The sequence below is a fragment of the Delphinapterus leucas genome, chromosome 2, assembly GCF_059928025.1.
Source record: "Delphinapterus leucas isolate spDelLeu-1000000601 "Yukka" chromosome 2, BTC_Dleu_Yukka2, whole genome shotgun sequence".
Taxonomy (NCBI): domain Eukaryota; kingdom Metazoa; phylum Chordata; class Mammalia; order Artiodactyla; family Monodontidae; genus Delphinapterus; species Delphinapterus leucas.
Window position 1 is genome coordinate 96,325,233 of NC_143130.1, and position 537,087 is coordinate 96,862,319.

A 537,087-nucleotide genomic window follows, 5' to 3' on the forward strand; every position below is an offset into this window, starting at 1 on the left:
CCTCTTCCCCTCCCAGTCCTCCAGAGGGCTCCGTCATCAATAATTCATTAAGAACCTCCTCTCCATTGGTTGGCCCCTCCACCCGAGCTGGTAGCAGCCCAATGAGGAAGGACTTGAGAGAGCCCTTCTGAATAGTGAACGAGCTCCCGTGACGTAGATACTGGGGATTGGCTGAGACGGCGCGAGGCGGGGCCAGCTCGGGCGGTGGCTAGGGCGGCCTGGGTAGCTCAGTGCGAGCTGGGGAGGGTCGAGTCCGGAGTGGAGACAGTTCGCTGGACCTGCACTGAGAGGGCGAGCGCGGGGTGCGGACGGGTGGACCGGCGGCAGGATGTTTAGCTGGTTGGGGCGGCAGGCGGGCGGGCGCGAACGAGCGGGCGGCGCGGACGCGGTGCAGACGGTGACGGGCGGCCTGCGCTCGCTCTACCTGCGCAAGGTGCTACCGCTGGAGGAGGCGTACCGCTTCCACGAGTTCCACTCGCCCGCGCTGGAGGACGCCGACTTTGAGAACAAGCCCATGATCCTGCTGGTGGGCCAGTACAGCACGGGCAAGACCACGTTCATCAGGTAACCCTCCCTGCCCGCTCCTCACCCCTGCCTGCGAACCTGTCCCCACCACCTAGGTGGAGGCGGTCCTCCCCACGTGTGTGCTCGTTGTCACCAGTCTCCCGCCTCCCTCGGGCTTCCTGCAGCGCACACTTCCCCTTGGAGGAACCCCGTCTCCGCTGCTTCCTCCTCCAGTATCAGCGTGACCTCAGGTTCCCCGTCCGAGCGCGGTGCCCGGGTGTCCGAAGCCCCACCCGGGGCGCGGCCGACAAAGTAGGGGCTGGCTCTCCCTACGCAGCCAGGAGGGTCCTCGAAACCGCCCCCCCGCCCCTGTCTGCGTACTCCGAGCCCTCCTTCTTTGCTTTTGGAAAGGCACTCCTCTGGCTGGCATTATCTTGTCACCCTAGCCTGGGAACCCGGGGAAGGGAGGGAAAGCGAGGTTATAATAAGCACCTTCTTGATGAGCTAGTGAGGGCTACGGCTGGAAATGGGGACGGAGGTGTGGGGTAACAGAATGTGTTATTGAGTCAAAGTTGGAAAGGTAAGCCCCTAGCACAGTGCCCCGCGAATAACTATTTGTTGGATGAATGAAAGAAAGAAAGAAAGAATGAATGAATGGCAACAGTAGAGGGTATTGCCCACTCCCCCTTCCCTTGCGGTCCTTGCTCGCCGCCTCCACCACAGTGTTCGGGGGACAGGGTAGAGAGGCTGCCTTCATTCAGCTCTTGCACAGCCTCCCTTTACTGTGCCTTAGGAAGTTAGCTGTGTGTAGCCGCCGCACCAGCGGATGCCCAGTGGAACTAAGGGGGAGTGTCATATTACTATTCGTTAGTTTCCATTTCTTAGGTGGGTCAGTCCCTCCTCCCTCACCCTTGACAGCTGAAAATATTGTCATGCTCGCTGTGTCTCCAAAAGCAAACAGTTACTGTGCATGCCTTGACATTCAAATCATATAGCTCCTTCCTAGTGATTTTTGATGGGAAATCATTTACATTGTAACAGATAGCTTTTTGAAGAGGCTATTTTACTTTTAAAGCAGCTGGCATATTAAGACTCACTTTCTTTGGTTAGGAGACTTGTTTTCCTGGGTTAAACTGTGTCAGTTGAAACAAAGTAATCATTTAAGGTTTTGATCCAGGGTTTTGGAAATTGTAACAGTCTCTTCATCATTGATGTTCAACAGGTGTTCAGAAAACTGCATTGGTATTTGGATACATGCCATTTCTATTAAGTAGTGACCTCTTTTTCTCCCTTCCAGTGACCTAAATAGTTCCCACAAATAGAGTAGTTGTCACTACAGAAAATATAGGCCTGCAGATACACTATGAATGAATTCAATAAAACAAATATACTATATTGAAATATAGTTCTAGGCAGTAAATTGAATGTGAAGGAAGATGGAAGAAAATAATTTTAAATTGTTCTATTTGGTGCTTATTAGTAAGCTGAAAACAGTATTAAATATGTCACCTAAGACACTCAAAATGAACCATAGAAATATTACAGTAACTGATACCTTGAAAGATGAGGCACAATACATTTAAGGTCTCAGTAATACTAACCAGTTTTTAAGTATGTGGGACAATGAAGTATTATGACCAAGTGGTACAAGAGTGGTAGGTGGACTTTTTTTTTTTGAAATATACAAATAAAGGATAAGAAGGTAAGCATTGTTATAATAGTCTCAGACATTAGCGGTGGCATGTTCACAGCACCCTGGGTAGTTCCTCCCATCTGTCCTTGCCATGAGAGCTTTATTGTGCGATTAGGGAGCCATGGTTGATACTGTGTCAACCCGGATGTGATGAGGCACTCTCTCTGCTCCCACAGCCTGGATAGTAAGCAAGCCAAAGGCAGGAGAACAAACCCACAGGAACATGAATCGATCTTTTTTTCAGTTTACTGTTTTTCTGTTTCATCATTTGGGGGGAGCTTTGTGGAATAGCTAAGCATAGTTTAAAGATGGATTTTGAGGTCTGGCAACTCCATCCAAATGAACTACTTCTCAGGAGGCACTGGAGCCCCATGTGCAACACCAGGGTGAGGGAGGAGTCACCTTATCAGGAAGTCACTTGCTCTTGAGACCTTCCCTAACGACAAAGTGACTTTATTGTTAGGCAGCAGGCACAAAAGTGGACCTGTGAGGTAGACAGGGTAGAAGAAAATCAGGGTAGACAGGAAGGTTGGTGAGCACCGGAGACGGGAGTTTGGTTTCAGAGTGGAGCTAGGAGGAAAAGAGGTAGCTTCTGGGAGGAAAGCCCCAAACAAAAGGGCAGCTGCCCTCTAGAGTCCTGCATGGGAACTGGGGGCCAGAGGTGTTGGCCCAGGGTGCTGACAGTCCTGGAACATGCCTGCATCCGTGGCTGTCTTTTCTCAGTGCCTGGGTGGTTTGCTTCTAGCCAGTGAGCACTGGAAGCTCATACTTGACTATGGGGTGCACCTATCTGCATAGTCAGAGATTCTTATCTACCTGGCTTCCTGCATATCCCAAGAGGTCACTGGTAACACAGAACCTTCACTGATATGGAGGGAAACTTCTCTCCTTGTAAAGCCACTCAGCAAGACCTTTGATGTACATTCCACACCCTTGATGAAACCTTACTCTTGCTTCCTTTTGTCCCATAACTGGGATGAACTAAGAGCCCCACTGAAACATGGTGAGCCAGGACATTCACCAAGAGTGAAGAAATTAAGTGTGTGCCATGTTCTAATGAAGAGGTCTCCTAAATGGGGTGGATGGAGAACCTGAGTGTCAAGAAGTTGTGCTCATTCCTGCATGGAAGATCACCATGAAGGACTCAAGTGTGAGGAGGAGGATGGATAGAAGGAGAGTCTTGGTGGACTCTCCTCACATGGGTCACAAAGCTGGCCCAGAACTTCAGGAGATGTTTGTCAAAGTCTTTTGGAGGTAGAAACAAACAGCCTATTGTTTCGTTGACAGTTTTATTTCTCAGAAGACAGAGGATGCAATGGGAGGAACTGTTGGTGCTCTGCCTCTGACCAGCAGGAAAGAACTGACCAGAGAAGGAGAAGAGATGGGCACGGGGGAGGTGGCCATGTCATGGTAGACTCTTTAACAGCCAAGGAAGGCTGGATATTGGGTTCAGCCAGGCTTATGTCCAAAACCTGAGGAAAACAGATTTCAGAGATTTCCCCAGAAAGTCCCTGGGCCCAGGTGCTATGACGGAAGACATTTCCACTGAGAGGATGTGAGGTTCACCAAAAATCCATTCAAACCACACAACTGCAACTTCTGATTTTTTTTTTTTTTTTGCGGTATGCAGGCCTCTCACTGTGTGGCCTCTCCCGTTGTGGAGCACAGGCTCCGGACACGCAGGCTCAGCGGCCATGGCTCACAGGCACAGCTGCTCCGCGGTATGTGGGATCCTCCCGGACCGGGGCACGAACCTGTGTCCCCTGCATCTGCAGGCGGACTCTCAACCACTGTGCCACCAGGGAAGCCCACAACTTCTGATTTTTAAGAGCTCCACTTTCTCTCTTCCTCCTACACCCTGTCCTGTTCTCTCAAAAAATTTATCCTAATAAGGAAAAAAAAAAGGAAGTCACTCAGGAAGCTATATAGGCTTTTAAAGGGTAGAGACCAAGGAAATTAGGCAAGAAAAAGAAACAGGAGGCATGTAGATTGGAAAGGAAGAAGTAAAACCATCTCTATTCACAGAGAACATGATCCTGTATATAGAAAAATCCTAAAGATTTAGGAAAAGCCTTAAAAAACTCTTAAAACTAACAAGTTCAGCAAGATGTCAGGATATAAGATTAATATACAGAATCAATTATATTTCTATACACTAGCAATGAACAATCTGAAAATGAAATTAAGAAAATTCCATTTATAATAGCACCTTAAAAAATAAAATACTTAGGAATAAATTTAACAAAAGTAATGTAAAACTTAATGCACTGAAAACTATAAAACTTTGTTGAAAGAAATTAAAGAAAGCCTTAAAAAAAAAAAAGACATTCCATGTTCATGGATTGGAAAACTGAATATTTTTAGAATGGCAGTAGTACTCAAAGTGACCTGCAGATTCACGGCAATCCCTAGCAAAATCCCAGTTGCCTTCTTTACAGAAATTGACAAGCTGATCCTAAAATTCACATGGAAGTGTAAGGGATCCAGAATAGCCAAAACAATCTTGAAAAAAAAATTGCATTTCTCATACTTCTGATTTCAAAACTTACCACAAAGCTACAGTAAACAAGACAGTGTGATACAAGCTAAAGATAAACATATAGATCAACTGAATAGAGAGTCCAGAAATAAACCCATACATCTATGATAAATTTGTTTTTACAAGGGTTCCAAGACAATTCAATGGGGGAAAATATTCTTTTTAACAAATGATGGTGGGACAGCTGGATATCCACACTGCAAAAAAGAATAGGAAGTGACTTCTAATGGGTACAGCGTTTCTTTTGGGGTGATAAAAATGTTCTGAAATTAGATAGTGGTGTTAGTTTCACAACTCTGTGAGTATACTAAAAACCACAGAATTGTGCCTTTTAAAAGTGTGAAGTTTATGGTATATGAATTATATCTCGATAAAAAATATAAAACAATTCAGTCTTTCAGTATTAAGCATCCTGTGATTTATTTACTTTCTATAAATCCTGCAGTTAGTGCTAGTCAAGTAATTTCTGCATTTGTGTACAATAATTTAAAATAAAAATGGATGCCAGAAAGAAAACAAATGAAAAAAAAAAGTGGGAGTAAGCTGAAAGAACACAAGGACAGAAGGAACTAAGGAGTAGACCCGAGAAGAAAGGAGTACAAATAGCCATCACACCATCCCTACGCTTGTTCCCTTGCATGGTCTTGTCAGTGTATAAATGTACATTCTTCATAACACTCAAGTTAGTAAAATCAAGGTATGATGTTTTCCTATAAAATGCTTGAAAAAGTAATTATGTTTTAAAACTTTAAATATTAAATATAGCATTAATAGGGGAAAAGGGAGCAGGGGTTCTACACACAAGGGTGAAAACAAGGTTTATGGACAGTACAAAGCACTAAGAAGCTGGAGTGAGTGGGCTGAGAGGGCAAAAATGCCTCAGACAATAAAAAAGCCTTTTTAGGTATGATTAGAACAAGAAAAAGAATCAGGAAGTGATAGGCTCACTGCTTGGAACTCTTGCTATAACATTAACAGAAAGCAGAACTACTCAGCTATTAGTTTGCTTCCTCCTTTTCTCTCAAAGAAAATGCTCCAGGGATGGTAAAGGGAGCCCAGCCATGTTTGATAGGGACTCAAACCCAGACTGCAAGGAGCTCTCCAGGGCCTGGCACAGGCAAGACCGAGTAAATACCCGGATGGATAGATAGATGGGAGGCCCTTACAGGACGAACTTGCAGTTGTGCTCTAAGAACTGTGTTTGGTGATTTGTAAGAAATTATGAAGAATGTGCAAAGTATCAGAAAATTGGAAGCAGACAAATGTCCCAGTTTTCAAAAATGGGGGGAAATAGATTTTGATTAAGGACAAAGCTCTGCTCCATTCCTTTGATAGGCTCTAGACTCAGTTATTAAAGAGAAGTGAAGGCACTCACTAGGAGGCAGTCTGGTTGGTGGTCCAGTGGTTAAGACTTCACCTTCCAATGCAGGGGGTACGGGTTCAATCCCTGGTCAGGGAGCTAAGATCCCACATGCCTTGGGGCCAAAAAAACAAAACATAAAACAGAAGCAATATTGTAACAAATTCAGTAAAGACTTCAAAACTAAATGGTCCACATCAAAAATAATCTTAAGTTCCTTTAGGGAAACACTGTGGGTCCAATTGAGTGGTTCTCACCCCCATTCAAGTGCTGGACCCCTGAAAATCATAGTAGTGTGTGTCAAGTACCATACCTTTTACAGATCTCGCCGAAATACCGAAATATTTAATTTTCACCAAACAATAGACTTTATTTACAATATACAATATAAGATCATACCTACACAGCCTAGTGTTTCTTTACTCAAATACTATTGATTTCAGGGATGGGTCCAGCTATCACAGACTATGGAGAAGAATCAAACTGTGAGGGCTCTGGGTGACAAGAGCTGTGACACTAAAGCACAGTTTGGGATGGGAGCATAGGAGGGACCCTTCCTGCAGGTTTGGATGTTGGAAAAGGCCTCCCTGAGGATACAACCTAAAGGCTGAACCCTATGGAATGAGCCAGAATTCGCTGCCCCAAGGAGACGGGGAAGGGAAAGTGAGAAAGTGTCAATGATGAGGCCCAGGTCTGGGTAACCGGGTAGGTGGTTGAGCTATCCGCTGAGATGGGGACACAAGAGGAGGAAGAGTAGGGGCATACTTAGGAGTTTAGATTTAAGCCTGTGCGTAAGTGGACACCCAGGTGTAGAGTCCGTGAGGGGTCAGACATATGGGTCTGGAATGAGAGGAAGAGAAGCTTGTGGAGACGCTGGGGGAAATGTCACCAGGTAGGTGGAGTAATGCCAGGGGAGGATGACGGTTCAGAGCCATCTTAGGGCTGTTTTGCTTGCAAGTGACAGCAATTCAACTAAAAAAATCTTAAGTAAAAAGGTATACCTTAGCCCATAGAATGTACATCACCAAGAGTGAACCCTAATGTAAACTGGACTCTTGGTGATAATGCTGTGTCAGGGTGGGTTCATCAGTTGTAATAAGCGCACCACTCTATTGGGGGATGTTGATGATGGGGGAGGCGATGCATATGTCAAGGCAGGGGGTGTGTGGGAAACCTCTGTATTTTCCACTCAATTTTGCTGTGAACGTAAAACCGCTCTAAAAAATAAAATCTATTAAAAAAAAAAAAAGGGTATACCTTTTCTCACAAAACTGTTTGAACCAGGCTGTGCTGGCTTCAGGCCTGGCCTAGGACCCCACGTGGTGCCATCAGGACTCGCTGTCTCAGCTCTGCTGCCTTCCTCACGCTGGCTTCCTTCTCAGGCAGTTCCTCGTGGGGCGGGCAGACCCTCTCTAATTCCAGACTCACATTCTGCCGGCTCAGCAACCCCAGTAGGAAAAAAGAGAACCCCTTTCCCCATAGTCTCACGGAAAGTCTCAGGTTTGAGTTTTATTGGCTCAACTTTGGCCGTCTGTCCATCCTTGCACCAATCTCTCGAGCCAGGGGAATGAAGTACCCGTGCCTGGAGTGGGGTGGTCAGCCCCCAAACCTCACGGACTAAGGGTGGGGAGAGGCAGCTTCTCAGGGCACGGCTATCAAGTAGGGGAAATGGACGCTAGACAGGTGAAACAGAAGACGACCCCTACAAAAGCCAGGGAAAGAGGGCGGGGTGGTCAGCAGCATCAGCTGCCCTGGGGAAACGGAACCAGTGGATTAGCCACCGGGAGCCAGGGTGACCTTGGTAAGAGTCAGTAGGTGGTGGTGATGGAAGCCAGGTGGCAGAGGGTTGAGGAATGAGTGGGAGGTGAAGCGCCAAATATAGAAAACTCTCAGCAGCTGGGCACTGAAGGCGAGGAATCGTGCCCTGGTCACAGGCATTCCGGAGGTTTGGTTGATGAGCATGGCCTCAGCAGAGTTAGAAGTTGATGGAAGGGGCCCGTGGAGGGGGAGCGGCTGGCATTTCAGAAGCCCAAGAGGAGGCAGGACTTGGAGCAAGGATTCTGAGGGGGGGTGGGGGCGGGCGGTACCGGCCAGGTTGAGTGTGGCATTGGCAGTATCAGTCAGCTCGGCGAGACGCCGTAGGTTGGCCTCTCATCCACTCATTACATCGTCTACCTGACAAAGGGCAGCGGTACCCGAGGATTAGGAGAAGTGACATCTAGAAGCTTACTTCTAAAAGGCATTCAATGTACTTTTCAAAACCTTGGAAAATTGTGAACTAGGGAGCTGTGGTTCCTGGCCCTGTCTGCGGGTCAGGATCACCAGGACACCTTCGGAAACAGATTCCAGGGCTTCATCCCAGACCTTATGAATTGGAATCTCTGTGGATGAGACTGAGAAATCTGTTTTTTGTTTTTATAAACTATATCTCAAGGTGATTCTTAGGCAGCCTCCCCCAGGAAACATGTGAGAGCCGTTGCTACATGAATATTCAGTTGATGGAATCATGACACTAGAACCATCAAGCCTGAAGAGAGAGGCTCACTGTGGTGGACCTTCCATGGCGTATGGTCCAAGCTCCATCTGTTCACATTTTTAGCAGCTGACGTAGAAGAAGACATAGAAGTCATGATTACAAAACCGGGGATTATGCAATAAATGCAGTTTAATAAACAGCCTTTTTCACTTAATACGATATGATGAATTTTTTCTCGTGTCATTAAGTAATCTTCAAAAATAATGTTTGCATCATATTCTATCATAAAGCTTGGAACATTGTTTTTAATATTTTTCCCATTTTTTTAATTGAAATATAGTTGATTTACAGTGTGTTAATTTCTTTTTTTTTTGATTTTGATATGTTTTTATTGCAATCCCAATATTCAAGTTGGAAAATCCAGTGAGTTTTTTTCTTTTAATATTTATTTATTTATGGCTGTGTTGGGTCTTTTTTTTTAAAAATTCAAAGTCACAAAAATTATAATCATCTTCATCAGTTCACTCAGTCCCATGTAATAATTTATTTTTAATCTTGATCTTTTGTTAGCACTTTTATGAATTCATCAGTTTTCCATTAGAGTTCTGAAAATGCTCATTCATTCAGTTCAGCAGTATAGTCAGTTACCAGAAACCTGTACTTGTCAGAGTCTCTTCCATGAATTCCCTGAAGATGAAACCCTTTTATAGGAACATTTTTGCAAAAGCATCAGAGTCCATCCAGAACTGTCTGTAAATGACAAACGACTTAGAAATGACCACGGTTAAAGATTCGATGAAAGTTCATAATAATGCCATTGACAAGGAAATTTAGTTATTTCTGAGATATACATTTTAAAGTAATAACTAGAATTATGACTTATAACATTATACCAGAACATATAAGATTTTTAGAAATTTCACGTAATGTCTGAAACAGTTATATTAACATATTTCCATAATAACCCAAAGAAAGTTTAGTATTAGTTGTTTTTTTGGTTTGTTTTTTTATACTGCAGGTTCTTATTAGTCATCAATTTTATACACATTAGTGTATACGTGTCAATCCCAATCGCCCAATTCAGCACACCACCCACCGCTGTTTTCCCCCCTTGGTGTCCATACGTTTGTTCTCTACATCTGTGTCTCAACTTCTGCCCTGCAAACCGGTTCATCTGTACCATTTTTCTAGGTTCCACATACATGTGTTAATATACGATATTTGTTTTTCTGACTTACTTCACTCTCTCTGACAGTCTCTAGATCCATCCATGTCTCAACAAATGACTCAATTTCGTTCCTTTTTATGGCTGAGTAATATTCCATTGTATATATGTACCACATCTTCTTTATCCATTCGTTTGTCGATGGGCATTTAGGTTGCTTCCGTGATCTGGCTATTGTAAATAGTGCTGCAGTGAACATTGGGGTGCATGTGTCTTTTTGAATTATGGTTTTCTCTGGGTATATGCCCAGTAGTGGGATTGCTGGGTCATATGGTAATTCTATTTTTAGTTTTTTAAGGAACTTCCATACTGTTCTCCATAGTGGCCATATCAATTTATATTCCCACCAATAGTGCAAGAGGGTTCCCTTTTCTCCACACCCTCTCCAGCATTTGTTGTTTGTAGATTTTCTGATGATGCCCATTCTAACTGGTGTGAGGTGATACCTCATTGTAGTTTTGATTTGCATTTCTCTAGTTATTAGTGATGTTGTTGAGCAGCTTTTCATGTGCTTCTTGGTCATCTGTATGTCTTCTTTGGAGAAATGTCTATTTAGGTCTTCTGCCCATTTTTGGATTGGGTTGTTTGTTTCTTTAATATTGAGCTGCATGAGCTGTTTATATATTTTGGAGATTAATCCTTTGTCTGTTGATTTGTCTGCAAATATTTTCTCCCATTCTGAGGGTTGTCTTTTTGTCTTATTTATGGTTTCCTTAGCTGTGCAAAAGCTTTGAAGTTTCATTAGGTCCCATTTGTTTATTTTTGTTTTTACTTCCATTACTCTAGGAGGTGGATCAAAAAAGATCTTGCTGTGATTTATGTCAAAGAGTGTTCTTCCTATGTTTGCCTCTAAGAGTTTTATAGTGTCCAGTCTTACATTTAGGTCTCGAATCCATTTTGACTTTATTTTTGTGTATGGTGTTAGGGAGTGTTCTAACTTCATTCTTTTACATGTAGCTGTCCAGTTTTCCCAGCACCACTTATTGAAGAGACTGTCTTTTCTCCATTGTATATCTTTGTCTCCTTTGTCATAGATTAGTTGACAGTAGGTGCGTGGGTTTACCTCTGGGCTTTCTATCTTGTTCCATTGATTTATGTTTCTGTTTTTGTGCCAGTACCATATTGTCTTGATTACTGTAGCTTTGTGGTATAGTCTGAAGTCAGGGAGTCTGATTCTTACAGCTCCGTTTTTTTACTTCAAGACTGCTTTGGCTGTTCGGGGTCTTTTGTGTCTCCATACAAATTTTAAGATTATTTGTTCCAGTTCTGTAAAAAATGCCATTGGTAATTTGATAGGGATTGCATTGAATCTGTAGATTGCTTTGGGTAGTATAGTCATTTTCACAATATTGATTCTTCCAATCCAAGAACATGGTATATCTCTCCATCTGTTGGTATCATCTTTAATTTCTTTCATCAGTGTCTTATAGTTTTCTGCATACAGGTCTTTTGTCTCCCTAGGTAGGTTTATTCCTAGGTATTTTATTCTTTCTGTTGCAATGGTAAATGAGAGTGTTTCCATAATTTCTCTTTCAGATTTTTCATCATTAGTGTATAGGAATGCAAGAGATTTCTGTGCATTAATTTTGTATCCTGCAACTTAACTAAATTCATTGATTAACTCTAGTAGTTTTCTCATGGCCTTTTTAGGATTCTCTATGTATAGTATCATGTCATCTGCAAGGAGAGACAGTTTTACTTTTTGATTTCCAATTTGTATTCCTTTTCTTTCTTTTTCTTCTCTGATTGCCGTGGCTAGGACTTCCAAAACTATGTTGAATAATAGTGGTGAGAGTGGATATCCTTGTCTTGTTCCGGATCTTAGAGGAAATGCTTTCAGTTTTTCACCATTGAGAATGATGTTTGCTGTGGGTTTGTCGTATATGGCCTTTATTATGTTGAGGTAGGTTCCCTCTGTGCCCACTTTCTGGAGAGTTTTTATCATAAATGGGTGTTGAATTTTGTCATAAGCTTTTTCTGCATCTATTGAGATCATATGGTTTTTATTCTTCAATTTGTTAATATGGTGTTTCACATCGATTGATTTCCGTATATTGAAGAATCCTTGCATCCCTGGGATAAATCCCACTTGATCATGGTGTATGATCCTATTAATGTGTTGTTGGATTCTGTTTGCTGGTATTTTGTTGAGGATTTTTGCATCTATATTCATTAGTGATATTGGTCTGTAATTTTCTTTTTTTATAGTATCTTTGTTTTGGTATCAGGGTGATGGTGGCCTCATAGAATGAGTTTGGGAGTGTTCCTTCCTCTGCAATTTTTTGGAAGAGTTTGAGAAGAGTGGGTGTTAGCTCTCCTCTAAATGTTTGATAGAATTCATCTGTGAAGCCATCTGGTCCTGGACTTTTGTTTGTTGGAAGATTTTTAATCACAGTTTCAATTTCATTACTTGTGAATGGTCTGTTCATATTTTCTGTTTCTTCTGGGTTCAGTATTGGAAAGTTATACCTTTCTAAGAATTTGTCCATTTCTTCTAGGTTGTCCATTTTATTGGCATAGAGTTGCTTGTAGTAGTCTCTTAGGATGCTTTGTATTTCTGTGGTGTCTGTTGTAACTTCTCCTTTTTCATTTCTAATTTTATTGATTTGAGTCCTCTCCCTCTTTTTCTTGATGAGTCTGGCTAATGGTTTATCAATTCTGTTTATCTTCTCAAAGAACCAGCTTTTAGTTTTATTGATCTTTGCTTTTGTTTTCTTTGTTTCTATTTCATTTATTTCTCCTCTGGTCTTTATGATTTCTTTCCTTCTTCTAACTTTGGGTTTTGTTCTTCTTTCTCTGGTTCCTTTAGGTGTAATGTTAGATTGTTTACTTGAGATTTTTCTTGTTTCTTGAAGTAGGCTTGTATAGCTATTAAATTCCCTCTTAGAACTGCTTTTGCTGTATCCCATAGGTTTTGGATCATCGTGTTTTCATTGTCATTTGTCTCTAGGTATTTTTTGTTTTCCTCTTTGATTTCTTCAGTGATGTCTTGGTTATTTAGTAACGTATTTTTAGCCTCCATGTGTTTGTGTTTTTTTCCCTGTAATTCATGTCTAATCTCATAGCATTGTGGTCAGAACATATGCTTGATATGATTTCAATTTTCTCAAATTTACTGAGGCTTGAGTTGTGACCCAAGATGTGATCTATCCTGGAGAATGTTCTGTGAGCCCTTGAGAAGAAAGTGTAATCTGCTGTTTTTGGATGGAACGTCCTATAAATATCAAATCTATCTGGTCTGTTGTGTCATTTAAAGCTTCTGTTTCCTTATTTATTTTCATTTTGGATGATCTGTCCATTGGTGTAAGTGGTGATCTGTCCATAGGTGTTAAAGTCCCCCACTATTATTGCGTTACTGTCAATTTCCTCTTTTATAGCTGTTAGCAGTTGTCTTATGTATTGAGGTGCTCCTATGTTGGGTGCATATATATTTATAATTGTTATATCTTCTTCTTGGATTGATCCCTTGATCATTATGGAGTGTCCTTTCTTGTCTCTTGTAACATTCTTTATTTTAAAGTCTTTTTTATCTGATATGAGTATAGCTGCTCAAGCTTTCTTTTGATTTCCATTTGCATGGAATATCTTTTTCCATCCCTCACTTTCAGTCTGTATGTGTCCCTAGGTCTGAAGTGAGTCTCTTGTAGACAGCATATATATGGGTGTTGTTTTTGTATCCATTCAGCAAGCCTGTGTCTTTTGCTTGGAGCATTTAATCCATTCACGTTTAAGGTAATTATCAATATGTATGTTCCTATGACCATTTTCTTAATTGTTTTGGGTTTGTTTTTGTAGGTCCTTTTCTTCTCTTGTGTTTCCCACTTAGAGAAGTTCTTTTAGCATTTGTTGTAGAGCTGGTTTGGTGGTGCTGAATTCTCTTAGCTTTTGCTCGTCTGTAACGCTTTTGATTTCTCCATCGAATCTGAATGAGATTCTGCCGGGTAGAGTAGTCTTGGTTGTAGCTTCTTCCCTTTCATCACTTTAAGTATATCATGCCACTCCCTTCTGGCCTGTAGAGTTTCTGCTGAGAAATCAGCTGTTAACCTTATGGGAGTTCCCTTGTATGTTATTTGTCGTTTTTCCCTTGCTGCTTTCAGTGATTTTTCTTTGTCTTTAATTTTTGCCAATTTGATTACTGTGTGTCTCGGTGTGTTTCTCCTTGGGTTTATCCTGTATGGGACTCGCTGTGCTTCCTGGACTTGAGTGGCTATTTCCTTTCCCATGTTATGGAAGTTTTTGACTATAATCTCTTCAAATATTTTCTCAGGTTCTTTCTCTCTGTCTTCTCCTTCTGGGACCCCTATTCGAATGTTGTTGCGTTTAATGTTGTCCCAGAGGTCTCTTAGGCTGTCTTCATTTCTTTTCATTCTTTGTTCTTTATTCTGTTCCGCAGCAGTGAGTTCCACCATTGTGTCTTCCAGGTCACTTATCTGTTCTTCTGCCTCAGTTATTCTGCTATTGATTCCTTCTAGTGTAGTTTTCATTTCAGTTACAGTGTGTTAATTTCTGCTGTGCAGCAAAGTGATTCAGTTATACATATATATACATTCTTTTTTATATTCTTTTCCATTATAGTTTATTGTAGGATACTGAATATAGTTCTCTGTGCTGTACAGTAGGACTTTGTTGTTTATCCATTCCACATATAATACCTTACATCTGCTAACCCCAACCTCCCACTCCATCCCTTCCCCAACCCCCTCCCCCTTGGCAGCCACAAGTCTGTTCTCTATGTCTGTGAGTCTCTTTCTGTTTCGAAGATAGGTTCATTTGTGTCATATTTTAGATTCCACATATAAGTGATATCATACGGTATCTGCCTTTCTCTGACTTCACTTAGTATGATAATCTCTAGCTGCATCCATGTTGCTGCAAATAGCATTATTTCATTTTGGCTGAGTAGTATTCCATTGTATATATGTACCACATCTTCTTTATCCGTTCATCTGTCGATGGACATTTAGGTTGTTTCGTGTCTTGGCTATTGTGAATAGTGGTGCTGTGAACATGGGGGTGCGTGTATCTTTTTGGATTAAAGTTTTGTCTGGGAATATGCCCAGGAGAGGGATTGCTGGATCATATGGTAATTCTATTTTTAGTTTTCTGAGGAACCAGCATACTGTTTTACACAGTGGCTGTACCAACTTACATTCCCATGAACAGTGTAGAAGTGTTCCCTTTTCTCAGCATCCTGTCCATCATTTGTTATTTGTAGAGTTTTTAATGATGGCCGTTCTGACCGGTGTGAGGTGGTACCTCATGTAGTTTTGACTTGCATTTCTCTAATAATTAGTGATGTTGAGAATCTTTTCATGTGCCTACTGGCCATTTGTATTTCTTCTTTGGAGAAATGTCTATTTAGGTGTTCTGCCCATTTTTCAATTGGGTTGTTTGTTTTTTGTTGTTGAGTTGTATGAGCTGTTTGTATATTTTGGAAATTAAGCCTTTGTCGGTTGCATCACTTGGAAATATTTTCTCCCATTCCGTAGGTTGTCTTTTTGTTTTTTTATGGTTACCTTTGTTGTGCAAAAGCTTATAAATTTGATTAGGTCCCATTTGTTTTTATTTCTATGGCCTTGGGAGACTGACACAAGAAAACACTGGTACAATTTATGTCAGAGAATTGTTGCCTATGCTCTCTTCTAGGAGTTTTATGGTGTCACGTCTTATGTTTAAGTCTTTAAGTCATTTTGAGTTTATTTTTGTATTTGGTGAGAGGGTGTGTTCTAACTTCATCAGATTTACATGCGGCTGTCCAACTTTACCAACAGCACTTGCTGAAGAGACTGTCTTTTTCCCGTTTTATATTCTTGCCTCCCTTGTCAAAGATTAATTGACTGTAGGTGTTTGGGTTTATTTCTGGGCTCTCTATTCTGTTCCATTGACCCCCTAAGTCTGTTTTTGTTCTAATACCATGCTGTTTTGATTACTGTAGCTTTGTAGTATTGTCTGAAGTCTAGGAGGGTTATGACTGCTGCTTTGTTCTTTTTCTTCAAGATTGCTTTTGGCAATTCAAGATTGCTTTGATTTTATGGTTCCATATAAATTTTAGGATTTGTTCTAGTTCTGTGAAAAATGTCATGGGTAATTTCATAGGGATCACATTAAATCTGCATGGGTAGTATGTCCATTTTAACAATATTTGTTCTTCCAATCCAAGAGCATTGTATATCTTTCCATTTCTTTGAATCATCTTCAGTTTCCTTTATTAATGTTTTATAGTTCTCAGCAGATGTCTTTCACCTCCTTGGTCCAGTTTATTCCTAAGTATTTTATTTTGGGGGGGCACGATTTTGAAAGGTTTTTTTTTTTTTTACATTCCCTTTCTGATATTTCATTACTATTGTAAAGAAATACAACTGATTTCTATAGGAACATTGTTTTTAATTTTATGCTGTTATGCCTAATATTGCAATGAATACTCTTGGCTATAAATCTTAGTATATCTAGCTTTTTTCTTAGAATAGCTGTCTGAGCATGAATTACTGCATCAGAAGTTATGAATATTTTTCAAGTTTATATATACTCATTTTTATATTAATTAATTTATTTATTTTTGGCTGCATTGGGTCTTGGTTGCAGCACACAGGCTTTCTCTAGTTGCAGCGAGCAGGGCCTCCTTTTCGTTGCAGTGCAAGGGCTTCTCATTGTGGTGGCTTCTGTTGTGGAGCATGGGCTCTAGGCACGCAGGCTTCAGTAGTTGTGCACAAGCTCAGTAGTTGTGGTTTGCGGGCTCTAGAGTGCAGGCTCAGTTGTTGTGGCACACGGGCTTAGGTGCTCTGCAGCATGTGGGATCTTCCCAGACCAGGGCTTGAATCCGTGACCCCTGCATTGGCAGGCGGTTTCTTAACCACTGCACCACGAGGGAAGTCCCTATATATACTCTTGACAAATGTACTTTGTGTGTGTGTGTGTGTGTGTGTATGTGTGTGTGTGTGTGCGCTGTATATATTAAATATATATATACACACACACACACAAAGGAGTGTATGTGTGTGTATATATATTCCTATTCAGAAAAGTTATTTCAAATTAGACTCCCATTGGGGAGTCTAATATAAGGATTATTATTTCATTAAACCATTGATAAAACTAAGTATTACTATTAAAAACAAATAAATATGATAGGAAAAAGTTTCTTTTTTTTTTTATCTAGTGAAGCTGAACTCATAAAATATATAGCCAACATCTATATTTTTTTGTGAATTGTATATGAACTTGGACCAATTTTCATTTGGAGTATTAGTCTTTATCTTGCAGATATTTAAATATTTTACTCAATAATGGTTTTCAGTCCTTTGTCATAGTTATTATAAGTTTTTTTCCAGTTTGAGGTTTGCCTTTTTAATTTTTATGATAGTTTTTGACATGCAGAAATATGTAACATTTGTGGTCAAATCTAGCATTTTTTTCCTCCATAGAAGATGCCTTTTATCTCTCTTATGCCTAGAAAATCCTTGTTTATCCTAAGATTTAGAAAATATTCACCTGTATTTTCTTTTTTAAAATAGATTTTTAAAAATATTTAACTCTTTAATCCACTTGGAAGTAAAATCTGTTTTGAAAGTATTCTTTTTTTGGTTTTTTATTTTTTAACCTTGTTTATAGAATAATCCTATATATTCCTTTCCATTTTGGTTTATCCCAGGAGATTGGTTATAGTTCCCTGTGCTATACAGTAGGACCTTGGTGTTTATCCATTCTAAATGTAATAGTTTGCATCTACCAATCCCAAACTCCCAGTCCATCTCTCTCCCCCCACCCGACCGCCCCCTTGGCAACCGCAAGTCTGATCTCTGTCTGTAGGTCTATTTCCGTTTTGTAGATAAGTTCATTTGTGCCATATTTTAGATTCCACATATAAGTGATATCATATGGTATTTGTCTTTCTCTTTCTGACATACTTCACTCAGTATAATAATGTCTAGTTGCATCCATGTTGCTGCAAATGGCATTATTTCATTCTTTTTATGGCTTAGTAGTATTCCATTATATATATATGTACCATATCTTCTTTATCCATTCATCTGTCAATGGACATTTAGGTTGTTTCCATGTTTTGGCTATTGTGAATAGTGGTGCTGTTAACATAGGGGTGCATGTATCTTTTTGAATTATGATTTTGTCCAGGAATATGCCCAGGAGTAGGATTGCTAGTCACATGGTAGTTCTACTTTTAGTTTTTTGAGTAACTGCCATACTGTTTTCCATAGTGGCTGTACCAACTTACGTTCCCACCAACAGTATAGGAGGGTTCCCTTTTCTCCATACCCTTTCCAGTGTTTGTTATTTGTAGACTTTTTCATGATGGCCATTCTGACTGGTGTGAGGTGATACCTCATCATAGTTTTAATTTGCATTTCTCTAATAATTAGTGATGTTGAGCATCTTTTCATGTGCCTATTGGCCATCTGTATGTTTTCTTTGGAGAAATGTCTGTTAAGGTCTTCTGCCTATCTTTCAGTTGGGTTGGGTGTTTTTTTGTTGTTGAGTTGTATGAGCTGTTTGTGTATTTTGGAGATTAAGCCCTTGTCAGTCACATCATTTGCAAATGTTTTCTCCCATTCCTAGGTTGTCTTTTTGTTTTCATTTTTGTTTTAATGATTTCCTTTGTTGTGCAAAAGCTTGTAAGTTTGATTAGGTCCCATTTGTTTATTTTTGTTTTTATTTCTATTGCCTTGGGAGACTGATCTAAGAAAACATTGGTACAATTTATGTCAGAGAATGTTTTGCCTATGCTCTCTTCTAGGAGTTTTATGGTGTCATGTCTTATGTTTAAGTCTATAAGCCATTTTGAGTTTGTTTTTGTGCATGCTGTGAGGTTGTGTTCTAACTTCGTCAAATTTACAAGCAGCTGTCCAACTTTCCCAGCAACACTTGCTGAAGAGACTTTTTCCCGTTTTATATTCTTGCCTCCTTTTTTGAAGATTAATTGACTATAGGTGTGTGGGTTTATTTCTGGGCTCTCTATTCTGTTCCATTGATCCATATGTCTATTTTTGTACCAATACCGCACTGTTTTATTGTAGCTTTGTAGTATTGTCTAAAGTCTGGGAGAGTTATGCCTCCTGCTTTGTTTTCTCCCCCCCCCCAATCAGGATTGCTTTGGCAATATGGTTTATATGGTTCCATATAAATTTTTTGATTATTCTAGTTTTGTGAAAAATGTCATGGATAATTTGATAAGGATTGCATTAAATCTGTAGATTCCTTTGGGTAGCATAGCCATTTTAACAATATTAATTCTTCCAATCCAAGAGCATGGTATATCTTTCCATTTCTTTGAATCCTCTGTAATTTCGTTTATTAATGTTTTATAGTTCTCAGTGTATAAGTCTTTCACCTCCTTGGTCAGGTTTATTCCTAGGTATTTTGTGTGTGTGTGTGTGTGTGTGTGTGTGTGTGATTTTAAAAGGTATTGTTTTTTTACATGCCCTTTCTGATATTTCATTGTTAGTGTAAAGAAATGCAATCAATTTCTGAATGTTAATCTTGTATATCCTGCTACTTGGCTAAATTCATTTATTAGATCTAGTAGTTTTTGGGTGGAGTCCTTAGGGTTTTCTATATACAGTATCATGTCATCTGCATATAGTGACAATTTCACCTGTTCCCTTCCAATTCGGATACCTTTTATTTCTTTTTCTTGTCTAACTGTTGTGGCTAGGACTCCCAATACTATGTCAAATAGAAGTGGTGAGGGTGGGCATCCTTGTCTTGTTTCAGATTTTAGTGGGAAGACTTTTGGCTTTTCACCATTGAGTATTATATTGGCTGTGGGTTTGTCATAAATGGCATTTATTATGTGAGATGTGTTCCCTCTTTACCCACTTTGGTGAGAGTTTTTATCATGAATCGATGTTGAGTTTTTTCAAATGCTTTTTCTGCATCTATTGAGATGATCATGTGGTTTTTGACTTTTATTTATGTGGTGTATCACACTGATTGATTTGTGCATGTTGAGCCATCCTTGTGAACTTGGGATGAATCCCACCTTGGTTGTGGTGTATGACCTTTTTTATGTGTTCTTGGATTTGTTTTGCTAATATTTTGTTGAGAATTTTTGCATCTATATTCATCAAAGATATTGGCATGTAATTTTCTTTTTTGGTGTTATCTTTGTCTGGTTTTGGTATCACGGTGATGGTGGCTTCATAGAATGTCTTTGAGAGTGTTCCCTCATCTTCAGTCTTTTGGAAGAGTTTGAAAATAATCAATATAAGTTCTTTGTGTGTTTGGTAGAATTCGCTCATGAAGCCATCTGGTCTTGGACTTTTTTTTTTTAATATAAATTTATTTATTTATTTTTGGCTGTGTTGGGTCTTCGTTGCTACACACAGGCTTTCTCTAGTTGTGGTGAGTGGGGGCTACTCTTCATTGCAGTGCGTGGGCTTCTTATTGTGGTGGCTTCTCTTGTTGTGGAGCATAGGCTCTAGGCACATGGACTTCAGTAGTTGTGGCACGTGGGCTCTAGAGCACAGGCCCAGTAGTTGTGGCGCACAGGCTTAGTTGCTCTGTGGCATGCGGGATCTTCCTGGACCAGGGCTTGAACCCATGTCCCATGTATTGGCAGGCGGATCATTAACCTCTGCACCACCAGGGAAGTCCCTGGTCTTGGACTTTTGTTTGTAGGGAGTTTTTTTTTTTAATTACAGATTCGATTTTACTTTTAGTGATCAGTCTATTCAAATCATCTATTTCTTCTTGATTCCCTTTTGATGGGCTGTATATTTCTAGAAAGTTGTCCATTTCTTCTAAGCTGTCAAATTTGTTGGCGTATAATTGTGCATGGTATTCTCTTATGGTGTTTTGTATTTCTCCGGTATCAGTTAAGATTTCTCCTTTTTCATTTCTTATTTTATTTGGGCTCGCTCTCTTTTCTTGGTGAGCCTGGCCAGAGGTTTAGCAATTTTGTTTACCCTTTCAAAGAACCAGCTCTTGGTTTATTGGCTTTTCTTGTTGCTTTTTAAATCTCAATTTTATTTATTTCTTCCGTGATTTTTATTATTTCCTTCCTTCTGCTGACTTTAGGTTTTGTTTGTTCTTCTTTTTCTAATTCTTTTAGGTGGTAGTTTAGGTTGTTTATTTGAGATTTTTCTCTTTTTGTGAGGCAGGCCTGTGTCACTATGAACTTCCCTCTAAGAACTGCTTTTGCAGTATCCCATAGATTTTGTACGGCTGTGTTTTCATTGTCATTTGTCTCAAGGTATTTTTTTAATTTCCTTTTTGATTTCTTCGTTGACCCATTGTTTTTTTTTTAGTAACATGTTGTTCAGTCTCCATGTAGTCATTTTTTTTCTCATTTCTTTTCCCATGGTTGATTCCTAGTTTCAGGTCATTGTGGTCAGAGAAGATGCTTGAAATAATTTCTGTACTCTTAAATTCATTGAGGTTAGTTTTGTGCCTTAGTATGTGGTCAGTCCTAGAGAATGTTCCATGTGCACTTGAAAAGAATGTGTATTCTGTTTTTTTGGGAGGTAATGTGCTGTAAATATCAATTAAGTCTAACTGTTGTATCATTTAGGATCTCTGTTGCCTTATTGATTTTCTTCTAGACGATCTGTCCATTGATGTGAGTGAGGTGTTAAAGTTTCCTACTATTACTGTATTCCCATCAATTTATGTCTGTTAGTATTTGTTTTATGTATTTGGGTGCTTCTATATTACGTGCATATATGTTGATGAGTATAAAATCCTCTTGTATTGATCTTTTTATCATTACATAGTGCCCTTCTTTATCTTTCTTTATAGCCTTTGTTTTAAAGTCTTTGTTTTCTGATATGAGTATTGCAACTCCTGTTTTCTTGTCATTTCTGTTTGCATGAAATATCTTTTTCCATCCCCTCACTTTCAATCTATGTGTGCCCTTTGCCCTAGGGTGGGTCTCTTACAGGCAGTATATTGTAGGCTCTTGTTTTTTTAATCCAGTCTGCCGTTTTATGTCTTTTGATTGGAGCATTCAGTCCATTGAATCCCCTCACTTTCAATCTATGTGTGCCCTTTGCCCTAGGGTGGGTCTCTTACAGGCAGTATATTGTAGGCTCTTGTATTTTTAATCCAGTCTGCCATTTTATGTCTTTTGATTGGAGCATTCAGTCCATTGACATTTAAGGTTATTATTGATGCACACATACTTATTGCCGTTTGAAACCTTGTTTTCCAGTTGATTGTTTCTTCTTTGTTCCTCTCTTTTTGTTTTTCTTTTTGTGGTTTATTTCCTTTTATTTTATGGTTGTGTTCTCTTCTTTTTGGTTTTTGTGAATCTATTGTGTGTTTTTAATTTGTAGTTGCCCTGTTTTTCAAGTATGTTAACCCCTTCCTATATCTGCTTGCTTTAGACTAATAGTCATATGGGCTCAAACACATGCTTAAAAAAAAAAAAATCTGCATTTTCTTACTCTCCTTCCCCACATTTTATGATTTTGATGTCCTTTTTTACATCTTCATGTTTATCCTTTTGATGTTCTTTGTGTTTATCATCGCTTTCACAAATAGGTTTTTTTTTTCTTTCTTTTTGATCTGTATACTGGCTAATTTAAGTGATTTACTTTCCAGTTGTGATTTCCGCCTTCCTATATCTTCCTGCTCCTTTTCTATTTAGAGAAGACCTTTCAATATTTCTTTTAGGATAGGTTTAGTATTGCTGTATTCTTTTAGTTTTTGCTTGTCTGAGAAATTCTTTATTTCTCCTCCTATTTTAAATGATAATCTTGCTGGGTAGAGTATTCTAGGTCACATGTTTTTCCCTTTCAAGACTTTGAATATATTTTGCCACTCCCTTCTGGCCTGCAGTGTTTCTGTAGAGAAATTAACTGACAGCCATATGAGTGTTCCCTTGTAATTAACTCTTTGTTTTTCTCTTGCTGCCATTAGAATCCTCTCTTTATCTTTAATTTTTGCCATTTTTATTATAATATGTCTTAGTGTAGGTCTGTTTGGGTTCATCTTGTTTGGGACCCTCTGTGCTTCCTATATCTGGATATCTGTTTCCTTCTTTAGATTTGGGAAGTTTTCAGCCATAATTTCTTCAAATACATTTTCAATCCCCTTTTCTCTTTCTTCTCCTTCTGGAATCCCTATTATGCCTAGACTGACCCACTTTACATTAGCCCATAGGTCTCTTGTATTGCTTTCATTTTTTTTTTTATTTTTTTTTTAATTCTGCTTTTTGTCTGCTGTTTTGATTGGATAGTTTCCATTATTCTATCTTCCAGATCACTTGTCCTTTCTTCTGCATTATTCATTCTGCTATTCAATGCCTTTAGCTCAGCTTTCATCTCAGCAAATTAATTTTCTAATTTTTCTTGGCTCCTCCTTTTAGTTTCTAATTCCTTTTTACAGTAATCTGCATTTTTGTCGATAGCCTTTCTTAATTCCTTCAGTATTTTCATTGCTTCCTTTTTGAACTCGGTGTCTATTAGACTGAAAAGGTCCGTTTCATTGTTTGTTCCTTCAGGGGAATTCTCTTGGTCTTTTAACTGGGCGTGGTTCCTCTGCTTCTTCATTTTGCTTTCATTTCTCTTACTCTGTGAGTTTAGGAGAAACAATTGTTTACCGTAGTCTTGGAGGGCTATTTATATGAGGGAGCATCGCTGAATAGCTTGTGGGGGGTTAATATATTTTTGCGCGAGGGCTGTTTTTGGTTTGGATGCTTGCTGTCTCTTTCCTCAGCATGTGCTGGCCATTTCCCCTTGATAGAAGGTGTGCAGGTGCGGGGCCTGCCCACGGAAGTATGCTGCTTTTGATTCCTGTAAACTTCCTCTCCCTTTGTTCTCTCCTTCCTTTCCCTTTCTTCCACCCTCCTTCCAGAGCAGCAGGGAAGGTGGAGAGGAGCAGCTCCAGATGATGACATAGGTTAGACAGCACTGTGCCTTCAGCGTATCCCAGCCTGAAGTAGTTTAAATTCCACTCATAGCTGGAAAAATAGAGGTATGAAAGGCTTTACCCAGCAAGTTCCAAATACTTGGTCCAACAGGCCATTCCAGTTTTTCTTGGTCCACTCCCTTAGTACGTAGAGCAGTTACAAGGATGATGTCATCTGAACAAACAGTCCTGGTGATAATATGTCAATGATTTAACTAAGGGAAAACAAAAATGAAAAGAGAAGTTAGGTTTCACACTTAAGGAAGACATAGAGTTTTAAAATGGAAGTGAAGCTTGGCCTGACTTAGTTTTTCAATAACTCAAAGAAGATTAAATATTTAAAGTAATCTTGTAATAACTTTTAATGGAATATAATATGTAAAAATACTAGATCACTCTGCTGCACACCTGAAACTAATATAATGTTGTAAATCAACTATAATTCAATAAAAATAAATAAATGAGCTAAAAACTTTTTAAAGTAGATGCTTCCTCAGAGATATTTATCTCAGCATTATTTATTTATTTATTTGAAGTATAGTTGATGTAGAATGTTGTGTTAGTTTCTAGTGTACAGCAAAGTGATTCAGAGATATATATATATATATATATATATATATATATATAAATTCTTTTCCAGATTCTTTTCCATTATGGGTTAGTACAAGATATCGACTGTAGTTCCCTGTGCTGTACTGTAGGTCCGTATCTATTTTATATATAGTAGTGTGTATCTGTTAATCCCAGGCTCCCAATTTACCCTCCCCCCTGTCCTTTCCCCTTTGGTAACCATAAGTTTGTTTTCTATCAGCATTATTTTTAATAGCAAGAAACGGGAAGCTATTTCAATGCCCAACAGAAAGGAAATGGCAGGCTAAACTGATGCATACTCACCTCAGAACAGTATGCAGCCATTAAAACTTGTGTTTTCAAATAATTTCTAACAGTGTGAGGAAAAACTAATGGTGAAAAGTCTAGATGCAGAATTGTTTAAATGCTTTGATCCCAATTTTATAAAGAAAAACTTATACCTGCAGAAAATGACTGGATGGAAGCATATCAAAATGTTCAAATTAGTCATTGTCCTGTATTAATGTGGTCCTGTGCAAGCTGCTTAACTTGTCATAAGCGCAGTTTTCTCTTCTATAAACTAGGGATAAAAATACCTGCTCCAGCAACAGGGAGGGTGAAAGGATAAAGCCTATGTGTGAAATGCCTTATAAACTGTTGTTTGTAAGATTATTATCATTATTAGTAGTATTTCATCATAATGTGTTGTTTGGTGGTGTCTACAAGCGGTGGTGGTAGTGGCGGTGGTGGTACTCATTGCTAGGAAATAATTATATATTCTGGACCATTTTTATAAGACTTGTGATAATAAATGTTTGATTCTTCTGGCATTTCCATTTCTTGGTATTAAACATGAGGATAAACAAAAGAAACTGCTTTAAAAACATTATTTCCAGATTTAGGACAAATCAGAGTTGAAAGACTAACACTTTCTTTTCAGTCCCTTTCCTAGTGAAATGGTGGGTCAGGTATTATCAATCAAAAATACATTATGTAAAACCTTCCAACACATTATAAATTGAAATGTATTTAAATTCATAGCCCTGGATTTAAAAATCAGGAAATAAAACTGTTTCTTTGCTGAACTCAAGAGTTGTATACTTCAGATATTTTTTTCACAACTCTGTGGTTTAAAACCTTAGTAATGCTCAAAGGAACAAAATGACCGTTGGAGTTAAATGCTTTTAAAAAAAGTCCCAAACCACAGCAATGAATTAAACTTCTAAACTCTCTGCACAGATGCCATTGTATGCACAAATATTTTAAAATCTCATTTAGCATTACACAAGCCATTTCTCTTTCTCATTTCTGGCTTGAGAATTTAAAAAATAATGCTCATAAAACACCCCAGATAGATGTGCCATATTGCTTTTTAGAGTGCTTACTTAATGATTGAATACCAACTAAAAAGTCTTAGATTTGTATATTTGTTGTGATTCACAAAACCTGTTCCTGTAAACACGCCTGTTGGAGGTTGATAGCCTCTTAAGCTCTGATTTAGGGCAGGTAGTGCTCTCACAGGACTAATAGAAATCCTAGGTTCTAATAAACGATTTAATCTATTCAAACCTTTGTTTTCTCATCTGTAAAATGGGGGGTAAAAATAGTACCTACCCCATAAGGAACTTAGGATTAAATAAGTTTATTCATATAAAGACTTTAATACATAACAAGTTCTCAAATGTTAGGTATATTACGAAAATAATTAATGCCTTTTCCATTATTTCAAGCACAAGTGTGACAGACAAAACCCAGACAGAATGCATGGGTGAATACCCAGGGGAGACGAGGTTTGCAGCTGGAATTTTGGATGTCTATCATTGAGTAATGTGCCTCTTCTAGTTTGTTTGTTTGCTTGTTTTTTAGTTATGCTTAAGCTCGTCTTTGAGAGGATGGTGTTTGGGTATGTTGAGGGACTTTTCGTGGTCTTGAAGATATTTGTTCTTCCCCTGTCACAAATGACAATTTTCTTTTTAGCATCTTTATTGGAGTATAATTGCTTTACAATGGTGTGTTAGTTTCTGCTGTATAACAAAGGGAATCAGCTATACATATACATATATCCCCATATCTCTTCCCTTTTGCGTCTCCCTCCCTCCAACCCTCCCTATCCCACCCCTCTAGGTGGTCACAGAGCACCGAGCTGATCTCCCCGTGCTATGTGGCTGCTTCCCACTAGCTATCTATTTTACATTTGGTAGTGTATATATGTCCATGCCATTCTCTCACTTCGTCCCAGCTTACCCTTCCCCCTCCCCATGTCCTCAAGTCCATTCTCTACATCTACATCTTTATGCCTGTCCTGCCCCTAGGTTCTTGAGAACCTTTTTTTTTTTTTTTAAGATTCCATATATGTGTGTTAGCATATGGCATTTGTTTTTCTCTGTCTGGCTTACTTCACTCTGTATGACAGACTCTAGGTCCAACCACCTCACTACAAATAACTCAATTTCATTTCTTTTTATGGCTGGGTAGTATTCCATTGTATGTATATGCCACATCTTTTTTATCCATTCATCTGTCGATGGACACTCAGGCTGCTTCCATGTCCTGGCTATTGTAAATAGAGCTGCAATGAATACTCTGGTATATGTCTCTTTCTGAATTATGGTTTTCTCAGGGTATATGCCCAGTAGTGGGATTGCTGTGTCATATGGTAGTTCTATTTTTAGTTTTTTAAGGAGCCTCCATACTGTTCTCCATAGTGGCTGTATCAATTTACATTCCCACCAACAGTGCAAGAGGGCTCCCTTTTCTCCACACCCTCTCCAGCATTTAGTGTTTGTAGATTTTTTGATGATGGCCATTCTGACTGGTGTGAGGTGATACCTCATTGTGGTTTTGATTTGCATTTCTCTAATGATTAGTGATGTTGAGCATCCTTTCATGTGTTTATGGGCAATCTGTGTATCTTCTTTGGAGAAGTGTCTAGGTCTTCTGCCTATTTTTGGACTGGGTTGTTTGTTTTTTTGATATTGAGCTGCATGAGCTGCTTGTATATTTTGGAGATTAATCCTTTGTCAGTTGCTTCGTTTGCAAATATTTTCTCCCATTTTGAGGATTGTCTTTTCGTCTTGTTTATGGTTTCCTTAGCTGTGCAAAAGCTTTTAAGTTTCATTAGGTCCCATCACAAATGACAATTTTTTTCTATGAAGTCAAAAAGAAATTTTCTAACCTAAGCAGTGGAAGAAGAAAGACGCTGTCTACATATAGCCTTGCATGAAAGCAGCTCCTTGACCTGGGCTGAGCACAGGAGACACTTGGATGCAACCGAACTGTGGCCCTCAGCAGACAGGGACAAAGCAGTGTCAGGTCCCACCACCCACTCTGTCCAGCTGCTTAGAGTCCAAATGTCTGCCCCTTTTTTCATTGATGACTTGGCTGGAGACTCTTGGGAGCAGTCGCCACTGGAGTTAGCAGCCCTCTCTGAGAACACAGGAAAAGGAGAGTGAGGTGGACCCGGGGACAAAACCCAGCCCAACGCACAGGATGCTCGTGCAGTGGGCTCGCCGACTCTGAACTGTAGGGGAGTCTTTTCTTGTTCCTTTGAATTCCTGTTACTGCAGATAACACCACAAAGTCTCTGGAACTTGTAGCTTTGGGAAAGCCTCTGAGGTGTCCAAAACAAAAAAGTAGTATCACAGTTGATCAGTGTCGTGCATGTGGCTGGGTGGGTAACCCGTTTCGGTGCATCCCACCTCAGGATCCACTCAGACTCTTCCTTTCAAGGTTGCTGGGTTTGAACCTCATCTCTTCATTCTCACTTTGTTCACATCAGATACTCTGTGTCCTGGCTGTTCTTGGTTCCCTCACCGCATGTGACACATGCCTGCCTGCCCAGGGGTGTGACTGAAGTATATCTGAGTTTCACAATCCCCCAGCGTAGCAATGCATTTGTTTTCCGTTTGGGGAGGGTGTCTTTTTGGCTACTCCATGCAGCTTGTGGGATCTTAGTTCCCCGAACAGTGGCTGAACCTGGGCCCTGGCAATGAAAGCGCTAAGTCCTAACCACTGGTCCGCCAGGCAAGTCCCTCAATCCCCCAATGTAAAGACTCTTCTGGGCAATCAGCTGAGAGTGTCATGTATTAACTCATGAATCTGACAGGTCCTACTCGAGGTCCCAGAAGCTGGGCGCTATGTGGGACCCCAAGGCTATGGGGCTGAGCCTGGTATAAAAGCAAAAGCCTCCGGCCAGGAGGAAGGAGCTCCAGGCTCCCAGTCCTGCATGGCCACTCATGAGTTTGACCAGCAACAAGCCCCGTTTTTGGCTCTCTTGGCAAGCCAGCCATTGCTGTTAACGTTGACTCTATGGGAAAGCGCCTGTCAGGTTTCAAACCAACACTTGGACCTAACCTTTTTGTGAGTCGTGCGCTGCAGGAAGCCTGGTGACGTTGGCTGCTGACATCGGCACATCTCCCCAGTTGTCCCCCTTCCTCGGTGTCTCCCACAGGCCTCCTGGCACTGCCTCATCCAGGCGATGGGGTGTGGAAATCTAACTGCACATGGGATGGGAGTGATCTGGACTTGACTTCTAGCTTTGCTGTTGAATGGTTTCAGACTTAAGATCTCAGAGTGGCTGTAAAACTTAAATTTCTAAATTCATATGTGTATGTGAAATCCACACATTCTGCATACGCTCTGTAAGTGCTGGAGTTTCACAAAATGTGCGATGCTCTCACTGTAGCTTTTATCAGTATTTCTAAGATTTGTGTGGAATTTCATAAGAGATTATAAACATGAACCTTTCTGCTCCTAAGAATATTTACTAGTCTACTAGGTGCCTGAAAAAGTTTTGAGATTTTTAAAAAATTAAGTTTCAATATGTTTTGAAAAATAGCATCTTCTCTCCCCAGCTTTTCTCCAGGGAGAATGGGGAGAGCTGGCCCCTGGTTGTTAGGGCAGCCCAGGGACCATGCAGGAGGACGGTTTGGAGAGCTCTTTTCCCTCACTTTGGAAGAAATAATTGGGCCATAGTGCCTTATGGAGGCACCCTGAAACTCCCCTTGTGCGCCTCATCTCTGAACAAACTACCAACTGAAGCCCAGGTTTAAACATATCTGGAGACAGCACAAGACCTAGAGTCTGCCTGCCTGCATTCCGTCTCCACTGAAACACTTACTGTGTGACCTTGGGCACGTTGCTTAGCCTCTCTGGTGCCTCAGTTTTCCCACCTGTAAAATGGGGGTAATGTTGGTATACACCAGGTAGATAGTGTATACTACACCAGAGTATTGTACTACACCAGGTAAATAATGAGAACAGTTGACTTTTGAACAACACAGGTTAGGAGTGCCAACCCTCTGAGGAGTCAAAAATCCACATATAGCATATGGTTAGCCCTCCATACCCACGTTTCCTCTGTATCCTCAGTACTTCCGCATCCACAGATTCAACCACCTGTGGACCATGTAGTACTGTAGTATTTACTACCCAAAAAAATCCACATGTAAGTGGACCTGTGCAGTTCAAACCCATGTTGTTTAAGGGTCGACTGTACTTGGTGAATGCTGGGTGCTGTTATCTGATTTTTTTCACATTTACTCTAAATTTAAGGGACATATTTAAATGGTGTGTCTATTCTGGTGCTCTACAGGTTCATAGAAATGTAGAAACTTTAGATTTAAAAAATAAAAAGATCAAACGTTTAGAGTACAGCCTGCTAAGAGTGCTAAACAATTTCAGTTTTATTTACAGAGAAAAAATGAGTCTAAAGGGTGGCTTAACTTCTTATTCTTAGAAAAATGGCAAAATGGTGTTGGATGGTTAGTAGTTCATTCTTTCCCTCTAATCCTGGAAATAAAATCATAGGTTCTGGGCTTCAATTTGATCAGTCAAGACATTTTAGAAACAAAAGAAATGGTTCAGGACCAAACAGACTGTAAGCTGCAGGAATGGGGAGTTGGAGAAGGTTGTGCATGTTTCTGCCCTGAGCCTCCTCCCAGGGTGAAGGATCATCTCCCAGGCAGGGCAGGGACAAGGCTCTGTCACCTCAAACAGGCATTTTCTTCCACCGCCCCCTCCTCCAGTTGCCGTTCACTGTCCCTGCCAAGTGTTCTCTGAAGGTGTGGCGTTTCCACCTGTTGCTTGGTGATTAGTGAAAAGTATTCCAAAATACTCCCTCCTTATGTTCCCCTTGGTTGCAAAGGAAGGAGGGAGTTGTCTTTGCATCCCCCATCCCATTCCATCCATATAGGCATACATATACCTAAGTGTGTCCCTACATCCTGGAAAGGAAATCTTGGTGGGGAGGAAGGGAGGGGCTCTGACTGGCTTCAGCTAAATGATGTGCTGGTGGAGGTAGGGGGGAGCTATGTTAGGACACAGCCATTTCCCACAGAGAGCAGACTTTCCCCATAGCTCTACCTCTGGCTCCCTTGCCCCACGCCAGCCATGCCACTGAGCCAGTCCTATGCCCTGTAGCGCATCAGTTGGTCTCCTCAGCCCCCTGGATGAACATGCTCAGTGACATCTGCTAGGGCCACTGTATGCAGGTGAAACAAACTGCATGAGGGCACCTGGTCAACGGGGCATATGGGGGTAAAATCCAGCGAGAGTCCTGCTCACTAAGCTGTGAGCCCTGGCACAGGGCTGGGTCTGCCTAGAGGAAGGGGTATCTTTTTCCAGTTTGCACAGAAAGCTAGGGATGACCCTGGTAATATCTAATCCGAGCCCTCCCCTTAGCAGTGTGCACTGCTGCTCAATTCTTTGGCAATCATCTTCCATGGTCATGACTTCCAGGATCCCAAGGGAGCTGTAAAATGCCCAAGGGAGGCTTTTGGGGCCACACTGACTGCCAGTGATCAGGAAGGAGATGGTTCATCATTTCATTCACTACACTGGGTGCCCTTTGTGGGCAGGCATAGTGCTGGGTCCTGGGAATATACATCTGGCCATAGATATGGGCCTGCCTTCAAGGCCCACAAACAGAGAAGTGCAGCACCCACAGTGAGCACCACGATGGCCACAGGCTCAGGGTGCCTGGGGCCCACAGAGCAGGTGTCCCCAACATGCTAGAGGGACGGGGACGCTTCCCTAAAGGAGGTGGGCCTGAGCAGGGTCTTCCAGGATGCATAGGAGCTGGCTGAGTACTCCTCTCTGGGGTAGTATCTATTGTGCCAATGGAACCGTGACCGGGGATGGCTGTGCTGAGCTAAGGGCCACTTTGAGAAGGCCCAGCAGGTCTGCAAGATGTCTGCCTCTTTCACTAGGCTCCTTACACTGGGGGAAAAGATAGGTCTGTAGATTCTAAGCTTTGAAAATTCATTATTAGCAAAAGAGTACAATGCCAATCATTCTCTTTTTCTTGGGGGTTATATTCTAGGTTTTCAAATGATTATGTTACAAATTGGTAGCCCCAGGAAGCTTTCTGGCCTCTTGCTTTGTGACCACATGCTAAGTTTCTTTTCTTTTCCCCCTCTCCCAGATACTTACTGGAGCAAGATTTCCCAGGCATGAGGATTGGTCCAGAGCCCACCACCGACTCCTTCATCGCCGTGATGTATGGGGAGACTGAGGGCAGCACCCCAGGGAATGCTTTAGTCGTGGACCCCAAAAAGCCATTTCGAAAGCTTAGTCGCTTTGGAAATGCTTTCCTCAATCGGTAAGGACCAGCAAACTGCCATCTTTGGTCAGGTTGTTTAAACCTGTTCTTGGAATTCTTGCCCATTACACGTAAAGGTCCAAAACCAGAAGAACAGAGCATGTGTGTTCTGAAAGAGAGAAGTTATGAGAAAATTCACTATCATATTCAAATACTAGAAAAATTCTCTTAGGAAGTGATCATTTATACTTACTCTGGGTGACTTCAGAGGGCAAAGCTAAGGCCCAGGTTTGGACATTATGAGGCCACACAGTATAAGGAACAAATTTCTAATAATTTGAGCCTCACAGAAATAGATCAAGTTGCCTTGTGAGGTAGTGAGCTCCCTGTGGCTGGCAATGTTACACAGTAGCTGGATGACCGCATCTCAGGCATCGTGTGCTGGGGCCTCCTGCACAGAGAGCTGAGCCCAGAGGACCACTGAAGTTCTCCTGACACCCAGACTTAGTCTTGGTTTTTCCAGGGCTGGTCACCCCACCTCCTTGGCTGTCCCTTTTGCTTCTCAGTCCCATGCTTTGAGCTGCTTCCTCATTCATTAGAGCAAAGAAATAAGCTGCCACCTTTTTTGAATTCCCATGTTATAAAGTCTGTATTCACAAGGGGAACACTAGGGAGAGCGGCTAGTGGCTTCTTTTATTTTGGCAGATGATCTGCTTCCCTAACAAATTTATTTTTTCTTAAATCCCAAGCATACAGCAGATGAGAGTGGAAAAGAAGCATTCAGGAAATAAGACTTTTTTTTTTTTTGTATTTTGGGTTTTTTTTTTTTGATGTGGACCATTTTTTAAGTCTTTATTGAATTTGTTACAATACTGCTTCTGTATTATGTTTTAGTTTTTTGGTCACGAGGCTTGTAGGATCTTAACTCCCAGACCAGGGATTGAACCCGCGCCCCCTGCATTGGAAGGCAAAGTCTTAACCACTGGACTGCCAGGGAAGTCCCTCAGGAAAGATTTTGAATGGCAAGGTTCTTTATCTCAGAATTTAAAACCTACTGAAAATAACCCATGCTTTATATAATCGTGTTAATTGAATTCAGAATACATAGAAAAGTAATAGCAAATATTTATATGGCATTTACCATGTGTCTAAACTTTACTTGTAAATTAGCTCTAAATTCTCACAAAAACCCTGTGACATACGTGCTACTATTATCCCCAACGTAGAGAGGAGGAATTGATGCAGAGAGAGGTTCATTTAAGTTCCACAGGGCCACTCGGCTGATAACTGGCAGTGCTGGGATTGGAACCCAGGCCATCTGGCTAGGGTCCTGCTAGTGACTGCTGTACCGAGCTGCCCAATGGGAGGACATTTGGACTGAGAATCACTGCCTACTGCCCTCTATCTAACATTTAAGGCTGTCCTCAATCTAGCCCGCCAACAATGATGAGGAAGATGATAATGATTATGTCCTAAATTATAGATTAATAATTTCACATACACCCTCTTTTCAGGGCTAATAAGACAGATGACACTAGGGCCATTTTACAGATGAGAAAACAGAGAGCAAAGAAGTAAAATGACTTGCCCAAGAAGATGCAGAGACAGGGCTAGAATTCAGGCTCCCTCTTCCCTTTTACCTATTACCCTGCACCTCATGAAGCACCAGCAAAGAAGAGTTCCTATCCTTCTAGCCACCTGGTGGCCATGTATGCCTGAAGCTCACATGTCAGGAATGTACCACCTGGAAACTGATAGCATACTTAAGAGTAAACAGCCTGCTTAAGTTGTATCTACACGGCAGTGCTGCCGTTTCACCCGGCACTAGCACAAGGAAGAGGGTCAGTTAGCGTGGGGTGCTCAAATTTGTGTATGTAATTATAGCATCCTTGTGGGAACAGCAGCAGGCTTAGCTCTAAAGGCAGGCAAACTTCTTTCTACATAGCATACTTTCTGGCAATTAGGTCAAAATACAATACTTAGTAGGGAGGAGAACTGGTTGTCTGCTGTGGAGAACTTCCACCCCCCACCATACTGAGCAACCACCTGTCCCCCCTACCCGTTCGGGATAGGTCTCATTATTCTGGCCCTCCTGTTACAGGCTGTGGGCTTGGGCATCTACCCCGCACTGGGGAGTCTTTAAAAGAGTTTAGTACTTCGCAAGACGGTACCAGCCTCGAAGCATTAAACAAACCAGTGGAGCTTAAGCCTCGATCTCTAAGGCTGGTTTCTAAGAAGGTAACGGGAGGTTTACAGTGCACTTCTGAGGAACGAAGACAAATTCCCAAAAAGACAGCTTTGAATGATAGAAATTCCATACCTGAACAATAGAAAAAGAAAAGGAGTTGAGTCTGGAACAAAGAGTTCTATGGAAAATAATGCGACATTCTGAGACTCCACCGTGCTGCTCTACTTTCTAGAGGAATTCCACAGGCAAGCCTGTCTCGGAGTTTCTCTGTGGGAATGTGGTTATTGAGGTTCCGAAGTCTGTTGTCAGAAGGCAGTTCCACCTCACAGAGGGGAGGGACGACCCAGCAGCACACTGAGGGCACAAGCCCTGGGGGACAGCAGCGTGTTTTGGTCAGTTCAAGAAATGTCAGGAGTTGGCCTCTGACACTTCCCCCTGCAGCCTGCATTTGGATCACATGTTAAATTTTTCCCTCAATCTACTTTTCTGAAAATGGTAATCTTTTTTTTTATTTAATCCAGATAGCTACAGACATCATTTTCAGTTTAGGATCTACAATTTAGGATTAAATTGTAGACTTCCATGGAAGAAATTATTAATCTCATTTACTTCTCTGTTTCTCTTTGAAAAATAACTTTAATTGCTGGCCCTAGGGCTTGAAATTTTGAAACTTCCTTTTGAGCTGAAGGAATCTAAACAGTACTTCCAATGCTCCTGTCATTTTAGCCAGGCCTGATGGTGGTGATGGTGTGATAAAAAACAAACCAATAAAAAAACCAACACAAAAAAACTCCACTGTCTTAAATGTGCATAATGATTTAGCAATAATAGAATATATATATGTATTTTTGGACTTATCGTTACCTCTATGTAACTGAATGAGGCTTCATTCAATAGACTTTTTTTGGACTGTGAATATTACATAGTCACTTAGTACCATTGGGATTTTTTAAAGAACTGATTTAATACAAGTAAACAGCATCGGTCCACACACATGCTGGCTCCATATAATTTAGCCGCAGAAATTAAAGAAAATAGGCTCTTGCCAAGAATCACTCTTGATTCACTAGCAAAACTAATTTTTTTTTTTAAACATGAGAGATTAACTGGTTAGGGGTGGAGGGTGTTTTGTTTTGGGTTTTGTGGTGTGCTTATCCGTAATAAACTCCCTGAAGCCCCTCCCGTTAATCTTTAACCTCAGGATTTGTGGTGGCTCCTGGATCATCAAGCCATTGTTCTTTGTTGGCAGCTGCCTGCACAGCCCTGGTCCTGTCATCCCAGAAAACCAGCTTTTTCCCCTGTGGTGGTTGGGAGAGGGAGGTTTGATTGAGAAAAGTCTGTGTTTAGGTCGAACTGCATGGAATTGCCAATATTCAACCATCTTTTTGCTTGTAAAAGTGGTAGTTCCATAAGACTCAGTCTAAGGGGTAACCATGGGCTTTTCATAGTCTGGATGTGAAATTAAATTCCTCATAGGCAGTAGAAGTTTAGATCAGGTCTTTGTGGTAGGACCATGTAATAATAATTGGTTATTACAGGTTAGTTGTCAAAGTCTTTTTGCATATTGGGTGCTATTCACTCTGCCAGTTTAGGAAGTTGTGTAATCTCTCTGATCTTACTCTTATCAGTAAAGTGAACTGGGGCAAAAACAGCTCCATACTCTCTTCCATTGTAAGCTTAGGTTTATTTGAACCTAAAGACAACCTGGGAGTCCTCAGGCTGGTAGAATTGCTCAGAGACTTGACCAAGGCTAAGAGGTGAGTGAGAAAGAAGACGGCCAAGAACCAGATCTTCTGCTTCCCGGTCACTGCTCCACCCTCCACCAATGGATTGAGAGCAGGTCACACAAAGGGGCCTCTTTGGTGGGGAATTCCAGGGCTATGGCATGTCACTCCTTTATTTTAGGATGTTGCCTTCTGTTGATAAAGATAAACAGCGGTGATTCAAATGCATGAAATGGCAGTAGCAGCCTAACAGTTAAGAGCCGGACTGGGGTCAGAACTGCCAGGTTCGCATCCCAGCTCCCTCCCCTACCAGCTATTTGACTTGGCAAGTTATGGCATGTGACCCTTCTGTGCCCTTGTTGGGGAGGAAGAGATTTTCCTCCACCCTTCTGGGTTCTTCTGGCTGGTCCAAGAGTTAAGTTGACATGAGACAGATTACCAGAAGAAAATCAAACAAAAATTTAATTACGTGTATACATGGGAGAGATCCAGGAAAACCGAGTAACTAACTCCCCCAGATGGCTGAAGCCCTCACCTTAAATACCATCTTCAGTTAAAGACAAAAGAGGATGTGGGGGGTAGTGGTTTGGAACCTGTAAGGGGAAGAAGGCAATTGACATGGAGCTGGAAAATAATGTTTGGTAAACAAATGTTTGCTGGGCCATGCAGAGACAATGGGACACAGAGAGGAGTTTTAACAAATGGACTTTGCGAGGTTCCCCCCATATACTCAGCTAGTTCATACTGTGTTTATCTCTGGTGACAGCTCCCTTCCTGGAACAGGTCCTCTGTCTACATTCCTTAGGCAGTGAGAGGGGAGGTCAAAGATTCTTCCTGAGTCTTTCTGGGCCTTAAAAATAATCAGCCTAAATTAATCCTCATGCCAATGAGACACATTTTCGGGGTGGCCAGATTTGCTCCCCTCCACCCCAGTCTCATCCTTTGTAGAAGGGAGGCACACAGCCCCACTGCTGAAGGTTGTGGCCATGATTGAGTGCGTTAATGGAAAGCGCTTAGGACAGTGCCTGGCACACAGTAAGTGGTCAGTGGATGCCTGTGTCATTTGATCATTGCTGCAACTACTGGGTATCACTGCACTGGAAATCACATCACTATTAAGCTACTGCCTGGCTCTTTTAAAATGTTGACCATTGAGTTGGAATGTTAGTGTTTGAAGGTGATTTTAGGAACTGAAATCCCCTTACCTCCTTGTCTTACTGTGCCGCAGGACTTCTAGCCACCGGCCTGAGACCTTATAGCCCAGACCATTCGTTTTCTCACCCCCTCTCTGCTACCCCAAGCCTTCCTTGGTTGTGGGGTGACGGGGAATTCGGGTCCAATGTAGGGTTCGATCCCCTCCTCCTCTCCTTTTATCAAAAATAAAATATATCAAGCCAGCCCTGGGTGAGGGACATATTTCATAAAGCTTACATGAGGCTCCTGGGCTTAACTGGCACTTGTGCGTATTTCACATGAAATGTAGAAGGCAAGGCACGGGTACACTTTGTGCTTGTTAGTCCCTCTGAAAGAAGTAGGAAATCCATCTTGGGACAGCAAATCTGTGCTTGGAAACATTGCAGCAGACATATCACTGGGAAAGGCCTGCCCCAAGGCTGTGTTATATCCGATAAATAACCCACTTTTCACCTTCCTTTCATGGAACATCAAAGGAAGATAAGATTGCTATAACAGCATTGCATTAGGGTTTTTTCTGATTATAGTACAACCATTTAAGAAAACGTATGTGTGGTTCTAACCCCTAGAGTGTGGGCCATGCCCCCACACAGGGGTCTGAAAGCTGACTGTGCCCTGTGCTCCTTTGCCCACCTCCCCACCTCCCCCACACACATGCTGGGCAGGCTGTGCAAAGTCCAGCTCTGCACACAAAACCCCTGTCACCCTCTCTCGGGGTGCCCCTGGAGAGCCCCCTCCTCCTCCCCCTCCCCCTCCCCTCCTCCTCCCCTCCCCCTCCCCTCCCCCTCCCCCTCCCCTCCCCCTCTCCTCCCCTCCCCCTCCCCTCCCCTCCTCCTCCCCCTCCCCCTCCTTCTCCTCCTCCCCTCCCCCCTCCTCCTCCCCCTCCCCACCCCTCCCCTCCCCCTTCCCTTCCCTCCCCTCCCCTCCCCCTCCCCCCTCCCCCTCCCCCTCCCCCTCCCCTCCCCCTCCCCTCCCCCTCCCCCTTCCCTCCCCGTCCCCTCCCCCTCCCCCTCCCCCTCCTCCTCCCCTTCCCCTCCTCCTCCCCTCCCCCTCCCCTCCTCCTCACCCTCCCCCTCCCCTCCTCCTCCCCTCCCCTCTCCCACTCCTGCTCCCCTCCTCCTTCCCCTCCCTCTTCTTTTCTCTCCCCTCCCCCTTCCCCTCCCCTCCCCTCCTCCTCCCCTCCCCTCCCCTCCTCCTCCCCTCCCCTCCCCCCCTCCCCTCCCTCCTCCCCTCCTCCTCCCCTCCTCCTCACCTTCCCCCTCTCCTCCCCCCTCCCCTCTCCCACTCCTCCCCCCTCCCCCATCCTCCTTCCCCTCCCTCTTCTTTTCTCCCCCCTCCCCCTTCCCCTCCCCTTCCCCTCCCCTCTTTTGTCTGCAGTCATCCCTCTTGGCCCTGGGCCTGCTCCCTGTATGTTGCGTGGTGATGTCACCACATCAGACCATCTTGTTTTGTGGCTTACACATTTTGTCTCTGCTGTCACGTCAGGAGGCATGGGAGTTGTTGAAACCTTGTCTCTTTGTATGGAGGGAGTGGATGGTTTCTAAATTTTGAATCCCTCTGTTAACTTCACATTAGAATCCAAGGGTTTTGTGTTTTGGAAAAATTGGTATCAAGTGTGAGCTTGTGGTTCCGGAAAAAGGTCTGCCTCTCACGGGAATACTTTGTGAAAAAGTTTCACATATGTGCAGTTTTCTCAGCATTGCTAGATGTCTTGAGCCTTCTGATAAAAAGGATGGGACTATGATAAGAGACCTAATTACCACAAGAAATGCAGTCCACCACAGATGTGCTCAGAACTCTGTTCCTACCCCAATCTAGAGACTTGAATATGGCGTTTTTTGCTCTGTGAACTTACAGAGAATGTGTAGTGATCCCGGTGCACTTCATTCTCACAGATCTGCTGTCTGAGTGTTGGGCAGTGGGGTTTATAAAGGTGGAGGGGCAGGAGAAAATCAGAAATGAGGGGCTTCTCATAAATTAACTTGACCCCTTATTTTTAATGTTATGAGGTTTTTAACTTTACGGGTTGAGTTCTACTCACCTGACATCAGGAATACCAGGCTGCAGTCTCCAGCCAGCCACGCATTAGCAGCATGGCCTCACATGTCGTAACTGCTCTGTGCTTCCACTTTTCCAGCTGCAAAACGATCATAGTTATCATTCCTACGCCTTCCTGGGATGACTTGAAAATGTGGGAAACAATATCTGAGAAACTTGCCCCGAGCACCTTCAGTGAAAGTTCATTTGCAATGTCAGTAATTGCATGTCTCTCTCAGGGCTGCCCACGCCTGCCCGGGGGCTGTGCTGTCCACATGTGCTGTGAGGGCCAGGCAGGCCTCCCTCTCCTGCATTCCCAGCATATTTACTTTCTGAGTAATCCCACCTTTTCCACTGAATGGAAGAACTGAGCTTTCCCCAAGGATTTTCAAGCCTTTTGCCCACACAGATACCAAAGTTAGCCATTTACAATATAGGAGAAGGAGAGACACTCTAGTTTCTGCCTTAAAACATACACAGTGCCTAACAGAGATCCCCCCAGGTTGCCTGGGGTGGAAGTAGCAAAGCATTTCCCTCTGGTCCTCTAGAGTTACACCGTGTTAAAGCTAAAAGAACCTCGCCAACCCGTGGTCCAAGTGTCTCCATTGACACATGAGAAAACTGAGGCCCAGAATGGGGAAGCCCTTGCCCAGGGTCCCAGGCAAGTTACTGGCAAAGGATGAGCTGAACCTGAACCCAGGTCTGCTGACGCACAGGCCACAATTTTCCTGCCACTTCACTCTGCTTCCAAGGCCAACGCCAGGGCAGCCGACAGGAACCACAGCAGAGGGGTGGGGATGAGAAGGAGGAGGTGGTATCGGGAAGGTGATGGACAAGGAAGGAGGCTGGGAGATGCTTGGCCAGGGCCCTGCCTACCCCTGCCCCTTTGTCCACTCTTAGGGCACCGAAGCACCTGGAGGATTTGGGGTGTTGTCCACAGGTGCTTGCCCCACCCTGAGCCTGGAGCCATAGCATGTCCCTGGGGCATCGGACAGTGAAAACAGGCCCTAGTACCTCCGCTGTCACGTTAGGGAGTGACAGGGGCTGGACAGAGCTTGGGATACCCCAGCCCAGTGGGGCAGTGACCCTGAAGGAAGCATGGGATTCCCGGGGAGGAAAAGTCTGGGACGTTTGTCTAAGGAGCAGGATAGAGGAGGGGCGGGTGGGGCTGGTGGCCTTTGGAGTCACACCGACCTGGGTTTAAAGCTTAGCTCTGAGTGACCCTGAGCAAGTTACATAACCTCCCGGAGGTAAACAGTGTTGCCTTCCTCATGAGATTAATATGAGGAACAAATGAGATGATGTTTGTAAAATACCTGTGTTCAATAAACGTTAGCTAAAATAAAATTAACAGTAAGGGATCTGGTGGTAGGGAGCATCCGGTGCCCGGCCACCCTCCAATAGCTGCCCTGTGAACCAGCATCTAGTCTCCAGTGGAGGTGCCATCAGTCTCCTCTAAGCCCCCGCTTTTCAGAAGATGTCAGTAGCCAGGAGAGGCCAAGGAGCTCCGAGGTTAGAGCACTCTGCAACGTGCAGGTTCTGATCCCACCTTTGATCCCTTTCTTCCAGATTCATGTGCTCCCAGCTGCCCAATCAGGTCCTGAAAAGCATCAGCATCATCGACAGCCCCGGCATCCTGTCTGGGGAGAAGCAGCGCATCAGCCGAGGTCAGTGCCCACCCTGCCCTTCCGGGCCCCCCACCCCTCACCCGGGGCTGGCTGAGTCTTTCTCTGATGTTGGCAGAGGATTTCTGCCCCTGTTGTATTCTATCCATCCTCCAGGGCACCCCCAGCATCCCTGGGTAGCCCCGGGGTCCAGAGCTAAAGAGGTCCCAGGAAATAACCAGGAAGTCATATGGTCAGAAGTTCTGCTCTTTCAACTGAGAAACTTTCTGGAGCCTTAGCCATAACCTCTTAATTCCTTTAAATACTGTCATGTAATACTAGTGCCCACCTCACATAAATCTTCAGACTTTAAGAGGGGACCACTTGCTGACCACTCACTTGGACACATGACAAAAAATAAAGAAGGCCAGCTAGTGACCGCAAAGGAGAGAGCCCTCCCAGCTGCTCTTCCTCCCTCCCCCAGTGCCGTGTATTCCACCCCAGTCTCCTCTGCAGCAGCCTTCTATTGAGTGAGCCTTTATTGCTATCTGCTTGGTGCCAGACGCTGTACCGCGCACTGGGGATGCAGAAAGAACAGGTGCAGTTTCTGCCCTGGAGGAGCTTGTGTTCTAACGAGGAAAACAGACATTAGTTTCGTTATCACGGAAATACATAGAGAACAAGAGCTGGGATACTCACTGTGCGATGGGGACTGTCTATCAGAGTGTAAGGAGGATATCTGGCCTTGGCGTGTTGGGAAAGGCTCTCCAGAGGAAGAGACGTCGGAGCCGGAATCTGGAGGATGAATAGGAATTACCTAAGGGAAGCTCTGGGATGGGAAAGGAGAGACAATAAGGCATTCAGAGGAGATTTGTGGAGAATAGAAAACGCTTGTGAAGAACAGTGACGTCTGGGCTTCTTCAGCCTTCACAACACAAGGCTGAGGCAGTACTGTTTCCAGACCCGTGCACTGTGGTTAAATAGATGGGCCTGCGGTCTCCCCCACCTTCTCGGTAAAGGGGCTGTTGGGAGCAGACCAGAGGACTGTTTACTTACAGAGAGGAAATTCCTGACAGGGAGGGCACTAGGATGGATTCCTGTGGTCCCAGTGGCAGGTCAAGTTCCCTCGCCCTGGCCCTTGAAACAGAGGACAGTTCCTGGAGGCTTTGCTGGGAGGGAGAGGCTGGAGTGGATGCGTTGCTGCTGTCACTTCTCACTGGTAACTCTTTACAGCCCCTGAACAGGAGCAGTGGGGTTATGGCCAGCCAGTGAACTGCCCCACTCCTGAAGCCAAAGAACGTTACACAGGCCCTAGGACACACCTGGGAGCTAGAAAGCAGAGGTCCCGTGACAGGGTTAAAGAAAGGGCTCCCCATGTCTGTAAGCTCTCTCTTCTCATGCCATCTGAGAAATGCTGATTTTGCAGCCTCCAACTACCGTGCTGAGCCTTCACCCATTCGTTCAGGGACTTAGTGGGCCATTAGGCCTCCCTGAGGCCTCCAAGAACATTGCACTTGTAGAAAAAGCCACAAATAACAGTTGTAAATGGTTTTCTCCAGCTCCTTAGTGACTTTTGTTTTTGTTTTTGTTTTTGCGGTACGCGGGCCTCTCACCGCTGTGGCCTCTCCCCGTCGCGGAGAGCAGGCTCCGGACGCAAAGGCTCAGCGGCCATGGCTCACGGGCCCAGCCGCTCTGCGGCATGTGGGATCTTCCCGGACCGGGGCACGAACCCATGTCCCCTGCATCGGCAGGCAGACTCTCAACCACTGCGCCACCAGGGAAGCCCCTTAGTGACTTTTTCTTCTGCATATACAAACATACCTTTTTTGACAAAAATGAGATTGCCATGCACATTTGCTGCAGCTTGATTTTTTGCCATAACAGCTATCACGGGTCATTCTATGCCAGTATATTTAAATTACTTTATTCCTTTTGACAGCTGCTTAGGTTCTATCAAAGGGGCATAACGTCATTTATTTAACTGATTTGTGGATGTCGTGTGGTTAATAATTTTTCCCTCTTGCAGACAGCACTCCAGAGAGACATCTTTTGTGTATCTTTACACCTCGGTGCCAATAGATTTTTTTAAAAACCAATTTAGGACCATTAATTTGGCCCCATTAAACATTGCTCTGAAAATACAGTGTTTTATTTTAAAAGGAAAATAAAGCAAACCCACGTCCCACAGCTTTTTCAAGCTGCCTATGTTTCCACTGCTTCTGCATGTCTGATGGAAGTATGCCGGAGATATATGTGGTCCTGGAAATTTTCTTTTTGCCTCTAAATTTTAGGACCTCTGGATTTTAGCTTCAGCCTTATCCATTCCTTTTCATTGGCAGGCCTTTGACCAATGTTAATCATCCATGTTCTTCAGGGTTTCTCCTGGGCTTAGTGATTCTAAGTGTCTTTCAACCTATAGCTCCTTCAGAGTAGTTAGCGTGGTGTAATGCTCTCAGGATGCTTTGAAGACAGTTCTTTTTAACACTTTATAATAACTGACTCATATCCTGACTTACTGTGGCATGTCCTTCTTCACATGCTATGCCCAGAAATAGCGCATATGGTTCCAACCAGTCAGCTGGTCCCTGCCGCCCTGACAGACAGCAGCCGATGGGGAAGGACCCAGAGCGGCAAACAATGGCAGCACCGGGCACTGTGGCCAGGGTCCCCAGGCTTAGGTGCTGTACCGCGTTCGGGCACCGTGGCTGGTTGGAGTCACTTAGCTGACAGTTTCAACCCCAAAGAATATTAACCCCAAAGAATGTGTACTGTTTTAAAGCTGCTTCAGCTTAAACTGTTGCAAACAGCGCTGCATTCTCACACACGCTCCTGTCTGCTTCCATCCCTCCAGCTCCTAAATCACAACACCACCTTCGCCAGTCATCTGTGTCAACACTGGATGAGGCACGGGGACAAACTGTGACCCCACAGAACATTTGAAACATCCGCCACTGACCTTATTGGTGGGGCTTTGCCTCCCTGACGGGTGTTTCGTCTGTGAAAGAGGAAGGGGGCAGCTGCTGCCCCTCCTCTTGTGCCTTAGTGCAGTTGATGGGTTAACCCTCAGCAGGCAGAGTCTCATCAAGCAGGTCCCCCTTACACATGTAGCGTCTCCTTGAAGTGTGTATTCACAATAGCAGTATGAGAACAGCCCCCAGGTATTGAGCCCTTGCTGTGTGTCTACAGCGTGCTCTTCATTTAGGACTTGCTAAGTTAAACCTGCACACAGTCCTGCACAGACAGGAGCCCAGCCCTGACTAGGGAACCCCTCGCCCTCGCTCCTCTGGGAAAGCGGAGCCTAACAGCGATGGTAAGAATTCTTTCCCCAGCTGCTGGGCAGATGGGCAACCAGGCTTGACGTCCGGGGATTGGACAGAGTAAAAGCTGTTAACGAGGTGCTGCTTTTGGAGAACAAGCTGAGGGGATGTGTCCTTCAGGCAGTGGCTGCAGGCTGACGCTGCTGTGTGGACCTAGTCCACCCTCTAGCCTGCAGGGTTGTGCAGCCCTGGCTGAGCACACGCTGGGCAGACAGTGCAGCTACAGGAGGAGGTGATGAGCATGGGGTGACTGCAGAGCACCCCCAAGAAGACCTGCTGACTGCATCACACTCAGAGTTCTCCCCATCTGCATGGGATGAGGCAGATGGCAGGTGGGGCAGTGGAGCGTCGTGCTACTTTGCTGGTGGTCGAACAGGGAAGGAGGGACCTAAGCTGGGGAGCTGGCCTCGTCATCACTGGCAGCCCTTGGGCACCCCCAGGGAACTGCCCAGGTACCCCGAGCTCTGGGAACCAGATGGCCTAGTGAGGGTATATCTCCAGGAAGGAATCCTGAACCCGGGTTCAGTCACGTGCCTCCCCTTACCTGTGGCTCCCTTCTTCCTTGTTCATTCTTCTCTCTCGTGACGTCATAAGCCTGCTTCCTTTTTACTCTGTGCTGAGTAGAGGGGGCAAGTGTGATTACACGGAGGACATTGCTCTTCTCTTGGCCAAAGTCATAGGTGACCAGAAGAAACAGTTGACATTTCTACATGATGATTCGTATTTTGGGGTGTTCAGTTTGAGGCAAAACATGGCAAACCCACTCTTATGTTAGAAGTGACCTTTACCAATTAGAATGTGTCTCAGTACAGCCTTCTCATCAGCAGGTCCTTAACATGGACCCTGGAAGTCAGGTCCCTGCTCTATGCTCCAGAGTGAAACAAGAATGCATAGTCAGCATTGGAGGGGAGTAAATGTTGTCTAAATCTCCTCTTTGGGAGTTCTATAAATAAAACCCCCTAGAGTAATTGATTTTGAAGCAATTTTTAGTATACTACTCCATATAGAAACCCATTACCCTTCTGACGTTCCTTGGTTTAATTATAGTTAACAGAAAATCTTTAGGAACAGAAGGGTGAGCTTAGATACTAACTTGTAGTTTTCTTGCCTGACATAGAGAATTCCCATCAAGCAGGAATTAAACTATTCTGATATATTTTTAATAGTAACTTTATTCTACTGAAGTAAGAGCTACCTAAAATTCCTACAAGCTTTTCTTGATTCTTTTCTTGTAGCCAATAAAGAAATGTTTGAGTTCTTAAGATTTTCTAAGTTATTTTCTTGAACTGGGTGGGTGAAATCTGACCAGGTTCAGTCTTGAGAACGTCCTTTGCCCTGATGATGGCGTCCAGATTTTTGACTCTACGTGATAAGAAAAGAGCACATTTATCCACACATCCTTATTTTCATTCCCAATCTCTTATTATTCCGGCTCCTGAACTGTTTGCTTCCTAAAATACTGTTAATGTCGTGCTGAACCTAAACATCATCTAGGATTTATTTCTGGACTTGGCATGAACACAAGTGTGTTCCCAACTGCACGGTACAAACCTCTGGGTTCTGGCTGCAATTATAACGTCCCTGTCTGACAAGGAGAAGACTGTGAAAAATTCTAATGTGGCAGCTGGTGTACTTGTCCATCTACTTAGCACATAAGCATTTGGAAGGTGCTATTTTAGCAGCAAGTAATTATTCCTGTGGTTTCCTGAGAGCATGAGGTTTTGTGTAGCCTTCAACAGACTTGACTTTGATAACAAAAATAGTACAATTTTTCCCTTTTAAAAATTTAAATAACTCTAGAAGAAAAAAACTCTTGATCTGAATTTTCCAACAGATCTACCAGCAGGTCGGACCTAGGACCTAGGACCAGCAGCTTGTCAAATGAAAGTCTAAGGGCATCTTCTTCTGATGTTTAAGCCCTTCTCTCTATAAGCCTTTCTCATTATAAATCAGTGAATAGAACTGAGAAGACAGTGAAAAATAGAAGGGCAGAAAATGTCCTGCTAGTAAAAGCCATCAATGATGATAATGAATGAAACAGAAGAGATCTAACTGTGCTTCAAATAACGTAACAGGCCATAACATTAGCTTCAAAATCATTGATTAATGTCTTAACATTTACATATAGACATCCTTATGTCCTCCTGATTTTGGTAGCATTAAGGAAAGCACTCAAGAATAAAAAAGGCATCTGAATACGGACAGGTACATGTGAGCAGGTCATTTCAAGGATATGCCAACACAGTGGAGGTGCCCAAACATAACATCACAAAAGAATTGACAGAAGAGGAAACAGGGAATGGAAATCCAACTGGTAATCATTAAAGATGCTAAAAAAATAGTGATGACGAAAACTGTAATCAGGAAAGTCCAAACACACCTACCTGACACGTTTCTTGAGCTTGAAAGACAAAAGACCGGATTTTGAAGGCTGTGCAAGACAGGAGAGAGATCATTTAGAAAGGTCCAGATAAGAGTGTCTTCCCCTCTTGTGCTTTGGGAACAGGGAGGACTAGAGCGGAAAACACACATACACGGAGGAATGAGTCTTTTTCCCTAGAAGAGTGAGAAGGCTTGGAGCGAGATATTAGCCAGGTCCAACAGCAGCAGAGGCTCTTCTGAGAAGCACCTGGAGAGCTGAGAGCTGGAGGCTGAAGAGGCCAGTGGCTCCCAGGGCCAGGTGGTTACGGCAGGTGCTTCCTGTACTTCAGGTGGACCACACAGCCCAAGGCTGGACTTCACAGAGTTTCTGACGGGGGCCTGCCATGCCTGCCGAGTACCCCAGGAGAAGTTCAGGCCTTCCTTGGGTAGTATTATAAATAAGAGTAGAAATAATCATTAAATAAAGGGGGAGTCGAGGCAGCACTATCCCCTCCTTCATTCTGTTCACCACCACCCAATACAGACACGGCTCAGGACCATCCCAGCATCTCAGACTGCGGTCACCTGAGCTCACTGGACATGTGACCCTCATTATAGGTGCTACTCCTGTCCCTGCCTTCCCATCCTGTGGTTGGTACAGGGTGGTTTTTTGTTTTTTGGGTTTTTTTCAGTTTTATTGAGATAGAATTGACATATGGCACTGTATAAGCTTAAGGGGTACCACATAAGGATTTGACTTACATACATCATGAAATGGTTACACAATAGGTTTAATGAACATCCATCATCTTACACAGATACAACATTAAAGAAATAGAAAAAATTCTTTTCCTTGTGATGAGAACTCAACTTTCATTTATAACATACAGCAGTGTTAATTATCTCTATCATGTTGTACATTATATCACTAGTAGTTATTTATCTTATAACTGGAATTTTTTACCTTTTGACTATCTTCATCTAATTCTCCCTCCTCCCACCCTGGGTACAGGGTTTCTTAATTTTTTGTTTTGTTTCTGGGGTTTTGGGTTTACGACTGTTCAGGCTCTCTTAGCTCCTCTCCCTGTCCACTGCAGCTCCTCCCAACTTTAAGGCATCCCCAGGCTTCATCAGCATGCCCTTCTACCATCGCCCTTGGATCCAGAAGTTGAGCAGACAGGACCCAAGGTGGAGCCTTGAGGTACTCCAATAGAGACTGCCCGCCACGTTGACAGCAGTTCATTAATGAACAAGTTCAGTCGAGATGCAATGAGCTCCTGTGTGCCAGGTACTAAGCTAGGAATTGGGAGCATAAAGATGAACAAGGTACCGCCCCTGCCTTGGAGTTGCTACAGCCTAGTGTGGTCATCCAGCCAGTCACTGATGCACCAAATTGTTCTGAAAGAAAGCTGTCACCTACACAGAGAATTATTATCCATTCAACAAACACTAGGCAAAAAAGATGGACATGGTCACTGCCCTTATGGAATTTACATTCTGATGGGAGAGTCAGACAAGAAAAGCAGGTAAACAAATGAATAAAATCATTGTAAATAGTGATGAGTGCCAGGAAGGAAATAGATAAGGCATTGAGCTCAATGAGAAGGGGTGAGGTGGGAGGACCACAGTCTCGGAAGGTGGCGGAGGCCTGTGGCTGAAAGTTCAGAAGGCGGCGGCCTTGCAGAGGTAGGCAGGTCAAGGTTTTGCAGGTTTTGACTGACCATGTTGTCTATTCAGATATTTTCCACCTGATACATAAAGGATATATAAAAGAATAGACTTTCAAGTATCAGATATTCACGCATGGATTTCAATTCCTGCATATTCATGTTTTTTTCTGAGGCCTTTTTTTAGAACCTACACTATTCAGTCTGTAAACCCAGAGTCAAACATGTTGCTTTCCTAGGTCCAGTCAAGGGACTGAAGTCCCTGTGGGCTGTCCTATGTCATATAGCGAGAAACACGCGGGCAGGAGAATTGGACTTCCTGGGTTCCAGTTTAGCTCAGCCATCTACCAGCCATGCAGCCTTGGGAAAGTTGTGAATCTCTGTGGGAAATGAGGGTAATAATAGTACCTACCACATAATGCTGTTGTAACTGAGTTAATACCTAGAAAGCAGAAAATAATACCCAACCTAGCACATAGTAAGTGCTCAGTAAATGTTAGCTGTTATTATTACTCTCACCATCTCAATGTGGTGGTGGTGGTACAGGCCAGAGTTTTCAAAGGCTGAATTTAATATTGGTTGGTACTGGTTTCTTGCCTCTTAAAGTCTTCTGTCTCAAAGTAGGGGAAATTTTTGTCAAGTTATTTGAAATGTGGAATTTGTTGGTCAGGGACTGAATATGCTGTGTTTGGCTAAGTGTTTTTACCTTTTTTCCCCGTACCTCGGTCGTTTTATTGATAATTAGCTTTTAACTTTTGAAATCACATGTCTCTCTCGAAGTGGAAAAGGGACAACACTAGTTGATCATCTGGTTTAAAAAATATTTGGTGGAAAAAGAATTTTAAAATAATGGACAGATATTGTGTGTGTGATCTTTCTGGCACTCCTTTATTTTAGAAGTGATGGTAGAAAAAGCAGTGGGTAATAGTAGGGGCGTGCTAGAGACTATTCATTCAACACACATTTATATTGATTGCCTGCTGGGTGCCAAGCACTGTCCTGGATTCAAAAGGAATGAGGCACAGCCCCTGGCCCTGGTGCACACCCTTGGCTGGGGTGGATGGACCTGCAAACAAGCCACTCTGACCCTGTGCCTTACAGGAGTTCTGAACAAGAAGTGGAGTATGGGAAGTAGGCTGTCAGCAAAGCTGCTAAGGGAAGGGACTCTTCTTCCCCTTTTTTAAAAAATCTGCATTTTCTCTCTCTCTCTCTCTGAACAATTCAGTGGGTTTGTTTGTTTGTTTGTTTGTTTTTGTATATTTACAGAGTTGTGCAACCATCACCACAATGAATTTTAGAAAATTTTCATCACCCCAAAAAGAAACATTGTCCTCATTAGCAATCGCTACCCATTCTCCTCCCCCCAGACCCTGGCAACCACTAATCTACCTTCTGTCTCTGGATTTACCTACTCTGGACATTTCATATAAATGGAATCATACAGCATGTGGCCCTTGTGTCTGGCTCCTTTCACTTAGCTTAATGTTTTCAAGGTTCATCTGAGTCAAACAGTGCTTCATTCCTTTTTATGGTTGAATAAAAATTCCATTGTACAGCTGTACCACTTTTTATTCATTCATAAGTTGGTGAACATTTGGGTTGTTTGCACTTTTTTGGCTATTTTGAATAATGCTGCTACGATCATTCATGTATGAGTTTTTGTGAAAATGTGCATTCTTGGGGCTTCCCTGGCAGCCCAGTGGTTAAGGCTCTGCATTTCTACTGCAGGGGCCGTGGGTGGGTTTGATCCCTGGTCGGGGAGCTAAGATCCCACATGGCGCAGGGCGCAGGCAAAAACAAAAGAGAGTGAGAAAACGTATGTTCTTGATTCTCTTGGGTATAAACCTAGGAGCAGAATTGCTGAATCATATGGTAACTCAGTATTTAATGTTTTGAGAAACTGCCAGACTGTTTTCCAAAGTGACAGCATCATTTTATATTTTCATACACCAATAGTGTACGAGGCTTCCAGTTTCTCCACATTCTCATCAACACTGTCATTTTGCTTAGAGCCATCTTCATAGGTATGAAGGGGTATTTCACTGTGGTTTCAATTTGCATTTCTCTAATGGTTAATGATGTTGAGCATCTTTTCATGTGCGTTGTGGCCACTTCTGTATTTTCTTTGAAGAAATGTATATATAGAGGCTTTGCCCGTTTTTAATTGGATTATTTGTCTTTTAATTGTTGAGTTTTAACATTCTTTATTTTTTTAATTAATTAATTTATTTTCATTTTTGGCTACGTTGGGTCTTCGTTGCTGTGTGCGGGCTTTCTCGAGTTGTGGCGAGCAGGGGCTACTCTTCGTTGCGGTGTGCGGGCTTCTCATTGCGGTGGCTTCTCTTGTTGCGGAGCACGGGCTCTAGGCATGTGAGCTTCAGTAGTTGTGGCATGCAGGCTCAATAGTCGTGGCTCGCGGGCTCTAGAGCACAGGCTCAGTTATAGCACACGGGCTTAGTTGCTCCGTGGCATGTGGGATCTTCCCGGACCAGGGCTCGAACCCGTGTCCCCTGCATTGGCAGGCGGATTCTTAACCGCTGCGCCACCCGGGAAGCCCGAGTTTTAACATTCTTTATATGTCGTATGTACTAGTCAAATATATGACTTGCAAATATTTTGTCTCATTTTCTGGGTTGTCTTTTCACTTTCTTTATGGTCTAACCTGAAGCATTAAAAGTTCTTAATTTTAATGAAGTCTGATTTATCTGTTTAAATTTTTGCCACTTGTGCTTTTGTCCTAACCCAAGCTCATGAAAATTCACTCCTATATTTTTCTAAGAGGTTTATAGTTTTAGCACTTACATTTAGGTCGTTAATCCATTTTAAGTTAATTTTTGTATATGGTGTGACTTTAGGGCCCAACTTCATTCTTTTGCATGTGTGTATCTAGTTGTCCCAGCACCATTTGTTGAAAAGACAGTACTTTCCCCACTGAATTGTCTTGGCACCCTTATTGAAAATCAGTTGGCTATAAATGTGGAGGTTTATTTCTGGACTCTCAATTCTATTTCATTGATCTGTATGTCAGACCTTATGATGCAGCTCTTCTTGATCAGAGACTGCAGGTAAATGCGTGAGTTCATCAACCCGCAAGGTTAGGGCCGTACAGGATGAGGTGAGGATAAAGTGAGTTGATGTGACATCTTGTCACGGTACCTGTCTGGTGCACAGTCAAGGGAAAGATAACCTGGCTCCCCTAACTATTGTTATTCTCCTCGAGACAATGGAAGGAGGTTGCAAGAACGGGAAGATGTGTGAGCTCAGAACCCTTTGGAGGAATGTGAGTCATGCCTGTGGCTGGAGTGTGTGTATGTGGCGGGTGGATGCACACGTCAGGAGACTGGGTTTATCCTGGAGGCTGCGTGGAATACTGAGGAGTATGAGGTAGAGGATGACATGGTAGAGAATTCTGTAGGAATTCTGAGGAGTAGAACTTGCTTATGTCCACAGGCTCGGATCATGAAGCCATTTTTATATTTAGAGCTTGAGCTCAATGACTTGTCTCTGAGCTTTGTTTGAATTTGGCAGCAACAGAAAAGGGTGCATCCCCAGTGCCTGGGGCTGAGTGCTGATGAATGTGTTGGCAGACCCTGTTTTCTGGCCAGAGCTAAGGCCAGTCTGAGGTTGGGTCGTGAGGTCCTGGACATCACTCGCTTCTTGGGCCTCCAACAGGAAATCCTGCTTTCTTTTTGTTTCGGGGAAGTTTGCTGACAAACACATTCAGACTCCTTTTCCGCCAGTGCCACAGGAAATTCCACACCATGAGTGTGGCTCCTGCTGCCCCTGCTGTGAGTGCGTCATGACCGTGACTCAGAATGGCATTTGCCAAGCCCTGGAAGATATCTTTAGTTTTTGTTAATACCTTAAATGCATACTCGATCGTGAGAAATGACTGCTTCTACCCAGACTTTAAACCAACCTAGACTTTTAAATAAAAAACGATTTTTTTTTTAATTGGAGAAAGGGTACTTCTCTTACTTCCCATAGAGAGCAACTCATGATCATAAAACATTTCATAGACATTGGGATGCAGAGATTAATTAGAGAAAAGGTTTGCTCCTTACTCTTTTGAGTGCTAATAATATAGCTGACACTTGCACGGTGCCTTGTTAAGTGTTTTCCATATATTATTAACTCATATGCTCCTTACAAAAGCTGTATGAGGTAGGAACTGCTCTCCCATTCTATAGGAGAGAAGACTGAGACACAAAGAAATTAAGTCCACAATCCTATAGCTAGCATGGTAGCCAGTCTCCAAAGATGCCTCTTGCTCCCACCTCTGCCAACCATGAACCATGCCTTCCAGTATTCATGCCCTTGAATCTGGGATGGCCTCTGGCTCACTTTTTGATCAGTAGAATTCAGCAGAAGTGATGCTGTATGACTTCCCGCGTCTAAGTCATCAGAAGCCCTGAAGGTTCCACCTGGAGCTCTTGGCATGTTTATTCTCGGGAAGCCAACCACTATTTTAAAAGTCCAGCTGCCCTGAGACCACCATACTGTGAGGGAAGCCCAAGCTAGTCACATGGGGCAGCCGAGAGGCTCAGGCAGCCTCTGACTGGCCCAGCTGAAATAGGAGCAAAGCCGTGGAGGACCAGCTCAGTTGAGCCTAAGATGATTCCAGCCCCAACTGCCACCTGACTTTCAACTCATGGCAGACCCCAATCGAGACCCACCCAGCTGAGCCCAGTCAACCCTCAGACGGGATGTTAACCACAAGAGGCAATGATATAAACACCCCTGCCCGTCTGTCTGTCTGTCTGTCTGTCTGTCTGTCTGTCTCTCTCTCTCTCTCTCTCTCTCTCTCACACACACACACACACACACACACACACACACACACACGCACACACACTGAGAAGACAGCACTGGGGAAAGGTACCACATGGGGCACATTTCCACATAACTGACACTTCTCCCCTATACACACCAAACCTCCTGGTTTTTTTTCCTTTAGTGGTTTTTGGTAGTAGTCTTTGGGAAAGATAGTACATGCTGCCCTGCATTCTCATTTCAAGGGTAGTGGGGGACTTCCCTGGTGGCGCAGTGGTTAAGAATCCGCCTGCCAATGCAGGGGACACGGATTCAAGCCCTGGTCCGGGAAGATCCCACATGCCGCAGAGCAACTAAGCCCGTGCAGCACAACTACTGAGCCTGCGCTCTAGAGCCCGTGAGCCACAACTACTGAGCCCGTGTGCTACTAAAGCCCGTACACCTAGAGCTTTTACTCTGCAACAAGAGAAGCCACCACAATGAGAAGCACACGCACCACAATGAAAGAGTAACCCCTGCTCGCCGCAACTAGAGAAAGCCCGTGTGCAGCAGTGAAGACCCAACACAGCCAAATAAATAAATAAAATCCTTAAAAAAAAAGGGTAGTGGGAAGAGGAAGAAGCTTCCTTACGTTGAATGTCCACCCTGCAGCATGCTCTGCTAGGTCCTCTTGGTCCATTGCTCATGCACATACCATGTGTCAGGTACCAGGTGCTTTAGTGTTAACAGCACCAAGATAGACCCTGTTGCTGCTTCCTGAAACATACGGGGGTGGAGGGGGGTGGTTGAGGTAGATGGATGAGCTAAAATGCAGAACAAATGAAGTTGACACAAAAACTTGAAGGAAACAATTGCAGAGTCCCACAGCAAGCATAGTCCTTCTTTTTTTTTTTTGATCCTAGTTCCCCGACCAGGGATCGACCCCATGCACCCTCTGCAGTGGAAGCACTGTGTAGTCTTAACCACTGGACCGCCAGGGAAGTCCTGAGTGGTCCTACTTTAGATGGGTAGTGAGAGGGGGTCTCTCCGAGGAGGTGGCATTTAAGCTCAGACCTACAGAATGGAGGGGCTGGCCTGGCAGAGAGTTGGGGGAAGGGCATTGCAGGCAAAGGCCAGAGGGAGCGGGCAGGTCAGGGAAGGCTGGAGGCTGGAGAGTGGCCGGGAGGTGGTGAGCAGTGAGGTCAGGAGGGGCTGCTGGTGGGAGCTGTTGGACTTAGGGAAGCACGTAGATTTTATTCTGAGAGGAACAGAAGGATTATCTTTTTTAACCTTCTCTTGATTGCCCAGAATTATCTCTGTGAACAGCCAGGTTTTCTCATACTGGGCAGTCACAGATCCAGCCCGGCTCTGCCACTCAGTTTCTGTGTGTTCATTTGGTTGGTGGATGGTTGGCTTTCTCTTCCCTTGATGCCAGGTTGTCGCTGTCATTTCTTCTTCTGTCATACCTGTTCTCAGGTACCGTCTCCCCTCTGCTCCCCTTCTACCCTGTGAATGATGCACTGAAGCCCTAGAGCAGTGATTCTCAGGCTCCAGGGAACTTGCTAATGTGCTATTTCCTGGCCTCAAGCACAATTTGGGGGATCTGGAGTGAGACGCAGAAAACTGCGTGTCCAGGGGTCCTGGTGCAGGAGGTCCCCACTTTTAGGAATCTGGGGTAGTGCTGAGCCTGCCCACTCCTATGCTCTCTGCCACCTCCAAACCAGGTGAAAGAAGAGATGATCACAAACTTGGAAAAGCTACCAAAATGGACTTGAGCTGTGTCCCACGTCCCTTTCACCAGTGTGAAAGGATAGGGCGGAGGATGTAAGTGGTCGGGGGTGGTCTTTTGGGTGGGGTGAGAGGCAGCGCAGCGCTGGGCCGGGATCTGTGACTAACCAACATCCTCCCAGGTGAGGGCTTTGACAGGGAGCAGAGGTAACTTTACCCCACAGTGGTCACCAGGTAATCAGGTGACTCTAGCCTCATGAGCATCTGACAGGGGCTCCTGGCCTGACACTGCTGTCCTCCGCCTGTGCCTTCACTCCACACAGGAGCACCCCCAAACCATTCTAGACTTCTTTGGAAGTTAGGGTTTTTAGAACCTCTAGAGAAAAATAAAGAGTTTTTTTTAAAGATTCTCATTTATATTTTCAAATGTTTAATAACTTCACTGCTATAATGGAGACATTCTTGTTATATAACCTCCATCCCTAATGTTATGTATGGCAAAAGCTCTCTGCCCTACCATCACTGTGCACCCATGGGGGCCGCCCCCAGACTGGAGGGTAGGAGTGGTCGATTGTAAATGCAGGGTTCTAGGTGGCAGAAGAGCAGTATCATATGAGAAACACTGGCCTGGGACATTTTTCCATTTCCCTGGCTCTTCCACTGACCAGCTGGGTGACCTAGGCAAGTTATTCCACCTTTGTGAGCCTTAGTTTCCTCCTCTGTAAAATCATGTCAATACCTAAGTGGTCCATAGGCATTAGCTCTGAAACATGCTCAGAGTGAGAGGACCCAGAGTGGACAGAGGGCAGGTTCAGGTGCCCGTGCTGGTGGGGAGGCATCTCCAGCTAGTGGACGTAGAAACATGCTGAAAACAGCGGCGCTTTCAGGGCATCTTTGTTTTCCATCATTGTGGGCCCTGGAGGAGGCTGACCTGAGCTCAAATCTCAGCACCCCTACCTTACTGTGGGACCCTCTGAGCCTCAGTTTACACTTTTATAAAGTGAGGAAACCCCCCACCCCAGTTCTTGGAAGATAAGGCGACATAACGTGTACAGGCCATTTGGCATACAGTCATATTGAAGAACTGTTGGTGATGGTAGTCTTGTTCACTTCCTGGAACTGGGGTGGTCCCCAAAAGACCCACCAGGATCGCAGGGTCAGCTCGGCCAAGTGCCCCAGAATTACCCCAGAGAGTAGATCTCACCCCCCACCACTTACCTCCTCCGCCCTATCCTTTCACACTGGTGAAAGGGACGTGGGACACAGCTCAAGTCCATTTTGGTAGGTTTTCCAGGTTTGACGGCAGAGAGCACAATAGACTTGACAGTAGGTCTGTAGAAAGGGTGCTGAGAGAATGCAGCCACGGAATGCCGTTGCGGGGAACCTGCTTCAGAGAATGACCCAGAGGAGGTGTCCTCTCGTGGCAAGGGCCCCGACTCTTGTCACGTTTCCAGTTCTTTTTGCCATAATCCTCTTTCTGGTGTCTGGGGGTATTTCTCACATGTGCCGTGACACTTTCCTCTAGAAACCTCCAGTTCATCAGGATTCTTTTCGTCTCTTTCTCAAAACCATGCCCTGTTCGAATCCAAATCACGATGCAAAGCACGAGTCAGACCACTTATTCAGCGTTTCGCCTGTCTCAGGTACTCTTCGGAAGTACCACCGTTTTGTGTGGATGTGTGCACATGTTGAGATGAAAAATTCAAGTGACAGAAAGTTAAATGGTGAAGAACATTTGTCCCATCCACATTCCCAGTTCCTCTCCTAGAGCAAAACCCAGCAGCAGCCTCTTGGGCTTCCTCTGAGTAAGAAGGTCCTCTGCTCACTGCTCTGCACCAAGATTTTTCCACTTAGTAAATCTTGGAGCGCAGCCAGGTCGGGACTTTAGAGCTGCCTCCTTCATATTCCATCATATAGCTGTGCCAGAATTCATAGCTGGTGTCCTTTGGATGGATGATATTCAGGCGGTTTCTAATCTTTTTTTTTGCGGTATGTGGGCCTCTCACTGTTGTGGCCTCTCCCGTTGCGGAGCACAGGCTCCAGATGCGCAGGCTCCGGACGCACAGGCTCAGCGGCCATGGCTCACGGGCCCAGCCGCTCCGCGGCATGTGGGATCTTCCCGGACCGGGGCACGAACCCGTGTCCCCTGCATCGGCAGGCGGACTCTCAACCACTGCGCCACCAGGGAAGCCCGGTTTCTAACCTTTTACTGTTACAGACAGTGCCACAGAATACAGACAGTTTTGCACATACAGTGCAAGTATATACAGTTTGCACAGTCGTGTAACTGTAAGATACACTCCTAGCAGTGGCATTGCTGGATCAAAAGGAACTGTGGTCTTTTTACTGTGTTAACTGGTGCCAGAATGCCCTCTCTAGAAGATGTGCCCGTTTACATTCCCACCAACAATACAGAAGTGCCTGTTTCCACACATCCTCCCCAATTTAGGGCATTACCGATTTTGTTTTCATCTTCGCTTTATCTTTGCATTGTCTGATAGGTGAATGGCATCTCATTATAATTCTAATTTCACTTCTCACTGTTCTTGTGGTTGAGCATCTTTTCATATTTACAGATCTTCTCAAAGCAGTTCCTTTCCGGAGATATTTGACCATTTTGAAATACTGTTGGTAACTACATGGACTTACATTTAATTAAATAAGTGAGTCTTTTTTTTAAATGAAGACCCCAATGTGGGCTTACCTGGTCCCCCCTGACTTGATCTGTCTTCCTATCTGTGACATAAACTCAGAAGTAACTATCTCTGAGTAATGGTTTGGCTTTCGGAGTGGGTTAGCTGATAACTTAGTTGCTGGAGCTGGTGTTCATTGACTGGCTGTCGTCCAAATGCTCACAGAACACTCACTCCACGCTGGGAATGTTTAAAAGGAGAAACAGGGCAGGGCAGGGGGTCGGGGTCAGAGGTCACTTGCAAGTCATTTGTTGATCCAAAGTTGTCACCCTCTGGGTTTAACATTTCTCTGTGGAAAATTATGACTTGAAGAAACATGGTCTGTTTGCCCTTCTGAACCACAAAATGACAAGACGCATTGTCCAAGTTGAAGCCTTGTTTGTAAATATTTGGCCTCATCACACTTGGGTGGAGTCTATATACCATTGGCATTTTGCCTCAAGAAAATCCAGTACAAGTACAGACTGCCTTTGTCTGATTTATAGACGTATTGTACGAGACCTTCTTCACTGAGGTGCACAAAGCCCACTTGAAAATGAGGAAGGGGCAATTTCCACGTGCATGACACTTGATTCCTGGATTCTATTAATTATAGTATTAGAAGGTTGAATCTGATGACTTCCTCAGCATCCTTGAAAGTCTCAAATTCTGTGACTTTTCCTCTGGTAATTTCTTTCAGCATAGAGGAGTTTGGAATTCAATGGCAAGGACATTAATCTTTCAGGGCAACTAACTGCTGCTATGGAAACATGCAAGGACCTTCGGATCAGCCCAAGATGCCATAGCACACGAGTCCAGTGGAATGAATATAATAAAATGAAATGTGTTCCTTGCTAATCTTATCCCCTAGAGTTAGTCACTGAACATTCCTGTAACCATCCAGATGGTTTTACATTCTTATGCTGGTAATGGAACTTGATGGTATCTACTAACAGGCACTAAATGGATTTTCCTGAGAATTTGATATTTTGTTTCAGAAAAGCTTGATATTCAGAACCACCATATATATCTTTAAGATTTGAAGGAATCCATATTGATCATCTGACCCATCTGATAGATGTAGAAACTGAGGCCATGTAAAGTGAAGTGGCTGAACCAGGCTCCAGGACATGTAGGTTTTTCCTAGTAGATTTTCACCAACTTCTCTCTCCAGCAAAGAGCCTCAAATGCCGTGTACTATTGCTGTCTTTTTCTAGGGCTCAGACCTGCTTCTTAACCTAATTTTTAACCTGAAATGGAAAATGAAATATGAAACCCAATTTTCCCTTTCGCTTGGTCACATGACCAGAAGCAGCCACGTTCACCGTGCTAAATGTTCAGGTAGAGCCTTTCTCAGTTCCCCATCTGTCCATGGTATGCTGTGATTTCGTGACCTGCAGGCTCTTCGGGGTCACGTGGCACCATCTGCCCCATCGTTATCTTCACAACATCCCCCAGAGGAAGGAGAGACAGGCTGTGGGGCTAGCTTGTTTATTTTAGGAGGAAACAGGCAAAGAAAAGTTAATTCACAAGGTCTTGGACTAAATTCCAAAGGGAGAGGAGTGGGAAGAGAAGCTAGAGGATAAACAACACCAAGCCCACCCCAGGACAGGCTCGGTCCTTGGTTTAATTTAAAATGTGATGTGTTCAGTGGCCAGACCACCCTCAGGCCAGGCACAGGGAGGCAGGGAACTCTGTAACTGTGGGGATATTCTTGTAGCCAGTTACATTCTCCAAGCGGTGACCATCACCGTCTGAAAACTTTGAGGGGAGCACACATTGAACCTCCACAAAAAGAGGTGACTGCTGTGCAGATGTGGAGGCTGCGGTGTCCGTCCTCTCTGAGAGTCTTGTTGGATCCGGGAAGGGGCTTAGTATCAGCTCACCCCCACGCCACCCACCCCAACTGTGTGTCTGGTCAGCTGCGAGGAGGAGAAAGCCGGCTGGAGATGAGAGGGGAGGTGGGGAGGGAGGCAGGAGTACTCATTGCACACCTGCGTGTTCCCGCTGCTCTTCGGGCACAGCTGAAGGGGGGCTGCCTCTGTCCACAGCGGGGTGTGTAGCAAAGACACCACCCGCAGGGTTTCTTGAGATGGCAGTAAGCTGGAAAGCACTAGAAGTCCAGACCCTAGTTGTAAACACCAGTACAGAAGCAAGGGAATGCCACCTCAATAATATTGCTAGCCCAGTCCTATATGGGCCAATGATTTTTTCCATGTTTATTTTTTTAATTACAAAAATAATATATGTTCATCGTAAAACACTTAAAAACTACTTTTTAAAAGACCGAAAAGAAAAAAATAAAAATCACCTCTAATCCCACCATCGTGGTGTACACACAGTGCAACGCCGTGGATAAAATTGCAGGCTCTGGGATCAGATTCCCTGGGTTTGAATCCTGGCTCCCCTGGGAAGTAGCTGTGAGGCCTTGGGTTAAGTTAATTTTTTTTCTGAGGAATATTTATTGAGCACCTACTATGTTCAGTGGTAGATCCTGGGTGTAAGGTGGTAAACGGAATGAGTGGTGTTGTTTGCCCTCAGAATTTGGTCGTATAATCACCAAATAAATATATCATTATAGAGAATAAGTGTTATGAAAGAAACATCACTGATGCTTGAAGAATATGTCACAGGGAAGCTGACTTAGTGTACAGTGTTCTGCGTTAGGCTTTTGGGTTCTAGACATGATGACAGTCTCATCTAGAGGACAGGCTGTGGCAGAGAACAGACCCTCTCAGGAGGTGGGGAGGTCCAGCTCCGCTAGGGTTGGGGAAGGCCTCCTGCGGGGAAGTGCCCCAGAGGGATGGGTAACTGGTGATGGGAAAGAGGGAAGGCATCCCAGGCAGAAGGGAAAGTCAGAGGCAGGGAACTGCAGGATGCTTTGGAGGAGCAGCAAAGAGCCCAGTGTGGTTTTTGGGATGGGGAGGATAGTTTAGTATGAGAACTGTGAGAAAAGGCTGGGGAGGTAAGCTGGGGCTAGTCGCCAAGACTCTGTAGACATTTATTCTAGAAGTAATCAGGGACTCACAGTTGGGGAGATTATCTGAGTTCTGAGAAGGGGCGAGGATCATTTGAGGGCTGGATGGCAAAGGACAGAGCCCGGGCACAGGAAGGGCAGTTAAGGGCACTGCCAGCACTCTCAATGCTGTCTGGACAGTCTGTGCTGGACAACTGACTAGGTGCTGGAGGGACACAAAGATGGACATGACACCTCGGGGAACTCTGGGAGAGGGGCCGGTGTGACACAAACCAACACCGTAGGTGCTGGGGAAGGGGTATGAATGCCCTGCTTGCAACGGAGCTGCTAGCTCTGGGAGGAGCAGGCCAGGGCCCTGCCAAAGAGGAGGAGAGGTCTGAGCAGAGTCCTGGGCTGTGGCCTTGCCCACCCCAAGAAGGGCACTAAGGGCAAGGGCAGAGAGAACCTGGCCTCGGTCTGAATGTCCTCCATTATCTTGCATCCTTTTATTGACACACACTTTGTTTAAAACTCATGTAATAGGAAACTTGGCTTTGGGAAGAAACTGAAGCATTTTTTTCTGTTGTTCTATTAAAAATAGCCTACCAAATTTGCTTCCTCAGGGTCCCCGCCCTGTGTTTACCTGAGCCAGGCGGCCACTGCTGAAACCTCAGATGCCATTTCCTGGTGGGTCTTTTCAGCAGGGATGGTGACCACGGTCTCCACAGGGCTGTGACGGAAGCCCCTGATTGGGTGGAAAGGGCCCCTTCCTTCCTGCCTCCCCCCGTTGTTCCCAGAACGTGGAGCCAGGAATGCCAAGCTGGGATCATCCACAGGACAAAGTCTCTTTCCCAGCTCGCAAAGCTATATAGCTTTGGGGTCCTTTTGCAACGATAGAAAGTGTATTTTTAAACAACTGGACTGATTACATGTCTGTTTTGTTCCAGACTGTTAAAAGTTCCATTGGAAAGTCTTATAGAATTAAAATGTCTATAACTGAATGATGAATTTTTAACATGTATCGAGCATCATGGGGACAGTTCTATTATTGTGTCGACTCCTGTGCCCTCCACGGACACTCTTACCTGCACCCATACATACACTACACCCACATGCAAGCTCACCTGCATGCGTGCACACACACACACACACGCCCAGATCTGTGTGCACCCTGGGCCTTGTTGCATTCTGCCCAGCTGGAACTGATTCTCATGAACTCAGAACATTCTCTTCCCTGATCTGTCAGCATGAAAGGCTCTTTAATCACCTTGGCCACGAGGCAAGGCACTGTGAAATTACACGACTCTCAAAGTTTCAGTGGACAAGCCAAATTTTACATTAACCTCTGTGGTTAAGACTATTTCGACTTGCTAAATCCAGCTCCATACATGCCCAGATTTGTGACGTAGTTCCCTGATGAACAGATTTCAACTTCCTGATCTACTCAGCAGTTTGTGGAGACGTATATGTTCAAACAAGTTTGGCAGCCTTGGATTTTTTTCCTTTCTTTCCTTCTCCCTTTTTCTCCTTTTCTTTCTTCTTTCCAGCCTTCCGTCCATCCTTTCTTCCTTTCTTCTCTTTTCCTTTCTTTCTTAGTTATTTATTTTTACTTTTTAAGTCAGTTTTATTGAAGTATAGTACATTATAATGCACTCACTTTAATTGTACAGCTTGTTGATTTTTGACAAATTTGCGAATTTACTCATGCACTCGTGTTTCTCGTGTAACCACCACCATCTTCAAGAAATAGAAAGTTTCTGTCACCCTGAGAAGTTCCTTCTTCATTTGCGCCACCTTGCAGTCAGTCCCAGCCCCATCCTCAGCCACAGGCAACTCCTCATCTGCTCTCTGTCACTGTAGCTTAGCTTTGCCTGTCCTAGAATTTAATATAAATGGAATCGTACAGTATGTGCTCTTTAGTGCCTGGCTTCTCCCACTCGGCATGTTTCTGAGATTCACCCGTGTAGATGCATGTGTCAGTAGCTCATTCCGTTTATCACTGAGTAGTAATCCACTGCATAGAGGCACCGCAGTTTATCCCTTCACCTGCCAAAGGACATTTAGATTATTTCCAGTTTGGGGCTATTCAGGGTAAAGCTAGCAGCCTCATTTTTATGGTAGTATGTCCCTCAGCAACAGTTCCAAGCACATCCTAGGCACTTGATAATTATTAATTAATCCATTTAAAAAAATTTGTATTTGAGATGTCTTGTTAAATTCCAAGATGTTTAGTGTATTTTCGATTTCCAGAGCGACGTGTTCAAAAAGATTGTTTCAAGCAGGGAAGTTTAGGGGAATTCCCTGGTTGTCCAGTGGTTAGGACTCTGCTTTCACTTCCGAGGGCCTGGGTTCGATCCCTGGTCGGGGAACTAAGATCCTGTAAGCCGCGAGGTGCGGCCCAAAAAAAAAAGGGCATTTTGAACATTTTCCCACAGAAAACACTGAGTCAGTGTAGGAAGCAGGGTAGAAAGGGCCCCCCGCTCAGGCATTCCCGGCCCAGTTGAGAGACACCTGTGAACTAATGGAGTACAGTTCTCTGGGTGTCTAGGGGCACGCTGCGGGAGCCCAGGAGGGCTGGAGGGCACAGTTGGGTTTCTAAGGCTGAGTCAGCTGTAGTGTTTCCACTCAGAAGTAGGCACCAGGTGGACAGTGCTGTCCAGACCAAAGACAGTCAGCTCAAAATGTAAGGACACTATGTAGGCCAAAAAGACAGCAGCCAAGGGTACGTTCAATCTGAGGGAGGGCCACTGGTTTTCCATGTTGTTTTAAGTGGTAGCTTCGTCACAGACCTACTTAGCATAGTGTGGCTGACTGTAGCGGTGACAGGGCTCTGACCGCCCTCTGTAACAGAACCTCTGGGGCACTTCATTGCTCTCTGCCCGTTGAGTACGAGAATGTTTGCCCCGAGCTGTCCCAGCCAGCGCAGGTGTGCACAGGCCTTTCCTAAGCCAGAGGGGAATCCTGTGGTTGAAACCATCGCTCTGTTTCAGGAATAACCCAGGGTCTTTAAGACCAGCTGGTAGAACTCCCTCTGTCTCACAAGCAAGGAAAGAAAGGCCACTAGCTCTATTCGTAAAATATGAATGGTTTGTGCTCGGTAGGTATATTCTATTAGCTATTTTTTGAGCACTGATTCTCTCACTTGGCTCAAGCATCATTGCATTGTCACCTTTACCCTAATTAATTTTGTTTTCTCTATGACTGCAGACTATACCTCACCCCAGCCAGGCATCCTTCAACAAATATTTATTGTGCCCCCGCCATGCATTGGGGACTAGATACGAGGATTTTTTAAATAACCAGTAGATAACATCTTGGAGAGCTTTCTAGGTACCAAGATGATTCTAAATGCTTCACATACATTAACTCCACAGCCCCATGAAGTATATGGATACTATTATTAGCCCCATTTTACAGATGAGGAAATGAGGCACAGAGAGGTTAAGTAACATGCCCAAGGTCACAGAATTAGTAAGTGATGGAGATAGATTAGATCCCAGGCAGCCTGAGTCCAAAGCCCACAATGATAATCACTGTCTTGTGCCGCCATGAGGAAGATGTGGTCCCTGCGGTTAAAGAATTTATGATCTAATGAGAGAGCCCTGTATATCCATTGGATTATAATCCACTGTGTAAAGTTGTTTAGTAGGAGAATAAGCAAAGGACTCTGGGAGCTCAGAAGAGGGAGTAACTGAGTCCACCTTTGTGAGGGAGGGGGGCAGAATTAATAATGAAAGTTTATATTTATTGAAAATTTACTAAGTCTCAGCATTGTGCTGAGCATGTTAAAAGCATTTTCTTTTTTTTTTGCGGTACACAGGCCCCTCACTGTTGTGGCCTCTCCCGTTGCGGAGCACAGGCTCCGGACGCGCAGGCTCAGCGGCCATGACTCACGGGCCCAGCCGCTCCGCGGCATGTGGGATCTTCCCGGACCCGGGCACGAACCCCTGTCCCCTGCATCGGCAGGCGGACTCTCAACCACTGCGCCACCAGGGAAGCCCTAAAGGCATTTTCTTATGCAGTCATTCAACAACCTGGTTTTACAGATGAGAAAATTGGAGGTTACGGAAGTTAAGTAACATGTCACTCAAGTTTCCCCCAGGTGTTTTGAAGAATGACGAGGATTTGGGCTAGATTTCTAGGTCCTAAGCCAGAGGAGGAGGGCTTGCCAGGGCCTAGGCCCAGCGTGAGCAAAGATGGCAGAGCTTTCATGAATTTTAAAATCCGTCTTCAAATAAGCAGATTTAAATTCTGTGTTTCCTCAGTTCTGTGCTGTACCATCTAACCACGTATTGGTAACTTTTTAGAATAAAAAGAAACTATTTTAAATGTGTTTTGTGTTACCGACCAGCAATAACACAGACACATCTTTGCCATCCCATATGCCTTGGTCTTCATTCTAAGGCAGTGATCCTCAAACTTTACTGGGCATTACAATTGTCTGAAGAGCTTATAAAATGCCGGTCACCCTTCTCTACTTTGAAATAAAAGTGCCAGAGGACAAGAAAGCAAACTCTTAAGTTTACTGAAGAACTGCATGCATAAATATTTCTAATATTATATTTTGAAGTTACTACATAGTTCATTTCCCTTGTGCCTAAAATATAATCTTTTCTATTCAGAATGATGACCAGTCCTCAGTGGAAACCATAAATCATTGCAGGCTTCAGTTTCATTCACCATCCTATGCTTACTAAAGCCAGAATAATGTATAAATGTGTTGTAGAGGCTTTGTAAACAGCTCTCATTTAGCCAAAAATAAAATTAAATCTGTATACTCTAAAAAGTAATAATAAAGTAAAATAAAATGCAAGTCACCAAGCCCAGCCCCAGGGATTCTGATTCCATGGTTCTAGGGAGAGGCTAGGAGTCTAAATTTTAACAAATCCCATACTTGATTCTGATGCAAGACCAGGCTTTGAGAATCAGTGGTCTCTAGGTCCTTTTGAATAATTTTCCTTCAGCAGGCAAACTAAATAACATATCATTAAACTAGATCCTTTCTTTAAAATCAGCTGGAACAGGCTTCCCTGGGGCCACAGTGGATAAGAATCTGCCTGCCAATGCAGGGGACACAGGTTCATTCCCTGGTCCGGGAAGATCCCACATGCCGCGGAGCAGCTAAGCACATGTGCCACAGCTACTGAGCCTGCGCTCTAGAGCCCGCGAGCCACAACTACTGAAGCCCGCGCACCTAGAGCCCATGCTCCGCAACAACAGAAGCCACCGCAGTGAGAAGCCCGCGCATTGCAACGAAGAGTAGCCCCCGCTCACCGCAACTAGAGAAAGCCCGCGCACAGCAACGAAGACCCAACACAGCCATAAATAAATAAATAAATAATTTAAAAAAAAATCAGCTGGAAGTTTTTGGTAGATATTTGGTGCCTTTCTTATATCATGAAGGTATAAGAATTGACAAGACCTATTCAGCCTTAAAATGGAAGGAAATTCTGATACATGCTATAACATGGATGAACCTTGAGGACATTATGTTAAGTGAAATCAATCAGTCACAAAAAGACAAGTACTGTATGATTCCACTTATATGATGTATTTAGGGCAGTCAAATTCATAAAGGCATAAAATAGAATAGTGGTTGCCAGGGGCTGGGGGAGGAGGGGGTGGACACATTGTTTGGCGGGTACAGTTTCAGTTTGGGAAGACGAAAAGCGTTCTGGAGATGGATGATGGTGATAGTTCCACAACAATATGAATGCACTTAATGCCACTAAACTGTACACTTAAAAATGATAAAATAATAACAATAACAACAACTGTATGTGGGGAAAAAATTGAGCAGACCAACCTCTCCTGGCTTTGATAATTCTTTGCTTTCTTCTGAGACACTTGGTGATTTTTTTCACCTTTGATTGTGTTGCCTAATGTGTAACAAGCAATCCTTTTACACCTGCTTGATGACAAACAAAACAGTTCTACTTCCCTATACTACTTAATCTTATTAAGCTTTCAACATTACTTTAAAACAGAAGAATACGGACATGCAGCCATTCCTCCCGAGATGAGTACTGGCTTCACTTATATTAAACTTACATCTGGCCGTTCCGTTTCCAGTAACTTTTTATTTCACTGAAGCCTTAGAATGAAGTCTTTTTAAAAATAACTATTAGGAACCCAAATTTAAGTTAAAGTTTAAACACATGAGGTACTATTGAGGCCAACTGCTGAACCCAGGTGGCCCTTGGAGGAGGAGAGACGTGTCTGCATGGCTAGATTTGCACGGTGCACGCACATGGGGGAGGTGACAGCTATTGGAGTGGCAAGTTTCTTTTGGCACTGATTGTAAGAGCATCTAGAGTTTGGAAATATTCAAATGTGGGGATAGATTATTTACCAGTCATGGTCCTTGGTAGCAAACCAAAGAAGCTGATTCTGACTAACTTAAGCAGAAAAGGAATTTTTCAGAAAATCAGGCTGTTCGCAGAATTGATGGGAAAGTTGGAGAGCTGGGCTCAAAAACTAGGTTAGGAAGCTACCATCACTGTCTAAACTCAGCCACCTCTGCCAGAAATAAATTCTCATGTTCCCTGTGTCTTTGCATCATTCCCTCAAGATTCAACACCACCCTCTGGTAGGAGATGATTGTCTGATTCTAGATCACCTACCTGTACCCCAACCTGCTAACGAGTGGGGCAAAAGTCTGTCTGCCACGCCTTCAGCGTCTGTGGCCCCCGAGGGACCCTCCCGCAACCCCCACCGGACAGGAAGGGCGTTCAGCGAAATACAACTCGTGTCCTCTCCAGTGTGCACTCTGGACACAGCCTTTTCTTTCATCTGTTTGTGAACCTTCAGTTACCAAGTGAGAGAGGATTTGGGTCAGAGAGATAAGTCGATCATCCCTATTGGAAAAGTAAATCCACAAGCAGGGCCCTCAGTGGGTGGTTCCGAAATGCCCTCCCGGTGCCCAGGGAACAGCACCATCTTTCATCTGCTGAGGATCTGCTACCTGGGATCCGGGCTCTCTGGCACACAAGTCAGCTTCGAATGACAGAACCTGTGTTACCTTAGGAGGAGGTTTGTTCTAGCCTCAGAGGGACAGAACTCAAGTGGAATCTTGACTCTGTATATCCACATACTACTCTGTGACCCGTTCAATAGGTCTTTGATTTTCCTCTGATCTAAACTGGCTACTGACAGCAATGAAAATAAACTCTGGCCCACGTTCCGGGAACTACCTTTGTCCTCCTTGTCCCCAGTGGAGTCAGGGAGTGATGCAGAGAGAAAGAGAAGTGAAAAGCCTGAGCTGGCAGCATATGCACATGTGTGATGACATAAAGCCCCGCGTTTGGGGGCTCTGGAGAAGAGGTTGAGGCTAGGGCTTAGGGAGGGATGCACAGAGGGCTTCAGCACTTCTGAATGTTTTCTTTATTTAAATGTGTCTGAATCCAGTTTGCTTGTCCACCTACTCCCCTTACACCTGTTCTTCAATTCATGGAAACTTTAGTCCACGGACCCCCTTTATTTCTGCCTAATAGCTCATCCTCCTTTAGACACTTTGTCATCTACCTTAGATGCCTCACTCCCTCCATCCCCAGAGTCAACCAGAATCCCAAAACTGGTGTAACTTATTTTTTTCTGTGCTGTAGTATATATCCATAGGCTGTTGAGTGGTGCTTTGTTTTTTACATTGTAAGTGAATGTTCTCAAACTGTACATGTCCTTTTGAAGCTGATTTTTTACTCACCAATTTGTGAGAGATTTACCTGTGCTGACAAGTGAAGATCTAGTTCATTCGCACTGCTATGTGGTATTTTGTTGTATACATAAACTAGACTTCCATTTTCTTAAGTATGTGAAGCAAACAAGACCAAGTGTCAACATTTCTTAAAGGTACAAGGTGGGTATATCAGCCTTCATCACATTATTCTCTAGACTGTCATATGTGTTTGGAAGTTTTCAGAATCTAAAAAAGAGCCAAGAGCACTAAAGTAGGGTCAGGAAGAATCCCATCTGGGTTCTGATTAGGCTGCACTGAGGCTCTGATTCCAGAGCTAATCAGACAGAATAAAAATAAACCTGTGGAACTGGCCCCTCTTGTTTGCTTCTTGTGGGACTTGCCTCCCTGGAGAAATGCCTGAAAATCTTGACCACAAGCGCAGAGGAGTGTTGATTTAGCTGCATGATTTGGAGTGTATTGGTACATGGCCAAAGTGAACCAAACAGAATTGTCATGGGCCTGCTCGTTTTTAGAAAGAAATTGGCAAGAGACCATTTCTCGGAATGGCTGTGAGACACAATTTTTAAAATATTTACAACATACTTAGGATATAAATAGTCCAAATGATAAATATAGGTCACAGTTTTGGCCAGGCCAACCTTTGATCTCCTTAACACTCTTAAAAACTTAAAGAGAAGGCGATTTCTCTTTTGTGGTACTTCCTGGACACGCCATGGGACTCCAAGTGGCCTCTAGGTTTTCTTCCTTCTCCAGTTCTGGAACTTTCAGAAAGGTGAGACTTTGACAGAAATTAAGAGCTTTTGACCCATGGCCTGCATTTTTTACAGAGCCATTGATCAGTTTTGCCATTGAGCCAAAAGACTGTACTAGGTGAAACAAGAGACTCCTGGGGGACTAAATGGAATTACACGTATGGAAGTAAGCATTGCCCAATCAAAGTGACCACGAGCCCCTCTATATCCCCTATTTCGTCCCATGGAAGGGCTCCCAGGGTCCCCAGCATTAACTCGATGCATCCAGCCCAGAGTGCCCCATTTGAAATGATTTTCAGGTCATGAGGCCTCCCCTGCCTCCAGCTTGGAGACGGGGCGCTCTCCTCGGCAGCTGCCGGAGACCCAGGTGGTTCCAAGCCCTCCCGGCAGGCGTGTCCCCCGCAGCAACCGCCTGCACTGATGTGCCCTTCCCTCCCCACAGGGTATGACTTCTGCCAGGTCCTGCAGTGGTTTGCTGAGCGGGTGGACAGGATCATCCTGCTCTTCGATGCGCACAAACTGGACATCTCAGACGAGTTCTCGGAGGCCATCAAGGCCTTCCGGGGCCAGGACGACAAGATCCGCGTGGTGCTGAACAAGGCTGACCAGGTGGACACGCAGCAGTTGATGCGCGTCTACGGGGCCCTCATGTGGTCCCTGGGCAAGGTCATCAACACTCCCGAGGTGCTGCGCGTCTACATCGGCTCCTTCTGGGCGCAGCCCCTGCAGAACACTGACAACCGCCGCCTCTTCGAGGCTGAGGCCCAGGACCTGTTCAGAGACATCCAGAGCCTTCCTCAGAAGGCGGCGGTGCGCAAGCTCAATGACCTCATCAAGCGAGCGAGGCTGGCCAAGGTAAGCCGGAGACCCCCCGCGGCAGCCTCCGCAAGGGACCCTCCCCACACTCTCCTCACTTTGCCTCACTCAGTCAGCAGCTGCTCAGCATCCCTGGGCCAGGGCTGGGCAGCCTGGTCTGGGGGAGGAGGGGGTGCAGAACCCCCCGTTACGGAATGGGGAGCTGGGTGTGACTGGGGTGTGGACACTGTGCTCTGAGGAGGGGGCCTCGCCGGGGCGGGATGGGGAGCGGGGAGGGCTCCACGGAGGATGACTTCCAGGCGGGTGACCAGCCGTCCAACCCCTCCTCGTGGCTCGTCATCGCCGCCCTTATGCCAGCATGCTCACAGGGCAGCATCCCTCCTATGTCAAAAGAGACGCCTCCCTGGCGGCCCAGCCCCACCCATAGTCCCTGGTTCTGCTCTTTTCCTCTCTGCTCAGCTGCCCACCCAGTGCGTGCTCATGCCCTCCTCCCATGCGGCCCAGCTAATCTGCAGTCACCTGTGCTCTGTGAGTCACTGCTATTTGAACTTTTCTTCTCAGTACCATCTGCTTCCTTCCCAAACTACAGCAGCCACTTTTGTTCCAGTTCTGCAAGGCTTGTAAATCCACTGATTTATAGCTCTCCTGACATGATTTCCCTCCCCTGCTCGTCCCGGGTGGCAGGAAGTCCGTTTTTGCCCATTTAGTGACCGCCCACCCCCCAGCGTGTGGTCTTTCTCTCCTCCAGCTGATTCAGCTGAACTTTACCTTCAGTGTACGTAGCACCCAACGTGATTTTATAACCAAGGCTGGTAAATGACGTCATAGCCTTTGCAGATTTCAAGATCTTTTAAACTATTTTTAAATGCCCATGGCCGTTTTTAATTTACCAGTCGTTGCTGAGGGCCTAGTGACTGAAGATGCAGCTGTCATTAGTCATATAAATAAATAAAGAGCAGAGAGCTCACTGGGGGTGCCAAGCACATGGGACTTCGCTGCCATCCTTGAGTGTTGGGCCCTGTGAAGGGGCCAGCATGGCCTGGGTTTAAAGAGGCACAGAATGCTGCTGTGTACTGACGCCGGGAATAATGAAAGCCCTTGTGTAGAGACGGGGGGCAGGGGCAGGGGGCGGTCAACTTGCTGAGCTTACTTCTAGGAAAAAAGCTTGTCTTTTTTTCCCTAAGAATAGTATCTGGCTTGTTCCTTTTCATAAAGGAAAATGTTTGAAGTACGGATGTTTCCAGCCTGAGCTTCTCAGTGTCAGTGTGTTCCTGGGGCAGCACCACACTGCAAAGGGGGGCAGGAAACAGTCTTGGGCAGAGAAGAAGCCGAACTCAGCACAGTGGCCTTGGCCACTAACCAATGCCATCCACTTTATACACCATCTGCAGTTTTATGTTCCATTTGTGAACTTGTTGCTGAAATGAACAAGGAGTCACCTGAGTTTTTCTCTTTGCAGTGTTTCTATTTCATAAAAATGCTCTTTGGTTTTGATATATTCACCTTCATCTCGCTTGATCCAGTTTTCCTTTGGTAAAGCCAACCCTTCCTGAGGGTCTGATCCTGTCAGTAAGTGCACAAAGTTGGGCATTCTCTTCATTTCTCACAAAAGGGAACTGAAGCTCCAAAAGGTGGCATAACTTGCCCAAGGCTCCCCAGCCTGAAGTTACAAAATATAGATTCAAACTCCAGTGGGCCTGACTCCCTGGTCCGGAAGGCATTCACCTGAAATCCAGAGTAGACAACATCTGGTTGCTCCTTATTATTATGCCCTTGCATTCTGCATTAATCTGTCATTCTGTTTATTCTGTAAAATTATCCATCCACGTAAACCCTACAAAGTTTAGAGGTTTGTCGAGCTGTCATTTTGCAAGCATGCAAAGGATAAGTTTTCAGATGTCACCTGAGAGGTGACAGATCTGAGTTGGGGTATGGAGTGTGTCTATTTATAGACCACCATAATTAGGTAGAATTTGTGGCTCATCCAGAAATAAAGCCAGAAATGCGTTGTTAATGTCCTGCCGGGTTCTACAGTAGTCAAACTTGAGGTATCATAAAGATGACATTTATTTATTTATTTATTTATTTATTTATTTATTTATTTATTTATGTATGTATGTATTTATGGCTGCGTCGGGTCTTCGTTGTTGTGCACGGGCTTTCTCTAGTTGCTGCAAGTGGGGGCTACTCATGGTTGCGGTGCACAGGCTTTTTATTGCAGTGGCTTCTCTTGTTGCAGAGCACGGGCTCTAGGCACGCAGGCTTCGGTAGTTGTGGCACGAGGGCTCTAGAGCTCAGGCTCAGTAGTTGTGGCGCACAGGCTTAATTGCTCCACGGCATGTGGGATCTTTCCAGACCAGGGCTTGAACCCGTGTCCCCTGCATTGGCAGGCGGATTCTTAACCACTGCACCACCAAGGAAGCCCAAGATGACATTTTAATAATATGAAAAATGGCACTCTTACTAAAGATCTCTTGAAACTTAATGATTTCCCTGCTTTTTCTATTTATATTTTTTTTCCCAACTCTCTATTTCAAGGAACAGGAAACCTTTAGAGTGGGTTTTTTGGTTAGCCCCAAAGATTGTATCTTATGATATCAGTAGACATCCTTCTTTGAAGGATGTCACAATCTAAGATGCTAGTCAAGTTTCATTTCATGATTTTGTAGAGTAACCTATTTAGGGAAAGCCCAAAATAAGTTTAGAAAATAAGAATTTAGTTTTATTCAGCTATAATTAAAACAGCCAAGTTAAAGAAATAAGGTTCAAACTCCAAATCATAGTAGTTTATGGGATAAATGCACAAAGGTAAATAGCAAGGCAAGTTTACTGTAGGACCCCACCCTTTATAAGCACGCTGCCCAAGGATAGGAAAGGTTCCCACCCACTTGGAAACCTTCATTCAGTAAAAAATGAGTCAACATTTGAGGAAGGAACAACTAAAACTGAGAAAGAAAAGGAGAGGTCATTGATTTGGGGGGTTTACTATAGTTCTGTGCAATTTAGTTTCGTCTTCAAAGCGTGTTCTCCTCTTAGTCACGTGTAGCGTGCAGGGGCAGCTTTCTGGTCTGTCTGCACCGCCTATTCCTTCTGGGGAGAAGTTAGACATTTTGAAATTCACCACATGGACCCAGGCTAAGTTATGTAAAAATCATTCTACAGTGGCTGATGACTATCCCTTTGATGCTTAGTCCTCCAGGGGGCATTTAAAAATAGCTCAGTTGGCAGCCCCAAGCTACTGGGGGTGTGTCAGTACTTGTGTCCACCCAGGAGAGCCTGTCTCTTTGAAGACCACCATCAGATGACTGGGTAGGCCCCCTCACATGCCCTTTAAGGCTCTTCAGAATCATATGTGCTGTTGGTGCCAGCTCTGATTTCAACAGAATAACAAACCTCCAAGTGGGAGCCAATCAGCTGTATCTTGAAGCCTCACACTCTTACCACCCCATGGGTTCATCTTCTGGGTCTTTAGTTTAGGAACTGAAATTTTTGTATCATAGTAAACCCAATTTTAAAACGTGCTGACCCCCAGGGACTTCCCTGGTTGCGCAGTGGTTAAGAATCTGCCTGCCAATGCAGGGGACACAGGTTCAATCCCTGGTCCAGGAAGATGCCACATGCCACGGAACAACTAAGCCCGTGCGCCACAACTGCTGAAGCCCACGCACCTAGAGCCCGTGCTCTGCAACAAGAGAAGCCCCCACTCACCACAACTAGAGAAAGCCTGCACACAGCAACGAAGACCCAACACAACCATAAATAAATAAATAAATAAATAAAAGTAAATTTATGTATATATAAAATGTGCTGATCCCCAGAGGTTAAATGTTCTCTGCACGTTTCCAGCTGGGCCTGCAAAGATGCAGATCTCCATCAGGTCATATTAAACCTGGGCAACTCTAAGGTTGCCCAGTGCAGAACAATGTATCCCAGCCTGACTTCCCCCACACGTCTCCCCAGTATCCAAATTCCATGGGCATTTCCATTCCTATTGTCCATGAGCACCTCAAGCTTCCAGCACTTGCTGCTGGGGGTTGCCCTCCAAGCCCACAGTGGAAATTCCCAGTATTACTCTGTGTACATGCTTCTCAGCCTTGGAGATACAAACACTTGTCATGGACACAGTTAATGAGATTGTGTCAGAGTGTAAATGTGAACTATAAATCCCTGTTCGTTTAAAGGGGAGTACATCTTTTTCTGCTCATTGAGTTATTAGCCCAGAAAAAAATTGACATTTTGAGCCATTTGACTTACCCTTGGTCATCACCATTTGATGAGTTGGGGCTTTTCTAGTTTTATATAAGGGAAAGAGTGAATTGAACAAGACAACAATGTTCAAACGTTCCTCAGGGTTCAGTGTCATTCACTTGTGAATGAAGAACTTGGAACTCAAATTCATCATGTTCTATTTAAATATATAGAGTTTATTCATTATTCAGTAAGGACTAAATAGCCACAAGCCTCCTCTGGCGTTACTACCCCTCCAGCTATAGGTCTTTGGCCATTAGTCAATAACAACATTTCTAGTCCCCTTTCTAGAGGACAAAGTACATTCAAATCTGTGCTCTCTCTCGATTCTCATAACCACAGCCCTGTGAGGTAAGGGCTGTAATCCCCAGGTTGTGGGTGAGCAAGCCGAGGCTGGGGAGGAGACAGCTTGCCCAGGGTTGCTCAGCGAGCGCGTGGGCAGCGGTGGCAGTGCCTGACCCGGCCTTCAAACACGCAGTCCCATCCTGCCCACCTCCTCTTTCTCCCCATCTTCTCCTTCCTATTCCTCTTCCTCTCAATTAATTTTCTCTTATTATAAAGAACAAAAGATCAGACTGTTTCTACCTCCTTCCCTGGACCATCGCCGGATCTGGCCCCGGGTCCTGCGTTTGTTTGGAGACACATCTTTGACACATAAAGGCAGACACGAGCTTTTCAAGTTGACTGGGGATTTCAGCCACCCAGGCTGTCCCTTGTTTACCAAGAGTCCTTAGAAAATCACAAGACACTGTCCCGCTAGAAGATTGCAGTCTTTCCCACATTGTGCCTGGTGTTCGCAGTGTGTGTGCCATAACGTATCCATTTTTTATGTATGGGGAGGGAAGAGTACGTGACCTTTCCAAAGCTTCCCTGTGAGTTAGGAACAATCAGAAGCCAAACCTCAAAGTTGTTCCATAGGACATAGTTCACTTTGAATTCCAGACTTCAGCAGCTTCAGTACGATTTTTAATTCATACCCACAAAAAGCAGTTAATTCTATAAGATAGGGAATGAGGCAGTAAGATAGTTAAATGCTACTGCCAGCTTGGCATCTCCTAACTAGTTGCGTGACCTTGAGTAAGTCCTATGAACTTCCTGGAACCAGGAATTCAATCAGATATAGGGAGCCCCTTCCAGATTTAATACTCTGTGATTCTAAGGATTATAATTTACCTTGTAACTTGATAAGCTTCTTAAAGGTAGGGCCCATGCATAGAATCTGACCCTGGGTTATTGTCTTAGGATGCCCAGGGAAGGGCAGGAGGGGGAGGCCATGCAGAGGCAGTACAACAGGGGACTTCCACGAAACAGGCCAGTAGTTGAGGCTGAGAGCAGCCTGCAGCATGAGCAGGTCACCTGAGGGTCATGACTCAGGTAGAGCCAGGCAGGTGGGAGGAGGAGGGAGTTGAGACCTGGCACAGGAACTGCCCCAGTTACGTCAGGGCCCTGGAGGCCTGGCGTCAAAGGTTGGCCCATTATCCAGCAGCCTCAGTCATCAGCGGTGAGCACCATGAGGGCAGGGATGAGGGAGCGGGTGCCAGGCGATGGGTGGAGGGCTGTGGCGGGGGCACATCACCTGCAGCCCAGCCCAGGGAAAGCAGGCCCCTGGGGACCAGGCGGTGTTCAAGAGCAGGGTGCCATTCCCAGGGGAGCTAGGGGCTGGGTGGGGAGTCAGCCTTACCTGCACAGGGGCCTGGCAGTTCCCAGGTACCACACTGATAGGTGGGGAGGGGGCTTGGGGAGCTCTGCAGGGACCTGGCAGCTGCCCCAGGCCTGGGCTCTGGGAAGGGGTCTTGGAAAGACGCCCTCGTGGATGGGAAGCTGAGCAGGTAGTGGAACTTCCTGCTTCAGCTGGGATGGGCTCCAGAGCAGGGCAGGCCAGAGCACGGAAGAGAGAGGGGTCCACAGGCCCAGTCCAGAGGATCCAGGAGAGCCGAGGCCAAGGAAATGATGCAAGGACAGCTGGTGACAGCTGGTTCTCCCCGATGGAATATGGCGGCCCCGCCAAGGCCTTTGGACCTACACAGGGCCGTCCCCAGCCTCATCCAAACCAAGCCAGGCATTCACTAACCAAGGCAAGGAAATTACCAGTCTTACTAGTTTTACCACTTATTCATCATATCCTCAGGAATGCAGTTAAAAGCCCATCGTTCTAAATAAAAGGATTCCCAAACCTTGGATTTCTCTGGTTATCTTAAAGAATCATGTAAATATTTTAAGCTGTTTTAATTTGAAAAGTAAATAAGTTTACTATTCACTTTGTTATAAAGCAGAAACTAACACACCATTGTAAAGCAATTATACTCCAATAAAGATGTTTAAAAATAAATAAATAAGTTTACTAGTGGCAGGAAGGTTTAGAAGCATCTCTCCCAGTCTATACTTGTAGCAGTAGTCAGGCAGCTCAGTGTGTGCTTATGTTAAAATGACCTTTATGTAGATGGAGAAGTTAGCGTTGTCTGGTCCGAGCCTGTCAGCATTTGCATTATGCACTTAGTTTAGAGTTCAAATCTTAGCAAAATGTTTTCGGCTGTGCCCAGTGTATGTCCATACACAGAGGCCCTCAGTTGAGCCATGGGATGTTTCTGCTTACCCCCTTTATTCAATTTCCATTCTTCCACAAGATTATAGTAGACCTCTGCTTTCTTTAATAGGATTTTCCATAGCTACACAGTCATTTTCTTTTTGTAATCACTGCCCTGTTTTTCATCTTTTCTTATTTTAGTTATTTTCTTGACTTCTAAATTACTCTGTAGAACTCTAGGTATACAAAGAGAACTTTTTTTTTAAACATCTTTATTGGAGTATAATTGCTTTACAATGTTTTGTTAGTTTCTGCTGTACAAAGAGAACTTTTGTAATGAGTGTTTCTTAACATCCTAAAGTTGGAAATCAGTAGAAGGGTGGAAATGTTAGGGAAGGAAGTGACGAAAGCCAGCTAGAGCCCTCCCAGCAGGATTCACCACCCTTCGGGTAACAGCGCCAGGCCTGCTACCCCTGGGTGACCAAGGTTTCTGGGGCTCCCCCCTCATGTACCAAGGGTCCCTCTCTCAGACGGAGCTTCTGCTGTCTGGCCTGGCCCTAGGCAGCTGGTCTTGTGCAGAAATGACTTCAGTGATCTTGGGGCCTAAACTGTTTATGGGGAGGTTATGGGTGTTCTCATCTCACTGTTCACCGGGCACAGATTTCCATGCAGATCAGCCATTTCCATCAGCCTCCAGCTTCATTTGCTGGTGCTTGCATGCACTGGCCCTGGTGAAACTTTCTCTTAGGTCTTCTGAGGTTAATCACCAGAACCAAGGTCTTTCCCACTCGGGTGCCCCCATACCTTCCCCCCTGGTCCTTGCCCTCCTCCTGTCCTGAGCACCATGACTTTGCGGGGATGCCTGTTATGTGCTGTGATGCATGTAAGATGCCCTCTTGTTTGTCCTTCTCTGGTGCACTTCTAAATGGCCCGTCCTCACTGACATATACCCCTTCAGGTACATGCCTACATCATCAGCCACCTGAAGAAGGAGATGCCAAGTGTATTTGGAAAAGAAAACAAGAAGAGAGAGCTTATCAGCAGGTTGCCAGAAATCTACAGTCAGCTGCAGCGAGAATACCAGATTTCTGCAGGGGACTTCCCCGAGGTCAAGGCAATGCAGGTACAGAGGCCCATCACAATGTCACCAGTGGGGATGGAGGGGGCACTGCCAGCTTGTCCAGCTGGTTGCTGGGTACACATTTGGGTTTCATGGTTTAGAATGGAGGAGAACACGGTAAATTCGTCTTCCTAGTAATACATGATAATAGGCTCCTGTGAATAAAGCAGAAATTGCTTGCTTCCTGAAACATTTAAACAAAAAGGGAGACATTTCGAGAAGTAAATTAAGCTCACCTGAAAAAAATCCTATGAACAGCTCCCTTAGGCTGTGTTCAGGGTTGTTTTGGCACAGAAGTGACACCTGTTTTTTAGAATCCCAGAACTTTAAGGGAATTAGAGCTGAGAGTGACCTTGGAGGTCACTTCCAGGGGCCTCCTGAAGCCGGCCCTCCCCCGCGCTGCCCTGCACTGTGGGATTACGCGCTTGGGCAGCATCGCTGCTGCGGGCTCAGTCAGAGGCCGTGGCGGGCTGTGGCCACGGCGGGAGTTCACCAGACACAGCAGGCTGTGCTCACTGAAGAGTTTGCTTAAAGGTCAGCTTCGGGCAGCCTTTGGCCTAATTTCAGAATCTCCCTGACATGTGTCTGGGCAGCCCCAGGTGACCCCGAGTGGGTGCTGCCACCCTGGCCTGACCCGTGTGTTCACCTCCCCGCCATGGTGTTAGGTGACCTTGATTTTGACACTGACCATGCCCTCCCGAGCGAGGCCGCCTCACCTGGCTCCTCAGAGAGCCTGACTGACCATCTCCTTGTCCGGTGCAAGGACCCATCTGCCCTGGAGGCCACAGCCCTCTCTGGAAAGCAGGCAACACAACTCAGATGCCTGCAGCCACCAGCCAAAAGTAACTCAAACAAGTGAGGCAGGCGGGCCACGCCAAAGGAAACTGCGGTGCCCCCTCGACCACCTCTTGTTTTCTCACATTTGGTAGAGATGTGGGTCCTGAGAAACACGTCCCTACTGGGAGGAAAACAATTCTGCAAGTGCAGCGAGTGAGGACTTGCAGGGCACACGGTGGGAGCAGATTGGGGAGCGTGTGCCCTTCCCCGCTCAGTGGGGAGCCCCCATCCTGCCCAGTGGTTGCTGCCCCGTGGGAGTGCAGGCCTGGATATTTCACGAGAAGCTGGAGATCTGGATTTGTATGTAAAGTACCCTGGTTTTCAAATTTTGGCTCAGAATTTCAAAGAATCTACATGGGCCAAAGAGAGCATACAGCATACTGGCTGCACCCTGGAGACTCTGGGCCTGTGAGCTGCCAGCCTGCCTGGGGTAGGGATGGGGATCGGTTTGCGGGGGAGGGTCAGGGAGGAGGAAGCACAGGTGCAGAGGCGAGATCAGGCTGCAGGAGGGGAAGCATCGATCCTAAGGGGTTTGTTAATGTAAACTCTCTGTATATAACGTACACACTGAAATAGGAGTGGGTTACACTTACTGCTGTGATGCCTGGGATCAGGGTGAATGCATCTGGTATATACAATCTAGTCAAATATGATTTAGTCGGCTTAAAAAAATACATAGGGGCTTCCCTGGTGGCGCAGTGGTTGAGAGTCCGCCTGCCGATGCAGGGGACGTGGGTTCGTGCCCCGGTCCGGGAAGATCCCACATGCCACGGAGTGGCTGGGCCCGTGAGCCATGGCCACTAAGTCTGCGCGTCTGGAGCCTGTGCTCCGCAACGGGAGAGACCACAACAGTGAGAGGCCCGCGTATGGCAAAAAAAAAAAAAAAAAAAAAAAACATAGAAACACTTTGTTTTTAGAAGTAAAGTTGATATTCCTGTACTCAGAGGATAAATTGGATTTTTTTCTGGTCGTAAGATGGCTAATTTGAGGGCTCCTGGGGCCTCTTCCTGAGCAGGTTCTGCTTTCGCACCCTTGGGTTATGCCCTGTACCCCATGACCAAACTGAAGGACAACTGTTTCCTGGCATCCTTCGGATACTTTGGAAGGGAACTTGGTTTCCTGACTGAAGTGAAAGCTGTGAGTAAATACACAGTGCTCACGATGGCCTGATGGGACGTCTGTGGCTCATTGGCCTCCTGAGCCTCCCTTGATGCCCGACCCACAAGGTGCGGCTCCCGAGACCTGAAGTCTCCCTGACAGGCCTCCCCTGCCCGTCTCCAGGGAGCTCCTGAACGGAGGGAGCAAACTCTGTGACCAGAGCTACTCCTGACCATGCTAGCCTGGGCCTGGCCGGTCAGAGGGCATCCAGGCCTCTCAGAGCTGGTCACAGGGGCAGTCCCTCACCCCAGGTCTCGGGAGCAGCCTTGGCCCATGTAGCCGGGCAATACAGGGAGGGCCTGAACCTTCACTGAGAACCCTGTGGTTAGGCGCCGCACCAGGCACCTTGGCCCCTTTATTGGACTCCTGGGTGCCCTGGGACTGGGAGCAGGGGTCCTACCTGCCGGGTGCCTACCATCCACACAGTCCTACCATCATCTGTGTTCATTTGTGCGTTCACCTAAGAATAGTAATTAAGTCTACTATGGCCAGGTGCTGTTCTAGGCCCCTGGAATAAATCATTGAACAAACAGCAAAAATAAAAATCCTTGCCCCTACAGAGGTCCATTCTGGGTTACAGTTTTGCTGCCATGACTGTAACTGGCAGTGACGTTTTGGCAGCAAAGCCCCTTGTTGGGACTTGTGCTCCTTGTTACAACATAAGTGTCTCTGTGCTTTGGTATAATTCATTTACTCAGTGTCTCATTTAGTGTCTCCCATAGAAGGCTGTAATTCCATGAAGCCAGTGACCCATGTCCTGTTCTCGGCCATATCCCCAGCCCCTGGGGTGTAGCAGGTACTCAGTGAATACGTGCTGAGTAGGTTAATTAATAAGTTAGTGTATGTTTATATCGTAGCAGGCTCTAGGGTAATGGGTTTCTCAGACCCTGACCTAGGCCTGACTCCCACAGGGCTTATAGACCAGTGGTTTTTGGAGCAAACCCCTGGAAGCTGGCTGAGGATTCTTCCTTGGGAAGCCAGCCAGGCCCTGATCATACCACCCCAGTCCTTTCAGGGAATCCGCAGGGAGCAAGGCAGGCCTGGAGCCCAGAGGGTGTGCTCGCTACTTCAAGCTAGTTTGCTGTCACCCAGGGAGCTCTGGGGGTTCCTGGTGTGGGTCAAGGCCTCCACATCCCTGAGTCTGTTGAGCATCTGACATCTTCCCCAACACAGGCATTCAGCCTTACTGTGTCTGGGACAGCGGCAGGGGCAGAAGCTTGGAGATGACTTGATTATGATCTTTGCACATCCCAGGATCTCACGGAGAGCTCACCAGGGCCGGCTTTAAGTCTCTGTTCTCCAAGCTGGTCAAGGTGACTCTTGACCGTAGCAAAGAGCCAATTGTATTTTGCAGGCTTTTGCCCGGGGCCTGTGTCAGCCCTACACCCACTGGGGAGGGAATCTGCTTTGCTGCGCTGATGTGTCCGTGCTGCAGAATGAGGGAACACTAGCAAGGCCACCTTGATTGCTGATGCAGTTGTCCTCCTTGGAGAACTGGGACACAGACCTACTAGGGAATGGACTTGAGGATATGGGGAGGGGGAAGGGTAAGGTGTGACAAAGTGAGAGAGTGGCATGGACATGTATACACTACCAAACGTAAGGTAGATAGCTAGTGGGAAGCAGCCGCATAGCACAGGGAGATCAGCTCGGTGCTTTGTGACCACCTAGAGGGGTGGGATAGGGAGGGTGGGAGGGAGGGAGATGCAAGAGGGAAGAGATATGGGAACATATGTATATATGTATAACTGATTCACTTTGCTATAAAGCAGAAACTAGCACACCATTGTAAAGCAATTATACTCCAATAAAGATGTTAAAAAATAATAAAATCTTAAAATAAAATTAAAAAAAATTTCACCAGCAGAGGGCGGCAGAGCCATCCCCATCTGCTCAGACCCTCCAAGTGGATTCAAAAACAGCTTCTGGTACCGGCTGGGAGTGAGCAGGCAAGGGAGAGCCCAGAAGAGGCTAGGCTGGGATTGACCTTTGTCTCTTGGGGGGCAATTCCAGGATCCCGCGCTTGGCGGCTTTCATACATACAGTTGTTGATGGGTAGCTCTTTAAATTCTCCAGTGTGTGTTCATCCCAATAAAAAGCTTTGGAGCCACCCTGGTGGAGGACAGGGATGGTGTGGTTTAACTTGGACCCCACACCCCTGGCCAGGGCTGGGCAGGCGGGTACCACAGGGATGAGAGTGTAGGGCTTACTTCATGCGTGCCCTCCGGGGTGGGAACGGCTGCTGCCGCTGCTTCCTGTCCACCCCTGCAAATATGTGGCCATTTCCCCTGGCTAGTTTTCCAGAGGTTTGCCGTCTGAATCCATGTCCCCTGCAGGCGGGTGGAAAGTTTGGGTGGGCACCGCCCTCATTTGTCCACTTGGCCGGACACAGAGGCTCTGTGTGTGCCCAGAGCTCAGGCTCATTCATGAGGAAATAGGGTAGGTGTTCATGCACCCAGGGGAATCCAGACTTGTTTACCCCAGCAGCACTGGGATTTTTGTGTAGGCTGCCTGCTCTCCTCCTCCTAGGCTTTCTCTTCTCAGTTCCCTTGGCTGACTGAGGTGCCGGCAGCAGGACCCCAAAGTGTTAGCAGCATTGTTTGGTGCCGATGTTGGGATCACGTGCAGGTGACTGTGGTCTGTCAGTGAGGATGGAGGACATGAAAACTGGAATGTACCTTAGAAACCAGGCCTGTGCTACCCCACCACTCCGAACTGAGCTCAGGCTGAGTGCGAGGTGGCAGCCCAGGCCAGCCTGCTTTGACAGTCACAGAGCTGGCTACTGAGAAGAGTGCTGGTGGCACCTTTCCAAGATATGTCAGTCTGTTTTGCTTTCCGCTCTGTCCTCTCCACCGTCTAAAGCTCAGGGCTCCACTTCAGAATAACAGCCTAGAATGTCTGCCCTGCCAGCACACCCTAGAGACCACAATTTTGATTCTCCATTGGAAACGACCTAAACTTCCAATTACATGGACAGGGTAAATGAGGAAAGGCCCAGCTATACAGTTCAATATCATGTAGCTATTGAAAATAAGTTTATTTATCTATTTTATATATATTAATGTGTATCTGTTAATCCCATTCTCCTAATTTATCCCTCTCCCTTCTTCTCCTTTGGTAATCATAAGTTTGTTTTCTGTATCTTGAGTCTGTTTCTGTTTTGCAAATAAGTTCATTTGTATTATTTTTTAGGTTCCACATATAAGTGATATCATATGGTATTTGTCTTTCTCTGTCTGACTTACTTCATTTAGTATAATAATCTCGAGGTCAATCCATGTTGCTGCAAATAGCAATATTTCATTCCTTTCTATGGCTGGGTAACAGGTTTTTACTGTATAGCACAGGGAACTATATCATATCTTGTAATAACCTAAAATGGAAAAGAAACTGAAAAAGTATATGTATATATACACCATTGTAAAGCAATTATACTCCAATAAAGGTGTTTAAAAAAAAAGTATATGTATATATAAAACCAAATCACTTTATATAAAACTGAATCAGTGTGCTGTATACCTGAAACTAACACAATATTGTAAATCAACCATACTTCAATTTAAAAATTAAATCAAATTTACAAAAATTTTTAAAGGTTGTATAAAAATTGATACCATGGAAAGCTGTGATATATTATTTCTTTAAAATGCAGGTTATTAAATAGTGTGGTCTTATTTCAGTTAAAGAGTGTGTGTGTGTTTGTAAAAATGGCTATAAACGTATGCCCAAAAATGTTAGCAAAAGTCATTGCTGGGTGATGGTATTATAAGTGATTTAAGATTCTTATTTTTGTTTACTAGTTTTTTCCCCAATTTTTTACAATGGAAGTGTAATATTTATGGTAGCACAAAGTTTTGTTTTTTCTTAACTCCCTGTCCCATTACTTCTGTCCAGAACGGTCAGGTCTGAGGGGAATGTGAAAGCTCTTTCTCTTGAGAGCCTCCCTGTCTCATCTCCAGAAAACTGCACACCTGGCTGGCCCCTCTCTGGCCCTCTAGGATTGTCCAAACAGAAATATTTCATGTAGAGTCCATATAAAAACTGCCATACCTGGAATTCTCTGCGTTTGTTGGCAAAACTGCTATTAAGACATTTTCACTAGATCTTTGAGGCCCCTTATACAATTGCCTAAGTGACTTCCACAGTTCAGGGCCAGAGAAGGTTTGTCTTTCTTGTGATGAACAGGTGGTTTCTCCCCGCCAACAGCGAGGTGTGACACCCCCACCCCCGCCGGCTCCCCAGCCAGGGCAGCTGAGGAGTGTAGCTTTTCTCAGCCTTCATTATCTGATGTGATGATTCCCCTCCTCTTCCTTTCAATTACTTGGCTTTTCCCTTTGTTCATGACTTTCTTCTATTTCATGTTATCATTGTTTCACTGTAAACTAAGTCAAGCCGTTTTTGAAATATAAGCTCCCTGAAGGCAGAGACTGTGGCTTTTCATATTTATATCCCAGAACAGGGCCTGGCACATAACAAATGGTCAGTAAATGTTGGATGGATGGATGGATGGATGGATGGATGGATGGATGGATGGATGGAAGGAAGGAAGGAAGGAAGGAAGGAAGGAAGGGTAACCAAGGCAGGAAGGACTATTTCTACAGAGCCACCCACAGAGCCTCTGTGGCATCTACAGCTGGCTCCCATCCTGGCCAGGCAATTGCCGCGTCCCCTAGGGCCATCTGCAAACTCTGTGCTCTGTCTGCTCCTCCCAGCTGTCCTGGGAGATGCAGCTGAGACCTGCCCTGACCATGCTAGTACTACTCAGCTCTACTGGCTGCATTTATACTTGCCCTTCCCATCCCTACTCCTCTCTCTCTTTCCAATTTCAACTTGTACCTATTTGTACCCTAAACTACATTTTTTTAACTGATCAACATCGTCTTTAAATAATCATTTAACCTAAATTAGTCCTACTGACAGCTCTGTCGCAGCTTCATGTTACAGCACAAAGAGGCTAGTCGAGCGGCAGGAGGCATGGGCTATTGTCTTGACTCCGCCAGGACACCCCTTGTGCTCTCTGTGAAATGGGGTTATTAATACCTGCTTTTCCTGACTCCCAGCATTGTTGTGAAAATCAACTGAAGTATGTAAGGTAGGTAAAATACTTTAAAAGATAAAATAGTAGATCTCTAGAGTGCTTTTTTAAAAAAAGACAGGGTGAAAGGAATTTTGGCTCAAAGCCCTAGGGGATCACCGTCCCTCATGCCACTGCCAGCCCAGATTAGCTACCGTAGGAAAATGTTGCATCCCAAGCATCTTGTCTCTTGTTCCAAAAGCCACTCCTATGTCTGGTGGGTTCGGATGTGGGGACCCCACCAAAGAGAGAGAGAGCTCTGGACAGCCCAGAGCCTGGGCTGCCTGCTTTAAAGGAGCATTTGTCCCCTCCAGCCATCCCTCTCCTCATTTGCTTCCTGCAGGGAGGATGTTAACCAAATCTGTGGTTTCTCCTTTTCCAGGAACAGCTTGAGAGCTATGACTTCACCAAATTCCACTCGCTGAAGCCCAAGCTGATCGAGGCCGTGGACAACATGCTGAGCAACAAGATCTCGTCCCTGATGAGCCTCATAAGCCAGGAGGAGACGAGCATGCCCACGCAGCTGGTGCAGGGCGGTGCCTTCGACGGCACCGCCGAGGGCCCCTTCAACCAGGGCTACGGGGAGGGCGCCAAGGAGGGCGCCGATGAGGAGGAGTGGGTTGTGGCCAAAGACAAGCCTGTCTACGATGAGCTCTTCTACACCCTGTCGCCCGTCAATGGCAAGATATCGGGCGTCAACGCCAAGAAGGAGATGGTGACCTCCAAGCTGCCCAACAGCGTCCTGGGCAAGATCTGGAAGCTGGCCGACTGTGACTGTGACGGCATGCTGGACGAGGAGGAATTCGCACTGGCCAAGCACCTCATCAAGATCAAGCTCGATGGCTACGAGCTGCCCAACAGCCTGCCCCCGCACCTCGTGCCACCCTCCCACAGGAAATCCTTGCCGAACGCCGACTGAGGGGCAAGCCTCACACAGCGAGGGCGGTGTGGGGCTAGAATTGGGGGGCCTGGGCCAGAGGCCCACACTGCCACTGACTCACTGAGCGACGCTGGGCGAGACACTGCCCTCTCTGTGCCTCGGTTTCCCCATCTGTAGACCAGGGAGGGCAGACACTGGACACTAGATGAGATCCTTTCACCTTAAAATTCCCAGAGTTTCTACTAAAATGTTGGGGGGACGGGGTGGATACAGGGATGGAAGCGTTGAGAAGAAAGGAAAATCGTCCAAGGAGTCCTCCAAAGCCTAGAGAAGCCCAGATGTGGAATCCCAGGAGCCAGGGGGTGTCAGCTGGGGGCTCTGCTGGGCTTCACTGGACTGTCCATCATTTTGAACCTGCCTGTCCCTCGGAGAGCACCAGGAAGCAGCAAAGACCAACTTATTTATTTTGTCTCTATTTGGAGTGGAAAAAAAAAACAGCTGAGAAGGTTTCTGTTCTCTCCAAACTGTCTACCAAAGAGTAGACTGCTGCCCCAGCTTTGAGAGGAGGACGCACCATTTCTGTGTGTCCCCGTCCCTTCTGTAGGCCTGCAGAGCCCGTGGCCAGGCCGCAGGGAGCATCCATCCCAGCGCCTGCTGGCCGGCCCTCCCAGGGCTCCCCCAACCTTGGGGCCTTCCCAGCAAAGTTGTATTTGGTTAGAAATTTGGAACTCACAACCTTTATTAACCCCTGGCAAGAGTTCTAGTATTCATTTCAAGTCATGTTGAAATCTGAAGATTAGCTTTACTTGTCTGGCAACAGGTTGTAGCCAAGTTTATCATATTTAAACTAGAGTAAGAAAAGCGGTGGTTCCCCCCAGTCTTCAGTTAGCGTGGTTACACGTCCCCAAGGTGCCTTGGTCAATGGCAGGATTTAAATCCAGAAAAAACATGAATTGGTGCATGCAGTGTCCTGGCCCTGTGGCCACAGAGGGGATGGGGGGCCAGCCCAAGGTCAGTCTACTAGCGTTAGACACTATTTTTATAAAAAATAGGCATTTTTATTATGACTAGTTTTTTAAATATAGTTTCTATATAAAGGATAAAGGCCTTTATACAGAAACAAGATGCAATCTTTCATATAAAGCCTTTTCTTCAGAAGACTGTGTGGTTCATACCATGAATGCCTCACGAGGTAGGACCTGGGCCCTTACCTGCACATCAGTTCCTGATGTTCCCTCCCTGGGTGCCCTGGGTGAACCTCTCTGGACCACTTGCCCAAATGCCTGTGTCCAGTGGAGGTCACCCTCCCAACTGTGTGGGCTTCAGCTGGGGGATGCGGGTGCCTTTCACCATCATTTATGCAATAAGAGAGACATGATATTTCATCACTATTGTGATGGCTGCATAGCCTGGGACCCTGCCGGCACCAAAAATGAATGAAATCCAAACAGTCACACCTAAGTCTCCCAAAACACTCGTTTTTTTTGTTTGTTTGTTTGTTTCTGGTGTCACTTGTGACATCAGGGGCAGAACAGCAGACTTAAGAAAATGTTTACTTTAGAGAAGCATTTATCCAGATGCCAGCCCTCACACTCCCTAGCTTACTTTCTACATAATTTAGTTTTAAGAGAAGTAAATACATAACATGGTTTTAGTCTTAGTGAGTACTTTTAAATTAATTAGACACATAGAAAAGAGACATTTGTAATTCCAGTAGATGGTTCTGTGAATGCACGAGGACCACACAGGTGTGTAAGCACAGTGGATCCAGCAGAGGGCAAGATTGAGAGAGGAGGAGAGAGTTCATTTGTCGAAAGGTATAGAGATGCCAAGGTTAGATTATTTCCATTCACAATCATCTTGCTTCTTTAACTCAGCTCAGTTGTCATATATAAAGATAAATATATACACGTATGTCACAAGAGTATGTATTTTGGCCACTTGTTAATGTGTATATATGTACATATGGGCAAGTTTTGTCTATATATGGATGTAGAGGAATACTGTTTCAGAGGAGCCACAGAGGAGGTTTCTGGTTCTACGTGGATGGAAGCACCTCATGGGTGATCCCCACCCCACCCCCGTGACCTCTGGTGAGAGGACATCTGGCAGCTGAATGCTGAGAAAAAAGGAAGAAAAAGGAAGTCACATGTCCATTTTTCTCAATATCTTCTCTTAAAACCTGAAGTCACCCATCATAAATAGTTGATTGGAAAGAAAAACACTGAAAGACATTAGGGATGGCGGCCAAGCAAGGACCCATATCGTCCCGGGACCCACACAGAGTTCCTCGAGTCTGTGTCCAAAACACCTGTTATCCCCTGACCCCATGCAGCAGGGCCGGGAACATGGAGCCCTTGGGATCTGGGCACCTGGACCGAACTTATTGTCCTCCCTGCACCACCCCACTGTCCAAGTACCCCCTCTGCAGAGTGCTCACGGATGGGGCAGGGGGCATGGAAGTAGGTAAACTCCAGAACTCTGAAACTATCTTCATGCTCTCCATGATTTCACAGAAGAAAACCTAAGAATCTTGAGTCTGTTTTCTGTACAGCACACGGTATCGCACAACACAAACTTCTGCAGTCTTGAGTTTAGGTGGAAAAAAATGAAAACTTCTGCCTACTCCTCCCGAAGTCGACTTCCAAACTGTGAGCCTGCTGGTGAGGCCTTCCTGAGCCCGTCTGTACAGAAGCATTGCACTGAGACCTGCCGAGATCCCCCAGCTCTGTGGCCACACGCTGATGTCCAACCCGCTTGGCATCCTACATGGATTCTTTCCTCATCACACACACTTGGATGACCCAGGTTGGGGCTGCTCTTCTGTGGGAAGGGCCAGGCATTCAGTTGGCTTTCACTTCTCCAGGGCTGGAGTGGCTTCTCCGGAACACTTGTCATCATGCAGCAATAAAGCCTGGATTGGGGGCTGTGACTCCTCCCACAGAACCGTGGGCCTTAAGGAGTTGGATTCTTATTCCATCTCATGGGACTGGTGTCCAGGTGGGTCAGAGAGCATGTGACGAGAAGCCAAATGCCTCGTGCTCTCCCCCAACCGCTGCCCGCCTTACAAACCCACAGGAGAGGCTTCAGCAGAGCCCTGGCCCCACTGTCCCGACCACGGTCCTTTGCTATGTCTGCTGGGTCTTGGGGGGCCGCCCCTGCACCACACTGGGAATGTCTTGTACTGGAGCCTGCCGCCTAGGATGGGGTTTAACCACCAGAGTCATGGCCTGACAGCCACCACCAGAACCTTCCCGCTTTATGGCTACGCTCCTTGATGCCCAGAACAATACCCTGGACAGATTGCCTTGGAGATAAGGAAAGCATTTAAGGAGGCACTGTTTATTTCCTCCATGGAATGTGGCAAATAACTTTCTTAGGACAGATAACCACTGAGTTTTTCCAGGTAAACATGGGCAGAATCTAAGAGTATAACCAGGTGACGTGTCAATTAGCCAATGCATTTAATACACAATGCTTTTGTTTTTTTGTAATCTTGTTTAGAAATGTCAAAAAAAGACACAGTCTACTGATCAATAAACTTCTGAAAAAAATCACTACTTTTTTCCCATTGTCTCTGGTTTTTCAGTTGACTGTGTGCCAGCTGTCTCAGGAATAAAGCAGGGATCCCTTGGAACCATTCTGAAACAAGGCAGAGGAGTTAAGGGGAGGGTGTGCCCCTTTGCACGCCATCCTGTGACCCCTGACTCTTCCTGCATCTTCTCTGGGTGGTAGACTCGGGCTTCTTCAGCAGGAAAGCAGCTCCATCCACTGTGGGCAGAGACCAGGTCTGGGAGCAGGCCCCAAGGGAGGCTCACACCCCAACTGAGAGTGACTGGAAACCAAGACTGGAGGGGACCATGGAGGAGATCATTCCGAGGCTGAGGACAGGGCATCACTGAGCATTCACAGGAGATGTCCTCTGTCCAGTGCTGAGGCAAGCCCGAGCACCTGAGGGTGCAGTAGTGCTAGGGTGCAGCCCCTGGCTGGCTGGCACTGCTCCTGCCTCTTGGCATGCCTCACAGGTCTGGACCACCCATAGTAGACATCTGGAGTTTTCACACTTGCACCCATCTACCCTTTTGGTGATCCAGACCTGGAATTTCCTTTGCAGACCACTCTCCACTTCTCCACCCTCAATCTGAGGCATGAGATTTGGGGAGATAGACCCCACCCCTTCTTTCTAGGGTGGGTCCTGATTGTCTTGAGCCAATTAGAGTATTTCATCTGCCTGGTCACAGAAATTGTTCAGGAATGGACATGTGTCTATGAGAGCCAGGCCCCTCAGACTTCTGTTCCAACTCTTGGGAGATATGTACTCTCTTTTCTGAACCATGCAGTACAAAGAAGTGAGCCTATTGGTGCAACAATATAAATAGCATTGAGAGAAGTGCCCAGAGGTGCTGGAAGCAGAGCAGTGAGGTTAGGCTGACAGCAACCACCCTGTGGAGCATGAAGATGCAGAAGGCATTGAGAAAGACTAAGACCTGTGGTGGCATCATTTGAGCTGCTGGATCAAACCTTACCTGAAGTCCTCCTCCTGCCAGCCTTTTCAGTTATGTGGACCAGTACATTCCCTTTGTATCATTTAAACCCATTTGACTTGAAATTTCAGTTACTTGCAGCACAAATATTCCAGAACTGTACTGACCAGCAGGGATTCTCATTTCAACAGGGGCTGCTATCAGTCACGGCACAAGAGGAGCTGATCCTGGCAGCATGTGCAGTGGCTTTACTGCAGCTGAACTAGGAAGAAAGAAGAGCAGTTCCGTAGCCCTGCTCAACAACCTCAAATACAGCCACCTCTGTTGAGATCTGTGTACAAAGTGTCATGCAGCTCCATCCTGTCCTCTGGTGGTCACATCACATGGGATGCTATGGGCCAAGGCTCTTAACAGGAAGTGAAACAAGCTTACAGAGGTGGGAGAAGGGGGGACTTCCTAGAAGGAGCAGGATCTTAACTAGGGCTGATGTGATTGGAGAATGTGGACGGTGGGGAGTAGAGGGGCATTCTTATTCTAAGCTGAGAGAACCACTGATGTTCAGATTTGGGCAGGAAACATCTGGTCCCGACCAGGCAATGGGGAGTCTTGCTCTGGGTAGGTACATTGGGCCGGGTGTCGGCTGACGTGCAGGCAGGGTGATGAGCTGGGGACAGTGACGAGGACCTGCAGGGTCAGTGGGAGTAACCGGGTGGGGGGTGCACTGTGGAGTGCTCGCTGGGGGGCACAGCAGCAACAGCCATTGGTACCTGACTGGACCTGGGGCTGGGGCGAGGAAGCAGCTCAGGTTCATTCCTAGTGCCACGAAGCAGTCAGTGGCAGGAGGGACCTCACAGGGAGAGGACAGCAGGGGTGGAGGCTCCTCTCAGATACAGGGGAGACGCCCCCACTCAAGAGCAGCATGCTCCTCACTTCCAGCCACAGGCTGGGGTTCAGGTGTGATGGGTCCTGCCCAGCTCTCAAGGGCAGGCTGTGGCCACTGCTTCTCTCACCGGCCTGGGCTGTCAGGGACGCCTCCATGAAGTGTTGCTGGGGCTGCTGGGTGGATGAACCCAGACACACAGCCCAGCCCGGTGTCTGTAACCAGACTGTTCTGTGAAGCCACCTGAATTAGAACTCGCTCTCTTTCTGGCATGCGGTCCAAGGTTGCAGGGAGGGAGGGGGAGGGGAGGGAGAGGGAGGGAGGGGAGGGAGAGGGAGGGAGGGGAGGGAGAGGGAGGGAGGGGAGGGAGAGGGAGGGAGGGGAGGGAGAAGGAGGGCAGGGGAGGGGGAAGGGAGGGAGGGGGAGGAGAGGGAGAGGGAGGGAGTGGAGGGAGAGGGAGGGAGGGGAGGGAGGGGAGGAGAGGAGAGGGAGAGGGAGGGAGGGGAGGAGAGGAGAGGGAGAGAGAGGGAGGGAGGGGAGGAGAGGGGAGGGAGAGGGAGGGGAGGAGAGGAGAGGGAGAGGGAGGGAGGGGAGGAGAGGAGAGGGAGAGAGAGGGAGGGAGGGGAGGAGAGGAGAGGGAGAGAGAGGGAGGGAGGGAGGGGAGGGAGAGGAAGGGAGGGGAGGGGAGGGAGTGGAGGGAGAGGGAGGGAGAGGGAGGGAGGGGCTCCCCCACAGCCCCCCCCTCTGAGCCTCAGGCCTAGCCAGTGCCGAGGGAGCACAGGTGCTGGTGCCTCACTGGGGCCCCAAAGAGTGAACACCGTGTCTCCAACTCTGGAGGAGGCTCTGTCGTTCCCACGGACTTTGCGGGTTACCCCTTCCCAGGGGGAACCCCCTTCAGAAAGTGGCCCCAGGCCTGAGGGAGTACCGCCCTGCAGCCCTGGGCTGGGTTGGATGCATTTCCGTCAGGGCCTGGAAAGCCCAGCCTTGGTCCAAGCCTGTGGTGTGTCTGTGGTGCGTCCCCCAGGAGAGGGTGCGAGGGCCATGGCCCAGCGGGCTCGCTCCCATCCCCGCCCCTGTGGGTGCTCACGGAGAGGCTCTGCAGGGGTGCAGAAGGGTAGCCCCAGCCTGCCGGAAGTGGGTGCAGAAGCTCTGACCAGAGGCTCTGCCCTGTGGGGCCTCTGCGTCTTGGGAGCCAGGACCCCCACCTGATGCTGAAGGCATTTGCAACAGGGGATGATGAAGGAGGAGACCCTGGAGCAATTGATTTGGAACATTCTTGAGCCGCCCCCTCCCAGTCTGGGCCACGCCCTGCGGCAGGTGGGAGAACAATGCCGGCTATGTGCTGTCACCCCTGCCCTGCTGGCCCAAGAGGAGGGCCATGGCACAGCCCCAGCTCCAGCCTCAGCCTCTCCTGATGTCTCCCTCCCCGCCCAGCCCCTCCTATCTGCCATCTCCGACCATCCAGCCAGATCTCCTCCCAGGGCCTGCACATCACCAAGGTAAGTAGTTTCCTGTTTTCCTTCCACCTGCCCTTTTCGTCCCAAGGAGCAGCAGCAAACGCTGTGGCCCAGGAGAAACCTCTGGCAGCAGGAGTTCTAGAAGAAGAATTTAGAAAGTAGGATGGGACAAAGGGGGCCCTGGGCCATTCAAGCTCAGGACACCAGCCAGAAGGACCAGACCTTACCTGGCTAGGTTCCAAGCTGCAACCACCCACCAAATGTGGGACTGTCTGGCACGGAGGGGCCCCCACTCCCAGGGAGTCATCAGTATCCACAGTCCTCCCCCGACCTCCATGCCCCCAACGTCCCCAGCTTAGGGAAATGTCCAGTGGCCCCTCATCCCCAGAGAGCTCCAGGCCTGATGGCTGGTCAGCCCCACAAGCCCCAGCAGCTCCTTGGGGCTACAGGCATGTGAAGCAGGAGGCCAGGGGCAGAGCCCTGGGCCGCTCTCCCAGTCCAGTCCCACCATGGACTCTGCGTATGAGGTGGGCCACATTCGCAAGCTGCAGGCACAGCACGTTGCAGATGCAGGAGAAGACTTCACCAAGTGGATCAACAGTATCTTCCAGCACGGCCGGGTGAGTGTAGCTGGGCGTGCCCCACAGCCCATCTCTACTGTCCCCCCGGCTCCCTGGCCAGTGGACCCTGGGGGACCGACTATGAGGTCATCTGGCTGAGGCCACTTCTTTCGACCCCGAAACACAGCTGAGGCCAATGCTCCTTCCTCAAGGCAGATGCTCTGGGCTGCGTAGCCCAGGTCCAGGAATGGGGCAGACAGGTGGGGTTAGGCTGACCCTGTACCTTCTCCATCCTCTCCCATGCCTGCTCCATGCCCAGGTGGGCATCAAGATCCAGAACCTGTACACAGAGCTGGCTGATGGCACCCACCTGCTGCGCCTGCTGGAGCTCATCTTGGGGGAGGTCCTGCCACCTCCCAACCAGGGCCACATGCGCATACACTCCCTAGAGAACAGCATCCGAGCTCTGGCCTTCTTCAGGACCAAGGTGGGCACTGGGGAGAGGGCTTCTGGGCGTGGTGCTGGGGTGGGCAACGGGGACAGGCTGGATGACTAGATCATCTTTCCTGGGCTGGCCACGGGGCAGAGCAGAGGATCTGGAGCCGGGATCCAGCAGCTGCGATGCAGAGGTCCAGGAAGCAAAGCCCTTCCTTGCACAGTTCTCCCAGTTTAGAGAACACCCACTGGCTGAAGTGGAACAGCCATCGTCCCCAGTGGGTAGAAATGGAATATGCCATTGACTGTAATGAGAGATTGTGGAGTCTAAGCTGAAAGATTCAGTGCACTCTTAACCTTCTCTTTTCATAAATAAGGAAATTATTTACCAGGCAGACCCACAGTCAACTGGCCAGCAGATCCTGGATAGGGGGCCCTAGGGGTGAGGGAAGGTCAGACACAGGGGAAGAGCCTCTGATACTGAGCCAGGCAGTGGAGGGAGGAGATGCAGGGCTACCTTGGAGAAGCTGGGCCAGACAGCAGGGAGGGACCTAAGCAAACAGGAGGGACCCTGAGAGAAAGGGACAGGCCAAAGAAATAGTCTCTAAAAGGAGACAGGAGCTCCAGGAACACAGAGGGACCCTCACGGCCAGTGTCAGGGGCCTGTGCAGGGGTCATTTATATTGAGAAGCAGGAATTGGGAGGCCCAAGGGCTCCTGGCCTCAGGTACTAAATCACGAGGTGGCTGCCCCTGGAGGCTAAGAAGTCACAGGTGGGACTGGCTGGGCTGAGCCTAAGTCCTGGAATGGAGGTCACAACCAGCCCCCCTGCAAGCCTGGCCTGCTGAAGGGAGGCCAGGAAGGTGAGAAGCCAAAGCAACAGACAGGAGCACTGCGGTCCCTGGGTGCACAGAAGAGCAGAAAGCTGCCGGCCACACAGTGCCAGGCCCTACTTGGTCCCAGGGACAATGGCCTGAGAGCCAGCCACCTCCTCCTGGGAACCTGGGGACAGTGCAAGCCCCACAGCCCTTGTCAGAGGCTATGCAGCTCCCCTCAAGCTTAGAGACACAGCATGTCACTGATACGTAACCTATGAAGGTGACAGCCTTGTCTCCACCATATATATGAGGCAGCTATGGTCAAACTTTGGCCCCCAGCACACAGTTAATAAGTAGCAGAATGTGGGGTGCACTCATTTCTGGAGCCCTTGCCCTGTGCTGGGAACTGCATGTCACAAAGCCCAGACCTGAGCATAGGGGACCTACAGTTTCAGGGGAGACAGTTTATTTGAACCCAGATCAGCAATATGCTGGTAAATGTTTAACAATCAGCTATCTGGGCTGGGGAGCTGAGGGGAAGGAGGCAGATGAAATCCCTGGTTTGTAGCATTTGCTGATTTCCGAGGCCTTCATACCCCTACCACGACATCGCTAAGCACAAAATCGGGAAGATTTTTTAAAAGGTGGCCAGGGTAGGCCTCAATGAGAGAGTAGCATTTGAGTAAAGACTTAAAGCAAGAGAAGGAAATAGCCATGGGACTCTCTTGGGGAATAATATTTTCAGACAGCAGGGATAGCCAGTACAAAAGCCCCAAGGCCTGAACTTAGAATCTCAGGGAACTGCAAGAATCCCATGGGTCTTAGAGCCATGGGGTCCGGAAGAGGAGGATGGAGCCAGAGGGTGAAGGGGCCCAAGCCACATGCGACTTTCATGTTTATTCTGTTCCTTTCTCTCCTTGATTCAACCCTTCCTGTCCAAGTGGCAAAATCTAGGTCAGCAGGTTCTCAACATTAGTGCACATAAGAACCACCGAGGTGTCTGTCCAAATACAAGTTCCTGGGCTCTGGTCCAAGAGAGTCTGATTGGGTGGAGCTTGGGAATCTGAATGTTTAACAGGAGATGGAACACTGATGAAGAAGGCTGAGATTCAAATGTGAGCCAGGGACCCAAGCACTCACTGGAGATCCCCAGATGCCCTGGGAGGTGGAGGCAGACAGTCGATGCTGTCTATTGAGCTCATACATTGACTTTTACAACTCTTCATTTCAACCTCCTTAGCTGAACCACTGATCCTGGCCCGGGTTTACCTGTAGCCCATGGATGGGGAGTCCTCCTGCTCCTGTGGTCCAGCCCAGTTCACCATGTTGGGACTTTCCCTAAGGGGGCTTGGGACCAAAGCCCCAACCACTTAGAAACGCTTTACTTGCCTGGCCTTGTGCCTGCCTGCCTCTCCCCTGGGGATCTCCTAGGGCAGGACAGACTCCAGAACCCTCCCGCCCAGCAGCCAGCCCCCTGGACACTTGGTTACTATGAGTCTTCTCTGGTATATGGGCTTTGCAGCTGAGCCCGGTCAACTTTGCCCACAGGTGCCAGTACCCCTCATTGAGCCAGAGAACATCGTGGATGGAGACCAGATGCTCATCCTGGGACTCATCTGGGTCATCATTCTGTGTTTCCAGATTGCCCACATCTCCCTGGACAGGGTATGTCTCAGCCCCCAGTGCCCAGCCCTGGCCTCACCTCAGGGCCCTGGGGACAGAGCAGTTGCACCCAACTGTTAGGATCTCCACAACGGATCCTTGGCATCCACACAACTACTATTCACTCATCAACCACGGGCAAAGATGTCAGAATGTCAGAGAGACTGTGATATGCTGAAGTGAGAGCTAGATTCACAGGCTTCAAGCCTGATCTGGGACAAGTCATTCACTAGTGAGGGGGTCAAGTTACCTGCCCACCACCCATCTTTCACCCCCGATTTGTTACAGGGCATTGAAATCCTGTAACTTTCATTACCCCTTAATGTATTATTGGAGGAAATTAAACATATAGAGGGAGCCCCAGCCCTGGAGGTTTCCAAATCCCCAGGATCCTGAAAACCAAAGAGATGGTCCCCCATCTTCCTCCATTCTCCCTCTTGTTTTCCCACAGCTGGGTCAGAAAGAGTAAACACATAAAGTCCTCATATTTGTCAATTTTCATAGTTTCTAAAACCCCATCTAAAACTTGATTCTAGTAGGTTAGGAAAGCAAACCTGGAGAATGAAATCCTAATGAAAAGAAGCCAGAGATTTGGCTCAAATCCAGGAGGATCCTTTACACTCACGAGGGAACTGTGAGCCCCAGGAGAGCAGGGGCCTTGCCTGCCTACATCCCCAGAGTCTAGCATGTATGTGGCGAATGAATGGATGGATGAATTTCTAACTGACCTCAAGCCCTTCCAGGAAGCCACACTCCCCTCCCCCGCCCCCAAGGCCAGTTCCAGGTGCCCCTGCCACCCTTTCCCTTAGGAGCAGCAAGTCCACATCATCCCCTGACTGGCCACCAACGAGCCAACTGGCTCTCTTGTCCGCCGCCAGCTCAGGCTCTGCTCCCTGCAAAACTCAGACATGTCTGGCACCCGGCTGACCTCACACACGCACATGCTCACCCCAGAATCTCTCCTGGTTCATGTCTGCTAGCCTAGCCCAGCCACTCAGGATATCTGGACCTGGCCTGGCTGTGGCAGAGCCCAGCTCCAGGCCCTGAAACTCTTTCCCCCTCCCCTCCCCTGCGCTGCTGCTCACTTGTCCTTCCCACCCAAGCTCCGGGGCCCAAAGGGCAGGGCAGGAAATGCAGCCTGCTGTGCTTTAACATTCTGAGTTTATAAACAGGAGTTGGTAGAGGGGAGAAAAGGAGAGGAAGAGTCAAGGGAAAAGGAGATGGGGACTCTGCGGTGTGAGGGGCGAAGGAGGGAGTGGATGGAAGGGGAGGACCACTGAGGGCAGGACAGGGACGAGGAATGGAAAGCAGGGAAAGAAGTGGAGCCAGGAAGGAGAAGGGAAAGGAGCACCGAGTAGAAGAGGGATGCGGACGGGAGTGGGGGCAGGTGGAAGCCAAGAGTAGCAGAATAAAGGAAAGTATCCAGGAGACTGAAACCAGTTATAGATGGTCATTTCCCAGTCTGAAGAAGCCGTCGCATGAGGCATTGTGGGGGCAGACAGGTGGGCTCCCCATGTCAGAGATGGGCTCTGTCAGATGTTTCTGGGTCAAGAGAGACCCTTCCCTATCAGCTGGGGAACCCAGGGCAACTTCCTGACCTCTCACTGCACCTCATATGCCATCCTTAGAATGTAAATACTAATAGCGCCTACCTCTGAGGGCTGTGCTGGGTGGAGAGCCACGTGTGCAGGCCGGTGGCTGGTTGGCAGAAAACCCGTGTTGACCAGGAGCCGGTCTAATGAAGCCCAGACTCAATTCTGTGCAGCCCAGGGTAGGTTAGCACAGTGCCTGGCCCATCAGAAAGGCTGGAGAAACGGGACTTACTGCTGCTGTTGTCACCAGTTGCAACTCAAAGCCAGCTGCTCAGAGGTGACAGGTTTCAAGCACTCCGCTTCTTTGTAAGGACAATCTTTCTCTCGCACCCCCAGTCCCTCCCCAGCAGGAGTGAAAGCAAGTACAGTCAGATGCTCCGGGTGGGAGAGCAGGATCACAGCGTGCCCAGCCTGCCTCTCCCACGGCCTGCGGGCTCTGCTGTCCCACCCCACCTGTCCCTGCATGGTGACCCGCTGTCCTGTCCTTCCAGGAGGAGTTTGGGGCCAGCAGAGCCCTGCTGTCTGCCAAGGAGGCTCTGCTGCTCTGGTGCCAGCGGAAGACGGCCGGCTACGCCAACGCCAATATCACTGACTTCTCCGGCAGCTGGAGTGATGGGCTCGGCTTCAGTGCCCTCATCCACGCCCACAGGTGTGCATGAGGGAGGGGCCCCAGCGCCTCTGGACCCTGGCCTGGCCTGAGGCGGCCCTTGGCTTCCTTCTGGGAGGCCTCTACCCACTGAGCCAACTGCTCCGGGACTTGGGTCCTCAACCCACCCATTCTCCCATGTCCCTCTGGCCCCTGTGCACAGAGATAAAGACAGCTAACAGCTGAGGCCCCGGTCTGTGATACCCCTACCCCCTTCCATGGAATTGGCCAGGTTTGCCTTTGACCCTGCCTTCCTCCACTCTCTCTGCCCCTGATTCTCTTTTCTGTCCTCTCCCTGGCAAGCACCTGACCTTTTAGAGCTTCCTCCTCTACCCAGGAGCCTGACCCCTGAGCAAAATTAATCCTCCCCTCTCCCAGCCCTATTCCTTCAGCCGGGGTCTCAGATAATCATCAGGGGGAAACTAATGCAGTGCAAGGTATGAATGACCAATAGGAGCTGGTTTGCCTTTTTAACAAGTCCACTTAAAGCCAAGCAGTCACTGACTCTGGTAAAGAGCCCTGCCTGCTCTCTGCCCAGGCCAGATCTGCTTCACTATGGCTCCCTGCGTCCCGACCCCGCACTGCACCACCTCCACTGTGCTTTCCGTGTGGCTGAGCAGGAGCTGGGCATCACTCAGCTGCTGGACCCCGAGGACGTGGTGGCCCTACAGCCCGATGAGCGTTGCATCATGACTCACGTCTCCTTCTACTACCACCACTTCTCCCACCTGCACCAGGGGCAGACTGTCCAGAAGAGACTCACGAAGGTTGGTAACAAAGGGAAGGTGGCATCGAGGAGAGGTGGGGTGAACATGGGCTCCGGAGTCAGACACACCTGAGTTTGAAGGCTGTCTCTACCCCTTCCTCGCTGTGTGGCCTTGGCTGTGTCACCTAACTTTACTGCACTCCATCTGTAAAATGGAGATGATGATTCCTGGGCAATAGATAATTAATTCTGGGTAATAGAAGGCTGCTATGAGTGTGCAAGGGGGCATAAGCACAGTGCCTGGCACACAGGAAAGCCAGGTGGGAGATGCCCCTTCCTGCCTCTCCCCCTCCCCCTCTGCTCTTAGGTTTCTAAGCTCCTAATGGGATTAAAAGGCTCAGAGAGCTGGACTCTGCAAGGACAAGCGCAGCACAGCTCTGCTGGGCTGAGCCCATGTTTCTGGGGGTTCTTTTACTCTCTGGGCACCATGGCAAAGGCTGAGGCTTGGGAGGCCTGTTCTCAGGGTTGGTGTCTCAGCTGGGCCTGGGGGAGATGATCCAGGCCAAGGGCTCTGAGCTGCTTTAGGGGTGTGGCGGCCTCAGGGAAGAAAAGGAAGGCTCAGAAAAAGAACAGCTCCCCCCCCCCGCCCCGAGTTGAGGCCAAATGGAGTAAAATAAGGTAGAGGAAGGCAGGACGGGGTCCCACACTTCCAGGTCTGAGTGTAGAATGGCGGCAGACCCGCTTCTCTGGGGGCTGGGAGGAACCCCACTTTAGTGTGTCCTCAGCTGAGGGCAGGAGCTACTGCCTACCTGGGCAAGCCTGGCTGGCACTCAGCACCCAAAAGGGGAGGGCCTCCAGAGCCTGGATTCCAGGGCCTGCCCCCAGGTGCCGCCCTGACCCTTTCCCATGCCCTCTGCCAGATCCTGCTTCAGCTCCAGGAGACAGAGGTGCTGCAGACCCAGTGTGAGCAGCTGGTGGCCGACCTCCTGTGGTGGATCGCGGAGAAGCCGGTGCAGCTGGAGGCCCGGGATTTCCCAGACACCCTGCCGGGCATGCGCCAGCTGCTGGTGGCCTTTGCCTCCTTCCGCACCCAGGAGAAGCCACCGAGGCTGCAGCAGCGAGGGGCCACGGAGGCCCTGCTCTTCCGACTGCAGATGGCACTCCGAGCCCAGAATCGCAGGCACTTCCTGCCGCACGAGGGCCTGGGCCCTGCAGAGCTGTCCCAGAGCTGGGCAAGCCTGGAGCAGGCAGAGGCCTCGTGGAGCCAGGCCCTACAGCAGAGGTTCCTGCAACTAGAGAGGTTGGAAACCCTGGGCCGGCGCTTCCAGCGTAAGGCAGCCCTCCAGGAGAGCTTTCTAACAGACACAGAGCAGGTGCTGGACCGGGCTGCAGCCCCGCCAGCCAGCCCGGCCACAGTGGAAGCGGCCACCCAGAGGCTGCGCATGCTGGAGGCTGGCTTCCTGCCCCAGGAGGGGTGCTTCCAGGCCCTGGCCGAGATTGCAGACATCCTCCAGCAGGAGCACTACCATGGCTGGGCAGAGGTGGCCTGCAGGTGAGCCCCAGACACGTGAACGGTCTTCAAAATAGGCTAGGGCCTTTCTACCATGCCCCTGTCTTTACACAGCCCATTCCTGGACACAGAGGCAGGGATGATTTATGGGTTTGGGGCTCCCTTTAAAAAGATCTAACTCCTGGGAATTCCCTGGCAATCCAGTCGTTAAGAGCGCTTTCACTGCCGGGGCCAAGGTTCAATCCCTGGTCAGGGAACTGAGATCCTACCAGCCGCAAGGTGTGGCCTAAATAAATAAAAATAAAAAGATCTAGCTCCCACTGATGTCTGAAATTCCACCATCTGTAATTGATCCCTTTTGGTAAAGCACTGTTCTTTCTAGATAGCCTCTTATTAATTCATTCACTAAACATTTATTGAGTATCTACTATGTCCCAAGTACTAGTCTAGGTGTTAGAGATTTAGCAGTGAAGAGGACAAACAAAAATCCCTCCCTCCATAGAGCTTACATACTACTAAGGAAAACAGAAAAAATATATAGTATGTGAGATAGTGATTTTAAAAAATAATAAAGCAGAATAGGGGAATATGAGGTGCCAAGGTGGGGGGAGGGAATTATATTGGGTGGTCAGAGGAGGTTTACTTTTGAGCAAAGACCAGCAAGAAGTGAGAAGCCACACAGATATGAGGACAGACTCTACTAGTGCAGTGTCCCAAGGTGGCACACGCGTGGCATATTTGAAAAACAACACAGAAGCCAGTGTTGGCCAAGTGAACAAGTTGTAGTTGAGGTCAGGGAGGTATGGAGGCGAGAGGTGGTGGCAGAGATCCTGCTGGGCCCTGCAGGACACAGTAAAGACTTGATTTGTACTTAGCAGAAGATAAGCAGTCGTGACAGGGCTTGAGCAGAGGAGTGACACAATCTAACTCTCGTTTTACAATGATAACTCTGGATGCCATGTCAGGAATAGACTGAAAGGGCAAAGTCAGAAGGAGATAATAATAATCCAGACCAGAGAAGCAGTGAAGGTGATGAGAAATTGGTGGGATCCTGCATATATTTTGAATCCAACAGGATCTGCACACAGATCAGATGTGGGGTGTGAGAAAGTGAGTTATCAAGGTTTTGGCCAGGGCACCTGGAAGGATGGAGTTGCTATCACCTGAGATGAGGACTGGAAAGAAGGCTTAGGGGTCCGTGAAGGCCTGAACCTCCCAAGCCCTCCTTCCAGCTTCTCTGCCTGTGTCTAAAAGGTGGAGATACTGCCCCAACTGGATGGATGCTCACAGCTCCAGTCACGGTACTCAGGCTCCTCCAGGACAGCCAATCCCCACCCCGCAACTGTGGACCCCAAGGTAGCTTCCCTACCCCAGCCCGGTGGGTACCACCCTTATTCTCACATCCCCCAGGCAGTTGGAGATCACTCAGTGCTGGAAGCGGCTCCTTCCGCGGCTGCGAGGGCAGAGGAAGCAGATGGCAGGCATGCAGGCTGTGCTGAGCCTGCTGCAGGAAGTAGACTGCCTCCAAGAAGCTCAACCAGCTGCAGGCGGGCCCTGGACCAACAGATCCCTGGGAAACACAGCAGGATGTGCCAGCCCTGGCGTTCACGGGGACCCAGCACTCTGGGACTTTAATGACCACTCATCTGTCCCTGGCCAGGTGCTGGCCAGCTCCACGGCCTGTGGGCAGCAGCTGGCAGAGGTAGTGGAGCTGCTTCAGGGGCATGACCTGCTGGAGGCCCAGATCTTGGCCCATGGTGCCCACGTGAGCCATCCTGCCCATCAGACAATGGAGCTGGATTCTTCCCTAGGCACTAGTGTGGAAGTGCTGCAGGCCAAGGCCAGGGTGCTGGCCCAGCTCCACCAGAGCCTGGTGTCTCTTGCCAGGTCCCGGTAAGAGCTCACCCGAACTCCCCTACCCTCTCCAGAACTTTTCTGTAACCCAAATTACCCCCTGCCCAGCTTAAAACAGTGCTGCCTGGCAACTTCCTCTACACTGACCCTCATCCCCAAGGCCTCTGTCTCCTCTGTTGAGTCATCCAGGAAAAGGAAAACTCCTGTCTAAGGGGGAGTGTCTGAGCCTGCTGGGGAACCCCCTCCCCAAGCCCCATCACTCCCTGAACCCCTCTGTGGCCCTTGCTGTCCCTCAGGCGGGCCTTGCTGGTGCAGACCCTGAAGCGGGCAGAGCTCCTGCACAACTGTGAGGAGGAGGAAGCCTGGTTGAGGGAGCAGGGACAGCTGGTGGAGGATGCGGCCCTGGGCCCGGATCTCAGCCAGATCGCTGCGGCCCTGCAGCAACACAAGGTGCCCACTACCCTGCGCCCTGCCGGTTCCCCTCTCCCTGCCTTCCCGCCCTTCCCCTCACCCAGCTCCCTGCTCTGCTGTCTGCCAGGCCCTAGAAGCCAAGCTCCGCCCGCCACCAGGCCGTGTGCACTGATCTCGTTCGGAGAGGACGCGACCTGGGCGCACGCGGGCCCCGATCGCGGCAGATCCCCGGGAACGGGCCGCGGTGGTGCAGGGCGCGTGGCGGAGGCTCTGGGCCCGGGCGGCGGGGCGGGGCGCGCGGCTGCAGGCGGCCCTGCTCGTCCAGCAGGTAGCTGGGCGGCGGGTGGGGAGTGTGGGGTCGGCCCGTGCCCAGCCTGCCCTCCTCAGTACTTCGCCAACGTGGCGGAGGCAGCCTTGTGGCTCCGGGAGCGGCGGTCAGCGCCAGAGAGCAAGTCCTTTGGGCAGGACCAGGCGGCCGCTGAGGCCCTGCTGTGGCGCCACCTGCGGCTCGAGCGCGGCAGTGCGCGTCTTTGGGGCCGAGCTGCGGCGATTGGACGAGCCCGCGCCGGCCGCAGCCCGGGGGCATCATCGCTCCTGGTACGCGGGGACCGACCGGGCAGGGACCCAGACCCACGGGCCTCGGACACCAAATGCGCATGCTGTGCCCGCTCTCCCATGGTCACACAGAGGGTGGAAATGGGAGGGCATTTGTGGCCCCTGACCTGGCCTTCCCCTGCGCTTGGAGGTGCCCACCCCTCCTCAGATCATCTCCCCTGCCGACCCGCCCACAGTTAGTGGAGTCCTGTCTGCTCACGGTTGGAGGCCATCGAAGTGTAGCTTGGTGTTGCTCACTTCGCCTGCCAGTTCCCAGGCACTGATCAGTTTCCTCCAGGAGTGTCCCTTTACTTTCACCACCAGGCCTAAGGTGACCCTTCAGTCCTATTTTGCTCTCTCTCCTGACTTGGCCTTTTTAGGTTTGGGGTGGCCTAATCACTACACCAGACTGCTTTCTGCACCCCCTCCCTCAGTTCATCGAGCCTCCACTTTTAAAAGAAACAGCTACCTACCTGGTGGGCAGCTTGGTCCACCCTATGAGGGCTTGCAGTTGTCTTTCAAGAAGCCATACATGTAGCTCAGGATGCGTAAATCACAGCCCTCAAACCCTGTACTCACATTTGGTCCCTCTACCCTCATCCCAAGGAAGCTCCATTTCCCAGATGCCCTCTCTCTGCCCAGCCATGTCCCGTGCACCTGCAGAGCTGCAGCTCAGGTCCTCGTATCTTAGGAGGGGGCTGACTGGGGTTCTGGTCCTGACCACCAGGACCAGACTAACCAGGTCTGAAAACTCTATGGTTCTAATTTAGCCGAGGTCGAGCTATCTCTTTTCCTTTGCATTTATTCCCTGGACCACATAATTAACAATTTTTGAAAATAGATCCACAGTGTGTTAGCAGTTGTCTGGTTACCTCTACAGATGAGGTAACCAAGGTTCACAGAGGCCAGATTACTGCCCTCACAGCTGCTGGAGAGGCCTCCCAACTCCTGGTCCAGGGCTGTTTCTACCCCATCCTTCCCTGTGTGGCTATGATGTTTAACTCCAGCACTTAGTTATATTAACACACACTGCTTTTGGTATTGCCTCCCTCCTGTTCTGTGTGGCCTCCTTCTCCAGTCTGAGCTAATTGTTTAAATGAATGAATGCGAGGTGCCTTATCCTTCTTTTGTGTCCTCTACTGCCCAGCCAGCCCTGGCATTGATAGAGAGGTTAGTCCTAGTCTCTGGCATTTCCAGACCCTTGCTTTGCCCAGTGGGGGTGGTTGATACAGAAATGCCCCCTCTCCTGGGGGTGGGGAACCACTTTGGCAGCTAAGCAGAACCTTCCCTCCTCCATACAGAAGGAGCCCCCTGAAGGCTGGAGCAGAGTTGATGGAGATGCGACTGGGAGACCTCAGGATGGGACCCAAATTTTAGCACTGCCGGGCAGCCAGTACCCCTGCCCTCTGGTCCAGATGAGCTTCATCTACAGAGGTATAAGACCAAGACCCCATGTAGGAACCTTAACAGAGCATCATAAATTTATTCTGTGTGGCTCTCGGGGGCATCTGAAGACCGAAGGGAGGGAGTTAAGAGAGGCCATTTTGGGCTCAGCAGAAAGAAAGATGTGAAGCTGCTCGAAATTCTGAGTCTTCTTTTGTTTTCTTCCCCTTTCCAGTCTTTCTCTGTGCCTATTCCTTTTCTTCAGCCTGGCTGCCACTGCTGTGTCTTACCCTTGCCCAGGGCCAGAGGCACAGAGGGACAGAGACCAGATGCTCATCCACCCCCATCGGGAGGGCCAGCCTGTGCTTTCCCCACCCCTCTCTGCCCCATCTTCTACCACCAGAGCCACTCTGCCTCCCCCTCTGCAAATCCTACTCCCCCAGCCAGACCCACTGAGGCCCACCTTGTCCATGAAATCTTTCCCAACAGCCCCAGACTGTTCTGGCCATTTCCCCACCCTGGACACCCATGGTATTTATTTCACACAATGCACATTCTGCTTATCCGTGCACAGTCCCGGGAGGTGTCCCATCAGCTCTAGGTCTGTGGGCTTACAAGCCTGAGAAGATCGTAAGGCCCTGAACAGGAAGCTCTGACCCTTGTACTCTTCTCGCCCCCAGGGCTCCTGGCACAGGGCTGAGTAATAAATAATCCCCCGCCCATCCCCACTGGCCAGCTCCTGGGTCAAGAAGAGGAGCAGGACTAGGATAGCCCTCAGAACCTGTGCTCCCACAGGGACGCACTTCACCCAGCTCCCGGGAGAGACCCTGCAGCCCCTGCGCCAGACGAGCCCCGACACCTGGGAGCTGAAGGACTGGGGGTGCTGCCTGGCCAGGTACCCATCAGCCACATCATGGAACAAGAATCCCAGGTACAACCACTGGCCCCACCCAGCCTAGCCTTCTGCTGCTTGCGGGGAGCCCCCTCGAGACATGCTGCCCTCTGTCCTGTCCGCACAGGTGGTGTCTGCCCTGAGCTCTCCGAAAGAAGGCCCAAGGAACCCAGGGGCCCCGCGTGAGGTTTCCTGCTACTCTGGCCCCCGGGGCACCCAGAAGATGGCCCTCCCAGATGAGCCTGACCCTGCCTTTGACCCCAACACCATCCTCCAGACACAGGACCACTTGAGCCAGGACTATGAGGGCCTGCGGACCCTGGCAGAGGTAACGCTCCTTGTTCAAGAAACGTTCACGGAGCACCCACTCGGGGCTAGACCCTGAGCCATGAGCCCAGGGACAGAGCAGTGACTGGACTTGCTCCCTGACCTTGGGGAGCTTACATCATGGCAGAGAAGATGTGAAACAAGTCATTAGACAGACGCGGGTGTGATGGGAGCGTGAGAGGGGAGCCCAGGTCAGAACGGGGAGTCAGGGAAGGCGTCGCTGAGGGAAGGACATTTAGGCAGAGACTTGAACAATGAGAAGCTGAGAGCAGGTGAGCCAGGGGGAGGGCAGGGGGAGATGGCAGGGAGGAGTGTTCTAGGCAGGACCTGTGCAAAGGCAGGAACGAGGGCCAGGGTGCCTGGAGCACAGCAGTGAGGCCCAGGAGCGGCTAGAGGAGAGCCCGGAGAGGAGGGGGCCCGGGAGTGGGGTCAGATCCCATGGGAGAAGCGTGGATTGTACCTAAGAGCCAAAGGACATGAGTAGGACAGGAGCAAAAGCACACATTCTGCCGGGGCCCTCCAGCCTGTGCCACCTCTGACAGAGGGCACAGAGCCCAGCTGTGGGACAGGGACCGTTTCTGGCCCTGGCCCTGGGCTCTGTTGGTTGGGAGGTGATGGGGGACCTGCTCTGAGCGCCCCGTGGCGGGCACTGACCCTCACCCCAGCCTCTGGGCCGGCCTCTCCTCAGCACCGCAGGGCCCGGCTGGAGGAGGTGGTGGCCCTGTTTGGCTTCTATGGCTCCTGTGGGGAGCTGCAGTCCTGGCGGGCAAACCAGACAGTGCCGTTCCGAACACTGCAGCCCCAGGCCACAACTTGGAGGTCATGCAGCTCAAGTGTGAGGTACAGTCCCCTTGGAGCCGGTGGGGGGTTCTTAGCTGCTTGGCCCTGCCGCCCCTCTTCATTCCTGCCCTGCTCCCTCCTCACCATGCTTCTGCCTCCCCCTTATCCACTCTCAGTGCTCCATGTTAGCCGTGGTCCTGTCTGGGAGGAGGGAGGGAGGGAGCTGGCCTTGAATGTTTTTAAATTGAGGTATAATTGGCATACAACACTGTATTATTTCAGGTGTACAACATAATAATTAGATGTTTGTATATTATTGCAAAATGCCCACGACAATAAATCTAGGTAACAGTCATCACCATACGTACATAGTTACAGAATTATTTTTCTAGGGATGAGAACTTTTAAGACTTATTCTCTTAGCAGCTTTCAAATATGCAATATAGTATTATTAACTATAGTTGCCATGCTGTACATTACATCCCCATGACTTTTTATTTTATAACTGGAAGTTTGTACCTTTTGACTCCCTTCACCCATTTCACCCATTCGTTACTCCTCCCCTTTGGCAACCACCAATGTGTTCTCTGAATCTCTGAGCCTGTTGTTTTTTTTTTTAGATCCCACATACAAGTAAGATCATATGGTATTTGTCTTTCTCCATCTGACTTATTTCACTTAGCATAATGCTGTCAAGGTCCATCCGTATCGTCCTGAATGGCAAGATTTCATTCTTTTTTATGGCTTAATAGTATTCCAGTGCAAGCGCGCACACATGCGCGCACACGCGTGTGTGTGTGTATCACATTTTCTTTGTTCATTCATCCACTGATAGACACTTAGATTGTTTCCATAATCTTGGCTATTATAAATAACGCTGCAATGAAGATAGGGGTGCATATATATTTTTGAGTTAGTATTTTCATTTCCTTCAGATAAATACCCAGAAGTGGAATTGCTGGATCATATGGTAGTTCTATTTTTAATTTTTTGAGGAACCTCCATACTATTTTTCATAGTGGTTGCACCAATTTCCATTCACACCAACAGTGCACAAGGGTTCCCTTTTCTCCACATCCTTGCCAACACTTGTTATTTCTTGTCTTTTTGATAATAGCTATTCTAACAGGTATGCGGTGATCTCTCATTGTGGGTTTAATTTGCATTTCCCTTATGATGGTGATATTGAGCATCTTTTCATGTAGCTCTTGGCCATCTGTATGTCTTCTTTGGGAAAATGTCTATTCAGAGCCTCTGACCAGTTTTAAATTATATTGTTATTATTTTTTTTTTGGCAGTTGAGTTGTGTGAGTTCTTTTTATGTTTTGCATATTAACCCCTTATCAGATATATGATTTGCAAATGTTTTCTCCCATTCCGTAGGTTGCCTTTTCATTTTGTTGATGGTTCCCTTTGCTAGGCAGAAGCTTTTTAGTTTGATGTGATACCACTTGTTTATTTTGCTTTTGTTGCTTTGCTTTTGGTGTCAAATCCAAAAAATCATCATCTGACTGATGTCATGGAGCTTTTACCCCACTATGCTTTCTTCTAGGAGTTTTATGATTTCAGGTCTTACATTCAAGACTTTAATCCATTTTGTGTTAATTTTTGTGTGTAGTGTAAGGTAATGTTCCAGTTTCATTCTTTTGCAGGCGGCTGTCCAATTTTCCCAACACCATTTATGAAGGGACTGTCTTTTGCCATTGTATAGTCTTGGCTCCTTTGTCATAAATTAATTGACCGTGGATGCATGGGTTTATCTCTGGGCTCTCTATCTGCCCCATTGAGCTATGTGTCTGTCTTTATGCCAGTACCACACTGTTTTGATTACTATGCCTTTGTAATATAGTTTGAAATCAAGGTACGTGATACCTCCAGCTTTGCTCTTTCTCAAGATTGCTTTGGCTATTTGAGATCTTTTGTTGTTCCATACAAATTTTAGTCTTCCAATCTATGAACACAAAATATCTTTCCGTTTATTTGTGTCTTCTTCAATTTTTTTCATCAATGTCTTATAGTTTTCAGTGTACAAATCTTTTGCCTCCTTGGTTAAATTTATTCCTAGGTATTTTATTCTTTTTGTTGTAATTGTAAATGGGACTTTTTAAAATTTCTCTTTCTGATAGTTCATTATTAGTGTATAGAAAGTCAACAAATTTCTGTATATTGATTTTGTATACTACTTTACTGAATTCATTTATTAGTTCTAAGAGTTTTTCGGTGGAGTCTTTAGCATTTTCTATATGTAAAATCATGTCATCTACAAATAGTGACAGTTTTACTTCTTCCTGTCCAATTTGGATGCCTGGTCTTGAATTCTTAAAGGGCCCTCCCAGCCCTTTAAGGACACGGATCCCTGTCCTTCCAGAGGGATGCAGCTCAAACATCTCTGTAGCAGCCCTTATCTGAGGTCATTCCTAGTCTTAAGGGAAGTGTGGGAAGAGAAAAGTCCCCTCAAGGCCTGGAATCTCTTTCCCCCAGAAATTCCTCACTGCCCTGGCTGTGGGAAGAGGCCTCTGGGCTGAGGTTAGCAGCTCCGCTGAGCAGCTGAAGCAGAGATGTCCTGGAGATTTCCCCAAAATCCAGCAACAGCAGGAGGAACTGAACTGGAGGTGAGCATGAGGAGGGAGTGCAAGGTGAGGGGTGCAGCCTGGATGCAGTGCCCAGGCCTGAGTGCCTGCTCACCTGACCCCCAAGATGCCAGGAAGAAAGACTGGACCTGTCAGAGGCAGAGAGGAGAGGGCATGGGGGTGGCCAGCCTGGCAGCTTCTGTCATGTGAGCCTCCGGCCAAGACCCCAGGGCGGATGGGGTGGTGTCCCTGTGACGTGACATCCCTGAGACAGCCCTGCTCCCTCTGCCCAGGTGGGAGCAGCTGGAGGCCCTGAAGAAAGAGAAGGAAACACAGCTGGCATGCACCACACATGTGTGCAGTTTTCTGCAGGAGTGTGGAACCACATGGGTCCAGCTGCAAGACATGATACTCCAGCTAGAAACCCCAGAGCCGGGGCACTTAGAGGACAGCCACCGCGTCCTGCAAGTGAGCCAGCAGAAGATGCTGGCGTGGGAGAGAGGCAAAGGGCAGCCAGCGAGTACGGCCTGGGTTCGGCACCGTGAAGGCCTGAGCAGGGTTCTGGAACGGGGAAGAGGACAGAAATTGAGGTGGGGAGGACGGGCAGGATGTGCTGTCCGAAGGGCAGGGCACAGACTGGGGAACAGTATGAGAACGTGCTCATGGCGAAAGGCAGAGCCACACGTGTTTGCTGCCCCTAGGTGGAGGGTGAGGGGCCAGTTTAGAGTCGCCACCACTGGCCCTGGGGAGCACAGGCCCAGGCACTGGGCCCAGGGCAGGGCCCGGACTAGGCAGTGGGCCCTGTCTCACAGGGTAGAGGTGCTGGGCCCCACAGAGAGCCAGTCCCTGCAGGGACAGGTGGAGACGCCGTAGGGGCTGCTGGAGCGAGTGCAGGAGCAAGTGAGCTGACGGGCCTGGGCGCAGGCCCTCCAGGGCTTCCTGCAGGGGAGCTGGTGGCTACTGCAGGCAGGTGGCTTCCGGGCTCAGCTGCACAGCGAGGAAGAGGAGGTGGTGGACGTGGCCTCAGCCCAGCGGCTTCTGGCGGAGCACCGAGACCTGCTGGAGGAGATTCACCTGCAGCAGGAGAGGTCAGGACAGGGGGGCAGGTGGGACGCCCTTCAGGCTGGCCACGGCCAGTGGGGACGGGATACCGGAAAGGGAGAGGCAGGAAGTGGCCAGTCACCCAGGGGAGTGGTGCTTCAGGCAGGTTTACAAAGAGGGGGTGTAACCAAGGACTGGTCAGGCATCTTGCATACTTTGGGGAGGGACCTAGGGCAGAGTCTGAGCTTCCTGGAACATTCTATCTAGTCTAGGCCTGGCCATACCCCATGCAGGTGAGCCTGGTAGATTGCTGTGTCAGGGTGGTCAAGCCTCCCCACCTATTCTGGGTAACGCAGACCCCACGGACCCCTGGAGTGAAATGGCTCAGCCCCCCACCCCCCAGGAATAAGACACCCACCTCCTTAGTATGGTGATGCCTCCTCTCCTCCTACAGGGGTGGGTACAGTCTGCAGGCTGTGCCCCACGTGAAGGAGCCTGACGAGTGGCCAAGTGGGCACTGAAATCCAGCCCATCCCCTGCTCATTAGACTCCACTACCCACTTCTGGGCTGCATCAGCTCAGAGAAGTGGAGCCTTTTCCTAATTCACACAAAGGTGTCGCCTGTTCCCAAGCTGTGAGCCTGGGGGTGAACCTGGCAGAGAAGGGTGGGTGCCTTTTCTAATTGCTCCAAGCTCCACCCAGGCTTGCGGTGGCCCCAGTCAGGCATGTAGGCAGTCTGAGTGATTTTTCTGGGTGTGCTGCCCCAGCACATCCACTTGCCTGGGCATTGTCATCAGCGTGGCCAGCTGGAGCAAAGGTGTGACATGCAGGGAGCACGGGAACTAATGAGTCCCAAGTACTGGGCTGGGCTTGTTACATTCAGTGTCTCACTAGTGGCCCAGGGCACAGCTGTCCCACAGGACAAGTGGACCCGTGGGCTCACCAGCCTCAGACCCCTTCTGGTTACCCTTACATCGGAGCTCCAAGATGAATGATCCGTGGAGGTGAAATGGGAGGAAGGTTGCCAAGGGGAGCAGACGGGGTTTTACCCTCTGCCTGTCGTCCTGGACAGGCTGCAGCAGCTGGAGGCTCAGGGCCAGCCCATGGCAGCCTTGGACTCCCCGGACTCCCGAGGGGCGGCCAGTACCCTGAGGCTCCTGGGCCAGCAAGGCAGGAAGTTGAAGGCCGCCTGGGAGCAAAGACAGCAGCGGCTGCAGGAGGGGTTGAAGTTGCAGAGGTTTGGTCGAGAAGTGGATGTTTTCACTGCCACCTGTGCCAACCATGAGACCTTCGTACAGCTGGACAGCCTCGCGGTATGGAGCTCGGGGTGTGCAGCTGGGATGCTCCTACCCTAGGAAGTAGGAGCTTAGAAGCCAGGCTGGGCGGGAGGCCACTGGGTCGGCGGTGGGTGAGATGGCGCTGACCCCCATCCTCCCGGCATGACCCCAGTCTCTGCATCTCCAGGAGGACATGGGGAAGGCCCAGAGCCTGCTGCAGCAGCACCAGGAGTTTGAGTGGCTCCTGGATGCCCTGGGCCCTCAAGCAGAGGATCTGCGGGCACGTGGCAAGAAGCTGGCTCAGAGCCAACACAGGTGAGCCTGGGCCTGACTGGGCAGCACCTGCAGAGTCCAGGTTTCTTAGCCTACACAGACCGTTGCTTGAGGCTTGGAGAGTGCACGGGGAGTGGGGGGACAGTGGGGTCACCCTGGGCTGTGGTGTGTCCGACCTTCGGGGTGAGCCTCAGGCAGAGTGGAGCCTCCCCATACGCTCCGCCACTTGGCCTGCCCTCCCGGGTCCGAGAGCAGCTGCTGCGCGCCCAGGCACAGTGGACCAGGCTCCAGGGGAGCGCGGCCTGGGGTCGGCAGCTGCCGCCTTCCCTCCAGCTCCAGGGGAGGGGCCGGCACAGGTACGTGAGGCCTCCCTGGGAGGGACGCTAAAGAGCCCACTGCTGGACTAACAGCTGTGTGCTATTTGGAACACTCTAGTTTACAAAGCACTCTCCCACGTGTTATGTCATTGACCTCCAAGCATCCCTTGTGAGATAGGCATTATGGCTCTGATTTTTCCAGATGAGGAAAACTGAGGCTCAGGCCAACTGCTCAAAGGCAGGGCTGGGCCCAAAGCCTTGGCCTCTTGAATAACCCCCTCACCCTCCCTCAGCCGGCTGCTCTCTGTCCTCATGGCCTCTGGCCACACTCCAGGCTCTTGCACGGGCCATGCGCTCCAGCTGCAGATCTTGACTCTGTCAGATATTTGTTCTGCCCACGATGGGGGCTCAGAGCCGGGCTAGTTCACAGGCCTCCCGGAGCTTAAGCCTGTTTGGAGACAGAGGACCGTCCATGATATGATGCGGCTGGAGCAGTGGGGACCCGGCCAGATGCTTCTCCTATCTGGGCACAGGGCACCGTGAAGCCAGACCCTGATTCTCCAGGCCTCTTTCTGCTGTTTTCCCTGAGACATCTTTCTCCCCATCTTGGTTTCCCTGTCCATTCTTGGGAGCCGTAACCCCAGGTCCCACCTCTCCTGCACCCCGGGATTGGCTCTGCATCCTGCTCTTCCCCTCGGGGCGCCCTAAGACCCCTTTCCCTAGAGGAAAATACCAGTCCTCACCCCCACTCTGTGATACCCACTCTCCCCTGGTTCCTGGGTAGGAATGGAAGCAGGACGTGGCAGAGGTGATGCTGTGGATGGAGGAGAAGTGGCAGATGCTGGCGGACGAGCCATCCGAAGAGCCTGGCAACATCCTGCAGAAACTCAGGTGGCACAGAACAGCTGAGCGTGAGCTGGTGGCCACCCAGGGGCACGTGGAGGGCCTGCAGCAGGTGCGGGACACTGGACAGAGGGTGCAGGGCCTGCTTAGCTTCTCGTTTCTGCTGCACAGCACTTTTGCATGGAGCACAGTCACTGAAGGAAGAATCAACCTCAGTCTCCATGGAATTAGGATCCCCCAGTTTCCCCCTTCACTCAGCAGGCACCCCCTGGTCTTGGCACCCGAACTAGCCCAGGACGCTTCTGTCACCCCTTCCCCTTGGGTCTAAGAGGCAGCCTGCCGCCTCTGCCTGAATGCAGCCCTCCCACCAGCCATCTGGTGCCTGCTCATCCCACACTGTTCGCAGGCGTCAGAGGAAAGCCTTCCCACCTCTGCCTACAGATTTAGGGCTACGCAAACAGCTCGAGCCCTTGTGGCGTGTGGCATGCAGCTCGCAGCCAGCCACCACCACTGCTGCCCCCTGGGCCCAGCCCACCACAGCCCCTCCTGGTACCAGCAGCTCAACAAGACGCCCCAGGCCTTTGTGTCCACTGCAGGTTGGGAGAGAGCTGTTGAGCAGCAGGCCCCGTGCCCAGGAGGACGTGCAGGCCGGGCTTCAGGGCCTGAGCAGCAAGTGGGAAGAGGTGAACCGCCAAATGGCAGAGCATGGGAAGCAGCTCTGGTGGGCTTGGCAGCAGGACCAGCTCCTGGGGCTGCTGCAGGTTGGCTGAAGAGAGGGGCAGGACACAGGAGGGAGACTGAAGCTGGGCTGGGCTGGGAACAGCCAGGACGGGAAGGAGAGGGGAGGAGTCGGGGTGTTCTGCTGACTCTGGAGCGGCCCTGGGAAGTCCTGCAGCCTTTGGAGGCCTCTGGCCTAGGCCCGTTGACCCTGGCTTTACCCACCACTGGCCAATCCAGGATTGCCTCCTGTGTACCCATGCATGCTCAGCACAACTTGAGTCCCCCGGAGAGGAAGAAGTGTGAGGGGATGGGGCTGTTCATGGGGCTCTGGGAGAAGGTGCGGGTTAGGAGTGGGAGAGGTCCCCAAAAGGCCGTTGGTGAATTTGGTGTGCTACCAGCACTGCAGCCTTAGAGCCCAAGAGGGGCTACTTGCCAGCCTGTATGTGGAGAACCTAATGCAGCGCCCGGCGTCCCTCCCCAGGAAACCAAGGAGAAGATGGAGCAGATAGAGGGGCCCCTGCAGAGTGCAGAAATGGGGCAGGACCTGGGCTCAAGCCGGGGGCTGCAGAGACAGCACCATCAGCTGGAGGCCGAGAGCCAGGCGCTGGCCGGCAAGATGGCTGCCCTCGTTCCCCAGGCCCACCAGGTGGTCAATACCCAGACCATCGTGGAGGAGACCCAAAAGTACCTCCAGAGGTACTCGCCTGCTTGCTCCGTCTCCACTCCATTGTGTGTAATTGCCACCATGTGAACCTGAGGGTGGTTTCACCCAGGGAGCCCAGCAGGGTGGCACCTACAGGCCCTGAGCTTGTCCAAGCCTCCTTCCCTTATGAGTAGAGTCATTCCCGTCAATAGAAATTGACTAGAGGCCAGACGAGAAACTCAGGCAAGGCTTTACTGGGGCCCTTGCTGCAGCAGGGGGAAGCGAGAACAAACAGCAAGTTCCCCTGTTTGCCTGCTCACGCCTGCTCACTCGGTAGGGTCGAGCTTGTTCCTTATATGGGGTGAAGGTAGGGGTGTGTCCAGGCATGGGGCTGGGGGGGTGGCTTAGGTGTTTTGCCCACCCCTCTAGTGGTGGTAAGTGCAAAGGACAAGAGCAGTACCCTACTTCTGTCCCGACACCCTGTTTTTGCCCTCGTTTTGGCTCTTCAGAAGTCAGTTGGGCTTTTTTGGTCTTTTTATATCTTCTGTCCAGAATTTGCCCCAACTGCAAATGTACACAGTTATTTTTAGTCCCTTATAGTTTCTTTGTATTCCGTTGCGCAAGGAGACGTTTGTCCGGGTGCCAGCATTGCAGCGAAGGGTCCCGGGTCCCAGCCTGTCTCAGCTGGGGTCTGGGCCCTCTCCAGCTGCCTCCCCATCATCAGATGAGGCTTCCCCAGCCCCAGTCTCTTTCTTCATAGGTCCCTGGCTGGGCCAAGAAAAGGACTGAGCGTTACCCCTCACCTGTCCCCAGCATCCCCCATCTGCTCCCTCCACCCAGGTTCGAGTCCCTTCAGGGATGTCTGGCCGCCCGGCGACTGCAGCTGCAGGCCTCCGTTGAGCTGTACCAGTTCCACCACCTGAGCGACATGGAGCTCACTTGGGTGGCAGAGCACACGCCTGCACCCAGCGCTGGCTCCGAGAAATACTTGAATGTCGCCCACAGTCTTCTCCGCAAGCACGAGGTATGGTCCTCATTTTCTCCCAGGATCCCTGATGTCCCATTCCCAGACCCTAGACGCCCTCCACCGCTACTCAGCGGTGCCTAATTGCCCCCAGCCCTTCTCTGCCAGCAAGTTTTGCCATGACTGAACCCTGGAGCTGCATCCATGGCTCTGTTCTAGGCACCCCATGGCTAAGGGAAGCCCAGATTCGACAGCCCCTCATGCTGTTCTGTGGCAGGAGCTCCGCGCAGAGGTGAAAGCCCACCAGGGACAGGTGTGAAGGGTGCTGGGTTCCGGCCGCAGCCTTGCAGCCTCAGGGCGCCCCCAGGCCCAGCACATCGTGGAGCAGTGCCAGAAGCTGGAAGGCCGCTGGGCGGAGCTGGAGCAGGCCTGTGAGGCGCGGTAGGATGCAGAGGGCATGGGGTCAGGGGAAGTAGCCAAAGTCAGGCAGCCTCTGCGAGTGAGGTCTGTGGGCGGGACCTGGAACTCTCAGGGAGCTGGGTCAGTGGTGAGAACTCTGGGCCCGGAGCTGCTGGGTCCCCATGGGCAAAGAAGCCTCTTTTTGCTGCCTGCTGGAGAGCAGTGGCGTGATGTCCCCAAGGGGTGATGGAGGGTCCCATCTGAGATCGTCAAGGTGAGTTGGCACCATTCTTGATAGTATTTCCTGGACATATCAGAGCTGGAGGACTGGGTGGAGGAGAAGTGGCCTCTGGTGAGCAGTCAGGACTGTGGCGGGGACGAGACAGCCATGGTCAGGCTCATCAAGAAGCACTAGGTAATGTGTCCTGAGCATCCCCTACGTGGTCTGGACTGGGGTGATGATGGACCATGAGGAAGGGGTCTGTCACACGCCCAAAGGGCACATCCCGCTTCTCAGAGGCACAGAGCCCTGCTCTTTCTTCCTGAAGACTGTCCAATTGTCCAGCCCCTTCCCCACCCCCACCCAAATCCTGCAGGGCCCCCTGCTCACCCACAGTTTCCCACCCCTTCTTCAGGCACCACCCCTTCGAAGAGCCCATCCCCCTTCTTTCATCTCTGTAGTGGTCCACACTCCCGTGGCCTCAGGATTTCTCTGCCTTCTCTTCTTGCTTCTTCTCCTCCCCCTGGCACTTTTCTCCTGTCTTGGGGGGGTCACCTGTTCCAGCCCTCCCCACGCCTTCCACTGCCTTCTTCCTCCCACACATTGAATACCATGCTTTGAGTTAACCAAACACCGTGCCTGAAACCTACCTCATAAGCATCCCTGATTAAAGCGAGGGAGGCCTGGAGCCCCCTCCTCCTTCCTGCAATCTGTCTCTCAGAACCACAAGCCCTGAGCCCCACAGCAACCCTGGTGCCTGTCGTCACTGAAGTTTCCTGCTGTCTACATAGCCCTAGTGGTCAGTGTTTCAGGGTCCTGACTGAGGACTTTCAGGGAGCCATTCCTAAGGGGCGTGCCTGTAGCCATGGCCTCATGGAGCTTCAGCGTCCCAGGCATCCTGGGCAGCTTGCTTAACTCCATCCATTTTTTTTTTTTAATTGTTTTGTATTCCTCCGATGGATAGGTTTTTATTAATTAATTTATTTATTTTTGCTGTGTTGGGTCTTCGTTTCTGTGCGAGGGCTTTCTCTAGTTGTGGCAAGCGGGGGCCACTCTTCATCGTGGTGTGCGGGCCTCTCACTATCGCGGCCTCTCTTGTTGCGGAGCACAGGCTCCAGACGCGCAGGCTCAGCAGCCATGGCTCATGAGCCTAGATGCTCCGCGGCATGTGGGATCCTCCCAGGCCAGGGCTCGAACCCGTGTCCCCTGCATTAGCAGGCAGATTCTCAACCACTGCGCCACCAGGGAAGCCCCTCCATCCATTTTTTATACTGCGATGCTGGGGCCAGTACCATGCCCCCTATGGCCTCTCTTCCTTGGCCCAGATGACCCATCATTCACCCCTCCCTGCTAAATAGTGGGCACAGACTGTGTCTTCACTTTCATGGAACAGTAAGGAACCCCATCACTGTTGGGTAGGTGGATGATGGGTGCGTGAGTGAGCGGATGGGTTGGGGTGGGTGGATGAGTAGAGGAGGAAGAGAATGGGTATACGATCAATGGGTGAATGGATAGGAGGGTGGGTAGATGAATAGATGAATGAGTCACCCAGTCTGAGCTTTGCGTGCTGGCAGGCCCTGCAACAGGAACTGGCTCTTATTGGAGTTCCATAGAGGAGCTTGACCAGAGAGCCCAAACCCTCACTGGCCCCGAGGCCCCTATGCAGCTGGGCGTGGTGCAGCAGAGGCTCCGGGAGGGGCTGCGGGCACTGCAGGAGTTGGCAGCCACATGGTGAGGGGCGCTGTACCCCTCCCCAGGTTTAGGGGGCCTAGCCACGGTTGGCTGTGTCCACACCATAACCCCGAGTTGGAAGGAGCCTGTGACCCCAGGCCCACAGAGATGACAGATGGTTCCTTGCTGTGTGTTGCTCCCCTCTTTCTGTAAATTCCTCAGTGAGGGCCCAGTGGGCAGGAACTTGGACCCCCAGCTCCTAGCTCCCCATCTCTTCCCCACATCCACACCCTCACCTGCCCTCTCCTGGCCTTCTTATGTTTACTCCTCCCTGAATCCAGAGCCTCAGGCTTGGGCAGAGACCATGAATAACCTCCTCCTTCAGGTCACCTGTTTTGGCTGGGCCAGCTGTCCCCAGGAGGGTGGGCAGCTAACTTCTGGGGAACCACGGGCTATCCCCACGGGGACCGGGAGCTGGAGGGGACCCTGAAGATGCACGAGTTCATCAGGGAGGCCGAGGACCTGCAGGGCTGGCTGGCCAGCCAGAAGCAGGCAGTCAGGGGAGCAGAGAGCCTTGGGGAGGAGGACGTTCTGGTGAGAAGAGGCCGGGGGTAGGGAGGAAGCCCCAAGGCAGAACGCTGCGGGCAGGGGGCTGGCTGGGCTGTGTGGAGAAGGGGGCCCTGGGTCATGAGCCCTGGCTGAGGACAGGCCCTCTGGGAAGAGTGGGCAGGCCCTGCGGCCATCCAACCCCCCACGGTCCAGATGTCACTGAGGTGCCTCACTCCCCAGGCTGCTTGCTGTCTCGCCAGCTAGGGGCCACTCTGTCACCTACTCCCCTCTCCCCTCAGCGCTTCTGCACCAAGTTTGCAAAGTTTCAGCACCAAGTAGAGATGGGGGGCCAACAGGTGGCAACCCGCCAGCAGCTGGCAGAGAGCCTGCTAGAATGTGGGCACAGCGCTGCCCCTCAAGGCCTGTCAGATGCAGCAGGATCTGCAGTGAGTGCCCTGCGGACCCAGGGCATGGGTTTGGGGGAGGGTGCTGGGCAGGCAGGTCCTGGATTGTTAGAGGGCACGTGGTCCCGGGGCCACGCTGGCTCTGTCTGCACCTGAGGTGTCGGGAAAGGGCGATGCTTCCAGGGAAGCCGAACCTGCCACGGGTGCAGGTCAGAGAGTCCTGCCCAGACCCCCAGGGACACTTTTCCAAACCTCTGGCTCCCGGGACTTGGAGGAGGGGCTGTGGGAACACTGCCTAGCTGCCCACTTGCTGGTTTGGATCCTCCCCCAACCTGTGAGCTTTGAGGCAAGGTCATCCTCGTTCATAACCCCTAGCGCGGAGCCTGACCCAGCCTTAGGAGCTCAGGGAGAGTTTACTGAGTAAATGAGGAATGGAGAGGAACGATTAGAATCTGATTGACTTACTGAGACTCAAAGGCACAAGATGTAAGGAGCATCAAAGAGCACAGGAATCAGTTAAGTGCTGAGCGTGGCGACAGCAAAAGACTGAATTCAAAGCAAAGCTAGAAAGAGAGGCTACAGGGCCAGGGCCAGACAGGAGAGGGGGTTAAGAAGGGGAGATTTGGGCCAGTCCTGGATGCAGCCCAGAGAGCAGGAGAGCTGACCAGCCTAGCAAAGGGGGCGGAACGAGGTGCTAGGTGAATAGCTGATCTGCTGCCCGTCTCCCGCACGCCTGTGCGCAGGGCTGCCTGGTTGGAGCTGTGGGCGCTGACCCAGGCCCACGGCCGCCTGCTCCGAGACGCTGAGATCACCCTCAAAGTTCACAGAGATCTGTTGGAAGCCCTCCCTCACCCAGGTCCAGGTGTGAGCCCAGGAGGAGGAAGGGGCTTCTTTCTAGAAGTGGATCAGCGCCCCACCCTCCGGTCCTGATCCCCTTGGCCATCTCCTTTCCTCGGGAGAAAGCCACAGCCTCCCCTGTGGTGTGGCCTGGGACCTGTGTGGGCTGGGGGCCCAGCTGAGGAGACACGAGGGGCTGGAGCGTGAACTCGTGGGCACTGAGCGGCAGGTGAGCCCAGGTCTGGCTGCCTCTCCCCCGCAGGCCTGCCCATCTTCCCCGCTCTCAGGGCCGCCAGTCAGGCCCATTGTGCATGGAGGGCTGGACCCCAGGAGGGAGCCGTGGGATAGGCAGGCCCTTCAGCCTCTAGGAGGATGCGACCCTTCCCTCCCTATTACTATCCTGCCCCCAGCTGTAGGAGCTGCTGGAGACTGGAGGAATGGTGCAGAAGCTGGGGCCCGGGCCTCAGGCCCAAGCGGTGCAGCAGAGACAGCGGGCCCTGGTGCAGGCTTGGGAGGCCCTGAAGCTGCACGTGGAGCGGCGCCGGGCCCAGCTGGAGCGGGCATGGCTCCTGGCCCGCTTCCATGCAGCGGTGAGGGCTCTTCCCTCCCCAGGCTCTGTGTGCGTGTGTGTATTGTACCGTGAGTGTGCATGCACTAATGAGACCCTCCAACCCTGGAGGGAAGACGAGTGGGGACACGAGGAGGAAGAGCACTGGGCATGTGCAGGTGTCCGTCTGGCCAGGCAGAGGGCTGAGTGCGGGGGATGCAGCGGTGACTCCTCAGGTTTGGGTCAACACCAGCCCAGGTGAGTGACAGTGCAGTTAGGAGGCAGGGGTCCCAGCCAGAGCTCAGGAGGAAAAACAGCCCAGAACTGGAGATCTGCATGTCCTAGACGGTGACCTCTGGATCAGCCGGCATCTTTTCAACATCTGTGTTTAGCTCTCTGCTGGGAGCTGTGAGTGGGGAGAGAAGGTGATATAGAGCCTGTGAAAGATGGAATCACTGCCGTCAGGGAGCCTATCTAGCTGGGGGGGATGAGCCTAAAACCCCAGAGAGTCAGATTGGGACAGTGGGCCCTGGCTATGGGTGTCCTAGGAGTCCCCTTATCCCGGTGCCTGATAGACAGGGAGACCCAAACTATGACACAGCAAAAAGGCTTGAGTTTAGAGACCCAACTCTGCCACTTGCTAGCAGTGTGGGCTCGAGCAAGGCACTTACCCCTAGCTTGTTACCCCCTGTGTGTGAGCGTCTGGAGGTTACAAAACTCCCTCACACACGATGTGCAATTTACCCTTCTTCATCTGTGCAATGAGGTGTCGGGACATGGATCCAAGGCCGCTCCAGCTCTAACATGTGTTTGTACACAAATCAACAGAAGAGTGTTTGTAAGTATTAAACTGGAGATTCAGAGGACAAGGCACGCAGTGAGATGTCGGGGGGCAGGGGGGCAGGGAAGGCTTCACAAGGCAAAGAAGGCCTTGGCCCTTGATGAACACGTGAGCTTGGAAGGGATGGAAGGAAGGAGAAGAACTTCTAAGCAAGAGGGGCAAGGGGAAGCCTAGGGTGGAGAGAAGTCATGGGCAGGGCAAGGAGGAGGCTGGCCTGGCGCCTGTGGAAGTTTAGTAGCCCTGGGGGGATTGGGTTGGACAACAGCGGAGCAACGAGGTGACCACAGGCCTCGTGAACCTCACCTGGGCTCTGAGCTGGGACAGCTCAGGGCCGCTTCAGTGTGTGAATGGATCCAGGCAGGCTGCAGTTGTGCCTCAGAGGCTGGTTCTCTGCCGCCCAGCCCAGCCCTCACCCAACTCCCTCCCTCCGTCTCCTTGGGATCCAGGTGTGGGACTGCACCTCCTGGGCGCCTGTGTGTGACAGCAGCTGCAGGTGGAGGAGATCTCCCAGGAGCCCGGCAGTGGCCTGCTGAAGCTCAGTGCCCACCAATAGCTTCGGGCAGTGCCGGAGGCCCAGGAGGAGCTGCACCAGCAGGCTGCCCCGGTGGGCCAGCAGGCACTTTTGGAAACTGCAGGGACATCCATCAAGGAGGTGGGCCCCCCTTTCCTGGTGCCCCCCAAGCCTACCCTGCCTGAGCCTGTGCCTGATCACTGTACCCCTACCCCACTGCGCCACGCCGGCCTCTCCTCAGAGGCTGCCCTTGGGACCCGCTTTCATCTGGTCCATGCGGCTCTCCCGAGTGCAGGCTCTCCACACGCTCATGCCCAGGTCCAGGAAGGGCTGCAAGTCCTGCAGGACAAGCAGCAGCAGGTGTTCCAGTCCTGGGAGCAGAAACAGGAGAGGCTGCAGGCCATGTACCAGGAGCAGCTCTTCCTCAGAAAGCGTGGCCGCCTGGACGAGACCCTCACGGCCCGGGAGGCAGGTGCCCTCACCCCATAGCCTCCTAGCACACCCTCTTCTCCCCTCTGCCCTCTCCCCGACCTGCTCTCTTGCTTCCTGGGGCTCTGGCCCTTTCCCCGATGTGGAGCCCAGAGGCTGTACACTGTCTCGACCCAGACGGCTGTAAATGGGGGTGGGGGGCTGGCTGGACAGTCCCTGATGGCCCCTTTGACTTTTCTGTGGGCTGAGCCAGGTCTTCCGGAGAACCAGTGCCCTGGGGAGCTCCGTGGAACAGGTGGAGCAGTTGATTCGCAAGCATGAGACATTCCAGAAGGTGCTGACTGCCCAGGACGAGAAGGTAATGGGTTTGGAGGATCCTGGGCGTGGTCAAGGTGGGGTGCTCGGTGTGTACCCACAAGCAATGCTGATGTTTGGGGGTGGCCTGGGGGGCTAGGGGTGCCTGGCTGGGGCTGACTGAGCAGAGTAGGACGTGTGGCTCAGGAGGGCCTGGGATGGGGTGGGCTACACTGCAGAGACACAGGGGCCACATGGCTCCAGATCAGGTAGTCACAGGGCAGCGGAGCGGGGGCAGTGGGGGGAGAGCTGGGAGCTGGTTCTGGCTTGCTGGGAGGACCGGCCAGCCTTGGGCCATGCAGGGCTGAAGGCGGGGCTCCCCTGAATGAGGAACCGAGAGCTGAGTTCCCCCCAGCCCCACCCCTCCCACTGGAGGCGGCTCTGTGTGAGCAGGTGAAGATGCTCGGGGGCCCCAGGGCGCAGAACCTGCTCTGCAGCTTGCTAGAGCGCTGGGCTCGGGTGGCGGAGAGCCGGGGACACACCCTGCACGCCTCCCTGCTGATGACGGCCCTCATCAGGGCCGCCTTCCAGGTCAGAGGGCCTCTCCAGCCCAGTACCTTCCACTTGGGCCACATTTTCCAGTTTACAGATGACGTCCACCTGCACGGGCTCATTCAGGCCTCACCACAGCCCTGTGATGAGGATACTAAAGTTTGGAGAGTTAAATGGCTTTCCCAGAGGCCATGCTGGAGCCCAGACATTTGATTTGAAGACCCTGTATGTGGAGACCCCACTGCTTCCTAAGCTCTCACAGAGCCAGGGCAAAGAGAGGCATTGGGAGGGAGCAGAGAAGTCCAGGGCTCCGGGGCAGGTGAGCCTCACCTCCAAAATGAGGTCCCACCCAAGCTCCCTGGCCAGCCCCTTTGTGTGCCTGAGGGGCCATCTGGGCCTGGGGCTGTCTTCCTGGGCTCAGACCATTGGATCTTATTTACCAGGCACTGCCCAGCCCCACCCTTGGGCCAGAAGCCAGCTACCTGGGCACAGCTGAGCGCAGGCGTGTGGGACATTTCTGTGGACCGAGGCAGCATGAGCATCATGAGATTCATGTCCCCCCCACCCCACCAGGCCGAGGACTGGATCCAGGAGTGACTCCAGCAGCTGAAAGAACCAGTCCCTCCTGGGGACCTGAAAGATAAGTTGAGGCACATGCCGAAACACCAGGCCTTCGAGGCTGAGGTCCAGGCCCATGAGGAGATCATGACCTCTGTTGCCAAGGTAACAGCCAGGCCCTCAGCCCACACCCTGCCCCAAAGTGAGGACACCAGGATGGCCAAGGGGAAAGGTCTGAGGCAGGGGGAGCCTCCCTCACCTCACCAAGCCTTAGTTTCTTCATCTTTAAAACGGGGATACCACTTACCTCATAGGTAAGAGAGCATATACGTATGGTGGTGGTTACAGGAATCTATACATGTGATAAAACTGCCTAGAGCTATACCTTCCCACACACACACAGGTGCATGCATGTAAAAGCTGCTGAACTCTGAATAAAGTCTGTAGTCTAGTTAACAGTTATACCAAAGTCAGTGTCCTGGTTTTCATATGGCACTATAGTTATGTAAGATGTTACCATCAGGGGAAGCTGGGGGAAGGGTACATGGGCCTTCATTATACACTTGTGCGATTTCCTGTGCATCTATGATTATTTCAAAATTTAAAAGAACAAGAATGCATGTGTGCCTGGGTGTAGTAGATGATCAATAAACTGCAGTTGCTCAGAGCTCTCATTCAGCATACCCTCCCCAGCCCCTACTCATACACACACCAAAATCAGTTTCCCTTATGCGGTATAGAGGGAAGACATTGGCCAAGTGCATTCACAGTCATGTATTAAGAGCCCAGACATGCTAACCTCACCCCCTGAAGTAAGTATATGACTTTTTTAAAAGGCTGCAGTGCTCCAATCTAAGATGGCCTTTACTAACGGTGGAATTTCACAGCCACTGTGCCAGATGCTGTAGGAGAAAGAGTGTTAGATAGACTTGAGTTGGGTTTGAGTCCTGGCTCTGCCATAAATTCACCAGGTTAGTCTCTGAGCTCTGCTCCAGCTTCTATAAAAGAGAGAAACCCCCTTCCCTGCGCACCTATGAGACACCTATTGGGAAGCGCTTTGGAAATGTAGACCAGTGCAAGGGGCTTTTACTGGGGCAGGACACCTGCAGTCCATCCACTGTCAAGGACCCCAGCCCCGTGTAGCCGTGAACCCCACCCAGTGTCTAAGCTGTGGCAGCCTCAGCCCAGTGACTCCCAGGGACAGGGACACCCAAACCTAAGGAGGCTGGCACTCACCATTTCATTCAACCCCTTACTTTGCTTTTCTTATCCTGAGAAGCTGCATTTTAACTTTAAAAGCTTCTGTTCATCAGTGCGTGCATGCCCTCCCACTCCTGCCGCGTCCCGACCTGGGGAGCAGATTTCCTAGTCTTAGAGATGACCCTGGGCTACAGACCCCAGGTGCATCTTGCTCAGGGCACCTGGCATGGGATGGGATGGCCACGGCAGGGGAAGCAGCTGCCTCCACTCCGCAAACGTGCAGTTCCTCGAGCTCTCTCAGGCCCGAGCACACTCTCCAAGTGTTGATGCAGTGCAAAGAAGGGGCTCGGAGCAGGTGCCACAGATGCCCTCCCCCTGCACCTCCACAGGACACGGTGGATGATGCCCACATCAGGAGCGTCAATGACTTGTCCCTGCAGTCCAAGAACCAGGACCCTGAGCAACTCAACACCACCTGCCAACGGTGACAGCAGCTCAACAACAGGCCAGTCCCAGAGCCGGAAGCAGTGGGGCTGGGAGAGGGAGCTGGAGGGTCACCTCAGACTCAGCCTTACACCCTCTCCGTCAGGTGGAACAGTTTCCATGGCAACCTGCTCTGCTACCAGCGGCAGCTTGAAGGGGCCCTGGAGATACACACGTTGTCCCAAAAGCTGGATGACCTCACTCAGCAGATCGGGGAGAAGGTAAGCCAGGGAGCCAGTGCGTCCCCCCCTCACCCGCCTCTCCTCTTCAGCTGGGCACCTGTAGGCAGGTCCCATCAGGGGGCCATCCGAGGGTCTGCCAGCCGTTCTTGGGGTCAACTGCGGACCTAGAAGCCCCCATTTGCTTCTAGGATGCTGGCCCACCTGCCGCCTTTCTCTCCCAGAAGCACTGTGAGTCCAGAGGCCAGAGCATCCCGCTCCCCACCGTTTCCTCTGTTGTCCCCGAGCAAGGCCAGAACCTTCTCTGTGTCAGCAGCCACAGAGAAACCTGGCCTAGACGCTGGCAGAGGTGGGAGTGGGGAAGTTGTACGCGGCCTGAGAAGCCCCCTGTGAAGCACGTGGCGCCCTGTTCTGAGCATGCAGAGGGCTCTGTTCTTACTGCCCCTCTGGTTCCTGCCTCACCTAGGCCAGCCCATCTCAGTTCCCTGCAAAGGAGCGAGGGTCAAGTGAGACCATACGTGTGGAAGCAGCACACCCGTGGAGGTTCCTACCGCCAGCGAAACTCCAGCCCCAAGTCTCTCCTGGGAACCTTCCTCCCTCCCAGAAGGAAGGGACCTGTGGTCAGGGCCAGCGGCCTGCTCCAGCCCGCGGAGGGCCCTGGGAAGGGAATCAGGCTGGGTGCTTGCTTCCCACACAGAAACCTTGTGGCCAGCGACCCCTCTGCAGTGAGGGAGGAGCTGGAGAAAAGGCTGATAATAACGCCCCCTTTCTCCCCAGGCCACCCTGGTCCAGGCCCTGGACTGTGGGAAAGATCTGGAGAGCATGCAGAGGCTGAGGCGGAAACACGAGGAGTTGGAGCAGGAAATAGGCCTCGTCCAGGCCCAGGTGGAGGTGTGAAGCTGGGTGTGGAGGTGGCCTCAGGCCCAGGCACCTCCTCCGTGGGACCCTGGGCAGGCACGCGGCGGGGCGGGGGCGTGCTTGGGACCGAGGGCCAGCCAGGTCCACTGAGCTGTACAACCATAGGCTGGGCTCCCCTGAGCACCACCTGCCTCCCTGCCCCAGCCGCTGACCCTGGCTTCCCTCACAGCCTGTAGAGCATGAGGTAGGCCGCTTCTGCCAGAGAAGCCCTGAGGCCGCCCACACCCTTGCCGCAAGCAGCAGGCAATGATGGGCAGCTGGTGGCAGCTCTGGTGTGGGGCCCAGAAGCGGTACAAACCCCCAGGCCTCTTTCCCTCACTGCTCTTGCTGACCCATCCCCTGCAGCGTCTCAATCCCCACCCTTCCCTAAGAGTCTTTCTCCATCCTTCTAATAACCATCTGTATCGCCACCCTATTAATTCCCAGCCCATGGGCCCTTCTTTGGCTGAGGGGATTCAGGGACAGAAGGCACTGGCAGGGGAAAGGGGCTCAGAGGCCCTAGGACTAGCTGATGAACCCTGTGGCAGGAAGGAGTCGCTGGATGCCTTGCACCAAGCTCAGAAGCGGCAGGCAACGCTGCAGGAATTGCTGATCTGGGCCCAGAGGCTGCGAGCTGAGATGGACGCCCAGAGCACCCCCAGCAGCCTCGCGGATGTCCAGAGCATGTTGGAGGAATGCCAGGATCGCAAGGTGAGCGGCCCAGACCCTGAGGCCCTTCCTGGGATCTCGCCTCCTCTCTGGCCTCCCCCTTACTGTGATCCCACTTTTCTCTTGGGTTCTTTCTGCATCGGCTACCTCTGCCTTTCTCCTCTTCCCTCTAACCCCCTCAGTGGTCTTCCCCACCTCTCCTCCCTCCCACTGGGCCTCTTCCCTCCCACTCAGGAAGCTTCAGCCTCTGGGATCTGAGCCCAGTCCTCTTACAGGCCGAGCTGGATGCCCAAACAGACAGCATCAGCCTGGCCCGAAGCACTGGGCAATGACTGCTTGCCGCCGGGCACCCATCCACCCCCGACATCCGCCAGGCCCCGGCTGGTTTAGACCAGGAGCTGAACAGCCTGGAAGGGGTCTGGCAGGAACACCAGCTCCAGCTGCATCAGGCCTTGGAGCTACAGGTAGCAGCCTCCATCCCGCCCCCACCCCTGGGGCCTGTACTAAACCCACTGCCCCTCGTCAGAGCCAAAGCCAGAGAGGCTGCCGTGCCAGGGGCTTTTCCCACCACCACCCACCGCCTACCACTCAGCTCACCCACGGCAAATCTTGCCTGCTGTGGACTCCTTCTGTTGAGCCAGGCCCCAGGTCCCTGGTTTCCCACTGGGCCACCAACAGGGTCACTCCACCTGCAGTGACTGGACCCTCTGCTCACTTCCTCTTGCCTTTTCCTTTCTCAACAGCTGGCTCTGAGCTCTGTGGAGCAGGTGGAAAGTTGGCTCTGCAGCCTGGAAGCCTGCCCAGCCAGTGAGGGTCTCAGGGTAGGTGCCCAGCAGGAGTGAGGGAGTGTTTGCCAGGGCAGCATTAGAGATCAAACCAGCCAGTGCTGCCAGAGCTCCCCAGGCCAAGGGCATCTCCCGACCCTCAAGCACGTCGGTCACTGAGCAGTGGCTTACCTGTCCATCGCTGGCAGTTCTTATGCATCTGGGGCTGGGCCCTCTGTGGGAGCTCAGAGGGTGAGCCTGTGGCCCTTGATGCATTCTTGCCTCCTTTTCCCAACACCCTTCTCTCCTCTGCCCCCCTCACTTCCTTACACCCAGAGGTTTGCTTTTCCCACAACTGTCCCAACCCCTGTGGCAGGCAAGTCTGACTCATGGGGGTCCTCAGAGGATGATCAGGGGCCGTTTCCTGTACTGATGTAGCCTTACTGGGAGTGCAGAGGAGAGGGTGTCCCTGTTATGTGGAGGAGCTCCACCTGCCCTGGAAATTCTAACACTTGACCCTTATTCCCCATGCCTTTCCTGGTTGAGAATCACTGCCCTAAAGCCAGATACAGCCTTGAGGGATTGGGGGGATGTGTCTGGTAGGAAAGTAGATAGCTTGGGACTGGGAGGGGGCATCCCTGTAGACAGTATCGCTTCCCAGGACTCCTTGATTGACGTGGAAACACTGCTGTGGAAGCAGAAGATGCATGAGCGAGACCTGGAGGCACAGGCGGAGGCGATCAGCGCGCTGGAAGCCTCCACCCGCAGCCTGCACCAGGGTGGACAGCCCGAGACCCAGGGTGCCCTGGGCCGGTGCCAGGCCATGCTCCTGAGGTACCTCTGGCTCTGGCTGTGGGAGCCGTGGGTGGGCTGGCACAGGCATCAGGCTCTTCCCTTGCCCTTGTATCCCTTAGCCTGGGCTCACCAGGCTTTTCCAGGGGCTGAGTTCAGATGCCAGGGCCCCAGTGCTCCTGACCTTGCAGTGTGTCAACCTGTTATGGAGTCAAACAGCACATGGTCACTCAGCTGAGATAAAGGGGACTTTTAAAAAGAAGCACATGCTTAAGAAACTACAAGAGAGATGACCTCATGCAATGGCAATACCAGAGCACAGCAGTTAGCCAGACGGCGCTGAGTTTCTGCGCTGCCCTCTCACAGCGGGACTTGGGGCAGATTCCTCACAGAGTCTCATGTCTACAGTGAGGGGATAAAAATACCTGCCCCTTAGGGTTGTGGTCAGGATGAGAAAGGAATCCTTGATGTCCCGGTGTGGTGCCTGGCACTCAGGGGGGTTGGCATATGTCTTATGCTCATTTAACTGAAGCCGGCACAGCTATGAGACTCCAGTCTCTGCCTTTTTTCCACATAAAAGTCCATCTGGTTCAGCTGCCTCGTCCAGCCCCTCAGATGTTTAGATCAAGGCAGATTTGGCCAAAAGCTGGATTCCAGATTGGTGGGGGTCTCCGTCCTTCCCAGAGAGCCCACCAGGGCCCACTGTGTTTGTGGCTTCTGGGCTGGTGCCCTGGCGGCCATGCCCTCCTCTTCCCTGCAGGTGGGCCCCACCTGGGTACCCGAGGTCTTTGATTGACAGATGGAAAATGTTGGTTTGCTGGTCTCTGTCAACACTCCCTGCCCCCCCCCAGCCCCCTTAGGTGGTTCCTGGCAGGCCCGGCTGTCCCCCAGGACAGTGCCGTCTTGACCCCCTCCCTCTCAGGCTTCTGGCATCCTCTAGGGGGCTGTTTTCATTCCATCAAGACTCTCTGCATCTCCTCTGCCCTCCACACCCTTTGGCAGCCCCAGCAGGAGGAGACAGACTCAGGGTATATTGATACACAAGAAAGGCTGTTCTGGGCTGGAAGGGCACACCTATGCACGTGTGTGTGCATGCGTGTGCACACACACACACACACACACCCATAACAGCTCCAGGTCCCAGTGAGCAGACCTGAGGCCCCTGACACCCTCCTTCCGGCAGGAAAGAGGCACTCCTGGAGCAAGCCAGGACCTGTCGCCACCAGCTGGAGGAGCTCGGGCAGCTGCAGCCTTTCCTGCAGGGTTCCTACGAGGTTGGCCGGCGTGGGGAGTGGTTGTGGTGAGAGAAGGGGCTGCCCCCGGGACAAACCACTCTTCCTCGGGGCAGCCCAGAGGTTAGGGGAAAGGAGAGCCCTAGGCAGCAGGGCCTGTTCCTCCCAGTGTGCCCAGGTGGCTGCATGGCTGAGGGAGAAGAACCTGGTGGTCCTGGAAGAGGGCTGGCAGGACCCAGCCGGGCTGCAGGCACAGTTGCGGCGGCCGCAGAATCTCCAGACGCAGGACACGAGTGTACACCACCAGCAAAGGCTGCAGACGGTGAGGTCTTGGGGACCAGGGATGGGCTTACAGGCCAGAGCAGGGGTTGACCCCACAGAGCCCTGGCAACTGGCTCTGAATCACAGCCGTGGATGGCCGACCTTCGAGTGCTTTCTGCATACAGATGCCGTGCTAAGCACCAAAGGGCCATGAGACGCAGTGGCTTCCCTGGGCACCCTCCAAAAATAGTGCCTTTTCAAGAATTTTAAAGATGGTGTTTTGGCGTGATGGTTTTAACAGCTCTCTTGGACAGACATCAGAGGACAGAGTCAGAGTATGTAGCCAGCAGTCCTGTTCATGTAGGAGTCAAAGTATAGCACCTTTTAAATTTACCCTCTTCCACCTGCAAAGGGCAGGCCCCGACCCCAGGCTGCCTCTCGGTGATATAAAGTGCCCTGCTAAGTATTTGAAATGTTTGATCTCATTTAAACAAAATACCCATTATTATCTCCATTACATGGATAAGGAAAAAGAGCTCAGAGAGGTTAAGGAACTTGCCCAAGATCACACAGCTAGCACACAGACTCTGCAGCTGTGGGGCTGGTGGTTGGAGCCAACACGAGTGCCCTGACACCAGCAGTCCTGAGTCCATGAGGTGTGTGCCATGTTGTGGCTGTAGGAGGGGCAGAGGCTGCTGCGGGATGGCCTCACATCCTCAGAGACCATGCAGGAGCGGCTGCAGGAGCTGAGAGAACTCTGGGAGGAGCTACAGGCCAACTGCCAGAGGAAGGCAGCCAAGCTACAGGAGGCCCGTGAGGTGAGGCTGTGCGGCCCTGGAGCGGGCTGGGTGCAGCTCTAGATTCTCCCTCTCGTGCCCACCTCACATTCTGCCTGGGAAGGCCACTGCCTGGCCCAAGATGTGGAAGAGCAGGCCCAGCGGCTGCTTCAGCGGTAAAGCCGTCCCTCCTCTCTGCCCCCCAGCTCGGCTCCTCGGGGCCCTCCCTGCCCACGGTGAGGGGCACAGAGCGGGCGAGCTGGTGTGCAGGTCACAGTGTGGCCCTGATCCTGACGACCAGGGTGCCCCCTGCCCCGGGCCCGCCCTCCACTGCTGCAGGTTTGAGAGCCAGCGGGCGCCCCTGCGGGAGCGCAGGACAACCCTGGAGGCCCGGAGCGTCCTCCTGCAGTCCTTCAAGGACGCTGACGAGGAGATGGCCTGGGTGCGGGAGAAGCTGTCCCTGACGGCCGCTCGGGACTGCGGCCAGAGCCCCAGTGCCCTGCAGCGCCTGCAGGAGAAGTGCCAGGTGTTGGCCCAGCGGGAGGGGCGGGGCCATCGTCAGTCGCCTCGGGCTGGAAGCTTCTCCCTGGATTCTTTGGTGGTCACAGGGGCAGGGTTCTCCCTGGGGGCAGCTGTGGGATCCCACCGGGCTTGAGACGTGACTCTGGGTTCCCCGAGGAGCACCCAGGAGCATCCCCCGTCTTCCTCCGACTCTGCAGAACCTGGAGACTGAGATGAGCAGCCCTGAGGCTCTGACCCAGGCGGCGGTGGGCACAGGGCACGAGCTGGTGCAGGCTGGGCACTTTGCTGCCCGTGACGTGGCTGCCCGGGCGCGGTAGCTGGAGGATGCCGTGGGCCGCCTGCAGGCAGAGGCTACGCAGAGGCGACAGCGGCTGCAGCAGGCTCAGGAGGCCCAGCAGTTCATGATGGAGGTGAGGGGGTGTGATGGGGCACGAAAGGGTGGGGGTTGGTCATGAGGACACCCAGAGGGTAGGCAGGGCTGGAAGGTAATGCCCAGGTGGGGCTCCAGGGTCTCTGTGCATCTTCTGTCACCTCCACTAAGTTGTCTCCTGTCCCCAAGATCTTCCTTCAGCATGTTTCCCAGGAAACGGCCCACTGGGTTTGGTTTGGTTTGGTTTTGCTGTTTTTTCTAAACCAATGATTCTCAATCAGTGCTTCACATCAGTATCACCTGGAACTTTTAAGAAGTGCTGACACTCAGCTGTATTCCAGACCAAATCAGAATCTTAAGGGGTGAGAGCCAGGCATAGCCAATTGTTAAAACTCTCAGGTGATCCCCATCAGCCAAGTTGAGAACCACTCACTGCTCTAAATCTCGAGGCCATGAACTCAAAGTTGGGAGCCCTGGAGGGCATCGCCCAGGGAAACCTGTCCTCTATGTCACCGCAGCTCCCAGAGGCAGGATCCTGGCTGGAAGAATGGGGCTGTGTTCAAGAACGGGACATTGAGCATATGGGCCAGAGTGCCGAGGCCACGCAGGCCTTTCTGCGGTGGCTGGAGGCCACCAGGAGAGACCTGGAGGGGTTCAGCACACGCATCGAGAGGCTGCAGCAGACAGCAGCCCTCCTTGAGAGCGGGCAGAACCCAGAAATGTGCGTTGGAGCCAGGCCCAAATAGGGAGGAGCAGGGAGGGGCTCTCCCTACAGAGGCACGAGGCCGGTCCAGCCTGGAGAGGAAGGGCTCCAGGCGGACTGTCCTTCCTGCCGCAGCCCCAAGTTGCTCGCCCTGATGCTCGCAGTGAGGGACACCCACTCAGGGCTGTTGCAGAGAGCAGAGGGCAGGGGGAAAGGCCTTCGGGAGCAGCTGCAGCTCCACCAACTGGAGCGGGAAGCCCTGCTCCTGGACGCCTGGCTGGCCAGCAAAGGTGGCCACTGCCGAGTCCCAGGACTACAGGCAGGACCTGGAGGCCGTCAAGGTGAGTCACTCCTGAGCGAACCTGGAGGAGAGTAGATTGAGTGGCCCACAAGGGCAGAGAAGGGGGAGGGGGCCACACAGGAAGTGGGGGGCTCTGGGAGGATCCCCGTGGTCCTAGAGGCAGGGCCGAGGGACGTCAGGAGTGGCAGATACTGCCGAGCCCTTCAGTAGCTTTGAGAGCTGCTGGATGCCACCTCCAGAGTGACCTCCCTGGCCCTGCACCCTGCAGCTGCTGGAAGAGAAGTTCGGTGCTTTCAGAAAGGAAGTCCAGAGCCTGGGACAGGCCAATGTGCAGGCCCTGTGGAAGCAGGCAGGCTCCTTGGAATGGGCAGCACCCAGGCGCTCTCCCCAGATTCAAGGGCAGCGGAGTCACATCGAGGCCATTTGGGAGAGACTGGGCCGGGCAGTGAAAACCCGCACACAGGTAGGCGCCCTCAGTCTCAGCCAGGGGCAGCCAAGGGGCTGGGGCAGCTGTGTAATCTGCCTGGGCCAGGGACAGGCAGCCCCACCGCGTCTGTGTGTCTGTGTGCGGAGCAAGGTGGCTGCCTCCAACTCCCAGTGCCAAGCAGATCAAAAGTCGCAGTCTTCCACCTCCAGCCCTCTCCGAGTCTCTCCACTGATTTGGTTTCCCCCTGGCAGCTCACACCTCCAGGGAGAAACAGGAAGCATGTCTGGCCAGCTCCTGACCTCCCCCCCGCCGCAAAGCCCCCTCCAAACATAGGCTTCAGGTTTATTAAGACACAGGCCCCGTTGGTCTCTTGTCCTTCACCACACCCACTAACTGGGCAAGAGCGCTCCAGCCATTCACTCTTCTCATCTAAATGCTCTGAGTGGATCTGTGTGCTGAGGGCATCCCCAGCGTTTCTCCATGACCTTCGCTCTCAGCCACAGCTGGTAGTTTCTAGAAAAGCAGTCCAGGTCCCCGAGCCCCTGACAGAGCCTGCAGCCCAGGGATACCTCCTCTGAGCGTCCTGGCCAGGCAGCCTCCTGAGGCGACCCTCTTCATCTCAGCCAGATGCCCCCAAAAGAACGTCCTCCCTCCTGTGGACTCATTCCCACCTGCTTCCAAGCCCCCACCTCTGCCCGTCTCACGAGCTGGGCACTGAAGACCCTCTCCTCACAGAATCCCCCAGGGACCTACCCCGTCATCAGTAACATCACACATTCACAGAGCAGCTGCCACATCTGGGACATTTCCTGTACCCGGTGGTCATGAACGAGTCACCAAGCCCCATGGACCTCCTTGTTTAAAAGGAAGTGGCCCGGAAGGTTACATCTCCAGGGAGAGAGGACCCTGGCCGGAGCAGGCCCACCCTCCTCTCTTAGAACCTGGCCATGGCCCATGAGGTCTGCAGCTTTGAGCAGGTAGCAGCCGAGCTCCGGGGCTGGATGCAGGAGAAGGCGGCCCCGGTGGCAAGAGATGCCTGTGGCCGCAGCCCGGCGCCAGTGCAGACCCTGCAGCAACAGCACAGATGCCTGGAGGTAAGGGTCCATGCCCCGTGGGCTGCCCGTCTGACCTCCTCCCCTGGGTAAGGGGACCCCAGAGGTGGGAAGGGAGGCCCTGCATGCCCGGGCTGTGGAGGTGGGCTTCTCAAGAGTGGATGGGTGCTCCCTGAAAAGGAGCAGAGGCATCGGGTTGCCAGGGGGTAAGGCCTGATTCTGGCTGCAGGGGGGACTGGCAGCGATGGAAAAGGAGGGGGCCCAGGTGCAGATGGGGCCCTGCCAGCTGGGCCAGCTACACCCTGTGGCTCAGGAGGGCCTGGCCAAGCAACTGGCTGAGGTGCAAGAGGCCTGGGCCACCCTGAATGCCAGGGTCCAGGGGCGGGGTCGGCAGCTGGAGGAGGCTGCCCAGGGCCACGCCTTCCTCGGACGCTGTCGGGAACTGCTGTAGGTGGCATCCTGCCCTGGCTGTTGGCTCAGCTCTGCCCTGCAGGGCGGGGGTCACCCCAGCTCTTTGGGGGGCTATAGTCCCCATCTCCCTATGCAGCTCATGCCCTGCCCCCCACCCCAGTCTGCCCTCCTGGCCCTGACAGCAGCTTCCCCTCCCTGCCCTGCAGAGCATGGGCTCAGGAGAAGCAGGGGCTGGTGTCCTCAGAGGAGCTGGCTGGGGATGTGTCTGGGACCGAGCGGCTCCTGGAGCTGCTGGAGGAGCTGGGGCAACAAATCAAGGGGCACTGCCGTCAAGAGCCCAGGATGTACAGCAGGAAGGGCAGCAGCCGGTGGACAATGGCCGCTTCATGTCCCTGGAGGTACGAGCACAGAGATGGGTCTGGGGCTGAGCTGGGCACACAGCCCAGTTACCCAAGGCCTCGGAACCCTGAGCAGGAGCAGAAGGCCAGGCAGGGGGCGGAGAGAGGGGGGCAGAGACGGGGAGGGTCCAGGCCTCACGGTCTTCCCTCGACACCTCTGCTGGGTGCTCCAGCCCTGCCCCACCCCGTGGCTCTGCCTGAGCATCTCACCCCCAGTGCCCCGTCCCCGCAGATGACAGAGTGCCTGCAGGAGCTGGACGGTCGGCCGCGGGCACTCAGGGAGGCCTGGACCCTGCACTGGGAGCGCTGTGAGGGGAGCTGGCATCTGCAGAAGCTGCAGCAGTGGCTGGACCAGGCTGAGGCCTGGCTGGCGTGCCGGGAGGACCTCCTGCTGGACCCCAACTGCAGGGTGAGCCGAGGCCCTGCCCCTTAGCTGGCTGCACCGTCTGGCAGCTACAGCCAAGGGCAGATCCTGCTGCTCCCCTGCACCCTGGGCCCCCGGCCAGGTTGCAGAGGGTCAGGGAATGGCTCTCTGCACCCCCGAGGGCTGGGCCGCACCCTGGCTTGCTTCTCCCCAGCGCTCGGTGTCAGATGTGGAGTGGCTGCTCCACAGACACCAGGACTTAGAAAAGCTGCTGGCTGCCCAGGAGGAGAAGTTTGCTCAACTGCAGAGGAAGGCAGGGGTGAGCGGAGGTTGAAATGAGGGTGCACTGGGAGATAGGGGCCTGGGGGCCCATGGGGGTGGGCGGTCCTGGTCTCAGCCCGAGAGTCAGGCTCTCTCCAGGCGCTGAGCCCACATCTGACCCTTCAGGAAAGCCCTATTCTTTCCCTTGCTGGCTGTCATGTCCTGTTGCCCACATCTCCAGGTAGGCTAGGGCGCTGTGTGCACCGGGATGAGAGGGAAGTCTCCTGAGCTGGAGCAGGAAAAGATGAAGAACAGTGAGGACACGGGGGCTCTCTGGGTGGGAGGCACGTGGGGAGGAGAGGCTGGAGCATGGAGCCCCCAGAGCCCTGGCCTGGCTCCCCTGGCTCCCCTCCCGAAGGTGGAACAGAAGCCACAGGTGAAGGAGCTGAAAGCTGGGGGAGGTGGCAGCGGGCTGACCTCCCTCCAGCAGAGCCCTTGGGAAGCTGGTGGCCCGGAGCACAGCTGACCGAGACAGCACAGCTGCAGCCACGTGTCCCCGTCGGGCCTCGCATACCCTTTGCCACCACTGTCTCCCTGGAGAGCACGGCAGGGACCTTCGGGGTAGGAAGCCCACACCCCGAGCCAGCACTGCAGTACCAGGGACCAGGGGGGGGTCACCAGGGATGAGGAGGTTGGGGAGGGTTAGATGCCTCGCCCACCTTCCAGAGGGGGCCCCTGGCCTCTAAGCTGGTCACAATGTTTCCTGGGCCCCATCTTGCATTTTCAGGATGCAAAGGGTGCCCCTGCCATGGGGACTTTTGGAGCTTACGTAGGAGGTCCTGCCTGGGAGGAGCCAGGGAAATGCCCGGAAACTGCTTCCGCAGCAGCTGCCCTCCACAGAGCCACTTGAGGGCTCAGAGGGCAGCGGGGCCTGGCGGGCTCGAGTTGTGGTGCCCACCGCGGCAACTGGACAGTCTGGCTCCCCGGGGCCACTTCGCAGCTTCTGTCCTCGCCCAAGTGGGGGTGCGCCCCTCATCTTCCTCTTCCTGGGTTCCCTGGAAGTTTACCCCCTGGCTCCCTCTTCCCCGTGGGCACCTTGGTCCAGTCCAGTCCTTTCCCTGGGAGCCTCTGGAGACACACAGTCAGGCTTTGGCGAGGCTGGTGCAGCCTCACGCCTTCTCTCCACAGCCCGGCGTGAGCCCCAGGGACGGCTGCCCTGGGGCCTCGGGGGGCAGCTGCCCGAGCCTGCTCCAGGACGAGCGGATGGCAGCCAAGGTACTGGGCAGTGGGTGGGCGGGCAGAGGACAAAGAAGGACCCACAGGGAAGAGCAGAGACAGCCGTGGTAAACTCTACCGCTCATTTCTCCTCAGAACGCGGCTTCCACAGCCACCCTTGACCTCGCAGAAGCCCAGCGTGAGAGACCAAGGGATCACCAAGATGGAAAACACACTTTCCCCTTAAGGTGAGCGCCATGTCGGGGGAGAGACACGCTGACTTGACAGGCACAGCCCCCCAAGGGCAGCTGAGGGGGCTGGAGGCAGCTGGGCTCATGACTGGGCCGCAGGCTGCCTGCGGTAGAGACCGTTTGCAGCACCATCTGAAGGGCAGGTTGAGAGCTGGCATGGAGCCCCCGAGCAGCGCGGCAGGCAGGCTCCAGGGGAAGCCTGGGGAACGGAGCAGGCGCGAGGGGCATTGATTCCCTGGGCCCCAAGCTGCTGGCACTGGATGCGTCCTTGGAAGTTTCACATCTACTATCTCTGTGCCTGAGAGGTAAGTGGGAGTTTTTTTCTCCATTTAAGGCCCAGAGAGGGTAAGCAACTTGCCAGAGATCACATAGCTAATTAGTAGAAGCGGAGCCAGGCTTGATGCCCTGACAGCCTCCCAGTTCTGTTCACCCACTTTGGAGTCTGACTCCCCTGAGCCCTTCCCTCAAGGATCTTCATGGGCTTCCCCATGCTCTGCTCTGCTAATGAGGCCTTTTCTAAACTTGTAGTCGTCAAACAGCTCTGAACGCACCTTCCTTGGGGTGTCTTACAGACAGTGGCCAAGCCCAGCTCTACTGCTAGGAGGAATACACAGAAAGCACCCCTTAGACCAGAAATCTTTCATCATTGTGGTCTGACAGGCTCCGTGTGGAGAGAGCGTTTAGGGGCCCCACCTGGGAGTCCCTCTGGGTTTCTGGCTCTGTTCCTTACACTGTGTCTGTTCCCCTGGGATCTCCCTGAGGCTGTCCTTCCAGAATCCCAAAGGGACCTTAGTTTCTCCAGGCTAAGCCTCCCTGAGCCCACCGGCATTGTCTTCCAGGAGGCCGGATGCACTGGGGGAACCTGCCCCCAAGCGCCGGGCCTGGGCTGCCTCTCAGCGTGGGTAAGACTTGGTGTGTGCGGAGCGGCCAGAAGCAGGTGCCTCTTAGGCCGTTCGGGCCGCTATAACAAAGATACCACAGACTGGGTAGGACTTGAACAACAGACACTTACTTCTCACAGTTCTGGAGACTAGGAAGTCACCTCAAGGCCCCTCCTCTTAATACCATCAGCTTGGGGGTAGGATTTCAAGCCATGGCAAGGAGGAAGGAGCAGGCATGGAGTCTGCTGCTGCACATGGCCAACCCCCGGGCCAGGCTAACCGCTGTTCTTCCTTGGCTCTGCAGCCCCCGGTCTGAGCCCAGAGCTCCGAGCCAGGCCCTTGGGCTTCCCAGCTGAGCGCTCTGCTGAGAGGGTGTTCGGCCCAGCCGCTCCGCTCAGGTAGGGCACCTGGGTGTGTGGGCGGGAGTCCAGAGCCCCCATGACTGGCACAGACGCTGCCCTCTTAAGCCCAAGGAAGGTCCTAGGACTCAAACTACACTGCTCAGGTGTGGGGCCGCCCCCACCCTGTCACGGTCTCAGCAGTGACAACAGAGTCCAGACCTGAGGCTCCCTTTCCCCCCAGGTTCCCCGGCTGCCCCCACCCTCCTCGCCAAGGGAGACACGACTGCGCCGACAGCCACCCTTGGCCCGTGGGCTCCCGCAGAGGAAACTGCACGAGGCTCCCGCTGGCTGTCTTGCTCAGGCCAGACCCACGGTGAGTGTACCCGGCTTCCCTTTGCACACACCAGGAAGCCTCCCGGGCGCCCACACACTCTCCCCCTCCTTGCTCTCCTGTCCTTCCTCTCTCCAAGATGCAGCACTGCTTGCAAGGATGCCAGGCCCCTCCTGCACCCTTGCTCCTGTCCCCACCCTCCCAGCTTTTCCCCAGTCCAAGGACTAGGTCCCTGCTCCAGGGGGCAAGGGGAGGAGCCTTACTATCCCAGAGAGCCCGGAAGACAGGATGTCACCCAGACACACACCCGTAGACCCCAAGACCCACACACAGGTTCACACACAGAACAGACCTACACCCAGTGACACAGTACACAGACTCCACACACAGCCTTGTGCCTGAGGAATCACATCACAGCAGGGGTGGCAGCCAGTCGTGGTGTCTGGTATAATTATCCACTCCTGCAGGACCTACAGCTTCCAATTTATGACTCAGATGATGTGCTGAGTCAACAGGCCTTATCCAGGACATGGTGGCTTCTAAGGTCATCAGAGCAGCCCTGTCTTCTGCTCTGTGCCTCCAGCCGCATGCCCAGGGAACAGAGGTAGTGAGTTGCATCATGGGAACCAGTCATCTCCCATGCCCCCCGCACATCATGGTCCCTCCTGCAGCTGCCTCCCAGTAGCCACACCCCACATCAATGTTAGGAGGAGGTGCAGAGGCCTGGGGCACCAGTGCTTGGAGAAGATTCTGGGGAAGCTAGCCCCTAAATTCACTCCACCTCTCTGTTCTCCCAACAGGTCTGGGCCCTGAAGCGAACCTGCAGGTGGCACCAAACCTCAGGGCTACAAGCGAGGACACCCTCAAGGGGACCAGGAGACCCAGCTATCAGACCCCTGGGACCAACATCTGGAATAGACGGTTAGGAGACAGGCCCCACCAAGGTCCGAGCTTGCTGAAGTCACGCCGTTAGCACTGGTCTGTCTTTGGCGCATCTGATCCCAGGTCTGGCCCACCCCTATCAGTCATGGGACAGGAAGCAGCCCTTTGCCTGAGTCCCTGGGTGAGGAAGACAGGGGTGCTGGCTGTCACTGCCTGCAAGTCACCTGGGCAGGGCCAGGGCTGCAGCAGCAAGACCCACCCCCCCAGGCTAAACTGGCCACCTCTCTGCTTGGAGAGAGTGGGCCGGAGTGGAGTAGACACTGCCATGAGCTCACAGCCTGCTCTTCAGGGGAAGCCCAGGCTGACTTGCCAGCTCTATAAGGTGCCTGGGGAGAGGTTTTGTTTCCTAAACCAGTCCTTGCCCTGGGTAACCAAGAGGTGGGATGACCTGTCCCTTCTTGGAAGCAATGACAGTAATCTCCATAATGCCTCACGTTTGTACGGGCCTCTGTAATACATAAAATGCTCTACTTTCACTCTGTACAGCTACTCAAGGTAGCAAGGAAGGGAAAGGACACTCAGGTCACGGGGTTTTGGGTACGTACACAAATCTGGCCCAGACTGCCCCACTTACCCCCGCTGCCACATCATGGAGACGAGGCCCCAGCCCCTGTTTAAAACCCTCAAACTACCCCAGGGTGTCCGTGGCAGGGGTGCTGGTGGCATCAGTGCCACGTCTGGGTGGTGCTGGGCACCTTCGTGAGCCCCTCAGAGGGCTGGCGACCACAACTGGGCCGTCCAAACTGCCAGAGGCTCTGAACTTGGTGATGATGGTCTCCACCCCAACTCAACCGGAGCAGCAAGGCGGCCAAGAAGGGAGCCTGAAAAAGTCAGGGGCCGTGGGGCTGGGGCGTGGCACCCTCCCGCCCATCACTCGGCCCGGCGCTGCTTGCGCCGCCGCACGGCCTCACGCAGGGCCTCCAGCAGCTGCTCCTGGTTGTTGCAGATGTTGTAATGCGTCAGGCGGAGCAGCTTGTCCGTGTCCTCCCGGCTGTAAGTCACCTTCAAGTAGTGGTAGGGGGAGTCGGATGAAGACAGGTTCACCTCCCCGGCCTCCTGCGCCTCGGCCGTCCGCCGGACCCCTGTGGAGAGAGTGCAGGCCGGCCATGGGAGGCAACCTCACTGGGGATGGAGGGCGGGTTTGGGGTCACCTGGGTGGAGGATAGAGGAGGGCTCCAGAGGATGGTGGCTCACCTGGGGCTGAGTACTCCCGGAAGGAGGCGTTGGCCAGCGGGAAGTGCAGCACAGCAGGGGCGTCAGGGCGGGCAGGGTCCGAGAAGAGGTGGCACTCCCGGGGCTGGCGCTGCTCCTCGGGGCTGGGTGAGATGGACGGGAATGGGAGGCCCTGCTCCTGGCAGAACCGATCCAGGATCTGCAGCTGCTGCAGGGTGGGCAGAAGAGGCATCAGCGGGATGGGCCCATGGGCTCCCAGTGTCCTCCACGCTGGACTGACTGAACGTGGAGGTCTGTTAAGACGCGGGACTGAGTGCCCAGATGCCAAGCCAGACGCTGGTGGACCCAACAGGCCAGGCTTGGTCAATGTTCTAAACCTGGCAGCCCTTCTATGGCAGCCCCTTTGGTGTCAACGGAGCCGGGCTGCTAACAACTCCCAGGTTCTGCAACTGGGAGACAAAATCCTTCCCGGAACCAACACAGAAACTCAAAGCAAGGAGTCCCAGGGGTTCAGGACCAAACAGGGTGCAGGTACGTTTAAAATAAAATACATTTTAAAACACTGCCAGCTTCCCATCACGCCAACTTTCTGAGCAGAGTAAGTTCCCCTGGGGGAGAGTTCACAGAATCCACAGCCTTTCATTCACAGCATCGCTATCACGGCCCCTAAGGGAAGCTGTCCCAGAAACCAGACTCCAAAGCGGATCTCTCCAGAGTCAGGAATGTCGGGCCAGCTGAGGCCAGGCCTGGCATTGCTCGCCCCCCCAAGCCTGCCCGATGCCCACCTGAAAGGCTCCATGGAGGTTGTAATCCAGCGACAGGATGAGGTCCACGTCCCGTGTGGGCCGCAGGAGGGGTGGGCAGCTGGTGTTGACAAAGTAGCCAACATCCAACAGGCAAAGGAAGGGTTCTGCAGGTGTCAGCTGGTTGGGGAGGCCATCCAGTTTGGTGGCTGGAAAGGTGGGCGGGGGGGGGGGATCGGGTGGAGAGCAGCTGTCACTGGTGCTAAAGGCACCAGCCCTCCAGCCTAATGCCAGCTCCTTGCTGCTTTAGAAGGAGGCTCTGCCATCCGGCTCCTGCCCTCTCCTGCCAAAGCAGCACCTCAACTCCCGAGGCTCCACAGATGGGCCCTGACCCCAACGTAAGGAGAGGAAAAGGCGCTCCCGCTCCAAGCCATGCAGAGAACTGAACTCAAACGAATTGGGGCCAAGGGATTGGACAGTGCAGATGTCTGGACCAGGGACCCAAGGCTTAGGTGGCCATGGGAAGAGTTTGGGGAGCTAGGAGCCGGGGAGAAAAGCAATACCTTTCCAGGCAGAGAAGTGAGGATGCTGGAAATAGTCCTTGTGGAAAGAGAGGCCACGGAGGAAATTGTGGGTGGCCTGGGCAAGTGGACGCCATGTCAGAAGGTCAGTGAAGAACTCAGCTATCCTGCTGGCCACTGTGGGAGGCTCTTCTATATTGAGAAGGGGGACCTGCTCCTTGTCTGCAGTCAAGGACGGGGGAAATGGGGACCCTTTATTCCAGCCTCTGTGGACTCACAAAGGAGGAGAGAGCCACCCCACGCTCCCCAAATACAGCCCCACTGGCTGCCTCTCCCATCCTTCCTGGAGAAGAGCCCGGGCGCCTACCCAGGCTGGCCTGAGCCTGTGCCCAGCGGTCCCAGAACTGGCTGGGCTCGGAGGACCAATACAAGCTGTCCTGGAGGTTGGCTGCGTACACGTTGCTCCAGATGCCTGAGGAGGAGATCCGAGTGGGAGAGAGTCCCCCACCTCACCACACCCTTCCCCACGGCCCATCTGAGACCAGGAAATGTCTCAGTGACGGAGCTGGGACAGTCGAGCCCACCACCGCGCCCAGGCCCCTTCTCCCCACAACCCTAGCTTCTCCCACCTCCCAGACCCGCTCACCTTCCAGGAAGCAGATGCGGGACTCAGGAAGCCGCTTTGTCAGGCGCCCCATGAAGAACTCGGAGCCGAAGAGCTCAGAGGGGATGAAGGCGCCGTACTTGGGAAAGCCGACCTCATAGGGGGAGAACTCGCACCACTCTGTGAAGAGCCACACAGCCTCACCACGGGGCCCACGGCCTGAGGCCCCCCGGGCACCAAGGCACCCACCATGGGCCCCGTGTCGGGCAACCTCGTGGTCAGGAGGCTCAGCCTTGTTGCTGGCACCCTGAGCGTGGGACCCACGGCCCTTGCCCCCATCCCAAAGCCTGAGTGACTCGGATAGGATGACAGGCTCTGGAAAGCACGGGACCTGGCCCAGAAAAGGGGGTGTGTTAACACCCACCTTCACACACAGGCCTGGCTACCTGTCACCCTGTCACCCCAACAACTGTGAGAGCACAGGTCACGGTTCTGGAGCTACTCACCCCCAAATTCAAAAGTAGTCAGGTTCCGTTCTTTGGTGTTGAGAGCACAGTAGATGGGCAGAGGGTTCTGGCCACGGCTCAGGGCCTCCCGCTGGTCTGAGAGTTTGTGGTCGTGAGGCTGAGGGAAGGTAGGGTGAGAAAGCCAGGGCTTCTTGGGGCCTTTTACAGCCCCTGCGGCCCAGGGCCGCTCCCCATGTCTGGACCTCGCCCTGGCTTTGGCTGCCCCCCTCCCCACACCTCGTCATGCAACAGCGCCTCGTTGATGAGGGCCCACAGGGTGGTGAAGCAGGGTGGGTGGCCCAGGTGTGCACGTTCAGCCAGCTCCTGCCGGTACCGCCACAGCTGGCTGGGGGCCACCACGCCCAGCTTGCTCTTGGTCACCTGCGTCTTCAGTGACTCGATGGGCCCTACCAGGTCCTTCTGAGACCACTCTGGGTCCTCATAGAGGTTGGCCAAAGCCCTGGGAAAAGCCAAAGCCAGGGGGATTGTCACTCAAGGACCCCCATCACATGCCTTGGGCTCACTCTCTCTGCTAGGACAATGGCCCAAAAGACACCTTCCAGGGTCCCCTTGAGCACCTTTCTCCCTGGCACGTGCATTCTCCCACCCCTTCCAGTTTGGTCAGAGAGGCCGGTGGAGTCTGAGAGAGCCTTACCACCACACCCTCCTATCACAACCCAACTAGCCACCCCCAGGCTCCTACGCTCAAGCTCACCAGGTGGAGCCCGAGGCCCCTGTGATGTAGGAGATGCAATCCAAGAGGCCCAGCTCCTTTAGGCCAGCCAGCTGCCCATACAGGGAAGTCATGGCCCGGATCCCACCACCAGTGGCCGCAACAGCTACCACTGGGATCTGGAAGAGAGAACAGCCAGGCTTGGAGAGGCCTTAGGGAAGGGGAAGGCCAAGCCACAGGTAGAAGAGGTAGCAAGCCACAGTGCCCACTCAGCTCACCCACAGCTAAGGCTAGTCAAGATCTGATCAGGGCTCTTGGGACCAGTTCTAGTCAGGTCTGCTGAGGAAGGTCTAGTCGGAAGTAGCCTTCCAAGGGTCAGGCTTGTCTGGTTTTTAAGAACTCCCAGAGAAATGGACAAGTTCCAAGCCTCATCTCCTCACCTCTAGCCCCTAAGGAGTCTGGGGATTGCTTTCTTGAAGCCCCAGGACCACCTCTCTCCCTCTTTCTAGAGAGGTGGAATCCCTAGGAGATGCCCCAGGCCTCATGCACCGCTCTGCATCTGATGTGATCAAGCTCCTGACAACAGCAAGGGAGAGGGAAGCAGAGCAGGGTCCAAGGCTGGCTCAGCACCAGTTCTAGTCTGGTTAGGGCACAACCAGTCCCAGCATCCAGCACTGAACCCGAGGACGCCCACCCAATCCAGCCCAGTCCCCAGACCTCATCCTCCTGCAGGTCTCCATCCAGCTGCAGGGCCTGCTTCAGGGCCTTGGCCACCACCTGCTTCCTCCTGCTCAGGAAGGCCCGCTCCTCGGCACAGGGCCCGCAGTCCAGCCGCACCGCCAGCTCTCTCGGTCTGGGTGGGAAAGAAGGGACCATGAGGCAGCTCCCGGCCTCATCGGAGAAAGAGAAGCGGGCCGGCCTGCCTGCCCCGGGAAGCCAGCCGCCACCCTTCTCTCCTCTCCTCTTCTCTCCCCAACCCTCGCCCCAGCTCCTGTGTCCTCACTGACGTGTGATGTGTGGACGTGAGGGGGAGAAGGTGAACCCAGACCCTGGCGGGGACACCCTTGGGGAAGCAGCACAGCGGATTCACAGGACCAGGAAAGCGGTGACTGAAGAGGCTCCAGGGGGGGACCCAACGCCATCGATCCACTTCCTCCTCTCAGCCTCCCTCCCTCCCTCACCCAAAAATGACTCTAAAGGGGACAGGAATGGTGCTCCCGCCTCTTCATGGTGGGGAGCTAGTCCCCCAGGCATGTGCAGGGCCAGTGTAGGCGGCTCCTCCCATCTCCTGAGGGGTAACTGAGGCCCTGAAGGGGCGCGACTGCACTCCTCTTGGTTTCCTTGCCCCCTCTGTGCCTCTAACCACTGTTCCACCTTCCATCTGCTTTTCCAACCAAACATTTATCAAGGGCCTCCCAAGTGCCAGGCACTGGGCTAGATACACACCCCTCTGACTGAACCAGGAATGCATGTAAAAAGTTAACAGGAAGAGCCTTCATCTGCCAAGGCTCCAGCACCTCAGGCCCCACCCTGGGAGCAAACCCCTGAGCATCTCAGAGAGGATTCACGGTGGCCGAGCCTGCTAGGGGCCGCCCCGTGCCTGCTCATTCCTCCAGGCTGAGTGCCCGCTGCTGTCCCCCGTGACCTTTCCCAGTGCCCAGCCGGTCTCTCACCCTTCTTCTTTTTTCAGCTCCACCTTCATCAGGGGCTCCTGAAAACCATGAAGCCTCCAGTCACAAAGATGGGACACCCCGTTTCCTTCAACCCAGCCTAAGCCATGTCCCATGACAGACCCATGCTCCCTTAGGCCCCAGCCATCTCCACAGGGGCCAGGCCTGAGGCCTGAAGACAGGGATGCTCAGAGGACCCCTCTCCCCAGAGCCTGGCCTGGCATTTGTCCACGGCCTGGCCCAAAGACAGAAGCCGCTAGAGAAGCAGGCCAGCCCTTCAAGGCCTGGGGCCTGGGCCCACCCCACCCGTGCACATCTGGCTTTCTTCCTCTGGGTGACCAGTGCCTGGGATGTAGGGAAGACACGTCTCACCACCTGGTCAGAGGGCAGTGCCCTCAGAGGCACCTTCAGCTGCTCTTGGGGCTCATCCTGCAGGAAGGATGAAGAGGACCTAAGAATCTCCACCCTTCCATTCCAGCAAAGCCTCACCAATTGCCCCGGGAGTGACAGAGAGTAGCCGGAAGGGGGACAGGAGGCTGAGGTCAACCCCACACTTCCCAGGATGCCTGACACTGCCAGGGAGTGATGGGGAGGGGGCTTGGGGTGAGCAGAGGAACAGGCTGGCAGGAGGTGCCAAGGGAAGCAGGGTGGAGAGCTCTGTGGGCCTCAGCACCCGGGACGTCCCACTACCTGCGGGTGAACACTCAGCTCCGGCTCCCAGCAGGCCGGCCAACGGAAGCCGAAGGAGCCGGCGCCCACGGAGGCCTCCTGCGGACCCTCACAGGACCCGGGAACCGCGAGCTGAACTCTGCCCTCCGACCCTGGAAAGAGGAACCAGGGCAGAGAGGCTGGGAATGGGATCTCAGCCCACAGAGGCCCCTGTCTTGCATAAGGGGCCTGGGGGACAGGGCACCCCCCCCCGCCCACTGAGATGGAGGTCTGGCTCAGACCTAGGCTGGGAGATGGGGTCCCACCACAGCCCCTCTGAGGACTAAAGGGAAAAGCCCCAGCATGGATTCGTCCCCTCACTCCTACTCTTGGCTGAGAGCTGGGGGCAGCTAGTGCAAGGTTCCCTCCAGGGTCCCCTTAGAAAGGGGAAGACAAGGGCTGAGAGACGGCAGCTATCCCAGTGGTTCGGGGACTCACCCTGCTGGCCCCCGGCCTTCTCCAGTTGAACACACAAGCAGGAGAGTTCCCGGGCCTAGGTCATTAAGAGAGCCCCTCAGACTCGAGCCCCTCCCCTGCTGGAGATGCCACCCTCCCGACACCCTGGTTCTTGCTCCTCAGCACCTTTTTACCTTGGCCCTGAGTCACCAAACATTTGCTTGGGATTGTAGCCTCTGGAACTAAAATCCCAGCCGCTCCCGCCCCCACCCCCCCACCAGCAACAGCGCTACCCGACCCCCGTGGTGGGCCCAAGCTTCAGGCCCAGGGAGAAGGGTGAGCACAGGGCACGAGGGAGGGGTTCCAGACTCACCACCAGGATGCCATTACTGATGAGGCGCTCAGCACAGTCGGTCCTGGAAAGAGCCCCCAGTGACCCTTACCGAGAATCCAGGTTCCCATCCCCCAAGGAGGTCTGGGCTTTCCTCCTCCACCCCTGATGCCTCCCAGGGAAGGGTGTCAGCTCTGGGTGCGCTGGGCTCTCTCCTTCCCAGAAGGAATCACTCCCACCCGGGAACTGCCCCATGGCCCGACTTACAGATTCTGCAGCCGAAATTCAACTTCCAGCTGCTCCTTACCCTGTAGAGAGAAAGAAGCAAGTTAGAAACGGTGAGGAGTACATGTGTGTGTAAGTCCCAACCCAGAAACCTAGGCAGCTGCGGTCCCAGTGGTGAGGAGAGCCACTGTCCACCTTCCCTGGACTGCTCCAAGAAAGCTGCCCTTGGCTTAGGGGACAAGACAGAGGGTCGGGGACAGGACCGCTCTTTGGTGGACAGTAGCTCCTCGCTGACAGAGGCCTCTGGGATGCCAGGGAAGCCTGGACCACTCACTGGAGAAGAAAGCCATGTACCTGGCCACCCTCCAAAGCATCCCCTCCCCACAGCTGAAGCCCTCCGCTGCCTGCACACAGCCTTGCCTGAGGGTTCAGTGAGAAGCTCTCACGCCGGGACTCCCCAGCCCGCAAAGTCCCCACGTCAAACAGCACCAACAACAGAGGGTCATCCTTGGTCAGAAGGTCCTGGTCAAAGACTTTGAACTGCACGATGTTCTGAAAGGGGAACAGAGTAAGGGGGCTGCAGGAAGAAGGGGTGGGACAGGGGTGGGTCAGGGAGCAGGGCCAGGCTGATGCCTGCCCACCTTGAGCTGGGTGTGGATTCGGAAGTGAAAGCTCTGATTCCAGATGGGGTTTCTGCTGTTCTTGACCACGCGCGTCTGGAACTGGTGGCTGGAGGCCGAGGGCAGCCACAGAGTCACGTAGCAGTCAGAGGGGGTCACTGTGGGAAGGAAGAAGGAGCGCCCGGTGCTGGCCAAGAGCCCTTCGCAGCCCAGCTGCCCAGAGCCCACGTCCTTCCATCATAGGCAGCCCCAGGAGACCTAGAGACCCAGGGAATGGGGTTGGGTCGGGAGACAGGAGGTGCAGGCCTGACCTCGATGTTCCATCCACTACCTCCTCTCAGCACCCTCTCTGGGACCCGCCGCACGCCCAGCCCTACTTGCATCTCTTCCCACTGTCCTGCCCCACTCTGAAGCCAGCTGCAGAACCACTGCCCTCTCTGGGCCCAGCACTCACCTAGGTCCTTGGAGGGCAGGCCACGGGCCTGCAGGACATGAATGGTGAGCAAGCAGGTCCCAGGCACCTTTGCCTGCAGAGAAGAGAGAGAGAAGCAGGCTTACTACAGGCTGATGGGCCCAAAGGGGACGCTGGGGTGACACCTTGAGGCCTAGTCCTGAACCAAAAGGACCAGCCCTGCCCAGCCACAGGCCTGTCCTCCACCCACCAGAGTCCTGAGCCAAAAGGCGGCCGTGGTATCTCCTGATGACGCCTGCCTACACTTACACAACATGCTGCACCGGTTCTGGTCCAAGGGCTTCATGTAGATTAACTCGACTTAATCATACAACCACCCTATGCATGAGGACTACTTATTATGACCAACCCCACAAGGAAACAGAGGCACAGAAAGGCTAAGTAGTTGCTCGCCCAAGACCCAGGGCCAGGATCGGAGCAGGCTAGCTCGACTTGTGCTCTCCACTCCCACACCTACCTGCTTCCAGTTCCTGGTACAGTATGTCCTTACTCTTTCCACCCCACAACCCTGGCTCCCCTTTACTAAGCAGCCTTGAGGCTGGTCTTGGGTGGCAGAGAGGACCCCTGGGCAGCAAAGGGGGTGTGAATAGAAGGGCCCTGATGGAACGGAGTCCAGGGGCAAAGCTGGAAAAGCTCATCCATCACGCCCTAAGCAACTGAGTCAGAAAGAACACAGCAGCGGCCATTTCCTCTGGGGCCCCAGGACAGCAGCTGGGAGCCTGAGTTCTCAGGGCCCAAATCCATGGTGCCAGGGAGCTCTGCCTAGAGCCCATTTCTAGGGCAGGAAAAACACAGAATGATCCTCCTTCCCAAGACCCTGCCTCTTCCCTGGCTTCTGCTCCCCGGCCCTGTCCAAGGCCGGCAAACACCTGGAGAAGCCCATAGCTCCCTCAAGAAACAGCATTAACCAGACCCCGCAGGGACCAGTGCCCTAGCAGGTCTTACCAGAGCCATGAGGCAGAGAGTCCTCGGGAGGAAGGAATGGCGGGCAGCACCTGCAGGACTGAGGACGGTCAGCTTTCTCACCGAGAGCCAGGGATGTCCCAGCAGGCCTCGAGCTCCTCCCTGGTTCCTGCCCACTGCTTCAGCTCCACCCAAACCCCACACCCACTCCTGGACCAGCCGCCCATCCAGGAGATGAGACACCTTAAGCCCACACAGAGCCACTGACACCCTCGTGATGAGGGCTCAGCACCCCCACAGACCCATCCTCTCCAGCCACCGCCCACTGGGCCCCACAGCCCTGCTCTCCCTGCCTGGACCTCGAGGAGGGGCCCCCAGGAGAGCTTGCCGTCAGCGGCTGAGCAAGAGGCCGCGGGGGTCTGGCTGGGGTTGCGGCTGAAGGGGCTGCGGAGGTCTGGAAGGCAGGGAGCGGGCCCCAGAGCGGCAGCAAACCCGCGAGCCGCGTCCCCAGCCCCAGGGCCTTCCACAGCCTCCTGGTGCCAACATGACAGAACCGCCCGGTCTTCACTGAAGTGCTTGGCCAACCTGAGGGGAGGGCCCCGGGCCCCAGCGTGAGCCGGCAGGGCTGTGGCTTGTTCTGTGAAACAGCCCTTCAAAGCCACGTGCCGGGCTGCCTCCACCTTGGAGCTGGGTGCTGGGTGGCAGCCGGGGAAGGGGGCTCTTCCGTCCCCAGGGCCAGGTTGGGGCAAGGGGGCGGGGTGGGGACAGCGAGTGCAGAGACCCACGAGGGACAGGGGTTTCTGTCCCCTCCTATCTGTGCCTGCTGTGAGGGAAACAAGGGCAACCCCTAGGCAACAAGACCCCACCAGCTGCCGTGGAGCTGAAGGTGGAGAGCAAACAAGGCCAGAGCGAAGCTAGCGGGAACTTTACAAGCCCTCTGTCAACGAGCTCCGTGCCACAGAGTGACAACAAGGCTGAGGTCGGCCTGCTTGCCCCAGAGAGGCTGTGACAGCGGCCGGGGACAGAGAGGTCTCGGCTGCAGAGATCTCCTCAGGCCCCGGCCTGGACCCAGCCCTCATCCCCAAGCAGGGTCACCCTGAAATGTTTACCTGAACCTTCCAGCCCTCACCAGACCACAGAAAGCAACCATGAGGGAGCCTTAGCACATACGTGAATCATAGCCGCCTTTTATTGAACGCTTTCTCTGCGCCAGACCGGTGCCATCCTTACAGATACCATCCCCAACACGCCATGAGGTAGGGACGATCGTTATCTCTGTTTTACAGACAGCACACTGAGGCTGTGAGGCAGTAACTCGCCCAAGGTCACAGCGCTGGTGAGAGGCGGTGCCGCACCTGAACCCCACTCCTCTTCCAGAACAGGCTGCTGCCTCACCTGTGCGCCAGCTTCCTGGGAGACCACACCCAGACCTGCCTGGCGCCTCCTGGTCCTCCCGATCCTCTGAAGCTGACCCTAAGCCCAGCTGGGCCAGCAGCCAGCACCTCTGACTCCAGATTGCCTCTCGAGGTGACTGGCTCAGGAGGGGCACGGCCTTTTCCGTAAGTCGTCCTTGGCGATGTTCACCAGGGCTCGGTCAGTTGAGGCCTGAGGCCTTAGTGAGGGAGTCGAGCAGCTGGAAGTAACTGTACTTGAGGTCATACTCCATGTCGTACCAGAAATTCACTGTGGAGAGAATGGAGACCGGAGCACGAGGGTCCCCCTTCTAATCTAAGCCTCCCCACACACCCCCTGGTGAGCTGGGCAGCCCCTCACCGGCCATGCAGCCATGGGACTGCTGGACGTGGTGGAACCACAGGGCGGGCAGATAGAGCATCTCGCCAGTCTGCACGGTGCAGTGAAGGGCCTGGGCCTGACTGTAACTGGGGTACTCGGCCAGATCTGGAGCCAAGGGGTCCAGTGGGATCCAAGGCACCTGGGAACACAGCAGATTCCAGGGAGTAGGCCCAAAGCCCCCAGGCCCTCCAGCTCTGTCCCTGGAGGTAAACACCATGGGCCCTGCCCTGCTTGGCACTGGGAGGCCCAGACGTAGGGATTCTTCAGAGCAAAGCACCACCTCCCCATCTCTTTTGTGCCTGTTCCTCAGAGCCCAGGTTCCTTGCCTCCTTGCCTCCCCGCTCCCGGGGCCCAGGAACAAAGCAGACACCTTCTCCATGGCCTCTTCATCCACCACCTTGAATGAGCCCTCTTCAGTTAGCTGGTAGGTTGCCGGTGGGTACAGCTCTGAAGCCAGAGGGAGAAAGTTATGGGCACCCTCAAAGGGCCTGGAGCTTGCCCAGCGCTCCCACTTGTTCCCTGGGTGCAGGGGCAAGAGGGCCAGGAGTCCTAGTGCAGTGGAGACGCTGTGTCCACACCTCAGGCCTGGGGTCCAGCCCGCCCAGGGCTACCCACTGCCCTCCCTCTACTTTGGGCCACCTGCTCCCCGGCCCCTCCAGGCTGCATCCCCTACCATAGGGGATGAAGGGCCGGTCGCTGGGTGGATGCAGCAGGAAGTGTTTCTCTCCCGAGACCACACAGTAGAGGTTCTCATAGTGGTCCTTATGCACTGCCGACACAGAGGGCCCAGGGGGCAGGGTTAGGAGGGGGCAGACACTCGCACTTGGGGCCCTGCACCCCAAGGCAGCTTACAGTGTGACAGAAGAGCACGCAAAGTCAGAGGAGGCTCAGGGGGATGCCAAGGAGAGGAGTCTGGCAGGCATTCAGGCACCTCAGATCTCTGCCTGCCAGGGACTTGACACTCACCAGGAGGGGAATTCACACAAACAGGGTTCTTCTGAGTCTACCCCTGACTTAGCTGGCCTTCAGTGCTTTCTAGGGACCTACAAGAAACAGTGGCCCCCGCGTCCAATGCCGCGGGCACCTTCGCCCACCCAAGCTGCTGGGGAAGGCCCTCTGTAATGCCTGAGCCCCAGAATCCCAGGAGAAATCTTAGAGATCAATCAGTCCGACTTCCCTGCAGGCCAGCCGTCCACTCTCCGCCTCGCCTTCCCTCCCCACAACCTCCTCCCCACCTTTGTATTCCCGACACCTACATGATGTCACTGCAGCTGCCTCCCCCAGCCAGAAGTTCACAGCATCAGGCATCTTTCCTGTGGGTCAGAGGAAAGAGGGCGAGTTAGGAGAGGCCAGGCTGGGAACTACCACCACACAGTGACGCTGGGCCAGGACCTGGGCGGGGAGCAGAGGGGCCCCAGGAAAACGGCAGGGAGAAGGGGCAGAGGTGGATGAGCATGGCGAGAGGCCTCTGTCCCCTGGAGAAGGAAGGGCAGCCATCTTCAGGAGTTCATCGAAATGAAGTCAAGGCTGAGGGAGCTGACCCCGTGGGGCCAGGAGTGTGGGCCGTCATCAGCAAGGGGAGAGGAGCGGCAAGCGGGGCTGGCTCCCACCTTCCCACTTCTTCCCTGCCCGGGCCCCACCTCCACTCACCCAGCGCCTCAGAGGCCCAGGGCACGTGGGGCTCCAGATCAGGCAACAGCTGGGGCAGCTCGGTGAGGAGGTTGGAGCACTGCTTCTGCACGTAGAGGACCCCGGGGTGTTGTGCTCGGCCCTCCAGCACGTCCAGCACACAGCTCAGGGGCAGGCGGCGCTCGGCAGGCATCACAAACCGGTCCCCTCGCACGGCATCCGCGTAACCATCTGGGGTCACCGCCACACTCACCTCCACGGAGCCCACTGTGGCTCTAGAGGAATGGACATTCAGTCCAAGCCCAGATGCCCCAAGGCACCACCCACACTCTGCACCCAGGGCAGCCCCCACCTGAGGTAGGGGAGGGACCACTTCTGGAGGGCTGGCCAGTGCTGCAGGGCATTTCGGATGATGCAGGGCCTGTTGGGGCAGACCCAGTCACGGTAGAAGTGGAGTGGACCCGGGGGCTTGTCCAGGTAGGGCACAGCAGGAGGCACGATGAGCTCTGAGAGAAAGAGGCGGGGGAAGGGGGTTGAGGCCAACAGTACCCAGTTGCTGCCCCACAGCCTGCATAAGAGATGCCCTCTCTGGGCAGTTCACTGTGTCACCAGGCAATGCCTATAGGTGACCAAGGGACCCTGGACAACCAGGAGTAGAAGAATGAGGAGAGAAATTAAAAGGAGAAAGTGTGAAACACCCATAAGCACACCAGGATGGGCCCTAAGGGTCCACAGGGCCACGGGCTGCTGCTCAGCACACAACCCCAACCCTCCAGGGGGCCACACCCGGCCCTGCACGGGGAACCCCTGGCTTTCCTACTCTGGAGTGGCCAGCCTCCTGGCAGCCATTAGGAAAGGCAGCCATGAAGGCAGTGTCGGGAGCTCCAGAATGAGTAGAGCTGAGACCCCAAGGCCAACGCTTGTAATGGGTGGGCGAAGGTTCTGAAGAGCACCTAAAATGTGCTGAGGACTTGGCTGGGCCATCGGGGAGGTGTTAAGGGATGATTCGAGCATCATCTCAAGAAGCTTACAACCTAACTGGAGAGACAGGCTGCCACACAAAACCATCGGAAGAAAAGTAAGGGCTGAACTGTCTTCTGGTCTTACCGAACAGCATCACCATCCTCAGACACCCAGGGCTGCCATGTGTATTTGGGCAGATCGTGTGGTGCGCCACCTGTGCAGAGGTCAGTAGTGGCCCGGTGTCACTCTTAACAGGAATCTCTTCTCATTTACTTATTTATTCATTTATATTTGGCTGTGTTGGGTCTTCGTTGCTACGCTCGGGCTTTCTCTAGTTGCAGTGAGTGGGAACTACTCTTTGTTGCGGTGCGCAGGCTTCTCATCCCGGTGGCTTCTCTTGTTGCAGGACACGGGCTCTAGGCGCGCGGGCTCAGTAGCTGTGGCTTGCGGGCGCTAGAGTGCAGGCTCAGTAGTTGTGGTGCACGGGCTTAGCTGCTCTGAGGCATGTGGGATCTTCCTGGACCAGGGCTCGAACCCGTGTCCCCTGCATTGGCAGGCGGATTCTTAACCACTGCACCACCAGGGAAGCCCCCAAAATCTCTTCTTTTTGACTCTTTCTTCTCATTCCTGGTATCCTACTGATTACCTCTAAGTCCTGTTGATTCTACCACCTATGTCTCTCAAGCCACACACACCCCTTTCCTCTGCTGGTAACCACATTCAAAGTTAGCTCATTTGGGTCCTCAAATGTCACTTTGATGAGGCTTCCCTCTCTGGCCACCCTTTTTAAAATTGTAACCTGCCCCCAACAATCTTTATACCCCTTCCCTTCTTATTTTTATCATTTCTCACTATCTAACACTATATATTTTACTTATTCCATTTGTTTATCGATCTCTCTTGCTAGAATGTATGCTCCATGAGGGCAGGGATGCTTCTTATTCACTGATGTACCGCCCCCCCAGGACCTAGCACACAGTAGGTGCTCAGTAAATATTTGCTTAATGGTTGAATATAAGTCTCCAAAATCTCCTGGCTGGATGATTGCTGCAGTGAACTAACTGGTTTCCTTGGCTTAATTCCACTCCTTCTCAAAGCATCCCCCACCCTGGCCCAGTCATCTTCCTAAAATACAATCTCATCTTGTCACACCTCTAGTAAAAAGTCCTTTGACGGCTTACCACTGCTCTTTACAAAATACAGTCAGCCTTGGCACACACATTCAAGACACTCCGTGATGAGGCCCAACCTACTTTTCCAGTCTGGTTTCCTCCTGTCTGGTGCCTGCCCGTCAGCGCACACTCTACTCAGGTGGTGCCAAACGTCGTTCCTGCTGCTCACTCACACTGGAATGCCTTCCTCCTGGCTTTTATACAGGGCATCGGCTTTGCTGTGTTAGTTTCATCCTTGCGGTCTAGCCTGAATGTCTTGGTCCCCAGTGGGTGGTTACTACATCCTATCCCAACAGCCACTGCACTCATTTCCACCTCCGAGGTCACGCTCTCTCTCATGACCGCGTCTCCACGCCGGTCATCTGGGCCTTGCCATCAGCTGGAAAGTGAAATGTCTTTAGATCAAAAATTGAAACTGAGTGGGAAGACCCTGGTGGACCCCGGAAAACTGAAAAGGAAGTATGCTTCCTTCACTGGCTCAAGAGGCAAGATGGAACGTGCCAGGTAGATAAGGGAGCGAGGGCGAGGAACCTGCCAAAGGGCCCTTCCCAGTCATGCCAGCCCATCTAAGCAGTCAACCGGTGGGGCTCAATAAATCTCCCCGTTATTCTTATTAGGAGTCTTAAAATAAGTGGACACTGCCTTTTTTTTTTTTTTTTTAACCCTTTGTACTTTCTGTAATTATTTCAGTTTTACTTTTTCACCGTTTAATAGATTTCCTTTAGAGAATGGCCACTATTCCCTCCTGGGGCTTCCAAGTGAGAATTTCAAAAAGGATGCAAACAATTCCTCTGGTCCAACAATTCTTCTGCTAGGAATTTAACCAACAAAAACACACATGTGCACAAAGGCTCTGCTCCAGGCACACCAGCCTCCTCACTGATCCCTGAACACACCCGGCACACTGCCACCATAGGGCATCTGACCCACGTGCCCTCTCCTGGAAAGCTCTTGTCTCTCAGAGGTCTGCTCGGCTCCCCTGCTCCCCTCCTTCTTCAAGCCAGTGCTCAGATGTCGCCTTAACGAAGAGGCCTACCCTGACCTTCTCATTTCAACTTGTAACCTGCCCTCCACCCCACATCCCGAGCCTCCTCATTCTGCTTTACTTTTTTACCCCAAAGCACTTATCTTCTAACCCAATTTTTTCTACTATGTAATTTACTCATTTAATGTGCCTATGGTTAATTGTCTCCTCACTTAGAATGTAAGCTCTACAAGGGTAGAGATTTGTTTTGTTCGCTGATGTATCCTAAACATACCGAATGGAGCCTGGCACACTGAAGAGCTTACTAAGTATTGGTTAAACATTCGTTTAAAATATTGGTTGCAGTATTGAAAACAATAGACTGGAAATGGCCTAAATGCCTACCAATAGTGGGCTGATTAAATAAATTACAGCATTAGTACACAGCAGAGGTGGAAAAGACTGAAAAAGACTGAAGTAGAGTGATATGGAACGATTTTCATGATACACAGTACAGAAGAGTGCGCTTAACAAGCTACCATTTGTATAAAAAGGGAGATAGAACAGTCATAGGTTCCCGCCACCAGGGAAGCCCCGAGTCTGCTGTTTTTTAAACCATGTGCCCATGTCACTATTCAGTGATAAGATACTGCTTAAAAATAGAAAGAAAAAAATAGAATAAGAGAGAAAAATAAAAACCAAGCAGGGGGGCTTCTCTGGTGGCGCAGTGGTTGAGAGTCTGCCTGCCGATGCAGGGGACGAGGGTTCGCGCCCCGGTCCGGGAGGATCCCACATGCCGCGGAGCGCCTGGGCCCGTGAGCCATGGCCGCTGAACCTGCGCTTCCGGAGCCTGTGCTCCTCAACGGGCGAGGCCACAACAGTGAGAGGCCCGCGTAGAGCAAAAAAAAAAAAAAAAAAAAAAAAACAAACAAGCAGGGAAAGAGCCAGGGATCTCCAGTACAGCTGCCTCCAGTTCTCCCAAAGCTCTGCAGTGCTCGCAGCTTGGAGGAGTCTTTTCCTGAAGGAAGCGATCCAGCAGGGGTTCAGAGAGGGAGAAACCTTAAAGATTTCACAACAGAGAAGGATGGGAAGGGCAACAACAGAATGCCCCGAGTATTCGGTGCCGGCTGACGGTGGGAAACACAGAACGCCACCAGAGTAAAGACTGGGCCGGGTCTTGGGAATAATGTGAAGAGTCACCCCAAGAAGCCACGAAAGTGCGGGAACACGGAAGGAGGGGAGCTGAGGGCCCACCCAGGGGGCTGGGGAACGGGGCTGCGACACGCGCCATCAGAGAGGGGCCGGCCACCAGTCACGTGCACGAGGTTCCGCACCCCTTGAGGAAAAGAAACACGGTGCACTCTGGTGCCAGTAGCCCAGGAAGAACCAGGGCGCACCCGGATCCGCGACCCGGTTCTCGGCAAGCCCAGGGCCCCTCCCGCATCTTGTAGCTGCTCTGCGGTCGACGAGCCACCCCACTCACCCCTTGCCGCAGCCGGGAACTCCCGTAACTCCCTTCGCACAGCGTCCAAAGCCGCGTCCGCCATGATGACGCCGCCACCGCCCCTCCCTCCCTCTCTCCTTAAGGCCTCGCCCCGGGCCCGAGGCCCCGCCCTCCCCTGCGGCCTCAAGCCCGGGATCCCAGCCCTCCCCCACGCCTCGTCCTCCCCCACACTGCAGCCGAAGTCCGCAGCTTCCAACTGCCCACCCCCATACACCCCCAGGCGACCACAGATTTTGTATCCACTCGGCGAGAAGCCGCGCCTCCTCTCGCCTGCCCCACTCGCTGGCAACCCAGGGTTAGCAAATGATTGTGTTTATTGACGAGTTCATACATCAGTACAAACGGACATGTTAAAAACAGCCTCTGCCCTGTGAGACCTGGGGAGGAGGGAAGCGCCATGGCCTGGACAAAGTATAAAAGTTATAAATAAGGGGCTTTCAAAACTGGGTCAGGGCAGATCTGAACGGGGGCGGCAGTCGCCGGGGGCGGCAGTCGCCGGTGGCCTCAGACATGCAGAAGGGGGCGGGCGCCGGCCACGAGACCCCCAACCCGCACGCTGGGCTGGGGGTAGGGGAAGGGCGGCCACCTTCTCACAAACCTTGGCAGCAGTGTAGCGCCTTTTCCTCATGAGGGACAGACTGGCTGAGGATGGCCAAGAACCCAGCCCAGAGGGCCAGGCCTGAACCCCATTTGCGGTGGACTGCGGCTGGTGTGCGGGTTAGGGGTACGGTGGGAGTGGATTTCTAACTCTGACAAGGGCAGCTGCAGCCCTCCCGGGGCCCACTCTCAGCTGTGAGAGTTCTTGGGCCAGGATTTCTTTGCACGTTGGCCAAGCAGGTGGTGGTAGTAGAGAAGAGTGAGGGTGAAATAGGTTTCACCTGTTCAGGTGACTGATGCAAACAGAGCTGCACACCCTTCAGAATCCAATTTCTTGCTAAGCCTCCGCCTACAGAGCCAGCAGAGCCCATACAGAAATGGACTTCTGTGGCCTGGAGCTGTGGTAGAGCTGCCCTGACTTACCTGAGGCAGAGGAAGCAGTAGGGCCTAGAGACACATGTTCTTCACCCCAACTCTTCAACAAGTGCTTCACTACTTGGTCCTACTCTACTTGCCCACTGTGCCCTAGCTCCTTCCCCTCACCCCTAAAACTGCCCTTCTAATTCTAATCTATCCCCTGACCTCTGCCACTTACCTGTCCCACCTACCACCTTTCCAGTGTGTCTCTTGGCACCTGCTGCAGTCCCATGTGCCTCCCTCTCTTCAACCTCCAGTACCCAGTACCCCTGGGTGCCCAGCACTGCCTTTGAGGCCATCTCACATCAGCTAGGCTGTGGACACTAAGAATCCAGATTTCAGGCTTAGTGTGTTCCTTCCCTTTTCATGTTCTGTGATAAGAGCCAGGTTGGTGAAGCTAGGGTGGGATGTGAGAGAAAACCAGGTACCCATCAGCCAGCCAAGTGCCCTACCAATGAACACTCAATATGTGTGTGTGTGTGTGTTTGTGTATGTGTGTGTTTCGATTTCACCTGTGGCCAAGGTCCTTAGAAGGTGGGCCAGCGCCCTGTAAACTATGAGGGAAGTTCCAACACAGACCTCTGACTGAGCATCACTCAGGATGCAGGGAGAAGGTGGCCTCGGCTCCAGGAGCCTACTGGGGACCAGGGCTGGAGGACAGGGAAGGCCAAGGGGCTGAGGGAAGGAGGCCAGGGCTTCATGTTTGCCCAGCAGAGGGCTTTACTGTCCTGCAGCAACGTCCCACAGCTGGCTCCACAGTTCCGGCCAGGAGAGAGGGGGCACAGGAAGACACGATGCTAGGGCTCTCTTGGAGGGGGAACGGGAGTGGAATGTGGTGGCTCGGGCCTTGATATCAACTCAAGCCTCCTGATGGCTGGGAGTGCTCCAGAGGGCCAGAGGGCTCTGCCTTTCTGAACTGCCAGCAAGTGGGGAAAACAACCCCTGCTCTGGCAGCCAGGGGAGTGCAGCTGGTATTGGATTGGGTGGGGGGGGTGCGGGGGGGGGGAGTGGAGGTAGAGGTGAAGCTCCGTTGTTGGCTAAAGGGCATGGATACCAGATCACCTCTCACCTCTACCCCACTGAATACCCTGTGTGTGCTCCACCCCAGGGAGCTGATCCCTGCAGTAATTTCAAATGGCTTCTCAGAAGGGAGGGCCAGCCTTTCCCGATTTCCCCCAGATGAGGCAGGCTGCCCTCCTACTCCTCACAGCACCAAGATGACAAAGGCCCAAGACCTACCCCTGCGTGAGCCACTGGAGGGGCTGTGGAGGCAGGAGTTCCAAGAAAGTGAGGCAACAGTCAGGGAAATAAATTAATAAATACAGGGACCCCATGAGGAACAGCTGGGAAAGCTGCTTCCCCTCTGAGCACTGATCCCTGCTATCCACTCCAAGCAACCCCACAGGTTTTGGTGAGTGGAGGAGGGGCTGCAGTTTGGAATCGAGGGAGCATTCACTTGGGACAGGCTTCTGGAACTCAGAGTCTGCGTTCCATGCGCCGCTCCACGGCTCGAAGCAGCAGCTCTGAGTATTGCTCCAGCAGGGCCTGTGTCTGCTCGGCGCCCGCAGCCCCAGGGCTCCCGCCTGGGCTGGACAACACGGCCCCGGCCAGGGCCTCTAGCTCCTGCCGCACGGAGGAGAAGGTGTTTCTGAGGAGCTGGGTGATGCGACTTTGCTCTGCTGAGGGTGTCTTGCAGCTGGCCACCTGCAACAGGACCCCAGAAGTGAGGTGGAGGAACAGTGGAGGGGACTGTCAATGGATGTAGAAAAGGGAGGGGCCCTGCCGGTGTCCAGCCTGCCCCAAAGAAGGGACTGCATGCCCTGCTAGGTGTGGCTGGGAGTTGCACACTCCAAGACCAGCAAGTATGACCAGAGGCTAGGGGACGGAGGCAGACCCTGGGGGTGACTGTCAGATCTGGCACCATCTACATCTTGTTAGCAACTCCTCTTTCAAATCTTGGCCCCTGCTGGACTGTCCCCTATGTTTAGGGTGGCCAAGTCAGTTTTGAATATGAAAAGGGGTACTATTAATAATTATACTTGGACAACAGGCATAAGCTGCATGGTCCTAAGCAAACTAAGACACGTGGGCTCTCTACACCTCACCCTCCTGTCTGAGGACGTCTCCAGCTGTTAGCCAGAAATGACCCATACGTGCTCAGTTCACGAGGCCTGGCCTGGCTTCTAACCCACTCACCTACTCAGAATGTTCCTAGTTGCTCCACCCACCCGTCGGTGGAAGAGCCTTATCATTATGTTCCAGATACTCAGCTAGCGCGCCTGACCTGCTCTGTCTTCCCGCCGGGGGGTACCCAACACGTACCAAGTGGTAGAGCTGCACGGCCTGGCGCACACTGCCCTGGAGCTCTGCCACAAGCTGTTCGCACTGCTCCAGACTCACGGCTGGTTCTGGGAGGGACAGACAGCTCAGTAAGACCCAGCAAAGCTGCTCCTTCAGGCCTCCCCACCCAGGGGTCACTCAGAGGAAGAGAGGCCTACCCCCACCCCACCCAGTCCCATCGCACGCTCTCAGTCCCTTCCTCTTGCCTCCTTCCTTCCTGACACACTCCCAACACCACCCAGGAAACAAGGTCCAGAGGAAAGGGCCAGCTCCAGCTCCAGTCCCAGGGGCAGGAAGGCACTGAAGGGGCAAGTGGGTCACAGGGAGATCATGAAGGTGGGCAGGGGTGTCTCACCATCAGGGGTGTGACTTAATGGACCGAAACAGGAGCAGACAGGATGAAATACACCAGAGGCTGGATGCACAGAAATGGGATTGAGCCAGAGACTGGCCAACAGACACGGGAGAGAGAGGACGGGGCAGGAGATGAGAGCTGGGAGCTGTGCACACCTGAGTCCCGGCTCTGGGCTGCCCCCGGCCTGGTGCGTTCCACAGGGCTGGGAGTCTTCTCAGGGGGTGGGGACTGCAGGCTCTCAGGGCCTCGGAGGAGGATGCTGACCGGCAGCTGCTGGGCACGGGGACTCTTGGGCCCAGGCTGAGCCTGGCCCTCGGTCCTAGGCTTGGGAGTGGCACCCTCCCCCAAACAGGCCCGTCTCTCAGATGTACTGTGAGCCTTCGCTAGGCCTGCTGGGGGGCCAGGCTGTTCTGCCTCACCAGGAGCCTGGCCCTTGGTAGCAGGTGAGAATGTGGCCAGGGTAGGGCGATCAGGCAGTGGCTTTGGGATATCCAGGACCAGGTGAGCCCGGCTGGGCAGGGCCAGCTTGCTGAGCGGCGAGACTCGGATGGGGGCAGGAGCTTGAGGTTCGGCAGCCAGGCCCAGGTTCTCCCCAACAGAGATGCTGCGGGATATCTTGGCCATGGAACTGGTGGTGGGGTTCCGGTAGGAGTGGGGCTGAGACAGACGGCTGTCAGCTTGGGGCAGGGAGCACAGGCGCCCCTGGGCCTCCATCTCCTGTAAGAGCAACGGGCCTGGTGGAGGGGCCTCATCTGCAGGGGAGACAGAGACATACACAGGTCAGGTGGTGAGGACGGCGTCCCGGGTGCTAAGGCTCAACTCTCCAGGAGCTGCTGTGCCCTGCACGTACCCACTAAGGGGCTCCCACTGGCAAGCACAGTGACACATCAGGGCCACGTGAGGCCACCTTCCTCTAGCATGCCCATGGGCTCCACGCTCCCCACACCTAGAGCTGAGCCCCCCAGGCTCCTCACCCTGTGGCACCAGACTCTGCACCGACTGGGCTTTCTGGAGTCCACCTGAGGCGCTGGCTGTGGCCACTCTCTTGGGGGCCCAGCTACTGTCCCGGTTGAGACGGCGTCGTGGCAACAGCACAGGGGCTGCCTGCTGGGGGCCAGGGTTCCCGAGGGAAGGTCCCGCCTCCGGGGGTGCTCCTGGAGGATTGGCACCACTGCCTCTCAGCTGCTCGCCAGAAGCCTGCGGCACCTGGGCTGGCCTCGATGTCATTGCCAGGCTTGAGGAAGATGGGGATGGTTCCCTAGGGAGGAAATGTGGAAGAAGGCCCAGAGGAGGCTCAGGGCTTCTCCCTGCCAAGACGGGGAGAAGCTCTCACAGCACTAACGAGGCACTAGGAGAGAAGGGTGGGCACAAAGCCAGCCAGGACAGCTGTCCCAAAACTTGGAGTGCACAGTGCTGCTGGGCATGGAAGACAGAGCCTTGGAGAGAAGAGGGCTGCAGGCTGCCCCAGGCGCAGGGCTGACCCTATTGGGAGCACTGCGAGGTTAGGAGAGCTAGAGCTCCTTGTAGGAAAGTGAGCCGCTGTGGGGACAGTACCTGAGTGCGGGGCTCTGCACTTGCAACAGGAATCGTGAGGAGATGCTCCGAGACTCTGTCCGCTCTGGTACCCGGACTGGGCCCCCTGCCAGGGTGACAGAAATCAGGGACTGAAGCAAGCTCTTGCCCAGACTCTGCCTCCCCTAGAAAGCAGTCCCCGGGCATGGCCTGCCCTTGGACCCTCAGCGGGGCAAGGGGAAAGAAGGGTAGATTGCGGTGACCAATGTGACCACACCTGGAGCAGCCCCATTGGCCAGAGTCTCAAAGTGCTGTTTTAGAAACTGCTCCTGGTCCGGGGTATGGGGGCTGCCTTCCTGCACCCCGTAGGGGCCAGTGCCTCCCTCCTCTTCCTCCTCTTCCTCATCACCCTCGGCTGGCTCTTCAAGGTCTGAGGAAATGCCATCCACACTCAGGGGCTCTGTGCTCTCGGAGTCTGGTTGTGGGGGAGGGGGAGAGAAGCATCACGCTGCAACCCTCTGTCGCCAGAGCCTCCACTCCCACCTCAGTCCACTGACCCGCGTGGTCCCGGCCCTCCCTCAGGGCTGCAGCCCCACCTTCATTGGGATGCTCAGGGCTGGAAAGGCGACTGCTGCTGAAGTCCACGGAGCAGGCACTGTCAGGGCTGTGCTTCTCTGAGCCCCTGCTGCCGGCGTACACTCTTCCCAGGGTCCCTCGGGCTGGTGCCTGCACCTGGAACTCACTGCCAGAAAGGCCAAGAGGGGAAAAAGGAGGCAGTGAGCAATGGTGAGCAGCAGCCCCACTGGACCCCTGCCTTCCTTCTGCCCCACCCGTGAGCAGGACTGGGGATGAGGCAGTGGTGGGCAAGCCCTGAGTGCCTGGGGCCAGCCCCCCACCCAAATACAGAACCCTTGGAGGGAAGGGAAGAAGAGGCGGGTGGTGCATGGCCCCAGAAGTCTGCAGGACCCTTGCCTGGTATCCAGGGTGGGGCTGTCGCTCGGCTCCGGGTAGACAATACCATCTTCGATGGGTGCAGGCTCCAGTTCTTGGGCAAAGACCCCTTCATCTTGGGACAACAATCGGATAATGTGGGGGCAGGAACAGGGTTGGGAAGCCTGAGGCCGGGGGCGCTTTTCATTCTGGAAACACACAAAGGGAAACACACATTCTGGAAACATCACTGGGGTTGCTGACGTGAGTGAGGGTCTGGGAGAGGAGGCGGAGGTGGGCAAGGAGCCAGTGGGCACCAATTCCGGGGGAAGCTCCGACTCTGAGGACAGACACCGAAAAGCCAGGCTGGGTTCCAACTAGTGTTCTTGAGCTTCTGGAAGAACTACATTAGCACTCTGGGCTGCCAACCTCCAGCCACCACTTCATATCATGAGCCCTCCAAGGAACCCAGCCCAGGACAAAGGCTACCCTTTGCTTCTGCACCCCAAGCACCGTACCGCACAGCCTAGCCAGCCCCACCTGACTTTGCAGCTCAGGTTATCCATGTCCCACAGAGGCAGAGCAAGCACAGCTGGACCAATGCTCAGGCCCCAGCTGCTGGCACAAGGCTGGCTAAAGCTGCTTGGAGATCTCTAGTTCGCTGGGAGAAAGCGGGCTCACCTGGCTAGCATGTGAGGTCTCAGGGGCCTGCCGACCATGCTTCCCAGGACCTGAAGCGCTCACAGCCAGAGAGTCCTGGCCAGGGCCCCGAGGAGTTGGGGCCAGCGCCTCCAGCTGCCGCAGGTCCAGCATGGAGCGAACACTCAGCTCCACGCCTGGCTGAGCCCAGCGCCCCCTTCTTCTGGGTCCTTGGTTGGCTGCAGGAGCTGGATCCAGGAACTCCTCTGTCTCCTGTGCCTGGTGTGGGGAGGGGGTAGGAGAGGAATAACAGTAACAATCACACAACAGTCTTAGCAAACACTCACACGTCACCTACTGTGTGCCAGGCACTTTACACGTATTAGTTCATTTAATCCTCACAACCACCTTATGAAGGAGGTACTACCATTCGCCTCACATGTACAGATGGGAAAACTGAAGCACAGAGGCCTTAAGTAACTTGTCCAAGTCCCACAGACAGTCTGCCTGCAGGTTACAGCTCAGGTAGTCTGCCTCCAGAGTTCAGGCTCTCAGCTTCACTCTCTGTCCTGTCCTAGAGGACCTTCTGGTCTTCGTCCTCACCGGTGTCATGGACACCTCAGAGCTGGGAGTCTCTAAGAGGCCCCCACTCTGAGGACAGCCCCAAGTCCATTCACAGCACCAAGGACAAACCTGAGACACATGGCCTGGTCAGAAGGCACCAGACACCACACCACCGTCATCCCATGAAACTGCTGCTGACAATGAAAGGTGCTGGAGCTTGAAACCCTGACGCAGGACAACGGAAGGCTGGGCAGCCTCTGCAAGCCTTCATCCTCCTCCCGGCCACCCTGAAGTTGCCACTCAGCTACTGGTCCTCTTAAGGCCTTTTCCCTCTAACTCTTCTGGAAGTTCTGAGCTTCTCTCTTCACCTGGGTCTTTAGAACTACAGTTTCTCCAGATTTCAGTTCTTTGGCCCTTTGACTTTCTTGCAATTTCCTTGTAACCATTCGGCTTAGACCCCTTTTCTACTCCCTACCTCAACATGTTCTTTGTTTACTCCCAGGCCCCCAGGAGGCTGAACAAGCGGAGTACTTCCCCTAGTGGTGACTAATCCTTGCAGGCCACAGGGAGGAAATACCTGGACTTCGTCACCCCTCACCTGGAACCAGCCCAGAGGCTCGAGCTCCCCTTCCTTGGACACAAGGGGTGGAGCACGTGGGCAGACCCCATGCCCAAATGCCTCCCCAGGTGCAGAGAGCCCTGCTTTCACCGTCCTTCACTTCTGGTAACCTTGCAAGGACATTTTAATGACGGTGACTCACCCGACTCATCTCCCAGTGGGACAGGCTTCGGGGCAGGGCCGCGCTGGGCACCGAGGCTAGACAGAGACCGGCAGTCAGAGAGAGTTTCGCGCCCACCCACCGTGCAGCGCTGGTCCCACAGCAGCCCACGCCCTACGAGGCTATGACAATGCTCCAGTTTCCTCAGCTCACACTGCTCTCACCCCCGCAGCCCCCGAAAGGGCACATCTAGCCACTGCACCAACTGGCGCCTGTCTGGCCCACATCAGACTTCCACAGACCTGGCTCTTTCTTGGTACCCTTGGCAAGGACGGGCAGAGCTGGAAGTTCTTCTTCTTCAGTGCCCTCGTCTTCTCCCTCCTTGTCACTGTCTGATGAGAGAGCTAGTCCAGGAGATAGCATCGATGGGGCCTCGTGCCTGAGTCCAAGACAAGGAAGGTCAGGGGGAGGGGAGACTCAATAGGGGAAGAGGCCAACATCTTGGGCGTTCGTGTGAGAAACAGGTATTGGGAGATACAGAGTTTCTGAATGGCGGGTCCAGAGCAAGGAGGAGGAGCCGTGCCACCACAGCGAGCAGTCTGGATGCCCACCCACCGCTTGTCCATCCCCCACACTCTGTTCTCACCGGTTGGGCCCAGCAGCCCTTTGGGGAGAGGACGGTCCTTGCTGCTTGCCCCCCCGCTGGTGCTGCCGCAGCTCGGCCAGACGCTGCCTCATGCCGATGGTCATCTCAGAGCTCAGGCGCCACACAAATATGCAGCTGGGGGAGGGCCACAGAGGTGGGTGAGGGAGGGGTAGGTAGGTAGGTCTCTGTGGGTGGTGACACCGCTAGTACCCCTTTCTCCACAGGCTGGCAAGGAGACCAGAGCCACCCTCCAGTGCCAGGTGAGGCCCAGCCAATATCCCTGTTCGGCCCTACTTCCCAAGACATCACTGAGTCGAAGAGAGGGGAGGGACAGGGTGTGTTTGTGGCACAGAGGAAGAATCTATGTCTCAGGGAAGCTGGCTTCTGCTTACCTGTCCCCTGACACAGAGATGAGATGTTTGCAGTCGTTACTAAATTTCATGCCAGTGACAATCTCTGTGAAGAACAAAGAATACGGCCTGTGAGCCTCCCTGAAGTCCCAGCCAAGTGTCTGTCCCAACACACAGGGAGTTAGCTAGAGGGGAGGGACAGACAGTTCTGCTGGGACCCAGGAAACTAAAGGAAGAAAGAGGTAAGTTCCAGGGGGAGAGTATCAGGGCTACACTCACCTGAGTGGCCAAACATGGTAGCCACACACTCGCCTGAGGAGAAGTCAAAAATGGAAAGGTTCTTGTCGGAACAGCTGGTAGCAATGTAGATCCCTGAGGGGTCTGTCTGCACCTGAGGAGTGGGACATACAGCTGGACGAGGACAGGAAGCACCAGTCCCTCTGCACCCAGCACCCCGTTCTCCCGTTCTCCAGCCCAACGCCCATCCTACTGGGCCCTTACCTTAATCAGAGTGCCATCCTCACCCTGCGACCCTTTAAACAGCTTCTTCTGCTTCCCGCTGCTGATGTTAAAGATCCTGTGGAGAAACACACTCATTCACATGAGGAGGAGGTCACGGTCACTTGGGTGGCAGCAAAGCCAGCGTTCACCCGCAGCTCTGTTCTCTCTGGAAGCCACTCCCCAACACCAAAGGGGCTACCACCTCTTGGGTGAGGCAAAGTGCTCATTCTGTAGGCTCAAGGGGGCACAAAGTCCTGGACAAAAAGATAGACACAGGGCTGAGCTGCCTAGAGCTGACCCCCTCGGGCATGAAGGAATGTGGTCAGATGGTCTGAGAAAGGGATGCCCACCGAATATTTCGATCCTGGCAGCCGATGGCTGTGTACTTCCAGCTGGGCTCCACATCCATGTCATAGAGGGTCGTCTTCCGTACCACGTGGTGTGTCCGTGTAAACTGTACTCCATCTCCAGACTGCAGGGGTGGAGCATGAGGGCAGACCCCGCGCCCAAATGCCTCACCAGACCCAGAGAGCCTTGCTTTTGCCGCCCTTCACCTCTCGTAACCTCAGGTAGGGGAATCGTAGCGAACCCACGCCCCACCCACAAACCCATTGCCCCATTCAGGGACACCCAGTAACCTCACCTTCTGTGCAGTGCGGAAGTAGATGCTCTTGTCTGCCCCACAGCTTATCATGCGGACTTGCCCATCGCTGGCTATGGAGGAAGGGGGCCTAGCTATTCCCACCGCTCTCACCACAAGCAGGCCAGCCTTCCCTCTGCTTCCCTCCCCATGTTCCCTCTATGGAGCTACTCTATAAGGCTGAGACAACCAATTAAATCAGGGTGCTTCCCTCCGAACCTAGGCCTTCCTTTCCCCCCATTCTCAGCCAACCTGGTTGCTCAGGGTCCCCTGGACTAAGAGTCTATATTCCACCTGTCTTCCCATCCAGCCCCGGGCCGGCCAGCTGCTGTCCCACATGCCACTGTGACGGGCATACCCTTCTCACAGAGGCAGGACGCAGCTGGCAGTGGGGGGGGGGGGGGCCAGGGGAGATATTGGTAGTAGGCGGAAGAATGTATCTCAATTGCCCTGCCCCCTACCTGCAAACCAATTGCCCTGCCCCCTACCTGCAAACTTGACAGCTGTGATGGAGGATGAGTGCTCGTCCAACGTCTGCTGTAGGCTGTACTCCCGTCCGGCATCCAACACATGGATCAGCCGGTCCCGGCTTGCTGATGCTAGGAGCTTCAGACCTGGGATTGGAAGAACTCCATCAGCCCACGAGTGCCCAGAGCAGGCCCCTATCTGGGTCCAGCAAAAAGGAACTGAGCCCCATATCCCTAAGCCAAGAGAACCACAGAGAAGGGATAGAGCTGTCCTCCTCTAAACCTGCAATGACACCAAATGAGTCAAAGGATTTTCAGTCCCACATCCAACAGCCAGGATAGATGTAAGTGGCACTGGCAGGATTGGAGGAGCCCTGTGCCATTCTGGGCTGGGTACCAGGCATCCACTTTACCTGTGTCTGGCTTAGAGTACTCCAGGCACAGAATTTCTGAGTCATGGGCCTCCACCTTCAGCATCTCATTTAGGGACTGTAGTTCATGCACCCTGCAAAGATGAGGAGAGGAGGGAGGGGGTCATTGCCAGGCTGCAGGAGGAGAGACTCACTCTGCTTCCTCTGCTACGTCCCCTCCCCTGACCTTTCTGAAAGCTTATTTTTTATTTTTGAACTTTCAGGTTAGAGAAAAGTTGCAATGAGTACAGAGGGTTTCCATATTTCCCTTACCCAGCTTTCCCTAACGTTAACGCCTTACGTAACAACAGTCCGGTGCCAGAACCAGGAAACTTACGTTGGTATAATACTATGAACGTAAAGGCTTTATCTGAATTTCACCAGTTTCGCCACATCCTTTTTCTGGATCCAGGATCCCACCCAGAGCCCAAACTGCACCGAGGTGTTACTTCTCTTCAGTCTCCTGTCTGTAACAGTTCTTCAGTCTTTGCTTACCTTTCATAACCTTGACACTTTGGAAGAGTACTGATGCTCTGTCATACGTACCTCAATTTGAGTTGGTCTGTCATTTTCTCATGACAGGACTGAGTTTTCTGCATTTTTGGCAAGAATACCACAGAAAAAAATGCTATGTCCTTAGTGCACCATTATGGACTTTGTGATGTTGATACGAGGGTGTTAAGCCTGATTACTTGATTAGGATGGTTTCTGCTGGGCTTCTTCACTATAATTATCCTTCCCTTGTATATGAATGTCTTTTCCCCAATCTTTTAGAGCCAAACTTTTCAAAAGCTCTATCCCTGGGGACTAACTCCCCCAGCCCAGACCATGAGAGGCAGGCAGTACCCATTCCAGACCTGGCATTACCTGAGTGTGCCCACACGGTCCCCTGAAGCGAGATGCTGTCCGTTGGGGCTGATACACACAGAGCGAATGCCCACTCGGGGATCCATCAGGGACCCATCAGCTTTGTCTCCCCCGGGCAGCTCAGTGTCCAGCAGGGCCTGAGTGTTCCCATCCACATAGATGATCTTAATGAGGTCCTAGTGGAGCAGGTCAGGAGAAGTGGATAAGGCAGGCCTGACCCAGTACAGAAGCAAGGGGAGAGGAATGCTGGACAAGACAAAGCCTTGGCTCGCAGGGGCCGGCCAAAGAAGAGCCGGAAGATCAGGGTCTGGGGACCCAGTTCCCGAGAAGGCGGTGTGAAGGCGAAGGGACGTGGGTGCTAGGCATGGAGTGGGGGCCCCGTGGCTCACATTGCTGAGGATGTTTCGGTGCAGGGTGGAGCCATGCACCCCAGAGCTCTCTGTGTTCCACAGGCGGATAGTGTTGTCAGAGGAACAGGTGATAAAGGAACTGGGGGGCAGGCAGGCCTGGTTACTGTCCTTCACTTCGGGGTAGACCTGAAGGGGCAGAGGGAACAAAGTCAGAGCTCCAATTAGGGAGCAGTCCCTCGCCTGCCCACGGAGATGGAAGGGAATGACATTAAGAGCTGATGTTGGCCAAGGCTTAGCCCACTGTCTGTCCTATGGTAAGTAAGCAAGCCGTAACTATTAGATACTCTTCAGATCACTGCGGGAAAGTACATTAACCAAGCATCTCCCATGTACCAGGAACTCTTCTATGTTTCCCACTCACATTATTTCACTTAATGCTTAAAACAATTAGATGAATCAGGTACATCATTTCACCACGGAGGAAATGAGGCTCGGTCAAGTTCAGCAACTCATCCAAGATCACCCAGCCCAGGACAAGGCAAAACTAAGGATGGACGGGGACACATTGGAAGAAGCCTGAGACATATAAGTACGAAAATTCAAGCTCAACCCTCAGGACCCATCTGAAGGTATGTGGACACACAGGGATGTTGCTGGAGAAGTGAGGAGGCAGCGGGAACATAACGTTCTACCTGGGGATCCCCACTTTCTGTCCTCACAATGGTGTCCCGGCAAACCAGGTCAGTCTCGAGTCAGCCCACCTACCTCCACACTCCAGACGCAGGAGGAATGATATAGAGCCGAGTACACCTTGCCCACTTTCTTGGGGTCCCTCACGTCCCAAACGTAAATGCTGTGGTCGTTGTATACACAAGACAGCCACTGATTAGTGGGATCAAAGGTCAAGGCAATGGTGTCTGGATACCTGGCATTCGCCATTCCAGAGAAGAGGCGACTGTAGGGAAGAGGACAGAGCAAACTGGTGAGTGAGGAGCTGACGAAATGAGGGATTGAGGGGAATGAAAACAGAAGCCCACCCACAAAGGAAGGAGCAGAGCACGGGAGCCGTCTCCAGACCCGCAGGTTTGGAAGCGGCTGCTTGAGAGGAAAAGGCTGCCTCTGACAGCTCCCAGCTCGGAGCTGACCCAGCACTAGCTGCTGGGCCATGGCGCTCTCCTGATGAACACAGACGAGGTCACAGAACACCAACGCGAGACAAGGTAACTCTGTGGTCATGACGGAGTGAAACAAAACCAAGACCACTATGTAGCGGTGTCTGAGACAGACAAAAACAAGATCACTGTACAAACCACAAAAATGACCAAACATCACCGTTTTCCATCTTTCAGGACTGACTGCAACTTCTTTACCAATTACAGCTTTAGCTCCATACCTTTCATTCCACCTTTCAAATAAAATTAAATGTCCAATTGTAGAACTGACCCCACTTCCTCTCAGCACCCAACCAGAGCAAAACTTCAGTCCCTGGAACCAATCCGAAAATCATCTAACACAAGCCCAAATCTGACACTAGGCCCCTCCTAACGCCTACATACTGAGACACTCCATGGTCCCCCACAGTGCGCCGTGTACCAATAAAGCCACATTTGTGTGTGTGCAGAGATGTTCCTGTAATCTTTGGGGGTATCGATACACCCTTCATCTTATTCTCTGAAGCACAGGCAAGGAAGGCTGGGTGCGGAGTAAGGCTCTGAAATGGAGGCAGGGGGCCCACACAGCTCACCTGGCCTCTGTGACACTGGCAATGTCTGTCCCCAGGGCATGGGGCCGGGGCAGGGTGCTGAGGAAGTGCAGGTTAGAGGGGTTGAAGAGGCGCACGGTGCCATCAGCGCAGCCACAGAAGATGTAGTCCTGGCTCACAGAGATGCAGTGGGCCACGGTGGTCTGCAGGCAGAGGGGCTCAAGTCAGCATGGCCACCCACTCAACCCCTCCTCAACAGTCACCTGCCAAGAGGAGACACCGGCCAAGGCAGGGGCCGAGGGGAAAGCAGCCCAGCTGCTCTGGCCCGAGCCCCTCAGCTGTTATCTAGAGACGCCCCGCCCTCCAGCAGCTGGCGGCAGAGGGCTCACAGCCACGTGCACATGGGGGATGGGAGTCCGGGAGCCTTCTAAGGCACTAGAGGTTTTGGCAAAGAGGACAAAATAGGAAAAGCCCAGCAAAGAGAAAGGAACAGCATGAGAAAGAGAGGAGAGTCTAGCACCACTTACTGTGAAGCTGTCTGTGTTCTGAGCAGAAGAGGAAAGCAGGGAAAGAAAGACAGAAAGAGCAGGGAGGAGGCAGTTACACAGATCTGCTGGGGCTGGAACTGGGCCAAGCTCTGGCTCCCTCAAGCCTCTTCCTCCTGGGGTCCCCTCTTCCATGCAGGGCCCAGCCCCTGTACGGACAGTCCTCCCCTGAGCTGAGACGCGGGCAGCCCCCCACCCACCCCACCCACTGGGACAGAGGTACTTACTCTCAGCTCCACCCACTTATCCAAGAGCCTCCGATCACTGAACTCGCACAGCAGCCCTGAAGACGTGATGCAGAAGGTGCTGTCCGCCTTCCTGCCTCGGCCACAGGCCACGTCGGTGAACAGGTTGTTCCGCAGCTCCCCCAGCAGCCCGGAGCGGCCCAGCAGGGGCACGGTGGCATTCACCTGTGGAGATGCGACACTGTGCCGCCCACCCATCGCCCCGGGGCGCCCTGGAAACCAAGCCCTGGGGAGAGGGAGGGAGGAGGCGTAGCAAGGCTCCCTTGCCCTCTGAGACTACCCCTCGGCCCAGACAGCATCTGGCTCATCCAGAACTTCTGGATGGCTGTTGAGAAAGCAGAGGGGCCCAAGGGGAGCAGTGTCCTGGGGTGGGCTGAGTAGACCCTGGCCCTGGGGGCTACTTCCAGCCTGAGCACCTCACCTTTGAGGTCTTACTGTCATCAAGGTACCAGAATTTGATGTGCCGGTTGCCAGCAGTGACAAAGTAGCTACAATCTTCAGAGAAGGACACCGCAGTGACCCGACTGGACACCTTATTGGAGGCCACCACAATGTTTTTCTGGAAGGAAAGCCAAAGGAAGAATCGAAGTTCTGCCTCTTGGAGCTAAGATGAAAGAGGCTCAGAGGATGTAGGAGGGTTAGATAGGATTTGTACTTTAAAAAATGTTTCTTTCCAGGATTTACTGGTCAGAGAAAGAGGGGAGGAAGGAGAATCCTTTTCCAGAGGAGTTGAAGAGATTCATTGCCTCTGGAGGTCCTCGGAGGCACAAAGCTAGCCTCTTTCTACCAACACGCTTGGCTACACAGTTGCTTTTTTCTGCTTCAGGTCATCTTCTAGAATAAAACTGAGATCAGCAGGGTGGAATGAAGGGGTTCAGGTCCCCAACTGGCCCTTGGACCCCCAGGAGGCTGCGAGGCCGGCCCACCCGGCCCACTCACCTTCCAGGCCCAGACGTTGACGATCATGTCGTGTTGGTAGCCCACAGAGACAATGTACTTGGCACTAGGGGAGAAGGCCACACAAGCCACGCCATACTTATGCTCCTGCAGCTCCGCCACCTGGCTATGCTCGGCCACGTCCCAAACCCGCACGGCAGGCATGTGCCCACTCTGCAGGGAGGCAAGAACTGGAAGTGAGGGCCAGAGGCACACAGCCTCCCCTAGCCTTTCAGGGTGGGGCCTACCTCTCCAGCTACTGGTCACAGTCTCTCTAATGAGCCCCCGGCCCAAAGCAGAGTGCTACACAGGGCAAAGGTGTAGAGGAAACATGATAAATATCTCAGGACAACAACGATTATCTGAGAGAAAACAACCCCAGATTTGGTTCAGTATCTCCGGGTGAGGGTCTGCGCCTCTGTGTTTGTTCAAAGCTCCTAGAGGGATCCTGATGGGCACCCAGGGTTGAGAACCACCACCACCCACGCCTATGCCTCCCTGTAAGAGACTGAGAAGGGAGAGGTGTCCCTCATGCGCCCAGCAGGGGGCCCCCGGCACAAGGAATATCTTACGGCAGTGGTTTTCAAAGTGTGCTTCCCAAACCAGCAGAATCAGCATGATCTGGGAACTTGCTAGAAATGCAAATTTTGGGGTCCCCCCTCCCAAACCTATAGAACCAGAAACTCTGGGAGCAGGCCCAGCAATGTGCACTTTAACAAGCCCTCCAGCTGATTCTGATGCCCACTAAGGCTTCAGCACCATTGGTTTAAGGTGCAGCCAAAACCGGGATTTGGCATCCGTTCAGGAAGCCAGAGCGGCAGCAGCCCTAACCAGGCCCAGGACTGTAGCTCTCTGCTGAGGCCAGGCCACCCACCCTCTTCAGAGTACTGCGGCCCCCCTTCCACACTCACCTCTCCAGTGACCAAGTACTTGCCATCAGGGGAGAAGGCAAGGGCAGTGATGGTCTTCCTGCAAGAAATGAGGCAGGCTCAAAGAGGCACTGGCAGCCCTGCCTAAGCCCGGCTCCCTCACAGTTCCCTCAAAAGGCAAGACCGGCAGACAGCAACGGCACGTGTGACATTTCCCTAGCTGGCCCTGGGGCCCAGTCTCAGTCCCCAGAGCCACAGAGACCTAGACAGTGCCCTTCTCACAGACCCCAGGAGATGCCCCCTGAGGGCCCAGACCCATTTACCTGGAACTGTTGAGGATGTGGTGCTGTTTGTGTTTCCGGGGATTGAACAGCACGACCACACACCTGGGGAGATGAGTGAGACAAGTGACTTCAGCACCAAACCACAGCTCCCCCAGGAGCTCCAGGCCCCCAGGCCAGGGAGCTGGGGCGAGCCAGCTCAAGGGGGCTCCACTTGCCACTGAGGGCAACTGACCGCTTTCTTCTGACAATTTGCTCTTCCCACTTCCTTTCCCACCCATAAGGGCCCATCTCTGCAGCCTCATGAGGGTGAAAGGACTCTCTGCAAGCCTAGCCCCACCAGGTCCCTAAGCACCAGCGCCATCTCTGCCGCAAAGGGCAGCAGGGACCCAGGCCTTCCCACAATCCTTGCACAGCCCAGGAAGGGGGGCAGGAGGGAAGAACTCACGTGATTTGGGCAAAGCAGGCCACAGGTATACATACAGCCAGTGCGACATGGAGCCACACGTGTGTCAAGTATTTGAGCTCCAAGGAGTGAGGCCTCTCACGTGTGTGCCCACCTGTGTACTTGGCAGGAGCCAACCCCCCCCACCCCAGCCCCCACACACACCCTCTACGCGTCAGGTGATGGAGCGGGCGGGAGGCAGGGGACCAGAACCGCTAGGAGGCTCGGTACGACTAGCGGGAGGGGCAGAGAGAGCCTGAGAGGGCCTGGGGAAGCCCAGCCCCAAGAATCCCTGGCCCCGAGGAACCTGAGACGGACCCTCCAGACTGCCAGAAGACAATGGGAGAAGGCCGGGAGCACCCTCTGCAGCCAGAAGGCGAGTCTGGATGGGATCAGGCTCAGACTGACTTTCCAGAGGCAGCTCCAGAGGGGAGGCCAGGTGGTAGGACTTGGGGGCAAGAAGCAGGAAGCTACGGACAGCAGTGTTCTCCCTCAGGCTCCTTGGCTATCAGCATGCCCAGGGGCCCACAGCCCTTCTGCCTCATGCTTCATCAGAACTGTAACTAGCTGACAGGAGCAAACGTGGAGCCTGCTACACCAGGTAAGGGGATGGGGAGAGAAGGGTGAGAGGGCTACGTCCTCCAGACTCAGCCTGGTTTAGTGGGAAGGCACTGCAGACCCCACATCTGAAACCCACCGCTTGCCAGAAACCTGAAACGAAGGCAGGTGCAAGCCGCTAGTGAGGGCTCAGCATCTCAGGCTCAATAAACCACTTCCATATGCAAACGCCACAGGTAATCACTGGGGACTCTGGGATCTCGGAGGGACACCAGCTCTGCCCAGAACTGCCAGGCTGATGGACAGCCTTGGAATCCCTGAGTCACATCATCTTTTCCTCTAGTCCCCTCCCCCAAATCCCTCCTCACTGTTTTCTTTCTTCTTCTCTCTCCTTCTCCTAATCTTTGTTTCCTTTCTCCTTCTCTCTTTATACCAACTTCCAGTCTCCCACTTCCCTTCTAGAATGCCACGTCAGGAGGGTTTTTAAAAATATGAGCCAGATCAGATGGCTTTGGAAACTCTGTGCCCCATCAATCTCCCTCCCCCATCCCAAAACACACACACACAAGCACACTTGTCCAGCTTCTGTGAGGGGCAGTCCAGGATACAGGGGGCCTACTTCCTCCAAAACAGGTAAGATTCATAAAACCTTAGAGTCGGAAGGAAGGATGGAAGGAATTAAACGCACTATGCTAGGTGACTTTAAAGATCACCTGGTCCAACCCTCCAAAATTTTGAGGTGAGGAAACCTAGGCTCCTATAAAGAGCAGAGCCAGGACTCGTAGCTCTTCCAGCGTCCAGGCCTCTTTACATCAAACACGCGCAACTCTGATCTGTGTCACCCCTTGCTGAACATCCCTGGGGAGCTTCTAAGACCCAACCCCTTAAGTACCATGAAGGCCCTGGGTCGTGTGGCCCCTGCCCACCCTCCAGCCTCACCCTGCACCATGCTCCAACCACATCCTTTCACTCCCTTTAGCTTGCTATGCTCCTCTGACTCCAGACCTCTGCTAGAGCGCCTTCCCTTGTCTAGAGCACTCTTCTCTCCCTTTTCCAACTAGTTAACACATAGTTCTCTTTCAGATCTCAGGTCAGATGGCCTCAGTATATGCTCTCACAACACAGTTCTATCAATCTTTTGTGGCATTTATCACAACTGCAATTTTACAATTTTTTAATTTTAAAATGTATTTTATTGAAGTGTACTTGATTTACAGTGTTGTGTTTAATTTCTGCTGTACAGTAAAATGACTCATCATACATACATATACATTCTCTTTCCTGTTCTTTTCCATTACGGTTTATCACAGGATACTGAATATAGTTCCCTGCGCTGTACAGTAGGATATTTATTGTTGACTGCCTCCCCCACCAGACTGTGTCTTCCATGAGGGTGGGAACTGTGCCTGGTTTTGCTCACTGTTTTGTCTCCTGTGCCTAGCAGAGTCTGGCCCATCACAGTTGTTCAAGAACCGTTTACTGAATGGATGAATGCCTCCCTTGGTCCACTAGCTTGGTCTACTTGGGTATCCGTAGGCCCAGCTCTCCTCCCTACTGCATGCCCCACCTGTCTTCTATGGAAGGTGGCACCGAGGATCTCCAAATCCTCAGAGGCAGTGTGGGACAGTGGGGACACTGTGGGCTTTTGAGTCAGAGACCAGGGTTTGAGTCCTTGTTCTGCCATGTACAACTTTGTGACCCTGGGTAAGTCACAAGCCTATTTCATTATCTGTTAAAAAGGAGCCACTAGGATCAAGCTCTCAGGACTTCTGTGAAGATCAAATAATTTTTTTTGGACACAGAGTGGGAGCCAAACAAACGGCAAATCTTACTATTACTCCCCCTGGAGCATGGACAGGAAGCCGAAAGGGACTCCTGGCAGTGAGGAACAAGGTGCTCAGGGACTGTGTCAGGTTTTTCCTTCAGAAAAACGGAGGTGAGTCCTGTTAGGATCTGAGTAATGGTAAAAACTCTAAAGGAGGCTTCCTTTAAAGTTCTGGGAAGGCAGCCAAGGAAGGAGAGCTGGGTTAATAAGCCTGGGGAAAGAAAATATCTACATCTTCATCCACTTAGGAGATGATAAGCTTGGAAGGTAGCAAGGAAGGGATGGGGGAAATGCTGAGGGAGAAACTACCTCAAGTGACTAGGACAGCAGCACAGAAGCACAGAAAGAGAATAGAAGTGACACCTCCTGGCTAAGTTAAAAAGCACCACGCGAGAGTTTCAACGAACTCTAAGCACGAAGGCCTTCACTTCCTTTTATAACCGGTCTACTGCTCTTCACACAGTGGGCCCAATAATAAGAGTTACCATTTATCCAGCACTTTCTGTGTAGCAGGCACTCTGCTAAGCACCTTAGAGGTCTGGTCTTAGCTAATCCTTACCACAAGCTTGTGATTGCTGGTACAATCAGCCCCACTTCAATGTGGAGAAACGAGTTCAGAGGTCTTATTCAAGGCCTCTCAGCTAAAGCAAAAGAGAGTCAGGATTCCAGAAGCTGTGCTCTCAGAAAAGCAGAGTGGAGTGAGTGGGAGAAAGGAGAGAAAACTGAAGCTGAAAAGGAGAGACAAACACAGAAAGCACACTGACCTAACGCACAGAGCACCAGGGCAGGAGCCTCTGAGAAGAGGCAGAGAAGACTGGGGCGCTTGGAGGGAAAAAGGATTCTGGCTACAGAATCTTTGGAAGTCATAACAGGGCACATGAAAATTATAGCAGTTATAGTTCAAAGTTCATAGATCTAGATATTTAGATTTTAATATTTTATTCAGTGTGTGAAAAATGATAACCCCCAGGCCTGCCACCATCACGCAAAGCCCACCAAGTTTTCGGGAGAGCTGACGTTTTCTTGCTATCTGTGCCGCCCGGCTAAGGCGGTCCTCTGCAGGCTCATCCTCTCTGGTGGTGGCCTCCAGTCTGAATGGTGCTGGGTTACCTAGCTTTCGGATCAGCTCCAGATAAACCACAGCAGAGGGGTTCAGCTCAGAGCTGATCTGACTTGAAATGAACTGATGCAGATTCTGACAGCCACATTCCAAATCCAGAAAAAGTAGGTGATGAGGGTTCGTTTAAACCCGAAGCAGCATGGTGGCCTTTCAAGGGCGGCTGAGAACACTCCCCAAGCCACCGCACATAAATTCTGAGTCTTGCTGGGCCATAGCATCCTCTGTTTCCTGTCTCCCCTAGGTTGGACTCCATGGCAGAAGAAGGAGGGAGAGCAGCACGTGTGTGTAAAAAGACAATGCAGACAGAGGATGACTAGCTATGAGGCAACCTCTCCCTTCTCTAACACCTCCCACCCCCCACCCCCCAGTGTAGCCTGGAAATTCTCATGTGTGTCATGGGAGAGTTAAGCAGAGGAGGGAAACACACACAGGTAGGGCAAGCTGAAATTTTTACTTCTAATTATTCAAATTTGGAAACCTTCCAACACAGAGAACGAGGAAAAAAGAGACCAACCCTCGGTCACAGCTCCACTTGTGAGGATAATAACGCAGATGGTGAAGGCAGAACTTGGCAAAGACCTCCAAGGTCCCCCTGTGCCCAGCTTGCTGAGGTCCTCCCAAGAGAAGAGACCTCAAAAACACTGATGTGGGGCTTCCCTGGTGGCGCAGTGGTTGAGAGTCCGCCTGCCAATGCAGGGGACACGGGTTCGTGCCCCGGTCTGGGAAGATCCCACATGCCGCGGAGCAGCTGGGCCCGTGAGCCATGGCCGTTGAGCCTGCGCGTCCGGAGCCTGTGCTCCGCAACGGGAGAGGCCACAACAGTGAGAGGCCCACGTACCGCAAAAAAAAAAAAAAAAAAAAAAAAAGCACTGATGTGGGAGCCTCCTCAGTCTTCTCTGACCTTTGAGCAAGTTTCTCAGTCTGCTAGGGAGGGAAGGGTGGGGTGCAGTTTGCACCAATCTTTGGCCCTTGGTCTCCACATCCCTTGACCCTGGCCAGCACAGCAGGCAGTCACTGGCACGTGCCCTTGCAGCAGTACTGGCTGCAATCCTCCATATGATAGGGCTGGGCTGGCCCAACCGGCCGAGTCCCGTAATTCAGAACCCCAGGGTACAGGCACAGGGAGTCTGCTCACTCTCATAGGGAAGCAGTGAGGCCTCAATCCCTCGGGGCCTCAGCCCGGGAGTCATGTGGTGGAGCAACCGTACCAGGTGCTGGGCCCACTGCCCAGGAACTTCTCTGAACCAGGAAAGGCCAAGCCCTCGATAGCCCCCGTCCCTGGACAGGTCCAGGCCTGCTGCCATCACCAAGAGCCCAGCATTCCCACAGGATCCACCTCCTATGACTCTCCATCCTCCAGAAGGCAGAAACAAATGAACCCTGGGATGAGCAAAGAATGCAGAAACACACACAGGGAGCAGGACACAGAAGGTCTGAGCAGGGACCCTGCACCTTAGAATTTCCTCTTTCAGACCAAGAAAAGTCAGAAGGTGACTCACAGAGGCACACTAAAGGTCCTTCAAGCCTTGCTCATACATTACCCTGTACCCCTACTTAACATTATAACCCCACACCCCCACATTCCCTATCCCCTTTCACTGCTTCTTGCTTATACTTTTTCCAAAGCACACATCAATTTATAATATTCCATATAATTTACTTTTGGGGAGGGAAGACGATCTATATTCATCACTAAGACTGCCAGCTCTGTGACAGTAGTGTTTGTTTATTTTGTTTACCGTTACATCGCAAAGGCCTAGAAAATTGGCACTCAATAAATATTTGTGAATAAATCTTTAAGTCATTAGCTACCAGATCTCAAAGCCCTAACTCCCAAGGAAACTCCTGAGTAGCAGGCCCCACGGCAGGTCCACAGTTCTGTCCAACCTTAGACTTCTAGGACTCACTGATGCTCGAGGGCACTGTGATGATAGAAAGAATAAGAAAACTGGGGTCAGGCAGACCTGTCTGCTAACACACTGTGTGATCTTGGGCATATTCCTTAACTTCTCTGAACCTCAGTTTCCTCATCTATAAAGCAGGAATAATAAATAGTATCTAAGTCTCAGAATTCTTGTGAGAACTGAAAAAAAATAATATGCAAAGTAACCAGCAGGGTGCTCCTAGCCATCTTCTTGAAGGGTTCTCTGGGGCACCAATAACAAGGAAAGGGTTAACCAGGGGTTCAGCAGTTGCAACAGGAGCCCCAACTACGGTATCCATATAGGACTTGCAGGATACTAGTGACTCATTAGGGTCCTCCTCCAGGTTGGAATTACAAACTGTCCCTCCCGATTCACTCCCAAAGGGGAAATCTTATAGCTTTAATTATCCTAAGAGATAATGAGTCTAGGACGTTTCCTAGGGCATCCTTGGTTGTGGTCCTCTTCAGGACCCACATGGAACCCAATGCCTTCCAAATAAGTAACCCTCTTAGGCCAGCCCATGAGACCCACTGGCATCTCTGTTTCTGGGATGCTCTATGAGACACACACACCCCTCCCCCCCATCAAAGTCATGAGAAAAGACTTGGCAGTAATAACCCAGTGAATAATGTGGTCACTGGTGTAGAGCTACCAGTACACCTCTCTCTGTCCAGAGGACTCTAAACATATTCCCTTCTGGGACAACAGGTGGATGTCTGTGAGCTGCAAGACTCACAAGCCAGGTCCAAAAGCAGTGTCTGAGCCCCCTTCCTCTCACTCACTATGGTCTAGCCACCATGGCTGCTGTTTAGCTACTCAAACAAGTGAATTGATTCCTCCTTTCTTTGGGACCTCTGTAGTTGAGGTCTCCTCCACCTGGAAGTACAGATCTTCACACATAGGTTCCTCTTTGTCACTCAGACACCAGCTCAAATGTTACCTCCCACTGAGCCCTGACCAGCCAGTCTCCAAGTAGCCCCACCCCGCCCCACTCCCAGGTATTCACTTACTCTCCTTTTCCATCACCCCGGTTTATTTCTTCAGAACACTTACCACTCTCTGATATTACCTTGCTCATTTATTTGTTCACATGCTTACTGTCTGCCTGCCCCTCCTTAAACCCCACAGGGGCAATGACACTGTCTTATTCACTGCTGTATATATATATTCTGCGGCTGGAACAGTGCCTGGTCCAAAGTATATTTTCAACACGTATCTGCCGAACAAATGAATGACTATATCGATGAACAAGCTGTTTTGGGAAGAACTACAGGGCCCCAGTTTTAGGTGTGAGCTCTGTAGGGAAACCAGGAGAAAAGGCACTGAGGGGACTGGTGCCTGTGAGTAACCCTTGCATGTGATTCACAGCCATCAGGGCACCAGCTCCACACACTCCCTGGCAACCCCACACACAGTGTTTACCACAGAGAGGAAGAAGGGAGCTGTATGCTCCTTCAGCTCAGATGTCCCTAGAACACAGTCCAGGAGGAGACTCTGCTTTCACGTGCAGTCCAAAGCTTTGGAGCTGGAGCTCAGCATCAGTTCCAATATGCGCTGAGTAAATGGAGGGCCTTCTCAGGAGGGCTGGCTTCCCCTCCTCCTCCCTGCTTAAACCACCAAGAGGTCTCCTCTTGGCTGCTGCATAGGGCACCTCTCACGCCAGCAGCGGCTCTGCACAGGGGTCTGCACTCAGGCCAGGCCCTGCACCCTGGCATCAGGGGTCAAGAGAAACCCATTCTCCAAACTCACTGACTCCACAGTGGCAACAGGGGCTGTGCGGGGCTCTAAAGGCCCTGAACCCTCTACCGAGCCAGCCAGGGAAGGGGCCCAAGTCAATTATGGGTGTTCAACTAAACTGAGTGCCTCAAAGCTATCTGGGGACCAGCTTGGCCTCCTAGGGCAGGGGGCTTAAAATGTGACAGGTGAGGGTGGGCTTCCTGTGGGAAAACAACAGCAAAGGGAGAGCTCTGGAGAAGAAATGCACGAGGTGCTAAAACCGAGGGGTCTCTACCCAGAGACTTCAACCCACCTCTGCCTGACACACATCCTTCTCCACCCCACCCCTCCCAGAGCTGTTTCATTTCCTTTCAGAAAACTTTGTTTTGGTTTGATATTTGCCTCTAGGCCTCTGGGAGAATTTTCTGAGCTTTGTTTCTCTTCTTGTTTCTAGGATACCTGAACTGCTCCTAGAGCAACAAGCGAAGTAGGAACTAGAGAGTGGGGGATGGGCGGTGGGGTTGGGATCACCAGATAGGAAGAGAAGGGAGACAGAGGGGAGGGAAAGAGCCTGCTTTGCTCACACAGACTTTGGTGGCCCCCAGATACCGCAGAAGCACATCAGGGAGCTCTAGCACAGAGCAAAACTACAACACCCAGAAAAGCGCCATTTGCAAAGAGAGAACTCCAAGTTCTAGGAAATCAAAAGGTCAGGAAGTGGATCAGGGCACTGCCCAGGGCTGGCCCAAGCCAAACACACTCAGGAAACCTACTAGAGGTGACAGCAGGGAAGCTTCCGTACACCACCTGGAAGGATAATGACCCCCAAGGCACAAACGCCAGGCTGGGACCTGCCCATAAACAGAAGCACACACCCTTAAAGGCGCCAGGCCTGGGGTCTGGGGCGGATGGGGAAGAGAGGGACCAGGGCTCCACACTCCCCAGAGCAGGGACACAGGACTCAGCACGCACAGAGCAGCAGCCCAGGCCTTTCCGGCCCGTCCCACATCCAGCCCCAGTCCCACCTCCAACAAGAAGAAACCTGGCTTTCCCGGGCCGAGGCAGGCATGAGTGGAATTCCCCGGAGGCAGACTGCACAGGGTATCCAGCAACAGAGATCATTCATCAACTTGCTTCTGGAGGGGGAGAAGGAGGCCAGCTCAGCCTCTTCAAGGTAAAGTCAGTGCAGCTCCCACAGTCCCCTACCACAGACGTCAAATGCCAAAGGGCCACTCAGAAGAGACAGGCCCCAGAACCTAGGGGCAGAAGGGTCCCTGGCATAGACTGAGCTGCCCGTAAATTGGCTCTTCTCATTCGAAGAGCAGGTGAACAGCTTAGGGGAAAAGCAGCTTTTAAAAATAAGCAGCAAGTCTGGTCTCCCTCCACCTCGTGCCACTTTAGAGTAAGAGCTCTGCAGTCAGACTTCTTGGGTTGGAGTCCCAATACAGACACGTGCTAGCTGTGTGACCTAGAGCAAACTGCTTACCCTCTTTGAATCTTAGTTTCCCTCCTCTAAAATATGGGATGAAAACAGTTCCAACCTCACAGGGTTGCTCTGAGTATTAAATAAAATAATTCCTGTAAAGTGCTTAACAAAGTGCCTGACACAGAAAAGGTTCTTGATAAAGGTAGGGATGATAAAACTAAAAACAAATCATATATCTGATACAAAAACTATAGGAGTTGCTGTGGAAAATCACACTAGGGAACTCGGCATTCCCAAGTTGATGGTGGGGAAAGAGGCAGAGCAGTGGCCTTCCCATTTTCACTTTCCTGTGTCCAGCAGCAAGGAACAGGGAACCAGAGAGAACAGACAGAGAAAGAGAACCAGAAGCAGGAAAAGCTCCAAGCCTCCAAAAGAAACACTTCTGCAGAAGCTTCAAGCAACTATGGTTGGGGGTTTCTCATCAGTAGGAGCAGAGGAGTGAAAAGGCTGCAAGGGAGAGAAGAACACCAGCGCTGGAACCCTTCCTCTCTTCCATGGCACTGACATCTCTCAACGTGACAAGAGCAGTCAAATGTTCTGAGAAGCATTATCCATAACAGCCAAAAAGTGGAAACAACCCGAATGCCCATCAACTGATTAACAGAGAAAATGTGGTATATCCATACAATGGAATGTCACTCGGCCATAGAAAGGAATGAAGTACTGATACCCAGTACGACATGTATGAACCTTGAAAACACCATGCTAAGTGAAAAAAGCCACTCACAAAAAATATGATTCCATTTATATAAAATGTTCAGAACAGGCAAATATATAGACACAGAAAATAGATTAGTGGCTGCCTAAAAGCTGGGAGCCTTGAGGGGAAATAGAGAGTGACTGTTAATGGGTGTGGGGTTTCCTTTTGGGGTGATGAAAATGTTCTAAAGTTGATCGTAGTGACGGCTGCACAACTCTGTGGATACACTAAAAACCACTGAATTGCACATATTACAATATTGCTTCTTTTTTTTTTTTATGTTTTGGATTTTGGGCCATGGGAGGCACGTGGGATCCTAGCTCCCCAACCAGGGATCAAACCCGTACCCCTTGCATTGGTAGGCAAAGTCTTAACCACGGGACCACCAGGGAAGTCCCTGAATTATACATATTAAATGGGTGAATTGCGTGGTATGTGACTTACATCTCAATAAAGCTGTTTTTAAAAACAACTAAAAGGTAGATATTAAAGATACTGAAGATGGTGTTGGGAGCTGTGTGCATATATTACACAATGGAATATTACATAGCCATTAAAAAGAATGAAATAATGCCATTTGCAGCAACATGGATGGACCTAAAGATTATTATACTAAGTGAAGTAAGTCAGACAGAGAAAGACAAATATCATATGACATGACTTATATATGGAACCTAAAAAACGATACAAATGAACTTGTTTATAAAGCAGAAACAAACTCACAGACTTAGAAAACCAATTTACGGTTACCAAAGGGGAAGAGTGGGGGAGGGATAGATTAGGAGGTTGGGATTAACGTACGCACACTACTATATATAAAATAGATAATCAACAAGGACCTACTGTATAGCACAGGGAACTCTACTCAATACACTGTAATAACTTATATGGGGAAAGAAACTGAAAAAGAATAGATATATATATAACTAAACCACTTTGCTATACACCTGAAACTAACACAACATTGTAAATCGACTATATTCCAGTATAAAATATTTTTTTTAATTTAAAAAATAAAATAAAAATAAAAATGACTAAAAGGTAGATATTAAAGATACTGAAGATGGTGTTGGGAGCTGTGTGAATACAAAGTGTGAATCTATATGCGTGGGTGGGTGTGGGTGGTCAAAAAGCAGGACGGGATGGCAACACAGACAACAGTCAACAAAGAGCCTTTATGTGGCCCCGTACGTCATTTATAAAAATGGCACCAAAACATTAACCTGGATGTATCTCCCAGAAGATACCAGAAAACCCCTGCCCACTCCAACTGGTTTAGCATAGCTATAAACTTCCATGCAATAAGACCACTTCCAAGACACTTACCCAGCTGGGTAGGCAACTAAACCCGATCGGGGATCACAGGCAAGTCCTCTGCCTCCAGACACTGTTATTCCAAGCACCTTCTCCAAGGTCACCTGTTGGAGCAAGACAGAGAAGTGTTATGTTATGGATGGAGTGGGGCTGGGAAGGAGGAGTTGAAGGTAGCCGGGACCTTCTTCCACGCTGACTGTTTCCTGATGGCTCTGTCTTCTGACTTATCCAGGTCCTGATCTGGAAATAGGCCCCCTGATCACATGGGAAAAAGCCAGTACACATCGCCAGCTTTTAACAGTGATCAAACTGCTAGGCCCATAGAAAAGAAAATGAAGTGGTTAAAACTCAGCTCATGGCCACAGAGGGACAAGAACTCTCCCAATCCAGGAAGGCTCCATTTACAAGATAAAGTCTTGGGTCCCCAGACTGGCCTCTTGGGTCTATGAGACTCAGGAGAGGTCACTGATCTTCGTACCTTGGCAGGCATGAAACAAAGGCCACTCTGATCTCCAAGAGCCAGAAGAATGTTAGGTAACAATTAGGTGACTCATAATATCCCTGATCTATGCATTCCATCACACTCTTCCCCTCCATCAGATGTCTGCCAGTTCAAACAGACTCGAAGCCTAGGAGGCAGAGACATGGCTTAATGCTGTGTTTTGCAAAGCACAGACGCTCAGAGTACTCTAATCATTATTATTAAGCCACAACTCCCACAGAGATGAAAGGGAAACATACGTAAAGTGCTCAGAGATTCTGAGAGGGCATGGCCATGGGAGACATTCACCGTCACTCTCTTCATCACTGTTGTTACCCCACACTGTCTGCAGGCCCTGGGACATACTGGACTAACCTCAAATTAGTTCCCTGATCTTTCTGCTAGATGACCCATGTAAGATTCAGACTGCCCTGTAACCTCGTCACTCCCTCACCCACTGCTATAAAATGTCTTGCACGTCACTCCTGGTCCAGTCTCCTCTAGCACTGTCTGGACTCCCTGCACTGGCCCTCCTCAGGGATGTCCTCGGTCTTCGTTGGCTCAGACAGGGGGGCTTCTGAATGCAGGATGGCCATGTAAACAGGCTGGAGTGTACTCTGCTAAGAGAGTCTTGGGGGCCTTACGAGGGCGATGTGAACCAGAAACACTTCAGGGGTGTTTGTATCAGTGGCACTGTGGTCTGCTCCCAGTCCAGGCCGGTATCTAGAGAGGGGAAGCCCATAGTCAATTACAGTAGTTTTAGGATCTCTCCTTCTCTCTTACTCTCCCAACTGGAGAATTCCAAGTGCTTCTAGAGGGCCTGTTTAAATTCCAATCTCCAAGGACCATTTTAGTTTGAATTAGGTTGGAAAGAAATGCCCTGAGGTGGCCAGAGACCAAAATAAGTCCCCTGGGATGTTGTAGTTAAAGCTATTACCCTGGAAGGTCCCCAAGAGTCTTCTGTGCTTCTTGGGGATGTGGACCAGGAATTCCAACATGTGTCTACTCACTGACAGAGGCAGTTTAGTTCCAGGGCACCACACCTACCCACAACCACCTGGCAAGCACCAAACTTGCCAGCTACCCTTGGGCCTTTCTGAGGCACTAAACCTAGTGGGGGATAAACTAACTTTAGCCTACTCTATACATTCTTGATATTCTGCCCTAACTTATGCCTCTTTCCATACTTTTTCTCAGCTTAATGACCCCCTCCCCCTTCTCTGGCACCCACTCACCTTTCTGAAAGGGCTGAGCACTGCACACTAACTGGAGAGCACAAAATAACCCTGGGGAAGTCCGGGAGATACTCAGTTCGGGGCACCACACCCTATCCTGGCACAGTGCCTCTGGCTATCCCCGAGGGAGGGGTACTCAGGAACATTCCTGCTGCACCAACTGCCTACTGCAGAGAAGAGAGAAAGAGGAGCCTGAGGCCAGCATTACCCACATAGATGAGAAAGGTCACCAAAGCAAGCACTGAGCTAAAAGGCCAACTCAACTCCTATTCTCTTCAAGCTAATCTGATTTCAGGCAAATCCTTTGGATTCATATTTGCATCAATCCCTCCCTTATGCTTCAGCTTTGGTCCCAAAGAATCAGACCAGTCTGTGGGTTCTCAGCTTGCCTTCTCTCTCTGACAGGAATTTGGGTAGGTGTTTTGTGGGTAGATGATCCAGTTCCACAGAGAATTAATTCTGGAACTAGCTTGGAGTTTTCAACAGCAATCTAAAGCAGGAAGGAGATGTGAGTTACTCAGAGCCGAAAGACCAGTGTTTATCAAACGTTTTTGACCACGACCCATAGTAAGAGACACATTTTATATCTTGATCCAGTATAAACGTACATGCTCATAAAACTGAAATAAAAGTTTCACAGAAAAATACTTACTCTCATTGCATGTGATAAACTCCAATTTCTATTATATTCTATTTCATTAAAAAAATAATTCTGGTCATGGCCCACTTTATTGATTTCATGACCTACAGGTGGACTGGAAGCTGCAGTTTGCGAAACCCTGCTAAGGACCATCTCTCCCCTGGGCATGGGATTCATCTCTGGTCCCTGGCATCTTTGTGCCTGTCACTTTCCTCCTAGGACTCTCCACAGTGGAGCAGACATCCGGGCTAGGAAACCCCACAGACAGGAGTTTGCCTGGGCTCAAAACTTGGATGATTTTCAAAGGATTTACAGTTTTTGGCTTCCTCTGGATTTCTGAGCAGCTATCCAAGGGAAAAAAAGGCAGTTTCCTTTGACTCTGTGGAGGGGGAAGAGCAGGGGAAAAACATTCAGGGGCATCAGCTGGGTTTTATTTTATGTTCTAACTCAAACCAGCTTCCTGTTTGCAGGGAGGTTTGGGGCTGAGCTCCACTTTCAAAGGATCTGAGAGTCCAGAGCTCCTGCAAGGCCTCCAACGTCTAGGCTTGTCCTGCAAGGCTCCTGCACGATGGACTTCATAAACTGACTCTCTTTCATAACCCTCTCCATATTCTTTCCAAAAAGGTGGTACAGCTTCCACCTACCCTAAGAAATGGAGACAAACCTGGACACCCCCTTGCAAACCCACCCCGGGCTAAAAGTGCCCAAGTTCAAGTAGTGGTGTGCTGCAGCTGGCTCACGCTGGCTCAGGACAGCTGACTGTGCACCTCTTTTCCCAGCTCCACATTCAATGAGAGCACATTGGTAGCTTGAAACCACCACGGTGGGAGCACTTACGCCATGAAATCAGACAACGCTACAAATCAGGGCCCCTCTTCCCCCTCAGAGAGCATGTAAACATTTACCAACGCACCGCTAAGCTCAAGCAATTTTTCTCTCTCCCTCGGACTATGGCTGTAACTCCCATGTGTTCCCTCTGCTTCAGGCCTTGCTTCCTATAGTCTTTTCTTTTTCTCAACATGGCAGACCACAGTGATTCTTTCAAGAAATATAGGAGATCATGTCATTATGCTGGTCAAAAGTCTCCAATGGCTCCCCATCCAGATTCTTCACCCCGGTTTAGAAGGCCCTAAGTCACCTGGCCTCTGGCTGCCTCTCTGACCTCGTTTCCTCCACTTCGCCCTCACTTACTCCACCTCAACCACCCTGATGCCTGAAGCACCTCAAGTGGATTCTAGCTTCAGGTCCTCTGCATAGGCTTTTTATTCCTCCCACTAAAACTCCCTTGCCTCAACTACTCACACAGCTAATTCACTCAGGTCTTTGCTCAAAGGTCTTCTCCACAGGGAAGGCTTTCCAGACCGGCTTTACTGCTATCGCTCTATACCCACCTTATCCTGCTTTATTTTTCTTCATTGTACTTAGAGTCAGAGAATGACCCAACATTGAGTATATCTTTGTCCACATACTTACTGTCCGTCTCCTCTACCAGAATATGAGCTTCTTGAGGGCAAGGCCTAAGTTGTTACCCCTCACCGATGCATCCCTAGCACTTTAAACAGTGCCTGGCACAAAATGGGCACTTGATAAATATTTGATGAATAAATGAATGCATGGCAGAGGCTTCAGAAACAGTGAAAGGACAGAGATGGGAAGCACAAGAAAACTGGGGTATTTCAAGCCAGTAAAGTTGTTCTCCACGAAGTATCTAAAACTGGTTGTGTGGGAATTCCCTGACGGCTCAGTGGTTAGGACTCTTAGGTCCAGAGGTTAGGCGTTTTCACTGCCGTGGCCCGGGTTCAATCCCTGGTCAGGGAACTAAGACCCCTCAAGCTATGTGGCCAAAAAAAATAATAAAATGAAATAAAACTGGTTGTGACAGAAAGACCACATCCAGATGAGGACAAGCATAAAGGGAGGTTAATGGTACAGGTAACATTTTGTTTCTTAAGCTGACAGTGGGCACACAATGGTTCACTCTATTATTCCACATGTCTTTACTGTATGTCTTAAATATTGCACAGTAAATGTTTAAAAGAGAGAAAAAATATGGTCCAGGATGTGGTGTGGAGCTCAGCACCTCATGAGCAACATCCTTCTATAGTTCACATCCCTGACTTCTCTTTATCCTAAAGCCACTTCGTTGACACTCGTTGACCCAGGAATGTGAGGGGAAGGGGTACAGAGATCTCAAGAATCTGTGTTTTTATTTGATTTATGTTTCTCACTTAAGAGCTTATGAGGCTGCACGTGTTTATGATGCTCTGACACGCTGCTTCCAGCAGAAGTTTTCAAGGACCACTGCACACATCCCTTCTCCTGACTGCTAAGTGTGGCAGCAGGGGATGAGATAGGGCTCCCTCAGCCTGGGTCCCTGAGTAACTCTGATGAACAGAGCGCCTGCGCTGACCCACACTGCAACAAAAGGATGAGCAAGAAATAAACTATCCGTTAAGTTATGGAGTTGTTGAGGTGATTTGTTACCACAGCATGACCTAGCCCAGCAATTTTCACACTTTTTGGTCTCTTACACCCTTTGGTTTCTTAACACTCTTAGAATTTATCAAGGACCTCAAAGAGCTTTCATTTATACAAGTTATATCTACCAATATTTACTATATTAGAAATTACAATGGAAATACTTAAATAAATTTAATTCATTCAAAACTAATAATAAACCCATTACATGTTAACACTTTTATTAAAAGTAACTCTAGTTTCCAAAACAAAACCAAAAATATTTAGTGAGAAGAGTGGCACTGTTTAACATTTTCGTAAATCTCTTTAACGTCTGGCTTAACAGAAAACGGCTGGATTCTCATAACTGCATCTGCATTCAATCTGTTGTGATATGTTATTCTAGGTGAAGATAAAAAAAAGTTGGCCTCATTTGGATATGTAATTGGAAAAGAGGGGATCGCAGAGATCACCTAAAAGGGTTTTGGGGACCCCAGGGATTTTGTGACTACACCTTGGCAACCAATAACCTAGCCCCTCCTGTATACTACAGCATCTCTCTTCATAAGGAAGCAAGCCCACTAGTATGAGAGTTCTGGCCTCAAGCATCATTTGAGGAAAATGAGGCAGGGAAGAGGCCCTATGAGAAAATAGCTGTCCTCAAAGTCAGGGATGGGGCCCCAAGTTCTGACAGGAACTTCAGTTACAAATCCTCATGGCCCAAATGCCAATGAAATATAGTCCAAAAAACACACCAGTCCAGGTAAATGATTCTGGCTGGTGAGCTGGGATACAACTGCTACAGGCAGCTGGCAGCCTGATATATCCACAGTTCTAGGAACATCATGCACAATGAAAACTCAGAATTAAGACGAGGGTACCCACTTTGTGCTCTGCAGTGATCTCCACATCTGCAACACAGCCTAGAAGCAGGGAGAATACTCGAGTTGTGACCCAGCTTTTCCTTGGACAGGTGGAGAGTGTTGAGATGGGGGAAAGCCTACACCAACCTGAAAGAGAGTGTCATCTTTCCCCAGAAGCAAGGCTGCAGGAGGGCAGAATTACTACAGACACACTGCAAAGGAAGGCTTGAATACCCACCCCTCCCAACATGCACTAGGCAGGGCAGTACTGTATCCTCCTAAGAGAAAGAAGGAAAGCAAAATCATCCCTCACTGTAATGAGATAAAGGGATAACTTCATAATAGCCTATTCCCAAGAGAGAAGGAAAGAATAAAGCCAACTGTTTAAGAGCTCTTCTGGCTCTCATTAAAGTAGATGGAAAAAACAGGTGGCTCAGAGGCGACAGACGGGACTACTCGTTCATACTAGATAGAACAGTATTTTCCAACACGCGGATTGCAGCCTATTAATGGGATTTGAAATTGATTTAATAGGTTATGAATAACTAAAATAGAACAAAAAATAGATCTCATGGCATGTAGTAATAATGGTAAGTACTGAACGTGAAACTTTATTTCAGGGGTGTGTGTGTGTGTGTGTGTGTGTGTGCGCCCTGGGTCACAATGTAAAGTGTATTCCTTAATGTGAGTTGTTCTCAAAAATGTTTGAAAGTCACTGGGATGCTATGGGGGTCCTCAAAATCCATTAGGGAAGATGAATGACATACTACAAAGTAATCCAGTATGTGATGAGGGTCATAAGAAAGATATAAAGTGCTCAAAAAGAAGGAAGAGAGATGATTTCTGAACAGGATAAAGAAAGGGAAACAATGAAGCGTTCCTGGAAGACTAGATGGAATGTGGCCTGGTCCTTGCAGTGAGGATAGGATTTTGACAGATGGAAATACAGAGAAGGGAATTCTCAGTAGAAGAAGTTGCATGAATGAGTTCGACAGAAGGAAACAACAGAGTAGGTGAGCAACAGTGAAAGCAAGGATCTTTTGTAGGAGACTTAGGTCAGGAGAGGTAGACTATAACCAGACCGGGAAGGGCCTTGATTGCCAAACTAAGTGGGGTCACCTGGAGGCTCTGGGAAGCCACTGAAGGGTTTTGAACCAGCGACACAATCAAAGCTATGTCTGGTGATGATGTACATAAGACACATAGCACAGGCAGGGAGCCCAATTAGGAGGCTATGACAACAGTTCAGGTGAGAGGTAATAAGGATCTAGACCAGCATGAAGATAGTGAGAGTAGAAAAGAAATAATGACAAAGAAAAAAGTGACAAAGCAAATAGAATTGGCAAGATGGGGCACCGTACAACTCTGGAGGAAAAAGAAGACTCAAATTTTGAACTTCAGAGATAGGGAACTAGGAGGTGCTATGAAAAGAAATGCTGCCATGATCAGGAAGAGGACCTGGGTCTGGACAAAGGGGGGAAGGATGGGAACCGATGATGTCGGTTTTAGACATGTTGAATCTAAGTCGCTTCAGGAATATTTAGTAGGAACCACAGAACATTCAACTTAGCAACATACACATGGAATTGATGCTTGGGAGAGAGGTGAGGACTAGAAATAGATATTTAAGAATTATTCACGGGGGCTTCCCTGGTGGCGCAGTGGTTGAGAGTCCGCCTGCCGATGCAGGGGACACAGGTTTGTGCCCCGGTCCGGGAAGATCCCACATGCCGCGGAGCGGCTGGGCCCATGAGCCATGGCCGCTGAGCCTGCGCGTCCGGAGCCTGTGCTCCGCAACGGGAGAGGCCACAACAGTGAGAGGCCCACGTACTACAAAAAAAAAAAACATTAAAAAAAAAAAAAAAAAGAATTATTCACGGGGGCTTCCCTGGTGGCACAGTGGTTAAGAATCTGCCTGCCAATGCAGGGGACATGGGCTTGAGCCCTGGTCCGGGAAGATCCCACATGCCGTGGAGCAACTAAGCCAGGGTGCCACCACTACTGAGCCTGCACTCTAGAGCCCATGAGCCACAACTACTGAGCCCACATGCCACGATTACTGAAGCCCACGCGCCTAGAGCCCGTGCTCCGCAACAAGAGAAGCCGCAGCAATGAGAAGCCCGTGCACCACAACGAAGAGCAGCGCCCCCCGCTCTCCGCAACTAGAGAAAAGCCTGAGTGCAGCAAATGAATACCCAACACAGCCAAAAATAAAATAAATAATAAAATAAATAAATTTTAAAAAATCTATGGAAAGAAAAAGAATTATTCACAGAACTTCCTTGGTGGTCCAGTGGTTAAGAGTCCATCTTCCAATGCAGGGGACATGGGTTCGATCTCTGGTTGGGGAACTAAGACCCCACATGCCATGGGGCAACTAAGCCTGCGCGCCGCAGCTACTGAGCCTGCGCACCACAACCTGAGAGCCTGCGTGCCGCAACTAGGGAGCCCGTGTGCCGCAACTACTGAGCCCACGCACTCTGAAGCCCACGCGCCACAACTAGAGAGAAGCCTGCGCGCCACAATGAAAGATCCTGCGTGCCGCAACAAGACCTGATGCAGCCAAAACAACAATAATAATAAAAATAAATAAAACATTTTTTTTAAAAAAGAATTATTCACAAGGAGGTGAAAACCACTACTGAAAGTACAATGAGGCAGGAGAAGACAGAGGGAAGAGAGAGTGAGGCTGAGGACAGAAATGGGGCTGTAGCTATTTTTAGAGTATGGAGAAGGTGAGGGCTCAGGCAGTTAGAAAGGGAGAAGGAGAACCAGGAAGCCTGTGAAGGGGAGAGTTCCCAGAAGGATGGGGTAGTCAATGTAAGTGCTAAAAAGAAGTGAAGAAGCAAGAACTGGACTCTCCAGAGTCCAAAGCCATCTGCAACATAGCACAGGGTCCCCAGCAGTCCCAACCCCCTAAACACATGATCTCAGGAACTCTAAGCAAGGCCTTCTAAACTCTTCTGGTACCTCTCTCTCCAGTCCCTAGATCTGACCAGCCCACAAGCTAGAGGAGAGGCACCAGCCAATGAGAGATCCAGTGTGTGGAGCCAACACACACACAAGACAACAGCACTGCTAGAGAAGGGTTTCTTGTTGAGCCCACAGCATACACGATTCGAATCTGTTCTTGCTTTCTTAGTGTGAGGGACTACTACAGGGAGTCTGCAGTGGCAAGAAAGCAGCTGCTCCCTTGAGAGAGAAAACTAAGGGGCCAGAGCCACAAAAGGCCAGGGTCATCTAGGATTTAGCTGACCTCAAACTGGTAAAGAAACCCCAGCAACTGGGAGGAAGCCGATCTCTGTTTTGGTTGCCATGTTTTGTTGCCACCAATTTCTTTCTTCCCCCTTCTCCCCTTCTCTACTTCTTAATCCCACTCAATACAAGTTATAAATACCTGAGTTGTAAGTCATTCCAGCCAAACTATGGGCTTGCTATTTCTATAAACAAGCATGTCACAGACCTGTCCGAGGCAGAGCCCCCTCTGCCCTTCCCTCCCTTCCTGCAGGTTAAGAATAACTATGCCTGTCTCTTGCCCACACACTACACTCTAATCTCACAAAGCAGATCCTCCACCAGATTCTGAGAACTGCCACTTATGCAAAAGCCACAGAGGAAGCCAAGGCCAGGAGGCTTTGTGCAGAGACTTAGCCAGCTGGGCACAGACCCAGTGACCAGCTCTGGGAGGGGGGAGGGGGAAGCGGGTATCATGCCCAAGCTCACTCACTCCTGCTCCTTCAGAGACCAAAGTGCCATCTGGTCAGAGGCAGGAAGAGACACAATGGCCACTCCAAAACTGTAGAACAGACCTTGCCTCTCTACTCTGCTCCTGGTTTCTGGGGCTGATTTATGGTTCTACTTTCTATACCATGAAGTCTCCCAGAAACAAATAACTTCCAGTATGACAGAAAAACCAAGTTCCCTCACTAGAGATCAAGATTTGTTGGAATTGAGCCAATTCTGCTGTGCTGAGATTAAAATAGCCTTAGCTTCTAAGGAAGGTGAGTCTGCCACTGCTTGGGAAGAGGTGACCTTAGAGATCCTTTAGCATAAGCCCCTGGAGACTAGAGAACAGAGGTTCCCAATTCCGGCTGATCAACAGAATTACTCAGAGGACTTAAGTTTTTTTCAGATAGCAGTCCCTACCCTATACCCATCCCCTGCCTCTGCAAGATTCTTGATCAACAGCTATGGAGCGGGCTTCAAGAATCTGCATATTAAAGCTCTCCTGGGCTTCCCTGGTGGCGCAGTGGTTGAGAGTCCACCTGCCGATGCAGGGGACATGGGTTCGTGCCCGTCCGGGGCCCCGGGATCTCCCACATGCTGCGGAGCGGCTGGGCCCGTGAGCCATGGCTGCTGAGCCTGCGCGTCCGGAGCCTGTGCTCCGCAATGGGAGGGGCCACAACAGTGAGAGGCAACAAGCTCTCCAGGTGGTTCTAGTGATTAATCAGGTGGGGAACTATTCAATTAAAGCATTTTGCCTTTTTATTTCCAAATTTCAACCCCTCCTGGGACTAGGGAGAAAACAATGCTCTGAGTATTCTTACAAGAATACCCACACCCATGGGCTGCAAAAGGTCTTGGGCAGAGAGAGGATCTACAGCCATAATACCATTTATTGAATGTGTACTCTGCGCCAAGAACTGTGCTAAACGCTTTGTAAGACCATCTCATTGAATACTCTTGACAAGTTTATAAAGGACTAGTATTATTTCCATTTTAGTTATGAAGGAGTCAAGTAAGTAGTCAGTGGAAGAACCAGGATTCAAACCTAAGTCTGTCTGGTTCCAGAAACCATGGTGACCAAGGAGGGAGTTCAGGTTCTCCAAAACAACCAGAATGTTGCAGTTTCTGAAAGAGCACACAGGGAAGTCACCAAGCCATCATGGAGGCATCAGGGACAGGTCTGAGAACCAAGGTAGAAGGCAAAGGGCACAGGATGAAGTAGAGGGGCAACAGGGTTCTCTCCTCCTAGCGTTAATGTTTTTTAAAAAGTAGCAGGTCTTATCAGTAGCTTAAATGGGTCTAAAAATGCGTTCTGACCTCTCCTCACAGAGATGGTTGCAGAGAAAGAGTAACAGAGGGTCTTCCAATGTCAGAGTACCCCACCTGGTCAGAGCATGCTCACATCCAGCTGGCATTAGAACCTACAGTCAACACAGACAGCTGACACCCATTTCCAAGGCAACTAAAACTACAGTGTTAGAAGCAGGGGATTATGATTTCATGTGCAGATGGAGGAAGAGGTAAGGATGGCACCAGACCTCAAACCAGAAGGGAGCCAATGAGAGGCCTCTAGCCAAAGGACTCAATTACAATACAGCCAACAGCGGGCACCCAAGTCCAAACAGCAGCTTGAATAACACAGTGCCTGGTATAAAGCAGGTACTCCTACCCTCCCTTTCTCTTCCAGTTATCAGAAAGGCAAGGATAGGAGACATCTCAATTTAAGCAACCAGAATAGAGGAAAAAAAATTTTTTTCCTCTCTAAGGTCAGTCCTTGCTATACCAAGACCAGAACCACAAACAAAGCTTTATGACCTAAAAATCTGATCATCAAGAAAGGTCTAATTCTTCCTCATTCACCACCTCTACATGCCTGAGTTTTCTTAATCTCTTGGTTTCCAAACTTTGTAACCAGGGAGAATACTAACTGTTCCTTATCTGGACTAAGTGTGCAAAGTGAATGTGTGTTCTGGGATAAGGGGAGTGGAGCAGACTCTCAAGTGTTCCTGCAATCATGCCAACTTGTTCCATGAGACTCTCCTAGAAGAAGGAAGCTCTCTTCAATGTGTTATTCTCTATAAAATTCTCATTTCCTTTCCATTCCTAACGCCAACACCCTGGTTGAGGCCTTTGGCACCATATTCCTGGATACAGCAATGGCTTTCTAATCAAGCTCCTTACTGTAGACCCTGCCCTCCCCTCCCCAACCCATTAGAATAATCTTTCCATAGTACAGCTATGATCATGTCCCTCACCTGCTCAAAAACTTTCAATGGCTCCTTAATGCCAACTAAATAAATTATAAATGTCTTAGCCTAGCATCCATCTGTCAATGGGCCCTATCGTTCTTCTAATTCTATTTCCTTCTACTCACCATATGAATGATGTGCTTTTGTCAATCTGGATTATTCATTATTCTGGAAAGGAGCTCTGGGGCTTTTGTTTATATTCTTCTGCCTGGAATGCCCTTCCCTTCCACCATCCCATACTGAAACCCTACCCCTTCCTTCAAGAACCAGCTCAAGTATCACATCCCCTATGATTCTTTCTGTGATCAACCTGGCCAGAAGTGACTCCTCCCTCCTTGGAATTCTTACAGCAGCACTTAATTTTCATCATTCACACGGCATGTGTTACTTAGTACCTTGTACAGAAGTTCTTTAAGGATCTGTCTTATCTCTCCTGCTACTCTATAATCTCCTGTAAGGCAGAGGCTGTATCTCATACAACTCTATGCTTATAGCACAGCGCACAATGTTTAATATAGTATATTTGTTGAATCCATTTTTAATACTTTAAAAATATTTGTGAATATTCTTTGGTGCATCTTACTTAGTAAATCCTTTAACCTCCTAGAGAATTCTCCATCTATCATAGCCAAACCTAGAAGCTGGATCAGGAAGCAGGATTCTGATGCCTTTCCAGAAAGATTGGTGAAGGTCTGAATGGAATAATCCATGTGCCTTGCATGATTACAAACCAAACAGTTTTACCCCTGACTTTAGTAAATACATGCATGGCATGGCTCTTCATAAATATGACTTAAATTATAATTAACGAGTAAGTCCAAAAAGATTGAGATAATTTTTGTTTAATAAAAGTAACAATCCTATTATTTAAAAAGAGCTTTACCTGTCCTTTTTAATCAGAAATGAATGGAGCTATAAGTAGTTATTCTGGATGTTAGAATTACGAATGACCTGTTTTCTTCTTTATGTTTCTCTATATGGTGTAAAAAACTCTTTTCAGAAAGCACATGTACTTCAGAAAGTATAAAAAGACATTTTATTTACAAAGCTAACCAAGGAAATATTTTTGAGTATCAGAAATGAATTATCTCGGGACTTCCCTGGTGGTCCAGTGGCTAAGACTCCACGCTCCCAATGCAGGGGGCCCAGGTTCGATCCCTGGTCGGGGAACTAGAATCCCACATGCATGCCGCAACTAAAGATTCCTCATGTCGCAACTAAAGAGCCCGCATGCAGCAACGAAGATCTCACGTGCCGCAACTAAGACCTGGCACAGCCTAAATAAATAAATATTTTTTTAAAAAAAGAAATGAATTATTTCAAATTCAAGAAGTTAATGATGAATTTGTGAGAAAATATTTTTAAGTCCTATTATTACTAAAAAAACAAAGTTTATTATACCAGATATATTTTCCAACATTTGTACACAACTTCTTTAATAAAATGAGTATACAGATTTTTAAATTTAAACATTTTAGATTTAAATATGAAATACACATGTTTAAATTGGAGAGACTTTTATCTTTACTATTTTTTTTCTACTTACAAAAATAACACACACTCATCGTAAAAAATTCCAACATTACAGAAATATAGAAATGTAGACAGTGAATGTCCACCATAATCTACTATCCCTCCCTGAGGTAACCAATTTTAACAACAGTTTGGTATTTACAGCCTCACAATTTTTTCTATGCATATACTAACATACATGTTTTAACAAAATATAAATAATCATTAACATAAAAACTGTTATACAGTTTGCTTTTTGTCACTTAATAGATCTTGTATACCCTCTCATATCAGTATATATAGATTGAACTCATTCTTTTCAACCAGTACAAGGTATTTCATTTATGGATGTACACCAATCTCCCATTGATGGTTACTTGGATTACTTCAAAGATTTCACTACTGTGAATAACCCTCCCCAACAACAGAAAAATTCAGTTATATACACTTTTGTGTGGTGTAAGTGTTTGCATAGACTAAAATCCCAGAATTATAACTGTTAAATCAAAAGATATGAATATGTAAATTTTTCTTCTAATGGCTATTACCAAGTTGTCCTCTAAAAAGGTTAGATCAATGTCTGCTTTCACTAACAGCAGAAGGGTATGAGTGCACTTGTTTCCCCACATCTTCATATATTTTCTTTAAGGAAAAATTATTTAAATAGAATATTTCACTCTCATCCAAACATTAGAAACATAAAACAATGGGTCATAAAATTAATGCGTTTCACTCTGCCTTTAAATTCTTAATCTGAAAGGAAGCTCTAAGACTAATTCACTTCCCAAATTATTTCCCAGTATAAATGAATTAGCCCCAAAAGAAGAAAAAAGTTATATTTATTTCTACAGAAGCTACTGCTGTTAAGAAGCATGCTTACTGGGCTTCCCTGGTGGCGCAGTGATTGAGAGTCCGCCTGCCGATGCAGGGGACACGGGTTCGTGCCCCGGTCCGGGAAGAGCCCACATGCCACGGAGCAGCTGGGCCCATGAGCCATGGTCGCTGAGCCTGTGCTCCCCAACGGGAGAGGCCACAACAGTGAGAGGCCCGCGTACCGCAAACAAAACAAAACAAAACAAAAAAGCATGCTTACTACTCCAGTGATTTCCAATCAGACACAGTAAATTAGGACTCCCCCCACTCCTGGTTCACTAGCTTGCCTTTTTTAATTCCCCAAAATCATATCCATAGCCCTGAAATAAATTACACAGTAGTTAGTATCAAAAAGAATATTTGCTAAATCTTTCTTTTGGTCAGTAGTTAAAGTATAGTTGATACAAATTAATACTGGCAAGAAAAAGGGGCTGAAGATAGGTCACAATAAAAAGCTGCACAGGGAGGATGATTCAGTGTTGGAACAGAAGAGGTTGAACCTGCAAAAAAAGGACTTCTCACAAATGGAAACTTGAAGGAATAAAATCTTGCCAGCAAATTAGAAGAAAATTCCTGGATATTCTAGAAATCTGTGGACCCTGATAATATTAGAAACCCCTTAATAGCTGTAAACTTATTTAGATCTTACAATGTGCTTTCACATTCATTAAATCTCATTGAATCCTCACAACAGCCCTGGGAGAAAGCCATCAGTATTCCAATTTTACAAATGAGAGAGAATCCAGTTCCCTCAGAAGTGAGGAAGCTGTCCCACCAGCCCCCACTACACACACACACACACACACACACACACACACACACACACACACACAATCAGCATGGCTTCTTAAAGTATGGCCCAAGGAAGAGCAGCATGGGCGTCACTTGGGAGCCTGGTAGTAATGCAGAGTCTCGGGGTGGGTCTGAATCTCAATCTGCATTTTAACAGGACCACTGGCCTCTTGCCCCCACCCACTAATCTGTCTACACCTCAACTCAGAGAAGCCCTGTTCACCAGCCAACTATGAGGGAAAGTCTCTACCACAGCTGCTGTGGAGGCCTCCAAAGGGAGACCAAAGCAGCCTGGGGAAGGAAGGACAGCATAAGGAGAAAGGGCATGTTCAGAAAAGTCAGCAGCAGGTTATTAGGTCATACGAAAACCATCATGGTGTACAAAGATACTGTGCTTTCCCAAATAGAAGCTGACCAATAGTGTCAGGGTACCAGAGGCAAGCCTGCAGCCTGCCCATTGCATGTTTAGCCCTGACGAGCAGCTGCTTGCTTTTCTGTAGGCAGTAGCTGAGTGATGGCAAGAGTCAAGAGTTCTGAGCATGCTCCGAGCTCCTCCCCCATGATCACAAACTAGCGTGGGGCTTCCTCTCCTCAGGACTAACTGGGGCAGCTGCAGGAAAGCATGCATTAAGATCCCACGCTTTTGCAACCATAATGTTATCACTGTTGCCTATTTCAGGAAATAAATCAAAATAATACAAGTTTGAGATCAGGTGAGGCAAGGCACTTGCTCAAGGAACTTAGCAACCCCGGAGCCCACCCAGCCAAACAGAGTCAGGTGGGCAAATGACCTCATTTTCATGTTCCCTGAGCCCCAACTGTCATCATCCAGGTCAGCCCTGGCACAGGGTATTTTAGATCCAGCTTCTTTCACAGAAAACAGGCATTTCAACTCAGCGACTCTCCACAGCTTCCAAGATAAGGTCAGTTGTGCGTAGGGACAGCCACAGAGGTAACAAAGAGGTGGAGAATGGGGATGAAGAAGGAGAGATTTGGGGTAGGTGGCACTAACAAGCAGTCAGGAGTGTGAGCTACACAATCAACCGCCAACTAAGAGCAAAACAGTTTAAAGCCTCATGATACCCACACACGAAAACAACCGAGGCATCTGTTGGTCTCCACTTCACTCCCGCACCTCACTCCAACTCCAAGAGAGAAGCAGCAACTGCTTGTGGCTTATGGTCATCTGGAACCACACAGCTGTGCCCTGTCAACTTGACATTCACGTACCCACAGAACCACGAGCTGTACAGTTCCTAATGGTACCATAGAATGAGAAGTTGGGATACAGTTCGTGAAATCTGGAGTTGGGAGTGGGAAGAGGAGCAAGGATGCAAGGGACAAGGGTTACTGAATGATGGTTCTAAAATAACGTTCTAAGAAGTTCACTAAATTAACTTTTATGGGGAATATTGGGGGAAAAGTATATTTTTTAAGGTACTGCCCTTTTCCAAGCTGATCGCAGATGTGACTCTTGGCTATAGCAATACTGGGCATACTTCTGTGCTCAGTGTCATGTTTTGCACACGAAGACTCCCTGGGAGGAGTATAGGATAAAGATTAAGAGCAGGCTTTGGAGTTAAGATAGCCAAGATTTGAATCCCAGCTCAGTCATCTACTGGCTATATAACCACCTCTCTGAGCATCAGTTTCCTTATTTATGAAATGGGGATAGTAATAGTACTTATAGTAGGGTGGTGTGAAACTTAAATGAGATAATATACGTACATGCTTAAGCACAGTACACAGCAAAAAACTCAATAAATGTTAGCCATTATTACCACTACAAATATTATTATTTCTAGTATTATTATTGTAAGATAAAGACAGGAAGCACTGACAACAAAGGCTGGAAAGGGGTGGTTCCAATAAGCATACTACCTGGAAATGTTGAATAGCACAAATCTATAATGGATAGAGAAGAAGAAACTTGAAAAGGACAAATAGTCAAGATCAAGTCCTTGAGTATTTTAATTTTTAACAATAAAATCATCTTAATTACATAAGACAAAAATCTCATCTCACCTTAATGACACCATTAGCATCACATCCTTCAGTAACTTGGCAGTGTTCTATTTCTTGACTTGGGTGGTGGTTATGTGAGCAATCATTTTATAATTATTCACAATACAAGGTTATATTATTATATTTCATAAACTTTTCAATGCCTGTTATATCTCACAATTTTTTTAAGTTTCGTTTTTAAGTGCAAGCACCTTTAATGGGTCAGCTGAACTCACGGGGAAATGACCAGAAGCACCACTACAGGAACAAAGAAAGCAAAGACAGAGGAGAGGTATGACGGGAAGTCAGAAACTTAGTGAGCTCAGCACAAGTGAGAAGCAATGTTCAAACCCAGAAGAACCTGAGGAATTCCTTCTCAGGATTCCACCAAAAGAGAATGTGACAAAGTGGGGAAAAAAACAAAATAAAACAGCCACGTGGTCTCACAAAGTGTTGTTCCAAGATCTCCCACTACATTTAAATCTCAACTATGAATGAAGGGGCAGGGAAGGGAAAGTATCTTTAGCTCCATTCCAGGTTTGGGGGGGAGATAAAGTGTATAAATTTAAAAATCTAACCTAAAAAGAGACTGTTTTATAGACTAGGGAAACAACACATAGAGCATTACAAACATTCTCTGTGACAAAATGAGAGAGGGTGGAATTCACTCCCTAGAAGTCTAAGAGGAGATATCCATAATATGAACTCATTCTTCTGTAAGCATCCTTCAAAACCAGAGGAAAATGCTGTGGCCAATTAAGAAGCACTGTGAACTTGCTGATACAACAGTTAGGAGGAAGGAAACCAAGATTTGGAAAATCTGAACCACCAAAAATACCAACCCTAAAGAGTACAGTGCCCAATCTGTCTGCCACACTCACTTTATTTCTTGCCCTCCTCCTACCCCCCATTTTTTAAAAAGAGGTAACAGAAGTTAAAGTAAAATCCATAATGTGGATTTGATTCAGTAAACTTCCAAACAGATGGGCAGCTCTCACTCCACACCTCTACTGAGAACTGATGTGAAAGAAAGCTGACAGAAACCTGGCCCTGTCCTGCATTAAACAACAGAGCCCAGAGGAGAGGCTTAGCTTGTAGCAGTGGGAATGTGATTCATAATATAACAAACCCTACTGAAAACACTGTAGCTTTTTTTCCTACCAACAGGGCAGTCTGGACATGAAGTAAAAACCAACAGATACTCTGAGAACAACAGTGGGACAGACCACATTCCCAGAGAAGCTTAGTTTGAATAAACATAGTCCCAAATTTCAAGCCCTAGACTGTTTTCCAAACAAAGAGGCAGTGATAACAGCCACAAGTCCAACTTGAGACTCAGGGGGTTGACAGAGAGGTTATAGAGGTCAGGCTGAAGCCTCGTTTCTATGAATGTTTTTTCATTAGTCAAGAAATGAAAACATACAGATAACAAACAGAAGAGAGAAGTGAAGTCAGAGAAATACCAATGGCCCCAAAGACAGTCAAAATACTAGCAAGAAAGAAGACAGTGACTCAAACAGATCCAACAGGGGAAACTTGCCCTAAATTACAAGCTGAGAGAGGGAAAAGAAACTTGGAAAGCAGCAGTACTGTTAGACTCCGAAATAAGTGAGGCCAAATGGATGAGGGCAGGCTTTGCAAGACAACTTAAAGCCTGAAGAGGCTGGGCTATTTTAGACAGCAAAGCAAGAGGTGTTGGGCTGCAGAGAGAAGAATCCTCTCTCTCCAGTGAGACTTACTTTGAAGGCTGAGGGCAGCTGCAGGCACCGGAAGGAAAAGGAAATGGAGATCAAAGGAACAAGACCAGAACACCTCACACTTTTCCCTGTACACCACCTGTTCTGAGGAGCTCAAGACACTTCACAAGCCTTAACTGAAGACTATATCATAGACAGAAAACTCAACAAGAACTTGCCCAAGTTCACTCACAAAGACAGGTGAGGGGCAGGGCTGCTGGCCACAGAGGCCTCTACTCTCGGTCATCTATTCTAGGTGGGGAGCCCAGAGAGTATGTATTATACACTAAAAACTCTTGGTTGCTATGAGTCCCAAGGGCAGTGGGTAGTGGAATGGTGACAAAAAAACTGGCTAGGACTCAGGGATATTATCATAAAGTTTTCCTATTTCTGCCCCCAAGGGAAATTCCTGCTGATCTAAGTAAGGCAATGACCAGCTCCTTACATCTTACCCTACAACAGGGCACTTCTCTCAGATCTATTCCTGATACAGCAGTTTAACAGAGCAATCAGTCCAGAAGATACAATGGAGATTAAACAAACTGCTCAAGGAGAAGAGTATACTTACTGGGCTAGCTTTACATATTCTCAAGAAGCCTCAAAGAGGACTTGGGTATGAAGCCAACAGATTTCAGGGTGGGCTGAAACCAGCAGTGGGCTTCTGGTGGAACTTAATATATACACAACTAACAAACTCTACCCCCAGAGGTTCTGATTCCATATAGATAGGATGAGGCCCAGGAATGCGTATTTTTTTAAAAGTTGCACAGGTATTCTGATGTCTTACTGCCCTCCTGACCTCTCCCCCAAGTTGAGCGCCATCAAGCTAGAGCCAGCCAGTGATCCATAAATGCTTTGAAAAAAGGATTTCCCTGGTGGCGCACTGGTTAAGAATCCGCCTGCCAGTGCAGGGGACACAGGTTCGAGCCCTGGTCCGAGAAGATCCCACATGCGGCAGAGCAAATAAGCCCACGCGCCACGACTACTGAGCCTGCGCTCTAGAGCCCGGGAGCCACAACTACTGAAGCCTGCACACCTAGAGCCCATGCTCCACAACACGAGAAGCCACCGCGATGAGAAGCCCATGCACCGAAGAGTAGCCCCGGCTCGCCACAGCTAGAGAAAGCCCGCGTGCAGCAACGAAGACCCAACACAGCCAAAAATAAATAAGTAAATAAATAAATTTATATTTTAAAAAAATGAATATGACTCCTCACTGCCAAATAGGCATAATAAAGAGTCTCAATACTAATACCTGGGCTCAAACACTAATCCAAAGCTGAAATTAGATTACTGCCACTTTTTTCTTCTCTATGAAACTCACCTACACAAATTCTTCTTACAGCCACATACTAAAAGGCTCAAAGCACTACCATACAATCAGGCCGGAGAAACACTGGGGGAAGAAATGGTGGGGGGGGAGGATATGAATTAGACTTATATTCATAAAAACTGAGAACTAGAAGAAAGTTGCAGTCACCTTGTCCATTGTTTCCAAAGGGATAATATATAACTCGGATTGTATTAATGGCTATTAATAAGGAAGAAGATTTCAAAACCTCCCTCACTCATTTTTTCAAAACCTAACAACCCTCCAGCACAGGCAATCCTTTTGTATCCCTAATTTAAATCTTGCCTGCTTGGCTTCAGTCCATTTCTGTCCTTTGTTAAAATGAAAAACAACCCAGCTCCTTCCACATAAAAATCTTTCAGAAACTTAAGAAAAGAGGGGGAGGGTTAGCTATCAAGAGCACACACATTTGCTTCTTAAAGAAAACACAGTTCAACTGAGATGAGAGAAAGAACTGACAATTGCATAGGATTTGAAGTTGAAGAGTGTTTACAACTGATAACTTTGAGTTACACTTCATCAAGACTCAGCAGATCTGGCATGAAACCTCAAATTACTCTTTTCCAATTCTATTACACTGCAGAGACTTCCTTCCCTCCCTTAGAGAAAGTTTAATACAAACCTCAGCTCTCATCTACTCTCTCTAATAACTTAAATCCCCATCTCTACTGACTCTCACTTTGGCTTTTAACCATATTTTAACCATATTTTTAACTAGGTCTCTCCTGAATTAAAAAGCCTTTAATGAGCACTACTTTCCTTTCTCTCTAATGCCCTTCACACCTAAATAGGCTACATCTCTATTTCTTTTTTTCACATTTTATTCTTCCTAATTTTGATTTCTCTACTAAAGAGGTCACAAACTCCTCCTGATCATTTTTGCTATTCTTATGGAATTTCAAGTTTATCCCCACTATATTTGACAGCTTTAAATTGTTCTCATTCATTCATTCATTTAGTATTTAGCGCATTCCTTACACTGTACTACACAGTGTGATGTAAAGGAAATAAAGAACATGGCTCTGACCTTAGGAAATGAAGAAATACATAAAAGAACAATTAGAGATTGGTTCCAAGGTAGTAGGGCTAGTCAGAGAAGGCCCTGTGGCTCCAGTAAATATAGAGTTGGATCTAAAAATAAGTGGAGAATTTGGTGAAAAGCCTACTTTAGACAGCAGGAACAGTTATGATTCAAAGCAGCAGGCCATATGAGGTTAAGAGCTGCAGAAAGGCCCTCTGTCGCTTCCTTCTTTGTCCCCACCCCACACAAAAGGCATATGTCTTTTGGTCTTCAAATTTTGTTTCAGAGTTATTTATCCATGAAGCACAAACTCTCTGACTGTTACCACAGCTACCACATATTAGAGCAACTCACAAAGCCTTGTACACCAGGTCTTAACGTTGGTTACCACAAGGCAGGCTTTTAGAATCATCTCAGGTAGAGTCTTCAGTAAGGAGTGTGGGGAGTCAGGCATCTGCAAGGTCCGAGGCACACAAAGGCAGCTACTACTTTGGGTGCTAAAGATATGCACCAGCACTCTTGCTCTGTCAGACTGTTCAAGAGTCATTCAACTTTAGCTAAGTATTTCCTTCATTCTCAGCTCTAGGACAAACAAAGCCATTTAAAGCAGTCTGAAGCACTGAATTCCTATTTGAAGCAGGGATGTTTCATGGTGATGCCAAGGATTCCTTTTTTCACTGTTTTCCTTGAGAGCTTCTCCTCTTCTCTTGCCTCAGGACTCACAGTTCGAGCATCCCTTCCTCTGTGAAGTTTTTTTTCTAATCCCCCTAAGCTGATTTAGTTTCCCTCCCCTGTGCTGCCATTAACACCTTTATACATACTTCTAGGACAGCATTTACCACACCATGTTGTAATTATTTGTTTACATGTCTGACAGCCACAAGCTCTTTGATAGCAAGGATATGATGTTTTATTCATTGCTGATTCTACACATAATAGGCACACAATAAACGTTTGTAGAATGCATTAATGATGAACGACATGGTAAATTTTAAAGAATGGTAACCGTACCATCCGGTTACAATAAGTATTAATACTGAAGACTAAACTCCCATCATACATTTCTATTACCTATACCATTCTTGTTCAGAAAAAGAGACCAAAGAGACACGAAGATGGCTCTAATGGTGCTGGTCATTGCCAAGTTACCAGCCAAGAATATGAGAGCTTACAGTACTAAGAATGATCCAACACAACAAATGAGTGAATGGAGCCAAATCTAAGACAGTGCCTATGTTTCAGGCTCATTCTCCTGCCTCTGGAGACTATGAACAATGATTAATAAGAGCACTCGGAAAAGTCACTATCTCCACAGCCATGGAACCTTGCGCCCAATTTTGATTCCTGTTGAATGAAATATACAGCAAAGGTGTTCACCTTCTGACCAAATCCAAGTAAGGTTTTGCTAAGGGACAGGGATCTGAGTTAAGTCCTCCCAGAACTCTGCCATGCTGTACATTAGCATTCTAAATCATTCCTCATTGGGTTTACTCATCTCTGAAGAGATACAGGCAAGGCAACAAAATGCTGCTGTCTCAAATGTCTCTCCCTGTAGCAATCCTGCACTACACAAGGCTACTGTGTTTACAGGCTGCTTATAAGACACAAAAGCCTAATCTGATCCTGTGGCAACAAGGCCCCAGGTTCCCTCAGGAATTAAATAAATTAGTCTACTTTTGTATTCCCAAACTTGTGGGGCTCTACAAAGTTCAAGAAAGCATAAACATCTACACCCAGACATGGGAGGGGATGGAAAGGGACGTGGTCTCTGAGGAACTTCTGCAGCAGGGTGAGATATAGTGAATGAGATAAGCAATGTTCAAGGGCAAACCAGAATTGCTTGCCTGGCAGATATTTGGCCCCTTGCATGTTACCATTCCTAAAAAGCCAAGAAACTCCAGTTAAATTAATTCAGGTCTCTTGAACAGATAAGTAAATTTGTTTTGACACCAGGGAAGAGCATTTACCTAGCCGATTCCTCCGACTCGGTGTTTTAGCATATTTCTTTCTGCTGCCACTGTCTTACATAACCCCAGCTGTGACACTAACACTTGCGGCTACATTAGTGGCAGCTTAGCCCTTCACAGGATATGTGGTCCCACTACCCTCTTCCAAGAAGGAAAACTGAGTCACAGCATATCAACTGGCTTCCCCAAGCACAGACTTAGTTTGTAGTGAGGCCACAACTGAACCCGGGTTGCCTTCCTCATGTTCTTCCCTTTTCATAGATGAATCTCAGCATGCTCATCCCTGCTTGCTCATTGCTTTCTTGAGGGGCAGAGATGGGCACACTCGGTCCTTTAGAGCCAAAGTGAGCTTCTAGTTCTCCTCCTTCCCAAGAAAGAGTAAGGTAAAAGATGTACATGGCGCAGAGGAGGATAGGGGAGGAAAGGGGTGGCTCCCAATACTAGGACTCACCTTGGAGCTGAGGTCCTCTCGCCGGTTTCCTGCCTTACTCCTGCGTAATTTGATGGATGGGGATCGCAGAAGGTTCTTGATCCGGCTGGTAATGGTTGACCCTTCCACAGCCATCATGATGAGGAGCCCCCCGGGGCACTTCCTGGCGCAATCTTAGGACTTGTCTCAACAGCGGCACTGCTTTCCCACTCCACAGGGCCTTCCAGTATGCCCTCTCACTGACCTGAGATGGCAGAAGACACCTTACCTTCCGCCTAGCCGTGTCTGCAGCTCTTATCTCTAGGTACTGCCCTCTCCCTTTGCCTCATCCCCACCTTCAAGCCCAGTGCGGTTTCTTACAACGCCTGAAGGGCAGACTTTTGTAAAGGGGGGCTAAAAAGCCTGAGCTCCGAAGAAACGCCAGGGCCACACCTGCCAGAGGCGTTCAACTGAAAGGATGGGATGGGCCCTAGAAGGGCTAGTGGCCGGTCTGATTCCCGTTAATTCCCAACTGTTCTCATGGCATCTGCAGTGTCCAAAGAAGGAGGCCGCCGAGGCCACCGAGGAGTCCCACGGGATCCTTCAGCACCTGCGCTGGCGGCCGCAGGGACACTCAGCGTGGCGGGGCTCGCTGTGGCCCTGCAACCCGTTCTGCCACGGGAGCCTCCCTCCCCCACCCACGACCCTCCCGAGCTCCCTCTCGGCCAGCCGCAGGAGCCCTAAACCTTTCACTTTCCGCTCCCTCAGAAGCCCCTGCTACTCGCCAGCGCCCCCACTCGGGGCCAGCCTCACCGGCCCCGGGCCGCGCGGGCCGTCCGGCTCGCAGCTCCCTCAAGCATCGCGCTCAGCGATTTCAGCTCCGCGGCGGCAGCGGCAGCGGCAGCGGCAGCGGCAGCAACAGCTATGGTGGCACGAGCGGCTCAAAACGCGAACTACCGCCTGGGCTCAGCTACGAGCTGGGTAGGAGGAGCAGAGGCTAGGGGGAGCGGTCTCTACGCAGGGGGGCGTTCCCAGAGTGGACAAGTACTGCTTATAGGGGCGGAGCCAATGAAGGGGTCTAGGAAGTAGAGGGCAAGGGACTTGCGAACCACGGATTCCGCACAATGCAGTCGCGAGTATGGTTGCTAGAGGAAGGTCGGCAGAACACGGCTTCAGAACTGAGAAAACCAAGCCTTTTATGGTATTATCAGGCCCGGCCCCCCAGATAAGTGCACTTTCCAGAGCCCCAACAAAACGGTAACCACGCCCCCAGGGTGCTACGGTTGGCATTTGATAGACCCGAGGGACCAGAGCTGAAACTAACTCCTAGCTCAGAATTACAAGACTTGGGTACAGCCATAAGGTCTGTTCCCAAGGGCTGGGATTTAAAACGGATAAAATAGATTCTGCTCGCCGCCTGTCCGGCGCGTTGACCTACGTGGAAATGACTCTCCTGAGTAACTCTTTCGATCGCCGAGAGGTATATTGAACTAGGCAACCTGATTGGCCGTGATGGAAGAAAGGGGAGGGAGCTTAGGCAGGAAGGGAGGCGGGGTGTCAGGTCAATGTGCCTATGGATCTGTTTCATGGATTCCTTAGCCTCCAATGTTCCATTGTGTTCTCATCCAGAGTTAACCAGGACTTTGTTGCTCCAGATATTTTCCATGTTCCTGTCAAAACTTACTCATGAAACCTTTTCCGTAGTACAGTTACTTGGGCGAGATCAATGCCAAGCTTGCTGCCACTAGATTCCGTGGTATAGTTTTTCTAGCTCATGGGCGGGGTGTGGGGGATGGCAGAGCGTGCACAGAAATACCTTTACATATTATTTCATACGTGTTTCAGTCTAAGATTATTTTCTAGGAGCCTTTCTGCCTCATTGCTATTTAGAGAAATTACCTTACAAAAAGTTTAACCTATGCCAAAACACTTGGGCTCCAGAGAAATAGTACACTGATACATCTCTCATCTGACCCAGACAGGTCCTTGGAACCCCTGGGGGAGATGATCTGTTAGCAATAGGGAAGGACTCCTAAACCCATTGCTGTTGAGTGGGTCTTGTACAGCCAAGTGGCAAAACAGGTATATTCTTGTGTGTATTGTAGCAGGTATTAAAAATGAGAACTGTAAAGCTAACAAGTCGACACAAAGATCAGCGAAGTCACCTCCTGGGAAGACCAACTGGTAATAGCTACAGTAAGAAATAGGGGGTTGGTTCCTTCAACTCCTTGCTAGTCTGTGATTTTACCTCCATTGGGTGTGGGGTGGGGGGTGGGGGGAGAAGGAACCAATATAACACTGTTAATAAAGGGTGCCACCTGGTGTCCTTACTTGTGTGCTGCATCCCCTAGCAACTGCCATCTCCACCCACTAGAGTTGTCCCTAATTCTCTCCAGATAATTTTTGTGTCCACTAGTAGCTTTCTCACTTACATAACCACTCATGGCCAGGAAATGGGTTTACAGAATGTCATTGGTCATTTCCTGTACTAAGCTACCTTGGTTTATCCTCTTAGAGAAAATGTTCCCCAAATTACTCCCATCTGAAGCTGAAATTGCAGAGACAATACAAGCTCCTGTTTTCATTGTCAAAGATGATCTAGGTGATAAGCAACTGAGAACAGTGTAATTAAGAGATTTCTTAAGTCTAGAATCTGGATACTTCCAGTATAGGATCAAAATCACGTATTTTTAATTCTTCACAATTTAGTCCAACCTTCACCATCTAGGATACATAGCATGTAGCCTTTTAAGTGCCAATATGGGAATACGCTGTAAGATGAGAAAATAATAATCCCAGGTCAAATGTGAACAGGATTATTCCCTTTTATCCAAATTAAATAATTGCTACCCCACCCTCCAAAATGCAGCTGACCCTTACATACATATTTCACTGTTCGTGTGCTATTTCACTTTTTATTCTGCTTGTCTATGTCCTCAATATGTATACATGGTTGTCAGATTCTAAAATTCTAGATGTCTAGGAAAGGTGTATACCATTGTCTGTTTTCATGATGCTCATTAGGTAAGATTTTTAAATTCACCCTAGACTTAACAAATAAGTGCAATTATAAGATCCTAGAAAACTAACAGGCTAGAGTAAACATTTGCTCATCAATTCAAATATTTATTGAGCACCTTTACATGCAAGGCACTGTGGGACAGCTGAGACCAGTGTTCGCAGTTGGAAACAGGATGGATCTCAAAACAATGCTTCCAATACTGCTTTCCTATTTAACAAAATCTAACAGCAGAGTTTACAATAATAGAATTTAGTAGAGTTTAGATTTGTCTCAAAATTTCCAACTCCTCCCATGGTTTAGCCTTCTCACCCTCCATACATACCTCCATCACTATCACTCTACACTTAACATATCTTTGTAGAGCAGTTCAGTCATATTTAATATACTACAATTATGCCTCAGTTCAAAAGTTGTATATATCAAATTATTTCCCTCTAACTTAATTTCAAAAACACATTTTTGGCTGTTTTTTTTTCTCCAAATGGCATTAAGTCTATTTTCTCTGCATCCAGCAATTCATGTTCATGTAAAATTTCATTAGAGATAATACAATAACATGAAGTACTGATGCCCTTACATTTTCTTAAAAATCACCAATTCTGTGCAAGAAATCCATTCTGATTCTTGGTTATAAAAGTATCTGAAAATGTTCCTACTCTGTGCCTCTGTGCATTTTTTTTTTTAATCTCCTGGGAGTGAGGAATAAGGGTCATCATTTTTCAGACCCATCTTCAAAGTGCATTTACCTCTCAATTCACCTGATATCATTCCATTTCAATATCTCAACTAGTATAATTAGGGGGAAAAAAACTATACTACTAAACCCTGCTCCAAATAATATATGGATTGTCTGCCTTACTTCCACGTTCAAACATTTTTCAACTTGTTACAGAAAGGCCTGTTAAGTATTTCACCATAATTCTGGGGAAAAAAATTACACACAGTAATTTGTATGAAGTTTATATAACTGGACTTGATCTGTTAGTGACTCTAGAGTAGTTCAATGTCTAAAAGGACTCCTTTAATAAAAAATTTTTGTAAACTGTAATACTAGTTAACATATAGCTTGCTTTAAGAATATCTATTGTCCTTAGCCACTAAGACTATGTTTATGTCCTGTTATTCACCAGGGGAACACGTATGTTACACCCTGAACACACTGGTACTATGAGGCTAGCCATTCCTCACTGTAGAATGACTCCTTAAGCCAAATACTTGTCATCAAGTTGTACAAAATTTCGAAGTCTCCATGTAAAACACGCTGCAAAGATTAGACCACCAAAAACCTCCTCCAAATGGCATGTCCGAAACTTTGAAAACAGTAAGGAATACCTATTATTATCTCCTTCAGCGGCACTTCTCCCAAATATGTCTCAGGACATTAGAATTCTCTACTCCAACTCAGCACAAACCTCCCAACACCAAGTCCTGCTTTAATTATTGTAACTGATTTATTTCAAGTTTATACATTCTTCCTTCCACTTGCCAAATTTCTTCTGTTCTTAGGTTTCTAAAAAAATAGTCATTTTTCAAAAGCAGAAAAAGAAAGATATATATATATATTTAATATATAAAAGAAAAAGCTAAATCTGACATAATTATATTCTTAAAAACATTCCATTTATTTACAGATGTATAAAAAGGCAAATTATTGGCCTACTGAGATCATGCTTCTTATAGAGTTAGGGTGAGAGCTCACTATCCTCCCAATTCCTCAACTCCTCACTCAACTACATCTTTCATAACCACACATGTAATTTTCATAGATCAGTTTCTCCTGGGGTAAGGTTAAAAGGTAGGAGTTTTTGGAGATTTTAGATTTCTATCAAGACTGCAGGATTGTTCTGAAGATTGAGCCCTCCTAAAATTAGCCCTAACAACTTTCTAGTTCCAGGAAGGTCTTGAAAACACCATTATCTTGGGGGTTTTGTAATGATATCTGCAGCCTTCCTTGAACAGCTGGGATCATCTCTCATTTCTATCTTTGTACATCTCTGATAAACAGAGTTAAATATCTTCCCATCAAGTAATGAATATTACTTGTCTATTTTCTTCTAAAAAAAAAAGAACAGTGTTCAGAAGCAGAATGGTCCTTCTTTTCCTGAGGATTACTCGCTCACTTGCCTGCTCCTTGGCTGACCCTCAGAAGCTACAAGAGCCTTGGGAAGTCAGGAGGAAATGCAAGGACAAGACAAGCAAAGAAATAATGGGAAACTGCTATACCTGGATTAAACTACTAGCATCTCCAAGGACAATTATTAGCAGGGAAGACAGGTGCTGGACTCCTTGGCTAAGGCATTGAATGAAACCTCCTGGGTAAAGAGAAGTGGGAGGGATAATGAGAAGCTGAGGGGTGCTCATTACCTACTTCAAGCTTCTTCAGTAACCTTTAGAGGTGGGAAGGTTGAATGCTGATGAGGAGGTCTAGAAAGGCAAGTAACACAAAACCAACAAAGAATTTGTTCCCACTGCAATTTGCAGAAGAAAATTTCCCACCCTTTTCAATCTGTTTATTACCAGAGTTACTAGAAAGGGAACCAACCACGGAGGTAATAATTCACTAGCTAGGACCATTCCAAAGTTGGTTTCACAACCTAGTTTTGAAGATATGCTGAGTGGGATTTGGGATAAAGAAGGCAGGGGATGTAGAAGAAACAGCATCACCTAGGCACAGCCCAGGCACTGGAAGCTCTTGTGTTAGTGTTTCACAACACAAGCAAATCCTGTCAATGAAGACAGAACAGGGGTTACATTCCAAAATATAATTATTTAAGAAAGGCAAAATGCAGCAGCTAAATCCCAGTCTATACATTTTCAGAATAGTGATTCTTGCCCCCAGGAGTTTCCAAGAGACCCCTCAAGTGCACCATGATTATTTACAAACTAGATAGGAAACATCATTTCTATACTCAATACAAATCTCATCTCCTAGGTTGAAAACTTCAGCCTTTGAGAAATCTATGAAAACAACTATACAAAAATATAAATATCTTTATCTTTACAGGCTGTCAGTCCTTCATACCCTGACAGCTAATGAGTGAAAAAGCTCTACAGATCACTGAATCCATGGTAGCAGATAATAAAAAATATATCTTGTGATTCAAATACTGCCTTATTTCCCTGGTAAAGAATGCCTACTGTGACTTTTCTTTTCTTTACATCCTGTGCAGGTAATAGTGAATGAAACCTTCAAGCACCAGGAGGCTGGCTTGATTTGGGGAACATCCAGCCTCACAGATTTTTATTTTGGCCACTGTCTCTGGTATGGAGAGGGAATGCTTTTCATTTTAGCTGTCTCTTGAGTGATGTGATTTGTGAAAGGGGGTGGACTCCCTCTATGCCTACCTCCAAAATATGTAATCCAGGTAGAAATCCTTGGTACTATGAAATGGTCTTCTCAACACCCAAAGACAATAAGGGAGAACTAGTAATTTTAACATCTCAAAATGATTACCTTAGTAATAAAAAGTTTTTGTTTTAAAGCATTCCTACTTTACCAGAAGGCTTGGATTTATAATTCTGATTGAAAAGGTGAGGGAATGGAAGCTACTTGGGATATAAAAGAAGAGAAAATTTTGTTGAATGACACTAAGTCCTTCACTTTGGTATTCCATGGTACCCATCCTCTCTCCCCCTACTCTTGAAACACCAACTAAAAACTATCTCTTCTGGATCCCTCTGCACAAGTGCATCACATTCCTTGCACTTCAGATTTAAACAACTTAAACAACAGCTATCAACTAAGGTTCAGTTCATAGCAACTCCAAAGTCTCAAGCAGCTTTTACTCTGGGAGGGAAGAACTAGGAACCACTATGGACCTACAGTCTTGTTATGAATTCCTTGGGTAAGAGGGGCACCTCGTGTTCAGTAATGGATCGCATCTTCTTAGAGAGGATGAGGAGACCCAGCACCACAAGTGAGGTAACACATTTTAACATGATCAGAATTTCATAGTAGTAATTTCTTATACCGAGGTCAGCACCCTACCCCCTTTCTCTACCATCATCCACTGCATCAAAGTCAAGGATCACAGTTCCATGACACAAACAGGTGCCTGCAGAGAAAGGAGGTTTCCCCTCACAGCCTGGCTTCTGCCTGAGGACAAATAAGTTCATTTCCCTGCAGAACTTGGTGAGGCCCCAGAGTTGCCCAGTTTGGCCACAACAGGTGCCAATGTAGGCATCATCTTACTGTCCCGGCATTCCTGGTCATTCCCTGTTAAGTTCATTTTGTGTCCAACTGACCCAGCTTTGGCAGCTACAGGTGCCAAACAAGGCATCACCTTGAGACTCTGACCATCTACATCACTGGAAGGATTAGCTACTTTTAAACCAAGAGGTGCCAATTTTGGCATCGGCCTCCACAAAGTATCTGTGCTGCTGTTTTCTAGGCCAGCCTTCATGTGTAGGATGGGGGGTGAAGACACACTTTCAGGCTCTGCAGGGATGCCAGTACTCTTCCCTTCATCACCAGCTTTCCTGTGGGAAACAACAGAATCCTTTATCTCAGAGTCAATAACAATCTTAAGGACATCTGGCTCAGAGGCTGGTTCTGCAAGTTGTTTTTCATTCTCAGAAAAGTCATCATCTTCTAAGTGCAAGAGGAGTGGGCTGACAGAGTCACTTTCCCCTTGAACATCAGGCAATTCTTTCAAACCAGTTCCCAAGTGGCCAACCTGGAAAGTTGCTCTGTTCCCAGGAGGAAGCTTACTGATAAAAGCCTGTCGAGCATCCCCTGGGAACTCTGTATCCATAGAGCTGGGCAGTTCAGCCAGGTTAACAGAGTCATCATTTAACTGCTGATTAAGAAAGGCAATCTCATTGAGCAGAGATGTCAGTGTCTCATCAGTATCATCCTCATCTTCCATATTAGTTAGCAGTTCGCTGGGATCCAGTGCTGCTTCCTCTATAGCTGATGCTACCTTTCTCAATTCCATCTCTATGCTTGAGTCTTTGAGATCTTTCATCTTTAATTTATGAAATGGAGACTCCTTTGTCTTCAGTCTCTCCCGTCTTGATTCACTCTCTTTCCATTTATGCTGAATTCCTCTCATATCACTGGAAATCTTTTTGGGTAAGAACTCCTGTGCTTCTTGCATACTGGAAACATCAACTATTTGTGGAAAACCAGAATCTTTATTTGACAGATAAACCTGTGTTGTACCCAGTGCCATTCTGACATCTCTGTGGTTGCCTCTGGAAGAGATTCTACCCAAATCTTCACAGGAGTTATCTTCATTCCTGACAGTGTTTTTCAGGTGGTCAGGCGGCTTGCCATCAGGAACTTCATGAGGGTATTTGCTGCCACCCATATCTACCAAACCTCCCTCCGTGGCCAATGATGTCACATTAACAATTCTTGGCATCATAAATAAGTCGTCGTTTTCTGGGGGGAAAAAAAAAACTCATTTATATCTACAGTGGTAAGTACTCTCATTCATACCCAATGACCATCTCATGGGAGTTGTAGTTAAAATTTCACCAGTCTACTTTTATCAAGAAGATGAAAGGAAATACCAGTTTTTCAAATTACGGACTTAGCCTAACAAGAAAATAGGTAAAATCTAACCAAAAGACACTTTGATATTCCATCATTAATAAAAGTTCTATTTAATTATTTTATAGAAATGCTCCCCAAGTTTATTTTTTTATCCTGAGGCAGACATGCACCTTGATTCTGTTTGTCCAATTAACTGCTACTCTGAGGGAAAGATGAAGCCCTAGAGGCAGCACTGTAAGAAAGGATGACTCCTCCAGACTGGGTTTAGCAGTATTAGTACTGGTAAGGATACCCTTTTACCTTAATAAAAATTCAGGTTCCTAAAACCTAAAATTTCGTCCAAGTGAAATTTCCTTTTCACCTTAACTCCTTATCCCCAAAAGGGAGGGTGCTGAAACTGTATCAGGCTGGTAATGTAGGAGTGTACCATCTCTGAGTACAACACAAAATTGATAAATATTTATTAACACCAAAAACTAAAACAATGACTCCTCAACCTCCTTTTACTTTCACATCTTTTCAATTCTTTTCCTACTCAGAAATTAGAAGAGATCGCAAAATAGTTCCCATTCCCAGGTAAAAAAGACCATTCAATACCACAGATAGGGCAAAACATGTTCTAAAAAGACAATCTTCTCTTACAAAGGCAAACTCGAATACAATAGCTCTTTATCATTACAGAACACATTCAAAGGCTTTCTCTGTCACTTTGAGATACCAGGGATAACTCTTTTTCACTACCCATGAAAGACAACACTTATGACATACCTGACTGAGCCACAGCACTGCTGGCAACTTGAGGTTTCAGATCTGCTTCTAGGAGAGCAGGAGAAACAGTAACCACTGGTCCTGAGAATAAGGGACCTTTTAAAGTGAGCAACTGCCCTTGTGGAGTCATCACAATGTTGGCAGAGGTGTGTGGAGTGTTAGAGGATGAGGTATTTTCTGTAAGGAAGAGCAGAAATTAGTTAAGGATAAAAGATCTTCAATTAATGCTAGTGAATAGCCTAAGAGTGTAGGAGACATCTCTAAAAACCACACCTTGTCTTAAAAAGCAAGAAATAAAATTCAAATTTAGTTAGGGAACCTCAACTTGCAATTTACTTTTTGAACCATTTTCCAGTACCTGTCCAGTGATTCTCTTAAGGGACAGAATTTCTTATTGTTGAGGAACAGAGCCATGGAACCACTTTTTCAATGGAATGCTTCTGATGGTCTTGATGGTGAATGAGGATGAAGGCACACACAATTTTATCCCTAGGTTTGCTTTCCTATATACCGCTAAGAAATTACTTCAAGTCTTTAGACCTTAGTTTTTCCACCTGTAAAATGAGGTGACTGGACTAAACGATCATTAAAATTCTTTCTTAGCAATAACATCATTTAAATGTGCAATGTTAAAACTAACTCATGTTTTAGTATCTATCACTACTTTCTTAGTTGATATAATAAACCAGATTTCCTTGGTTCATACACTGTGCTATCCAAAGAGTAAAAAAGGATATACCATTCTCAAAGGATATAAACAAGTAATATAAAATCAATATAGCCTCACTTCCAAAATCAAGATAGGAGAGAATAAAAAAATCAAAACCAATTTACTTTGTTCCTTAATAGCAATTCATTGACAGACTGCAATCTGATGAAAAGTAGAGCCTGATTAACAAAAATAAACTTTAAAAAAAATTTCCAATTTATTTGTCTCATCTAGATCCAAACTTCCTCAACTCATGAGCAGAACTGCAGGGAAATCAAGAGTTCATTTATAAAGTCTGAAAAGATGGCAGCTTAAAAAAAATACTGAAACATTAGAAGAAAAATACTTGTCTGAAGACTGCTATCGGAAGTAGGTCTTATATGTTACCATGACTGATAACTTACTAGGATTTGCTTGAGTGTGTAAAGCTAGAAACTGAAATCTAATGTAGTTAATATTCTACTTTTAATACAACCCATCTTTCATTTAATTAAAACTAAAATGATGGCCAAGAGAAGACATTCAGTTCTCTAAACTAAACTAATGTTCGTCTACATTAAAGAAAGCAAAGAATGTCTCTCCTACCTGTGGCCTGGTCTTTTTTTCTGGAAAGAATCAAAGGTTTCCCCTTCCTGTTATTTATAAACATCTGTCCGAGATCTACAGATGATGCAGAAGATCCTTCCTGCTGTTTGCTAGTTCTGGGAGACACATCAAACTCATCTGATCCCATCTTCTTTTTTCTTTTTTGTGCCTCTAATGCTTGTTGTTTTGCATAAATATACTCTAGCTTCTTCAGGACCACTTCTTCTGTCTTACCTATAGGTTGATAGGGAATAAACTGTTACTCTCTATAAGACCCCACGTAATAATGAGAAATAGAGTCAACTGAAATCCAGTTGATTTAACTATATTCCCCTAAACTATGGAAGGCAAGAGTAATTATAATCCAGAAGAAATGTCCCACCCAGTCAAACGATAATTCTGATGTTAACTCTGGGAACCAAGCCTGAAACTAAGTAGTATGTGAAAGATCTACTAAGGATTTTCCTCACTAAAGCTATATTTGTACTCTTTATCAGAGATCATTCACTTATCTCACCTGAAAGAGATGATACTTTCCGTATCAAAATATTCCGTTTGCGAGTCAGAAGATTTTTCTGTCCTATCAACTTGTCTGCCTGATCTGTTAGTCCTTGAATTTCGCTGAATGCCTACGACAAGAAATAGTAATATCACATCCATCAGTTTGCTTTTTCCGAAAAACAGGTGGGGGCTACATAATTTCTTAAATAAAAAAATTTTTATCTAATATTTTAGAGAACTTTATAATGCCATTTAAAACAATTGTTAATGTTTTACAAACTTATGATTACCGGGGAGAAACAGAAGGAGGGATAAACTGCGAGACTGGGATTGACATAAACATACTACTATATATAAAATAGATAACTAATAAGGACATACTATATATAGCACAGGGAACTCTACTCAATATTCTGTAATGGCCTCTATGGGAAAAGAATCTAAAAAAGAGTGGATATATGTATCTGTATAACAGATCCACTTTGCTGTACACCTGAAACTAACACAACATTGTAAATCAACTAAACTCCAATAAAAATTTTAAAAATAATAAAGTATAGAAGTTAAAAAAAAACCCCAAAAACAATTTTTAATGTTTCAGAATTTATTTTTTGTTAAACTTTAGGCGATTTTTCTGTCTTATACTTCTAGGGAAAGTGATTATTTACAAAGAGCACCACTGAGTGGTTAACAGGTATTTCCACTACTGCAAGGAGAAACAAAACCTTTTACTCTGCTTAGATCTTAATAATCAACTTTAAAATCAACTCCTAGGGGCTTCCCTGGTGGCGCAGTGGTTGACAGTCTGCCTGCCGATGCAGGGGACACGGGTTTGTGCCCCAGTCCAGGAAGATCCCACATGCCGCAGAGCGGCTGGGCCTGTGAGCCATGGCCGCTGAGCCTGCACGTCCGGAGCCTTTGCTCCACAACGGGAGAGGCCGTAACAGTGAGAGGCCCGCGCGTACAGCAAAAAAAAAAAATATCAACTCCTAATCTAAGCAAAATCTGGTTGAAATAACCTTGTTCTAGAGGGATATGACTGCTTGCCTTTTACTCTTCCAACTTCTACTTATAAGCAATTTAAACAAAATTACCTTAGACATTCTACATGCAAAATTAAAACTTCTGCTAGCTTGAATACTAGAGTTTCCTTTAAAGTGACTGTCAACTGTTAAGAAGGATGTCAAAATAGCAGTTGTGTTGTGCCTTTCACCGTGATAAACTTTTCTAAGTACTACGGAAAACACCAGTGTAAAGAAGTCATAGTAAACAGAGTTTAACAGAGTTTCTAACTTTTTTTGAAGAAAGGATAATGACTCTGCTGGTTAAGAATCTGACTTTCAATGAGAAGCTACTCTGACTCAACATAAGGACTTTTCTTCCTAAGGGATTTATTGGGCATTCATTAGTCCACCTTCAAATGTTAAACACAAGCTCTATTTCAATCTTCTTCATTCTCTTTCTCATAAATATCTCCAGAAGATTCTTTCAGTCAAGCTCTTACTTGTCTGTCATTTACACATAACACTTACCCTAGTAAGAATGAGACTTTTGGAAACCTTGGAAGAATGAAGTAACCCCAACGTGATCTTCAATTTCTCAAAGAGATCCCTCATTTCACCACGGCGGCGCCGCTCATTGGCAGTGTGTGTCCGGCGGTAATAAGCAAAAGCCTCTGCTTCTTTCTGTAGTTTTTCACTCCAGTAATCAGGTTTTAGTTTTAGAGGAACTGGTGTAGCCTGTCCAAACAAAAGATCGCCACCTAAGTATCTTTCACGTGTACCTGCCCTCTTTCTGCACCCCAAATGGCACTGCTCTATATCAGACACTCACCATCTTCTGCCTGGAGTATCATAACAGCCTCTCAATTGGTCAACTTACTACCAGTCTCTCCTTACTCCAAATCAACAGTGTAAATTCTAATACATGAGAATGTGATATCACTTCTCAGCTCAAATTACAGCAGTTCTCAAATGAGGGAGAATTTGAGAGAGGGGATCTATAAAAAAGCTCATCTGTATAATTTATTATTAAAACTTGTTTTCATGACACAAATTATATGGAAAACTTTAACAAAATCTCGATTAGTGAAAAACGAGTTGAAAATTTTTTTTCGTAAATACTGTAAGACCCTTTACAATTTGGGAAAGGGTCAACTGCCTCTCTTCCTAAATCACTGTTCTCTCCAACCATTCCAAAGTGCTAGAAGTTTCCTAAACACACTACAATCCCACATCTCCATGCCATTACACAGGCTGTTGCCTGCACCTAACCCCTTCCACCCCCCCTTCATAACTTAACATTTAAAACTCAGACTTTGCATTTTTTAGGAAAGTCTTTCTTGACCTCAGGATGCCTTAGGCTTCCTTTCTCTCTTATTTATTCTACTTCCATTTTTTTTTTCTATTTTTTTTTCTCTCTTTTTTTTTTCTACTTCCATTTTTAAAGTTATTTACTATAAAGAAGTAAAAGATGCATACAGGATTTAAAATATAAATATGTAAAGATCTTATAATGGAAAGCAACTGTATCTTGCACCTACAACTGGATCCTCAGAAACAACCACTTTTTGATTATTTTAGTGGCTTTTTCTGGTTCTTAAGTCTATATATATCCTAAGTTAAAAATAGTAACATACGCTTATTCTTTTCATTTTTCAATACAACCTATTTACTTCCTGCTATGCAGAAAAGGATTTAGCTCACCACTCTCTTGCATCTCACCATCCATCTTCCTAATACAGATATATCATTAATTTTAGTTCTCTATTGATCCCTTTGCAACTTGAAGATAATTCTATCTCCGTTTCTCATTTCATCAATAGCGTCTCTTTGTAAAATGAGGATATCAGTACTCATATCCTTCCCTTCATTTCTTCTTCCCTCTTTTACCTCCCAACTTGTCATTTGTACTTACTCATTTTTCAAGACTGAAAATTAAGTCTTACATACTTTATTCATGGATTATAAAAGTTTTAAAAAATCATCAACAGTGACCAACCTATTATGACAATATGAATATTAATCATACCAAGTGAGTAATAATTACATTTCCTGTCTTTTACAGTTTCTTGGTTTTGTGTATGTGTGTCCCCCCCAACCTTGATGTTTCTAACTGCCTTTATTTTCTTGACACTGTTTACCTTTATCATAGTAACAGTGGTACCATATCATGGTGTATGAAAGTACCCCCAAATTCTTCTACAAAATCATTGTCTTTCTAAAGTTAAAAACATGTACATTAGTACAGTGTGGGAAAATCAAAGATACAACCAGATAGAAGTAAAATTAATACTAAGTTTAAATACACCAATACACTAAAAATAATTTGCATGTAACAATAATGGTACAAAACAATGGACTGTGTAAATAGCTATTGTGAAAATTCTTACATCTCAAAAATATTTTAGGATGTCCAATGAAAAAATAAAAATTGTGATATATTCAAAATAATTATGGCCCTGCAAACATGTATCATATGCTCCCCCAAATCAAACCAAACTCAAACTAACCACCCAGTAGTTTTTCAAAGGACCTGAATACCACCCTCCATCTCAACCCAATCTCATCATTTTTATCTCTTAAATTAAGAAGACAGAATAACAAGTGGAAAATGGTTAAACAATTGCACTCCCTTCTATTCTTAGTGTTAGTTAGGATAAAGAGAAAACCTTCCTTAATTATGGTACTATGATATCCTACACTGAGTACATTAAGAAAATCAAAGAAGGTTTACAATTTCATGGCTCCCTGAACTGCTAGCCATTACTTCAGATAATAACTAATTTTTTAGATCACCAGAAAAATCAGGAGCCTAAATAAGAAAGAATGCTAGCCTGTTTCACATCATATCATTACATTATAGGATTAGTTTTCAAATAAGCACATCAGTTTTCATAAACTCCATACCCATTTTAATTCCTCTAAATTATTCTATCAACTGGGGGTGGGGGGCAGTAGACAACTGAGAAGGGAAAAAAAAAGCATTAATAGTATAATTTCATTAAGGGGAAAAAAGCTGATTATATTAACTCACTGGTAAAAATGGCCCTGAAAAAAGTCATAGCTAATACAGCTAATATTGTTTTAACCCTAAGGACAAATGTTATCAATTTTATTAAATGAGTAATTATCATTAAACATACTGTAAAATACCTTTCGACTCTTTTCAGCAGCTTTCTCATCTGTAGTGATATGCGTACGGCACCTAGATGAAGACAATATTTTCCAATTCTTATTGAAATTCAGTAATCTAGTACCTATTTCATAGCTATATTAAACCAAACCATCCCAAATTGTCTAAATTGTAAGCAGCTTCTTTTCCCCATGGTCAGATATGTGGCAATATGATTTATTCAACAATATGCTTTTTTCTCAAATAAAAGTGTCCAAATAGACCCTAAAACTGCAAATTACTTTTTTTCAATTGTGAAGTATTTCAAACATATAAAACTGTACAAACAAAATACATAATCAACATCCAGGTATCTGTCACTAAGCTTGAGAAATAAAACATCACCAAAATATAGGCACATTCATCACCTTCCTTCCTTCTCATAAGTAAATGCTCGGAAACTGAGTTTACCATGCACATCTTTACAGTTTTACTCTCCTAGGAATGTACTGATTCATCCCTAAACAGAAGATATTATGTAGCATTTTAAACTTACATGTAGTGTATCTTTCTTCAACTGATTTGTCTCATTCAGCACTGCATGTGAGATATGTTGATACATCTAGTTCAATCATTTTAACTGCTATATAGTATTCCAAACTGTTGAATTTTCCAAAATTTGTTTTAGAATGTTAGTAGTTATTTAGGTTGTATCCAAATTTTCACAATGGCAAATTTTCACAATGGCTGCAATGGACAATCCCAGACATGACCCCTTGTACACGTGTGTGAGCCTTTCTAGGATGTATACCTAAGAGTGGAACTGCTGGATGGAAGAAATGCTTGCACATCTTCAAATGTAGTCATGTCATACTGCTCTCCAAAGTGGTTTTAACTTACACTCCCACCTGCAGAATGTTCCCATTGCTCCACACCTAGACAACAGTACTATCAGAAATCTCGATTTATACCAATCTTATGGGTATAAATTGGTAAAGTAACTGTGGTTTAATCTGCACTTCCCATTTCGCCTTCCAATGCCAGGGGTGGAGGTTCGATCCCTGGTCAGGGAGATAAGATCCCACATGCCTCGGGGCCAAAAACCCAAAACATAAAACAGAAGCAATGTTGTAACAAACTCAATGAAGACTTTAAAAATGGTCCACATCAAAAAAAAAAAAATTTTTTTTTGCATTTCTCCAATTACTTGTGAGGTAGAACAAATTTGCATGTTTACTGGCAGTCTTTTGTGAATTGCCCATGATATCCATTACTTACTTTTCTACTGGACCTTTTTCTTAATGACTTGTAAGAATTATTTTATATGCTTGATACTAATCTTCTGTCAAACACATATTGCAAATATTTTCCTTACAGTGTGAAATTGCCTTTTCACTGACAGAAATTTTTAAAATTTTAACAATCTGCTCCTTTACAGTTATGTGTTGGTTATTCTTGGCCCTTTATTATTCCAGTCCATTAAGATGGTATCTCTCTGTTTACTTAATTCTTTTTTTTTTTAAAATAAATTTTATTTCTTTATTGGTTGATTGATTGACTGCTGTGTTGGGTCTCCGTTGCTGTGCGCAGGCTTTCTCTAGTTGCGGTGAGTGGGGGCTACTCTTCGCTGCGGTGGCTTCTCTTATTGTGGAGCACGGGCTCTAGGCGCACAGGCTTCAGTAGTTGCGGCGCAGGGGCTTAGCTGCCCCACAGCATGTGGGATCTTCCCGGAAGAGGGACTGAACCTGTGTCCCCTGCACTGGCAGGTGGATTCTTAACCACTGCGCCACCAGGGAAGTCCCTACTGAATTCTTCTTCAATGTCTTTCAATAACATTTTATAAAAGTCTTGCACAATTTGTGTTAATAATCCCAAACAGATTTTTCGTATTTTTAATTACATTTTTTTGCTTGTTGTTATTGTTTAGGAACTCAATTTTAGTATACTAAACTTACATCCTGCAATACTGCTGAACTTAAGTCTAATTAAGTTTTTAAGAGACTTAAATTCTTTCAGTCTTAACCAGTAGGCAACTGAAGTACCTTCCAAATAGCCCTGGAGTGAAGAAAAATACTACCTACAGCCCTCCTTAGACTTTCTCACTAGGAATGAAGAATTACTCTTTCTTAACTCATTGCTGCTTCGGGTAGCTGATGACATAACAGGTTGAAAAGCTCAATGTCTGGCACAAAATAACAACTCTTACCTTCTTTCCCTTCTTTCTCTCACACCCCAGTTCCTAATCAATACAAGGCTTACTCAGAACATTTTTTTCTAAGGCATCATGCTCTCTGTATTTTCATCTCATCAGCTGAACAGCTATGAAAATTTTTCTAACTGTAATGACCTATTCAACTAGCAAAGTAACCAAATTTAGAATTTAATGCCATATTCTTAAAAGAACTAACCTTTGTTGAATAGTCCACTTGCATCAGTTATGTTAGTTATCTCATACATTATCTCATTTAGTACTTGAAATGGGGGCATTTTCTTCATTTCATAGGTAAAGAATCTAAGATTCAGAGAGATTACAGACTTGCCCAAGATTAAACAGCCACAAACTAGCAAAAGCAGTATTTTAATACCAATGTATCAGGCTCCAAAAGCATATGTTATTCACACTTATATACTGCCTCCTAGCAATAACAAGGCAAGTTAATTACCTCTGGATTACAGCTCCTCTCCTCATCTACTACTAAGAAAAAAGCTAGAGAAATAAAGGAACCATGTCAGTTACCCAGAACTCCTGAATAGAACATTTAGTTTTGCTTATGGTCATAAAATTACAACAACAAAAAACAACAATCCAAAGAGAAGTAAGACTTACAGCTGTTTGAAAGTCTGTGTATGGGCAGCTGTGGTCTTCATGTGGACAACATTAACTTCCTCCGGGGGCTCTTCTACAGTCTCAATGTCCACCTGCTCTTCATCATCCTCAATGTATTCTACACAGTTATTCTGAAATACAGCATTCCAACAGTAAATAAAGTATTGGGAAGCAAGCACACCTAAACTTTTCAACTGAATGCTCCCCTTATAAAGCCAACCAGTGCCAAACACTGATCTTAAACCATAAGTACTGATAATCCTAAACTTGTTAATCATAAAATGGAATTAAGTCATAAAGACAACATATGGTTAGAGCTAACTACCAAGAACTACATTATAAATCACACACAGATATATATTAAAAAGACATCATTAGACTGAAGAGACAGAGTCCCCAAAGGGCTGTATTGATGCTTCAGTGTTATTTCTAGTGGACAAAATTCAGGTACAGATATATTAAAGCTGCATAAATCTTAATATTAAATAGCAGTAAAACAGAATTTGGTGAGGGAGAAGGTAGAAAGAAGAAAAATTCAGATTCTAGTTTGAGTGCTTCATGGTTAATCCCATATTAAACACCCACAGAAACATATTCAAGGCAGATATGGAAACAGATTATAGCCCAGACAGTCTTCTAAGTCTCTCAACCCTACAGAATGAGAGCTTTTGAAGAATTTCAGATACCAAAGAAGCCCAGGCTTGCTGTACTTATTATACCAAAATATGAGTCAATCAGTAAGCATTTATTGAGCACCCACCACAGAAACTCACTGTATATTTATAACAGTAGACTATATGGATTATGGGATATGCAGATACTTTTAAGTCCACCTTTAAAAGTAGTGTTTTACTATGCCAGAAACCAAACAGAGAATACGTTATCTATAATTGTACTGTACCAGAGAGGCACAACTCAAAATGAAGCATCCCCATCACCTTATTAATTCTATGTTTAAACTTGCTGGAAAAACTACTTACCCCCAAATTACAGGCTCCCTAAGGCTAAAGGACATAAATGATGCAAGCCATCATTCATGATCCCCAATTTAAGCATCATCTCAATAATGTGTATTAAATATAAACAATGGATATTAAAATTAACATTAGGAAGCTAAATCAACAGAACCCCAAGGGTTTGAATAGTAATGTAGGTAGATGCTTTACCATATTTAAACTGAAGAATGTGTACTGCGTGGCTTTAATTGCAGGCTTTATAAATAATATCCAATAAACTTCATCAGGGAAGACTTAAAAAGGCTACTCACAACTTTCCTTACACTATTCCAATATAATGCTAATCACAGGTATAAAGTTATCATAGGTGTCAGACATAAACATAAATACAATGTAGAATTTAGATGTGAATGTCCTTAGTTTTAAAAGGCCAGTGTACCTGTCAGATTCCCTATTAGGAAATTCAAGCAATGCCACGCTGTATGACTAAGAAACACTAAAGGTTCCATTAAGTCAGTTCTACTGATAGCAATAGTTTTCACTGATTTTAAAGCTGGACTGTTTTTGACCTGTGGTTGCCAAGGGGGAGGAGGTGTGGGGAAAGGATGGATTGGGAGTTTGGGATTAGCAGATGCAAACTATATACAGAATGGATAAACAACAAGGTCCTGCTGTATAGCACAGGGAACTATATTCAATATCCTGTAATAAACCATAATGGAAAACTTTTTTTAATTAAAATTAAAATAAAGTTGGACTGTTTTTGGTCTGATGCTTACCTAGGCTGACTTACAACGAAAGACCCTGCAAAAAGTACAAGAAGATCTGCAATCTAACTCCTAAACTACCTATAGACATAAGTCCTCAAAAAGGATTAGGTTATAGACAGAATGTGAAGCAAATGCGTACAGAATCATCCAACTGTAGAGCTAGATCCTCATTTTATAAATGAGACAGGTGAGGTACAGAGATAACCAACATAGGAACGTTAGAATATTTAAACATTTTAGAGGTTTAAAATATGAATCTTTTTGCTATATTTTATCTCCGTAAGGCAGTTAGTTAGGCATTAACAGAGAAGGACCAGGTAACACAGAGAATGAATGAATCTCAAGGAAGTGAGATTCTAAAACCGCCAGGAATGACAATCATTGTATTATCTGCTCCTGAAGAGAGGGACACAATTTAGATTTCAAGGTACCCCACAGGCAGCTGGCTATCACCTCCTTATGTTTTACATCAGACCCCAGGTCAGGGGTCAGCAAACCACAGCCTGCCATCAGTTTTTGTAAATAAAGTTTTATTGGAACACAGCCACACTCATTCACTTACTATTGCTTATGGCTGCTTTCACTCTACAACAGCAGTTGAGTAGTTGCAAGAGCAAGTCATCTAGCCTGCAAAGTCTAAAATATTTACAATCTGGCCCTTTACAAAAAAAGTTTGCCCAACTCCTGCCCTATATCATATCTGACTCTCAAGTTACTTAGTTCAGCAAATACAACCCTAAATAAAAGTTTAAAAAATGGCTTCAGAAAAATAAAAATATAAATTAGAAAGGTCAAATTACAAAGGAAGATGACCAAAGTTCAGAATACAAATTCTAGACACTATTTAATTTTAGGAGATGATTAAAAACAACTTTAGGCAGGGTTGTATTAAAATATTAAATAGTATTTTTCGTTTCTCTCCAAAAAGAAAAACATCTCTATAAATGCAGATAGATAAATTATCTTCCAGTTCTAAGGCTGCCTATTCCCTGTTTCTTATATATATCTACCAGATAAGCTACAATCACTTCACATACAAAATGTCAAAGAAACTGAGACTGAATGGGAGTAGTGGTTTCAGACTTTTTCCTAAAAAAAACCTAATTTGATAGGGACTCTCAAGCATCTATCCCCCTAAGGCTTAAGTCAGCCTTCCTATAATATCAGACAAGTCTCAAAGCTCAATATAAGCTCAATAAATGTTACCTGACTGACACAGCCCAAAAACTACAAAGTCATTTAATCATGATCTAAACCTAGGCATCCAAATCAATGTATCAGGTCTTAGTGATCTTCTGGAAAAACTACTGTCTCTAATGAATCATTTAAATTCTTGAGGTTTCAGTCACAACAAAAATGGGCTCACCACCTTTTCTACATCATCAACCTCCTCACTCTGGTAGTCAGAAACAACATCCACAATCTCATCAATAGAATCATCGGTTTTCTCATTCTCATCTTCCTCATCATCCTCTTCCAAATCCAAAACAGTGAAGTCAGCACTGCTTCTCCCACCCTTCTTCTCTTGCTTTGGTTTTATCTGTTCTCCTGATAGCAGTAAGTGACCTTGAAAATGTCCTTCCCCTCTGCTCCCTTTGGTAGCTCTCCTAGGAAATATGGAGAAGGCTGCAGGACTAGAAATCCTACTCCAAGAATCACATTCAGTTTTTAAAATTCTGGCATTCTCAGTAGTTCCACTTTTTCCAAGTAAATCAGAGATGCCGTGTTCTTGTTGAAACACATCTGAATTTTCCTGACAAGTTTCTGTTTCTTTAATTAACTGCTCATCTGTCTCTTTCTTGCATTCTTGTGAAGTTCTAACACATTTCTGGGTCAAAGGGCCCTTTAGGTGTTTTCTCCACCTCTCCCTAATGCTGTCCTTCTCCAGAGAATCTCCACATCCCTTCTCCTTGGTCTCTGGCTTTGGATTAGATTGCTGCTCCACAACTCTGCTCCCTGAAAATTCAAGTTTACTTTCTTCTTTAGAGATAATTGGAAATTCATTTGATTTTTCCCCTGGATTGTCTAAGCCTTTCTGCTGTTCCACTTTCACATCAAGTTTTTTAAGCTGCACATTACTCACACTTTGGACTGTCATATTACTGGCTCTTCCAGAAATGGTCTTAACTTCCAGAACAGTCAGTTTTTCTTTGGAATTGTTATGATTCCTAATCCCATACTCTTCATCAACATTTTTATAGTCTTCACCTGTGTGTGAGCCAGTGATATAGGCATGCTGAGAAGGTTTAACAGTTGCAGGACCTTCTTCTGTAAGGGATTCTTCATCTAAATGATCACCCCCATCTTCCAAGGAATCATTCAGAGTTTCTTCTGAGACAGTAGCTCCTGAGTTTTGCTTTATTATATTAGCCTCAGGGTCTATAGCTTCTCCTCCTGACTGCAGGGCCTTCTTAGTTTCCTGTTCTCTTTTTAAAAAGCTTGTTTCATCTTTCTGGTCTGCATTCTGAGATTCTCTTTTCATCTGAAGTGAAGCAACATGCTGAAGAATGGAGCTGGGAACAGGCTTTTGTCCTGGGAGCTGCAACAAGGCAAAACTACCAGACTGGAGAGGAATAAGACTGGCTGTACCAACAGGCTGCCCTCCTGAACTATAGGTTATTTTGGTTTCAGAGCCTGTTTTGCTTGCAAAGCTTTGTGGTTCAGGAGGGGAAATCCTCAGAGTCAATGTACCAGACTGAGACACAAAACTAGGTCCAGAAGAAAGCAATGATGGTGCCTGAGTGATAACATTCATTGCTGGAGAAGACCCAACAGCCTGAATTACAGGATTCATAACAGAGAAAGAGGAGGACGAAGCAGAAGATGGTGGAGTCTCTGAAGGTTTGGAAGGAGTGGGTAACCGGATCCCCATCACAGACCCTGGTAAGAAAAAGAACATTTTAAATCACCACTGCCCAAATCAAGACTTCCAAAGTATGCATTTCTTTTCTAACAGGTGATTCCAAGACACTAAGAAGACCAATCCTGGTGTATTAACATACCATATGACCAAATGATTCAAGAAAAGAGAAACTTCTCAGAAATATCTCTAATTTTATACCTGGGTTCCGAAACATGACAGGCTGTAAGTTGGGCTGGGTATTAGAGCCTCGAAGCTGATGCAAAGGGAGGAGCTGGACAATCTGCCCATTAGGGTGCCTGAACAGGTTCATTCCACTTGGGCTCCTAACAGGCTGCAAGACCATCCGATGTCCCTGAAGTTGTGTGTTTGGGACAGGTCTAAGAGTAGGAGAACCCTGCTGCACTGGAATCAACAACAATCGAGGTCCAGCACGTTTCACTGTATTAGGAGAGACCTGTGGAGTAGCCACTGGAATCTGAGGAGCATTTTCTGAAAAACAGGAAATGGGAAACATAGTATCAGAATTTCCCTTTAATACTTGGGAAAAAATAATTATGACACAGGATCTAACCATGCTACATATAACTTCTACTTTAAACTACAGAGTTGGTAAAATCCTGTCCGTCCATGATACACTACTTACTAGTCTTATGGCTGAGACAATTTACTTTAAACCTAAGTATTAACCAGACATTGTAGGGCCTTACATTTAGATTGGTAAAAAAGAAAGTATCAATTGTCAAGAGGTGCATTTAAAGAGATAACACTTCTGCCTAATGAAAAACATGGCCTCTTAACCTGGTTCTCATTAAAGTTCAAGATAAAATTCTCTTGTTCAACTTAAAAATTCAGGCTGTTAACACTTAATAGACTTATGACTTAGTTTCACAGGTCTTACTCAAGTAAGAAAAAGTCAAGGACTAAAAATCACAAAGTACTAAAAACTTCTTGGCTTGTAAAATTCACTGATAAATAAGCAAAGCATAAAGATTTGTGGAAATTATTTTTCAGGAGGAAAAAAAAATACATACCCCCAAAAAATGGAATGAAATTAAGAGACATCAAAGAAGCAGGGAAATAAAGCCTGGTTAGGAAGAGGCAAAAGATAGTTTTAAAACAAACAGAAAAAGCAGAAATTTAATGCAGAAGATGTGAATTAAAAGAGATTTCAAAATATTAATAGTACCTAAAGATTCACTTTAATGTCTGGAAGAAGAAAATACTAAGGACATGGAAGAAAATAATATGAGTAATCTACAGCTAGGTTTTGGGTCACAGGAATAAAGAGGAAGGAATAACATAATAGTAAGCATAAATGAAAGTGGTCTAACATTACCATTCAAATTACTGAACTTCTTTAACATTATTATTTCCAATTACCCCTTTTTTAAAAACATTATTAAATAAAATTTTTCATCAGTTTGTCACTAAATATAAAAATCAACAAGCCAAACAAAACAAAGATTTTAATATGTGATATTCTATCAGATACTCTGCCCAAAAAACATATCAAATTTCTAAAACAAAGTGAAGCTCCTAAGATTTACATGACAAATTATATATAGAAGATCCATGACTACTTTTGAAAATGAAATAAAACACAAAGACCAAACTGTTTATGAAAAATAGTGTGCAACTTAAAAAAAATTCATCTATCTTATGTGAATTTTCATGTTAAAGCATTCTTAATTTCCTGAACATTTCTATTCACATTAAGTTTTAGAGAGTGATTCAAAACCAAATAACTCCAAAAGCAGCCTTTAATACACACACTAAATATGTGATTATTTATTAATATGCGTGAGAGGGGAAGAAGGGGAAGACAAAAAGAAAGTCAAATGAAAAAGTCAGAGTTGTCTAAATCCCAAAGTTGAGATCTACTTTATGAACCTATAACAAAATATACACTTCCTTAGAAGTTGGCAGTGATTTGAGTCAGCTCCATTTATAAAAAAGCAGGTAAGAAAATCTGTTAACATTAGTATTTCCTCAAGTAGTATTACAGAAGACACTTTTAGGTGGTAGGTGGATATAGAATAACACCATATCACATTGTCAGCATTTTAATCTTTTGATTAAAATACAGAAGAAATTACCAGTCTTTGATATTATGTCTTTAATATTATGCCAACGTTTTCTAACTTTCTTCATTAACAGAAATAGCAAGCCACATGTTAAGAACTTACAGTAGCTGGCTAGTATTTGATACTTTTTATTATTGTTTCAGTGTATTTATTTATGAGGCTACCCTCTATTTTGGCAAGTAATGTTGGTTTCCTATAACAGTAATACTGCTCCTTTTAAAAGTACATTTAAGTGAACAAATGACTGGATTTAAATAAAAATATTATGTCAATTGTATGATAGTACAAATGGGAATCAGAGCAAAATACCTGAATGTATGTTCCAAGTGACTGAAATCTGAGAGACAATGAACTACAAAAGGTAAACTGTTTTACGGTTTCATGACAGAAGCAAAAATATAAAGAAAGGTTAGAATCCATGATTTAGAAGACATGACCAGTTAAAATATGACAAGATATGAACCTTGAGATACACAGGAAATCAAAACAGCTTCATCAACAACTATCTTACTTTAGAAATTATATATTAGCCATTTTTGGTATGTTTATTTACAGGAAGTAGCAAAAGACAACAAATTTGATACTGTCATCCACTTTTCCTTTCAACAGCACTTCAATTTATAAATCACTTCTTTCCTAAAATATCAGGAGGGATTTGGACCATGCCCCTAAAGACAAAAATATTTAGTAGGAGAACTATCAGTTACCAAGACAGAACTGCTGTTGGCTGTTTTATTCCCCCTTAAATCCTGCAAAGTCTTTCATACTCTTTTCCACAGTAATTCCTCTTAGAGTCTACTAAGAGAACAACTTGCTTTAGCTGGTTGAATTAAGATAGAAAAATTACCAACGTGTTGAACTATTCCTATTTCAAATTCACTTAAACTAAGCCAACAAGAGAAAAAATTTCATTTTAACTATAAACTTAACATATAAAATATCAGAGTCCAGAACAAAGAAATATGCCTCCTTACTTCTATTTCAATCAGTTTACATATAGTAATTAAGCAGGAGAATAATGTCAGTAGTATATAGGAGTTGGGCTGATTCATAAATGATTTTTACTAAGAAAGAGGACCTAGAATTTTAATCTTAAGCAAGGAGGAGAGAAAGGGCCCTCAGCTTGGCTGCAGCAGAAGCAGAAGCCCTCCAATCTTTTTAAAATATAAAGCAGCAGCCCTCCCACCCCCAAAACAGGGAACAACTACCTATGGTTCCCTCCTCAGAGATATGTACCCCCAGCTCTCAGCACACAACAGGCTGCACTTCCTCCTGTGCCCACCTTAACGCTGCTCTACTGGCTCAGAGTTCCACTCCCATATGCAGTATTCTTCAGCCAGCATTTCCATTCTAATGTTTCTGAATATCGTTAATCTCCTGAAGAAATCTCTAGCCCCATTAAACCATCTGTCAACGCTGTTTATCTCTAAAGTACCAGTTACAGGTTTTATTAGCGCTCTGGTTACAAAATTGCATGAATTTTCACTGATTGTCCTAACCCTATCTTTACCACAAGCTCTATTATTTTCAGTGTTCAGTTTTGCAGAATGTAATGATTTTTAGGAATACATGTATCATGTTATAGCAGAAACACCTGATATATCTATAATCCTATCAAAACCACAAAGTTATATAAACAGCTGTCAGTAAACCAGCTTGTAACATCTAGGCCTTACCTGGTCTCTGGCTCACTGGTGGACTCCCATCAATTCCCGAGAGTATAATGGGAACAGAGCTCAGAGATGAAGTTGGTGTGGTCACCATGGAGGAAGATGCAGCTGTGGTCACCACAACTATGGAGGTGGAGGCAGTGGAAGCAACAGGAAGAGTTATGGTTGGAGGAGATGCTACCAAAGACTTAGGAAAAGCAACTGAAGCCACAGGGGTAGTTATCCCAGTCGTTTTGATAAGGTTCACAGTGGCTGTAGACTGGGTAGGTGTTACAAGGGTGCTGGTATTAGTTTCAGAGACCTCAACAACCCCTGCAGTGGGGGCACCAGAAGAATAAGTAGTTTCCTTAGTTCCCACGTCAGAAATAGCAGTCACAGGTGTCACAGCAGTAACATTCTCTAAAAACACTTGAGGGGTGGTAGTAGTGACAGCAGCAGTCACAGGACTGCACACCTGAACTGGCTCAGAAGAAACCACAGGTGTGACGACCATTACTGGAGAAGGTCTGATACTGAACTTCTGTGGCCCTGTTAGGGGTTGGGGTGTGCTAACTCCAGGTATCTTCTGTTGCAGGGCTCCAACTTTACTCATCACAAACTGTGTGAACACACCACCAGGAGAGGGTCGAGCCGCTGCAAATAAAAATTTGCTGGTCAAAAATCTTCAGTTCTCATATTTTATGCTTGTAGTGACTGTGTTTATCAACATTATTGTGCACCACTGGGTCAATTTCTTACAGGTATTAAGAAATTTCTTACCTGCATTACACATGCCAATTTCCACCCACAGAAATCAAACACACCTCTCCACCCAAACCAAACCTTTAAAATGCTAACTTTAACAAAGGGATTGAAACTGGGTGTTCCTTCTGAAATTCTTTTGGTTATGCAATATAATCAAATTGCCAGGACACTAAAAAGACAGTACAGCAGCACACAACTTCATCATCTAAAACAGATGAAGAGACTGCACTCCTCCTCATTAGAAAGGACGCCCATACCCTTTCTCTCTGGGTGTGGATTTCTGCCTAGCTTCCAACTTAATACAACTGTTTCTCTGTGTGCTCTCTGAATGAATGAATAAAAACAGATGAAGAAAGTAAGAAGTTGAAACTGTATTCCTAATTCTAATTTTATTATTTATTTATTTTATTTTATTTTTTTGCGGTACACGGGCCTCTCACTGTTGTGGCCTCTCCCGTTGAGGAGCACAGGCTCCGGACGCGCAGGCTCAGCGGCCATGGCTCACGGGCCCAGCCGCTCCGCGGCATGTGGGATCTTCCCGGACCGGGGCACGAACCCATGTCCCCTGCATCGGCAGGCGGACTCTCAACCACTGCGCCACCAGGGAAGCCCCCTAATTCTAATTTTAAAACTTTTTTCCATCACTTCCTCCTGTCCCAGCACCTCCACCTCTTTATTGCTGTCCTTTTACAAGACAGTAAAGTTTTGCATTTTTCTAAAATGTATAAAGACATTTTTTAAAAGAGGGCAGGGGGCTTCCCTGGTGGCGCAATGGTTGAGAGTCCGCCTGCCGATGCAGGGGACGCGGGTTCGTGCCCCGGTCCGGGAAGATCCCACATGCCGCAGAGCAGCTGGGCCCGTGAGCCATGGCCGCTGAGCCTGCGCATCCGGAGCCTATACTCCGCAACAGGAGAGGCCACAAGAGTGAGAGGCCCACGTACCGCCAAAAAAAAAAAAAAAAAAAAAAGAGGGCAGGATAAGACTATCTTTTTAAAAAATCACCAACTGAAGCTACTTTTTAAGAAAGAGGTAAAATGGGTTCTTTTTAAGGCAAGGCCTATCCTCCATCTTCACACAACTCCAGCATTTAGCCAGAGATTTCAATTTCCTATTAGAGGAATAAAAATAGAGCAAACGACATTTTTACTTAACATTCCTAAATAGATCTGAAACAACAAAAAGAGGAATCCAATAAACCAACTGCATATACTCTCAATGCTAAAACACAAATCATTTCAAGAAGGCAATTTTTTACAGACTCTAGCACTGCAATGTTAAACAAATGAGGTTTTTACTCACAGAACAGGGGTGAATATAATAAAGCACTGTTTCCAAAATTATATTTTACAAGAGCCTTCTACTCTAAGACTAATACTAACTCAACCCACTTTGATTTTGCTAGCTCCTTGGTTTCATTAAGTTCAACAAACATACATATGACTGGTACCAAAAACACCAGTCCTCATAGGAAAAATAGTAAATTAGGGAAAGTATTTAAGAATACATCTTCCCTTTTGAAAAACAAAATTAAAAACCTAAGTCTTTTTCTACATTAATAAAACCAGTCTAAAAGTCTGGAAATAACTGTAAAACTAACTCAAATTCAGTTCATCTAGTATTGTAGGTCATCAGAAGAGTTACTAAAAAATTAAAAAATTCAGGCAAGATAGACATCAAGAAAAAAAATAATGCCAACTTCTATATTTCTCTAAGTTTTACAACCCCCGTATCTGTATCCACTGGCCCAGCACCAGGTTACAACCCTTTGGAAAACATATATACAGTCCAACTTACCAATTGGTCTTTTCGCCGGGACAAATGCCTTCAGATTCTTCCCAGGGCGATTTGTTGTAGCGCTGGAGGAGGATGCCGTTTTGGAATTGGATGTTGAAGGCAACAGGGTACGTGGTTTCCTGGATGCAGCCACCTTGGCATTGGATGCTACCTTGGAGATGACAGTACTGAGGGTTGAGAGGTCCAGGACTGAGGGTCGCAACCTGCCTGTGATATAAGCAGCTAGCCTATTGGCTGGATGCAATGCCCCCATCTGTCCCAATAGCAACTTAGCCTGCGGGTAACTCTTACCATTAACCTGAAACAAGTGGCAAAGAGAAATTCTGTAAAGATAAAATTCTCTTGCTAACTCATCTCCCTTGACAAGGGTTTCATTTTTACAAGGTTTTAAAAGTCTGTTTTTCAGATTTAAAGGGAAAAAGAAATGGACTTTTTCCATTTGGTATAATCTGAGTATTTAGGAGATGGAAAAAAATGTTGTCATCTGATACTCTAAACTAATCTCATCTCCTTCATTTTGGTAGTTTGGAAACAGAGAATCTTAGAAACTCATCATACCTGCATCCTAGATATGTGGAAGATACAGTCAAATCTAAGGAACCATCCAATTTTTTTACTTGTCAACATGCAACTCTGGTTAAGCTATTAACAATCATCAGCAAAAAATATGAGCAACTGTGTTCCATGAAATCTGACAAGACCAGTGGCATGATGAACCCTTCTCATAAGCACCCTTCATATTTGAAAAATATATGGTGAGTCTACTTTAACTTATGAGAAAGCCACTGTTACAAATACCTAAGCCACAAAGTCACCTTAGTTTTCAATTTTCAAAAAAACTCAACTTTGTAGATAATTGTCTTCATCTTTTGGACAAAACTTGGACTCAAGATAAATGCTAGTTGAAACTCATAGTAATTTTTAAAATTATCAATAAATTGTCAGAAGAAAGTGAATCAATGAATGAGGTAAAGATTTTTCTCTACTGCCTGAGTTGACAGACCACCCCATCTTAGGCATGAGAATCATTTTTAAAAAAAGAAAACAAAAACCTCCCAAGTTTCTTACCCAAGTTCTCTATGTCATATTGCTAAGTGACTAGAGGGGATACCCTTTCCTGTCTCTCTTTTCCATCATTTAAAGGGGTGAGGGAGTGGAGTGAGGTGGGGAAAATCCTACTCTCTAAATTAATAGGGAACTGGTGAGGAGAATAACTACACCAAGCTTCTCTCTCTTCTAAGACACAAAATTACTCTTTGCTACTTAAGTAAAATTGTTATTATTTCCAGAAAGATCAGGAATATCTTTGCCCCATGTTTGATACAAGGAATACGATCTTTCCATCCTAAAGTAAACTTTACTATATAGTCTTCCAGGTTCTGTGGAGTCTGGATCAGATACCCCTATCCGCTCCTTTGGGACTTGTTCTGAACACTACTCAGCAGCTCCCCCAAAGCATATACCTTATAACAGGGGCCTGGCTGCTTATGCAGGTTCTTATTTTACAGTGGCTTTCTGAGTCCTACACAGGAGAACACAAAATTTCTATGACTGTATCTGAGGGGCGTCTAATCTCACTAGAAATGATCTCAGGTAAGTCTCTGTTCTCAAAGTATCAATCAATAAATGAAACAAGGAGAAAACACTCTTCTCATCATTAAGAGTTTAAGAAATACCAACAGAAGCAGTTACATAGCAACTGCAACAGAAAGTTTTTAATTAAGTAGATCAGTCGTAACAATGGAACAGACCTTAGCCCAGAGAAGCAGTTGAGCTAGTGAAGTCAAGTAACCTTAGCAATAAAGTCAGACACTACCCCACATTTGGTACTATGATATAAAAGTGCATTTGATATGTCACTGAACAAAAAGAGAAAAGCTTTTTGACTGTGACTACATTTTACCTCAGAACTTTTCTTTCCAAAGGATTTTCTAATGCCATTATAATTTTACTAATATACCTGCCTGAATTACTTAACAGCAAGGATATAGATATTTGCCCTACAACAATGATTAGACTGCAAAAACTCTATGAATCAAATAAAGAAAAAATAAGTAAATTGTGGCTCATTTTTATATTTATGTATTTGAATAACACCATTCTAAATTAAAATTTTCTCCCAAGTTTCCAAACATATACTGCCTATCTTAAAAGTCAGTTTCACCTTGTTTATTTTAAAAGCTGTCTGCTAATAATAATCCCAAGAACTAGACTGAATCCCTTACTCTCCTTGCTTGACTGTCAAAATATCACTGCAGCCCAGGTAATACAGTTTAAGAGCAACTTTCTAGGAAGACTAGAAAGAAAACTATAAGTCAATACAGTACTCTACCTTTCTGTTTGTAAATGTGCCAAAAATTCACCCTAGGTATGCATCTAACCTAGGCCTATTACAAAAAGAGATAATGATTTTGTCACCCAGTTCCCAGGAAATGTGAAGATAAGTAATATAAGGCCCACAAAGGGTTCTGAAAAATCAAGGTGTTACCTAAGTATAAAAAGGTGCTACATCCAGATTAAAGATAATTCTCACCTGGATAAGCCCAGATGTGCTTGAACTGGGTTTACGTTTATAGGCCACAAGCTTCCCTGCAGGAGAAAGCCCTGCATAAAAGGGCAGACCTTTGCCTCCATGTAATCTCTCCCTCACTGAATCCAGGGCATCTGTCTGCACAGGAGAGATATCATCCATTTTCCCAGGGGATAATGGACCGTCAGGAGTCTCTGATCCAGATTTCTCAGCCATATCATCTTGGTCTTGACATGATGGCATAGAGATTTTCACACGAGAAGAATAAACAGGAGGATTCTTTTCACCCCGGCTCTTTCGCTGAGAAGCCAACTCAATGATGAAGCTGCCCACCTTAAGTGACTGTGGCATGTTGCTATTGATGTGCTGCGATAAGATGCTCAAAATCTTGTTCCGATCCTCCTCCCAGTTGCAGTCTGAGATGATTTCTATCAGTTTGGTGGGACCGCCAGGTGACCTCTGATGCACATAGGAGGTAGAAGAGGATTCCCCTTCATTGCAGGAAGGCTTCCAGCTCTTTTCTGATAAAGAATTGAAAGATATTTCTGTATCACAGAATTTTGTACTGAACTTTGAAAAATTTTTATTTTTCCTGAGTTCTCAGAAACTGCCAGGGGCATAGAAATTCAACAGTTGCCCAGTGTCCCATTCCCAGGTACTTTCAGTGGTAATTTGACACTCATAATTTGGGAATTTTCCATGAAAAAAAAGATTCCAGATAATCAGACTATAAAATCTTCACTATTCTGCTCACTGGGCTCTCAATAAAAGGGAGTCCCTCTTAAGACTGCCCTAAAAAGCCATTAACTATTACCTAAGAAAGTATCACCTTGCAAACAAAGTATATAACCAAGGTTAGGCTTATTTGGGATAGTGTACTTGCTATCCATATGGGCAAAGCAAAGATACCTGCAAGATGCTTTGTAATATGTGATGGGTAAAGTCAACCCTAGAGAACAGCAGCAAGAGAGATGGTGTTTGGTTTAAAAAAAAAAAAAAGTGAGCTCTATCTCTAGTTTCCACTGCAAATACTTCTGAATTACTTCTGTATCTCTAGATATGATTGCTCCACTTCTACATTTTATGCAAAACCACTCACGTGTGCTTATATTCATGGCAACATATTAACTAAATGTATATTCACTAGCTAGATTTCTATAGGAGAATCTCCCAACCAATGTGCTATAGTTACAGATATGTCAGGATACAGATCCCCTCAGCCTTCAGGGTGGTCATGTTAATAGGTAGCTTCCTCCACTTGCCCCGGTGTGCTAACAACATTACCATTTTTTGTGTTTATCATGCCATTAAAAAAAAGTTAGGAGGCACTGCTGCTTAAATGTCTGAAGTTTTAAAGAGCAAAACCAAAAACAAATAGTTAACTCCCTAGACACTACCCTTCACCATAGTAATTCTGGCAGTAGCCTTTACTAGATAAATCAGCAATACTCCTTCCTTTCTCACTCTGTATTTCTCCAACTGTGGCAACTATTGAGAACACCAGGGAAAATTTCAGTAGCTAATCATGCCAATATTGCTGAGGTTTTTATATAAAGAAGTTTAAAAACAAAAATCACTGACTTCATCCTTAATGTTTCTTGCAACAACATACCATATCAACACCAACAAACTGTATTTCTTAGAACAGGAATGAGAAACACAGCAAATAATTGGAAAAAAACTTATCTATCATCTCTATTTTTAGCAAAAACTAGAAACAGGGTAGGTAGACATGCTCTGGATTGGTAGCTTTGATTTCCCCCCATTATTAGTATAATCCACACCTATATAATATAAATACTATCAAATGATAAGACCTAGTTTTCATTCTGACCTTGTGATTTATCAGAATCGTCCTCCAGGTCACAGGTGATTGGTTTCAAGGGCTGCTGTTCAGAATCCGGCTCCTGACAAAGAGAGTAACACAGAAAATACTTCAATTCAACACATATTTAATACCAACAGAGACTAGGACATGAGAATTAAATTTCTCAAGGAAGCCTAAAACGGTAGAAAGATTAAAGTGCTCAAAGAACATCTTCACATCCACATGCACAGGTGCATTACTATCATATTATACAACCGTAAAAACAAGTAGTCTTGCTGTTTAATGTCCTTGACGGTGACTGAGTTACCAAGAAAGAATTAACAGTGCACTTTATAGTGTAATTCTAGTAAAGAAGGAAAAATATTTGATGTTTAATGAAACAAGTTTCAGTTATTTAGAAAATTCACCAATGTGGAAAGATGCAAATACTAATGATCACATTAATTAAAACCAAAAATGTTTAAACTTTTAAAAGTTACTCCAACATCAGAAAGAATAATACTTTTAATGACCTTAAGGGAATATTCTCTAGAATAGGCATGCAGAGAAACATATAAATTGATAGACACATTATGTAAACCTTCTCTGCCCGTTCAGAATTATTTCAAATTATTCCAATAGTAATGCAAATTCTAATACCAGCAACAGGGAATCGGAAGTTAAAAAGAAAAATCTATGCAGTAAGTAATTCACCTTTACACTACAGTTCTCAGGACTAGAATGACATGAGCCCTGCTGCTGAAACGATGGGGATGGTGATGGTGATGGTTGTCTCTGTTCCTCTTGTTTTCGTTCATACACTCGAACTCGGGCACAAGTCATCATACTTTCAAAGTACAAGTAGACTGGATCCTTGTCTTCTTCCCGAATCTGTAAGTTTCATACAACAAAACATTCCAAACACTGGGGAAAAGTCTCTGGGACTCCCAAAGGAAAAGGATGTTTAATCTTTGCTTCTATTACAACACTTAAAAAAATTTAATGCAAACTTTAAAGTTAAATAGTACAATTACAGTTTGTATGTGCTGAATCTTGGGGCAGTTAGAAAGGATCTGGTTCTCTTTCAAGAAAATTCAGCACACCAGAGCAGTGCTTCTCAAATTATCTGCAGTGAAGGATAAGTTTCTTAATTACCTGTCACACACAGACTGAAACTTTTGTAAAATAAATTACCAGAAAAACAAAGGCCAGGTTTTTCAGTATTAGATTTAATAGATAAAAATTTCTCTATCAACTTGTAGCAAAAGTTTCTCAACATCTACTCTCATTTTCTATACTTATTTCATCACAGACTAATAACAAACAGTTATAGATCAGCACTGTACAAGACCACACTGAGTAGCACTGCACTAAAAGATCTTCTTCAATTTAATGGACTGTAAAGACTGAAATGGATTTATTAATAATCAGATATGCTTAAGCTATTAACACAAGAGAAGCATCAGCTCTTTTACCTATCATCTTCACCTGGTCATGCAAATGTTATTTTAAATCTTGAACTTTACTGTATATAAAGAAATTTGCTTTAAAAAGATCACAGTTATTTTTTAAGCCTTCTTCCTAATGCTTTTCTAATAACGTGTACTACATACATCTTAATCACTCAATATTCTATACTACAGGAATAAGAGTACCTTTTGCAAGTCATGTTTAAAAAAAAAAAAGGCCCATCTTTATATGATCCTTCTAAAGAGAGATTTGGCTATCTTTAAGAATTACAGTAATCCTGCACAGGTCCACTTACACACCTTTTCGTCAACAGTAAATACTACAGTACTACATGATCCTCGGTTGGCTGGATCCACACATGCAGAATTATGGACACAGAGGGTTAAATGTAACGTTATATGCAGACTTTTGACTGCACAGAGGGTCCACACTCTTAACCCCTGTACTGCTCAAGGGTCAACCATACTACTATTCACTCTATTTTAATGACATTTTTTAAAGTGCCATCAATTAAACTGACTAAATCAGAAAGGGAAATGGCTTGCAGACATATTACCTGAAAGCACCATGATTCACAGAATACAAACCAAAAATCTGGTTGAAACCCATCAACTTTACAAATGATTTTTGTAACTTTCAAAAGAAGATGTTAACACCAAGCTTACCACAGGATTGGGTTTGGGAGTATATGCCCTTGCAGGTTTAATTCCAGTGAGCAGTTTGCCCTTTACAGTAGTAGATAAAACTTCTGGCTGAGGCAACAACAATGGTTTCATAGGCTCAATGACAGAAGGCGTTGGGATATAAACTGGCTCTGGATCTACTTCACCTTCTACTTTCACCCATAATGGGTAATGTCGAACAGGCTGTTCAGGCTCTGTTTCACATATAGCTTAACAAAAAGAAGGGTAAGATTGTTAGATGCCTTTGGCAACAAAAGTTCACTGCGGCATTGCCAAAACAAAATACGCTCCCTCATAAAAAGCACCAACTCATTAAAATAATCAAACAGACGCCCCCTAAGAAAACCTTTAGTTGCCCTCATGCACCTTAATTCATTCATCTATTAACCAAATATTTGTTGAATACCTATTATAAATCAGATACTGTTTTAGACACTAGAGTGAAAACAGCTATGACTAAAACAAAGTTCTTGCCTTCACAGAGTTTATAATCCATAGGAGAAAACAAACTAATAAACATATAGTATCAAGTAAAAAGAGCACCGTTGAACAATATAGCTGGGTAAATAAAGGATGAAGAGTTAACAGGAGATGCTATTATATTTAACATGGTCAGAAGAGACTTCCTCTAGTATCTTGGAAAGGTAATCATTCTATACTACAGTTTTAAATTTTACAAATAACAAATATTTATTGACCCTTACTATGTACAGACTCTAAGCACTTCATATGTTTTAAATCATGTAACTGTAACAATAGTCCTTGAGGTATTATTATTCCCATTTTGCAGAAGCTGAGGTTCAGGCAAGTCCATCAGTAAGAGGCAAAAGCAGGATCAAACCCAGTCAATCTGGCTCCAGAGCTGTTACTGTTGCCTTCTGATGACAAATTGTATTCAAAAGTTAGCCTGAACTCAGCACAGGAGCAAAAATACATTTAATACAAAAGCAATGAAACCTGACTGAGATGAAATCATACTATCAACAAGTTCTACAGAAAGGAAAATATGCATTGATTATTTAACCAAATTAAATGGAGGATCTAGGTTAATAGGCTGCTGGCTTTATTCTTAAAGCAAACTGCCCAATCCCATCAAGAAGACAGAGAAGCAAACCTTGTTTTTTGAATTTCAATAGTCAGTGCTCTGAGAGGATGTAGCTGACTCTGAACCAAAGACCCAAAATCTATGCCTAAAGTCACATAAAATGTGACTACACAGCAACTGACACTTAATCAGACACTTAATCTTTTATAACAAAGCAGTATCCAAACCGCTACCTGATTTCATAAGAAGTACATCTGCTCTGAACATTAAGACCCAACTAGTAAAGAACAATTTTGCCCAAAAGTCTTCTAAGGCTAACATCATTCAGAGCATAACCACAAAATACTGAATAAAGACTTAAAATAGGGAGGAAAAAACCTTCAGAGCTAGAATGTGATTGGGCCAATTAATTAGTTACTTAGCAGTCTCTGTTAACCAACTTTTATAACTTAGCTTATTTATCACATAATTCACAAAGGCTGGTTAAACCCTAGTATTCATTCGTGTATTCAAATATTTAAATGTTCACTATGTATCAGACTTTGTAGATACAGTAATGAACAAAACTGACAAAAACCCCTGCCTTTATGGAGCTTACATTTAAATTGGAGGGAAGAGGGTAAGGCAGGCAATAAACAAGACAAATAATGAAAATATGTTGGATTTTGATAAGTGCTTACGAGAAAAAAACAAAGCAGAGAGAAGTAAACAGTATGTTTAGGGAGTATGTATTTTGAGGGGGAGTGTTGCAATTTTGAAAAGGGTAACCAGGGAGACTTCCCTGGCAGTCCAGTGGTTAAGACTTTGCCTTCCAATGCAGGGGGTGCAGGTTCAATCCCTGGTCAGGGAACTATGATCCCACATGCCTCATGGCCAAAAAAAACCCCAAAACATAAAACAGAAGCAATACTGTAACAAATAAAGACTTAAAAAAAAAAGGTCCACATCAAAAAAAAAACTCTTAAAAGTAATAATAACAATAATAAAAGGGTAACCAGGGACGACCTTACAATGAAGGTGGTGTATATAGAGCCTCTACCACTCATTTGGTTAAAGCTTTATTGTCTAGTTTTACGAATTATTTCACACACATATTAATTCTACTACAAATATAAAAGCCTTCAGACAGGTCAAGTACTATTGTCTTACCTCTCTTAATCATGTTTCAACGATTTTCTAAGCCTCCATAAACTAATGATTATAATAAGTAAAGAACCCTTCTCATCTTTTTTTCTTTTGAAAATAATAGCTCCTAAATATACAATACTTCAGAAGAAACCCTCTTAAAATGTCTGAAAACATCCTAATTCCTCATAGAGAATCAAAGACAACTCTAAAGTTTCAATTGTGGATAGGAGGGAAAATGGTGGTTCCAATAAATAGGAGAGTTCACAAAACCTACTGAATTGAGTTCTGTTTAGGACATGTAAGATGGGAGTGACAGCAACATAGCCAAGTAGGATAAGCAATAAAAATTAGGACTGTCATTGGCAGAGACTACACCTGAAGCCATGAAAATGGACAGCTCCACACAAGGGCCAAAACAACAGTCCACTTCCTCACACTACATTAGCCCGCTGTCCACTTGATTCCTTTACACAGCCTGGAATACAAGATAGAGCACTTCTCTGCTCCCCTCACAATACACTAGAGATACTCGTACCCCTTCATCTGAAACCCAGATAAAGGGAGCTACTAGCAAAGGCAGGATAAGGGGAGAACCAGAGTAGCATATATTCACAGAAACCTGTTTCAAGAAAGAATTAATATCCCCTCATTTCAATTCAAATGCCTTCTAAAATACACTATCTTCCCGAGGTTCCCTAGCGTTATCACTCTGTCTTCTGTGTTCTCGATAAGTCTTTTGTTCATGACACTTAAAACACATGGCACTTTTGTTATTGTGGCACTTAAAATTACCATAAATATATATCTACATGATTACCATATACCTGTTTCATCAAACTGACAGTAACCTTTTACAGATGGACTTAGAAACTAATTATCTATATCTTAACTCCTCTCACTCCTAGCAGTGCCCAACATACTTGCTCCATAAACGAAGTGTTAGACATGCAAGTCCGAGAAAACTGCTGTGCTAATAATCAGCATACTATATTCATCTCCCTCTTATTTTGAAGACATTTTCAACATTTTTTTTTTTTTTTTGCTATACGTGGGCCTCTCATTGTTGTGGCCGCTCCCGTTGCGGAGCACAGGCCCCAGACGCGCAGGCTCAGCAGCCATGGCTCACGGGCCTAGCCGCTCCAAGGCATGTGGGATCTTCCTGGACCGGGGCACGAACCCGTGTCCCCTGCATCGGCAGGCAGACTCTCAACCACTGCACCACCAGGGAAGCCCCATTTTCAACCTTTTTATTGTGAAATATAATACCCATAAAGTGCAGAAACAATGTATATACACCTTAATACATATTAACAAATATATTGTACAACCATATAAACACTCTACAGATTAAGAAATGAAATACTGCCATAAACCCCAGAAGCCTTTGCATGCTTTTCTCAGTCATAATCCTTCCCACAAGGGACTCACTTACATGACAGCCACCTCCCTGCTTTCCTTTTTTAACACCAAGCATCACACCTAAACATCATAGCTTAATTTTGCCTGCTTTTGGACTATACTACAGTAATCAAGACAGTATGGTACTGGCACAAAAACAGAAATAAAGATCAATGGAACACGATAGAAAGCCCAGATATAAATTCACACACATATGGTCACCTTATTTTTGAAAAAGGAGGCAAAAATATACAATGGAGAAAAGCCTCTTCAATAAGTGGTGCTGGGAAAACTGGACAGCTACATGTAAAAGAATGAAATTAGAACACTCCCTAACACCATACACAAAAATAAACTCAAAATGGATTAAAGACCTAAATGTAAGGCCAGACACTATAAAACTCTCAGAGGAAAACATAGGTAGAACACTCTTATGACATAAATCACAGCAAGATCCTTTTTGACTCGCCTCCTAGAGAAATGGAAATAAAAACAAAAATAAACAAATGGGACCTAATGAAACTTAAAAGCTTTTGCACAGCAAAGGAAAACATAAACAAGATGAAAAGACAACCCTCAGAATGGGAGAAAATGTTTGCAAATAAAGCAACTGACTAAGGATTAATCTCCAAAATTTACAAGCAGCTCATGCAGCTCAATATCAAAAAAACAAACAACCCAATCCAAAAATGGGAAGAAGACCTAAATAGGCATTTCTCCAAAGAAGACATACAGATTGCCAACAAACACATGAAAAGGATGCTAAACATCACTAATCATTAGAGAAATGCAAATCAAAACTACAATGAGGTATCACCTCATACCAGTCAGACCGGCCATCATCAAAAATTCTACAAACAATAAATGCTGGAGAGGGTGTGGAGAAAAGGGAACCCTCTTGCAATGTTGGTGGGAATGTAAATTGATACAGCCACTATGGAAAACAGTATGGAGGTTCTTTAAAAAACTAAAAATAGAACTACCATATGACCCAGCTATCCCACTACTGGGCATATACCCTGAGAAAACCATAATTCAAAAAGAGTCATGTACCACAATGTTCACTGCAGCTCTATTTACAATAGCCAGGACATGGAAGCAACCTAAGTGTCCATCGACAGGTGAATGGATAAAGAAGATGTGGCACATATATACAATGGAATATTACTCAGCCATAAAAAGAAACGAAACTGAGTAATTTGTAGTGAGGTGGATGGACCTAGAGTCTGCCACACAGACTGAAGTAAGTCAGAAAGAGAAAAATACTGTATGCTAACACATATATATGGAATCTAAAAAAACAAAAAACAAAAAAAAAAGGTTCTGAAGAACCTAGGAGCAGGACAGGAATAAAAACGCAGACGTAGAGAATGGACTTGAGGACCTGGGGAGGGGGAAGGGTAAGCTGGGACGAAGTGAGAGAGTAGCATGGACATAAATACACTACCAAATGTAAAACAGATAGCTAGTGGGAAGCAGCTGCATAGCACAGGGAGATCAGCTCAGTGCTTTGTGACCACCTAGAGGGGTGGGATAGGGAGGATGGGAGGGAGACGCAAGAGGGAGGAGATATGGGGATATATGTATATGTATAGCTGATTCACTTTGTTATAAAGCAGAAACTAATGCACCATTGTAAAGCAATTATACTCCAATAAAGATGTTAAAAAATATAATAATAATAATAATTTTGCCTACTTTTGAAATCTTTAAAGCATGATTACAGAGATGTGTTCTTTGCGTAGCTTTTTTTCTTCTCACACACATATCTGTAAAATGCATCTACATGCTGTTGAACATAATTCATTTATATTTACTGTGGTATACTACTCCACTGATTATTCATACTATTATTTATTCATTCTACTGCTATTAGGTATCTGGGTTTGTTTTCAGATTTTAGTTACTCTGCGTCATGGTGCCATAAACATTGTTGTAGACCGCAGTTCTGCTGGTTACTTAGGAGTCAAACTGCTAGATCAAGGGCATGTGAATCACCAATTTCAGTAGGTACTGTCAAACTACTTTCCAAAGTGGTTATACCAATTTACATTCCCATTAGCAGTGCACGAGAGTTCCCATTTATCAAGAGTTGATATTATCAGAGGATTTTTGTTATAACCATTCTGGCAGGCATGTAGTGGAATCTTGCTGTGGATGTAGTTTGCATTTCCAATTATAAATGAGATGTTCAACATCCCTCCTGGCTATTTCTAGGTCCTTGCATTTTCACATAAATTTTGGAATCAGCTTTTCAAGCTTCACATAAAAAGCTGTCAAGATTTTGATTAGGATTGCAATGAAATTACAGATGAAAAAGAGAAGGAGCACCATTACAATATTCAATTTTGCTTGCTAACAGCTTTTTGGCTTTTTGCTTTTTAATTTAAGAATGGATATTGAGAGGTTTCTGGGAAGATAGTGGAGTAGGCAGCACCGCATATATAACTCCAAATCTGAACAACAACTGTACTGACAGAATCTGTCTGATGTATTTTGAAACTCTGGAGTCTGCTGAAGGCTTACAACTTCCAGGGAAAGACCTGGACAGTAAATTTTGTGTTCAATTTCAGCTCTTGGCACAATAGCAGCTACCCATTCTTCATCCCTCCTGTCACCTGGCAGGCAGCTGGGCATGTGTTCCTGGAGCAGCTTACACACAGTGGGAGCCAGGGTGAGCAGAAAGGACCTTGTCTTCCAAATATCAGGGATCTCTGTTCTGACTGCTGCTTCTGGCAACAGAGGTGCAGACAAAGAGGCAGGAAGCCACTGCTGCTGAAGCTCCTCACACTATTGCAAGGCGTTACCCCTTTGTCTTAAGTAACTTCCAGGGGATTTAAATGGACAGCACCCTTTTCTCCTCTTCATTTTTCACTTTTTCCCCTTTTTGGGAGCCAGACACTAAAGACTAGAACACTAAAAAAACAAAAAACAAAACAGAACAAAAAAACCAAAACCCTGCATGTATGAGGAAAATCAGAAAGTGACTACGCATGCCCAATGAAAGGCTCAGAAAAGACCTGAGAATACCTTAAGTTTACACCTCAGGCGGATCCTTGGCAAAAAGACAGCCTACAACAATCAAAATAACAAAACAAACACAAAACCCTGAGGAAGGAGAATCTGATTTCCAGAGTTACCACATTATTAGACTCAAATGTCCAGTGTTCCACAAAACATCACAAGGCATACAAAGAAACAAGAAAGTATGGCCAATTCAAAGGAAAAAAATAAATCAACAAACTGTCCCTGAAAAGGACCTAATGACAGATATACCAAAGACTTTAAAAACAACTGTCTTAAAGATACTCAAAAAAATAAAGGAAGATGTGGAGAAAGTCAAGAAAACAATGTGTAAGTAAAATGGAAATACTGATAAAGAGACATAAAACCTGAAGGAAACCAAAAAGCAATCCTGGAGCTGGAAAGTACAGTAACTAAAATGAAAAATTAACTAGAGGGATTCAGACAGATTTGAACAGGCAAAAGAAAGAATAAGTGAACCTGAAGATCGGACAATGCAAATCATGGAGTCTGAGGAACAGGAATAAAAGAGATTAAAGACAAGTGAACAGAGCCTAAGGACCTGTGTGATACCATCAAGTGGACCAATATAGGCATCACAGGCATTCCAGAGAGACAAGAGAAAAAGAAATGGGCAGAGAGAACATCTGAAGAAATAACAGTTGAAAACTTTCAAACTTCAAGGAAAGACATGAATATAAACATCCAGAAAGCCCAACAAATTCCAAGATGAACTCACAGAGACCCACACTGAGACGTATTATAATCAAACTTTCAAAAGAGAAAGACAAGCAGCAAGAGAGAAACGAATCATCACAAGGGATCCTCAATAGAAATATGAGCAGATTACTCATCTGAAACTTTGGAAGCCACCAGACAGTGAGCTGATCTACTCAAACTGCTAAAATCCTGTATGTGGCAAAACTGTCCTTCAATAGTGAGGGAGAAATTAAGAAATTCTCAGATAAACAAAAGCTGAGGTAGTTCATGACCATTAAACCTGCCTGCAAAAAATATTCAAGGGAGTTCTGCAAGGTGAAATGAAAGGACACTAGACAATAATTCAAACTTATATGGAAAAATAAAAGATCTCACTACAGGCAAATACATGGGCAATTATAAAAGCCAGTATTATTATAACAATGGTTTGTAACTGCACTTTCCATTTTCTACAGGATTTGAGAGAGTAATACATTTAAAGGGAAAAAATCATTACTATGAAAGTTAGTATTACTGTATTTTTAGTTTATAACTCCAAATCTTGTTTTCTACATAATTTAAGAATTAAGGCACTGGGCTTCCCTGGTGGCACAGTGGTTGAGAGTCCGCCTGCCGATGCAGGGGACACGGGTTCGTGCCCTGGTCCAGGAAGATCCCACATGCCGCGGAGCAGCTGGGCCCGTGAGCCATGGCCGCTGAGCCTGCGCGTCCGGAGCCTGTTGCTCCGCAACGGGATAGGCCACAACAGTGAGAGGCCCGCATATCGCAAAAAAAAAAAAAAAAAAGAATTAAGGCACTTTAAAAAATTATTTATGTTTTTGAGCACACAATGTATAAATATGTAATACTGTGACATCAACAACCAAAAGGTATGGAAACATAGCTATAAAGGAGAAGAGTTTTTCTATGTTATTCAAGTTAAGTTGGTATAAATTCAAATTAGAATGCTATAACTTCAGGATGGTAAATGTAACCCCTATGGTAACCACAAAAAAATAGCTATAGAATACCCATAAAGGAAATAAGGAAAAAATTTAAACATTTCACAACAAAATAACAACTAAACACAAAATAATACAGTAATGCAGGAAATGAGGAACTAAAGAGTTTTAAGGCATATAGAAAACAAACAGCACAATGACAGAAGTCCCTCCTTATTATCAATAATTATTTTAAATGTAAATAGATTAAATTCTCCTATCAAAAGAAAGATTGGCAGAATTGATTAAAAAAACACATGATCCAACTATACCCTCGAGTGTACAAGAGACTCACTTGAGAGCCAAAGATACAAACAGGTTGAAAGTGAAAGGATGGAAAATGATATTCCATGTAAGTAATAACTAAAAGAGAACAGGGATGGCTACACCAAGATCAGACAAAGTAAACATTAAATCAAAAAAGGTTGCAAGGGACAAAGAAGGACATTATATATTAATAAAAGGTTGAATCCATCCAGAAGAAACTATCACAAACATTTACACACCTGATGGCAGACCATCAAAATACGTGATGCAAAAACTAAAAGAATTGTATTAGATGGCATCTTCTTCCTTCATAACGCTGTTTTGCCTACATTGAAAATCTGTAGTTTAGTGTAGCAACCTTCATTAATTATGTGAGATAGATCTGGATAACTTGCTGCAGCTTCTATATCAGCACTTGCTGCTTCTCCTTGCACTTTTATGTTATTGAGACAGCCTCTTTCCATAAACCTCAAGAACCAAGCACAGCACAGCTAGCTTCAAACTTTTCTTCTGCAGCTTCTTCACCTCTCTCAGCAGCCTTCATAGAATTGAGTTAGGGCCTTGCTCTGGATTAGGCTTTGGCTTAAGGGAATGTTGTGACTGGTTTGATATTCTATTCAAACCACTTAAACTTTCTGAATGTCAGCAATAAGACTGTTTCGATTTCTTATTATTCATGTGTTCACTGGAGTAGCATTTTTAATTTCCTTCAAGAACTTTTCCTTTGCATTCACAACTTGGCTAACTGGTGCAAGCGGCCTAGCTTTCAGCCCATCTCAGCTTTTGACATGCCCTCATCACTAAGCTTAATCATTTCCAACTTTGATTTAAAATGAGAAATGTAAGACTCTTCCTTTCACCTGAAAACTTAGATGCCATTGTAGGGTTATTAATCGGCCTAATTTCAATATTGTTGTGTCTCAGAGAATAGGGAGGTCAAGGAGAGGGAGAGAGATGGGAAATAGCCAGTAGCCAGAGTAGTCAGAACACACACAACATTTATTAAATTTGCCATCTTATATCAGTGCAATTCCTAGAGCCTCAAAACAATTACATTAGTAACATCAGAGGTCACTGATCAAGGATCACCAAAACAAGTGTAATTATAATGAAAAAGTTTGAAATATTGTGAGAATTACCGAACTACAACACAAAGACATGAAGGGAGCATATGTTGCTGGAAAAAACGGTGCCAACAGACTTGCTGGACGCCAGATTGCCACAAACCTTCAATCTATAAAAACTGCAGTATCTGCAAAGCACAATAAAGCCAAGTGCAATAGAATGAGGTATGTGAATGTCTTTTTCTTTATCCCAATTACATCAGCTTTATAGTAAGTCTTAAAATCAGGTAGTCTAAGTCTATCAACTATGTTCTTTATCAAAGTTGTTTATTAAAGGACTATTCTAAGTCCTTTGTTTTCCATATAAATTTTAGAAACAACTCGCCAATTTCTACCAGAAGAAGCCTGTTGAGGTTTTGATTGGAACAGCATCAAATTTATAAATCAATCTGAGGAAAACTGTATCTTACCAACAGAGTCCTCTGATGCATGAAAACTGTGTACCTCTCCATTTACTTAGATCTTTTAAAGTGCTCTAAGCACTTTTTAGTATAAAGTGGGGTTTTTTTTTGCAACTTATCCTTAAGCATTTCATTTCTTTGTATGTTCTTTAAATGGTATTTTTAACTCCAATGTCCAGTTGTTCATTGGTATATATACAAATACACTGTATACTGATATTGTTGTATGCTGTAACCTCACTAAACTAACTTACAGTCCTAGTAGCTTTTTTGTAGATTCCCTAGAATTTCCCTATCTATGAAAAAGCCAATTTTATTTCTTCCTTTCCAACCTGGATGCATTTTCTTTTTCATGCCTTACTGCACTGGCTAGAATGTATGATGTTAAACAGACATGATGAAAGAGGACAATATTCCTCACTCCTAATCTCTGGGGAAAAGCACTCAGCACCATTAGTACGTTGGCTGTAGAGGTGTTTTTTGTTTTTTGTTTTTGTTTGCGTTATAATATTTGTTTATTTATTTGGTTGTGACGAGTCTTAGTTGTGGCTCACGGGTTCCTTAGTTGCGGCACTTGGGTTCCTTAGTTGTGGCATGCGAACTCTTACTTGCGGCATGCATGTGGGATCTAGTTCCCTGACCAGGGATCGAAACCAGGCCCCCTACATTGGGAGTGCAAAATCTTATCCACTGCGCAACCAGGGATGTCCCTGTAGAGTTTTTTATAGATGCTCCTTATCAGGTTGAGGAAGTCTCCTTCTATTCCTAGGGTGCTTAAGAACTTTTACCAGAAATGGATTTTGTCAATTTTTCAAAATATCTATTGAAATTATCATATGGCATTTTTTAAAAAGTCTGTTATGGTAACGGTGAACTACAGAGATTATTTTCAGGTGTTAAATTAACCCTGCAGACCTGGAATAAACCCCACTAGGCCATGATGTACTTATCCTTCAAATATACTCTTGGATTTGATTTGCTAAATTTTCATTTATATATATATATATATATTCATTCCTCAGGGATATTACTCTACAGTTCTATTGTAATGTCTTTTTCTGGTTTGAGTATCAGGGTAATGCTGGCCTCATAGAATAAAACCATTTTACAGAAGTGTTTGTGTAGACTCGATATTATTTCTTCCTTAAACAGTTTTGTAGAATTAACCGTGAAGACATCTGGAACCGGTGTCATTATTGTGGGAGTTTTCGCTACAAGTTCACAGGTACAGGGCTAAGCAATTATTTATTTCTTCTTAAGTGAGTCTGGTAGCTTTGTATCTTTCAAAAAATTTGTTCATTTCATCTAAATTGTCCAACTTATTGGCATAAAATTGTTCCTAATATTTCCTTATTATCCTTTTAAAGTCTGCAGTAATGTTACTTCTCATTCCTGATACTGGTAATTTCTGTGTTCTTTTTTCCTAATCAGTTTCCTACAGATACCAATTTTATTGATCTCTTTACATAAAGTTAACTCGTAGGTATACATCTCCAACAAAATTCTAAGTGGGCTGAGAAAGGAGGAACACCAGATTTGTAATCCTTTGTCACGGTACAATCCGCAGCAGCTAAGCACAGTGCTTTTATATCAATACCACCTGCAGTATTTTTAGGCAAATGCAAGAGTAAACACGTGATAAGAGTGAAGGCCAAATTTCAGAAATTGTATCTTACACAGTAGAAAAAACACAAAGACTTGGAAAACTTGGGTTCAAATCCCTACCGCTCACTTAACAGCAATGTGACCTTGAGGAAGAAGTCACTTAAACGCTCTAAGCACTCGGTTAGTGTTATTTGTAAAATGGAGAAACCTCCTTATCACAAAAGGTTGCAAGATTTAAATGACATACCCTTATACAGTGCTCTTCACAAAGACTGTCTAATAACGTTAATATCCCTCTGTTCACATCAATGGATTAATGGGCCACTAATGGCAGAACAATTTTTAAGTCTATTACAATGACAAAAAAGCTATCATCAAATGCCTAGATTTCATGCATCAAAAACAATAATTTTTAATTTATACATTAATACAGAATAAATACACAAACACGAAAAAATTCAAGCTGTACAAAATGACACAAAAATGAAAGGCAAGTCTTCCACCATACCCAGTGTCACAGTCCCCACGACTGACTACTTGCAACCATTTGTGTTTAGTTTTGGTGGTTACCTCAATAATCCTAAATCAAACACTTTCCCCTCAACTCCATGATTTAGCAGTGGCTAAGGACTCAAGTGTGATGAAAGATAAGGAAATTAGCATCCTAAACTTACTCCACTTTTCATCTTCTGCCAGCTATAGAGCTACTTTCACACTGTCATGGTTTATAGCACTGATTTCTGTTCTAAAATTCTATTTGGAACTTTAGCAATTTGTATATGCCAATTCTAAAAATCAAAATACCAATACATTTGCTTACAAAATTATGCTTATGTGATCAATCCTTGTAGAATCAACTAATGTGACTGACCCCTTAGAGGAAGAAAATGTAATTCTATACCACTAAATTTGTTGAAACTGTCCAACAGATTCTCTTTTCTTATACTCTTAATTGCTCAAAATTTTACCAAAAATTGTATTGGTTCATAGTTGGACCATAATTTTCCTGTACAAATTTTTTCCTTCCAGTGTTCTTAATTGTTTTTTTTTTAATTGATGAAGGTGGCATGAATCTTCACCTAAACATTAATCATCCAGGTTCTTAACCATGTCATTTCTTAAAATAAACCTAATATTCTCTTAAAGATAGTCTTCTAAGCATCTTTTGATTTTCTACTTTAGCTTTTTTTTTTTTTTGCGGTACGCAGGCCTCTCACTGTTGTGGCCTCTCCCGTTGCGGAGCACAGGCTCCGGACGCGCAGGCTCAATGGCCATGGCTCACGGGCCCAGCCACTCCGTGGCATGTGGGATCTTCCCGGACCGGGGCACGAACCCGTGTCCCCTGCATCGGCAGGCAGACTCTCAACCACTGCGCCACCAGGGAAGCCCTGATTTTCTACTTTAAATTAGACTACTTGCTTTCTAGTCTTGCTTTGTAGTTGTCATCCTAAGATTGTTTTCTCCCCCTCTTGGGCTGGGTCCACAATTCACTAGATGTTATCTCATGCTTCTTGAATTTTTTGTTTTCCATTTTCTGGAGCACAACCTCAAGAAATTCACCAGGAGACTGCAAGATATCAACTTCCTACATCCTGATTGTATGTTTTAATATATCTCCATCTCATGCATAATTATAAATTATGATTTATAATTTGGCCAAGAATGCTAGGTTAAAAATTCATCCAATCCCCACTTGACTCTAATTTTTTTGGGGGGGGGGGCTTAGTCGGGTCTTAATTGCATCACACAGGATCTTTCATTGCAGTGTGCAGGCTCTTCGCTGTGGCACGTGGGCTTCTCTCTAGTTGTGGTGCGTGAGCTCCAGAGCGAGTGGGCTCTGTAGTTGTGGCGCACGGGCTTCCAGTTGCCCCAAGGCATACGGGATCCTCCCCGACGAGGGACTGAACCTGCATCCCCTGCATTGGAAGGCGAATGCTCAACCACTGGACCACTAGGGAAGTCCCTAGACTCTGATTTTAGAAACAATGATGCAAACGTCCAGTGTTACTTTGATATCAAACTGATTCTAAATCCTTCCTAGGAAAAGTGCCTTCTCTTTAAAAGAGTTCAGGATATCTTCTTCACCCTCAATGCTCTGAAACGTCAGAAGATTGTGTCTAGATAGAGTCACCTTAAAATTATTTCTGCCTGGTATTCAGTGGGCCCTTTAAATCAGAAGTGTCATGTCCTTCAGCTCCGAGACATTTTCTACCATCATTTCTTTTTTTTTTTTTTTTTGGGCCATGCTGCACAGCATGCAGGATCTTAGTTCCCTGACCAGGGATCAAACCCTCACCCCCCGCAGTGGAAGCACGGAGTCTTAACCACTGGACCGCCAGGGAAGTGCCTCCACCATCATTTCTTTGAGTAATTTCTCTCTTCCATTTCTCTCCTCACTTTCTCCAACTCCTTTAAATCCCAACAATTTTTTTTCTCATTTTCCTCCTATCTTTTTGCAAAACATACTGATAAATTTCTTTAACTTCTTCCAGTTTTTGTATTTATTTTTGTTTGTTTGTTTTCGGTCTCAGCAACATTTCTGTCTCCAAGAACTCTTCGCTATTTCTACTCCTTTTACAGAGCAATCATAACACAAATATCTTCCCTCCTTTCCTCACTGTCCCCTAACAGTACAAGAAAATTAACAGCTCCTAGAGCAGAGCAGACCATGTCTTTCAGTAAGGACTATACCAGTGAGAAAACCCAAATATACTATGCTAATTGGCTGCCTTTTGGAGTTTAACTCTGATTAAGACACAGGGTAAAGACTCTACCAAGAAAGCAAAGTAATAAACCTAACAGATACACAGTATTCCTACTGCTATGGCTTTTGTAACTTATTTCTGTTGCTTTGAAATGGAAAAGTGTTGCTGTAAGTGCAGGATGGGAATAAACTCAATAAGGAGATATGGATAAAACTAAATTAATAATTTTGTATTATATTTCATTTTAAACCTTTTAAATCATATTTACAGAAAGATCATTTAGGTATATGAAGGTAGTACCTTATTTAAACACTGAAATACCAATTAAAACAGCCTGGCGCTGGTCACAAAATGGACAGCAGAAACCAAAAACAGACCCAAACACTGGTATATTTTAATTTCCTGTATCACAGGTGACATTTTAAACCAGTAGGGAAAGTATTTATTCTCAACAAGTGATGGTACAACTAGCTAGCCATTTGGGGGAAAAATGAAGCTCTACGACAAATCTCACATCAAATAAATTCCAGATATATTAACAATTTAATTTTTTAAGCCCATTTATTAATCTAATTATTTTTAAATCTTGAGGATAGAGAAAGACTTTCTAAAGAACCAAAACCTTAAAAAGAAGAGACCGCCAGATTTAACCATCTCTGATTTCCCTTTGTCAGGGGAGGTGGGAAGACCTTTGAACAAAATTAAAATATAAATTACAAAATTACAACCTGGAAAAAAATAAAACTCTTGGAAATATATGGGGAAAAAAACAAAGCCACTCCAATAAAAGTTAGCAAAGAATTTTAAAAAGCAATTTATAGAACAAAGTTTATGACAAATGGTCAATAAACCTATCACTGAAGAAATATAAATTTAAGACAAGACATCAATTTCTGCCTATTAGTTTGAATATCCAATGTTAAGAATATAGAAGTGGGCTTCCCCGGTGGCACAGTGGTTAAGAATTTGCCTGCCAATGCAGGGGACACGGGTTTGAGCCCTGGTCTGGGAAGATCCCACATGCCACGGAGCAACTAAGCCCGTGCACCGCAACTACTGAGCCTGTGCTCTAGAGCCCACGAGCCAAATTACTGACCCCAGGCACATCTACTAAAGCCCACATGCTCTGGAGCCCATGCTCCGCAACAAGAGAAGCCACCGCAATGAGAAGCCCGCGCACTGCAACAAACAGTAGCCCCCGCTCGCTGCAACTAGAAGAAAGCCCGCGCGTAGCAAAGATGACCCAACACAGCCAGGAAAAAAAAAAAAAAGAATATAGAAGTGGCACTATCCAACTACTGGTAAATGTGTAGTTGGTATAATTCTAGCAACATTTATAAATGTTTAGAAAGCACTCACTGTCACAGCAATTCTACTTTTAATAGCCTATACTGAACATGGATGTTCATCACCATACTGTTTGAAAACCCATAAAGGTTAAATGTCCAGCCAAAAGGACTGTAATAATAAGAAGGTATTAAAACTAAAATAGTAATATAGAGTTGTACTTGTTAATATGGAAAGCAGAACATGACTTTATGATATGAAATTTCTATAAGTTACCACATACACAGTAGTTCCATTTCTATAAAAATATATACATAGGCACACAAGTGGATTAATAGAAAATCTTGGAAGAATATATGTAAAAATATTAATTACCTAATCTAACTGAAGTAAGTACATGGCAAGCAATTAACAAATGTAAATATAAACTGCCAAAAATGGAATATTAATCCTCTAATAAACTAAGAAGCAAGGAACTCTTCAATTACATGGTAAAATTATAGTCAGTCTATTTAAACAAAATAAAAAGATACAATAGGAAGGAAAAAAAGTCAAAAATGAAATATGTAACTTGAATCTACATAACATTATACCAAAAAGGAAAAATAAGCTTTTCAAAAGAGTACGTAATGCTCAACTCAGTTATGCCCTTATTCTGTCCCCAAATCTCCAAGCAACTGATGAGTGGCTCAAACCATGACCAGAAGGTCTTTCTGCAAACTTCTTCCTTTAGAAAATAAAATGACATGTGCTGGATGACTTGATTGTGGTAATTATTTCACAAAGTATACATATGTCAAATTACAATGTTGTACACTTTAAGTATGTGCAATTTGTCAATTATACCTAAATTCAGCTTGGGGGAAAAAAAGAAAATGATGGATTACCATGACCATCTGTATATTCAAAGAACATGGGGATGTGAAGTGAGGGAGTGGGGGCAAGACACGGAAAAAAGATGAAGCCTCAAAGGCATTCTGAAAATCCAAATAAGAGAATGATTCAAATTTAGCACAAAAAAGCTATCTTCAAGAGAAAATTTCAATTTAAAAAAAGGCATGCGTGCACAGTTTTGTGTATGTCGCACGTGCCATATAGAAAGAGCATTTTAAGGATAATAAGAAATTCTTATGAGATCACTGATTAGGATTAAAGTAAGTAATATTTGAAATACGTTTTCAAATAACCATACTTTTCCTCTTTTCTCTTTTTTTTTTTTGGCCACATCGTGTGGCATGAGGGATCTTAGTTCCCCAACCAGGGATTGAACCCGTGCCCCCTGCCTTGGGAGCAAAGAGTCTTAACTACTGAACCACCGGGTAAGTCCTGAAATAACCATACTTTTCTTAAAAAAAAAAAACTATACTATTTTAACTCTCAATCAATACTCACTGTATTCTAGCTTCTTTCTCTTCTTTTTCTCTTTCAATTGTTCTTCCTCCTCCCTGACTCCCTCTTCTTCTTCTCTTTGCTCCTCGCCCAAATTATCGTAAAATACTGGATCACGATGAGCAGTCTTCCTCTGGAAATGCTTAGTTTTGGATCCCCCTTTAACAAGTACAACTTTTCTTTTCAAACAAGTGCAGCCAAACATGCAGTCTGGTCGGCGGCAGTGAGCAGGCTGGCGCTTCTCCAAAGCTAGACTTGAACATACACAACCCAATCGACAGAAGTCATTGTTGCATGGAGGGGCTCGTTTCCTTATGATCGTGTGGATGGGTTTAGTTTTGAGAGATGCCTAAAGTTAAAATAGAATATTATAAATCTACTAAATCATCCCCTAACAACTTACAGTCATATACTGGTCTGCCTTCTCCAACTCTGAGCACTCAGTACTAACAGTACAAGATTAGTGCAGATTCAAAGGACAAATCATGAATATAAACAGAACTCTAAGCAATCTCCCATTCTAATGCATAGCACTGACAAGAAAGAGAATATTTTAATTCATTATGAGCCAAAATATCAACAAGGATGAATGTATTCTCAATAGAAATCATGCATAATGTTCTATAGCAAGGGTTGACAAACTTAAGGCCCATGGGCCAAATCCTAACTAAAGTTTCATTGGAACACAGCCAGGTTCACTCATTTACATAACATCTATGGCATTAGAGTAGCAGAGCTGAGTAACTGCAACAGAGACTGTATGGTCTGCAAAGCCTAAAATATTTACTATCTGCCCCTTTACATAAATAGTTTACTGACCCCTGCTCTATGATAATTAATAAAAAGAGAACATTATAATACATGCATAAAAGTCTTTAGGAATGATTGATTATAAAGGACACAATCTGTATTTTGTCCCAACATCTGATGATCTTCAGCTCTAGAATTTAGTCACAGAATTTAAAAAATGGAAAGTACAGAAATTTCATGACAAAAAAATTACCCACGTGCTGCTGTATCATTTCACATGCACTGATGCTGCTAACACAGGTGAATCAACAATTAATGAAATTTTCTTAATATAAAATTTTATGAAAGACAAAAACTTTTTCTCTGTAGGTTTATAATTTGGGGGATTTTTCTGGGATTTAATACCATCTAAGCAGAGTTTTTAAAGCTGTTTTAACAAAATCAGTAAATGTACTTGACCACATGCTGGAGAATGAAATTAGGAAAGTTCAGAATGGCCAGCTGCCTTTGCACAGGAGAGGGACAATTCAAAAGCACAATTGTACAGTCTCCCTCTGCTGGCAGGAGGAATCTACACATGGTGTCTAGTTGATAAAGAAGAACAAATGTGGAAGACATTTCCTTAGTTGTCACTAAGGTAACTAAAAGCCCCATCCTCCTGCCAAAAAGCCCCATTCCCATTTCTCCTGACTACCTAATTCTCTCTAGCCAAGACTAATATGCTTCTGGAAAACAACAGATAACTTACTTGAGCCGTAAGCAGAGTTGTTAAGGATACATCTGCTCGCTCTTCAGTTATATAGGTCCTTGGTTTTCCTTCCCAAAGTGCACAGTCTTCCAGATCCATTAGCTTCACTTGAGATTTAGACAATCCTGGAGGGCGAGTTCCCTGTTGCTGCTGCTGCTGCTGTTGGTGTGCCTGCCGCAAACTAATCTGCTTTGGAAATGTATTTTCATCTAAAGTTGGCACAATCAAGTTATTCACCCGATTTTCTGAGATGGTGGTTGAAGAATTCTTGGTAACCTTATCTCCTGGAATAGTATGACTATGTTTCTGCTTTGGTGAAACAGGGTATGGTAAAATGGATTTATAAGATGATTTAGTTCGGCCACTGAAAGGTGCCTGTTTGTTTTGAGACTTTGCCTTTCGAGAGACAGAGGGTACAGAATGAGGCTTCAAAGAGTAAGAGGTAGAAGGGGAAATGGTAGATTGCTTCTTCAGTACACTATCAAGTGTTCGAACATAGCTGGTACTCTTGGTGGGAAGCTGGTATACCACAGGAGATGTGGGAGCATTAGAAGAGAAACCCATGCTTGTTTCCATCAGCTTGCCTTCATTTTCCAAGTACTCATCCAGCTTATCACTGCAGAAAGCAGAACGGTTTTTCAACGAACCTTCTGAATTTCCACCTAGAAATAAAGAGACACAGATACTTAAATCCAGGACAGATCTTTATATATATAGAAAAATATACTTAAAAAGGCCAGGAGCAGGGGCTTCCCTGGTGGCGCAGTGGTTAAGAATCCGCCTGCCAATGCAGGGGACATGGGTTTTATCCCTGTTCCGGGAAGATCCCACATGTCACGGAGCAACTAAGCCCATGCGCCACAACTACTGAGCCTGTGCTCTGGAGCCCGCGAGCCACAACTACTGAGCCCATGTGCCACAGCTACTGAAGCCCGCGCGTCTAGACCCCATGCTCTGCAACAAGAGAAGCCACCACAATGAGAAGCCCACACACCAGAACGAAGATCAGCCCCCGCTCCCTGCCAACTACAGAAAGCCTGCGCGCAGCAACGAAGACCCAACGCAGCCAAAAATTAATTAAATATTTTTTAAAAAGCCAGGAGCATTAATTTATAAGCTACTAAATCTTCCAAACTATCCCTCCTCGGAAGTAAGGAAAAATATAAAATATAAAGCCAAGTAAAGACACTGAATGTCATATACTAATTATATTAAAGTCCATTATCTAAAATTATCTTATTACATATATTTAACATTAATTTTGCAAAGTGCTAACAATAGTAATAATTAACACTAAGACTCGACAACCTCTTAGGACCTTAGTAGAGAGATGAGACATAAGTAAAAACATAAACGCAAAAAATATACTTAAATTTGACCTCAACAGAACACCAAGAGGTTACTTAAGGGATTGCAATACCTGAATTCTGACACAAAACACAAGGGAAGAGGATAAGGGCACCAAAAGAGGAGTATAAAATTTAGTTTTTATGGAACAAGAAAAAGCAAGTTTAGTAGAAAGACAAGCATTACACTATGATAACACTACGAAGATTCAAAGATGAGAAAAACTATATTGGACAAATGGTAAATTTATCTGGCTAGAGTGTAACTGCAAACAAGTGTAATGGGAAAGGAAAAGCACTAAGAAAGGAGACCAATACGCATACAGTCAAAATTTAGATTTTAGATTAGATTTAGAAGTTTATTTTGAAGTACTACAATGCTATTGGGAATCACCATACAGCTCTGAAGTACACAGTTCTGAAATAATGCTTGAGAATGATGCTTTTTATACCTGTAGGGACCAAAAGGAAGTGCACTTTGAAAAGGCTGCAAGGATTATTTAAGCCTGATATGGTTAGTGACTGAACCCCAGGATGAGGACTATGGGACACAGAAAATGAACAAAAACAGCCAAGACAATTATTTTCAGTATATTTTAAAGCATGTAAAGGAGATAAAGAAAAACAACCAAGGCTTACTTTTAATAAAAGTCTTTGGCCACATGTTTCAGAATGTATTTATAAATTTTTAAAAAGCTGATTACCTTCATTCCTAGATGCAGAAGCACTATGAAACTTTCCCCTCCATCCCTTGATCTTGGTGAAGTCATTAGTCTTCCCTGTCCTAGAAACAAAGGGAAATCCAGCATCTATAAAAGAAAAAGTAAAAAAGATGATCAAAATTCTAGCAAGCCAATATTTAATATCTAGCTACTAAAATTTCATCTAAAATGTATAAATCATCATTAAGACTCATCACTAGATAAAAGATCTACTAAATTTCATCTAAAATGTATAAATCATCATTAAGACTCATCACTAGATAAAAGATCTACATTAGAGTACCCTATATGTCTGTAACAATGGTACCATTTTATTTTTATCACAAATTTGTTTGACTTTACAAACGCTACGCACTCACCAGGTGAGGCAGGGTTGGTTCCTGTAAGGTTCCAGAAAGGAAAGCTAGTGGCTGGAGCCAAAGGTAGCTGTACTCCCAAGTATTTAAGATCAATACTCATTGCTGGATCCACTGAATTCAATTTTAAGCCAACTACAAGAAAAAAGGACCACAAATCATTTTGGTTTTTTTTAATCTTTGGTTGGGGGGTGGGGTGGGGTGAGGTAGGGGGATAATAGAGATCAAGAAAAAGTGGAGAACAGAAATGATGAAATAAAAATTGAAAGTGACAGATTTTAAGGTGGCCTCATGATCCTCACCTCCTGGGTATTACATATTTGCATATTCCTCCCCTTCCCTTCTTGAGTGTGGGTGAGGCCTGTGATTTGCTTCTGATGGAATGTAGCAAAAGGGGCAGGATGTACATACATGATTATGTGTATGTGATAATATAGGAGTAAGTATATCACCCATCCTGCTAGAGCTACAAGGATATAAATTCTGCTAACAATCTGAGGGAAACTGGAAGCAGATCCCTCCCCAGTCAAGCCTTTGATGAGGAACCAGGTCTGACATCTTGATTGCAGCCTTGTGAGACCCTAAGAAGAGGACCCAGTTAAGCCATGCCCAAACACCTGACCCATAGAACTTTGAGACAGTAAATGTGTTGTTTTAAGGTACTAAGTTTGTGGTAATTTGTTAAGCAACAATAGATAACTAATACATAAACACAGCAGAATTCAGATCTTTTGTACTTTAACGCTTTGTAGCCGAGACATTTCCTAGGACCTCTAATACAAACTTGCCATAGTCTGTGCTTCTGGCCTAATTAAGGCTACTAATTCTTTAGTTATTATTACTGATATTTATGGTTAATGGAGCCTATAAATACTATGGCTTATTTGTAAGTTAAGAGGCAATCTTTTGGGAAAACATTTATTTTACATCTTTTTTTTTTTTTTGGTTAACATTTTACATCTAAGATTTGTCTATGTTGACACATTTATCTCTGCATGATTTATTTTCACTGTTGTACACTATTCCAGATTATGAATTACTCCAATTTATTAACCATTCTCCTCTTAGTGAGAATTGTTTCCTATTTTAAACTATTACAAACAATGCTGCAGTATAACTGTACATCTTGTACAAGAATGTACATCACACACATGAACATGTATGAAAGCTTCTCTAGTGCACTGAGCTTTTCCTTATGGCATTTACCCAAGAGCGGAATTGCTATGTAATGGGATATGTTCATCTTCAATTTACTGGATACTGTGTTTGACATATATGTGGCTGCCCAAAATATTCTGAGAACCTTTCCTATAGCTATTACTTTTCCACATTATAACCCCCACCTCTTCAAGGAAGAGGTGTTAAAACACAGATGCAGCCATAAAAGGCTTCAATTTAGAAGAGAGCACCATGAGGAAAGGAATACTGTGCAGAATTGTATTAATGAGAGTGACAGTGTTTGGCCAAGTTAAGAACTTTTAGAGGTAAGAGTAACCAACATCCTAGCTGTAGTATACTGTGTTCAGTGTCCATATTGAAAATGATGGTAATTGCCCAATGTTGTGAGATTGCTGGTATGAGCTCTTGGGGAATGTAATTTGGGCATTTTTCCTTTTCTCTGCCTCTCTGTAAGTCATCTGATATTCTTTAATAAATTCGTATTCTATTTCACCTATAGAGTGTATTCTCATGTTTGCGATTAAGAATTCTAACTGACACACCTAGTTATTCTGAATCCTTACGTAATGGCATACAAGAAAACAATGATTACATAACAAACTGGGATAAACATGAGGCTACTTATGGCTGGAGGCAACCAGTTCTACGGTTATTAATTTCCCTTGGTCTTGCCTGGCCACTCTGAGGAGATCAGTGTCTCAAGAGCATACCTGTCACACAATCATGGATAACCACATGCAACACTGCTCTAGTTGGGAAGCTGTTCACTAGATTGCCAAATTACTCTCCATTTATACTCCCCTCAATAGTGTAAGAGTTCTTGTTGATCCACATCCTCTCCAACATTTTATATCACTGGACTTTTAAAACTGTCCCAATCTTACTGGTATAAATCTATATCCTATTGTTCTTAAATTTGCATTTTTTCTGTTACCAGTGACAATCTTCTAATTTGGATTTCCTTGTTTGTGAATTACTGGCTTCATATTATTGAGCAAGAAAGTATTTAACTTAAATTTTAACAAAACTGAAACCAAAAGGAATTCAAAGCATCAACTACCGTAGTAATAACTACTAAAAGTCATAGGTACAGGTTTCCAATAAAAAGCTTACATAGTACTGGTTTCCTAAAAGATGAAAACACTAGGCAGGTTACAAGCCACAAGTTCTTAAGGCTAATTTGTATATCCTCCACATAAATTAGTTTGTAATTCTAGTTCTTTAAAATAAATATCATTTTATCATGTGTATTTTAATCACATGTGATTAAAATTAACATCAATAAAATATTATTTCCTCATGTTTCAATCAACTGGGGAGAAAATAATATGAGTCAAAACAAGTGGTTTCTAATCTTGTCTTTGGGCTAAACTTCTCTTAGCTTCTGCTTCCTCATCAGTGAAATAATACCAATCCAAAAAATAATAATATCAATCCACCACACTGAGTTTCATGTTTTAAGAAGTAACCGTGCCTTCTCTTTGAAATGCTCTGTAATATAGATGATGATAGAGATAAAAGACATTTCCCAGACCTCAAGGAGCTTTTGTGTTATGTTTTCCCAACTGATTCATTAGTAGTTACAATAGGATAAAATACTGTAAGAGGTAAAACAAATGATACTTGAAAAGCCCAAGGCAATCTGGTAAAACTTTACAGAGAGTGTAATTCTTAAATTAGAATAAGTAGGAATTAACTAGGAAAGGCAGAGAGGGAGAGTAGAGTGAAACCAGAAAGCAAAATATTGCAGAAATGCAAGTGAAACAGAATCCTAAACAAAGGATAAACTGAGATACTGTAGTGCCTTGAAAAGAGAAAAGTACTCTATTATTATTATAAACAAAAACTGCCAGAACAGCTGCCTACAGAGAAAGAAGGAAGGAATTAAGTCATTAAAAGTGTACCCATACAGCCAAATAGGTAGACAATCAAATTTAGAGACTGTTTCCCCCACATATCTTCTTGTCTGCATTTACTAATACTTTGAACTGCCACCTTCCCCCAAAAGTGATACCAAGTGATCCTAAAAACATCAACAAAAAGACCAAATTTATTTTAAATATACTTACAATTTTTTAAAGCCCTAAAGGTTGAGAGGTCAATGGCACATGGACACTGCTCAAAGTAATTCCCAATTTAGCTTACCTGCACATCTTGAAATGTTTGCCCTTCAAGAAAATCCTTCCCTGAATAATAGATATTTGAGACTCAGGCTCAGTCGGTTTCATATGAATGATAATAACTTTATCTTGCAAAAATAAGATAGTTAAATAATTCTTAGCACATCCCCCCAAAAGCATAAAACCCTTTCCACATGGTAGTTTAAACTAAATCATACTTCTGACTGCTTTTGCCTTTTCACCATATTAGGAGCAACTTCTTAAAGAAATATTATCTCACCATTAAAAAAAAGACCCATAAAAATAGAAACGAAAACAGATAACCCTCTAGGTTCAGAGCAGAGTCACCTAAGACAATAAACTGTAGCCAAAAATGCCTGCCTCTAGCTAAACCCACTTAAATAGGAGGTATCCACAAAAAAACACTCAGAGGAATGAACACCTATATAACTAGCCAACAATGAACAGAAAAGTAGACATTTGTATAAGAAAAACTCCAGCTAACCATTGATTTAACAGTACAGAGTATTTTTTAAGTAACTAAAGAGGCAGAGTGCTCTGGAAATATTATCATAAGGGAATTTAACATTAAAACTGACAGGAGTCCACACTGATATAAATAAATAATTGGATAAAAATGAGGGAGAAAAGAGAAATCTCTGGTTGCAGAAGAATGCCAAGTAATTTATGCAGATACTCCATCCTCAAGAAAGTGGAGCATAACTTCCCACTCATTAAGTGTGGACTACACAGTGACTTCCAAAGAGTGCAACATAAAAAGTCAGTGACAAATCATGTTGATAATATGTACCCTTGATAAGGTGAGGTGAGAATGGCACTTTACCTCTGTTGTCTTCCTCCTATAAACATATAATCCCAGTCTAACCATGAGAAAAACATCAAACAAATCCCAACTGAGGGACATTCTACACAATACCTGACCAGTACTCCTCAAAATTGTCAAGGTAATTAAAAACAAAACAGTCTGATAAATTGTCCCAGCCAACAAGATCCTAAGGAGACACAACTACTAAATGTAATGTGATTTCCTAGATGAGATCCTGGAACAAAAAAAATTAACTAAGGGAATTTGAATAAACTAAGGACTATAGTTAATAATAATATATCAATATTAGTTCACTAATTGTAACAAATGTACTGCCCTAATGTTAGATGTTAATAACAGGAGAAACTGTATGCTGAGTATATGGGAACTCTCTGTACTATGGTCCCAATTTTTCTGCAAATCTAAAACTTATCTAAAACAAAAAATTCACTTAACAATTAACATAGAATTGACTTGGTAGCAATGAAACAGAAAAGCTTTTACAAAAATACCTTTAAAGATCAAAAACATGATAATTTCAGGTTGATGGACTTAGAAAAGAAACGAATTTTGATGTAGCAAAGTATAGGAGAAAAAATATACTGTGGAAAACAAAATTAAGAATCTTATTTTATTTTAGCAACAAAACTATCAACAACAAGAAGAACATTTTCTCAGGCTTAATCAACATTTCTTCCACAATTTCAAAGCAAGCTGAAAAACCTTTTCAAGTTTTTCAAGCTTTTTTCATCTCAAAAACGTTTTGGATTTGTAGGTGCTTATTTTATAAAGAATAATGAAACTCTACAGTTGATGGAAAAGCAAAGAAATACGACATTACTGAATTGAAATTTAATAAATTACTTCAAGCATCAGTTTTTAGAAAGGGACCTGGAAGAATATTTTCATTATCTTCAGATACTTGGAGTTGGCACCATCAACTGATGTAGTAACCACCAGTTACTACAAATATTTAGCCAAACTAACTTAATTCTTTTAATATTTTAAGTCTTAAGAAGCAAAGGTTGGGGGATGGGGGAGACATCTGCCAAAGTAAAATAAAGAAAAAAATCCAAACTAGAACTCTACATCATATATTATGAACAGTGACACATGGATTACAGATTTAACTATTTAAAAAAGTAAAACTATATAAGAATGTAGTTGGGGCTTCCCTGGTGGCGCAGTGGTTGGGAATCCGCCTTCCAATGCAGGGGACGCGGGTTCGTGCCCCGGTCCGGGAAGATCCCACATACCGCGGAGCGGCTGGGCCCGTGGGCCACGGCTGCTGAGCCTGCGCGTCTGGAGCTTGTGCTCCACAGCGTGAGAGGCCACGACGGTGAGAGGCCCGCACAAAAAAAAAAGAATGTAGTTGAATTAACTTTAACAATGTGAGGATTAATACAAACTTGAACACCAAATGCATAATCTGTATGGCAGGTGAAAACTGATGCCTCACACACTTTTTTGCCCAAAAAACTGTATCAGCTGACACCACTTAAAACTGAAACACGTTACAAAAAAATACTGACTTTACCTTTTACAGAACAATAGGAATTTCTGAAAATACTGAGCCTACATTCCCATTTGACAATCCACTGATATGACTGCCCCTTTAGAACAGGAACCTATGCTCCAGCCCACCAGAGTCCAACACCATCCCCAAATTCAGGCTAATTTCACTTTACGTTACCTGCTTAGTTTCCATAAGCATTTGACTTTGAACACCCAATACACAAAAAGTTACAGATTTGACTAAAATGTCTATAAGGGAAGGAAAAAACTCAAACCTTACCCAAACAGGAAAAAATAAGCAAACAAACCAGAGCAAAAAGACCAGCAGGGAGCACTGAATATATTTAACTCTAGAACTAAGACTATAAAACAAATGGGGGATTAGGTTGAAAGAATGCAATACAAATGTTATAATATTTATATATTATCAGAGTACCTAAGGAAAAAAAGGAGAAGTGGGGGGAGAAAGGACAACTTAACTGATAGAGAAAAGAGAATATTATTTAAATAAAATAGCAGAAGTGAAAGCTTACGATAAATGACAGCAAACATTATTACCAGCAAGACTACTATGACGTGACTGTGATTTTCCATTACAATCCACAGTACCCAGTCCTTATCACTTGGATTGAAATTTGCATACTTTAAGATCACACTGTCACACAGTCCCTCATTAAAGCAAAAGTTCAAGTATCACCATTTAATTTAGAAACTGAATGGCTGTTTTATAAATCAATGTTTTGTTTGTTGGCATACAATGCTTAGACTCTCATGAAAACTGACTAACAGTCAAAAACTCAATAAACTACTCCAAGAAGCACACCTAAAATCAAAGGTATAAGGAAAATAAAAATTGGGGCATGGGCTTACAGTCATTCATTTACGGTGCAAATCGGGAAGTCAGTAGTTAACTATGATGGCAATAAGGATACTAAATTTTGCTATTTTAAAAAAAAGGATTAAATGATATGATCAAGGCCAAGATAAACTATGGCAACAAAATAGGTAATCATGAAAATTTTAAATTAAATCGCCAGCAAATTATGAAATATATAAAATTTTTACAGCCACACAATGAGACAGATAAGTATTCTTCTCTTTACAGTTAAATATATTACTAAGTATACCAGAAAAAGTAGGCTCTTCCCCTCCAAAAGCAAAACAAAAAACCTTCAAAAACCCCACAGAAACAAAAGCAACCAAAATTTAAAGTAAATAAAATGGGGTTATAAGAAAGAAAAGAGAAAACACCACTTTCTTATCATGATACGTTTTTTAATGCATAATATACTAGCTTCACAACGATAAGACAGTATCTTCAGAGTTTGAAAGGTTTCTCCTAGGATAAAAAAGACCTAGATGTGTTTTTAAGCTAAGGGAAAGAATCATGGACAGAGAAAAGAGAAAAATGCAAGCTGAGAGAGAGGCTGAAAGAAATCAAATCAAGGATGGGGGAAAGGAGGAAAAACAGAAAAAAGAGGGGAAGGAGCAAAGGGAAGAGGGAAGAAGAGAAAGACAGGGGAAGGAGAGAACAGAACAAAATTAAAAATTGGCTTGTATATTTTTTAGAGAATTATACCTTCCTGAAGACCAGGATGTATGACCTGCTTGTGCCGCAAGGCCTTCAAATCTTCTATCAATTCCTTTTCCAACTGGGAAATTCTTGCTCTGCAACCTATTCAGAAAGCAATGATAAAATAAGCTACTATATACTACAGAAGAATACACATTGCATCTTTCACTTCTAGAGCCAAACTCCCAATATCTTCCTCTTTTTTACTATTATATAATACCTGGGTCATTTGTGACTGATGCCTGAAGACTAGAGGATTCTTCTGTTGTTCCATCAACTGCATGAATATCTAGAGCTTCCTATATTAAAATAAAGAAAAAAAAAGAAAAGGAAAGAAAAAAAGTTCATATCACTTCTAAAGGTTTAAAAGTAAACTAGGAAGATTTTTTTTCATTTTCATACTTCTTGCTATTTTTTGAATGTTTTTTCATTTTGATACTTTTCACTTTAATAATGGGGGGCAAAAAATTTAAAGATAATATACTCAGCTAACTGACTTAAAACTGTATTTATCATAACTTGTATATTTATCCAATTTATCATAACTTGTATACTGATTTCTTAGAGCCTGTGTAAAGACAGCTTACTCAGCAATTAACAAGGAGGAAGGAAAAGAACAGGCAGAGAGGATTCAACCTCTGTGTAGCTAATTTAGAAAGATTAGGCTTCTACAACAATCTAAAAGAAAAACAGTCTAGTTGAAGAGCTGGAGTAAAATAAACAAGGAAACTATCATTGTGACAGCAGAATTAATAAGACTATTAATTTTTTGTTCTCCAATGGTATTCTGCTATTGCTGATGAAAATCAGTGGATGGAGTATCTCAAAAGAGTTAGTAAACTTTTCATGTGTTTATGCCTTTTCAAAGTCCATAATATAATAATGAAAATTCCACTAAGAGCCAAAGATTTTAAAAATTCCAACTAAACACAATGCAAAAATCGTAATCAAGGGCTTCCCAGGTGGCGCAATGGTTGAGAGTCTGCCTGCCGATGCAGAGGACGAGGGTTCGTGCCCTGGTCCGGGAGGATCCCACATGCCGCGCGGAGCGGCTGGGCCCGTGAGCCATGGCCGCCGAGCCTGCGCGTCCGGAGCCTGTGCTCCGCAACGGGAGAGGCCACACACACAAAAAAACCCCAAAATCGTAATCAAAACAGACATAATTTTTTAAGTCCATTCAAACGAAATACCTTAAGTGATGCCTGTTAACCCAATATTTTGGAGATACTCCCCTCCCGGTGCACACAACCTCGCATAATGGATGCATTCACAGTAACTATATTCTTAGTTAGTTATCAGCCAGTATACAATTCAATGATGATTATTTGACCTTGGAAAGAATGCTGAAAATGACAATCTTACCTTCGATTCAAAGGAAACAAAGAGAACACCATCTACATCTTCCAGATCAGGTTTCACATCTGGAAAGGTACTCCCAGGGCCCATAGGAGTGTTCTTTGTAGAAGTTAAAGATTTTCCTGTGTTTTTAGGTGGCCGCCCTGCCTTAGAGAGTTTCAGTTTTCGTGGCCTTCCTCTTTTTCCAGGGACATTTGGAGGGGCATTCTGATTAGCATTCACAGTCTTGGAGGCCGTTGAAATCTTAAGCATACTTTTCTTTCTGCCCAAGTCTTCTTTTCCTAAAAATGAGTCCCCAACTGAACTCTTTGAACCATCAAGTATTTTTTCTGTGTTCATGCTGTCAGATATATCAGGATATTTCCACTGAGGATCTTTAAGTGAGGGATATTTTTGTACCACTCTGAGATCTGGTGAATGTCTTCTAAGACCATTTTCTGATTCCTTGCCTAAGCAGAAGCCAGTCTCATTAGAATTTTCAATGTACGTAGGCAAATAGTCTAATTCTGTCAACGCAGAAGTTCTATCCTTCCGAGATGTGGCAAGCATGTTATCAGGGAGCTCAGAAATCTTCACTGTGCTTTTGGTGACAGCACAGGGCTCCAGATAGACTACTGGCATCTTTCCAGCATCTAATTTGAACATTTTAGCTTTAGCAACACCTGATGGGCTATTTGGTAGTAGCCATTTAGAAGAAGGATGGTCAGCTTCTAGTTTATCAGCTTTATTGTGCCTCTTCAACTGTTTCTCTAGTATAGGATCATCATCACTGTTTGAGTACACATCTGTTTCCTCATCTGTCTCTTCCTGTTTCACAGTGACCCCTTCTGGGCACTCACCAAGTTCATATTCATAATCGTCTAGAGGCTCTTCTTTAATGACAACATTGAAGTTTTCATTTGGGTTTAATGGTGATGTTACATGGGAGCCATCTTCAAAATTGTTGCCAACAAGACTGGAGAGACAGGGGAGGGAGAGTTAAAAAGGACAGAACTATCCATAAATAACACTCGGGAGGGGAAAGAAAAAAAAAAAAAAGACTGTTGGAAACCAAGTAAAATCACATCAGATTTCAAGAGCCATTCATAAAAAAAAAAAAAACACTGTATAACAAGGTTCTCAAAAACAGTTTATCAACATCACACTTTTACATATTCTGTCAATTTCTCTTGAAAAATATATAAACTAAAGGGTAAAGTTTTAACAAGTAACTCTCATCACTAAATCAAAAAGCAAGATATGTTATAACATGTTTTCTGCTAATGGTATTCTTCAAATGAACTCAATTTTGAAAGCTTGCACTGATCCAAAATCAGACTCTAGTAATGTACACACTGATCAACAACTGCCAATAAAAACAAACAAATGTCCATTACAATTAAAAATTAAAATAAACATCAGGAAGGGCCTTTCAAACAGCTCACTGATTTTTTTAATTGAGATAAAATTCATGTAACATAAAACATAACGTTTTAACCATTTTAAAATGTACAAGCCAGTAGTTTTTTCATTGTAGTCCCAATGTTGGTGCCAGGTGATTTTTCAAATTTAAAATTGGAAAACTCACTTTCAATGTAAAGAATCCAGCATTAGTTCTTCCAAAATAAAAGGATAGGGAGGATGAAGGCAAGGACATATAACCTGTCTCGACTTAAGTGTTTATAATTCATCAAAAAACAAACTTTTTAGTTTCTCATTTCTCCCAATTCATCACTGAAAGCACATAAACTATACCAATGTATCTTGAGGACAGGTTAGAACTACTCACTAACCCAGTTAAAGTCACTTTATCTGTAAAACTTTCATTTACCTCAAATATGCAAAAGTAACCATTAAATCGATCTGTATCTACTTGTTCCTTGCAAAACTGACTTAAGATCTTGACCTTACTCAAAAATTCTTCAATGGAGGACTTCCACTTCCAGTTAGAATACAGAAGTTCACAAAGACCATAACAATGACAAAACACTAGATAAACTTAAAATCCTATTCTTTCTTTAAAGTCACTGAAGACCTCTGGGTACAAGTAAGTTTAAATGAACTGAATTCCAGAGAGGGACCAGCCTTCTCCAAGTGACCACAGATTGCTATTGCTTTCAACCCTCAGTGGCATTTACATTGCTTGAAGCACAAGTGAAGAGAGAAAAAAGCTGTTATAGGCAAAGAATCTTTGCGGAAACACAGAGAAACCAAACTATTAATGCCTGAGTATGGGCAGACTAGATCTGGAGGACCTCAAAGAGAAGACAAGTCCTTGCTCCCACCAATTATCCTCCAGGGGACTTTTGCAGAATTTCTAGTGATGCAGAAACTTGGCCTGAAATCAGAAACTTACATTCTCACAGCACTTAGATCCCAAGGCCCTGTCTGAAAGGAGTTCAATCCTACCCTTAAAACTGAGGTGAGCTGAAATTTACAAATCATCTAGACTGAAGGATAGAGAAAAAGGAAAAGCAAAAGAAGTGTCAGAGACCTATGGCACACATCAGATGATTTAACATACTAGCAGCTGCACCTCCAAAAAGGTAGGAGAAAGAAAGGAGAAACATTTGAAGAGAAACTGAACAAAAATATTCCAAAAATGAAAGATTTTAATCCACAGATCCAAGAAGCTCAGCAAACACCAAGCAGAAAATCATACCTAGGTACATGAAGACGAGACAGCTGAAAAAAAGATCAAGAGAAAAACCTTATAAGCAAGGAAGAAAAAAAGACACATGAGACTACAGAGAAAACTATGAGAACAGACTAACTACTCATTGGAAACACTGTAAAACAGAAGACAATGAATGACATCCATCATAAAGCATTTAAAGAGTCAACATAATGTTCTAGATCTACCAAAAGAAGCCTTCAAAGCTAAAGACATTTTCAGACATCTGAAAGAATTCATACTTCATAAAAAATACTACTTCCTTAGACTGAAACAAGACAAGGATATTAGTTCTCACCACCTTTACTTACAGTAATTATACTAGAGGATCTGCCAAGGACATCAGGCAATAAAAAGAAATAAAAGACATCCAGATTGAAAAGAAGTAAAAAAAAAAATCTCCATTTGTAGATGACATGATCTTGTATACAGTTGGCCCCCAGTTCTGAGGGAGGCTGGTTCCAGAACTCCCCAGAGATACTAAACTCTGTGGATACAGAACTAAAAATCCTAAGAAATCCACTAAAAAAACTATTGGAATAAATGAGTTTGGCAAGATTGCAGGATCCAAGATCAACACACAGCAAAATAACTGTAATCCTGCACACTAGGAACAAACGTCAAAAATGAAATTCAGAAGACAACTCTATTTACAACAGCATCAACAAGAATAAAACACTTAACATACGGTAGATAGCTAGTGGGAAGCAGCCGCATAGCACAGGGAGATCAGCTCAGTGCTTTGTGACCGCCTGGAGGGGTGGGATAGGGAGGGTGGGAGGGAGGGAGATGCAAGAGGGAAGAGATGTGGGAACATACGTATAACTGATTCACTTTGTTATAAAGCAGAAACTAACACATCATTGTAAAGCAATTATACTCAAAGATGTAAAAAAAAAAAAAAACTGAACCAAAAAATTGTAAGGCTTTTACACAGAAAATTATACAACTGTTGGAAAAAAATTAAAGCCAACCTAAAAAAAAAAGAAAAAAAAAGGGTAAATATTCCACAGTTTCATACTAGAAGACTTAATATAGGTGAGACAGCAATACTCCCCAAAAGTGATCTGCAGAGTCAACACAATCCCTATCAACGCCCCACTTGGGATTTTTGTAAAAATTGAGAAGCTGATCGTACAATTCATATAGAAATGCAAGGGACCCTAAAATAACTCAAAGTATCTTGAAAAATAGAAACAAATGGGGACCCATACTTCCCAATTTCAAAACTTACTACAAAGCTACAGTAATCAGCATAAAGCTAAACATACCAATCAACTGAACAGAATTCAAGGTTCAGTAATACCTGCCCACTTTTATATCAATTGATTTTTTTTTTCTTTTCTTTTCTTTTTTTTTTTTTAAGGCAGTGCCATGCAGCATTTGGGATCCTAGTTCCCTGACCAGAGATCAAACCTGTGCCCCCTGCACTGGAAGCAAGGAGTCTTAACCAATGGACCACCAGGGAAGTCCCTCAATTGATTTTCAATTGAATTCAATTCAAGGGTGCCAAGACAATAAATTCAGTGGGGAAAGAATGGGCTTATGAACATCCACAACTTATTCAATACAAACACTTGCACACAAATGTTCATAGCAACATTATTTCTAATAGTCAAAAAGCAGAAACAACCTTAATGTTTACCAAGTAATAAATGGATAAATAAAATGTAGTATATCTAAACAGAATATTATTCAGTAATAAAAGGAATTATGTACAGATACATGCTACAACATGAACCTTGAAAACATTATGCTAAGTAAAGCACAAAAGACCACATACTGTATGATCCCATTTAATGTCCAAAAAAGGCAAATCCAGAGACAAAAGAGAGACTGGTGGTTGCATATCAGTGGGTGGGGTTGAATACTGGCTGGCGAAAATGGGGAGTGACTAGTAGAGGACACAGGGTTTCTTTCTGGAGTGCTGAAACGTCCTTAAAATGACTGTGGTCATGACTATACAATTTGGTGAATATATTAAAAATCACTAAACTGAACACTTTGCAAGGGTGAATTATATAGCAGTGAATTACATCTTATTTTTTTAAAGTTCTAAAAAAATACTAAAGGAAGTTCTTCAGACTAATAGGAAATGAACTAGTACGAAAATGGATTCAGGGGACTTCCCTAGTAGTCCAGTGGTAAAGAATCTGTCTTCTAACGCAGGAGATGCAGGTTTGATCCCTGCTCTGGGAACTAATATCCCACATGCCTTGGGGCAACTAAGCCCGCGTGCCACAACTACTAAGCTCACACGCCTCAACTAGAGAACCCACATGCCACAACTAGAAGAGAGAAAACCCACACACCACAACTAGAGAGAAGCCTTGTGCGCCACAACGAAGAGCCCCTGCAGCACAACGAAAGATCCCACAGGCCTCAACAAAGATCCCACATGCCACAACTAAGACCCAACACAGCCAAAAAAAAATAAATTAATTAAATAAATAAATAAATATATTTTTAAGTAGCAAGCTAAGTTAAAAAAAAAAAGAAAGAAAATGGATCCAGGAATGAATGAGAAGACCCATGAAAAATAAACGTGAGTAAATATAAAAGGCTTTTTCTTACATTTATTTAAATGACTACTGACTGATTAAAGCAAATAAAAACATTTGGGGGGGTTTATAACATATCTAAGGACATGAACAACAAGGACATTAGCTGATCATGAACTGCTATAATATTAATTTAATTCTACTTGATAAATTAAGAATGCACATCATTATCTCTACAACCACTGCTAAAGAATGAATTGTGTCCCCTCCCAAATTCATACACTGAAGCCCTAACCCCCTTGTGACTGTACATGGAGATAGGGTCTTGAAGAAGTAATTAAGGTTAAATGAGGTCATAAAGGTGGGCAGTCTCTCTCTTCTCTACGTGAGAACACAGCTAGAAGGCAGCTGTCTACAACCCAGGGTACTACAGCCCAGGATAAGACCTCCCAACAAAACTGAACCCTACCAAAAACATTACTTGGACTTTCCAGCCTCCAGAAATGTGAGAAAATAAATTTTTATTAAGTCACCCAGTCTATGATATTTTGCTATGTCGACCTGAGCAGACTAGTAAAAACACTTAAAAAAAAAAAATTTACAGAGGCAAAGCTAAAAAACCAATAGGCCACAGGATGGAATTTTAAAAACGTAATCTAGGACCTCCCTGGTGGTGCAGTAGTTAAGAATCCGCCTGCCAAAGCAGGGGACACGTGTTCGATCCCTGGTCCGGGAAGATCCCACATGCCGTGGAGCAACTAGACCCACGCGCCACAACTACTGAAGCCCACGCACCTAGAGTCCATGCTCCACAACAAGAGAAGCCAACGCGATGAGAAGCCCACGCACTGCAACAAAGAGTAGCCCCCGCTCACCACAACTAGAGAAAGCCCATGTGCAGCAACAAAGACCCAATGCAGCCAAAAAATAAATAAATAAAATAATTTTTCAAGAAAAGAAAACGTAATCCAAATGAAAACAGGGAAGGATAATGAAAGAATAGATGACAGAAAATACCAAGATGAAATGCTTTAAGCACAGCCACATCAGTAATAATATTAAATGGACGTGAGCAAAACAGTCCAATTAAAAGTCTAGGGTGGACAAAGAAAAAGGTTCCGACTATAAGCTATTTAAAAGAACCACAATTTCAATCGAAAGACATAGACAGACTGAAAATAAAAGGAGGGAAAAAGATAAAACCATGCAAATAGAAAATCAGATGAATGCCAATGTGGCTTAATAATATGACTAAAAGTAGACTTTAAGTACCATCAGAGATAATGAGGGTCATTATAAAAATTTTATGAGCTCAATTCACCAAAAGGACATAACAATCCTAAATGTATATGTACCTTATCATATAGCTTGAAAATATGTGAAGCAAAAATTTATAATACTAAAAAGACAGAAAAATCCACAACTATAGAGGGAGATTTTAAAACACCTTTCTCGGTAACTGATAGGAGAGACACCGCCCCCCCCCAAAAAAATCAGTAAGGAGATAGAAGAATTGAACAATGAATTAAACTTACCTGATAAGATCTTATAGCACACTACAACCAACAACTGCATAAGTATACTTGAAGTATTAATCAAAACAGACCATATGCTAGACAATACAGCACAGTCATGATATATTTCTATTTCAAAGGTTTTAAGTCACATGTTCTCTGACAAAAATAGGACCAAACCACAAATTAATAACAATTTCAACACAACAAATCATAATTTGTAGAATGCACCTAAAACAGTGCTAAGTGGGATTTTATAGCTTGAAATAAAAGGTCTAAAATAAATTATCTTAGGGATTGATAAACTTTTTGTAAAGGGCTAAGTAGCAAAACTTTTAGGCTTTAAAGTCTGAACAATCTTTACTCAACTCTACCACTGTAGCATAAAAGAAGCCACAAGACAATACATAAACAAGTGAGCATAGCTGTGTTCTAACAAATGGACACTGAAATTTGAATTTTATATGATTTTCACATATGAAAAAATATTACTTTTCTTTTATTTGTTTCCCCCCCCCACAAACACTTAAAAATATAAAAACCATACTTAGTCTGCAGGCCATAACAACAAAAAAAAGGCAGGCTAGGTATGGTCCACAGGTCTTGATCTGCCAACCCCTGAACTGAAACAGGCAAATTAAAACAAAAGCAAGTGCCAAAACAATCCTGAGGGAAAAAAAAAAGAGCTGGAGGAATCAGACTTCCTGACTTCAGACTATGCTACAAAGCTACACTAATCAAGACAATAGGTACTGGCACAAAAACAGAAATATAGATCAATGGAACAGAATAGAAAGCCCAGATATAAACCCACGCACCTATGGTCAACTAATCTATGACAAAGGAGGCAAGAATATACAATGGAGAAAAAACAGTCTCTTCAATAAGCAGTGTTTGGAAAACTGGACAGCTACATGTAAAAGAATGAAATTAGAACACTCCTTAACACCATACACAATAATAAACTCAAAATGGATTAAAGACCTAAATGTAAAGCCAGACACTATAAAACTCTTAGAGGAAAACATAGGCAGAACCCTGTATGACATAAATTATAGCAAGATCCTTTTTGACCCACCTCCTAGAAAAAGGGAAATAAAAACAAACAAATGGGACCTAATGAAACTTAAAAGCTTTTGCACAGCAAAGGAAACCATAACCAAGATGAAAAGACAATCTCAGAATGGGAGAAAATATTTGCAAACAAAGCAACTGACAAAGGATTAATCTCCAAAATATACAAGCAGCTCAGGCAGCTCAGTATCAAAAAAACAAACAACCCAATCCAAAAATGGGCAGAAGACCTAAACAGACATTTCTCCAGAGAAGATACACAGATTGCTAACAAACACATGAAAGGATGCTCAACATCACGAATCATTAGAGAAATGCAAATCAAAACTACAATGAGCTATCACCTCACACCAGTCAGAATGGGCATCATCAGAAAATCTACAAACAACAAATGCTGGAGAGGGTGTGGAGAAAAGGAACCCTCTTGCACTGTTGGTGGGAATCTAAATTGATAGAGCCACTATGGGGAACAGCATGGAGGTTCCTTAAAAAACTAAAAATAGAATTACCATATGACCCAGTAATCCCACTACTGGGTACCCAGAGAAAACCATAATTCAAAAAGACACATGCACCCCAATGTTCACTGCAGCACTATTTACAATAACCAGGTCACAGAAGCAACCTAAATGTCCACTGACAGACCAATGGATAAAGAAAATGTGGTACATATATACAATTGAATATTACTCAGCCATAAAAAGGAATGAACGTGGGTCATTTGTAGAGATGTGGATGGACCTAAAGACTATCATACAGAGTAAAGTAAGTCAGGAAGAGAAACAAATATTGTATATTAATGCATATATGTGGAATCTAGAAAAATGGTTCAGATGAACTAGTTTGCAAGGCAGAAATAGAGATACGGATGCAGAGAACAAACGTATGGACACCAAGGGGGGAAAGCAGGGGAGGGGGTATGAATTGGGAGATTGGGATTCACATATACGCACTAATATGCATAAAACGGATAATTATTAAGAACCTGCTGTATAAAAAAATAAAATAAAATTCAAAAAAAGAAAATCATGAAAGGAAATCAGATCAGTGGTTACCAGTGTCAGGGAGACAGGGGATGAAGGGCAGGGGAAGTGAATGAAGGGGATCAAAAGGTACAAACTTTCAGTTATAAGATAAATAAGTGCTGGGGATACACAAGATGATGACTCTAGCTAACACTACAGCATGGTATATCTGAAAGTTGCTAAGGTAGTAATTCCTAAAAGTTCTCAAGAAAAGGAAAAAAAATGGGATTATCTATACAAAAAGATGAATGTTAACTAAATTTATTGTGGCAATCATTTCACAGTATATGTCTGTCAAGTCATCATGTCGTGTAACGAACTTATACAGAGCTGTATATCAATTACATCTCAATAAAAATGAGAAATAATAGAAAAAAAAGCAAGCAAAAAGAAGGAAACAATGCTAAGAGGAAAAAATTTAATGAAATAGAGAACAACAGAGAAACTGAATTTATGATTTGAAACCTGCCAGCAAAGAAAACTACATGGCTTCCCTCAAGTCTAGCAAAGACATAATGAAAAAAAAACCTATCTTGCACAAACTCAGAATATACAGGATAATCCAACACTTTTTGTTTTATGAAGAAAGCAAAACCCTGGAACTAAAGTATCTGAAATAAAAATATCCTTCATGAATTCAGATGTAAAAAAACTCAATGAAGTACCAGTAAACTGAATCCAATATTAAAAATGTTATGACAACCAAGTAGTATTTCCCAGGAATGCAAAACTGTTACAGCATTTCCAGCTCTCACTCCCATATAGCCCCCACTCATGGTAAAAAAAAAAAAAAAAGAAAAAAATCAAATTAACAAAATGAAGGGAGAAAAACAACATCTCAGCAGATAGAAAAACAACATTTGATACAATTCAATACTCATTCTTAACCACACTTAGAAAATTAGGACTGGAAGGAAAGTTCTCAGTGTGACCTAAAGCCAACAGCATAATACCCATTAAGAAATACTGAACGATTTTCTCTAAGGTCAGGAGACATGAATGACCATTCTCAAAATTTAGTTTCAACACAGAACTGCAAGTCCGAACAGTGCAGTAAGGTAAGAAAGAGAGAGAATAATAATAAAGACTTACAGGAGAAGTAAAACTAACTTTGTTCACAGACACCATAATTGTGTATGTAGAAAATCCTAAACACTACAAACTAGTAAGTGAATTAAATAAGCAAGGTCATCAAATACAAGATCAAGGTACAAAAATCAACTGTATTTCTATGTACTATGGGAAGTTGGAAGCTTACACTACCAAAGATTATAGCGTCATCAAGACTGTATGGTGGGCTTCCCTGGTGGCGCAGTGGTTAAGAATCCACCTACCAATGCAGGGAACACGGGTTCAAGCCCTGGTCCAGGAAGATCCCACATGCTGCAGAGCACCTAAGCCCATGGGCCACAAATACTGAGCCTGCGCTCTAGAGCCCACAAGCTACAACTACTGAGCCTGCGTGCCTAGAGCCCACGTCTGCAACAAGAGAAGCCACTGTAATGAAAAGCCCACGCACTGCAAGGAAGAGTAGCCCCCGCTCGCCACAACTAGAGAAAGCCCGCTCACAGCAACGAAGACCCAAGGCAGCAATAAATTAAATAAATAAATAAATAAATGGCTGCATGGTATTGGCAAAAGAATAGACAAAAAAATGGAACAAAAATAGTCCAAAAATAGACCCACCCATATATATATATATATATAATCACCTCATTTTCCAAGACACCAGTGCATTTTAATGGGGAAAATAAAGCCTTTTGAATATTATGTTAGACCACGTAAATATGTGCCTGGAAAAATATGAGCCTTGACCCCCAACTTCATGCCATACACAAAAAGTAAGCCAAGATGGGCTAGATTTCAATGTGAAAGCTAAAACAGCTTCCCCCTTTCAAAAATATCACTTAATTGGAGAAAATACCTATTTCCTTATCTTTCTTTTTAATGGCTTTATTGTGTAAGTTACATAACATAAATCCCACCAGTTTTAAGTGACAACTCAATTATTTTTACTAAATTTATAGTTTTGCCATCACCACAATCCAGTTTTCCTTTACCTCGTTTTTTTGTTTGTTTGGCCACAACGCATGGCTTGCAGAATCTTAGTTCCCTGATCAGGCATTGAACCCAGGTCCTCAGCAATGAAAGCGCATAGTCCTAACCACTGGACCGCCAGGGAATTCCCTCTTTTACCTGTTTTTAAAGGTTAGGCAAACCAAGCCCTCTCATTTCCCTTTCCCTATTATCTCACTTTTTATGTATATTTATGTATAAATGTCATTCTCCATCAAGTAATTTAGGATTCACACTTAATGATAGTTCTTTCATTATCTTCGTATTTCACGGTGTGAACTTCTAAAATGCAGAAAGTAATCTCTACCTTTTTCTCATTTAGCCATATGACTTGAATTATGCTTGCAATATAGCTGAGAACCTTGTGAAGCTAAATCTTGGCTGCTACCAAAATAACTGCTTTCACATCTTCCTGAAATATTAAACTTGCTAAGTTACAAAAGTTATTTCCAAAGAGTCTCTCTCTCCTTATCGTCCAATAAAAACTTTATACACAAAGCATGAATTTTTTTTCCTTGGCAGGAAGATTTTGCAAACAATCCTGAAATTTTATACTTTTAAGAAGTCGCTATACAAAAAAATTAGGTGCAAGGTTATCTAACCAAAAATATGGGCAAAACCACTGATTTGTACACATCAATTAATTTAAAGGATTACATTTTTGTTGGCATACACAACCTATGCAACAAATAAGTATGACATGACAGTCACTGTGAAACAAACTAAAAAAGCTTTAAGTGCTATGGATAAACAAACTCATTCAGGCAACATTTACTGAGTTCTGACAATGTGCCAGACACATTTTTGGGGGCACAGGGATTTACCAAAATAAATAAAGCACAGTCCCTACATTCAAGGAATTCACAGATCAATGCAGGAGACAGACAAATAGACAATATAATGTTTCTTAATTTAACAGATACTAAGATATGTACAGGGACTTCCCTGGTGGCGCAGTGGTTAAGAATCCACCTGACCAAAAAAAAAAAAAAGAATCCGCCTGACAATGCAGGGGACACGGGTTTGATCCCTGGTCCGGGAAGATCCCACATGCTGCGGAGTAACTAAGCCCGTGTGCCACAACTACCGAGCCTGCACTCTAGAGCCCATCGCCCACAACTGCCGAAGCCCGCAGGCCTAGGGCCTGTGCTCCGCAACAGAAGAAGCCACCACAATGAGAAGCCCGTACACCACAACGAAGAGTACGCCCCCTCGCCGCAACTAGAGAAAGCCCACGTATGACAACGAAGATGCAATGCAGCCAAAAAAATTAATAAAATTAAAATAAACAAACTATTTAAAAAAGAGATACATACAGACGCACATTAGGAAAAGCCATAACGTAATGCCTTCCATGAAACTGGTAATTAGAGTAATAGAAAAAAGAAATCCACTGGAAAAGATAATGTAGAGTGGAAAACAAAAGAGCTCTTGGAAACTGAAATCGGACACCTGCAATAAACACATCAGTAAGTTAGAAGCTAAATCAAGGAAATCTCACATAACGTACAGCAAAAAGATAATGACAAGAAATAAAAGACTGATTATATAAGATAACCAATCCAGTAGATGGAACACCCAACTATCAAGAGTTTTCTTAGAAAAGAGAAAACAGGACTTCCCTGGTGGCGCAGTAGTTAAGAATATGCCTGCCAGTGCAGGGGACACAGGCTCAAGTCCTGGTCCAGGCAGATCCCACAAGCTGTGGAGCAACTAAACCCGTGCGCCACAACTACTGAGCCTGCGCTCCCGAGCCCACGGGCCTTAAAAAAAAAAAAAGAAAAAAAAATTTTTTTAATAAAAAGAGAAAAAGAAAGTGAAAAAATTAACAGAGAAATAATACTTAAATGTTCCTAGGGCCAAAGAATATGAACTTCTTGTTTTGAAAAAACGTATTTTCTCACAATGATGAGAACAACCATACCACGGCTCATCATTGTGAAATTTCATAAGAGAGATCAACAAAAAAATCTTAAGAGCCTTCAAGCCACCAGGAATCAAATTTCTCAACAGCAAACTGGAACCCGACAACACATTTTCAGCATGGAACTCTACACTCAACCAAAAAAATTATGAAAGTATGAGGGTATAATAAAGCTATTTTTCAACATGCAAGAAGAAAATTGTTGAGAGGGGTGAAGAAGGGGATTACTACCTTCCTCAGAAGTGATTTTATTTAAACATTCTAAAATTCTATGTCCCATACATCCTTTCTGAAGAAATTACTGAAAATGTACTTGAAAAATGCAAATTAAAACCAGAATGATCCCACTTTCACCACTTCTATTTAACACAGTACTGAAAATTGTAACTAAAGCAATTAGGTAAGAAAAAAATAGTATCAATTCAAATTGGAAAGGAAAAAATAAAAGTATCTCTGTCACAGATGACATGATCTTATATGTAGGAAACTCTGAATAATACACACACACACACGCACACACACACAGAGTTAGTTAATAAATTCAGCAAAGCTGCACGATACAAAATCAATATAAAGGATTAGCTTTATTTCCATACACTGTGCAATACACAATACAAAATAGCAATTTCCTTTTCAAAACCAAAATAAGGATGAAACTAACAACCGGTTCTTTGAAAAGATAAAATTGACAACCCTTTACCCAAACTCATCAATAAAAAAAAGAGGACCCAAAAATATCAAAAATAAAAAAAAGAGAAGTAACAACCGACACCACAGAAACATAAATGATTATAAAGAGATTACACCACAGAATTATATGCCAATAAAATGGGCAACCTAGAGGAACTGGATAAATTCCTAGAAATAATCACCTAGTACAATCTCCCAAGACTGAATCAGAAAGAAATACAAAATATAAACAGGCCGATTACAGTAAGTTCCCTACATACGAACCTTCAAGTTACGAAATTTCAAAGATGCGAATGTGCATTCCATCACCGTCAGGCATGAGTGAAATTGTAGCTTGCCCTCCACCTCCTATTGCTGAAGATCCTTCAGCTCTACTATATCCCACACCTCCCCTCCCACCTCTAGTCAGTAACTCTTCTTGCCTGTTCACTTGATGCCAGCCCCTGTACACCAGCTGTTGTACTATACTGCTGTACTTTTCAAGGTACTGGACAGTAAGACTATAAATATTATCTTTATTTTTTGTGTTTGCTTGTTCTTTATGTATTATTTGTGTGAAAAGTATTATAAAACTATTACAGTACAGTACTATATAGCAAATTGTGTTAGTCAGGTACCTAGACTAACTTCGTTGGACTTACAAACAAACTGAATGTACGAACACACTCTCAGAACAGAACTCATTCATATGTAGGGGACATACAGTACAAATAATAAAATTGAAACAGTAATTTATAAGACTCCCAAGAAACAAAAGTCCAGGACCAGATGGCTTCAAAGGTGAATTCTACCAAACACTTAGACAATTAACACCTATTCTTCTCAAAATATTCCAAAACATCGAAGAGGAAAGAATGCTTCCGAACTTCTATTAGGCCAGCATCACCGTGATACCAAAATCAAAGACATCACCCCCTCGCAAAAACAATTACAGGCCAATGTCACAGATGAACATAAATGTAAAAATCCTCAACAAAATACAAGCAAAACATATTCAACAATGCATTAGAAGGATCATAGGGACTTCCCTGGTAGCCCAGTGGTTAAGACTCAGTGCTCCCAATGCAGGAGGCCCAGGTTCGATCCCTGGTCAGGGAACTGGATCCCGCATGCTGCAACTAAGAGCCCACATGCCACAACTAAAAGATCCTGCATGCTGCAACTAAAGATCCCTCCTGCCAAAACTAAGACCCAGCTCACCCAAATAAATAAGTAAATACAAAACGATCACAAACCTTGATAAAGTGGGGTTTAACCCAGCAATGCAAAGATGGTTCAATATCTGCAAATCAATCTGGTAATGGTAATACCACATTAACAAGTTGAAGAATAAAAATCATGTCATCTCAATAAATGCAGAAAAAGCTTTTGACAAAATTCAGAATCCATTTATGATAAAAAAAACTATCAACAAAGTAGGTACAGAGGGAACATACCTCAACATAATAAAGGTCATACAACAAACATATAGCCAACACCATACTCAATAGCGAAAAGCTGAAAGCATTGCCTCTAAGATCAGGAACAAGACAAGATGACCACTCTCACCCCTTTTATTCAACATAATATTGGAAATCCTAATCAAAACAATCAGACAAGAAAAATAAATAAAAAGAATCCAAATTGGAAAGGAAGAAGTAAAACTGTCACTGTTTTCAGGTGACATACTATTGCCATATATAGAAAATTCTAAAGACGCCACCAAAAAACTATTAGAATAAATGGCTCCGTAAAGTTTCAGGATACAAAATTAAAACACAGAAATCTGTTGCATTTCTATACACTAACAACAAGCTATCAGGAAGAGAAACTAAGGAATCAATCTCATTTACAACTGTATCAAAAAGAAATAAAATACCTAGAAATATATCTAACTAAGGAGATAAAAGACTTGTACTCAGAAAACTATAAGACAGTGATGAAAAGAATTGAGACAACACCAACAGATGAAAAGATATACCATGCTCATAGACTGGAAGAATTAACATTGTTAAACTGACTGTACCACCCAAGGCAATCTACAGATTGAGTGCAATCCCTATCAAAATACCAGTAGCATTTTTCATAGAACCAGAAAAAATTACTCTAAATTTGTATGAAAACCCGAAAGACCCCACAGAGCCAAAACAATATTGAGAAACAAGAACAAACTGGAGGTACCAAGAGCACTGATTTCAAACTATACTACAAAGCTATAGTCATCAAAACAGTAAGGTACTTGCACAAAAGTAGACACAGATCAATGGAACAGAATAGAGCACCCAGAAGTGAACCCATACTTATATGGACATTTAATCTACAACACAGGAGGCAAGAACATACAATGGGGAAAAGACAGCCTTTTCAATAAATGGTGTTGAAAAAACCAGACAACTACATGCAAAAGAATCAAACTGGACTATTTTCTCACACAATATACAAAAATAAACTCAAAGTGGATTAAAGACTTAAAGGTAAGACCTGAAATCATAAAACTCCTAGAAGAAAACATAGGCAGTGTTAGCAATATTTTTTACCTCAGTCTTAGCAATATTTTTTTGGATATGTCTCCTGGGGCAAGGCAAACAAAAGCAGAAACAGAGACAAATTGGACTACATCAAACTAAAAAGCTTTTTGCACAGCTTTTGCACCATCAACAAATGAAAAGGCTGCCTACTGAATGAGGGAAGATATTCGCAAACATTTTAACAAATGGCTAATATCCAAAATATACAAAAATTCATTTAACTCAACATCAAAAAAAACAAGCAGGGCTTCCCTGGTGGCGCAGTGGTTGAGAGTCCGCCTGCCGATGCAGGGGACACGGGTTCATGCTCCGGTCCAGGAAGATCCCACATGCCGCGGAGCGGCTAGGCCCTGTGAGCCATGGCCGCTGAGCCTGCGCATCCGGAGCCTGTGCTCCGCAACGGGAGAGGCCACAACAGTGAGAGGCCCGCATAACGCAAAAAAAAACACAAACAAGCAATCCAGTCACAAAATGGACAGAGGACCTAAATAGACATCTCTCCAAAGAAGACAAACAAATGGGCAACAGGTACATGAAAAGATGCTCAACATCATTCATCAAGGAAATGCAAGTCAAATCCACAATGAGCTATCACCTCATACCTGGCAAAATGGATACTATCAGGGCTTCCTTGGTGGCGCAGTGGTTGAGAGTCCACCTGCTGATGCAGGGGACACGGGTTCGTGACCCGGTCCGGGAAGATCCCACATGCCGTGGAGCGGCTGGGCCCGTGAGCCATGGCCGCTGAGCCTGCGCATCCGGAGCCTGTGCTCCGCAACAGGAGATGCCACAACAGTGAGAGGCCCGCGTACCGCAAAAAAAGAAAAAGGATATTATCAAAAAGACAATAGATAACAAGTGCTGGAGAGAATGTGAAGAAAAGGAAACCCACAAGCACTGTTGGTGAGTATGTAAAATGGTGCAGCCGCTATGGAAAACAGTATGGAGGTTCCTCACGAATTTAAAGATAGAACTGCCATAGAAATTGCCAAGCAATTCCACTTCCGGGTATTTTTCCAAAGAAAACAAAAACACTAATTTAAAAAGACATATGCACCCCTATGTTCACAGCAGCATTATTCACAATGACCAAGATATGGAAGCAACCTAAGTGTCTATAAATAGGTAAATGGATAAAGAAGATAACAGATAGATGAATATTAGCCACAAAACAAGAATGAAATCTTGCCATTTGCAACAACATGGATGGACCTAGAGGATATTGTGCTAAGTAAAATAAGTCAGACTAAAAACACAAATACTGCATGATTTCACTTATATGTGGAATCTAAAAAACAAGTGAACAGGGCCTTCCCTGGTGGCGCAGTGGTTGAGAGTCTGCCTGCCGATGCAGGGGACATGGGCTCGTGCCCCGGTCCGGGAAGATCCCACATGCCGCAGAGTGGCTAGGCCCGTGAGCCATGGCCGATGAGCCTGCGCGTCCGGAGCCTGTGCTCCGCAACGGGAGAGGCCACAACAGTGAGAGGCCCACGTACTACAAAAAAAAAATTAAATTAAATTAAAAAAAAAAAAAGTGAACAAATGTAACAAAACAAAAAGAGTCACAGATCTAGAGAAGAAACAGATGGTTACCAGAGGAGGGGAGGGTGGGGGGGAATGAATGAAATAAGTGAGGGAAATTAAAAGAGGTACAAACTTCCAGTTACAAAATAAATGAGTCAGAGGGATGAAATGTACAGTACAGGAAATACAGCCAATAAGAATGTAATATCTTTGCATACTGACAGATGGTAACTAGATTTATAATGATAATCACTTTGTAATGTATAGAAATATCAAATCACCCTATGCCATGCGCCAGAACGAACATATTGTTGATGTCTATTATACTTCAAAACAAACTCAGAAAGAAATCAGATTTGTGGTTACTGGAGGCAGGGAAATGGGAAATTGGATGATGGTGGTAAAAAGGTATAAACTTCCAGTTAGAAAATAAATAAGCACTAGACTTACAATGTACAACATGATTAATAATTAACACTGCTGTATGTTATACATTAAAGTAACTCTGAGAGTAAATCCTAAGAGTTCTCATCACAACGCCTGCCTCAAAATAATCTCAGCTCCCAAATCAAGCTTGCATATAGAAGACAAAGTTTGCATATAGCTAAATACCACTTTCAGATATGATGATAATGCTGTTTCTTGGAGCATGCATATCAAGTTGTTTTTTTCCCTTCGGTAACAAAGATACTGATGCACTCATAAATCTGAACCATTTTCTTGACTCATTAAGATCAGAAGTTTATAATACCACATGTAACACCAAAAGCCACTGTCTATAACAAAGAAATACACATGACTCTTTCAGCTAACAAACTCCTCACCCTGGCCTCCAAAGTAATTTTAAAAGTAAATCCTCCATCATCCAAGGATAGATTAAACTGCTTTTGGATAATGAGGGTAAAAATACTGGTGTTGCCAAAAAATTCCTAGAAGAGAACACAGGCAAAACATTCTCTGACATAAATCATACCAATGTTTTCTTAGGTCAGTCTCCCAAGGCAATAGAAATGAAAGCAAAAATAAACAAATGGGACATAATCAAACTTAAAAGCTTTTGTACAGCAAAGGAAACTATAAACAAAACAAAGAGACAACCTATGGACTGGGAGAAAATATTTGCAAATGATGTGACCAACAAGGACTTAATTTCCAAAATATACAAACAGCTCACACAACTCAATAACAAAAACAAACAACCCAATTGAAAGAAGGACAAAAGACCGAAATAGAACTTTCTCCGAAGAAAATATACAGATGGCCAACAGGGCCATGAAAAGATGCTCAACACCACTAATTATTAGAGAAATGCAAATCAAAACCACAATGAGGTATCACCTCACACCAGTCAGAAAGGCCATCATTAAAAATCTACAGGGTTTCCCTGGTGGCGCAGTGGTTGAGAGTCCGCCTGCCGATGCAGGGGACACGGGTTCGTGCCCCGGTCCGGGAAGATCCCACATGCCGCGGAGCAGCTGGGCCTGTGAGCCATGGCTGCTGAGCCTGCGCATCTGGAGCCTGTGCTCCGCAACAGGAGAGGCCACAGCAGTGAGAGGCCCACGTACCGCCAAAAAAAAAAAAGAAAAGTCTACAAATGACAAATGCTGGAGAGGGCGTGGAGAAAAGGGAACCCTCCTACACTGTTAGTGGGAACGTAAATTAGTGCAGCCACTATGGAAAACAGTATGGAGGTTCCTCAATAAACTAAAAATAGAATTGTCATAGGATCCAGCAATCCCACTCCTGGGCATCTATCTGGACAAAACTATAATTCAAAAAGATACATGCACCCCATGCTCACAGCAGCACTATTCACAACAGCCAAGACATGGAAACAACCTAAATGTCCATCAACGGATGACTGGATAAAGAAAATGTGGTACATATAATATATAATGGAATACTACTCAGCCATAAGAAAAGGAATGAAATAATGCCATTTGCAGCAACATGGATGTAACCAGAGATTATCATACTAAGTGAAGTAAGTCAGAAAGAGAAAGACAAACACCATATGATATCACATATGTGGAATCTAAAATATAACACAAGTGAACTTACCCACAAAACAGAAACAGATTCACAGACATAGAAAACAGACTTGTGGTTGCCAAGGGGAAAAGAAGAAGGGGAGGGATGGATTGGGAGTTTGGGAGTAGCACATGCAACTATTATGTACAGAATGGATAAACAACAAGGTCCCACAGGATAGCAGTGTATATTCAATGTCCTGTGATAAACCATAATGGAAAAGAATATGAAAAAGAACGTACATATATGTCTAACTGAATTGCATTGCTGTACAATAAAAATTAAACACTAAATCAACTATCCTTCAATAAAATCAATTCAAAAAAATACTGGTGTTGAAGTGTTTCAATTTTTTAAAATTGTACTGGGTAATCAAGATGATTACACACTGGGTGGCATCCTCTAGTTGCAAATGCCAAAAAAAAAAAAAAAAAAAAAAAGCCACACTGAAAAGCATAAACTGAAAACCACTTTCCCCCTTGACAGAATAAAAGAAAAACCTGTTCACTGCTTGAGTAACATACACTCCACCTGTCAACTACCCTTAGAAAATAGCAAAGCACTAACTTGCCCATAAACAAGTCAGGGAACTCATCAACATGGGGATTCCAAACTCAAAGAATAGTAGCTGTTAATGGGATATGAATTAAGTGAGAAAAGGAAGGTAAAAGAAAAGTACTGGGCTGGGATATACTTCTGCCGAACTTGGGTTTTAACATTCAAATAAGGCAAGTTTCCAGCTGCACATGTACGGAGTTTAGAAATAGCCACTATGTTCTAACAAGTGAAAAGTTAAAGGGACTGAAAAATCAACAACTCTTTTGAATCCATAAGAGATGGTGAGGGGACTCCCTCGTGGTCCAGTGGTTAAAAATCCACCTTCCAATGCAGGGGACGCGGGTTCCATCCCTGGTCAGGGAACTAAGATCCCACATGCTGCAGGGAAACTAAGCCTGTGCACCACAACAAAGAGTCCACATGTCGCAACTAAGAACCGACGCAGCCAAATAAATAAATATTTTTTGAAAAGAAACAAGCCAGGTTTCACACAGGCTTCTCTATTTAAAAAAAAAAAGAGAGAAAGAGACAATGAGAGTACAGTGCAAACTGCTGAAAACAGTCAGGTGGATACAGGGGATCATGGTTGGAGCAGTAACTGACAATGGAAACCACCTTGGGAACCAGTGCCAGGGTAGAAAAACCTGAACTGTAACTGGAGTTGCTGGAGGCTCAATGTAGACAAGCCTGAGTTTAAAACTCCAGGGGTACCCACTTATAGGGGTGCTCCCACATTTCTGTAAGTTTTCCACCAGGAGCTAGACTAGGTTCTCACAGTAAATATTTCCTCGTGAGAAAAATCCTGGGCCGGGGGGGTCAGTCTCTGTTACTTGTAACAAAAAAGCCTAACCTCTGGAAAAATTAGTTAACCAGAGTCTAACTTGGTGGGTTTTATCAGAGCCTAACTGACCTGGGGAAAGGAAATATCTAACTCCAGCCTACTCTAGCCAATCCTGTCCAACTTAAGGGGGCAAGAAAGAATATGAGAAGTACTTGTGAAGTTCACAGTCCAGAGGCACAGACTCATTAAAAACTGAGACCTAACCATAGGACTAAAGAACACTTCCCTGTCCCTCACATCCATGCCTTACCATAACATTACTAAAGGCCTATTTACAGCACTTCCTTTTACCTAACACATCACGTCCAACTATCAAGAAAACATTACAAAGCATACTAAAAGGCAAAAAAACACAATTTGAAGACAGAGCAATCATCACAATTATCATACTGGGATGCTGAAATTACCAGACTGGGAATTTATAACTATGATTAACATACTAAGGATTCTAATAAATAAAGAAATAACAAGCAAGAACAGATGTGCAATGTAAGCAGAGAAATGAAAATCCTAAGAAAAACAAAAAGATGCTAAAGATCAAAAACATGGTAAAAGAAATGAAGAATGCCTTTGATAGGCTTATTAGTAGACTAGACACGGCTGAGGAAACAATCTCTGAGCTTGAAGATATAGCAACAGAAATCTCCAAAACTGAAAAGGAAAGAAAACAAAGGCTGAAAAGAACAGAATATCCAAGGACTGTGGGACAACTACAAAAGATGCAAGGGCTTCCCTGGTGGTGCAGTGGTTGAGAGTCCAACTGCCGATGCAGGGGACAGAGGTTCGTGCCCCGGTCCGGGAAGATCCCACATGCCGAGGAGTGGCTGGGCCCATGAGCCATGGCCGCTGAGCCTGCGCGTCCAGAGCCTACGCTCCGCAACGGGAGAGGCCACAACAGTGAGAGGCCCACGTACCGCAAAAACAAACAAACAAAAAAAAGATGCAACATATGCATAATGTGAGCATCAGAAGGAGAGAGGAACAGAAGAAATATTTAAAACAATGATGACTGAGATTTCCCCAAATTAACGTCAGACATCAAACCACAGAACCAGAAGCTCACAGAACACCAAGAAGGATAACTACCAAAAGACTATATGTAGTGATGCCATTTTTAAACTACAGAAAATCAAAGATAAAGAAAATATACTAAAAGAAGCCAGAGGAAAAAGACACCTTACCTACAGAGGAACAAAGATAAGAATTCTATCCAACTTCTCAGAAACCACAGAATCAAAAAGAGTGAAATATTATAAGTATTCAGAGAGTAAAACACCAACCTAGAATTCTGTACCCTGCAAAATTAAAGGAGAAATAAAGACTTTCACAAACAAAAATTAACAGAATTTGTTGCCAGTTGATCTGACTTGCAAGAAATATTAAAAGAAGTCCTTCAGACAAATGTAAAATATCACAGGTCAAACTCAGATCTCCATAAAGAAAAAGGAAGAAATAAGTGAATGCAAAATAAAAACTTTGTTTTGTTGTTGTTCTTAGTTGATCTAACAGGTAAAAATTTGTTCAAAATAGGGCTTCCCTGGTGGCGCAGAGGTTGAGAGTCCGCCTGCCGGTGCAGGGGACGCGGGTTCATGCCCCGGTCAGGGAAGATCCCACATGCCGCGCAGCGGATGGGCCCGTGCTCCATGGCCGCTGAGCCTGCGCATCCAGAGCCTGTGCTCTGCAGTGGGAGAGGCCACGGCAGTGAGAGGCCCACATACCACACACACACACACACACAAAAAAAGAATGTAAAAATTTGTTCAAGCTAATAATAGCAACAATGCGTTTGATTACTTACGTATATATCACATATATATACTTATACATAAGTGAAATGAATGATGGCAGTGATACAAAGAACAGGAGAGAGGATTTACAAACTACCTGTGAAGCAATATAGTGTTATCTGAAAATGGACTTGGGTTAAGTTGTAAATGTATATTCAAACCATAGAGTAACCACTGAAGAGAGTTAAAGTATAACTGATATGCTAAGAGAAAGAAAACCAGATCATATAAAATGCTCAACTAAAACCACAAAAGGCAAATAAAGAGTGGAAAACAAAAATAGAAACAAAGAACAAGGACAAAAGAAAAGCTGTAACAAATATGGTAAATATTAATCCAACTATTTCAATAATCACTTTGAATGTCAACAGTCTAAATGCACCAGTCAGAATGAATCAAAAAACAAGACCCAGGGCTTCCCTGGTGGCGCAGTGGTTGAGGGTCCGCCTGACGATGCAGGGGACACGGGTTCGTGCCCCAGTCCGGGAAGATCCCACATGCCGCGGAGCGGCTGGGCCCGTGAGCCATGGCCACTGAGCCTGCGCGTCCGGAGCCTGTGCTCCGCAACAGGGGAGGCCACAGCAGTGAGAGGCCTGCGTACCGCAAAAAACAAACAAACAAACAAAAAAAAAAACACAAGACCCAGGGCTTCCCTGGTGGCACAGTGGTTAAGAAGCCACCTGCCAATGCAGGGGACATGGGTTCAACCCCTGGTCCGGAAAGATCCCACATGCTGCGGAGCAACTAAGCCCGTGTGCCACAACTACTGAGCCTGCGCTCTAGAGCCCACAAGCCACAACTACTGAGCCCGTGTGCCACAACTACTGAAGCCCAAGCACCTAGACCCGTGCTCTGCAAAGAGAAGCCACTGCAATGAGAAGCCCGCGCACTGCAACAAGAGCAGCCCCCGGTTGCTGTAACTAGAGAAAGCCTGCGCACAGCAAAGAAGACCCAACACAGCCAAAAATAAATAAAATAAATTAATTTTTTAAAAAAAGACCCAATTACATATTGGGTCTGTAAAATCCACTTTAAATATAAAGACACATAAAAATTAAAAGTAAATGGATAGAGAAAAATATATCATGCTAACACTAATCAAAAGAAAGCAGGAGTAGCTATTTTAATTTCAGACAGAATAGACTTAAAAGTAATGAAAGTTATCAGGGATAATGAAGGACGTTACATAATGATAAAGGGTCAATCCTCCAAGAAGACATAACAATCCTTAACATATATGTGCCCCAAAACAGAGTATCAACCTACATGAAGCAAAAACTAAAAGAAATGGCAAGGAGAAACAGATGAATCTACTATTAGAGACTGAAACACATCAGAAATGGACAGATCCAGCAGGCAGAAAGTCAGTAAGGACATAATGGAATTCAGTTAAGCCATCAATTAACTAGATCTAATTGACATGTATAGATTACTTCAACAACAGCAGAATACACATTCTTCTCAAGTTAACATGGAACATTCACCAAGCTAAACCACATTCTGGACCATAAAACACATCTTAAAAAACTTAAAAGACTATAATGGAATTAAACTAGAAATCACTGACAGAAAAATAACAAAAATCCCGAAGTAACTGATTAAACAACACACTTCTAAATAACACATGGGTCAAGGAAAAAATCTCGAGAGAAATTTTTAAATATTCTGAACTAAGTGAAAATATAAACACAACTTATCAAAATTTGTGGGACACAGAGAAAGCGGTGCTTACAAAGAAACATAGCACTGAATGCATATATTAGAAAAGAAAGAAGATCTAAAATCAGTAATCTAAGTTTCCACCTTAGGAAATTAGAAAAAAAGGAGCAAATTAAATCCAGAGTGAGCAGCAGAAAAGAAATAAGAATCAGGGCAGAAATCAATGAAACTGAAAACAGAAAAATCAGTAGATAAAAATCAATAAAACCGAAAGCTGATTTTTTTAACTTTTGATTTTTTTTATTGATCTTTTCAGAGATCAATAAAAAAAAAGTCAATAAGCCTCTAGCCAGGCTAAGGAAAAAAGAGAGAAGACACAAATTACTATTATCAGAAATAAAAAGAAGGGGGACTTCCCTGGTGACACAGCGGTTAAAAATCCACCTTCCAATGCAGGGGACGTGGGTTCAATCCCTAGTCAGGGAACTGGATCCCACATGCACAGCACAACTAAGAGTTTGCATGCCACAACTAAGGAGACCACCAGCCGCAACTAAGACCCAGTGCAACCAAAATAAATAATAAATTAAATTTAAAAAAAGAAAAAGAGGGACACCACTACAGATCCCATGGACATCAAAAGGATAATAAGGGAATATATGAACAATTTTATGCCAACAAATGATACCCTAGATGAAATGAGCCAATTCCTTGAAAAACACAATCTTCCAAAGCTCACACAAGAGACAATCAAAATAGGCCTATATTTATTTAAGAAGTTGAATCAATAAGGTTCCAAAACAGAAAGCACCAGGCCCAGATGGGTTCACTGGTAAAATTTCCCAAACATATGAGAAAGAAATGATACCAATTCTCTACAATCTCTTTCAGAAGACGGAGTAGTGGCAATGCTTCCTGACTCCTTCTATGAAGCCAGCATAACACCAATCCCAAAACCAGACAAAGACATTCATTACAAGACAACTACAGACCATTATTCCTCAAGAACATAAATGCAAAAATCCTCAAAATAAGAGCAAATCAAATAAAACATATAAAAAGAATTACACACCATGACCATGCGGGATTCATCCCAGGTATACGAGGCTGGTTCATTCAAAAATCAGTTAACATAATCTATCACATCAATAAACCAGAAAAGAAAAAAGTCACATGATATCAACAGATTCAGAAAAAAAGCATTTGACAATATGCAACACCCATCCATGATAAAAACTCTCAGTAAATTAGCAATAGAAGGAAACTTCCTCAACTTAATCAAGAATATCTACAAAGGGAACTAAGATCCCACATGTGGCAAGGCACAGCCAAAAAAAAGAATATCTACAAAAAACCTAAAACAAACATCATACTTAATGGTGAGAAACTAGAAACTTTCCCACTAAGATCAGAAACAAGGCAAGGATGTCACCTCTCATCACTCCTTTTCAGCATCATACTGGAAGTCCTAGTGAATGCAATAGGACAAGAAAAGCAAATAAAGGAATACAGATTTGAGAGAAAGAAAGCTGTCTTGTTTATGAATGACATGATCATCTAGGTAGAAAATCCAAAAGAATCTCCAAAAAACTTCTGGAACTAATAAGTGATTATAGCAAAGTTGCAGAATACAAGGATAAAGTACCAAAGTCAGTTGCTTCCCTATATATCAACAGAGAACAAGTGGAATTTGAAGTTAAAAAAACAATACCATTTACATTATCACCCCCAAATAGTGAAATACTGAGGTATAAATCTAATATGTGCAAGATCAATATGGGGAAAATGACAGTACTCTGATGAAAAAAATTAAAGAACTAAATAAATGGAGAGATAGTCAGTGTTCATGAATAGGAAGAGTCAATATAGTTAAGATGTCAGTTCCTCCCAACTTGATCTATAGATTCAATGCAACCAAAATCAAAATCCCAGCAAGTCATTTTATGGAACTTATTCTCAAGTCTACATAGAGAAGAAAAAGACCCAGAATAGCCAATACAATATTGAAGGAGAACAAAGTTGGAGGGCTAACACTACCCAGGTTCAAGACTTACTTAAAAAGCTACAGTAATCAAATCAGTGTAGTACTGGTGAAAAAACAAATAGGTCAATGGAACAGACTAGAGAGCCCACAAATAGACTCACATAAATAGAGTCAACTGATCTTTGACAAAGGAGCAAGGACAGTACAATGGAGCAAAGAGAGTCTTCTCAACAAATGGTGCTGGAACAGCAGGGACATCCACATGCAAAGAAATCAATCTAGACGCAGACCTTCCAACTTTCACATAAATTAATACAAAATGGATCATAAACCAAAATATAAAACACAGAACTATAAGGATCCTAAAAGATAACCTAAGAGAAAACCTGCATGACCTTAAATATGGCAATGACTTTTTAGATATGAAATCAAAGGCATGATCCATGAAGGAAATCACTGATAGGCTGAACTTCATTAAAATAATAAACTGCTTTGTGAAAGACAACAAGAGAATGAGAAGACCACAGACTAGGAGAAAATATTTGCAAAAGAACTGGGACTTCCCTGGTGGTCCTTAAGAATCCACCTTCCAATGCAGGGGACGCACGTTCGATCCCTGGTCAGGGAACTAAGATGCCACATGCCACGGGGCAACTAAGCCTGCACACTGCAACTACTGAGCCCACGCACTCTGCAGCCCGTGCGCCACAAGTAGAGAGAAGCCCGCGTGCCGCAACGATCTCGCATGCCACAACTAAGACCCAAGGCAGCCCCCCCTCAAAAAACACACCAAAATATATAAGGAACTCTTAAGAAAACAGTAAAACAATCTGATTAGAAAATGGGCCAAAGACCTTAAAAGACACCAAAGATGACATACAGATGGCAAATAAGCATACGAAAAAATGCACCACATCGTGTCATCAGGGAAAGGCAAATTTAAACAAGATACTACTACTACACACCTATTAGAAAGGCCAAAATCCAGAAAACTGACACCACCAAGTGCTGACAAGGATGCAGAGCAACAAGAACTCTCATTTCTGCAAAATGGTACAGCCACTTTGGAAGAGTTTGGCAGTTTCTTATAAATCTAACACTACTGTTACCGTATGATCTAGCGACCACACTCTTTGGTATATACCCAAGTGAACTGAAGGCTTGGACATGGATGTTCGTGGCAGCTTTTTTCATAATTGCCAAAACTGGGAAGCACCCAAGATGTCCTTCAGGAGGTGAATGAATAAATGAACTGGTACAACCAAACAAGGAAATACTATTCAGCACTGAAAAAAAATGTGGTATCAAGCCATGAATAGACATGAAGGAACCTTATATACATATTACTAAGTGAAAGAAGCCAATTTGAGAAGGCTACATACTGTATAATTCCAACTATATGAAATTCTGGACAAGGCAAAGCAGTGAGATAATAAAAAGGTAAAAGGTTGCCAGATGGGAAGGGGAATTAACAGGTGGAGAATAGAGGATTTCTAGGGCAATGAAAATACTCTGTATGATACAATGAGGGTGGATACATGTCATTACATATTTGTCCAAACCCACAGAATGTATATCACCAACAATGAACCCTTATGTAATCTACGGACTTTGGGTGATTATGATGCATCAATATAGGTTCATCAATTGACACAAATGTACCACTTTTTGGTACATGTTGCTAATGGGAATGGCTATGCATGTGTGGAGGCAGGGGCTGTATGGGAAATCTCTGTACTTTCCTCTCAATTTTGCTGCAAACCTAAAATTGCTCTAAAAACATAAAGACTTTGATAAAAATAAATAAATAACACAAGTTCAAATTTAAAAAGCACAAGAGTATATCATGCTATTTTAACATGTAATAATCTTCAGCTTATTTCTTACTCAGGCAATTTATGGATTAGGATGTCCACAGGGCACAAAATTCTTATGTACTACATATAAACAACTTTACTTTAAATCTCTTCTGTGCCTCACTGGGTAAATTCTGTTTCAGTTATGATTTGGGGGTCATTCTTTTCCCTTCCCCAATCAATCAAGAGTTGTCTATACATACTGTACATCAACTATATTTCAATATTTTAAAAAATTCATCTATATATATTAACAAGGAACAGCCACACATGATTAACGAAAGTCTAAACCTACAATCTAAATCTAAGGCCCCCATTCTGATAAGTCATCTAATTTGCCTACAATTCTGGATTGTGAACCCAATCCATATTCATTACAGAAAAATGAACTGTCACTTGACAGAATGTAAAAGCAACTGTGGTACATTTTATAGCAGCTTGCATTTATCAATGTCTAAAGTCAGCAATCCACACAATCAGTATTTTAAATTCAAACCTTCCTTTTATCTCTAAGAACAGAAAATCTGTTACCTACCTTTCAGAAACCTCTTGCTTCAACTGAGGAACTTCACCAAGTGCTGAATCAATATCCATGAAACCTAGAAAGTCTCGTTTTACATTAAGGGAAGGCTTCTCCAAACCCTTGCATGATGCTTCATGACCCCTCAATAAAGGATCCGAATCAGTTAGCTGTATCTCTGACCCCTCACCTTCTGTAAGACGGACCCGTTGACCAGGAGAACTGGGAACACTATTCCCTTCCTGGTCAGAGCTGTTCTTTTGCTTTCCATCTCTCTGGGGCTTACTATTCAGCCCATCATCCCGGAAGCCTTTAGCAAATGGATTGTAATCTATTTTCAACTGGGTAATCTGAATGTTTTGATAAGCTGTTACTGCAAAGAATTCAGTCTGTGGGAAGGTAAAAGTGTGGACACCAGGGCCATTTAACTGTATCACTTCGGTAGCCTTCTCTGCAGGCACCAAATGAAGCCTCGGCAGGTAGCGATGCATAGAGTGCAAGATAATATGCCCTTCTTGGTCCAGTGTATTGTTGGTAAGTTTGAGTTTATAGAAAGATACTGGTTGATGCATCCAATAATGACCTGTGGAAGGAGATTCTGGATGAATAAAAACCCTCCCCAAAACATGGGGTTCAGCCTTCCCACTGGGCTCCCACCAGCGACCATTCCATTTATAACGATGGTTATCCACAGGAGATATATCCATGACGAGGATATATTTCATATTTGAATCTAAACCTGTTATCCAATAACGACAGTAAGGAAACATGCGTCTTCCCTGCTTGGTCAGGATCATCTCTGTGCTTCGATGATAGAATTCGTTCCACATACTATTGTTATCCAAGGTGACAGTGATTCCTCCTACAGTACAATCAGCTGGAAGGCAAATCTTTCCCTTAGATTTTCCTGGTGATGAAACACTGCTAGCCAAAGCGCAGGCATCCCGATTAGTAACCAAAATTCCTTGATCAGTTTTGCCATTCCCTGGCTGTTTTAGGATGACAAAGAAGGTAGGTGCTGCTCCTGCCACTGTCCCACCATCTTGATTAGCCAATATAATCTGCTGTTTCTCCTCCATGATTCCAGTGGGAAAATCAGTAGTAAGATAACTATAGTTACCACATAACCACAATGGCCTTCCCAGCCTAAAAAACAAGCAAAAAAACACTTTAATCAAGTGAACATTTATTTTGTTAACAAAAATACAAGAATGATTACAGTACCCCCAAAATATATTCCTAAATTCTTCTAAGGCTTTGCTTCTACCTTTCTCTCAATCACTGTAAAGATACTGATTCTGGAGTATTTGATTATCTCTTTAAAGTTCGTTTTAATCTAATTAGTTAAATTATTCATATCCCAATCTCCAATAATTCACTATACATACTACAATCTCAAATAAAAACAAAAAGTGTACATTCATTTTAGAAAAACTACATGAAAGTATAAAAGTATATAGACTTGGAACTTCCCTGGTGGCACAATGGTTAAGAATCTGCCTGCCAATGCAAGGGAAGATCCCTGGTGGGGGAAGATCCCACTTCCACGGAGCAACTAAGCCCATGTGCCACAACTACTGAGCCCAAGCACCACAACTACTGAGCCCAAGCGCCACAACTACTGAGCCCAAGCACCACAACTACTGAAGCCCTTGTGCTCTAAGGGCCCGCATGCTGCAACTACAGGGCCTGCATGCCACAACTACTGAGCCCGCATGCTGCAACTACTGAAGCCCGCACACCTAGAGCCCATGCTCTGCAACGAGAGAAGCCACCGCAATGAGAAGCCCGCGCACCGAAACGAAGAGTAGCCCCTGCTCGCCACAACTAGAGAAAGCCTGCGTGCAGCAACGAAGACCCAACGCAGCCAAAAAAATTAATTTAAAAATAAAAGCCTTAGTTTTTAGAAAAGAAAAATATACAGACTTTAAAGAGATCAAATTGGAAAGTTACTTTCATTTTAAAAGGATCCTGATACTTAATGAATTAATTTGCCAGAGGATTCCATTACACAGCAAGTTCTCCTGAGATGAGTAAAAATTAACAAATTTACATGTTATCTTTGTATAAGATCAACACTTATTATGGTAATGGCATGAGTTCATACATAAGTAAAATGCTATTTACCTTGTTAGTACATACATTTAAAGAAACCATGACAAATCACTGGAACTTACTAGGAAAGAAACAGTTGGCTCCACACCTCAGACCTTACACGGAAAAAAATTCCAGACAGACCAAACATTTAAATCCCACCCCACCCCGCCTCAGTGTAATTTTTTTTTAATTCTTAAAGAAATCTTTGAGAAAACCTTTTTGATAATAAGTAGGACATAAAATCTAGAAGTCAATAAGACGACAGAATTTTTGATAAATTCAAAATCATGTAAATTTGTTTTTAACATGACAAAAACCACCCACGCAAAATAAAAAACAAATGCCTGAATGGAAAACTATATTTGCAACTTATATCATAAAGAACTCATTTCCCGGGGCTTCCCTGGTGGCGCAGTGGTTGAGAGTCCGCCTGCCGATGCAGGGGACACGAGTTCGTGCTCCGGTCCGGGAAGATCCCACATGCCGCAGAGCGGCTGGGCCCGTGAGCCATGGCCTCTGAGCCTGAGTGTCCGGAGCCTGTGCTCCGCAACGGGAGAGGCCACAACAGTGAAGAGGCCTGCGTACCGCAAAAAAAAAAAAAAAAAAAAACCTCATTTCCCTAATATCAAAAGGGATCTTTTTATACAAATCAACAAGACAAAAAATCTAACAGAAAAATGGGCAAAGAATAGGAAAAGCAAATGGTTATGAAAACGTACATAGTCTCGGAACAGAGGAAATTAAAGTCGTCCTAAAATACTGTTTTTTACCCTATCAGAACAGCAAAAATCAAAGTTTGGCAGAGGTGTTGTAAAGGGTGTACGTCAACCATTCTCATCTAACCAGCTGCTGAGTGTAAGATGACAGAATCTAAGAGGATAACATGAAAATATCAAAAGTACAAATGCATACATCCCATGAAACAGCAGTTCTTCTAGGGTTTTATCTTATATACATGTGTGCAAATACACGCATACACACCAGTGATAAATGGTGGTACAACGACGGAGTGGAATATTCTGCAGCTAGAAAAGAATTATAAACTTTATGGACTCATACAAAAGTACAAGATATATTAAGAGCATAAAGTTCAAAGCAATTGTAGATTATGCTACATACTTCTATAAAGTTTAAACAAAAAAAAAGCCAAAGAAAAAACCCAGTATGTATGTATTTGCTTGACATAGACTATCTGTAAAGACAAAAAAGGAACTGGTAGTATTGGCTTTATCAAGGGAAAACAGGGTGGCTGGAAGAATACATATTCTGACACTTTCTAAATTTTGTATCTTGTAGACATACAACCAATTTCAAAAAAAAACTAAATTAGTTAATTCATAAATGTTACAAGAAAAACGCCACATATATTGTATGATTCCATTTACATGAAATGTCCAGAATAGGCAAATCTACAGAAAGTAGATCCATAGTTGACAGTGAAAAGGGAGAGGAATAATTGGCACAATTGCTAATTGGTATGGGGTTTCTTTTGGGGGTGATCGAAATGTTCAGGAACCAAAAACCACTTAAATGTATCCTTTAAAATGGTGAATTTTATGTTATGTGAATTATATCTCAATAAAATGTTTTAAAGAAATCTCAGATTGTTACATTCAACTAAAGTGGTGTGCTGAATTACCTAAATATTCTACAAGATATAAAGCTATCACCAATTAGCTTTTATACAAAAAAGGAAAATGTTACATCACTACTTCTGTTTAAAGTGGGTCAGTAATTTTGACTAATCAGATTGAGCCACTTATTGGTGCTCCTCATTATAATTAAAAGTCTAATTTTACTCTTCATCAGAACTACTAACAAGCAGCAAAAGCATCTGATCTGAATTTCACATCTTCTTACAGGGCTGGCCACATGACCGCCCCCCCAAAAAAGTGGGGGGGACTCCAAAACTTAAAATATTCATTAGCCTGAGGATAATATTTTAAAAATCAAGGCTTTAAAAAAGGTTGGCTATTGTTTTGTATTATGGCTAAATGTGAAAACAGAAACACACTTTCTGACACCACTGTACTAATACCCAGGAAAGGTGAAAAAAGAATCTCTCCTCCGATTTGGCATTTAAGAGATAGATAAAATTTAGAGTGATTCTTTTCAAAAGCTTTCTCAGGCTTAAGGCAATTAAGTTTATTGGTTTCCTAAAACTATCAAGTTTAAGTAACACCTACCAGAGACCGATAAAATTTAAACAGACTGAGAAGTCACAAATAAAGTGACTTTATAAAAATAGTAAAGTTCAGAAAATTCACAAAAACCAATTCCTCTAAAATGGTGTATATATCAAATAACACAAACTCGTAATCTTGTATTTAGTCCATAAAGCTCAAAATTTTGTTACAAATCAAGTATTTTTGTAAGCAATTATGCAAAAACACTCTCATGAAGTGCATTTAAATATGGCACACAGCAAAGAAGTATCTGAAAAATTTTTTTCACTATCCCAAACCTATGAAGACATTATAGGGTTCAGAATATCCTAAACATTATCTTCTATAATATTAAATTCTTGATTTTCAGATCATTTTTACAGGTAAAACTGGGGCAAAGAAGTTTTAACCAATCACTATCCCTTAAAAATTAATCTATGAAATATCAAAGATTCTACTGACAGAAATCCAGTTTAGTGTTAGAGACTGTACTGAAGTAAACTTCATATTTACGTTATATATACACATTTCAAAATTTTCCTTTCATCTAAACAGAAAAATTAAGAGCAGAAGAGTCAGACTGCCCTATCTGCACTCTGTACACAGGTAACTAATAAATGTAAAAATGTGTATTAAGAGAAAAAAAAAGTTAGAACTTTCTGACTTTTGTTTTGTATAAGGTCTTTTTTTAATCCTCCAGTCAAGTTATTCCAGGAGTTGATCAGAATGTATAAAACCAAAAACCTAACTTACGAACAAAACAATCTCTATCTTGAGCCATACATTGCTACTTGGTTTACAAACAAGTAACACAATTTTATTCCACAACAATCTTTAAGCACAGATTTCACTTCACTATAAGCAATATGCCTATGCTTTTGGAATACTATATATACTGGATTTTCTAAAGAAAGGATAGTCAATTCAGCAAATTTAGCTGTTTCAGACACAGAAATACCACTCTAAAGTCTAAGATAACTTTAACCAATTGCAAAAATCAAATTACTTTAGGAAGAGCTAGGCTACTCATGAAGCAGTAAATCTCCTTCCAGCAAGATTCTAAAAATACTCTGTGTTTGGCTCTCTGAAAGCATTAAGGAAGACCACAGTTTTGGTACATAGATATAACTTAACATTAAAAAAAAAAAAGTTCAGCTTTTCAAGATCAAGCAGTTATCTACATAAAATAACTATAAAAGTGACCCGAGGAGGTAAGTTTAATTGTGGATGTGAAATACTAACATTCTGAAAATGTCAACGTTTTGAAGGTACAGGCACTCACACACCAACACACAAATGCCATTTTGCAGAGAATGTTTTCAGGTAACATGGCAAGATCCATAAGTAAACTGCTACAATTTCGGAGTCCCTATTCTGAGTATCTTTTCACCAGTGACATCTCTGGGAAATGTTTAACTACTAAAGCCATAACCCTCATACAACTTACCAAATACACTAACTGGTTTACTAGGTAGGTACCTAATTCAATGATTCAGGTACTAGCCCCGGCCCCAAAGTACACCAATTTAAAATTCCAAATCAATACCATTACTTTAAAAACACAAACTATTCAAATGATGGTGAACCTAAACCGAATGTTTCCGAAGTTGCTAAAAATAACCATAACTTTTCATACAACAAATGCATTACTGTATGGTAGGCACAAAGATGTTAGTTTGTTCCTTCACATAATCATTCACTATAAGAGTGTGGTTACGTTTCTGAAACTCAAATTTGTAAGAGAATAGGTTCACTCGAATTTCAGTATTCACCAATATACAATGAGCCCAGAAATTTGAAAAATCTTTTTAAAACTATAATTTGCACACAAAAATAATCAGAAAATATGATAGCAAGTGATGCAAAGAGTAAAAGAGCCAACTATCCGTTCTTAATCGTCATTAACTTTAATAATTAAATAAATGGTACTCGCGATCTATTAATAAGCGCTTACTTTGGACCAGACTATACCTTGCGCATTTTATCATCACCACAATCCTAAATTTGAAAGGTAAATTTCAAAATATTATCTGAAATGCTTTAGGTTTTAAGGCACAAAGTTGCATTTACCTAAGATAGTAGTCCCCCCCCTCCTCTCCTCAAATACCATTTGTTAATGCTGGCTTCATGAGCATTTTCTATTCCTAGGAATGATCCCTTAACTACAACTCGGTGTTAGAAAGCTCTCAGGTCCCTAATATTTGCATAAGTAGAATTTGAAGAACTAACGTATATGGCAGAAACGGACAGCAATCAAATGGCCACCTTGCCTTGGATTAAGTACGGCAAGGTACCTGGGGCACTAAGTTTTCTCAAATCCTAAACATGTGTTCTCTGGAAAATGCACCCAACCCACTCAACTCACACAACAGCTGGAAACATAGCCCTACAGCAGCAAGAAGCACTAGCGCCCACTCCATACCCTTGGAAGTGAAAAGGCCGCCTGCCAGTCTCGGAGGACTACAGTCGCCGTCGACTATCGGGGCCCACATCACCGCTTTCCAACTGCAAAGGCCAGCTAGCCAATAACCACGTGAAAAAATGCCGCAAGGAAAGCTCTTCCGGGGAAGGGGAGTCCGACTGATCACGTGCCGGCGGCCGGAACCCGCGGATCGCTCGGCGGGATCCAGTCGCATTCTGTTACCGTGGAAACTACAGAACCACCCGCCCGGCCCTCCCAGGCCAGCCCCCTTCCCAGCAGCCGTCACGCCACCTCCAGGCACTTTCCCTGCAGCCTAGCCGCGGCGTCGTGCCCAAAAAGAGGCAGAGCAAGCAGTATTTGCCAGGGACTCTGCCGCAGAAGCCCGGAAAGCTTCACAACACACACTGGCAGCGCGCGGGTGGGCTCGAGAGTTCTCTTGATCCACGTGTCTGCCCCGGCGACGCGAACCCTGGGAGAGTGGTCTCCCCTCAGAAGGAAGAGTACTTTCGTTACTCACGTTGTTCTGCCATTGGTAACCCTTCCTTTCAGACCTCCTACACTCTCCCTGCTTCCAACCTCGCCAGAGGAGGCATCTCCAGAGTTCCGAAGGCAAAGCAAAACTCTTCAAATCATGACACTACCACTTCCTACTCTCAACCTAGTGTGAAATAATCCCTAACTTCTCCATACTCTTCGCACGCAGATTCGTCAACTTTGGTTACTGGTGCTCGGAGCGGTTTATTTCTGTCCCAGACCCACCTACCGCTAAGGGCAGAGACCAACTTGACAAATTAATAGAAGCGGGAAGGCACACAGAGAACTAGCCAAAGGCTGCCCCACAGAGGGAAAAAGAAAATAACACCTGCTCTTCCCACCTGTTTTCCCCGCCCTCATTTCTGCACTTACGAACCACCGGTCCTTTGTTTACCAAGTTCCCACTCCTATACGGCTCACTTCCTCGCCCTCCTTTTTTATTAAACTCGCGGTCTTGCTTCAAACAACCTGCCAGGAAATTACATGCTGGGCGACAGCTTTATACAGGTGTCAAAACGCTGCACACAGCTCCTTAGAAAAGCGAGGTCAGCACAGTTTTCGAACCCCGAGACCTGAGCTCTAAAAGGCAAAGCGCACAAGCACGGCTCTCGACCTAAAGCTCCACGCCTGGCTGGAAGGCGTCACGCGTATCGTACCATGCGGTGCGGCACCCCACGCACGCGAGGGCAGGCCCGCGCCATGGGCGCTTCTCACCCCGCCCGCCTCGTGGCCTCTTGCTGGCGTCGATGTTCCCAGTTAGTTCGCGGCGCGACGCGGAAGTGAGGCCGGGGACGCGCGCGAGGTGACATGCGCAGCCTCGCTCAGAAGACCACAGGCGCGCGCCAAAGGCGGCTCCGCGCAAGGCCTGGCCTGGCCGGAGCGTGCGAAGATCGCTCAGCGGAACGCTTCTGACACCATAAAAAATACACAAGAGCTTCAAACTCTCGGAAAACTCCAATCGGGCCAGTACTAAAGAGACGTCCTCCACCCAGGCCCGAGAGTTACCGTGCGGGGCGTGGCCGGCCTCACCCGGAGTCCTTCACATCCCGCTGGGGGCGGGTTATTCTGTTCGGTTCGCACACCGTGTGTCCGCTCCAGCTGAAGAGCCTGCGCGCGCATCAAACGTCCACGTCATCGCGCACGCGCTCCTACCCTCTCGGAGGCCGTCGCGCAAGCGCAAAAGGAGGCGCGAGCAGCACCTCCCTCACCCCTCCCCCAACACCAGGAGGCCAAACGGCCCGGGAGCTGCGACAAGACCCTTGGGACCCGCCCCTGGAGCTGAAGCCGCTGCCTTTCCGGGTACCAGCAACCGAGAAAAGCCTACTGAAGCTTCCAGAATCAAGAGTGACGAGGCAGGAGGGAGGTACCCCAATTCCCCCAGCCTCGCACACGAAGCCTTCGTGAAATCTGTGAAACCTTTGCCCGCGGGCTTTCTCAACTGAGCCTGCCACCTTTTCCCTTGGGCTCCTCGCCGGCCCCGCCCCTGCTGAGCCCAGCCCCACCCACGTGGGATTCCGCAGCCCGCAAGGCTTCATTGGCCCGTCAAATGAATCCACGATCTTCCTCCCCAATGTGCTGTGGGCTTAGAGAGCGCCAGAACGTCGGGAAACCTTGAGGAAAAGACCCTGAGAGACGGGTGATGGAGTTTACAACATCCAGAACCGAAGAACACTAGTAAAGTAGGGAGGAGTCCGAAAGCCTCAATGCCGAGTGGGAAGGGAAGAAGAGTTGCTACTAGCTTGCCTGATACAAAGATGAAAGATGTCCTGATAAAACAGTAAAACGTGGAAATGAGAATTTTGCACGATAGAGTGTTACCTGAGCATTAATGCCCTGATCCTGCGTTTTCAATTTTTGTTTGTTCAAGATATTTAAGCTATGAGGTGCAAACAAAAAGTTATCTATGATGTGTCAGGCGGTTGTCAAACATCAAAAATTATCTTTCTTCTTACCCACCCCTTACCAGCCATTCTTTCTTCTCTGCGAACACGCCAGTAAAAAGGGAGAGTTGTTTAAAGTTGTAGAAAAGAGGCAAAACAGAAATTGGTAGTAAAAGAGCAGAAATTGTGGTCCATGTTTCCAAACTTTCCTTTCACTCTCTTAGAAGAACTGGCAAGTACTGAGAACCTACTACCTGCTAGGTGACTTGACATAAAACACTGTGAAGGACAATGTTCATTGCAGCTCTATGTACAATAGCCAGGACATGGAAGCAACCTAAGTGTCCATCGACAGATGAATGGATAAAGAAGATGTAGCACATATATACAATGGAGTATTACTCAGCCATAAAACGAAACGAAACTGAGTTATTTGTAGTGAGGTGGATGGACCTAGAGACTGTCATACAGAGTGAAGTCAGAAAGAGAAAAACAAATACCGTATGCTAGCACATATATATAGAATTTAAAAAAAAAAGGTACTGAAGAACCTAGGGGCAGGACAGGAATAAAGACGCAGATGTAGAGAATGGACTTGAGGACACGGGGAGGGGGAAGGGTAAGCTGGGACGAAGTGAGAGAGTGGCATGGACATAATATACACTACCAAATGTAAAATAGATAGCTAGTGGGAAGCAGCCACATAGCACAGGGAGATCAGCTCAGTGCTTTGTGACCACCTAGAGGGGTGGGATAGGGAGGGTGGGAGGGAGACGCAAGAGGGAGGAGATATGGGGATATATGTATATGTATAGCTGATTCACTTTGTTATACAGCAGAAACTAACACACCATTGTAAAGCAATTATACTCCAATAAAGATGTTAAAAAAAAAAAAACTGCGAAGGAGAATGAGGAGGTTACAAGAAAGCCAAAAAGAAGAGGCTTATCCAACAAGACTTATCTGAGCTGGACTCCAGGCATATTAGGAAGGCTCTTCTTTCTCTGCCTTCTGCTCTTCCTGAGAGAATATGCCACACCATGGGGAGAAATTGTGCTGGAATTAATATGGAATGGAAAATATGCAGGCTAAAGTTGACAGACTTCTGAACTTGCTCTGAAACCCCCATTCAGGCACTGTCAACCACAGCATTACCAGTGCAACAAACGAATAATATCCAAGATACTAGGCAAAAGTGAAAAGTAACAGTTTCTTTCACACCTTCCTCTTCTTCCCTGATCCCAAGCACCTCTTTCCTGGAAGCTGCCTTTTCAGAATCTCCCACCTCATCCAAGAATGCCTTCCTGTCAAAGGTCTAAGGTTTCCTCATATAAAATTTCCATTTTCTGAAGCAGAAATAAAATTTGTGTTGACTTGTTATTAATGCATCTGATCCTAAGGTGTAAATGAATGATGACTGGTTAACAACCATGGCTAGTCAGAGTTGCATCCCAAGAAGAACACGTTAACACAAATGATATCCCTAATTGGAGAATTGGGGGTGTGGGAGAATGGAGTTTTTCTTTTGCTACTCTCTCCCAACACTAGGCAAACATGAAATGCCAGACACTTAAAAAAATTTTTTTCAAGATTTAGCACTGGATCTCCTCCCGGTGGGAGAGGTAAACTACCCGTATTTTTTCAAAGTGGGATTTACCTTACCTATACAGATCTAGAGATGTACTATCAAGAACCTGAGAACTTATAAATGTTGTTTTTATATATATAATCTAAAAATAATAATATCGCCACACCATTTCAGTGGCCTACTACTATGCTAGTACCAAAGTAACCATTTTTTTTGTTTGCTTTTTCAAGCAACCTCTGTGTTTGCATTCAGGGTTTAATGCAGTGTTTCTCAGACTGGGATCCTTGGGTGTACTCTTTGGATATATAAGAACTTCTTCCTTTATATTTTTTTTAAGATTTTTTTGATGTGGACCATTTCAAAAGTCTTTTATTGAATTTGTTACTATATTGCTTCTGTTTTATGTTTTGATTTTTTGGCCGCGAGGCATGTGGGATCTTAGCTCCCTGACCAGGGATCAAACCCGCACCCCCTGCATTGGAAGGCGAAGTCTTAACCACGGGACCGCCAGGGAAGTACCTAGAACTTCTTCCTTTAAAAGGCATCTGGGGCTTCCCTGGTGGCGCAGTTGGTTGAGAGTCCGCCTGCCGAGGCAGGGGACGCGGGTTCGTGCCCCGGTCCGGGAGGATCCCACATGCCGCGAAGCGGCTGAGCCCATGAGCCATGGCCGCTGGGCCTGCGCGTCCGGAGCCTGTGCCCCGCAACGGGAGAGGCCACAACAGTGAGAGGTCCGCGTACCGCAAAAAAAAAAAAAAGGCATCTGTATATAACCCAAGTTTTTAAAATTCCAAGCTAACTACAAGAATTGACGCTCATGAGTTTCACAGGTAAACCTCAGTGGTCTAGTTGAAGAGCCCTAGGTGACTGTGTCACCACCCAGTCCTGGAATGTTCTAGGGGTTTCCATGCGACTTCCGGTGCCTGTGGTTGAATCATATGGACCAAGCTTCAGGTGCCAGGAGAGCCTGCTCCTTTCAATTGGAATTCTCTCATTTCAGTTATCAAAGCTCACCTTGTTCATCCAGCCTGATACAAAAATCTTTCCCTGGGACATTCCCTAGTGGTCCAGTGGGTAAGACTCCGTGCCCCCAATGCAGGGGGCCCGGGTTCAATCCCGGGTGGGGGAACTAGATCCCGCATGAATGCCACAACTTAAGAGTCCGCATGCTGCAACTAAAAGTTCCTGCGTGCCACAACTAAGACCCGGCGCAGCCAAAACAAATAAATTGAAAAAAAAATTTTTTAATCTTTCCCAGGACTTCCCTGGTGGCACAGTGGTTAAGAACCCACCTGCCAATGCAGGGGACATGGGTTCAAGCCCTGGTCCGGGAAGATCCCACATGTCACGGAGCAACTAAGCCCATGCGCCACAACTACTGAGCCTGCACTCTACAGCCTGCAAGCCACAACTACTGAGCCCGTGTGCCACAACTACTGAAGCCCGCGTGCCTAAAGCCTGTGCTCCACAAGAGAGGCCACCGCAACGAGAAGCCCGAGCACCACAACAAAGAGGAGACCCCGCTCGTCGTAACTAGAGAAAGCCCACGCACAGCAACGAAGACCCAATGCAGCTAAAAATAAATAAATTAATTTTTTAAAATCTTTCCCTTGGACTTCTTTGGTTGGACCTTCAAAGAGATTTCACTAAATATTAGGGGGGTGGGGATAGAGAATGCATGGAATATAAACAATATGGCTAGAAAGAACACAGTTTTGAATCAAGATTGCTCTATAAACACATAAGCCCTATCCATTTACATGCACATTTTTCCTATTCGACAAATATCTGAGTGCCTTGTATATGCTGAGGAAAGACAGGCACCTCATGCACTGTTCAGAGGTCTACACTAGAACCCCAAAGAGTTGGCACAACTTAACAGAATCCACCAGCAAGACAGACAATATTCCTTATCTAATCTATCCAGATCCCACCTTCCCAATTCCAGTTTCTACTGACGACATACCTTCCTCAAATGGCTAAAAGAGAAAATGATCCCACTCTTCAGATGAGACCATCACCACCCCTCATATAACTCCTGGGTTGTTGTCTTGTTTACAATATCTTAATTCAATACAATAAAGACCATTCTTAGAATAAGAGCTGCATACAGACTAGGTTACAAAAGAGGCTTGTTTTTTGTAACAAAAAAAAAACCTGTCACTAGTCAGGTTTCACTAAAAACTTGTATGCTAGGCAGAGGGAAAAGAGGGAATCATAACAGCTTATATATAACTCCTTCTTTGCCTACTATTTATTACTGCAACTAAAACCAACTCATGCAGAGGGACAAGGTATAACTGGCTCTGATATCTGAAACTTGGACTAAGGTATTAAAAGTGGCAAGAGTCCTGCCCTGAAGAAGCAATTAATCTATCCAATGAATAGCTTTAAAAGTTTCTTAATCAGTATAATAATGTGATTAAAAGCATGTTTTAGAAAATATCTGTTAACAAAAGGATGGAAAAGAGAATAGAAATGTGGTGGAATGTTATCAACGTTCATGAAGAAACACCATTCCCTCTTGCTGCCCCATATCTTAAACCTGCACAATCATATTCTTTTCCCTTTGACTAAGATCTTCCCAGATGCCTCAAACCTAACTTATTTACTCTTCATGCTTAAGCTTAAATGTCAGTTCTTCAAGAAACTTTCCTTAACCCCCAATGACAGATGTCTCCCTGTTATATGCTCTCATAGTACCCTGTATTTCTTATAGCACCTACCACAACTGTAATTATTTTTAAAACTATGCATTAATGAATGTCTTGCCCACTAGACTGTTTGCTCTACTCTATTCTAGTGCCTAGCACAGTGCGTGGAACAGAGCAGACACATAGTATCTGTTGAATTAACGAATATGAAACCATAGGTCCCAGTTTTCCAGGCAAGTCCGAATATCAAATATTGACTTAATGTCCAACAATTTGGGATTTGGAAAACAGGGTCATAATACATTTAACCATACTCACATTCATATTAGCAAACAAGCATCCTGCTGTGGCCAACATTTTCCAAAGGTATACAGTTGTAGTTAGAAAAAACTTGTACCATTGACTCTTACCTCAAATTATTTCTCCTTAGAGGAATGGATAAATATTATTGACAGGGCAGATGCTTCAAGAGATAAGAATATTTTTCTAGGAAACTCTAACTACGTATTGACTGCCTTTTGCATGAGTGACTTTTGACAATATTACCCAGGAAATCAAAAAAGGCAAGCAGATTCTTTGCACTGGGAGAAATTCTATGATCCCATAATTTACCATCTGCTAACAAAAGCAACAAGTTGTAACAGATTGCCATCTGCATATACTCGATCTACAAAAAAAAAAAAAATTAGTAAATATCTTCAAGGTGAAAAGGTACTTTAGTAACAGTGAATTTGTTTTAGTAAGATCTAAAGGGGAAAATGTCAGAAATCAGTTAAAATGAAGTTCAGAAAGCTAGTTTCAGAAGGATTACAAAACAAAAAAGAATAGATCTAAAAGAAAAGTAAACGTATACATTTTCAATGTAGTATTGAGCCCATAGAAGAAACATCTTATCTAGGAAAGCATAAAAGGAAGAACAGGAAGAAGTTTATCTAACTAAGCCTAGAGCTGTGCAGGGATTTAAAACACACATGAAAACATATAAAAACAGAAACTAGAACTACTGGCCAAAGAAGAGGACTGGGAGACAGCAAGTAAACTGCAAGGCTGGAATCAAGCAAAAATCAAGAAGCCTATGGCAGAAAAATACACTGAAAAACTGTCTGCAAATGTGTATGAAAGAAGGCATGCTTACTTTACATGAAGGGCACCACTGCCTCATGGAAATGAGCTATGGTGATCAACGTAGTGGTTCCTAGACTACTGGGACATCATAAACCAGTAAAATTTCCCCCCAAAAGATTTAAATGACCATCACAAGGTGACCAAATTTTTAACTTACAAAGTATACCACCTACTATTACCAGTCATTCTTAAAATAATGGGGTTTTTAAAAATTATTTTTTGGGGGGCTGCTCCACACAGCTTGCGGGATATCTTAGTTCCCCAACCAGGGATCGAACCCAGGCCCCCTACAGTGGAAGCACAGAGACCTAACCACTGTACCGCCAGGGAATTCCCAAAATAATGGGTATTTTAAGACCAAAAATCAAGAAGAACATATCTCATAATGAATAATAGTCGTTTATTTTTAATACATTTAGATAGATGAAAATGTACTCCACTGTCCTTATTTCATGATATGCCACTGAAAATCTGCAGCAGATGCTTAGAAATGACTGCTAGCCACGGAGTAGTCTCCCTGGATAGCTAAGATCTGGTCTTCTGAGAAAAAATAACATACAAGAGGCCTGGGATGGGGTAATAAATCACTTTGCCAAGGAGTCAAGAGTCAGCCTCTCTTCGTCAGTAACAGTAGAAGAGAAGAGGATGTTAGCCAGGAGATACCCCAATCCAGACTAAAGGACAGCCACGTGATTAGCAAGCTACTCTGAGTGTGTGTGTTGGTGGGGGGCAAGGAGTGTCACTGAAAACAAGATGATAGCTATGGCAAGATCCTAGACCCTCAATAGAACTATATGAGAACAACGCAGTAAAACCAAGAAACAAGGTCAGATTGGGTGAACCACCCATTCGATCAATACATACTTAAAAACTGTGGGACACATGGTGGCTCATGGTGGCAAAGGAAGAGGCAGGTCAAGCTGGGCTTCAGGCATATCAGACAAAGGAAAAACAGGGGTGTATAAAAACTTGTTTTATCTGAGAAGTAAACCTAAGAGGATTTTAAATGACTTAAAAATAAACACTGAAAAAGGATTTTATAACCTTTACCTTTACTAAAAATGTTAGCTATGATCTAACCACTGGAGGGCAGGCAATACCTGTTAAAGGAAAGGAAAAAGGTGTATTGAAATACAGAATATAAAGATTATTCAAGCAAGTTGAATATAGTGCATTATCCAAATTATCTATATATAGATTATAAACTGCAGTGATTACACAGAGCCGATATTTTTCATCCCAGGATTAGTTCCACCCAACATTCTCTAAATAAGGATACAATCAGTTAAGTAAATATGTGTTAAGCACCAACTACGTGTAAGGCACTGAACCAGGGATAAAGAAATGAATAAAAATAAGTCCCCTTGAGTTCTAGATGAAGAGACGGGATAATAACATTGCAAAACTATTGTTGGCAGTTTGGAAAAAGCCTTCTAGGAACATCATAGGAATGCGCACAGCCTAGGGGATCTAAAAGATTACAAAGAAGAGGGGACTTTTGAGCTGGGTCCTGAAGAAGAAATAAAATTAATGAGAGAGAAAAGAAGGACACTGCAGGCAGTAGCTATATAATCAGTAAACAGATAACTACAATAAATTATCCACAATTTGGAGATAGGGCTGCCTTTATAAAATACTGAAGTAAAGATCAATGCAATAGGTAAAATTAGTACCATGAAGAAGTAACCTACCCTACGAAATGGGATTGGACGCTTGGGAGATATTTACCCAATCTATAACTCCATGATGCTCATGATATATATATACATTCACTCTTTCAAACATTTAGATCCCTACTCTATACTGTCAAACATTTATCAGAGGTGTACAAAAGAAAAACTAGAGAAGCACAGCGTAAAGAGGAACTGTCACTGAAGTATCAATAAAGGCTTAATGTTAAATAAAGGATGTCTAGAAGTTGACAAAGCAAAGGTGGGAAAGGTTTTCTAATCAGAAAACAGCTGTGCAAAGGCACATGATATAAAAGAACAGAGTATTCATTAATTTCTTCAAACATTTGTTGTGCATTTACCACATACAGATTATGGAACACAAAAATAAGATACGATTTCTGCTCTCAAGAGCTTGCAATCAATTATCAGGCAACCAATTATCACATAACCAATAAGCAATGATGACAGCAAAAAATAAAGAACGCTATTTTTATGGCTCTCTGTCCAGGGTGCAATGGAAGCACAAACAAAGGGCAGCTAAATCAGACTGAGGAAGTCAGAGAAGAATTCCCAGAGAAAGTGAAGAATGAGTAGAAATTAGCAAGGTATGAAAGAGCAGGAGCAGAGTGGGTGCAGAAGAATAGCATTTCAGACAGAAAGCAGCCTATGTGAAGACAGAGAAACAAGAGAGGGAACACATTCAGGGAGCACAAGTACTGTAATATGGCTACTATTAAAAATGTCCATATCTGTGGAGAATCATAACTATAGGACTAGAAATGACAAAGGGAGCCATATTTTATAGTACTTAGCAAGCAAGAGGTGGAAATTCATCTTATAAGATAAGAAGAAGAGATCATTCAAGGGATTATAAGAAGATACATGAGGGACTTCCCTGGCAGTCCAGTGGTTAAGACTCCGCGCTTCCAATGCAGGGGGCGCGGGTTCGATCCCTGGTCGGGGAACTAAAATCCCACATGCCGTTCAGCTCGGCCAAAAAAAAAAAAAAGAAGATGATATATAAAATACTCAAACTCACATGTTTTAAGAAAATTATTTCTGGCACTGGTTAAGACCATGTGGAAGATGCAAGACTAGAAGCCAACCAGACTTCTCTCCATATCCACCTACATACTTGCTCACATCAGAAACCCAAGTAATTCTTGACACTTTCCGCTTCCTTACCTGCCCAAATGTCTAGCCAATCACCAAATTTTCCTGTTGTTTCAACATCCCTGACTTTCTGACCATGATGTGATCTCAAAGCACCACATATTTGTCCTTACTAGAAATTATCACAGTTCTAATATTTATACTTACTTGTGTAATTCTTTCATTGCCTTATTTCTCCCCCTTATCCCACCACCCCCACAAACTAGACTATAAATTCGGAATTGTTTCTTTTTTAACCTCTATGTTGTACCCTCAGCTTCTATTATAGTACCTGGCACTTAGAAGCACTCAATTTAAAACACTTTAAACCCATACGTTTCATTCCACCTCCACTACTGCCACCCTAGTCCTAAATACCAACAGCTCTTACCTGAGCTACTACAATAGACTTTTTTTTCTTTTTTTCAATAGGCTCTATCTCTAGGCACTCATTCTAGCTCTTCTCTAGTCCATTTTCCACACAGCAGCAAGTGACACTTTCTAAACATAAATGAGTTCATGCCAGCTCTGCCATTTATAACCTTCCATTAGCTTCTCATTTCATTCAGAACAAAATCCAAACTCCTTAATACGGCCTACAGATCTCTGCATTCATGTCATTCTCCCCACAACATACCATACTCCAGACACAATGACCTTCTGTTTGTCAAATGCTCCAAACCCTTTCCTACCTCAGGGTCTTTGTACTACCTTTTCTTTTTGCCTGAAATGCTTCCAGTCCCCACAAATCTTCACTTAGTTAACATCTATTCCTCCTTCAAGTCTGTGTAATTGCCACTACCTCAATGCTATCCCTACTCCCTACTCTAAATTCTCTCAAAATACCCTGTTCTGTTACTTCATGACACTTATCAAAATGTATAATTACTTATTTGTGATCATATAATGTCTACCTCCTGCACAAATAATAAAAGCTAACATTTACTGAGCATTTTACATATATTAACTCATTTAATCCGAATAACCAATGAAGCAGGAACTACTTATCAACCTCATTTCAAAGATGAAACTGAGGTATGGAGAGGTTAAAAAATTTGCTCTAGGTCATACTGTAAGGAGTCTAAATTTGAACTCAAAGTTCACACTTTTAATCACTATGCTACTGAGTAAGCTTTGAGAGAACAGAGTAACTTCACTTATATGTGGAATCTAAAAACCAAGTGAACAGGGCTTCCCTGGAGGCGCAGTGGTTGAGAGTCTGCCTGCCGATGCAGGGGACATGGGTTCGTGCCCCAGTCTGGGAAGATCCCACATGCTGCAGATCGGCTGGGCCCGTGAGCCATAGCCGCTGAGCCTGTGCGTCTGGAGCCTGTGCGCCACAACGGGAGGGGCCACAACAGTGAGAGGCCCGCGTACCGCAAAAAAAAAAAAAAAAATGTTAGTCCCTATACTGTACACCCATAACTTATATAATATTGTACATGAGCTATACTTCGATTTAAAAAATTATTTTGGGCTTCCCTGGTGGCGCAGTGGTTGAGAGTCCACCTGCCAATTCCGGGGACATGGGTTCATGCCCCTGTCCGGGAAGATTCCACATGCCGCAGAGCGGCTGGGCCCGTGAGGCATGGTCGCTGAGCCTGCGCGTCCGGAGCCTGTGCTCGCAACGGGAGAGGCCACAACAATGAGAGGCCCGCGTACCGCAAAAAAAATAAAAAATAAAAAATTATTTTAAAAATCCATTTTTAAAAATTAACAATAAAGAATAAACAACCACACATATATGCACAAAAAGAAGGAACAAAGGATTATGTGGTTTTCACTCAACTCTAATAAAAGATTTTTTGTTTGTTTGTTTTTGTTTTTGTTTGCAGTACGGGGGCCTCTCACTGTGGGATAAGAGGATGTGGGATCCTCCCGTACCGGGGCACGAACCCGTGTCCCCTGCATCGGCAGGCGGACTCCCAACCACTGCGCCACCAGGGAAGCCCCCTTAAAGGATTTTTATACCATATTTATAGTAAGAGTATACCTAGCTTTCCTGAATCGTCTGAGGATAAACTCCACCTACTGATAATTTCACAGCACTCTGTCAAAGCTTCCTCAAACCTAGTAATTTGTTGAGACGTGTAGAAACAAAAAATTACAAAAGTAAAAAACTTTCTGTTATTATTTCCTATCCTATACAAAGTCAGCCAAGATTAAAATTTCAAATTAAAGTAAGAGCAGTACCTGCCATTTTTAATAAATTATTCTAGATTTACTACTTTCTAGGTCATAAGTCTGTTTTTAAAACAATATTTAGTTAGTTGCACCAGGTCTTAGCTGTGGCAGGCGGGCTCCTTAGTTGTGACATGTGAACACTTAGTTGCTGCATGCATGTGGGATCTAATTCCCTGACCAGAGATTGAACCCAGAGCCCCTGTACTGGGAGCACAGAGTCTTATCCACTGCGCCACCAAGGAAGTCCCCTAGGTCATAAGTCTTAATAAACACACTTTTCTTAAGGGGAAAGAAAGTTCATATTCATATATATTTTTCACATAAAAGATCTAGGTTAGAAACTCCAAAGTCTAAGAGCTCTTCAGGTAGTACACACACACACACAAAATTGTACAAATCTTTCCTTAAATAAATAAAAACCAAACTACATAAACTCCCGATCTCTTTTTTTACTTTTTCTCTTTTTCTACGATGGTATTAATCCTGACATTAACCAGTAGTATGATTTAAGGGTTGTCAAAACACCATCCAGAATGATTTCCCTCACAGACCTGCCTCCATCAAGCACGATTTTCCTCCCAGTAGACTTACTCTTTCGGGTTAAGGGAGAAGTTGGCAAACTATTACAGCCCACAGGCCAACTAGGGCCCTCTGCCTGTTTTTGTACAGCCCATGAGCTAAGAATGGTTTTTATACTTTTAAATGGTTGGAAAAAAAAATCAAAAGAGGAATGTTTCATGATGTGAAGGTTATATACAATTCAATTTTAAGTGTCCATAAATAAAACTTTATTAAAACTTATTTATTTACACATTGTCTACAGCTGCTTTTAAAATGACAGATTTCAGTATTTATAAGAGACCACATATGGCACTCTAATGGTTTTGCAATGCTGCTCAGAGCACTACAAATTACAGTAATGCAATTGTAATGACAGCTTTTCAAGCATTAAGTTATCCCTATACATTGTATTTTATATTACTAGTGCATATCCTTTAAGTCAAAACAAGAAAATAAAAGTGAGCTTCAAATATCATACTCTTAAGATATAATGGAGTGTAGATAATCTTGTTATCAAATTAGATTGACAAAGCATTAGGTTTATTATGCAATGACACTACAGCTGTGCTGAAAGAATACAATATACATCAACATTACCAGACTAAGCACTCATCACAGTATTTCCAACTCATGGAAAAACACAATCAGAAAAATTAGAAAACTTAAAGAGAAGATCCCTTCACAGCTGAATTTCTTCATAAAAAAAAAATGAAGGGGAGACGCAAGAGGGAAGAGATATGGGAACATATGTATATGTATAACTGATTCACTTTGTTATAAAGCAAAAATTAACACACCACTGTAAAGCAATTATACCCCAATAAAGATGTTTAAAAAAAAAAAATGAGGATGCAACCAAAGTAAGCTGCTGAGTGGCTCATTTGTTAGCCAAGCAAGGAAAGCCTTTTATCAATGGTGAGTTAATTAAATCAAGCTTAACTATAGCAGCCAAAGAAATGTGTCTAGAGAAAATAAACTTATTTGAGAATATAAGCCTTTTGGTAAGGAGCTGAAGACACTGGTAGCAATATCAATAAAAAGCTATTTTATGGGGCTTCCCTGGTGGCGCAGTGGTTGAGAGTCCGCCTGCCGATGCAGGGGACATGGGTTCGTGTCCCGGTCCAGGAGGATCCCACATGCCGCGGAGCGGCTGGGCCCGTGAGCCATGGCCGATGAGCCTGCGTGTCCGGAGCCTGTGCTCCGCAGCGGGAGAGGCTGCGGCAGTGAGAGGCCCACGTACCGCAAAAAAAATAAAAAATAAAAAAAAAGCTATTTTATTTATCAATTTAAAAACACATACAACAAGAACAAAAAAAACACATACAATATCAAAGCAAATGATTTTGAGTGTTTTCCTTGGCTCTTGATGAATCATAATAATTAGCATGTATGAATAATCTGCATGACACAATAGGCAAGAATATTTTCAAAGAAACTGGGAAAACACTAATTCAGTGCAGCCTGAAGTGGTATCTGCTAGGATCCATTACAAGTGATGGTGGTAAAAATACATGTGGGCAGGAAAGGGCTTAATTGGACAAATTTACAAAGTTTATGAAGATTTAGGAAGTTTAAAACCTACAGTTATTCACTGCATTATTCATCGGAAGATACTTTGCAGAAAATAACTGAATCTATCATATTTTATTTAACTAGCAGTGTCAGTGGCTAACTTCCCTCTCATGTACTTAACCATCCTTGATTTCACGAATTTTTGTCAGAAATAGAAGTGAATATCCTGATTTGCCCTACCACTAAGAAGTTACCAGGCTTAACAGTGGTAAAGTTTTATTGCAATTTTTTTGAGCTGAAATTTTTCTGTATAAGAAGAACTGCCCTAAACAACTATTATTGAAAAACGAATAGCTTTGTAAATTAGCTTTTCCTACAGACCTGATAATGTTTCTCAATGAATTCAACCTAAAATCAAGAGGCAAACAGTGATTACATGCAAAACTTATACTGCAACGAAGTCGTCTCAATAAAAACTAACACAGTTTAGGGCTTCCCTGGTGGCACAGTGGTTGGGAGTCCGCCTGCCGATGCAGGGGACGCGGGTTCGTGCCCTGGTCCGGGAGGATCCCACGTGCTGCGGAGCGGCTGGGCCCGTGAGCCGTGGCCGCTGGGCCTGCGCGTCCAGAGCCTATGCTCCGCGGAGGGTGAGGCCACGGCAGTGAGAGGCCTGCGTAACGCAAAAAAACAAAACAAAACAAAAAAAAAAAACTAACACAGTTTGAATCGCAAATAATGTCACGCTGCATACATATCCCATGCCATCAAGAGTTAAAAGAATATGCAACGTGTCCACTCCCAGAGATAACACCTCATACCTGTTAGAACGGCTATCATCTAACATCAAAAAGACAAGAGATGGACTTCCCTGGTGGCACAGTGGTTAAGAATCCGCCTGCCAACACAGGGGACACGGGTTCGAGCCCTGGTCTGGGAAGATCCCACATGCCACGGAGCAACTAAGCCCGTGCACCACAACTACTGAGCCTGTGCTCTAGAGCCCGCAAGCAACAACTACTGAAGCCAGTGCACCTAGAGCCCGTGCTCCTCAACAAGAGAAGCCACCGCAATGAGAAACCCACACACCACAATAAAGAGCAGCCCCCGCTCACCGCAACTAGAGAAAGCCCGTGCACAGCAACGAAGACCCAACACAGCCAAAAATAAAAAATATAATTAAGTAAATAAATAAATTTATTTTTAAAAAAGACAGGAGATAATAAATGCTGGCAAAGATGTGGAGAAAAAGGAAAACTTGTGCACCAATAGGTGGGATTGTAAATTGGCACAGCCACTATGGAATCAGTATGCAGGTTCTTCAAATAATTAAAAACAGAACTACCACATGATCCAGCAATTCCACTTCTGGGCATATATCTGAAGAAAATGAAATCATTATGTTGAAAAGATATCTGCACCACCACCATCACCACCACCACCACCCACCATGTCATTACTTATAATAGCCAAGACATCATGGAAACAATCTAACTGTCCATCAACAGATGAATGGATAAAGAAAATGTGAGATACATATACATACACACACAGTGGAATACTATTCGGCCTTAAAAAAGAAGGAAATCCTGCCATGGATGGATCTTGAGGACATTATGGTACATGAAATAAGTCATACAGAAAGACAAATTCTGTATGATCTCACTTATATGTGGAATCTTGAAGGGAAAAAAACCCTCATAGAAAAAGATCAGATATGTGGTTACCAGAGGCAGGGGGCCAGGGGGTAGGATGGGAGGGAGGATTGGAGGAAGATGGTCAAAAGGTACAAACTTCCAGTTATAAAATAAATAAATACTGGGAATGTAATGCACAACATGATGACTATAGTTAACACTGTTGTATGGTATATATATATTTTTTTTAATATTTATTTATTTGGCTGCATCGGGTCTTAGTTGCAGCACACGGGATCTTTGTTGCAGCATGGGGGTTCTTTCACTGCAGTGTGCGGGCTCTTTGTTGCAGTGTGCAGGGTTCTCTCTAGTTGTGGTGTATGGTATATTTAAAGTTGCTAAGAGAGTAAATCCTAAAAGTTCTTACCACAAGGGAAAAAAAACTATTTAATTTTTTTGGTATCTACATGAGATGATGAATGTTAACTAAACTTGTGATAATCACTTCGCATATATGTAAGTCAAGTAATTATACTCTCATCTTAAAACTCATACAGTGCCGTATGCCAATTATATCTCAATAACACTGAAAGAAAGAAAGCGGAAAAGAAAAGATGTCTGTTCTTATACAAATTTGTAGTACATATATTTTCTGAGTTCAAACTACTGTTCCAGTAGAGTTTTTCAGACTTTGATACAAATGAAAGGATATTTCCCTATTACGAAATCCATTTACCTGTGCAGTTGAGGAGCTTCCACGTAGCTTTAAATCAGAAGTAATTAATCTGTAATTAATATTAAATGGCAAGTATCCGGAGAAAAATCTAACAGAATTCTGTAAGTGCCTTCCAAGTAATGAACAAGCTCAATTAGAAACATACACTTGTGGAATGATATCAGTATTTGGCAGTAACTTTCTATGTATTTTCAAATATGAAACACACAAAACCTCAAACATATTATCAATAACAGATGAACATTTGCAATCAATTTTGATGCTAAGGAATACTAACTTTGAATACTAATCTCAACTAAACAAAATGCTGTCCTCCAAAAAAAGAAATCCATTCTTCTCCTCAGTAGATAGGTATTACCAAAAAAATAGATAATTATTATTTTTTTTTCCTGTTATTTAAGTACCTACATAATATCTTATTTTGCCCCTTGGCCCACAAAGCCTAAAATATTTACTATCTGGTCCTTACAGAAAAAGTTTGCCAACCTCTATGTTAAAGCATTAGCTCTAACTGATTAGCTATACAACCTTGGACATCAATTAGCTTCCCCAGGTCTTTGCTTCCACATTTATAAAAAGAGGGGGACTGAAGAAAATCCCTATGGGACCTTTCAACTCTAATATTCCAATAATGATAAGTTTTATATTCACTTTATATGATAATATTTTAAATGGGAGCTTTGACCAATTTATAAATTATGAAGAAATGTCCTATTACACAAAGAATGAAGAAACACTTTATTAATACTACAGAAGACCAACAAATGGCACTGGTACAACTAGATCTACACATGCAAAAGAATGAAGTTGGACCCCCTACCTCACACCATATGCAAAAGTAACTCAAAATAGATCAATGATCTAAATGTAAGCACTAGGGGCTTCCCTGGTGGCGCAGTGGTTGAGAGTCCGCCTGCCGATGCAGGGGACATGAGTTCGTGCCCCGGTCCAGGAAGATCCCACATGCCGCGGAGCGGCTAGGCTCCGTGAGCCATGGCCGCTGAGCCTGCGCGTCCAGAGCCTGTGCTCCGCAACGGGAGAGGCCACAACAGTGAGAGGCCCGCATACCACAAAAAATAAAAAAATTAAAAATAAATGTAAGCACTAAAATCATAAAACTTTTAGAAGAAAACATGTGGGAAAATCTTCACAACCTTGGATTTTGGCAATGACACCCAAAAGCACAGGCAACAAAAGAAAAACAGATAAACTGGACTCCATTAAAATGTGAAACTTTTGTACATCAACAGAGCCTATTAATAAGACAGTGAAAAGACAACCTACAGAATGGGAGAAGATATCTGCAAGTCATATATCTGATACAAGTCATGATAGATAGATAGACAGATAGATCCAGAATATATAAAGAACTCTTACAGCTCAACAACAAAAAAACAAACATGCCAACTCAAAAAATGGGCAAAGGACTTGACTAGACATTTCCGCAAAGAAGATATATAAATGGCCAATAAAAGGACATGGAAAGATGCTCAGTCATTAGTGATTCGGAAAATGCAAATCAAAACCACAGTGAGATGCCACTTCATTCACACTAAGTTGAATATAATCAAAAAAGACAGATAATAACAAATGTTGGCAAGGATGTGAAGAAACAAACGCTCATACTCTGCTGGTGGGAATGTAAAATGGTACAGGTGCTTTGGAAAACAGTTTGGCAGTTTCTCAAAAGATTAAACAGAGTTAACCTATGACCCAGTAATTCCACTACTATGTAAATATACCTAAGAAAAATGAAAAAAATATGTTCACCAAAAAAAAAAAAAAAGTACATGAATGTTCATACCAGCATTATTCACAGTAGCCAAAAAGGGGAAACAACCCAAACATCCATCAACCACAAAAAGGAATGAGGTATCAGTACATGCTACATCATGCATGAACCCTGAAAACACGATAAGCGGAAGAAGTCAGTCATAAAGGACCTCATATTGCATGAATCCACAGATATTCAAAGTAGATTGGTTGTCTACGCTGAGGAAGCTGGGGGGAAATGGGGAGTGTCTGCTAATAGGTACAAGGTTTCTTGTTAGGGTGATGAAAATGTTCTAAGATTGACTGTGGTGATGGGTGCACAACTGTGACTACACAAAAAAAACAGTGAACTGTATACTTTAATTGGGTGAATTTTATGGTATGTGAATTATATCTAAAAACTTTTTTTTAAATCACAGAGTAAAGTCTTACAAATAAATGCTGAACAAGAGCACTAATGTCACAAAATTAAGATGCAAATGATGTGTAATCCTTTCTCAACTACAAGAAAAAAATAATTTCACTTCTCTGCACTAAACTTCACTCATCTGTAAATTACCATAGTGATTTTAAGATCAGTGAGAACTTCAAGACAATTAAACAATGAGCACCAAGTTGTATCTATATTCTTTAACTTAGAATAAAAAGACCTCAATATTCTGAATTTGGCTTTTTCACTTCTGCTGTGTGCTGGACTAAATATGCCCCATGCTTTTTTTTTTTTAAACCTGAACCTTTTGCATTTACAACTGCCACTGCCTTAGCATCTCCTTCCTGCTGTTGCAGTCCATAAATTCATCAACATCATTCTCCCTAATTCCCTCCTGAAAACCTCTTCTTTCTTAAAAGTCTAATGCTTTCATGGAGCCTGTCTTGATGCCCTTGCTGTGTAAACATTGGCCTCCTTCTTCTAAATGCCAAAGAATTTGGTTTGCCATTCTCTTTTGGTGCATAGAAATCTAGTTCTCACCATGCTGGACAAATTCAACAGAATTCCCCCTTAAGGTAAAAGCTCTACCAACAGCCCCATGCATATTAAGGAGCTGTGAGGTGGCCTCTAACCACTTCACAGCTCCTTAATCTCCATGTAAGTAACACATGACCCTAATCTCCATGTAAGTAACACATGACCCTGGCCCTTGGGCCTAGCTACTTAGATAGAGTGGATGCACCTGACCCAAAGGTCACCAGTCCTACTGTCTTGTCATCAGCCTACAAGGAAGAGCTTGCTAAAGAGCTAAGGTCAACAGAAATAACAAGACAGATTCTCTCTCTCAGATGTACAAATGCATTCTCACTCTCAACTAAATGGAAAGTGGTAGGAGATATTTATGTAGTTGGGAAGCCAGAACAGAAACTAGAACATTGCTGGAGAAGCCGTAAGATAGCAGAGACCATACATGAGATGAAACCGTAAGGTAAGGAAAAACATATACAAAGAGGAGGGTGAAATCAGCAATTGTATGATAGGAATGGTATGCCCAGAGACCAAAAAAAGGCATTAAGAAACCCCAGTGCAGGGGGAGAAAACTGGACAGCTACATGTAAAAGAATGAAATTAGAACATTTTCTTTATTTTTTTTGGCTGCATTGAGTCTTCGTTGCTGCTCGTGGGCTTTCTCTAGTTGCAGCAAGCAGGGGCTACTCTTCGTTGCAGTGCACAGGCTTCTCACTGCAGTGGCTTCTCTTGTTGTGGAGCACGGGCTCTAGGCGTGCGGGCTTCAGTAGTTGTGGCTTGTGGGCTCTAGAGTGCAGGCTCAGTAGTTGTAGCGCATAGGCTTATTTGCTCTGCGGCATGTGGGATCTTCCCAGACCAGGGATCAAACCCGTGTCCCGTGCATTGGCAGGCGGATTCATAACCACTGTGCCACCAGGGAAGTCCTGAGGCAGATTCTTAACCACTGTGCCACCAGGGAAGTCCCAGAACATTTTCTAACACCATATAGAAAAATAAAATCAAAATGGACTAAAGACCTAAATATAAGACCAGAAACCATAAAACTCCTAGAAGAAAACATAGGTGGAACACTCTGACATAAATCACTGCAATATTTTTTTGGATCTGTCTCCTAAAGCAAAGGAAACAAGAGAAAAAATAAACAAATGGGACCTAATGAAACTTAAAAGTGTTTGCACAGCAAAGGAAACGATTAACAAAACAAAAGACAACCTATTGAATGGGAGGAAATATTCACAAATGATATGACCCATAAAGGGAAACAGTATGGCAGTTTGTCATAAAACTAAAAAAGAACTACCATATGAACAAGCAATTCCACTCCCAGGTATATATCCAAAAAAACCCAAAAACACTAATTCAAAAAGATACATGCACCCCCATGTTCACAGCAGCATTATTTACAATTGCCAAAATATGGAATGAGTGGGTAAAGAAGATGTGGTGTGTGCATGTGTGTGTATATATATACATATACACACACACACACACGCTGAAAAGGCTATATATATATATATATATACACACACACACACACACATATATATGTGTGTGTGTATATATGTATGTGTGTATATATATACATATATATATATAAAATACTACTCAGCCACAGGGACTTCCCTGATGGCACAGTGTGATAAGACTCCATGCTCCCAATGCAGGGGGCCCAGGTTTGATCCCTGGTCAGGGAACTAGATCCCACATGCATGCCACAACTAAGGAGCCTGGTGCCACAACTAAGGAGTCTGCCTGCTGCAACTAAGACCCAGCGCAACCAAATAAATAATTTAAAAAAAAAAAATACTACTCAGCCATAGAAAAGAATGAAACTTTACCATCTGCAACAATATTGATGGACTTGGAGGGGATTATGCTAAGTGAAGTAAGTCAGACAAAGAAAGCCAAATACTGTATGATCTCACTTATATGTGGAATCTAAAAAATAAAACTAGTGAATATAACAAAAAAGAAACAGACTCATAGATATAGTGCACAAACTAGTGCTTACCAGTGTGGAGAGGGAAACAGGGAGGGGTAAAATAGGGGTAGAGGATTAAGAGGTACAAAATACTATGTATAAAATAACTAAGCTACAAGGATATATTGTACAGCACAAGGAATATAGCCAACATTTTATAATAACTATAAATGGGATATAACCTTTAAACATTATGAATCACTATTTTGTACGCCTGAAACTTACATAATATTGTACATCAACTATACCTCAATTTAAAAAGTATTTTTTTAATCGAAAAAAAAAAAAAGAAACCCTAATGCAGGGGGAGAATGATGACAGATTCTCATGCTGAAAAGACTATAAGAAAACCTACTCTACAGCTTCAGTGGATCCTTCCAGTTCCCTAGCTATATCCCAGTCTCCCTGAGACCTGGATCGACACTGCCCTTCCTGGATTACTGTGGGATTCCAGGCTCCCTTTTACCACGTGGACCTGTGCAATGAACATCCAGTTCTTAAAGAAACCCAAATATCTCTTCATTACTTGTGATAGAAAGAAGCCTAACATACACTAATAACCCTTCTATAAGCAGTCACCTCCTTGAAAGCAAAGACTAGGTTTATTCAACTTAGAATTGCCAAAAATACCTGGAACTGTGCCTTTTACAAAACTCAGTACTCATGCAATTTATTGTAGAAATACTAAACGAACAAAGCCTCAGATATCCAGATTGTTCTAAGACAGAAGCAATCTAGACACAAAGGAAAATTCAGAGATATAAGGTTATTCCACTGTACATAAAGAGGTCCAAAGCAGTGAGAGAGATACTGATCCTAACCCATAACTACTACTGACCTAGACACAAGTAAATCAAGACATTACATTCCCCTGGCTATAACTGAATCAAAGATGGACACATGGCTCTTCTGGTCAATGACAGTCAAGCTCAGGACTTTAGATGAAGAGAAGTTCTTCCTACTGTACTTGAACTGGAAGGGCAGCAAATGGAGTTATTTAAGCCACCCTGCTGCCCTATGAAACCTAAATGTCAAATCAACACACAGTGGAGAGCAGATCTGAGTTCAGAGAAGGAAGCAGAATAGGTTCCAGTGACATCATATAAACTACAAAAGCCATGCCTGAAGCCAGTGCTTTCCCTGGACTTTTCAATAACATGACAAATTATTCTCTTTTTAAGCCAATTTGGGTTGGGTTTTCTCCAATTTGGGTTGGGTTTTCTATCACTTGCAACCAAGTCTTTTAATTCGTATAGAAGCTCCCCAAAAATCTGCAGTTCACATTTCTCTTTTTTTACAAAAATTCTAGCACATTTTATAACAGAAAAATTAATGCATCCTTCTACTTGCTTACCCTGACTTAAATCTGGCTTTCCCCTAAAGATTTTCTACAGTTCTCTTTTTACTGTAATCCATACCCCCCACAGAGCCAGAAGTGGTTGCCATTCACTTGCCTTTCTACAGTAGCTTCCAGATCATGATCATCCTCCTTTATGGCCCCACCTTCAAGATATATCTTCTCCTCATCACTATCATCTTCTGATCCCTTAGTCATACCTTCCTCCTTCACTGAAGACCAGGGGAGCCCAGTTCAGAGTATTCTTCTCTACTAAATCTTCTATTACAATCCTGGGAGATTTCAATGTCCATGAAGATTACCTCTCCAATTACTGTACATTAGAATTCATAGGCCTCTTTAGTTCCAAAGATTCTTAGCTCAACTCCGTTTTAGGCATCTATTCTCTTTACTCTGAATCTTGCCATCATTTAAAACTGTTCTCCCTTGATTACTCCAGTAGCTCACCAAAATCTTAGTCTGACTTTACTTACTCTGTGACTTTACAGAAACCTCTTGTCCCTCAAATCCTGAATCCTCCCAACCCAGATCCTATGGCTGGACGTCTAAATCTCTTAGCAGCAACTTCAGATTTGTACCCCTTTCTCTGAACCTGACCGCAACACCACAGCTCCAGGTCAACACTGTTTCTGGAAAACTGAGCTACTCTAAAGAAAAACCACACTAGATATACTGATACCACTATAAAGTCTCCAACCTTACTCCTTTAAAATAAATTTCATACACTCCCTCTTCCATGCCCCTCAACAACTCTTTCATTTTCTCAACTCAAGCCCACCAGTCACTCCCTGCCCAGACCCTTCACTCTCAACTAGAGAGATTGAAATCTGATCTTATAGAGATACATAAGTTATCAGGCATGCCCTCCCTCCACCCCATATCCCTACTTGTAGCCTTATTTATATATTCATACTTCTCCTTACCTATCTTTATTTCAGTCATAGGAAATGAGGTGTCCCTCCTGTTCAAAGCCAGCCCATCTACCTGTACCCTTGATCCACATTGTGACTCCCATGCCCTTCATATTTCCTTCAACACCCTGCCCTACCAGCCATACTATATTTTAAATCTTCAACCTCTCCTTCTCCAATGGCACCTTTCCCCTCACCACAGACACAAGGTCAGGTCTTATCCTAAAAAGAAAGCCCTTCCTGGCTCCCATCCAGTCTCTTCCTCTTCTCAGCACACCTTCTCAAAAAGAAGTTATTGTCTTTTTCTCTCTCTCTCCTTCCCTCTCCCCCTTGCCTCTCCCATTCCTCTTTTCCCCCAACTCTCCCTCTCTTCCTTCTCCCTCTTTCCCCCCTCACTTCTCCTCTCTCTATTTCTCCTCTCATCCCCTTGCTCCTTCCCCTTCTCCTCTCTCTATCGTCTTCTTCCCCTCCTCCTTTATCACCTGCCATTTACTCTTCCACCTACTGTGAGGGGGATTCTACCCTTAACCTCCTACTGAAACTGCTTTTAAGGTCACCATGACTTCTTAATCGCCAAATCAAATGAACACTTTTCCTGTCTTTATTTTTTTATACCAATGTACTGTATTTGACACTGTTACTGTCTCCCTCTTGAACTTTTCTACTCATTTACACATTGGGCAGCACACAGTAGACACTCAAATATATTTGAATAAATGAATAAGGGTACAAAATGAAACAACATCATGCATTTTTCTATCTGGAGAATGAGCATGAGTCAACAGCCCATGAAACATTCATAGTAATTAACTATAACATCACAAACCAAATTAGGCTAAGCAGCACATATCAGTAATGGAACAATCAGTTCAATTACATGATTTTCTCCAGTCATCCTCAGCACCAAAAACCATTAACAGAAAACCAGGACTAATGATAAGCAAGGGCACAGCAATGAAAATTCTAAAGGAACCTAGAGTGCAAAGAAAAGCACAATACAAACCTTTTTTGTATTTTTTACTAAGTACCATATGTGATAAAAACTAGACCTGTGTGTCATGAGAACACATATAAAGGAAAAGAGCTAAGCATAAATCAGTCTGCGGCACCAAATGATTAAAAGTTCACAAACAAACCTGAAGTTTAGTTTATCAAAAGTTATGAGAAGTGAACTAGCAGAAGACACACATGAGAATGTAGAATTAGTGCCACCTCATGACAAATTTAAACCACAGAAGATTCACTTCACTTTGTTTCTAAGCAGATTTCTTCCCACACATTTTCCCTTAATTATTCCCACCATCGACGTTTTAAATGATTTCAGGTGCTAATGTCAGCAGCAGTACTTATCTAAAACGCATTCCTGACTTGTAAAGAAACCTTTCCAGATAAAAGATGAAGACTCAGAGACCAAACATTATGGTCCAAACACACCAGAATCCTCTGCACCTTCTTGCTATCTGGAGCATTTTAACATAGTAAACTATACAAAGCAAATGGCTTTCTCCAACACGACTACTAATAGGATACAGATTTCATAGCATTTTAAGTTTCTAAAGCATTTTAACATATACTTGTTTCATTTATAACTCACACCAAGTCTATGAAAACAGGCAAGGCGAGCATTAATGTTCTTTTACAGTGACACAACTAAAGCCTAGGTAGTTCACTGATCATAAATCCCAAAGCTAAAACGTAGCAATCAGGCCCCATCACCTCCAAATTTTCTCCTCTCCTATTCCTTTGTCCTCAACCATTCTTACCTCCTTCCTATCCATCTTAAAGGAAAAGGTATCTCTCCTTTCTAAAACTAATCCACACTGAAACTCTTAAGCCTAGAACCCCCAACAGAACCTTCAATTAACTCCTTTTTCTCACCCACATATCTGCCTTTCCTCTAACTACCTCTCCTCATTCTATAAATATGTTCAACTCTTCCCTTCCTAAAAAAAAATTCCTCAACCCTACCTGTCCCAGAAGCTGTGACCCACTCTCCCTCCCTCCTCTCTCTGATAAACTCTGAAGGTCTACAACTGTAGGCACTTGTACCGCACTTTCATCTCTCCACTAAAACGTTCCATGTTAAAGGTCACCAATGAATTCCTAGTGGCCAAACTCAATTACCACTCTTCAGTTCTTATCCTTAAGTTTTTGGCCTTTGTCCTAAGGTATTTGACACCACTGACCATTTTACCCTTCCTAAAACCTGGCTTCACCCCTGGGCTCTACTACGTCCCTCTCTCATTCTCCTACCACTGACTTCCTTCTTAGTCTCCTTTATTTACTTAACTCTCATCTTTTGCAAACTACCTACGTGTTGATCCTCTGCAGAGCTCCCCCTCTCCTTTTCTCTATTCAGCTAAACACACTTCCTGAACAATCTCTTCCACTCCCATGCCCTAAGTTACCAACCATATGCCTATGATTTCCTAAACTCTATGGTCTCTACACACCCTTTCATTCTTTTAGGAAGAAGCCAGAACAAAACAAAAGTGATATTTATCAAATCTCTGGGCAGGAAGGAGAAGAAGATGGGATAATTTTCTAAGCTTAGAAACAAACAAATACAATGAAAACACAGGTTTGACTGCATAAAATTTTTAAAGTTTTGTAAACTAAGACAAACAACATAGAAAATAAAATAACATGTACATATATTAACTACACATATACCTATAAATATATAACTTGATAAATAAATGGAAAAATCAGGAAATTTACTAAAGAAAAAAGTGAGCTATTACTTAAAACCACTGAAAATGTTCAACATTACTAGCAATTTAGGAAGTTCAATTCAGACCTATTAATTTTTTTTATAATGAGGCAATCCATATAACTTTCATTAAATTTTTAAAGCTGTCCTTGGACCCCCCAAATTAAGAATTACCATTCTAGATATATTTCTATTCATGTTCTAAGATTGCCATTAACTTTTTGTTGTTGTTGTTTTGTAACATTATTTGACAACCAGCAGTTAGTTCTCATCCACATTGACTGTAGATTTTTTAAAGTAGTGACAGGTACACAGGTAACCCATGTATAGAGCTTGTATGATGAATCTTCACCCTCATTACATTTTCTGGACAAACACACATGGATATAGTATGCAACATTCCTTATTTCTTTGGTCCACATAGTGTGGTGAGCCTGGTGTCAATGCACACATCTAGAGTTCCCATCTCTTCCATGGAAAATTTCTGGATCTCTCTGAGTGCCGGCAGGGCACTCTTCTTTTTTTTTTTTTTTTGGTGTGCTGGGTGGCATGCGGGATCAAACCCGTGCCCCCTGCAGTAGAAGCAGAGTGTTAACCACTCCAGGGAATTCCCAGGGCACTCTTTTTGAAGCTCACTCCACAGATGCGCTTGTGAATGGCAATGACATATTTTATTCTCTGGACACCACCTCACTGATGGCAGAATGGTCCTTCTTCTTCTTGCCACCCTTCTTTGCAGGAGCCATTCCGCCACGTCCAGGTTAGAAAGGAAGAATGCAAGGTATTGCTGCATTTGCTTTTTAAATAACATTATAATATGTTCTTAACACTCAAAATCACCCCTACCACATTTCAGGCACTCTTCTAGATGCTAGAGGATACAGCAGTGAACAAAACAGATAAAAATCAATGTCTCCCTGAAGCTTATATAGGATTCTAGTCTGGGGGTAGGGAGAAGAGAAAAATCAAATAAGTAAAACATATAACATGTTATATGATGACTAAGTGCTATGGAAATAATGCAGGAAAGAGACTAGTAGGGAAGGGTTACAAGTTTTAATAGTGCGGTTAAGGCCTCACTGAAAAGGTGGCATTTACGTAAGACTTAAAAGAGTTGAGGGAATAAGTCATATCTGGGAGAAGAATATTACAGGAAAAGGCCCTCAGATGGGAGCTTTCCCAGAGTGTTTGAGGGATAGAGGGATAGCAAGAAGATATTAGGACTAAAGAGAAGTGATAGAGAGGAACAATAATAGAAAATATATCAGAAGGGTAATGGGGGAGGAGGAAGAAGATCGCTTAATATCCACCATGGGCCCTAAGTATCTCCACACAGCTCTACTGAGTATGTCAAAACACAAGGCCTTAACTGTACTGATTGTGAGCCACTTCTGTAGCTACTCACACAGGCAATTAAGTAAGCCAAAGCAAGGCAACCACAACATGACCACTATACCACTGCTCACTCCCAGGGGCTGGGTGAGAAGCTGGACGTTAGGGGCGGTAGGAGATCACAGCTCAGTTTTGGACAGGTCAAATTTGAAATCCTATTAGATATCCAACTGGAGATATTGTGTAGATAACCAAATATGAGTCCAGATTTCAGAGAAAAGGCCAAAGCTAGAGGTATAAATTTGGAAGTCAACAGTGTACGAGACTAAACGAGCCAAGGAAATAAAAGTGTTTTTGTTGTTTTGGCCACACTGCACAGCTTGCAGGATCTTGGTTCCCCAATCAGGGATTGAACCTGGGCCACGATAGTAAAAGCCCTGAAAGCCCAGAATCCTAACTACTGGGCCACCAGGGAACTCCCACAAAGATTTCTTTTTAAAAGGTAATGACCAAGGTGTGAGCCTGGAACATTCTACCATTGAGAGGAAGGGAGATTAGGAGACCATGATATAGGAGAATTAGGAGAATGTGATGTCCTGGAAGCAAATGGAAAAATGGTTTCAAGAACAAGGAGGTAATCAACTCTGGCAAAGTTGCTGACAGATTATGTGAAATGAGGAATGACCAATAGATTTAGCAATGTGGAGACAGACGGTCACAAGGTATAATTCTAGAGGACTAGTGGGTTCAATATCGTAACTGAATTCAAGAAAAAAATGGAAGGAGGTTAATTGTAGGTATGGAGACAAGAGTTTCACTCTAAATTAATATTTATTTATTGAACGAATGATGAATGAATGCATCCCTAATCCTATCAAGTGTGCAATGAATTCACATACTTTGCCCATGGAAATATAAAACAGTACAATCTCTTTGGAAAGAAACCTAATACACATCCCAACTAGTTTTTAAAATGCATAAGATACACAGATAGATAGATAGATATTATACCTCTAGAAAGGAATTCACCAAGATGTTTAAGGACTGGTTATCACAGATTGTAAGATTATAGCTAACTTTAATTATCTTCTATATAATATTTCTATATTCTTTAAATGTTCTACAGTGAACATGTATAACTTTTATAATCAATAGCTTTTAAATGTTCATAGCCTATATCAGAAGGTATATCTAAGTATTGCTTCTAAGGAAATAACCTGAAATTTAGAAAAAGTTTCATGCACCAAAATTTTTATCATGGTTTATTTAAACAGTAATAGCAACATCCAAGTTTCCAACAACAGGGGTTACAAAAAGTTTAAGGTATGTTCTCTCAATGACATATCAAGCAGTCATTTAGAAGGATGTTGGTTAACTAGGGAAATGCTTATATTAAAATTAACTAAATAGGGACTTCCCTGGTGGCCCAGCGGTTAAGACTCTGTGCTCCCAATGCAGGGGGCCTGGGTTCAATCCCCAGTCAGGGAACTAGATCCCACATGCCGCAACTAAAGATCCTGCATGCAGCAGTGAAGATCCTGCATGCTGCAACTAAGACCTGGCTCAGCCAAATTAATAAATTTTTTTTTAAATTTTTAATAAAATTAACTGAATAGGGACTTCCCTGGTGGCGCAGTGGTTAAGAATCCGCCTGCCAATGCAGGGGACACAGGTTCGATCCCTGGTCCAGGAAGATCCCACATGCCGTGGAGCAACTAAGCCCGTGCGCCACAACTACTGAGCCTGCGCTCTAGAGCCCATGAGCCACAACTACTGAAGCCCACGTGCGTAGAGCCTGTGCTCCGCAACAAGAGAAGCCACCGCAATGAGAAGCCGGCACACCGCAACAGAGCAGCCCCCGCTCGCTGCAACTTGAGAAAGCCCAAGTGCAGCAACAAAGACCCAATGCAGCCAAAAATAAATAAATAAAATAATTTATTAAAAAAAAAAGTTCTGGAAACAGACTGTAGTGATGCACAACAAAGTAAATGTACTTAATGCCACTGAGCTATACAATTAAAAATGGTTAAATTGGTAAATTTTATGTTATGTATATTTACCACAATAAAAAGTGATGGTAAAAAAAAAATAAAATTCAATTAAAAAAGTGATGGTAACATTTTCAAGGAAGCATCCCAGGTAAAATTTGAGTAGAATTGCTAAGATACAACTTTATTCCCTCTTTTGAAAAGAATCTGGTATAACGATCAGCTGATGCGAAATAACCTTTGTAAAGGATGGATAAATCACAGTGCTACCAGTTCACTCCTTCTTATCTCAAAGAATGATCCTTTCTGTATCTGAAATTCTGTTTTAATACAATGTTTGTAAGATGAATGAATCCTTTCCATCCATCCTTGGGCCAATTAATTGCCCTGATTTTCAAAATAATCCACATTGTGGTCCCAAAGAATCCCTTAATCTTTTAGCTCCCATCGTTGCCTGCCAAATATCTTGCCCTTCAATCACAATGGTTTACTACTACACCTGAACATAATTTATACTGATCTTCCTCTGTAAACTCTGCTTCTCCCTTTGGAATTCCTATCTCCCCATTTTTAGTAGCAAGATAGCTGAGATCTAGAACTTCGAAGCCAGATTATCTGGGTTCAAATTCCGCCTGCACCACTTGTTAGCCATGTGACTTTGAACAAAGCACTGGGAAAGCAAAACTGACACTGCCTTGCCACCATTATGAATAAATGTCACATCCCATAGATAGGGAGAAAGAAAATACTTTGTATCTTGAGATAAATTTAAAAATAAGGGCTTCCCTGGAGGCACAGTGGTTAAGAATCCGCCTGCCAATGCAGGGGACACGGGTTCGAGGCTTGGTCCGGGAAGATCCCACATGCCACGGAGCAACTGAGCCCGTGCACCACAATTACTGAGCCCGCATGCCACAACTACTGAAGCCCACGTGCCCAGAGCCCGTACTCCACAACAAGACAAGCCACCGCAATGAGAAGTCCGCGCACCTCAAGGAAGAGTAGCCCCCACTCGCCACAACTAGAGAAAGCCTGCACACAGCAATGAATACCCAACATAGCCAAACATAAATAAATAAATAAATAAATAAAAAATTTTTAAAAAATGAGTCACTCTCTGTAATTCTGATCCCCAAAATAAATGAAATCTTGAGCACTTTCTGTAAGCTTGGACTCCCTAACTAAACTTTTTCCCTAACTTTTAAAATACTGGTATCCAAAAAAATGTTATGCAACAAAAAAACAACCCAATCAAAAAATGGACAGAAGGTAATAGACATTTCTCCAAAGAAGACATACAAATGGCCAGTAAGCACATGAAAAGCTGCTCAACATCATTAATTATTAGAGAAATGCAAATCACAACTACAATGAGGTACCACCTCACACCGGGTCAGAGTGGCCATCATTAAAAAGTCTACAAATAACAAATGCTGGAGAGGGTGTGGAGAAAAGGGAACCCTCCTACACTATGGGTGGGAGTGTAAGTTGGTACAGCCACTATGGAAAACAGTATGGAGGTTCCTCAGAAAACTAAAAATAGAATTACCATATGATCCAGCAATCCCACTCCTGGGAATACACCCAGACAAAAGTATAATTCAAAAAGATAGGGACTTCCCTGGTAGCACAGTGGTTAAGAATCAGCCTGCCAACGCAGGGGACGTGGGTTCAATCCCTGGTCTGGGAAGATCCCACATGCCAAGGAGCAACTAAGCCTGTGTACCACAACTACTGAGCCTGCGCTCTAGAGCCTGTGAGCCACAACTACTGAAGCCCGTGCACCTAGAGTCCGTGCTCTACAACAAGAGAAGCCACCACAATGAGAAGTCCATGCACCGCAATGAAGAGTAGCTCGCGCTGGCTGCAACTAGAGAAAGCCTGCGTACAGCAACAAAGACCCAACACAGCCAAAATTAAAATAAATAAATAAATAAATTTATTTTTAAAAAAGATACATGTAGCCTGATGTTCATAGCAGTACTGTTCACAATAGCCAAGACATGGAAACAACCTAAATGTCCACTGAATGCATAAAGAAGACGTGGTAAATATATATACATTGGAATACTACTCAGCCATAAAAAAGAACAAAATAATGCCATTTGCAGCAACATGGATGCAACTAGAGATTATTATAGTAAGTGAAGTAAGTCAGAAAGAGAAAGACAAATACTATATGATATCACTTATATGTGGAATCTAAAATATGGCACAAATGAACCTATCTACAAAACAGAAACAGACTCATAGACACAGAGAACAGACTTGTGGTTGCCGAGGTTGGGGGGAGGGGTGGACTGGGAGTTTGGGGTTGGTAGATGCAAACTACTACATTTAGAATAAACAACAAGGTCCTAATGTATAACACAGGGAACTATATTCAATATCCTGTGATAAACCATAATGGAAAATAATATAAAAAAGTATGTCTCTATGTGTATAACTGAGTCACTTTGCTGTACAGCAGGCATTGGCACAGTGTTGTAAATCAACTATGCGTCAATAAAAAAAATTTTTTTTAAAAGGCACCAAAAAGTGTTATGACCTTTGTGGATATAACAATCATGTTAAAAAACTGCTTTCCACCATGACAAACTAATGTAAACTCAATAACTTTGGTGATCAAGTGTTTTGTCCCAATAAATGCCTGTATTTTTTGATTCAGTGAGCCAGTCAAAATCTGACTCCCACTATTTTGCAAGTAGATCTCTATTCTTTTCTAAAAGCTTTAGTTCCTGAGATTTCCTTTCCTGTTACTTTAATTCCAAAATGTTTCTTATTTTTCTTTTTAATACTTATTTCTTTTGTAATACATCTCCTTTAAATGACAACCCAAAATTCTAAAGCCTCCTTTTGACCTCCACCTCCAAAATCTCAGTGCCCCTCCCCAGAGGTAACCAATATTTAAATTGGGTGTGTATCCTTCCAGACTTTTTTTTAATGATTTTCATACATATATATGGAATCATTGAAAACATACACTCTAATCTCCAGTTTCTTCATTTCTGTAACTGGAATGGAAACTACACCTGTCTCATAGGGTTGCTGGAAAGACTAAATGGAAAAAAAAAAAAAATCACATAAAGTGCTATGTGCACTGTGCTTAGCACAAAGAAAAATCCCATTCATCTTTCAAGGTCCAGCTCAGATCACAGCTTCTCCATCAAGTTTACCCAGACTATTCAACTGCTGGTAATTTCATTTTTTCTCCAGTGAAGTTTCCTCAATACTCACTGGACATATCATACAGTGCCTTGGGTCATGGCCCATCCTATAGCTAGTAAACACCTGGGGGGCAGAAATTCAGTCTCAGTATCCTTCAGAACAACTGACACAGGGTTCTACACAAAGTAGGTACTCAATAAATTAAAATACTGAAAATTTCTACGAAGCAGAAGCCCATGTAAAGTTTCTTCCTGACACACCTAGTAAAATTCAAGTGTTTTCAGACTTTTAACTGTGTAAAAGGAGCTGCCTTAGGTTACCAAGTATATAATGAAAGCCAATTTCTATTAAGTAGAGACCCAAAATCCCACTGATAAAGCATTCTATGTTTGTCTATTTTTTTTCTCCATTTAGAGTTTAAGTGCTTGGGAGGCAGGCAAATCTAGTAACTTTATTAATAAAATATATGTAATAATGCTATTATATAAACTCAACTAGGTTTATATAATGAATATATTCCTTAAAAGTCACATCTAAGTTATTTCACTTTAAATGCACTGGAGAGAGCCAAAAAGGAAAAACTTAACAGATATACAAATATAACTACACAATATTGAACAAGAACAAGGACAGCACTGGAAAGTATGTAGAATTAAGTAATATAATGTTCATATTTCCTAAATCAACCCTTTGTGATGAAGACTTTTCTTTCTTTTTCTTTTTTTTTTTTTTTTTTGCGGTACGCGGGCCTCTCACTGTTGTGGCCTCTCCCGTTACAGAGCACAGGCTCCGGACGCGCAGGCTCAGCGGCCATGGCTCACGGGCCCAGCCGCTCCGCGGCATGTGGGATCCTCCCGGACCAGGGCACAAACCCGTGTCCCCTGCATCGGCAGACGGACTCTCAACCACTGCGCCACCAGGGAAGCCCGAGACTTTTCTTTTTTTGGCCATGCCACACAGTTTGCAGGATCTCAGTTCCCTAACCAGGGATTCACTGGCAGGCCATGGCAGTGAAAGCGTGGAATCCTAACCACTAGGCCACCAGGGAACTCCCTGATGAAGACTTCTCAAAAAAAAAGTGAATGTGAAAAATTTCATAAAGGTTAAATTGCATTTAATTATACATTTGACAAATCACTTTTACTGTAAAGAACAACAGTCCTGAAATAAGACACCTAGCACATTTGCTGCTCCCTGGTTACAATACTTATATGTGGTGACCCTATAGGAGTAGGCTCTCCATGACCCCCAGGAGCAGATGGTCAAGTCCATGCTGCTCCTGGCCCCAAAGCTAAATGAGGCCAACCTCACCGTGGAGCTGATGAAGCTCTTCACGCAGCTGCAGGCCAAGGACGAACAGGGCCCCATTCGGTGCAATACCACCATTTGCCTGGGCAAAATCAGCTTCTACTTCAGTACCAGCACCAGAAACAGGGTCCTCACCTCCGCCTTTAGCTGGGCCACTAAGGACCATTTTGCACCATCCCAGGTCACGGGTGTTTTGGGCTTCACTGCCACCCACAACCTCTACTCGATGAACGATTAAGCCCACAAGATCCTGCCTGACCTCTTACAGCCTCACTGTTGATTCTGAGACATCTGTGCAGGATGAGGCCTTCAAGGCCATTCGAAGCTGCCTGTCCAAACTGGAGTCTGTGTCAGAGGGCCCTACACAGCTGGCCAAAGTGGACTTCTCATGCAGCCAGCTGCACAGGCTGGGCCGTGACACGGGTCTCCTTCCTCACCTCTATGCTGATCCATGCACACCCCACAGCTGCTCCAGCCGAGACCAACGTCCCCCAGAGATCCATGCCCGAGGGACTTCCTTCCCCAGCCCTCACCCCTGTCCCTGCCATACCCATGACCTAAGGCCACTGGGAGACACAAGAGGGCAAGGACACAGAAGAGGACAGCAGTGCTGCCAACAGATGGGAGGACGAAGACTGGGGCAGCTTGGAGCAGGAGGCCAAATCTGTGTCGGCCCACCAGGACTTCTGGGGGCCAGGACAGCTGGGCTGGGCAGAGCGGCAACCCCGGCCACAAAGCCCTGGAGTCAGACTGGAGCAGCTGGGAAGCTGAGGGGCTCGTGGGAGCAGGGATGGCAGGAGCCAAATCTCCCAGAGCTGCCCCCTGCGGACACACAGCTGGCCAGCGAGTATAACTGGGATGGACCGGAGCTTAATGACAAAGGCGACCCCTTCGCTGGCCTATCAGCACATCAGAGGAGGCTGGTGCCCAGCCGAGACTGAGAGCCAACAGGCGAAGACCGAGCTAAGCTGGAAGAAGTGAGAGGAGCATCAGCGGGAGATGGAGGCCAACTGCGCTGAGAAAAAGGTGGCCAAGGACCCCATGAAGCTGAGAACTTGGAAGGTGGACTGAACTGCCAGTGTGGGCGTTTCCCAGCCACAGAGAGCAGGCCCCGCAGATGTACGTATTATACAAGCCAAGTGAGCCCGGCCCACCTGGCAAGAACATCTCACGTGTACATAATGAGAGCCACAATAAATTCTATTTCAAGGAACGAAGGGAGGGAGGGACGGAGGAAGGAGTATATGACAAGGTTCCCAACCTCAAGGAACTTTCTAATAGAGATATGAACTGAACACATGGAAAAAACTAAAAAACCACAGATAACATAGATGAAGTATTAAATCAAGTGTAGCAGACTGATGCTATAGGAGTTCGGAGACAAGGAAAACAGCAAAGACTGACTGGAGTCAACAGAAAGTCCTGCAGAGTACAGTTCCTCACCCTGGGTTGACTATTAATGAAAGTAAGACTCCTCTGAGCAATCATCAACAAAAATCACCTTACTAGGCTATTTTGATAAGTGAAATAGGTATGGTCCTTGTCTCAAAGTGTTTATAATCAAAGAGGATACAGAATAAATACCAATTAAAACATTATAGGGCTTCTCAGCTGGCCGCTGAGCCTGCGCATCCGGAGCCTGTGCTCCGCAACGGGAGAGGCCACAACAGTGAGAGGCCTGCGTACCGCAAAAACAAAACAAACAAACAAAAAAGTATAGCTCATCACCAGGGAGCCTCAAGAGTGCTGCTAATAATTTTTTCTTGATTTAGGCACTACATCAAGGGTATACTCATTTTGTAAAAATTCAACAAGTTGAACATTTATGATATCTGCACTTTTCTATATGTATGTTACACTGTAGTTCATTTTTAAAAAAAAAAGGATTATAGCTCCAGTCCTAACCATTTTCGTAGGGTGCAGTTATACATCTCCCACTGCCTACTGGACAACACCATCTGGATGTCGTGCCCCCACCTCAGACTCCATCTTGCCTTCAAAAACCAAAATCCCTCCAGATTTTTCTGTTTTGATCAATGGTAGATATTCAAGCTGAAAACCCTGGATTTACAGGACTCCTCCAACCCAGGTGATTTATTAAGTCCTATTTCAAATCTAGTAAGGGCCAGGTACGTTTCCAGGTACAAGAATATAGCAGTGAAAATGACAAAGTCCCTTCTCTCATGAGATTGACATTCTAAGGGGCAGTGACAAATACATTTTTAAAGTCAGATAATGATTACATACGCTGATGATAGCAACAAAGAATGAAGAAATAAGAGACGGTGCTTTAAAACTGGTGGTCAGGGGCTTCCCTGGTGGCTCAGTGGTTGAGAGTCCACCTGCCGATGCAGGGGACACAGGTTCGTGCCCCGGTCTGGGAAGATACCACGTGCCACGGAGCGGCTGGGCCCGTGAGCCATGGCCGCTGAGTCTGCGCGTCCGGAGCCTGTGCTCCGCAGCAGGAGAGGCCACAGCAGTGAGAGGCCCACGTACTACAAAAAAAAAAAAACAAAAAACTGGTGGTCAGGAAAGACCTGAGAGGTGATTTTAACTGAGAAATGAATGAACCAGACTTGGAGAAAAACATTCCAGGGAAAGAGAAGGTAAGTGCAAAGACATTAGAGTCAAGACAAACAGTCCATTCAAAGCAAAGAACTGCCAGTGTTGCTACAGCAGAGAATGAGAGGAAAGGTGGCAGGGGATAAGGCTGCAGAGGTAGGCAAAGGTCAGATCATGCAGCATGTTGTAGGCCACTGTAAGGAGTTTGGATTTTAAAAGTTATACTTTAAGTATCTCATCTCTGTGCTTTATTTCCACTATCACTTCTCAACTTCAGCCTTTATCGTCTCATGTAAGGCCTACGTCATTTTAATAATCTCCTAAACATTGTCCCTAATTTTAGTCTCTTCCCACTCCAAAGCATTCTCATCACCATAGCAAAATTAAGTATTTTTTAAAGTGGTGTTATACATTATCAATCTTCTGCTCAAAAACCTTCAAAGGGCAACAAGATAAAAACATCAGCTCCTTGACGTGAAGCTCAAAGCTCCCAGTAATAGGGGCGTAACTCTCTCCCTCTCTAACCTATCATACTCCTAAACAAAACCTCATTCTAGCTAAACTGCTCCCTGAACATATGTGCATGTCCCACCATGTGATCTCAGCTCACAATATTTATCCTTCCACCTCCCCAAACAACCTTCATACCCTTGACTCTTCTCTTTGACTCTTCTATTTGTACCATTTCTTCTGCAAATAAAGTTCTACCTCAGTAGGAGGCAGGAAAGGAGAATACTCCCACTGAGGAAACAACATGAGCACAAAAGCCTGAATATGTATGTGATATTCACACACACAAAAATAGTGTCCTATGACTTAGCACAGAATGCATGAGATATAACAGGAAATAAAGCCATTCAAGGGGATGGTTAAGAGCTATGTGACCCTATGCAAATTATTTAACCTCTCTGGGCTTCAGTTTCTTCACCTGTTGAATGAAAGTAATAACAGTGGCCATGCCACAGTACTGTGGCAATTTAGTCATTCACTCAGCAAATGTTTCCTGAGCACTTATTCTGCGCACCAGCAACTGTCCTAAGTGATGCGGAGACAACAGTGAACAAGATAGACAAAATCTCTGCCCTGTGGTAAGGGAAATATCAAACAAGCAAAATAAGTAAATATATGATTTGACATGTTATCTAGTGATAGGTGCTACAGGAAAAACAGAAATAAACAAAGCAGAGAAGGACGATAGGGCAAAAAGCAAAATTCAAGTCAAGACATGAAAGAATTGAGGGAACAGCCATGCAGTGTTCCAGACAGAGGAAATCAGAAATGAAAAGGCATGATTAAGGAAAAGCAAGGAAGCTAAGGAGCTGGAGCAGAGAGTGGGGGTAAGTGGTAAAAGATGAGGTCAGAGAACTAAGAGGGAATCAGATCATATAGAACCTTATAGGCCACTGTAAAGATTTTAGCTTTTATTTTGCCAGAAATAGGAAGCCATTGGAGGGTTCTAGCATGACATGACCTGACTTTAACCGCATCTCTGATTTAACAGCATCTCTCTGGCTGCTATATTAAGAATATACTATTAGAGAACAAAGTCTAGAGGAAGAGACCACTTAGGAGATTAAATTAGATAATAGTGCTTAACACAATGTCTGGCATATAAATATCCCTTAAAGGAGGCTATTTTTCCCAGAGTAAGAATGATTTCCTATCTTGCTGGACCAAACACTAGTAAAATAACCAGCTGAATTAAGGCTGAACTTTGGGGGCAAGGCAAGTGTATCTCATGTAATTTTAGGCTCATCAAAAATAAAAATGTTGGGCTTCCCTGGTGGCGCAGTGGTTGAGAGTCCGTCTGCCGATGCAGGGGACATGGGTTCGTGCCCTGGTCCGGGAAGATCCCACATGCCGCGGAGCGGCAGGGCCCGTGAGCCATGGCCGCTGAGCCTGCGCGTCCAGAGCCTGTGCCCCGCAACGGGAGAGGCCACAACAGTGAGAGGCCCGCGTACCGCAAAAAAAAAAAAAAAAAAAAAAAAAAAGCCCATGAAGTAAATAAATAAATAAATAAAATGTTAAAAAGGATCACAAAATTAGAAGAGCAAGGGACTTTTCAAAAGGAACACTAGAAGCTAGAAGCAGGTCCTTCAATAATTCTAAAAGAAAATGAGTTCCACCATAGAGTCCTCCTATTCTATCTTCTTAGATGGTAAAGGTGGTGGGTATATGATAGGGATCATCAAACTACTAGGTCTGATGCCTACTTTTGTAAATAGTTTTACTGGAACACGGTCACATCCATTCATTTATGTATTGTCTGTGGCTGGTTTTGAGATACAATAGCACAGATGAGTTGTTAAGGCAGAGACCCTCTGGCCCACAAAGCCTAAAATATTTATTATCTGGACCTTTACAGAAAAAATTTGCCAGCACCTGGTCTATGAATATAAGAGACAATGATGGCCATGAAAAATGGAGGGCTGGGATTCCCTGGTGGCACAGTGGTTGAAAGTCCGCCTGCCGATGCGGGGGACGTGGGTTCGTGCCCCGGTCCGGGAGGACCCCACGTGCCGCGAAGTGGCTGGGGCCGTGAGCCATGGCCGCTGAGCCTGCGCGTCCGGAGCCTGCGCTCCGCGGCAAGAGAGGCCACAGCAGTGAGAGGCCTGCGTACCGCAAAAAAACAAAAAAAAAAAAATGGAGAGCTGATGGCAGTTGATAAGCATTTGGAAAATAATGGTAAGACTGCAATGGCTCACTTTCCTGGAAAAAACGGGTTTTCAACACTATTTGAAGACAGAACCAAAAGATGAGTTTCTGATTTTTATCTAAGTACTTAACTTCCTACCATTTCAGGAATTCTGAAGAAAGCACCTAGAAAATGTATAGTCATCATTAAAGTATTTAGAGATAATTATAAAATGTGTAGACTTTCCAGAGGTTTTGCTTCTTTTACTCTCTGGCTGCCCAACTTTTGAATGTTCTGCTGCTTAGCACTTCCAATGAAGGTGGACAGTGAAAACAAAAATACATGAAAGGCAAGATGGCCAGTTCTGTTATATCAGCAGGTAAATACTTATTGGGAAAGACCTGGAAATAGTTATAATGTATTAGCAAAACTAAAGTTTTAAATACCAACAAACTAAGTTCAGTATAAGCCAACAGTGGGTCACATCTGCAAAAAACTCTAAAATGGAGGTGTGGCTCTTTTCTGCTTATCTCAGCACGAGGCACCATGAGCAGCAAAGTCTCCCGCGACACCCTCTACAAGGCAGTGCAGGAAGTCCTGCATGGGAACCAGTGAAAGTGCCAGAAGTTTTTGGAGAGGGTGCAGCTTCAGATCAGCCTGAAGAACTATAACCCTCAGAAGGACAAACGCTTCTCAGGCGCCGTCAGGCTTAAGTCCACTCCCCGCCCCAAGTTCTCTATATGTGTTCTGGGGCACCAGCAGCACTGTGTGATGAGGCCAAGGCTGTGGATATCCCCCATATGGACATGAAGGCACTGAAGAAACTCAACAAGAATAAGAAACTGGTCAGGAAGCTGCCCAAGAAGTATGATGCTTTTTTGGCTTCAGAGCCTCTGATCAAGCAGATCCCACAAATTCCGGGCCCTGGCCTGAATAAGGCTGGCAAATTCCCTTCCTTGCTGACCCATAATGAGAACATGGTGGCCAAAGTTGATTAAGTGAAGTCCACGATCAAGTTCCAGATGAAGGTGTTGTGTCTGGCAGTGGCTGTTGGCCACGTGAAGATGACAAGTGATGAGCCTGTGTACAACATCCACTTAGCTGTCAACTTCCTGGTGTCATTGCTCAAGAAAAATTGGCAGAACGTCAGGACTTTGTACATTAAGAGCATCATGGGCAAGCCCCAGCGCCTATACTAAGGCACAGCTTAATAAACCATACTCCTACCACTAAAAAAAAAATAAATAAAGTAAAATAGAGATGTGGTATCCAGATCCTGAGAAGAAAATATTCCTCTATATGCTGGACTGGCTTGTCAAAATCTGGACTAGTATATCCTGTCTGGGGCACCACCTTTTAAGAGGACCAGAAAAGGCCAACAAGGGTGTTGAGAATATGCAGAAACTATAATGTATTTTCAAAAGGTTGAAATCATTGGGAATTTCCTTTTTAATTTTTGTTTTTGTTTTAATTTAAACGAGCATTACTATAGCATTAAACATGAAAACCATCAAAAAGAAATCTCCACATTCAATTCATTAAATAATCAACAAAGATTTGTTGAAAAACTACTACAGGCCAGGCACTGTTCTAGGACAGACCAAAATCCCTGACTTCTTAGAGCTTGCATGCTAATGAAGAACACAGAAAATCACTGACCATGACTTTTTATTCCTCTGAATTTCTACACACATGTGTATATATTTTTATAGGCTTTGGGGGTTTTTTCATAATTTAAAGCAGGTCTTTGCAATTTGGGTTCTACTCTTCATTTAACATTATTTTGAAAACATATTTTGCAAGTTGCTACATAGTATTTAATACGTGTTTTTCACTTTTAATGCCACAATTTACTTAATATTTCTCTACTCTTCAACACATGTTATGTCCAGCCTTTGCTATAAGTGCAACAAAGGACTAGGGTGGGAGTGATTTCCCTCTCAAGAGGAATTTGGGCAGGGTAGGCAGTGAGCTGTTAGGTTTGCAGAAGGACTTTTTGTTGTTGTTGTTGGGGGGGCGCGGTGCTACACACCACACAGCTTGCAGGATCTTAGTTCCCTGACCAGGGACTGAATCCGTGCCCTTGGCAGTGAGAGCATGGAGTCCTAACCACTGGACCACCAGGAAATTCCCTGCAGGAGGACTTTAAAACTGACAGTAGGAGCCCAGAACATTAGAACTAACATGCTTAAATAATAAGGAAACAGGCCATATCCAATCACTCCAGGCAAAATCTCAAGTAGAAAAGAGAATTCTTATTGAGGTGAGAGAGAGTAGAAGTACATGGGCTCTATTCAGGAACCCTGGCTGACTACTGGCAAGGAAGGAATCCTCTGGCACTATGTGATAGTGCACTACCAAGCCCGGAGAAACTTTTCTCAAATTCCTTGTAAGTCTTCTGTAAGAAATTAAAAGCATGAGGCTAACCTTTCGGAAACTTAATAGGAACTTTAGTGGTATCAGGAGAAGCAAACAGGACAATAAGGGCAGTTATAAGGTCAACACTGATAATCCCAAAGGCACCACTGAGGTCAGCTCTTGAGAAGATCACACAGGAACACCGGCTGCACATTAAGGCCACCAGGCAGTAAAGGTTTGTGCAGCACAGCCAATTGCAGCAGAACCAAAAACTCAACATCTACAGGACAGTCACGAGCCAGTGAACCAGAATTTGGAAGGATTTGGTGATAATCAGTCTCAAAATCAAAGACGATTTTCATTATCATTGCCTAGAAAATTTAAGATGTAGGGGTAGGAACTTCCCTGCTGGCGCAGTGGTTAAGAATCCGCCTGCCACAGGAATAAAGATGCAGACACAGAGAATGGACTTGAGGACCCAGGGAGGGGGAAGGGTAAGCTGGGACGAAGTGAAAGAGTGGCATGGACATATATACACTACCAAATGTAAAACAGATAGCTAGTGGGAAGCAGCCGCATAGCACATGGAGATCAGCTTTGTGTCCACCTAGAGAGGCAGGATAGGGAGGGTGGGAGGGAGATGCAAGAGGGAGAAGATATGGGGATATATGTATATGTATAACTGATTCACTTTGTTATACAGCAGAAACTAACACACCATTGTAAAGCAATTATACTCCAATAAAGATGTTAAAAAGAAAAAAAAAAAAGAATCCACCTGCCAATGCAGGGGACATGGGTTGAATCCCTGGTCCGGGAAGATCCCACATGCCGCAGAGCAAATAAGCCCGTGAGCCGCAACTACTGATGAGCCTGTGTTCTGGAGCCCGCGAGCCACAACTACTGAGCCCAAAGGCCGCCGCTACTGAAGCCCACGCACCCTAGAGCCTGTGCTCTGCAACAAGAGAAGCCACCACAATAAGAAGCACGCGCACCACAACAGAGAATAGCCCCCGCTCGCCGCAACTAGATAAGGCCCGCACGCAGCAACGAAGACCCAACACAGCCAAAAATAAATAAATAAATAAATTTATTTTTTAAAAAATGATATGGGGTAGATTATGAAGATAATTTAAAGAATCACTTGAAAGTTGTCATGAAAGCAGATAAAAACTATTCCATATATTCTAGAGGGTCCTGGAATGGAAGTTTCTATAGAAGGTTTCACATCAGCATAAGGAATAACCTTCTGACCTCTAAAACTACCCAACAATGAAACAAGTTTCCTCATGAAGTGGTAAAGCTCCCTGTTGCCAGATTTATTTAGCAAAAACTGATCAACTTTGTGGCTTCTATAAAGGAGAATCTGAATTTGACTGGGGTTTTTTGTGGTTGTTCTTTACCAAATATCTTTAATTGAATTTTTGTTTTTATCCAAGTTATCCATGAACATAAAGAGTTGAATAAGTACAAAGGCTTATTACAAAAAACAATGGTCCTTGGGCTTCCCTGGTGGTGCAGTGGTTAAGAATCCGCCTGCCAATGCAGGGGACACGGGTTCGAGCCCTGGCCCAGGAAGATCCCACATGCCGCGGAGCAACAAGGCCCATGCACCACAACTACTGAGCCTGCACTCTAGAGCCCAGGAGCCACAACTACTGAGGCCACATGCCACAACTACTGAAGCTCATGCACCTAGAGCCCATGCTCCACAACAAGAGAAGCCACCGCAATGAGACACCCACACACCACAACGAAGAATAGCCCCCGCTCGCTGCAACTAGAGAAAGCCCGTGTGCAGCAACGAAGACCAACGCAGCCAAAAATAAAATAAATAAATAAATAATAAAATAAAATAAATAAATTTATTTTTTTAAAAAAATGGTCCTCCACCCCAACAATTTCCCAACTCCAAGGGGCAAAAATTTTCAACTTTTGTGAATGAATCTTCTGCCATATACCTCCATATCACAATATGCTTTTTCCATTTCTTTTCTCCAGTTTTAGGCACTATTAACTTCCCATTATAGATTAGATTTACCTCTCCTTCCACTTCATATTTCCATACATGTGCACACTTCCCATCCCCCAGTCTTTCCAATATAATTATATAATTCTAATTAGATAAATACTCAACGTTCATATAGATCCTATTCAGAGCTGACCACGTAACACACTTATTAGAAAGGGTAGGGCAGGCTAACAAACTGATCTCAGATATTAGCCTGGTGAGTGAATATTCAGGTCATTAGTTAAGCCAATTCTCTTCCAGAGTCATTCTAGGACTCAGGCTGACAGCAGTTCTGCCATCTTGAGTACAAGGCTTCCAAGGTTGTCCCTGATGTTGGATCCCAGATAGCCAGGAGAGGCAGACAAAGAGGAACACATGAAGGACGTCAGGCCCATTTCCAGTCACATTCCACTAGAGAAAATTTAAGTCATGTGGTCTCATCAAACTGCAAAGGAGACTGGGGGATTCTGACTAGCAATGAGCACCAAGGAGAGAGCAGATGTGAATAGACAGTTAGCGGTCTTTGCCACATATACCATGATTACTTTTTTTTTTTTAATTTTTTAATTAATTAATTTACTTATGGCTGTGTTGGGTCTTCGTTTCTGTGCGAGGGCTTTCTCTAGTTGTGGCAAGCGGGGGCCACTCTTCATCGCGGTGCGCAGGCCTCTCACTATCGCGACCTCTCTTGTTGCGGAGCACAGGCTCCAGACGCGCAGGCTCAGTAATTGTGGCTCACGGGCCCAGTTGCTCCACGGCATGTGGGATCTTCTCAGACCAGGGCTCGAACCCGTGTCCCCTGCATTGGCAGGCAGATTCTCAACCACTGCGCCACCAGGGAAGCCCCATGATTACTTTTCCTCAAAAAAATATTAGTGAAAAAAAAAATTGCAACAGACCTTAGAAACAGTCAAGGAATGAAAAGATATAAGGGTAAATAAATCAGTTAAGTAAATCTAAAGGAAAGTTAATGAACATTCCCCAAGAGAGAAAAATTAAAAGATGTGTTTCATTCAAGAAACACTGTGCTCTATTATGTACCATGCTCTGTGCTAAGTACTAGGGAAACAATAAAAAACATATAGACTAAAAATAAATAAATAAAACAAAACATCGACTAAATGCAATGTAGTATCCTCAAGTGCATCCAGAAACATAATAAGGACATTAATGGAAAAACTAATAAAATCCAAATAAAGTCTGCAGTTTACTTAATAGTACCAATGTTGGTTTCTCAGTTTTGACAAACGTACCCTGGTAATGTAAGATGTTAACATTAGAGAAAACTGGGTAAGGAGTAGGGAGAAACTCTATATAATCCTTGCAACTTTTCTATAAATCTAAAATTATTCCCCACAACAGTTTATTTTAAAAAACTCAGTCATAATGATGAAGGCATTGAACTTCCTCTAAAAACTAAATATAGAATTACCATATTCAATGTGAATTATATCATTTAGAGAAGAGCTAACACCTATCCTTCTTAAACTCTTCCAAAAAATTGCAGAGAGAGGAATACCCGCAAACTCGTTCTACAAGGCCACTATCACCCTGATACCAAAACTAGACAAAGATATCACAAAAAAAGAAAATTAGAGACCAATGTCACTCATGAACATAAACGCAAAAATCCTCAACAAAATACTAGCAAACAGAATCCACAACACATTAAAAGGATCACACACCATGATCAAGTGGGATTTATCCCAGGAATGCAAGGATTCTTCAATATACACAGATCAATCAATGTGATACACCATATTAACAAATTAACGAATAAAAACCATATGATCATCTCAACAGATGCAGAAAAACCCTTGACAAAATTCAACACCCATTTATGATAAAAACTTTCCAGAAAATGGGCATAGAGGGAACCTACCTCAACATAATAAAGGTCATATATGACAAACCCACAGAAAACATCATTCTCCATGGTGAAAATCTAAAAGCATTTCCACTAAGATCAGGAACAAGACAAGGATGTCCACTCTCACCACTCTTATTAATCAACATAGTTTTGGAAGTCCTAGCCATGGCAATCAGAGAAGAAAAACAAATAAAAGGAATACAAATTGGAAAAGAAGTAAAACTGTCACTGTTTGCAGATGACATGATACTATACAGAGAAAATTCTAAAGACGGCACCAGAAAACTACTAGAACTAATCAATTAATTTGGTAAGGTTTCAGGATACAAAACTGATGCACAGAAATCTCTTGCATTCCTATACACTAACAACGAAAAGATCAGAAAGAGGAATTAAGGAAACAATCCCACTTACCATTGCAACAAAAAGAATAAAATATCTAGGAATAAACCCACCTAAGGAGGCAAAAGACCTATACTCAGAAAACTATCAAACACTGATGAAAGAAATCAAAGATGACACAAACAGATGGAGAAATATACCATGTTCTTGGATTGTAAGAATCAATATTGTGAAAATGACTGTACTACCCAAAGCAATCTACAGATACAATGCAATCTCCACCAAATTACCAGTGGCATTCTCCACAGAATTAGAACAAAAAATTTTACAATTTGTATGGAAACACAAAAGACCCTGAATAGCCAAAGCAATCTTGAGAAAGAAAAACAGCTGGAGGAATCAGGCTCCCCAACTTCAAACTATACTACAAAGCTACAGTAATCAAGACAGTACGGTACTGGCACCAAAACAGAAATATAGATCAATGGTACAAAACAGAAAGCCCAGAGATAAACCCACGCACACATGGGCACCTAATTTATGACAAAGGAGGCAAGAACATACAATGAAGAAAAGACAGCCTCTTCAATAAGTGGTGCTGGGTGCTTCCCTGGTGGTGCAGTGGTTGAGAGTCCGCTTGCCAATGCAGGGGACGTGGGTTCGTGCCCCGGTCCGGGGGGATCCCACATGCCGCGGGGTGGCTGGACCCATGAGCCATGGCCGCTGGGCCTGCACGTCCGGAGCCTGTGCTCCGCAACAGGAGGGGCCACAACAGTGAGAGGCCCGCATACTGCAAAAAAAAAGTGGTGCTGGGAAAACTGGACAGCTACATGTAAAAGAATGAAATTAGAACACTCCCTAACACCATACATAAAAATAAACTCAAAATGGATTAAAGACCTAAATATAAGACCGGACACTATAAAACTCTTAGAGGAAAACATAGGAAGAACACTGTTTGACATAAATCACAGCAAGAGCTTTTTTGACCCACCTCCTAATGAAAATAAAAACAAAAATAAACAAATGGGACCTAATTAAACTTAAAAGCTCTTGCATAGCAAAGGAAACCATAAACAAGACAAAAAGACAACCCTCAGAATAGGAGAAAATATTTGCAAATGAAGCAACAGACAAAGGATTAATCTCCAAAATATACAAACGGCTCATGGAGCTCAACATCAAAAAAAAAACAACCCAATTAAAAAATGAGCAGAAGACCTAAATAGACATTTCACCAAAGAAGACATACACATGGCCAACAGGCACATGAAAAGATGCTCAACATCACTTATTATTAGGGAAATGCAAATCAAAACTACAATGAGGTATCACCTCACACCGGTCAGAATGGCCATCATCAAAAAAATATAGAGGGTTTCCCTGGTGGCGCAGTGGTTGAGAGTCCGCCTGCCAATGCAGGGGACACGGATTCATGCCCCGGTCCGGGAAGATCCCACATGCCGCGGAGCAGCTAGGCCCGTGAGCCACGGCTGCTGAGCCTGCGCGTCCAGAGCCTGTGCTCCACCACGGGAGAGGCCACAACAGTGAGAGGCCCACGTACCGCAAAAAAAAAAAAAAAATACAAACAGGGCTTCCCTGATGGCGTAGTGGTTAAGAATCCACCTGTCAATGCAGGGGACACGTGTTTGGGCCCTAGTCCGGGAAGATCCCACATGCCGTGGAGCAACTAAGCCCGTGCACCACAACTACTGAGCCTGTGCTCTAGAGCCCACAAGCCACGACTACTGATCCCACGTGCCACAACTATTGAAGCCCGCGTGCCTAGAGCCCGTGCTCCGCAACAAAAGAAGCCACTGCGATGAGAAGCTGGCACATCACAGAGAGTAGCCCCCACTCGCCGCAACTAGGGAAAGCCCACGCGCAGCAACCAAGACCCAATGCAGCCAATAAATAAATAAATAAACTGAAAAAATATATATATATACACAAACAGTAAATGCTGGAGAGGGTGTGGAGAAAAGGGAACCCTCTTGCACTGTTGGCTGGAATGTAAATTGATACAGCCACTGTGGAAAATGGTATGGAGGTTCCTTAAAAACCTAAAAACAGAACTACCATATGACCCAGCAATCCCACTACTGGTTATATACCCTGAAAAAAACATAATTCAAAAGGACACATGTACCCCAATGTTCACTGCAGCACTGTTTACAATAGCCAGGACATGGAAACAACCTAAATGTCCAACGACAGATGAATGGATAAAGAAGATGTGGTACATATATACAATGGAATATTACTCAGCCATAAAAATGAATGAAATTGGGTCATTTGTAGAGATATGGATGGACCTAGAGTGTGTCATACAGAGTGAAGTAAGCCAGAAAGAAAAAAACATATATCAAATTAATGCATATATGTGGAATCTAGAAAAATGGTACAGATGAACCTATTTGCAGGGCAGGAATAGAGACAAAGAAGTAGAGAATGGACATGTGGACACAGCGTGGGAAGGCAAGGGTGGGACAAATTGGGAGATTAGAATTGACATATATACCTACCATACGTAAAATATATAGCTAGTGGGAATATGCTATAAAGCACAGGAAGCTCAGCTTGGGCTCTGTGACGACCCAGATGGGTGGGATGGGGGTGGAGGGAGGTCCAAGAGGGAAGGGATATAGGTATACATATGGCTGATTCACTTCATTGTATAGCATAAACTAACACAACATTGTAAAGCAATTATACTCCAATTTAAAAAAAAAACTACAACAGAAAAAATTTAAAAACTTAGTCATAATGATGCAGCCATTGCAGTTCCTCAAAAAGTTGAATACAAAATTACCATATGATCCAGCAATTCTACTTCTAGATATATACTCAAAAGAACTGAAAGCAGAGACTCGAAGAGATGTTTGTACATCCATGTTGATAGCAGCATTATTCACAATAGCCAAAAGCTAGAGACAACCCAAATGTCCATCAACAGATGAATGGATACACAAAAAATGTGGTATATACATATAATGGAATATTATTCAGCCTTAAAAAGAAAGGAAATTCTAAAACATGGTACAACAGAGATGAACCTTGAAGACATTAGGCTAAGTGAAATAAGCCAGTTCCACAAACACAAATGTTTTGTATGATTTCACTTATGTGGGGTATCTGCAGTAGTCAAGTTAACAGAGACAGAAACAGAATGGTGTGCCAGGGACTAGGGCAAGAGGAGAATGATAAATTAGCATTTTATAGGTACAGAGTTTCAGCTTGGAGAGATGAAAACTCTGGAGATGGATGGTGGTGATGACTGCACAACAATGTGAAAATACTTAGTGCCAAAGAACTGTACACTTAAAAATGGTTAAAACAGTACATTTTATATTATACGTATTTTACTATAATTTTTTAAAATACAGTCAAATAAATATAGTGATAGAGGTTTGAATAGCACTTCTATCACCAGAAAAAGATGTAAAAAATTCTAACTTCCCTGAGACTATGACATCTAAAATGAGTTCTAAACAAGACAGTCATACTAGGGAAAGAAATGGAGGTGAGGAACAGTGAATAAAGGCAGAGATACAGAAATCGTGGCAGTCTAGAACAGGGGTCAGCAAACTACAACCCCATAGGCCATGTCCTGCCATCTTTTTTTATATAGCCCACAAACTAAGAATGCTTTTTACATTCTTTAACGGTTGAAATAAAATTTTATGACATGCAAAAATTACATGAAATTCAAATTTTAGTGTCCATAAAGTTTCCCTGCACACAGCCATGATCATTCATTTACATACTGTCGATAGCTGCCTTCATGCTACCACAGCACAGGTGAGTAGTTGTTGACAAAAACAGTAAGGCCCACAAAGCTTAAAATATTTATTATCTGGCCCTTTACAGAAAAAGTCTACCAACCCCTGGTCTAGAGTCCTGCAAGTAGTACGTGTAGTATGGATAGAACAAAGATGTGTATGAGGGAGACACATGGTAAATGAGATAAGCTGTAAGGTAAAGGGCTGTATGTACTAGGCTAAAGAATCTGAACTTGCCTCAACTTGATTCCATTTATTATGAGAAGCTACCAAAGAATTTTATTGAGAGTAATCTGATTAGATCCACCTTACGTAAAGACAATTATCTACTCATTTCTAAAGGTAGCTGAACTATTCATTTTATTTATTAAAAAACAAAACTTGCTAATAAAAAAAAAAAGCCTAGAAGCATACCAATAAGGTTAACAGTGGGAGTTAGCGTATTTTTATTTCTTCTTTGTGCTTATCTATGTTTTTCATATCTTCTCAAATGAAAAGAAAACTGCTTTTATAATCCAAATCCCAAAATAAGTGCTTTTAAACTCATATTCATACACACACACAATTTCTTCTCTAGGTTCTATACTCTTCTACCCTCCCCCCACCGCCCAACCCCCACAGCCTCAGGTAGGAGAAAATATGTCTAAGAAAACCTACACACAGCAAAACTATATCTATCACACTTGTAAAGACTAAATGGCATTCCACCTTTTCAAATTACCTATTTGCTTTACAGACGTGAAGGAATAAAATGTTGGAAAGCAATGTACTGGCAGGGCACTCTTTTCCTATACAGGGCTTTCAACACATCAAAGAGTCAAATCAGGGATTCCCTGGTGGTCCAGTGGCTAAGATTCCATGTTCCCAATGCAGGGGGCCCAGGTTCCATCCCTGGTCGGGGAACACATGCCGCAATTAAAGATCCCACGTGCCGCAACTAAGACACAGCAAAGCCCAATAAATAAATTAATTTTAAAAAAAAAGATTTACTAACTTAAAAAAAAATGTTTTTTAAGAGTCAAATCAATAGTATCTTTTTGAAACTAAAAATATTAAAGGACAAGTGAAAATGCAGAGCTTGCAAGTCAGGTCAAAATGTTGAAAACTGATGCAAGATAAGACTGCGTATAGCTCTGAGAATATAATTATGGGCTTAAGAAATGCAAAGTCTTTGATTTATACCACAGTACTTTGCACTTACTGATATACTGCTTGTTAAGATTAAATTCCTTTTTAATGTTATGTTTCAGTTCCTTGACTAAATTGTCAGGGATTCGTGTGCAGAGAACCATGACTTTTACTTCTTTTGTGTGTCCCCCACAGCACCTCATACAGTGCCCATATATGATGGGTGCTCAATACATGCTTACAATTGAATGACAAAATAATTAACCCTACTTGAGTTCACAGACTGAAACCCTCACACCTACAATACACACCATTAAGCCTCTCTCTGTGCAACAATTAAAAGGACATTTCTGGGCTGAGTACTGCTAATTCTACTGGATTTATTGCATTAGGTTTCTCCTCTAGCAAAGAGCTCAAAGAACATGTGTAATGTTAAAATAGAATTCCTGACTCCTGAGAAGGTGGGTGGGAAAGTGGGCAAAGTGGAGGAAAAGTTTATTATATAATAGCTTGCCTCCAAAGAATAAGCATTATTCAACTCTAGAGATTAAACCATTCCTAAAATGTCTCTGAACTAAGACTCCTAACTGACATCATTTCATTAAACTTTGTACTGGCTAAATTCCATCACAATAAATATCATTAAAACCAACAACTCATAAAGCCATAAAAAATATCTAAATATCTCAGCTAATGATCCATATGATTGTATATTATAACATCTAGTATTATAAGATCTAGTTTTAGTTATTTACTCTCTTTCGCCAAAACAAAACTTCTAAACTTCTTCAAAGCATTAGATTGGGCATACCAAGCACTGGGGAAATAAATGAATCAAAATCAACCAACTTGGGGCTTCCCTGGTGGCGCAGTGGTTAAGAATCCACGTGCCAATGCAGGGGACATGGGTTCAAGCTCTGGTCTGGGAAGATCCCACATGCCATAGAGCAACTAAGCCTGTGCGCCACAACTACTGAGACTGAGCTCTAAAGCCCGCGAGCCACAACTACTGAGCCCACGAGCCACAACTACTGAAGCCCGTGCACCTAGAGCCCATGCTCCACAACAAGAGAAGCCACCTCAATGAGAAGCCCGCGCACCGCAACGAAGAATAACCCCCGCTTGCCGCAACTAAAGAAAGCCCATGCACAGCAATGAAGACCCAACGCAGCCAAAAATAAATTAATTAATTTTAAAAATAAATAAATGTCTTTCAAAGTTTAAAAAAAAATCAACCAACTTTATATTCTGCTATAAATTAAAGTACCAACAACAGAGCTGAGGAAGTACTGTGCATGGAAGAGCCAACTTCTATCTGTGGAAATCTGGGGAAATTATATAGCAAATTTAAGCTAGACATTGAAGACTGAGTAGGAGTTTGAGGCAACAAGCAGGAAGAGGGGTAGAAAAGAGGATTCTAGGCAAATAGAGGGCTATACACATGCGGAACATGTTGGGCATGACAGGAATGATAAAGAGGAAAGAGGATAAAGAGAGAAAGGTAGGGTAGAGTTCAACAATGATAGGTCTGGTATGCTAAACTATGAAATTTGGAGTTTATGCCCCCAGGTAACGTAGAGAAGGTAGAAATCTTCAAGTAGGACAGACACAAAAGCCTGAAGAATCAGTTTATGTAGCAGGAAGAGCCTAAGGTACATTACAACCATCTCAAAGGCTTTATTTAATATAACACCATATAGACACAGTAAATACTGTGCTGATGCAGATACAAAAGAAATCTAAATGTGACTTATTCCTCTGTCCATGCTTTCAGCTTAGTCTCAGGGCTCAGTCACTGGCCCTCTTCTCACCAGACCCAGGTTTTTAAACACCAGCTATGTATTGATGACATCCCAAATGTATATTCACAGCCATGACTTTGACTCCAGGCTCTAGACTGAACAATCAACTATCTATTCCTGGATAACCAGTGAGCATCTCAAATTCAACGTATCCAACTAAACTGTTCATTTTAAACCCCAAACTAGCTCCTTCCAGTTTTCCATCTCTCTACCTGGCACTAGTTGCTCTAGCTAAAAACCTTGCAATAATCTTTGATCCCTCTTTTTCTTTCACCTCTCACAACTAATCTATCAGCAAATTCTATTGGTTCTACCTTCCACATATACCCTGAATCCAACCCCTTCTCACTGTCCCCATCACTGCCTCCCTGACCCAAAGCCACCATACTTCATCATACCATTCCAATGGCTTCCTGAATGGTCTCCTGCTGCCCCTCTTTCCTCTACAGTAGTCAAAGTAATCTTTTTAAAACATAAATTATATTGTATAATTTTTCTTCCTAAAACTGTCCAATGGATCCCACCACACTTAGAATAAAATACAAAGCCCTTCTGGTCTACAAGGCTCTATACCATCTGAGACCCACCAGCTTCCCAGTGTCATTTCCTGCTACCCTACCCTACCACAGCCACCACCACCAATTAACACTGCAGCAGTCTCCAAACTCTAGCACACTAGCCTTCCTGCACTTCCTTGAAAAATCCCAAACTGATTCTTGCCCCAGAATCTTTGCATTAGTATTCCCGCTGCTTGAAATGCTCCACATGTTAGCATGGCTTGCTCCTTATCATTCAGGTCTCTTTATCCTCAAATGTTACCTCAGAAAATCCTTACCTCGTGACCTATGTAAAAGAACCACCAAGCCTACCACCACCACTCTCTATCCAATAGTATTATTTTATTCACAGCACTTTGACAATATCTGAAATCATATTATTTATTACTTTATTGTCTATCTACTAGACTATAAATTCCCATTATAAATAAGACATTGTCTTATTCACTGCTCAATCCCTACACCTGGTATAATATACAGTAGGTCTCATTAATTATTTGTTGTTGAATGAATGAATTTACCTAATAGGCCTCATCTATCTTATTTATATTTTCATCCTGTTATGCATAATTCATGGTTACCAGGCTGTTCTTCCTAAAACAGTTTAAAGACTGTTAAAACAAGCTATACTGTACTAATGCCTTTAATTCCTTTCTATAATTAGCCCTTCCAGCAATTTGGCCAGTTATTTTTTCTTTGACTGTAACTTCTATTATCATCTTTCTATATTATTAGCTTATCAATGTACTGTTTACTATAAATGCTATTGATAAAGATGGACAGACATGCCCAGAGTATTATAACAAATACTTTTTGTTATACCAAAAACAAGTAACAGATTATTTTTAAAAACAGAAATTACAGAAAAGCAAACATTTAAAAACCAAATTCACAGGCAGGTGATCAAGGTCAACATCAAGAGTGACAAGTCATGTTGATAGTATGTACTCTAACCCCAGTCTAATAATGAAAAAAACATCAAATCCCAACTCAGGGACATCTGACCAGTACTCCTCAAAATTATCAAGGTCATCAAAAACAAAAGTCTAAGAAATTATCACAGCCAAGAGGATCCTAAGAGAGCTAAAAGTATTGTGGTTGTGTAACGGAAGGTTCTGAGAGGCAAGAGCTTCATATGAACTCTCTGGAGATGCCTTGGAAGATCAGGCAGCCAGCTTTGTTTGCGAAGCTATGGCCATCTGGGTCACACATGCCTTATATTTGTTTTTACTTTTTCCCTACCTCACTTCCTTTTTCCCCTGACACCTTCTTCCCTGTAATATCACCCACCAACAAAGCATTAGTACATTTTAAAAAAAGTATTGTGGTATCCTAGATAGGATTCTGGAATAGAAAAAGGGTATTAGATAAAAACTAAAGAAATCTGATTAAATTATGTACTTTAGTTCATAATCATGTATCTTGCTTCATCAATTACAACGCATATACCATACTAACATAACATGTTAATAATAGGGAAAACTAGGTGCTGGGTATTTGGAAACTCTCTATACTGTCTCTGCAATTTTTCTATAAACCTATAACTGTTCCAAAAAATAACAAGTTTTTTTTTATTAAATTCATCCAAAAATCCTACCATTCAAGTAAAATCACCGTTAGTTTATGTTTGATATATACCATTTTAGATTTCTATGTAAACAGACACATAGAGGTATATTGCTACAAAAATGTGATCACACTGCACATCATTTTATAACCTGCTTTTTACACTTAACAATATATATAATGTGCTTTCCAAGTCATTACTAGAAATCGCTATCATGTCTACTAGCTACAAAGTATGACCCTCTATGAAGGCATCTTATTTATTTAACCAATCCCCCATTATTTAACACTTAAGTTTTTCCAGTTTTTTGCTACTATAAAAAAATACTACAGGGACTTCCCTGGTGGTCCAGTGGTTAAGACTCCACGCTCCCAATGCAGGGGGCATTGATCCATCCCTGGTCAGGGAACTAAGATCCCGTATGCCACACGGCACAGCCAAAAAAAAAGAAGACAACTCTTAATGAACATTTTTGCAAACTTACCAATTAGTGCCTTAATAAAGAAGAGGAGCAGCTGAGTGAAAGGACATATAGGTTACTAATGCTTTCAATAAATATAGTCAAAATGTTCTCCAGAAAGGATGTTCAAATGTAAATATCCACCAACAGCAGTGTATGAATGTGCCAATTTCCCCACTCCTATGCCAATACTAGATATTAATATTTTAACACATGTATGCTAATTTGCTGGGGGGGGTGTTGTTTTGTGTTATTTGCTTATAAGTGGAAAAGAATGTATTTTTATCTTTATTAGTTATTTTTATTTCTCTATGCATGTGATCTACCTATTCAGGTCTTTTGACAATCTGTTGGATACTCATGTCATTAACCTTCTGGGTCCAACACGTGGTGCAAATTTTTTTTCCCACATTTTGCCTGGCTTTACTTATCATTGGATCCCCTACACCTGAAAAACTGCATGTCACATCGTACACACTCAATAAATATGTCAAATGAATACTAAATGAGTAAATTTGTCTTTTAACTTGATGGTGTTGTTGCCAACTACGGGTTGTTTTACGTAATAATTCTATCCATCTGCCTTTGCAATCATGCTTAGAACAGCTCATCCTGTGCCAAGATTAGAAAACTGTTCACCCATTTTTGTTTTGAAAGCATAACTTTGACTTCATATTTTATATTTAATTCACCCAGATTTTAGTTTATTTACATTTTAAGGTAGGATTCCATTTTATTTTTTTCAAATGATTAGCCAATTATTCCAACACAATTTCAAAATTCTTTCTCAACATGAAATGCCACCTGTATACTACTAAATAGTCTTATATATTTCTAGATTTATTATTCTGTCCCACTGCTCTGTCTATTCCAGAGTTACCACTTATTGTATTATCATAGCTTTATTTGTATATTCACTAGTACAAGTCCCCCCCTTTAACTTTCATCTTTCAAAAATTTTTGTACTTTATAAGTTCATTCTTCCAAATGAAATTTAGAATCATTATGTCAAGTTTTCAAAAGGAATACTGGTTGGAATTATGTAAATTATCAGTCATATGACCTTGTACAAGTTACTTAATCTCTCTGTTGCTGTTTCCTTCATTGGTAAAATGGAGATAATAGTAATTAACACAGGTTTGTTACGAGAACTAAATCAATTAAGACATATAAAGTACTACGCTAGAAAGATGTTAACTATTATTATAATTGTTCAAAAGTGACAACTATTATTATGATTGCTCAATAAATGTTTTCCAGATTGTACTCCCACAAAATTCAAAGGCTCTTTAAGATACATCAAAGGGTACTATAAAGCATAAGCAATGATATGAAAAATACATAATTTATGCCTGCTTCATTTCACTAAGGCCTTGACCCTTGGTAAAATGAAGAGGTGAAACTGGAAGCTGAGAACTATGAAAAACACCAAAGGCTGGTAGCAGGAAGCCTCAAAAAATTGGCCCACCAAGTTCATAAGACTTCTTTCTAGTTAGCGTTATGGAGCATGAGCATGTGCCCTCTAACTCCTTTTATTTCCCCATCTCCACAGTTATGACAATACTACTTATCTCTTGATTTCTTTCCAGGAAAACACATAGGGACTAGACGTCTAAAGACAGAATACTTTTCAAATGAGATAGTGGGCAGGTACAGAGTATAAATCCTACTGCTAAATATGGACAGACATGCCCAGAATATTATAACAAGTTACCTAAATCAAGTTTCCTGTAATGATGGAGGAAGGGGGATTGTTGTGGGTTTTCTCCTGTGGGGAGACCGCCTTGTCTCATGATTATTAATGACCTGTTCGTTTTTAATTATTTTGCTATCAGCATGACATTGGGATGAGGTACAGGTCATACACCTTTTAAGGGCCTTAAAAAAAAAAAACCTCCTATACAGAGCTAAAATACGAGAAAATAGAGGCCAAGAGTGGCAACATGACTTGCTAACCGCAAAAGTAGCCAAAGGCCTACACCCGAGGTCTCCTCGTTCCCAGAACCCTACTCATTCCACCACACCACACAGCTTCTCACCAACGGGTGCCACGCTTCGAGGTGGGAGGAGTAAAAGCAGCCAGTCCGGCCAAAGCAAAGGCGCTCGAAAACCCCTTGGTGCAGCCGAGAGCACATGACTGGCCACGCCTCTCCCCTCCCACCCTCCACCCTCCACCCTCCACCCTCCCCCCTTCCACCCTCCCCCCTTCCCCGCGCCAGCAGCACGCGCTGCCAACCTCGTCATGTGACCTTCACGCGGCCCCAGCGCTCCCCCTGCTAGGCGACTCTTTCCAGCAGCCATTTTGCCGAGAACTTGTCGTCCGTGCTCACAGTGGAGCAGGACGCCACGAAAACCCGCGGCCAGACTTTACAGGCCGCACACGCGCTTCGAAAGAGTACTGGGACCTGCAGGGCAGAGCCGAACCTCACTGAACACGTCGCACCCCGGGGCGCCGGGGAAAGCTGTGGGTGCGCCTCGGAGTGCGATTGGCTGTGGCGTCCACGTGACGCCATCGCCCCCCCACCCTCTCCTTCCCCCCCACCCACAAAAACAACCAGACAGACTCTTAACACCTCGCGCCAAGTACGCGCCGCTGGGCGCGTGGGGACAGACGGGGCGCGTGGCAACCAGGGCGCCTGCGCGTACCTGCCAGAGCCGACCGGAGCGAGCCCACGCGCCGCTCCGCTCACGGGTCCGGGAATCCTCGCGCTGCTGGACCACCCGGCTAGTCATTGGCGGCCAGGTTTGGTCATGTGATCGGCTCAGGCCCGCCCCTAACCACTAATCACCTGGCACCGTGCTCGAAGCGGCGCCGAAAGTCGTTCGCACGCGGAAAGGGAGGGTAGTTAAGAGGGCCTCATTTTCAGCCGTTATGGGATTACGTTCCTAAAGGGGAAACGAGGAAGCGGGGGTCTCAAAACTAAGTAAGCTCACACCTACCGCTTTAACTTCGCGTGCCCCTCTAGGAGCCGGGAACCATCGCCCTTGGGCGCTCCCCGATGCACGCCGGGATATTTCTGGCGCCCCTCAGTGTGTTGCAGAGCATGCCGGGAGAGGCACCTCTCCCGATTTCCTGGCTCTCACCTCCCTTGTGTTCCTTTCTTGTCCCGTTGAAAGCCCTGTCCTACGGCTGGGATGGAGGCGGTTCCGGTAATTATGGGAGTGTGACTGGGTGTAACAGGCACTTTTGAGTCCCCCCTTCCCCCACTCCTTTGATCTGTGTGGTTTTAGGGAAACCGCTTAACTTTTCTTCAAGGAGCATGCATTTAGTAAGTGCCTGCTGAGTGCCTTTTTGAATATTGCAAAAAAAAAGGGCGGGGGTCTTTGCCTACAAGCAAACTCAGAAGTTCGTGGTGGGGAGGGGAAGAATGCTAATTTAAATACAACGTACTACAAACCCTACTCGCAAGTATAAATAATGCTTTAGAATTTGTTTGGGGATAGAAGACCAGACCTTTCTTGGTAAACATACTGCTATTGTTGGGGAAAGTGGAGGTGAGAAGAGGAGGAGGCTTTTTAAAGGGACAGGAGTTGTAGCCCTACTACATTCTGGTTCAGCATAATCTAGCTATGATGTGTTGGAACCAAGAAAAACTACTAACGCTGAGAAAAGGTGGTCTTGCATTAGAATGAGTTAATTTTGTAACGTATTCACAAAACCGACCTCCAGGACAAAAACCTGATATTCTACTCCCAATTAAAACTATGTGTTCTGCTCTAACTCCATTCGTCAGCTTTGCTGATTTCAAAACTTTGTTTTTTCTGTTAACAAAGGGATGATTAAACTGGGGGAATTTGACTAGCGCTGGTCAGACTCACAAGAATGCTGATTTATAAGCTAGAAATTAAATGTGTTAATTTATAATGTGGTTATCAAGCCAAAATACATCTTTCTGGGCACCCTTTTCTGGTTTCAAGGCACTTGGTAAGCCTAATTACTTATCAGAAAATTATTTTCTGACCATAAAATCAAAAGAAAGGGAATTAGACAATCACGTATAATAAAATCATTAAATTAGAAGACTATGTTAAACTTGTAGTTTATCAAACAGTGCAATATACTTTATTACATTTAATCCTAACAACAACCCTGAGAGAAAAGTACTATACTAATATAACTATCTTCTGAGACAATCTTTAGTGGGAAACCAGAAAACGTGTTTTGATGTTCTCCAGGCAATTGTGATGCACAACTAGGTTGGGGTCTATTGGCTATAGTGGAAAGAGCCTTGGCCTTGAAATAAGACCCATACGGGTGAACTTGCAATTCTCCACTTTCTGTACTTTGACCTTGAACAGGTTTTTTAACATTTTAATCCTCAGTTCCTTTAACTTCAGTTTGGGGCCAACAAACCTAGCTTTTGGATTTTCATAATGATTCCAAGATAAAAATACTTAGAACACCTGTCACAGTCCCTGGTGAATAGGAGGCACTATGTAGATGTGAGTACTAGTTAGTGGTAAAGGTTGTATTTTAACCAGCATCCTGTATTCTGTCCAATACAACATATTCTTGAATCCTTTTTTCTCCACTAGTCTGTTTCTCCCCTAGACAGTGCTAGAGGCACACTAACAGATTGTTACACTGCAGATCTTTTTTAGATTCCTTCGTTTCTGTTGCCCATCTCTTGGTACATATTGTTACATTATCTCTCACCTTCATTTCAAGGGGTTTCTTTCATCTTAACATGTCATGTTAAAATGCTGAACTGTAGACATTATTGAAGTAAAATAATGATAATACAGAGATGCTTAGAGGGTGGAGGGGGCATGTGTGCCTGCACTTGAAGAAGGTTAAAAATTGTTTACATTTAAATACCTCAGAGTTGGACTTCCCTGGTGGTGCAGTGGTTAAGAATCCGCCTGCCAATGCAGGGGACGTGGGTTCGATCCCTGTTCCAGGAAGATCCCACATGTCGCGGAGCAACTAAGCCCGTGTGCCACAACTACTGAGCCTGTGCTCTAGAGCCCGCGAGCCACAACTACTGAGCCCGCACGCTGCAACTACTGAAGCCTGCGCACCTAGAGCCTCTGCTCCGTAGCAAGAGAACCCACTGCAATGAGAAGCCGGTACCACAACAAAGAGTAGCCCCTGCTCGCCACAACTAGAGAAAGCCCATGCACAGCAATGAAGACCTGCCACAGCCAAAAATAAATAAATAAATTTGAAAAAGAAGAAAAAAAAGATTTGGAAAAAAAAAAAAACCTCACTCTCCCTTCACTTACGTAACACAATGTTTTAGACTCTCCCTTCCCAGTCTCCTCTCCTGCCCTTATCCATTCCTAGCAAAGGGAGGTTTACCTAGAGCAGAGCTTCCGGTAGACATCTGAAATTCAGTATTTCAAAAGTCAAACTAATTGTCTCTTCACACCACACACCAGCTACTACTGTATTCCCTTAAATAGGCAATGACACCACCATTCCAATAAGCCTCCCAGTGTAGGAAACCTCCCTATCCTCCTTGGTCCTTCCCATCTACTTTCCACTTTTTTAGTCATAAAATTACATTGCTTCAAACACCTTAACATTTTTTTGAGGTCACCCCCTACTTTCCATTTCTTCAACCACTGCATTAGTTCGACCCTTATCTCTAAGAGATCCTACAAATACAAGCATATGAATATTTCATTATAATGATAATAGCCTGTTAAATTTGATTTCAGAATACAAAACTTGTCATCTATATTGTTTTACAATAGACTAATAAAAGGTTTATAATGCCCTACATAGGGCTTCCCTGGTGGCACGGTGATTAAGAATCCGCCTGCCAGTGCAGGGGACATGGGTTTGAGCCCTGGTCCTGGAAGATCCCAAATGCTGTGGAGCAACTAAGCCCATGCGCCACAACTACTGAGCCTGTGCTCTAGAGCCCGCAAGCCACAACTACTGAAGCCCGCACTCTAGAGCCCGCCAGCCGCAACTACTGAGCCTGCGCTCTAGAGCCCGCCAGCCACAACTACTGAGCCTGTGCTCTAGAGCCTGCCAGCCACAACTACTGAAGCCCGCGCGCCTAGAGCCCGTGCTCCACAACAAGAGAAGCCACCACAATGAGAAGCCCGCACACCACAACGAAGAGTAGCCCCCGCTCACCGCAACTAGAGAAAGCCCACGCACAGCAGTGAAGACCCAACGCAGCCAAAAAAATAAATAAATAATAAATCTATAATGTCCTACACAGTGAATGCTCTTAGTAAGGATGAGTGAAATATTTTTTTAATATATCTATTTACTAGAAGTTTTGAAGAGATATTTTACTGAGTGCCAAAAAGTATTAGTAGTGATCTTGGAAGTAGTTGTTCACACTTACACGCTATTCTCAAATATTTCTGGTTCTCCCAACTTCCAGGAACATGATATCAATATAATTGCTCTTCCTTGCTCCTATAAAGTTAGGAATGACTACATGACTTTCTTTGGCAATGAAATGTGAGTGGAAGTGACATGTATCACTTCTCAGAAGAAGCTTTAAATGCCAGCATGCAATTCAGCCATTTTCTCTTTCCTTCTGCCACAGCTACTAGCAATGTTCCAACTGGTGGTCACTCTGTCAGCCTTGATCCCATAATAGGGATGACAAGAGCAGAGACCCCTAACCAACTAGCAGTGAATATGTAGCATGAGCAAAAAATAACTTATGTAGTTTTCAGACACTGAGATTTGGGATCATCAGTTACCACACATAATATAGCCACACTGAATCATACAGAAATGGAGGAAATTACTACAGGTGACCAAATTCCATTTTGTTAAGGAAGACTTCAATTGCCAATGTCCACCATGTGATACAAATTTAGAAACAGAGTAGAAGACTCTAGCAGCATGAGGGGACAACTGCCTGAGGGTGATGTACAAGAAGAGCCTGAAGAAAGAACATTCATTAGAACCTTGCTTTTCATCTCCCCTCACTATATGATCCATTCTTCATAGACCAGCCAAAGCTATCTTTTAAAAATATTAGTGAGATATTATGATCCTCTGCTTGGAACCAACCAATGTTTCATATTGCACTTAAGGTAAAATCCACATTCTTTACATCGGCCTATGAACCCTAACGGATCTGGCCCTTGCCTACTTATGATTTTGTGGTTTTATGATAATAATGATCTCTTGATCATTATTATCACACCCACTTTATGTCCTTCAAGATGATTGTGCCTTCAGCCTGGGATGAAATCCATGTGGATGGATCCTTCTGAATGGTTCTCATCAGCTCTAATGTCACACTCTAAAAGAAAGGTCTTAACTGACTACCTTATCTAAAGTAGACTCCCTCCATCTACCAGTCACATGTATTTTATCACCCCGTTTTATTTTCTTTATGGGGCTTTCTCATTACCTTACTTATTTGATTTATTGTTTCCCTCCTGCCTCTACCCAAGAGAATGTAAACTTCATAAGAGTAGAGCCCTCCTCTCTATTCTCAATGTCTGGAACAGTATCTGGCACATAAAAGACAGGGAGAATGTATTTGCAAACTGTATATCTTTTAATATCCAGAATATATAAAGAACTCCTACAACTCAACAACAACAAAACAAAACAAAACCAAAAAAACCTCAATTTAAAAATAGGTAAAGGATTTGAATAAATACTTCTCCAAAGATGTACAGATGACCAATTAGCACATGAAAATATGCTCACCATCACTAATCTTTAGAGAACTGCAAGTTAAAACCACAATGAGAGGGACTTCCCTGGTGGTGCAGTGGTTGAGACTCTGCTCTCCCAATGCAGGGGGCCTGGGTTCAATCCCTGGCTGGGGAACTAGATCCCACATACATGCTGCAAATAAGGAGCATGCGAGCTGTAACTAGAAGGAGGCTGCCTGATGCAACTGAGACCCAGTGCAACCAAATAAATTAAATAAATAAATAAATAAAAACCCACAATGAGATACCACCTCACACCTCTTACAACAGCTACTACTTAAAAAAAAAAGAAGAAAATAACAAGTGTTGGCAAGGATGTGGAAAAATTGGAACTTGTGTGTTGTTGGTGGTTTTAAATGGTGCAGCCACTATAGAAATTAGTATGGCAGTTCCTAAAATAACTAAAAATATATTACCCTGTAATCCAGCAATTCAAAAGAATTGAAAGTAGGGTCTTGAAGAGATATTTGTACACCCATGTTCATAGCAGCACTATTTAGAATAGCCAAGAGGTCGAAACAACCCAAGTGCCCGTGGACAGATGAATGGATAAGGAAAATGTGATATATACATACAGTGGAATATTATTCAGCCTTAAAAAATGATGGAAAATCTGACACATGCTACAACAAAGATGAATGTTGAGGATATTATGCTACATGAAAAAAAGCCAGTCACAAAAAGACAGACACTTTATGTTTCCACTTATATGAGGTATATAGAGTAGTCAAATTCATAGAGACAGAAAGTAGAATGGCGGTTTCCAGGGGTTGGAGGGAAGGGGGGATGGGAAATTGTTTAAAGGGTATAGTGTTACAGTTTGGCAAGATGAAAAGAATTCTGGAGCTTGCACAACAATATGAATGTGCTTAACACTACTGAACTGTAACTTAAAAATGGTTAAGATTGGGACTTCCCTGGTGGTGCAGTGGTTAAGAATCAACCTGGCAATGCAGGGAACACAGGTTCGAGCCCTGGTCCGGGAAGATCTCATGTGCCATGGAGCAACTAAGCCCATGCGCCACAACTACTGAGCCTGCACTCTAGAACTCACAAGCCACAACTACTGAGCCCGCGTGAAGCCCTCGCGCCTAGAGCGCATGCTCTGCAACAAGAGAAGCCACCACAATGAGAAGCCCACGCACCACAACGAAGAGTAGCCCCCACTCGCCACAACTAGAGAAAGCCCACACGCAGCAGCCAAGACCCAACGCAGCCAACAATTAAAAATTTTAAAAAAAGTTAAGATTGTAAATTTTATGTTATATACATATTACTACAATTTTTTTAAAAGACAGCAGATAACTGTTGACTGAATGAAATAATGAATGAATACGTAAGTTAAGACTAACATTTCTGATACTTATTTACCATTTCAACTTTATTGGACTTGGCTACTTCTAACAGTTACTAGTATAGAGTATTTTTGTGAGAGAGAGAGAAACAGATAGAGAGACAGTTCTCCACACCGCTCTCACATTTATCTTTTCGGAAGCACAGATCTCATAATACAATGTTTCCACTTAAAAACTATTGATAAAGTCCAACTTATCAAACTTTTTTTTATGGTTAACACTATTGTATCTTGTCCAAATGCCCTTGCCCACCCCAATTTATTAAGATTGTCTTCTGTGTTTTGGGAAGAAGTTTTATAGTTTTAGCTTTTACATTTTAGTCTAATATCTACCTCAAATTAATACCAGTGTATGGGGACTTCCCTAGTGGTCCAGTGGCTAAGACGCCATGCTCCCAATGCATGGGGCCGGGATTCAGTCCAGGCTTAGGACTTAGAATAGTCCTAAGGACTTACAATAGTCAAAACAATTTTGAAAAAGATATAGTTGAAGGGCTTATGCTTATCAGGGAACTAGATCCCACAGGCTGCAACTAAAAGTTCGCATGCCACAACTAAAGAATCCACGTGTGGCAACAAAGATCCCGCACGCAGCAACGAAGATCCTGCATGCCACAACTAAGACCCGGTGCAGCCAAATAAATAAATATATAAAAGTTAAAAAAAAAAGTGTATGGTGTGAGGTAGGGGTTGAGGTTCACTTTTATCCATAAGGATATTAAATTTATCCAACACTATTTGTTAAAGACTATTTTTTCTCCTTCAAATTACCTTGGCACGTACATTAGTTATCTATCACTGTACAACAAATTACCCCCAAACTTCGCAACTTAGCTGCTTTTGTGGGGTTTTTTTTGGCTGTGCAGCTTTATTTTTTTTTTTAACATCTTTATTGGAGTATAATTGCTTTACAATGATGTGTTAGTTTCTGCTTTATAACAAAATGAATCAGCTACAAATATACATATATCCCCATATCTCCTCCCTCTTGCATCTTCCTCCCATCCTCCCTATCCCACCCCTCTAGGAGGTCACAAAGCACCAAGCTGATCTCCCTGTGCTATGTGGCTGCTTCCCACTAGCCATCTATTTTACATTTGGTAGTGTATATATGTCCATGCCACTTTCTCACTTCATCCCAGCTTCCCCTTCCCCTTCCCCATGTCCTCAAGTCCATTCTCTACGTCTGCATATTTATTCCTGTCCTGCCCCTAGGTTCTTCAGAAACTTTTTTTTTTTAGATTCCATACATATGTGTTAGCATATGGTATTTGTTTTTCTCTTTCTGACTTACTTCACTCTGTATGACAGTCTCTAGGTCCAACCACCCCACTACAAATAACTCAATTTCATTTCATTTTATGGCTGCGTAATATTCCATTGTATATATGTACCACATCTTCTTTATCCATTCATCTGGACACACCTAAGTGTTGATGGACACTTAGGCGGCTTCCACGTCCTGGCTATTGTACATAGAGCTGCAATGAACATTGTGGTACATGACTATTTTTGAATTATGGTTTTCTTAGGGTATATGCCCAGTAGTGGGATTGCTGGGTCGCATGGTAGTTCTACTTTTAGTTTCTGAAGGAACCTCCATGCTGTTCTCCATAGTGGCTGTATCAGTTTACATTCCCACCAACAGTGCAGGAGGGTTCCCTTTTCTCCACCCCCTCTCCAGCATGCTGCAGCTTTAAACTGCAATATTTATTACCTCATAGTTTCTGTGGTTAAGGAACTTGGGCACATTTTATATGGATGCCCTGGAATAAGGTTTCTCATGAGTCTGCAGTCATGCTGTTGGCCAGGGCTTCAGTCCCATCCAAAGGCTTGATTTGAGGGGAGGGGAGTCTGCTTCCAAGCTCGCTCATGTGGTTCTTGGCTGACCTTGGTCCCTTGACACATGGGCCTCTCCACAGGGCTGCCTTACAACATGACAACTAGCTCTTTACCAATAGCAAACCATCCAAGAATGAGTGCCCCCAAGATGTAAGCCATAGTATTTTTTTTTTTTTTGCAGTACGCGGGCCTCTCACTGTTGTGGCCTCTCCCGTTGCGGAGCACAGGCTCCGGACGCACAGGCCCAGCGGCCATGTCTCACGGGCCTAACCTCTCCGCAGCATGTGGGATCTTCCCAGAACGGGGCACGAGCCCGTGTCCCCTGCATCGGCAGGCGGACTCTCAACCACTGCGCCACCAAGGAAGCCCAAGCCATAGTATTTTTTAAGCCTCACCCCAGAAGTAACATACTATCATTTCTGTCAGTCCACATTCGAGAGCAGGAGAATACATAAGGGTGTGAATACCAGGAGAGAGGAATCATTGTGGGACATCTTAGAGGCTGCCTACTACAACATCCTTTTTCAAAAACCAATTTGCTGTATATGTTTGGGTCTATTTCTAGGCTCTATTCTGTTCTGTTCAACTGACCTATTTATTTGTCCATATACTAATGCCATGTTGCCTGGATTTCTGTAGCTCTATAGCAAGTCTTGAGGTCAGGTGGTATAAGTCCTTCAACTATATCTTTTTCAAAATTGTTTTGACTATTCTAAGCCCTTTGTATTTTCATATAAATTTTAGAATCAGCTTGTCAGTTTCTATGAAAAACCTGCTAGTATTTTAATTACACTAGTGTATTTTAATTACACTAACTCTATAAATTAATTTGTGAATAATTAATATCTTAATAATATTGTCTTCCAATCTATTAACATGTAGTAATAATGTGTGTATCTGACAAAGGACAAATATCTGGAATATAAAAAGAACTCCTATAATTCAATAACGAGACAGCAACCCCAAAATTTTTAAATGGGCAAAAGACTTGAACTGACACTTAACAAAGAACAGCTACAAATGGCTAATAAGCATATGAAAAGATGCACAATACTTAATTATTAGGGAAATACAAATTAAAACCACAATGAGATAACACTTCATGCCTTCCAGAATATCTAAAATTAAAAACACTGACAATAAAAAATGTTGGCTAGATGTAGGGCAAGTAGAACTCTCATACATTTCTGCTGGAAGTGAAAAATGGTACAATCCTTCAGAAGTAGTTTGACAATTTCTTATAAATTGTAACATATATCTATCCTATGACCCAGAAATTCAAATTTCTAGGCATTTACTCAAGAGAAATGCAAACATATAGCTACAAAAAAAGTGTTGTATAAGAATTTTTATAACAGCTTTATTCATAATCATCAAAAACTGGAAACAACACAAATGTCCATCAACAGATAAATGGATTAAAAATTGATTATCATTGGACTATTACTCAACAATAAAAAGGAATGAACCACTGATATATGTAAAAACATAGATGAATCTCAAAACACACGTTGTGCAAAAGAAGCCAGACATATAATTATACACACTATATGATTCCATTTATATGACATTCTAGAACTAACAAAACTAATGTACAACGTGGTAGAATAAAGATGGCCCAAATTCTTTGTCACTATCCACACTGAATGGTGAGCTTTATTTCTCCTTTGAATTTGGGCTGGCCTTGTGATTGCTTTGACATATAGAATAGAGCATAAGTGATGCTGTGCCAGTTTAGAGTTTAGTCTTTAAAAGGACTGGCAGCTTACACTTCCTCCTTCTTGGAACCCATGCTGTGAGGAAGCCCAAACAGCCATGTGGAAGAAAAACGAGATCCATAACTGGCAGTCCTAGCTGAGATCCCAGCCAAAAGCCAATCCCAAATTGCCAGCCATGCAAGTGAGTCATCTTGGAAGTGGATTCTCCAGTTTCAGTCAAGCTGTCTCAGCTGGCTGATGCCACAGAGAACAGAGACAAAATGATTCCACTAAACCCTGACCAATTGCAATATCATGATCAAATAAATGATTTTTGTTGTTTTAAGTCACTAGGTTTGGGCGTGGTTATTTATTGAAATAACCAAAACATGTGGTAATAAAAATCATATCAGTAGTTGCCTCAGGGAAGAGAGATCAATTGCAAAGGGCACAAGAGGGATTTCAGGGGTGGTGGAAATGTTCTGTATCTTAAAAAATGGGACCTAATTAAACTTAAATGCTTTTGCACAGCACAGGATACCATCAGCAAAATGAAAAGACAACCTATGGAATGAGAGAAAATATTTACAAATGATATGACCAACAAGTGGCAATATCCAAAATATATAAACAGCTCGTACAACTCAATATCAAAAAACCAAACAACACAATCAAAAATGGGCAGAAGAGGGACTTCCCTGGTGGTGCAGTGGTTAAGAATCCGCCTACCAATGCAGCGGACACAGGTTTGATCCCTGGCCTGGGAAGATCCCACATGCCACGGAGCAACTAAGCCACAACTATTGAGCCTGCGCTCTAGAGCCCTCGAGCCACAACTACTGAGCCCATGTGCCACAGCTACTGAAGCCCACATGCCACAACTACTGAAGCCCATGCTCTGCAACAAAGAGAAGCCACTGCAATGAAAAGCCCATGCACCTCAACGAAGAGTAGCCCCTGCTTGCTGCAACTAGAGAAAGCCCATGCGCAGCAACAAAGACCCAATGCAGCCATAAATAAATACATTTATTTAAAAAAAAAAAAAAAGAATCGGCTAGCCAGTGCATGTGGCATGGTTTCAATCCCTGGTCCGGGAAGATCCCACATGCTGGGGAGCAACTAAGCCCATGCGCCACAACTACTGAAGCCCACGTGCCCTAGAGCCCGCAAGCCGCAACTACTGAGCCCACGCACCTAGAGCCCGTGCTCCACAACAAGAGAAGCCACCACGATGAGAAGCCTGCACGCCTCAACAAAGAGTAGCCCCCGCTTGACACAACTAGAGAAAGCCTGCGCACAGCAACAAAGACCCAACGCAGCCAAAAATAAAAAATAAATAAATAAAACTCTTTGAACCATAGACTTAAAATCTATATATTAGAATGTAAGTAAACTATACGAAATGAAGTTACTTTAAAAAAAAAAAAGAAAGAAAGGGACTTTCCTGGTGGCACAGTGGTTAAGAATCTGCCTGCCAATGCAGGGGATGCAGGTTCGATCCTGGTCCAGGAAGATCCCACATGCCATGGAGCAACTAAGCCTGTGCACCACAACTACTGAGCCTGTGCTCTAGAGCCTGTGAGCCACAACTACTGAGCCTGCATGCTGCAACTACTGAAGCCCGCAAGCCTAGGGCTCGTGCTCCGCAACAAAGAGTAGCCCCCTCTCACCACAACTAGAGAAAGCCTGCGTGCAACAATGAAGACGCAACACAGCCGAAAATAAAAATAAATAAATAACTGTATTAAAAAGAATAAAAACTTCGGGGAATTCCCTGGAGGTCTGCACTTTCACTGCTGAGGGCACGGGTTCAATCCCTGGTGAGAGCACTAAGATCCCATAAGTCTCACGTAGTGCGGCCAAAAAAGAAAAGGGGAAAAAAAAACTTTGAAGACTCTCTATTAACTAGAAAATAAAATTCTCGGCTTCCTGAGAGACTCCTCACAAAGTAGCCTCAGGCTGAATTCCCAGGATATTCCCTTCCCACCCTTTACACTAAAGCTAAACAACATGACTCGCAGTTCCACATGAGCCCAGGCCTCTTGAAGTCGTTCTGTTTTCCTGGCATGTCACTCTTTCTGATTTCAGGCTGCTGAAGTCCCAGTCATCCTGTGACGCCCACCCACCTTTACCCACTACCCACCCCTGTGCTGAGACAGTCTTAGTCACCACCTCCTCTTGCTTGCAGAACACTTTGTGAATAGTCTTATTATAAAACTTATCACATTATATTGTAAATTTTTGTTTACATAAATGCTTCTTTCCTGTACCAGAACCTGACTTCCTTCAGGAAAGAGACAACTTCTGATTCATCTTTGTATCACCATAATCTAAGTGCCAGGCAGGTAACAGATACTCAGAAATGGTGAATGGATTATGGTCCATTAGCCAGGGTCTCCTTTTGCTTCTCTTATTACCTTACTGCTTTTCACCAGCCCTGTACAGGAGAGTCTCCATCCACTGCTTCCTCCACTACCTGCTTTCATCTCCCTCTCTCCTCCTTCTCCTCTCTCTCTCTCCTCTTTGGCAGTCTCTAAAGGCTCACCCAACATCATGACTGCAACCATTTCCTTCACTACAGATAGCTCCAAATGTTCTTCATTATCAGGAAATGTTTACTGAGCGTTAAGGACACTGTACTAAAGGCTGGACTGCAAGGACTTTCAAAGGAATCCACTGGACTTGAGGATCTGAAGAGCACTGAATGTTGAAGACAAGAGACAGAAAGGAATCAAATATCTTCAAGAAACTGAGCTTGTGTACCCAAGAGAATGGGGAAGCATCATCAAATGGGGAAGTATGAAGGAGCATTTAGTTTGGGGAGAAAAATACGCATTTTGTCTTAGTTGGGTGTCATACTATTACATTCAAGTGAAACTGCTATAAATGGAGATGTAGAATTTTGTGCATTTATAAATGCTTCCCCACAAAAATATATATATATATAATTTTTACATATATAGTATATATATACTATACATGTAAATATATATATGTGTGTATGTGTATATACATATGTGTGTGTAAAAAAATATATATATATTTTTTGCCCTCATGAGACTTATTGAGGTGACAACATAAATCAAAGAATTCCATAAATAAATATAAAATTGCAATTTATCATAAATGCTGCCAAAGAGGTACACATTCTTATGAAAGCATGTAGTAGGAGGAATTGACCAGCTCAAGGATATTGGCACTGATAGCTGAGGAAGAATAGAAGCTGACTAGGGGATGAGGTGGGGGAAAGGTTCTAGGCAAAAGGACCAGCATGTGCAAAAGCCTACAACATAGAGACAGAAAGTAGATTAGTGGTTGCCAGGGGCCAATGGGGTTAAGGGGGGAAAGGGGGTGCCTGCTAATGGGTATAGAGTTTCTTTTTGAGGTGATGAAAATGTTCTGGAATGAGATAGTGGTCATTGTTGCACAGCTTTGTGAATATACTAAAGCCCATTGAATTGTATATTTTAAAAGGATGAATTTTGTGGTATCTGAGTTATACCTCAATTTTTTTTTTTTGGCTGCATTGGGTCTTTGTTGCTGTGCGCAGGGTTTCTCTAGTTGCAGCGAGCGGGGGCTACTCTTCATTGTGGTGCTCTGGCTTCTCATTGCGGTGGCTTCTTTTGTTGCGGAGCTCAGGCTCTAGGCATGCGGGCTTCAGTAGTTGTGGCACACGGGCTCAGTAGTTGTGGCTCGCGGGCTCCAGAGTGCAGGCTCAGTAGCTGTGGCGCACAGGCTTAGTCGCTCCGTGGTATGTGGGATCTTCCCTGACCAGGGCTTGAACCCGTGACCCCTGCACTGGTAGGTAGATTCTTAGCCACTGTGCCACCAGGGAAGCCCTCTCAATTTTTTTTAAAAATAAATTTATTTATTTACTTTTGGCTGCTTTGGTTCTTTGTTGCTGCATGTGGCTTTCTGTAGTTGCGGTGAGCGGGGGCCACTCTTCATTGCGCTGTGCGGGCTTCTCATTGTGGTGGCTCCTCTTGTTGTGGAGCACAGGCTCCAGGCGCGTGGGCTTCCGTAGTTGTGGCACATGGGCTCAGTAGTTGTGGCTCGCAGGCTCTAGAGCACAGACTCAGTAGTTGTGGCGCACGGGCTTAGTTGCTCCGCGGCATGTAGGATCTTCCCAGACCAGGGCTCGAACCCATGTCCCCTGCATTGGCAGGCGGAATTGTAATCACTGTGCCACCAGGGGAGTCCCCTCTCAATTTTTAAAATAGAAAAAATTACAATTATGATGAGGATTTTTAAAAAGGATGAAGATGAATGCAAGTTAAACAACACCAGTACCAAAAAGCCTATGTCAGACAGGCCATCGCACCTTCAAGAAACTAAAAGAAGGCCAGCCAAAACACAGAATGAGAGCAAGCATGATGCATGAGTGAGGATGAAGAGGTGAGTACAAAGAACGATGCAGGAGCCATACTTAGAGAAATAATGGTAAGGTCCGAGACCCAAAGGAGATCAAAGAGTAAGAGCAGAGAGACAGATCAAGAGCTTGCACAGTGAACCTCCCTCCATGCCCACAACCGAGGAGTAGAAAGAAAGACATGGAACCTGTACAGGTGTTGGGCAAAGAAGCCACAGGGAAGGAGAAGCAGCAGCACAACAGACTTGCACTCAGGCCAAGACAAGAGAAGTTTCCACAGAGCAGATGACAGTCAGCAATACTGACCATTGCAAAGAGGCTAAAAAGGACAGAAATCAAGAAAAGTCCTTTGAATTTGGAGCTGGATGACCACAGAAACAGCCATGTGAGAGTGGGGGTGGGGGAGAGAGCCAGATGGCAGAGGAATAATGAGAGAGTGAGTCACAAAGACATGGAAGTACACAGTATTTGGCAGTGAAAGGAGGAGGAAAATGGGACAGAAGCTTAAAGAGACGGGGGTCATATGGAGGCCTTTTTCAAAATAGGAGAGACCTGAGTGTGTTTGAGAATGAGAAACGGGAGCCCGGAAAAAGGAATCAATTTAAACTATGAGGGAGAAAAGAATTCATTCAACAAGTTCCCTTGAGGAGATGGGAGGGGATGGAATCAAGACACAGGTGGAGAGCACAGATATAGAAAATAAAACAGGGGCTTCCCTGGTGGCACAGTGGTTGAGAATCCTCCTGCCAATGTAGGGGACACGGGTTCGAACCCTGGTCTGGGAAGATCCCGCACGCCGTGGAGCAGCTAATCCCATGCACCACAACTACTGAGCCTGCGCTCTAGAACCCGTGAGCCACAACCACTAAAGCCCGTGCACCTCGAGCCTGTGCTCTGCAATGAGAGAAGCCACCGCAATGAGAAGCCCTCACACCACAACGAAGAGTAGCCCCTGCTCACCACAGTTAGAGAAAAGCCCGTGCGCAGCAAGGAAGACCCAACGCAGCCAAAAATTAATTAATTAATTTATTGGGAAAAAAAAAGAAAATAAGACAGTCTTTTACTCTGAGGAAGGCAGTGATGGATAGTGACAGAGATTTTTTTTTAGGTGAAGAGGAGTTTGGATAATGGAGTTCATGTCACTGGCCTCTGTGTTCTCAGTAATATTAAGAGCTAATATTTACTAAGCATTCACCATGGTAGTGGCCTAAACAACTCTTATATATTAATTCATTTAATCCTCACAACGACTTCATAAGATAGGTACTGTGGTTATTCCCATTTTGCAGTGAAGGAAGCAGAGTCACTGAGGAGTGAAATAACTTCAATAAGTTCCTGCAGGTAATACATGATAGAACTTATATTTCTACCTGTGACATAGGAAGGGAGTGAGGTGATTTGCCAAGATTAAAGGAGGAAGTGGTAGAAAAGGAAGGAAAAAGGGAAACTGGGGACTTGAAGTACATTAGGAAAGTTTAAAAGAGTCAAAGTGAAAAGTATGCTACTGAGAATGCGATTCAAGTTAGACTTCTTCGGGGACTTCCCTGGTGGCACAGTGGTTAAGAATCTGCCTGCCAATGCAGGGGACACGGGTTCCATCCCTGGTCCGGGAAGATCCCACATGCCACGGAGCAACTAAGCCCGTGCACCACAACTACTGAGCCTGTGCTCTAGCGCCTGAGAACCACAACTACTGAGCCCATGTGCCACAACTACTGAAGCCCGTGCACCTACAGCCTGTGCTCTGCAACAAGAGAAACCACCGCAGTGAGAAGCCCATGCACCACAACAAAGAGTAGCCCCCGCTCACCACAACTAGAGGAAGCCCATGCACAGCAACGAAGACCCAATGCAGCCAAAAATAAATAAATTAAATAAAATTTAAAAAGAAAAATATTCTTCAAAAAAAAAAAGACCTCTTCCAGAGCAGCAGTCCCATCTCTCCCCCACAGAGACAACCTCTCCACTTGAAGACTCCACAACTGAGATATGATCAATTCTTCACTCAGTTTTAGGTGATTCAGCCCCTCCTTTCAAGTTCCTGGGCTCTGGGTCTGCCCATTGCACAGGATTCTCCTGGTAAAGCCGAAGATGGCAGAGAATTATTCTGACTGTCAGAGACCTGGCCCGAAGCCACCCACACACCTGGGCAGCTTTACTGAACCTATAAAGTGCATACTTTATATTGGCATTAAGTTGGCATCTCAGTAGGCCCTGTGATTCAAGGAAGATTTTCTAACTTAAAGTGAGTTAAAAAGGAACAGAAAATTTCTTGCTGAGATTGTTCCTGTAGCCCTTACCACAGGTAACAAACCTGCTTTTTCAAAACCACATTTGAACTTGATAAAGACTTTTTATATGTTCCATAATTATTTACGTCACCAAGGAAACAGAAGAATTCACAAGAAGCCAAATTGTCTCTATTCTCTTCCTCAAATGTCAGTGGTATGTTGGCAAAGATTCTTAGAGGAGTGAGAACAGAAAAGCAGCAGCACTAAAAAGCCAAAAACCTCCTCGGTATAGACATCAGTCAAAAATGTCACAGAAAGGCAAATTGGACTTAGAATAGTTTCCAGGCAAATTTGCATCACTGATATTATTTCCTCCAGCAATATGTGTTAGTATTTTTTCACATTGTGAAGAACACCCAACTTCCTAACTATAATTCTCTTGAAGTATCGACATTCATACAATTCAATATTCCAGCTCCCATGCACAAGTAGAGCTGGACTGATGCGGTTTCATGACTCAAAAGGATAAATACTGGCACAAATGCATATAAGCAAGGCAGCCTGGATATTTAGCTAGACAACCAACTGGGAATCAAACTCAGATACAAAGATGGAGAGATCCATTGTTCCTGAGATGTGAACAAGAAGCAAACACAGCACAAAATGGAACTGGGTTTAAGAATGTGTCATGTGAATCCGCCTACAGACAACTCTGGGAACTGTTCCTGAAATGGGAGGAGGCTGTCATCACCTCTCCCTCGGTAGCACCATGTGCCACAGAAATGATTTTCGTTTTGGAAGTGCATTTTGATATGCTGTCTCCCTTCCCTCATTTCCCTCCTCCCCACTCTGGGAAACAAACTTGATGCTCACTAACCTCTGCCTTTGCTGTCTGAGGAAGGAAGTGGGGGGAGTTTTACAATCCCCTGTGAAGCCAAGGCTGCCCCTGCCATCACCCAGGCGGGTATGCTCTCTGCTTCCTCCTGGTGGATATGGAGGGAAGACTGATTCCTTGTAGTGAGAGGTGTAATGAGAGCTAAATTGTGGCAATTGAGAGACCTCCACTGGAGGTCAGTTCAGAAGGACTGATGGCTATAAGCTCTGACCTGCTTCTTCATTCTTTGTGGACAGACATAAGCAGAGTGATGAATGGCAACATCTAGTCCTTTCCTGGAAGAGAAGGCTACAGGTTTTCTAACTGCACTGTTTAAAGGCTCAGGAAAGATCAGCTGCACCTGTACTACAGCAGACTTGAGTTTAGGCTGTCAAAGCCATTGCATTAACAGCTAACAATTGTTATCCAGCCACAGTCCCTGGGGCTCCTCACACATAAGCAAGTAGTGTCTTATAACAGAAGATTGTCTTCTAATTACCCTTTTGAATCAGAGCTAGATGTTATGCATCCACAGGTGCAAGTAAGTCACAGATTGAGGATAATTTGTGATCATGCCACCTGACCTTAAGCTATCTGCAAATCTTTTCGAGAAGATTTTATATAGTCCTGAAGCCCCACCAAGATCCTGCCTCTCCTAGCAGAACAAGAAGATACCCGCAGATTCTAAAAGTCTGTCTTTCCCCCATTCCTTTTGCTCCTTGGACAGGCTAAAACCCCCTCTTGAGTTTTATGTTGTATTTCATACCCTCTTAGTCACTGCTTAGCTACATAGATTCTGATCCTTATGTCTCTACCAGAGATCGGCTCTTATTTTCTCTTAGTCATCTCTCCCGTTCCCCCCTCCTATTGGTTTAGAGTTATCTCACCATAATCACACAGAAGGCCCTCCTTGCTACTCCATTATTTTTTGTAAAAAAAGATTTTTTTGATGTGGACCATTTTTAAAGTCTTTATTGAATTTGTTACAATATTGCTTCGGTTTTATGTTTTGGTTTTTTGGCTGTGAGGCATATGGGATCTTAGCTCCCTGACCAGGATAGAACCTGCAACCGCTACACTGGAAGGTGAAGTCTTAACCACTGGATGGCTAGGGAAGTCCCATCCATTATTTATTCCTATAGCATTTTCAAGTTTATCCCCCTACCAGTGTGCGCGCGCGCGCGCACGCACACGCACACACACACACACACACACTCAGTATTTACATGGGGTCCAGGTGTTCTGGGCCCAAGTAGACTTATTCTAAATGGACATGCAGAGCCTGCATCCATAGCTCTTAGGGAACTTGGTCCTAGAATACTGGCATAACTGAATGAAGGGAGAGCAAAACTGTGAGTTGTGAATACTGGAGGTGGATCACTGTCCATAGAGCAGAAAACAAGACCCACTGAAAAGACAGACTTCATGTTGATCCCAGTGACCCAGCAGCTGTTTTCCAAGTTCTCATTAACATCTCCTGTTGGCCTAGGGTATAGGGAAATTCTGAAATCGTACTAATAGCACCCTTTCTAACAGTCATACTGAGGGATGGAAAGCTTGTGTGATGGGGAAAGCAATTTCATCCTAGGTTACAGCCATCACAATTAACACTTGTGTTGTCATTTGCAATATACAAAGCCCTTTTATAAATGAGAGCTGATCTCCACAGCATTCTAGTGAAAAGGCCAGAGAAAGTGTTCTTATCTCCATTTTATAGATGCAGAAGATTCCGAAGGGTTTAGTGACTCATCCAGGGTCAAGCAGGACAAAAGAGAAAACAAAGCAGGATAAGAGGAGGGAAAACTCAAGAATGAAAGAAAGAGGTAAAGTGAACTGCCTTCAAATATCTTCTGTCATCTCAGCCCCTACGATGTAGGGGACCCGCTGACAGTTTGGGGGCAGGGGAGTGCAGCAAAGCCACTCAGCTCTACTAGTCCCCAAACTGTGAACTCCCAGACGATGCTGCAGAGGAAACCTGGGAAGTTAGCCCACAGCTCTTCCCTGGGATGGGGCCTGTGGAAACACTGGCTTTATCTTTAATTAAAACTGCAAGCTTCCTTCTTTACTTTCTTATGCATATTTAATGAGTCACTAAAAACTGTTAACCAGGAGTTCGGGTTAATATTATCTTGCACAGAGCCCTGCCTTTCTTTTCCCTCCCACCCTCACACTCCCAATTTTTTCTGCTCCTGCTGCTGCTGCTGTTGCTGTTTGCCTTTTTCTCCTTCCTCAGAATCACTCACTTCCTCTCCCTATTTCGCATGAGTCTTTCCCTCCCCACTCCTCCTCCTCACTGTTTCCCTCCTGTGCTCCTGGAGAAACCAAACAGCTCCACTGTAAGGACTCTGTGAAACACAAGGAACAGGCTACAGTTGACTGACCTGGTGAGTGGAAGACATCACAGGAAACCAAGCTGATATCCTAGGGCCAGTCAGCCAGGGCTGGTCTAGAGTTTCCCTGCTGTCCTATTGGCAGCAACTCCAGGGAGTCCAGATGGTCCTAGAAAAATCTCTGGCCCAACGATAAAATGGCAGAATTGATTTTAAGCCCCTAGAAATGTTGAATTGCTGTTTATGGACTCTGGAATCAGGTTGAATCTGGGACCTCTGATAGCTGGAATGTGACCTAAATCTACAGGGAGTCCCATGTGGTCTCACCCAAGGGTCCTGAAACCCTGGGCATAGTCAGGAGCTGCCTCAGATGGTGCTGATGGAAGGAACATCAGGGCGGGCCTGAAGACTGGGAGAGACATAAGCCACTCCTTGCAGTGGGGAGGGGGACAGACCAGAAGCTTCCTGCCGGAAAGACATAAGTTTCAGGAGAAGCTCCTCTACACCCCAGGACCTCAGGGAGGGATAGCATTAGGCTGAACACATCATCCACACACTTGTAATCCTGCATGGCGCCAAAATGCTGTCCTGAGTCTAGCACAAGGGACATGAGCACATACAGACACCCTCTCCTTGTGGAGAAAGGTGCTCCTTCTGGTGCTGGGAGCCAGTTATATTCTGCTTTAACTTTTGTTTTAAAATAGTATTATAGGGGCTTCCCTGGTGGTCCAGTGGCTAAGACTCTGCACTCTCAATGCAGGGGGCTGGGGTTTGATCCCTGGTCAGGGAACTAGATCCTGCATGCTGCAACTAAAGATCCTATGTGCCACAACTAAGACCCGACCCAGCCAAATAAATAAATAAATAGCATTATAAAAGGTAACAATGTGTCCTTTATGGAGCCCATTTTCCCCTTCCTCACTGCAATCTGAGTGGGCATTTGCAGCTAAGAAAAGGGGTTGCAGCAGTGAATGAGCAGGAGTCATAAGCCAGCCCTGAGTCTCCAGCCTTAGGGTTGGAGCAGAAGAAGTGCCAGAGCAGCTGAGAGAAAGAGAATCTAAAAGGCAAACGGGGAGAAGAGTTTTCTTACCCAACTGATACTGAGAGTAGAAGAATCTGGGATCCCTAAAGGCAGATGACATAGGGCATGGGCAAAACGGCAGCCATCCTGACAGCAGGACTTTCTGGAGAAAATAAGCTGCAGACTGGGTTAGAACAATCCAGTAGAGAAATGACTTCTTCATCCACGAAATTACTCTAGGAACTTGGCTGGAGAACATGGTGGAGGCAGCACAAACCCAAAATCACAGAGCTGAGAAGAAACCTAAAGATCATCTAGAGGTTTGGGGGTTGTTTGGTTTCTGTTTTTGTTTTTGTTTTTGTTTTAACAGAACTAGGGTCTACTGGAGGGGCTGTAGACAGAATATTTCAAGCCAGAGGAGTTACATACAGGGTCCAGGAAAGGAAGGCCTGATCCTGGCAACCCCAGTAGTAGAACCTGGCCTTCCCAGGACTGGAGGTGACACAGAAAAAACAGAAGGGAAGAAACTCAGTCTTTCTGGGACTTCTGCATGCTCTGGGAAAGTTCTATCCAAGGAAAAAGGTCAACAGCTTGAACATAGTCAAAGGATAAGAGTTAGAACAAGCTCTAAGTGGGAATGAGATCTCTTTTAATTCAGAAGAATCCCCTTTGTGTATCCCCCATGTGTATACTTCTCCCTTCTGCTCACATAGCATTTGCTTTAAGACAATGATTCTCAAGGGGCTGGAGGGTGGGAAAAAGCATACCAGATTCCCCTGGGTAGGCAAGAAAGGAAGGTGTTGTGGGCGTTTATAGTTTGTAAAGTTTCCCAACTGACTCTGGTATGTTCCTCTCTCTGCCTTGCTGAGAACCACTGCTCTAGAAGTCACCTGGAGGGAAAAGAAAGAAAGGCTGATGATTTGTGGGGGTCAGCGTGCCTTCTGCTGGTCCACCTAGAGTGGTAGCAAAAGGAATATAGTTTTTAAAATTACCACATCAATGGTGCATCCAATCTGGTATGATCTCAAGCTCTTTGTCTTAATCCACTCGGGCTGCTCTAAATGAGTATCATAGACTGGGTGGCTTATACACAACAGAAATTTAATTCTTGCAATTCTGGAGGCTGGGAGACCAAGATCAAAGCACCAGCAGATTTGGTATCTGGTGAGGGCTCACTTCTTGGTTCACAGACAGCTGTCTTCTTGCTGCATCCTCACATGGAAGAAGGATCAAGGGAGCTCTCTAGGGTCTCTTTTATAAGGGCACTAATCTCATTCACAAGGGTTCCACTCTCATGACCAAATCACTTCCCAAAGGACACACCTTCCAGTACCTCACATTGGGGATTTCAATGTATGAATTTTGGGGGGATACGAACCTTCAGTCTATGGCACTCTTCAATCAACCTCAAAATCACTTTAGCGCCACCCAGGGAATTTCATGTTAAGATGTAAGAACCTTACAGGGAGATAACATGATCCAAACTAAATCTTCTCTCTTCCAAAATTAGAAGGATTATTATATGAAAAAGGTAATAGACTTGTTCTTGATTTATTAATTCAGTTAGTCAACAAGTATTTATTCAAGACTGTATTAGTTCTCTATTTCTGCTGTAACAAATTAGAGCAAATTTAGTGGTTTAAAAAAACATACATTTGTTATCTTATGGTTCTGGATGTCAGAAGTTCAAAGTAGGTCTCACTGGGCTAAAATCAAGGTGTTGGCCAGGCTGTTTACCTGGAGGCTCCAGGAGGGAATCCAATTTCTGTTTTTTCCAGTTTCTAGAGGCTGCCCAAATTCCTTGGCTCATGGCCTCTTTCATCTTCAAAGCCATGTCCAGCAATGGACAAGGAGTCCTTCTCACACCATCTCTCATTTTCCCCCTTCTGCCTCCCTCTTCCACTCATAAGGACTCTCTTGATCCCACTGAGCCTGACAGATAATCCAGGATAATAACCCCATCTCCAGGTCAGTTGATTAGCAACCTTAATCCCATCTGCAACCTGAATTCCCCTTTGCCATGCAAGCTAGCATATTCACAGGTTCTTGGGATTAAGAAATAGACATTTTTGAGGAGCCACTGCTCTGCCTACCACAGAGGCTAGCGCAGTCTGAGTAATATTCCAGAGGCTGCTCCAGAGAGCAGAAGCAGGACCAGTGAGTGGCAGTCAAAATGCTCAGTTTGTGGGCTTCCCTGGTGGTGCAGTGGTTGAGAGTCCGCCTGCCGATGCAGGGGACACGGGTTCGTGCCCCGTTCTGGGAAGATCCCACATGCCGCGTAGCAGCTAGGCCTGTGAGCCATGGCCGCTGAGCCTGCACGTCCGGAGCCTGTGCTCCGCAATGGGAGAGGCCACAACAGTGAGAGGCCCGTGTACCGCAAAAAAAAAAAAAAAAAAAAAAGCTCAGTTTGTTATTGTAAATCATACCTCAACAAAGCTTTTAAAAAGTTAAAGCTTGACATTCAAGGCCCCCCATAACCTAATAGTTATGGCTACCGCTTTTTGAGAGTTTACTATGACTTTATATATTACCACCAATTATCCTCACAACAGCCCTGTGAGGCAGGGGACACTCTATTCCCTTTCTATAGCTAGAGAGATAAAGTGAATGGCCCAGGCTCATGCCTCTAGGCAACAGCAAAACCGTGATTGGAGCTGAGTCCGTGTGAACTCCATGGCCTGTGCACTAACCTCCAGGATCTTCTTTCAGCACATCCGCCACACTCCACCAAGGCACCCTGTGCCCCAGTTCTAAGGATGAGGTCACCGAACCAACATGTACACTCCCATTACAACATCCCTAAAGGATCCATTTCAAAGCTACTTCCTCTGAGAAGCCTTCCTTGTCCCCTTCACTCACAAGTCCTTGCCTCTTCTTGTGGGTGACATAGCTCTACTGACCACTTCCAACAGAGTGGTTTTCAGTCTTTCTTATGGTGGTATGTTACAGATCACCTTCTTTCACTAGATTCTAATCTCTCTGAGAGTGGGAGCCCTTCTTACTCATTTTTGTAACCTCGTAGTGCCTTGTCGATTCATTGTGCATTGTGCATTCAAAACTGTTTTTTGAGATACTTTGAGTCAAGATGGCTCTGTGAGTTCACTCTTTAGGCACTCCCTCTGCTCAAAATACACAGCAGGGATAGATAAAACATTAAAAGAAAACACCAAAATGATAGTGCTGAGCTCAAAAATAAGATTATCATCTCTGTGGCTCTGAACTAAATAGAAACACAAAGTCATGCGCAGGACTGAAGCCTCAAGGCTACAAGAATCCCAGTAGAAATCAGGGGTGGCAGCCAGGCACTTGGGGGAAAAAATGATCCAGTCTGGGTCAGGGGCTAGAGTCAGGCTTAGTGCTTGAAGCCAGGGCTTGGGACAGTTTCTCCACTAGAGGAATGAGACTGACAAACATAGTCCCTGACAGCTGCCAGAGAGATAGCTTACTTGGATTATAAAGGACATTTTATATAAATAATAAAAGATTTAGGGTTGGATGATAATGAAAACAATATATGGCAAAATTAGTGGAGTGGAGGAAGACTACAAAAGCAGCAAAGTGCCACTGGGGTAGTAAAGCAAAGACCCATGGATAACATCTCCACAAACCAAGGTGGCAAAGCATTCCTCTGAACCCACAAATTCAGGCAGGCAAGAATAAATCCTATCAGCTATAAGACTTGTGTGGGATCAGGCAAAAAAAGACCAAGAGAAAAAAATTGTATTGTTATATCATTTTGCTTTATCCAGAAAGCAATGGAGTAACATTTAAGACAGTCAAAGACAGAAAATGTGAACACAGATTCTGTATCCAGCCGAACTGATCTTCAAGTATAAAGGCTGTAGAGAAACTGTTAGGAATATTGCAAACACTCAGAGACTACTGTTCATCCTGAGAGTTCTATGAGTTATTTCTGAGAAATCAACCAAAAGAAAGAGTTTCGGATAACTAAAAAAAAGAAAAAGAGACACAGACATAAAGATTGGCAGCTAGAATGTAGTGTGTGAGTAACTCAGCTTTGACTCTACGTAAGAGGACAACCCCTTAGGAAAATGTGGGACAACAAGATGGAAGGAACCAGGATCACTAAATATGCTTCTGGAAAAGAGCTACCTACTAGCCTTAGACTTTTCACCTCTAGGCAGTTGGATGAGAGCAAAAGAAACTATTTTGTTTGAGCCATTGTATTTTGTATTCTCTTTGTTATATCAATTTACCCTGTATTCTAATACTATAAAAATTGCTACATGGAAGTGGAGTTGCTACCATAAAAAGAACCTAAAATACAGGGTTTTGGCTTACTGGTAAGGCAGCCTATGACAAAGAAACAGATTTTGTGGGCTGGATATTTGGTGACATGTCAGAATTTCTGGAAAAACTCTTCCCCGTGAAAACTTGGAAGACAGTCCTATGGAGCTATCAGCTCTAGGGAAAATGGTTGGAAAAAGCCATAATGTTAGTATTGCTCTTAGACATGCCAAGGCAGCTCCCTGCCCCAGGCCCTGCACCTGCCAGGGAGTCCCATGCTGTGATGTGCCCTCCTCCGGTGGCTGGGATTGGCAAGGGCCAGAAATGCCATAGTGGTGGGAAACTCCAGTCTGATTCTTCTAAATGTCCCTCTGATGCCTGGGATTGGTCACAGCCAGCAGCACCATCTAGGCAGAGTACCTGAGCCCAGACTGGACCTGAGTGGGCCCTGGGAACCACTTCTCCTCTTCTGGGCTCTCTCCAACTCTCTTTACCGACCCATCCCCAGGCTATAGTTATGGTTTGTCCTTTTTTTTTTTTTTTAATTGAACTGTCCTTGTCTGGTCAATAAATGGTGCCTAGATAATTAGATATGCATAGGAGGAAAAAATAAATTACCTTATACATATACAAATATAATTCCAGATAAAGACCTTGATTTAAAAAGAAAATCTTTAAAACTTTACAAAGAATATGTAGGAGGATATCTACACAACTTTGGGGGTAGAAAGTAATTTCTTAAACAAGTCAAAAACAGATGTAAAGTTGGGACTTCCCTGGTGGTCCAGTGGTTAAGAATCCTCCTTCTGGGGCTTCCCTGGTGGCGCAGTGGTTGAGAAGCTGCCTGCCAATGAAGGAGACACGGGTTCGATCCCTGGTCTGGGAAGATCCCACATGCCCCGGAGCAACTGGGCCCGAGAGCCACAACTACTGAGCCTGTGTGTCTGGAGGCTGTGCTCCGCAACAAGAGAGGCCACGACAGTGAGAGGCTCGCACACAGCAATGAAGAGTGGCCCCCGCTCACCGCAAGTAGAGAAAGCCCTTGCACAGAAATGAAGACCCAACATAGCCAAAAATAAAAATTAATTAATTAATTAATTAAAAAAAAAAAGAATTCTCCTTCCAAAGCAGGGGATGCAGGTTTGAGCCCTGGTCGGGGAACTAAGATCCCACATACTGCAGGGCAACTAAGCCAGCACACCGTAACTACTGAGCCCATGTGCCCCAACTAGAGAGCCCACACACCACAACTACTGAGCCCACGCACTCTGGAGCCCGTGCACCACAACAACTATAGAGAAGCCCACACGCAGCAACTAGAGAAGCCCACGTGCCACAATGAAGAGGCCGCACGCTGCAAGAAAAGATCTCGCATGCCACAACGAAGATCCCACGTGCCACAACTGAGATCCGACGCAGCCAAATAATAAAATAAAAAAAAATTTTAATCCTCTTAGAAAAAAGCTATAAAGTAAAATATTAATACATTTGACTAGATTAAAAATTTAAACTTCTGTGCAAAAACAGACAAACTTCTGTACAAAAGACAAGTTGCAACCAGGAAAAGACAGTCTGCTGTAGACAATTAAAGAAAAACACAGTGTCCCGTAAATATTTGAAATTATGCTCACTACTAATTGATGAAATATAAATAAAAACAAAAATGAGATATTGGGCTTCCCTGGTGGCACGGTGATTAAGAATCCACCTGCCATTGCAGGGGACACCGGTTCGAGCCCTGGTCCGGGAAGATCCCTGGTCTGGGAAGACGCCGTGGAGCAACTAAGCCTGTGTACCACAACTACTGAGCCTGCGCTCTAGAGCCCGTGAGCCACAACTACTGAGCCCGTGTCCCCCAACTACTGAAGCCCGCGTGCCTAGAGCCTGTGCCCTGCAACAAGAGAAGCCACCGCAATGAGAAGCCCACACACTGCAACAAAGAGTAGCTCCCGCTCACCACAACTAGAGAAAGCCCATGCACACCAACAAAGACCCAACACAGCCAAAAATGAAATAAATAAATTAAATAAATAAAATAAATAAATTTATTTTTAAAAAATGAGATATCATATTACAGCCATCAGATTGTTAAAAAAGTTTTTTAAGTACTATTGGGAATGTGGAGCAATGGGAACTCTCAGTCAGTGCTGGGGAAAATGTTAGTTTTACAGCCACTTTGAGAGAGAGCTTGGCAATATCTAGCAGAGTTGGAGATTCCTAAGACCCAGCTTGAAATTTTGCTGTGCATGTAAGAGACAGATCTAAGCAAGAATGTTCATTGAAGAGAAAACCATAATTCAGAAAGATGCTGGACTTCGCTGGTAGTCACGTGGGTAAGACTCCACACTCCCAATGCAGGGTGCCCAGGTTCAATCCCTGGTCAGGGAACTAGAGCCCGCATGCCACAACTAAAGATTCCACATGCCGCAACAAAGATTCTGCGCGCTGCAACAAAGACCTGGCGCAGCCAAAATAAATAAATAAATATTTTTAAAATGATACATACACCCCGATGTTCATCACAGCACTATTTACAATAGCCAGGACATGGAAGCAACCTAAATGTCCATCAACAGAGGAATGGATAAAGAAGATGTGGTACATATATACAATGGAATATTACTCAGCCATAAAAGGAACGAAATAGTGCCATTTGAAGACACGTGGATAGACCTAGAGACTGTCATACAGAGTGAAGTAATTCAGAAAGAGGAAAACAAATATCATATAACATCGCTTGTATGTGGAATCTAGAAAAATGGTACAGATGAACTTATTCGCAAAGCAGAAATACAGACACAGATGTAGAGAACAAACTTATGGATACCAAGGGGGGAAGGTGGGGGATGAATTGGGACATTAGGATTGACACATATACACTACTATGTATAAAACAGATAACTAATGAGGACCTACTGTATAGTACAGGGAACTCTACTCAATGCTCTGTGGTGACCTAAATGGGAAGGAAGTCTAAAAAAGAGGGGAAATACATATATGTATAACTGACTCACTTTGCTGTACAGCAGAAACTAACACAACGCTGTAAAGCAAGTATACTCCAATAAAAATTAATTTAAAAAAATTAAAAATAAAAAAAAATTTTTTTGAAAAGAATGTTCATTGCAACGTTGTTCAAATTATTGATACAAAAAAGTAGGAACTAATTGTCCATCAATAGAGAACAGAAAAATTGTGTTGTGTTCATACAATGGAAAAACGTACAGCAGTTTACATGAATGAACTAGACATACACATCAAAATGGATGTCTTAAAAAAATAAATCATATGTACTTATATTTTGTTAATGGATATGTAAATGTAATGAAAGTACAAAACATGCAGGGGGGAGGATAAATACAGTATCAATTTCAAATAACAGATATCTGGGGAGAGGAAGGAGAAAGGGGAATGGGATCAGGAAGTAGTACATGGGGGTGGGGATAGGGCTTCAACTGTATCTGTAGTGTTTTATTTCTTTAAAAAAAAAAGCCAAATATGGAAAAAGTTTGAGATTTTTTTTTTTTAGAGCTGGGTGATGGACACACACCCAGCTTTATATTTGTCTCAATACCTTTCTGAGTGTTAGAAATATTTTCTAATTTTAAAAATATTGAGGGATTATTTTCGCCCTCGTTTTCCTCATAAATAGTATGGGGATAATTCTCACAGCATAGATTTGTGGTTAAGGACATGTGAAAGTTACTTAACTTTTCTGTGCCTCATTGGGGAAAATGGGGATGAGTCTCCAGCCCAAACCATTGTTAAGAATATTAAATACATTGATAATGTAAAGCTCTTTAAAAAACAAAGTAAACTGTTGTGTTTATTAAATAAGCTAGGACATATTATAGTTTGAGGATTAAAAATAATAAAGTTTACAAAGGTATAAGAAGAATGCCTAGTCTGGAGTAAATGCCTGAACAGAGTGTTAGAAACAATAATTATAGTTTGAAATAGTTTCCAGCTATCAAAAAAGGACCCACGATCTGATTAAAAGAAATAATGGAATTAGAAGGCAGCACAGTTCCAAAAATATTCAATGTATTTCTAGAAGACACTACTGATGCATTGAAAACCTCAATTTCCATAAGGTTTAACACTTTTCTCATCCCAAGTTTTCAACTGAGAGTAATGAGAGATAGTGCTGGTAGAAATACATGCTGTAATTTACCATAAAAGTCTGAGCAAGTAACAAATGATTCTGGCTCTCCTTTTTTTCTCATTTGTAAATTTCAGTAGTTGGACCAAGGTACCTCTAGGTCACAAACAAGAAAGTATTTCCTAACAAATGAAGATTTAAATGTTTTGAGGACCACATTTATTATTTTCATCCATTTTACATGTTATGTTTATGTTTTACATAACATTTCATTTCAATAAAAGACTGCTACTAATCTTTAAAAATATATTTAAAAATTGTTTGTTGAATTGGGTTATGGTTTGGGGCTTGTCGAAAGAAAAAACACACACAACCTAAGAGTTGCGAGTTACGTTGTATTCGAGGATTTTACTGTGGACTATAGCCTGGGAGACGGCCTCTCCTCTCATACAGCTCTGAGGAACTTACCAAAGACGTAAGGGAGCAGCCACGATATATAGGAGTCTTTGCTGAAAAACTACAAGTAGCCGAACATCGAAATCACTGCTAATCACAAAAAAACAGACGTCTAAAGTTAATGATTTTACCACTTTTCTAGGTCCAGGAAGATGCAAGCATCTGGGCTCATTGAAATTATTCCTTTGATATGCACCTTAACTATCTAGGGCCAGCATCCTGTTTTTCTCCCTCCCGAATTCCCCTCCAGGTGCACCCTGGGGGTTAGGAGCAGAGGCCCAGTGGCTAATGGCTTGATAGTGGGCAACCTTTGTAGTTTACTGAAGTGGCAGCCAGTATTTCTTGTCCACAGGCTCTAGCAATCTCCTGGGAGTCTCTAGTTACATTCTGCCCAGTAAGCATTTGCAGACCTTGTTTCCGTGTGGCATCCCCACACCTCCAGCCACCCGGTTAGGACACCCTGGGCCTCCACTCGGCTGGGATGGCTCCGCCCACCTAGCGCTCTCCTCCTCTGCCCTGCCTTAGCGTCCCCCCACTCCTTAGCTCGTCCTCGACCGACTTAGTAGCACTTTCCTTGTCTCCCAAAGCACAAGCTTCTTGGGCGAAAATAATTGTGCTCACAGTTCTCTTATATTTGCGGCCAAGTCAATCCTTGTTGAGTTAAATTTTACCGCCGGAGAGGACAAACTTAAGACAGCTTTAACAAAAAATGTTATTCCCAGACGCAGGCCTTCAGAGACGGTGGAAATGGGAGAACCCAACCGTTGACCTCCGGGCGGGGGAGCACTCACTCCGGCCACCGCAGACGCGCTCGGCTCCCGGGCCTGCAGCTGGGGCCCCTCCACGCCGCCCGGGACAAAGGGGCTTGTGTCCCGCCGCCCTGCGGGAGCCTTTCTCTGCCGGCCGCCGAGAGGCCTCTGCCGAAGCATGGGCGGAGCGAATTGCGTGCTACCCCGCGCGTGGCCCGGCTCCCTGGTGGGCCAGCCGAGCTCGCCGGTTAGGCCGCTCTAGCCCCGGCCCCGCGTGCTGGAGCCTCTTCGGGCACAGCCGCCCGGTCCCGGCCCCTACTCCTCCCGACGCTCCCCTTGTCGGAGCCGGTGCGCAGAAAGACGCCTGCGGCAATAGCGTGAACTTTGCCCAAAGTTCAGACACAGCCCTGCGACTGGGGGCCTTTTGGGTTCTCAAGGGTAGAAATGTAAAATTCCTACTTCCCTTTTAATGATCCGGGAGCCTCCTCCACCTCTGTGTCTTAGGCAGAGCCCAAACAGCTTCTCTCCTTTGCTTTATCCCAGGGAAAAACTGAAGGATTGTGGGGGAAAAGAGAGAAGTCGTGCCTAACAGTAACTGAACTTCAGCCAATTGCCAGGTACTTTTCTAGGCACTTAGATACTGTTTTAGTTAATCCTCAAAAGGGCTTGTGAAATAAATATTGTTTTCACATTCTGTCTTTACGTTCTTAGAAAACTGAGGTTAGGACTTAACTGGTGGTCCAGTGATTAAGGCTCCACGTTTCCCAGGACTTCCCTAGTGGCGCATTGGTTAAGAATCCGCCTGCCAATGCAGGGGTCACAGGTTTGAGCCCTGGCCCAGGAAGATCCCACATGCTGCAGAGCAACTAAGCCCGAGCGCCACAACTACTGAAGCCTGCGCTCTAGAGCCCGTGCTCCACCACAAGAGAAGCCACAGCAAAGAGTAGCCCTGCTCGCCGCAACTAGAGAAAGCCCGCGCTCGGCAACAAAGACCCAACGCAGCTAAAAATAAATAAATAAATAAATAAAATTTAAAAGGAAAAAAAAGTCTCCACGCTTCCAATGCAGGGGGCGCAGGTTTGGTCCCTGGCAGGGGAACTAAGATCCCACAAGCAGTTTGGCGTGGCCCAAAAAAAAAAAAAAAAGAAAGAAAAAGAAAACCTGAGGTTAGAATTTCCCCCTCTGTGTCTGCCCTAGGCAGGCACTGGTTAATAACCTTATCATCCACCAAATCCTCCTCCAGTTACATATACATTTCCCTTTCCCCTTATTCCCACATCATTTAATGAATATTTATTGAGTGCCTACTGTGTACAAATGTGTGTGTGGTGTTGGGGGGGAGGTTCTGTAATGAATAAAGCAGACAAGGTCCCTGTGGTCACAAAACTGGGGGTGGGTGGGGGGAATCACAACTAATTATTATAATACAAAAGGGGAATGAGAGTCCTGAAGACGAATTCCCCAGGTGCTGGAGGAGGAGGCTTTATAATCTGGTCGGGGTTGGGAGAGGTCAGGGAGCTTTCAGAGCTGTTGTATTAGTCTGGGGGACAGAGGAGGTCTGAGGATGCTGATGGCAGGAAGGACCCACTATAAAGAAACTAGGAGGGGATTTCCCTGGCGGTCCACTGGTTAGGACTCCGCGTTTCCACTGCAGGGGGCACGGGTTTGATCCCTGGTTGGGGAACTAAGATCCCACGTGCCTCCCAGCCTGGCCATAAATAAAAGAAACTAGGAGGTCTTCCCTGGTGGCACAGTGGTTGAGAGTCTGCCTGCCGATGCAGGGGACATGGGCTCGTGCCCCGGTCCGGGAAGATCCCACATGCCGCGGAGCAGCTGGGCCCGTGAGCCATGGCCACTGAGCCTGCGCGTCCGGAGCCTGTGCTCCGCAACGGGAGAGGCCACAACAGTGAGAGGCCCGCGTACCGCAAAAAAAAAAAGAAAAAAGAAAAGAAAAGAAACTAGGAAACTAGGAGATTGAAATCAACAGGACTTAAAAACTTGTTAGTTGTGGAAGGTGACTGAAAAGTTGACCCAGCCTCTCTGCCACCTCTCCCCTCCCACAGTGGGGCACTGGAGAGAAGGAAAAACTAGGTAGATCCCTGGGTTCTGATCCTGATTGAGTTCTTCCTTGCTTGGTGACATCATGGACAAATCACTGTTCTGTAAAGCCTTGGGAGACCTGCATTCCTTCCTTAGACTGCAGGTATGCCATGCCCTATGATGGTGTTCCTTAAACTGTGGGGGGACATTGCAAAAAATATAAGAAGAAGGTGTAGGAAAACTACATTCCTCACTTACAGTAATTCAAATACTGTAGTGGTGGTACTGGAAAATGGGATAAAAAGTCTAGAAATAAACCCAAATACATTTGTGAATGTAGTATATGACCAAGGAAGTAATACATAGAAATACAGAGAAGATTATTCAAGAAATGTTCAGAAAACATAGATTGTTCAATATGTGATTTTGGGACAATGAATAGCCATCTGGAAGAAAATTAATTTGGATCTATATCTCACATCCTGTTCCAAAATATATTTTAGATGACTCAAAATGAAACAATGAAAAATAAACTTTAGAAGCACTAGAAGAAAACATACGTTTTTAAAAATAATCTTGGAGTAGGAAAGTCCTTTCTAAGTAGTATAACACAAAAGCCAGAAGCCACACACATACACATGCATACACATTCAAACGACAACAATAAAAAACACCAGATACACTACGTATCACAGACAAAAGAATAATTTTCTTTTAAAATTTATTTATTTTATTTATTTATTTTTGGCTTCGTTGGGTCTTCGTTGCTGTGCACGGGCTTTCTCTAGTTGCGGCGAGTGGGGCTACTCTTCATTGCAGTGCGCAGGCTTCTCATTGCAGTGGCTTCTCATTGCGGAGCACGGGCTCTAGACGCGCGGGCTTCGGTAGTTGCGGCACGCGGGCTCAGTAGTTGTGGCACACAGGCTTAGTTGCTCCACGGCATGTGGGATCTTCCCGGACCAGGGATCGAACCTGTGTCCCCTGCATTGGCAGGCGGATTCTCAACCATTGCACCACCAGGGAAGCCCCAAAAGAATAATATATATTTTAATATAAAATGAGCAGGGACTTCCCTGGTGGCACAGTGGTTAAGAATCCTCCTGCCAATGCAGAGGACACAGGTTCGATCCCTGGTCCGGGAAGATCCCACATGCTGTGGAGCAACTAAGCCTGTATGCCACAACTACTGAGCCCGCGTGCCGCAACTACTGAAGCCTGCGCGCCTAGAGCCCATGCTCTGCAACAAGACAAGCCACTGCAATGAGAAGCCCGCGCACCGCGACGGAGAGCAGTGCCCGCTCACCACAACTAGAGAAAGCCCGCGTGCAGCAACGAAGACCCAACACAGCCAAAAATAAATAAATAAATTTACAATTTAAAAAAATACCAATTATGGGGAATTCCCTGGCAGTCCAGTGGTTAGGACTTCATGCTCTCATTGCGGAGGGCCTGGGTTCAATCCCTGGTCAGGGAACTAAGAAACCACAAGCTGCACGGTGCAGCCAAAAAAAAAAGAACACTTACGAATTAGTAACAAGAGACCAACAACTTGGTAAAAAAGTACATGACGGGGGAGGGATAAATTGGGAGATTTGTATTGACATATACACACTACTATATATAAAATAGATAACTAATAAGAACCTAATGTATAGCACAGGGAACTCAAGTCAATACTTTGTAATGACCTATATGGGAACAGAATCTAAAAAAGAGTGGATATGTGTATATGTATAACTGACTCACTTTGCTGTACAGCAGAAACTAACACAACATTGTAAATGAACTATACTCCAGTTAAAAAAAATTAATTTAAAAAAATTATATGACAGGGGGGAGGGGTCGGGGGAGGGGCAGCCCGCGCGGGTCCCGGGTGCAGGTCCCGGGCTTAGACCGGCCCGATCAGGTCCGGGGTCAGGCGGCGACGCTGCCCCCGGGCCCGGCCATGGTGCAGGCCTGGTACATGGACAAGTCGGCCGACGACCCGCGGCGGCCCCACCGCGGGGAGCCCGCGCGCCCGGTCGACCTGGAGCAGCTGCGCGGGCTCGGGGTCCTTTACTGGAAGCTGGATGCTGACAAATATGAGAATGATCCAGAATTAGAAAAGATCCGAAAAGAGAGAAACTACTCCTGGATGGACAGAATAACCATATGCAAAGACAAACTACCAAATTACGAAGAAAAGATTAAGATGTTTTATGAGGAGCGTTTACACCTGGATGATGAGATTCGCTACATCCTGGACGGCAGTGGGTACTTCGACGTAAGGGATAAAGAGGACAGGTGGATCCGGATCTTCATGGAGAAAGGAGACATGATCACTCTCCCCGCCGGGATATACCACCGCTTCACGCTGGACGAGAAGAACTACGTGAAGGCCATGCGGCTGTTTGTGGGAGACCCAGTGTGGACGGCGTACAACCGGCCGGCTGACCACTTCGAGGCCCGCGGGCAGTACCTAGAGTTTCTGGCGCAGACGGCCTAGCGGTGCCCTGGGGCCTGGCGCACCCCGGCCCCTCTTGTGAAGGTCCCAGGCCTGATGCAGCAGAAAAGCAGTCATATTCTCTTTGTTTTTGTGTTGTAGACTTGAGGCTAGGCGAGCTTTCCTCTGCAAGACTGTTGGATCAGAATACGTTTTTAATGGGAGCAGCTGTAGAACCAGTTTGTACGTGGAAGCACCTGTGGAGATCTGGGCAAATCCGCTCATTTTCTCTGATTCAGGATCAGTGGTCAGTGGCCCTGTGTCAGCTCATGCCTTCAGCTGTGACCCAGTGAGTTTCAGCGCCCCAAACGCAGCTACTTAGCTGCCCCATCTGGACCCGATTCTTGGACTTTAAGCAGATACCAGGCGAGTCCACGCCTGCCCTGTGCGAAGGAGTGACAGTGGATGACAGGAGTGAGCAGAGAGAAGACGCTTTTCTCCCAAAACACGGGGGAAGCTGGGTAGGGGGTGCCATGGGGGATGAGCTGGCGTGTTAGGGGGACCCTCGCTTGATTATGCCACGTTTTTGTTCAAGATAAAGCAGCTGCCTTAATGTTATGCTTGTGTCTTGGAGTTACCTTATATTCTGGTACATATGGTTCCTTAAAATCATCCCGGTTAGATCCTTTGTGGGATTGTATGTGTGTATAATTAATTTTTATTTTATCTGGGTTATTACTCGTTCCAGGTGAGATTTCTAGGTTAAACTCCCTACAGTAAATCTCTTTTACAATCAAGCCTTTGAATTTTAACAGAAAAACTTGTACCTTTTTTTTTAGTTAACAATTCTGAGATACAATTATACCTAATTCGTTATAATCATAGAAAAACCCTAAATTAACCTCATATTTGAAGGGCAGTTTGCTTTAAGTATTTCTTTTAAACTGGATTAAAAATCTTTATGTTAAAAAAAAAAAGTATATGACAAACAGTTCACAGTAAAGAAAATCAAAATGTCTCTTAAAGCTATGAAAAGATACCTCACTCATAATAAGAGAAATACAAACCAAAGTTACAATGAAATACCTTTCTCACTTATCAGATATGCAAAACCCGCCTATGGAAGGCAATTTGGCAATATTGACCAAAATTTTAAACGCCCATTCCTTTGACTCAGCAATTTCTCTTTTAGGAATTTTCCTATAGCTATATTCATAAGTATGAAGCGATATGCCCCCAAAATTCATTGCAGCACTCTTTGTAATAGCAAAGTATGGGAAACAGATGCATATGTACAGCTCGGGAAAAACCTTCAAATGTAGAGGCTTGTAGGGTATATTAGATTGGAATTACATCTATAAAATTGAAACAATAATTGTACCTACTGCACAGGGTTGTTGTGACGTTTAAATGAATTAAAATACCGAAAGAACTTAGAAAAATATCCGGAATATATACCATTAGCTGTTTACTTACACACATACTGTTAATAAAAAGAACAAGAGGCATAATGGCATGTACAGTTACCCACTATTTGTGTAAAAGAAAAATAAGTATTTGGGAAAAATATCCCTTGAAAATTTCACAATTAATCAGTAACTCTGGTTACCTCTGGAGAGAGGAACTGAGGGGCCAGCAGCAAGGCAACTTATTTTCACTGTCTACCTTTGTATACCTGTTAAATTTCTTAACCATGTATATTTGATATCTATTTGAAAAGATAAATTAAATTGTTTAAAGTAGAAAAGTATCAATCAGAAACACATAAAGAAAAAGAAATCAAATTTTATAAGACAAATTATGTTCCAATCTTTTCCATTAATGTTATTATGCTGAAATTATATATTGCAGTCATTGAATGATTTTTCAAGCACTGCTGCACACTTTCAAATTATTGATGCAGTGTAGTGCTTGCACCTCAAAGTGTGGTCCTCAGGCCAGCAACATCAGCATCACCTTGGAATTTGTTAGAAATGCAGAATCTCAGGTCCCACCCCACACCTACCGAATCAGAATATTTTCAACAAGATTCTCAGGTAATTTGACTGTGGCATCTTGTTTGAGGAACGAGGAGCACGGAGCCAGAGGACATAATAAAAAACAAAGATATACAAAACAAAACAAAAACACTGTTCTGCTCGTCTCTTCTCTTTGACCCCCACCTCTCCAAATTGTTGTGGCTCTGAAACCGAGCAGGACCCTGTGGGGGCACTCCTGTGTACAAAAGCCTTTTTGTGTCCCCCCATTTCTGGTTTGCAGGAAAAAGGCTTCAGCTTCCTAGGCCTTCCCTGAACTCCAAAGGGCAGATTCAAGCAGTTACTAATTAGGGGAATGAGGGAATGCAGAAACAAAGAAAGGCAGTCAAGAAACAATGGGGCAGGTACCTGGTTCCTTCTCAAGGGATATACATAACTGATACAAATCTCCAAGCCCTTCTACAGGAACTAAGGCCTCCACCCATGTGGAGGAGGTAACTTCAGGCAGAGCACGTGGACCCAGACTGGTTAGGATCAGAACACCACCCTGTTACCTCACCACCAACCAAAGGAAGGTCACACAGCCTGCAGCCCTCCCCCACAAATTCTGTCTATAAAAACTCTTCCCTTGGGAATTCCCTGGCAATCCAGTGGTTAGGACTCCACGCTTCCACTGCAGGGGGCACGGGTTTGATCCCTGGTTGGGGAACTAAGATCCCACAAGCCTTGCGGGCACAGCCAAACAAACAGAAACAAACAAACAAAATTCTTCCCCCAAAACTATTGGGGAGTTCGGCCTTTTTGGGCAAGAGCTGCCTGTTCTCCTTGGTGGGTCCTTGCAGTAAACCTTTCTCTGCTCCGAACTTCACCATTTTGGTTTGCTTGGCCTCACTGTGCATCAGGCACATGAACTTGTGTCCGACAACAGCTTGATGATTCTGGAAAACACTGCTGAGTGAAAGAAGGCAAACACAAAATAATCCAACCTACATGATTCTATTTATATGAACTCAAAACAAACTACACCAATCCATGGTGTTTGAAGTCAGGATAGAGGTTACTTCTGGAGAGGAGAGAGGGGGCAGACATGGGGCAGGGCCCAAGACTTGCTTCTGGAGTGCTGGTAATATTCTGTTTCTTGACCTGGTTACTGGTTATTTGGATCTGTTTGTGAAAATTCTTAAGAACTGTACACTTCTGATGGGTATACTTTTTTGTATGTGTTTTATACTTCCATAAGAAAGTTTTTAAAAATTCCACTATTATCACCTACCTCAAGCCCCTTGACTGTTGGAGGTGCCAAAGTCCAATGTGCTTGGGGAAAAGAGACTGAGCTGAAAAATTACTTAAACCAAGTTAATTACTGATAGGTATCTCCGATTTAAATAGATTACTTTGTCACACACACACACTTATTGGAACTCCTGTGCATTTTTAAAGGTGCCTACTATCGACAAGCATTCACCCAAAAGATGACATGTTTGCAATGAAACTTCAAGGTGCTCTCTGGAGTGGTAGGAGAGTTGCACAGGCTCTGCTCTCTTACTTAGTGGGTTTCAAGCCTGGATCAACAATTCATTAGTTACATAACCTTAGACAAGTTACTTACTCTGCATTTCTGTCCTTTTGGAGGATAATTATATTCCCACTTTATAGGAATATTCCCTGTATTAAATGAGATAACATACTTGAAGCACTAGGCACCGTGCCTGGCACATAATAGCAGGAGCCCATTAAGAGCAGACAATTAGGGACTTCCCTGGTGGTCCACTGGTTAAGACTCTGCCTTCCCAAAGCAGGGGGCATGGGTTCAATCCCTGGTCAGGGAACTAGACCCCACATGCCGCGACTAAAAGATCCCACGTGCCTCAACAAAGATCCTGAAGATCCTGCAGATCCCGCACGTGGCAACGAAGATCCCTCATGCCACAACCAAGACCCGGTGCAGCCAAATAAATAAATAAATATTTTAAAAATAGCAGACAATTATTTAAGAGTACAGGACTTCCAAGTCAATAATTCCCAAACATTACCTCACAGATAATGATTACCTGCAGTTAAAGCTAATCACAAGAAGGAAAGATTCTGAAAGCCACTCCCCTGGAAGTTACTTCAGGTCTCATGATCCACATGGGAACAAGAATCTGGAGTGCCAGCAACAGGTTTCTCAGGATATTTGCTTTCAGAAGAACCCGCCCCATTCCCCTGCCCTCAGCCAGCAGGGCAATACCTGTGTCCCTCACAGTCTTCCCACACTCCTCGACACAGAGAGTGGCTGTTTCTCATGCCTCCTGCATCTTGTTCCCATAAGCTTGCTCTAAAAGCTTCTAAAGTTTTCAGATGGAAATACTTGAAAGCAAACTTCATGCTCTTATTTCAAATCCTCAAGAGGCTCAACATTCTCCTTGCCCACTTATTCCCAGTTTCCTGGCTCCAGGTAACATTGTGAAGGTGAGAGCTGTCTCCACACCCAATAGAGAGTCTGATAGAGGGTTAGGTGGCAGCCAAAGTAGTCTCTTTGTCTTTGTTCCAAGATAAAGAACTTTTTCAAAACACGTGCATTTTCAAAAGGTCAATGGTGGTAGGATTACAGGTATTTGGCATTTTTAAAATGACTTTCTGTGTTTTCCTAATCATCTATGACTATGTATTATTTTTACTATAAGATTCTTTGGGACCTTGTGTAATTACAAAAGCACTTTGTGCTCAATGAAGAAAACTTAGAAAACACAAAGGAAAAAAAGTTCCCTTAATCACATCAGGTAAAGATAACAGCTGTGGGGCTTCCCTGGTGGCGCAGTGGTTGAGAGTCGGCCTGCCGATGCAGGGGACGAAGGTTCGTGCCCCGGTCCGGGAGGATCCCGCATGCCACGGAGCGGCTGGGCCCGTGAGCCATGGCCGCTGAGCCTGCGCGTCCGGAGCCTGTGTTCCACGACGGGAGAGGCCACAGCAGTGAGAGGCCCGCGTAAGGCAAAAAAAAAAGAGAACAGCTGTGAACATTCTGGCATATGTCTTTCCAAACTTTTCTCTATGCAGAGATGCTTCATTTTTGTGATCTGGGAAAAAAGTAAACATTTAAGAGACAAAGTCTTGGGTCTTTAGTCTTCAATTTATTTCTGTTTTTAAACAGCATCTAATGGCTTGGAAAAGTCCCTAACAGCAAGGGCCTGCCCCATGCACTCCCAGAGGCTCCCCCAACCAGGGCCGGGGTCCAGGATCCAGTAACTCCCCCTCAGCCACACCAGCCATCAAGCCTACTTTCTCTCCATCTCTGGAGACTTGGGACAGAAGAGGGTCTCCAGTTAGAGGGAAAGATGGCACTAAAGGACACTGCGTGGAGGGATTGGGCTCAGACACAGCTGCCTTTGTTAGTCTTAGGATATTTGGGGATTTGGTAGCATGCTCAGACAGACTGCGGGAGGGCTCAGAGAGGGGCTCCTGTGCTCCTCTCTGGCCTCACTCATTCCTGGGCAAGCCTTACAGCACCCCTTCCTCTTGCCGGGCTCAGTGCATTGCCTTTAGAAGCTGGGCAAATGGTAGCCTGTGTAATTCAGCATGCCTTGCTGTGACCTGGTCAGCTGCACTTTACTCCTGGCCTAGACAGGGTGGGTAACCAGGAAGGTGACGGAGATTCAGCCCTGAGGGTCCCACTGCCTCCCGCTACAGGGTTTGGGACCTGACTGTACCAACCCCTTACTAATTCTCACCTAAAGGGGAATAATACAAGGGCATCTCTTTGGGAGGAGGGGGAAACCTGGGCATTTAAACCCCAAGCACAGGCACAGATGGGCCCCCAGGCCAGAGACGCCTCAATGCATGCACTAAAGCAGCAGGGGCAGCTCAGCTGGGAGGGTAGGGGCCCACAAGGTTGGATCTACCCTCGCCCAACTCCTCTCCGCACCCATGGTAACCATGGAAACATAACCACCCCCTCTGCCAGCTGCCTGGGTTTAGACAACCAGGCCTGGCCCACCTCCACCCAGCCAAGGCCTGAACTGATGCCAGGCCGGCCACAGAGTGGTTGCAGGAAGCACTGGGATTGGGTGATTTGGTCAGTCCAGCCTTCCAGCACAGCTTGGGAGGACTACCACAGGAGCCTCCACGCCTTGCTGCCTGGGCTGGGGTCAGGCAGGGCTTAGTCAGCCAGCACAGTGGCCAGCAGAGCCAGCCGCATGGCCCCAGATGCCCTCTGCCTGTGGGCTAACAGCTACTGTGGGGTAGTAGCCCTTGCTGCAGCAGCAGCAGCCTCTGGGACTCATTGACGGGGCTGTCTGGCTGCTGCTCCTCCTGCCCAGGCCGCTCAGCCAGCCCCCCGGGGCTGAGGATGTACCGACAGTCACTGGGGGTGCCCCCCACGGCCCCCAGGCCACTGCCATCCCCAGCCCCGCTGCTGGCCGGGTCCCCGCCAGGCAGCTCCAGGTTGCCTCCCTCGGCAGACTCCTGGGCTCCCTCAAGGTTGATATACAAGGGGTCCTGGCTGGCGGATAGCACAGACAGGCGGCCCAGGACATTCTCCAGCTCCATTCGCAGACATGTGAAGCTCGGGCGCTGCTTGGGGTCGGCGCTCCAGCACTGGTACATGAGCTCATACCTGGGGCAGAGAGAAGGGTGAGGGGACGTAGTGAGGAGCCAGAGAAAGGGGAAGGAGGGTCCTTCTCTCAAAAGCAGAGGCCCTTTAATCATATGAAATGAGGATTTAGAAAAATGTGATTGAGGGAGTTCTCTGGTGGCCTAGTGGTTAAGATTCTGGTCTTTCACTGCTGTGGCCCCGGTTCAACCCCTGGTCAGGGAATTGAGATCCCACAATCTGAGCAGTGCAGCCAAAAATTAAAAAAAAAAATTAAAAAAGAAAGAAAAAGAAAATAAAATGTAATTGAACACTCTAATGTATAGGGCTTACTATGTATCTGGCACTCTTCTAAGCATTTTACATTTATTATTAATTCTCCCAATACTGTGAAATAAGTGATCCCTATTTTACCAACGTTCAAACTGAGGCACAGAGAGGTTAAGAACCTTGACTAAGGTCACACAGGTAGAAAGTGATGAAGCTAGGTGGGTCGGGTCCAGAGTCCCTCTTACGCTATTTTGGGAAGGGGTAGTAGGAGTGTTTTTGTCTTGTGGAACACAGCCTGGAGTCAGGGTTATTTTACGGGGGTGATTTGGGAATCCACCCTTTGTCCTAAATCCTCACCTGTTCAGGGGGTCTTAAATCCTCATTGTTCATGAGGATTCTCACCTTCGAGAACCTGAGAAAAGCTTCCAGCCCTTTTCCCCTGGCAGGGACACTTTTTACGTACAATTTCAGGAGCTTTGCAGAATCCCTGAGGTCTTATCCCTGTTCCCAGGGAATGCCTCATGCTGAGAAAAAATAAGTAAGTAAATAAATAACAGGAAAGGGTTGAGACCAGATCTAGTCATAGCAAATGCCTGACTTTCTTGCCTGTGCCCACGATAAAAGCCCCAAACACTCCTCCGACTCCAGCCCTCCTAACAGGGGCCTCCAACGATGGGGGAATCATGCCAGACACTGAATAGGTCGTGGGAATGGTCCAGGCCATGGGTATGTGGCCAGGCTGGAATACACTGTCAAGGCCATGCCAGGAGCCAACTGGCGCCTGTCCACCAGCTTGCCTGGTGGGAGGCCAGCGCCTGCCCACCCTCTATTGACAACACTAACTCCAGCCCCAGATGACACTAAGCCAGGGCCTGGTCCCCACTGCCCAGCAGAACCTCTGTGGCTCCAGAGGCCCAGGCAGGCTACAGCCACCGGGAGACCTGACCTTTCTGCCCCTGACATGCCCGAGCTCTGCTGAGACGTAGGGCCTGGTTCATGTACTCAAATTGCCCTCTCTCCCACAGTCCAACCTCAGGGCACTTCAAACCCACTGTCCTAGAGAAAGAGGACCCTACCATTCAGGCTGAGCCTTCCTCTGCCTGTCTCCATTCTTGAACCTCTGGAGGTCCAACCCCAGAGCAGGAAATAGGTTTGTGGACTCCTTCCCTCACTAGGACTTGTACTAGTGAAAAGGTCCTCCGGAGGCCCAGGGAAACTCTGGCTTGCATGGGGTGGTAGAATAATACTAGAATAGACAAATCATAGTTGGGTTCATGGTTAATAGGCACATTCTAAAATCACACAGATCTAGATTCAAGTCCCAACTCATTCACTTAATCGCTGTGTGACCTGGGTCATGTTACTTAACCTCTTTAATCCTAGTTCCTCATCTACAAAATGGGAATAATAATAGTCTTCTCCTCATAGGGTTAGAGGAGGATTACCTGAAAGAATGCCTGTAAAGAACCCAGCTAATGTTAGTGATACTGTCTTCTAGTCACAAGGGGCTCATGACTCTCCCCCGCGCAGTGAGTGTATCACCACCCTGCCCCACTCCCAAGGGCTCCGGGCTTCCAGAAAGGAGAGGAGGCAGTACCCCTCTCCCAGGATCTGTTTGTTATCTTAGGTCTCTCCACTCCCTCAGAGGGGAGGCCAAGACAAGAAAGGAACCCAACCTCCCGCCCCCAGCGCCCCCTCCCTGTCAAGCAAGGAATGTGATGGAGCAGCAGTTTTTTTCCTGCCCCTGTGCAGCACTCCCTGAGGGGGAGGGAGAGCTCAGCCTTAGGGAAGGAGTGGGGGTGGGGAAGAGGTGACAGGGAAACCTGCACTGTTGCTCAACCCTGCACCTTCTGCCCTTAGGTGGGATTCCTGGTTCTCCCTGGAAACTGGAGAAAACAGAGTGATAGGAAAAGGCTGGAGCAAGAAACATGGGATGGTAAAGGGGGAGAGAAAGAAAACAGGAGCAGTAGATGAAGAGGGAGTTTGGGGTAGAGGTCAGACTTCCCTCTAATGACGAGGACATGTCCACAAAAAAAAAAAAGAAAAAAAATTAAAGTTTAGTTGCGGATCGGAGCTCCCAGTGGGCCAGCAGCTGTTGCGGCGGCCATGAACTGAAACCCCAAATACCTGTTTCCTCCCAGAATCCCCTTCCTGGGGCACTCACACGTCCTCCATACACTCCAGAGGCTGTTTCAGGCGGTTCCCGCCGATGAGGTAGTTGTAAATCTCAGCATTCTCAATGCCAGCATACGGCGTCTGCCCGCGAGTCATGATCTCCCACATGGTCACCCCGAAGGCCCACTGGGACAGAATCGAGGTGGGAGGGGAGATGTCACTAGGCTTCCTGAGCCAGGCAGAGTCCCGAGGCAAGCATATCTTGGGGCTCCGGGGCCTCATAATGGGGCAGCCAAAGCCCAGAGAGCAGTGCTAAAGGTCCACCCACGCACTAGTCCGCACTACCGTGTTACCGTCAAGCCTCACTCTGCTGCCCTGCTCACCACGTCACTGTGCACAGTATACAAGTTGTCAGCCAGGCTCTCCAGGGCCAGCCACTTGACGGGCAATTTGGAGGCACAGCCCTGACGATAGTAGTCCCCACTATAGATCTTCCTGGAGAGTCCAAAGTCCGCCACGCACACCGTCATGTCTTCCGCCAGCCTGTGAGGAGTGTCGGAGGATGGGGTCAGCCTTCTGCCAGGCTGGCAGCCTAAATCCAGAGCATCTTTGTTCTCAAGCCGTCCCCTCACGTAGCAGATACTGTCCCAGGTGGGAGCTGACCATTAGCTAGCTCTTCCTGGCACTGCTTCCTGCCTCCCAACCCCGAGCCCTCCAGAATTCACATACATGCAGTTCCGAGCAGCCAGGTCTCGGTGGATAAAGTTCCGGGAGCTCAGGTACTCCATGCCACAGGCAATGTCCACCATGAACCGAACCAGGGTCTGCAGGGGCAGGTTCTGGTGGGCAGACAGGGCGAGCTCAGGCTAGACCCAGCCAGGGCAGGATGAATGGGATTCCCTGGCCAGAAAGCCTAAAGACTGTCCTCAGAATCACTGAAAGGAAGGAGATGAAGGGGCTTCCCAGTGCAAGGAAACCTTGGCAAATCTGAGGGAGAGCACCCAAAAGTCAAGACTCCCCCAGTCTGGGGCTCCACGGGACTCTTCTCTCAGGAAGGGGCCTTGCCCAGCCTAAATTCCCAGCAGGGATTTGTGAAGGAGAAGGAAGCCTGTTAGCAAAAAAAGTCAAACTTGGAGCCCACCTTCTCCCAACCAACTCAGTTGGCCCTATCCACCAAGCCAACCTCTCTCCCAGGGTCTTTGTCCCTTTCCAACTCCTGGCTGCTCCCACCCCAGGCACTCACAAAGGGGTTCTCCCCAATCCGGGAGGCGAGCAGGAAGGCGTGCAGGTCCCCGTGCTTCATGAAAGGCAGGATGACCATGGGGGTGGGGAGACGGCCTTTGGCCCTGCTCCGGAGGCTCACCCCTGGGGACAAGGGAGAGTCAGTGGGGCACATAAAGGTCAAGGGACAGTTCAGGCATCTGTATGAGACCCCACCTGCTGGGTTCTACCTCTAGCCCTGGTTCTGCTACCTCTTTCCTCATTAAGTTCCACACTGGCCTGGTGACTACCCAGGAGGGACTCTGGCTGCCCCCCCCAGTCTCTGGAGCATCTTCTCTGTCCCCTCTTCCTCCTCCTCTGTTTATATGAGCAGCCTTCATGGAACAGGGTCTGCAAACTGAACTCCTTACCTAGAGCCTGATCAGATTTCAGCCAGGCCGCTCCTTGCTCTTTTGGTGTCTGCTTACTCACCAGGCGAAGTCCGAACTTCTCTCCCACAGACTGCCCTCGCACCTCGGGGGAGCGTAGTTTTAGCCCTATTTTACATTTACCTCCCCCAAGAAGGGGCTCACCAACAAGCTTGGCCACGTGTGGGTGGTCAAACTCCTTCATGCAAGCCGCTTCCCTGAGGAACTCTTCAATGTCGCTTGAGGCAATTATGTCAGCTGGGAGGAAAGGAGGGAGGGAGTGAGGGAAATGTGCCCCCAGTGGGCCCAGGAAACAGTCCGGCCATGAGCAGGAGAAACTCCCACGGGCTGGTGCTATCCAACAATTTCTCCACTCGCTCATGCCTTCCCTTTGGTTTGGAGAGTCAAACGGCTCAACCAACCACAGCTTTAATCACCCCGAGTGAAACCAGAGGACAGTCACTGCTGACAGCAGGGGACAAAGGCTGGGGCATCAATGAGTGTGGGTTTATGTCTGTGAATTATTGACATGGTACAGACAGCATCCCACTTAGTGCTAACTTGTCTTGCAAAGTCTAGGGGCCTAGCAGAGCCTGCTTCAGGATCAGCCACCCCTTTCACCCTCCCAAGTGACGTCCTCACTCCACTCTAGTACTATTCTCCACTCACCTTTCAGCATCTTTACAGCCACTTTCACAAAGGAGCCATCCTCCTGCTTCAACTGGGCCTCCCTCACTGAACCAAACTCTCCTAGGAACCGATCCAAATGATGGTAAGTCCCCTTGGCCTCCTGTCCCCAACCCAGAGCCCTCCCAGGGGACCCCTCATAGGGACACAAAATCATTAGACTCTGGGGCCACTGAAAGAGGCTCCCTCGTTCATAGCAAAGTATGCTGGGCTGGGTGTGATGACACCTCATCCCTCCTCGTTCACAGCCTCCATTCCCCCAAACATCCCAAACCCAGGAGTCTACAAGCATATGCTGTTCATAGGAGCTGACCTAAATCCACACCCTCAGAGTGACGGGAGCAACCAAACACACCGGGACATGGCAACTCATGCCAATCCCTGCACAGCCTCACACACCTTTGCCCAACATCCGGCCCAGGGTGAACTGCTGCTCTGGGATGAGTACATCCTCCAGTTTGTCCTTCAGCTCATCACTGATGCCCAAGCTGTCCACTGTGGGGAGGCGGGTGGTGAGAAAGGGGAGGGACCTCTCTGGTTCCAGATCCAAAACCCAGCCTGCCTCCTGCACCCCAGACTCCACCCTCAAAGCAGAGATGAGCTTAGGTGAGCTCTCCCACAGCTGGGCCGGCGATTTCCATGAGGATGGGTCTGTGTCTTTTCCACGGTGTGCTTAGGACTCATCAAGGTTCAGACCTATTGGTCAAATTAATAAGAGGAATGCAGATAGGGGTCCAAGATAACCCACTTTTTCCTCCTATGGCTCCCCACCACTCACTCACGTGTGGCCTCGATGCGCTCGGGCCTTTCCCGATTGAAGGATCGTGCTGCCCGGAAATGAACTGCCGGCTCCCCCCGGGCCATGACACTGTCAAAGGCTTGCCTAAAGGGAAACCCAGGACTTGGAGTCAGCTCCAAGGTCTTCAGTTACCACCTGCCTCTCCCTCTGTGCGCCCCCCCCTTACCCAAACCGTGTCTCCTTCCGTGTCTTTCGAAGCAGGATGAGGGCCAGGGCAGCAGCCGTCACCAGGGCTGTCAGCACACCCAGGACCACAGGCACCCAGGATGTGCGGCTGTGGGGAGCACCCTGCCGGCCTGTGGGAGACAGGGGCAGGAAGCAGCACGAGCTAGCCTGATTCCAAGGAGGCCCTTTAGAATTTTCCAGTGATGGCCATCTGGCCTGGTCAAGAGGCTCCTCTCACTCAGTAAGGGTCCAGAGTGGAAAGAGGCTCCAAAGGAAGAGCCAAGGGTTCCTACTCTGTCAGTGACAGACGCTGACTGTTGGGACCTACAGCATGACCAGGGATTTCTATGCTAGCTGGAGGGCAGGGGGAGGAGAATGAGATACAACCCTGGCCTCAAGTGCTTGACTCTGAGTCTTTGGGCCTCTTAAGAGGGGAGGCACTGCCAGCCTCCTCCCATCAGTGTAGGTTGCCCTTGAAAGCCTCCATCCCCTGCCCCCTTCCCCTTACAGGTCTTGCAGGTCTTACCTGCATGGTCATGAGAAGAGACCACCAGCGGCTGACTCCAGGGCCCACAGCCAACTGCACTGGAGACACACACACGCACAATCAGGTCCTTCTGGGGATCCCAGCCCGTCAGGTTGGCCCTGGTCCCCTCCACTGTCAGCTCACCCTGCAGCCAGGAAAAACCCCCATCGTACACTGAGCCTGAGTAAAAGGCCTCCAGCTGGGGCCTGAAGTCAGAAAAAGGTCTCGCTAGGAACGTGGGAGGTTAGGGACACTGTGGGTTCAGGGGCTGCAGGAACACAACCTGCTGGGAGTCATCACATTCCTGCCGCAGGCTGCAGAGGCCTCTCCTGAACACAAACAAGGCTCAGTCCGAGAATGCAGACGTGGGGGATGGGCGGGAACTGGGGGGTGGGGGAGGATAAGAAGGCTTTATCTGTGTCTTCCCCCAGTTTGTGCAGGAATGCGCTTCCTGCTTTCTTTTCAAAGTGGACACTGGAGGCAATCTTAACAGGAGACATAATCCAATGAAGAGTGCAGCTTGCAGGGGAGGGCGGGAGGGGTAGACTCCCCGGGATGGCAACAGGCCCACCAAGGCCCCCAGGCTCACCAAGGACAGCCATTCTGAAGCTCAGAAGGCCTCAGAGCCCTGAGGGCTGGCTCTAGTAGTAAGCAGAAGCTTTCCTTACCTGGGTTCCGTTGTCTTGAACCCAGGACAGTTTATAGGGTCCCAGAGGGCCTTCTAAAGGACCTTCAGGGATCACTTCTTCCCACTCCAGGATGAGGCCTGAGTCTGTGCGGATGGCATGGAGGTTCTGGGGAGCAGTGGCTGGGGCTGTTCCCAAAAAAAGAAGGTTGCTAAGAGCCCTGCCCTACCCACCACCGCTATCCCATGCAGATCTTTGGAACCAACTCCAAAGAACCAAATAGCTCAGAGAATGACACGTGGGGGAAGAGTCTGCTTCCCAGGTCTGACTGCTCTCACCCATCGTTCTGGGGAGTACGGGTGGGTAATGGCAGGACCCGTACCATCCCAGTTAGGCAGGGTATTGCTCTTCATCACCTTGGTTACTGCCTCAGCAACATCCTTCACTCTCCTCTCACAACCCTGCCAGCCTCCTTGCAATTGCTAGGAACTCCAAGCAAGTTTGTGCCATAGGGTCATTGTACTTTGTGCCCTCTTCCTGCAGTGATTTCCCCCAAATATGGCTCTTTCCTTATCATTCAGACCTCAGATCTCTGTATGGGGGTACTCCTGGAGCACCCTGGGGCACTCTTCACCACCATATTACCTGATCTTTCCCACTTTGCTTGTCTGCCCCACCCACTAGAACTAGAGCTGAATGGGAGGGGGACTGGATTTATCTCCAGGTAGCAACAGGCCCTCAGTAAAGTGTTTGCTGACTGATGCATGATACTCCCTCTCAGGTAGCCCTCTCTCAATCAACGCCATTCAGAACTGGAGCCAACACTACCCCTACTACCCCAGCCCCCAGCCTCATTCATCCATGCCCAGGTACTCTGCTCTGTAAGTCCCTTACCTAGACCCTTTGTCCGAAAGGGCACCCAGTCAGCATATGGAGAAGGCCCCAAGGCATTGGCACAGCGAACCCTGAGGCTATAGTTGGTGGCAGGTGCCAGGTCCCGGAGCAGACAGGTAAAAGGTGGCACAGGGACCACAACAGCCAGGACCTCCCAGCCTCCTGGGGCCTGAGTCACCTACAGAAAAACAGAAAATTCATTATGTGGAACTTCTCTGGTGGCGCAGTGGTTAAGAATCTGCCTGCCAATGCAGGGGACGTGGGTTCGATCCCTGGTCCCGGAAGATCTCACATGCCGCAGAGCAACTAAGCCCGTGAGCCACAACTACTGAGCCCACGTGCCACAACTACTGAGCCCACATGCCCTAGAGCCCATGCTCCACAACAAGAGAAGCCACCACAATAAGAAGCCTGCGCAACGCAACGAACAGTAGCCCCCGCTCACCACAACTGGAGAAAGCCCACGTGCAGCAACGAAGACCCAACGCCGTCAAAAATAAATAAATAAAATTTATTTTAAAAAAAGAAAATTAGGGCTTCCCTGGTGGCACAGTGGTTAAGAATCCGCCTGCCAATGCAGGGGACATGGGTTCAAGCCCTGCTCCGGGAAGATCCCACGCGCCACGGAGCAGCTAAGCCCATGAGCCACAACTACTGAGCCTGTGCTCTAGGGCCCGCGTGCCACACTACTGAGCCCGTGTGCCACAACTACTGAAGCCCACGCACCTAGAGCCCGTGTTCCGCAACAAGACAAGCCACCGCAATGAGAAGCCCGTGCACCACAACAAAGAGTAGCCCCCGCTCGCCACAACTAGAGAAAACCCCCGCGCAGCAACGAAGACCCAATGCAGCCAAAAATAAATAAATAATTTTTTTAAAAAATAAAGGAAATTAATGATGTAAGGCAGGGAGGTTTCTTAGGCATGTGAGATGAGATGGAAGATGGGACGGGTAGGGGGATGGTTGGGGGACTTGAGTTAATGCCTCTTCAAGTCTATCAGCAGAATAGCCAAGACTTGGAAACAACCTAAATGTCCACTGACAGATGAATGGATAAAAAAGATGTGGTACATATATACACAATGGAGTATTACTCAGCCATAAAAAAGAATGAGATAATGCCATTTGCAGCAACATGGATGGACCTAGAGATTATCATACTAAACGAAGTAAGTCAGGAAGAGAAAGACAAATACCATATGATATCATTTATATATGGAATCTAAAACATGACACAAATGAACGTACCTACGAAACAGAAACAGATTCACAGACAGAGAACAGACTTGTGGTTGCCAAGGGGGAGAGCGGAGGAGGAGGGAACGATCGGGAGTTTGGGATTAGCAGATGCAAACTTGTATTATATAGGATGGATAAACAGCAAAATCCTACTGTATAGCACAGAGAACTATATTCAGTATCCTGTGATAACTCATAATGGAAAAGACTATGAAAAAATATATATAACTGAGTCACTTTGCTATACAGCAGAAATTAACACAACATTGTAAATCAACTACACTTCAATTAAAAAAAGTCTATCAGCAGACACTTACAACCCACCCCTTCCCACCCGCCACCACACCAGGTTCCATGCCTCCATGTCTTTGCAAACGCTGTTCCCTTTGCTGAGAATGACCTTCCTAGCAAAGTCCAACTCATCCTTTAAGATTCAAGGCAAATACCACTCTCTCTGTGAAAGTCTTTCTCAAATACTCGAAAATCCATGCCCCTTTCTGTTGGATGCATAATTATGTTAGAGTGGATACCACTCTTTGTAACTGTTTACATGCCAATGCAAACTCTCAGAGCAAAGTAATTGGGAGCCTATGGGCACCATGAACCAGGCCTGCTCCTTACATTTTGGGGACCCAGGGCAAGAGTACAAATGGAGATCCAGTGTACCATATGACTAAATATTTAAACGTTAAAAATCAGCGAAAAGACTATTAAGTAAAATATTTTCTATCTTAATGTATTGACAAACAAAGCTACAAAACAACCTGGAAGATCGGGTTTACATTTATAATTCTCCAAATCCTTGGAGTCCCAAGCCAGAATGTGGTGGCACAAGAAGAGCCAGCCTCCAGCCAAAGGTCTGCAACATGAGGGACATCACGTGCATGGCTGTGGACAGTGCTGCCTGCATACCCACTCCCCCTCAAATGGCTGCCCTTTGAGCTTAGAGGTGAACATACCTTAGCATGATCCATCCTTGGGAGGATGGACCAGGGAGAGGCCCATATAGGCCTCAGAAGCAGACTCAAATTAAGGCGAGAGGGGTGTGTCCTGGTGAGCTGGATGGGGGTGTTCCCTTGGCCCTATGGATTCCCCTGCCCAGGGGCAAGGGGTGCAACCAAAGGAGGGCCAGAGTGGGATCCTCTAAAGGGTGGAGCCGAGAGCAGGGACCTTTGTTGCCCAAGAGAACTGCCTAGAACCATGTCAAAGGTGCTCATTAAATACCTTTTGAGTGAACAGACAAAAATGAACAAGCCTGAATTGCCTCATTTTTAGTATCATCTTACCCAGCTTTCCCACTGTCTGGGGCCTAGGACCTCTTCTGGTCCCCCTGTTCTCTTTGGCATGGGTCAGAGGTTGGGGCACAAGAATGCAGGTATCAGATAAGTCAAAGGTTTGGGTTTTCACCCACATAAGAAAAACTCTTCCAGGTATCCCCAATCTGCTCTAGTCATCTGTTTTCCAGCCTGAAGAATGCACAGGTTGAGCCGATCTGCCGTCACTTGATTGTTAGAGCACCCTATGATAAGGGGCAGTGGCCAGGGCTCTTCCTGGTAAGGGAATGTCACCTGAATAGAGCTGGAGACCAAGCCCCATGGGCAAGACTAGGTAAACGTGATACCACTGTCAACAAAGTGCCACCGAGGCAGCCAGAAGGAGCACAGCCAGGAGAGCCTGTCTGCCCTCTCAGCCTACCTGGACCGTACAGGATTGGAGCAGGGCTTGGCCATCGGCACCTGGCGTCCAGGCCACACTAGCATTGCTGCTGGAGAGCTTCGTCACTGTGATGTTGAAGGGGGCTGCAGGCAGTGCTGTGGATGGGGACTTAGAGTCAGTGCCCAGGGAGGATAGAAAAAGAGGGAGAAAGCATGGGAGTCGAGCCTTGAGTTCCTCCCTAGGGTTCCCCCCCAGAAAAACTTAAGATGGCTACTCAGCACTCCCAGGACCACAGTAATACACAAGTCAAGCAACTGGCAGCGAACAGCTGCTCATAACCCGAGAGAGTGCCTAGGCTGTGGAGAGAGGTTACTGCTCCCTGAATCGGGGGTCCTGTCTGACCAAGAAATAGGGTAAGATAATGTGTGTCTGGCGGCGGGGGGCGGGGGGGAGCATGGCACCTCGGCCTTGGGAGATACCAGTGAGAGGCAGCTGACCCTGCGGCCACAGCCCATTCCTGCACACACCGGCTCTCTTCCCCTTTCCACCCTGCCCGCTGTGCACAGCAGCCCTTTGGGTCTCCTCTATCATCCTGCTAGGCTGTTATCCCCACCCCCATTCCCTCAACAGGGGCTGGCAGAAGCAAGATTGGGCCTGAGCCTTGACCGTCTCCTGCTGGCTCCCTCCCTCCTTCCCTCCCAAGGACTCTGCTTCGTGATGGGAAATCTACTGTGACGTCAGGTTTCTATTCTCATCTCAGCCATGGCAGGGTCTCAGGTGCTCCCACTAGGAACGGAGCCATGCCAATTAACCCCTCATCCGTCAGATCTCAGCAGGACCCAGGCGAGCTGGAACAGCAAACAATTCTAACTTCACCCACAGCCTGCTGAGAACGTCCCTGCCTTACCGCCCCTCACCTCCCAGGGGCCTCCTACCTTGAAGACGAACAGTGGCCGGGCGAGAAGAGGCCAGGCCTTTTACGTTGTGAGCTTCACAGGAGAATACAGTGCTCTGGGTCACCCCTGGGGCCAGAAAACCTCAGTAAGCACCGCCCCCCAGCATCAAGTCCCACTCAGTCTGGGATTGGGGATAGTCAGGCTCTGGGTCTGAATATCCTACAATATCCAGCCAAAGGAAAGGTTCCACAGTGTGGGCCTGGATATAAATCCCAGGGCTGGGGCTCTGTTTTCTCATCTCCCAAATGGGAGAATTGTGAGAACCAACTGATGCAACATATATAAAGTGCACGGCACACAGTAAAGCACTTGAGAAATGTTATACTGCCCCTCCCACCACAATCCCATCTCCCGCGGACAGTACGAAAGCTGCCTCCCTTTTCTGGTCACTCCTTTATTGCACATTCCAGGGCCCTTCTCTATTTGCTCTGTGCCATATCATTGTTCTCTTTGCAGAGTCGCTGCCTTTCAATAGTTCTCTGCTCCTTATGCATGTGTCTTGTCTCCCCAGTTATACTAATTCCTGGGGGGCTGGACGGATGGCTTCTATTTCCTTTGTACTCCCTTGATCTCCCGTGGTGCCTAGCACAGTGTGCTGTGTGGAGTGGGAGTTCAGTGAGTGCTTATTCTCAAGCTGGCTACCTGACGGTCCCAACCACGCACATCTGGAGAGAACTGAATCCAACCTCCCTTCTCATCTGCTCCAACCCAGCGCCTCCTGAACAGGATCAGATCCTGCAGTCCACCTCCTTTGAAGATGCGTATTCCTAAGGGACTTGGTAGATCAGAGTCCGTCCTTCCCACCTTACAGTACATGAGACTGAGTTCAGACTCCCATCTTTTTCGGCCAGTTCAAGCCTTGACCAGAAACATTAACTTTGTTTCACAGGTTAGCAAGTCTCACAAGTGTGTAAGGTATGTGCCCGAGGATCCTGGGGTCCAGGTGGGTGGGCAGGCGTGGCTGCTTCTGGTCTAACTGTGTGGAGGTGTGGACAGATACAGTTGTTTGGGAAAGGTTTGGAGATTTCTGGAAAAGGCCATTAGAAGAGGAGGCCCCCGTATCCTTGTGCTGGCTTCCCCCTCCCCCTTTTCCTTCCCCCTGCCATTCCCCACTCTGCAGCCTGAGACTCTTTACTTCTAGGCAAGTCTGCCAGACACTCCTCTTAGCTCTGCATGGGCTGGTTCCTGGCTTCTTCCCTTGGGAGGGGTGGGGGGGATGGGTGCCCCTGGTCCCACACATTAATCTTCCAGGGCCAGCCGTGCACGGCCTAGACTGCTGTGAACACAGGAAAGAGGCTCCAGCATCTCCTTAGGCACACGCAGCAGGATCACCACCAATCAGCCCACCAGGCCAGCCTAGCACACCTGACTAATGAGCTTAGTGACGGTGGGTGCAGCTCACGTACCCAGGCACTCTGGACACTCATGACCGCAGGCTCAGTGATTTAAGCAGATTTGAACTCTGCCAGCCTCACCACCCCTGCTCAAAGCCCCTCCTGAGGCTGCTCACCTGTTACATTTAAAACGGAAGGAGAGGGAGCAGGTCCCCCAACCTTCGTGCCTCCTCTCCACCAGACAATGGTAACAGGTTCTGGGGGACCCACGGCCTCACAAAACAGTTGGAAAGGGGCATTGGGTGGCACTGCCAGATCTTTTGGCTCCACAGTGAAAAATGGCACACCTAGGGGGAAAAAGGCGGGTGGGGAGTGAGCCTTGCCACCTCTCAGCTTCCGACTGCCCAAGCCACAAGTCTGCTACCATCTGAAGCCCTCTATGCGGAAGGTCCCACGGGCCCTTATGATTGGGTCAACTGCAGAACAGGCATCTAGCTTGAGGGGGGAAGCTTCTCTTCTTTGGCCCCCTCAGGGATATCCTTTATGCTGTACCCTTGGGCCTGACAGATTCTCCCTTTTCAGACCTGCTCTAACAGCCCTTCTCAAAGCAAGGGAAGAGGCAGAGGGTGGGGAGCTGGGGGAGGGGCAGTAAGGGAGGGGGAGTGGGCGGGAGCTTTAGCAGAGTTCTGCTGGCAGGCCCCAGATCCCGTTCAGAGCCCTTTGTTACTTTCTTAGTCACTTTGTTTTCCGGGGTTGCACAGCTTTGAGCTCCTGCAGCTGCGGATCCTTCCTCCCCTCCCCCATCCCTCCCCCTCCTGGCCTGGCCACTTGGCAGAACAGGGTCCAGCCCCAGATGGGTGCTTGAGGCTTGTTTGTCAGACAACTGAAACTTGACCGCACCCCATTGATTATGGGTCTTAGTTGCCCCTTTGGCTCTCAAATACCCAGACTCCAGTGGGTATGGTCTTCCATGGCTGCACCAGGCCTGGAGTCTGGCGCAATCAGGTCCCAGAGGGCAGTGGGGCAGCCCAGCTTCCACTCAGATTTCTTGGGCATAGGGTGGTCACTAGAAGACAGCATCTGCTCCAGGCCAACACGCCCACGTGGCTCTGCCTCCTCACCTTCTACCGTGAGCCACACTGGCTGGGAGGTCTCGGTTTCGCCCCCATCCTCCACCTGGCACCAGTACCGGCCCGCATCAGAGCGCTCCACTGACTTCAGGCTGTGGAAACAGGACACCAGGTCTCCCAGGGTCAAGGAGGGCAGCTCTGCTGGGCAGATTCAATGGGTTCAGCCTGCCCCCACTTCTGGAAGTCTCCGCAGGTTGCCGAATAAAAAAACCACAGACCTCTGGGCATCAGCATTGCCCCCAGCTCCCAAACCCCACGGAAAGAGCACAACGTGTCCCCAGGCTGGCATCCCACACCTTCCCCCACAGTCCTGCACCTGAGGAAGCCAATCCAGTGCTGCTCACTGACTGGGATGTACACCTGATCCACGCTCTGGACCACAGCCCCGTCCTTCACCCACTGTATCTCAGGCTCCTCCATCCCCTCCACGCTGCAGTTGAGCTTCACCGGCTGCCCCTGAGACACTGTCAGCTTCACTGGGGCTCCCATGAGCTTCAGGCCTGAGAGGTGGGAAGGAGAATGTGTCATTCTGCTTGAGAGGGACCCTGTCTCTAGAAATATCCCCCATCCTATTCCAAAACCTAGGTTGTGTGTCGGGGGCTCACTCTCAGCCAATGGCCAAGGAAGCAGAGGCAGGACAGTGTGGGAGGGAAGGTAGCCTGGACCCGGGCTGGGGGAAGGAGCATGACAAGCTCTCCAGGCACCATTTCTGCCACTGCCAAGTTCCTCCCAGCTGTAAGGAAGTGACTTCTTCCCCGTACCTCCCTGCTGGGCAATGTTAAGTCAGGCCCAACCACCAAAAGGAAAGCAAGCCAGGCTGCAACAGTGGGGCGCTTTCATACACCTGGGGTAGGTACTGCCCTGGGAATCACTGCTGCACCCAGTCAGTGCAACAGGCAGCCAGCTCTCCACCCAAGGTGTCAGCCTAGGCCCTGCACTGCTGCTGGCATCCCCCTGCACCCTACCCTAGCAAATGTAAGGAGGCTGAGGAAGGGAAGGAGGGGGTGCTCCCCTGAAGTGGAGAACATATGGCTGCAAAACCACGTCAGAAAACACATGGCAGCCTTCCTGGCAGCCAGCCGCTCTATTAATACCTGAATGGGTGCAGGGGCAGGCGCTAGGAAGGTAGGAGGTAGAAGGGAGGGGAGGGGCCCTGAACAGGTGCCCGAAACCCCTGAGCTACTCTCACACCAACAGGGGCACTACCCTCTGAACACATACACACACACACACACACACACACACACCCTCAGAGAGCGGCAGGTGAACTATCAACATAGCTGAAATCCAGTTCTGCTTCTTCCTGCCCTTTGCTGTGTGACGCAAGGCAAATCCTGAGCACTCTGATCCTAAGATACATACACCCTTCCGCTTGTAAATACTTGTCACTCTTTCCCTTCCCTTTCCTTCCCTGAGATGCTGATAAGGCAGGGAGTGCTGTCTGAAAAGAAGGTGCCTGCTGGGTGGCTGCTGCTCTGCCCTGTGTCTCTTCCTACTCCCTTCACCCTCTCAGGACCAGCCACAGCGCAAGGAGGGGTAGCCTTACACCCCATACATGCCCAGCAGTCCCAGGGGTGTGTAGTGTGAACTTGGGGATCCCGGTGCTGCAAGAAGCACTCCTGCCATTGGCAAATGCCTCATGGCTATGTGGGAACACAAGGCTGAGCAAAGACCAGCAACCCTGCCCCAGACCATCCTCTCCAACACGCCCAGTTTCAGGAAGCTCGGAGAAGGCACCGCGACTAGAGTACGCCCAGGTGTTTTCTGTGACTGGGCACTCTCGAAGCCCCTGTACCTACATGATGTAGGGGTGCCGGTGGGTGCTCAGTCCCAGCCCCTGTGGCTTCAGAGTGGGACCTTCGTTTGTGTGGGGCGGGTAGATGTGGTCCCCAGGACTGGGAGGGGAGAGCAAACAGCTAGGAGCGTCGAGGCGGGAAACGCCAATCCCAAACACCCCCCGCTGACCACTCGGCCCGTAGCCCCGCTCCTTTCCTTACAACCCCGCCAGATGAGCCCAGACGCGAGAAAGTTGGGGGGTGGGGGCCGCGACCCGAGATCCCGCGGCGAACGCACCGCTGAGCCCCCTCCCCCCTCCCGAGCCTCGGCCTTCCAGCTTGGAGCCCCCTGCCCAATTCTCCGGCCCGCCCAGGCCCGGGGCTCGCTCGGCTGCCGTCCCCGGGCTCCGACCCCGACCGCGCCCTTCCGCAGCCCCCCGCTTTCCGCCGCCCCCCGGGCCAGCCCCTACCTGCGGCCGCGGGCTCGGGGAGCAGCAGAGCGGTTAGACCCGCCAGCAGCAGCAGCAGCGGCGACGGCGACGGCGGCGGCGGCGGCGGCGGCAGCGGCAGCGGCGGGAGCCCCGACCGCCCCATGCTCCGCCTCAGCGCCATCGGCGGCGACCCCGCACCATGCCGGGCCCGGCCCGCGAGCGACCAGGGAGGAGGGAGTGGAGGAAGAGGAGGGAGTGGAGGAGGAGGAGGGAGTGGAGGAGGAGGAGGGAGTGGAGGAGAAGGAGGGAGAAGGAGGAGGAGGAGGAGGAGGGCCGAGGGAGGGGCGGGGGCCGGCCCGAGGGGCGGCGCTGCGGCCCGCACTCCGAGACCCGCACCCGCTGCGAGTCGCCGCGGCGGCCGTCGTCAGCCGCGCGAGGTCCCGGGGCCGCTTTTGGGCCACCGCGCTCCTTCCACAGCCGTCGCCGCCGTCGCCGCCGCCGCTGATTCATGTTCTTCTCGGAGCCGCCGCCTCCTCCCCGGCCCGCCCGCCGGCAGCCGGGGCTCGTACCGCCCCCCCGCGGAGCCCCGGGCGGCTCGCTCCGAGCTCCAACCCGGCCGCTGACTGCCCGGCCTCCGGCCGACCTCCCCCCGCAGACCTCCGCAGCCCCGGCCGGCACCCCCTGCCCCAGCTGCCCCAAGGCCGGATCCACGGATCTGGCTCGGTCCCCTGCACGGGCACCCCAGCCGCACCCCTCCTTTCCCTAAGGACTCCAGCATCTTTTCAAACCCAACACTCCAGATCCTTCCCTCCAAACCTTGCTAGAAGCCTCTGCCACACCCCAACTTTTGTCCAGACTGATCACAGAACCCAGCACCCTCCTCTCAACACAGAAAGTATCCCCTAGATACTCCCAACCATGAGGCCCCCTGAAATTGTCGTGACTCAGTGCTCCCGCCACAGGATATACTAGCACACCTTCCTGCCTCTTTCATGAGCCTTTCGCCCAAATTCCCCATCTTCGTACTCCATTTCCCACCCCTTTATCTCCAAGACCTTGGGCCTTGGGTCTTGAGTTTTCTGAGATCTTGGTAATACTCAGGTTTTATCTGCTATCCCCACTGCTACACTACATAGGTCAAAGCCCAATGGCCCATATCTTTTGGGGCTGTCATTCTCCCTAATTGCTTCCTCTGCTTTTTGCCTCCATGCCCCAGGATGTGGTGTGAAAGTTGGCTGTCTTCACAATATCCAATAAAACATTAGCTATTATTAGTAGACCACCTTGCACACAGTAGGCACGCCATAAGTAAGTAGACAGACGCCTGTTAAATGAATGAATAATTGCCTCAGAACTTGGCCTGCCCCACAACCAGTAATCAAGGGGATGGCCGTGCCCACAGACATCCTGTCAGGCAGAGAAAGAGCTAGTTCCAAATCCAATCTACCAAATGTTCCCCTCCTCTTTTCCTTGCCTTTACTGTCCCCAGGAGCCTACACTCCAAAGGGCCCTTCCCAGAAGTCCTGGTTGGGGAGGAGGGACAAGCCACTCAGTGCCCCCTCCAACCCACCTTCCACTTCCCTGCAGCCTCATTGGATCTTTTCAGGGATTCTCCTGAGCAGCAGGGGCCTGCCTCTTCTTCCTCTTGGCCCCATCAGTGCTTGTTTATTAATTATACTAATGATAACAACAGTAGCAGTGCAGGGCGGCAGCCTCAGACCCAGCTGGGGGTGCCCCCAGGCGGCATCACAGGGAGAAGCGCTGTTAGAGTTGGATGGCAGGGGCCTGAGCCTCCGTTTCACTGAGAGCTCAGGCAATTTTCTGGGGCGCTGTGGGTCAGCTTCAGGACTCTTTCCTAAAGGAAAATCCTTGCTCCATTCCAGAATCCACAGTGTCTGAGCTCAGGCTGAGTCGGATCAGGGCAGGCAGACAACAGTCTGGGGCTGAAGCCAGATTCACCGGGGCCATGGCTACTGCGGCAGTGCGGTTGCTGCAGCCCTGAACTTGAGCACTTATCATTTCTCAAGGTCCTCTCCCCCACCTCTCCTCTCTGGAGGGGACTTCAAGTTTCCAGTGAAAGGAAACTGTTGACTCTGGCTGACACTGGGAAGACCCCTCCTAGAAGGTGTTGAACCCAGAGTCCAAACCCAGCCTTTCACTTCCTTTTCACCCCTTATCCCAACCCTCCCCCTGAAACCCATTTCCTGAGCTCTGATGAGAATCCCAGCCCAAGGACCATCCTTTGCTACCAGGCAAAATGGGCTTCTGGAACATATCATGAATACCTCTGCATTCTCCACTCACAGCCTTGACAAACTTCCTACCTCAGCTGCAGGGCTGAGGCACATCACTCTCACTCTGGGGCAGCATATTGTCCATGTGGGGCCTGGCACCCTGAGTGCCTGCCTCCTCTACCCCTGCTTCTGAACCCCTCTCGATTCCTAGTATTTCTACTTGCAGGGTAAAGAGGACTGTGGGGTCCTGGTCTTCTGACTTTCCAGCTCCTACACAGCATGCTTGCCTTCCTGAGCCCTCACAACCCACTCTTCTTACCCATCTCCCCCATCTTTCTCTCTCTCTCTGGGTACAGTAAAGGAACATACTTTAAGGGTATGAGAGCAGGTGTGATTTTGTGGAAGAGGTGTGTAGGTGGGTGAGAGGGTGTGCATTGTGATGTATGAGGGAGGGTGTGCATTTGTGCAAACTCTAAATGTGACTGACGCTTTGTGGGTGGATGGGGAGAAGATGTGTGTGTGTGACTGGAGGAGGTTGGCTGCCTTTGCAAATACATGCCTGCAAAAATCTCCCTTCCTTTTGTAAATGCATTGCTTGGAAGGAAGCTAATCGAATCAACAGGAAATGTATTTGACCTAATGTATGAGCAGATGTCCTAGGAGTTCCTGTCCTCAGAACAGAAGCAGAGCCAGTTATGATCTATCCCAGGAGAGGGGAAGGGCCAGCAGCAGCCCCTTACTATGGGTGGAGCTAGGTTGGGCCTTGGCATCACCCTACTCGTGTGAAATAAGTATTTGCCCACTCTCTGCCTTTTATAATCCATGACTGTCCAAGGAGGCCAAGGAGCCAGAGAAGACAAAGACAAAACTGGAAATGAGAACCGCCTGCCCATAGCAGCAGAACATCTCGATGGCAACTTCCAGCAGTCTCAGGAAGTAGCTGCTTCAGCTTTCTCAGAGTTAGGACTCCACCTCCTGTCCCCACCTCAGGGAGTGGGGGGGAACCAACGTGAGTTATGGGGTCATGGCAGTCTCACTGGCCCTGTGACCAAGGCTATATTCTTTCCCAACTACTGGTTAAAGAGGTAAGAGTTGGGAAGTTCCCTTTAAGGAATGGGGCAGACCACAGACTGTCTGTGTTCCTCATCACCTTAGAGAATGCAGGGAATCTATGACTTTGGGACTTGGAGCAAAACTGCGTTACAGGTGTGATGTCAGGGGTGCTGGGGGACTATTGCTGTACCTGCCAAACACCCCTTGCCTGAAATCCCTAAGCCAGAAACAATGTCACTCCTTGCCCAGTTGATGATGAAGCAGAAAGTAAGTTCCTAGAAAAGACCACACTCTGAAAGGGGCATTTTCAAATGATCAGGTTTTTCCCCAAAAGCAGGTTTAGGAAGTAGGAAGAGAGCAATAAGCTTGGGGTTTCTGAAACAGCAGATGGGTCCAAACGTGTGGAAGAAAAACAGTTGTCCTCTTCAAAATTTCACCTAGGGATGGCCCTGAGAGAAAAAATGTATCTGTGTGTGAATGCCACATATCTGGCTGTCTGTAGTGCTCTTTTTGACCCACTTTAATAGCAACATGGCAATTTAGGCTATTTTCTAAAACTTTTTTTATTATGGAATATTTTAAACATACACACAAGTAGACAGAAGAGTATAATGACTCCCAAATGTACCCATCATTCTGCTTCAATGATTATCTTAGCCAGTTGTGTTGTATTATCCCCAATTTTTTTTTGTTCTTTTGCTGGAGTTTTTAAAAGCAAATCTTAGCCATATAATTAATTTCAGCTGTAAATATTACACTGTGTATCTGTAACAGACTTAAAAAAAACTCATCCATATATAGATTCAGATGGTTACATACAGAAATAATTATAGATATGTGTATATATAACAGTATACACATATATTTTCTTTGTCAGCTGAGGAGGGCCAAAAAGCAAGACACCCCAGTAGCAATGAGTATACCTTGCACCCAAATCTTGGTTTCTGACACCATTTTCCAATAAAAAGAACCAATGGTCCTTGGAGAAATGGCTGATTCTAGGACCGGAGGTCCAGTGGTTAGGACTCCTCGCTCTCACTGCCAAGGCCCTGGGTTCAGTCTCTGGTGGGGGAACCAAAATCCCACAAGCCATGTGGTGTGGCCAAAAAAACCACACACACACACAGAAAATGATGGGGTTTATCAAAGGGTCAAATATAAATATATATAAGTGAATAAGTTATAATTTATTAATAATTTAAAAGTATATTATAAATTAATAAGTTAATTCATGGAGAGCATAGACAAATCTCCCATGCAGAATTACAAATAATTTATGTAGATACTCCAGCCTCAAGGAGGGGGAGGACCTGGAACTTCCCTGGTGGTCCAGTGGTTAAGACTCCACACTCCCAATGCAGGGGGCCCGGGTTCAATCCCTGGTCAGGTCACTAGATCCCGCATGCTGCAACTAAGACTTGGTGCAGCCAAATAAATAAATATTTTTTTTAAAAAAAGGAGGGGGAGGACCTAAAACCCATAACCCCAGTCTAATCATGAGAAACTCATCAGACAAATCCCAATGGAGGGACATTCTACAAAATACCCTACCAGTACTACTCTAAACTGTCCAAGCCAACAAAATAAAAAAAGTCTACGAAGCTATCACAGCCAAAGGAGCCTAGGGAGTCATGATAACTAAATATAATGTGGTATGCTGGATGGAACAGGAAAAGAACCTTAGGGAAAATTTGAGGAAATCTGAATAAAGTATGGAGTTTAGTAGTAATAGTATGTCAATATTGGTTTTTCAATTCCAACAAATGTACCATATTAATGTTAGATGCTAATAACAGGGGAAACTGTGTTTGGGGTAAATGGAAGCTTTCTTTTTTTGCAATTCTTCTGTAAATCTAAAGCTATTCTAAAATAAAGTTTATTTGGCACTTCCCTGGTGATGCAGTGGTTAAGAATCCTCCTGCCAGTGCAGGGGACATGGGTTCAAGCCCTGGTCCGGGAAGATCCCACATGCTGCGGAGCAAGTAAGCCCATGCACCACAACTACTGAGCCTGCACTCTAGAGCCCATAAGCCACGACTACTGAAGCCTGCGTGCCTAGAGCCTGTGCTCTGCAACAAGAGAAGCCACCGCAACGAGAAGCCCGAGCACCCGAACGAAGAGTAGCCCCACTCACCGCAACAAGAGAAAGCCCACACGCAGCAACGAAGACCCAATGCAGCCAAAAATAAATAAATTTAAAAAATAAAATTTATTTTTCAAAAAGAACCACATCCATACCCAATACTTTTTTTTGGCTGCGTTGGGTCTTCGTTGCTGCGCCTGGGCTTTTCTCTAGCTGGGGCGAGAGGGGGCTACTCTTCGTTGTGGTGCATGGGCTTCTCATTGTGGTGGCTTCTCGTTGCAGAGCATGGACTCTAGGCACGTGGGCTTCAGTAGTCGCGGCTCATGGGCTCCAGAGCGCAGGCTCAGTAGTTGTGGCGCACGGGCTTTGTTGCTCCGCGGCATGTGGGATCTTCCCAGACCAGGGCTCGAACCCGTGTCCCCTGCATTGGCAGGCGGATTCTTAACCACTGCGCCACCAGGGAAGCCCCATTTTTTTTTAAACACATTTTACTTATTTATTTATTTATTTGGCCATACCACTTGGCTTGCGGGATCTCAGTTCCCCAACCAGGGATTAAACCTGGGCCGTGACAGTAAAAGCACCGAATTCTAACCACTAGACCACCAGGGAACTCCCCATACACAATAAAATCTTTTAAAAATACTTAATATCATATAAAACTCAGTTTGTGTTCAGTTTTCCCAAACAGTCTCAAAAGACGTCATTTTATAAGTTTGTTTGAATCAGGATACAAACAAGGACGACATGTTTAATTGATAATCTCTTAATGTAGTTAGAGGTGATAGTTAGATCTAGATGCCTGACTAGATTCAGCTTCAATTTTTTGGCATGAAGGCTTCCTAGGACATGGTTTGTACTTTCAGTGGCATCATATCAGGGGGCACATTATGTCCAGTGGCCCCACTTTTAGTGATGTTAAGATTCATCAGTAGGTTAACAAGTTGACCACCTGATCCACCAAGTTCTCATCAACCTTTTACCTAATAGCTTTATCAGTTATTGATGATTATTGTCTGGAGCGATTGTTTGATTAGTGGTTGCAAACAGTGATTTTCTACATTCATTCTTCCTGCATTTTTGGATCCAATTTCCCTCCCTCATTCACCATAACTTCTGAACAGCCAGTACAATTTGGACCCCCAAGGTTGGCTAAATCCTAGTGGCTGAAATTTACTGCTGCACTTGAAACCAAGAGAACTAAAGAAGGATTCTGTAGAATACTTAGAAAGTTGTTAGAAATGCAAATTCTTGGGTCCTATTGGAGACCTACTGAATCAGAAACTCAGGTGAGGCCCAGAAATCTGGTTTAACAAGCCCTCCAGGTGTTTCTGATGCCTGCTAAAGTTTGAGAACTCCTGGACTAACACTGGCTGCCCTAAGACAGCCTTCAATCAAGCAATGATTTACTAAGGTCCTATGTTCATGGCAATATGTTGGGTGCTGAGCATTACGGATGCAAAAAAGAAGGCCTGATGCCCCCAAGGAGCTCACAGTCTATACAAGGGAACAGGGTACGTACTTATGAAAAGGTAACTGGAGACAGTTGATAGTGGGCAGTATGTTCCCAACATGGCACACAAGTGGTGCAGATGGAAGATTCCAAGGAAAGTTCAGTGGGTAGGCCCAGTTGGCAAAAGTTTAGAGCTGATTCCAACCAGGCCTTAAAGGAAGAAAAAGACTGGGGTGGGATGGAAGGAAAAAGAGACATTGGCACGAACAAAGGCAGGATGCTCAAGAAGTGAATCACCTTGCAGGCAATGAGGCTGTTTTATCCTCTCCTCACTATCACCATTCCTGCAGTGTTTCTTTCCTTGGGCTCACCTTTCCTTTTTCCTGGTTATCTTCTTGCTCGCCCATAATCACACTGGGGAGGTCACAGTCGAGTCTATGCAGGTTTCTATGTGCTGTCCCTGAGCTTGGGAGTGTAGGATGTGGTAATCCGGGCTGGTGAGTGCGGAAGGGCGTCTGAGGAACCCTTTGCCTCTGTCACGGATGTTGTATATGTACAGAGTGTCCGTCCAGAGTTTCCGCGCTGCGGCCGGACGCGGCAAGCGTAATACCTTCAGGCTCACGACTCCTGAACACCAAGAGGGCAAACCCCTCCCGAGAGTGGGCGGAGACAGGACCTGAAGAGGCGGGGCCGGGCTGCGGGGCGGAAGCTCAGAACTGGTGGCGGCGGAAGCCCGGCCCCAGCTGGGCAAGATGGCGGCGTCCAGGTGGTCCAAGGCCAAGTAGGTGGCTGGGCTAGCGGGACGGACTATAGGAGATCCCGGCGGAGGGCTCTGGTACAGGGTATCCAGTTCTTTGTCGGAGTCTGCCCCAGTGTCTTTGATCTGGCCAGGAGCGGCCGCGGCCTCGTCGGTGCGGAGATCCTGGGCACGGCCCTCCATCCGCGGGCAGCATAGGCTAAGACTCCGTGATTTCTCTTTGTTGACGCGGGTGGCCCAGGAGCGCCCGCGACCGTAGAGCCCTAGGGGCCCTTGTGGGGCCCGACAGAATATGTCTTGAACTGCTTTGGTGAAATTTATTCCTAAGTATTTTATTCTTTTCGATGCTATTGTAAATAGAATTGTTTTCTTAATTTCGTTTTCTGATTGTTCTTTAATAGTGTATAGAAATACAAATGATTTTTATATATTGATCTTTTATAGCCCAAGGTTTTTAATAATTTGAATACTTTTCGGCCAGGCATGTTCCCACCAGTATGATACCGAATCACCACTCCCCGGTATGACACATTTATCCGCCTGGCTCCTAATGACATTTTCCTTAGGTCCCCTATGGTTGTTCTTGAAAGTTTTTATCATCCACAGATTGTAAACAATCTAAGGTGGCAGTAAATATTGTTGCTGGGCTATTGACATCAGGGAGAGCTAAGTAAGGAGGGAGTGGCAATAAGGTATGAATGGGGAGGAATGAGTCCACCGAACCCAGGGAAAAGGAGCCTTTTCTGATGCACAAAAAAGAGAATCAGAGGGCTTCCCTGGTGGCGCAGTGGTTGAGAGTCCGCCTGCCGATGCAGGGAACACGGGTTCGTGCCCCGGTCTGGGAAGATCCCACATGCCGCGGAGCGGCTGGGCCCGTGAGCCATGGCCACTGAGCCTGTGCATCCGGAGCCTGTGCTCCGCAACAGGAGAGGCCACAACAGTGAGAGGCCCGCGTACTGAAAAAAAAAAAAAAAAAAAAGAGAATCAGGGTTCAGTTGCAGAGGGCCCATCATCTTTACTGCTTCTAGGAGTGAATGAGAGTGAATTCCCTACACTGAAGCAGTGCTGGAAAGAGTCCCACAACGGAGGCAGCTGGAGTGTCAAGATGCTGTCGAGACCAAAGCCAGGGGAGTCCGAGGTGGACCTGCTGCGCTTCCAGAGTCAGTTTCTTGCAGCTGGTGCAGCCCCAGCAGTACAACTGGTGAAGAAAGGAAGTAGGAGTGGTGGTGATGCTAACCCGGACAGGCCTCCACTGCAGGATCATCGGGATGTGGTGATGCTGGACAGTGAGTGGCTGTGGGTATGAGGTTGAAAAGGAGAGCGGTACAACTTCAGGGTCTCTCCCTCTTCCTGATGTGGCTGGATTCCCCATCATTATTTCAGAACTGTGTAACCTCTGTTGCTGCAGCCCCATTTTACATATGAAGAAACGGAGGCTCAAAGAGGTTAAATACCTTGCCCAAGGTGACACAGCTTGAGCCAGTGCTGCACAGCAGCTGCCTTTCTTTCTTTGGCTTTCCCCTAGCCCTCAGTCTCTTCCTGGGAAGATATGAGTAACCTCACATCTGGGTTTTTTTCTTTCTCAGATCTCCCAGATTTGCCCCCAGCTTTGGTTCCTGCTCCTCCAAAGAGAGCCAGGCCCAGCCCCGGCCATCCCCTGCCTGAACATGAGGACCCTGAAGAGAGGCTGAACAGGCATGATAAGCACATCACTGCTGTCTTGACTAAGATTATTGTGCGTCTCACCCTGGTTGAGTGGGGCAAGGCATCCAAGGGCAGAAAGGATGTTGCATGTGGGTGGTGAGCCTTATTGAGCAGAGAGTGATTCAGAAAGATGGGACTTTATCCCCGTGCAGTCAGGTTGGGGGCTGGTTTAGAATCACTATGACTTAAGAAGCAAGATGGGTTCATGACTCCCTAGGGTGAGGTTCTAGTCATATAGAACTGAGGCTAGTAGGATAGGGTCCAGCCTGGGGAAATCTCTGTATCTTCACTGCTTTGTACTTTGTTGCTGCAGGAACGAGATACAAGTTCAGTGGCTGTGAATCTGCCTGTGCCCTGTGGCGTTGCTTTCCCTCCTGTATTCCATCGCTCACAGGGGAGACAGGTAGGCAGCAGTGACCTCACATGGTGTTTAGGGGAGGACAGTCTTGTGAGCATCATAGTGCATATTCCCCAAGTAGATAATCTTAATAATGATAAGCAATTCCATTGTTAAAACAGCACCACACTAAGCACTTTACATGCATTACTTCATTTGATCCTTATAACAGCCATGTAATATAGGTATCATTATCTCTATTTTTCAGATAAGGAAACTGATAACTTTTGCAACACCACACATCTAATAGATAGAAGAGCCAGAAATCCAACCCAAGTCTGTCAGACTTCAAAACCTATGCTTCTATAGAGCCCTGCTTTCTCTGAGGACTAGGGTTGTGACCCTTGGAGATTAAGCAAGTCTCTTGTATCTCTCTTTGTTCCAGCGACCTTGGTATAAAGAGGTTGAGAAGAGAATGGGATAATGAGCATCAGTCACCTGGGTTTTCTTTTTGCCCCATAGGGGAAGCCAGCAACATCTGGTAAGAGAAGTATCTTTGCCCAGGAAATTGCAGCAAGGAGAGCATCTGAAGCCAAGGTCCCACCAGTTGGAGAAGTTGCATCTACCTTGCACCCACCAGAGGGTGAGCAGGGTTTGAAGAGGTTTGGGCTCAGTCTTTTTGTAATACACATTTGTAGAGTCATCTTTGGATATACATCTTCCCTGCCTCAAATCTGAAGTGCATTTGAGCCATCTAAAGAGGAGCCATCCGATATCTCCACTTAGACTATTGAGTATGGGCAGCTTGGGTCCACATCTGGGTCTTAGGTGCAGGGAGAAGGCAGGGCATTACTTGACTGTAGGAGAAAGGAAGGGGATAGAAGTGTCTGGTAGAGACTGTAAAATAAAGATGTAGGCCAAGATTCTTTTAATGGTGCAAATTACTAGCAGAAGAGCTGGGGGCAGGCCCCTGGAGGCAGACGGCTGCCTAGACATCCAAGAGAAGAGTCAGAAAGTGGGATGTTTCTGAGGGAAACTTCTAAGTCCAAGGGGAAAAATGAGTAGAGAGGTCATCACCCCAACCCAGCCCCAGGATGCCCTGGAGTCTTGTGCCAAACCCAGGGGGGTCTCCACTCTGTGCCTGGGAAAACTCTGGGGCTTCCATCTGTCTCCAGAGCTAATGGGATTAGAGAAGAGGGACAGAAGGCCCAGTTGGGGTGAGGCAATGAAACTGATCGTATCCTTCTTCCAGGTGCTGCAACCTGTGAGGCACCCACACCTAGGGAGCAGGGCAGCCAGCTTCCATGGAACAGCTACAGCTTCCAGGGACCCCATCTGGTTACAGGGAAGGGGCTCAAAAGCCAGGAGGCTGAGCAGGAAGCCCAGACCATCCATGAAGAGAACGTAGCGAGACTGCAAGCCATGGCTCCGGAGGAGATCCTGCAGGAACAGCAGCGGTTACTGGCTCAGCTTGGTACGGGTACCAGCCTTTCCTGCCAAGACCGGGCTAGGAAGTTACTGTCATTTATTGAGGAAGGCTCACTGTGAGTGCCAGGCAGAGTACTTTAACACATTTCATTTTGTCCTCAAACTGTTCCTGTGAGGTCGGTGGTACTAACCTCATTTATGTATGAAAAGATAAAAACAAAAAAAACTGAGGCTCAAAACTAAGAAATTCTCCCTCAGGTCACACAGCCTGGTGCCACATCCTGTTAATGAACACCAGTGAGATATAAACCCAGTTCTACCTGGTCTCATGGGCCGTGTTCTTAATCATTATACCATGTATACTGTACTACTGTAGTGTAGTATACACTATTTTGGCTGTACTCTAGTACAACTACAGGGTACTCTATTATGTGATGCTGTGCTATACTACACCTCTCTCCTAGTTTCTGTTCACCAAAACAATAGTGCCAAGTCAATCTGTTCCAAACTATGTATCTAGCACTTATATAGAGCATACCATATATTAGTTTTGTTTTCTTTTTTTTTTTTTTGCTGCTCTGGGTCTTCATTGTTGCACACGGGCTTTCTCTAGTTGCAGCAAGTCGGGGCACCACTCTTTGTTGTGGTGCGCGGGCTTCTTATTGCAGTGGCTTCTCTTGTTGCAGAGCATGGGCTCTAGGTGTGCAGGCTTCAGTAGTTGTGGCACACAGGCTCAGTAGTTGTGGCTTGTGGGCTCTAGAGCGCAGGCTCAGTAGTTGTGGCACACGGGCTTAGTTGCTCCGAGGCATGTGGGATCTTCCCAGACCAGGGCTTGAAACTGTGTCCCCTGCATTGGCAGGTAGAGTTTTAACCACTGCGCCACCAGGGAAGTCCCCATATATTAGGTTTTTAGTGAATATTTGTGCATAAATAAATAAATAAAATAGTTGAAAGTGAGAAACTATTCCCCTAAATGCCTTCTTTTTGGCCCTCGTCAACATTGATTCATTTATTCCACAGCCACTTACTTTGGGCCTCTGACCTGAGGCCAAGCACAGGGATGGGCAGACTGGCCTGGACCAGGGGACTGTGAAGAGTGGAGGAATAGGTGGGCAGGCAGGTCCCAGTGACAGATATGGGTCATCGAGGCTGCAAGAGAGCCCCGGGGCTTAGGCCAGGGCTGGGAAGTGGCTTGTCTTGGCCTTGGCGCCCACAGACAGGCAGTATTAAGCAGATTTCAGGTGTATAGAGGCTGGCAGGAGGATCTGCCCCCACCCATTCTCCCCTCTATGCTCTCTTCTAGATCCCAGCTTGGTTGCCTTCTTGAGATCTCACAGCCGCACCTGTGAGCAGGCAGAAGAGAAGGCCATGGGGGAGCAGAGGCCAGGAGGTCGCTCTGCTGAGGTCACTGGAGAGGAGCCCATCATGCCAACTTCTGCCAGTGAGCCCAGGCAGGAAGATAAGCTGGAGCCAGGAGCCCCAGGTTTGGAGGAGGAGGGGACTTCTGGGGAATAAAAGTAGAGGAAAGTATTCCTTCTCCTAGGCCTGGCAGATGGGAAGAGAGAGAATCTTCTCTGTCCTTGAACATCTAACGTTAATCTTTATTATTGGCTTGAAATCAGTCTTCATTTGCTGATGCATATATTCTTCCTGCATGTGCTTCCTGTTTTCCTGTCCTGTTACTGCTCCTTCTCCCCCTTCCCTGGTAAGAGACAGCACAATGTGATGGCTGAATGGCCCCCTCCCCCTCCAGACCATCTGCCCCTTGCCTTTGCAGTAGCTGCCCCAGCTCTGGCTCCATCCATCCCACAGTTCTTTCTGCCTCTGCTCTCAGTGTTGGGAGGATAATGGCAGGGTGGTGGGAGAGGAAGGGTCTGATGCAGGTCTTGTGAACATGCCAGACCTGAAGCAGAGAGGCCAGTGGGAGCACTCATCTTCCAGGAACTGGATGATTTTATTAGTGATTAACAAAAGAAGAATTGAATTAGGAGAGCCGGGAACCTACTGCCCCTGGATGAACTCTAGGCCAGTTGAGCAGGTTGGATGGGGGGGGGGGGGTGAGGAAGGAGGAGGATATTGCAGGTGTGTGTTTCTGTATCTTGCTCTGCTGAAGTATAGCTGCCCCCTCCTCATTGTCTCTACTCCCCTGCTCCTTTAGAAGGTCGGTACTAGAGAGTGGAGAACTGTGGCTTCCCTGCTGTATGTGGTACTGCCTTCCTCCTCTGCTTCCTCTCTCTTCTCTTCCTTATCTCCTCCGCTTCCTCTTTCCTCTCCCAACAAATCTTTGGGGTCAGAAAGGGGCTAGAGCCCAGGACGGGGTGTGTTCTGCCATATCAGGCATTCCAGCCCCTGGGCTGTGCCATTAGTCATAGCTCTAGGCAGAGGCTGCCAGACCCTTGGGCAGAGGTGGATGTGGCAGCTTCTGGATGATGCCTGGGACCCCAGTGGATCAGTGAGCTGAGCCCCTTAGGGAATACTACCTGCTTCCATCTCCCCAGCTCTGGCACTGCCCGTGACTCCCCAGAAAGAATGGCTGCACATGGACACCGTTGAGCTGGAGAAGCTCCATTGGACCCAAGACCTGCCTCCACTCCGACGGCAGCAGACTCAGGAGGTGAGGAGAGCCAGCTGGCCTACAAGGGCAAGGTGGGGTGGCAGTGAGTGGGGCTGCTGTCTTGCACCCAGAACTTAGGCTTTTCTCTTCCCCCATGCTGGAGAAACATCTCTCCTAGTGCTCACCCCCCTCTTCCTGCCTGGTCTCTAAGGCCAGAGGAGCCCCACTTCTGGTCAGAGGTAGAGTCAGGCCCTACATCCTGAGAGGCCTGGGATTACAGGTGAGGAATCGGTGTGGGGAAGTTGCTGGTGCCCCCAGCCCATAGTTCTCTTTCTGTACCCATTAGAGGATGCAGGCCCGATTCAGTCTTCAGGGAGAGCTGCTGGCCCCCAGCGTGGACCTTCCCACCCATCTGGGCCTACACCACCATGGAGAGGAGGCGGAGGTGAGGCGTGGGGTCCAGGGAGTACTGGGCAGCTCTCAGCAAGTGCTTTTAACAACCATGTGCAGAAGGACTGCTGCTCAGCTGCCTTGGCCCTTCTGTGCACCCTATTCCAGTTCACGGCCTTACTGTCTTTTCAGTTTTTTTTTTTTTAATATTTATTTATTAGTTTATTTGTTTGGCTACACCAGTCTTCCTTGTGGCACGTGGGATCTTCATTGCCGCATGGGGGATCTAGTTCCCTGACCAGGGATCGAACCCGGGCCCCCTGCATTGGGAGCGCAGAGTCTTAACCATTGGACCACCAGGGAAGTCCCTGTCCTTTCAGTTCTTAGGCTTGAAATCTTTCTCCTTGTTCCCTCACTCCAGTCAGTCGCCAGAACTTGCCAGAACTTGCCAATTCTGTTTGTCACCTCCCTACAGTGCTTCCTCGATCAGAGCCTTGATCCCTCTGGTCTGTTCAGTCGCCATATTCCACTCACTCCGTCTTGCCGTTCGCTTGCTCCCCAATGGGTCTGCCGTAGTGATTTCCCCTGGCCCAGCTCAGGCTGTCCCTTGCCTCAGAAAGTTTCCTCGCTCAGGGAATTCTCCCAGAATAAGGTCTTGGCTCCTCAGCACGACAGAACAGCCTTCCACCATCTGTCCCTGCTGACCCCACAGCTCTGCGTCCCTCACTTCTGCTGCACATTCTGTTGCCTCCTCCCCACGTACCCGCTGTGCTCAAGGACCTCCAGGGAACGCCTTTCCCCTCTGCTCCATGCCAGGCCATCAGAGCTCTACCCACCCACTGAGACCACAGCACTTTTCCAGGTGCCCCTTCTCTCTGTCTCCTGTTCTCTGGTTGCAAATTAAACACCGATTACTACATTCCTCCCAAACTGCCTTATGCTATGGTTACTTGTACGCCAGTCTTATTTTCTTTACCAGTTTGAGGGTCCACGGAGAGCAGAGGCAAGAGACATCACTTACTTTTCTTTGTCTTCACCGTGGCACCTGACTCAGTGCATGGCAGATAGGGGTTGCCACGTATTTGTTGGTGGGTGCTGCCCTGTATCTTGGCTCCTTCTGACTTCTTGTCCCTGTTCCAGAGAGCAGGGTACTCCCTTCAGGAGCTGTTCCACCTGACGCGCAGCCAGGTGTCCCAGCAGAGAGCACTAGCGCTGCATGTGTTGGCCCAGGTCATCGGCAGGGTGAGTGAACTGTTGGCCTCATCCTGCCCGCCCCCCTCCCCTTAGACTTTCCCACCTCCTGCCTGTTTCACTCTGACTCACTGGCCCATACACCAGCTGTGTGTGGGTCACACTGAGAACAGGATAAACCCAGGGTCCTAGCTGGACAAGTAAAGGGTTTAGGACAGAGACTGTAACTTCAGCGTATTCAGCAAGGTTTTATCCTCCTGCCCTCAAGGCCCAGGCTGGCGAGTTTGGGGACCGGCTAGTGGGCAGTGTCTTGCGCCTCCTTTTGGATGCTGGTTTCCTCTTCCTGCTGCGCTTCTCTCTGGATGACAGAGTGGATGGGGTCATCGCAGCTGCTGTCCGGGCTCTTCGGGCTCTGCTGGTGGCTCCTGGAGATGAGGTACAGCAGGCATAGGAATGAGGCTTCAAGGTATTAGGGTCCCTACGCCTTCTGCTGGGGCTGCCCTCGTTGATGAGGCTTTGCCAGGCAGAGCACAGAATGGGGTGGCTGTGTCACTACCTTCTAAAGGCCCCAAAGCCTAGGAGCCTTGCCTCTCTGTCCTTTGTGCGTGGCTTTTGCCCTCTACTTCTGGACCCGCTTTCTGGCCTGATGCCTTCTTCCTCTTCCCACCTTCACACTCTTTCCTCTGGCAGGAGCTCCTCGATAGCACCTTCTCTTGGTACCATGGAGCTTTGGTGTTCCCTCTGATGCCCAGCCAGGAGGACAAGGAGGACGAGGATGAGGATGAAGAGCCCCCAGCAGAAAAGGCAAAAAGGAAGAGCCCGGAGGAAGGAAACCGGCCTCCATCTGACCTGGCCCGACATGATGTCATCAAGGTAAAAGTGCTGGGGCAGCTGCACTTGTCCCATGACCTCCGGGGCCAGCACATGTTGGGCAGGAGGGGTCATCAAGGCCTAGGGTCCAGTTGCATTTGGTAGTGGGTTTGTGTCTCTGATCCTCAGGGGCTCCTGGCCACCAACCTGCTGCCTCGGCTACGCTACTTGCTGGAGGTGACCTGCCCAGGACCTTCTGCGGTCCTTGACATCCTGGCTGTGCTCATCCGCGTGGCCCGGCATTCCCTGGAGTCAGCCACAAGGGTGAGAAAGAGAAGGAGGCAGGGACTGGGCAAAGAGCCTAGCTAGGCCTGGTCTTGACCCCCAGCCTCCTTACCTCCCTTTTCGTCCTGGCCTGCACAGGTCCTGGAGTGCCCTCGGCTGATAGAGACTGTGATTCAAGAGTTCCTGCCCACCAGCTGGTCCCCTATGGGGGTGAGGCCTACCCTCAGTCTACACAGAGTGCCCTGTGCTCCTGCCATGAAACTTCTTCGTGTCCTGGCCTCGGCTGGTAGGAATATTGCTGCCCGGCTGGTAAGCAGAACACAGGGCAAGGGATGGTGGCTTGAGACAGGGCTGGGCTGGGGGCTAAGAATAGCCCCTGCACTCTGGGTGGCCCAGTCATGCCATCTTTCTCTTCGTATCTGTTCCAGTTGCCTAGAAATGGAACAGAAACCCCCAGGCAGGAACCTAGTCACCTGGAGCCTAGCGTATCCTGTAGGCCTGCTCTGCTCTCATTATGGGAAGGGAAGGTTCCCTGTTCCCTGGACCCAGGCCAGAAGGGCCACATACAAATAGGCATAGCCAAGGTGCCCAGCAAGTGCTTGCTAAAAAGAAGGATGGAAGGAGAGAGGAAGGGAGGGATGGATGAGATAGTTTCACCCTAGCCCAGAACCATGACCCTCTGGCACCAGAGGGGCCTCAACAGGGATGAGTTGAGCCAGTCTCTGTAGTGAGAGAACCTGAGGCCTGGAACTTCGGGCTCCCAGCTGATCCTGATCCCCAGACTCTCTGCCCAACCCCAGCTGAGTGGCTTTGATCTCCGGAGTCGCCTGTGCCGCTTTATAGCTGAGGCTCCCCAGGATCTGGCCTTGCCCCCAGAGGAAGCCGAGACACTGAGCACTGAGGCCTTCCGTCTGTGGGCCGTGGCAGCCTCCTACGGCCAGGGCGGTGACCTTTACAGGTGAGGAGAGACAAGGGTAGGCTCCCTCACAGACCCCTCCAGCTCTGCACTCTGGCCTTGATCAAGGTTCAAGCTCGGAGGGAGGCTGAGTATGAGAAAGAGGTGTTTCTGGGAGAAAGGAAGAAAATTTGGGAGTCAGGACTAGCCGGGGGAGAGTGGAACAAAGCTGGGTTAACCACATTCTGTGCACCCCAGCTTGGTATCTTGGTGAAATCAGATTTAAATTCCCTCTTGTGGTGGAAGCCTTGAGGGGCTACCTCCTTCCCTTCAGCCCCCAGCCTTCCTTCTTGAAACCTTCCCAGAGTCCGCAGCCCTGGGCCTCCCTCCTGCTCCTCCTCAGCCAGACTGCAGATGCCCGGGGCCAGGCCTTGCTTTGTGTCTTCTGTTTCCATCTCCCTTCTCACACTGAAGGGTGGTCCTTCTCCCCACTCACCAGGGAGCTGTACCCTGTGCTGATTCGAGCCCTGCAGGCTGTGCCGAAGGAGCTCAGCAGCCCCTCCCCTCAGCCCCTGGCTCTGCAGAGGGCAGCCTCACTGCTCACCGTCCTCACCCAGCTGACCCTAGCCGCCGGTAGCACCACCCCTGAGCCCAGAAGGTAGGCTCTAGCCCTGAGTCGCTGGCGGTGACATCCTGTCGGGAGCTCTGGGACTGGTGGGAGTGCTCCTCCACAGGGAGAGGGCGGCCAGAGCTTCGAGGGGAGTCCAGGCAGCCAGATCCTCATGGTGGCCCCTTGTGGCTCTCCTGTAGTGACTCTGCTGAGGCCAGTGTGTCGTCCACTCCTTCCTCAATCACTTGGACGCAGGTGTCTGGGCTCCAGCCTCTCGTGGAGCCTTGTCTAAGACAGACCTTGAAGTTGCTGCCCACACCTGAGACGTGGAGTGCCCTTGGCCCAGTGCCCACTGCCTGCCTGCTCTTCCTGGACGCTTACTACCAGGCCTGGAGCCAGCAGGTGAGTGTTGCCTGCCTGCCTTCCACGCTGCCCTGGGTGCCCTGCCTTCATCTTAGCATTCCACCCTCGTTCTCCCTCTGTCTCCACCTCTCCGTACCTGCCTCCCCATTTCCACCTTTTCCCTCCTACCTTTCTTCCTCTTTCCACCTCCATGTCCAGTGGAGCTTCCAAGGAGTCGTGTTGGTAGGGACCGTAGAACCCCAAACAGCAGCTTGGCCTCCCTGGAGCCTTCATGCTCTCTCAAGACCCTAGACAGTGGGTGCCAGGGCAACCTCAGGGTCTCCTCTGCCTCTAGAAGGGGCAGAAGGCAGAAGCCTCTAAACACTGACTCTTGGCCACTCGGAATCATGGGCTTGGCCTGGGTACATGGGGTCCAGGAGAATGGGGGTCCTGGACCATCAGCTCAGTGAGTGTCTTGGTCTTCCAGCCAGGCTTGTGCCCAGGGGATTGGCTTCAGGACACGGAGCGCCTGTCGGAGGAGCTGCTGCTGCCCCTGCTGAGCCAGCCCGCTCTGGGCAGACTGTGGGATTCGCTGGGGTGTGTACTGTGTGCGGTTGTGGAGCCGGGGGTGGGGCGGGGAGGCGGCAGTTTCGCTCCTTGTGGGATTCCTACACCTGGCTCCCTGGTCCATCCCAGGTGGAACCCCCCAGCCTGAGGGAAACCTGAATCCCTAGCAGGCAGCGACTGGGGGCTCCAGGGAACGTGGGCACTGTCTGCACGGCCACGTTTCCGCTAGCCTTGGTCGCAGACCAAGCAGCTGTTTCCAGCCCGGCACATATCAGGCCAGAGCCCCCCTCAGTGTCTCCATTCTGCTTCCAGGTGCTGCTCCCCTCTCTGCAACCCACAGTCCTGTGCTCCGGCCCCTGAAGCTCTCCCCAGCCTCGTGTCACTGGGCTGTGCAGGAGGCCACCCTCCTCTTAGTCTGGCTGGCTCAGCCTCCCCCTTCCCATTCCTCACGGCCCTCCTCTCTCTTTTCAACACCCTGGGCTGGATCCACAAGGGGCTGTGTGGCCAGGTGAGCGCTGGGCGCCTGGTTAGGGGGGCAGGGGGCCAAGATGGCAGGAGTCAGAAAGGGGAAGGGCGCCCCTTGGGGAAGAGAGGCCTCTTCTGCCAGCACCCATTTCTCTGAGTTTAGCTGGGGAAGGGGCAGCTAGGGAGCCCTAGAGGGCATCAAAGTCACCTTGTGAATCTGAAGCTTGCTTTTCCTCAGCTGGCTGCCGTATTGGCTGCCCCAGGACTGCAGAACTACTTCCTCCAGTGTGCGGCTCCTGTGGCTGCTCCACACCTCACACCCTTCTCCGCGTGGGCCCTGCGCCATGAGTACCACCTGCAGCACCTGGCACTCGCCCTGGCCCAGAGAGCGGTGGGTGCCCCCAACCCCCATCCCTCTGTCCACCCGCCCCCCCATTATCCCCATCCTGCTTCTCTGGAGCTTGTGCTGCTTCTGGCAAGCCGTGCAGTTCTACTTGCCTGCAGACATGCCCAGGCCCTGTGCCCATCAGCATATATTCTCTTCCTCACTTCTCTTTGCTTTGTCCCCCCTCACCGCCTCTGCCTATTCCTCCCCCTTCCCCCCTTTTCTGTCCACAGGCAACACTCCAGCCAGTGTCAGCCACCAGTGCTGCCCTCTATCACGGCATGGCCTTGGCCCTGCTGAGCCGGCTGCTGCCCGGAAGCGAGCACCTCGCCCATGAGCTACTGCTGAGCTGTGTGTTCCGGCTGGAGTTCCTCCCGTAAGTCCAGGGTTGGTGGCATCAACTGAGCCCTTTGAGAGGCTGCTGTGGTGGTTGACAGAGCAGCCCTGAATTTGGGGCCAGGAGACCTGGGTTTCTTTCTCCTTCTTCCATGGATTACGCTTAACCTGTCTGAGTTTCTATTTCCTCATTAGTAAAGTGAGGATGAGGATAATATGCTAGAGTATTATTATGAGACTTCTGTGACTGTATGGCTGAAAAATGGTTCTAAACTAGCTGTACGCTTATAATAGCTAAGTGTTACCCAGTGCTTACTCCTTGTCCGGTACTCCCTTAACCGTTTGTCTCTATTTTAATTGTTTTACCTGTACCATGAGAGTGTGTATTATTATCATTATTATCCCCACTTTACTCTGAGGAAACTGAGGCACAGAGAAGTTCTGTAAACTTGCACCTAGGTAACTGGCTCTAGTGCCCATCCTCTTAACTGCTATACACACTACATGGAAGGTTATTAGGGGAACAGGGAGGAGCGGGATTGGACCTAGGAGCCTCTGGGAAACCTTGGAGAGCTGGCATGGCCTTGTGGGTTCTAGCCTTCATTTTTGGCTTTTGGGTTCTGTTACAGGGAGAGAGCATCAGGGGGTCCGGAGGCAGCCGACTTCTCTGACCGGCTGTCCTTAGGGAGCGGCGGGGACCTTGGGTGTGGGCGAGGGACTCTACTAGCTCAGGCCTGCCAGGACCTCCCCAGCATCCGCAGCTGCTACCTGACCCACTGCTCACTGGCCCGAGCCAGCCTGCTAGCCTCTCAAGCCTTGCACCGAGGGGAGCTCCAGCGAGTCCCAGCCCTGCTGCTCCCTGTGGCTAAGGAGCCTCTGCTGCCCACTGACTGGCCTTTCCTGCCATTGATTCAACTCTACCACCGGGCCTCAGACAGCCCCTCGGGGCTTCCTCCTGCTGACACTGTGGGCACAGCCATGCGCGCCCTGCAGTGGGTGCTAGTCCTGGAGAGCTGGCGCCCCCAGGCCCTCCGGGCTGTGCCTCCTGCTGCCCGTCTGGCACGGCTCATGTGTGTGTTCTTGGTGGACAGTGAATTGTTCCGGGAGACCCCAATACAACGTCTGGTGGCAGCCCTCCTGGCCCGGCTCTGCCAGCCTGAAGTCCTACCAAACCTCAACCTGGATTGCCCACTTCCTGGCCTGACGTCTTTCCCGGATCTCTATGCCAACTTCCTGGAGCATTTTGAGGCTGTGTCTTTTGGGGACCACCTCTTTGGGGCCCTGGTTCTCCTCCCCCTGCAGCGTCGGTTCAGCGTCACCTTGCGCCTTGCCCTCTTTGGGGAGCACGTGGGAGCCTTGCGAGCTCTGGGCCTGCCTCTGACTCAGGTACTTTCTCAGCCCAGCAGGGCCCACCATGGGCATCCTGTCCTGGGCCTTGCAGGCAGTCCTGAGCCGCGGGGAGCCTTGGTGGACCTCAGGTTCCTTATCTTACCTCTTGGAGGCTTTGAGGAGATTAAGAGAATACATGAAAAGGGTTTACTGTGGTGTCTGGCATACAGTAGGTGTTCGTTATTATTAAAAAGGCATGGCTCCTTGCTCATGAGGTGCTACAGTCTAGATAAGAGATGTACTAAAACCAACATAGTTCTCAGTATTCAGATTCTAGGTGTTAAGTCAGGATTCAGAGAAGGGAAAGATCAAAGTGGGCTTCCCACAAGGAGAAGCCTTTGTGGAAGAAGTGGGGATTGATCTGGGCATGGAAAATTGGGTAGAATTTGGATTGTTAAGGAGAAAGATAGAATGTACCTAGTGGAACAGCATAAGCAAAAGCTCAGAGGCAGGAAGGAATATGACAGGATGGGAAGAGGAAGGAGTCTGACAGATACCAGCTTGGGAACTTGTTGGAAACAAAGCTAATAAAGTCTTAGAGGGCCTCAGATATCAGGTTAAGGAGTTAAACTTGTAAGCTGTAAAGAGTACTAATTTTTTTTAAGATTTGTTTTTTTATTTTCATTATAACTTATTTTGGTAAGCTTGAAATACAAACATTTTAATATACATATGTAAGATATAAATGTATATTTTGTATAAAAAACTAAAAAGAAAATATAAAATAGGTTTAAGAATTAAAAAGAACATTACAGGGAATTCCCTGGGGGTCCAGTGGTTAGGACTCCATGCTCTCACTGCCAAGGACCCGGGCTCAGTCCCTGGTCAGGGAACTAAGATCCCACATGCCGCGTGGTGTGGCCAGAAAAAGAATAGATTAAGGGAAAAAAAGAACTTTACAGTTATCCATAATCCCACTGCCCAGTAGTAATTATTTTGATTTACCTTTTTTCAGTCTTTTTTTTTTTGGCTGCACCTCGCAGCATGTGGGATCTTAGTTCCCTGACCAGAGATCAAACCCGTGCCCACTGCATTGGGAGTGCAAGTCCTAACCACTGGATCACCAGGGAAGTCCCTGTGCATATATATTTTTATAAAATTAGGATCACTGCATAATGTTTTCTTCATTGAATGTTAGGTAGTAAGCATTTCTCACATCATTAAATAATCTAAGAAATCAAAGTTTTTATTATTATATCATAATCCATCGTGCAAGTGCGTCCCAGTTTATTTTATCAGAACGCCTTAGTGGGCATGAAAGTTGTTTCTGATTTTTTGCTATTTTAAGTAACACTGTGATAAACGCCATTGGACATAAACTCCTAATCATTTCTGCGTAGAATTAAGAATAATTTTTTTAGAAACAGAATTACTATTCCAAAGAACATTAACTTTTGAAAGGTTTGCTAATAGAATTGAGCAGCTGAACATGACATTTTGAAAGTTTTAAGTAGATTAAGCAAGTAGTAGAAATTCACAGCTCCTTCTCAGTTTCCCAGTTTCCGCTGCTTTTGAGCTCTTTAGTCTTTAACCTTGATCCTTGTGATACAGAGGGACGGATGTCTGTCTAGGACCGGATCTCTGCCCTCGTGATTTGTTTCATGTGACCATCAACCATCCACCCTGTTGTCCAGTGATACACATTCCACCCTGACCCTCAGCTTGTCTCATTTCCCCTGTCACAGTTGCCTGTGTCCCTGGAGAGCTACACAGCGCCTCCTGAAGACAACCTGGCCCTTCTTCAGCTTTACTTCCGGGCTCTGGTTACTGGTGCGCTCCAATCACACTGGTGCCCTGTGCTCTATGCTGTGGCCGTGGCTCATGTCAACAGCTTCATCTTCTGCCAGGACCCAAAGAGCTTGGTAAGTTACGTCCCCATCTCCAGAGGGAGGGAAGGAACCTGCAGTTGAACTGAGCCAGCTGGGGAGGAGGTGAGGTCCAGGCCAGGCGAGTGATAGGCCTGTGGCCTGGTGCCACCTCTCCCTCTTCTGCCTCTAGGATGAGGTAAAGGCTGCCCGCAGGAGCATGTTGCAGAAAACTTGGCTGCTGGCAGATGAGGTAGGGCGGGGCACATCTTGGAGGGTGGGAGAATGGAGGGTCTTGGGGAACAGAGATCTCAACAGGATCTCACTACCCACTTCATAAAGTTTCTTCCTTCTCTGCAGGGTCTTCGGCAGCACCTTCTCCACTATAAGCTTCCTAATTCTGCCCTTCCAGAGGGTTTTGAGCTGTATCCCCAGTTGCCCCCTCTGCGTCAGCAGTACCTCCAGAGACTGATCTCAGGGGTGCTCCAAAATGGGGTTTCAGAGACCTAGTATAGCTGCTGCAGAGGAAGAGATGGATACATTCTCCTGGGGTTCACCAACAGATGCCTGGCCAGAGAGAAGGGCTTTGTGTCCTAAGAGTGTGCAGGAAACAATAGAGCAGAAGGCTTGCCTTCCTAGGAGCAAGCTCTTTGAGTTTTTTTGGAGATTGGTGAGCCTACCCTTATGTCCTGATACCTGGAGCTCAGGATCTGGGGCTTCTGAGGGTCTGTGCTGGGAGTGAGGGGTGACTTAGCTGTATACCCCTTCTTGGGGACAAGACCTACTAACTACACCTCTTCCTCTCCCCACTTCAGGCCAGGGTATATGAATACTGGAGCTGAGCATTGAAATAAAGAATTTTTTTATCTTCTGGGAATTTGATTTGGACTGATTTCAGATGTACTAGTTCAGGATTGGTATCGAGGAATGGGTTATCTCTGGGGGAGTCAGGGCCACTGTGAGAGACATGGGGGAGGAATCATGAATGGGAGGTGAAAACTGAGTCCACATCTGGGACAACAAAAATGTGGGTCCCAGTTCTGGAGTGAAGCCAGGCCAGGGCGGTGCTCTTGGGAATGGGGGGCGCTTCTAGAAGGACTCTCATCAGTCCGCTTGGAGTGTAGGTGTGCTAAATGAGGTTAGCATCTTGTCTCCTTATGGTCCCCTATTTCCATCAACTGCGATCATGAGACAAGAAGAAGCCAGAAATCAGACTGGTGCAGTAGCTGTCTATCTTAAATCTGTTTGGGCTGCTATCACAGAATACCACAGGTTGGGTGGCTTTTGAACAACACACATTGATTTCTCACAGTTCTAGAGACTGGGAAGTCCAAGATCAAGGTGCTGGCAGATTTGGTATCTGGTGAAGGCCTGCTTCCTGGTTCATAGGCAGCTCTCCCATGGCAGAAGAGGCAAGGGAGTTCTCTGGGGCCTCTTTTTATACAGTCACTAATCCCATTTCACCCATGAAGGTGGAACCGTCATGACTTACTTCCCAAAGGCCCCACCTCCAAATACCCTTAATTTGGGGATTCCATTTCAATGTATGAATTTGATGGTGGGACTGTGGCGGGGGCTGGGAGGGGAGGTGGAGTGAAAACATTGTCTATAGTGCTGTTCTACAACACCCCTTCCACTGTGGACTTTATTGGTGATAGGCAAAGGCTGGGGAGGAGTGGATCAAAGCGTAAACTCTTGATTCATTGGTTTCTTTCTTTCTTTTGGTAGTTTCTCGGTTCTTTTGCCTGAATTCCAACACTAAGCTTTCTTACAGTGTCATTTGCTGTGAGGAATTACTTGCCATCATTGTGTTTATAGGTCAGGGTGAGTGCAGTGTGCTGTCAGTAGGTAGAGAAACCACTCGCCATAAACGGAGCTGCCGAACACAGAATCATACGATACACTTCACTCAGCAACTCCGGTATCTGCAAAACAGCAATAGCTCTCAAACTTACGTGAAAAAAAATCCCCTGGACAGTGAATTAAAACAGATCACCGGACCCTACCACCAGTGTTTCTGATTCAGTAGGTCTAGGGTGAAACCCAAGAATTTGCATTTAACAAGTCCCCAGGTACTGCTGCTGTCCAGAACCAACCGCGCTTGGGGAACTATTGATTTACAGGGACCTTGCAAAGTAAATTCTGTGACCTCATAGTGAGAGTTAAATAAGGCATGGGTACCAAACTTAAAAAAATCACTGTTGTGTCTACACCTGGCACTCTACACTCAGAGACTTTACCAAGTAGCTAACTACTATAACTTCTTTTTTTCAGTGTTTTATATTAAGCAGGCCTCAGCCACTAAAATTGGTATTTTGAGCAAAAGAATGAGGAAGACACAAAACCACCTGACGGCTGTGTGGCCCCCTCAGTTGTCGGGTGCTTTGTGGTTTACAGAGAAACTTCCCTTCCTATGGTTTTGCAGGTGGTAGAGAAGCTGTCTCAGAGCTGTTGTGATTTCTTCACCAAAACCAATTGACTAGGGATGCTAATACTAGCACTCTGGTCCTCTAACATCAGATCACCAAAATCACAGTAAGAAGTTGTGCACAGAGTTGACGCGGGCAACGGAATTGTACGAGGTGAACCCTGAGATCCTTCGCATCCTGGGGTCTGAGGTGGGAGTGGCCAGGCCGGCTTTAGGACCCAGCGGTCTCCAGTGCGCGACTGGACACTCCTATAAGCGGCCGTCTGGGCTGAAGTCGCAAGGTCTGACTCTGCAAGTCTGGCTGCAGTGGGCCAGTCCGCTCAGCCGGCTGCTGCTGTGGCTCAGAGCTGTGGGTAAGTGCCTTTTGGCAGTCAGGGAACCATCATGTTAGAGGCAGCTTCCTAGGCTTGGGGACCACAGTCGAGACAGAAGGGGTCCCAAGTGGCTCCTGCAGAGGCCTCGAACTCTTGCAGCCAAAGCTCCTGGGTCAGTGTGTGGGGAGTGCAGGCAGAGAATTGCAGGGGTGAACCTGAGGATCCAGGTATCGGCTGGGGAAGGAGGGACAGGCCCTAGAGTCTCAGCACCGCCTCGGGGCAGAACCACCAAGGTAAGTCGAGAAAAGACGGGGGACCTGAAGGACCGAGTTCAGCTTGGTGCTCTAGGCATCCACTGGGAAGGGTTCTCCAGGGGAAAAACTTGCAGAGACAAAAGCAGGCACCACGACCCTTTCCACCCCCCTCCCCCAGCCCTGCCTTCGGCGGCTTCCAGGTGCTGGTGTGCCCTGACTGGGTGGGGGTAGGGGTGTGGCTGTGAGAGGCTAGGGCAGCCTTCTCTTCATCTCCCATCCCGTTAACCTCTGTGCCCTCTCCCAACCCTGCTGTTGCCCTGTCACCTTTCAGGTGCCATTCTCTGCTCCAGCTTGGGGTCCCAGACCCCTTTTCCCCCCTCCTCACCCTTGCCCCTGCCAGTTCCAAGCCCCTGGGACCTGGACATCACCACACACCGCCTAGCCGCTTTGAGCCAGCCTCTCCCCTAATTCCCCCAGGTGAGCTCCTAGCTCCTTCCTCCCTTCTCCACTCAACACGGCAGACCCTCAGGCTGGGGCAGGTGCTCTTGACCCTTTCCTCCCTCCCTGCTCCCAGGCCCAGAGGGGCGTTGGCTGTTCTCCACCTGCAGGGCCAACAGCTGACGCGGGCCCACACAGTGTGGCCGGGACTACACCGGCAGCAGTGTGGTGGTGACAGTGGGGCCGCTGAGCCTCTGAAAGGCGTGCAATTGTGGTGGGCACCGGGCGCCGGCCAGCCTCTGTAAGTGCGGAGCAGGAATAGACGAGGTTGGTGACCTGCGAATCTGAGGTTCTGTGGTCAGGGGAACCAAGGCTACGTACGCACCACTTTGTGTCTTGGAGTATTCCGCAGTGACAAGCGGCCAGGGCGGCTTTGTCCCTTCTTCCAGCGGAACCCGGGTAAAGGTGGCAATAGTCGCCACCAAATTAGCCGTACCCAGGAGCCTGTTTCTGCCAAGTGGAGTGTCCCTAACCAGCCACCAAGGGTGGCTTGAGCTTCCCTCCGTCTCCATTAAGCCTCGTGAAATAAGTGTAAAATCTAGGGAATTTCCTGCCAGTCCAGTGGTTAGGACTCTGTGCTTCCATTGCTGGGGGCCCGGGTTCAATCCCAGATCGAGGAACTAAGATCCCGCAAGCCGCGCGACGCAGCAAAAAAAAAAAAAGTAACATCTAATTTTATGGTGTGCATACCTAAGTCTCCCCATTCCTTCAAAATCGACTACGTCCTCCAAGTCCTTCAGATAAGAACTTCTGAAGCTGCCTCTGTCAGCAATCTCTGCCCTAGGCGGGCGGCCCGAGGGCCGATGGTCAAGGGCCGGGGACTCAGCGCCTGCTTTCCGCAGGATCTCAGCCTATGGAGCCGCGGGCGGCAAAGGTGCCAAGAACCACCTGTCACCGGCGCATGGAGTCTTCCTCTCCGCCGTTTTCCCCCTTGGTCGCGGGGAGCTGCCTTACATCCTCGTAGGGCAGCAGGAAGAGGACGCCTGTCCGAGAGTAAGCGGAGCCAGTGAGAGGGGGACGGCTCAAGCGCCCCAGGGCGAGGACTGGGTGGAAGGAGAGGTCGTTCCTGGGGTTAAGACCTCAGCACTGAGAGCGGAGGGTCCCGGACCCCCGCTGATTCCGGTCCCGGACGCCCGCCGGGGTGCCAGGAGAGCCAGCTCGTTCTGCCTCGGAGAGTCTCCGGCCGCTGAGGAGCACGCGGCGACGGAGGGGATCGGAGGGATTCCGGGGTCGCGGAGCTGGGCAGGAGTCGGAGTGGATGGGGGTTGCAACCGCCGTCTTTCGGGTACTTGCTTGCCTCGGCGCGGGCTGCTCCCGCCTCCAGCGCTCAGCGTTGAGGCCGCAAACCTTCCCGCGGGCGCGCACGCACACGAGCTCCTTGGCGTCCCCAGAGCCTTGGGCCTGGCTGGGAGCCCCTTCGTTTACTCCAGTCCCCGGGGTGGGGCCCTCACCCAGCGCCCGGGTCGTCGCTCGACTGCTAGAGGGCGCGACCCTGAACGCCGCTGCCGCGTATCTGCGCGCACGCGAGCTGGAGCCGCTGCTGGTGGCGGCCGGAGGAGGCGGTCGGGCGTACCTGAGGCGGGAGGATCGAGGCCGGACTCACCCCCGAAAAACTGCAGAACCGCTCGGCGGCGCCGGGAAGCGCGGGAGAGGCGGGGAGGAGGCCGTGCTCCCCCTCCCCGCGGCCGGCCATCCCGCGGTCTCTCTGCAGGTGGAGGAGACGGCTGGACGTCGCGGGTCCCCTCTCCGCCGGCCGGCCGCTCACCGCGGAAGGGAGCGGAGGGTGGCCAGGGCTGCAGGGAGGCCTGGGCTACGCTTGGCTGGGCCTCAGCCGGCGGCTTCACTGGAGACGGCGGCGGCCACCCGGGTAGGTGAACTTTTGGGGAGGGCACCTGGGCAGCCCCGAGGGTGAAGTGAGATTAGAGCCTTAGAACAGACCTAGTCCCTCTGGAGATAGTTGAGTTAGGAAAGGTGTTGAGCTAGCTCCAGGTCAGAGTAGGTAGAGTAACAGCTGTTAGAAAAGGAGGTCAGATAAGTTGCAAGTTACACGTGCAGGTAGGACTCCCTCGATTTTCTTTTACATCCAGGACCTTTGTCATCACAAGTCCCATCCTCGATCTGCAGCAGTCCCAGGAACTTACAGCTGGCTGAGTTAGCAGGCTGAGCAGGGAGGCAGAAAGGCAGGGATAGTTTAAGTCAGCAGTTCTCAAAGTGTGGTCCCTGAGCCAGTAGCATCAGCACCACCTAAGAAGTTGTTAGAAATGCAAATTCTCAGCCCCCTTCAACCTACTGAACCAGAGACTTTAGGGGAGGGTCCCACTATCTGTGTTTTAGTCAGTCCTCTAGGTGATTCTAATACACTCCAGAGTTTGGAAACCACTGCTATAAAGAAACAGAGCCTTTGTGTCTGTCTGGGCTGTACTGTTCATAAGTACTTCATACGCATCGTCTCCATTATCACAGAAGTGGAATATGTGGGTTGGGCCTCTTCCATTTGATAGCTGAGGACATGAGATGAGAGAGGTTCAGACAGACAAGGAGCCATTCCAGCCGACGTGAACCAGGCCTTCAGATTCCAGCTGATGACTCCTTTCCCACTTCTCTGGCCCCTCAGCTCCCACATGCAAGCTGGCAGCACCTGTACTGTAATGTGAGTGTAGGGAAGGCCACACTGGGGTTTCCACCGGGAGACTCCAGCTTCCCCACTGTTCATAAGCCAGCTTCCCAGCTGTGAGGCAGCTGTGTGCCCCTTAATCCCCCCATTTTGTAGCCAAAACCTCTCTTTCAATTTCCAGGGGGCGATGCCTCAGAGGCTGACATCCTCTGGGCTGATGGGGAAGATGGGGTATCCTTCATACACCCCAACAGAGAGCTCTACCTGCAGCCTCTGCCAGGTGTTGGCTCCTATCCCCCACCTTTCAGCTAGCCTAGCCCTTTTCCTCAATCCCTCCCATCTGAGCCACCAACTCTGCACTGTGAACTACCTGTTCTTGCACAGCACAGGAATACTTGGGAACTGGGCTGTCAGTTGTAATGCCAGTATGGGGCATTCTGATCTGCTTGTCAAATATCTCTTGCTATGAATTCTCTTCAACTACCTGCAAACTCAAGGATCCCAGAAGAGGAAGCATACGGGCTTGACAGAAGTCCCCCAAGATCTCCCACCCACCCTAGATGCCTGGCACTGCTCCTTGTTCCAAAGTCCAGGGCTAAAATTAACCATGAGGCTGGAAAAAGTAGGTATGCCCCCCATGCTCACCCCGCAATATGAGTTCTTTTACTCATAGTCATGGAGAGCCATGGAGAGGTGGAGATTCGATTATACCTCAATCGCGGTCATTGCCTTTTGAAAATCTGCCAATGGCAGGCAGAGCTCCAGTTGGCCAGATGCATGTGCCCAGAGGGCATGGAGCTGGCTGCAGATAACATCACCTGCATGGGTATGTCCTGCCTGTGTCCGAGGTCTGGACTCCTGGGGCCATGGGCTGGGGGGAGCAGTAGGGCACGGGAAGGATGCCTGCTGTGTGCCAGGCACCATGTTGGGTGTTGGGCAGGGGATTGGAGGTGCATCTCTGCCTTCAAGGAGCACATAGTCTAATGGTCTAGTGTGTGAAGGGAGATATCTATCACTATCTCTAGATATACATCTACATTTATATCTAGATATATATCATAGTGACAATTGGCATGGGAGGTGTAAAGTATTTTAGGGGTTCTCAGGAGGGAGAGGCTGCATTCATTTAGGATAAGTGGGGAAAGCATCATGGAAAAGTTAACAATTGAGCTGAGTCTTGAGGCATGGGTAAAACTTGGGGTAGAGGGACAGAGAGGCGTTTCCCACTGGAGATGTGTCTTTCTCTCTAGACCTGCCCACGTCTCAGACCCTTTGATTCTGATGGTGGCTGTGATGTTGATCTTGACACTGAGACTCCCTATGGTGTGTGGGGTCCAGATTCTGGGTACGGAGCATCCAGCAAGCATGGCTGATTTCTCCACTGAACTGATGGGCTTCTATGGGGTCCCAGGGGCAGACATGGCTGATTTCAAGACATCTACTCCCAGCAGAGCTGTGGTGGACTCCTCTGGGGTTCTAAGAGTAGAAGGACAACATTTATCTTAATGGGCATCTGGAGAGGTGTCCTGGGAAGGGGGCGAGTCAGGGTGGGCCTGATGGCCAGGTAGAGAGTGTGCCGTTTTTCCTCCCACCCTCAGTGAACCATAAGAAGTGGCAGGGCCTGTGGTGGATGAGGCTGCCAGGCCCTGAGCTCCAGCTGAGCAAGCTCACCTCCACCATCAGGACAACCCCCAACCCCTACTACTTCCAGGTGGGGCTTGGCCCAGCCCAGTCCTGGCCTCTGCCCCCAGGGCTTACGGAGGTTTCCCAGTAAATATCACTCCGCTCAGCTGCGGCCTCCCCCTCCTTCTGAGAACCTGTGCACTCTGAATCCCCACCCTCCACCCTGCTCCCTGTTGTGGTAAATTATGGGTCCCAGAGAACGTCTCGTCCAAACCCCTTGTGTAGAGAAGATGAAGGTCAGAGAAGCTCCTAAAGGGAAAGTAACCTGTCCAAAGTCAGCTGTCATCCCCAGTTCTGGGATGGTAGGGACCTTAGGATATGATTCCTTTGGAGCAGGGGTTGCCTCCGCCCCATGATGTCTGCAAGGACCTAAGGGAAGCCTTAGCACAGACTCCCACACCACCCCCTTACCCCACACCTGCCCCCTCTTCTGCCCTGGCTCTGGCCTAGTCACCGTCACCCTTGCAGAGTTTGTACTTGGGAACATGCCGTGATGCGGAGAGCTCAGACCCTCAGAGAGGGCCAGCTGGGCATATGGAGGGCAATCAGGGAGACAAGGGGGACCCTCGAGGACCCTCCCCAAACCCAGTCACCCACTCACTTCCAACCTGTCTTCCTGCAGAGCCCTGGGCCGTGGTGCCTTTGGAGAGGTCTATGCAGGACTGGTGATTGGCCTTCCTGGGGACCCCAGCCCCCTGCAGGTGACTATTAAGGTGAGAGGGGGTGGGGCTTCCAGCTGACAGTAGGAAAGAAGAGTCCAGGGAGGAAAGAACAGTGGCTGGAGCTAGGGTCAACCTGCCTTCCTGAAGTGTCCAGGGCGCTCAGGAGCTCTGCCCTCTTCCTCCCGAGACTCTGCCGGAACTCTGCTCTCACCAGGACCAGCTGGATTTCCTCATGGAGACACTATCATCAGGCACACCTGGGGCCAGGGGCAGGCGTGGAAGGTGGGAGGAAGGCACCCAGAACTGCCTGCACAAATAGCCTGTCTTCACCCTGGGGCTGAGAGGTAGCAATTCTAGAGACACAGAGGTTCACTCCAGTCTGTGGAGCCTAGAGCGTGGTTTCTCTCCCTGCTGGTGATGGGATATGTGCACCACTGGCTCAACAAGGTCAGCCATCAGGACACTGCGCTGCGTGGGGCTCAGCATCCAGGCTGCCCCTGGCTCAATTCTGCTGGAGTTGATGTCTGGAGGGGACATGAAGAGTTTCCTGAGGCATAGGTGGCCACGGCTGATGAGACCCTTCTCCCAGCCCGCCAGGCCCCTCTGAAGACCCTGTTCATGTGTCCCCAAACCTGCATGGTCTGATGTGCCTTCTGCCTGACCCAGGGCCAGCCATCACCTTTAGCCATGCAAGACCTTCTCCAGCTGGCTTGGGACATAGCCCAGGGTTGCCACTACCTGGAGGAAAATCACTTCATCCACAGGTTGGAAGTGATCCTGGTTCTGGGGACCCCGAGCCCAACTCCTTCCCCAAGGAATAGCCCTTCCACATAACTTTTAAAGAAAAGATCAAGGCTGGAGTTTCTCAGTTCTGGCAGTGAATTTTTTACCTGACTCTGCAGGGACATTGCTGCCAGGAACTGCCTGCCGAGCTGCACCAGACCCAGCCAAATGGCCAAGACTGGGGACTTCGGGATGGCAAGCACTATCTACAGGTGTAGGACCTGGGGATGTGGAGAAGGCTGACGCTCCAAGGGAGTTTACCAGCACCTTTGGGCCATTTAAACAATTCATCACTCCTCTCCTCCCTCATGTAGGGCCAGTTATTAACGCAAGGGGAGCCAAGCTCTGCTGCCTGTCAAGTAGATGCCCCCGGGGGCCTTCCTGGAGGGCATCTTCACACCCAAGACAGACTCCTGGTGATAACACGCCCTCCCCTGCCTTGGGCCACCTCTTGTGAGGGAAAGGGAAGCTGTGCCTGATGGGCCTCACTTAGTTCCTCCCACTTGTGATGCAGGTCTTTTGGAGTGCTGCTCTGGGAGATCTCACTGGACTACGTGCCCTACTCTTGGCACACCGATCAGGAGGTGCTGGGCTTTGTCATCTGAGGGGGATCGATGGACCCTCTCAGGGGCTCTCCAAGGCCTGTGTGAGTATGGAGTGTTGGCTCAGGAGGGAGGTCTTTCACAGCCATGGGTTGGCATGAACTCCTGCCTCTCCCCAGGTACCATTTCATGACCCAGTGCTGGCAGCGTGAGCTTGAACTTCACCCTAGTTTGCCAGCATCTTGGAGGTCTTCAGTACCGCACTCAGGTGTGCCCCCTGACCTGTCCCGACCACCCTGGACTAGGGGGTCAGGAGGGAAGCCATAAAACAACACTGTGGCCCCCTGCTCCCCTACCTTCCCATTACAGAACCCTGATGTGCTGAATTCACCCCTTCCAGTGGAATTGGGACCCATCCTGGAGGAGGAAGGGGCTGGGGAGCCTATCTTTGGGGGAACTAAGATGTCCACAGACCCAAGAACCAAGTTTGGGGAGATTGAAGAGCTGGGGAGGGAACCTCCTTGGCCCCTGGCCTCAAGCCCTCCAAATCCAGGGGTCTCCAACCTCAGAACCTTTGGAATCCCACCTATGGTTCCTGGGTCCCAAAGGGCCCTGAGGGTGAGGACTCTGGCACTGAGGGTAGCAGTTCCTCCCTGTACTCCTCCCCAGGCTTCTAGGTGGCTTATGTTCCAAGTAGCCTCTGTCTCCCACAGTCTGTGCTGTATGTCTGGGCCTGTATATCTGCTGGCCTGGCACCATGGACCCTCCATCCTGGAAACCAGTCTCAGGCCTCCTGGGCAAGAGTCTGGCCACTCCCAGCCTTTGATATTTGGGACCAGAGGATACTCCCCCAACTCCCAGGCGTAGGTGGAGAATTGAAATTGCCTCCTGCAGGAAGTCTTCTCTAGATTGCCTTTACCCCACTAGCGTCCTCCATCTGGGCAGCCCCCAACACTACAGATACCTCTAATAAAGAGCTCTTCTTATATCCTCCAGTGATCTGAGTGGATGTGAGGGATGCCAGGGAACTGAGAAAGAAGGGACCAGAGGAGGGAGGGGATGAGGCCTGAGTCAAAGCTGGTGTCTTTGAGTTTTATTGGGAAGGGGAGTCCATTGTAGTGTGGGAGGCCAGACCAATAGATCTAGTACCTGTGAAATAAAGTTCATTATCTGGCTTCTCTGGAGAGGTATGGAGCCCCCTCAGAAGAGCTGGGCTGAAGAAGAAGCCACTCATCCCACTTCTACTCCTCCCTTGCCCGGTAAATTAGTGTCATCAGCTCTGGGAACACTGGGGCTTTTATGGGGGCCAGGCCCTGCGCGTGCAGTGTGTCCTGTAGTGGTCGGCACCTGGCCCTATAGGACCGTATGAACCGCCCCGCACCGCGGGGTTTCAGTCTCTCGCCTGCATGCATGGCGGGGATGCAGGCGCATGTCCTTCTGTCAGACCCTCCGGTCCGTGGGGACAGGGGCCCAGCCTCATCTCTCAGCTAGGCTGGCCAGGATGCCAATGAGATTGTCCAGCCCCAGCAAGTAGCCGTCCTCTCGGTTGCCCTCCTCCCAGGGCCGCCGGTGGTCCAGGGTCTGGCCGTCGGGAAGGGGCGTGGTCTTGCCGAAGTCGATGAGCCATACGCCGGCGCGGTGGCAGTGATCATGCACGAAGAGGAGCGAGCTGCCGATCACCTGCCGAGTCCCACACCGTCAGGCTACGGCTCTAATCCGGAGAAGCCCTCCACCCTATTCCCTCACAGACCACAGACCCGGTACCTGAGCCTACCCCTCTTACCTCGTGCTTCCTAAAGAACTCAGAGACCTCCAGTGTGTCCCGGATCTGCTGCAGGCGGTTCAGATACCTCCTCTGGAGAGGGTAGAGTAGGAGAGGAGAACAAATTAACTGAATACCAGTTGAACCTCTGCGAATATGAGGAGCGCCATGATGCATGTTTGGCTTGGCAAATACCGTGGTGAGGAAGGCACAGGCCCCCACGTGGCGCGCAGCCCAGAAGGGAAGGAATGTAAAGCAATTACAACACAATGCGATAAATGCTATGATGGGGGTCACATAGGCTAGGGTGCTACATAAATTGACCTGACCTGGGGACACCCCTAGGTATCAGGCTCCCCAACACCTCAGGGTTCTGGGATCCCGCGCTCACCAGCACTTCGGCATCCCCTTGCACAAACTCCTCGAAGACGCGAATCACCTGCTCCCGGCTTCGCGTGGTCTTGAAGTCTGTGCTGCAGGAGCCGTCGGCTTTCTGTAGGAGGTGGGCAGAAATTGTCAGGGGCCCCGTGCCCGCCCGAGGGGAGAGGATCAGGCCAGAGCAGCGGTACCTCCCGGGACGTTGAATGCCAGGGACAGCGAGACTGCCGCCAGAGGCTTGCCTCTTCCGGGGACTGTCAGGGTGGGAGGTCAACATGGAGGACAGACACCGCACAGTGGGGCTGGGGCGGGGGAAGGGCCCGGGAGGTGCAAGGCGAAGCGGGCCTGGCTCACCTTAATGCCCTCGATGCGGAAGCCGAGCGTGGTACTGGAGCTGATACCTTCTCGCCACTGCATGTAGCGCGGCTTAGTGACCGCGCGCTGCGCGTGCTCCTCCTCGGTGGGTGCCGCAGGGTCTATGGCCAGCATCTTCTTGTACATGTCCTTCCGCAGCTTGGGCCGCTCGCGGGCTTTGGTCAGCTCCTCTTCCAGGTAAGTCCTACGGAAGCGCAGACAGCGGCGGGGCTTGAGCAGGCGCACACCCGGACCCTGTAAAGCACGGCCTTGGGCACGCGTAGAGCGCTCGTTCCCGCCCCGGGCCCTTTACAGGTTCCCACCTGCCCGGTAGGGCACGCGTACCTGACGCCCATCTTGCAGTCAAGTACGCAGGGCCCATCGAAGCCGTCGAGCAGGTCCTGCAACTGCAGGTAGCTCTCGCCGTCGCGCTCCACCACACCGTGGAAGGCGGGCACGCAGCCGCGCAGCGCGTCCGCCATGAGCCGTGCCAGGCAGTAGCGCTCGGGCTCTGAGCTACGCTTCAGAATCATCCCGCTGCTGCCCGCCTTGAAACTCCCTGCGGGCAGGCGCTAGTTAGTGCTGCCTAGTCCCTTCCTCCCCGCCTCCACCCACCTCCCCCGTGCCTGCTCCGTGCTCACCCGTGTGCCCTGCCAGCTGCACCCAGGAGTAGCGCTTCTTGAAAGGGCTCATGACGGGCAGATTCACCATGGTCCGGATCTTCTGCCAGTGGCTTTTCTGAAAGCGACACGGTCCCGGTCTGTAAGTTAGCGTCTGCATAAGCCCTCCTTCCTCTGGAACACGGTCTCGCCCAGCCCAACCTTACAATAAGCAGCTAGGGCCTGATGAGTCAATCATTCATTCGCTCAGGGAAAGTTTATTGTGAGCCTGTGTGGCGGACCCTGAGACAAGCACATGCAGTTGACAGACATCCAGCTCTTCAGTGTGCTGAAAAGAGCCCTGGGCTCAGTGTCAGAAAGCTCACGTTTGCACCCCAGTTCTGCTGCTCCAAAGCTGCATGGACAGGTTACTAAACTGCTCTGTCAAGGTTTTAGGACTTTTGTGAGCATGAGAATCACATGATGGTCACTCTTATTTAAAAAAATGCAGATTTTCAGGTCCACCACAGGGAAATTCTGAGCAGTCTGGGGTGGGACCAAAAATTTGCATTTCTACCAATGCCTCCGGATATTCTGCGGCCTGAGAAGCCTCTGAGCTCAGTTTCTTCATCTGTAAAATAGGGAAATAACCACTCTCGCTGGGTTGTTGTGAGTGGTAAATGAGGCTTGAGTGTGACAGATGCCCCCACCCCCACCCCATTCCTTGGCATGAAGCAGTAGCTGGACAAATCTGGGTTATTGTTTCATTTACTTGGGACCATTGGTTCCTCTCATTTAAGGAGAAAGACAAACATGGAAACAAACCATTACATAGGCCCAGGGCAGGGAGGCCAGCCTGGTAGGGCCTGGAGAAAGAGTGGCTTGGGGCTCCCCAAGGCCCTCTTGCTAATCCCTGGATGCCATCTCACTCCTAGCCAGTTGACAAGGCCCAGGGCACCCTTAGTCCTGATCTGGACCCAGAAACCTGGGCTTTGAAAATGGGATACAGAGCTGAGGGTCTGTCATCTTAGATGAAATTGGGAGGGAAATGTAGATTTTGGTGTACCTTTTGCCTCTTGACCATTGTGTCTAGCCTTCAGCCAGTCCCGAGAGTATCTCATACTCTGGACCTTTCCTCTTCCCACCCCAAACTCATCAGTCCTGTGTCTACCCACTGAAGTGCAGAGGTTTGTTCATGCAAACGTTGTGTCTGCTGCCTCCTCCCAGGGTGCCTGCCTTTTAGAGGAGTTACACATGTGTGCCTCCACAAGCGTGGAACCCAGGAATCCAGCTTCCCTGACCAGAGGGTGTTCTAACAGGGAGAGGGAGAACTGGCATGCTGGCCTAAGCAGGGGAGGCTGATGACCATAAAACGCCTTTCCGTGGGGAGGAGATGGAAGTTAGTGACAGAGCACTGGACGGGGAGTCTGGAGTTGGTTCCAGTCCTGGCTCTGTCACTTTCTATCTGAGTGAACCCAAGGGAGAATTTCATCTGTGTGAGCCTGTTTGCTCTGGACCTAGCTGTTGCCATAACACGAGCCACCATTTACTGACCGCCTACTGCATGCCAGGCACTTCTCGTCTCCATCAGACAGCATTGCTCCTGTTTTCCTACTGAAGTCCCTACATGGCACACTAGGGTGTGATCACTTGTCCAATCCCTGGGGATCTGGGGGTGTAGCCAGAAGCAGCCCACTAGAAGCATGACATCTCTTTCAAAACTCCCTTTTTCACTCTTTAAATACATACAAGGTTTGCATTATGCTGCATAATAAATCCAAGTTTTATTATAAAACTCTCCCACCTCCGAATCCTCAAATAAAATTCCAGGAAGATGTATGTGCTGTGTGTACTGAGTGGCACCATCCTATACCCTCTTCCCCCACACTCAGTTTGAGATTCGTTACGCTGCTGCACAGGCCCAGCAAGTGCATGAGGTGGTAATTATTGCCATTTTACAGAAGGCAGTCAAAGTTCAGAGAGTTAACATCCCCTCCATCCCTGCTCCCAGCCCCCAGTCTCTGCCTTAAGCTCCAGTTCAACCCCCTCCTCATGCTTCAATTGCCCCAGCAGGTTCCAAAATCCATGCTACCACCCAGACTTCCTTTAGGGGTCAAAGGGGACCCTGCGGGAGAAAGAGTTTTGTACAAGATGAAGCAATTTGCAGCCACAAGGTGGTATGTTTTAATCACTGAGGAAACACTGAGATCTGTCTGGGGACCCCTCTCTGTTGGCTGGACACTTTTGCTTCATCCAAAGGGATGGGTTTAATGGTGGGGCTTCGGGCAGCTTTAGGGACTTACTGGCAGAATTTGGGGGACAGTGGGACCAGAATGGACTTCATCAGAGGGTACGTCTAGTTCTGTAGCCACCCTAGTAGAAGAAGGAGCCAGCCTTGGGTTAGGTGAGATGGGAGAACGGCATCATCCTTTCTTCTGGGATCATGTGGGAGCGGTGAGTGAGGCTGGAAGGTGGAAGCTGTGCCTGGTAGAAGAGGATTTAGTCCCTGCAGTCCTGGGCTACTGACACTTGATTAATGTGTGATAACATAGCACTGACTTGCTCCCAAGCTGAGGTAACGTGGGGTCATCTCTCCACTCTCCCCACCACAGTTTTGTGAGGATCGTATCAGCCAAGAGCATCAAAGACTAAGGCTGGTTCCAGCCATGTGGGTTACAAAGGGCTTTCACACCCATAATGCCATCTCAGCCCTCTCAGCCACCTCTTGAGGTTGGTTGGTAGTGACAGGATTTAGTTCTTCTGCCAGTAATGCGTATGGTCAAACATGGAAGGAGTTGACGCAAGTATCATGGAACTCTGTCGTCTTCCATCTTAGGGAGCTACCTCCCCCAGGGAACATAATGCATATAAAGATGCATGTATCCAAAAAGGTTCTGGGAGAATCATTCTTTGGTGGGTGGGTGGGGATTTGGGCACACGAACAACAGCAGGGAATATATTTTTGAGCAGGTAAGGCTTTTATTGTATGAATATCAGAAAGCAGATTTATTATGTTACAGAGTGAAATCTAGCTGAAAAGAGGGCTAAAACTCCATCCTCTGGCATAGTCTATTCCGCCACAGAAGTCTGGGAAAGCCGCTCACAGCCAAGAGGCTACCCAGACACCTTGGGACAAAAAGCTCAGGAGAGCTGACCATGTGAAAGAGTCTTTGATGAAATCACAGGAGGACCCTCCGATACTTCCTCACTCATGGAGCTGGACAGGGAGCATCTCTCTCTGGGCAGGGTTTAGCTGGATATTAGCCTCAGACCCTCCTTTGTCTGAGCTCTATTTGGAAGCCCTGAGGACTCTCCTCCTTCTCATATCACACCAGATATTCAGTGTATCTTCTGCCAGAACGGATCCTTTGCTTGTCTTTGGTATTCATCCCCATCCTTCCTGACTTCTACTCCCTACCTCCAGCTGTCCAGACTCTGGCTAAAGCTCTCTGCCACCCAACCCCTCCCCATGTTCCCAATACTCTATCAAATAAGCACTCCTGGTGGCAGTGGTGATGAGAACAATCCGTTTAAATTTATAAGATGATTTGCACTAAGGTATAAGTGACCCATGACTTCACCCTCCCAGGGGCATCTGCTTTTTAAAAAGGAAGGCTGTTAACCTAAATTCTGCTCTATAATTAGTGAGAAGTGAAGTGTGGGAATTCTGGGTCCAGGACAGGATCGAATCCAGGTCTCCTTACCCATCCTGGAGCACTGAGAGAAGAGAACCAAATGAACAAGAGTCAAACACCCTCTCTTCTGCTAGAGCAACATCCCAAAATTGTTTTGATAGGCAGACAAGGCCTAAGAATACAGTCATGCCAGCCACCCTTGGGGATAGGGCCCCAACTCCTCTCCTGGCCTGTATGGTTTTCCCTGCCCATGACTCTTCCCTCTACCGTAGGAAAGGACCCAGCAGGGAGGCAGGCTGCCCAGTCCCAACTACCTTGCGGGGAGCCCAGCTCCAGGCTCTGGGAAGACTGTGCGTAGCTCCTAGGAAGAGAAGTGAAGGATGTACAAGCTGGGCAGAGCCTCCCCTCTCTTCCCGTTGTCCACCCAGGCCTGAGTTGTAAGGGGCTGGCGAGCTGGGAGCTGCCGAGCACTGCCTCAGCACCCTTCTCCCAGGTGCACCCTTCACGGTCAGCCAGCCGATGGGCTCTGCTTCCTACCTGGGGAAGCCCTAAAGGCAGCCTGGGCGGGCGCACTGTGGCGCTCCCGGCCTGGCCGCGAGGCAAAGTCCGAGCCGGGCCCTCCACGCAGACGCAGGCGGCCTCTGTCAACAGCCCCCGGCTTATCTGCCGCTGCCTCGGCTGTTTGCCTTCGGGGAGGCCCCGGCGTGCTGGGGGTTGGGAAGGCCTGGGACTCGCCGCCTCGGAGCTGGAAGGGCTCTCAACGGCCATCTGCTCCAGCTCCTGCCGCCCCGGGTGACAGCGAGGCCCAGAGTGGGAGAGGCCGGCCGAAGACGCCCAGGCAGAGCTGCGACTGGTCCCCGGAGTCTTGACCCAGGCTGGCCTGTCTACGTTGTACACGGTCCTGGGCCGCGGGACCTACTCCGCCTTTGGGAGGAAGAGCGAAGCTGGGGGCTTCCCTCCTGGCTCCCTTCCTCCAGCGCCCGCCTCTCAGCTGTCAGAGATTTGAGCGGGGGAGCGGTGGGCCCACAGCTACTGCTCCGGGTTTTTGGAGGTGGGGAGGGAGGAGTCCTCTCACTGCCCCACATCACCGCCTTAGAAACCACTGGGCGGCACCCGCCTCCCTTCAGGCGCCAGGGTTGCACCAAGAATGATCCGGGATCAGGCGTACCCTTACGCCGGGGGAGGAGAGAGGGACTCCCCGCACCCTACACCTGGTGGCGGAGTGTGTTCCTGCTCTATGAGACTCTTCCCTTCTTCCTCTTGTGTCACTTACAAACCACGCCGCCCTCTGGGTAATGTAAGTCTCAGGGGTAACTGAGTCACGGAGCCACAGCAAGTCATTACAGTGACTCCCGCGCCTCGTCCAATCCGAGCGCGGGGGGAGCCCAGGTTCAGCAGGCCCCGGCAACCCCGGCGCGCGTCCGCCGCTCTCACCGCCCTTCTGGGCAGGCCCCGAGCCACCAGAGCCGGCGGGGAGCCCTTCGCCTCTCCCTCCACTACAGGGACACTTGCATAACGTGGATCTAGAGCAACTCCTTCGCGTTGACCGCGGATAGTTACGTGAAGTATTTGGCCTTGGTTAAAACCAGGGGGACAAGACGGCTATCCTGGGCGCGGCACATGCGGGAGGGGCAGGCACCGGGAATGACTTCACCGCACCCTAGCCTGGGTTATCCGAGGGTCAAACCTGGCCCCGGAACATCCAGGCTACCAGAGGCGGAGGTCAGCAGGCTGGTCCCACCCTTTCCGCCTCAGTTTACCTTCTCCCGGGCCAGAATTAGGAGGAGTAAAGCGGAGGAGGGCTGCGTTCCGCCCCCTGCCAGAGCTCCCAGTCCCGCGCCCCTCCCTTCCCTGCGTCCACGCCTGGTGCGGGCGCCGGGAGCAGACGGCGGCGGCTAGCGAGCAGAGCCTGGAGCGCGGCTCCACTCCCACTCAGGAGAGGGAAACCGTGGCAACGGCGGGGGTGGGGCCGCGGCGCGGGAGAGGGGGAGGCAGAGAGGGAGACTCGTTGACCCCACTCTCCGAGAGTTCGTGGGGCAACGCTAAGCCCCTCCGATCCCTCCAACCATCTCTCAGCCAGCAAGTCACGCTCCCCCCCCGCCCCCTCCCCGCTCCCCGTGGCGGGTCGTAGACTCCTCCTTACTCTCTTAGACGCCCCAGGGCCCGGGCCGCGACTCGCCTGTGGAACCGGGGTGACCACTGTAAAGGTGAGGGGTCGGCCCGGCGCCTCCCTTTGGCCCCAATGCCCTCCTAAAGAGTGAGACTCGGACCCGCCGGGGAGGGAGCTTAGGGCAGGAGTCGGTCCGCAGAGAGCTCAACGCAGGTCCCCGCACGCAGCCCCCGCGCCCCACGCTGGCCCCGCCCCCGCGGCCAGTACCTGACCCACGTCCTCGCTCGTTTCCAGCTGCACGTTGCCGCGGCTCCGGCTCTCGCTGTCGCTCAGAAGATCGTCCTCCGAGTCCTCGGGCAGCGACGAGGAGCCAGTGGAGGAGAGCGACGAGGTGGAGAGGCGGCGCGGCTGCTGCAGGTGCGACGAGCCCACGGCCGGGAGCCAGCCACCCTCCGGCTTGGGCGGCCCGGGGCTGGCCGGGGTCACGTCCGGCTCCTCGGCCGTCACAGTCAGCTGCGGGATCACCGGGGCAGGGGCAGCCCGCGGAAGCCCGTTGGGGATCTGTCCCCCCCGCCGCTTGGCCCCGCGGTACCGGGGCTCCCCTGCGGCGGCGGCGGCAGCGACCGCGGCGCAGCGCGCCTCGAAAAGCAGGCGCAGCTCCCCGACACTCCGGCGCGGGGCCCGCTCCAGCCCGGGGCTGCAGGGCCCCGCGCCTCCCGGTCGCGCCATGCCCGTCGGGCCCCCGGGCAGGGTCATTTCCCAGCAAGAGAGCCGCCGGGGAGCCCACCAGCCCGCGGCGCGGCGGGTACTGGAGCCGCTCGGCGCCCCAGGCTTGAGACTGCCCCGAGGCGGAGCCTGCGCGGCCGCTCGCCTGGGCCCCGCCTCGGCCGCGCCCCCCGCCCACTCCTTTCACTTTCAGAGAAAGCGCGGGCCTCCTTGGGCTCCTGCCCAGAAGGGAAGGCTCCCTGTTGCTCCTCCGGGTGGCCGGGAAGCCCAGACCTCCTGGAAACACACAAAACCCGGGCCTGGCCCTGGCGGCCTCTCAGTGCCCACTCTCGAGAAGACCGGAGGGGCTGCTCCGTCCCACGCCGTGCCGCGTCCCCGGGAGATTCCTCCTGGCAACTCCAAGGGCCCCGACCCCGCAGGAGAGGAGCTGGTCCAGCTCTTGCTCTCGCACCCAGTCCCTGGGGCTCCTTTCCGCGTTCCACTCATCCCGGGCTAAGGCTTCCAGGTCTCCGGGGCTTTTCTCGCCCGGGGCCCCTTCGGCACAGAGTTCAAGGCCTTCGGCTTCCCAAAGAAGCCTCACCCCAGGGCATGTGCTCAAGTGGGGACTCTGTCTTGGGAACAAGCTGAGGCTTCTCCCCCTCCCTACCCCTCCAGCTCCCCACTTCCCGGCTGGCAGAGTAAAAGGTCAGGGGGCAGGACCCGGATCTCTCCAGGTTTTCCTGGCAGAGACCTGGGCAGCATCCCTGGCTGCTGGCTGGCGAGGGCTGAGCCCTTCTTCCTCCTTTCCTTTTGGAGTTCGGGGCTTGGAGTCTGCTGTGGGGCTGTAAGCAAGTCATTTCACCTCCTTTGAACTGCTGATTCTCCTTGGCAGGGTTGTTGTCCACCTCACAGGATTGATGTGAGAATGAAATGAAAGATGTGCTATCTCTGAAACGTTGGAATAATTTTAGTGTGAGTGGTAGAAAGAGCCAGCCTCAGGTTCACCACACCCCAGATGTGATTTTAGGCAGTCTCTTCACCTTTCTAAGTTCCATTTTCTTACTTGTAAACATAGGAAAACCTCACCTGACCCACAGAGTTGTGGCTGTGAAACTGGGAAGAGGGTGCTAATGGCGGTGAAGGATCTCATACACTGCAACGTTCTCAGCAGTGGCATCATAGTGGCGGATCTTCCGTCACTTTGCATGTTAGCGGTCAGCTGAGCTGCAAAGGCTGCTTTGTGTAGAAGTCAGCATTTCACAGCATTTCCTGTTTTCCCCCAAACGCCATGAGTGAGAATCCCTCATCAGGTGCCCGGTGCCTAGGGGTTATTGGGGGACCTCTGGGGAGACTGCCCTCAGAAGGACGGCCTCTGAGCTGATGAAGGCCAAAAGGAGGAGCTTTCCTTTCGTTATCTCCCTTCAGCCAGAATTCAAGGATGGCCCAGGAGGAGAGAAAAGGAGGGTTCAGAGAGACAGTGGGAGCCTTCAGCAAAGAAGAAAGGAGAAGATCCCTGAGGGGGAATTGATGAAGAAGGTAAAAGTGTGGAAGAAAGAGTGGGAGGGGGAGGAAGGAGGAGAAACTGAAGGATTGAAGGAGTGAGAGAAAGAAGGAAATACAGGAGTCTGAATACTTAAGTCTTCTGTGGAGAACCTGGGAAGACACATGGCTATTTCTCTGGGACACAGAGGTCTGCAGGAACCTGGGTGTTTGGGTGACGGGTGTGTACTCAAGGGCTTGAAGGCCCAGAAACACCCATGTCTCTTGCTCTCACTTCTCTCCCTCCTTCAGAGCTACCCTGCTTAATGGTGGGAGCTGGGAAGGTACTGCCCTCAGAGAGGAGACTGGGGGCAAATCCAGGGTGGAGAGAGTCAGCAAGGACCTGTCAGAACTGGAAAGGTGGGAAGAGAAGCGAGAGGAGGGAACATGTACTCCACACCTGTGTGCCAGTCAATGGATGGGCAATGTTGGAGGCATGAGCAGGCTGGGAGCTTGTGTCAATTTGGCCACCACAAGAAAACTCAGGGCAATTCCTTTTTCTTCTTGTATTAGGCACTTGTCCAAGGCCAGCGACCAAAGAAGAGGTCTTTGCCGCACCTGCCCAGGTGTTCCTCACTGGGAAGGTAAGGGCAAACCTGGGAATTGCATATTGAAACGAGAGTTAATTTCATAGATTTTAGAGTGGAAGTACTTTTAGATGCCTCTATCATCCTCACAGTACAGCAGAAGTAACAAAGGGGTTAAGTGACTCAACCAAGGAGGTTAAGGCACTTGTGCAAGGCCACACAGCTAGTTGGTGGAAAAGCTAGAGTGTATCCTAACTTCTATTCCTGTGCTATGCTCAGTTTCTTAAATTAACAACTTGTAGTTCAGTCCCTAGTTCCTTATCCAGTGAAGGCAGAGTCTGCCTCCACCTACCACAGGCAGAAAGCATAAGGGGGCAGGGTTTACCCCTAAACCCAATATAGCTGTGGGACAAGGTCAAGGGGTTCTCACGTCCTCTTAGGTGAGCCAGGAATGACCTTTCAAATCCTGGAATCCTGTTTTTGTGCCTGTTTTCCCAGTCCTTGAAGCTGAGTAGATGGATGTGAGTAGAGGGGGGTGGAAAAATCAGACTGACTACTACCTAGGTGGAGGAATGGCCTCTTGTGTGCTGCAAAAAAATGGAGGTATGAGAGCAAAGAAGAATGTTTCACAGTTTTGATGGTCATTAGGTGGCTGATCTGAGATGGGCCATGGGAGTCCCTTATCCACAAGGTCTTATCCACAAGGTCAGCTGTGTGTCTGAGAAGAGAACTGATCTTTCTTCTTCTTGTGGCCTCTCAGTTCAGCGATCCTCCTGAACCCTAGAGGCCTGCATCCTGGGGTGTCTGAGTCTTCACCTCTCTCCATGTCCTTCAGGACTTATCAGGCATGAGGGTTACATCCCTCCTGGAGGTAACAACCCTGGGGCACAAAAGCTGGAGAAAGGGGCGCCTAAAGAATGGGGTGTGTGAGGTGAGGTGCTTCTGGTTTTTTTCCCTAGCCTGCCTCATTTAGCTTTGTTCCTCCTCTACGCAACCCACAGGGCAGCACCAGTGGCCTCAGGGGCAGGAGCAAGGTCACCACTCACCATCTCTATGCCAGTTTCTGCTTCCCAAGACCCAGAGGCAGGGCCTCTCACCTGTGGGAGAGGGGATGAATGGGCCACCTGTTTTTTGTTGGTTTTTTTTTTTTTTTAAATATTTATTTATTTATTTATTTTGCCTGTGCCGGGTCTTAGTTGCGGCATGCAGTATCTAGTTCCCTGACCAGGGATTGAGCCCGGGGATTGAGCATTGGGAACGTGGAGTCTTACCCACTGGACCACCAGGGAAGTTCCCCACCTGCTGTTTTGAGGGGATTTGAAAGCCTCTCCAGAGAGAGCCTAGCTTCTATGTTTGTGTGTGTGTGTGTGTGTGTGTGTGTGTGTGTGTGTGTGTGTATGTGTATGTGTGTTGGGGAGGCAGAGGGGAGGCATATGCTCCTTTAGACCAGGTGGTACAGGGTCTCATTCTAGTCAACAACTCCCAGACATGCTCTGTGGTGCTTAGTTTAGTGTCCTCCAAGGGACTTTCTGACCCCAGGACTCCAATATTCTGTGACAATACCTATGACTCATTCATCATTTACAGAGCAAACAAACTTCCACTGAGCAGCTGCTATGAACCAGGCATTGTGCTAAGGTGAAAGGGATACAGGAATGAGTAGCTCCTTACCAGGAGTGGTGGTACATCATTTTACATTGTCTTCTGATGGAGGGAAGCGAGAAAGGACCCAACAGAAAACAGCTCCCAGGATGATAAATGGCTGTATTTACTGTTTCCAAGGGACTTTCAGTGAGACCTTGGTCTTTCAGCTGCTTCATGCAAACAATTCCCCAACCCTGGTCAGTCTGTTGCCCTTCTCTGCCCAGGGCACGGTAGAGAGAGTGCTGGAGGGCTTCCCAGAGCCAGGGCCCAATGAAAACTTGCAGACGGGGAAGAACTGGAGGTCTCTTTCCTCCTGGAAAGAAAAGTGAACAGGGCTTCCCTGGTGGCGCAGTGGTTGAGAGTGTGCCTGCCGATGCAGGGGACACAGGTTCGTGCCCCGGTCCGGGAAGATCCCACATGCCGTGGAGCAGCTGGGTCCGTGAGCCATGGCCTCTGAACCTGCGCGTCCGCAGCCTGTGCCTCACAACTGGAGAGGCCGCAGCAGTGAGAGGCCCGCGTACTGCAAAAAAAAAAAAAAAAAAAGTGAACAGCTGTCTTCATTTGACAACCCAAGACCCTTTTCCTTGCCTCCGGGTTTCTGCTCCTCCCCACGCAGTCTCTGACCCCATAATTGATAGAATTTGTGGGAATATCTTCTGACAGTTTAGCAGGACTTGGGATCTAATAGTGTTCACTGACCTGCCACCATCTGAATCACTCTCCTCTAAAACGAACAAAATGTGTCACCACGCCTGTGTATGTTCAATAAGAACATTTTCTCTCCTGACACACTTCAGAAACAAGGTTTCCCATCCCTCCCAGGAGCCTGTGTTCCTGTGGTTCTCCCTCCTCCCTCTCTGCAAAACTCAGAACCCGCAGAATCTCTCCCAGTGGCCAAGCGGAGGCAGAGGGGATTGGTAGCGTCTGAGGTCAGGGACGCGAGACGCGGCCCCCAGTGTCGAGGCGATTGCTCTAAGAACGTTCAGGGTGCAGTCGTCCTCCGTCCCCCACGTCCCTACCAGGGCACCTTTGGAATCTTGTAACCGCGGGAGGTGGGCGCATCCCCTAATTCCATTTGTGATCTCCGCCTGCCAGAGTGACCTCCACCCCAGGTGCGCGGAGACCGAGCCCACAAAGCCTCCGGTGGCTGGGTGGAACCGGGAGGCACCGGGAAGCTACGCGCACGCCCCGGGTCCGTGGAGCAGATGCCCACTCCACCTCGGCGTTGGCTGCAGGGGCGCCCCACGCCACGCGCCAGGAGCGCGCCTGCGAGCTGAGGCCCCTACTCCCAACTGTGGGAAGCCGCTAGGACGCGCGCCCGGCAGGGGTCCCCACACCTAGAGCCGCGAGCGCGCGCACGTGCAGGCTGCGGGGTCGGCCCCGCGCGGCACTCGGACCCGGACTCCAAGGTCGCTGGGACTCCAGTGGGCGAACGGAGGCCGAGGCTGTTGGGTGGTCGGGGCCGTGACACACCGGCCCCGGGTGAGGGGATAGCTCCCATCTGCCACAGCTGCTTTTCTCGCGGTCTTGGGTCGAACCCATAGGACGGACAGTTTGGGCTTCTACTGCAAGCAGCGTCCGCACCGCCGGGTCTCCTTCCCGCTTGCGCTGCAGTCTGGGGACACGATGGAGGGGAGAGGTGGCATCAGAAGCCCCAGAAAGCAGGGGCTCGGGAAGGACGTCGGCTTGCCCCGCCCCCCTTCCCTCCACCACGTTTATTGGGCGTTAACTAAGTGCTAGGCGGAGGAGGACACTAGTAGCTTCCAGGATGGTGGGGGGCGGGGAGGCTCACAAATAACAACAGTACACCGTGGTGGGTGCCGCCCTAGGGGAAGCCTAGGTGCTCCCGAACCCGAGTGGGAAGGGGCAATCAGGGAAGGCTTCCTGGAAGAGGTGGCCTTTGAGCGCTGAAGGGTGAAGAGGAGTTCTCCAGGGAAAAATCGGTGGAGATAGACCAGTGCATTCCAGGAGAGGTGAATGTGTTTATGGCTGAGCAAGATGTGGTCTCCACATGAACTTAGTGAAGCAGGGTCATCAACAGCTAAAAGAGAGAGAGAGAGAGAGAGAAAAAGTGATATTCTGAAGACGGTTATCAAGGTAGTCATCATGAAACAGATCAGAACTTGGTTGGACTTCTTTACACTTATTTTCCGGTTTGGTACTGTTTTTAATGTTTTAATTACTCTCCGTGGTGGTGGGGAGATCAGGCCTCACAATCTTTCTGAGCCCGCTGGGGCAGTGGCGAGGTGGAGGCCTTCAGAGCCACTGAGGGCTGGGAGTGGGAGGATGCTTTCAGACTGACCATCAGTAAAGAGGGAGTGTGTTGGGGGCTGGAGAGAATAGCAGCAGCAAGTTTGGACCAAAAGGCAGCTGTCTTTCTCTGGACGGTTCTCCAGGCCAGCCCCAGCACCCACTGGAACCTCTATGTGGAGACTGAGTTTCTTGACCCCCAAGGTGGAGGCTGCCGGGAGTCTCTGGGCCAAGTCATGCCCTCTGTCAGCACTCGGGCTGTTCTCCTGTGACTTCCCACCCCTATCTCACCACACTGGCCCTTGCATCCCAACCCCTGCCACTCTGCCCCAACAGTCTCTCCTGCGAGGCCTAGTGGCCTCTACTCTCACTGACAACAGCATTTATCGAACCGTTATCGAGGAAAGGAACACTTTAACAGGCTCCTGACAGATCTTATAGTAAAGATGGGGAACTTGGGCTCAGAAGAGTTAACCAGCTCAGCCCTAGGTAGTTAAGTGGTGGAGCTGGGATATGAACCCTGCACTGAGCCCGCTTGCCTTGTGGCTTTTAGGTCCTCCCTCCGGTCCAGGGCACAGTCTGGAAGCCCTAGACGTGCCTGTGCTCCACTGGCTAAGCCCCTATTCAGGGCCAAGAAACTCTGGCACTGAGGCTGGCCTGGGGAAACTTATAGAGAAGGCAGGCTGCCCCTCTGCCCCCCACCCCACCGCCTTAGTGCTGCTGTTCCCTCCAAGCCTCTGACACTCTCCTCCCCAAGGCAGTTCAGCTGCCCCTTTGGTCAGGGAAGTCACGCAAAAAAAATCTGAGCTGGAGGTCCATGGCTTCCCCATTCCTGGACACCACTACCCAGGACACCCAAGGAAAGTCAGCTCCTTCGCTCCCTCAACTCCAGAAAAAGTCGATGGACCCTGCACCCCTCTCGCCTTTGCATCCCTCCACCTGAGGCAGTCACAGCAAGTGGCTGCCTCACAGCAGGGAACCCTGGGAGATAACTGGACTAGGCTGTCCTCTGCTCAGAATCTCTGCTCTCTAGGCTCCCAGGGAGCCCACTGCTTCCAAAAATCAGGCAGCTGGGGAATTCCCTGGTGGTGCAGTGGTTAAGAATCTGCCTGCCAATGCAGGGGACATGGGTTCAACCCCTGGTCCGGGAAGATCCCACATGCTGCGGAGCAGCTAAGCCCGTGCACCACAACTACTGAGCCTGCACTCTAGAGCCCATGAGCCACAACCATTGAAGCCCTCACGCCTAGAGCCCGTGCTCTGCGACAAGAGAAGGCACCGCAATGAGAAGCCCACGCACAGCAATGAAGACCCAACGCAGCCAAAAATAAATAAATAAATAAGTAAAATAAATAAATAAACAAAAATCAGGCGGCTGGAGTGATAGGGAGCTTAAGAAAACCTCATGAGATGCAGTTGCTGGGTGAGCCCCAGGGACCCACCTCTCCCAACACCAAAGGCAGGCTTGGACTGGCCTTGTACCATTGTGATTGTCACCTCCACCTTCCCATCTCTAAAGGAGAGTTGATCCAGGATCTTGCTTCCTAGCTAACACATGGTCAGAAAGGTTTGAGACACAGCCTCATGCAGTGTTGGTGGTGAGCCTTACAGATCTCCCCAGCTTGGGCCGTGAGGGAAGGGTATCAGTATTTCCTCCATAGGCACACTCACAGCCCCTGGGCTCCCCCTTCACACTCGTGACAGGCTGAAAACAGGTTAACAAAGGAATTGTGGCTTAGCCAACTGAAAGCTGGAAGGACCAGACTCTCCCCAGTGTTAGGCAGTGTATCTGGGGCCCACCTAGTTCTGTTAAAGCTTGGTGATATATCTTCCAAAGTAGGAAGTAAACCAGGCCAGTTGGAGGTTGCCTTGGCTCTAGACAACTACTGTCTCAGAGAGGCTTCTGGGGAACCAGGTGGCTGAAGACTTGACAACAGCCACTTTCACTTTGGGGGTGCAGGGCTAAGAGTAGGGGAAGGAGAGAAACCAAGTGAAAGAGAGACTCTCTTGGACTTTTGAAGCATGACTTTGAGAGTTGCCACTCAGGATGCAGTCCTTGGACTAAATCTGATTCCCTTGTTAAAACAGGGCATAAAGTTTATTTACAAAGTATATGTACAGTTTGAGTGACAGGTCAGGACTTCACAGAAACAGAAAACAAAAGCATTCTTTTTGAAGGGAAGTTGCAGGCAGTAGACTTTCCCTGCACCTGTCAGAAGCAAGACAAACAGACCTATACATCATGAGCCAGGCACATGGACATTGGCCTTTTTGCTTCTTGGAAGGAAGTGAAAAATGTAGAAAGCCACCTTAGGTGCCGCACCCTTCAATACTGAAACCACATGGTGGGGTCGGGGTGGAGCAGTGGGCTGCTGCTGTGATTCCCCAGCACAAGAAGCCTGAACCACCAAGAAGCCCAGCTGGTGGGATAAAGCCAATGCCTGGACCAGATCTCAGTTCAGAGGTCCTGCCTCAGCTGAGACTGCAGACAAGCCCTCGGTCTTGACTCCAATCACCATGTAGGCTACTCAGGTGACAAGTTAACATTCTGTCTTCTTTGGTTGGCTTTGCTCCCTGCTGTGTTTTGGTGTCTCAGAAGGAAAGTTTCATTAGCTGCATGTGGGGAGGTAGTGGCAAAATGGCTACAGTGTGATGTAGTTTTAATAAAAATTTTATTACACAGCCATAATGTAACCGACACTTCTCCAAATCCAAATGATACTAAATACAGATCTACATGGTGGATCAGAATGACTCCAGCAAATTATATGGATTCTATAATTTCATGTCTTTAAAACCAGAGAAAAAAAAAAGTCCAAGTTTGTCACTATAGAAGAGGTCCCAGCAGCTTCCAGGACTCTGCTGGAGTCCAGGCAATGTTTAACAGTCTGTGATTCCACATTTACACAATAGTCTATAAAGAGTTTCGGTCAATGGACTATTCAAGTATATATGATTTTAATGAGTCCATCACCACTCCTTTGCCCAACCAAACTGTGTCACAGCCACCACATAGCTGTGTTACAGTCATATTTATCAATTTTACAGACACAATTCTTTTTAAAAACCATCGATTGCTGCTTTTTTCTTTTTTTTTAAATAAAAAAAGTATAAACTAAGTTAAAGCAACACTGAGGCTCTACTAAACCCGGAAGAGTTACCAAGTTCATTTTTATGTTTAAAAACAACTTAACTCCATGATTTCCCATCATCCCACTTTCTTATAGAAAGTAGGGTGAAGAAATACAAAGCGGGGCTTTGAGATGCCTCTCCCTCTTGTGGGAATCAGCAGCTCTCAGCTGTTCCTTTATCTTAGTTCTTGTTTTATATAGTCAGCTGTACTTTGTTCTGAAAAGATCTGTTAAATGCCACTTTTATTTACACTTGGAGCTTTACACCTGAGAATGATTATCAAGCAGTCAGCTTATCTCTTTGCAAACATTTCATAAAGACATACATACTTCTTTGCTGGCTTCACCCTAGCTGCACAACAATGTATATGCTTACCATATATATATGTATACACACACACAGAACTGCACATGCTTGTAACATTTGCAACCTAAATCTTTGTGTTCGTTCTCTCCACATTCATGTTGAATACTTTCTCTTAAAAAACAGAACAAAATATTATTCTTGCTGAAATGGCAAAACAGAATCACTAAGAAGAGACAAGTACATGGGGTGGAGAACAGACACACTCTACATTCAGCCAGGAAGCTGTGGGCTATACACATGGGCTGAGCAAGACACCTGCACTGCCCTCCCTGGTACCTGGCTGTGGGCTTCCCTCCCACCTGCCAGGACACAGCCGACAGGGCAGGGGCCAAACTGGGGAGATTTCTCCAAGGTGGGGGAGGTGATGGGGAAGAGGAGGTGGGGGAGGGGAAGTTACACAGCTACAGCAGTCAGGCCTGTTTAGTAAGAAGAATCACATTTAATGAGTTTCTTTCTTGCAGTTTCAGATGCTCAAGTACAGCTGAAAAAAATCTGAAACAGCTATAGACCCATGACAGACTGATACAAAGAGTACTGCATTTTTAAAAAATGATAAAAAAATCCACACACTTACAGACACATACACACATACACACTCTCTCTCAAATAGACCCCCCACCCTCCCCACAAATGTACACTTTTTGGAAACTAAACTGGTTTTGAAAATCCTTCTTCCACAGAGATGGGAAGAAGAGAAAGATGAGGAGAGAAGAAGGAGGACTGCAGGTGCCCAGTCCCCACTCCCTCCAGAGGGTCAGGTGCCAAATGTTCAATGGTTGGGTCCAAGGCAGTCCACAGAGGAGGCTGCCCAGTGCTGCTGCTATCACCGCCAGGGGCTCCAGCAAGAATCCCAGCTCCACGGTAACACTGAATGCGTGCAGAGTGGCCAATGAATTGTGCTGGTTTTTTTTTTTTAAAAAAAAAAAAGGCAAACACAAATCTAAAGACATGGATAAAGCCCAAGAGAGCCCAGGTTCACACTGGGTGGGGCCTGGGGGGTTGGTGGGAGATGTTGCAGACAAGGGAAGTCTATACAGCAAATGGTTTATATTACAGATGACTGGCAGTTTAGAGTCTCTTCCCAGTTCTACTGCTGCTCCAGCCCAGTGAGGGCAAATCAAAGGAAAAGAGGAAAGGTGGGGCACCGTGATGGGGCATGCAGGGTCAGAAGCAGCAGGCTGGGTGTGCTCAAATAAGCCCTCGTCGTTTTTTGTAGTCTTCCAAGTTCAGAGATCTCCTTGGAGCTCCATCCTTGGCTGGCGGAGCCTTGGAGGTGATGGCCAAAGCCTTTGACTCTATGGGAAAGAAGAGGCAAATCGGCATCTGAGGTCCTTTGGTCTTGTGCTTCACCCCTTCAGGTAGCCTTCCTTACTGTCCCTGTTCCCTCTCAAAACAGACCTGCAGCCTGTCTTACTCTGGTCTCCATAAATACTGGTAAGCAGACACCCCCATTTCTTCCCTAAAATCAGGCCTCCTTGCTGGCTGAGAGCCATGGAGCCACGTGGTCCTTGCTCATCACCAATCTGCACCTTCACCTACCTGAGCTGGGAACTTGTAAATCAATCTTCACGTCGAAATCATGTACTTTGAACAAGTCTTCTGAGAGGTCACTGGCTGACTTAGAATTCAAATCTTTATCCTTTCCCTGACCCTGCAATGTGAAGAGAAAAAGTAATTACAAAGTATAAATGCAAGTGGACTTCAAGAAGCAGTGACCACTAACGGTAAAGGCTCCTGCTCGAGTTCATTAGATCTTCCTACTAAGGCCCTTTTCTGATTCCTTCTCTCAGAGGGAGGACAGGAGAGGCCACAAAGAAGTTTCTTTTCTGAGCCTAAAAGAGGAGAGGGAAGGGAAGGCTCACGTCTGTGGTGTGAGGGAGAAAGGGTGGGCTTAAGACAACAAGCCACCTCTGACCCAAGATTTTAGGAATTCCTGGAACAGTTTGGGCTCCTCAGGAAAAGGCAGAAAATGGCTTCTAAACGGGCAGTTTCTCTTGGTTTAATATTTTAGTTTTCAAAGAACTTTCACTTTTACAACTGCCTCATCCTTACACGTCAACTACTCCTTCTAATTGTCCTATGAGTTAAATAAGCAGGGTATATAATATTACCCCCACTTTACGTATGAGAAAATGTGGATTAGAGGGCTAGAGGTCAGTTGCCTAAAGCCGTAGTCAAGGACTTCATTAAGTAGTGGTGTTGGGTTTAGAATTTAGGTCATCTGACCAGAATTCAGTAGTTGTTTATTACATTTGTAAATAATGAGGATGGAGAAAGGACTGCAAGTGGGACGCCATGTTCCTCCAGGTGGGGACAATCAAACCCGACCCAGGAAGTGCCTCTGGTGTCCGGACCAGCGGCCGAGCTCCAGTAGTATACTTGCCTTGCTCATTTCCTTTGGAGCATCTGGTAACGCCCCAGAACCGTATTTTGCGTTCAGCTGGGCCAATATGGCAGCTTGAACAGCCGGGTCTCTGGACTGAGAGACAATGCAAGTTATTTTAGAGATTGTTCAACACTCACACAGTCCTACCACCAGCTTCTGTCCCACCTACCACCACTGACATCACAGGCACCACAGTGGGCCCATCAGCAGATCAGTGGGGTTTTCCTCCACGCTGCAAAAAGGGGCAATTAAAAGCTTTGAAGCCCAGCCCAGACGGGCCCTAGCTAGGCGCTTCAGCCTACACATTCCTCACCTCTGCTGCACTGGTAAACCTGCCCTGGCATAGGCGGTTAGTCCATAGGTTTCTACAAATCCATGCCAGGTTTTCACTACCTGTATGTCCTAGAGTAAGATAAAAAAAGGAAGTATCCAGACCCAAGAGTTTGAGGCAAGCAAATCCCACTAAGACAATATTATTTTTAACTTCTTTATTAATCTCCTAATGGAATTCATTTTATGTCCCAGAATCTAGGTCCTGACTAAAAACGTCCTCTCTAGGCACTCACATTAGAAACGATGGTAGGTTTACACTGTCGCCTGGTAAAAGGATCCATCTGTTGGTTTTTCATGTTGTGACTTTCAGCCTGAAACAGAGAGCATGTATTACAGAACTGTATCTCCTGCCCCCCGCCTCTCATTCATCGTAAGCTTACATATAAATAACAGTCTGAAAGGTCCTAAAAAAAGTCAAAGGCTGTCTATCATCCTTTTCCCTTTAAGAACACCAGAGCAGATTATGGGGGCAACAACCAAAAGAAAAAGACTGGAAACTGATAAAAATGAATACGCATGGAGTAGAATCTAAAGATGGGGAGGGATAAGACAGGGTAGAAGACTGCTGCTTTTTATTATAAATTAATATCTTATGTGCTTGTATGTGTGCCTACAGAGAAACTATGTGTGTGTTAAGTGTACACGTTACTTCAATAATTGAAAGATAAACTCAAGCAAGATACAGAAAAGATTACATATTGTTTTATTACATATTGTTTTATTAATTAAAATTATTTTCAGTGATCCAGATAAAGTTGTCTTACTCACCACAAGGGCCTTCTCAGACTCCACAATGTTCCACTCCCGGTTCCGCTGGTTGATGTAACTGTGGGGTGAGTAAGAGGCATGAGTCAGTGGGCTGTGAAAGGAGGGAGGGGACCACTGAGTCCTCACCCCGGAGATACGTGGAGCCACTGGGGCACAGTGCGTACAAGGCCACAGGCTCGCCTGATAATTGTGGACCAAGGATCTGTAACACACCTGATCGCAGATATGTTCTTGGTCCGCTGGCGGTCCAGGGCCTCTGCTCGTTCCTCCAGCTCGTTCAGCTGGTCTTGGATTTGTTTGGCCTTGTCCTGATCCCCCAGGTCCTCGGCCATGGCCTGCACATAGAGAGACATGTGAGATTCTGGCTATGACTGGCTCTATATTAAGTGTCCCATTACTTCCAGCACAGGCAAGATACCTCACATGATGAACAAATGACAGGAGGTGTGAAAGAGTACTGAAAACAAACACCGTAGAACCCAGGCCCCACATGGCTAACTCAGCCTAACAAGGCTCACCCCACCCTGATGTGAAGAACGGAAAACCACCCACCGCAGCTGGGCTTGGCAATATCATTAGTCTGTTCAGACCCAGTGCTGATACTACCCTGGGGTCTATCTTATTACACACGAAACTAAAGTGACTAGAAAGTGAGGAAAATGGAACAAGCAAGATCAGTTTCAATTTATAGAAAGGAAAACAGCCAAAGGATGCTGCCCAGGTGCCAAGAAAGCACTGTTGCTTACCTTTGAGCCCAGCATTTTCTCCCAATCCTGACACTACTAACTTGAAAAACGGTGAACAAGTTTGATTTCCACATCGCCTTACAGGACAGGGAGAGAGGCTCAACCACAAGTCCTCACCTTTTCCTTTAGGAGTTGCGTTTTCTTCATAGCATAGTTGGGTGGAGCTTTCCTGAATCTTTCTTTCTCTTTTACAATCTGTACCAGAGAGGAGATACCAGCAGTGAGGTATTTCTAAATTAGTTTTGTAGGCAAGGTAGTGAGCCCATTTTGGAGGTAAGCAGCTAGTTAAACAGGGGCTGCTCTTCCTACAGCAATGCCATGCCCCACAGAGAGAGCGAGTTCATTCCAAGGGATGCTATGCTGCTTCCGGGGTCACGGAGATTCTTCTGGGATAGTGGGAAGAAACATGCACCAATAAAGAGCAGCAGCCCAAGGACCTTGTACTGTCAGGCTAGCCACTGTCCAAGCGAACAGAGATCAAGGAATTTTACCAAAATGTTTTGGAAAAAGAAAACTCTTAAAGGACCAAGCCTAGAAGAAGAATACAGATTCCTGAACCCTGAATACACTTCCTTAGTCTATGACTTCAAGTGAGAATGTATGGAGAAAATCTTGATGAACCATAAATAATAAGGTAGCGATAATAGTATTCCCTCTTTCTCATGCAACAGTAGCAGAGCCAAAAATGTCAAGATACAGGAAAGAAAAGAAAGGCATGATCTTCTCTAACACTGGTTCTTGATGAGCCTCCGGACTCTGGGGTACCAGGTTTCTTACCTCTTCAATGTCCTGGTCGTTGAATTTATAATTAAGAGCTTCTTTAATAGATAATTCCTTCTTATTGATTTCATCTAGAGTGGGCAACTGCATGCCAGCAGAGAACATCTGGACCAAAACATGATAAAAGGTTATTTATGATAAAGGGTTTTGGAAAGAGGCTCTCTCGGTGTTTTCATCAACAACTGCTAGGGAGGTGCTGTCTGTCCACTTACCGCTTCTTTCCACTTCATGAATTCGCTTTCAGTAAACTCCTGGTTTGAGACAAACTCTAGGCGGAACACTCGCTGGTCACTGCCGTGCCTACACAAAAAAGAGCAGCTTCAGGAATGGGTATGTTGACTGCAGCGCCAGAAGAGCAACCCCACCTAGCTTCCATCCTAGCTACCCTTTAGAATCATCTAGGAATATTTACAAAACTTCTAGTGCCAAAGCACCACTCTAGATCAACTGAATCAGAATCTCTGGGAGTAGGAACCAGGCACTGAAATTGTACACACAAAAAGCCCCTCCCAGGTTGTTCTAACGGGCAGCAGGGACTAAAAATCAAAGTGAGCCCTGGAAACAAGTGGATTTGGCCAGTGCTTCAAAAGTCCATTTACAATAAAATCCATCACAGTCAACTGGCATCAAGAATATGAAATATTACATAGATATCTGAATGACAAGGAAGCTCTATCCCTAGAAAGAACACTGCCGTTCTGCTGACTCCTGTGCTGGCCACGTGAGTCAGTGTCATCCTCCCAGAGACAGTCACTTTCAGCACGTCATGGCTGCTGCCCACAGCAACTGGCTCTTTTCAAACAGTCCAGGAGAAATGATGGGAATGGGAGAAGGGAACAGAGAGACCAGAGAGGCCAAGTAAGGCCATGGCAGAGCCTTGTCTATGACCCACTATTTGCAGTCACCCGGCAAGTTACTTCTGTTCCTTCCCATATAGGGCCTTTAGAATTTTCAGGCTCCAAGAGGATAGGGATTTGTGTGTGTGTTTTGTTCTCGCTTCTATCCTGATGCCTAGAACTGTGGCATGTAGCCAGCATTCAGTCAATATCATGTTATTGAAGCAGAAACCAAGTCCAAAAAGGTAACCTGGCTTGTGAAAGATCAAGTTAGTTAGTGATGGAGCCAGGACCAGAAGCAAGCCTCCTGACCATGCTCACCGAGGAATGCCTGCAGGATTCTGGGAGGAGGGGGTCTCGCAGTCTGACATTTTCCTTCTATGTGTCCCACTGCTCCATATCCCTGACTTCCCCTATGAGAGAGATATATCCTACTTTCCCTATAGGCAAAGGCAGAATACAAGTTTCCCTCCAAGTCCCCTGCGGGGATAACACAAACAGTATTACTGTAACAAGAAACATCACACTGGGAGTGAATAACAGCCGCAACAGGCAGTGCCTGTTTGCACGGGAGCAGAAGCTGCCACAGAAGCACCTCTCCTACCGTAGCTGTAGCCCTTTGTTTGTTCTGGTGCCACCAAGCTGGTAAACTTTGGCGGTTTCCACTACACCCGTGATTTCAGCAACCTAAGCGAGGACAGAGACACCAATCACAACAGACTCTTTCAGAGCTCTCCACCCCACCCTCTGGCTCCATCTGCATGAGTGCAGATGAGTGACCCCACGCTGAGAGAAGCCCACAGCTGCCAGGTGTTCTGGGCACCTTTCTCGGGCTTAGAACTCAGACGGCCAGGCACCTGTGCCCAGAATTAAGCAAGCGCCAGGCGAGGAGGCAGTTAGCCTGGTGGGGCGTTGGAAGCTTCCCCTCCAACTTAATTCTACCTTACTAAGGGGTGCACCTGGATTTCAGAGGTCAGTTTTATCAATCAAGTGTGAAGACCATGAGGTCTGTTTCTGTTGCCAAGGTTTCTGGGACATGACATGGCCCCTGGTCCTCACAGAAGGAGGCAAAACACGTTAAAACCAAACAACCCAGAACAAAACAAACAAAAACAAAAAGAAAAAAAAAATCAAACAGCTATGTTCTAGTCATCTAGACCACAGAAGCAGAGCTGGAACTCACAAGATAATCTATTAGGTTGGAGGGTGTTTTTAAAAAATTAATTTATTTTTGGCTGCATCAGGTCTTTGTTGCTGCGTGTGGTCTTTTCCTAGTTGCAGCAAGTGGGGTCTACTCTTCGTTGAGGTGCGAGGGCTTCTCATTGCGATGGCTTCTCTTTGTGTGGAGCACAGGCTTCAGTAGTTGTGGTGGTGCACAGGCTTAGTTGCTCCACAGCATGTGGGATCTTCCCGGACTAGGGCTCAAACCCGTGTCCCCTCCATTGGCAGGCAGATTCTTTTTTTTAAAAAAAATAATTAATTTTTGGCTGCATTGGGTCTTCGTTGCTGCGCATGGGCTTTTCTCTAGTTGCGGAGAGCAGGGGCTACTCTTCGTTGTGGTGCGCAGGCTTCTCACTGCGGTGGCTTCTCTTGTAGTAGAGCACAGGCTCTAGGCGCAGGGGCTCAGTAGTTGTGGCTCACAGGCTCAGTAGTTGTGGCTCGCAGGCTCTAGAGTGCAAGCTCAGTAGTTGCGGCGCACGGGCTTAGTTGCTCCATGGCATACGGAATCTTCCTGGACCAGGGCTCGAACCCGCGTCCCCCATGCTGGCAGGCGGATTCTTAACCACTGTGCCACCAGGGAAGTCCCTGTTCGTCATTTTTCAAACCTCAATATAACTCCCTGTTCCAGAGGTCACTTAGTATGTAACATGGAAATTTTTCATTTATTTATTTTTCAAATGAACAAATCTTCCAGATTACATAACTCTTGAAAAATACTTCGTTAAGTGTCTGCCTTCTCACATCTACATGAAAGGAGGATAGAGAAAATTGTTCTAAATCTAAACCCTTGGGCTCCAAGTACTCCTCCTGGCAGCAGGTCACAATAGATCTCTGGTTGGCTCAGACTGTCACTGCTCTAAGGGCATCTCAATTGGAGTCTATTTTCCCATCAAATGGGAAAAGTGACAGATTTGTTCAGTAGTTCCTACTCCTAGCTAAGAATCATTATATTTAAAACATAAAACATGGACAATTGTCCAAGGAAAGAAATACTAACTCGGTAAACTGGTTTGCTGTTGTGGTTTCCAATGCCAATCCGTACAAAACATCCTGTGACAGTTTTAGCAAAGAAGGGCATGTGACACCAACGTTCCAGCTTATGCCGTGATAATCGAACCCGATTCAGTTCCTCTGGTAAGGAGACCGGTTGTGATTTTGGAGGGATCTCTTCTTTCCTGTGAGGAACAAAGGACACTGGGAAAAATGTGCATCATAAAAACAGATCAAGGTAAATAAATAATACCAACTTCTTAAAACTTAACCGAAGTATGTGTGATTTCATACAGTAGGAGAAATAAATGAAGCAACAGGAAAGTGGGACTAGAATCCTATTCCTAACCAGTAGTGTGAACTGTCTCAAATGAGGCTGCCATCCCAGATAACCTATCAGACTAGGAAAACTAATGGAAGCTCCTGGCCAATCTGAGGGTGACATGAAGGCAGCTCCTACCCGCCTGGCCATGATAAAATGTGCAGGGGTACAGGCTAAGAGCCAACAGCAGAAGTATATGTTTGGGCTGGTGTGCTGGGGAGCCCAGCTTGGCAATTCAGGGTACGGAACCAGACCAAAGTTCGTCACCCGAACAGGGGAAATTTGGAACTACGCTAAGCCTCTCCACAAAGAACCACCTGTCTTGACTACCAGACCAAAGTGTACACAGCTTACTCCTCTTCTTCATCAGATGACGATGTTCGGGATGAGCGGTCTGACTTTTCACTGGACTTGTCATCTTCCTCCTCCTCCTCATCGTCAGAGTACACCTCACTGGTTTTTAATGGCTGTTTCTTGGCGAGGAGCTCAGCTTAAAAAAAGAGGAAATGTTTACCTAGATTCTCTCAATAAGAAGCTGAAACATCTTTCATCCCTGAAAAAGAACTGGAACATGGAAAAGGACCCAATAGACAGCTCCGTCCTCTCTGGCCTGGTTTGTGATTACTTGTGTTAACAAGTACGTTAACCAGAAAGTTTAAGTCACACCGAATGTCAAGCCGCGGTAGACAAAAAAAAAAAGGGCTGGAAGACTGTCACTAAGTGGGCAAAAAGGGTCACCAACTCTACTGACAGCTGTCTTTTATATCTCTCAAGGCACTTGAAGATTGGCAGGAAAATTGGGGATAAACTTAAGATGTCTTCAGAGAGTCTTTCAGGAAAAACTTACTTTGAGTTTACAGTACTATTTGTAATAGCAGGAGACTGAAAACAACCCAAATGTCCACAAAGGGGAGTGGCTGAATCACCTCTAGCACATCCACCCAATGAACTACGCTGCAGCTGTAAAAAAAGGCAAGAGCCGAGCCTTACACTGCATCCTGAGTCAGAAAATGTTTTAAATGAACACATAAATATTTCTAGGATAGGCATTATATGGTCACTGTATCAGCTACTCAACTTTGCTACTGTGGACAGAAAGTAGTCACGATTATGAAAAAATGGGCATAATTGTATTCCAATAAAATTATTTACAAAAACAGGTAATCTACTAACCATTGCTCAACATAAAAACTAAGGAGTTATCTTTAGAATATATGGTTAAGTGAGAAAAGCAAGGCAGAGAGAAGTGTGTATAATGCACTAACATTAATCTAAGATGGAGGGTGAATCTGTGTCCTTTTGTTTAAAAAATAAAAAGGAAGGATATAAAAAGAATTTTTTTAAGTGGTCATCTACTATGGGAGGGAGGCAAGGGGTGAAAGAGAAGGCTATAGATGCTAAATTTCTCTGAATATACCTTGCTTAGTAGATTTGACTTTGGAACCTTGCATCGTGTATAATCATAGAACAGAACATTAAGTCATCTCTACAGATCACAAGCAAAATAAAACAAAGTACTCATTTGATGGCACAACCACACAAAAAACAACTATAACAAGTGTTTTGTGTTGGTTTTTTTTTTGACTGTGGGGCTTGTAAGATCTCATTCCCCTGGTCAGGGATTGAACCCAGGCCACGGCAGTTAAAGCGCTGAATCCTAACCACTAGACAACCAGGGAACTCCCAACAAGCGACTTTAAAACATAGTCATTCAAAAGACAGACATACAGACCAATGAAATAGAGAGCCCAGAAATAAACCCTTGCATATATGGTCAGATGATTCCCAACAAGGGTGTCAAGGCCAATCAATAGGGAAATGACAGTCATTTCAAAAACTTGTGCTGGGGTGGGGGGATTTCCCTTGTGGCGCAGTGGTTAAGAATCTGCCTGCCAATGCAGGGGACACGGGTTCAATCCCTGGTCCGGAAAGATCCCACATACCATGGAGCAACTAAGCCCGTGCGCCACAACTACTGAGCCTGTGTGCTCTAGAGCCTGTGAGCCACAACTACTGAGCCTGCGTGCCACAACTACTAAAGCCCACGCACCTAGAGCCCGTGCTCCGCAACAAGAGAAGCCACCGCGATGAGAAGTCCACGCACTGCAATGAAGAGTAGCCCCCGCTCGCCACAACTAGAGAAAGCCCGCACACAGCAACAAAGACCCAGTGCAGCCAAAAATAAATAAATTTATAAAAAACAAAAGAAAAACAAAAAACAAACTTGTGCTGTGGTACTTCCCTGGTGGTCCAGTGCTATGACCCCGTGCTCCCAATGGAGGGGCCCCGGGTTTGATTCCTGGTCAGGGAACTATACCCCACATGCCTCAACTAAGAAGCCTGCATGCCGCAACTACAGATCTCTCATGCTGCAACGAAGATACTGCACATGGCAACGAAGATCCTGTGTGCCGCAACTAAGACCCAATGCAGCCAAATAAATAAATAAATATTAAAAAACAAAACAAAACAAAAAAACCGAAAACAAACTTGTGCTGGGAAAACTGGATATCCCACATGCCAAAAAAAAAAAAAAAAAAAACGTGGACTCTAACCTTACACCGCATACAAAAATTAACTCAAACGGATCAAAGATCATTTTTTTTCTTTTCTTTTGGTTGCGCCGGGTCTTAGTTGTGGCACATGGGATCTTCGTTGCCACGTGCAGGATCTTCGTTGCGGCATACGGGATCTAGTTCCCTGACCAGGGATCAAATCCGGGTTCCCAACACTGGCAGCGTGTCTTAACTACTGAACCACCAGGGAAGTCCCTGGATCAAAGACCTAAATGTAAGAGCTAAAACTATCAAACTCTTCAAAGGAAACAGGGGAAAGCTTTATGACACTGGATTTAGCAATGATTTATTGGATGTGACACCGAAAGTACAGGCAACAAAAGAAAAAAAAGTGAAGGCAAACAGTACTTCACCAAAATTAACTTATGCATCAAATGACACTATTAAAGAGTGAACGGACAACCTATGGGAGAATGGGAGAAAATATCTGTAAATCGTGTCTCTGATAAAGAATTAATATTCAAAATAATTTTAAAAGTCTTACAACTCAACAAGAACCAAAGAATGTGATTAAAACATGGGCAAAGGACTTGACTAGACATTTCATCAAAGAAGATATCCAAATGGCCAATAAGCATACAAAAAGATACTTAACATCACCAGTCATTAGGAAAACGCAAATCAAAACCACAACAAGATACCACTTCATGCTCACTGAAATGGTTATAATCATAAAGACAATGACAAGTGTTAGTGAGGATGTGGAAAGAGTGGAACCCTCATAAGTTGCTGCTGGGAATGCAAAATGGTTAAGCCTCTTGGAAAACAGCCTGGCAGTTTCTCAAAAGGTCAAACACAGGGCTTCCCTGGTGGCGCAGTGGTTGAGAGTCCGCCTGCTGATGCAGGGGACACAGGTTCGTGCCCCGGTCCTGGAAGATCCCACATGCCGCGGAGCGGCTAGGCTTGTGAGCCATGGCCGCTGAGCCTGCGCGTCCGGAGCCTGTGCTCCGCAACGGGAGAGGCCACAACAGTGAGAGGCCCGCGTACCGCAAAAAAAAAAAAAGTCAAACACAGAGTTACCATATGCTTTAACAATTCCACTATAAATGCTCAGAGCAGCATTATTCATAATAGTCAAAAAGTGGAAACAACCCAGTGTCCCTCAAAAGGTGAACAGATAAATAAAATGTGTATATCCATACAATGGAATATTATTCAGACATAAAAGAAGTATTGTTACGTGCTACAACATGGATGAACCTAGAAAGCATGCTACGTGAAAGAAGCCAGACACAAGAGATCATATATTGTATGAGTCCATTTATATGAAATGCCCAGAATAGGCAAGTCTATAGTGACAGAAAGTAGACCAGTGGTTGCCTAGGGCTGGGAGATAACAGGTCCGTAGAGGGGGGTGACAGTTAAGGGATATAGGGTTTCTTTCTGGGGTAATGAAACATCTTAAAACTCATTGAGTTTTACCACACAGCTGTGAATATACTACAAGCCATTGCCTTATATACTTTAAATGAGTAAACAGTATGGTACCTTAATTATACCTTAAGAAAGTTGCTATAAATCAAAACAAAACAAAAAAACTTGGTATCCTGGTTTTGAAATGGACATACCAGTATGAGGCTCAAAATAAATTCTTAAAAAAAAAAAAAATCCTAGCTGTGGACACTGAAGACTTAGAAATAATAACCAACCCAGTCGCACTCCTGCGTCTAGACTATGGTGTCTAAATACAATTTCTCATGAGAAAAAAACCCCACCCAAAACAAAAAAAAACCCAGGGCTCCTTAGAGAAATGTCTGATTCCAAATCCAGAAAGCAAGAAAGCTATTAAAGACTACTGGGGTTTCACATCAAAAGGACTCAGGCTACAAAAAAAAAAAAAAAAAGGACACAGGCTACAACTGCTTGAAGATAAGACAATTTGAGTCTCAACAATAATAATAATAATTGCAATGGAGTAAAAACATAAAGTATGGGGTCTTCCCTGGTGGCGCAGTGGTTAAGAATCCGCCTGCCAATGCAGAGGACACGGGTTCAAGCCCTGGCCTGGGAAGATCCCACATGCTGAGGAGCAACTAAGCCCGTGCACCACAACTACTGAGCCTGCAAGCCACAACTACTGAGCCCGTGCACCTAGAGCCCATGCTCCGCAACAGGAGAAGCCACCGCAATGAGAAGCCCGTGCACTGCAACGAAGAGTAGCTCCTGCTCACAACTAGAGAAAGCCCGCATGCAGCAAAGAAGACCCAATGCAGCCAAAAATAAAAATAAATAAATTTATAAAAATAAATAAATTTATATTAAAAAAACCCATAAAGTATGTTAAAATCCATGAGTTCACAGGGATATTCAAAATAAACAAATTTCACTGGTTATCTTTGGAGTTTGCCAAGGAACTATCTCATTCTTTTGAAAACTAGTAAATAAAAGGGGGAAAAAAAGGCAAGAATTTACTCTGCCTTTCCTATACAAAATGTCCCTGGTGGTAACGGAATAGCTGATGAGAAATTTCTCTTTCTAGAAGCATACCAGATAATAAATGAAGAAAGAACGATACATTAGAATATCACTATTTTGTGGCTTAAAGACTTAAATATAAGACATGACACCATAAAACTCCTAGAAGAGAACACAGGCAAAACATTCTCTGACATAAATCGTACCAGTGTTTTCTTAGGTCAGTATCCCAAGGCAATAGAAATAAAAGCAGGGACTTCCCTGGTGGTCCAGTGGTTAAAAATCCACCTTCCAGTGCAGGGTATGTGGGTTTGATCCCTGGTCAGGGAACTAAGATCCCACATGCCACCAGGCAACTAAGTCCGCATGCTGCAACTACTGAGCCTACATGCCTCAGCTAGAGAGCCTGTGTGTTGCAACTACAGAGCCCATGCGCCACAACCAGAGAGAAGCCCACATGCCACAATGAAAGATCCTGCGTGCCACAACTAAGACCTGATGCAGCCAAAAATAAATAAACAAATAATTTTTTAAAAGGGAAGAAATAAAAGCAAAAATAAACACATGGGACCTAATCAGACTTATAAGCTTTTGCACAGCCAAGGAAACCATAAATAAAATGAAAAGACAACCTACAGACTGGGAGAAAATATTTGTTACTATTTTTTAGGTATAGTAATGGTACTGTAGTTACATTTAAAATAGGAGTCCTTATCTTTTAGAGACAGATATTGAAATATTTATGGTTGAAATATGATGATGCTGGGATTTACTTCAAAATAACCCAAAGGAAGAGGGCAGTGTAGATTTAATAAGATTAGCTATGAGTTGACTGCTGAAGTTGGAGGATGGGTTCATGGAGTTTCATTACACTATTCTCTGTATGTGTTTGGAACTGCCTATACTAGAGAGCTAAAAAGGGGGAAAAATTAAAATTGGCATCAGGAAGTTAAATCATATGATCAAAGACACAAAGTAGCCATCACATTTTCCCCACCTACCTGTTCTGTTCTTCCGTTTTTCTCGCTCTGCTTTTAGCTCCTCCATGGCTTGAGATTTCTTATCTAGTTTCTCATCCCGTTTGGAACGTCGTTCCTTGTTATGGGATGTTACCTGGGAAGGGAAAAATATGTAGGATGGCTCTTTTTACCAACAGCTGATGATAACATTCTCTATACCTAAAAATCATTCGGTTCTCCAATGTGAATCTATATTGGTTACAGAAATTGAAATTTGCTTAAGAGGAGAGAGCATCCTCTTGTGGACAAAGAGGATAGAGCAGTAAAGTCAGTCCTTGTCTTACCTGCCTAATAAACAGAAAGCCTAAGAAGTATAAGATAAACACTTTCTGGAAGGACTCCCTAGATCACAGCTAATATATGTTAATACTGTCAACAAAGCTTTTTGTGATAAATGCAGAGATGACTAATTTTCCCAGCTACATTTATTACCAAGTCCAGGATGACATACACCTGAGTAAACATCATAACCGATTCAGCTACCCGGGACAGGAAGTTTACAAACTTTCCCTTAAGGAGTGCTCACACACCAATGAGCTGCTTTTTACATGCAGACTTGAGTAGAATTCCCATGGAGTTAAACAGCACAGCTAATGGTGAAATGATATGTCCAGAGATTAATGAAACCTATAAGATGAAGATAGTACATAAATAGTCTTGCACTAACTGACCTAGGCTGATTAATATAAACCCATCTTTTATATAAACACACATACACACTCAAAATAGAGGTTTTATTCTTTGAATAACGAGGACTATTGAATCTCCTACCTGAGATTCTTGAATCTGTGTCAGTTTCTTCTTTTCCTGCTCCTCTTCTTGCTTTTTCTTTTTTTCTTTCTTTTCTTTCTTTTTGGCTGTTTTCAGTTTTTTCCTGATTTCAAATCTGTTTAAAATATATTTATTTGGTTTTTAAGTGGCAATGAAATATTTGTAGACTGATTTCTATTACGTAGGAGAAACGAATTAAGTGCGGGGAAGGAGTTAATAAATGTTTTGGTTTCCTGTAAGAAACTCCAATGTATCTTATAAGTACATTAGAAATATTGAATATAAATACACCAGAAGTACTTGAAAGCATTAAGGTGGAATAGACTTAAAATGAGAGAATACTGTTGTATCCTGTTGGTAACGCACTGCTCTTCCGCAACTTCACATAATGGAAGAAAATAGTTGATTCTTGGATCAACTCCAATGGTGTCCTATTAGAAACATAATGAAGCCACAGAGAGCCACTCTCCCGTTGCGGAGCACAGGCTCCAGACGCGCAGGCTCAGTGGCTATGGCTCACGGGCCTAGTCGCTCCGCGGCATGTAGGATCTTCCCGGACCAGGGCACGAACCCGTGTCCCCTGCATTGGCAGGCGGACTCTCAACCACTGTGCCACCTGGGAAGCCCCACTGTCACATTTTTAAGGTGGTCAAGACACAGGCTGTATTTTAAAAACACCACTCTCCATCTTTCTTCATTAGGAAAAATGCCTCCCTCAGCTCCACCCCAGCAAAGATGTGAATAAATATGCTACTCTCTTAAACAAATGCAATCTAGGCTCTCTCCCTGTAACAAAAAGCAGGCTTTTATGAAACAAAACTATTTTTTTGTGTGTGAATTTAAGGAACTTTATGGAAGGAATAAAATAAATATTAAACTCTTTTCATAACATTCTAAAATAAACCCAATATGAAATTTTTTACTTAATTCTTAATAGGGTCAATATACAAAAATTAACTGTATTTCTATATACTTGCAATGAATAATCCAAAAACGAAACAAAGAAAACAATTCAATTTACAGTAGCATCCAAAAGAATACAATATTTAGTAATAAATTTAACAAAACAAGTGCTAGTCTTTCACACCCAAAACTAAAGGACTGTTGAAAGAAATTAAATAATACCTAAGTAAGTAGAAAGATATCACATTCATGGATTAAAAGACTTAATATTAGATGGCAATACTTCCAAATTTGATAAACAGATTCAACACAATTCCTATAAAAATCCCAGCTGCTTCTTTTGCTGTTGCAGAAATTGATAAGCTGATACTAAAATTCCTATGGGAATGCAGAGGGCCCCATATAGCCAAAACAATTTTGAAGAACAAAGGTGGAGGACTTAACACTTCCCAAGTTAAAAATTGACTACATAGCTACAGTAATCAAAACAGTATGGTACTGGCATAACCATAAACATAATGATCAATGGAACAGAATACAGTCAACAAATAAATCCATATATCTATGAACAACTGATTTTCAACAATGGTGCCAAGACTGGGGAAAGAACAGTCTCTTCAACAAGTGGTACTCGGACAACTGGATAGCTACATGCCAAAGAATAAAGTTGGACTCTTACCTCACACCATATACAAAAAATGATCTCAAAATGGATCAACGAGGGGGAGAGGGATAAATTAGGAGGTTGGGATTAACATATACACACTACTATACATAAAACAGATAATCAACAAAGGCCTACTGTATAGTACAGGGAACTCTACTCAATACTCTGTAACAACCTGCATGGGAAAAGAACCTGAAAAAGAATAGATATATGTACATGTATAACTGAATCACTTTGCTGTACACTTGAAACTAACACAACATTGTAAATCAACTGTACTCCAATATAAAATTTTAAAAAATGGATCAATGATCTAAACATAAGACCTACAACTATAAAACTCTTACAAGAAAACATCTGGGTAAATACTCATGAACGTGGATTTGGTAAGATTCTTAGATATCAAAAGCTGCAGCAAGAAAAGAAAAAATTTATTGTGCATAAAAATTTTTAAATTTTGTGCATTAAACAATACTTGACAGTGAAAAATACAACCTACAGAATGGGAGAAAATATTTGCAAATCATGTTATCTGATAAGGGTCTACTAACCAGAATATATAAAGAACTCTTATAACTCAACAACAAAAAGACAAATAACCCAATTAACAAATACGCAAAGCACTTGAACAGACATTTCTCCAACAAGGATTTGAAAAGATTCTAAACATCATTAGTCAACAGGAAAATGCAAATCAAAACCACAATAAGACACTTCACATTTACCAGGATAGCTATTATCAAAAAAAGAAAAAATAACAAGTGTTGGCAAGGATGTGGACAAACTGGAACTCTTATATATTGCTGGTGGGAATGTAAAATGGTACAGCTGTTATGGAAAACAGTTTGGTGGTTTCTCAAAAAGTTAAACATAAAATTACCATATGACTCAGCAATTCCACTCCTATGTATATACCCAAAAGAATTGAAAATAGATACTCAAATATTTGTACATGAATGTTCATAGTAGCACTATTCACAACAGCAAAGATATCAAAACAGATTAATAAATAAAATGTGGTATATACACATAATGGAATATTATTCAGCCATAAAAAGGAATGAAGTACTGATACATGCTACATGAATGAACTTCAAATATATGTTAAGTGAAAGAAGCCAGGCACAAAAGACTACATATTTCTGATTCCATTTATATAAAATGCCCAGAAATAGGGAAATCTATAGAGACAGAAAGTTAGTGGCTTCCTAAGGCTAGGAGCAATAGAGGGAACTGAGTACCAATAAGTACAGGGTTTTTTTCTGGGGTGATGATAATGTTCTGAAATTAATTGTGGTGATGGCTACACAACTTTATGAATGTATAAAAAACCACCGAACCACTTTCAACCACTTTCAATGGGTAGATTCTATGGTGTGTAAACTACATCTCAATAAAGTTATTTCTAAAAGTTAATACCTGAGGTGCTGAGAAAACTGGACAGCTACATGTAAAAGAATGAAATTAGAACATTTTCTAACACCATATCCAAAAATAAACTCAAAATAGATTAAAGACCTAAATGTAAGACCAGAAACCATAAAACTCTTAGAGGAAAACACAGGCAGAACACTCTTTGACATAAATCGCAGCAATATTTTTTTGGATGTCTCCTAAAGCAAAGGAAATAAAAGTAAAAATAAACAAATGGGACCTAATTAAACTTAAAAGCTTTTGCATAGCAAAGGAAACCATCAACAAAACAAAAAGACAACCTACTGAATGGGAGAAAATATTTGCAAATGATATGACCAATACACAGTTAATATCAAAAAAATATATATATATAAACAGCTCATACAACCCAACATCAAAAAAACAAACAACCTGATTAAAAAATGGGCAGAAGACCTGAAGAGACATTTTTCCAAAGAGGAAATGCAGATGGCCCACAGGCACATGAAAAGATCTCAACATTGCTAATCATCAGGGAAATGCAAGTCAAAACCCCAATGAGATATTACCTCACACCTGTCAGAACGGCCATCATCAAAAAGAACACAAATAACAAATGTTAGTGAGGATGTGGAGAAAATTAACTGGCGCAGCCACTGTGGAAAAGAGTACAGAGGTTTCTCTAAAAATAGATACTTCCTTGGTGGTCCAGTGGTAAAGAATCCGCCTTACAATGCAGGGGACGCAGGTTCGATTCCTGGTCAGGGAACTAAGATCCTACATGCTGTGGGGCAACTAAGCCTGCATGCCACAACTACTGAGCCCACACGCCTCAACTAGAACCCGTGTGCCACAAACTACAGCGCTCACGCACCCTGGAGCCTGCACGCCACAACTAGAGAGGAGTCTGCGCGCCATGATGAAAGATCCAGCGTGCCTCAACGAAGATCCCACGTGCCTCAACTAAGACCCGATGCAGCCAAAAATAAATAAAATAAAATAAATAATAATAATAATTTAAAAAACTAAGAATAGGGACTTCCCTGGTGGTCCAGTGGGTACGACTCTGAGCTCCCAACGCAGGGGGCCTGGGTTCAATTCCTGGTCAGGGAACTAGATCCCACATGCATGCCACAACTAAACCCCGTGTGCCGCAACTAAGGCCCGGTGCAGCCTAAATAAATAAATAATAAATAAATATTTGCAAATGAAGCAACTGACAAAGGATTAATCTCCAAAATTTACAACCAGCTCATGCAGCTCAATATCAAAAAAACAAACAACCCAATCCAAAAATGGGAAGAAGACCTAAATAGACATTTCTCCAAAGAAGATATACAGATTGCCAACAGACACATGAAAGGATGCTCAACATCATTAATCATTAGAGAAATGCAAATCAAAACTACAATGAGATATAATCTCATACCAGTCAGAATGGCCATAATCAAAAAATCTACAAACAATAAATGCTGGAGAGGGTGTGGAGAAAAGGGAACCCTCTTGCACTGTTGGTGGGAATGTAAATTGATACAGCCACTATGGAGAACAACACTGAGGTTCCTTAAAAAACTAAAAATAGAACTACCATACGACCCAGCAATCCCACTACTGGGCATATACCCTGAGAAAACCATAATTCAAAAAGAGTCATGTACCAAAATGTTCACTGCAGCTCTATTTACAATAGCCAGGACATGGAAGCAACCTAAGTGTCCATGAACAGATGAATGGATAAAGAAGATGTGGCACACATATACAATGGAATATTACACAGCCATAAAAAGGAACGAAACTGGGTTATTTGTAGTGAGGTGGATGGACCTAGAGACTGTCATACAGAGTGAAGTAATTCAGAAAGAGAAAAACAAATACCTTATGCTAACACACATATATGGAATCTAAAAAAAAAAAAAATGGTCATGAAGAACCTAGGGGCAAGATGGGAATAAAGATGCAGACCTACTAGAGAATGGACTTGAGGATACGGGGAGGGGGAAGGGTAAGCTGGGACGAAGTAAGAAAGTGGCATGGACATATATACACTACTAAATGTAAAATAGATAGCTAGTGGGAAGCAGCCGCATAGCACAGGGAGATCAGCTCAGTGCTTTGTGACCACCTAGAGGGGTGGGATAGGGAGGGTGGGAGGGAGGGAGACGCAAGAGGGAAGAGATATGGGGACATATGTATATGTATAACTGATTCAATTTGTTATAAAGCAGAAACTAATACACCATTGTAAAGCAATTATACTCCAATAAAGATGTTAAAAAAAAGAAACCAAAAGGTAATAATAATAATAAATAAATATTTTTTAAAATATTAAAAAAAAAAGAAAAACCTAAAAATAGAACTACCATATGACCCAGTAATTCCACTCCTGGGTATATACCTGAAAAACAAAAATGCTAATTCCAAAAGACACATACACCACCATGTTCATAGCAGTATTATTTGCAATTGCCAAAATATGGAATGAATGGATAAAGAAGATGTGGTGTATATACATACAATAGAATACTACTCAGTCATAAAAAAGAATGAAACTTTGCCATTTACAAAAACATGGATGAACTCAGAGGAGACTATGCTACGTGAAATAAGTCAGACACAGAAAGACAAACACTGTATGCTATCAAGTATATGTGAAATCTAAAAAATACAACAAACTAGTGAATATAATAAAAAAGAAACAGATTCATAGATATAGAGAACAAACGAGTGCTTACCAGTGGGGAGAAGGAAGCAGGGAGAGGTAATATAGGGGTAGGGGATTAGGAGGTACAAACTATTATGTATAAAATAAGCTAAAGGATATATTGTACGACACAGGGAATATAGCCAATATTTTATAATAACTATAAGTGGAGTATAACCTTTAAAAACTGTGAATCACTAAATTATGCATCTGTACCTTATATAATATTGTACATCAACTATACTTCAATTTTAAAAAAGTTAACAGCTTATATTTACATTATGTTCTTATATGTATTATCTCACTGAAGACTTACAACAATCCCCAACGAGAAAGCTGAGGAATGAGGAGGGTAAGTGACTAATTCAGATAACCTGGACAGTGAGTTTGACTTGAGCCTAGATTTTCTTTCTTCTTCTTCTTTTTTTAAAAAAAATATGTATTTATTTGGCTGCATTGGGTCTTAGTTGCAGCACACGGGGTCTTCGTTGTGGCATGTGGGATGTTTCCTTGTGGCGCACGGGCTCCAGAGCACACGGGCTCAGTAGCTGTGGTAGCGGGATCTCTAGCTGCAGCGTGCAGGCTCTAGAGCACGCAGACTTAGTTGCCCTGCGGCACGTGGGATCTTAGTTCTCTGACCAGGGATCGAATCCGCATCCCCTGCATTGGAAGGCAGATCCTTAACCGCTGGACCACCAGGGAAGTCCTGAGCCTAGACTTTCTGATGGAAATGTCAGTGCTCTTTGCACAACCAAGCTACCTTTATGCTGCCTGCACTTACCTTTAAAAAAAAAATTTTTTTTTAATAAAAGAAGAGGAAGCTCTAGAATAGGTGAAGAATCTAAGAACCAAAAATGATACCTCACTACTGGTGTTGCTGGCTATAAAACAGGATGCTAATGGTGTTTACATTAAAAACATGGAGAAAGTTTCTGAGTTACCATATTGTACTGCCTTGCAGCTAAACAAATGAGCTACAAAAACCTCCATTTTCTGTGAATGGCTCTGAACTTCTGTCTTAATTATCGTCATTGTAAACATTCTTCCAATCACTAAAAAAGTCACAGAATCAGTCAGTCAACTGCTTCAGTCATATAAGGTGAAAAATAAAAAACCCAAGTTTGAGATCAGCCACCCACTACTCTTGAGCTACTTTGTGATTTTATCATAGGGCCCTATTGGCCTTATATGAGAACCTCTTGTTATGCTCTCCCCAATTCAGAAATACAAATTTCAGAAGTCATTCTTAACCATGTGGCAACTGTGGTAGTTTCTTAAGTCCTGTTTGTTCCAATACAGGTAACCGTGGAAGCATTCACACTCAAAACAAATGTCTATTACTTGCTGCTGACTGAAAGCCAAATATTCTTGTCTAGAATAACTCACCAGACTTAATATGGTCTCCAGAAGGGACAGACAGGCTCCCAGACGAAATGGGACTAACTGCTGCCAAGGAAAATGCTTCTGTTTATTTCGCAATATTAGGTAGGTAGGGAAGGATCCAAATTGTGAGGACTATTTTATCTCCTGAGACAAAGTCAAGTTTATTTCACCTTGAAATTCTGTTAGGAGATAAAGAAAAACTTCTGCCATTTAAATATGGCAAAAGTAATCCAAAATACTTAAGCAGCTTTGTATATCAAAATGCAATTTAACATTTGAGCTTAAAAAAAATACAAAAAGCATGCTGGGAGGATAGTCAGATTCCTAACTCATAAATAATGAGAAGAAATTTCAAGTCTTGACTCCTGTGAAGACAGGGCTCCAAATGTGAACTTTGGGAAATTACTTTATTATTTTATTTTATCATTAAGACTACCACTTTACCTTTTTTTTAACACCTCCCTCTTCTCTATGCGGTTGAACAGTTCTTGCTCTCTCTCCTTTTCTGTCATCTGTTCCAGACGGGCCCTGTCTTCCTCATCTCCCATGAGGTCTTCTCCATAGCCATCATGGAATTCCTCATCTTCTGAGGAAGAGTCTGAATCTGAACTGGAGGAGGAGCTGTTGCTGTCAGAATCTGACACTTCACCTGCAACAAAGGACCAAACACAAGATTAGGTGATGCTGCAGAAGACAGAGCCACAGGTGGCCCCACAGTGTTGATAATCATTACCCCTTGGCTCTTCTAGGTGAAGTGGAACATGGTCATCTCACCTCCCTTGGGAAAAGCCTTGGTCTGCCTTTGGCAAATGCAAACACAGGTTACAGAAACTTAGGCTGGATTAAGAAACCAACATGATCTTTTTAATTTGACTTTTGTATTTTGAAAAAATTACAGACCTACAGAAAAAAGTTGCAAGAATAATTCAACTCCCGTACATCTGTTACTTAGGTTCACCCATTGTTAACATCGCCAATTCACTTTCTGTCTACATACATAAAACAATTTACACATTTTTATCATTTATTTTGCTGAACTGAGAGTAAGCTGCAGAGATTGTGACCTTTCACCCCTAAATACTTCTTGTAAAAAGGAGTCTCTTATATAACCAAGTATACAATGATCAAACTCAGGAAATTTAACATTTAAGAAATAGCATTATCTGACATACAGTCCATATTCAATTTTCATAATAAGTATACGGAGATGCTTTGAGACTGTGTAAACATCTTGTTCCTCAACAAACTATCATCCAGTGGTTTTAACACTCGTTGATAACACTTCAATTATTACTATGATGGCTGAAAATGGTGATTGTCTAACTATACTTTCTTCTACATTTATTAGTTGGCATTTAAAAAAATCAATGTTTTAATAAGTCATTAAATGGATTAGTGAATTCCTAATGATACTGGATCTTGGTAGGACAAAGGGTGATGGAAAAAAGCATTACATATTGTAACTGAGTATTATGTTAAACTAGCAATTTTGTGCTTGACTCAATTTGAGCTAACATTCACAGGCATGTGCTTAAAAAGCAGGTTAGGCCAATTCTGTACAAGCCACTTTGTATATAAACATTATTACTCAAAACAAATATAAAGTTTACCATTTTAGTCCTGGAACAAGTTCACTTTCAAACTAGTGTTAGCAAAAATTCTCATTTCAAAACAACATTTTTTACTGAGTTTTGTATCTGGTTCAAGGATTTTCCCCCTATGAATAACCAAGAAAAAGGAAAGAGAAGGCACTCAAGTTAAGGTAAATGGAGACTCTAACGCAGGGAATCCTCACGGGTTTCCTGGATGGGTTTCAAGGGCTTCACTAACGCTTTGGAATGCATGTATTTTTCTTGCTTCATTCAGATTCTAAACAGACCATGACCATTGAAAAGATTAGAGACCCCTGCAATAAAGGCAGAGGCCATGCTGTAATTGTAATGCAGGCACCTTTTCCCTCCATTTCTGACTGCAGCTTCTACTAAATAAGAGTTCACTCCCAAGTCTGCACCACTTGACTCACCTTCCTCAGGGGCTGAGCTCTCAGCTGAACTGTCTTTGTCCGAACTGCCTGAGGAAGCAGTTTTATTGGCCTGTTTCTTCATGGTTCCTTTCTTCTCTATTTTTCTGGCTTTTCCTTTCTTCTTATTTTTATTGCTCCCAAAAGTCCACTACAAGGAAAAAAGAAAAAGGAAAATTGAACCAGGGATTTTATCGAGAAAAGCTGTAAGTTTCAAGAATTAAGAGTCTCTGACATTCATCAAAATGATTCCAAGTCTCTACTGCTTTGGATCCGAAACAAATACACTTTATAAGATGAAAGATATTGATTCTTGAAACCTTTGTTAAAACTTCATAACCTCTGGTTTGTAATTTCTTAATGTCAGTAGATAATTGATATAATAAACATAAAATTTAATTAGTATACTTTTTATCAATAGAAAAGCAAATATATCAACTTAATGGCAAGTCAACTGAGTTAACTATAACTCAGTTGGTACAGGAAACAGCTTCTAATGTTTCCTGTGGCAGAGAGGTCAGCAATTTGCTAGAGATTGGTATGTCTGGGTTTCAGTACACAGTGCATGGCTGAGTTCTGGAGTGGGTCCCAGGAAAGCAGGGAATAAAGCTTTTTAGCAAGAGAAAACTTCAGAAAACACAGGGAGAAAACGATGAAGGCCACTCTTTGGCATGGATGGTAGTATCACTGGTACCAACTCCAAGGAGTCAGAAAGTATAGTAGATCATTAAAATATATATATACATATACATATATATATATATTTAAATCTGCATATATTACACTACAACATAATGTTTACATTGGATCTTCAATAGGAGATCCCATACATCTAAATATAAGGAACCTGCAACTTGTATTATCAAACTAACAGGCAGGCAATACACAGTTGATCACTCCAAGGCCAAAAAAATCATCTTCATCAAGCACTTTAATTATAAGTCTGAAAGACCATAAAATCATTTTTTAAATTCACAGAGACTATTTAGTTACATTAAACCACACCTCCTTTGATATTTTAACTTGTCAATTTAGGAGAATGATTTTAGGTGAAAAATACTTTACTTAGAAACTTTATTTTATGTACTCTAAAAATAATATTCATAACCAGCAAGGGCCTACTGTATAGCACAGGGAACTATACTCAATAATAACCTATAATGGAAAAGAATCTAAAAAAGAATATATATATAAAATAAAATAAAGTAAAATTCAAGACTTCCCTGGTGGCACAGTGGTTAAGAATCTGCCTGCCAATGCAGGGTACATGGGTTTGAGCCCTGGTCCGGGAAGATTCCCACATGCTGCGGAGCAACTAGGCTCATGCACCACAACTACTGAGCCTGTGCTCTAGAGCCCACGAGACACAACTACTAAGCCCACGTGCCACAACTACTGAAGCCCGCACGGCTAGAGCCCGTGCTCCACAACAAAGAGAAGCCACCGCAATGAGAAGCCCGCGCACCGCAACGAAGAGTAGCCCCCTCTCACTGCAACTAGAGAAAGCCCTCACAGAAATGAAGACCCAATGCAGCCATAAATGAATAAATAAATTTATTTTAAAAAATTAAATTAAATTAAAAATTTTAAAAAGTATATATAAAAGCACTGAATCACTTTGCTGTACTCCTGAAACTAACACAACATTGTAAATCAACTATATTTCAATAAATATTAAAAAAAAACCCCGGAAATTGTAAAACAAACTGAGATAATACTAAATAAACAAACCAACCAACCAAGGAGGGGGAGGATAAAAAAATCAAAATAATATTCATCTTTCCATCATCACAGATTGAATTATAAATCTGGTATTAACATAAAAATTCTACATCTAATATTTAACAAAAGCACCAAGTCTTTGCTCCTTCTATAATGTGATCATATTATAAGGTGATCATAAATCTACCTCCTACCTCACAATAGCCAAGATCAGAAGTAAATTTACTTTGGAGTTTTTTTGGGGGTGTGGGGTGAAGGGATAGTTCTGATGAGATTTCCACCTTAGAAATGTTCCAGATGAGCTATTTTTAAGAACTACAGTCTGTTAATTTACCTTGATAAAATATTGTGAAAGGGCAGTATTTTAATCTTCTGATTTTTTATTTTAATTTACTCTTAGTTATTTTAATTGCCACTTTGTTTTTGTACTCAGGAGCTAGGAAGAAGGGACAAGTGAAAATAAAACAGCTCCATGTTCTAGAATGATATATTAAGTGAATAAATGATATATTAAGTAATATACCACTTATGTATTAAGTGATATACATTAACAGCGACTTCTCTTTATAAATGAATTTACTTCTCAAACTTTTAACAATTCAACACTTAGATCACTATTTAGAAAGAAATCCTAATGCTTCTCTTCTAAAAGCTATTTTTCAACCATTTGAAATCTTAATCATTCAAGGAAGATACTTTTTAGGTCAGTTTGAAAGAATCCAAAAGAGGCCAAAGTGTTCAGTTTCATAGTTAACTGAGCTAAAATATATCAACTTCCTATGCTGAGAATACAGATATTACTAGAGGCAATAATGTATAAAACATCTTTTGCACTGGCTTTGTTTACAGGAAATAGCACAACTATGCACATAGTAGTCAATATTTATTGGCTGGTTATGAAAATGAGCATGACCCATCTCTTCTAAACAGGGTATCTTTTTGTACTTCTTTGTACAGAAATCCCTTCTTTGTACAAAGAAGTCCCTTTGTACTTCTACCCAATGGGAATATGAAAAGGCTGAGAGCATAAAGGGCGAGCTACCAGGGTCACATGTGTGTTAGAGTGGATAGATCTATTTTCACCTACAGATTTGGATTTCTCACGTGCAACAGAGTCAAATTCTGAACTTCCAGGGTGGGGGGAAAAGGGGGATTGTGTATGAGAGTAAAAAAAGGCTTAAATGTGAAGTCACACAGGTGAATCCAATTCAGGAGGTGCTAGAAAGCTATCTGGTTTCCTTATCCTTCCACTGTCTATCTGCTGCAATCTGCCATTGCCTAAGCTTAGCAACTGTCATCTATAGCCTATGATGCTTATCCCCTGGAGGGGAGAGATAAAAGATAAGAGCTAAAATAGAAGAAATAAAATGTTTCAATTTAACAAGGGCTTGCCTGGCTGAACCTGAGTGTGGGAAGGGAACCTTGGTCTTTTTCCTTCCAACACAATTTTCAAAAGAAATGACAGAAGTGCCTCATCTCCCATGAGGCTAACTCAATAGAGTCTGTCATGCCAATGGCAAACAACCAAACTCACTATATATGACAGGGTTTTAGGGAAATAAAATAATCACTTAAAATATGGGGACCAGTCACATTACTCCTATTTAATATAGAGAAAGAGACTCAAATGGGTACTGATAATTTCCCAAGATTTTTTTCCTGCAGAATAGATCATATTTGTAATATTTTACATTTACTCCTTTAAACCAGAAGCTCCTGAGTGTTTTTTTGGTCTGAGCACATATTTTAAATATTTGCCCAGTACCTCTTCTCTCAAGATCACAGAATCTAATAAACCATAAAGGAGATGGTCAAGACTTGTGGTAGGCAAAACTGACATAGAAGTATCTTAACCCAGCCATTAGCCCAGAGATTGCTCACCTATTCCTGCAAAAGCCTTATTCTGTTGACTCCAAGACAGAAGGAAAACTAATTCTTTCATTGCCAGAGTGTGGTAGTAAATGGAGTCTAAAGAGTACAGTGCATGATTAAAGAGATGCTCTCAGGCTTTCCCCATCCATCAGAGAGTAGAAGAAATGACCTGGCTTTTCTTAATTTGTTTTGGGAACTATGGCTTCACTGAAAGGCAAGCTCTGTTGTGACCTTAAAAGTGCTCTAAAATGTACCACACAGAAGGCAAGAATAAGAAAATGAGTGCCTGCTGATCTGCATCTGAGTACAGAGGCCAGAGCATCCCCCAAGGAGAGCTGCTTAAAAACAATCTGGGAAAGGGAAAGGGTCCACTGTCAGTCAGGACCCTAATACACACTAGCACCCTGCTTTTCCCAAGCATTCTATATGCATGCAGGCTCACACAAAACACCAGGAAAGTATTACGTATAATGCAGTGATGAAAACCTAAAACAGTGACTAGAAGGAAGATGTCTTAACTAATAAATTAAAAGAGATTAGCACTTTGACTCTCACTGCTGTAACTGATACTCTAATGGACGGCAATTATCTAATGATACAAGGAGGGTTAGAAAGTACTACATAACCCTGTGCCAGACTGAGAGTGTAGGGGTTGTTATAAGCAGGTCCCTACTCTGGGAAGCAGCTGACCTTCCTGGCATTCAGCTGAAAGACAGGAAGGAACATGGGGTGGGGAGTGCTTGCCTTGGACTTGGGTGCCATTGACATGCTGAGTACTTTTATCCTGGAGGCAGAAAAGCAAAGAAACTTCAACATTTCAGAGAGGTTATCTCTAATGGCCAAGGAAGATCATATTCTAGGTCTCAGGACCCAGAGTAGAAACCATTGCAGCCCAGTTACTCCTGAAACGAATTTACAGTGAAATGAAATACTTTGAGGTAAGTAGGGTTCAAGAAGAACAGCTGGGCTAGTGATAAACTATGGGACTAGAGGTTAAAAGAACTGGAATAAAGGCCCAAGCCCTTAACCTGAGACTGTTTCCTTATCTGTAAAGTAGGAATAATAATACCACCTTGACCACCTATCCGGGTAGTGTGAGACTCAAAGGAGACAGAATAAAAGATGCTAAGAGCACATCAGAAACCATGAAGTTCTATATAAATGGAGGGTACTATTTTATGATGGAAAAAGGAAACCAGAACTTCTGGGAGCCTGTTTTCTTATCTGAAATAAGGTAATCTAAATGATCTCTACGACCCCTTGGAGTTTTAAAGTTGTAGGATTCTATATGAACTGAGTGTTACACTAAATTGAAGTGTTTGTCAAAAGGATTCCGTACTCATTATTCTAGATCTTAACAGTGACCAACAAAGAGGGGTGCTGAGAGGGCATGGCTCCTGATGTAGGTATTTTTTCCCTGTGAAGATACTGAAGATAGAAAAGGGTCAGCAAAGTTAAAGAGTATATGCAAATGTCAGCCTAAAGAACAATGAGGAATAGCTAAACTTTCTTTTCCCTTAAAAGAAATCAATTATTTGTAATTAATCAAACAAAGTACAAAGGGCACTACTGTATCTTATAATCAAGCAATCAGTTATATTTAACTGGAAAACACAAAGAATCCCTACACTCAATCACAAAAACTTATAATCTGGTTATGGAGATAAAAACAAAAGTGAAACAAATGATACCAAAAAAAATGTAAAATATAATCAGTACTCCACTGCACTGTTTGGTAGGAAGTGTCAGAATTTGTTGTACACAGTTTAAGCAAGTGGTCCATGAAAATCACTTTATTTTTCTTGTGATGAGATTTTAGGTATCTAGATAAATGAGGTGCTACTGTATGGTAATCTACATAGCCAAGAACCCAGAAGCATGCTAAAAAAAAAAGGGGACTTCCCTGGTGGAGCAGTGGTTAAGAATCTGCCTGCCAGTGCAGGGGACACGGGTTCGAGCCCAGGTCCAGGAAGATCCCACATTCTGTAGAGCAACTAAGCCCGTGCTCCACAACTACTGAGCCTGTGCTCTAGAGCCTGCAAGCCACAACTACTGTGCCCGCGAGCCACAACTACTGAAGCCCGTGTGCCACAACTACTGAAGCCCAGGCGCCTAGAGCCTGTGCTCATCAACAAGAGACGCCACTGCAATGAGAAGCCGCGCACTGCAACAAAGAGTAGCCCGTGTTCGCCACAACTAGATAAAGCCCGCGTGCAGCAACAAAGACCCAACACAGCCATAAATAAATAAATACATATATACATACATACATTTATTTTAAAAAAACGTTTATGAGAAATTCAAATAGCTATTGTTAAATTCAAGTACTAAAGCAGAATATTCCAACCTAAACTCTATGGGGCCCCCTGGTTTCCTGACCCCAGAGCAGATCAGAGACACAGGAAGATGGAAGTAGAGCAGATTACTAGGAGATGAGAACAATGGCCACTGCTTACCTTCGGTATTGGGGGAGAAAGGAAAAATAAAAACCAGCACCACAGAGCTTGGTATTTTGGAAGTCATTATTTCACAGTATAAGAACTGTCATTCATAATCATGACTAAATCAGTTAAAAAACTATATATAATAAGATCTATCAAAAAAATTTTCAAATATAGTGGTTTTATATTTTAAACTTTCAAAAGTTTAGTTTTAGTATTGGGATAATTCATCTATATGGAACATCTTTTTCCAGAGGTATTGTGTGTATGAAAACCTTACTAAATGAATATACACACAGGAAAATATTAGCTTAGCAGTGAAGGCCTTTATCAGTATGTGCTGATTATGTATTATCTGCATGGTAAAGCAACAACAAAATGCTCTTGGGTATCTAGGCTGACTTCCTGGAAAAATTATTACTAAATGAATTTTAAGTAAAAGTTGTATCTTTTTCAAAATGTTCTATTAATAAAAATATTGGAGCCAACAAGCAATAACATAGTGGGAATAGGAGTGCAACTAGATCAAAGTGGGAGTGCTCAAAAGATCAAATGGGGTAAGAGAGAAAGAGAAGAAGCTTCAGAAAGAAAGAAAGTAGAAAAAAATGGAATGGGGGAAAAGCAAGAAGAGGCCAGAGACTCTGAAGAGGTAGTAAGCTGGAGCATAAAATGTATCCAGGAAGTTCTGGGGGAGAAAAAACAGGTGACAAGTGCTGAACTGCACGGCTGGGCCAAATGTTTTTATTTCTCAAAAATGTTGAAAACAGGACTGTACATGAAGCTTTTTAAAATAATCATTCTCGCTCAGGCACAGGGCAATAGAACATAATTCAGCTGTTTCCTTACTTTGTCTAATGTAGTTATATTCAATTTTGAACAACAAATAAAGGGTTTTCTTGGTATCTATTGATAACATGATTTTTACTGGTAACAAGGGAAAATCTAGGCTTTATTCCTATTTCTTATCTAGGTGCAGCTATCTGTTTCCACAAGATTCACCATGTTTCTAAAAAGGACTCTGAAGTACCCGATTTAGGACTCTTCCTCCTAACGAATGGACTTTTTTGTTTTGGCCATTTTTTTTTTAAAACTTTAAATCTCATGAATGAGCACTGCTAGCTCCCCTCCTCCTAACCCTGTTATTTTTCTTCCCGGCCACTCCTGTCTGCACCCTTGGTGGTGCTTCTCTTACCAAATGCTTTCAGGGACAGGAAGTGACAGCACCAAAATGCCACACCACAGCATTATAACCTACCACTGAGGTTGTGCTTTCCAATTTCCCAGGCTTGGTCAATGTAAACCTTACAGAAAGAGTTCTACTTCTCATGTGCCTAAGATACGACTGAGAATAATTCACAAGATATCTACTATTCTCTCCTTAATTGAACCTTTTTTTTTTGCCATGCGGCACAGCTTGTGGATGTTAGTTCCCTGACCAAGGATTAAACCCGGGCCCTTGGCAATGAAAGCGCAGAGTCCTAACCACTGGACCACCAAGGAATTCCCCCTAATTGAGCCTTACACTTAATAACCAATGCACCCACTTTTTTCTGGATAGGAAACTTTCATAACTTCTGTGTCCCCCTCCCCAACCCCAACAATTAGCTAGATATCTTCTTGTTCTAAAGTCAGTGCATGTCTCTCCTTAAAACAAACTACCCATTAACCTCCTAAATCAGTTGTTCCTGCCTAGTTTTCTGTCCTAGCAAATCTGAGGAGAACAACATACTTCTTTCTACCTGTATTCAGCATCATGAATGACAATAAATAAGAGTCACGTGGGAGGGGAAAAGGGTTGGGAGGTGTATTTGAAAAAACTCCAGAGTAGCTTCTAGCACAAGCAAGCTCCATCTGACTGAGAACTGACATTTTAACAACCAAATTTCTAAAAGGCTAGTTCGTAGGTATTAAGGATATTAAAGCCATAGCAGAAACTAGAAAACATAGCAAATTATTTCAGTATATGGGTTTCACCTACAAAGATGTATGAATATTCATTATGAGAGAGAAAAAAAACCAAGAGCCTCTGTCTCAAACACTGTATTCTAAGGATCTCTCAGAAGTCCCCTACCCACTCTAAAATATCTCTATGGCAGCCATAAATCTGAGTTTACAATACCACTGATCTCTCTAGTGGCTGGTAGGATTTTTTTTTTAAAGATTTTCTTAATTGTCCAAAATAATGAAGTATTTACCCTAACTTTGGGGTGCTCTGTGCTTAAGCTAGTAGCCTGGGCCAGAAAGTGATAATGCAGACCAAAAAACAGGCTCTTTTCAGAATGGCCATGATATAGAGACTGCAATTCCCAGTGCAGGGTGAGGAGGGACTAGAGTAGAACTGCCAGAAGCCAGTGGGCCAGGGGGCTGGCACTTGGAGGCAGTAGCAAGAACTAAGAACCTTGGGAGGAAAGTTACACAAACTCTCAATCCCCACTAGACAGGGTACAGCTTGCCTGTCAGCTTTTTCTCCAAAAAGTACATAAGTAGCTGGTAGCATTCTAAGGTGAAGACTCTCAGACTTGGTTAAGTAGCTGCGAGTGACAAAGGGAATCCTAAGCTGTAAACATTTTTATGGACGCTGCATCTACCCTAGCACAAGTTTTGGGCTTCTCTAATGCTGTGGAGTTGATACATACTTTGACCTTCTGGTAGAAGCAGCTCAAAAGGATGAAGGGAATCCCTACAGCAACTGCATACTTAGGAGTGATTTAATGACAGAAATATGGAAAACAAAATGCTTCAGAGGATAGTTATTGATTGTATCTCAAGGAAGTGCAAAGACAATAAACATGTTACAGGGTATTCCAAACACAACACAGATTCAAACTTAATATCCCATAGCAGCTGACTTCTGAAACATGGAAAATGAAAGGAGTTGATGTAGGAATAGTGGGAAAGGGAATTATTTCAAGATTTTCCTGTATTATCTTTGCATTTTTTTAAAAATAGAAAAACAAAACAAAGCAAATTATTTCATAAAATCCACTGTTTTTCTAAGCAGATTGGGTTACTTTATCAATTTTAGAGGAATTACAGTACCTCCATGAAAAATAAATGAAACAAAAGAATAAAACTCACACATTCACTACCTCTTGCTATCAAAGCAATTTTAGGTCTGTTGAATTATTTAAGATTAAGAGAATATCAGTACAGTCAATCAGAATGCAATCGTTCCTAATTTGCATATGCAGGGCACTGGTAAATACTCTTCTAGCTGTTAACTAAATTTCATTATAATAAAAAACATTTTTTACTTTAGAGGAACTTTAAAACAAAATACTGTTAGTGCACGGTTAAAAATATTTTCCTAGACTGCAGGGTAAGAGATTAAACAGAAAGATGATATCCAGCCTCCCCCCAGGAAATTACTAAGGGAAAAAAAGTATTTTAAATCAAATGAGGAACACGTAGGAGTGCTTCAAAGACCTTTCCCCTAATCTCTCTCTCTTCCATTAAAGTTCTGGATCTTTCAGGGCCTTGTTTGGTGGTGGGCAGCAGTTTGGGAAAGTCACCTTAGCTTAAACAATGAACAGCTGGACGTTTCTCATTAAAAGCTAATGCCACTACTCTGAGAGATGTTGATTCCATCTACCCAAAGAAAGCTTCTTACCTTGCTAAAATATTTCCCACTAATACTTTATCAGGCATTACTGATAGGCTTTCTTTTCTAACATAAAAGTGGGATTAAAAAGGTGACAAGGGCTTCCCTGGTGGCACAGTGGTTGAGAGTCCGCCTGCCGATGCAGGGGACACGGCTTCATGCCCTGGTCCGGGAAGATCCCACATGCCGCGGAGCGGCTGGGCCCGTGAGCCATGGCTGCTGAGCCTGCGCGCCCGGAGCCTGTGCTCCGCAACGGGAGAGGCCACAACAGTGAGAGGCCCGCATACCACCAAAAAAAAAAGGTGACAAAAAATAAAAGAGATGGTGACTAACAAGTTGTGCTCCCTCTGCAAAAGGGCTGAAAATAAAAGACTAAAAATGGCCACGAATGCACTGCAGAGGTACCCACTAGGTAACTAGCAGTACAAAGAACATCACAATGCGAGAGCTTCTCATACACAATTTTCTTTCCAAGAAGTTCACATAGATCTTAGGCAGGAAGGTCTCAGTTTAAGGAAAAGAGGCTGCCAGGAGTCACCAACTCAGGACCCTCAAACACTCATTAGTCCCAGAGGCCTAGCCCTCCACACCCACCTCATCATCACTGTTAGACGTCTCCGAGTCTGAGGAGGCTGCAGGCTGACTAACAGGCGGCTCCTTCTCTTCAGAGTCACTTCGTTTCCGCTTTGCCAGGGACAAGAGCTCCTGAGAGGGCAAAAGTAGCCATGTGAGTTTTGTTCACAGAGAAAATATATCCCAAAATAATAAAATGCCCACCTTCTCTAGATCTCTTCTACTTCTTTGTGGTTTCACTTGAAGGACATCATCATGGGAACTTTGGTCACATGAACAGACCAACTGCCAGCACTCATGCTAAAGAAATGCTTTCAAAGTCTGGAATTCCCTGGCTGTTCAGTGGTTAGGACTCTGATCTTTCACTGTAGGGGGCCCGGGTTCAATCCCTGGTCAGGGAACGAGGATCCCACAAGCTGCACGGCACAGCCAAAAAAAATCTGTTCCCTCACTCTTAATGGGAAATGTATGTCTGAAATGGAAAAGTGACTAGAAAACTAAACTGGAGGCTACCCCCGAATTTCCTCTGTAAGTTACAGAAGTACTGATTCTCATCAATTGATACGATACGAACCATGTCTATAAAGGTAATTTGCTCCCTGTTCTTATTGGTATAGCTAGTACTCTGAGCACCCTCTTATTATATATAACTCATGGTATAATTGGCATTTGTGGGGCTGTTCTGAATAAGCTGACAAACTACAAATTTCTGAGGTCATTTTTAATTTTGGATGCCTAAACCAGGGGGGAAAAAAAGTATATTTCTGGTGCTGAACCCAGGGTCAAGCAGTAAGTATGCTGGCCTCTACATGGGAATCCCAATTTGACAACCCCAATATTCCCATTCACCTCTGCCTTGTCCTGGTGATTTAAGGGAGTTTAAAGGAGAAGAGATACGCTATTTAGTAAGACATGGCTACAACCAGGATTTGCTTTCTCACATGGTTTCCCTCTCCTGTTACTTCTCCCCAACTCAGTCCAGTCACTCAAAAACACAACAAAAGGATACTTACTCTGGTTCCTGCTTTCTAATATCAATACCAGCCCCCAGTTATATTGTACTTACTAGATGCCAGGTACTTTTCTAAGCATCTAACATTTAATCTTCACAACCGCCTTAAGGTAAGTATCGTTATCTTCCCCATTTAAAGATACAGAAACTAAGGAGCAGGAGAGGTTAAGTAACTCACCCAAGGTAATACAGCTAGTACATGAGAGAACCAGGATTCAAACTAGGGCAGATAAAATCCTAGCTCCTATTTTAATCATGGTTTACATTTTCCCCTTGGGCCAAAAGAGAGAAAAATATAACTAATAAATACTAGTAGTATTATTCCTTGATGATGTTAGTGCTATACAATTATAGGTTAAGTGCCAAGACAAATTTTTTAAAAAGAGACTGCTATAAAATATGTTTTCTTCTTCCAGTCTTTCTATTTTAGGAGTATACCCTCCTTGGCCAGAATGAGAAAATGACCTTCTCAGATTAACAGCTGACACCATCTCTTCTTCATAAGCAGTAATGAAATGTTACTCCTCTCATTTCTTTAGATAGAGCTAGCATACTAACTTCCTGAAAAGACTTCAGATCATAAGAACACTCTACTTTTTCCACATCAAAATGGTAACTCCTATTGACCAAATGCAAATTACAGCAATGTTTGTGTGTTTACAGTCTTTTAAAAACTTGAGGGTGTAATTTACATACAGTACCTTTTATCCTTTCTTATGGATGGTTCTATGAGTTTGACAAATATATACAGTTGAACCACTCACACAATCAAGATATAGGACAGTTCCATCATCCCCCCAAATTTTGCTGTAATTTGCACTGGTCAATAGGAGTTACCATTTTGGTATGAAAAAGTAGAGTGTTTATGATCTGAAGTCTTTTCAGGAAGTAAGTGCTCTTCATATCTCCCCCTCCACCCCCTGGCAATCACATACTTGTTTTCTGTCCCTACAGATCTGCCTATTGTACAATATCACATAAATGGAATCATATAGTGTGTAGTCTTTTGAATTTGGTTTCCTTACTTAGCATAATGCATTTGAGATTGGACAGGTATCAACCGTTTGTTTCTTTTTTTTTCTTAAATGTGATATTGAGTTTTTGGGACAGATTTCTTTCTTTTTTTTTTTTTTTTAAATGTTGAGCCTTCTTTTAATTTATTTATTTTTATTTTTGGCTGTGTTGGGTCTTCGTTTCTGTGCGAGGGCTTTCTCTAGTTGTGGCAAGCGGGGGCCACTCTTCATCGCGGTGCGCGGGCCTCTCACTGTCGCGGCCTCTCTTGTTGCGGAGCACAGGCTCCAGACGTGCAGGCTCAGTAGTTGTGGCTCACGGGCCTAGTTGCTCTGCGGCATGTGGGATCTTCCCAGACCAGGGCTCGAACCCGTGTCCCCTGCATTAGCAGGCAGATTCTCAACACTGCACCACAAGGGAAGCCCCAGTTTGTTACTTTTTATTGTAAAGTAGTATTCCATTGTGTGGATACACCACACTTTATCCATATGCCAGTTGAAAAACATTTGGGTTGTTTCCATCTTGGGGCAATTATTTGTTCATGTACAGGTTTTTGTGTAAACATTAGTTTTTATTTCACTTGGATAAATACCTAGGAGTGGTACTGCTGGGTTATATGGTAATTTGTGTATGGCTTTTACTATTATCTTTTTTCCACATTACCTTCATACAAATTTATAAAAATTAGAAAGACTTCTGGTAAGTAGTGTACTTCCTGACCCTTTGAGGTTCACAAATGCACTAGAAGTCTGTTTTAATACCAACTCATTATAACAGGGATTTGGATATGCTACCAATCAAATCCTTTCCTGAAACAAGCAGTAGATATATTACAAACAGTAGATATCCATTAAAAGCTACTGTAACTAAAGTGTTAATGTGTTAGTATCGCCTTCCTGTTAAAGAGATTCCACTCTATACTAAAAACCTAACAAATGTCTCTCCATCAGCAAACAACTGCATCTGATAGGCACAGTCCTTCTTCTTCTACTACATTAAATACCATATTAACAATAGTATAGAGACAGCAAAGACCTTCCTCTTAAAAAGTGTGAAAGATACCCTTTCCACAAGCTGAGAATTGTATAGGAAGTTACTGGGGGAACTCATGGCAAGGCTACTCTTCACAGTTAAGTCCTTTATATTCTTTTTTTTAAAATAAATTTATGTATTTATTATTTTTGGCTGCGTTGGGTCTTCATTGTTGCGTGTGGGCTTTCTCTAGCTGCCGCGAGCAGGGGCTGCTCCTCCTTGTGGTGCACGGGCTTCTCATTGAAGTGGCTTCTCTTGTTGCGCAGCACGGACTCTAGGCACGCGGGCTTCAGTAGTTGCGGCTTGCGGGCTCTAGAGCGCAGCCTCAGTAGCTGTGACGCAAGGGCTTAGTTGCTCCGCGGCATGTGGGACCTTCCCGGACCAGGGCTCGAACCCGTGTCCCCTGCATTGGCAGGCAGATTCTTAACCACTGTGCCACCAAGGAAGCCCAAGTCCTTTATATTCTGAGGGCTCATAAATACAGCTGGACACACTAATGTGCAACAGAAAGGTCTTGCCAACACTCCACACATGAAGAGATCATCAGATTTGTTACCTGTAGGGGTTGATTTATCCAACACCAATACTGAAAAAAGCCAATCTAAAACTGATTCATGCACAGGGGGTAGGTCCTTCTGCAGCTCTCTCCTGCTACCCCACTTCACTGTGCCACACTGGTTGAGATGACATTTCTGTGTGTCCAGTGGTTCTCTCTCACCATCCTCCTTGTATTTCATCACATCTAGTGAAAACCTCCCCTACTTATCTCAGCATTCCTCTAGGATGGAATGGCTGTGTGGGGTGCCCACATGGTTTATCAAACTTAAGCTGAACTAAAGATCTGCTGAGAGTAATGCCAATGCCCAACACACTATAGGTGACTGTGTAGGATGGCACATCTGGCTTCTAGAGCAGTTTCATTAACATTGCTTGAAAACCATATTTAACAATAAACTAGACAGCCAAATTGCAAGTCTAATTGCACTAAGGTAATATTTATTTAAATAGTATTATTCTGGTTAAAATTAGAATTCTAATCCATCAATATATGAAGACTCATAAACCTTAGGATTTAGTTCCTCCACCCCATCATTCACAAACAGTGTATTTTTGCAATGCCATGTTGGGATCGATCTGTAATAAAGAAACGTATTTAAAGGAAATTACTTACTTAAAGGAAATTAAATCTCATCTCTTTAATCAAACCTCCCATGATCACACAAAAGTGGGATACAGATTCTGCACCCCAGAAAAGGAGAATAAACGCCCAAATGGATAAACCTCAGAGGTTTTTTATAGCTAATTAGCATGCTGAGCTCTTTTTCACGTATTCATTCCACAAATACAACTAATGCAAGTGATTACTACCATCTAGGGTGACCAAACATCTTGGTTTGCTTAGGACTGTCCTGGTTTTAGCACTGAAAGTCCTGAATTCTGGGAAACTCAGTTCCTGTCAAGCGGGACAGATAGTTCCCCTGCTACCAGCACCTACTATATACCAAGCTGTGGGTAGAAAGTCAGGAATAAGAGATACATAGTCCTTGACCTCACAGAATTTAAAATCAAGTGAGGGTGTGTATGTATAACTGATTCACTTTGCTGTACTAACCTGAAACTAACACATTGTAAATCAATTATACTCCAATAAAAATTTAAAAATAAATAAATAAAATCAAGAGAGGGAGACAGACAATAAACAGGTAAAGAAACAAGTATATCTAGTGATAAGTGCTAAGAAGGAAGTGAATCAAAGTGAGTGGGGAACCTATCTGCAATAGGGTGATTGTGGGAAGCCTTCTCTGAGGCAATGGTATTTAGGCTGAGACTAGAAACGGGGGGAAGACACAGGGGTGCAGTCTTCTGGATAGAAGTCTTCAGATAGAATAGATAAGGCACTGGACTTCTCTAGTGGTTAAGAGTCCGCCTGCCAATGCAGGAGACACGGGTTTGATCCCTGGTCCGGGAAGATCCCACATGCCGTGGAGCAACTAAGCCCGCGAGCCACAACTACTGAGCCTGCACTCTAGAGCCCGTGAGCCACAACTACTGATCCCGCATGCCGCTACTGAAGCCCGCGCGCCTAGAGCCCATGCTCCACAAAAGAAGCCACCACAATCAGAAGCCCACGCACCGCAAGGAAGAGTAGCCCTCACTTGCCACAACTAGAGAAAGCCCTCATGCAGCAACGAAGACCCAACACAGCCAAAAATAAATACATAAATAAATAAATTTATATATTAAAAAAAGGATACGGCCCTGAAATTGTCAATAGCTTGGCTTAACCAAAGAACTAAAAGGGAACCAGGGTGACTAGAGCTTCATAGGCAAGGGGACAGGGGGTGGGGGTGGGGGTGGGGGTGATGGAATGAGGCAGGTTAAAGGTAAGAAGAAACCACATCATTCCCAGGTTTATACAGCAGGATCAGGAAAATGAATTTTATTTGAAGGCAGTGGGGAGCCATCAAATGGTTTTAAGCAGGGAAGTAACCATCCCCTGAGGGTTTTTAAAATAGCACTCTGACTGACAGAGGAACAGATTACAGGGCCAGGGAGGAAGTGCAGAGAGGAGTCCACAGCAGGGTCATCAGAGTGGATGGTGACCTGGACAAGGTAAGAAGCCACAGGGACACAGAGAAGTGGGAGGACTTGAGAGAAGCTAAGAAAAGAGTAGTAATTCATAGAGGTTTAAATCTGAGACATTATTTTCTATTATTTCTTTCATATAAAAATTTTTGATTGAAGAACATCATTCCAACAGTGGACACTGGTTATTTTTCAGGAGTAAGGAACAGAGCCATTGCGCGCATATACGTTTGTGGAACAGGGAGGTATTTTTGTTTCACTGGAACTGTTTCAACAAGCATGTACTATTTTTATCATTAAAAAAAAAACAAAAGAAAACAAACCAAAACAATGAACATACACACAAAAACCCTTCTGAAGTAGTAATTCCAAAGTGACAATGTAACATTCCTTTACATTTCACATGACTGGCATGAAATGTGGCAACTTCCCTTTCCAATTTCTAGCAAAGTGATTATAATTATAGATAAAATACTGAGTTTTATAAATGCCCACAATGTCATAGAATTGATAAAATAAAACCAGTTTTCAACACATTCAAAATAAAAGGTACATTAAAATTTTTAAAAAAATTCTACTACTTGGTTCCCTCTTCTAATACACTTTCTAACAAATGCACATTTCCATGCCTTATAGAAGAGGTTTCAGTATTACAGCAGAGGGGCTAAAGCAAGAACTCCCAATCTGACAGTGTCCCTTTACCTCTAAGTAATACTACTATAATCAGAAAAGTTAGAATCTAACTTTCTACTGTGGATATGCCAAGCAGCATTTGCTTATTCAACAAAGATTTATTGTCTACTCTGTGTCAGGCAGGCATTATTTTCAACTACGTACTTAAATGTCTCCACTTGAGTATTTCATAGACAACTTTAATCTCTACACATACAAGACTGAACACATGCTCTTCACCTTTAAACCTGATCTTCCTCCAGGGTTCCCCATCTCATGCCAGAATCTCCTCTTCCTCACCCTCAACATCCAACCAGTCATCAAATCCTCTCAGTTTTACAGCATGAATATTATGTCCAATTAACCCACCTTCTGTCGTCTCTATAACTACACCAGTCCAAGTCAGGCATTCATTCAACAAATACTGACAAGGTATATGCTGCAGGCCAGGCACTGTTCTAGATGCAGGGATACTACATTGAACAAACAGTCTTGCCCTCTTGGAGCTTCCATTCTAATGGAACTTATGCTCTCCACCATCTCTCACCTGGACTCCTCTATCTGCCATCTAACCAGTGTCCCTTCTCCAGATTACTCTCCACATAGCAGCCTGGGAAAACTTTTCAAAAGACAAGTTGGAACACCTCTTTCAGCTTAAAATCCTTCAGTGGTTTCTCATTACCCTCAGAATAAAGTCCACAGTCCTTACTATTGCTAACCTGGACCTGCCAGTGGCTTAAAACGTCTTTTTAACCCCAGCCCACAGAAAGATAAATTATACCTTATGACCCTGTATATACATACATACATATATGTGAAACACAAGTTTTATGAAACAATACTTATCTTTACTAGGTCTGACATATGATTTTTTTTCTATTTGATTCAATTTCGTTTTTATTTTTAACACTGGTTGTGATTCACTAAACCGGCTTTTCCATCCTCAAAGGGTCCAAACAGACTACTTCTGCAGCTTCATTTGTACCACTCTCCCTCCAACTAGTGATGTCCCAGTCACTCTGCTTCTTTCAGTTTCATGAGGGTGCTAGGTCCTTCCTGCCTCAATGCTTTTGTACATTTTGGTCCCTCAACCATGAACATTCACATGTCCCTGTACTCTTCAGTCTCCTATCTCCTTATCCCTAACCCATATTCCAGATCTCAGTTTAAATGTCACTCCCATCAGGCGAGCATAGAGTCCCTGGTCAAACTCTCACAGCATCCTTGCTCTTCCTTCATAGCCTGTAACACAAGTGTAAGGAAATGACTCTCTGAGCAATGCCTGCCCCTGTCTCTCCCTTTGCCCCCATCCCCTAAGCTCCTTGAAGGTAGAAACTGCTTCGATTTTGTTCACCCAATAGCCCTATTGCCTCGTTCTGTCTAACACATTTGTTGAAAGAGTAAAAAAAACAAAAAAACAATCTTTGCCCTTGGGGAACTTACAGTCTAGGGAGCAAATAAGTACACCAAGAGAACCAGTGTTGAAAGATAGGTTTTGAATTTTTCCTGAAATCCTCTCTGTTAAAGGTCCCATGGGACTCAATTTTCCCTGCACTATTTCTAAAAGAAAATCAAGTGAAATTGGCAGATGAGTTACATCAGGCTAGATGCAACATTATGACACAAATTTAAAACTTCACAAGTTAACCCAACACTTCTCACAAGTTCATCCTAGACTTCAAACTCTGCTCTAATGTAAAAAGACTTTATCAATGAGAAGCACAACTTTTATTTTTTATTTTTTTAACATCTTTATTGAAGTATAATTGCTTTATAAGGGTGTGTTAGTTTCTGCTTTATAACAAAGTGAATCAGCTATACATATACATGTATCTCCATATCTCCTCCCTCTTGCGTCTCCCTCCCACCCTCCGTATCCCACCCCTCTAGGTGGTCACAAAACACAGAGCTGATCTCCCTGTGCTATGCGGCTGCTTCCCACTAGCTATCTATTTTACATTTGGTAGTGTATATATGTTCATGCCACTCTCTCACTTCGTCCCAACTTACCCTTCCCCCTCCCCGTGTCCTCAAGTCCATTCTCTACGTCTCCATCTTTATTCCTGTCCTGCCCCTAGGTTATTCAGAACCTTTTTTTTTTAGATTCCATATATATGTGTTAGCATACGGTATTTGTTTTTCTCTTTCTAACTTACTTCACTCTGTATGTCAGTCTCTAGGTCCATCCATCTCACTACAAATAACTCAATTTCATTTCTTTTTATGGCCGAGTAATATTCCATTGTATATATGTGCCACATCTTCTTTATCCATTCATCTGTCGATGGACACTTAGGTGAGAAGCACAACTTTTTAATTTCCCACCTTTTATGGGGAAGGTTTGTGGAAGGATACTTTATAACAATGCTATTTTAACACATAATGTCTAAAAATAACTCCTAGAAAATACTTAGGGGCCTATTGTTTCAAAAAATTTTTAATTTATGGTTACTTCAATAGAATGAGCATAGAAAAAGAGGACAGGACAACACAATCCCCATTTTAAATAAGGATGGAAATTATGAAATAAAGCATCCCAGTATGCATGTAGCTCTTTTTCTCTTGAAAACGGCAGAGTAAACTTTTTATAAATACTGAGTTGTATTTATCTGAATAGACAACTCTGATTCCTTTATTATCTTGGATGCTTTTCATGTTATAGCACCCACTGCATAGATATTATTCCATAAAGAGTGCACATGTTATCTCCATGGAGGTACGTGGTGGGGTAAAAAAGCCTAGGTTTGGCTCAAATTCTGTTTTTTTTTCCAAGAAGCACCAAAATCAAGTATCTCCATGATTTGCAATTCTGAAATGTTGAAGAAAGGGTGTGGCCAACATAAAAAAATAAGGTCACTATCAGGTCATATGTTAAAATAAATCCTTCAAATTCTCAAAGGTCTGAGTTTTTAAAACCTTTGAAAGTTAAAACAAATTTTAAAGGACTCCAATTCAGTTACTACATACCTCTTCCCACCAAGAAGAAGGAAGGGAAAAAAGAAACAGGCCTCAAAAAAAAAAATCATCCCAACAATTCAAACAGCTTCAGGGATTTAGAAAAACCAGCAGCTTTGCCACTTTGAACATCTCTGTTAAGTTCTTTTGCTTATATGTGCACACACTATGGCTGAGACAGGAAGCTATTTCTCTCCCAAACTACTTACAGTGTCTTACTAAAAGATTAACTTGCATACAGACAGTGGTCTCAGTGTTTAACACAAATAAGTACCTGGGCTGTACCTGGTAAAAATGCAGAGGAGACAGTCCCCAGGGAGTCTGATTCAGTAGGTCTGGGATGGGAGCCCCTGCAAAGTACATCTTAAACAAGCAACCCAAGCAGTTTCTGACACACATGTTCCTCCTCTCACCACCAGGAAAAGCCAATGTAGAAGGCTAAGGACTAACTTGGAGGTAATATTTCTGACATAATGGCTTAGATTCCCACCTGGAAAACTCAGAGACAAAGGATCTCCTTATTAACTGTGCTCTACTCTCACACTTGACACTCAGAGATTTGTCATGGTCTGTTCTTTTCCACTAGACAGCAAATACAATGTTATACCCCCCAAAGAAGACCCAGAACTAGATGGAGCAGTCCAAGGCATCTTGGTAAGGAAAGGTCCAGAATGCATTAATTTTGCTCAGAGGAGTCCTAAAGACCCCAAAACTAGGCTGACTTTGAACTTCTGCTAAAGATCTCTGGGAGATCTTCTAGAGAGCATAGATCTTTTTGATTCCTCAGAGAGCCTCGCACAGTGCTGAACATATAGAGAAGGCACTAGTGCCTGTTAGGATGTGCAGGAAAAGGGAATTCTGATCTGGTTCCCATCTGATAAAAGAACGCCAATGAGTAGTTTGAAAAGGAGGAAGTTGAAATTGCTGTTAAAATGCATTAGGTATTACTTACAAATTTTATGCTAATTTCTTTTTACAAATAGATAAAGTTGGGTTTAAAGTTGCAATCCCTCCAGTTCCCACTTTGGAAAAGCTTTCTGTGGATCAGAAAAATCTCTCTACTACAAAAGGAAGCTCTCAACTCATTTCATATGTCAGACTTCTGTGGAAAATCACCAAAGACAGAATAATTTACAGCTTAGTTCATGCATCATCAGAACAGGTGACTTAAGAGTGCTTCACCAAGGAAGTCCCCCAAATAATTTTTTAAACTGATGTATCAATTTTCTCTAAACTATTCAATATACTTTACAAACATGAATTCTAGCAACACAGAAAATGGCTGTGAAACATCATTTTCATTTTGCAATATTAAAAACAGATTAAGTTAATATAGTGGAAAGAGTATAGGCCTTGTAGTTGTACAGATTTGGGTTGAAATGCCACTAACAAGTTGTGTGAATTTAGATAAGTTACATCTTCAACCTCCATTTTCCTCATATCTAAAATGGGGAAGGGGCTTCCCTGGTGGCGCAGTGGTTAAGAATCTACCTGCGGATGCAGGGAACATGGGTTTGATCCCTGGCCCGGGAAGATCCCACATGCTGCGGAGCAACTAAGCCCATGTGCCACAACTACTGAGCCTGCACTCTAGAGCCCGCAAGCCACAACTACTGAGCCCACGTGCCACAACTACTGAAGCCCACGTGCCTAGAGCCCGGAGTCCCCAACAAAGGGAAGCCACCGTGATGAGAAACCCACGCACCACAACAAAGAGTAACTCCCGCTCGCCACAACTAGAGAAAAGCCCGCGCACAGCAACGAAGACCCAGTGCAGGCAAAAATAAATAAATAATAAATTAATTAATTTAAAAACAATTTTTAAAAATATTTTTATAAATTTCAGGAGTCTTCCGGGTGAGAACATTTTCAATTTACCTTTTACTTCCTATCCCATAACAAGGTGTCTAACCCTTTTATACTTCTCCACAGGCCCCACTACTCCCCACCTCCCACCTCCATACCACCATTTTCAAAACAGCCCTCTTTTCTTCAACACATCTTCAGTCCCTCTTTCTTAAAGTCCTCCTCCTTCATGTCCTAATATTTAATTTCTGAGACCTCTGACCTAATACAAAGGACTCCCAAGAAGTCATTTATAGAAATGCTTTAGTTTCTAAGTGCTTGTACCAACATTAATTCTTTTTTTTTTTTTTTTGCAGTATGCGGGCCTCTCACTGTTGCGGCCTCTCCCGTTGTGGAGCACAGGCTCCGGACGCGCAAGACCCAGCGGCCACGGCCCACAGGGCCAGCCGCTCCGCAGCATGCGGGATCCTCCCGGACCGGGGCACGAACCCGTGTCCCCTCTATCGGCAGGCGGACTCTCAACCACTGCGCCACCAGGGAAGCCCTAATTCTCTTTTTAAAAAATAAATTTATTTTAGCTATTGATTTTTGGCTGTGTTGGGTCTTCGTTGCTGTGCGCGGGCTTTCTCTAGTTGCGGCGAACGGCGGCTACTCTGCAGTTATGGTGCACGGGCTTCTCATTGTGGTGGCATCTCTTGTTGCGGAGCACGGGCTCTAGGCGCGCGGGCTTCAGTAGTTGTGGTTCGCAGGCTCTAGAGCGCAGCCTCAGTAGCTGTGGCTCACGGGCTTAGTTTTCCGGTGGCATGCGGGATCTTCCCAGACCAGGGATCGAACCCCTGTCCCCTGCATTGGCAGGCGGATTCTTAACCACTGTGCCATCAGGGAAGCCCCCAACATTAATTCTTACAAATACTTAATCCTTTATAATAACTCAATCAGATACACAAGGCTGATGTTTTGGGTTTTTTTGCGGTACGCGGGCCTCTTAATGTTATGGCCTCTCCCGTTGCCGAGCAACAGGCTCCGGACGCGCAGGCTCAGCGGCCATGGCTCAAGGGCGCAGCCGCTCCGCGGCATGTGGGATCTTCCCGTACCGGGGCACGAACCCGTGTCCCCTGCATCGGCAGGCGGACTCTCAACCACTGAGCCACCAGGGAAGCCCAAGGCTGATGTTTTATCTAGACTTTACTGTTATGGCCCAAGATACATAGCTAGAAAACAACATAGCCCAGCCTAGAACTCAAAAATTTCAGATTCTAAGTTCAGTACTCTCTCTACTCAACTTATAGAACTATTATCTCTTGCATATCCTTTCTTTATATCATTTGTTCACAAAATGTGGGGGAAAACTCTCTTTGTATCTTCTGGTATCACTGGAGCACTGCTACAAAGGACAGCTTCCTCCCCACAGTATTTTCTAGAGTATATAACAGTTCAAGCAACCGCAAGACAGTGAGACCAAAAGTTAGTTTCAATGTCTCCTGTACATCTTTCAAGTAGAAAGAATTCTGGGATGCTGCATGAAAAGGGCCAAGAGGCCCCGCCACACTCTCTCCATGACGCCCTAGATATTTCTCCACTTATGCCCTCTTTCCTCCTCCCATGAGCCGTCTTGGGTCTGACATCTCAACAGAGACCCTTCTCAAACACTAACGACCCTAGCTGCCAAACAGATTCGTGCCCACAGCTACGTATTCCTCGCCAAGCACGACAGAGGTTCCCCTCCTCTCTGTTCACACCCTTGTCTGAAAAACTTCATCTTCCAGAGCTTGCACCTTCTCGGCCTCCCTCCCCCACACCGCCCCACGATCACCCTTGCACCTCCTCCAAAACCTCCCAGTCTCCCGGGTTGGCGGGCGATACTTCCTATCTCTCCGTGCCCGGATCGCCTGGCCTGCAGCCTGCCGCCCCGATCTGGCCCTGGCAGACCAAGGACCCCTCGAGTCCCCCGAGCCCGAGGCCCACTAGCCTGGCCCCTGCCCCGCCTCCCCGCCCAAGGCGCCAAGTCCTCGGGGCTCTGTCTCCAGGCCCCGGCCAGACTCCGAGAGCCGCGGGCACTGTGGGGAGAGCAGAAAGGGGCGGCAGCGGGCGTTCAGGACACGAGGCAGGCCGGGCGCTCCGGCCAGAAGGCCCGGGGCCCGACCGGCTCCCGACTACCGTGGCCAGGACTCAGCTCTCCCGCTCCGCTGGCCCGCGCCTCCGCGGCCTGCCCTCACCTGATCCAGGTTCTCGTCGCTGCCGCTGTCTTCCGTGTCTGAGTCGATCACAACGCGGCCTTTCCGCTTCTTTACCATCGTGGTCCCCCGGCTCCCACGCCGGACGCCGCCCGGACTCCCCTCTTGCCCGCCTGCCAGTGGGACCGCCACTGCCGCCGCCGCCGCTGCTGCTCGACCCACACAAAGGCGACCGCGCATGCGCGCTCCGCTCCGCCCCTGGCCCCGCCCCTTGCTCGTCGCACGCCGTTCGCCGGCGCCCAGAGCCCCGCCCACCCCGCCCCCGACGCAGCGTGGGAGGCGGGGGCATCGGGTTGGGTTCCGGGCTCTGAACCGCCGTTCCGTAACCAGCGCTGCCCATTGGAAGGCTTGGGTGTGTCACTGCTGCGGGGCTGAAGCTTCACGTGCTGCCTACCTGTCGTGGACTGCAGCGGCAAGCATCTGGGTCCGCTCTAAGGAGCCTTTCAACTGTCCGACACTGATGGAGTGTCGAGGGCACCGTCAGGGCCGTCCGCCTGGGAGGCACAAATCGGCTGGACCACGCTGAGGGCGCCTGTCGTGGGATGAAGCCTTCCTACCTGGGCTGTGCGAGTGACAACTGAGCTGGGACGTGGAGGATGCATCTGATTTACCCAAAAAAAGAGTAGCGGGAAGGGTGTTCCAAGCAAAGGATCTCTTGGTCAGAGACCTAGCGATGATAGAAAAAGTTGGGCTCAGGGAACTGAAAGTTCATTATGGCCGAACAGAGGGTACGGTGTGTGGGGATGAGGCTGCGGAGGAACCCAGCAGCTGAATCATTCAGACCTAATAAACTCTTAGGAAGTTTGAACTTTGGAAGTTTGAACTTTGGTATTGAAAGATTCTAAACTGAAGAACGGCATTATCAGATTCGTGTTTTTAAAAAATTACTCTGGCTGCAGTGTGGCGAATGGATTACAAAGGAGGGAGACTAAGGCAGGGAAACCACAGAGGCTATTGATTGCATTTTGGCAAAAGATGATGATGCCCTCAAGTAAGGAAGAAGCAGTGGAATTGGAGAGAAGTGGATGGATTCTGGATAATTTGGAAGGTAGCATTACCAGGACTTGAAGATTAGTTGGGAGAGGGAAAATGTGACGTTCCAAATACAAATGGTGCTCAGGTTCTGGCTTAGGAAGCTGGTGGGTCCTTCGTGGAGATAAGGAACACAAGTGGAGAGGAGGTTGGGGAGACTGGAAGGTGCAGGAAATCAGTTCAGTTTTATGCCTGTTGAGGTCAGCTGATAAAAACAAATTCAGAAGTGATTTCTTTGTGGGATTTGGAATATAAGGTAGGGAGCATCAGCAATAATAATTTGAAACTGTTCTCAAAAGTTTTTGGAGTCCATTAATTCTTTCTTCTGGTAGTGAACTTGAGAGCTAGACTTCAGTCTTCCCTGAGCTGTTATTGGACAGAGGCAGGCTGATGAGTTCTTGCGGTCTGGTTTCCCTTTTCCTTTCCCCTTTACTGTCTATATTTTATTTTCTCCAGCAAGTTTGTATCACAAATGTGCATGCTTTAAAATAATAATAAAAGAAGATATAACATACACAGAGAAATCCCTGGAACTAAACACATACCTACATGTCAAGTTTGCTGCCAGTTAGCTTGAAAAGTGTTCAGGATTAAGGTAGAGAAGACAACCCAAATAAGGCTCAACTATCTCTTTACTCCAAAAGATTTTTTCCTAAGAGAAGTCCCCTAGACTTCTCTCCCCCATCATACCCTTGGAACTGAGCCCATGGCCAAGATGACCCAAAATGACCAGGTCATCTCCCTTGCTTCTGGCTACCCCAAAGGCTGGTGCCCTTCTCTGAGGACCCTCTCTAAATGTGTGAATAAAAGAAAGTCATAATATAATCAGTGACCCCTGACTGCAATGAAGAAAGATAGGTTCTTTATTTGAGTGAAATCTATTGATATTGATCTTTCTGCAAGGGGTCTTCTAATGCATCATGGACTGGAGTTAGTCCATACTGAGACTAAACTGAAATGAATGAATTAACATTCTGTACTCTAAATTTCCTCTTGAGTTGGCTTCCCAAGGAACCCAACCTGTGAAAGTTTCCCCTTGTAAAATGAGGATAATGATAATATCTGCCTCTTTGGGTTATAATAAGGTATAAATTAGTTAACACAGGTAAAAAAAAGTGCTTAGAATACTTCCTGGTAAAGAGTAAGCACTCAGTAAATGTCAGGTATCATTGTTATAATTGGAGAGGCAGATTACAGTAGAGTGGGAAGGGGCTGGAGGAAGAGTGTTGGAGATGGGAGATTTTTATTTTTTAATTTGTACACGTTGGTGTTCTGTGAACTTATTACACTGAGTATGAATTTTTCATAATTTTAAAATGTTTTTTGGGGAAATAGAATAATTTTTAAATTATAAAAACGATTCCTACTTATTATAAATAAATTTAAGGGCAGAACATAAAGGAATAAAAAAAACTATGTAAAATTCTCCCATCCCAAGATATCCATCCACTCTTTATCAAAACAAACAAAATTGTTTGCATGTGTATATATTTGTTCAACATGTATTTATCAAGCACCTACTATATGCCTGAGCTCAGGCACTGAGCTAGATGCTGAATAAGACGAAAAAGTCACCAAGGCAAGATCTCTGCTCTCAAGAGACTACATTTATTCACACATACACATTACAAAAGGCATGCACGTTTAAAGTGCTGTGAGGATCCCTTTTCACGCAGAGACCACCCCAAAGGACAAAAGAGATTTTTTTTTTAAAAGCTTGTTTTATTTTTGTTTTTTTTTAATGTATTTATTTATTTATTTATGGCTGTGTTGGGTCTTCATTTCTGTGCATGGGCTTTCTCTAGTTGTGGCAAGCGGGGGCCACTCTTCATCGCGGTGCGCAGGCCTCTCACTATCGCGGCCTCTGTTGTTGCGGAGCACAGGCTTCAGACGCGCAGGCTCAGTAATTGTGGCTCACGGGCCCAGTTGCTCCGCGGCATGTGGGATCTTCCCAGACCAGGGCTCGAACTCGTGTCCCCTGCATTGGCAGGCAGATTCTGAACCACTGCGCCACCAGGGAAGCCCAAAAGAGATATTTTTAACATCTGTTGTTTTTGAGAAAATGCAAAATGACAAAAATTACTATGCATTCTTAAATCCCCAATGTGATGGTGTTAAGAGGTGGGGCCTTTGGGAAGTGATTAGGTTATAAGGGTGGAATCCTCATTAATGAGATTAGTGCCCTATCAAAGAGACCCCAGAGAGCTTTCCCACCACTTATGCCATGTGAGGACACTGCAAAAAGATAGCAGTCTGCACCCAAAGAGGGTCTTCACCAGAACCCAAACATGCTGGCAACCTGATCTTAGACTTCCAGCTTCCAAAACTATGAAAAATAAATTTCTGTTGTTTATATGCCAAAAAAATTACTATGTATTCATTAACCATTTTAAATGAACTTGTATTCTGTTCCTTACAACTATATCTAAAAATATATTTGAAAATAGTAATACATGTATGTATGTGAACTTTGAGAGAAGGACGCAGAAATCATTACTGTGTGTATTTGCCGTGGTGTTGCAGGGTCCTCCTTTTGGGGACCAGACCATCTCTTAATGAATTCAGGGTCTGAAAATTGACCCAGATCTGAAAGTGGGCAAAGGATGATCATTTTCCATTGGGGCAACTGCCCTCAGCCCCCTGATCACCCAACCTTAATTTCTTCTGATTGAAAATTGAGGAGTACCCTCATTGTCTGCCTATCTGTTTTGCCCTTGGGGATGTTATATTCTGTTAAACATCTCCGTAAGTCTCTGAGGCTCAGACTTCTGTGGCTGTCATTCTGACCTTTCCACTCATTATAATAATTGCATCTACCTGGCTTCTGGCAGTTAAGTGTTGCCACCTGGCCTCTTGTTTCAAGACCCTATTGCCCCCTTGCTGTTAGTTAGCCCAGTTTTCTAACAGCGTCTCATACTGTCAGTCCTGGCCCAAATAGGAAAACCACCGCTGAACTTTTAGTGATGCTGGTGCACCTCTTACCGTCATATTCCTTATGGCCTTGGTGAATGCAGTAACCTCTTTGGTCTTCCCACAGAAAATAATCAGTCTGTGGGATTTCTGACCTTGTATAGTACATCCACCTCATGCTGACTTCTCTGAGTTTTTAAAATCTCCTCCTACACCATCTGTCTTAGCAACTCTGGCATTTTTTACCTCATGTGGGCTGTAAAGCTTTCTGTGCTTCTAAGAGCCATTCTAGTAACAAATTTGTACCATTTCCTGGGGTCCTTGGCAGAATGATGAATTCTGTATCTTAGGAGAGTGCTCCCAAATCAATAAACTCTCCCTAACCCAATTTTACAACCTGGTCCCCTGATCAAGCACCTTCAGAATCCAGTCCCTTGCTTCTCTCCCAGTTCCTGCCCTTACACGCTTGGCTAGTTCTTGCAGCTGCTTTGGGTAGTCCCTTTCCTCCTTTATCAGTCCCAATATGTCCTCTGCTAGGTTATATGGTGCTTTAACCCCGGTTATCGGCCGAGTATCCAGGAGGGAGACACAGGCAGATTTCGAGGAGGGTACATGCAGTCTTACAGGGTATAGGCTTCTGTACTGTCTACAAGAAAGAGGGAAGTGTGAAATGGTGGGTCATTTCTTTAGGTTCAGAGGATTCAGGAGAATCTGGAAATTCAAGATCTTCAGGAACATCAATCAGATATCCCCATTCCATGTGTCATGATCTCATTATTTCCTAACTAGGGCCCTTAGCTGACCTGCATTGCTTGGGAGTTTAACCTTATTGGAGCTTAAACTATTCTGATGATTATCTGGGACCTCAGCTTTCCCTGCCATCCCACTGCAGGTGTTGAAGACCTCTTCATATGCTGTTAAGGAGGCCCTCTGGCTTTCACACTTGGCTTTCAGTAACAGAACCCAATTTCACTATCCTTATAATTATTATGCCTCCCATATATATTTTTTGAAATATAGTTGACTTATAATGTTGTGTTAGTTTCTGGTATATAGCAAATTGAGTTTTAAATATATATATATTTTTCATATTCTTTTCCATTATAGTTTATTAAGGATATTGAATATAGTTCCCTGTGCTATACAGTAGGACCTTGTTTATCTATTTGATATATAGTAGCTTGTGTCTGCTACTCCCAAACTCCTAATTTATCCCTCCCCCACCCCCTTTCCTCTTTGGTAACCATAAGTTTGTTTTCTATGTCTGTGAGTCTATTTCTGTTTCGTAAATAAGTTCAATTGTATCATATTTTAGATTCCACATATAAGTGATATCCTGTGGTATTTGTCTTTCTCTTTCAGACTTACTTCACTTAGTATGATAACCTCTAGGTCCATGTTGCTGCAAATGGCATTATTTCATTCTTTTTTATGGCTGAGTAATATTCCATCATATTCATATACCACATCTTCTTTATCCCTACATCTGTCGATGGACATTTAGGTTGTTTCCATGTCTTGGCTATTGTGAATAGTGCTGCTGTGAACATAGGGGTGCATGTATCTTTTCAAATTAGAGTTTTGTCCAGATATATGCCTGGGATTGGGATTGCTGGATCATATGGCAATATTTTTAATTTGTTGAGGAACCTCCAGACTGTTCTTCATAGTGGTTGCACCAAGTTACATTCTCACCAACAGTGTAGGAGGGTTCCCTTTTCTCTACCCCTCTCCAGCATTTATTTGTTATTTTTTAAAATATATATTTATTTTTGGCTGTGTTGGGTCTTTGTTACTGTGTGCAGGCTTTCTCTAGTTGCAGCGAGTGGGGGCTACTCTTCATTGAGCTACGGGCTGTAGGCGCGCGGGCTTCAGTAGTTGTGGCACACGGGCTCAGTAGTTGTGGCTCATGGGCTCTAGAGCGCCAGCTCAGTAGTTGTGGTGCATGGGCTTAGTTGCTCCGCGGCATGTGGGATCTTCCCGGATCAGGACTCGAACCCATGTCTCCTGCATTGGCAGGCGGATTCTTAACCACTGTGCCACCGGGGAAGCCCCAGAGTAGCACTCTTAACCATCGTCAGCAATTTGGTGCCTCTCCCTGGTCTGGTAGACAAGCACCTTCAGCTTGTTCACTTAAAGCAGTAAGGGACCAGCACACTGGAAATAATTTTAGTGTAAAACATATGGAGGGGCAAGATAGTAAAGGTAGTCAAGACGGGGCAAGAAAGGAGAAACACAGTAGCCAGAGAAGGGATAGGGAAGGGAGAGTCTTCTAATACGTCTCCAGTGCTGTAGGCTGGAGGGGCCTTGAGCAGCTAGCATGCCCCATCCATCAGCCTGGTCATACTCTCCTGGGAGCCCAAGAGTGGGTGACATTCCAGATTTCCCCAGTTTGGAGAAAATATCACTTAACACCCTCCATATCCATCTGCTCTGAAGGCCCTGAACTCTAAGCAGCCCCTTAATCTAAAAAGGCTTTTCCTTTTTAGACACAAATATTCTTGACACATATACTTTTCATAATAAACTGTTGATCAGTCTTATAAATCATTCTCTCTGTCTTTGGTTAGCAGGGACTGGTTCACCAGAGCCTGAGCACTTTTCAGTGATGAACTGAGCAGCCAGACTTCAAGGAGAGAGAAGACATGACAGCCTGGGGACTCTGAGCTCTGTGTTCCCTCAGCATAACACCATGCTTTTCATGCATGGCCCTTCCTCTTTCTCCCTGTTTTTCTTACTTTGCCTTAGACTGGATGACTTTCTCTTTCAGCCCCAAATCATGCCCTAATGCCCCAATGTGTGAATAGAATCATATTTTCCTACTGACTGCTCTCATGCAGGTGCTATTTTTTTTTTTTGGAAGAGGAAGAAGAAGGAGAAGAAGGGAGAAAGGGAGAAGGGGAAAAAAAGAGGAATAGATGAAATCAAAAGGAAAGGAAGGCAAACCCCTGGTGTGTTGAGGACAGAGCTTAAAGCCACGGTTTCTTTCAGTGTCTCTTCAAGGCTCTTTATTCATTCAAAAAATGTCTTTGCAACACCGAGTGACACACATTTCTAAGTTAATCCTTTGAGTAAAGTGTAATTTAATTAGTTGGGGGGAATGTGGGGTGTGTTTCAATCACTCTCAGATATTTTGAATTTATTTTTCAAGTGAAAAATTAATATATGCCCGTTGTGAATAAGAAATCCAAATACCGAAGTGTATAAAGTAAAAAGGTAGCCCTCATCCTCATTCTCCTTCTCTCCTTAACTCTTTTTTTTTTTTAATATTGATTGATTGATTTGCCTGTGTTCCGTCTTAGTTGTGGTGCGTGGGCTTCTCTCTAGTTGTGGTGAATGGGCTCCAGAGCACATGGGCTCAGTAGTTGTGATGTGAGGCTTAGTTGCCCCACGGCATGTGGGATCTTTGTTCCCTGACCGGGGATCGAACCTGCGTCCCCTGCATTGGAAGGCAGATTCTTAACCACTGGACCACCAAGGAAGTCCCTCTCCTTAACTCTTTTTTTAAAAAAAATATTTATTTATTCATTTATGGCTGTGTTGGGTCTTTGTTGCTGCTCACAGGCTTTACTCTAGTTGCAGTGAGCGGAGGCCACTCTTCATTGCAGTGCACAGGCTTCTCACTGTGGTGGCTCCTCCTGTTGCAGAGCACAGGCTCTAGGAGCGCGGGCTTCAGTAGTTGTGGCTCGCGGGCGCTAGAGCACAGGCTCAGTAGTTGTGGCGCACGGGCTTAGTTTCACGGCAGTATGTGGGGTCTTCCCGGACCAGGGCTCGAACCCCTGTCCCCTGCATTAGCAGGTGGATGCTTAACCACTGCGCCACCAGGGAAGCCCCCTCTCCTTAACTCTTAAGACCAGTTTGGTGTGTATTGTTCCAGACCTTTGGGGGAGCACATGTAAACACACCCCAAAAACAGGATTGGGCAACATGTATTATCTTGTAACGTGACCTCTCCCAGTAGTGTTAGACTGGCTTGATTGCCAGGCCAAGGTGGCACAAAGGAGTCTGAGAAAATGCTGCGTGTAACTACAAGGTAATGTCTATCCCCATAGGCCTGAGCTCTATGACTAAGTTGTATATGCTGTACATGTTGAACACTTATTAAATGGGAAACCTGCGGGTTTTTTTGTATTTAATTGTTCCCTCCTGGTGAGTGAGAATTGATTTTAAGATGTTGAAAGTCAGCTCTCTCTCAGTATAGCTGCATGGTTCATAACCTTTTCCTACCTCAGCACACATAACAGATGCTGTGTGCACTTGATACACACATAACCTGAAGTGTCCTCTGTACTCAAAAAAGCACTCAGGAAAAGCATGTCAGAGTGCCAGGAAGTGAAAGGGATGCTGCCACAGGGATAACCTTGTATCTTTAAAATTACTTTTATAAGGGACTTCGCTGGCAGTCCAGTGTTCGGGACTCTGCACTTCCACTGCAGGGGGTGTGGGTTAAATTTCTGGTCAGGGAACTAAGATCCCGAAGCTGCTCGGTTAAAAACAGAAACAGAAACAAAAACAACAACAAAAAACATTCAATTGAGCACCTGCTCTGTGCCAGGCACTGAACCAGGTGCTGAGGAAACAAAGGTGAACAAGACAATCTAGTACAGCATTCTTGAACTTTACTGAGAAGCAACTAGGAGCTTATTAAAATGCAGAGTCTGTTTCAGTAGGTGAGACCAAGGAATCTGCATTTTTAACAGATACCCATGGTGATTTCCTCAAGAGTATGGGATGGCCTCATTTTATTTATTTATTTGTTTATTTATTTATTTGGCTGCACCGGGTCTTAGTTGCCACATGCGGGACCTTCGTTGAGGCACACGGGATCTTTAGTTGCAGCATGTGCGAGCTAGTTCCCTGACCAGGGATCGAACCTGGGCCCCCTGCAATGGGAGCATGGAGTCTTAGTCACTGGACCACCAGGAAAGTCCCGGGATGGTCTCATCTTGAAAAACACTGGTCTCGACACAGAGAAGCCCAAAAATTACATTAGGGGTTCAAGATCAGGGACTGTTTTTATCCCTGATATTTCCTGAAATAAGCAGCACATGCGTATTATCACGTGCTGAAGTTAGAGTGACCCTCTGACAATGACTCAGGAAGATTTAAATGCAGAAGAATGCAGACTTATATAAACGAGTTGTCTGTCAATATGTAGGAGTTTTCGGAAGATTCCAAATAATTAACATCCTCACTTGACAAATATTGAGTGCCTAGTTTGTCCCAGGTACTGGTGGGCATTCCCTTCTGTCTAAATCTCCTCCTATGCCTTATATTCTGCTACTTCTATTTCTCTGAACCATTATTCTATTTATTATTGCCCTTTCCTGTGTCTTCAAGCTCTCTTTTTCTGCTGGATCCTTCCTTTTAACACATCTCTTTTGTCTGAAAAGTAAAAATTCTTTGACCTTGTGTCTCCTCTAGTTATAATTATGTTCTATTTTCTTCCTCACAACCCCATCACTTAGGATGCTTTTGGCTGCAAGTGACAGAAAACTCAATACACATTGGCTTAAACCAAAGCATCTATTGGCTTATGTGACTGAAAAGACCAGAAGCATGTCTGGCTTTAAGCAACACTTGATGCAGTAGCTCAAATGATGTCTGAAGGAGCCTAGTCCCTTTGTGTTCTTCGCTCTACTTTAATCCTTGGTGTCCCATCCCATTCACCCCTGGCAGTTTTAAGTTCTCTCCTCATGGTTGCAAAATAGCTCAAATCCTCCCACCACCTTACCCAGGGAAAGATAGAGGATCTCACTGAGGAACCTCCAGGGAAGAGAGAGGAAGCTGTTTCTTCCTAGAAGGCCACAGTACTCCTTGGCACTGACTGAATTAGTTGTCAATTTCTGAACCAATCCCTGGGACCAAGGGTTGGGCTGTGCTGATTGGATTGAGCCAGTTAGGGCAACCCTTGGAGCTGGATTTGGAGTTAATCCCACCCAAATCATGTGGCTGAGAATGGAGGAGGAGTGGTTTTCCAAACAATATTTGGGGACACAGTACTGGAAGGAGAGGAAATGCTGCTTAGCAATCAATAACAGAGACTCACTATAAGAGCCATGCTTCTGAAAATATAGGCCATGGTCATAGTCGAATGCTCTCATCTTCCATCTATTCTTTTTTTAAAAAATAAATTTACAGGGATGACTATTTATTTATTTATTTATATAGGCTGCACCGTGTGGCATGCAGGATCTTAGTTCCCCGACCAGGGATCAAACCCCTGCCCCCTTTGTTGGAAGCTCAGAGTCTTAACCACTGGACCACCAGGGAAGTCCCCTCTGTCTATTCTTTAGCCCTGATCCTGGGAAAAAAATTGCCCCTCATGCCCACATCATTAAATACTACCAAATCCATTGTTCCTTCTAGGTTCTTACCTTGTTTGACTTCTCTGTATCATTTGACACTATTGATGACTCCTCTCTTGACTCCCTTGGCTTATGTGATGCCTCTTTGTCTAGGTTCTACTCTTGCTTCTCTGACCACTCTTTCTCAGGCTTCGTCCCTTAAGTGTTGGTTTTCCATTTTAGGCCCTTTTCGCTTGTCGATCTGCAAACTCTGTTGTATCTGGCCCATTGCCCAGCATGATGTCTGGCACATATTAACACTCAAACAATATACTAAACAAATGAACAAATGAATGAATGGGTATTCACTTAGGCTTGAACTCCACTCTGCTAATATAATTCCCAACACTATATAATCAGCTGATTCTGCTCTCCAGGTCTCCATATATGTCCACAGGCTTACTGCACACCCCCCACCAGATGACCCACAAGTGCCTCGGATTAACGTGTGTAAACTACCCTCCTTATCCTTATCTTTAAACCTGTTCCTCCTCTTTTACTCACTCTACTAATTGATGGGGTCACCATCCACCCAGTTATCCAAAACTGCTTCCTGGTATCTTTCCTCATACCTCCCTCAAACACTTCCTAAGCCTTCTGACTCTACCTCCTTAGTACATCTCACTATCTTCTTCATCCACGCCCACTGCTACCACCCTGACTTACGTTACGTTAGTCTCCTTACCTTTTCCTCAGCCTCTACACCATCATCCATCTCTTAAAGCCATTATGACTTGTTCTTAGAGAACATTTTTAAAAGTCATACCTTATTTGTATTTCTCCTTTCAATGAGCACCCCTTTGTCTACAGGATAGAGTTCAAACTCTTGGGCTTGGTGTGAAATATGATTTGTGATGCTGTCTGGCCCAGACCGCTCTTCAAAAATGTTTTTCATACTATGAGTGCTGACCTGTTTGCAAGTCATGAAATCAATTTAGTGGGTCACATGTAACATTTTAAAAAGTGTAATATATAGAAATGAAACTATGAGAGTGTATTACTTAGATTATTCAAGTATTATGTTTTGTTTATATATTACATAAGTGAGGATAGGATAGCTTTTGCTGCAGTAACAAATAACACCCAAATCTCTGTGGCTTAACACAGCAAAGCTTATTTTTCACTCATGCAAAGTCTACTGTGAATCTCAGAAATGCTGTAGGGCAGCTGTCCTCTTCTTGTTGGATTAGCAATTGAGGGTGGGGAATCCCCTGGCGGTCCAGTGGTTAGGACTCCGTGCTTCCACTGCAGGGGTCACAGGTTCGATCCCTGGTTGGGGAACTAAGATCCCACATGCTGCGCGGTGCAGTCAAAAAAACAAAACAAAAAAAGAGCAATGCAGGGTGTTTCAATTCTGTGGTACATCCAGCTCAGTACATGCTTTCACAATCACTGTGGTGGGGAAGAGAACATTGGATGGTCTTGAACCTGAAATGAAATGTTTTGGCCAGAAATTGGTAAGTGTCACTTCTGCTCATAATTCACTAGCCAGAAGTAGTCATATGACTGCCTAATTGCCAGGAGGCAGAGAAATATAATCCTCCAATATGCCCAGAGGGATAGAAGAACTGGATGTTTGTGGGCCCTGGAAAATTCCACCATATTAATATGTATGTATGTATTGGGTCATAATAAATTACATTTCTTACTGTGGGTCACAGTAAAAAAAATAATTGAGAAACTGCTCTATTGCTTCCTTTTCCCTCTGCCCTCACTATACCCTATGATCCAAAGGAGTGCATAGAGATATAGGACCTACATTCAGAGGCCAGTTCTACCACTTCCCTGCTTCTGTGAACTTGTTCAAGTCACCTAACCTCTCTGAGCTTCATTCTCTTAAGAGGTATCAGAGGGAAATAACATTTGTCTTGTAAGATTGTGGTAAGATGTAAGAGACATGATATGGTAAATGTCTGGCCCTAGGCTTGACTCTGTGTGTGAATTTAGTCCCTGGAAATTGTCAGCATTCTGCCAAACAGAACTCCTTTTTTCAGATACATGATCTCTTTCATAACCCCGTGCATGCTGCCTCACCTGGATTGCCTTTTCCCTTCTCATCTGTCTGTTAAGTGCTTTATCCTTTAGTACTCAGCTCAGTTTCCTCTAGGAACTACTCCATGACTCAGATGAGCAGATATGATACAGAGTAGTGGACAATGGGCATGTATCCTGGAGAGAACCAACAAACATAGTTTGAATCCCAGTTCCACCACTTCACCAGCTATGACAAGCCAGTGACTAGCAAGTTATTTAACATCTGTTAGATTCAGTTTTCTCGCCTGTGAAATAGGCATAATATTAGTACCTACTTCATAGGATGTTGTGAGAATTAAAAGAGAAATTGCCTCAAAAGTGTTAGGTTCGGTGCCTGGCCCATCACACCCTTCTTTGGGCCACCCTGGACCTAGTAACTCCCTCTACTATAATTCCTCTCTGTGCTGCCATTTTTTATTTGACACCATGCCATGCACTAGACTGTGGACTTGTTGAGCACTGTCCCAGAGTTCAACAATAATAGATAGCTTTTGGGGCTTCCCTGGTGGCACAGTGGTTGAGAACTCGCCTGCCAATGCAGGGGACATGGTTTCGAGCCCTGGTCCGGGGGGATCCCACATGCCACGGAGCAACTAAGCCCGTGCGCCACAACTACTGAGCCTGCGCTCTAGAGCCCGTGTGCCACAACTACTGAAGCCCGCGTGCCACAACTACTGAAACCCGTGCGCCTAGAGCCCGTGCTCTGCAACAAGAGAAGCCACCACAATGAGAAGCCTGCGCACCTCAACGAAGAGTAGCCCCCGGTCGCCGCAACTAGAGAAAGCCCGCGCGCAGCAATGAGGACCCAACACAGCCAAAAATAAATAAATTTATTTAAAAAAGAAAAGCTTAAGTACTAAATCTTGAGGAAGCCCACATTTAGGGGATGGGGGAGAGAAGATGCAGAATAATGCCCTACTGGTTGAAACCACCCAAGCCAGCATTACCTGACTCTTCTGATGGTTTAATCTGTGACAAAATTTATACTTGAGTTATATATTTCCCATATGATGTTTAGTAATCTCTGGCTTTCACATGCTGACCCATTCAGGAGTAATTCAGGGTTCTTGCACCATTATTTAGGACCACACTGTCCCATATCGCAGCCACTAGCCACATGCGGCTATTTAAACTTAATTAAAATAAATAAAACTAAAAGTTCAATTCCTCATTTCAAGTGTTTAACAGCCACATGTAGTTGAGGTCTACCATATTGGACAGCGTTGATAGGGGACATTTCCATCATCACAGAAAGTTCAGTGAGTTTAGGAAGTCCCTGCCTATTTGTCTGTCTTTCCTGTTGGGTCTACCTGGATGTGTTGTCATCGTTGTTTGCTGTTGGCCACACTCTTGTGCGAGATCTTAGTTTCCTGACGAAGGATGGAACCCGCGCCCCCTGCAATGGAAGTGTGGAGTCCTAACCACTGGATGGCCAGG

The 537,087-nt window shown here is 46.0% G+C and overlaps 10 protein-coding genes, 2 long non-coding RNA genes and 3 pseudogenes across 49 annotated transcripts; 9 read left to right on the plus strand and 6 right to left on the minus strand.

The window, feature by feature from the left end:
• Window positions 1-225: 225 nt before the first annotated feature.
• Window positions 226-88,635, plus strand: EHD4 (EH domain containing 4). The gene is made up of 6 exons (XM_022587385.3): window positions 226-564; window positions 31,654-31,830; window positions 40,483-40,580; window positions 68,861-69,273; window positions 76,965-77,129; window positions 84,578-88,635. The coding sequence occupies exons 1-6, from the start codon at window positions 329-331 to the stop codon at window positions 85,112-85,114; spliced, it is 1,626 nt and encodes a 541-aa protein (XP_022443093.1). The 5' UTR covers window positions 226-328; the 3' UTR covers window positions 85,115-88,635.
• A 2,445-nt stretch (window positions 88,636-91,080) lies between these two features.
• SPTBN5 (spectrin beta, non-erythrocytic 5) lies at window positions 91,081-134,948 on the plus strand. Its single transcript, XM_089906251.1, is given in 70 exon segments — window positions 91,081-92,373; window positions 92,375-92,516; window positions 92,776-92,943; window positions 95,257-95,373; window positions 97,454-97,611; window positions 98,147-98,375; window positions 99,235-99,866; window positions 101,235-101,342; window positions 101,344-101,371; window positions 101,485-101,717; window positions 101,975-102,128; window positions 102,217-102,237; window positions 102,239-102,308; window positions 102,311-102,417; window positions 102,477-102,605; window positions 102,607-102,808; window positions 103,795-103,896; window positions 103,899-104,117; window positions 104,862-104,950; window positions 104,953-104,997; window positions 105,086-105,286; window positions 105,974-106,091; window positions 106,094-106,125; window positions 108,547-108,677; window positions 108,929-109,723; window positions 110,749-110,989; window positions 111,141-111,268; window positions 111,477-111,582; window positions 112,328-112,498; window positions 112,983-113,147; window positions 113,588-113,802; window positions 114,590-114,773; window positions 114,991-115,154; window positions 115,336-115,339; window positions 115,411-115,527; window positions 116,907-116,925; window positions 116,928-117,060; window positions 117,465-117,597; window positions 117,852-117,971; window positions 117,973-117,998; window positions 118,700-118,818; window positions 118,916-119,022; window positions 119,204-119,582; window positions 120,628-121,160; window positions 121,375-121,479; window positions 121,851-122,006; window positions 122,541-122,839; window positions 123,497-123,633; window positions 123,747-124,429; window positions 125,165-125,278; window positions 125,475-125,532; window positions 125,535-125,995; window positions 126,229-126,417; window positions 126,697-126,774; window positions 127,379-127,551; window positions 128,693-128,783; window positions 128,920-129,063; window positions 129,683-129,845; window positions 129,847-130,304; window positions 130,498-130,710; window positions 131,189-131,391; window positions 131,509-131,659; window positions 131,661-131,714; window positions 131,943-132,137; window positions 133,040-133,195; window positions 133,383-133,600; window positions 133,771-133,892; window positions 133,895-133,962; window positions 134,195-134,371; window positions 134,541-134,948. Coding segments are annotated over 70 exon segments (12,354 nt in total). The 5' UTR covers window positions 91,081-92,299; the 3' UTR covers window positions 134,661-134,948.
• A 4,030-nt stretch (window positions 134,949-138,978) lies between these two features.
• On the minus strand, window positions 138,979-156,196 carry PLA2G4B (phospholipase A2 group IVB). Of its 2 annotated transcripts, XM_089905275.1 has the most exons (25): window positions 156,099-156,186; window positions 151,869-152,022; window positions 151,538-151,791; window positions 151,144-151,200; window positions 150,561-150,656; window positions 150,258-150,334; window positions 147,173-147,245; window positions 146,740-146,876; window positions 146,519-146,650; window positions 146,141-146,181; window positions 145,916-145,958; window positions 145,585-145,639; window positions 145,129-145,259; window positions 144,784-144,867; window positions 144,442-144,479; window positions 143,486-143,621; window positions 142,811-142,947; window positions 142,333-142,555; window positions 142,096-142,213; window positions 141,632-141,769; window positions 141,353-141,457; window positions 141,028-141,207; window positions 140,507-140,673; window positions 139,743-139,929; window positions 138,979-139,630 (listed from the first exon to the last, which is right to left on the minus strand). In XM_089905275.1, exons 1-25 carry the CDS (start codon window positions 156,160-156,162, stop codon window positions 139,419-139,421), a joined length of 3,039 nt encoding a protein of 1,012 aa, XP_089761401.1. In that variant the 5' UTR covers window positions 156,163-156,186; the 3' UTR covers window positions 138,979-139,418. The 2 variants fall into 2 exon arrangements, 1 of the variants encoding a protein (XP_089761401.1); XR_016391472.1 differs by lacking the exons at window positions 138,979-139,630; window positions 139,743-139,929; window positions 140,507-140,673; ... (13 more) ...; window positions 146,519-146,650; window positions 146,740-146,876 and adding exons at window positions 148,136-148,193; window positions 149,489-149,776; window positions 149,867-150,026 and having other exon boundaries at window positions 147,168-147,245; window positions 156,099-156,196.
• On the plus strand, window positions 147,238-155,547 carry LOC149750216 (uncharacterized). Of its 3 annotated transcripts, none has more exons than XR_016391475.1 (2): window positions 147,238-149,652; window positions 150,198-155,547. It is a non-coding gene; the product is annotated as an uncharacterized LOC149750216 (long non-coding RNA). The 3 variants fall into 3 exon arrangements; XR_016391478.1 differs by having other exon boundaries at window positions 154,342-155,547; XR_016391476.1 differs by having other exon boundaries at window positions 154,366-155,547.
• A 219-nt stretch (window positions 156,197-156,415) lies between the features above and the next one.
• MAPKBP1 (mitogen-activated protein kinase binding protein 1) lies at window positions 156,416-208,108 on the minus strand. The gene is made up of 30 exons (XM_022587406.3): window positions 207,449-208,108; window positions 184,103-184,194; window positions 173,044-173,106; window positions 172,763-172,820; window positions 171,855-172,025; window positions 171,337-171,474; window positions 170,898-171,080; window positions 170,168-170,328; window positions 169,189-169,378; window positions 168,463-168,609; window positions 168,074-168,249; window positions 167,210-167,301; window positions 166,818-166,943; window positions 166,333-166,403; window positions 166,040-166,161; window positions 165,690-165,765; window positions 165,468-165,579; window positions 165,231-165,294; window positions 164,839-164,973; window positions 164,495-164,631; window positions 164,235-164,290; window positions 162,952-163,188; window positions 162,313-162,479; window positions 161,937-162,082; window positions 161,618-161,815; window positions 161,383-161,467; window positions 160,803-161,086; window positions 159,984-160,580; window positions 159,456-159,541; window positions 156,416-158,837 (listed from the first exon to the last, which is right to left on the minus strand). Exons 1-30 carry the CDS (start codon window positions 207,563-207,565, stop codon window positions 158,610-158,612), a joined length of 4,515 nt encoding a protein of 1,504 aa, XP_022443114.2. The 5' UTR covers window positions 207,566-208,108; the 3' UTR covers window positions 156,416-158,609.
• A 3,861-nt stretch (window positions 208,109-211,969) lies between these two features.
• MGA (MAX dimerization protein MGA) lies at window positions 211,970-367,644 on the minus strand. 15 transcript variants are annotated; one of them, XM_022587399.2, is made up of 24 exons: window positions 366,214-367,644; window positions 301,106-302,236; window positions 272,373-273,321; window positions 271,231-271,309; window positions 271,017-271,112; window positions 263,801-263,932; window positions 263,424-263,528; window positions 261,374-262,035; window positions 259,879-260,224; window positions 242,785-243,011; window positions 241,364-241,540; window positions 240,677-240,749; window positions 239,176-239,363; window positions 236,313-236,463; window positions 233,781-234,407; window positions 230,219-230,509; window positions 228,524-230,037; window positions 225,432-225,562; window positions 222,646-222,697; window positions 220,024-220,230; window positions 218,508-218,619; window positions 217,991-218,224; window positions 216,697-216,873; window positions 211,970-215,814 (listed from the first exon to the last, which is right to left on the minus strand). In XM_022587399.2, the coding sequence occupies exons 2-24, from the start codon at window positions 302,167-302,169 to the stop codon at window positions 214,541-214,543; spliced, it is 8,868 nt and encodes a 2,955-aa protein (XP_022443107.2). In that variant the 5' UTR covers window positions 302,170-302,236; window positions 366,214-367,644; the 3' UTR covers window positions 211,970-214,540. The 15 variants fall into 15 exon arrangements, with proteins under 15 accessions (XP_022443107.2, XP_089761123.1, XP_022443103.2 ...); XM_089904997.1 differs by having other exon boundaries at window positions 228,527-230,037; window positions 238,846-239,363; XM_022587395.2 differs by having other exon boundaries at window positions 238,846-239,363.
• LOC111181575 (N-terminal kinase-like protein pseudogene) lies at window positions 336,141-343,655 on the plus strand (annotated as a pseudogene).
• LOC111181708 (large ribosomal subunit protein uL1 pseudogene) lies at window positions 348,098-348,961 on the plus strand (annotated as a pseudogene).
• Window positions 367,645-400,351: 32,707 nt separating the features above from the next.
• On the plus strand, window positions 400,352-401,265 carry LOC111181709 (acireductone dioxygenase pseudogene; annotated as a pseudogene).
• Window positions 401,266-406,018: 4,753 nt separating this feature from the next.
• TYRO3 (TYRO3 protein tyrosine kinase) lies at window positions 406,019-423,922 on the minus strand. Of its 13 annotated transcripts, none has more exons than XM_089905096.1 (20): window positions 423,766-423,922; window positions 421,837-422,020; window positions 421,512-421,612; window positions 420,567-420,737; window positions 419,036-419,122; window positions 418,140-418,255; window positions 415,206-415,383; window positions 414,354-414,499; window positions 413,686-413,830; window positions 413,161-413,290; window positions 412,978-413,078; window positions 412,595-412,690; window positions 412,178-412,258; window positions 411,674-411,766; window positions 411,124-411,245; window positions 410,610-410,719; window positions 410,264-410,423; window positions 409,930-410,066; window positions 408,123-408,289; window positions 407,434-407,519 (listed from the first exon to the last, which is right to left on the minus strand). In XM_089905096.1, exons 1-19 carry the CDS (start codon window positions 423,905-423,907, stop codon window positions 408,145-408,147), a joined length of 2,445 nt encoding a protein of 814 aa, XP_089761222.1. In that variant the 5' UTR covers window positions 423,908-423,922; the 3' UTR covers window positions 407,434-407,519; window positions 408,123-408,144. The 13 variants fall into 13 exon arrangements, with proteins under 13 accessions (XP_022443119.1, XP_022443117.1, XP_089761172.1 ...); XM_089905071.1 differs by lacking the exon at window positions 407,434-407,519 and adding an exon at window positions 408,842-409,011 and having other exon boundaries at window positions 408,202-408,289; XM_022587411.2 differs by lacking the exon at window positions 408,123-408,289 and having other exon boundaries at window positions 406,019-407,519.
• Window positions 423,923-431,232: 7,310 nt separating this feature from the next.
• RPAP1 (RNA polymerase II associated protein 1) lies at window positions 431,233-447,676 on the plus strand. 6 transcript variants are annotated; one of them, XM_022587412.2, is made up of 25 exons: window positions 431,233-431,330; window positions 432,335-432,592; window positions 432,893-433,041; window positions 433,324-433,413; window positions 433,870-433,990; window positions 434,600-434,821; window positions 436,079-436,258; window positions 437,274-437,389; window positions 437,676-437,774; window positions 438,860-438,961; window positions 439,179-439,346; window positions 439,601-439,783; window positions 439,910-440,044; window positions 440,144-440,314; window positions 440,770-440,963; window positions 441,400-441,558; window positions 441,711-441,912; window positions 442,340-442,449; window positions 442,732-442,927; window positions 443,123-443,275; window positions 443,503-443,645; window positions 444,235-444,991; window positions 446,680-446,856; window positions 446,993-447,052; window positions 447,160-447,676. In XM_022587412.2, the coding sequence occupies exons 2-25, from the start codon at window positions 432,412-432,414 to the stop codon at window positions 447,307-447,309; spliced, it is 4,218 nt and encodes a 1,405-aa protein (XP_022443120.2). In that variant the 5' UTR covers window positions 431,233-431,330; window positions 432,335-432,411; the 3' UTR covers window positions 447,310-447,676. The 6 variants fall into 6 exon arrangements, with proteins under 6 accessions (XP_022443120.2, XP_089761151.1, XP_022443121.2 ...); XM_089905025.1 differs by lacking the exon at window positions 431,233-431,330 and having other exon boundaries at window positions 431,340-432,592; XM_022587413.2 differs by lacking the exon at window positions 431,233-431,330 and having other exon boundaries at window positions 431,340-432,592; window positions 440,806-440,963.
• Window positions 447,677-450,086: 2,410 nt separating this feature from the next.
• On the plus strand, window positions 450,087-457,353 carry LTK (leukocyte receptor tyrosine kinase; the record flags this gene model as incomplete). The annotated part of the gene is given in 24 exon segments (XM_022587416.3): window positions 450,087-450,224; window positions 450,227-450,272; window positions 450,370-450,468; window positions 450,471-450,534; window positions 451,136-451,557; window positions 451,775-451,892; window positions 451,894-451,941; window positions 451,988-452,160; window positions 453,089-453,187; window positions 453,581-453,733; window positions 454,175-454,252; window positions 454,506-454,676; window positions 455,191-455,303; window positions 455,440-455,534; window positions 455,712-455,822; window positions 455,918-456,016; window positions 456,155-456,247; window positions 456,350-456,451; window positions 456,550-456,681; window positions 456,757-456,816; window positions 456,818-456,845; window positions 456,947-457,005; window positions 457,007-457,108; window positions 457,110-457,353. Coding segments are annotated over 24 exon segments (2,748 nt in total), but the record flags the coding sequence as incomplete, so codon positions are not given.
• Window positions 453,462-466,254, minus strand: ITPKA (inositol-trisphosphate 3-kinase A). 2 transcript variants are annotated; one of them, XM_089905161.1, is made up of 8 exons: window positions 465,683-466,254; window positions 459,943-460,019; window positions 459,713-459,810; window positions 459,417-459,630; window positions 459,072-459,276; window positions 458,731-458,832; window positions 458,361-458,432; window positions 453,462-458,257 (listed from the first exon to the last, which is right to left on the minus strand). In XM_089905161.1, exons 1-8 carry the CDS (start codon window positions 466,169-466,171, stop codon window positions 458,054-458,056), a joined length of 1,461 nt encoding a protein of 486 aa, XP_089761287.1. In that variant the 5' UTR covers window positions 466,172-466,254; the 3' UTR covers window positions 453,462-458,053. The 2 variants fall into 2 exon arrangements, with proteins under 2 accessions (XP_089761287.1, XP_022443123.1); XM_022587415.3 differs by lacking the exon at window positions 459,943-460,019 and having other exon boundaries at window positions 459,713-459,809.
• On the plus strand, window positions 464,311-471,034 carry LOC149750217 (uncharacterized). Its single transcript, XR_016391479.1, has 5 exons — window positions 464,311-465,512; window positions 465,710-465,832; window positions 467,546-467,656; window positions 468,173-468,243; window positions 468,947-471,034. It is a non-coding gene; the product is annotated as an uncharacterized LOC149750217 (long non-coding RNA).
• Window positions 471,035-474,733: 3,699 nt separating this feature from the next.
• Window positions 474,734-523,522, minus strand: RTF1 (RTF1 homolog, Paf1/RNA polymerase II complex component). 3 transcript variants are annotated; one of them, XM_022587417.2, is made up of 18 exons: window positions 523,310-523,522; window positions 510,041-510,151; window positions 499,814-499,961; window positions 498,235-498,439; window positions 490,742-490,856; window positions 489,953-490,064; window positions 484,315-484,450; window positions 483,646-483,823; window positions 482,032-482,114; window positions 480,804-480,891; window positions 480,589-480,696; window positions 479,929-480,006; window positions 479,279-479,400; window positions 479,066-479,123; window positions 478,531-478,608; window positions 477,962-478,057; window positions 477,118-477,229; window positions 474,734-476,873 (listed from the first exon to the last, which is right to left on the minus strand). In XM_022587417.2, the coding sequence occupies exons 1-18, from the start codon at window positions 523,505-523,507 to the stop codon at window positions 476,767-476,769; spliced, it is 2,133 nt and encodes a 710-aa protein (XP_022443125.1). In that variant the 5' UTR covers window positions 523,508-523,522; the 3' UTR covers window positions 474,734-476,766. The 3 variants fall into 3 exon arrangements, with proteins under 3 accessions (XP_022443125.1, XP_089761260.1, XP_089761267.1); XM_089905134.1 differs by lacking the exon at window positions 510,041-510,151 and having other exon boundaries at window positions 523,310-523,516; XM_089905141.1 differs by lacking the exons at window positions 474,734-476,873; window positions 477,118-477,229; window positions 477,962-478,057 and adding an exon at window positions 478,088-478,366 and having other exon boundaries at window positions 523,310-523,516.
• Window positions 523,523-537,087: the final 13,565 nt, after the last annotated feature.

What these genes read in the sequence shown, in the direction of transcription:
- MAPKBP1 (XM_022587406.3), bottom strand. Translation starts at nt 207,565, where the DNA reads ATGATGGCTGTGGAAGGGTCAACCATTACCAGCCGGATCAAGAACCTT. An exon ending in TTAGTTGCCTACCCAGCTGG is followed by an intron (nt 173,107 to 184,102) that starts GTAAGTGTCTTG and finishes TCATCTCCCCAG; the next exon opens with GTGTGTGGTCGTGCTGTTCA. An exon ending in GGGTACCAAGAAAGAGCCAG is followed by an intron (nt 164,291 to 164,494) that starts GTCTGTGGAAGT and finishes GTCTCTGTCTAG; the next exon opens with CCTCGGTGCCCAGCGCGGCC.
- MGA (XM_022587391.3), bottom strand. Translation starts at nt 302,169, where the DNA reads ATGGAGGAGAAACAGCAGATTATATTGGCTAATCAAGATGGTGGGACA. An exon ending in TTGATGATGTAGAAAAGGTG is followed by an intron (nt 225,563 to 228,523) that starts GTGAGCCCATTT and finishes GCTGTATTTCAG; the next exon opens with AATAACTGTGTAGAATACAT. An exon ending in AAAAAAAGACCAGGCCACAG is followed by an intron (nt 216,874 to 217,990) that starts GTAGGAGAGACA and finishes TCTTCCTTACAG; the next exon opens with AAAATACCTCATCCTCTAAC.
- RPAP1 (XM_089905025.1), top strand. Translation starts at nt 432,160, where the DNA reads ATGCCGCGGAGCGGCTGGGCCCGTGAGCCATGGCCACTGAGCCTGTGC. An exon ending in CAGGGCGGTGACCTTTACAG is followed by an intron (nt 440,964 to 441,399) that starts GTGAGGAGAGAC and finishes CCCACTCACCAG; the next exon opens with GGAGCTGTACCCTGTGCTGA. An exon ending in TGGGCCTGCCTCTGACTCAG is followed by an intron (nt 444,992 to 446,679) that starts GTACTTTCTCAG and finishes CCCCTGTCACAG; the next exon opens with TTGCCTGTGTCCCTGGAGAG.
- EHD4 (XM_022587385.3), top strand. Translation starts at nt 329, where the DNA reads ATGTTTAGCTGGTTGGGGCGGCAGGCGGGCGGGCGCGAACGAGCGGGC. An exon ending in GAAGCAGCGCATCAGCCGAG is followed by an intron (nt 40,581 to 68,860) that starts GTCAGTGCCCAC and finishes CCCTCCCCACAG; the next exon opens with GGTATGACTTCTGCCAGGTC. An exon ending in CCGAGGTCAAGGCAATGCAG is followed by an intron (nt 77,130 to 84,577) that starts GTACAGAGGCCC and finishes CTCCTTTTCCAG; the next exon opens with GAACAGCTTGAGAGCTATGA.
- RTF1 (XM_022587417.2), bottom strand. Translation starts at nt 523,507, where the DNA reads ATGCGCGGTCGCCTTTGTGTGGGTCGAGCAGCAGCGGCGGCGGCGGCA. An exon ending in GCGACGAGAACCTGGATCAG is followed by an intron (nt 510,152 to 523,309) that starts GTGAGGGCAGGC and finishes TTGCCCTCTCAG; the next exon opens with GAGCTCTTGTCCCTGGCAAA. An exon ending in AAGAACATATCTGCGATCAG is followed by an intron (nt 479,124 to 479,278) that starts GTGTGTTACAGA and finishes CTCACCCCACAG; the next exon opens with TTACATCAACCAGCGGAACC.
- PLA2G4B (XM_089905275.1), bottom strand. Translation starts at nt 156,162, where the DNA reads ATGGCGGACGCGGCTTTGGACGCTGTGCGAAGGGAGTTACGGGAGTTC. An exon ending in GGCAGCTGCAGTGACATCAT is followed by an intron (nt 150,657 to 151,143) that starts GTAGGTGTCGGG and finishes CTGTGTCGGCAG; the next exon opens with TGCATAAGGACCACTATGAG. An exon ending in CCGGCCCTTCATCCCCTATG is followed by an intron (nt 150,335 to 150,560) that starts GTAGGGGATGCA and finishes CTCTGGCTTCAG; the next exon opens with AGCTGTACCCACCGGCAACC.
- ITPKA (XM_089905161.1), bottom strand. Translation starts at nt 466,171, where the DNA reads ATGACCCTGCCCGGGGGCCCGACGGGCATGGCGCGACCGGGAGGCGCG. An exon ending in GACTGCAAGATGGGCGTCAG is followed by an intron (nt 459,277 to 459,416) that starts GTACGCGTGCCC and finishes GCGCTTCCGTAG; the next exon opens with GACTTACCTGGAAGAGGAGC. An exon ending in AAGGGGATGCCGAAGTGCTG is followed by an intron (nt 458,433 to 458,730) that starts GTGAGCGCGGGA and finishes TACCCTCTCCAG; the next exon opens with AGGAGGTATCTGAACCGCCT.
- TYRO3 (XM_022587411.2), bottom strand. Translation starts at nt 423,907, where the DNA reads ATGGCGCTGAGGCGGAGCATGGGGCGGTCGGGGCTCCCGCCGCTGCCG. An exon ending in AGTGTGGCTCACGGTAGAAG is followed by an intron (nt 420,738 to 421,511) that starts GTGAGGAGGCAG and finishes TTTTCCCCCTAG; the next exon opens with GTGTGCCATTTTTCACTGTG. An exon ending in CTGGAGTGTATGGAGGACGT is followed by an intron (nt 407,520 to 409,929) that starts GTGAGTGCCCCA and finishes TCTCTGCCCCAG; the next exon opens with GTATGAGCTCATGTACCAGT.